The sequence below is a fragment of the Podarcis cretensis genome (assembly GCF_951804945.1).
Source record: "Podarcis cretensis genome assembly, chromosome: 10".
NCBI classification, from domain to species: domain Eukaryota; kingdom Metazoa; phylum Chordata; class Lepidosauria; order Squamata; family Lacertidae; genus Podarcis; species Podarcis cretensis.
In genome coordinates this window covers 46,624,521-47,101,924 of record NC_137179.1, presented here as the reverse complement: position 1 = coordinate 47,101,924, position 477,404 = coordinate 46,624,521, and the positions used below count along the sequence as shown (strand labels likewise).

Here is a 477,404-nt window from a genome sequence, read left to right as displayed (position 1 = left end):
GAAATGTGCCAGGATCAAACCCGCTTCCCACTGACAACAGCAGTAATGGCACATTATTTGTTTACATGGACACATAACAGCACAAGACACTGCAAATGAATGAAAAAAACCTAAAGTGAAAGAAATCTGGAAAATTCCAGAATAAAAGGGCAAATGTGAGCTGGGATTATTTCGTTTGCACTCTTCGTCTCTTTGTTGGGTCCCCCGCCCTATAAATCCAGTATTCTTATAGTAACCTTTCATACATAAATGAAACATTAAATGTTTTAAGAGAAAGCTCCGTTTATATTTATTGCATAAAGACTGCAGTGAGCCGGCAACCTCCAGCACAGATTAACTTTTCACTGAAATCACTGGATTTTACTTCCAAGTAAATAATGTTTAGTTTTAGGATGTGTTAAAAATAAGGTCCTCAAGCAACTACTGAGTTGGGTGGGCTTAACTGAAGCCAGAATTTTTTTTTTCTTAGAAAATAGGTGTAACACAAAGTAGTTGATATGAAGCCAATATTTTTCCTTAGCAGACACATAAAGTTATATGGTGCATCTCTTGTGTTCCAAAGGAAATATGTTTAAGAAAGACATAGAGTAATTTTTCATTTTCTATGGAACACAGGAAGCATTCACAATATTCTTTCTATCTGCTTTCCATTAACAACTTCAGAGTTGTTTCCAGTCATTTTAGTAATTATCCTTGACCTGGAAAAACTGACCTTGAGCACTACATTTTCCTCATGCTAAAAAAAGAAAAGAAAAAAAGGAGGGGGATCTGCATACATCAATTTTACTCTTTCAATCCTCAAAGCTCTAAATTATGGATATGCTCAAGGTTCTATATACTCCTCAGGGATGTGCAATCCTGACAGTGTCTTGTCTTGAATAAACAAAGGCCATCAACGGCATTGCCAAATGCACAAATCATTTTGTTACTGCATACATAAATGGACAGCGAAGAGGCTAAAGTGACAAGTCTTTTTTTTTGTTTGTTTTGTTAGAGATGGGTCCAACAAAAGGCTCATTTAGTTGTTGGAATTAAAAATGAAAAAATCTGACAAAATGCACCATAATCAAATATATATCAGGTAGTCCCAGAGATTCCTCAGTCTTTCATTGGAATGAAAGCAAAGGTGAAGGAGGCAAACACGAAATTCCACATCTTGTGATATATTCTCATTAGCCAAAGGGGCAATGAGGTGACGGTAAACAGATTTTGAAGAAGCAAATGTTCCCAGATATCGCAACCGATACCTTGTATCTGACAGAAGCGTAGATACTGCAAGATCCACATTATAAATCCTGACCTCATCATTCAGACTTTATCAGTGAAGTTTCCATTCACTGGGATCATAAGTGCGCATAGCTTGTGACATAACAAGTCCAACATAAAGCCCTTTCATAGATGCTTTAAGCATTTATAGTTTTCCATTAAAAGTATCATGTTTCCATACTTTGCAGTCATGAAAGAATAAATAATTTTCAAAGGCTTACTTGATAGCAGACTTCTTAGTAGACCTTGGAAATATGTGGAAAATCTCCAACATAAAAGTAGCTAATTGACTGGTTACTGTGAAAGTCTTTTAAAGATCAGCTTCAAGGCAGGAAGCAGATACAATGCCCTCACACTGGAGTATTCAAAGTAATGCATTGCAATTTATCTTTTAGTTCTGACATTTTGACCACTTAGAATCACCTGTTAACTGGTATGCAAACAAAAACATTAAAGTGACATGGAAATGATTCTTCCGCTCAATTAGTCTGGAGTAACACCATTGAACACAAAATAAATCTTGAATATGACAATGGCACAAAGATGATAGTACAAAGATTGCCATGTCTCTTACACTTGAAAGGGGGAAGCACCAACTTTTAGATCAATGTAAACATTGGATTGATTTTAATTGGGAGCAAACAATATCCATGGTCACAAATAAGGAGAAACAAACCATCACATTCTCCATCTCCAGATAACTTAAATACAATTTTAATTTGGGAAAGATAGTTTATTGAGTACAATAAACTAAAACTTTCATCTTATTATATTGCTGAGAAGACACATAATCTTCTCAGACCCATATACGTTACAATCCGTGTCTCAGTTTTGAATCTTTCTAAAAGCTATCTTTCTCCCGCTTTGAAATCCTATCTCCCAAATGTGCCTTTGTTCAGGAGAGCTTCCTCTTCAAGAAGGTTTCCTAAATGTTATTAGTAATTAAGAGGAGGTTTTCAGTATATGAGTTTGCTAAAATAAAGTATAGCACTTTGAAAGACATCGCCATGGTGCTTAATTAAAGAAAAACTTGGGAAGGGCTGGTAAATAGTTTGACCAAGATCCTTTGTAACTTGAGAGACAAAAGCCCTACGGAGACACTGCTAGATAGTTCAGATCTTTAGTGTTGCAAACTGTAGACACCACAGGATCATGTTTGCTTTAATTGCTAATAACATTATTTATTGTTTATTCACTTGATTTGATGCAACAACACAGGGAAGTTGTTTTGCTAGCAAGTTAAGCAGAAGATGCCAAATCAACAAAGTGTAATAAAGGGCAGGATTCACCTAATGAACCCCATCGGCGGAAGTCCTGCGCAATTGTTCCATCTGGCAATCTAATATGCTTGCGTAGATGGAACATTTTGTAACAGAGCAATGCTGAATTCCACCCACTGTCTTAAATACACAGTTCACCCCAGTGATAATATGAAGCTTCTTGATACTTTTGCTTTGATGCTTCATGATGATAGGCTCTCAATAAAAGGAAATGAAATATATACCCTGAATTTCTCAGCTTCGCCTTTATTATGTAATGGAGTCAGGCACTGTGATCCCCAAATGCATTCCCTTGTTTCACAATGGAAAACTGCTGCATATTAAATACAGTCACACATTTTACATGTGATTGCCAATTTGCTAATAGGTACTTGTGTTGATTCATGAAGCTCTACACAAACTGGGCCCCCAAGTACCTTAAGGGTCATCTGATGGGGAACTTCTGGTAATTCCACATGTCCCTAAGGTTTAGTTGGCCTCCACCAGGGACCAAGTTTTTACAGTGGCAGGTCCTGCCCTGTGGAACTCTGCCAGATGAGGTTGAGCAAGAACTACCCATCGCTTATTTCAGATGACTTTTGGAAATCATAGGGGTTGGGTAGGCAATCAGAACCTTCTCTTTTTAACCAAACAGTTTCATACCCTCCAACATGTTCCCAATGAAAATAGGGACGTCCTATTTCATCATCATCATCATCATCATCATATCCCACCCATCTGACTGGGTTGCCCCAGCCACTCTGGGAGGATTCCAACATATATAAAAACATAATAAAACATTTTTTTAAAACTTCCCTATATCTTCTAAAGGTTGTACAGTTACTTACCTCTTTGGCTCGGTGGTACATAATTCCATACCTTCCAACATTTCTCTGATGAAAATAAGGGCATCCTAAGGATAAGCGGAACATTCTGAGGATCAAATCAGAAACAGGGACGGCTTCTGTGAATTGGTACTATTCTTGGAAAATAGGGACGCTTGGAGGATCTGCAGTATTTACTGATTATTTTAATGTGTGGCTTTTAATATTGCATACCGTCTTGATATAATTTCCATGAAAGTGCAGATTATAAATATGTTATATAAATATGTTATATATAAATATGTTATATATATATGTAAATATGTGTTATTTATATATATATATATATATATATATATATATATATATATATATATATATAGTTACTGTGGCAAGGATGCCCAGATATATGAAGTGCTTTCGTCACTCAAACAGATGTGCATACTATGTCACACAAATAGTTTCCCCTATGCCCTGCACACTCATGTAGGATAATAGTAATAATAAAATAATAGTGTAAGATAAACCTGATTTACAAATAGCTTTTGTTGCTGAGCTAGAAAAAGAAACACAGTTTGATTGGAAAAAGTCATTCATACAGCTGGCATCTAAATTAACTTTCTAGCATATAAAGACATCTGTGCCTTTAAATACATTTTCATAAAGCTAGTTTCAAAACAATGTACTATTTCAACAAAGAAAAAGTTAAATGTTTTAAAAGCTTCCCCCTGCAGTCAGTGACAAAATTCCAGCAGTCTTTATAGCCCATAGGATCACTTTACAGCAGACTTTAGATATACCATGAAAGGCTGTCTGGAATTTATTATGAAGCAAAAATGCCACCAAACTGGAAATTTCACATGGGGTGGGGGAAGCGATATTGTTCTTTTACCCTGATATTCTGAAGATGATGTAATCCAAGTATTATTATTTACAACAAATTCATACGTTATGCAGGCAAGCTGTTCTCAGGGGATATGTGTGGTAAATGGAGAATACCAGTGGCAAATAGAATTTACATCAAAGCAATCCTAGAAACCTCAAACACTCATTATTCTACTCATGACCTTTGCTTTTGTGCAGAAGGAGAATACAACGGAACATAATGGTAGCATTTACTGAAAACTAAACATTTCTATTTAAATGGTTGCTGAAAATGAGATGAAAACCTTTATGTAAACAATGCAATATATCCTTCTAATACTGTGCACCCTTGTTAAGTAGCAAATTGGCTATAAATCCTGAAGACATTTTATTAAATTTATGCCATTAAAAATGTGGGGTTGCTGAGGTGATAAAGTATCCATTGTGCACCAGGGGGATCATGGTTTGAATCTAGCGTAAGACACAAAGTCATGTGTTTGTGATCTCTCTTGAGCCCTCTGTGCTTATGTAGAGCATTTTTTAAGAATAATTTGCCCAACTGTCTGTCTCGCCTCAGTATGCGCAAGGCCATTGCTGTTCCCTGAAGTTTCCAAGCGACTGAGGTGAACGTTAGTCATTTCGCATGAAGGCTCACTTTTCATAAAGCCTTTTTTGTGAGAGGGGATTTCCACTCAACCTTCAGAAAGTTCAGATATGGTGACTGTTCTTCTGACTACCACATGCTAAAAGTTCTTATTCCTTGCTGGACTTTGCCATAGAAATTCTCTGGACCCACTTTCATCTCACATGTTTCTCCATCTTGTTTCAGGGCGCTCAGCGTCCATTCTTAAATCTCCCAGAGCAAAAGCCCTGTGACAGTTTCAGGCTTACTCCCAGACCCACTGCTACAGAGCTGGCCTCAGAAAAGGGCTGCCCATTTCCAGTCCAGGTCAAGCTCTGGCACTTCCCTCCAACTTACCAGAAAAGGAGCCCACAATTACCAAAGGCCTGAGCTCTTTACACCTCATATTTGTCTAGAAATTTCTCTTGCTAGGATCCATACGGCTCCTCCACAAAAGCTTCAGCTAATTAAGAATAAAACCTCATTTTCTCTTCCAGAATTAGTATAAAAAAGGTGTCTGCGTATATGTTGCAACTGGTAGCATTAAAAGAGAAGCATCACCATGATCTTATACAGCAACTAGGTAGTTGCCTCTGGGATTTCCAGACCTCTCAGTCTGCCCTGAATTCTCCAGGTTTGCCTGGGCCCTTCCAGGGGACAGGTGAAGGGCCTGAATCTCCGAGTGGTTGCTTTTAATTTAATTTATTTTTAAAGAAGACTGTGCATCATAGCTGTCAACTTACAGATTTGAAAATAAGGGACCAGCAGCCTCGAAAATAAGGGATCAGAAGCCAAAATAAGGCATTTTCCAAGCACAGGTATGTTCAACTTCTGAGCCCCTCCAAGCCAAAGGCAGAAAGCCCAGCCAGCAGCCAAACGAAGCCTCAAGCGGTGGTTCCCACAGCGCAGCAACCCGGCAAAGGGGATGCAGCAAGGAAAACCACCATCAACTCTCCGCTGGGAAGCGCTGAGCAAAGGTGAGTCCCCAGGCAATGCAGCCAATTTGATCAGCACAAGGCATGCAAGCTCTACCCCCCAGTCATTCTTACGACTCCTTATTGGGTGAGCAACGCAGCCAAGCAACACAGTTGGAGCCTCCCTCCTCCCTGGCCGGCAAGGAGGGCGGGAGAGGAGCTGCTTCCTTTGAAACCCAGGAAATTTAAGGGACATCATCAATAAGGGACAGCAGCGGGACATGGCGCTGGGATAAGGGACTGTCCCGCCAAATAAGGGATGCTTGACAGCTATGCTGTGCATGCATCTTGCAAGCTTCATCCCTGCAAGATCTGACCGCAAGTTATAACACAAACATGCTGTGGGGAGTCTGCCCTCTTCTGCTCCTCACTTCCAATTAACCTCCATCTCCAGGGCCTGCTCATGACAACACCAGGAACCACCCTTAGGTCTCAGCTTTGGATCCTGAAATCACGGGACCTAGAATGCTCCTGACCTGCCAATTCTAGTGGCCTCTGAACTGACATCTCTCTTTTTAGTTGCTCCCCGCAACAGATCAGAAACTAGGAGGGAAGCGAAGCTATCAGTCTACGGTATCTTTGCAACTTAAAGCTGATTTAGTGAGGTTCCTAAGAAATTTGTCCTAGGATCACCAGGGTTTTCCCCTGTAAAGGATACACCAGCTTCTTGCATGGGGAAACTTGACGAAATGTGAAACTATCCTATCAAACCTATATTCATTTCTACAGCCACAGCAGATGCTGTTAATTTTCCAATAGCATTCTCTTCCATTGACTCTCAAGGCAGATGGACACCAACTGTCAAATATTATTTTGGGCCCTAGGGTTGCCATATGTCCGGTTATTATTATTTTTGTTGAAAGTTAGTAACATTGCTACTAGCAATACATCACAGCTTCTATAGCCTACATATAGTAGGGATATTCAAAATTAGAGTTGTCACAGCAATCCACAGTTAAAAGTAGAAGTCAGCAAATGTGTCCTCTTTCTTTCTCTTCAAAATATGGCAACCCTAATTTTAGCCAGGAATAACTGTATGACAGGACTGATGGGGAGACTCTTGGCAAAGCAATGATACAATTGCTTTACTGAATCTCCCTAAAACTCAGTTCCAGCACCTCTCAGGTGAACACTATTGCCATTCTAAGAGAACAAGGGAGGTGTTCATGGTGAGTTCCAGGACCTCTTTATAGGAAAATAGCACTGCCTATAACCAAAACCTAGGGACGTGGGTGGCGCTGTGGGTTAAACCACAGAGCCTAGGACTTGCCAATCAGAAGGTCAGCGGTTTGAATCCCTGTGATGGGGTGAGCTTCCGTTGCTCAGTCCCTGGCTCCTGCCAACCTAGCAGTTCGAAAGCACATCAAAGTGCAAGTAGATAAATAGGTACCGCTCCGGCAGGAAGGTAAACGGCGTTTCCGTGTGCTGCTCTGGTTCGCCAGAAGCAGCTTAGTCCTGCTGGCCACATGACCCAGAAGCTGTATGCCGGCTCCCTCGGCCAATAAAGCGAGATGAGCGCCGCAACCCCAGAGTCAGCCATGACAGGACCTAATGGTGAGGGGTCCCTTTACCTTTACCACCAAAACCTAGAGCAGCTTCCCCCCACAAGTTACTTTCTAGATGTTTTGGACTACAATGTCTATCAGTGCTAACAAACAGCCCTGCTAGCTGGGGTTGATGGTGAAAAGGAGCTCCTAATACCCAGTCTTAGGTAGAAGGGAGTTGGGTGTTAATTTCTGCCAGCAACACATGAAAATCTAAATCCAAGATGGCGGGTAATAGTAACAACAATAATTACAAGAGGGTGATCAAAAGACACTTAACTGGACATTTGGTTCCCTTTCACAGGTTTAACGTAATTTCATAGTGTATCTGCATGATGCACTATTAGTAGACTTACACTGCAATCCAACACACACTTACTCAGAAGTCAATCCAAAGAATAGCCTCCTTGGTATGCACCGACTTGTTCTACTATATTCTCTATCTCCTTTCTTATTATTGCCACTTTATAATCCCTCATCTTGTTTTATGTTCTTTTCCTCTGTTGAATTTTAATGCGTTTTTGTATTTGTTGTTATAAACTGAATGTGATTTGACAACTCCAAAAATAATAAAAATGGATTGCCTTGCTGGCTCAGACCAAAGTTCCATATAACCCAGTGGCCTGAATCCAACAGCAGCTAGCCAGATGCCTCTGAAAACCCATAACAAACAAAGTTGGAGAATATGATTACAAACTCCCGTTGTTTGCTGCCAGCATACTATACTGAGAAGGGTCTCAACAACTCAGTGGCAAAGTGCAATCTTTGTCTACAGAAGGTTGCTGGTTCGATCCCAGTCATCTCCAATTAGAAGCAGTGTGATATTTACTTATTTATTTCGGGCTTTTATAACCTGCTTTTATTTGAATCAATCCCAGAGCACAGTACAACATAATATATATATAATGTATAATAAATAAAACAATCTTTTAAAAAATTCAAACCGCAAAACAATAAACGAAAATTATACCACAGACACCAAAACATCTCCTCCAGCCACTGAGTAAATAAAAATGCATTTACAAGGCCATCTGTTAAAGGCTTCTGTGCTTGAGACCATAGAGAAGTATTGCCAGAACAGACAATATTGAGCTACACAGGCAAATTGTCTGAACATTAAAAAAATGTTTAAAACTGTTTTAATTCCATGCGTAAGCCTGTCATCGTCATAATCGTAATCATCTTTCCACCATGTTTATTTCTTCTTCAAATGGACAAATCTAAAAAGACCATTGTTGGTGCATATGGTAATACCTTTTTAAAAAAAAAAAATCAAACAAACTGAGAAACTTTCTCCTGAACTTGTCGGTGTCACTGGAATCCTAAGAGGAGGATTGTGGTGCAAATATTCATGGGGAAGATGCTTGCCCATCATCATGGAAACAGGTAGAAAATATGGGACAAAGGAGTCATGCTAGGGTCTGTTAAAAGTGACCAAACCAACACTTCTAGTTGTGGAGGGGAGCTTAAAATGTGAAAAAGTAATTCCCAATATGTTCAATACTAGGGGGGGGGGGAATAGTGGATGGAAAACTGTGCATTTCAGACAAAGCACATCTGTTCCCAGATCGCACCAAAAAACTGCAGGAAGGTTGAGATGTAATTGTAATCCCACCTTCTAGCATGGGCTTAATTGATTTCAAAACCCGATACAAGCACGCACGTTTGAAACTGCCTTTCTGTCTTTCACACATGCAGACCAACTGCAGAGGAGAGACTCAAAAGTGCTTTAGTGGCATGTGTGAAATCAGTTTGGGCCTGCTTTAAAGAGTTAGAAAAATACTCTGCAGAAGCCAAGTTGACAGGAGACTAAATTAATATCAACCCTACTTTCATTGATATAATTCTGTGAAAAGAAACTATAGTCTGTTTTGTTGCAAACAAAAATGCCCTTTTGTTAAAGCTCCAGATCAAAGCCACATATGTTTAACCAGCCAGACTGAATTGCCACCTCCCTTTCCTATATGAAAATTCAAGTCTAATTTAAAAATCCATACTAAGCTGGGCTTGGTCTTTTTCTCTTTTGTTTTTCAAATTAATTGCATATAAAGTGCCACTTTCCCCCCTACTGTAAATCAAGAGAACTCTGGTGTCTTTGGAATTAATTCCAAATAGTTGGTCTGGACATGAACTTCACAGTTCTTCCCTCCTCCATCCTGCTGACATTTTCCCATTAATTTCTTTTCCCCTTTCATCCATATATTGGCTGATGAGTCTATAAATACACTTCATCTGCTTTTACTTTGCTTTCTAAGGACAAACCAGTCCCAAACATGTTGTCTTGATTACATTCAAAAGCAAAGCCTCCAATGTTTCTATGCTGGAGCGATAGGCTGAAACGTAACATTTTGTCTATTATGTCAGAGAGAAGTTTCAATGGGCAGTTTTATCATAATGTCAACAACGTAAATAACCTCATGCCGAAGAAATGCCATATGTGTTAAAGCTGTAAATATCAGTGCTGGCAGCCAAACTGAAGGGGGAGGAAGGGGCTTGGAGAGAAAGAAAAATCAGCTGTGTAGTCTCAGACGATATTATTTTTCTCTGACCTTCTTATTCCACAAACCTCTGCTTTTGCCCATTCCTTCCTACATTTGGATAACAAATGGCAAATCTTTAAAGAGGCAGGATAAAGAACATCTATATCTCATGCTTATCTTTCCTATCTCAGAGCATAACTTACATTTTTAAAATGGTTTCTACAATACATTTTGTTTATATTTTGCTTAGGCTCCTGTATTACATTTCCTGTTGTGCATTATCCACGTGTACCTTTTTTGGGAGGTGGGTGGGATGAGAAGTGCCTTTTTACATTAAATTTCTTCAAGGATTAAAACCAGCACCAAATGAATTCGTGAATGAAATGTAATTATAGATTTAAATCCAGTCCACTGCAGTCAGTGGGGCCTTCATCCAAGTGAACATGCGCAGGATCAGGCTGTAAACTGAGCGGGCCTCTGTGAAAGAATTATTATTAAGCATGGATAAGCATGCTTGAATTCAATGCAGATTGAGAGTGAATAACCCTGCCCGATGCCTGTCTTGATCCAAATTCCATGAAGAATCTATGATCCAAGCCATGCTGGCAGTCTGTTGTGTGCTGAGGTGTTCTCTTCCACAGTAGTGTTCAAATTATAAGGAGAAAAATAGGAGACTCTTAATGAACCCCCAACTTTGGCCACCTCATGAGAAGAGAAGACTCCCTGGAAAAGACCCTGATGTTGGGAAAGATGGAGGGCACAAGGAGAAGGGGACAACAGAGGACGAGATGGTTGGATAGTGTCTTCGAAGCTACCAGCATGAGTTTGACCAAACTGCGGGAGGCAGTGGAAGACAAAAGTGCCTGGCGTGCTCTGGTCCATGGGGTCACGAAGAGTCGGACATGACTAAACAACAACAATGAACCCCCAAGACCCAGCCCACGAGTATTCCCATTTTTTAGCACTATTATTCATGTCCCCATTCCACAGCCTTCAAAAAGTGGTAGTCCAAGGGGGGCATTGCAATCAATAGAGGGGGGGGGGCAAAGCCCCTTCTGGCCCCTCTGTAATGCTGTGCCTCATTTATATTAATGGAGAATCTTTTCTCAGGAGAGAAGTTCCATGACCACACTCTGCGTCCAGAAAAGATTACTGAACCAGAGCTATCTTCTACACCATAGCTTCTGTGGAGATTCCTTTTTAAAAACAGGTCTCTATTTGTATGTGTGTTAATTTTTATCCAATTCTGAACGTACGGATACTTGCAAAATAATACATCTCCATTGTAGACCAGTGGTGGCCACAACCCAAAGCCCAAGGAAAATCAGGAGCGTCATCAGTGCATTCAGAACTCTGTATTCAGTGCTATTTGCATCCATACATAGTGATTTATTGCCAATAAGGAGATACTGTAAAAGGCACAATCGACTGGGGAATTTCACCCTGCAGAAGCAAGCCATTGCTGCAAGCTCTCATTGACGGCAACTTGGCTTGCGCATGAGAGCATCCCAGTGGATTGAGTTCCATGTGATTAGAACTCTACTAAGAAAGAGTTCATAATAGCTTCTCAGCCTTCCGTTTGGTGAAGTTGGTGAGTGCTGTTATAATAACAGGATGCAACACATCCTCTTTTGACAGTGCACGTGCCACCTCTCTCCTGTGAACTTGACAAGGGGTCCCAGCTGACGATGAGACCTTTCCTGCAAAAGCATTATCAAATGTGAAACTGGATCCAAAGGGTTATGTCTAGGAAACAGGAATGAACTGTACAGTGCTATATATAAAGAAAAGCTGCAGTTGGCTTCTATAAATATTTCATTGTGTTAATTGCTCTGTGCTCTATGATCTCAGATGGAAAGTGAGCACCCAGAGTTCAATTCTAAGCACAGCAACGTGTACAGTAATCTCAGATAACACAGGCCTGGTTCCCACCTTGCTAGAACAACCATGTTTATCGTGTCAAAAGTGCCACAAAGTGATCTTTTCCTCACGGTTTATATGTGGTGAACCTTCCTTTTGATTTAAACCACACACACACGATGTGCTTCTGCATTTACCCCATTCTATGACCTTTCCAGATGCAGGGGGGAATATCTGTTGTGTTGTGTTGTCACTCTTCTTGTGTTAACACAGGAGTGATACGAGGCAAACAATATGCTATTCAGTGATAACAACAATCAGGGGTGCCAACTTGAATAAAATATTGGGGGGGGGGGGAAGCATGAGTAAACCATAATGTGCACATAGTGTAAGCCTATATCTAACCCACAGTTATGGAGAAGGCAAAGGTGGTTGTTGTTGTTGTTTAGTCATTTAGTTGTGTCCGACTCTTCGTGACCCCATGGACCATAGCGCACCAGGCACTCCTGTTTTCCACTGCCTCCTGCAGTTTGGTCAAACTCATGCTGGTAGCTTCGAGAACACTGTCCAACCATCTCGTCCTCTGTAGTCCCCTTCTCCTTGTGCCCTCCATCTTTCCCAACATCAGGGTCTTTTCCAGGGAGTCTTCTCATGAGGTGGCCAAAGTTTTGGAGCCTCAGCTTCATGATCTGTCCTTCCAGTGAGCACTCAGGGCTGATTTCCTTCAGAAATCAGAAAGAAGGCAAAGGTATAGGTGCACAAAACTGCAGACAGAGAGGTAATGCTTGAGCTCTCCTCACCTTGGGTTATCACACTGAGCCAAACCATAGTTTAGGTCAGCAGGACACAGCAGCAGAATAACCAGGGAGAAGCAAAATGGCTGTGATTTCCTCTCCAGCAGTCTGTAGGCACACACATTTGCATTAAGCCATGGTTTGGCTTAGTGTGATTTGTGAACTAGGCCAGAATATATTATGCAACAGTCACCTATATTGAATCTACAACTTATCAGTACAAAAATATGGCTTGAGGAGGAAATTAAAGGGGGGAAATGAAGTATAAGATTCAAACATCTCTGACTGAACACCATCATTTGCTTGCAGGCTTGCAGTGACTGGATTCCTTAAAAGATACTTGATTGTCATCATAATTTCATAATGATTAATCATTTCTCTGGGATTTATAGCAATTGCCTCCTTGAATGTAGATCCGTGTTGCCTACTTTAATGGTGGAGCATGCAATATAATTAAGAAATAAAACAGCACATAACTAGCTGCGCTGCCAGAATTCTCCTGGAATTAAATGCTACTGCGTTCTGGCTTTTGCTTTTAATCTTTCCTGTGCTGGCCAGTTGTTGTCCTGGGGTTGAAAATTATGAGTCTAAAGAGGTTAATAAAACGTAAGGCTCATGAAAATTATAAACATGAGAAAGGAGGAGGGGGGAAACAGTGTGCCACAATTAAAAAGAGCCCACAGATACTGTTCTAGGCGATTAAGATTCTACATGGTCGCACTCTTTGGGGTTATGTCTAGAAGTGGGGGGGGGGGGAGGTGAAAATTCCATAGGCATTTCACATTTCTTCCTGAGATCAAAACAATGCTCAGGTCAGACTTGCAGGACTTTTATTGCTTTGTTCACACACACACAAATTAACAGTGGAGGTCTTAAACAAAACCTTTTGCACTTGGTGCTGGTGAGAGTAAACATTCTTTCCTGAGCTTTGTGGTTGCACACGAAGTGAAGATGTGGGGGGGGGGGGGAAATACAGGATTTATTCTGCACAGAAAATTTCCCACCCAAGCATTTAAGAAACATACTTTCAGTCAATGGGACTTCTTATGCTGATCAGGGTCTAGCTGAAAATAAGGGAAACTTTTAAAGAAATTCAACTGATATCAGAATAGGTTATTTTTTTAAAAAAAACAATGTTTTTGAACCATTTTTAAGGAAATTTGCCAAAATATACACTCCCGACATGTGTTGCCATATGTCCGGATTTTCCCAGACATTTAAACAATTTCTGACCAGGTACTGTTTCCATCATCTGAATCCCAGACATATGACAGCCCTAGATGACTGCTTGACTGACTGACTTCATGCGCAATGCATAGTGTTTTTCCCACCTCCATGCCTGCCACCATGTCATTTAGAGCTCAAACCTAAGTGTGCACATGTACAGCCAGATTAAGATAACTGGGTCTGTTGTTTGTAGAAATGTCCAAGGGAGTGCCTCCTAGTTTGCATTCGATATAGTCTTTAACAGAATGTGTCACTGAACTCAAGACAGTCACATGCTTAGGCTGAGTACTGTGACAGATAGGATTTCTGTAACACAAGCACACCATAAGAATCTGCTGAGAATTCAGGCTTAAGCCTCTACGTTGCCCTTAGAACCATAAACCAATTAATTTTTAATTAAGATAGTCCTTTAAAATTGCCATTATTGCTCAGATAGTGTGCAAATTGTACACGTAGGCTGAAAAACAATGCTCATCATTTATCTTTCTTGGTAAAAAAAGGAGTTCAATGTGATTCCAAACACTCATGAATCTGAAGCCATGGCACGCAATTCCTGTAGGAGAGATTTAAAGACACATATAGAAAGAAATTGGGGGAGGGGGGCAAATGGAAAACAAGAAGGGAAACGACATCTGTTCATTAAAGGCACATCATGCCAGTTTCCTTTCATAAATTAACTGATTTAGCGACAATAGAAATGTGATACTCCGGTCTGCTTAAATTTCACTACAGCATTTGGCACAGTGCTACATGGGAGATTATTAGCTAATCTGGAAAAGATGGGGATTAGTTCCAAAATTATTAAATGAACAAGGAATAGGCTTTTTTTGAGAGGGAGGGGGGAATACAAAGGGCTGTGTTGAAAGGTGAACTATTAAGCCACAAAGGAGTTATTTATAAACTGAGTTCTATAGAACACATCCTTGGAGATTATCTTTCTGTCCAGAATGATGCTGGACTGAACGCCAAACCATACTTGCTAATGACAAAATCGGGGGAGGGGGGGCGTGTCTTTACCAAAAACAATCAGAATCAAAAAGATGTTCCCATCTCTCATTTTATTTTAAAAGCAGCCATGTGGAGGGTGGGTAGGCAGTGAGTTAGATGAGGATTGACCCTGCCCTCTCCACCATTTTCCCCAACTGATGGGGGAGAGAGGCTAATGTAGAACTTGGGATAGGAATAGCTTGGGAGGTACACAGTTTAGAGTAGGAAAATATATAGTATAGGGAATAATGGGTTCACACACACACACACACACACACACACACACACACACACACAGCCCCGTTTGTGGTATTGAGTCTATTCCACATCTACCTCAATTGGTTTTAAAATAGATTTCAAAAGATAAGAGATCCTGCCAGAGCCACATTTTGTAAAGTTGGAGCCATTTTGTGCATTTGGTAGAAAAAAAACTCTATTCAACAGACAGAGGGTCAAAATGCCATCCTGTAATTCACCAGAGAGAAAATTGCATTTTTTTTGTACAGGGTTTTGGACAGCATTCTCTTACACTGGGTCATCTCAAGAGCAGCAGGATTAGGCCAGATCCACACAAGTTTCACTCCCTATTTTGCATATCAAACTATACAGAACACCCAAGCAAATAAATTATAGTATACTGTGAGGTTTTATCTTCCGACGCCTGTGAAGTATGAATAATTGGCCATCACAGTCATTTGGAAATGCTCCTCACTGATGTGTACAGGTGCCAGGTGGTGCATGGATGAAGAACAGCAAATAATAAAATAATAATAATAATAATAATAATTTTTATTTATACCCCGCCCTCCCCAGCCAAGGCCGGGCCCAGAGCGGCTTACAAGCAATAATAAAAACAAGTTGAATGATTACAACTTAAAAACAAAATTAAAATACAACATTAAAATATTGAAACATTAAGATATTAAAATGTAGCCTCCTCGCAGGAGGAGAAGGAAAAGAAAAAAGAAAGAGAGGGAGGGAATCAAATTGGCTCCAAGCCAAAGGCCAGGCGGAACAACTCTGTCTAACAGGCCCTGCAGAAGGAAATCAGATCCTGCAGGGCCCTGGTCTCATGAGGCAGAGCGTTCCACCAGGCCGGAGCCAGTGTTGAAAAGGCCCTGGCTCTGGTTGAAGCCAATCTAACTTCCTTAGGGCCCGGGACCACTAAGGTGTTGCTATTTATGGACCTTGAGGCTCTCCGTGGGGCATACCAGGAGAGGCAGTCTCGTAGGTACGAGGGTCCTAGGCCGTGAAGGGCTTTAAAGGTCAAAAGCAGCAAATGAAGACATCTGATAAACTCTCCTGCCCTCAGGAATGTATTGATATGTTGAAGCTGTGTGGCTGAAATCATAAGAGCTGGACCACTGTTTCCTTTCTAATTTTGAATATAAGGATTTAGAATCAGCAGCTAGGAAAACTTTGCTAGCATCCCCCCCCCACCCCCCCACCCTGATTCTCTAATCCTGCAACTGAATGCATCTTGGTGGATCTAAGTCAGAGAACCCCAGAAAGATCACTAAGCGTATGAAAGCCAGCAACTATTCACCTCCCTGCCCCCACCAGCTCCTGTAATTTTAATATTTCTGAAACTATTTAACTAAGCATATTCACAGCTCTGTGTACACATACTTAGCTTTACCTCAAGAGACCACCTACTCTGTGGGCAGGCAGTGAGGCTGAGGAATTAGGGGACAACATCTGGCAACATCGTGAATTAAATTTTTCTTCTGCAAGCGAAAAACCATAACCTCCATCAAGTCACAGCAGGGTATAATGCTGTTGGAGCAGACAAGATTTGTTTTGATCTCTTATGGAGCAACACACCCAGCTTTCAGTTCATACCAATAACATCTCTGTGTCTGGAATATACCTCAGTCCAGGGGCTGCTAATTAATGGTTGGAATTAGCCAAATAATTTCCACAAGAAAAAACATACCAATCTTATTCAAGCTTTAAAATGACTCGCAGCTCTCAATACAATCACATCTAAGTCTGATATTTTGGAAGGGCTTTAGGTACGGTGCATTTTTCAGCATATTAAAAGCTCCTGCGTCTGCTACTTTTTAAGCTTTCAAAGTTATTTCGAGAGTTCATGGGAAAATACGACAAGCATTCAGTAAGCCAATTATTGATTTTGTGCCATCTTGTTGCTACCGTGTCAGGCTTTCCTTTCCCTTTCTTAAAAAGCGTGGCTTTCATCAAAACATATATTTAGATTATGCTCCTATATCTGCATGGCTTTGGGGGCTCAGCCCCACAAGTTGTCAACTCCAATCTGGAATCTATTTTCAGCACAATCTTCAACTCTGAAACATATGAAATGGAATAATAGTAATAATAAGCAGCATTCTCCTAAGTTTTACCAGAGCAGACCCTCTGAAATTCATGAGCATGAGTAAGCTGAGCTTTTCTCTAATGAGAAGCGATGTATAAATAGTTGAAATAAATCAGTAAAGGCCCATTAATTTCAATGAGTCTACCCTGAGTAAAACTTAGGTGAATGCCACTCTTTATGTCTTTCACCTTTGAATAATCACAGCCCTGATTCGTGTATTTGTAGAAACTAACCACTTGACAACCCTAATATTCCCATGTAGTTTCACCTTTTGAATTCTTACTTCGGGTCTTTGTGACACTTTAAAACCAACCATATGTAGCTCTTGGTTGTAGTGGGTTACTGCATGATCCCACTGTTTGCATAATGTCATGTACAGTTATTTTTATTAAGCAGCTGCTAGAGAAACATTAAATATTATGATAAAAATCATCATAATCATCTACCAAATAACTACATGAAAGGTGGTAGGTCAGGCCATGCACAGAAGATGGAGAATGAGGTTGCCGATACAGTGGTACCTCGGGTTAAGTACTTAATTCATTCCGGAGGTCCGTTCTTAACCTGAAACTGTTCTTAACCTGAAGCACCACTTTAGCTAATGGGGCCTCCCGCTGCTTCTGTGCCGCTGGAGCACAATTTCTGTTCTCATCCTGAAGCAAAGTTCTTAACCCGAGGTACTATTTCTGGGTTAGCGGAGTATGTAACCTGAAGCATATGTAACCGGAAGCGTATGTAACCCGAGGTACCACTGTACTGAGGTAAGCAAGGAGCTTGCTGGCTCCAACACTTTATCCTACCTCCAGCACCCAAACCCAGCCCCTTGCTGAGGACGGCACTCCTTGTTTATTAACTTTTGGCCTTGCTGTCACTGCCACATTGGAGCATCCAAAACTGCACATGTATATATGTTAGCAGCCCACTGGAAAGCAAGCATGTTGGCAGCCTTGAATGTTTACAGCGCTGGCAGTTCAGAAACAGCAGCTGCAGTAAAGGCATGAGCCACCTGGGCTCAGCAGTTAACAGCAGCCAGGATAAACCCAAGCTCGCCGAAGGTCCTGAACCCCTGGCTTACCTGGCAGCAGGTCAGTACCCCAAGTCCAGAGTTCAAGGTCTGAAGGTCACTCCACACAAGCAAAGTCCAAAGGTCAGGAAATGCAGTTCAGGGTCAATCCAAGTGCCCAAGTCCAAAGACTAGCAGTCAGGATACAGTCCAGAGTCAAACCTGATGCACAGTCCTGTAGAGATCGAGGACTATCCAAGTCAAGGCCCCTCAATATAGGCCATTGAGCAGACCCAGCACCTCATCTCTGCTTCTCTTTTGTACTTTGCATGCTGATTGCAGCATCTGGGCTTGACGAGGCATATGACCCTCACCTGTTCTGAGTCTACTCCAGCTAAGGAATCACACACCTCCTTCCAGAGCTAGTGAGCCCCACCTGGCCAGCTAGGGAGCTGGGCTGTGGGCCCTTGCCTGCCCTAGCCTCCTACAGCTTTCCTCCCACTGCTCCCTAGGCCTCAGAGCTCACCATGCTCGTGGAGACAGAGGCCCCTCTGGCTCTGGTGATGGGTCCTGCTGCTCTGGTTCCCCCATCGCCATCCTCCATCACCCTGTGAGTACTTCCTTCCCCATCCCCTGTTTGCCCTGGTGTGTCCCAGTCCCAGCTACACCCCTCGCCGGCATCCTCTTCCTCATCCCTGTTGTCCTGCCAGTTAATGATACAGAGCTGCTTTGAGAGCTGCTTTAGCAAATTATATCCAAGACTGTTCCAATTTGACTATTTATCTGAAGACATTTTGACTCTGCAACCCTACTTGTGGTCCACAACAACAACAAAATGGACTGTTACTAACTCTTACGGTGCCATCTTATGCATGTCAAGCAATTGTTAACCCACACGTTGCCGTGTCTTTTCCCATCACTTCCCTTATAGCAAAATAAACCTGCTTTTTGAGAGAAGCAGGCTTGTTCTGCAAGAGCTCCAAATCCCCTTTAATTGCACAACCTTACATTTGCGGTATGTGATTGAAACCTACTCACCAGAGAATCTGGAAGGAGCCACCAGCCAGCTCAATCCTTTACTGTTTTTAGTTCCATCGGGGACTTATTACTGAGGATATAATGTAAATACAGACTAATTAATAGTGATATTAGACCAAGATATTTATATAAAGTCCCACCAACACCATCTGTTATCTTTGAAGTAAGGGCGCATGGAGCAGACACATGCCTGCAGCTTGTAGCACACTTGTATCTTCACGGATGAGCAAGTTGAACAAGATGCAGGCTTGTACTGCTGCCTGATAAAGTCTCCCTATCCTCTGTAATGAACTCATTAGCTCTAATGATGCTGCTGCACAAATGTTCGCTAACTTAATTGCTTCATATTCTCTGTGATTTGATTCCAAAAATAATATTCACAAATTCATACGGTCTGCAATCTCGCCCAGAGCTTTCCAAATGAGCGTGGGTTAAGATCACTCAAAGAAAACCTGTCAAATTATTATTATTATTTCTAATATGAAATAATGGAATTATAGATAGCTTTAATCTCAAGGAAAACATACACTGAATCTCAAGAGAGGGTGGGGATGGGGAAACACACTATGGGAACAATCCTCTACTGGGGTTACACCAGCGAAGGGGCTTTAGGGTTATGCAGAAGCTCCACTGCAATGGTGTAATATCAAATATGTGACAGATACACTGGAATAGCTCTCTTGATAAAGAGCTGTAGCAAAACGTATGCAGACAGACTGGTTGAAACAAGGCAGAGGGGGGGGGATGGTGCGGCACTTTAACTTATTTTTAAATGTAGCTGTGCGTGGGGGGAAGGAAGAAATAGTAACCATGATGCTGTGCACTATTTTTCTGATGTAAATCCCTCCCCGCCCTGAAAAAGCCCCGTTTGTTTTGTTAGAGAAAATATATGGGTATTCCCCCATTTCCACAGTGCCATGGTTCCAATCCAATTTCCTCCTTTCCATGGCTGCTTGGGGGAGAACAGTGGGAAGGGGAGATCTGATCACAGATATCCAACGTTTCAAAACTAGTATGGTGCTTCGATTTCAACGTGCTGTTGAACTGGTGGCATACCAGGGAATTAGATGCAATATATACAGCCAACAAGGAACCAAGACAAATCAGCCAATTCGGCATGGCAATAAGAAGGCGGCTGCTGGATTGGACAGAAACAATGCCAAACTGGACCGCTCAACATACAGTGCCTGCTTTAAAATGCCCTAATGGTGGCTTCCGCTGCTTAAATAAGTGGTCGTGTTTAGTTTCTGGCCTTGCAGTTTGCACCAAACTGCTCTAAGCTCTGGAGAAGCAGTGGAGAGATTCTTAACCAGAAGGTTGGTGGTTCCAGCCCACCCAGGGGCGGCTGTGGGCAGGATTCATGCATTACAGGGGGTTGGACTAGATCACCCTTGGGGTCCCTTTCAAACTATACAATCTGTAGTTCTGTTTTTGGCCACTATGGAGCTAATAGGTACACACTGAAAGATGACAGGAAGGACCACACTGGCTGGCTCCTGATGATGAGCATCACAGCAACACCCCGTCAGAGCTGTGCGAGGTTGAAATGTGTCCCCACTGTCCATGCATTGAACTAGGATGGCAAAGACCTCTAACATGCCCAAGACACACCAGTAAATGTGTGAGCAGTCTTTCCCACACATGCAGAACAAATACAGAGCACAGGGGAGCATTTCTGCGGCAAATGGCTGAGGTGATGGTGGAGGGGTTAAAAGGTAAATGCACCCCTGATGTTAGGTCCAGTCGTGGCCGACTCTGGGGCTGCGGCGCTCATCTCGCTTTATTGGCCGAGGGAGCCGGCGTTTCCGGGTCATGTGGCCAGCATGACTAAGCCGCTTCTGGCAAACCAGAGCAGCGCAAGGAAACACCATTTACCTTCCCGTCGGAGTGGTATCTATTTATCTACTTGCACTTTGACGTGCTTTCGAACTGCCAGCTTGGCAGGAGCAGGGACCGAGCAACGAGGGCTCACCCGGTCGCAGGGATTCGAACCGCCGACCTTCTGATCGGCAAGCCCTAGGCTCTGTGGTTTAACCCACAGCGCCACCCGCTTCCCCCGGTGGTGGGGTTAGCCATTGTAAAAAGCATTGTTGAGGGCAAAGCTAGCTCACACAACCCAATGCCCGGTGCTTTTTTTTTTAGGGGGAAAAGGCGCCAGAACTCACCATGAACACCTCCCTTGTTCTCTTAGAATGGCAATGGTGCCCACCTGAGACGGGCTGTCACTGAGCTCCAGCAAGATCCGGGTGAATAAAAGCCCCGCCTAGAACCCTCTAACACGTTCATTCAATGAGCCAGAGGGTTTGTGTGAACCTGCCCAGTGTTTTGCACACACACACACACACACACACACACACACACACACACCCAGTGATACATTTCAAAGCAGCGGCAGTTTAACATCTTCTATTTCCACTCTCAGTGAGATGGACAGAGGTTAATTAGCACTTCATGAGTGAGCTTGCGGCTGCTGTAAATTGAGGTTCATTATCCGAGTCCTGGTTCACACTTCACCTGCGACTGTGTAGCAAATATTTACTTTCTAGTGTATTCGTTTGTTAATTTATATCCTGTCTTTTGGTATGATGTGTTGAAGATTGCTAATAAGAAGTAGGTGCATCATTAACAAATTTATTTTTTTTGTAAAATCACAAAAAACAGGTCTTTTTTTAATTTAAAAAACACAGCTGGCTAAAAACTAAATGAACACACGAGACATAACCGGCTGTGTTCTTAGATAAATAAGGTATACTATTCATTGTATCAAATTGTAAATTTCAATAGAAGTAACTCATAAAGTTCAACAAACGAACAAAGCAGAAGACCCAGTGGATCAGATCATTCTCTAGTCAGTTCATGCTTAAGGTCCATCCGTATAATGGTGTCTATTCCACCTGTCTGTTCATAAAGTCCAAACCAGCCACATGAAAGGTTGTTACAGTTCCACAAAATCCTTTCACAGAGTCTAAGACAAGGATTTCTGGAATATTAGCCTTGTTTTGCCATCCTGGGCTTCATCAGTAGTTAAAGCTCATATGTGATATTACAGGACAGTAGATCTTATAGCATAGTAGTAGCTGCGGTAGTAGTAGCAATCAAATCAAAAAACCTCCCTGGACAGTGAGTTCCAGAGCCTGGACACAGTTACTGCAAATGCCCTCCTCCCAATGGCACTTCATGTCAGTGAAATGGGAGAAAGACTCCCTCAGCCATCTCTTAAAATGTGAGCATATTCATATTGGAGAACAACCTTTCAAGTACCCTGGTCCTCAGCCAATTAGGGCTTTAAAGGCCTTGCCAGTGTTTCGTGTTGGGCCCAGAACTGGAATGGAAAACAATGCAGTAAGGATTCTCAAGTGCGGAGATGCCTTTGGACTAATGCAGTGTCATCGTTGATCTTACTGTGGTTCCCATCATTTCCACCGTTGGCCTTGGCCTTTAGATCTGCCTTGCTACTACTTCCTCCAACTGCGAGAAGCCATGATGCCAGCTATCCTTCCTGCGTTATCTGAGGCAGTATCTGGAGAACCAGTGCCACTGGCCAATGTACAAGAGGCTCCACACAGATCCTGTAATTCGAGGGAGGGATAAAAAGAATAGCAGGGACTGAAACTCAAGAAGTGAATGAAGTATTTGCTTGGGGTTTTGTTCAGGTAGCTCACTTGTACTGGTGCCTGGTTTGCTTCTAGGCCCTGTTCAAGGTACCTGGGCAGGAGAAGGAGAATTCAAGATGGCGGAGCTAGTAACTAATTCCAAAGCCCTATGCCAGCTGGGTAAAAGATAGGGGGAACATTTTCCCTATTCCATCAGCCTTTGTTCTTCAATGTATTTTCTTCTTTTTAGACCCAGTTGGGGGGGATAATTATTATTTCAGCTCTAGGGGCTGTTGTACTCATTGTTGCAATGGGTATCATGAGAATAGGAGGTCTTTGGCTATGGTGGCTCCAAATTTTTCCTTTTCCTTCTCCTATCTCCTTTTTTGCTGATATCAAGGGCACGGACGAAGGAACAGCAAGAGGTTTCCACACATACAATAGAAAGGCTTGTGAGGATGGATTTCCTTCTCTGCCCACAAATCTCCCTTTTCATGGGCAGCCTGGGGGATATACAACATCTATGGCCTTTATTATCTAAGACTCTTCAAGTATGTACCTTTCTACTTGTTATGTTCTTATTTAATACTAGGTGCTGCATCTCTGTTCACCCACTCCCTCCCGCTAGAGCTTGCTCAAACCACTCCTCCTAGTAAAAGGTAAAGGTAAAGGGACCCCTGACCGTTAGGTCCAGTCGCGGACGACTCTGGGGTTGCGGCGCTCATCTCGCTTTATTGGCCGAGGGAGCTGGCGTACAGCTTCCGGGTCATGTGGCCAGCATGACTAAGCCGCTTCTGGCAAACCAGAGCAGCACATGGAAACTCCGTTTACCTTCCCGCCAGGGTGGTACCTATTTATCTACTTGCACTTTGATGTGCTTTCAAACTGCTAGATTGGCAGGAGCAGGAACCGAGCAACTCTTCTCCTAGTAGACCTCACCAAACCTCCACAGCTTGCTTGGGCTGCCTATCCACCTGCCCACCTCTAGTTCCTTCCTCCATGCCCTCATATGCTGATGCTGCTATGGCCTGGCAGCTCTGAAAGCCCAGTCTGTCATCACACTGTAGTTCGCATCGCCCTCTGTCTGTGGCCAAATGAACTGCAGCATGATGAAATTGAAACATTTTTATTATATGTATTGATAAGGCTGGGTTACTAACTTTGTAGGCTGTTCCGGAAGAAGCTGGTGGACCGGTTAACACACAACTAGATATGAAAATGAAAGTAACCATGAGAACAAGCTAAAGGGTGGAATCATAGCTCCAACCCAAAATAACTGGAGACAATGTATAACTCTATCATTACCAATTACTACACCACTTACTGAGGTCTTGCCCTACATTCTCTCAATTACTGTGGTTAGATTTGAGGGGGGTGTGCTTTCTGGGGTTAGATCTGCTGCAGTTAGATCTTACGGAGGCTGGCTTAAGTTTATTTGCTGCTGTACTAGTTTTTGATTATGAATTGTTAGGATGGTTTTTAGCTTTTGTGGTGCATTGCTGTGAGCACGTAGCTGCTAGAATTGATATGGAAAATATACATCAGCAAATTAAATAATAGATCAACAGAAAGAACAAATTTGGCTATTTCACCCAAATCCCCCCCCCCTTCAATTTTTAATATATACAATTGAGTTGCTTTTGTGAGTTGTTCAGTTATCGTCGTTGCGGCTGCAAGCAAGACTGACCTAACCTTGCATCTTACGCACTCGGCTGTGTGAGGAAGAGATTGAAAGTGTTTCCTTTCATTTTCAATTACCGGTAACCACATTTTAGCATTAGACTTGGACCCTAACCTGATTTAGTCTTAACTACTACTTATTGAGGGACACAGGTGGCGCTGTGGGTTAAACCACAGAGCCTAGGACTTGCCAATCAGAAGGTCGGCGGTTCAAATCCCTGCGACGGGGTGAGCTTCCGTTGCTCAGTCCCTGCCCCTGCCAATCTAGCAGTTCGAAAGCACGTCAAAGTGCAAGTAGATAAATAGGTACTGCTCCGGCGGGAAGGTAAATGGCGTTTCCGTGCGCTGCTCTGATTTGCCAGAAGCAGCTTAGTCATGCTGGCCACATGACCCAGAAGCTGTACGCCGGCTCCCTCAGCCAATAAAATGAGATGAGCGCCGCAACCCCAGAGTCGGTCACGACTGGACCTAATGGTCAGGGGTCCCTTTACCTTTACTATTTATTGAAATGAGCCAGCTTCATAAATCAGTATTTGAAACCGGCTTGTTTCAGTAAACCCCAGGAAGGTGGGTTAGCCCCAATGGTCTTCAACCTTTTTGAGTTCAGAGCTCCCTTGACCAATCATATTCTTTCTGTCGCTCCCTTATGGGAGCCACTTACACTGGGGTTCTGTTCCAGAACGCGTGAAGTAGGGATGCCCCCACCCCATCCTATTCTGCCCCATCCCCATTCCACCCTGCCCCTTTTCAGGGCGGACTAAAGGAAGGGCGACCACCAGGGAGAGAGAGGCGTATGCAGGAAGATATTGGGCTGCAAGCTAAATCCGCCAGCTCCCCTGAGAGAAAGAGAGAGGGAATGTTCATCTCCCCTGAACATTCCTCAAGTCTCCCCAAGGTGTCATGGCGCACAGACTGACAACCAATGGGTTGGCCAATCTAGATATTGTTGGATTCCTAGCCAGCATGGTCAATGTTCAGGGATGATGAGAAGTGAAGTTCCATAGCATCTGGAGGACCACAGAACCCTTTGTTGTTTTTGCTACAGGAGACTATTATGGCTACCATTTCGCAAATTTGAATCACGTAGCAATAGCAAATGAGGTATTATTCCATTTTTTTCCGCATGGGCAGGATTCTTTTACTGTTGTGAAAACTGTACCCATCTTCAGCAACACATGATTTCCCAGAACCAGAGCCTAAACATTGAGACTATTGTTCAGCTCTACAGGGTGGTAGTCCCACCACAACTGCTTTTTTTTTTATTTAATCCCTACACATTTCCTTCCCTGGGAGCCTCCACCCACCATTAACTTCATCTACGATAATGCCAAAGGAAACAAAGTATTTCCCCCTCTTTTTAAAAAGAAAAAGTACAAGCTTTTACCACAGAAACCACCTGAGGGCTCAATTTCCACTCTTCATTAAAACCCAGTGGACAACTCGCGATAAATAAAAGGTGAAAAAATAACATTGAACCCCCCAACTAAAATATACACAGGATGTGGATTCCATGAATTCAAAATGAAATGCAGTTGGGTTTGTGTGTAGGTGTAATTGCTTTATTTCAAGTAAGTGTACACAACCTTAATCATATTAAACGAGCTAGTATTTACGGTTTTGACACGGAGGCAGGCAGAGCAAGGAGCAATGTGAGGCTAGGCCTGTGCTGACCATCACGGAAGTTTCTTGAAAAATAATGGCTCGGGCAGAGAAACAACGCTTTACAACTTTTTAAAACCTGCTTGATCAATATAATAAATTCCAAAATATTGACATTTCGGAAAACACAAAGGTTTCCCAAACCCTTAAAAAAAAAAAAAATCATTTTGTGTCTGACACCATTTTTTGCTTGCTGTTTCATTATTTGCATATTTAGTATCCTTAACGAGGTCTTGACAGCAGTTTATGGCTGATAACATTTTATAGCATTTGTATTAAGTGCATATTTCGTGTTGTATGCTGATATTGGAAAGCTGTGTGTGTGTGTGTGTGTGTGTGTATAAAGTCACACCCACAACATGCTGTGGTTTAAGGATGCTGTGAGTTGACAGCAGACCCCTCACAGTGCTTGCTGCGAACGTGACCTACACACCACCAGATCTGTCTACAATTGGCAGTTGGCTCCTGACTGCCTGGCCTCTCACTATGGCATGTCACCCTTGGGGCATGTTGACCCGATCTGGCCCCCATGTTGACCCGATCTGATCACAGCTGATCACACCAGCAGCAGCACTAGAATCACTATCACCTATCTGCCACAGCTACCTGGTAAAATGCTCCTGCAGTAGGCATCCAGGCAGGGTATCATCCCCTCTGGGCAGGTGAGAGGCAAGGCATCCTTTTCCAGGTCTCTTGGAGCATGATCATTCTGGTAGAACTGAATTCAGTGTTATGCTTTTAAAATTTGTACTAAGAAAACAAGGGAGGATTGGAGGAGGAGAGGAGGAGGAGGAGGAGGAGATGACAACTCTGTGGCTAGAGAGCAATACTGGAAGGGCATTGAAGAGTAAAGTAGTATACTGTCTGCGGCAACTTATGAAAATTTCTGGCAGCAGCTCAGATCCGGTTCAGTGTGGGAATGAGTGTAGGAGTATCGTCAGGGGCGTGGGCGATGGAGTAGGCAGCTGAGAGTTACTAATGTTTGCTTAGGGTTGATTATAAGCTGAATCGCAAGTTATTCAGCACTTTTCTCATTTACAAGCTCCAGGGATTCCGATGACTAACTCGCCAATCACTGACTTGGCAGTGAAAAGGTACAAATGTCTCATAGCAAACAGCCCTTTGAACAATCACTAGTGTTTTTAAGAAGTCAGGCACTGATTTAATTCTGCCTGCCTCTTTGCTGAGAACTACTCACGGTTTATGAATGATGTATAAAAACAATAATGAGCAAACTATGTCCTGTTTAGGCTTCAGCTCGGGTTCTGTTTTTAGTTTTAAAGCAATTCTATCAGCCACTCAAAGATACATAGCTCCCACCCTCTCCTGATGACTGTGGTCAGAGGAAATTATATTTGATCACTGGTGCAGTAAAACGCATCAGATGTTGCACTGGAACGGCAACTCAGGACAGTGACAGGTGTGGTCGGAGAAAGTATGTCACAAGCAGGATAAAAAGTGACAGTATGAAGGGCAATCCTATCTCCAACAACAGGACCAGTCTCCATCCCCCTTTATACTTGTCCAGCCAGCAGTGTTTGCACCCACAAAACATGAGTGTTGGCAACAGCACTAAGTGACCCAGAGACCATGCAGCAGGAGGCACCCATTCAACCCAAAGGAAAAAAGTTAAGACACTGCAGTTTGCTGTGTTTTAAGCTTTGAACCATGTTCTGTTTCGTTTGTAAATTCTAATAACATATGTTTAGTTGATCTTTTGCAAAGTTTATCTTAATGAACATGAAAAGGAGTGCAGTCAAAGAGCTGTGGTTTGACCCACCAGCCGGTTCTTCCTATCTTGGGGTTGCAGTGTGGGATGATTTAAAACAAAACAATTTAAATAATTAAGTCAAATTTCCGATTGAAGTCAACTTTTTTCCAGTCTGAAATTCATCTATTTCTGAACAAACATGCCTGTTACAATAAGAACATGCCAGTTTTAAAAGTTTGTGAGTGTTTGCTTTATCATGTTTGTATTAAATTCATATTTTACTTGGGAAACAATACAAATGAAATTTAGCACACACACAAATCCCATTTTAATTTTAGAAAACTGTTTTTAATTGTGTTCACAGACAAACAAAATGTGATATAATTTGTTGTCGTATATTGGCAATGATCTTGGCCTAAAATATACTATTCTTTTGCCGAGGGATTCTGAAACATATTTTTACCTAGTAAGAGATCATAAGGTGCCAACTACGTTATCAATCTCAGTCTTGGCTACTTTTTTCAGTTCAACCATAGTCTCAGGAAGGAAGGAAGGAAGTTTGTTTAAACTCAGCTTTTACTTTGATAAGCCATTATACAGCCTGCTCTTTTGTGTGTTGCAAGATTACAGAATATAGATTGGAATAGTATGGTGAATAGTAATATACACTTCATTCATTAACCAGGGACTCAGCTAGACTGGTAAAGAAAAAGCGATTTATATGCGTTGTCAGTGCGATATAACAGTGTGTCACCAGATGGCTACGCAGAGTCCTGTTTTTCTTCTAACTGTTTTCCCTGTTTAAATTTACACCGCTTTGAATGGAAATGCTTCTTTGATGTGTCTAGATCCAGCCCAGGAGACTGAATTGGTGTGGTTTAATATATAAATAGCCTCATTACAAAAACCAGTACAAACAACAGCTATGCAAGAGATATTATGGAACCATAGCACCATTACCGGTAATCAAAGCACATCATCCTTTGTAGAAGAACACCACTGTGACCCATTGTGCTGTAGCAGTGTTGCAATGTGACCTAAAGTGTGGTGGTCTCGCAAGAAGCTGGTTCAGTGCTGCTATGACTCAACCAGCCACCACAGACTAACAAGTAGTACCAATCCACTGATCAGATATATATTCTGTTGTTGTTTAGTCATTTAGTTGTGTCTGACTCTTCGTGACCTCATGGACCAGAGCGCGCCAGGCACTCCTGTCTTCCACTGCCTCCCGCAGCTTGGTCAAACTCATGTTAGTAGCTTGAAGAACACGGTCCAACCTTCTTGTCCTCTGTTGTCCCCTTCTCCTTGTGCCCTCTATCTTTCCCAGCATCAGGGTCTTTTCCAGGGAGTCTTCTCTTCTCATGATGTGGCCAAAGTATTGGAGCCTCAGCTTCAGGATCTGTCCTTCCAGTGAGCACTCAGGGCTGATTTCCTTCAGAATGGAGAGGTTTGATCTTCTTGCAGTCCATGGGACTCTCAAGAGTCTCCTCCAGCACCATAATTCAAACGCATCAATTCTTCGGCGATCAGCCTTCTTTATGGTCCAGCTCTCACTTCCATACATCACTACTGGGAAAACCATAGCTTTAACTATATGGACCTTTGTTGGCAAGGTGATGTCTCTGCTTCTTAAGATGCTATCTAGGTTTGTCACTGCTTTTCTCCCAAGAAGCAGGCCTCTTGTAATTTCGTGACTGCTGTCACCATCTGCAGTGATCATGGAGCCCAAGAAAGTAAGATCTCTCAGACATATCATTACTAAATGTGGTATAAGTAAGGTGGAACAGAAAAGCACCACCCCAAAGGCATTTCAAACACCCTGGAGACATTTGTGCATCCGTGTAAAGCAAATTACCTGCTGTGCTGATAGGATTGTATCTAACCTGTCACATAAAAAGTAAAAAGGTAAAGGGCAGTCATGATTTCTAAGTGTACCTGCTTCTGGGCAAAAGGAACGGGGAGGGATTCAATCTCCGATGGAACAATCCTCCCTTTCTTGCCTCTCCCCGCTGCACGCTGTCCTGTGAGTTCTTCAAACATGCCGGCTGACTGGGGGGAAGAAGCGGGGGAAGCCCCCACTGCACTGGCAGAAGTCCTTGCATGGGCTTCTGCAAGTGGGACAAGTTAATGGAATCTGGCCTATGGTCCCCATGTGGGGGCCATGTTCATTGTCCAGCCAACATATACAATTAATGTGGACAGTGTGTACGTCATGTTGCCAATGTGCAAAATGTTCCTAGCAATTCACATTTTCCAACATCACGTGGTGATTGTGCCTATCAGCCAGGCAATGTGCAGAATCGCCACTCCAACCTCTCGCATTAACTCCGACAAAGAGCAGATAGCAGAGATAGCATTGGGCCCTGCAAATTAGTAACGTGGAGTCCCTCCCTAGCGATGAGCCACAGAGGGAAATGGAGTCTTGCGTATAACAGCAAGGGAATAGGATCATTTCCCTCTCCATAGTTCTGTTCAAAGAGAAGCTAAGTTTGGCACCATGCCTTCAAATTGTGGTGAAGATTCCTATACCCTACAAATCTATAGTCTGAGAATTATCCCTTTGTTGAAAGCATACTCCAGAGATTTTTCAAAATTATTACCAGCATATGGCACAGAGCTGAACTTCCTTGCTGTGCAGGAAATATTAAAGAGATCATCATTCCCCCCACCACCAAAAAAAATTAAAATGGCAATGAAATGGTTTGGAAATGCTAATTCAAGTTAACAGTCTTGGGCAATTAAACTATCTTAAATTATTTCTAAATTTTCTGTTTTATTACTGAAAATTTATGAAAGGACCCACACTGAACTCTCTAAATATTATGTGTGTGTGTGTGTGATTTCACACACACACACACACACACACCAGTTAATGTTTATGCTCATCTGGTTTGCATTTAGCATTCTTATGAGTCATTTCACTTTGATAGGAAAACTGCTGTTAATATTTTAACTTTTAAACTCAAACGCTGGATTGTGGGTTACCTAAATAAAGCAACAACTGGAGGGGGGGAACTGACTTTGCCTTATGAAATGAAGATCGCTCATGGTAGATGTCTGTCACCCATGCCAGATGGGAGTATCTTTCCATCTTGTACTGTCACATCCTTCCCCTGTCTGCCCCCCCCGCCCAGTTTTCATGACTGCATTTTGGAAGCAGCCGCCCGTAGAAGGGATGAGTGATGCTTAAGGATGCTCTGCACTTCCTTACAGCTGACATTTAACCCGGGCAAAAGTGCTATATTTGTTTTTCTATCAACGCCGCTTGATTGCTTCTTATGTTCCTACTCCATGCATTTCCTGAGAGCAGGACATTTCTTGAAAATAAAACAAAACACACACACAGGAAAGAAACGACTCATGGACGAGGATTTTAGAAGAGGGTTTTAAAAACAATGTTCGGTTCAAGTGATTTATATGAAAAAAATGCAGGCAGCAACCCATAAAATTCCCAGAGAGTCCTAGAGAACAAATTTATTTCAAAGTACAACTTTTAAGTGGACGGGCATAGAGGGTGACTAATGCCTGAATCACCATGAGGGAGACTGGGCCAACTCTGCTTTGAACACGGAGCACTTTCCAGGACAATTTGTGGCCATCGAACAGAGACATCCTAGAAAGCTGGCTCTGATGCCTCCACTGGTTCACTGAATATGGTTCAGATTTACACACTCTCTCTCACACACACACACCCCAGGGTCAGCAAAGAGAACCTGAGTAAATAAACTAGTTTCAAAGCAAACACGGAGTCACCCATTTTAAGACAAATACCATATTTTTGCTCTATAAGACTCACTTTTTCCCTCCTAAAAAGTAAGGGGAAATGTGTGTGCATCTTATGGAGCGAATGCAGGCTGTGCAGCTATCCCATTAGCCAGAACAGAAAGAGGGATCGCTGCTTTCACTGCGCAGCGATTCCTCTTGTTGTTCTGGCTTCTGAGATTCAGAATATTTTTTTCTTGTTTTCCTCCTCCAAAAATTAGGTGTGTCTTATGGTCTGGTGCGTCTTATAGAGTGAAAAATATGGTAAATAAGAGATGCTCTCAACAAAGCAGCAGATGGCTGAAATGCCTTTGCTGGGGTGTGTGTGCATGGCAGTTTAAGTTGGATTCAGGGCACCTCATGTGTGCATGTCTTTTGCATTGCCCACACATGGGCTAAGCGATGTCTGGTTTCCAACATGGTGTCCTATCGCCAGCTAAACATCACGGTGTACTGATATATCACAATATCTGAAATGGGGTAATGTCCTGGCAAACTGCTACTACTTAGGGTTCTAAAACTGATACATTTTTACTTACTGTTAACATATTGTTATTACAACTGTTATTTTATACTACAGTCTTACCTTGGAAGTCAAACGGAATCCATCCCAGAAGTCCGTTTGACTTCCAAAATGTTCGGAAACCAAAGTGCGGCTTCTGATTGGCTGCAGGAAGCACCTTTAGCCAATCGGAAGCAGCGGAAGCCCCGTTGGATGTTCAGCTTCCAAAAGAACATTCGAAAACCAGAACACTAAGTTCCAGGTTTTGATCGTTTGGGAGCCAAGGCGTTTGAGATCCAAGGTATGACTGTAGAGAGCAACAGGAGGGGCAGAAATCATGAGAGAAGCGATGACCGGCTTTACAGTTTTTCCCTCATCGTGATTTTTTTACATAGCGCACGCACAAATCACGATTCACAATGTATTGACATGTTGAATATTATGAAACCGTTACTGCAGTGTGGACTTCAAACCAATTTTGGACAATATGGTGATATATCACCCAGCCCTAGCCCACACAAGGTCACCCACATCCAAAGGGCAACCCACATTTTTTTCACCTTTTAATTTGGATTTTCCTGATGCAGGGATAATGTGATGGTGATGGTGAATCCAACATAAAACCACACATTACCTGAGTGCACTGAGTGGATGGATGGCTTTTTTACATGTGTGGTGACATTTTGCTGGGTGCTATGTATTGCCTCTGGGATGCAGGTGGCGCTGTGGGTTAAACCACAGAGCCTAGGACTTGCTGATCAGAAGTTTGGCGGTTTGAATCCCCACGAGGGGGTGAGCTCCCGTTGCTTGGTCCCTGCTCCTGCCAACCTAGCAGTTCAAAAGCACGTCAAAGTGCAAGTAGATAAATAGATACCGCTCTGGCGGGAAGGTAAACGGTGTTTCCATGCGCTGCTCTGGTTCGCCAGAAGCGGCTTAGTCATGCTGGCCACATGGCCCGGAAGCTGTACACCGGCTTTCTCGGCCAATAAAGCGAGATAAGTGCCGCAACCCCGGAGTCATCCGTGACTGGACCTAATGGTCAGGGGTCCCTTTACCTTATATATTGCCTCACCCCTTACTTCCATTTGCTTCTCACTGCAGCACATCATAGCCATTTAATTTCCATCAGCCCAATGGAGAGGATGTAAAGGTAAAGGTAAAGGTACCCCTGCCCATACGGGCCAGTCTTGACAGACTCTGGGGTTGTGCGCCCATCTCACTCAAGAGGCCAGGGGCCAGCGCTGTCCGGAGACACTTCCAGGTCACGTGGCCAGCGTGACATCGCTGCTCTGGCGAGCCAGAGCCGCACACGGAAACGCCGTTTACCTTCCCGCCGGTAAGCGGTCCCTATTTATCTACTTGCACCCGGAGGTGCTTTCGAACTGCTAGGTTGGCAGGCGCTGGGACCGAGCAGCGGGAGCGCACCCCGCCGCAGGGATTCGAACCGCCGACCTTTCGATCGGCAAGTCCTAGGCGCTAAGGCTTTAACCCACAGCGCCACCTGCGTCCCATGGAGAGGATGTAGCATGCCTATATTAAAAAAATAAAAGTGGGTTGTGCCCAGTGCTGGTCCTACTCAGAGTAGACCTATTGATCTTAATGGATATGGTGAACTTAGGTTCAATAATGAGCTTAAACCTTAACCTACTCTGAGCTTAAGTTAATTGGATACAACCCTGAGCCCCCTTGCTGACAATTATCAGAGTAGCTGAGAGTGAGATTGTTAAAGTGGCTGTCTCTTTATGATATTTTACCATTATAATCTGTCCATAATTACAGGTACATTTCAGTGGATCGTATGATTGTGGAATTGTAGAGTTGGAAGGGACCCCGAAGGTCAGCTGGAGCTATGAGGTAAGAAAGAAAAACAGAAATAATGTCTCCAAATCTCTCTCCCAGTTCCGCTAGTGGCTGGGGAAACCCAGCTAGATGGGCGGGGTATAAATATTATTATTATTATTATTATTATTATTATTATTATTATTATTTACAGTGGTACCTTGGTTCCCAAATGCCTTGGTACTCAAACAACTTGGAAGCCAAACACTGCAAACCTGGAAGTAAGTGTTCCGGTTTGTGAACTTTTTCAGAAGCTGAACATGCTCTGTTTTGAGTGTTACACTTCCAATTTGAGTGCCAAACTTCCGTTTTGAGTGCCTCACTTCTGTTTTGAGTGTTACGCTGACAATTTGAGTGTTATGCTTCTGATTTGAGTGCCACTCTTCCGTTTTGAGTGTTACGCTGAGGTCTGTCTGTTTTTGCTATTTATTTTGCGTTTTTGTTTTTGTGGCTCTTTTTGTTTGTTCTTGTGGCTGTGTGGAACCCAGTTCAGCTACTGATTGATTGATTGATTGATTGTGTGACTGCAGTACATTGTTTATCGTTTTCATTTTACGGATCAATGGTCTCGTTAGATAGTAAAACTCATGTTAAATTGCTGTTTTAGGGGCTGTTTTTAAAAGTCTGGAATGGATTAATCCACTTTGCATTACTTTCTATGGGAAAACGCACCTTGGTTTTGGAACGCTTTGGTTTTGCAACAGACTTCCGGAACAGATTCAGTTTGAGAACCAAGGTACCACTGTATTATTATTATTATTATTATTATTATTATTATTAGTCTCACCATGGCTTTTGGTTTCCTGGAGATTGGAAGCTCCCATGCCTCTATCCACCCAGTCATTCTTTGCCGTGGTGATTCACTGCTGGTTCTATACCTGGTGGAGATGCTTGTGACACAGAAATATATTTGTATTTTTGAAACTGCTGTTTTGCGTGCACCTGACGATTATAAAAAACATTGTTGTTGTTGTTCTTGACCACCATGTGTGAAACTTTGACTTCGGTGAAAGTTTGTTATTGTGCTAATCTAGGAGTGCCCAAACTTTTTTCAAAGAGGGCCAGATTTAATGAAGTGAACATGCGTGAGGGCCGAACAAAGTTGGTGAGCTTTTTTTAGGATTGAACTTGAAGAGCATTTTTTAGGATTTGACCCCAATAAATAAACTGCCACAGGGATTAGGCCCCCAAAATGGACTTTGGACATTCCTGCGCTAATCCAATTTCAATTTTTTTAAAAAAGTATGAGTGGGTGGTGCACAGGTAGACAAATACCTTTCCGCTAAGAGTAGATACCTTTCCCCATCTGTTACTTCCCCCGTTTCTCCCCTAATGCACACCTGCTCTTTCCTCAGAAACCTTTCGTGCATGTCTACAAGGAAATACAAGCTCCTGGGACTTCCAAGGGATGGGGAAGCTGCAAATGATGAGAGGGTACCACATCCTATCTTGCACTGCCCGCTGAGATAGACTTAAAAGTGCTCATTTGTGGATGGAAATACACCAAACATACAGGGGGGAATCAGATCTCTGTGACCTACATGCACATTAACTCCCTTGTGTCTTGGCTTTTGCAAAAGAAGGGGACTTAAGAAACTTAAACTGGTTGGGTCAGGCAGATGTGCAGTCCTTGGGAGCCAGACCAAGCCTCTGAGCCATCCCTACCTTACAGCACCTACAAAAATCACCTAAGCTTAAAAAAAGATGGTATCTGTTATGTACTGAGTTGAATAGGATCCAAAATGCAGCAGTCTGATTGGTCCTAGAACAACAGGATCCAAAATGCAGCAGTCTGATTGGTCCTAGAACAATAGGATTCAGAATGCAGCAGTCTGATTGGTCCTATCGAACAATTTTCTTCGATACAATCCAAAAGTTTGCTCCTCTCCTGCTGCTTTCCCCTCAGTCCATTTAGGTATACTTTTTATTTACTATATTTAAAATATTTACATCTCTCCCACCGCCAGATGTCACATGATTGTTTAACAACCACTTACACTCCAATAAAGTAACAAAATAGGACAAATAAATTATTTGAAATAACAATGGAAACCATCCAAAATCCACACAGGGCAATATATTTAATAGGACCTACCAAATAGCAAGGAAATTTCTGAGTTCTCAGAAACTCTTAAATCAGACTAGACATTAAACAAAATGGGGAGGAGGAGGAGAGAGAGAAAAGTCTGACATCTGAATTTCCATCCCAATAAAAAGACCAGTTGCCTATATATATATATATATATATATATATATATATATATATATATAGTATGTGGTGTGTGTGTTTATATATATGATTTATCATAAACATATGTACAAACTAACACATAAGCATACAAACAATATGAATTTTATACTGAATATGGAGCATATTCAGTATAAAAAACAAATTACAGAGATACAGTTACATTCAGTTACATGATTTTAAGATGAGCCTATACATCCCAACCACAACAAGGAATGAGTCATTGGAAAAGTACTTATATGACTCTTCCTATTTATATAATAAAAATTGGAGACCTGTCCACATCAAAACTATCCTGTTTGGCTTTGCCCCAGACTACGCATCTGTGTCTGACCAGACATTCAGATAAAGCAATGTTCCGTACATTTTGTCCTGTTCGCCTCTGCTTCTAGACTTGCCACCTGACTGTAGCAGAGAGGGAAGTGGGACATAGGGCCCCATTCCATCTGCTGGGTGAGACACCAGCTGCCGTTTGGCTCCCCGCTCCCTGAACCAACTCTATTCCAGCCAGTTGTTATAATAACAATTGCATGACTTTAAGAAGTGATGATCAAGTTTGTTTTTCTTCTTCCCTCACCACCCCTTTTTCCTTTTGTGACATGTCTATTAGATCATAAGCTTGTGGGCAGGGACTGTCTTATTTATTTGAAAAAACAACAACTCTATGCTGTATTTAGGTGCTTTTCTTTTTCTTTTCCTTTCTCCTCCTGCGATGAGGCTACATTTTAATATTTTAACGTTTCAATATTTTAATGTTGTATTTTAATTTTGTTTTTAAGTTGTATTCATTCAACTTGTTTTTATTTTTGCTTGTTAGCTGCCCTGAGTCCGGCCTTGGGTGGGGAGGGCGGGGTATAAATAAAAATTATTATTACTATTACTATTATAAAATGAAATAATGATAATAGCTGATTGGTGAGAGTTGGCTGTAGTCCCTCAGTTGTGAAAGTAGGCACTCTACACATGCTCTATAACACTTTTCTTTATTATCTTGTCTGCTGCAGCTGTGAGTTTGAGCATTGAAAGTGCCTATCAACATGCCTTTCCTTAGATATAGCTATTTGAACTGCATACAGAGCAGAATTTTAATTTCCCCTGACAAAAGGGTTGTCATTGTTGTTATATTGCAGTGAGTCCTTAGAGAATGTGTCTGTATGTTTGCACACAGAATCATATGGTGCATCCCTTCAGTGGCGGCTGAACTACCTAGCATTAGGAATGGGGGGGGGGCACTTGATATCTGGGCCCTATTACATTGCTTTACTTTTCTCCTATAGTACATGCAAGAAAATTAGGATGAGGGTTAAACCTGTCATGAGCTTCTACTCGTCCTCTCAGTTTCTTGAGGGAGGCAGGATTTGATTGCAGATATTTTACTTGGTCCCACAGAATTTAATGAAAAGCCACTGAGAATCAGTCTCCTATGTGACTAGACACCATCAGTCCCTGGCGTACAAAGCAGGTGAGAGTTTGTTGAGCTGACGGAACCTAGGAACTTACCTGTAGAGCTATGATTAAGCATGATCATAATCCAGGGAAATGTAAGCTGCAAACCTATATAGCATATTGGCAAACTGTGGCCCATAGGCTGCTTAAATGCATTTTCACATGGCGCTTGGGGCTGGAGATGTTGGAGAAATTCACCAAAGCCAGAAACAGAGATGGAAATTGACAATATTCACTCATTCATCCCATGTCCAGAACATAACAGAATTCAGCAAATACGATTGGTGTTCACTATTGCTGCTTTCAGTCTGCAAATCATATGTAACTGATTGTTCCACACACACCTGCACTGTGTTTCCTTTAGATTGAATTGAATAGGATGGAATCACATAATGATAACGTAGCATGTAACTGTGTAAGTTCTGTCATTTTGCCGCAGCACTTAAGTGAGACAGATAACATAAGTTTGGGCAGAAGGCAAACTGCAGTGGAACAAAAACAGTGATGAGTGCAACAAACATAGGGCAGAAATGAAAAACGACACCTTCTTGCATCCTTGTTTTGTGGCTGATCCCTGCACTCAAAATCCCCACGGCCACAGTCACATCCCCATGACCAAATTTCCTTGATTTCCAGAGCAGAGTGGAACACACTTCGGATGGGTAGGGATGGCACGTGGAGAAAGTTATCCCTCTGGGCAACCCTGCCCATGGAAATCAAACCCCCCTCACCATTACCCAAGCTCTGTTCTTTGGGCTGCATGCAGGTCTCCTATAAGCCTTCTTGCTCCTGATATTAATGTAGCACTGAGCATTTCTTTAGTGTACTGCACAGACTGCTTCATCTTTTCAAAGAAAACCTTTTTTTAAAGAAAGGAAATAACGAAAGAACGAGAGAGAGAGAGAGAGAGAGAGAGAGAGAGAGAGAGACTTAAACAAATGCTTAGGTCTCTTCTGAATGTGAGCAAAGAGATTGTTTTTTAATCAGGCTTTCAGAAATAAAAATATAAAAAGCCCACCTTCGCCAAATTCTACTAATGTATTCTAAGGAAACGCTTCTTCCACAGATTTACACTGGGGTCCAATACAAACCCTTTTAGAAGGTATTCAGATTTATTAGCAATGACCGGATGCGATCACAAAGCAACCCTGAGGAAGAAAAACTAACTGATTTCCCATTGAGTCATATTTGGATATGATCCAGTAGCTGTTCACAAAAGCAGACTGATTCATTAAGAGGCATCAAATCCACACACAACTGAACAGAGGAAGATGCCTAAGCGCAACTTGTTTAAAAAAATTTCCGCTGCCAAATTCATAGAATCATGAGCTCAGCAAATTATTTCCACTTTGTCTTCTTTTTCTCTGGCAATAACAACTTAACCATGCCAGATATTTCAGCTTTGCAATTAACCCTGATTCTATGCAGAGGATGCGTTCAGTGGATTATGCATGCTATTCTGCAAAACATTACTTTGGAGAAATGGCTGCAGTTGGATCGGATCGTACACACGTGTATGCCATTTAAACAATGAACAACAACATTTAGAATTCACCCATTTAGTTTAGAAAGTGGATGCATGTTTTCAGGCAGGGACAGTATCAAACTGGGCTCCATCCTCAGATTATGGGTGTGTGCCCAATATATTCTTGTTCATGATCCTGCTTTGTTGCCCCCCCCCCCCCGCCTCCACAAAAGCACTGCTGGGCAAAATAACTCTTGGCTTATATGCAAGCATCACCTGCCTTCGCCTATTTACTTACCAAAACTGGCACTAGTTTTCAGTGTGTCACAATGATTTACATTCTTTTTCTTTCCATTCTAAAACTTAATCCTAATCAAACAAAATACCTATGAAGGACAGATTTATCTTTAACGAAGCTCAAGACTGAGCAGCATAAACATTACTGCTTTCTTTAAAAAAACGTAATGGATACAGAGGATTTGAGAATAAATGATACGCGTGATCTTCACTGTTTACACCTCTTGTCCTTTGGCATCACCACTTTCTACCCTGCTCATCAGTTACGAAGCCTAGGCTCTCTCTTTGTCTCTTCTCTCTCCTTTTCTGCCTGTTCCCCTTTACCCATATTCCATCCATCTCCAAATCATGACTCTGATCCCTTTACATGATTACAAACACATGTCAAATACCAACGGGTGGTGGAAAATCCAGTCATTGCCACCTTGTAGCAAAAGCATAAAGTTCCCAAAAGTTCCTTTTCACTTAAGGAGTCTCACAGAAGTCTTCGGCTGCATATACACCATATATTTAAAGCACACAACTTGCCCGAAAGAATTCTGGGAACGCTAGTTCACTTATTACAAAGCTACTACTGTTCCCGATATTCTTGTGGGGATGAGATGTGCTTTAAATGTACACAACCTTCCACTCAGAGGGACTCCCTTTTGTGAGAGGAATTATCCTTCCAAAAGGAAGCTGTGGTTTTGTTTTCTAAACCATATTGCTTCAGGCAGTACCAAAACCAGCAAACTTGAAATAAGAAGCAGCTCGTCTTGAATGGTCTTGAAGACCATCAGAGGAACAAAAAAAGAAAAGAAAAAAGAAAAAAGAAAAGTTAATGAATCCAGTAAAGAGAGGAAGACTTACACTCAGGAAGACCAGCAGATAAAACAATGTTGTGCTTTAAACTGTGCTATTGAAGGTGGAAGGGACGCGGGTGGCGCTGTGGGTTAAAGCCTCAGCGCCTAGGGCTTGCCGATCGAAAGGTTGGCGGTTCGAATCCCTGCGGCGGGGTGCGCTCCCGCTGCTCGGTCCCAGCGCCTGCCAACCTAGCAGTCCGAAAGCACCTCCGGGTGCAAGTAGATAAATAGGGACCGCTTACCAGCGGGAAGGTAAACGGCGTTTCCGTGTGCGGCTCTGGCTCGCCAGAGCAGCGATGTCACGCTGGCCACGTGACCCGGAAGTGTCTCCGGACAGCGCTGGCCCCTGGCCTCTTAAGTGAGATGGGCGCACAACCCCAGAGTCTGTCAAGACTGGCCCGTACGGGCAGGGGTACCTTTACCTTTACCTATTGAAGGTGGAGCTCCTAAGATTTTTGTGTGGCCTAATCACTGAGTACTTCCTAATGATTAGGTAGCTATTGAGTAACACCTGGTGGGGATGAAACTAGCTCTAATGCATGTGCAAAAGATGCAAATAGTTTCTAACAGACATGATGGATTCTGCTGTGAATCTGGTACTGCTGTACAGGCTTCTGTATTCTCAGAATATCTGTTCGGATTATATGGATTACTACAAATACAAGAAAAGCCTAAAATCCTTTCTGCTCCAAACCAAGGGAAGGAACAGAGCTCACCGGTAGGGCACATGGCCCTAGATTAAATTCCAAGCATGCCCAGCGGGGCGTGGGGGGGGGGGGAGGAATCAGATAGCATGGCTGGCAAAGAACTCTCTTTGCCCCAAATCCTGGACAGCAACTTCCAGTCAAAGTACACAACGCTTAGGGTAGATGGACAAAATAGCCTGAACTGGTATTATGCAGCTTCCTATGTCAAACCTTCCAAGTGTCCCTATTTTCCAGGGACAATCCCGGATTTACAGAAGCTGTCCCAGTTTCTTGATTTAATCCCAGAATGTCCTGCTTTTCCTTAGGACGTCTCTATTTTCATTGGAGGGTATGGAGTTATACAACCCCTGAGCCATGAAGAGATAAGTAACTGTATAATCTTTAGAAGACATCTGAAGGCAGCCCGATATAGGAAAGTTTTTTAAATGTTTTATGTTTTATTATGTTTTTATATATGTTGGAAGCTGCTTTGAGTGGCTGGGGCAACCCAGTCAGATGGAAGGGGTAGAAATTCATCATCATCATCATTGAATAGGATATCCCTATTTTCATCAAAGAAATGTTGGAGGGCATGCTATGTTCCTGTCAATACTATCTTGAATTTTCCATCCTGTTGATGTTTGGCAATTAATTTTTTAAAAAACTTTCTCTTGTACTGTATATTAAAAGGTAAAGGTACCCCTGCCCGTACGGGCCAGTCTTGACAGACTCTGGGGTTGTGCGCCCATCTCACTTAAGAGGCCAGGGGCCAGCGCTGTCCGGAGACACTTCCGGGTCACGTGGCCAGCGTGACATCGCTGCTCTGGCGAGCCAGAGCCGCACACGGAAACGCCGTTTACCTTCCCGCTGGTAAGCGGTCCCTGTTTATCTACTTGCACCCGGAGGTGCTTTCGAACTGCTAGGTTGGCAGGCTATTACCTGCTTCTAATGTTGTTACCTATAACTCTATATAACCTCTTCTCAAATTTTCCAACTCTCCAGTTTTTCTTTTAAAAAATGCAAGTGTTTGAAAAAGTATGACAAAACATTTAAAAAATTAAAAAGTGAACTAAACTTTGCTAAAAAAAACCCTGCTATTTTCAGCAGCATCGTACCATTTGACACTCTTGAAATACACCTTAATTTTCTCGGCTGGAAAATACATAATCTGTGAGATAATTGTCTATGTCAGGGCACAGACCACAAATCATAGAACTATAGTGTTGGAAGGGACCACAAGGGACATCTAGCCCAACCCCCTGCAACGCAAGAATCTTCTGCTCAAACCCATGACCCTGAGATTACTTTTAAGGGGAGGCTGTCAGACTACGTTTTTGTAGGAAACAAATGTTATTTTTGCATTAGCAAAGCTCAAATTGTTTTAAGCGATATGTAACCATGCATTCTGCTGATTTCATGTTTTGCCCTTCACTATAGATTAGAATATTTAGAATAGCAGTCAGCTTCAGTTACATTCCCCAGTTTTTTTGCACTATCGCTCGAGCCATAAACACAAGGAAATTTGTAAAATCCAAACCAAACATCCTTGTTTATGCCAATTTGGAAATAAAACAAACAATCATGAAACTTATCTGTAATGATGGGTAATAGATTTTTTTCCCAAAGCTTTCTCAAATAGCAAAACATTTGGAAGGGGAATTCTAGCTTGCGCAGCCATGAAAAGAATATTTAAAAACAAACAAACACACAGCTAATTCGTACCAAACAAGCTGAAAATGGTTATTTATTAATGTTATGCTTATCATTGTTTCAGTTGTTGCAATGTCTGGGGAACAACATTCGAAATCACATTTTTCCTTGTACTTAACTCACAGTGCCATCTACTGGGCTTCATGGAAAGCCAAGATTTGATGTATTTATCAAACATGAAGAAACCAGGCAAACTTCCACATGCTCAAGTCTTTGGGCATCATTTCTTAAAGAGAGAATGAATTCCATCACTTTGCTCTTATTGCTTTGGATGTCAATAAAAGTTCCAATTAGTGTCAGTTGAGATCTGGACAACAGTTGGTGGGTAACTGGAGGGAGACCACCAGCTCATGTTAAATTGCCTTCTGAATAGCCATCAGATGGTAATCACTTTTCATCACTGGGCTGCATTTGAACCAGTGACCTAGAGGTGAAAAAAATGTCCTCTCGGATTACTGACTGCTCTGTTAATCCAGGGAAATTTTGCATATTTCGTGGGAGCTTCAGGATGCAACAGACGGGAAGAGTTTGAGAAAACAGGAACAAATGTTTTTGTTGTTTTTTTAAAAAAATTATACTCCCTCTCCACTAATCAATGCCACAAAGAAATCCACTTTCAAATGTTGAAAATGTGATGCAATGCGATTGGCAGTTTCTTGGGAACAACCATAATATATGTAGGGACCACATGCTGCCCTTCACTATGGTTGCAGTGCTGTGTTACAGCACAATAAAACACAATCACGATCGGTGCATAATGAAACCTTGCTAATTCAGGGTGCCACTGTGGATTGGGGTTCTGACCTGACATGTATTATTGAGAGCAGAGTGAGCAAACTGGGAGGAGCTGCGCTTGACCCACTTGTGGCCTGTCCAGATATTTGGTGCAGTATCAAGACAGAGTGCAAGGACAAGGGGGGGGGGGATTGCTGTGGTCCAAAAAACTTGCATCTCTAACACCAGGACACCCCTCCGTCTTGGAGCTGGATGTGAAGGCCTGTATCTAGTGTCGAGCCAAGGAGACAGTAAAACTAAGGTTGGGTGGTGTGCCATGCATCCTACTGCCTTGCGGGTTCTAGGAAGCAGTGCAGGTGTGGTTTTGGAGGAACCCAGAATTCTTGGTAGTTGTAATGTCCATGCTGCTGCTGCCTTAGTGTTAGGGTGCGGGTGGCGCTGTGGTCTAAACCACTGAGCCTCTTGGGTTTGCCAATCAGAAGGTTGACGGTTTGAATCTGCACGATGGGGTGAGTTACCATTGCTGTGACCCAGCTCCTGCCAACCTAGCAGTTCGAAAGCACGCCGGTGCAAGCAGATAAATAGGTACCGCTATGGCAGGAAGGTAATTGGCATTTCCGTGTGCTCTGGTTTCCATCACGGTGTTCTGATGCGCCAGAAGCAGTTTAGTCATGCTGGCCACATGACCTGGAAAGCTGTCTGTGGACAAACGCTGGCTCCCTCGGCCTGAAACGAGATGAGTGCCGCAACCCCATAGTCGCCTTTGACTGGACTTAACCATACAGCGGTCCTTTACCTTTTTTTACCTTTTAGTTTTCTGGCTCATGACTTCCAGGCCTCCAGGATGTCCACAGGCCTGTCTCAAGGTGTTGTCCATTGGACAAAGAGAGTACAGTGGTGCCCTGCAAGACGAACGCCTCGCAAGACGGAAAACCCGCTAGACGAAAGGGTTTTCCGTTTTGGAGGCGCTTCGCAAAACGAATTTCCCTATGGGCTTGCTTCGCAAGACGAAAATGTCTTGTGAGTTCCTGCGGGGTTTTTTCCCTTTCCCCCCCTTTTCCTAAGCCCTAAGCCGCTTATCAGCTGATCCGCTGATAAGCCGCTTATCAGCTGATCCGCTGATAAGCCGCTTATCAGCTGATCCTCTAAAAGCCGCTAAGCCGCTAATAGCGCTAATCCGCTAAGCTGTCAATGGGCTTGCTTTGCAAGACGAAAAAACCGCTATACGAAGAGCCTCACGGAATGGATTAATTTCGTCTTGCGAGGCACCACTGTATGTTATACCTTCAGTTTGGTCTTCACTTCAGATGAAGGGATTATTTGGAAACGGGTATGAGTGATCATGCTTAGATCACCTCTTGGTGAAATTTGGACTTGCAGTGCTTTGCCCCTCCCTCACCACCACTGGGGTATGGAGGGTGGACTGATTTGGAAGGTCTGCAGCTGATGACTACCGTAATACAATGGATACCTTAATGCTCCTGGTGTTTTTTCAGTGGATAGAGCAGGTGACCTGGTTGAAGCCCTTTCTCACTGTTGTGAGATGCACTGAACTCTTGGCATCACCCTCCCCAGCACTAAAAAGTCTGTTCTGCCCCTTGGTATACCAAGGAATGAAGGCTGATAAAACAAGCTGGAGCATAGGTGGCAAGAAGCATGCTGTGAAGCCAAATGAACATGAGAGCACAGTTCCGCCTGCTGTGCGGCGGTGAGGGGAGTGGAACTTTTTAAATATTGTCGAGGTCCTGCTCACATCTCCTCCAGGAAATGGAGCTTCAGGAGTGCACTTTAATTTGATTCCAATGCACTTTGAGGATAGTACCACTCCCCTCAAGAGCGATTTTGAAATTTATTGCAGTCTCCAGGAAAGTATTCGGCGCAGGATCTACTGTGACACCATGGCATCAGGTTCTCTTGATGCAGCCTGATGTCATGGCTAAGATGCTTGCCATTGTGTGCCCATTTTTTGTCTTGCTTCTTTTGACTTATTAAAGGGGTATGGCTAGGAGAACAACACGTCCTTGCAGGAGCATGTGGTCCCAGCCTTCTTGAAAAAGGCTACAATTTGACCTGAAAAAGCTCAGTGACCCATTAATTCTCCCTTGGGTGTGAGGGAAGGTGATTGAGGGGGTCATGGTGAGACTGTTGCAAGCACTCTTGGATGAAAGAGTATCTTGATGCATTTCAGTCAAAGTCCAGGCCTTATTATGGTACTGAATCAGCCCTGTTGCTCTGATAAATGGCTGCCTTCAAAAGAACAGGGGGAATGTGCATTATTTTTACTTGAACTCTCCATGGGTTGCAGTACAATGGCATTTCCCTGAGCTGACTCATTGGTTCCAATTCTATCTTCAGGATCAGTGATTAATTTTTGGTTCTCTGGCACATGTGCTGCAAGGTACCTTGGTCTCTTTAGCATATATATGAAGCTGTTGGCAGTGATTTGGGGTCTATTTCTCTAGACTAGCATCTGAAGCAGGAGAGACCATGCAAGCCCTTGAACAGTACCTGTCAGGGAACTGCCATCGGAGCTTCAGGTGGTGGAGGGGCTCCAGGAAGCTAGGAGACCCTCGGATGCTGAGGAGGGAACAGCGGGGAGAGCTCAGGACCTCCCCTTGGGACGCCTACTCTGTGCAGGAAGCTGTCACGTAGAGAATCAAGGCGTAGAGTTTCTGTCAAGGAACTCTTATGTTGGAAGAAATTCCGGAAACGCCCACTGACAGATTCTGCCAGCGATTAAGAGAGCCATGCACCGATGGCTCCGCGGAGAGGGAGAGTTTTGAAACTGATTACAAAACTCTGAGAGTCTAAGCGCTCACGCACAAGCAGCCCCATATCTCATTACAGTACCTGAACTCAGTGATGGAGTAGATGAGGGCCAGCAAAGAAAGCTTGAATTCTGGCAAGACAGAGGGACTGTGAACGGAGTCTAGATAATTGGTCAACTGCTTGCTTTGGATGGAGCTGTACTCAGGTTCTAGTCTGTGGGTACTCCTGGATCCATCTTTGGCACCAAAAGCACAGGTGACCTCAGCAGTTAGGAATGCCTTTAACCAGCTTCACCTGATATGGTTATTTCTGCACTGCCATCCATGCACTGGTAACCTCCATGTTGGATTACTGCATGGTGTTCTGTGGGACAGCCTCTGAGGCTGACCAGTGAGCTGCAGCCTAGTACAAAATGCAGCAGCTTGATGGCTCACGTTCAACATGTCTGCTAGCCATGGTGGCTGTGTATAACCTCCGGTATTGGAGGCGGCATGTTTCTGAATACCATTTGCTAGGGAGAGCAAGAAGGAGAAGTTGCTGTTGCGCTCATGTCTATCTTGTGGGATTCCCACAGGCATCTGGCTGGCCACTGTAGGGAACAGGATGCTGGACTATGAACTAGGTAGGCCCTTGGTCTGATCCAGCAGAGTTCTTTTTAGGTTTGGGAGAGGAATGGAGGTTAGCCAAGCCATGCAGCATCAAGCATAAACACCAGCAGTGCTGTCTTGCTCCTTGCACTACACACAGTCCTCCTTCACAACCCATGCATTCTCACAAGCATGGAAACCCGGATCCGTTCCACATTCAGCTTTTTAAAACTACAGTGGTACCTCTGGATACGAACGGGATCCGTTCTGGAGCTCTGTTCGCATTCTGAAGCGAACGCAACCCGCGTCTGCGCGTAAGCCGGTCACGGCTTCTGCGCATGATGTCATTTTGACCGCCTGCGCATGCGGTGAAACCCAGAAGTAACGCGTTACTTGGGGGTCTCCCAAGTCCTAGTCAGGCAACTTCAACCTGAGGTATGACTGTACAGTGTACAACTCCCCATTAACATACGAGGACATTTGCAATGCTAAATTCAATCCACTTGTTATTGGCTAAAAATACCTATTTAGAGTAGGATGTAAGTGAATCTGGGCAGCTACATGTTACTCATGAGTAATTCCAAGTCACTTCAATGGAGTTTACTCCCATGTATGTGTGCACAGGACTAAAGACTAACAGTGTAATCCTAGGCATGTCTACTCAGAAGTAAGCCCCAGGGATTTCAATAGTGCTTATTCCAAAACAACTGTGTACTGGGCTGCAGACTTAGAGCTACTGCTTTCAAGGGAATAATGGGGCTACACCTCTGTGTACTCTCAGCTAGAAACTCAACAGAACAAAACTGGATTGGGCTGCACAGCATATACTTAGCTCTGAATCACTGAAATTAAGGAGGCATAAAACCTTTGAAGTGGTGAGCATGCTGATTATAATCTTCCGTGGAGGTAGGCAGGAAGGAAATGAGGAAGGGTGCCCAGCTCATTCAGAGGGCAAGTCTCCTAATTCGCATACTCCTGTCTAGTAGATTCCAACTGTGGATCCCTATCCCGCACCACATAAACATTTCTGCCGGGACGTAGTACCCAGCACCCAAATGGAAGCACACATTGTTTATGATGAGCACAATCCACAGAGAATTAGTTGGGACTGAATTCCATTGAAATCACTGGGTCTTAAAGCATTTGACCAGTCCCATTGTTTTGAAAAGCATAGACCTAACTAACTTAGAATGTGCTCACTCTGTTCAGGTTGACTTCATTCTAGTTTGTGCAGCATGTAAAATGCATACTAAACACGTGAAAGTTTTATTAAATCAAAAGTATTCCAAGGTGCCTCCAAACTGACATCCACAAGGTGACAGTCCAAGAGTCTGAAGCAGGAAATTAGTCATTTGAAGCAAACAGTGAAAAGAGCAGTAATGGTTTAAGTCACAGGGGTTTTTGTGGCTGCATTTTTTGACATAAAAGTCTTCCACAAACACACATGACTTTTTAAAAAAAAATCACCCAGACTCTACCATGCTAATCCCTTAGGTGGTTTGTGCTTATTCTTCCCTTTGGTCCGCTTTGACTTCAACTTCTTCCTCTGCCTGGGATTCATCCATACTGGATACTGTCCATGTTCATCCAGAAGGGTTTTTGGGTTTCTTTTTGAATCCATGTCCATCTTACTCCCTTCTGGAAAAGAAAAGGAGGGAAAACACTTAAGGAAGTATGAGCAGTGTGAACTGTTACAGCAGCTAGTTAAAAACACTAGCGCTGAAAGCAAATCAAAAGATGTTGGAAGAAATAGGATGAATGATTCAGGCTACTTCTAATACTGACTGGTTGTCAGAGGAGAGAAGAACTGGGAAGAGGATGGTGTGAGAAAGTATGGGGATATATATATATATTATAAATATTCCCCTCTGCTTTGTTCTTCCTATATTTAACTTCAGATGCTGAACCTTTGGGCACACAGGAAACAGTCCCATAGAAAGTGCTCAGCATTTGAATAAAGAAAGCTATGGATCAAAATACACTTGGGACAGCACAGCAAATTTCTTCTAGAGATTCCTTTGGCTGCACCACATATATTGGCTAAACTTGCCAAGGAAGCAGTTGCATTCCTACAGTAGCAATGGCTGAACTTCATTAATAGAGACGTTGAGAGACTTGGAAAACAAAAAGAGGGGGTGGGAATGAAAAAAGGGTACATCAAATGAATTAGAGGAAGAGCGTTTCTGGCAAAGGATGTATGTAATATTTGCTTCCCATTTTTCAGAGCTGATTTGTGGCATTCCTTAGAGCAAAAGCAAAAAATAGGTCAACTCACCCTCCTGATCCTCCTTCTTTATGACTTTCTCAGCAGGAACGACAGTTGCTATCTCTTTCACATCATCCATTAGAACATCAGCGTTTGTTTTGAGGATGTTCTGCAATCTGGCAAGCTCCTTGGGGGCATTTTTCTTTCTCTTCTCTGCTCGCATCTTTCGCTTCCATTTACTCCTCAAGCTTTTTGCCATTTTTTTGTTTACTTCTATGAAGAGGAAAACACAGGGCAAGATGTAACCCACTGTTTGCCAGTGCAGCACCCCAGGTACAGCTGCACAGGTACCCACATTAAGGCAGGCCAATGCAGGAGAAAGGAGAGGAAGAAAGGAAAGGAGAAAGGGAGGGAGGATACCTCCAGGTACACAAAGTAAATCTTTCTTACACAGCCCAAAACATTTCAGACCAAGTTCTGTTCAACTGATTTCTTGAACAACTAGGTTCAGTCCAAAGTTAATTTCAAACCATGTTTGGAACACCAACTACAAACAAACTTGTGCAGCTGAAGGTCTCCTTCCTTTTCAGTTTGATGCCTGTCTGCTTTTTCTTTCATGCTTCTGACAGCAATGCAGGGCACTATTTATGTATTATATTTATTTATATCCTCTAAGGCAGGGATAGGCAACCTTTGGCTCTCCAGATGTTTTGGACTACAATTCCCGTTATCCCTGGCCACTGGTCTTGTTAGCTAGGGATCATGGGAGTTGTAGGCCAAAACATCTGGAGGGCCAAAGGCTGCCTATGCATGCTCTAATAATAATAAATTTTATTCATACTCCGCCCTCCCTGGCCAGAGCCAGGCTCAGAGCAGCTAACACCAATAAAATCACAGTAAAAACATAATGGGGGGGGGGGGAACCAATTTAAAATACAGGTTAAAGGCATTCAAGGTGGTGTGTGTGCTTCTCTCCCTCCCTGATTTACAATACAACCCTGTGAGGTAACTTAGGCTGAGAGACTGTGACTGAATCCTGGGTAGTCTCCCAAGTCCTAGTCAGGCCCTCTAATTACTACAGTTCCCCTGAAGGTTTTTTTGGGGTGGAGGGGGTCTGGCCAGGCACTTTGAAGTCTAATTATTGCTTTATTTTTATTATTATATTTGTATACCGTCCTTCATCCGAAGATCACAATCTAAGGTCCAATAACTTAAAAAAACAATAACAACTCAACCCAATCACTTCAATATCAGCTGCTGGGAAACACAGAAAGGGAGTGATATGGTGCTCACTCCTTACTTGGGGACACCTGGTTGGCCACTGCAGGAAACAGGGTGCTGGACCAGATAGATATTCGGTCTAGGGTTGCCACCTTCGTTCAGGCAAAATACAGGACACGGTGAGGTGGGGCAGTTGAGGGCCAAATTGTTGTTGTTGTCCCCACCTGGTGCTGAAGTGACTTCAAAGCAATGCATTGCAATCTATGGCAGCCTGACAGGATGGCCCCTCTTGGAATTTCTCTCTCTCTCTCTCTCTCTCTCTCTCTCTCTCACACACACACACACACACGAACATGAATCTGTAAATCTGCCAGTGTTTTGATACCCAGGATGGATTAAATACATGACCTTTCACACACCCTTCCAAACACGTGCATTTGGAGAGGATCCCTCACTTGGCAAATGGGGGGGGGGGGGGCGAGACCTGAAATACAGGACAAACTAAATCAATGCTACAGGACGCAGCATTTTCTACATTGAAATACAGGCCAGGTGTCAACCCTACTTGGGTCCGATCCAGCAGGCGGTGCCCTCCCTGGGGGCTTACCTGTGGCCCCCGCTGAGAAACAGCCTGCGGACCCCTCCGCCAAAGAATAAGGGGGGGGGGGAGACGGCGCGCGCAGAGCGAGAAACCAAAGCCAACCCCACACCCCGCCTCCCCCATCTTTTCACCTGATCACTCGGAGCTCTCCTGTCCCCTGCGAAGAAAGCCACGCCGGCCACAGCGCTTCTTCCGGAGCTGCGCGCGCAGCCGGGGGAAACTCGCCGCTTCCGGGAGAAGCAAGCCACGCCCCACCCGCCGCAGTGCCCAACAGCGCCCCCTGGCCAGTTCCTCTGGCACTGGGCGGTTCTGTAAATGACTCTAGCCAGGCTGGCGGCGCTGTTCCGTGCGGGGTGGGAGGTGGGCTGGCCTGCCCGTTGCTGTTTATAAACGAAATTGCCCTGAATACTCGCAGGCTGGGTACGCGGGGGGAAGTTGGTCACTCCCGGCCCCCTGCGAGGGGTCTGGGGGGGGGCAGAGGTCCCCGCGCAGCGCAAGGGCAGCACTGCATAGCGATCCTGTCTTGCATGCAAGAAGTTTCCCACGTTTAACGCCCGGCATCTTCAGGTGCAACTTTGGCGGCGGGGGGCGGGGAGAGAGAGGGAGCGACCGCTTTCTGGAATCCTGGCTCGCTGCTGCCAGTCAGAGTCTTGACAAGCTAGATGAGCCGAATTAGTGGCCTGGCTCGCTGCTCCTATGTGCACGCAGGCAGAGATTTTGAAGGACAGGTGTCAGGACAGAGAACCAGGGAGCAGAGTTATTGGCCCTCCTCTCCACCAGGTTATTTGATCACCCTTAATTGTCCTTTGAATCGAAAAGGGCAGGTGAGGTGGGCAAGCCACCCAGTGCTGTACTGTTTTTAACACTTGATTGGGAGCCGCCCAGAGTGGCTGGGGAAACTCAGCCAGATGTGCAGGGTATAAATAATAAATTATTATAATATTATTATTATTGAATGGTAAAGGGGAACTTACATGAAGCGGAAAAGGGAGCACTTGGGACACCACTGAGAGGAGCAAGGAAATGTGCTCCCACCCACTGTTGATGCGATCTTTGCGTTCCACTGTTTGCTCACATGTGGCAAAATATTGGGAGCTTTTTTTTTTATACACAACTGACCTTTCCACTTTGGTTTCCTAAACTGTCAGTCTGCCTCCTAGGGTTAATATACCATGTTAGATCCCAAGAGAATGAGCTCAGCCAAATCCCCGACTCTTTGCTTATCCTTAGACATTTTTGCTGAAAAGTACACTCAAACGCACAAAATGAGAATGCTGCGTTGATTTTGGTCATGCAAGAGGGTATTGCTTCAGGGAATGGATATATAGTTTTAGCTTCCTAATCAGTTGTCTTTTCTGTATTTAAAACAAAAGCATCTTTTAAGACCACTCCTGGTTAATTTTTATACCTTATGACAACTATATCAATATCCCATAGGCTGTACCACACTGTGGAGATTGGATGGGACAGGGGTCTCCCTCTGTCCAGCCCAAACCATCTATCTCCACCAGCCTCTGTCCATGGCAGCATCACTCATCCAGTGCAGAACTCCCTGTTCTGCCTACCAAAAGTGAAGGCTATGGGCAGAAGAGCTGCAATCACAAAGAGCCTTGCAATGCACTGGTACCTCGTGTTAAGAACTTAATTCGTTCTGGAGGTCCATTCTTAACCTGAAACTGTTCTTAACCTGAAGCACCACTTTAGCTAATGGGGCCTCCCGCTGCTGCTGCGCCGCCAGTGCACAATTTCTGTTCTCATCCTGAAGCAAAGTTCTTAACCTGAGGTACTATTTCTGGGTTAGCAAAGTCTGTAACCCGAGGTACCACTGTAGTGCAAATCTGGATTACATCCTCAATGTGTTTTTCACATCAGTGAGCAACACTACCAGGCTCCACACAACCAAGATTGAAAGGGTCAGCATTTAGCTTAAAGAACATGGCTGGCAGGCAGTCTTTTACTCCTGTTTTAGAAGCTAAACATGAGCAAGGCCCTCAGAATGAGAAGCACTGCCACTCCAATGGTATGAGCTTCTTTCTAGAACTATGTTAAATTATCAGGCACAACATTGCGTTTCTGCCTGTAATTGCTTGCTTAATCATCAAGAAACCATTAGTTCGCAATCTTGCACCACCAGACAAAAAGCAAATAAAGAAGCAAATGACATGCACAGCTAACATTTCATAAAATTTATTTTCATAAATTCTTAATGTTATCCCGAAAGAAGAGCAGATGGAGTATAATTGCCCCTCCTGATCTGCCTGCACTTCACAGTACACAACCAATACAAAACATCATCTGATAAACACTCCACTGCACATAAGTGTCTTACCCCTTATTAACAGTCAATGACAAGCCTTGGAAAAGGGGTCAAAATGCACTTCAAACTTCTCCAGCATTCCAGAAGGATCAACAGAAAACATGAGGCTGTGGTGTTTTTGTGTGATATATAAAACAAGCTTTAGAACTTTTTAAAATTTCACAAATTAAAATAGACCGGATACAAGCCTTCAAAATAGCAGAAACTACCGACAAAACAAATAATTTGCATCTTTTACTTTTTGTATTAATTATCCACTTTTGGAATAAAGTTCCTTTCATGTCTCAAAATACTGCAGTGTTTGAGAACACAGTATTTAACTAGAAGTACATTAAAACATTTTAGAAAGTGTAGGAGCCAAGTTGTGGGATAATTCCTTCACATCAAAATGCTAGTAGGGTAAGCTTTCACATTCCACAGATGACCAGCAACAGAATGTTAGCTTATTTAAAGCTTTGACGTTCAATAGCAAAATTAAGAGACTCCATTTTATGCTATCCAGCCAGTGACAATTGTGAATATCAAAGGACACATCTGTGGCAATTATTGCAGAAAATAGAATTCTAATAGCACAAATGGAGGTTGATGAGCAAGGCTTTCAATCAAAAACGATATGCAAACGGATGGAGTTAAGCCTTTACTGAACAGCCAAGATGACTGCAATATGTAATTAACTGATCTCAGAATAGAATCATAAACACCAGTTCTCTAAAACACCCTTTATACAGGAAACACTGAAACCACAGTGGAATGTAAAAGCAAGCTCCAATCTCAGAGCATTCTGCAGATTTCCTAGGTCTTAATAACTTTTTTGATGCTACATCCAAATTATCTCAGAAATTTTAACAACTCCCAATTACTTTTTATTAAATGCTTCTAGCAAACGCAGCAGGTGTAGAAACAGATTGATGATGTCCAAATAGAGGTTGATTGAAGCCAATATGTATTCTTCAGGGGAGAGTTTGTGCATTAGCAGATGAGTGTCGTAGATGATAAATCCACAGAACAGAAGTGCTCCTCCAGCAGCTAGTACTACCTCTAATACTTCACTATAGAAAAAAAGCTGTAACCAAAGAACACAGAGAGAGGTTTTGTGCAAATCTCTTTCATAAGAGCACACCAAAAATTAGATATGACCATAATGGAACTATAATTAAAGCTGAATGGTTGTAGTCAATGTAATGCTAAGGAGGTTATTCCATTAGTGCAAGCTTTTCTGCTTGCCTTACAGAACAATCTCCCCTCCCCTCTCATGATGTTCGGCAGGTTCTTCTGACCCTCTGAAGCAGATCTGAAGAGCGGGGTGCAGGAGAAGGGGTGAAATTCATGTTGCACTAGCAAGCACCATTGTCCTGATTTCTGCTAGTGCAGTGAATATGGCCACTAATATATAGTTGAATATGGCCACTAATATATTTTGCTTGCTTACAGAGAAGCTGTATACAGTAGTATCTTGGTTCTCGAACTTAATTCGTTCCAGGAGTCCGTCTGACTCCCAAAACATTTGAAAACCAAGACACGGCTTCCAATTGGCTGCAGGAGCTTCCGGCACTCAAGCGGAATCCGTGTCAGACGTTCGGCTTCCGAAAAATGTTCAAAAACTAGAATACTTCCAGATTTTTGGCCTTTGGGAGCCGATTTGCTCAACAACTAAGTCGTTCGTGAACCAAGGTATGACTGTATGCAAAACATACCATTTTCTGGTCGTTCCTGAGTCTTTAGTGCTTTCCATATCTTATCATTGTTACGGTTGCCATATTTTGAAGAGCCAAAAAATAAAAAAAGAAGACGCTATGGCGACTCTCATTTTAAATACCCCTACTATATGTGGGCTATAGAAGCTGTGATACATTGCTGAGGAGGGCAGGAGAAGAGAAGAGGGAAGTCTATGTCTCATCCAGAAGGTATAGCCAGAGAATTTGGCAAATTTTAAAAATCCACCCAGACAGAAATTTTACCCCTGAAAAAAGAGGTGTCATGGAAAAAGAGGACACACAGCAACCCTAACATTGGCAGACCTTGTCATGTCTTCTTCTATGACTTTCATTATTTGACAGGAGTTAGGAACCTGTGCCTCCAGATGCCGTACAGCAACTCCCATCATCTCCAACTACTGGCCATGCTGGTTGGAGTGGATGGGAGTTGGAGGCCAGCAACACATGGAGGACCACATATTCCTTCCTCCTGCTGCTGTAGAACTGCTCTTTTGAGATGACAAAACTGAATTCGCTTCAGAATAGCCAGACAGGGATCTCTGGTCCCAATCCCTATATAGCTGTTAAGATTGTTGATTGGCTATTATTATTATTATTATTATTATTATTATTATTATTATATCTATTTTCTTGAACACATTGCTATCCTGAAAGGTTTTGGCAAGGGCTGGGCATTTTGCATCTGCGTTATTCTGAAAAGATGTTTTGAACTGCATTCTTCAAAACATTTGAGTTCTACCATCTGTGTCTCTTACGTTAGTTCTCTAAAAAAAGATCTCCCACACTATAGTCGCAGATCTTGGGATTTTCTCATTAAATGCTTTATTTGGTAATTTATACTGATGCCGTTGTTACTTTTGTCAAGATGAAAACATCTAAGCTCTTTAAATTGTATTAACATGTCCATAGCACAACACACAGACCAAGTGATGTGCACTGGTTTTTCCTACTTTGTATTCAAATCATGGAATTGTAGAATTGGAAGAGACCCCAAGGATCATCTTTTCCAACCCCCTGCAATGCAGGAATTTGGCCCATGGCTGTCCCTGGTGGGCTTGATCCACCAGCCTTCTGATTAACAACCTGATGCACCTACTCATTGCACCACGGAGGTCTTATGGTGGCTTCAAAAGAAAACAGATTAAAATACTGGAGTAAAACGCTAAGTAATTCTGCTGCAACCCCATGCAAGTTTACTCAGAACTTAGCCCCATTATGCTCAAGGAGGCTTAATACCCAGTTAAGTGTGTATGGGACTGCATCCTTGATTTATGTTACATGTTACAAAAACATGCCTAGAAGCACACCGCAAATGAACTGTGGTTTTGTACCTGATCTTGGTGGAATGAGTTTACACTCGGTCAGTTCAGTCATCATTCAAAAATTTCGAAATCGTATTTTTAACTGGGCTTGCAAACCGTGGTTTAAGTATTGTTGAGCTCAAGACAAATCCAATACAGCAGAAGTCCAGTTTTAAAACATATAAACTGTAACTACTGAACTAATTATATTTTTTTAGTTTAAAAACTGTATTAAACTTCCTATGTCACCCATTTCAAACTGAGGAATAACAATACATGTTACAGTGAACTCCTTTACTACTACAAGGAGCCCCTGAGTCATAAGGACCTCCAATTAGATGGGGGGCACAGCCCTAGCATAAACCCACCCTCCCCCCTTTTAAATTATCCAGTGATGTTTTCAATAACAACAACAAGGTGTGACCTCTTACCCTTAGAAAGCTTGATAGAAGAAGAATCCATAAGCAAGCAAACAGCCTGTGAACACACATTAATAGGTTAGTGACTTTCTTCTTAAACTACGCTTTCATCTTAGTTACATACACGCCTATTATAGAACATACATTCGCATTGTGATACTTGCTATCACTGTTTCAGTCATGACAAGTCACACTGACACCCCCCCCCCCCCCCCGGATTTTACTTTGTGCACACACTTTATCAATTCAGCTACCCCGTGTTTTTCCAACAGCAACTCTCTACAGAAATGGCCACCACTGTATATTAAGTGACAGTCATTTGTTCACCTCTATGAGTAAGCAAATGTTGCTGTTTTTTGCAGGGTGGTTATAGAAACTCCCCCAATTTTTGCCACTATATCCTCTTATACATGGATGTGTTTGTGTGCGTGTATAGGAAAGTAACTTACCCTGCTCCAACTTTGCTGAAATCTCTTTTGGACTGCAAAGTGTACAAAGTGAGAGCAAAAAAGACAGCCGCCGTTAAGATAAAGGCTTGCAGAACAACAGATACTTCATAGAAAGTCACTATGGGGAGAAACAAGGAAAGGTAAATTAAAATCTTTATCAAACATTTGGCATTGTTACCTCAAACTAAATCAATGCAGGCATCGTGCTCACATTAAGAAAAAAAATTATCAGCTCCATTTGACAACAGCTAAGCATACCTATATTCCAGGCAATGAGACACCTACGATTACAGTGCTAATCCCAAGAATAAGCATGCTAATTTCTATAGAATATAATGAAAGAATAATAGGCAGACGTCCATACTTCTAGGGTACAGTCTCTGTTCTTTTAATTATACTTTGCATTTCTCTATTTTTTCTTGTTCATTTTTGGTTGGAAGAGAATGTATAACAGAAGAGACATCAAGTCAATCACCTTTCAGCAAGCAGTAACAAATCATAAAATAGGGCTTCTTCCTTTCTATTTCTATCTATATGATAAGGGTGAATGCATACCTGTAATAGCAACAGTCAGTGCTTCAAGAAGGGTCTGCGAAAAATAAAATGAAAGAATTATCATCTAAAGCCAACATTAAGGCAGCTCCACTCAGCAATCTCAAGCCAAAGGGCACCCTGTGTACGGCAGCACTCTATCAGACACTGAAGAAATTGGAATGGTCAGCTTGTGCAGCCAGGATGTGCATGCAACAGAGTCATTAGGCTGGGTTCTATGCATGTCAGTCGAGTAATATGTTTAGTTCAAGATAAACCTATTTGGATTAAGGAGAAGTGGCATGCCTTTATATACCTTCCACTTCCTAGAGATCGCACCAACCACCACAGAAGCAGACAGTGCTTTATAAGCAATTGGGCACTGAGCACTAGCTGTGTTAAAAGCATTTGTGTGAGCACACACAAGGTTAAAGTAGGAACAGGGCCAGGCACTGGAGCTGCTTATTGGATTTGGGGGCAATTACTACAAAGGCGTAAATAAAGTTTTAAAGCATGTTCCATCGAATAGACTTGGAAAACTTGAAGAAGAAGAACCATGTTATGGAGAAAATATCTAAGTGCATTCAGTTGAACATACTTAAAAACCCTCCAGCCTTCATGCTCATTGGACAAAGTTTTGAAGGGGCACTTTAGGGCAGATTTGGGGGTCACACAGGCAGAGGAGGGGACAGAGAAGTTCCATTGCACAAGGAGAGCTCCATTGTTAGATGCAACCCACTGTCTTCCTGAATTCACACTATTGCACTTTTCTGAGCACACAGAGGAAACTGAGTGTACGTCAATTTTCAGAAGGTACAGTGCGTATTTTACAGACCTACTTTACTCTTTGAAAAGCAATCTTAACAGAAAGGCTACTAGGAGAACAAATTATCTGCAACTTTTTAAAAAGTCTCCACAAAGCAGTAAGGAAGAAAGTAAGCTTTGGAAATACTTACAAAGCCAAAGAGAAGATATAAATTAAGTGGATGCTGATGTCTGTACAAAGTTAATGCCACAATCACAACCAGGGAACCAAGCACGGATACCAGAAGTACAGCTGGGCTGTGAGATTTAACAGAGAACACAGTCAACATTAATTTGCTGGTTTTTTAGCTCCTTTTGTTTTAATGTAAAAAAAAGTAAGAGTCTATTGGATACATGTTTAAAAAATTTTAATATATCTGCAATGAAGGTCAGACACCTCTCTTCTGGTCGTATGAAATTAAGACATCTATAGTTACAAAGTCACCAATATTTCAAGCGTATGAAACCCTCAAATAAATAGTCATGCTCTTGGTAGCAATTTATTTCTGTATAAATTCTATGACAGAAAGTAGATGAGCTTCATTCAGAAACACATCTGAGGGGAAGAAAAATATAATCTCTCTCAGCCTTAGTCCTCCATCTACAATATGGTAACAATAAAGGGTTGTATTAAGGGTGACCAAGGTAATACAACCTGCTTTGAACAATTTAACACACCTATATAAATGCTGCTTATTATGCTTAGCAGTAGCACAGCTACATCCACCAGTTGTACTGTTGTCATCTTTTATTGACCCTGCTCAAGTGCCTTTAACAAGCATCATTATATACAGGAAATACAGAGATCCGCCCACCCCTGAGTTACAGCAGACTTATTGGTGTAGTTGTTACATTTTTTTAAAAAAATGGCAGGTTGATGGGAATTATTTTTGGGTCAGGGAGAGGTGTATCAGTGTTGTTTTAATTTTTCTCTTCTACTTAGTGGATACCAGTATTGTTTTGCTTACTGTTCACATACTGTTAATGTTTTTCTATTACTGTTATGGGAAGGAGCTGGTGTCTTGTTTTCCCAATATGTTGCATGCAATAGTATTGAGTTATATGACCTCTCCCCCTTTCTATGGTATAATGTATTTATTAAAAAAAAATTCAATGCAAGTCGCTTGGAGACTCTTCAGACTAAGATGTTTAATAATAAATAAATCATTGTTATCTCACAGTAGCAAGCAACATACAGAAGAGAACCATGCTTGAGAACCAATGATGCCAACAAAATTCCCTGAAACCTATTATTACATCAAACAATATCCTGTCTAAAATTTATTATACATTGAAATGTGGGGGGAAATACCGTGCAACTGTATTCATCAAAAGGGTCTACCTTTCATGCACAAATGTCCGAATTGTCTCAGAGTACAGAAAAACTGCAGAGGTCACCGTAGTCAAGAAAATTTGAACTGAAAGAATGCTGTAGACTTTGCGCAGAAATGCTAAGAGATGGGAAATAAAACAACAGATTAACATGGTTTAATTCTTGCTTTACCTTGAATCAGATGATTAATAAAAAACTAGTGCATCTTTTTAATGAAGTATAGAAACAAAAATTGTGTAATAGTGAATAAATTGTACTCATTAGAATGAACAGGTGGTTCCTTAAAGGGCAGCAATAGGTTAACATCCTGTTTGTTTAGTAGCATTGCCAAAGTTATGCATCAGGGAATACACAAGTAGCCCAAGTAAGCACTGAACTGCGCAAACAAGACAATGGACAGTAAATGAAACCAAATGGATATGTTTGCCTGAAATGTTTGTTGCTGGCCAATGAATTATTACAGCATTCTCCTTCCATCTTCCATCCATACATTCACAGTGGGCATTCACATTGCCACAGAGCAAATAAAATCTGTACAAAGACCATTGCTGGATTTACGGCTTCTTCAAAGATGTAAGAATTCCTTGCAGAGTCAACATCATTTTTACTAGTCCTACTCCTGCAATTTCAGCAGCATCTGGAAACACATTTTCTTAAAGTAGATGCAGCTTTCCCCACCCTTTTCACCAAGTGACAACGAAAATACGTTGTCAGCAGTATGCTGATAACACTCAGCTCTATTTCTCCTTTACATCTGCAGGTGAGGCAGTGGAAGTGCTGGACCGCTGTCTTCCCTCGATAATGGACTGGATGAGAGCCAACAAACAGACTCAATCCAGGTAAGGTTGAGGCACTGTTAGTGGGTGGTTCCCTAGACCAGATGGCTAGGAGTTTACCTGCTCTTGATGGGGTTACATTTCCTTTGAAGGAGCAGGTTCATAGCTTGGGGGTACTCCTAGATCCTTTGCTGTCGCTTTGCCTCAGTGGTGTGGAGTGCCTCCCATCAGCTTCGGTTGGTGGCCCAGCTATGCCCTTATCTGGATAAGGATAGCCTAACTACTGTCATCTATACTCTGGTAACCTCAAGGTTAGATTACTGCAATGCGTTACACGTAGGGCTCCCTCTGAAGATGGTTTGGAAACTTCAGTTAGTGCAGAAGTCAGCGGCCAGGTTGCTCACCGGGGCAAGATGGTTATTAAACTGATCCTGGTCCGACTGCACTGGCTACCAATTAGTTTCCAGGCCAATTCAAAGTGCTGGTTTTGACCTATAAACAGTGGCGTAGCGTGGGTTGTCAGCACCCGGGGCAAGGCAAGTAATTTGTGCCCCCTAACCCGTGGATTTGCGCCGCCCTAACCCGTGGATTTGCGCCCCCTAACCCTAACCCCCAGATGTTGCGCCCGGTGCGGCCGGCCCCCCCTGCACCCCCCACGCTACAGCACTGTTGCTGCCGGCGCGTGTTGCGCCGCCGACCCCGGCGCGCCACACTTCAGAGAAGGGGCCACTTCGGAGCGCGCGGTTCCAGGCTGCGCCGCACCCGGGGGATTCCGCCGTCGCCGCCACTTAGGCAGCCTTCCCCGCCGGTTCGCGGCTCCTGCTCCCGGGTGAGAGGGTGGGTGCGTAAGGGGGGAGCCGGTGGCTTCATTCATTGAGTTCGGGGCTGGAGGCAGACGAAGACTGGCGCAGAACAAAAAAAACCCATAGGAAAGGAGTGGGGCTCTGCCACGACCACCTTACATCCCGTCAGTGGCGTAGCGTGGGTTGTCAGCACCCGGGGCAAGGCAAGTAATTTGCGCCCCCTAACCCGTGGATTTGCGCCCCCTAACCCTAACCCCCAGATGTTGCGCCCGGTGCGGCCGGCCCCCCCTGCACCCCCCACGCTACGCCACTGCCTATAAAGCCTTAAACGACTCAGGACTGCCTCCTTCCATATGAACCTACTCAGACACAGAAATCACCTTCTGAGGCTCTTCTTCATGTGCCTCCTCCTTGAGAGGTTCGGAAGGTGGCAACACAAGAACTGGCCTTCTCTGCAGTGGCTCCCTGTCTGTGGAATGCTCTCCCCAGGGAGGTTCGCCTGGCGCCTTCATTACACACCTTTAGGTGCCAGGCAAAAACATTCCTCTTTAACCAGGCCTTTGGTTGACTGCCATTCAATGCCCTTTTAAAATGGGTGGGTGGCAGTTATTGGGTTGTTTCTGTTTTTATTTTCATTATATATTTTGTGATTTCAAGTTGTAATTTGATCCTGTGAACCCCAATAATCTGCAATTTGGAGACAGTAGGATGGTTTATCCTTTGCCACCTAATTAATAAGGATTATCAGCACACGGGATGTGTGTGTGAGAGACAAAAAGACAGACTCAAATAATTTTCCTCTCCAGCCAAGCTGCCTTTTTAACATTTTTTTTAAAGTGTCTTTTTATCTTTGCTTCTACCTTAGTGTCAGGGTGATGCTGCCAAAGCCCTGTCTGGAAGCCAGTGGTTATTATTATTTATGGTTATTATTATTTATTGAATTTATATACCACCCTATACTCTGAGGTCTCAGGGCGGTTCACAGAACAAAATCGAAATACAAAACCGCAGGATATATAATCAAAATAAAAGCAACAACCCAATAACACCCCCCCCAATAAAACCCCCACATTTTAAAAGGGCATAGCATGTCAACCAAAGGCCTGGTTAGAAAAGAAAAAAAAGGTTTTTTTGCCTGGCACCTAAAGGTGTATCATGAAGGTTAGTGTCGGACTAAAACCTCGCCTCTCAGCCTCACCCTACCTGGCAGGGTTGTTGCAGGGACTACATGGGGGAAGGAGCGGAGAACCATGTTGACACCTTGGGAGAAAAGGGGTGGGATAGAAAACGAAATTAAAAGCACCGCGGCGATGACGCCTTCTTTCTCTGGTTTCGTCCTGCGCCCTTAAAAGCTGCGAGAGGCTCGGCTCCAGGAAGCAAAGGGGTCGAATCCTGACCCTTCAAAACCAGAGGGAGGGGGACCGGACTAGTTAGAAGGGCGATGCCTGGAGGGGGAGCGGGGCAGAGACCTAGAGGCAAAGGAGCAGGACACCGCCCCCCTTTTTTACCCATGCGGATGTGGACGCTGGCAGAGGCCACATTCGTGCCGTAGTTGAAATCGTCCTCGATGGACGTCCTCGGGTAGGAGGAAGGGCTCTCCGCGGCCATCATCGCGGCGGCGGTTCCGGCTCAGTAGTGGGGAAGCACCAACTGCGCACCAGCCCCAACGACCCGCCTCCCCGCTCTCTCCTCAGGCCCGATCCGGGTGACGCAAGCTCGTCGCTCGCGGAGCGCGTCGATCGCTTCTTCCAGCGATTCGCTCGGCCTTCCCCCGGTTTAAGGCTCGCCGGCGCTTCTCTCTCCCCTCCCCCCACCCAGCTGCGTCGGAACGTTCGTCCGCGACGTAAGGTTGGTGGGCGTGGCTAAGGCTTCGGAATAGGCTTTGTCTTCAGGGCTCGTTCAGTTCTTCTCTCCCTCCCTCGAGTTCCAAATCAGCTGCAGGAAGTTGTGGCTGTTCCCAGACCTCGAGCTTACAGAGAAAGACTTTTTTAAAAATAAAAAATGATATTCTGCAGACAAGGGCGTTTGAAACTGTTAAACTCAGGGCCATGGGTTCAGCTCCCTCCAAGTGTCCCTGTTTTCCAGGGACAGTCCCTGATTTTTGAGAAGCCAACCCAGTTTCTGATTTGCAGCCGGAATGTCCCGCTTTTACTTGTTGTTTAGTCGTGTCCGACTCTTCGTGACCCCATGGACCAGAGCACGCCAGGCACTCCTGTCTTCCACTGCCTCCCGCAGCTTGGTCAAACTGGTTCAAGAACACTGTCCAACCATCTCATCCTCTGTTGTCCCCTTCTCCTTGTGCCCTCCATCTTTCCCAACATCAGGGTCTTTTCCAGGGAGTCTTCTCTTCTTATGAGGTGGCCAAAGTATTGGAGCCTCAGCTTCACGATCTGTCCTTCCAGTGAGCACTCAGGGCTGATTTCCTTAAGAATGGAGAGGTTTGATCTTCTTGCAGTCCATGGGACTCTCAAGAGTCTCCTCCAACACCATAAGTCAAAAGCATCAATACTTCAGCGATCAGCCTTCTTTATGGTCCAGCTCTCACTTCCATACATCACTACTGGGAAAACTATAGCTTTAACTATACGGACCTTTGTTGGGAAGGTGATGTCTCTGCTTTTTAAGATGCTGTCTAGGTTTGTCATTGCTTTCCTCCCAAGAAGCAGGCGTCTTTGAATTTCGTGACTGCTGTCACCATCTGCAGTGATCATGGAACCCAAGAAAGCAAAATTTCTCAGTGCCTCCATTTCTTCCCCTTCTATTTGCCAGGAGGTGATGGGCCCAGTGGCCATGATCTTCGTTTTTTTGATGTTGAGCTTCGGACCATATTTTGCGACGTCCCTATTTTCCTGGAAGCGTCTGGAATAGGGTGTCCCTATTTTCATTGGAGAAATGTTGGAGGGTATGGAGTTATCCAACCCCCTGAGCCCTGTGAAGGCAATCCTGTATAGGGAAAGCTTTTATTTTTAAAAAGTTTAATGTTTTATTATGCATTTACATATGTTGGAAGCTACCCAGAGTGGCTAGGGTAACCCAGTAAAGTTGTGTGGGGTATAAATATTAAAATTGGAATGGGACGTCCCTATTTTCATTGGAGAAATGTTGGAGGGTATGTGGGTTCGAGCCCCCATGTTGGGCAAAGCATTCCTGTACTTCGGGGGTTGGACTAGATGACTGTCCTGGCTCCCTTCCAATTCTACAATATGGTTTTCTAAGATGCTCATGGGAAATAGATGGGAGTCGTAGCATCTAAATGGGAAAATGGCGCTGACTGTGTTTCCCTACAGAGGAAGGAGGAAAAGAACGGAAGGGGCTTGGTTTTGCTGGCTGCTTTTAGCCACCAGTACAGTTCTCATGGGGCTGCCTTAAAAAAGAGTGTGGAAATTCCAAGTGGAACAAAATGTGGCAGCTTAACTCTTGGTTAGAAGAACAGGTGATATCTATGTTGTAGCAGTTTGCAATAGTTGCCAATGTGTTTCTAAGCCCAATTTAAAGTGCTGGTGATGGTCTTTAAAGGACTAAATGACTTGGGACTGAATTGCCAAAAGGTTCATCTGCTCATATCTTAGCACACCCTCCAACATTTCTCTGATGAAAATAGGGATTTAATAATAATAATAATAATAGGATTTGTCTGGTACCACCATGTCAAGAGTGCCTAATGTTACATAGCTATTGGTGCAGCTATGGGCTTGTCCACACCAGAGTTTAATGTGCATTCACCTCATCCATGTGATGTCCACCTCAGACTGAAGGTCTTCCACTCTGTGAATTTGGATTTCCCTAGTCTGAGGATAATGTGATAATGGTCAGGAAAATATGACTCCACATTAGTCTACTTGGAAAGTGGGCCTGTTGAATCAATCTGTTCCCTGTGGGTGAATCAAACTTCTATAGTACTCCCCTTTCCATGCTCCTGACTTCCTCTTAACCAGTTCTTTTCCAGAAGCTCCAGAAAGCAGTCATGTATTTTAAAGAATTTTTACACTGTGTTCTGATAGGAGTGCTTCTCTTGAGAATAATGAGGATTGCAGCACACACCAGCGACAAACTGAGGCTTGTTAGCTACACTCCCACACTTCTCTTTAACAGACACCCGGACAAATGAAGTATTATCACAGTTCAAAGTCACATTCCAGTCATGGAAAGCCACCCAAGGAAGCTGCAAAGTAGGGTTGATGTGGGGCATGGCCTGGAAAGAGGGTGTGGCTGGAGCGAGTGCTGAGGACCAGACAGAGTAATTTGAAGGGTCGTAACTGGTCCCTGGATCTGAGATTCTCCACGTCAGTCTAGAGGGTAGATGTTTCTTATACATGAGTTTGATGCTTGCTTGCTAATTCTTCACCCTGCCTTATTACCGGCCTATTGTTGTTGAGTTTCTTCTAGATAAATCCCTACAGGGAAAAATGCATGTATACTCAGCATCTTGCAAGATAAGGGCAAATGCATTTATATAGATATATGCATTTGACTGTACCATTGAAATTGTGGTAATTCTCTTAGCAATCACACACTAAGTAAAAGCATGAAACATCTGATTAAAACAGCTACTTAGCTTCAGACTAAACATTGTTTTTCAGATAAAACAAAAATAAATATGACCAGATCAGATATTAATGGACCAGAAATTGTGCTTTAATTCATTGGTGCACTTGCAAAATGACATAAAATCCTCGCTAGTGAATACTTCCACCATATATTTAGAAGTTTTTGTGCTTGAACAGTGCCTTTAAAATATTTTGAAAGCTTTTAATTGTTATGAACTAGTAATCACATATTTTAACTCTAACATAAAATATGCATTAAAGTATAAATATATTTAAAAACTACTCTGTTTAGAGTAGTCATCAAAACCTGAATGCAAATGTTGTTAAATACAAATCTTAGCAAGTAATTATTCAACATAACAGGCATAATTTATTCTGCCTCCAATAAGTAGGAGGTGTAGACAAAAAAGGCCATAAACAAACTGCATTTAAACAAAAACAACTATGTTCTATTCCAGAAATCTTGTAGACAACATGACACATAAAGGGTATTAGCTTAACATTACATTTCAGTTTACCTTAATTATCTAGCACCTGCAAATTGTTCAACAGAATATACATTTTGATTACAGTAGTACACTAGATACTAATTATCTAAACAGCAGCAAATTTCCTTCATCCTTCTATTGTTTAGCAGGCCAGTGTGTACTTTTCTGCAAAATGGATGATAATTTTTACCTGCCTTAAACACACCTAAACAGCCATCTCTTGCAAGAGATCATCCCTTGCCATGATGTTTCCCAATATCTGGCTATTATGAATTCATCCTAGACAATGGACACCCATGCACGCACCCTAGTCACTGAATCCCTAAATAAACCCCATGGCAGTAACTATTGGGTGCAAGCCGCTGAAAATGAGGTGTGCTGAAATTACACTGAAATCAATGAAACCTTGAAATATACAGTGTGCTCGTTCAGATCAAAACCCTTCTGCCTTTAGTAGGATACTCCCAAGTGTGTAGGATTGCAGCTTTAGTGCTCTTGATTTAGTTGGGACTTAAGTGTGCCTAATTTTCACCAAGTATTGCAGAACAGTGTCCAATGTATGTCCATGCACTGAAGCACTGAGTTTAACAAAACACAAAAGTAAACAATCAAATTATTGCAGGACTCAGCTCCACATTTGGTAAAATAGGCTGAAGTGTATAATGCACAGTAAATCTTAGCCATTAGATTAGAATATAACTGATCATCTTCTTCAATCAAGTCAAGGCATAAGTCATGCAGATTCTCTCTCTCTCTCTCTCTCTCTCTCTCTCTCACACACACACACACACACACACAATCACTAACAGAAGTGGATTATAACTGGGAGTCATGTACAATATAAATAGTCTTGGAAACATGAGGAGGAGGAAAACCAATGTGCTTGGAATGTGGCTGTGGCTCTGACCATAGGAATATGCTTTGAATCTTCAATCATTGCTTTATGACCCATCAAAACTTCCATTACTGCCTAGCAAAAGGGCACATTAAAATTAGACTACTTTTTTTTAACAAGCATAAAATATTAATGATGCATGAATAAGAAACTATTTCTATTAACTATATGACAATGAGTTCATTTTTAAGCAAATTACCTTGTGCTTTATTTCATTTAAGTCATTGTTGAGTACTTTAACATGAAGCTAAATAAGCTGATAAATGAAAGCCTGTTTTTGTTAAGACGAACAAATGCCTGATAATAGTAGTAGTAGTAAAAAAGAAGAAGAAAATGGCTTACTGTGCTTTGATATGAATATCTACCATTTACAGTGGTCTTGCTTATTTGCATTGCATAGCTCGGAGGCAGCACACTAGGGTGTCTAATATAACTGAGGGAACAAGCAGTCCTATGGCCAGGAATCCTCCGGTTCTGAGATTCGCCTCTCCAGTCTTTGCATCCAAGCTGCCCCCATCTCACAAGGGAAGATGGAAAACACAGAAAAAGTATTGCAGGAGACAGTGGGGGCATTCCTCATTTGACCCCGATCCCTCCTATTCAAGTCCATGGGAGAGGAGTAATTTTTTGCTTGATTGTTCTTTAGTGTAGATTGCCCAGGTATTCATGGCTGTGTCCAAGCAGTTAGCAGGTGTGCTCCTCCCCTGTGCCATCCCTGTTCTGCCCACAAAACACCTTGTTCTTGGTTGCTCTGCAGCTGGGACTTAGTGGAGCCTTCCAAGCAGCAGTGCCTTAGGGACATAGGAGGTTGGATGGTTAGATGGGCTAATGGTCCATCTAGCCCAGGACAGCAGTGGCTTTCCAGGGTTTCAGGTAGGGGGCATTCCCATCCCTAGGGACGTTAGGGATTGAACCTGGGCCCATCTGCATGCAAAGCAGATTCCCTACCACTCAGCTATGGTCCTTCCCTGCAGCTTCAAGCCTTCCAGGGCTGTACAGGTTGGCAACAGACATCTTTTCCCACTCTTAGCTCCATCTCTGCTGGCACTTCCATCACTTCCAAGGACTACTCGGCTAATGTATCCAAAGGATAGGATTGCACCCTAGGTCTGCTTTTTAAAATATACGTTTATATGTGAATCGCATTTCGAAACACCAAACAATATCCATTCCCATTCCTCAATCTCTTCAATCAGGAGCAATTTCACTGTTTTTGAGCCTAGTTCAGCACTGGGCTAGAACAGAAAACATTGATGGGAGTGCCCTATTTCTACCACATCTCAAGGGAGTTGTGCGTATCGAGCTATTTTGCTTCATGCCCCCCTCCCCAAAAGAACTTCCTTTTGGGGGAAGCTTTTGTTATCTAGGCTAGAATCTCATCAAGCACAGCTCTGTATATGAAATAAGGGTACATTGTACACTAAATATCTCAATGCAACACATACTATAACTCAAAATAACGTGAGCTTAAAGAATACACACACACACACATATAAAGTCTCGATGAATCTTGAAGAGATATATACAGTCTTACAAATTACTATTCAATGTCACCGGGTTCAGGAGTTCAAGTGTAATGTACTGAAGACCAGAGCGCTGATTCTCTGTGTTAAACCTTGTAGTTGGGAAACTGCACAAGGAGGACTCCAACAATGAGACATCCGGGAAAAATCTACATAATACTCTATCATACGTAGTTTGTACAAAAATTAAAATTAAAAAACAGGCCAAATTGAAGATTGGCTTGAACCCTTGCAATAGTGATGGAAAGAAGTCTACATTAAATGAGTGAAAATGAATGTCAGCCTAGTAACAGAGATATTCAAATATGGAATACAGTTTCTTAAAACAAAGGAAGATCCCAGCTGTTCAGCACATTTCACCCCACATTTCAGTTGTATAGCTAAGCACATGCTTAACTCTCTGCAATTTTGGCTGGATGACACCCACCGCTGGGAAGCGACGTCTTGAAATCCGGCTGTAAAAAGTCCCTTTTTATGAAAGGAAAATGTACATAAAATACTAGGCTATCCTCCACTTAAAATTATTAGAACGCCAAACAATCAATATAATTGTAACATTTTAGTTGACATTTTTGTCATACCCCTTGAGTGCCCAGTAGAGATGATTAACCAGTCCTTCGCCGTAATATTAATTTGTTGCAAATGTACAACATGACCTAGTGTTTCGAAATGATTGCTAAACATCTGTGAAAGACTATATTTTTTAACTGAATAAATGATCACAGCTGGAGGGCTGCAGTAATTACCAATGACCTTCATGGAAAGATATTCATGGGCCAACTTAATATTCAGATGTCTGCATAAGTTTCTCACGGAGTCATATATATATATATATATATATATATATATATATATCCTTCGCTGTCATGCTTATTCCCTTCCTCAGTTATTAAACGAGTTTTTGTTTTATTTATTATATTTATTGATCACTTTTTACAAGGAAAAAAATTTCTCAAAGCAACTTACAAGAAGATTGGAAAGATGCCATAAAATAAAACGAGCTAGAGATGAACACTATAACTAGGTAACAGTAGAACTGGACTGAATTGTATGGAAAGCCAGTCCTGTTGTGTCTGGGAGCTCTGGACTTCTTCCCTGAAGTCCTGCTTTGGCAGCACCACAGCAGTAGTAATGAGATATGCAGTTGGGTAAGCAAAGGTGGGCTCAGTCCCCAGGTGGGGCTGGGAGATTCCTGGATACAATTCTGGAGAGCTACTGCCCATCAGTACCATATAGACAATACTGAGATAGGTGGACCAAATGGTCTGATAAGGTACCAAATGGTCCAATCTAGTCCCCCAAAAACTGCTGACTAAGGAAAACAGGAAATTGCACCTCTGGGTTATTAATATTTTAGGAGATATTGTTTTGGCTCCCCCAGGCCACTAGGACCTCAAGGGCATCCCTTGGGCATTAAAGGTTTCAGATTCAGCATCTATAGGGGATTAGCGCATAAACCTTCAAAGGCATAGAACAAAGCATCTTGTACAGCTAGCGGCAAGATGATTTTGAGTTCTCTGGCCTCTTGAATTATTGGCACGAGGTGGGACTTGATTAAGACTAATAAAGCAACCCAGCAGGCGTTTGGAATAAGGCTGGCATCTTCCGATGGGGAAATAAGAAATCATTTTGGGCACATTTTGTCTTGCGCCTATGAAATTAAGCAAGCATTTTGGAGCGCATGTCTGCTCCTTTCAAACTTATAACATCAATTCCCTGACCTCTAACTTTACAGCTACTAGATTTATCTTCTGTGCCAGCCCCAAAGCTATCATTCTGGGGAGTTATTTTGAGAGGTCTCTGCCATGATGATGAGCTAATATAAATGTCAAGGGGATGAGACATGTGCACATCTTTACCAGCACATTTGAGATAAAGCAATTCTCCTGGATTTATGAGGTAGGAATATTATTTCCCATAAATTAAAGAATGATTTAATTTAACGTTATTATCTCAAGTTTATGAATGATCATCTCATAAACTAATGAATCACCATTTGCCACACTGCCTAGCATTGAATTTGATGTGTTTGGGTGAAATGAAAGCTTAATGTTGAAGTTGTGAGACCTGGCTGGTGGTGATCTGTTACTAGATGATCCTTCAAACTCTGCAATTCTATTATTCTTTTCTGACAGGTCCAAAACGGTTAAGCTTGTATGAAAATAGTTCCTGCAAAGAAGCAGGCTTTGATGTTTGCTCAGTGGTGTCTTTGCCCATTTGCAATAGGTATTTTTGCTAGCTTCTTTCCACCTCGGAAAGAACTCATAGTTTTGCATGCTATCCTATTCTCTTGGTAAGTGTAATGCTTACCTTACATTTGCATGGGACATGGCTTCCGATTAAGTTATTTGCCAGCTTCTGCAGCAGCCAGTCAAGTAGAGATGATCAAGCCATCCTTATTTGCCAAAATATAGGCAAGAAGGGAGGCAGTCATTAGTCTGCCCAGAGTGGCCATATTGTTGTTGTTGTTTAGTCGTTTAGTCGTGTCCGACTCTTCGTGACCCCACGGACCAGAGCACGCCAGGCACTCCTGTCTTCCACTGTCTCCTGCAGTTTGGTCAAATTCATGCTGGTAGCTTTGATTTTTTTTTTTTTTAATAATAATTTTTATTACATTTTCCACAAAAAAGAACAAAAAAGCATATTTTCACAAACATTACAAAAAGAAAAATTTTCACAAACATTATACTAAAAAGCAAAAAAAAGCAAAACATAGACAAAAAATAAGAAAAAAAGAAAAAAAAGAAAAAGGAAATTTTGACATAAAAATAAACTCACTTTCCAATTATACCCTTCAAAACCTTATTTTCCTTACTTCCACCCGCCTCCCAATCTTGTATTCTATGTAATAATTAGTTCAGCAAGCTCAATTTTGTTCATTTTAATTCTTGGTCCCTCCCTTTGTGCTCTTAATTAACTCAGTCACTAGAACCCCTTCTTTTCCTTTTCAATGTCCTCAACATTCAAAGATTTTACAGTGTTTTTGTAAATAGACTTTAAACTTCTTCCAGTCCTCTTCCACCTGCTCTTCTCCTTGATCTCGAATTCTGCCGGTCATTTCAGCCAGTTCCATATAGTCTATTACTTGCATCTGCCATTCTTCCAGAGTGGGTAGATCTTGTGTCTTCCAATACTTTGCGATGAGTATTCTTGCTGCTGCTGTAGCGTACATAAAGAAAGTTCTGTCCTTCTTTGACACCAATTGGCCGACTATGCCCAGAAGAAAGGCCTCTGGTTTCTTCAAGAAAGTATACTTAAATACCTTTTTCAGTTCATTATATATCATCTCCCAGAAAGCCTTGATCCTTGGGCACGTCCACCAAAGGTGAAAGAATGTCCCTTCAGTTTCTTTACATTTCCAACATTTATTATCGGGCAGATGGTAGATTTTTGCAAGTTTGACTGGGGTCATGTACCACCTATATATCATTTTCATAATATTCTCTCTTAAGGCATTACATGCCGTGAATTTCATACCGGTGGTCCACAACTGTTCCCAGTCAACAAACATAATGTTATGACCAACGTCTTGTGCCCATTTTATCATAGCAGATTTTACCGTTTCATCCTCAGTATTCCACTTCAACAGCAGGTTATACATTCTCGACAATATCTTAGCATTGGGTTCTAACAATTCTGTTTCCAGCTTTGATTTTTCCACCTGGAAACCAATTTTCCTGTCCAAGTGATAGGCCTCTCTTATTTGAAAATAATGTAACCAGTCTCGCACCTTATCCTTAAGTTTCTCATAGCTTTGCAATTTCACTTTATCTCCCTCCTGCTCCAGAATTTCCCAATATTTTGGCCAGTTAGATTCCATATTAAGCTTTTTTAAGGCCTTTGCTTCCATAGGTGAGAGCCACCTAGGGGTTTTATTTTCCAATAAATCTTTGTATTTCATCCAGACATTAAACAATGCTTTCCTGACAATATGGTTTTTAAATGTCTTGTACACTTTAGCCTTACCGTACCACAAGTATGCATGCCACCCAAAAACGTTATCATATCCTTCCAAATCTAAAATATCCGTGTTTTCAAGAAGTAGCCAATCCTTCAACCAGCAAAAAGCTGCTGCTTCATAATATAACTTAAAGTCCGGCAGGGCAAACCCCCCTCTTTCCTTTGCGTCAGTAAGAATTTTGTATTTTATTCTGGGCTTTTTGCCCTGCCAGACAAATCTAGAAATTTCTTTTTGCCACTTCTCAAAACAGTCCATTTTGTCAATGATTTGTAGCGTCTGAAACAAAAACAACATTCTTGGCAATACATTCATTTTGATAACAGCAATTCTACCCAGTAAGGAAAGTTTCAAATTTGTCCAAATTTCAAGATCTTTTTTCACTTCTGACCAACACTTCTCATAATTATCTTTAAATAAATTTACATTCTTCGAAGTCAAGTTCACCCCTAGATATTTCACTTTTTTCACCAATATTAAACCTGTTTCTTCCTGAAACCTTTCCTTCTCTACTGCTGTCAAATTTTTCTCTAAAACCATAGTTTTTGATTTATTCAATTTAAAACCTGCCACCCGACCAAATTCTTGTATTATTTCCAGTGCTCTTTTAGAACTAGGGATTGGCTCCTGTAGCGTCAGTACTAGGTCATCTGCGTAGGCTTTAAGTTTATAGTGTTTAACTCCGACCTGTATACCCTGAATCTGTTGGTCCCTTCTAATCATGTTCAGCAAGACCTCCAGGACTGAAATAAAAAGCAAAGGGGAAATTGGGCAGCCTTGTCGTGTCCCTTTCTCTATCTTAACTTCTTCCGTAACTGCATTATTCACTATTAATTTCGCCTTCTGTTCTGAGTAAATCGCGCCTATACCGTTTCCAAACCTTTCTCCAACCCCCATCCCTTGCAAATTTTTCCTCATAAAACTCCAAGAGATATTGTCAAAGGCTTTCTCCGCATCAATAAATATTAAGACAGCTTTTGTATTTATATTAACTTGTAGCTTTTCTAAAATGTCAATTAAGTTTCTCGTATTATTTGACAATTGTCTGCCTGGGAGAAAGCCAGCTTGGTCTTTATGAATCATTGTTGCTAAAACTTTTTTCAATCTTCTAGCTAGAATATCAGCAAAAATTTTATAATCCACATTAAGTAGGGATATGGGGCGGTAGTTCTTTAGTTGTGTCTTTTCTATCTCATTTTTCGGTATAAGCGTGATGTAAGCTTCTTTCCACGACTCCAGTGCTCTTTTCCCTTCCATAATTTCATTGCCAACCTCCATTAGAGGTTGAATTAAGTAATCTTTCATGTCTTTGTAGTATTTGGAGGTTAGCCCATCCGGGCCTGGAGACTTGCCTAGTTGCAGGTTCTTAATGGCACCTTCAACCTCCTGTTCAGAAATTTTGTCATTCAGTATTAATTTATTCTCTTGAGAAATTTTTTGTAATCCATTTGTTTCCAAAAATTTCTCGATTTTGATCTCATTCTGTGGCCCTTGTGAATACAGTTGTTTAAAGTATCTCTGAAAGCAGTCTTGAATCTCCCGTGGGTTTTGTATATTTCGTCCATTTACTTCAAGATTGGTAACAGTATTTAATTTCTGTCTTTTCTTCAGCTGCCAAGCTAGCAGCTTTCCACACTTATTGGCCGATTCGAAGGTTTTTTGTCTCATTTGTTTAATTTTCCATTCTATATCCTGGTTAACCATTTTCAAATATTGTGCCTGATGTAATTTAATTTCTCGTAGAATGTCCTGTGACTTAGGTTTAGTCCTTAATCTCTTCTCGCCTTCTCTAATTTTCTCTAAAATCTTTTCTTTCTTCTCCTCTTGAAGTTTCCTCTTTATAACATTTTGCTGGATCAAAAACCCCCTCATTACAGCTTTACTTGCATCCCAGATTACTCTTTTCTCCACGGTAGTCTTCAAATTTATCTCAAAGTAGTCTTTTAGTGTTTTTTGGGCCTTTTTCACAATTTCAGAGTCTCTAAACAAGGTGTCATTCATTCTCCATCTAAAGGAACCAGTCGGTGTTAGTTTCATATCCATCTTCACTGGGTTATGGTCGGAGCAGATTTTGGGGCAGATTTCCACCTTTCGAATCTTGGGTGCCATCCCTCTTGTAATCCAAATTTGGTCTATTCTAGTCTTTGAGAACACTGTCCAACCATCTCGTCCTCTGTCGTCCCCTTCTCCTTGTGTCCTCAATCTTTCCCAGCATCAGGGTCTTTTCCAGGGAATCTTCTCTTCTCATGAGGTGGCCAAAGTATTGGAGTCTCAGCTGCACATTTGTCCTTCCAGTGAGCACTCAGGGATGATTTCCTTAAGAATGGATAGGCGAATGCTATGGAAACAGAAAGGAAATCGACTATCAATAATGCCAATGTTTTCACAATGCAATACATGCTTACTTAGAAGTAAGCCCCACTGAGTTCGATGGGACTTTCTCATAGGTAAGTGTGTCTGAACATAGTTGGGCTGGCTTCTGAGTGAACATAAACAGGATAGCACTCTGCACATGGTTTTAGTGCAGGGCCAGAGGAACAAATGTAGTGAGAAGGGGAGCAGCAAATGGGGCCCCTCAAAAAGTCGAGGTGGGTCCAGCAACAGTGCAATTATATGCATGGTTTTTCTGAAATAAGTATTGGTGTCCAGTGATAACTATTATGGTCCTGTCCTTAGTAAATATATTTAGGACTGCAGCTTTATTTAATAGATGGAAGTGTGATGTCGTGCATGTTTACTCAAGAGGTAAGCTCCCTAAATTCAGTGTTAAAAGTTAAAAGTAACTCTGTATAGGGCTGGAGCTTTATTTTTATTTTTTTGCAAGTATGCTCAAGGGAATTTGTAGCAATGTAAAAGCAATGCATAATCGTCAACCCAGCATTCATGTCAGGTTGTTTATGGCCAACTCAAGCCACTTCTGAGTATCTTATTTTACAGACTAGCAGTGCAACCCTTCTCATGCCTGCTCATAAGTCCTATCGAATTCAATGAGGCTTAACGATTGCAGCATTTATTCGTCTTTAAGGGACGTGGGTGGCGCTGTGGGTTAAACCACAGAGCCTAGGACTTGTCGATCAGAAGGTCACGGTTCAAATCCCCGCGAAGGGGTGAGCTCCCGTTGCTCGGTCCCTGCTCCTGCCAACCTAGCAGTTCGAAAGCACGTCAAAGTGCAAGTAGATAAATAGGTACCACTCTGGTGGGAAGGTAAATGGCATTTCCATGCGCTGCTCTGGTTCGCCAGAAGCGGCTTAGTCAAGCTGGCCACATGACCCGGAAGCTGTACGCTGGCTCCCTTGGCCAATAAAGCGAGATGAGCGCTGCAACCCCAGAATCGGCCACGACTGGACCTAATGGTCAGGGGTCCCTTTACCTTTAAGGTGCCACAGGCTGGATACCCAACATATAGTTAAAGCTTTCCCTAAAGAATCCTGGGATCTGTAGTTTAAGCGGGCTAGGAATTGTGGCTCTGCGCGGGGAGGGGACGGGACTTTGATATAAAGCTCAAGTCCTTTATAAAAGCGCTTCGAACCTAATGAGGCGAGTTGCTTTTGTTGCAAAAGATTGCTAAGCACAGCCACCGCTCCCAAAACGGAGGCAACTTCCGTGCTTTTCTCACACCAACCGCACTGTTGCTTTGCTGATCTTTGATTGCGCAGGCACATCATGGGCAAGCAGAGGAGGCTAGCAGCAATCTCTTGCGCACACCCGGAAACAGGGCGCTTCTTGCTGTTGTTGTTGTTTTTGGCCCCACAGGCCGGAAGAGGCCGCACATCTTTACAGGCGGAGCAGCGGCTGCGCGCGGAGGAAGGCGCTGCCCAGGCGGGAACTCCGAAAAATGGCGCAGCGCCGCCGGTCGGGCCAGAGTCGCTCTTTCGAGGTCTGGGGGCTCTTGCGGCCTCTGAAAGCGGAGGAAGGAAAGGCGGCTCCCGAGGACGAAGATGCAGAGAGCGACGAGGACGACGACCCGGACCCGGAGGGTTTCGAAGATGTTTTCGGTGGCGCGAACCAGCAGCCGCTTCACAGACCAGCGCGCAAGACCCGTAAGGAGCCGGAGGAGGCGCGCGCCTTCGCTGCCTTGCGCGCCTGCGCTGCCTGCCTGCCTGCCTGCCTGCCTGGCGCAAGTCCCCGCGGACCCGCTGGGCAGGCCTCGCCCTCCTCTTTGCATTTGTGGAGGCGCTTGGCCAGGCTGGGACGAGCAGTCCGAGGGGCAAGGACCCGAAACTTGTCTTCACCTAGTGTAGCTGGAAGAAACAGGGAAACGCCTCTGCATTAACAGGAAACAAACCCCACGCCTTTTAGGAATAGAAATGCTTGGCGTTTGTGTGTCTTTCACTTTTTAAACCACTTTAGGTGCTAACACAAGCAGCAGCAGCACCTCGGACTTGTATGGGCGCCCAAGGAAACTTTTCCTGGTGGTGGGGAGACCAGTAAAAGGCTGAAAGGGAGTACTGTAGTTGGAATAGTGCCTGCACCTTTGCCTCATATTTCAGGTTCTACAAATGGTAGAAACTTTTGGGGTTTTTTAAAATGAAAACTGTGAATCGAGGGGTCAGGGTGGAATTGGGGGGGGGCAATTGCCCACCCATGCTGTGTGTGAATGAATCGCTGTAGTTATTTTTACATTTAACGTCATTATGAGAGTGTGGTATTTCCTGCATTTCAGTTACCTCAGACCTTTCTCCACACCCATTCTTGCCAACTCATTGTTGCACCCAGTGCTATTTTTCTAGAGAAAGAGGTGACGGAACTTCGTTCTCTTGGAATGGCTATGGTGCCCACTTGAGAGATGCTGCCGGAACTGAGTTCTGGAGAGCTGGAAGGGGGGAAAAAGCCCTGGGTGTATCTGCTGAAGTGAATCCTAGCCCACAAAAGCTGGTAGCCTTTCAGGTGCCATAGGACTATTTGTTTACGTTGCAAAAGACTTAATTGTTGATTTGTTATTTTTTCCCTTGCAGTTCAAGACTGTAATACTATACACACTTAAAAGAGAGCAAGTCCTATTCAGCTGCATGGGGCTCCCTTTTGCATAGTCATGTATAGCGGTTGCTCTTCTTCCTGATTTTGCAAAGTGTTTGCCAACAAATGCAGAACTGATTCCGTGGCCTGTGTTCATTTCCTAATTCCATTGTTTCTAGTGGGCACTTAGCTTGTGAAAGTGTTTATTGCAGTTATCTCCCACTCTTTTCTCAAAGGAGCTCAAAGTGGCATATTTGGTTCTCCCCAAGTGAAGTACGTTAGGCCAAGAGGTATCAGTTGGCCCAAGGCACTCAGTGAGTTAGATGTCTTACGTTCAGCTTGCACTACTGCTGCCTTGGAAGGAGCAGTTGGGCACTCTGTGAGATCTGGGTTCAAATTTCTTGCTGTTAAGGCTCTACATAAGCAGTGAGAGTAATGATTAATGGTTCTCTCTCTACTCATTTTGTCCACACAACAACCCTTTGAGGTAAATAAGGCTGAGAGGCAGTGACTAGCCCAAGGTCATATCATGAGCTTCATGGCTTTATTTCCTGGGGTAAAATCCTAAAAAAAACTTTGGGGTAAAACTTTGGGGTAAAATAAATGAAAAAAGCTCAACAACTTCAATCCTAAGAAAAGGTCAACTTCGGTTGGCCCTTTGGTCAGCTCCCATGGCCCTTCACTTCATCAAACCTGGTCCTCTTTGAAAAAAGTTTGGACACCACTGGGATAAGTCCAACACTAAACATTACGTCATACTGTAGTTCAAGTGTACCTTTCACTCAAGTGTGGTCCGTACATACATACATTCCTTTTCATGAAGAAAGCACAATCCATACAACATTAAATAGTTGTTTGGGATGTGCGTAGAAGTAGGCTTGAACTTTCATATGTTTCTAGTTACTCGGGGCTCTACACAGCTGGCCTTTGCGGTAAACATAAACTGTAGAACTGTTTTTTGGTGAGCGACAATCTAGGGGAGATTGTTTATGAAAACAGACTATTGTACATCTTTTAAAAGCAAGCCAAGATCTGAATCTGTATTTCGACCCTGGCTTCTAACAAGCCTCAGTTCCTAGAGTTCTGATGTAACCAGGAACATGGTTTGCTTAAAGATGAGTGTTTTGCATTTCCATGTGAGGAGAGGAGAGGAAGAGCATATGAGCCTGAGACCCATCTAGGCTTGTTCGTATACAGCCATACCTTGGTTTTCAGCCAGCTTAGTTCTCAAACGTTTTGGCTCCCGAACACCACAAACCCGGAAGTGAGTGTTCCGGTTTGTGAACTATTTTTGCAAGCCGAATGTCTGACGGGGCTTCTGCGACTTCTGATTGGCTGCAGGAGCTTCCTGCAGCCGATCAGAAGCCGTGCTTTGGTTTTTGAACGTTTTGGAAGTCAAACAGACTTTCGGAACGGATTCCGTTTGACTTCCAAGGTACAACTGTAACGGGAAACCATGATTTCAGGTTTTTCTGAGTTGGTCCTAAATGTGAGAAAAGTGGAAGTCGGATGTTAAGAGAAGAATTGTGTTTACCCTGTAATTTTGGCTCATGTATTTGATAGGTTACTTCTTGCAAAACTGATTGCCCTTTTATGCACAAATTTTTCTGCATTCCAACAATTATTGGTGGAACCTGTGTATTCTAGATAAGCCTATATCTGAGTAGACCACCCCCATGCCATATCATTGACTGTTTTTTAAAAACCCACTAGAAATAATATTGTACCAGCACATTTGACTATTGTACTGACAATCCTTTTCTAAACCATTTCAGTTATAATTCAGGAGGAAACATCCCAAAAGACATACGAAGTGATTGGACGGTTTCCATTGGTTGATCCCTGGTGGAAAGTGAATGCCAAACTTACACGGTCTCAATCAAAGTACTATATGAAGAGCTACCCATCTTATTTTCTGCAGCCTGAAGCAGGGAAAGATATTATTTCACTGTTCTTTAAAAAATGTGATGTCCCACCATTATTTCGAGATGCATTCTTTGAATGGTTTCCTGAAGAGTCTTCTCTAAACTTTGCACATCTTGAACAAACACTGAAACAGTTTCGGGAGTCAAAACTTCAGGAAGGAGCGATATCTACAAATACCCAAAGTCAAACTTGTACAGATACCAAAAACTTTAACATTTTTCATTATGTTAAGGAGTCATGTAAGTATAACTATGTAATACTCAATTGTTTATTATAGTGGCTACTTCACTGTTCTTAACTTTATATGGAAATCAGATAGGAATTCAGGTTTTTTTATATGTTTATAAAGTGGTAGTGATAGACTTCAGTATCATTTTTCAAACTTTTCTTTTTTTAAAGGAAATATTTTTATGTTAAGATCGAAGTGTAGGCCTAAGAAGCAATAGCTACAAACTGGCCATTACAACATTTAGGTTAGCTATAAGGAAAATAATGTTTTGTAACAGTTTCAAACATTATATCAAGGGCTAAAGAAGCTGTGCTTGTCGATAAGGAAAAACAATCCAAAATCTATGGTTGGGCAAGATGATTTTTCTATCAGCTGGGGGTGGGGCCAATACTTTTTAAGGGTTGCATTCCTTTCCATCATTTGCTCAGAGGCAGTGTTAGAAACTCAGATATATAAACTAGGTGCCAAATGGCCCCTTAAAGCAAGGTCACAGTCACCAAAACAGAATGTCTAGTTGCCATTTTGGGGGCAAGACGGCTCTAAAGTCTTTATTTTCCAAATGATGTACTGACTGTGATTAATTGTCAGTTAAACACCTGGCTAGTTCAGATGACAACCTTGAGCCCAGCCATTTAGGGCTTTCAAAAGTCAGCACCAAGACTGTGCTATGCTCTGAAACATACTGGGCTGCCAATGTAGATCTTTTAGGACAGGTATTATATGGTCCCAGTAGCTGCTCCCAGTCACCAGTCTGGCAGGTGTGTCCTGGATCAGTTGTAGTTTTATTACTTTAAAGGAATTTTAAAATAATATTATTTTAGAAAATTATTATTATTATTAAAGGCAGTGTAAGTCCATGCCTTTGGATACACTTCAGTAGCAGGGTCACACTATGCTGGCTATTCCTGTATTTACATTCAGAACATACCAGGCACACACATAGAATGAGTGAATCTCTGCTTGTAGCTGCTCTTGAGTTTCCAGGAGCTACAACTCTGTTATACTGGCTTGTTGAGTGACTGTATTCAGATTTCCTGTGCTAAAATTGGCTGGGTTCAGACATAAACTGCCTTGGCTTATTAAACTGAGAAACGCATGCACCTGTGCCTTCTGTCATTTTGTTGGCCTTCCCTCTTCCCTTCTCGGCACACAGCAGTTGAGGACTCCCTGGATTAATTAAACAAAAGTTTCCCGTTGCGTCTTGAAGCAAGAAATGGTAGTTCCCAGGTTTAGAACAAACTTGGATCTGAAACAGTGTCAAAGTGCTGTTTCAGATCCTGGTTTGTTCCAAGCCTAATCACTACAATTTCACAATTTTGGCTATTTTTAGTTAACCCTGGAAGTTTTGAATTGCATCGTGCTAATGTGGAAGGAGGCAATGCAAGAACTCAGTGTGAGGGCGCACAGGACTTATGCATAACTTGACTTAACAAGCCAAGATACTTTATATTTGAACCAGGAGTTGGCTAATATTTTCAAACAGTGTCCCAACTCATTCATAAATAGCAGCAGTTCGTTCTCTTTCTCTCTTTCAAATGCTGCTTTCTCGGCTTCAGAAATCTATGTAAGCTGCCACAAAGTAAGAAATGGATGACAAATGTCCACAGGATGGATTCAAAGATGCCTCCAATGGAGGAAGGGTACCTTTGATTCCAACCCAATGTATATGAGATTGCAGTGCTTGGAACTACTTTCAGTAACTGTGCATGAGGAATCTTTAGCCATGCTAAATTGAAATTGCAATAAAACATACTGACTTTGATTTTTATAAATAGAATTTTTTTGTATCTTGGTTCCACAGTTGCAGGGAAAGCTGTACTAGTAGCCTTGTCCTTTCCGATTATATTGGAATTAATGCCACTGCTTCTGCCACGAGCTGTTTCTTGTTGCATTGAAAAGTTGGACTGGAGCAAAATACACGATGAAGATTATACATTGGCAACATTGGATAAGATCTTGAGGGAAGAGCCATGGAAACTTGGATTCGGAGAAGTAAGAAACTAATATTGTTGCCTGGGCAGCCCAGGACCTTCAGACACACGGCTCACCTTGGTGCTGCTAACACAGACGTTTGACTTGGGCTCCGTTGTCTCTCGAGACAGACGGATGCCAACAAAAAAGCATAAATAGGATGGTAGCTCATTTGATAATGGGACTCAGTTTTCCCCCTTAACAACTTATAACTCAAGTCAGCTGAATTGTAGTCATACTGTACAACAATAGATTTTAAAATGGCTTCAACAAGATTAGATGTAATGGTTTCATAAGCGTTCTAGAAGAACCCCATGTACAAAAGCTAGCTTTGGGATTTTTCCATGCTTTTGCTGGAATTTTGGGGCAAGGATGTACACTTGGTGCTTTCACCAGATGTTCTCAAGAGACTGCGGATCTGTGCATGAAAAAAACCGGCGCAAGGCAGGTCTCCCTTGTCTCCCTTAGTGGCTGACTTTCCTCCATTGAAGCAAGCAGCTACAAAGGGAGAGACTGGGTGTTTTCTTCTTTCTGTTGCATGAACCAAATACCGAAGCTGTTGGAAGAGCAAAGTTGCCTTCTTCCCTGAATACAGCTTGGCCTGTCTAAGCAAAGACCTAGTTAACAGGAAAGAGGAAACGAGGTCCTGACTTCATTTCCCCATTATCCTAGTGGCAGATACCTCAGTTTCTTTTAGTACAGCCTGGTTGCATTCTAATCCAAAGAGAGAGAAGAGGCTTGATTTGCACCAACTATAAAGTTGTTTTATTTATTTATTTAAAAGTTTCATTAACTGCTTAATATTTTCAAAATCCCTAATCAGTCTACAATGCACACACACAGACACCAATATCACTAAAACCTAAACTGCAGCCTAGAACCAATAAAACAGCAATAATAAAAGGCTATAGAAGCCAATAAAACAGGAATTGGGGGATTCAGACACATAAAACAGGGCCCAACTTTATGAGTCAGGGAAGAAGGGCCTAGAAAAACGATGCGTTTACAAGTTATATGAAGCAACTGATGGTTGCTGCTTCACTTATGGCAGAGGGCAGGGCATCCCATAATATAGGGGCAATAGCAGAAAATGGCCACCCTATGATGATCTGTAGGATGCAGGGCTACAAGTAGAATTTCCCCAGGTGATCTAAGTGATCTTACAGGTCTATACATGGACATTACAGTCTTTCAGGTAACCTGGTGCCAGGATGTTCAGGGTTTTATGTATTTAACAATACCTTGAAGGTGGCCTAGTAGCTGATCGGCAGCCAGTGCAGGTCCCTCAGCACAGGTGCAATATGTGCACATCAAGGTGCTTCTCTCAGCAACTTGGCTGCAGCATTCTGCTCCAGCTGCAGCTTCCAGGGAAGCTCCACACAGAGCAGAGCACATTACCCTGAGGTTAGTGGTGCATCAATCCCAATGGCCAGGGAAAAGTCAAGTTTGGCATGCCAGCATAAGGTGATAACGGGCACCGTTTGTCACAGGGGTCACCTAAGCCTCCAGTGACAAAGATGGATTTTGGAGCACCCCCAAAATTATGCACCTGTTCCTTCAGAGGAAGTGCAACCCTGTCCAAAACAGGGGAACTCCTAGACTTGGGCACTGCTCATCCGCAGAGTCTCTATCTCAGGCATAGGCAAACGGGGCCCTCCAGATGTTTGGGCACTACAATTCCCATCATCCCTAGCCTACAGGACCAGTGGTCAGGGATGATGGGAATTGTAGTCCCCAAACATCTGGAGGGCCCAGTTTGCCTATGCCTGCTCTAAACAGGATTCATTCTTGCTTTGTAGGCTTTCAGCTCACTACTGTACCCAGGCACTAGTTTAGAACAGTCACACCCTCTCCTGACCCAGGTTTAGCAGTGAAATACAGAGGAGTATCATCATACCGTATACTTGCTAATGGTAGAATTGATTTGGCAAGTCCTGCAGCCTTCTTTGGGCTTCCCTGACCATCTGTGCACACAGCTTGTCCTTGGTGTCTGCAACCCTAATCCCAGCGTTCTTAGCGAGCTTAACAAAGTCCTTGGAGCTGTTCCCAATCAGTCTTCCTCTTGTTCCTAAGCCTAGCAGCCCTCTGCTCATTAGGTTTTTTTAATTTCCGTGAATACTAGTTTTTAACTGTTGTTGTTCTGTCCCCAGTTGGAAATTATAGGACTTGTGTAGCAGGTTATAGAATTGTAGTCTTAGGGCAGGATCCATTACAGTAGTTCTGTTAGTGCAAAGACCTCTGGCTGTGCAACAGAACTTCCCCCTCCCTCCTCTTTCTGTGCCTCCCCTAAATCTGTTCTGGGTTTTTCCCCCTCCTGCCAACCCTCTGAAGCAGATGGGTTGGAGTTGGGGAGAAGAGCGAGGGGAAGTCTTTGTACTAAGGGACTACTTCGTTGCATACCGCTCTTAATGTTTTGGCGAACACTGGAATTGGCTTTTGGAATTTCTGTTGAACTTGCTTGCTTTGGTTGAAAATAGTGCACCAAAGCTGATGGAAGGTTGCATGCCTTCTAACTTTATAGAGTACTGTTAAAAATGCCATGTGTCAAAATAACAGGTTTTTGCTTTCTCTGAAAGATAATGAAAAGAGAGCTGCATACTTACTTTGGTGAGGCATCTTGGAAGGCCATATGTGAGTGCAGACATATTCTTGAGAAGATTCCCGATTTGCAGAAGAATGCACTAATGGTATATGAAAAGCTCAAACAGAGCTGTGCAGAAATGGGACATACATATGAAGAACAGCATGAGCTGACACGTATGGTATCAGAGAATATGCCTGTGGAACATGCCTGGGAATCGATTAAATTTATGAAAGATGAAAAAATTGTGGTTACTGAGAAAGAGCTTGTTTTCCTTCCCCATTTGTTCAATTCTGAAAAGCAAATTGCAACTTCTGTACGCGAGCTCAGAAATAAAACCCCATGGCGGCTGCGTGCCAATCCGAAAAAAGTACTTAATAGAAATGCACGTGCAACTAACTTGAGAGACGTATTTGCTAAGAGTGAAATAAATGATGAGGAACCTTGCGCAGTGGACCAGAAGGAGCCTGGCAATTCCTCAGGTGTGCAAGAAAACTCTAACCATGATTCCGACTTTGAAGAACCCGAGAAGGAATTGAAACGCAAAGTAGAAGTAGATCCAGATCAGGAACGTGCTATAGAACTGATCTGTTCCAATCCAGTGACGATCATAAGTGGGAAAGGTGGTTGCGGGAAAACAACAATAGTCACCCACCTTTTCTGTTATCTAAGTGAGGGAGAAAATACAGAAGTTATAAATGCCTGTAAAGATTTTGAAGCGGACCTCGATGCATCTGAAGAATGGAATACTTTTGGCCATGCTTCCGACATGATTCAATGCAGAAATGAGTCTTTAAATGTTTTATATACAGCACCTACAGGGAGAGCAGCTTCTCTCTTGTTTGATAAAACAGGACGACCTGCTTATACTCTGCATCAGGTAGGAATTATTTTTAAAACCGTTCCAATATTCTGGTAGTATAATCGTATGCATTTCAGTTTATTAATCTGAATATTATATTTGGCATTATTTGAGAGGACTGGAACTATTGTGATTCCCTAAAAGCTGCTGTTCTTCACGTCATTTCACCAAAAGGCCTTCCAGCTTCAAACCATGGTTTCCGATTGTAGTTTGAAGGGCCAAGTGCAAACCATACTTTGCTGGTTTAGACTTCATAGCAAACTATAGTCTGAGCAAACCCACGACTCTGATGCTCCAAACCATTCTTTGAAGGAATGCTAATTTTAAATTATGGGATTTTTTTTTTCTTTTTGTTTTTTAGGTTACCTACAGTTTCTCTAAATGGAGTGAAAGTAAACTCAATCCATGGAAATTTTCTTCAGTAAATGTCTTGGTTGTAGACGAAGGAAGTATGGTGCCTGTGAGAATACTTAGCAGGGTTTTACAACTCTTGTTGCAGCATGCCCGGCTGGCGAAGATTATTATTCTTGGTAAGTGTAAAGCTTTGGTGAACAATGAAGACAAATTCGAAATGAGCTATATTCATACAAAATAATAATAATAATAATAATAATAATAATAATAATAATATATTTATTTATTCATATATACATACATACAGTGAGGGGGAAAAGTATTTGATCCCCTGCTAAATTTGCCTGTTTGCCCTCTGACGAAGAAACAACCAGTCCATAATTTTAATGGTAGGTTTATTGTAGCTGTGAGAGACAGAATAACAACAGGCTTGATCCAGTAGAGCTCTTCTTAGGTCCTTACAGACTGCTCAGGGTGAGCTATTGTGCCAACACACACACACACACACACACACACACACACACAGAGAGAGAAAGTTCTTGGCATATTAATTTGGACTCCCAACTTGGGGAGAACTATAAGAGATGGGGGGGGGGGAATCCTTACTAAGAAAATCACACAATATCGCTTCTGAGCGGGTATTGCTTTTGCTGTATTTTAGACCGAAGCAGTTGGGTTGATGTGCTCTTCTGTACCACGGTAAACAGCTTTGGAGAGACCTATGCATGTGATAGAGATGCAATAAATAAAATAATGATGGCAATGCAGCTAATTTCGTTAAATATAACTTTGTACTTCGTTTAGGTGATGTTAGGCAGCTACCCAGCATTCAGCCTGGTAATATGCTGGCCGATATTTTTGAGAGCCTTCAGTCAAGGGGCTGGTCTATAGAACTGAAAACTAATCACAGGGCTGAGTCACAGTTAATTATGGATAATGCAACAAGGTAGGGATTTATTTTTTTGGAAAAAAATGTGGGGCTGCTGCCCCTGCTTATGGCGCTTGCCAACCCCCCACCTTGCTGCCAACCCCCCACATTTCACCCAGACCTCTCTATCTCCTCACAACCTGCCCCAATCCTAAGATCCCTGCTGCCTCTGCCACTCACAGAATAGAGGTGAACGAGCCTCTCTCCTCTTTTTGAGACGATGCTGCCTGCTTCTTCCTGTTAGTGAAGGGGAGAAAGACCGCTGCCTCTTTGTCCCCCTCTTCTTTGTGAGCAGCAGTGGCAGCAGGATCGGGGCCATTGTGATGGGAGAGGGAAGTGCTTGCAGACCTGCCTGCCTGCCTGCCTGCCTGCTCCTTGCACCCGCTGGCTCACCACAAGCTTCTCTCTCTGTATTATGTGGACATGCAAGTGGGCTGCCAGGTGGTGGTGATTCAAGGGACATGGGAAGGCTTGCTTGTACCACACGCCAGTGTGGTGTAGTGGTTAAGAGCGGTAGACTCGTAATCTGGGGAACCGGGTTCGCGTCTCTGCTCCTCCACATGCAGCTGCTGGGTGACCTTGGGCTAGTCACACTTCTCTGAAGTCTCTCAGCCTCACTCACCTCACAGAGTGTTTGTTGTGGGGGAGGAAGGGAAAGGAGAATGTTAGTCGCTTTGAGACTCCTTCAGGTAGTGATAAAGCGGGATATCAAATCCAAACTCCTCTTCTTCTTGCTTGCTTGCTGTGCCATCCTGCTCACTTGTGCAGCTTCACTTGCCCTCCTTGCTGTTGTCATGTGGTGGCCATGCAGACTGCACCATGACACTTTCTCTTATACAGGAAGATAACAGATTGCCACAACCTGCTCTGTTCTTCACAGTGATATTTAAGTTGTGTGTTGCACTGGAGTTTCTGTTGAACTTCTGCCTGGAGATGTGTAACATGCTTAGAAAGCTTAGCCTATCACTGTCACATTTCTGTCTAGGAACAACAGGGGGGGGGAACCCAAACCTTTTGAATATTGTTGGTGTGTGTGTGTTCATGCATGTGTGGACACTTGTACAGTGGTACCTCGGGTTACATACGCTTCAGGTTACAGACTCTGCTAACCCAGAAATATTGCTTCGGGTTAAGAACTTTGCTTTAGGATGAGAACAGAAATTGTGCTCCGGCGGCGCAGCAGCAGCAGGAGGCTCCATTAGCTAAAGTGGTGCTTCAGATTAAGAACAGTTTCAGGTTGGAACTTCCGGGTTAGCGCCTCTGGCAATGGCGGAATTCCTCTGATCGGGAGGAATTTACTCCGTGGAAACAGGGTCTGGCCGCCACGGCGAAGGCGGAGACCCACTAAAAATCACAGGCGGGAGAAGCCTGTGAACCTGGGATTCGGCTGGCACCTTTTGCGCCTCCCCTACTCGTGGGGAGACCCAGTTTCGGGGATCTGGAGCGACGTGGGGTGAGCGGCGCAGTGCTTCGAATTGATTGCTTCTTTCACGGAGTGAAGCCACATTGCTGTTGCCGGAGAGCACTGACTTTTTCCTGTGGACAATTCGATTTTAAATAACTACCCGTGAGTAGAACGGAAAATTGGATCTATAAATGTCTTAATTTGGCACCGAAACGGGAAGGTTTTAAACAGGAAGTCTGCCTTCCCCTTTTGTAAATAGATTGAAGCAAAGACGCTGCAAGCTAAGGTCTTGGAAAGTCTTCTGCAAAGGATTAAACTTCCATCGATTAAAACTATTAAACCCCCCTTGGAAGCAGGAAAAGAGGGGGGAAATTTTGGATCGCGCAAGCCTGCAGGAGAGAGTGTTGAAAATTAAATCACCACTGCTCTGAACCTGGAAAGGGTTCTGCCAGTAAGATTGACGTTTTGAAGTTCATTGGCTGTGAATAGAACATATCTTGACAGTTAGCTAAATAAGAGAAATATATTGTTTCCATTGTCCTCTTCTGCGTTTAAAAAGGAGGAAAAGTAACTGAAAATTGAAACTATATTTACTGTTTGAACTGTGCTTAAAAGGATTGACACAAATAGAAACTGTTTCCCTCTAGAGGGAGCTTTTGAAACTGTTATAAGAGCTGAGCTGGGGGAACCAGCTGCAAGATAAGAGACTGTGAGAATCAGGGATTGACCTTGGACTATTTGAGAATGTCGACAGAAGAAGCTTTAGTGATTGCATTATGCAAGATAAGTCACTCGTTGGAACAACTCCACAAGAAGACAGATGTCATGACTACTAAAATTGATAACTTGGGACAAAAAGTGGCTATCAATACAGAAATTATTCAGGATCTGATACAGGAATCTACTTTGACAGGGCAAATTGTTGAGAAGGCGAAGGAGAAAATAGCTGTTGTTGAACCTAAAGTAATACAAGTGGGAGTCCCAGCCTTACAGAGGCAAATTGAGGACTATAAGTTGAGGCCTTTTATGATTGATTTTAGAAAAAGTCAGATTTTGAGGATCGGAGCCCTGCCTGGACTGGAGAAGGAAAGTTGGACAGATCCCTTCATGCAGGGATTTACTGACTTTTGGGATTTGGACTTGGGTCATGAGGAGATTGGAGCTGTGGGGGCCTTTGGATTTGGAGGAATTTTGAAACATGTCCTGAAATACCTTATGGATTTTAGATTTAACCATGGAGACTTGGTTGACCTGTCGAGAAGGAATAAAAGCATTGCTAGGTTGGAGCTTCCCCGAGATCTGCTCTTCAGTATTAAAGGAAGGAAAATAAGAACAAGATCAGTAGAAGACAAAGTAAAGTGCATGTATAAATATGAAGAAGACCTACAGAAGGGACTTGGAAAAGAGTTAAGAGCCTCGGACAGAAGATCACCAGGTTGATGGACTATTTGGAATTGACGAATGACTGGCAGTATCCAAGACCAGGGAGAAGAGATGGTGGAAAAAAGATTGGAAAAAAGTTTTAAAGTTTATTTTCAGAAATAGAAATATTGTAAAATTACTGAGTGTTAGAAACATGTTGGAATGAAATCTTATGGCTTTAGTTGAAATGTTATAAGGAGTTAAGCATAAATAAGCATTATAGTATTAATGGAAAATAAGGGTAAAAATAAGTTAAGATATTTATATGACAGAAAATAGAGAAAGATGGAAAGGAATTGCTGAAACAATTAATAGAAGTGGAATACAAAAAGGGAGGTGAGAGGAGGTCGATGAAACAAGGGTATGAAAGATAGACTACTGAAATGGTACAATGTATGTTTTTAAATTGTTTTTGTTTTGTTTTGTTTAGATTAATGTTGTGTTTTGTATTGTTTATATTATATATTGTATTGTATTGTTTTTTCCTTTTTTCCTTTTTTTCTTTTTTTCTTTTTTCTTCTTTTTCCTTTTTGTAAGTTCTAAAAGTAATAAATATTATTTTTTTTAAAAAAAGAACAGTTTCAGGTTAAGTACGGACCTCCGGAATGAATTAAGTACTTAACCCAAGGTACCACTGTATTTAAAAACAGCCTCCTACTTGAAACACTTCTCATTAATGTTTGTTTGAAATTTAGTTCCGCATTTGGGACAAACCGAACCTAGTTCTTTAGGGAATGCATGGTGTGATAACTATACATAAACATATTGTGTAATGGGAGGGTGCAATCTGTATAAGTTATTGTGTATGAAATGAAATTATGCTTCTGCGCTTAAAAATTAAATGATGTTTCCCATAAGGAAAACAATCCTGTTGCGGGCAGCATGAGACGCTTTTGTTCCTTTGTTTTGGATGCAGAATCTCTAAGCGGATATACCCAGAGTTTGATGAAGTGCTCAGAATGTCGGAAGAGAACAAAATGTGGGCAGTGCCAAGTGCTGAGAAGAAATTTATTTTTGTTGTTTTACCTCCTGGAGATGCCACTGTGAGTTTCAAACTTTCGTAATAAAATTACTTAAACGCTACACAATATCCAATGCATGCTTTATTGCTGCAGATTTAGATTTAGCTACTGGGTAGCATAGGTATAGGATGCCTTCCGCCTTGCACGGTCTACTTAAATCTTTTTTTTTTGTCATCGTTTACTACACATTAAATTCCCGAAGCAAGGCAGCATGCGCTAAAACAGCTGAGGCACAGCAAATCTACCTTATTGCATAAGAAATGCCACCTACGCCAGCAGTTTTGCATGCTATCAGCCACCAGGTGCTGTGTAGACCTCACTTTAGTACCCACCCACCTCGGGCACAATATCCATGATGTACTTAATTGGGATGGCTTATCTCCCTTCCTTGACAAAGCACTGAGCAACTTCAACATTGCACCGAATGCAATTAGATTTGTTGCAAAAGTTTTTGGCCCAGCAGGCCAAATCATTAGCTGGCCCCACTCTTATGGGGCAGGTGGGTCTGACAATCTACCTTTCGGTCACCTGACATCATTATGACATCAGGCAATTGGCAGATGGGTTGTTCCGCCCACCTGTCAGTATCCCCTTGCATAAGAGCTTTCCATGCACCACACAGCCAGCTGGGAATTGCAGCAAAAAGGACTTGGCCAGTCTGGCGCTTCTCAAAGCAGTGAGAATAGGACTGCATTCTGCAGGAATTGGCTGAGTGATTGACAACCCCGCAGGGACTGGTGCTGCCAGTCCTGCTGCATCTCTTACCTGTCTTGCACCGGGCATTAGACGTGGGTAAGGTGGTCATGGTTTTGCGAAAACAGCCTCCTGGGCCAAATTGGGACTTGTTCTGGGCCACATTGGGCCTGTGGGCTGGAGGTTCCCCACCCCTGCCCTAGAACTTTGCGAAACTTGTCTAGCCTATCCTAAGTTGTTGAAAGGCCAGGCGTGGTCTGCCTCTTGGCCCAAGTGCTGCACATGCACTGGGATGCCCACCCTCTCTCGCTTACACATGCATACACAGTGGGTTCGATGGGATATAAATGATTTTCATTGTATTCCTTCCCTGTTGTTTGGTGCTGGCAATCACACTTTCCCCAGACAGCCAAAGCCTTGTAAGTGGAGATTTTTATCTGCATTGGATTAGAAATTGCGTGTGTGCTGTTTAAATTGCTTTGGGATGTTTCCTGGGAAATGATTCATAAGTGAAATAATAAATAGCTGTGTGGGCTGAGAGTAGCAGGGCTGTGATGGGGAGAGCCATTGCTGTGTACCTGCTTCCCTGACAGCTTTGCAAACACACTTGCCAGCTTGATGGGGGGGGGGTGAGTGCTGAGCAATCGTCAGTGGCCACAGGGAAGGCATGTGTAGGCTATAGCACAGCCCAGGGGCTGCAGTATTATGGCTCCTAGCAGTCAGTAACCAACAATTTCACAGTGGACTGTAGTGGTTTTGGTTTCAGTTGCTTGTTCTGTAACCAGTTTTTCTTGTGTTGTTATCAGATTTGCAGTATGCCATCGAAGCTTTGCTTAAAAATGGGCCAGGACTCCAAGATCCTGAGCAGTCACAGTTCATTGCTTTCAGAAGGTAATAGCCATGTAAAGTTTTTAAATGTTTGACTTTTTTTATGTGTTGGAAGCCACTCAGAGTGGCTGGGGCAATCCAGCCAGATGGGTGAGGTATAAATAATAAAAGATTGTTGTTTTTATGTGTGCAGATGTGGGCTAACTTTGGCTGACCGTTGTAGAACAGACACTGCCCGTCCGTCAAACACGGAGAAGCAATTGGGATTTGATTGCAGAATCACAGGCTTGCTTCCCCAGTTCCTTTGCATGTGGAGTCCCTGGGCTGACTGTTTTCAAAACCCCGTTAAGAGTTAGCTCTGATTAGTGCTGAATAGACATGGTCACTAACAGCAACTGATGGCGGAGGTTGGAGGGGGTAATATTCTCATGAGAGGAGAAAATGCGTTGCCCTTGCATCCTGAACCATAAGTCTTGTCTGCACTACCCAAATAGTTCACCAAGGTTTCAGACGGGGCATTCCCCTACTTTGAGACGCTGGGCATTGAACTTGGGACCTTTTGCATGCAACGCAGATATTTACCACTGAGTTACAGCCCTTCCACTTTGCTGTCTTAACAATGGTTAAGGAAAGAACAGCTTTACATCTGTACCTTACTGTAATGCCTTCAGCGAAACTAGAAGAGGGTAAATCAAATGCTTGCTTTCTCTTTATTTTCCAGTACTCTCTTGATTGGCACTATATATCATACTATCAAGATACACCATCACATCTCTCTTTCCATTATGGTATATTGCAAGGATTTTTGTGTGTGTCTGTATAAAGCCAGTTTTTTAGAATATTTCCGTCGTGTTCTAGAGTAACAAAAAAAGAGAGAGGACCTAGGGTTACCGTATTTTTCACTCCATAAGATGCACCTAGTTTTTAGAGGAGGAAAACAAGAAACAAGAAAGCAACGCAAAGCCTCTTGAGCGAAGAGGCAGGAGCGCTCCGGCTGCGCTCAAGAGGCTTTGCGTGGCTATCCCTGAAGCCAGGAGAGCAAGAGGGATCGGTGCGCACCGATCCCTCTTGCTCTCCTGGCTTCAGGGATAGCTGCGCAGCCTGCATTCGCTCCATAAGATGCACACACACTTCCCCTTACTTTTTAGGAGGGGAAGAGTGCGTCTTATAGAGCGAAAAATACGGTAATTTCTGCGCAAGGACTGTTGAGTCTGCAGAGCTCGCAGTTGGCTCAGTTCTCCCACAGAGCATATGAAGTAAATTCTCTTGAGATGAGGCAAAACAGGAGTAGTGTTGACTTAAAGCGATGCCCGAGTACACCCAATTATTCTTCCTAGGTCAATGAATGGTTGCCATTCACTTTGGTGGAGGAAAAACCCAAGGTGTTTGCATTTGAGGACAATGTTGCATAAATGGGGCAAAAGTTGTGTATCACCTGATGTTGGCAGTATGCACAGAGGAGGGAGAGGTATAGTGTATTGTATACAATTCCTACAGTTAATGGATCTTCATGTGTGCATTGTAAACCTATCATTATCATAGGTGTAAGGTGTGGATCACTGGTATTTTCCATTGGGCAGTGGTCTATTCTTAGCTTAAATCATAATAGCTTAAATCATAAACCATTCTCGCTCCTAGAGCATATATGTATTTCTGTCATTTATTGCGAACAGAGATAGCTACCCTTTCCTGTGACCAGTCTGCAGTTCTTCTGCTTCACTTACTGCCCTCTGAGCTTTTGAGACTCCTAAGACTGACTGTAGCAGCTCTTGATATCTTCTCTTATCCTCACAGGACTCAAAGTACTCAAAGTAAGGATAAAAACCCTTACTTCAGCTGTTTCGCCTTTTTCTTCGTGCCAGTGTTAATTGTTTAAGTTCTTTTCTGTCTGAGCAAATAACTCTGGAAGTGATTTACTGGCAGGGAGCAAACGTTTGCTATTTCACTGGCTGGTTAAAGACAGGGACTGAAAATACTTGGCTTCTATTATTCTAAATCTATTGTATAAAATTCACAATTAAACTAATAAAGTTTTTTCTTCTTATCTTAGGAAGGACTGTGACATCATAAATGAAATCTGCTGTAAGCACTACTCGGGACACACAACGCGGTATGACATTTTTGAAGCGCTTTCACTGTATGATGTTCAAGGTTATCCCTAAGCAGTTTGTGCTGTATAGTGAGGTAAGGTAAGGTAAGATAAGGTAAAGGACCCCTTGACAGTTAAGTCCAGTCAAAGGCGACTATGGGGTTGTGGCGTTCATCTGACTTCAGGCTGAGGGAGCCAGCGTTTCTCTACAAACAGCTTTCCGGCTCATGTGGCCAGCATGACTAAACCACTTCTGGCGCAATGGGACACCATAACAAGTGCCGGAGCACTTACAATATGGCTGTGTTCACCCCTTGCATGGACTTAGGACATCACTCCAATGCTGTACTGAGCATATCATGGGAGTCCCACTCACAACTGCAGTGTTTCTCGCTGTGTGAAAAGGTCCTTATTTCTAGTTCTTTGTGTACTGGCAGACATTTGTAAAGTCCAGAATCCATGAGTTTGCCAGCTTATTGACATGAGAACATTGTTTTTAAAATTGGGGTGTGCTTGGGTTTTTTATTGTTTTTAACTGCGTTCATAATAAACTGGAAGGAAAACCTAAGAAATATGCTGTTTTATTGTTTTCCCAGGAGGTACACTTTTTTTTTTAAAAGCTTAGCTTTAATTGATGCAGCAAAGCTGGCAAATCTATTAGCAAACCTCCCAACATCCTTTCTTGCGTGTTCTTTATCAAAGCCAGGAAAATTACTTTGGGGAGCTGTTGGGCAGTCATTAATGCCATAACCGAAAGAGCGACTTGTTGAAACTTTAATTTAATTTAGACCTCTGCTTCAATTTGATTCAGAAACCATAAAAATCGGCTGCAATTTAGGCTTGGTGACAAAATCTGTTCCACAAGGAATGCGTATATGAAAGATCTTATCGCAACGGACCCCGTTACTTGCACAAAGAATGCGAAAGGCGCTGGGAGTTCTGATCCTTGCACTTGCAAAGTCTGCTCAAGAAGGGAAGCTCGTGTCTCGGGTCGTGATGCTGATGCTGATGATGACCGTAATAACAGTTACGATGATAGGCGGTTGTGCAATGGAGAAATATTCTTCATTAAAGAGGCAAGTACGCTGTAGAATGATCAATGAATTTCGGAACTCTTCCTGGAAGGAAGAGACATTTCCCCCTGCCTTCCAGGTCACACATGAAAAGGCAGCTGCTTCCTTTCTTAGTCTGCATCTATATTTGGTTGCTCAAAGATCTCAGAGTCACAGTAGCAGAAATTGTGGCATTACAGTGGCCTGGTTTGCATGTTGTGGGACTATGCAATTGGGTACATTCCCAGGAAGGAGTTTGCAACCTTTTGGCTCCTGTGTTCTCTTTTATTCCCACCCCGTGCTGAATTCTTGTGTCACCCAAACCGGGACTTGTGGTTAAGCTACCTTTTCACTAGCCACAAACTGTAGCCAAGGTTTGATGTCCGATAACATGCCTATGTAATTCTTGTCTGGGGAAGTTATTTGTTATGGTTTTTATTTGTTGCTTTAAAGAAACCAAGCAGTAAAATCAAGCTTAATCAAGATTAATTGCAGCCAACCTCTAGACCATGACAGAGATGCAATGTACTATACCTCAATATCATAGAAAGGTGTAAAAAGGGGCAATTGCTGATATTAAGTCGTGGGGTTTTCTTTATGGAAGATCCTCTGCTTCTGTGATAGCCTTGCTATCAAAATCTAATTGGCACTATGATGCTATGTGAGTATCCACTGGCTCAAATCTTCAATTGATCCAATAGATGTTTAGTGGCAGAAAAAAACTTGTCATCAGCCTGCTTTTAGAAACTTAAAAATAAATAAATCTCTGTGCCTGATTCTCAGTTAAGGAGGCAACACTTAAATGGAAGGAGCCAGGTGAACTGGAAAACTTAACACATTTAAATAAAATGAGATGTGTGGCTTCAAAGTACAGGAGGATCAGGCAATTCTCAGATGGGGCTTAATCTCTGCATCTGTGTTGTAATCAGGAGAATGTCACGGCTGGGTTCCTAGTGGAAGGACAGCTTGAAGGTAAAGGACCCAGCTGGCAAATCGATGCTGTACTGAAAAGCAGTGAAATTGCATATTCTGTTTATAGGATAAGGAAGTCAATGGTCGCCGTTTCCTGACTATTGGCATAACTGATGGACCTGAGTATGTCATGCATTACAAAGCACTCCAGAAACACTCTAAGATAAAGCATGCCTGGGCCAGAACTATTCACACATTTCAGGTAAGCTGTGGGGCCATTGCTGAAATACCATAATTCAAAACATCAGCATTTATTTCTCAAAACTATCACATCTGTGAGATGGAGTTCAACTCTTCAGCTTAGAGGATTGTGGTAGAAAGAAGCTTCGATGAGGAGAGCCATCACGTTGTCCTGGCCTTGCTGCAACATAAACTTGAGAAGTCAGCATCCATAGTAGAAAGCAACTTTTGAAATCTAGAAAGAGAGGTGTGTCTGCCAGTGTGGAAAAGTAAGAAGTCAAGGAAGAGGCAAGACCTGACCACATGATTCAGAAACTTGTGCCTATATAGGAATTAGACAGAAATAATTTTACTTTAGTCCTGTCTATTTTTGTTTGTTGCTTCTGAGGTAGAAATTACAGGTGAAGCCAATGGCTTTATTTAATTTTGTAAAGGAAAAAATAAAAAACTTGAAGCATTTAGACTCCTTAATTTATTGTAAAACTTTTAGAGCTGGATTTTGACTTAGCCATGTTAGAGTAACAAGTGGGATTTAAATTAGTCATTATTAACTAAGACCCTATTTCAGTGAACCTTCTCTATAGATGGCTAAATCTGGACCCAACCGTAAGCATTTTTTAAACAGTTTAATTCAAGAGCTCTTTCTCAATATAATTTTCAGGGTTCTGAGGAAAATTCTATTGTATATGTTGTTGGTGATACACCTCACCAGAATTGGCAGCATGTATACACAGCTATCACTAGAGGACGTTGCCGAGTCTATATTATTGCTGAAGAAGACAAACTCCAAGCGGTCATTAAGAAAAAAAGTTTCCACAGGAAAACACATTTAAAAGCGTTCATGAAAGATGCACATTCCGAGCAAACATCACCTCAGAAGATCTGGCAGAGTCAGCAAGAGAATGACACGTGTGACGTTGCTTCTCATTCTGGAAATAATCAAGGGGAACCTGCTGTTTCTCTTAAAATGGAAGTTGACGATGCAGTTGTTGAACCGGCTGGTACTGCAGAGGAAACTTCGGGTGGACTCAAAAGGCAATCTACATTTCAAGATGTTTGCTCGAGTCCTTCGAAAGTACATTTGGTAAGAAGCATTTATCAGTAGATAAGATACCGTATATAATATTTTATGCAGTGCGTTTATTTTCACTTGTAAGAATGCGTACCAATTACGCAAATTATAGTGATGGCCACCAGCTTAAACAGCTTTAAAAGGGGATTTGGGGAACTGATAGAAGGCTAAGGCTAGCAGTCGCTACTAGATGGCTGTGTACTGCTGTTGGAGGCAGTATGCCTCTGAATAAGCATTTGTTGTGGAACTTTGAGAACTGGATGTTCGACAAGGTAGGCCTTTGGTCTGCTACAGCAGAGCTTTTAAACTGAATTTATCTGGCCTCCTGTCAAAGCACTGACTAGGATTACTGTTACCCATTGGTGGGTGAGGGATACGATAAAGCCCAGCGAGAAAATTGCACTTTTAAGGGACCACGTCTTTTTGTAAATGCCATGTGGAGCAGTGGGTATGGCTCTGGTCATGTGAGAAATAGAATTGAATACTTACAGCTTGAGCAGGGTCCTTAGCAAGCAGTAGATGCTGTAAGGTTGACACCCACAGTTCTGTGCAGGTGGCAATATGGGAGAGCGTGGCAAAGCACATTCTCCCTCATCCCTAAGGCATCCACTTAAGACCCTTACCCAGGAACCTACATATCCTACCTTGGAATACCTTGCACACCAAACAGAGGCTGGGACATGGTTACCACCCATAAAGGTTCCTTCTCATTTGGTGGCAGTGGGCAGCTGGAGACCACACCTTTGACAATTAGTGCCTGCCATAGATTTTCACAGTCTACAAAGTGCGCAGTGTAAATGCTCCTGTTATATAGTGTCCGAAGCCCAGGCTACTGCTCATGTTACCATATTCTTTCTGTCCTTACTTAAAGCGATATTCCCCCCCCCCCCATAAGCTTGGCCAACAACCAATGTTGTTCCCCCCGTTTTTGCTGTTTTGCAGGTAAAAGAAAATACCTCTCCGCTTGCAACTACCAAACTTCAAAGCTTGACTCTGAAGAGTCGACATGCCAAGCAGCTTTTCCCACCCTAGCAAGTATATTCTATAACTGGATGTTTCATGCTCTGCTATGTCTTTTCTTTTTTTAGAATATATTTAGATAGAACATATTTAGTGTTCGTGGAAGTTTTGCAGCTTCAAAGAGTATGACTTTTTACTCTGTTTTAACAAAAGTAATGCAGTTATATTTAAATACTTTTTCCAGCTTTTTAAAATTAGAGGACCTATTTTTAAATTGTATATCTATATCTATATATATCAAGTAATTCTGGTTTGTACTCCTGTGTTTTAAGTGGCATTCGTTTCTAGTAAGTGGTGTTTGGCTTTTGTTTCCTCAGGCAGTTAGAGCAGGGGTAGGAAACCTAAGGCCCAGTTAACCGGCCCACGAGGCACCCCCGAACCAAGCTGCCTGCTTGGCGAGTCCCCATGCGCTGCTCTAAAGCAGAACTCTCTTCCGCGGCTCCGAAAGTCACTTCTCTGCATGCCCAAACGCCGGAAATTGTGTCTGCGCATGTCTGCGGTGCCAGAAATGGCTTCTGCGCAAGCGCAATTTTTGGCATCTGGGTATGCGCAGAAGCCATTTTTGGTGTCGCACTGCACCGGCCCAGCCCACAGAAGTAAGCCTTGCCGACCCCCAAGTTAGAGAATGAATGCCTATCATCTTAACCCTGTTTGCTGTTCTTAATCCATTTTGGAACTCAGCACTGTGCTAATGCACACCCAACAGGCACTGTTTGTAGCATTATGGGCTGCTTCTGCTCCACAGTGCATTTCTGCATCTCGTAGCAGTGTTTTGAAGGTGTCTCCAGAGCAATTTCCTTCTGGTGAGGGTCGCTAACAGAATGCTCTGGCGCTGCTCTAATAACAGCAAAGCTAAATTCTCCTTGTTTACAAAAGTTAGAATGATAGCTAGCTGCTATTAACTTCCAGGCTGGCAAGAAAGGGGGAGCAGAGGGAACTGAATTCTGTTCCCATCCCAAATAATTGCTTGACCAGAACCTTTAACTGCTGGAAAGGGTTCCACAGGCATGCAGCCCTTGTTTCACGTGGTGCTTCTTCATTCAGTTGCTATTATGCCTACAAGCTTCTGCTTCTAGATGTTTTGGTTAGGCTCACCGACTTCATAAATCACTTCTTGCAATAAAAGAGTCCCTGAGCAATTTACAATACTAAAAACATGGTATTAAAAACAAACACACATATATACGTTTGACCTAATAGGCTGGGTGTAAACATTATATATAGAGTGTGTTGTATTTCTGATCAATGGAAAGCTAAATGTAAAACTGGTGTACTTCAAAAGTTGAATCATGTTAGTTGCATTAAAGAGTATGGTGCATCGTATTTTTTATTCTTTGAACATCTGTTATTTCTTCTATAGAAGCTGTTCTGAGTCAAAGTATTTGCATATTCTGCACTTCTAAAAAGGTAAATGGTAATTCATGTGCCTTGGCCCAAGTTTTGCCAACATCTCCTGTTTCCCAGCAACTCTGTGGAGTCCTCCCCCATTGTTCAGGAGGAAGGAAGTGACAGTAAAGTCCCCTTCCACAAGCTATCCTCATTCTTGCAATTCCCAGGATCGAATCCATTGTCTTTAAATAATTTTTATTTGATTTTTTTTACAGTTTCCATACAAATTTTTGCAACAGGTTGAGTTCCCAGAAACCATACATAGATGATAAATACCATGCTATTAAAGTATTAAATTTGTACAAAAATACTTTAGTTTAATACTTCTTTGTTAACAAATAAAAATACATATTAAGTGTGGTTCATGATCTGGGTTTCAGTTTCGTTTTAAATGAATTTTTCTCTGGCAGTGCTGAAATATGAACAAAACATTTCACTTTTCATGTTCATGTAACAGGTTTAAGGAAAACAGCATCAGGGATATCCTAACAATTCAGATAGATGAAAAACTGGTCGTTAAAATAAGAAATGAGGACTCTACAGTTATAAGAGACAAATCCAGTGTCTTTTCCAGTCACCAAGTAACATTAATTACCATTGACAATACAATAAACAAATCAAAGCAGCTGCTGGTGAACCTAAAAAAGCAACTGGCAGCATTTTATTGCTCTGAGCAGGAAAGGGAAGAATCTGAGTGTGTGTGTGTGTGTGTATGTGTGCAAAATGTATTTACAGTTTTTAAATGAATTGACATTAATAAGAGTTAATGAGAGAGATCCAACAAAATGCATTTAAATAGCTATTTGAAACCAATGCACATACCATTCATTTTAATTTTTAAAAAAGAATTGTGTGTTGCTATACAAGTTAACTTGTGTATATGCCTAAACTGGGGCAGTTCATACAGTTTTGCACTGGTATTTCTTTGTTACTGCAGTTCAAAATTTAAAGAAAAGAAATCTACTTGAATACATGTTATAAAAGTCTTTTTTTTAAATTTCGCTAAAACTTGTTTTGCTTTTTTTAAAAAAAACCCAGTAATTTATCCGAAGTTCCAAATACCTAAAAGTTAAAAGTCCATACAGGGTGCAAGACATATCCTGTTCAGTACATCATTGCATAGGGTATAATATAACTCTTAATAAAATCATACTACAGCTGGGCCGGTAAAAGTTTCACCTCTTTGCACTTCAGATTCCTGTGTGCAATTTTGGCTAAAATAGTTGTAAAACCACATAGTAGCTTTTAATCCCCCCCCCCCCCTTTTTTCATTACCGCAGAAGCAACAGAACTATATAGTTCATTTAAAAAACAACTACTATGATACAGTGATCTGGGTCCAGCAGCAATAGTCTGTGATTCCTTCACTTAGTTATCCAGCTGGTATTTAAATAAGTTGCAATGTTCTGAAAATCAGATCCTCTGTTGTAATTATTTACATGGATGGTCCCCCCCTCCCCCAATCTTTCACTAATCTGCCATGATAGGATTTACAGCCATTTTCACCATTCGTTTCTCTTGTTACTAAGGGTCAGGTTGAAATGGCACTACACATGGGTGATAAAAAAACGAGAGCAGAGCAAAAAAACTCAGCATTGGAAGCAAGTAGCAAATTATGAGCCCCCCCCCCCTGTGCTTCTTAATGCCACACGACAGCCACATCTTCAGTGTAACAGAAACCTGAAAGGGATTAGCACCATTTAAATGTTTTGCACTAAATACAGTTTTTTTGGCTACAAAGTGTTCATAGGCTCCCGTTTCATCTCTGAACCAGCGCTGTGTACACTTTGTTGAAGGAAGGCATGGTTTTGTTCGTTCCATTCCCCAGCCGGGAAAGTCTGTTGTTCCGAGCTTACCTTTTGAGAGGCTAGAGGGTTTCGACTAATAACAAGTTCCAATTTGTTACCAGACTCTGCTATAAGGGGCACAACCAGACAGCAGTCAAAGTCTCTTGTGCGAACATGGTTTACCTGAAAAGTAAAAAATGTTTGTCTTGGATGAAAGGTGACAAAGGAAAACTGAATGCATTTTTCTCCCTCCTCAATGACCCTTAATCCTTGTGATACTCTATAAGCCTACACAAAATAAGGTAAAGGGACCCCTGACCATTAGGTCCAGTCGTGGCCGTCTCTGGGGTTGTGGCGCTCATGTCGCTTTATTGGCTGAGGGAGCCAGCGTACAGCTTCCGGGTCATGTGGCCAGCATGACTAAGCCGCTTCTGGCGAACCAGAGCAGCGCACGGAAATGCCGTTTACCTTCCCACTGGAGCAGTACCTATTTATCTACTGGCACTTTGACACCGCGTCCCTTCTACACAAAGTACCTTACCAAAAAAAGGGTGGCTTTAAAAGAAGTAAATGTTTGGTAAAAGGCTACTGTTAATTGAATTTATTTGCTCTGCTAATGCTTATAAATAAATCTTAACCTCACGTGTTCCAAGATACCATTAGTCTAGAAGATTTGGAGTTCAACTGTCATCGGTAATGACCATTCCCAACGGTTTCAGAAATATTAAATAGCACTGTGGCCAGAATGAAAGACTGTGGCACCTCCACAGCCAACCTGCCAAGTGGCCAACTGATCCTCACTTCAATCCTGTCCCCGAAAAGGACCTAAACCACTTACAAAACAGTGCCCACAACTGCCATTCCCAGAAGCTGATCCAGGAGGGTACCGTGGTGGCTAAGAGATTGAGTGTAATCAATAGGGTTGCACTCCTCCACCTCTCCTGATAAAAGCTCATTGTCTATCCGGATGACCAAGGCTGCTTCATTCCCAAGGCTTATCAGTCGTGATAAGCAGGTTGAATCTATGGAAGTTTACTGAGAAGTAAGTTCCACTGTGTTCGACAGGACTTTGTGTCAAGTGAGTAAACCTAGGCTTGCAGCTTTTCAGCGTTTGATGATTATTGTCTTTACGATATGTTGCCCTTAATTCATAGATCGAGAGTGTGTGTGTGTGTGGGTCTGTCTTCCCTATCATTCAGTTCACAGTACACAATGAATGAGGGAGCTGAACTTTGCTGTGCAACTGAATTTCAGATACAGTTTCCACTACTGTGAATGCTGAACTTGACTGCAGAATGCTTTCTGTTCTACAAAAAAAACCCCATGCCCTTGATACGGCTTTTCTGTGTTAGTATGGTTCACTCTTACCTGGAGCAGTCTGTCATATGGCTTCAACCCTCCCACATCTCCAGGTCCAGCTGGCCGAATATTTTTAACATACACGCCCTTTTCCAATAAGGCATCGGAGACGCTGAACCCAAAGTCCTCCATATCTGAATCCTTGTACAAAGTTACCTGTAGGGAAGGGGAAAGCAAAGATAATCTGAGGTCTGCATTATAAAGATTATGGAAGCTCTGTTCTGCTCCATCTTTCCATGTCCCCTCCCCCCAAATAGTTAGCTGTAGTGTGTGGGTAAAGGTAAAGGTACACCTGACTGTTAGGTCCAGTCACGGACGACTCTGGGGTTGCAGCGCTCATCTCACTTTATTGGCCGAGGGAGCTGGCATACAGCTTCCGGGTCATGTGGCCAGCATGACTAAGCTGCTTCTGGCGAACCAGAGCAGAGTACAGAAACGCCGTTTAATGCAAGAGTGGGGAACCTGTGCTCCCCCCCCCCCAATGTTGTTGGATGCCAATTCTCACCAGCTCTAGCCAACATGTCTACCAATTCGCAATGATGGTAGTTGCAGTCCCATTAGATCTAGAGAGCCACAGGCCCCCATCCCCGCCGTTTTATAGTCCCATGTTGCTATTGTCTTCTATTAACAAATATGCTTTTCTTCATCTCTCAAAGAAATGAGTAGCTCATTATATTGTCTTGCTTTGTTGTCTAAACTCTGTATTATGGTCCAGTTTGGATGCTCGTCCTTCAGCTTAATAAGCTAAGTGAACCTTTCCCCTCGGTATCACCAACATGAAAGTTTGGGAAAGCTCTGCATTAGAGGGAGTACTGTCATCCAATTGGGATGCTCAAACTCAGGACGAAAGGGAGAAACGTGCTAAGAGGAAGGCACGTTTTGGCAAACATCTACCATGATCAACTCCTGCCTGGAAACCTATGTCCCCACTGTGGAAGGATGTGTGGATCAAAAAATGGCCGCCACAGTCACTTACAGACTCACTGTTAAGACTGTGTTCATGGAAGACAGTCTTACTCAGCCATGGGTGATCACCAAAGAAGAAGAAGACGACGGTCATCTGCTCTGTGCAAGATTACTAGTAGTCAGAAGGGGAGAAACCAGACGGTGCACCAACTCACCTTGTGTAACTCCACAGGAGTTGGTGACATAATTTCTTTCATCTCTTGCTTCATCTTCCGCAAAGCTACAGACTTTCTTCCCACATCTGAAGGCAACGTATTGCTACGGGTCGTCTGGCTGTAATGAGGCCTCGAAGTGCTTCGTTCCTGGAAGCTGGCTTGTCTCCCCAGGTGGCTGCGATGCTGCGGGTTGTCATGGTTCAGACTCATGGTGCTCCCTGACATAATGGTTGCCTGTAGCGTTAACAAAAAGTTTTTATCATACATGACATAGTAAAAAAACACCCAGAAGATGAGGCTGTAACTAAAGGCAGCAGCATCTATTCTGTCGTCTTGGCCAGAACACAAGTCACTTCAGAGCACAGCAAATGGCTGGAGGATAGATGGACAATTTGAGTGGGAGTCCTCTGAAAAATGTACTTGACGAAAAAGGTTGTTGGATGACATTTTTATCCAATCTGCGGGGGACGGGGGGAGTGACAGCTTCTATAATTGGTGAGTTACAATGGCCGGCCGTAGTCATGCTTGGCCACCAGGGGAACGAAAGTGGACTACAAAAATCTTTGCTGTCAAAAGTTCTTTACATTAAGCTATTTTGTTATTTAAATTAATCCTGGCACATGCATAATTAGTTTATCCTAAATATAATGAATGCTACAATAGGCAGCATTTTTGCAGATCTGAGGTATTAGAACAAAGCAAGTCAACAAAAGAAGCAGCAATATCTTTGATGAGAACTCATGGGAAGGCTACTTAGCACAGGTTTGGGAAATTGACTGGCAGGCCTACTTAGATCTGGCACTCGACCCAATTTGGCCTGCGAGGCTTTCTCCATTTGCTGACGTCTTACGTGATGTCAGGACATGGCTCTAAAGGAGCAAACAGGAGCTCAAAGCAAGCTCCCTATTGTTCATGAGCAAGTGGGGCTCACTGACAGTGCCAGTCAGTTGATCAATACTGAAAAGTGAACTGCTTTGAGAGGGGTCCAAACAAGGTTGGATTGATGGGAAACAAGGGTCTTGTTTCTGCAATATAATTTTGCACAGCTGCTTCCTGCTCGCTGAGATGCCAACGAGGCAGCTGAGCACAATTAGGGTAAGCAAATGCCCAATTCATTTATCACCTTTTTTTTTTAAAAAAAGCAACAAAAACAACCCACCATGTCATCTTTAAAATGGGGAATTATCAACCTACTGAAACATTTGTTCCCGTTATCTATTTCCATATCCGTTTGCTGTGCTGTCAGGAAGGAATTTGGCAAGAGAAGCCTGAGGTACCATGCCTTTAGACAGAGCTTTCCCTTACGTTCCTCCGAATGGCAATTAAACTCAGATCAGGTCCACATGAAAGTAAACAGACGTGCAGTACGGAAGCCATAATTCTGAGGCTGCGCAATCCACTCGAGCTCCATGAGTTTTACCCAGCTATGCCATTCACATTCCTTGTGGTTGCTCAGGGACTTCAGTATGACATAAAAATGAAAATGAGACTCTGCCAGTTTTTGCAACGCAAGGAATTTAAAAGAACATAAAAGAAAATTTTTGAGGACTTGCCCTTTTGAAACGTTAAAACTGTTTTAAGTTATATTCATTTTTGGTGTAATTAAGGAACATGCAGGCAACTTTAAACAAAAGAATTGTCTTTTTTAAAAAAGTAAATCTCTAGGTGGGAAGTTAATGTGGAATTCATTGCAGTTGCCTTGGCTCATCAGGTGACTCCCGATTTTAAAACTTGCAAGGTTGCTTTTCGTTTATGTTCCCCTTAATTCAGATTCATTTTTGTTGCAAGAGATACATGCCAAGGAAACCTTGTGTAAAAAGCAGCTGGAAGAGAATGGGATGTGCTGCTGCCGAGGAAAAATAAGCCTGCAAACAGGTGCAGCCAGCAGTAGCACAGGAGAAGCTTTTGAACACATAACACGCTTGTATCATTTCAGCAGCAGTTCCATGAAAGAAAACAGCTTGATTAGGGGGAAATCAGGGGAGGCAGCTGCACAAGCAAAATATAAACATAAAGGGTAGGTACCAAGAGAGTCATGTTTCTCAAACACAGACGCCTGTCAGCCTTGTCCTGTGGAAAGGGGGGGTTAAAGCTTTAAAATGAATTTGTGAGATTAATGCAAACTTAGGGGGAAAAAATAGAGGGGGGAAAACAAAAAAATGAGTGTTAATTGAAAAAGAAATTGGTATATTGTGACGGGATTAAGATTTATTTATTTTTCTACCTCTAATTCCCTCAGAATTCCTGACTGTCCACAAGTCTCCAAGTCCTCCAGTGCTTGAGACCAGAAATTTTCCTCCTGGTCAGTCTCGGGGGCACCTGCAAAGCTGGATTCATAGAGAAAGGTTTGCTTAAGTGGCAAAGGCAACACGGCAGTGTACTTCATAGGAATGGTTTACAGCAACAAAACCAGACTTAAGGGTGAGCATGGGCAGGAAGCAAGCAAGCTTAGGCAGGGCTGTGGAGAAGGAGCGCGATTACTGACGCACAACACGGGGGCTTAATTAACCCGAGAATTTACAAGTGGTCTGTAAATAAAACTTCACACAAACCCTGGCCTACTTTTATTGCAGCAATCTTCATGGCTAATTCATGCTTAGGAGCTGCTATGAATGGTGAGGTTGCACATGCAGGCACATTTGTGAGGGAAAGGAAGATGCAAGGTTAATGGTTCGCATAAACTAAACTGGGAGAAACAGCACAGCCTCTCGCTCCTGACAATTATCAGTCACGACTGGAATTGCCACTCCCACACTTAAGATAGATCCCCAAATTCACCTAATGCAGATTTAGTGTGCAATCCCACACTCACTGGTTCAGTGGCTGAGGGGTATTAGGATAAGGCAGGGGGGTTCTTCTGAAGTCCAGATCCACTGCCTTAGCTGAAAAAAATGCCTCCATGTGCAAAGGCTCCTATGCTCTGCTGCAGAAGTAGAGTCTATGCATCTCCATAAACAGAATGGAGTTGTGTTGGTGTGTAGGTGCAGTGGAGGAGGAGGACCCCACAATTCTGTAGCAAGGGCTACAGACATTCGGGAAATCTATCCAAGGACAGGATCTGGCACAAGCAAGTGGGAGAAGGGAAAAGGCAGGAAAGAGATTGCTCCCTTTTCTGTTTTCTCCTTGCCTTCCCAGAACTGGGAAAGGTTTGGGTGATTTGGAACAAATGCTGGCAAATCAGGGACAGAGCTTAGGGCCTGCAGATTCCCAGCCACAGGATTGTTCAGGCCCCCCAATATCTGTAAAATATTTACATTAGAAACGTGCAGTCTCCCCACCCATCACCATTGGGGATCAATCCATATTTGATCACCATTCCTTCAATCCACATTTTAAGATGTGCTAGCCAGAACCTAGGCCCAGATTTGCCCAAGACGTGCATTAGCCAACCACTAGATTAGCACATGGACTTTTCTTGGCATGTGGCTGCTGGGGTAAGTATGCCTCTGCTTTGCATCCAACCTACCACTCGCCAAAGTTGCTGTCAGTCTAACAATATGGCGGCACCCTACGGTTCTCCAAACCAAGCAGAAACTAGATGAATGCTTAGAAATCTCGGGCCATGCAGAGAGACTGGCTGCGTGTGGAGGGAAAAATTAGGATCCATTTCTGGATGCATGTGTGGGAATCATTAACTCAGAAAATAAGCTTTTGATTGACTTGGCATCAGCTGGAGGAACAGATGTGTGGGTTTTAGTGCTATTTACCCCAGGTTTTGGATCAGGTTCAGTTGCAACTGAGCATCTTCATTATCAGCAGAGACAAACTAGGGCACCTTTAGGTTTACCATGGATTCATGAGTCCAAAGTGATAAAAAAACAGTGCAGCAAGTCGTTTCCCACGAGGACACTGGAGATAATGGTTTGGGACAGTGTGTGTGCGTTTTGGCAGGGAGGGCAGAGGAATTATTCAAGTCACGCTGTAATCGCTAGTAACACTTTCCATGTGTGCTCTGAGACTATTGATTAGACTGTAGGTCAGCTGGAGAAACTAGCAATAATGCTGCTTGTCTGAGGGTTACAGCAAAACTCTTCTAAGGCCAGCAGCGTCAGGCAATTCTCTGAAGTACGGCAAGTAAACTGGGAACCAGAGCACAGAAGTTCTATTGATTTTTTTAACACAAACTATGTGTGACAGTGACGTGGGTGGTGCTGTGGGTTAAACCACAGAGCCTAGGACTTGCTGATCAAAAGGTCAGCAGTTCGAATCCCCGCGACGGGGTGAGCTCCTGTTGTTCAGTCCCTGCTCCTGCCCACCTAGCAGTTCAAAAGCACGTCAAAGTGCAAGTAGACATATAGATACCACTCCAGCAGGAAGGTAAACGGCGAAGCAGCTTAGTCATGCTGGCCACATGACCCGGAAGCTGTATGCCAGCTCCCTCAGCCAGTAAAGCGAGATGAGCGCCGCAACCCCAGAGTCAGCCACGATTGGACCTAATGGTCAGGGCTCCCTTTACCTTATGTGTGACAGTGGCAAACCCCATGTTCTTCAAAGTGGGTCTGCACAGGGAATAGGGTGCAATTTAAAGAGCCAGTGGGGCGAGTGGGTGAGGAATGCCGAACCCTCTCCCCCCAGTGCTTTTCTCCTAGGTGGGCTTACATCTCAGTTAGGCTCTATGCTGGAAGTGAACCTAACTGGGAGCAAAATCCCTGGTGGAGGGTTTGGGGTTCAGCACTCACACTCATGTGTCCCCTTAGCCCTTTAAGTTGCACCCAACCCACTTGAAAAGTGGGTCTGTTGCCCCATTCATCTATAAAAACATGGATCTGTTGCCATCACCTGTGCTTTGGGCAAATTCTTCTCCATGCCTTTTGTTTACTCTGCAAAATAAGGGGTCAAGCCATTGACTTATTCTGTCTTGATTAGAGACAACGTTTCCTGGCCAGAGCCTCCCCAAGATGGGTCAAGCCTTGACAAGAATTGCATTGTCATTGGTAACATTTCATCCCCTTGTCCCACATGGCTCCCCTTTCTTAAAGGGGCACCATGGCTACTGCAACCACAGTACCCATAGATAATGAAGAATCAGTCTCTACAAAGATGCGTGTGTACGAAACTACATTTATGTCAAATGCTGATGTGCGTGGAACAAGATTAGGGAAACGAAAGACTCTTACAACATTCAAAGGATGGGGGTGGGGAAGGACCTATTTTCAGTTTAATTGTTGCATTAACAAGAACCAATGATCTATCCTTTTATGCATAGAATTTCACCAAGTGCACATGTATTGCTTTCAGCATCATAACCTTTCATGAATGTCACTAACCTAACCTAATAAATCTCATGCAGCATGAACTGTAAATATCTCAGTAGTGCGAGGATAAACTGGCAACTGGTGTTTTGAGCTCAGGCAAGTGGTGTATGTATTCACAAAGAACATTGCTGCTGCTGCAAAGATAAATTGAGTAACAGGCGCAAAACATACCTGCTTGCGACTGGTTTATCCCATTCATCATCACTTAGCCCTGTGTTGTGGAAGGGGTTGGTTCGGGGCCTGTTGGGAGGGGATAAACTGCTCCTTTGTTTTGGACTCCTCCATTCAAATGTGTTGAAGTTGTATCCTGAAGCCTGATAATTGGGACCTAAAATATTAACCATATTTGTAAAACCGCGATGCTTTAAACGAAGAAAGTATTTTATAACACTACATTGCACCCCTAATAACACAATGTCTTTTAACTTATTTCATTGTTCTTCCAGCAATTATGTGAGCTAAAGCCATCCTTGTTCCCATTTCATGCATGTGGAACTGAGGCCATGAGAGTTGCTCAGAATTATCTAGGAAACAGACTGATTTGAACCAACATCCAATTCTTCACTGAGTCTCAAAAGTGTAGCTCACCTTGCCTTCTCAATCTGTGATAAAGAAATGACCTGACATAGATGATATCAAAGAACTCGTAGCAGAGTAATTATAACAAAGAAACAAGGCAATATATTCCAGTCAGAGTCTGGGAATGCAGCATGTCACACAACAAACTCTCTGTACGAGCTTAAGAGAAAGTTTCTATAAATATATTTTGGTGGTACTAAACACCAACGCCCCTTATTTGCACATGTTATTATTCATTGGAGATGTAAAGCAACCAATGCTGACATATTACATTTTTGGGTGATGTCCTAAAATACTGATATTTTGGCACTCCATTATAAATGAAATGCAATTGATAACAGGGTGCAGACTTCCATTTGATCCATTAGCAGTCTTGTGGACACAGAATAGGTAATATTTCTCTAGGCATTCATGTGAAGGGCAGATAAGGAGCAGCCCCTTCTCTCTAGTTGCTGCTTGCAGTGTTCTGGCTCAATAGTAGTATCCCATTTTGCTAGGCTAGGGAACAGATAAGAGGGAAGCATCTCTGCTAAAGTAGCCTTGCACTACCATCACAGGTTCTCACACACAGTAAAAACAAGCAAGCTTCTACACCCAGCTATGGAATGAGTGGTTGGTAGGATGGGGATCCTGAAAAGCAGAGAATACTGCAGAATTGGGAGTATGTAAAAACCATAGATAATATGGGAGAAAATACAGTGGTGCCTCACAAGACGAAATTAATCCGTTCCGCGAGTCTCTTCGTCTAGCGGTTTTTTCGTCTTGCAAAGCAAGCCCATTGACGGCTTAGCGGCTTAGAAAAAGGGAGGGAAAGGAAAAAAACCGGCAGGAACTCGCAAGACATTTTCGTCTTGCGAAGCAAGCCCATAGGGAAATTCGTTTTGCGAAGTGCCTCCAAAACGGAAAACCCTTTCGTCTAGTGGGTTTTCCGTCTTGCGAGGCGTTCGTCTTGCGGGGCACCACTGTATATAGGCCATATCACTATCATGTTAAGGCAACCAAAACAAAGGTCACCTAAACCAGTGTTTCCCAACCTTGTGCCTCCAGCTGTTTTTGGACTATAATTCCCATCATCCCTTGCCACTGGTCTTGCTAGTCAGGGATGATGGGAGTTGTAGTTCAAAAACAGCTGGAGGCACAAGGTTGGGAAACACTGACCTAAACTGTACTTGCACTACAGATTACAGTGGTACCTTGGGTTGCAGATGCTTCAGGTTACAGATGCTTCAGGTTACAGACTCCACTAACCCAGAAATAGTACCTTGGGTTAAGAACTTTGCTTCAGGGTGAGAACAGAAATCGTGCTCCGGCGGCACGGCAGCAGCAGCAGGAGGCCCCAGTAACTAAAGGGGTAGCAGGAGGCCCCATTAGCTTAACTCAGGTTAAGAACAGTTTCAGGTTACGAACGGACCTCTGGAATGAATTAAGTTCTTAACCAGAGATACCACTGTATGGGGAACATGGTTATCAGGTTATCCTGTTTAGCAAGTATTAAGTTTATCTCCATTAGGAAAAGACATGGACTGAATCTGAACTGGAAAAGTTGGACAGAAACCAGCCAATACTTCAAAACTAAAATGGAAACAGCAAGGTGAAAAACCAAGGGCATCTTTTTATAATGGCTCTTATAAGCTGTGAGATAAAATAATGAGCTGTCTTGAAAACTATCATCTTCCTATGCTAATGACTTGCCAGTGTAAGCACTTCCATCTTTACACAACTTTGGCCATAGACAAAATACCTGAGAGGATCTGTGCAGGCTGTAGCACACTGTATTCTCAGGGCAGTTTAACTAAAAGCAAAGACTGCAGAACAGAGGATTCCCATTTGTATGTGGTGGAGGGGAACTGCTGTACTAAAGTAACTCATTCAAGCTGTCGGCTTGATGCAATGTTAAATACTTAATGAGAAAAATAGAAGATCAGTATAGAAAGGGTTGTAAAGCCATCTAGTGCAGCACAAGGCAGGAACTATCCATCAACTCCGCTGCTCGCAGATTTGACTATTCCCCACTCATACTTCAACCTCAAACTACACATTTCCCAATTTTTAGGTGAGTCTGTAAGGTAGTGGTATGTGGAGCCAATGATACCTCACCCTTTCCCCAAAACTGGTGCACAAGGTGGCTTGCAACACAGCATACAATATAAGCAGCTATATAAAATATAATACAAAGCAGAATACAATCATACCTCCATTATAAAAAAAACAGCACTAAATTCTGACCTGTATCAACACCATTAGGTTCCAAAGGACTGGACAAATAAATAAGTTTCCACCTGTCTAAATATATGAAAATGGCTATATACCAGGCTTCCTCAACCTCGGCCCTCCAGATGTTTTTGGCCTACAACTCCCATGATCCCTAGCTAGCAGGACCAGTGGTCAGGGATGATGGGAATTGTAGTCTCAAAACACCTGGAGGGCCAAGGTTGAGGAAGCCTGCTATATATACCAATAGTATCACAATAAAGGAAGGCTGCAGAAATTCATGGATCTGCATGGGGTTCTCTCAAAATCTCTTTACTTTATTGCTAAGGTAGTTGATAATTTCAGATGCAAGATCCAAGATGCATAGCTCCAGTTCAGTGCAATGGAAATTGTCACCACCATGGAAATTGGACCACATTAAACGGTCTGATTTGGAGTGGCCCCCTGTGAAACAATCCTATTGTTTCATAGGGGGCCACTCCAAATCAGACCATTTCACAATGCATGAAGGTAGTTTCTACCAAGTGGTACCGGCTTCAGTCACGTAGCTTATGACATCGTTAATGCCACACTTTTCTAAGATGTGTAGATATCAACACATTTCGTACCTTATGACATGGCATGAGTTCTTTGAAATTAGCTCTTGGGTAGTCATTTTGAGATAAACAAAAACTCTCCTCTCAATCTTTTTTTATCTAATGATTTATCAGGGCAGGTGATATAAAAATACTTAATGGTTGCCCCCTCGCCCATGCACAACCTTATACTTGAACTACTGAATTGAGTTGAATTTCTATTATCCAGGCTTGTACACTCCCCTCCCCTGACCTGAACCAAAATGTCTACTGCCGCCCATGATGGGTTGCTGACCATTCCTGGAGATTTTACTATTTTCGTTTAATAAAATATTCACAGCTCAATATTTCATTAGTTTTTCAGACAGATGAACAAATGGGTCTGCAGGGATTGTGTGTGATTCATGTGCTGTTTACTGTCGTGCAAACTAAATGATGGCTGCATGCTGAGACTTGCCTTCCTCAGAAGGGATGTGGAATGACAGCAGAACAGTGAGTTCTGGCACACAAATAAAAATAAATCAAATTGTCGCTCTTAAAAATTAAAAATATAGCAACATTTTATATTTGTAGAATTCAAAGGAAAGACTAACTACACAACGTCTAGCAAAAATGAAATTGCTAATATATATTTTTTTACAACTGGGAATTTTTCCTGACATGAAATCAGATACCCAACATTACATACGATGTTTCGTTCTACTACTGCTGTTAAAGAATAGCTTTAGTTGCTTGTTCTGAGCTTCAAAGTATTCGTATTTGACTTTCAAGCTCTTTTGCCCCTGCCCTGTTTTAACAATGTTTAAGGAGGAAACTTGAGCATTTTTCTTTCTTGCTAGGATAAAATGGATTCCAAAGGAACTTTGCAAAAGAGTAAATGACAGTTGCTTCCAGTGTCAAGCTACGCAATAAATGCAAGATCATTACTGAAAGTGCCCAACATTAGTTCACCCATATGCCAACAACAAAGAAAGAATTATTGCATTTCCTATTACAGAAGATAAACATTGCACAGCAGCTGATTTGGTCATCCACTCCACTAGAAGTCTATATAGACTAACATTATGATTCCCATAGTGACAAATCAGATCTTTCCAGACGTAAAGCATGAAGCAAACAATCCATCCCACTATCTAACCCAGCAATTTCTCCATCTCCTGAAGAGCTACAATGATTCCATTGAGCTATTGTGGCCAATGGCCACAGATAGACCTATCTTCCACAAATACCCCTTTAAAGCCATGTAAGGTAATGACCAATGCAACATCTTGTGGCAATACATTCTGTAAACTATTTAATATGGAATATGTTGCTTTTACTACTGCTAGTTGACCTTCTCACTGAGTAATCCACCATAACCTCAGTATCCTTTTCCTAGATGGTCACAACTAGTTGAGCATGAATGTGAAGTTAGGAGTGTGTGTCCTTTTGCCCTGATGTGCATCATTCTGCGCTTACATATATTGAAACTTATTTGCTGCTGTGTTGGAGAGATCTGTTTGGAACTCTTCACAGCCTGCCATGCATGTGTCTCAAAACACATGGAGAAGCAGAAGGGGGCTTAATGCAGACACAGCGACAGCAATTCTCATGAGCTTGGTGGCTCAGATGTCTTGGTGTGCAGGTATGTTTCTATGATCTTCATATGATCATGTGGCCAAGAACAAGTTGCATCTTCTTGTACAGCAGAGAGTTACTGGGTGAGTTGGTCCAAAAATACTTCTGAAGGAATGTGCAAAATGTGTAAGGGAAGGAGAATATTTATCTTTGAAACAATGACTTCTCTAGGTGGCATTTGAATGTCACTGTGCTCTGTTTAATATTCCAATGTAAAATACGATTTTTTAGAAGTCCTCATTTTTCCAACGCAGGATGTTTATAAAAACCTGCACTTCCAGGGCTCCAAGTTTTACCCTGAGATTTAAATGACAGTGCTTAAAATAAAGGTGAAATACTAAAAAACAAGCACGGATCTTTGAAGAGGTAAAAGAAAATCCATTCTGGCTCTTCCTCCCCTCCCTTCAAAACCTTTCCTAAAACCAGTTATTATTCTGAAAGCCCTCTGACATCTTAATGTCAAGGGATGAAGGAGAAACAAAAGGGTAACAAATCACTGAATAATCTCTTTATGCTTCCCCTTTGGCAGTTTACAATAAATCTTTACCATAGCCAGCTTAAAAATCACAATGAATGCACCTCAGATGTTCAAATTAATGAACACCTTCAATGTGTTCTGCATCTTTTATTAATCTAAGCTTGAAGGATAAACCCATTTAGCTGTGGATGAGCTATGGACTGGCTATTCAGACATCAGTAAACCTAGCAGAAGGCTGTTAGTATATTGATATATGCTTTATAACCTGTCACAGTGTCGTGAAAGAGTGAGACCAAGGTTAGCTGAATGCAAGAGGCAGCCAAGTGTGCTAAAGGGTGCTGTCTTAATGAGACACAGTTGAGACACAGCAAAGTTGGCTTGGAAGGTTTTCCCCATGGAGTGGTTTCCCATGTTACGTGTGCTGGTTGATGTGCACAAACCCACCTTGACTTCCATAGCTGTTATCCATTCCAGAGCCATCCCATGATTCCACAGCACTGTCTACGCTTGGGACGGTAGTGGAGTATATTTCTGACAGTTTGCCTGGTTTCTGTGTGGTGGCTGTGCCATCTTCCACGTCACTCAATTCATTTAGGTGACCAGAGGGCGGAAACTTCTTGGGACTTGATGCTGGTAGGAATTAAATGGTAGGAAAAAAGATTAAAACTTGGTTGGAAAATCAGATAGATATGCAGCTTCATTTGCATGGAGGGATGTTCTGCAAGCAAGAAAACTAAGACAAACAAACTGCATGAGCTGGGGGGGGGGTATTTTTGGGTTCTCCCACCTCATAATGGCTTTAAAAACCTTTTGTTGTAATTTCATGATTTCCAGTTTGTTTACATCCTTCATAAACTTGGGCTTGGCTCTGATCTGTACCTCTGCTTTTTGTTCAATGTTCATTTCTGTGTAGGGTTTGTTACTTAATACTTTTCTTTTTTTCTTTGAATGACCCACAGGAGTCCAAATGAGTAGTTTATTACTTCCCAAATTTTGACTGTAACTCTCTTTTTGTTTGACTCCATTACTGCACTGGTGACTGCAAATATCTTGTAGACCTTGAAGTGCTTCTGTTCAACCATTCTTGTACCTGTGCATTTGTTTCTGCATTCCTACATTTCCAATGACCCAAATACCATTTTAATGAACGTATGCATTGTTGCTGGTTGTAGAAAGGGCCCCTGTGTAATACCTGACACAACACTCACCATCTGTCTGCTTTTTGATTTTCAAGGTGACTGTTTCTCCTGCCATTTGTAACAAATGTATGGCTTCGCTCAAAGGTTTTCCTTTCAGGCTGCTGCTATTTATTGCTAAGATTCGGTCTCCGATATGAATTGCACCTGTCCTGAAACATGAGTTAAATAAAACATGAAAAGTTCAGTAAAAAGGAAACTGAGCCAAACATTTAACATATACGAGATAAGCAAAAGTGTCTGCAGTTTTTCCTCGGGTTTCACATTTAATTTAAAGTGTGTAAGATGAATGGAGCTACTTAGTCATTCTTGCTGCTAAGGCTATTTGGATCACCAGGCCATCTTTGTTTTCAGAGAAAAAACAACAACCCATCATTTCCTTCAACTTGACAACACCATGGATGAAAGCTGCACATTCAGAAGGCTTACTGAAACTCCTTTCTTAGTACCTGCAAATACTGATGTTTTCCATTTAACAGGCAAAAGGCAATGATAGCACAAACCATCACAGTATTTTCACATGATCAGTTGAAGTAAATTAAGGGGGATATCTTGATAGATGGATTAAATGGGCCACAACTGTAGTTAGGGAGCATATTAGGATGGACAACTTAGTTAGAACCTATCTGTTGACATGCCTGGACAATCATCATGACACAACTCAGTTCACTCTGAAACTGATCCTGAAAAACTACTTATTCACCTTCAGGTGAGTTCTCCACTGAAGCTACCTGTAACTCCCATCTTTTTACCAAGGCTCTTCCAAAACCATTTTGCAGTCCTATTGCCAGGTGGCTAAATTGGGGGGGGGGGGGTATTTTATTAATCACCGGAAGCACATGATTTTCAGGAGGGAATTAACCAGAGATTCTTGTAGCTGCAGAACAAGGACATGTAACACATGCAGTCTTTGATCCTCTGCATCCAGACACCACAGTTTTCTGACAGGGCAAGCCTAGATGATTTCAGGAAGCAGGACCACCCTTCTCACTCTTTTTTACACACCCACCCACACACTCACACATCAGAACTGCTCAATAGATTGCTCTGCATTTTGACCACCTTGTTTCAACACAGGTTCCAAAATCCTTCCCCCTTCTCATTTCAGTCTCTGACAACTGCACCCACATCCAAGAGATTGATATTCACCTTTAGAACTCTACTGGCTTCAAAATAAATGGGGTTACGAATGTTTCTCCCAATGACTGCCCTCAGAAAAAGTGCTATATTGGGTTTAGGAATTGCTAAGAAAATTTCAAGATCCTATCCTGGCACAGCAATGCTTATTAGTACATGGGGTTTTAAAAGAAAATAAAGAAGGAATGAGGAAGATGTAATGGTTAGCACATTGTATATATGTCACATATAGTAAATATAGCTAGACAGGCAAAAACATGTAGCACTGTATATACAAACACCCACCTTATAAGAAGAATGCAACACCTTTTTTCTTTAAGTTAATAATATCATCACAAGGTAAGCATGCCTGAAGCTTTCTTTAGGTGATTTATGGTGACAATAACTATTGCAAAACTATGTTCTAGATTTAACAACAGCCTCATATCATAACACCAGCAAAAAAAGACTGAACATCATTAAGTATTTCATTTGCTATGAATTGTGGAGAACAGACAGATTTCTAAGGAAGAATGATTGCATATGACTGAATGAATTGTCACACATGAATGAGCACAGTAAATAGCAGAACTATGAATATCTTTATTTCAATTTACCTTTCAGCTAGTCCACCTTTAGTAAGACTTGAAATGATAATAGGATCAAAGGGCTCTTCAGTACCAGAAATAGTGATCCCAAGTGGTCCTCCGTAGCGCTTGAGCTCGACAGTATAAATAATTGCTCCTGAGCTCTCTTGTTCATCTGCAATACATGCCAAGAGGATGCAATTGGTCTCTTATGAAAGAAGGAATGAAAAGAATAATACATTCAGACAAATGATCAGAAATCACAGTGTGCATCCTAAAAGCTTCATGCGTCAAATACATATCTTAGCCACTTCAATTCTGAAGCCTACACTTGACTTCACAGGCAACAACATCAAATGTCCTTCCCATCCACTGAAGCAAAACCAGGATTTAAAACCTGGCACTAGACCCAAGTGAACTTTTATCTTCATGCATTCCCCTACAACAGAGACAACCGCAAGGCAAAAAATATGGTAACATTTATCCTCCAGGTTATCCCCCCCCCCCAAGTCATAAAACAGGTTTTGGTTACCAAGGGGAGAAATCAAGTCTCTGGCAAATACTTTTCTGTGTGAAAATAGTAACAGTCACTTGAACACTTGAAAGTGGGCATTTTTGCTTATCTACTTTTTTTTATGGCTGCTGGGCAGCCATCTGTATGTGCAAAAGAAATGAACATTGCTTATTTGGATTGCTGCGTGGACATCACTTTGATAGTCTGTTTTGTAGTGCTTGAAAATCTAAAACTTTTGCTTGTCTATGTGTTTGGAGATTATGGGGTTAACATTCGCTAGCTGACCTACCCTGGGGCTCAAATGGGAAGGGCTAAATCATTGAGGATGTGAAGGTCAGCACTTAGGTTGCCTAAAGCCTGTGATCTGGAGGGTGGAGTTTGGTATTAAAATTCCCTGCCCTTCCTGGAGCTTGTGAACTGGAGAGTGAAAGGGCAGAAGAAGCTGGATACGGTCAGCTTTTCATTTTCACAGCAAGTAGGGAGACAACACTGGTCTGATCTGGAGGAAGCTTATGAATGAATGAAGCCTAGTGTAGGTTAGAGACTGTGTACAGATAGGGGAATCACATTTATCTCCTGTTTCGTTTGTTCCTTTGTGCCAGTGGTGGGCTCAGCTGCTTTTTCCGTAACATTTTCATGTAAAAACGCTTGACTAAAACCTAACGAGTCTATCATTTTAGTAGACATTTATATATGTGTCATTAAAAACTGTTGTGGTCCCTGATTATTCTTGTCACCCCCAATACCTAAAAGCCACAAAGGCTTCAGAGAGACTCAGCGAAGTGGATAGGCTGATTAGTAAAGAGGTGGCGCTGTGGGTTAAACCACAGAGCCTAGGACTTGCCGATCAGAAAGTTGGCGGTTCGAATCCCTGCGATGAGGTGAGCTCCCGTTGCTCGGTCCCAGCTCCTGCCAACCTAGCAGTTCGAAAGCACGCCCAAAAGTGCAAGTAGATAAATAGGTACCGCTCCGGCGGGAAGGTAAACGGCGTTTCCGTGTGCTGCTCTGGTTTGCCAGAAGCGGCTTAGTCATGCTGGCCACATGACCCAGAAGCTGTACACCGGCTCCCTCGGCCAATAAAGCGAGATGAGCGCCACAACCCCAGAGTCGGTCACGACTGGACCTAATGGTCAGGGGTCCCTTTACCTAATATGTGACTACAGTAGGAATTTATTGTTTTCTCTACACAAGATTTCCAGCCTGGCTATTGTGTGTCCCAAAGTTACATCACTGTTACTGGGGAAACCCTTCTCTCTCATCTACTTCCCAAGAAGCCAAGACTTCTGGTTCCAGTCTCTCTTTCCCCTCTTGGTTATTATATGTGTCTTTCAAACTAAGCCTGCTTCCCCCAATATGTGCCTCTAGGCTGGAGGACTGCCTTCTTGCCTTGGCACCCCCCCCATCCCTTTCCATAGGGGCATGCAGCTTGTTTCTGGGTGCTGGAATGCCAGACCCTAGGAGACGGCACTGCAGAGCAGCAATGGTGGGTGGGTGCATAATCACCCACCCCCCCCTAATTGCTTACATTATGTTTCTTTTGATTTCATGCAACAGCTTAAAAAATAATAATTTATGACAACAGTTTATGAACTAGCAACTTAATGAAGTATTGTTCTTAACACAAACTGTACAGAAATATTAGTTTTATGACGACTGTAATCTGTCTTTGTACCGCGATTTAAATGGGATAATTTACTAAGCACACATAATAGATGAACTGCATCTAGCAGACCTTAATTGGTAGTCATGTAGTTACACAGAATTCGCCCTGTATTATAAAATAAATGTTTTTAATCTATGCAAAGTATTAATTTAGCCACAGAATGAAGAAGCTGGCAATTATTAACTGCTTTAATTCACACTAAAATGTACATATCAGGCCTTGTAACTATCAGAAGGCCCTGTACGCCGTTTCTGAGCAAGCATAGATTGGGATGGATCATAATAGTTATTGGACTGGAAATGAGCAGATACTAAAGGTCAGGGAATCAGGTGACATGGGCTGTAATTCAGGCTGACTTTGGGTGGTGATGAATTTGCCTTTTAGATAGAAAACCTGATGATAATATGTCCAGTGTTAAACAGCTTCACTTGTTTTTTGCTTATGACTCTGCTACCTGGGAGCACTAGGATCGTCTTAATTAGTATTTATTAATTTATTATTGTTGTTGTTTTGTTGTTATTTATTTATTATTATTATTATTATTATTATTATTATTTTATTATTATTATTATTATTATTATTGTTATTATTAATAATAATATACTGCCCTATACATAGGGGGTCTCAGAAGGAAAATACTGATAGGAGTAAAGAATAATTGTGGAAAGGGAACCATCTGTTTCTCCAACAAAACGTAAGGCTAAAGAATGCCAAAAGAGATGCTCTTTTCTCTTCCTGTGACTGAGTATCTAATAATTTTTATGTTGCCCAAAAGAAGTGATATTAGAGTGAGTAAACAAGAGAACAAAATTTGCTCTGAATGTACATTTGTATGATGATTAAGCGTGTCTAATATTGTTGTGGAGGAGGGTATGGACTAGAGTATTAACTGAGTTATGGGGAGGTAGGATTTCATGCTTTGCCAGGAATCCCAAAGAAACAGGCTACTATGAGTACACTCCTGGGCCAAAATCATGTCTGAAATTCTGGGAGGTGGGTGGGGTGACATTTCTGCTTTAAATACAGAAGTGGCATTGAAACAAGCATGAATGACTCTCTGCGGTGAGGGGCTGTGCCATAGTCCTATCATGGGCCAATGACGAATATTCTAATGTTGCATGAATCTTGGAAGTAAGTCATGGAATACAAAAATATCTGTATTGCAATATAGATAGCGCCTTTTCTCTGTATATTTAAAAATAGTATTAAAGAACATCCATTGATTATACAACAGAGATTGCATCTAACACAAATGGTTATAAATGTACATAAATAGGTTTTTAAGCCAGCTCACTGTGAATACCAGAGTTATCTTCATCTTTGCGAATCTTGAGCTTGACGAGGTCCTCGCAATGCTGCAGGATTTGAACTGCATCTTCCATGGAACAGTTGTCTAGTCGAATATTATCGATGGCGAGCAATTTATCACCTAGTTCTAATGTTCCAGTTCTGTTAACAAATGGGACACATTACAAAACTGATGACTTGCACATGCAGTCTAGACATCTATTCATGCAAATGATTTTATTTTTTAAATGATTTTTTTTTTAAAAAAGCAGTGGAGATTAAAAAACAACATTACTCCAGTGGAAGGATTTGCTTAATTTAGAAATATGGATCATTTAAAAACTTAGGGAGTGTGAGAGTAACCAACATAACTTTTTTTTTTGCTGACTTGAAAGCACTCACCTGTGTGCAACACTTCCCTTCTTAATATCTGAAATAACAAGAGGGTCCCCTGGTTTTCGACTAGATGGAGCTGAAATATGTAACACACACACATATATGCATTTAAATTTAAAATAATTCTCAAAACTACATGTAGCATATGCTAATTAAGGTTAATGCTTTTATGTACAATATTTATTATACATGGGTGTTTCCATGCTAGCAAATACTCCTAGTAATGCACATTTGTGGGGTGCAGTTATATGTTAAGCCTTTCGTCCTAAAATATAACTGGTGTGCCTTTTAAATATTGGTGTGGCACAGCTCTCATAGAAACAAAGTTTCATTCAAAACAGAATATTGAGCAATCTTTATGAACTCAGACCCCTCAATTTCTTAAACATGTATACAATTTGCTTCACGGATCACATCAGAGGTTACCATAGAAGCTTCATAATTCAGATGAACCTTGGAATTTAATTTTATTATATTAATGGGAGAGAGAAGAGTATATTGCAACAGACCCACATTTCTGGGGTCTCCTTGCCACCTGGGGTTCAGCAGGCCCTGTAATTATAGGTCTTTCAAAAAGCTCTGAAGATGCATCTGTTTTCCTTGCTCTTCCCTTGAAGGATGCTTGTTATATTGCTGGTTTCATCTTGTTTTGGGGTTTTAACATATTTGGGCTGATTATCTTATGCATAAGCCACCTTGAGAGGGCTTTTGCCCTAAAACATGGCCTAAAGTATTTTAAATAAACAAATAAAATAAAATTATTTTTTCAGGCATCATGCTGTGCCAACAGCACAGTAGGGAGGGCATGCAAATGATGTACTCTGTGCCCACATTGAAATAGACCTATGCTGCAATTGTGCTACAATTCATACCGCAAAAGGGTTGACTTTGAAATGGTATCCCTCACATTCTTGCTGCCCCATTCCTCCTATTGAAAGAACATACACTCAGCTTGCTATTTTAAAACATTTCCTGTTCTATCCCATTCTTGCATGCAGGATGGATCAATATCCCAATGGTTTACTCAGAAGTTAAGTCTTACTGCGTCAATGGAATCTGGTAAGAGCACATAGGGTTTCAATGTTTGACAAAAACAGTTCAGCGATCTAGAGCTGCAGTGCTACAGCCGCATTTACCTGGGAGTAAAGTTCATTTTGGCCACATTCACACCATATACCTCAAGCACTAAGATACCCCTTGAAACAGTCATGGCTTTCTCCACCCCTCCCCCCCAATAGAAAAATTCAGAGATGTAGTTTGTTAAGGGTGCTGAGAGTTTTTGGAGATCCATATTCCCCTCTTAGAGTTGCAATGACTAGTGTGGTTTAACAATCCATCTCTCTTCATTGGGAACTCTGGAAATTGTAACACTCTGAGGGGAATGGGGGTCTTCTTGCAACTCTCAGCATCTTTAACAAACAGCTCCCAGAGGGCAAGGTGCAACTACTTAAAGTGGTATAATAGTGTTTTAAATGTATGGTGCAAATGTTGCCTAAATGTAGTGGAACTTATTTCTGAGTAAACATGGCTGAACCTGAACTTTAAAAGACTCTTACTTCTTTCCTAATAGTGTCAGAAAGATGGCTTTATACTTGTGATGTGATAAAAGTATCATGCCCTTTTAAACAGAATCTTAAGAAGAAGAGTTTGGATTTGATATCCCGCTTTATCACTACCCTTTAAGGAGTCTCAAAGCGGCTAACATTCTCCTTTCCCTTCCTCCCCCACAACAAACACTCTGTGAGGTGAGTGGGGCTGAGAGACTTCAGAGAAGTGTGACTGGCCCAAGGTCACCCAGCAGCTGCATGTGGAGGAGCGGAGACGTGAGCCCGGTTCCCCAGATTACGAGTCTATTGCTCTTAACCACTACGCCACACTGGCTCTTAAGCTACATCAAGCTACATCAACAATATGATCTTGCAAATACAGGTATGAGAAATGTTAAATCCTTGCAAAGACCCATTTGAGTCCATCCTCATGGCTGATATGAAGAACAGAAGCTACCTTTCCCATGAGATATAGAGTGCAGTATATGTCTACTTGTAGGAAACTATTATTTTGATATTTCATCAGCTCATATATCTTTCTGGACATTTTTCAATGCCCTTTTTTTCAAAGTATTTGCAATGATAAAGTAGTTCGTGTTATAAAAATTGATCTCATAAAAATCTATACTGCATTTCTCAGTTTAAAAATCAATTGAGATGGCAAACAAATTAAACTTAACTGGAATTCCTTATACCTTTTAAAGGATGTTTCCCTAAGTATTCTTTGTTAAAAAACAGCAACTCAGTTTTAAATATAATGGTGGTATGTATAGCATATTCTGTATTATATTGGGTACAAATAACTTCAGGGTTGCTTTTTTGTTTGTTTATTGTTTAATGAAAACCTGCATCCAAAACAGATTACTATTCCGTACTCTGCTGAAATTATAAATGGTAACATTGTTTTTAATTTCAGTGTACACAGTGCTTTTTTTCAGGGGGCACTCAAGCGTACGCAGTATGACACCTCTTCTTTTTTTTGTTAAAACGAATTATACATACTGTAACAACTTTGTGGTGAATACTGGCACCTATTTTTCTAGAAAAAGCACTGAGTGACTACTTGATAGTAGATCTATGGCTCAAACTTCAACCTCCTCCAAAAAAGACTCCTTCCCACACAATGGAGTACAATGGTACTCCATTGAGCCCAGGAGCAATTGCACAAGAAAAAACATGCTACTCTCCTCATGTAACTGGGGCAACCCTCAGACCACCTCATAATTGGTACTTATCTGTGTTATGAAACCCTCAAACCATAATGATGGAATCTGTCAGACTGCAAATTCTGAAGAGGATCAGTCATCCCATCTTATCCACCTGAATTGGGTAAGTTAACAACTACCCTACTCTAAACCGCATAGGCTCACAAAGTAAGTGTCAAATGAATAATTTCAGGATCTCTATAACCCATACCGAGTACATTTCAGCAGTATGATTTTAAAACTTTAAACAAGAAAAATTCTAGAATAAAGCAAAGTAAGGATGGAATAACAATCTTCCAATCTTCTCAAAGTTTAACAGAAAGCAAGAAATTAATTTAATACTGAATTTTAAGGGGGGATATAAAGACTCAGAAGTAATACAGATAGCGAATTTAAAATAGAAACCTTTATTTGCAAAGCTAATCTCATCACAGCTGGGCAAAATGAGTACAAATTCAGATAAAGATTTGTTTTTCCAGGAACCACAACATACAGATGAGCATTTTTTTATAAAAAAAAGTATATAGCAGTCAAATAGAAGAATCTTCTTGTTCTTTCTCCCATTGTTCTGTATTTTTATCTATATTAATATCCTGTGTCTACAACTCTTTCTCCTGACAGACATAAGCCTGTAATTTCCTTCAAATTTCATTCCTATCTAAAAACCTCTTTCAGCTATAATTATCACTGAAGCTTCAGAGAATCTAATTTATACTAAATAAGAGATTTGGTTATGGGGTCTAGCTTGAACTTTTGGCTGATTTTAATTTGCTGGGTGGTCAAAAGCTCTGAAAGAGCAAAATGAAGTACAAAATACATCTGCAATAATTTTGTTAGCAAACATTATATATTATCAGGATCATATATTTAAAAAACATGACAAAAGTCTACTTTTACTTACAGCTTATGGTGATGCCAAGCTCTACGTTATGCTTCTTTGGTAGTTTTACATGAAAAGTGCCACTACTTGGTATAACAGATTCTGTAATTAAAAGTGGTTTTTTTCATTTATACCATATGCTGGGCTGAATCACATTCATTGCATTTTCATCATTCACACATTAACCATTAATTAAAAATAATAGATAATATTGAGTCAAGGAAGCAAAGTAATTGTGGCTCATTTTAACGTTCACAGTTTAAAATTTCGCTGTGTATGCTGCATACTGCCCCTTCTTAAAGTGAAGGACCTAAAAGCAGAAACAGGATCCTGAACATACAATAAAGCCGGTATCACAAATATGTGTGTGTGTGTGTGTGTGTGTGTGTGTGAGAGAGAGAGAGAGAGAGAGTGAGGGTGAGAGTGAGAGTGAGAGAGAGAGAGAGAGAGAGAGAGAGAGAGAGAGAGAAATCAATTATAAAACTGTAGCAATGACTTAAGGATGTCTTGTAGACAGCTACCAGTAAATAGGGACAGAATTCCTCCCAGCGAAAGCACATTTGACCATGCACAGATCCCCATAGGGTCAATGGAGCCCTCCTCCCTTCCACTTTCCACTGTACATTCATCTCAGAGCATTTCCTGTGATCTAGAACTGGAGGCTACTTCCTGCCTCTCCATCAATTTTCCAACCCAGCCCTTCCAAGTAAATTCTGGGCCAGGCCCCAGGTTGAGGACTCAGAGCTTAATGGGGAAACAGGAAGTGTACCAGCTTCCTGTTTCAGCAACTAGAGCAGCCTTTCTCAACCTGTGGGTCCCCAGATGTTGTTGAACTACAACTCCCATCACTCCTAGCTAGCAAGGCCAGAGCTCAGGGATGATGGGAGTTGTAGTCCCACAACATCTGGGGACCCACAGGTTGAGAACCACTGAACTAGAGGCTGCACTGTGATGTGCAAGTACAAAGAGGAAGGAGGGAGGGAAGAATAATTCAATTAATCCTATGACAATCCCTCCACACTCACATGTGTAACTCTGGGACGGATTGTACCTAAGAATTCCAAGTCTCTTTTCAGTCAGTGGGAGTTTCCTCATGAGAGCAGGTGTCATATGGGGATTAAGAGCAGGCCCCAAGCTTTGAAATGCACACCTTAGTTTAATCGCGTCAGGGTACAAAATTTGTATCTTTGTTTCCAAATTACACATTATGTCCAAATTTTCAGCAACATACTGTGTCCCTAGCGCTTCTGTTTTGCACAACCGGCAGGTAACCATTTCCCCAAAGTCTGGTGCATTCTGTCTTTGGGCAATCAATAGAAAAAAACTGGCATATACGAAAATATGTGAGAAAGAGAAGATTGATTTCACAACTTAAATAATAGAATGCTTGTCATTTCTGCCTGAGTTTTGAAATATTCAGTATGAATTAAAGATTGCAGAAAGAGATGGAGGTTGTATATGCATGTGTGATAGCAGCTTCAGATTCAAAAGTGAAGGGTTGAGCTTGCATTCAAGTAAGAGAAAATACTTGATTATTTGTACCTGCAACATCAAATTCTATTTCCAAAGTGACCTTGCTGGTGATAGATGAGTCTCTAAGAAGCTGATTAGCTTCATCAAATGTGCTGTCTTCTGTTGGGATCCCATTTATAGCTAGTACTCTGTCTCCTATTTGTAGGGTGCCACACCTTGACACAAAAGAGAACAAATGAGCATTCAGACACAGGAGAGATCAAAGCCAAAATAAATGCAATTTTCCATAGAAGGCTAATAGAACAAACCTAACTTTCTCAATATTGTACGTCTAAATTTATTCTCATGATTTTATTATGAGCACATTTGAAATGTACCAGTTAAGAAATTAATAATCCAAAACTCTGGTGTTTTAAAGATTTGATCTCAGCTAAAACTAAGCAGAGATAGATGTACTTTCTGCCAATTTAGAATCAAAAATATCAAGGTCTTTGAACTAAGATTTAGAATTCCATTAGGAAAAAAATCTCTAATTAACATAGCTCCCAGCTGCCTGTCGGAAGTAATCATCTAGATAAAGGCACCATTGCTTTTTGTTCTTCTCATACCTTATCAAGATTTTTTTTTTAATCCCTTATTGTCAGGACAGGAAATTCACTAGGTACCACCAATTTTCTATAATTTGTCTGAAACCTGAAAATAACTAGGCCAAAGCATCCAAAGATAAGTTCTCAGCAGTAAAAGTTAAAGGTAAAGGTACCCCTGCCCGTACGGGCCAGTCGTGTCCAACTCTAGGGTTGCGTGCTCATCTCGCTCTATAGGCCGGGAGCCGGCGCCGTCCGAAGACACTTCTGGGTCACGTGGCCAGCGTGACGAAGCTGCAGCTGGCGAGCCAGACCAGCGCAGCACACAGAAACACCGTTTACCTTCCCGCTATAAAGCGGTACCTATTTATCTACTTGCACTTATGGGTGCTTTTGAACTGCTAGGTGGGCAGGAGCTGGGACCGAACGACGGGAGCTCACCCCGCCGCGGGGATTCGAACTGCCAACCATACGATCAGCAAGTCCTAGGTACTGAGGTTTTTACCCACAGCGCCACCCGCGTCCCCCTTATTGTCAGGACAGGAAATTCACTAGGTACCACCATTTTTCTATAATTTGCCTAAAACCTGAAAATAACTAGGCCAAAGCATCCAGAGATAAGTTCTCAGCAATAAAAGTTAGGAGCAGTCATTTCAAAGCAGCTCACCTTTCTGCTGGACTGTCAGCCTCAATATAGGAGATCAGAGGTGGAGATGACAAGGTCTCAGTAGCAAACACACTGCCCTGGAGCTGTATTCCAAATCCGACAATGGGGTCAGCTGTCAGCACTACTTCTGTAGTTTCTGTGTGGACAACCTGCCCAGCCAGGCCAACAGTGCTAGAAGCTAGTGACACTGTAAAACACATCAATGGCATTTAGAAAGACGCAACACAAATTAAAACAATTTCTGACACAAAACCCATCAATATATCAAGTACATCAAAGTGCATCAAAGTACCGTATTTTTTGCTCTATAAGACTCACTTTTCCCCTCCTAAAAAGTAAGGGGAAATGTGTGTGCGTCTTATGGAGCGAATGCAGGCTGCGCAGCTATCCCAGAAGCCAGAACAGCAAGAGGGATCGCTGCTTTTACTACTTGCTTCTGAGATTCAGAATATTTTTTTTTCTTGTTTTCCTCCTCCAAAAACTAAGTGCGTCTTGTGGTCTGGTGCATCTTATAGAGCGAAAAATATGGTACATCAAAGAGCCAGCTGCACTGGCTCCCGGTGGAGTACAGGGTCAGATTTAAGGTGCTGGTTTTGACCTTTAAAGCCCTTCACGACCTAGGACCCTCGTACCTACGGGACCCCCACGGAGAGCCTCAAGGTCCATAAATAGCAACACCCTAGTGGTCCCGGGCCCTAAGGAAGTTAGACTGGCTTCAACCAGAGCCAGGGCCTTTTCAACTCTGGCTCCGGCCTGGTGGAACGCTCTGCCTCATGAGACCAGGGCCCTGCAGGATCTGATTTCTTTCCGCAGGGCCTGTAAGACAGAGCTGTTCCGCCTGGCCTTTGGCTTGGAGCCAATTTGATTCCCTCCCCCTCTTTCTTTTTTCTTTTCCTTTCTCCTCCTGCAACGAGGCTACATTTTGATATTTTAATGTTTCAATATTTTAATGTTGTATTTTAATCCTGTTTTTAAGTTGTATTCATTCAACTTGTTTTTATTATTGCTTGTTAGCCGCCCTGAGCCCGGCCTTGGCTGGGGCGGGCGGGGTATAAATAAAAATTATCATCATCATCATCATCATCTATAAATGATTTCTATCTCAAAAACTATTTATTAGGATCAATACAGTGAGCAATATTTAAATATATTTTTTCCACACTGCTATTGATATTAACTGATATTGGTGACAATCAAAGTTTAATCTAGTTATTCACTGAACGATACATTTCTTCTGTAATCAAAGAAATAACTGCTATGTAATGGACCATCTGGAATTGTTGCCAAATGACGATACGGTTTATTTAAAAACCGTTTTACTTCATACACAGGCACAAAGAGCAGGGCAGAAGGCACTTTGATCTAGCTGGGGCGTCTATCAGTGGAGTAAGAAGGAAGGTAATCCACAACAGACCTTGGGAAATGAGCATATATCAACTGAATTTTGAACATTCTCCAGTCATTATGCATAATCCCCAACAGACCTGGGAGAATCTTGACTGCATTTCGTACATTCTCTGGACAATATGCACATTCTGTAGTCAGTATGAACAGTCCTCAAGAAACACTTTTTTTCTATTTCCTTTACAAAAGTGTGCACAAACACACCCACCACCCTGGGCTGCTTCTGGCTTGTGTACAATTCCCATGAGGATTATGTGCACATTCTCCATGAGACCTGGTGAATGTGCACAGTGGCTGGTTGTTATGCACATTAACCACACAACTTACATTCCCCTTAATAGATAGACACTAATGTTTGTCCAATACACAAAGTATGAAGAACAAACTTTAAACATTAAAAACTAAGAGTTTAAAAAATAATAATAAAGGAAAACAAACAAGCCAAAACAAGTGTAATAAACAGAATGACAGTATGGGGTATCTTTAAGTTTTATGGCTGTATGTTTGAAAAAAGCTGCATAAGTAATGCAGCCACTGCAAACTTCTGTTAATAAAATGTTTATGGTTCCCTACACCACCAGAGTTTATTGTCAAGCATTTGGGAAGATCACATTAGGTATGCAGACTTTTCTACAGAAAGGGCAATGAAAACTTTATAGCATCCTTCAGTCATACATATTCTAGACTCTTCCAAGGCAGATACATTCATTAAAACTTGCATTTTAAAATGTCTTGTTAGTAACTAGTTAGTACATCAAACCTTGAAAGTGCTATAGAAAGAAAGAGGGTATGTGCAACAGATACTGTGTGTTTGTGTATAAATAACTATTTGCCAAATAATACATTAGGTTCTATAACAAGCACTACCAGGCTTCCACACTTCCGCTAGATGATGAAAACGGCTGGCTATTTGTTATGATATTTCCAGTTAAGAAGAGGAGCTCGTAGACAAGCTAAACTTGTTGCCATAGGTTGAAGGAGATGGCCAGTTAAATGTAAGCAGAAAACAACTCTTCTTATATGTGGATTTTTAAGTATGGAAAATCTTATTTTTGGGACTTTGCTAATTGGTGGCTTCCCCCCTCCCATAGCTGTCAACTTACAGATTTGAAAATAAGGGACCAGCAGCCTTGAAAATAAGAGACCAGCAGCCAAAATAAGGGACCTGCAGCCTCACCTGTTCCAGACACTCCAGTCTTCCTGTCCTCCTGCAGTCTGGTCAAACTCATGCTGGTAGCTTCGAGAACACTGTCCAACCAACTTTGTAACCAGAGGTTCAACTGAATAGAATCTGAATCACATGTACCACAAGGCCTATGCAGCCTCAACTTAAGATGGCTCCCCGGCCTGGCTTTGCACTGCAAAGTTTGCAGCAGTACGTGCAACAAAATGACATCCAGCATTCAAAAACCCCCTCAGCTTGCACTAACTAGCCACACACAAGGCATGCAAGCTCCACCCCCAGTCGTTCTTAGACTTCTTATTGGGTGAGCAACACAGCCAAGCAACACAGTTGGAGCCTCCCTCCTCCCTGGCTGGCAGGGAGGGAGGGAGAGGAGCTGCTTCCTTTGAAATTTAAGGGACATCATTTAAGGGACATTTAAGGGACATCCATCAATAAGGGACAGCAGCGGGACATGGCGTTGGAATAAGGGACTGTCCCTTCAAATAAGGGACACTTGACAGCTATGCCCCCTCCTCGCCCCCCAAGATGGAATTGATACAATAATGGTACATTAGTGGCGGATTTATATCAGAGCCTCTACACATCCGTCTGCTTTATTAGTGTTCTGCAATGCTTCTCCCATGTTAGCCACAAACCTTTGTCGTTTAGAGGAGCATTCTTGTGCTAATGCACAAAAAAGTGAGAGGAAAACAAATCCCACAATATTTGTGGTAGCAAACGTTACGGGATTTTTAGCCAGGAACTACAGAGCGTGCACCTATTGCAAACAAAGCAATACGACTGCCCCAGAACCCTGGCAGGCACAAATGGTCCCAAAAGTGTGATCATGTATAACCACCCCGATAACACCATGAGCACAAATCATGATGAATGCTCAATAAAAAGGACACCTGGAAGAGCCCTAAGTGTTTTCTCAAGCATTTATTGCTTCCTTCCACCAACAAATAAACAAATAAGAGAACTGGAGAAGGCTTTTAGGGAAAACTTGTTTTCTATGTTTTAATCAACTGCTCATTTTTACAACAGACACAATTAATTCCTGTGTGACACATCAATTTTCCGTGAAAGGAGGCAAACAATTTCTAACCATGCCTATTTAATATTAGCAATAATAGAAAAAAAGTGTTTTGCAATGACTGGTGCATTAATGTGCATAAGAAATAAGTGAAAAGGGCTGTTATTGTTAATTTGAGCAAAGTAACCCCTTCACAACATGGATTTGAATCAAGGAGTTTCAGAAAATACTAATTGTAGCCTGTTGACTGGTTCACCCTAACAGAAACAAAAGATCAAGGCACTAACAAAATAACTAGGCATAGTCAGTTACCTTGGACCATAGCTTGAAAAATAATATGAATATCTTACAAATTAAGTTGGGTCAGTAATTCAGTTAAGGGCAAAATTCAGTGGAACATCCTACCACCTACAGCAAGTGAAAACATTATGCTGACACTGTGCTCAGACATCAGGGGGCCTTTACTACCAACACAACAGAGATCATTCTATCTATAGTTCTGACAGTCACCTGCCACAACTTATAGCTCAAGAAGAAGGAAATTCATTTCATTAAAAGTTGGTCTACTTTGAAGAAAACTGTGTGATATGACTTCATTTTTAAATCCTAGATTTTGCATTCTGGTAAACACTGGGTTTTAAACCTGTTGCCACACTAAAGTGATACCCAGATTATGACTTGTAGATGCAGAACAAACAATTAGATCAAAGAGGGCAGAAGAAACCAAACCTCTTTGATTTGGAATATGGCAATGGAAGTACAGCATGTGGTCAAACACTAACTCTTGTCCTGCTGTAAAGCATCCCCTCTCACCGTGGCTCCTAACAATTCTGAATTTCAATGTGCTTTCATGTCATTTGTCAGATGCATTTAACAGCCCTGACTTCATTATACATTAAAAAAACCCTTTATGGTCACCTACATGAGCTTTTGAAGTCCTTCTTTTTCATCCTTCTTCTCATCATGGTGCCACGTGGACTGGTAGAGTAGAGACTGCGAGGTAAAGTCCCCATGTTCAGGGAACTCAGACTGTATGCGCTCATGGAGGCCGGAGAGAAGGACGAAGATACGAGTGCTGTTGAAAGAGAGGGAATCACTTGGCACCAGGTGCTCTGCAATAGGGAGCTGGGGAATTGCATGCCCGCTATTGGCTGTTAGAAATCTAGACCCTGGTATGGCTCACGAGAACGGTTTGTGTGCATACAATAACAAAATCACAAACTATATTTAAAAAAAGAGGCTGTGTAGCACATTCAGGGTCAGGTGAACCATACAAAACACCTGTTTGTTATAACAAACACACCATGTGCAGTCCTATTATGATACTTCCATCCAAGTATACAAGCAGCTCTTAATGAATGCCACTAACGTCAACCATTTTGTAGTTCAAAGTCAGTTGAATTCATTTGTAAGTTGATCAAATGCTTAGATAAAAGCACCACAACAGGGTTACAGACACAGCTATGTGAATTAACGCACATTTAACGCGGTGAGTCTAGCAATGCATTCTTTGGGAAAGGTGATTTCTGACATTGGCTTTGAATTGGAAAAGGTTGCATTCTCTTATAAGGTACCGAACTGAGTTTTGTAAACCTTTTGGGTTATCACGTATTTCCCCCTTCTTTCTAAAGAGCGGTTAAGTTAAGGCGGGGGGGGGGGGGGGAATGATGTCAGAAATAACCTCACATGATTGTGAGAAATCATGAGATGTTGCAAATTAACGAAAGATTTCAAAGAATGAAAATGGGGGTGGGGAGTAAGAGAGGAAGAGGGTGAGGTAGAGTAAATGATGATGATGACAATAATAATAATAATAATAATAATAATAATAATAATAATGTCAGGAGGAAAAAAAGCATGGAACATTACGAAGGCTTTTTGGAGGTGATGTTTTCTGGCATTTCAAAGCTGGCATCCTGCAATGGTCAGGGTGGTAGGTATTATAATGGTGATAGGTGAGAGTGCTGCTGTGGCTGTTGGCATAGGGATTCCATGTGAGTTGCCTGTTGCTCCTTTGAACCTTCGCTGCCCACCATGAAGGGATGAGAAGAAATAAAAAACAAACAAACAAAAAGGACCAGAGAAGAGGGAAAGGGAACTGGATTACATAAATTTAAAAAGGAATAGAAATAAAAGCAACCTGAAAGGAAAAAGAACACTGTTGCCCCCCACCCGGTAGTGAGATAACGCTAGAATTTATCTCAGGGATGGTGACCACTCCTAGACTCAGAACTAATGGGTTTCGTGCCTCTTTTTTTTTTTTTTTTAAGTGATCAGTATTCAATCAGTTTTTAATCTGCCTCTGCCCTTAGCTGCTATGATTAAACACTTAAGAGAACCCATTTGAGTCGACATTACCAGGATGCATGATCTACAATTAGTAATTAAGTTCTGAAAATATCCACCCATTTAAAAGAACTTGTATATATATAAAAATTAAACATAAAACAAGGGACCATATATCAAGAGACCATGCACTATAATTCAGAGTGTTTCACATGTCAGTCATTTCAATTTACTGCTTTGACATTTTAATTTTACCGGCATTCATCAGCGGCACTATATAATCCTGGACAACGAACTCCTAAGCATCAGCACAAAAATTCCATTTAGGGGACTTTATTTAATAAAAACAAAGCAGAAATCTAAAGTCATCATTTATTGTTCTGATGCGTGGTTTTCAGACAGTTTTTGCCCACTGCAATACAGGCGCATGATTCCTGATCCTAGTTAGTTTTGTGTCAGCTACACCTTAAACAAATATTAAAGGGGGCGGGGGGGAGAACCTGTCAATTTACTACAGTCAGAAAATAACTGGTCTTCTTATAACATTTCAAACTATATCAACTGAAACTTGCAGAATAGCATATTCAACTCTAAGCAAAATAAAAAACTTCATCAGTGAATTTATGACAGAGGGTTAAGGGAATAATCTTTTCAGACCTTTTGTTTTGCAAATTTCATTCTTGGGGTACTGCACTTGGGATAAAGCTTTAATATTTGGGCAGTAACAAAATATATATAATACATATAACCCTATATAAAGCTAATGAGAATTCTATTATGAAAAGAAATAGGTAAGAAAAGGGATAAAAATGAGGAAAATCTAGAGTTATAAACTAAAAATTAGTCAACTACCGGTAATTAAAATGTCTTCTGCTGCAAACGTGAAATATTATGTTAGAGCTAAAGGTTCCCTTCCCTTCAGTGATTTTAAAAGCAGGGATCCACCTGCTTAATTCTTCCTGCTATTTTATACGGAGGGCTTTTACTAAGGAGATTCACATTATTCGAAGTACACGTGGGGTTTGCCATACAAGGTTAAAGAATGGAGTGCTCCAGTTCAGAATTTACATGCTCTGTTTCAGGATGCTATTACATTTCCACCACTACTTCTATTTTTGCCTGCTGGTGCACACATCCCAAAAAGTCAATCAGCATTCTGTGCTCATTATGCACAATCAGCCCTCAATATCCTGTTTTGGGGATTTCCTCCTCAATATTTTTTTTTGCAGCTTTGTAAATCTTGGGGTTCCCCCCAAATCTGCTCATACCTTCTTCTTGGTGTGGATTGTGCCGTTTTGGTCCATGGATGCTATCAGACTACAACTCCCAACACTGGCTGGAGCTGAAGGGAGTTGAATCTGACAACATCTGAAGGGCCAGTTTCCCCAATTCCTGATATAGAGGCTCAGCAAACCTTCCTGGAGATGTATTAGACCAGTGTTTCCCAACCTTTGGTCTCTAGCTGTTTCAGACTACAATTCCCATCATGCCTGACCACTGGTCTTGCTAGCTAGGGATGATGGGAGTTGTAGTCCAAAAACAGCTGGAGACCAAAGGTTGGGAAACACTGCATTAGACTTTAAAACTATCAAGTTGAGATGTTGCACTGGCAATTCTGCAACAGGGGAGTGGAGGAAACATGATGTTTCTACAGAGCACACATAGAATGAATGGCAAGGGAGCCCTTATATATCTTGCAGTGCAACATGACACTGTTGAAGTGCTGGGGCAGCCAAACGTTCCAAATGGGGTGAGGCATGCTTTTCCCTGTGCAATGAAAGCATGGCTGCCTTGGCCTGCAGCCTTAATGGAGTATGAAGCTATGTGAAGCAAAGAATGCCATCACATGTAACCTTTTTCTCTCTCCCATTGAACTATCTCCTTGTGGAGCACGCCTGTGCCTATTGAGAGTGGTTAGTTAGCCGTATTATGCTCTGCCCTCAAGCTCTCTCTTTATTAAGGTATTAACACATACATTATCACTGCCCTTGGCAATAAAATATGCCATTAATTCTTAATAGTCCAGCATGGATAACCCATCACTCTGTCTGCTACTGATTTAGAAAAAATATATAATTTTCCTTGAGCAAATTTAATTCTGGCCTCTTCCAGTAAACCAAGTGCATAATAATCCAATCCTGAATAGGTGTATATCGTATGAAAATAAGACTTCTTAAAGCATGATGCTGAATTTAAAAAACAGGCGGCATTCTGCATTCAGAATATAGTCATACCTTGGAAGTCAAATGGAATCCGTTCCAGAAGTCCATTCGACTTCCAAAACGTTCGAAAACCATAGCATGACTTCTGATTGGCTGAACGAAGCTCCTGCAGCTAACCAGAAGCCGCAGAAGCCCTGTTGGATGTTCAGCTTCCAAAAATAGTTTGCAAACTGGAACAGTCACTTCCGGGTTTGCGGCATTTGGGAGCCAAAATGTTCGAGAACTAAGCTGTTCGAAAACCAAGGTACAACTGTACTGTTTATTAATCAATTATTTTTATAGATGAAGGTAAACAATGGGTTCTGTATGTTGCAAAGCGCATCCCTTTTCTTTGTAGGCAACTATGAAGTTCAAGGTAAAGCAAAAACCACACACACACAGATTTTAGAATTGTAGGAGCATAGGAATATAGCAAGCTGTCTTATACTGAGTCACCATTTGGTCCATCTGGCCTAGGATTATCCACACTATCTGATAGCTGCCAAGAGTTTTAGTTGGGGAGCCTTTTCCAGCCCAACTAGAAATACCAGGGATTAAACCTAGGCCCTTTCGCACGGAAGGCAGGTGTTCTTACCACTGAGCTACGGTTCTTTTTTCTCTTGTCTCACAGAAGTTAAGGGCAGGTTCCAAACTGACTCTTAAAATGCATTTGATTTCAAATAAATCTGACTTAGATTTCACCAAGTCTATCTTAAGCATTAAATTCAAAGAGTAGTTCTGAGTAAACCTGATCAGAATTTGGCTAAAGAACTTAAAAAGCACACTTGAAATTGAGGTTTTAAGAGCAGAAGACCAAAGAAACAACAACAACAAACCCACTTAAAATTTCCGTAACATCAATTTTCAAGCGTTCTACCACAGGAAGAAACATGGAGAAAAGGATGGTGTTAAATGTAGAACTGCAAGTCTTCCTACCGTGTTCTGGTCCCTTAAGAGCCAGCCTTGTCTGATGATGAGGAAGGATCTCTAGCTTGACATTGTCAGAAGTATTAGCCAAGAACTGTGTCGCTTCTGCCAATGTACAGTATTCCATGCTGGTGCCATCAATGGACAGAATATGATCTCCTACATGTAATGCGCCACATCTGTGGAAGAAAATGAAGCACTTCAATGTAGCACACTGTGCTCTTTCCTTGGAGTACAAGAATTCACTTCTTTTCAAATGGATAAACAGCTTCTTTTTATTCTGCTTTTTTAAAATTAGGAAAAATTATCTGTAAAAGACTCATCAAACCACTAGTGCAAATCTTTAAAATGATTGGAAGATTAGATTGCATTATTAATTAGGTTATAGTTGCAATGTTCTGCCAAAAACCAATGCAGGGAAATAGCCAAGTCATCACTCATAGGACTTGGAACAAGCAGTAGAATAAGTGGGAGCTGCTTAGCTGATGGAGGCTACCCCCTTTACACAAGTGCCAAAAAGTTCATAATTTAATGAGTTATTTGAGAGTTATATAGGGCTGTCATACATCCAAATTTTCCTGGATATGTTCTCTTTTTAAGAGGTAAAATCACCATCCGGGTAGATTTTTAAAATATTGCAAAATGTCCAGATGATGATTATGATTAGTATTCTTCCTTTTTTTGTAGTGTCTCCTGGAGGCTACCAGGCCTGACATGGCCTTCCTGGGATGCAAGCAGAACTCTACTCATGCAATGAAGTGTCCTGCCCCTGCTTCCTCACTCCAGCCCCTAAAGGCAAGATGGCATAAGAAGTGGCAAGGAGGAAATGGGCATAAACTGGATGCAGAAGTGTCTTTCCGTTTACACAGGACATCTTTGGATACAAGCTACTGGGTTTCTTTGTCTTGCCTATAATTTTTGCTGTAATCCACAAGCTATGCAGGACACTTCTAACCGCCCTAAGTGTTTCTCAGTGTGCTAGACTCTGCTGTTTGATTATATTGTCAGATGGAAACCAGGTGGGTTACATACCATGGTGAACTTTTCTGCAGCACTCACCTGTCAGCAATACTTGCAGATTTTATTTTGTCTATGATGATCACTTGTTTGCTACAGCACATCGAGGTAGATAGTGCAACTCCCAGAGCGGAACCAGCAGTTTTGGCCACTTCGACAAGCAGCGGCCCAGAAGCTGTTGCTACCGAATCTGTAAAAAGCAAAGGTTATTGTGGGAGATCACACAGGGTCCCCGGACGTTTAATGGTCTATTGATCCCTGTGCCACCACTGTGCTCGCTTCCCCGCTGCCACCAACCCGTTACTATTGGGGAAAACACTGAGTCCAGTCAGTTGCTAAAAGTAAACCAAAAACACAAGTTTATTTTACAAGTTTATGATTTCTCAGATAATATTCCTGTCAGTATTTTAACTTTAGTTTCTTTACCGGCCTATACCTTCCTAATACCTTCTGACTGATTATCTCAACTGTTTGACTGACTCCTCTTAACAAATTCTCTCCCTCTCTCACACCAGACTAGCCCAACCCACAGACTTATCTTCCCTGTCTCTTCTAACTCCAGACTGTCTTCTCAACCACTCCAACTCCTCACTCCCCCCAAAACCCTCTGTGCTTAAACCTTATACACAATTAACTTTGCCCCTTGGGTTCCCATTGGTTAGTAATTTTACAATTAGTTAATCCCTTCCTTATGAACCCAGTATGATGTCACACACCTAGGAGGGCAAACGCCACAGTTGTCTTTAAGACGGCATCTTTCTTTCATCTTAAAGTTATTGATTAACCAATTTATCAAAACGGGGTTTCTAACACAAAATGTTTATGTGCATTTCCCCCCGCCAGAAGTTGCCGGGAAAATATTTTGGTACTCTCTGTCAGGCTGAATTTGACTTTGGAACTTGATGTCTTAAAAAACGTTGGCTTCAGCACCAGGAATGAGGGCAGGGAAGCATGAATGATATTTGCTCCACTGAGGTTTGCATTTATAGTAGTCTCAGTCTTCTTGTGTAATGCTGCACTCAGATACCAGTCTCACTACATCTTACTGAGCAATTAGTCTTGAAGCATTAAACCTGAGGAGGTAACGATCAGCACAATTTGTGCCATATCGCCTGTTTTGGTCTGTGCTGCTTCTTCTGATCATGTTACACCCCGGTGTGCCGTTTGGGCTAGCAGCAATAAGCATACAGAATAGCATAGGATCTGAGAAGCACAGGATGCTGAATTAGCACAACTGACAGTCACAATGCCATCTGTCTGGCATCCCTAGATAGGCAGCTGTTACAAACAATTCAACTTAAGGGAACCCTACATATTATGCTATTTACACTTCCCCACCCTCTTTAAAGCGCTTACTTAAATTAGCCAGAGACAGTTTCCTGATGAAAATTGTGCCCACTGGCTATTTGTCCCTGCAGGTGTGCAGCTGTATCTCCCCCCGCCTCAATGTTATCCTTGCCTGCCTTTCCCTACAGCTGTTCTTTATCACATAGTTCTGTAATTTAAGGTAACCTTATATTTCATGTAACATCTATTTGGGACCTAAACTTTGCTTGGAATTTGATTTTGAGTCTCATGGGCGCTACCCAAAAGTGTTCCCCAAGAGTGGCTGGGGAAACTCAGCCAGATGGGTGGGGTATAAATAAATTATTATTATTATTATTATTATTATTATTATTATTATTATTATTATTTCATTTCATTACAGTGGTACCTTGGGTTACATATGCTTCAGGTTACATATGCTTCAGGTTACAGACTCTGCTAACCCAGAAATATCGCTTCAGGTTAAGAACCTTGCTTCAGGATGAGAACAGAAATTGTGCTCCGGTGGCACGGCAGCAGCAGGAGGCCCCATTAGCTAAAGTGGTGCTTCAGGTTAAGAACAGTTTCAGGTTAAGAACGGACCTCCAGAACGAATTAAATACTTAACCCGAGGTACCACTGTACTAACAACAAATGACATTCCTACCCATGCCATGTCCTTGTTTGGACCCATGAACCTAAATCTAGCACCAAGTTTGCACAGAGGAGACTTGCAAGTAAGCCGAACAAAGCGAGTCTTCAGACTTCAAGTGGAGGGAGGAGGAGGGTGAGAGGCCACACTTGGAATCTTTAATAACTCCAGAAACCGAGGGGGAAATGCTGGAAAAGGGGCTTGGGGACTAGCAGAATAGAGGCAGAGCGAGCCAACAAGGAAAAAACAGCAATGTAAGAAGGCACAATACAAGGTAAGTATATTTAGAAGACCCGAGGAGAGAGAAAAGAATGGGAGCAAATGGCGATCTGTCTGCACTCAACTAAGAAAGGAGCAAACTGAATCCTGGAAGTCCTGTATTCCAAAATGTTGCTGCCTGCCTTTGACCTCTGGGCCATTCTGCTGAGTTTTCATTGTAGGCAGGTCCGTGCAGAGGCAAGGGGCAGCAGAGTACACTTGTCCTGGGCCTTGGAGAGCTAAGCAGGTAGGGGCCCTTCACCAGGGACCAGCTGCTTTTTTTCTTCGAGTTTATAACTTTATTCTAACAAGGTTCCTGCCTCAGGCGTCTGACAAGCTCTGTACAGGCCTAATTGCAGGAATGGGAAAATAAATAGGAACACGGATATCCTGCCACGCAGCAAGGTTACCACTTCTGAAGGTCTCCCTCCATTTGTTACATTTAGACAATCTTGAGTTAGTGGTACCTCGGGTTACATACACTTCAAGTTACATACGCTTCAGGTTACAGACTCTGCTAACCCAGAAATAGTGCTTCAGGTTAAGAACTTTGCTTCAGGATGAGAACAGAAATCATGCTCCGGCGGTGCAGCAGCAGCAGAAGGCCCCATTAGCTAAAGTGGTGCTTCAGGTTAAGAACAGTTTCAGGTTAAGAACGGACCTCCGGAACAAATTAAGTAGTTAACCTGAGGTACCACTGTATACAGATAAGTCCTGTTATAATGGTGCACCAGGAACCCAAATCAAGCAGACAAGGTGAGCAAGCGCTGCCACCAAATTAGAGAAAGCAGAAGTCAAGTAATGGAGTGCGGGTCAAGGAAGCAAAACTAAATACGAGAAAGAGAGATCAGAAGACGATAATCAAGTGCATCTCCCCCGACAGAGACAGATTAGTTTATCATACGCAAGTAAAAAAGCATGAGTATGAAAAATGAACCATACAGATATGCATTATTCATGAGCAAAAGATGTTTCAGTCATTAAGATATTTACACCATGACTAAAGCACTTACACACTATGTTGATTTAACGGTTATGTAATTACATAAGATATGCTGATGAATGTTTGCACGGAAAACACTCCTAGATTTTTATTTCGTTAATAAGTTCCCCCACTTTTGAACATTGCATCTCAATCAGGACACAAGACTTTGATTAAGGCCTCCCAGAGGTACTGAGATTACCTTCGGCATGCTAATAACAACCTTGCCTTATTCAGCTAAACAACAGGGCACTTTCCTTCCTTATCACAAACATAAGAAGGGGGGGGGGGGAGATATTGTTAACATCTCACTCACGCAGTGTGGCATACAGATTTGGTTTGTAAGAATCCAAACAGAATGAGGCACCTCCTAACCCTTTCAAATGCTCTCAGAATATTATGTTGGTTCTCTGTGTTTAAGAAGGAGGTGGCTGTCAAAACACATTTATATAAGTGATCATAGTTGAATACAATAATCTATAAAAATATATTTAATAGAGAGGATGGGGGCACAGGAAAGAGACACCAAAGCTCATTCAGAGCAGCTGTTACCATAGCTCATGGCAACTAGAGTTATCCTACCTGTTATTTAGAAAGCTGATGTATTTCCTATTGCTAGCATGAATAGCAGATGAGTCATTCTTGTTGATTATAATCCAGCGAGTACAGGAATAAGAGTGTTTGCACAAAATGTGTATTAGATTATATGAGATTGTGGAACAATGTAGATCAGGAGTAGTCTTTCAGGGTGTGTTTTTTAATTTTAAAAACTACAATTCCCATCATTCTCTACTGTATGCCATGCTGCCTGGGGCTGATGGGAGTTGTAGTCCAAAACATATGGTTGGCTACCTCTGATCTAGATCAGAATGTTTGTAAAATCACCAACCACTTGATGGGAATATTAGTATTAGTAGGGAATATTCTATAGACTAAATGTGGGAAACCTTTATTACTTAGCAAAATGTTGCTGGAATACAATTCCCACCATCCCCATGCTAGCTGGGGCTGATGGGAGTTGGAGTCCATCAACATCTGGAGGATCATAGGTTTCCCACCCCTACTGTAGACCTTCCCACAATCCCATTTCTAGACTGGCTGTGGCTTCTCTGGATTACAGCTACTGAAATATCTAAGACGGAAATCCAAGATGTGACTATTTCACCTGTTTAAAACTCATGTTTTCAAAGTTATTTGCTTTAATTATAAAACAAAACATCTCTTGCCTTTTAATGTTGACTTTTAAGAGCAAATAAAATCAGATACAAGTAGAAAGCCCTACATTGTAACGTGACTAGTATAGATAAAGAAGACTGTTGTAAATGAATTATGCTTTCAACAGATAGGTTTCGAAAGGATGTGAATCATGGATGGAGAACAAAGCCACAAAAACGAACATTCCTACAATCATTATCTGCTTTCAGGTGCAGTCAATGGAAACTGAAAATTAAAGTGTTCTATATATATCATTCAGGAGCATGCTGAAATAATGGATTAAGAATGACAAAACTTTTGTTTGAGCCAAGTGTCTGAAGGACCACCATTAATAAATTATAATTCTAAAACCAATGCTTAATCATGCCAATAAAATGATAAAATATACATTTTTAATGCAGTGCTGGAGCTCAAGTTGGCCTGTAAATCACATAAGCAATTGATCTGGGTGCCTATATCCTTAATATAAGAACAGTGGTTAGGGTAAGACATTCTGCACATGCTCAAAGGTCCTCTCCTTTCTACTAGCTTATCGGTGTTCCAACCATGGCAGCAAAACTCCTGCATTCATATTTACCCCGGTTCATATTCATTTTTGCCCAACAGGTACATTTTAGCTAGGAGTAAATGAAACAGATACAGTGGTACCTTCGGTTACAAAGGCTTCGGGTTACAATCACTTCAGGTTACAAACTCTGCTAACCCAGAAGTAGTTGCTCCGGGTTGCGAACTTTGCCCCAGGATGAGAACAGAAATTGCGCACCAGCAGTGCGGCGGCAGCGGGAGGCCCCATTAGCGAAAGCGTGCCTCAGGTTAAGAATGGTTTCGGGTTAAGAACGGACCTCTGGAATGAATTAAGTTCGTAACCTGAGGTACCACTGTAGTTACATACATAGAAACCCTATGTACTTGTATATTTTCACCACAATCTTTGGCAAAATGAATCGATTCACTTTTCAGTTGAGGTGCAACTAAGTTGATAAGGATGCTGTGTAACTTCTGTATGGAACATGAGAAGTTTCAGAGCAGGAAACTGGACAAATTCCGTGATTCTAAACTACAGTGGAACCTCGGGTTAAGTACGTAATTCGTTCTGGAGGTCCGTTCTTAACCTGAAACTGTTCTTAACCTGAAGCATCACTTTAGCTAATGGGGCCTCCTGCTGCAGCTGTGCCACCGGAGCACAATTTCTGTTCTCATCCTGAAGCAAAGTTCTTAACCCGAGGTACTATTTCTGGGTTAGTAGAGTCTGTAACCTGAAGCATATGTAACCTGAAGCGTATGTAACCCAAGGTACCACTCAGCGGCGTAGTGTGGGTTGTCAGCACCCGGGGCAAGGCAAGTAATTTGCGCCCCCTAACCCGGGGCAAGGCAAGTAAATCGCTCTCTCTCTGCTCCGCACAGTGGGCGGCGACCCGGCAGCTCGGATCGGATTCGCACAGCCAGCACTGTGAGAGAGAGTGAGTGAGCCAGGTAGGGGCAGAGAGCTGCGAGTGCGCCCCCCAAAATGTTGCACCCAGTGCGGCTGGCACCCCCTGCACCCCCCACGCTACGCCACTGGTACCACTGTAAACCTGTGAACGGGGCGATGTCAAATGATCTTGATGGACAGACTTATCTGCTAAACCATGAACCAACATATTCTGGATTTCTCTAAAGGCTCACTGCAGAAGGAAGCTAAGAGTAGATACTTTCCCCCATTCTCTACTCCCCCAGTTTCCCCCCAAAAGGCACACCTGCTCTTTCCTCAGCAACCTTTTGCTATACATGACACAAATTCCTTCCTAATCTGTCTTGCATTAGCGGTTTAACCTTTTGAGTGTGACAACTTGTGCTATGCCACAATATACCAACAAGAGCCGGCACTTTCTGTGTTGCTAGGCTGCATTCGAGTGGTTCTTCATGCAAATGCACTTACTTTAATCATCATATAATTTTTACTACCTAGCCTGAATGCCAAGTAGATAAATCAGTGAAGCCTGGTTTTTCCTTATCTATACAGAGACAACACCTTTTTAATGTAATGTCTACTATACAGGGAGGAGTATTTTTTTTCTAATGCAAAAAACTGACAAGAAGTTTGCATGTCACTGAATACTCTTTCCTTAACCAAGCTACATCATTGCAGTGGAATATGGTTAATACACGTTTACATATTTATTTTTAGGGAAAAGGGTAGAGATGCCCCACTATTTAATTGCACATAGATTATACAGACTAATCCAGTGTTTCCCAACCTTGGGCCTTCAGCTGTTTTTGGACTACAACTCCCATCAACCTTAGCTAGCAAGACCAGTGGTCAGGGATGATGGGAATTGTAGTCCGAAAACAGCTGGAGGCCCAAGGTTGGGAAACACTGGACTAATCTACCTTCAGTAAAGGTCATGACTATACCATATGCAGTATTCACATAAGTGTTTGTTTTTACCAAAGTAACAGGGTTCATACCCTGGCTAAATTTATGCTTCGTTAATCAGAGTAACCTTTTATGCATTTCAGGTCTTGTGGGAAAATCAGAAACACTATCAGTGACCAAGTCCTGATAGTGAAAGCTGAAAAGTCAAAGCAGTCACTAATTTCCCCCTCAACAGTTCACATTATCTATGTTTAACAAGGTTAATCATAACAAAATAAAAAAAAATCCTTCCAGTAGCACCTTAAAGACCAACTACGTTAGTTCTTGGTATGAGCTTTTGTGTGCATGCACACGAAAAGTTTTGTTTTGACTATGGCAGACCAACACGGCTACCTATCTGTAACTAAGGTTAATCATGTGTGAAATCTAACGCCCAAAAATAACATTGGAAGGGAGTCAGCTAGTATATCGTGGCAGACAGAGTACAGGTGGTAAAGTAGGGCAGTTTCTAAATAATAAAACAACTATTTAAAAATTAAAATTATTCTTCAAAGAATTGGCTGCAAAGCCCAGAGTGTGGTCTGCACAGTAGCATATGTGTTTACTGCCCTCATGATCCTAGCAAAAGCCAAGGGCTTGCAGGGCTGATTAGTGTTTCCTTCATTTGTATTCAGTACATCTGTATGGAGATGGAAAATCCACTGGGAATAAGGGTGGGGGACACAATCTTCCTGCTTATTCTGAAAATCTGAATGGTTAGCTATGATAGTCCATGTCTGTACATCAGATAAATCTATCTGGGAAACTTGCAAAGAGTTAGAACACAATGGAGTAATTTTTTTGGTTGTGCTGCACAACTGGTATTTTTCTGATCTTCACCTCTGCTACAAGAAATTGGAAGTTTTAAGTGTAAATTAAGTTTATTATCATGCATGCATCCACACAGGATAAAAGATACACATTCAACACTGAGAGTGTTACATGTCTAGGAGAAATTGCAATACTAGTACTAGTATCATTATGAGATTGGGAACTGGCAATGTTTGACTACTGTGAATCTAACCTGCCATTTCTACAAACTGAAATAGTTTAATTATGATCTTGTTGTGAAACTCCCAAATGCAGCCAGGTGGATAAAATGCTACTGTCTATAAACTGCACCCAATTACTTGTTTTCAAAGAGAGCAGAAAGTAGTGCATAGCTAAAACGTGATTCTCCAGAACCCTTTTTTTTTTTTTTTTTACTGCCACTACAGTTATGATGAACTGTTGTTCTGTAGTACAGCAGTAAAGGAAAACTTCTCGGAAGTGCAGAAGCACAAGGCACAATCCCATGATAACAAACCATGGATTTTGTTAAGCTGAATGTAGTAGTCAGAAGCAGCTTATGGGCCATCAACGGCATGTCGCTATGTTCTAAGACAGGCACCCCCAACCTGCAGCCCTCCAGATGTTTTGGCCTACAACTCCCATGATCCCTAGCTAACAGGACCAGTGGTCAGGGATGATGGGAATTGCAGTCCAAACATCTGGAGGGCCGAAGGTTGGGGGTGCCTGTTCTAAGAGCTCGGATTGATAAATACTCTGATTCTGAACTGTTTCTCACTAAGTGGAATCCAATGGGTGTCACTCGGCTGACAATGGTCATCCACCAGCAGAATGGAAAAGGAAACACTTTTCAGTTATTCCTTCTTCTGCAGCCTCTGTCCTTCAAAAAACATATTGTCCCAGGGGTCAGCAAACTTTTTCAGCAGGGAGCTGGTCCACTGTCCCTCAGACCTTGTGGGGAGCCGGACTATATTTTGGGGAAAAAAATGAACGAATTCCTATGCCCCACAAATAACCGAGAGATGCATTTTATATAAAAGGACACACACATTCTACTCATGTAAAAACACGCTGATTCCTGGATAGTCCGGGGGCCGGACTGAGAAGGCGATTGGGCCGAATCCAGCCCCCAGGCCTTAGTTTGCCTACCCATGGTTCAGAAGGTTGGGGAGGAGATTCAAGGTGGAGACTACACCCTTTGATGAACAGTTGTAGAGAAGCTAAATGGTTAGAGCTCTACCTTCTGCTGGTCCCTGTCCTTCATGGAGCTTTGGGTGGTACTGGGGACATGCATTGGTGGCTTCAGAGTCTAGTTCTGACCAGCTCTGAGGGAAGTCCTATAATATCTCCCTTAATGGAGGTTTGTGTGTCTATGGTGCTTCAGTGTTGAGGGGCAAGCCAAGCCAATAAAGAAGTTCAACTTTCAGGGCAAAATAGCCAAGTCATCTCTTAGTAGGGGAGTGACTCCACTGAGTAGTTAAACAAGAGTTTCTGGGCATCAGCCTTGTAGTTGCACCAAAAGGTTGCTTCCGTTTTGGTAGCGCAGTCTCCTGAAGGATGCTGCCTTCTGGGCATCAACTCTTGGATCAAACTTCCCAGTGGGTTGAAGCAGAACATCTGGAGATGATCCAGAGTCTTTCAGCCCATACCTGATAATGTATATTTAAAAAATCAACACCTGGCATGTGGTGGTGGGTGGTGGTGGTGGTAAAGGTAAAGGTAAAGGTACCCCTGCCCGTACGGGCCAGTCTTGACAGACTCTGGGGTTGTGCGCCCATCTCACTTAAGAGGCCAGGGGCCAGCGTTGTCCGGAGACACTTCCGGGTCACGTGGCCAGCGTGACATCGCTGCTCTGGCCAGAGCCAGAGCCAGAGCCAGAGCCGCACACGGAAACGCCGTTTACCTTCCCGCTGGTAAGCGGTCCCTATTTATCTACTTGCACCCGGAGGTGCTTTCGAACTGCTAGGTTGGCAGGCGCTGGGACCGAGCAGCGGGAGCGCACCCCGCCGCAGGGATTCGAACCGCCGACCTTTCGATCGGCAAGCCCTAGGCGCTGAGGCTTTAACCCACAGCGCCACCTGCGTCCCTGGTGGTGGTGGTAGTGATGTGCAAAGTATCATATCATTATGCTCATCCCCTTTTGAGTTTCTGAAGAACATATATGTATCAATTTGGCAATATATTAAATGCAAGCACCAAGGTCATTACACTCCTATGCATACAATAGGATGACTCAACTAGGAAGTGTGTGCTCAAGGGAGGAAAAATCCAGGTGTTAGTTCAATAGCTAAGGGATTATTCTGTTTTTGCCCATGATGGAATAAAATTAGTCTGACTTGTGCAGCTCCACAGCAAAGACCTGATGTGCTCTCTTTCTGAAAGCAAATGGAAAATTTAAACATACAGAACTTTGAAGAAATCAGGGTTTTTCATCACCAATGGAAAAAAAATAGAGCAGAGAGACAGCATAATCTGTGCCTTTGGGTTAAAATACAGCTGGAATGTCAGATTTTATGTCTGCTGGCCCTGAAAGCATATCTTTAAGTACATATCACTATAAATAATATAAAGAGCTGCCGTGCTCACAAATTAATTTAAATTGCTAGACTAGCCAGTTTTTGTTTAACGGCAACAATCACAAATAGAAAAAGGTTAGAAGAGGAAGAACAGCACACACTGGGTAAGCTGTCAGAGCAGACAAATCCTAACTCTCACATAGGACTCTAAGTGATATATTCCCCTTTTTCTGACTGAAGAGATTGCTTTGAGACTGAGGGTGTTTCCATACGGCAGTTACTGTGGACTTAGCACTGCTCAGGCACACAAGTTTTGCGTGATGATGATGTCATCCTCATCAAAACACTGCCCCGTGGTTATTTTCCCAGATGCACAATTTCTGTGGAAAATCTTATCAGTAACAACAACAGCAACCTGGTGGGGAAAGAGTAAGTATGGATTGAATGAGAAAACAACACGAGACAGCATTGTGATGGGGAAGATGCCATATAGATGCTGCAAAAAAGCAAGCAAACAAACAAAACCTTGGCATGCATGAGCAGCACTGAGTGCACAATGAACTGCCATGTGGAAGCACCCAGAAAGGTGTATCCGTTGTTTTGGACTTGAGTCCAAAATGCCCTCCAAAGCCAAATCTAGTTTGTAATGGGTTCTCTGCTACTCAGCTAGTCTTTCCTGTGAACTTCCCCTTCCAAGACTACAATGTACACTGCTGACACATCCTTACCCCAAATTTTATTTTTTGAAAAGAGTGGATAGCAACAGCAAGTGCTGAGTTGCTTGGAAATGCATTATGTATGCACTAGACATTCCCTTTTTTTGCTTTGATATTCTTTATCTTTATTGTTGTCGTTATTGTTTTTCAGATGTATTGTTATATGTGATAGAGGATGTGATAGAGACATCCACAGATTGCCTGGATCTGCCTCTGTCTTTACCAGATCCGCTGCCAGCACACAACATACTCAGGTAACTCATTTTCCATAAATGTCAAGGTTTGGGAGTGCTGGAAAAGCCTACCATTTTTGTTTTACTTTTTTGGCCAGTGACAGGAATGCCAAGCAGCAATTCTTGCTGGGACCAGAGGTGGAGCAAGGTGGGTGTGGTCCGCCTCGGGTGTCACCTCCGAGGGGGTGACAAAATGATGTGCAGCACTCGATGTCTGTGAGAGATGCTGTGGCTTTGGCACGCACAGGCTTCCCACTGCCAAAATGGTCCGCCCACTGTGGCGATCACACAGGGTCCCTGGACATTCCACCGTCTATTGATCCCTGTGCCACCACTTTATTTTTCGCTGCCACCACCCAGGCCTTACCTGGTACAATACTGAGTCCAGTCAGGGTTAAATTGGAACATAAACTTCTGTTTATTTATTGCAGTTTAACAAGCGCATGGTTTCATAAACAGTATCAGTCAATTACAATCATGGGGTGCCTATCCAGACCTATAACTTCCGCTTCCTGCTCTCACTCACTAAACCACCTCTCAGATATTTACTTGTCTTCCTAGCTCCTAACTGTTCCTGACTCAGCTTATTTCGCTACACCAACTCAACCTACCCACAGACTCTATCCCAATTCACTCCCACTCCAACCAACCACCCAACTCCCAACGAACTCCTCCCTTCGCCCCTCCCAGAGCTGGTTTTGTAGTCTCTCTGACTCCACCCCCCTGGGTTCTGATTGAGTAACCTGTTTAACTATTTCACCTCCAGCACTCTCATATGTTAACGTCACACCGTCACACCCACTGGCTCCCCCTCAGCTGTAGGGTGGCAGGCAGAGAGAAATACCAATGCATGCAATCCACAATCTCTACAAAAGCTCAACAACTCTGGCTCTGCAAAATAAACAAATAAAGAAACAAACAAATAAAAAAAATCGAACCATTTTTGAAGGCAAAAAAATAAAATAGAAATTTCAATGGTGGGGCGGGGTGACAATAAATTTTTCGCACCGGGTACCCCCTGACCTTGCTATGCCACTGGCTGGGACAGCTAATGCTTGTAATTTCCCCAGATGCAATACTAGTAACATGCATGTCATTGGCACTGCCCTTTGGTGGCTGCACCAGAGAATCCAGTAGCAAGCTTGGTACTTCTTTCAGCATCGACACTAGACTGTCTGCAGCCACTACCTGCTAGGGTAGAGGTTAGGATGGGGGGGGGGAGCAGCCAAGAGAGGCATGGCTGCATAATTTAAGTATATGTTTTTATACTGAAAAACATCTGGAGCAGAAGTTCTTATTTTCCACACGCTGCAACTCACAGAATAGAGGTGGGGATGATGATGCCACCTTTGAGATGCCCCAGTTAAGTTAAACAATGATATTTTATTATCATCAGCCCTAGCCATTTAAAATGTGTGGAATTTTAAAAATCCATCTTTCTGCAAAAGCCTACGAGCATCTCAAAGTGCCAATAAAACACCTGATGTCTTTAATTGGATTTTCTGATTATAGTTTTTGCCTACCAGTAAATTATATTTCTTTGCGCAGGAGCCCCTCATTTCTATGAAAAGCTTAACAGCCTTCATGGGGAACACTGCAAGATTTTCACCTGAAATGTAAATGCATCATCCGCCATATTAAATTCCTCCATCCCTCAACATTCAGAAGGCCAGTAATACTATGTAATATACTTCTACCCCAATGATATTTTATTATTAAAGCTATTCATTCCTTTCCTATCTACATACATGTAGGATTTACATGCAGACAAGATCTCTTTTCAATTATTTCCCCTCAACAAACTCCATATAGTCTCTCTTTAACTGGAGTACACGTTAAATGAAACAAGGAAATAAAACAAGTTTTCTTGCCCACAATCAGCTTAATGCAGGCAATTTCTAATCTTAAAAATGGCTGATCAACATTATAATGACAGGGAAGGAAGCTGGTATATCTGCAATGCCTGGCTGGCAGCAAGTAATCCTGTTAATCTTGTTAGAAGTTTGGAAGCAGTTAATCTAAAACTCAGCTACACCAAAACCAAATAAATTGCAAATGCCCTTGTTTCTTCCATGAAATCTGCATATAATAAATTAAATGCAAAGTCATATTTGCAAGTACTGTAGAAGTACTTAACCTGACCTATTTACCAACCTGCACTTTGCCCCTCTACTTGGAAATACTTAACGCCAAACTACATATCATGTTATACACGTTATTGCATTTAACATAGCTGGGTTTTTAAACCAATTTCTCTCTCTCTCTCTCTCTCTCTCTCTCTCTCCCTCCCTCTCTCTCTCTCTCTCTCTCTCTGTGTGTGTAGGAGCAACAAGGACAGGGAGTGCATGATTAAAATCCTCTCAAAATTGCTTTTTGCACTGGGAGCAAAATTCCCACTGGTGCCAGTGGGTGGGTCCGTGTATTCTGTAGTGTGTGTGTTTCTGATTAAGGAAAAGAGCTTGAAGCCTGAAGTTGGAAGAAAGGAGACAGAGAGCTAGAAAAAGAAGTGATTAGCTGATTAACTGAAACTGGGGGTTCCTCTGAGGGTCTGAGGAGCCTGATATCTGCTGCTTACTGAAGGAGAGACCATTTGCTTACAGTATGTTCTGCTTGTGTATTGCAAATGATACCTTTTTACAATATGTGCCAGTTTGGATTAACATATTTTGGCTTAATGAATTGATACATAAATGTGACTTTTGTCCATGAACGTAGCTCCTTCAATCAAACCCGGAAGCTCTCATTAATCATCAGAACCAGAGAGCTATGGTTATCAGTTTTGGAACAAACCAGGGTATTAAACCACGTTTTGAAGTTGATTTAATATCCTGACTTGTTCCAAAACTGATAACCATAGCTCTCCTGGTTTGGATGAAACATGACATCATGGTTAATTATTGACTTCCTAACTTTGTGCTGCAAAAGGAGAAATGAAAGAACGACTCCAAAAAAATTGCACATATCTGGACTGAGACATGATTCAGCTAATATATGATGGCCTGAATATGACCACAAAGTCCCCAACATTCCCTCATCCTAAGGAAACAATGTTCTGCTCCAGCATTGCCCCTCAAACTTCTCACTGTTTAAGGACATGGGGAGTGCTTAAATATATTATTGTAATGTAAGTGGGTTTAACAATATGAACTGCTGCCCCCCCCTTGTTAATTCAGATAATGAAACTTTACTTGTACTTATTTGGCAATAATTAAATTTCATTTCACCTTTATAGTCCATTTCCTACAGGGAACAATGCTTATGCAACTGATTTTAATGAGGCCTATGTTTCAAAAGTGCTAGAGAAAAATGTTAATTGGGCCTGTTAGAGCCATTTGCAAGTTTGTAGTATGCAAACTAAACTATTTTTACGTCTCTTTTGGGGAGGACTTGAAGTTTTAAAAAGATAAGACACAACTCGATGTTTGAATACCTTTAGGTGAGTTAAAACTACTCCCTTCCCCATAACCTTCTCTTTGCAGGTAACTAATTAGACCAAATAAGAATGCCCACTGAAAACAATATATTCAGTGGCATATTAGGGAGCTTAATAATTTAGCTGGGTTGACCACCATTCTAACAACTTGCTTCAATATGACTTCAGAAAGAAAGTGACATATGGACTACAACTTGAACATAGCCAGGCACAAAGAGCAATAAGAACAGGGGTCAGCAAGGTTTATTTTGCCTGGGCCAGACTGGTCCCATGGAGATCCCTCCATGGGGTGGATCACGCATGCGCACGAGCACATGTGCCCGTGATTTTTGGCACTGCAGAAGTGAGTCCCCACGATGCGCTGGTTTAGCGCAGCATGTGAGCAAGCAGCTCGGTTCAGGGGGGGCTCATGGACCGGTCAAATGACCTCGGCAGGCCGCTTCCAGCCCATGGGCCTTAGGTTGCTGACCCCTGAATAAGAGGAATCTGTTTTTATCATTTTAACTTACAAAACCATGCAGTACAGCAGTTTGTGCCAAAATTTATATTGGGTCTTGCCTTTGTCTGGGTGATGGAGACAGTGACAAAGGTTGAAGGAGTACCTTTTCCTAAATCAGCTTCCTCATTCTCCTGCTGACGCCCTTGGCTTAACAAGACTACATTAGTATGCATCCACTTCACTCCTCAGTTACAGGGGAGAACAAACCTTGTTTATAGGTCATATGAGGACAGAGCTGAACCACAAGCTCCATTTTGGATGACACACTAAGCCAAACCTTGGCCTATCTCAGCATGTCACAGCAGAAAAAGGGACCAGGGAGGAGCAAACCAGCTGCCAAGGTTTGACTTGAGATGCTGTCAGAAGCAGGCCTTCTGGGGAGACTCAGTAGACACCAACCTTGCTTTCTTTTAGGCACCTGGTAAAATCTTTTCATTTATTAGCTTTTAAAAAGTACCTTTTACATAGTCTTAAGTGCCACTCATCTTTTATTTGTGTGTTTTTTTTTAAAAAAAATGTATTGGTAAACCACCTTGTAATCAATTTTGATGAAAGGAGATGTATAGTTATTTTAAAGGGTTCTAGATTCAGGTAGGTAGCCTTTTTGGTCTGATGCAGTCAAAATATATAAAAAAATAAAAAAAATTGTCCAGTAGCACCTTAGAGACCAACTAAGTTTGTTCTTGGTATGAGCTTTTGTGTGCATGCACACTTCTCCAGATACACTGAAACAGAAGTAACCAGACCCTTATATATAGTGGGAGAGTGGGGTGGGTTTTTTTTGCAGTCGTTAACAGTCGGCAACAGGTTTAAAATACCCATTGAGTCACTCACCCATCTCCAACTACCCTCCTGAAAAAAACCCCACCCTCCCACTATATATAAGGGTCTGGTGACTTCTGTTTCAGTGTATCTGAAGTGTGCATGCACACGAAAGCTTATACCAGGGGTCAGGTTTACCTCGCCTGGGCCAGTTCACTCCAGCAGAGATCCCTTTGTGGGTTGGATTGCATGTGCGCGTGAACACACGTGTGTGATTTCCGGCATCTGCGTCTGCGCATAGGCGATTTCCGGCATCTGCACATGTGCAGATGCGATTTTCAGTGCCGATTCAGCACAGCGCAGCGCGCAGGGACGTGCCAAGTGGGCGGTTCGGTTCGGGGGCGGCTCGTGTGCCGGTTAGACAACCTCCGTGGGCCACTTGTGGCCCAAGGGCCTTAGGTTGCCTACCCCTGGCTTATACCAAGAACAAACTTAGTTTGTCTCTAAGGTGCTACTAGACATTTTTAAAAATTTTTTAATTCTTATATTTTAAAGGGTGTTAAAAAAACATAAATATAGTGGTATCTCGGGTTACATACACTTCAGGTTACAGACGCTTCAGATAACAGACTCTGCTAACCCAGAAATACTACCTCGGGTTAAGATCTTTGCTTCAGGATGAGAACAGAAATCGTGCTCCGGCGGTGTGGCAGCGGCAGGAGGCCCCATTAGCTAAAGTGGTGCTTCAGGTTAAGAACAGTTTCAGGTTAAGAACGGACCTCTGGAACGAATAAAGTACTTAACCCAAGGTACCACTGTAAATGAAGTGCAAACTATCATATCTTTGGTGCAATCTTTTCAACCCGTTGCATTTCTGGGAGATACAGCATTCCCACAGCCTGAACATTTGTCACCGAGCTGTACTTCAGAGAGCAGGTTCCTCATCAAGGGCACAGTGCTCAATGCATAAGTGATGTGTATGCATAATGATCTAAACTCTTCTCGCGAGCAGGAAACAGACAGCTGTGTTCACAGAACTACCATCATTTGTCTGTGTTTCAAAACCAAACTTTGAATCATAAAGCCATAAAAAAACAGAAGGTAACCTCTTCCCAGTCTGGTAAAAGTAGTACATTTACAGAATGAAGAGTGGATGGCTAGATTAGTCAACATGAATTACAGAGCATTTTGCTTTGAATATAGCTCATTAGTTTGTTAGGATGTAATTGCCAACTTTCTCTGCAGATGAAGGGCAGTGTATGGTTGCCTGTCAGTTCACAGTCTAGCGTGCAGCTGGCCTACACATGCAACGAGGTGGCAAACTCTTAAAGTCTAATCACATTTTAGGTTGGATCAATTTTCCCTGTAAATAGGCCTATGAGAAATGAAAGCTTTCATCTTGGTTCTGTGTTGAGAGGAAGAAACTCAGGACCTGAACAACTGACTGTGTACTATGCAAACATTTCCTTTTTTTGCAGAGGTTGCTGAAGTTTCTTTGAACCCTGTGAGTATCTATCCAGACGTGTTTATTCAGGCAAATCCCTTATAAAGGCTATAAGTTTGCTTGTGATTGGGGGAGTAAAATAAGTACTCTTTGTTCTTGGTCATTGGCTTCATCTTTGTTAGGAGATTTGCTGAAACAGATGCTGTTATCGTATTAGTCCTTCTTACTATGGTATGGTATTTTATTGTAATATTGCATATGCTTTTAAGCTGATTTCATCAGACACTGTTTGTTGCCTTGGGAAACTATTGTATTTGGAAAGGCAGCTAACAAATTAAAAAACCTAACACCTGAAACAGTCCTTGGCATAATTTATTTACTGATCTAGTTTAAAACTCTATTCTTTGAATGGGGAAGACAAGACCATTTTTAATTCTAAACCTGCATATTTAAGTTTTGTTGCATCCAGATGTTTCTTTTGAGTTTTTAGTGCTGAAAAGTTTTTCCTTAAATATAATTCATCTGGCCCTTGACACAACCCATTAAAAAACCTATGCTGTTAGGCTTCATACTAGCAAGTGCAACTACCTGACTAGCCATAGATCATAGAATTTCTAGTATGACCATTTTAGGAGGTTAGGAGTCTCAAGTAATAATTTTCCATACAAGGGCACATTCTCTACCTATACCCTTATCTAGTAACAGCTATACTCCCAAACAGAATAATTAGATTCTGTGAAGAATATCACAAGGAAAAGTGCCCCATGGGTATTATCTCACAAAGCCAATTGACTTGCCTCGTATTTTTCTTGTTCCTGAGGAGACTTTTAAATCCCTTATTGATAAGAAAATGCAGTTAATCTTCCATTCCATGGCCTTGTGTAAGGCCTACCATAAAAAATGAAAAAGCTATAAAGTCTGTGCTGTTTTATGTAACTTCCATGGGCTACTAAATGAAGGATGAAATTTTTGTACCATCCTTTCTGAAGGCAACTATAGTTTGCCATGTTATTTATCTTGTATACTTGGAAAGACATTTAGCCTTCCATAATCTTCTAAAGAGCATCTGCAAACCATAATTTTCTACTTTGAAGTAGGTTTCTTAAGGAGAAAAAAAATGACACTTTTCTCTGCCTTGATTCCAGGATTTAGGGTCTCCCCGCCCCCCCAGTTTTGCTGTTGTTTTGACTTTGTCTGTCACTAAACACACATAAAAGTTAGTGTCACACTACACAAGCATGTTTTTAATTAAAAAAACCTGTTTTGAGAGAAATACCAATGCACCATAATCTCCTTTGTACAAGTAAACCTCACTTGAATAACTGAGAGTTACTGCCTTGATAGGAACTATGATAAGCTCTCACTCTGCAAACCATGAAACTCTAAATTACAATAAAATACTGTTCACCTCTCCACGAACCAAGAGAGATTAATGAGATGCTGCTGATGGGAATATCTGTGCTGCTAGAGGCATAACGGGTCATAATCATTGTTCAAGTAGCCTCTAAAGGATGGACAGTAAAATGTCACAGATGGCTCCCAGAATGAAAGCTCAGCATTTTAACATACCCATAACCGAGACATCGTATTCTATCAGCAGAGTTGCTTCTTGCCCACATTGTTTGAGAATGCTCATGGCTTCGCTGTGTGATGTCCCGACCAGACGAATTCCATCAACGCTAAGCAACCTGTCACCAGGCTTTATTGTCCCCTCCCTGAAAGAAGATTAAAAGGACAGTCATTATTAATTTGATAAAATGCAATTTGGAGACAGTAGGCATATGCAAAGTGGTTCCCTAACACTCTCTTCTGACATTTGGTGCAGCTGCCTTTTCTCTTAATATCGATTATGACAGCAATACAGTTCAGGGATCACTAGCAAAAGGGAAATTGCTTTCATCCGAAAATCAGTGATGGAGAAATAGCAGCACATTGCTAAGTAACATGGACATTGTGAGGAAGTACAACAAATATTCCCTCCCATCCTCAAATAAACATGTGCCTATTCCAGTTAGGGTTCCACAACAGCACAAAAAAATATTTATCAGTATATAGGTTAGTAAAATATCACATTTGCCTGTGCATCTCTGACCATTAAATACCAGGCTAAGTATAAAAGTCTACCCTGGAATATCTGAGTTTTCATTTTTGGCACCTCCCAACAGGAAATGGGTTCCAGAATTGTGAATCGGTCTCAGGTCACCTTCAGGACGCAAAGTAAACTGCCCAAGGCATCCACATTGCTTTGTAGCCAATATCTGGAGGCATCTCCTGTAGCAAGATCTAGGTGGCCACAGCAATTTCCCTGTTGCCATGTGCAGAGGGCCAGAATAATTTGATTACAGGAACATTTAGTACTTCCTACTACTGTGAGAGATTTTACTTTCTTGGGCTCCATGATCACTGCAGATGGTGACAACAGTCATGACATTAAAAGACGCCTGCTTCTTGGGAGAAAAGCAATGACAAACCTAGACAGCATCTTAAAAAGCAGAGACATCACCTTGCCAACAAAGGTCTATATAGTTAAAGCTATGGTTTTCTCAGTAGTGATGTATGGAAGTGAGAGCTGGACCATAAAGAAGGCTGATCGCCGAAGAATTGATGCTTTTGAATTATGGTGCTGGAGGAGACTCTTGAGAGTCCCATGGACTGCAAGAAGATCAAACCTCTCTATTCTTAAGGAAATCAGCCCTGAGTGCTCACTGGAAGAACAGATCATGAAGCTGAGGCTCCAATACTTTGGCCACCTCATGAGAAGAGAAGACTCCTTGGAAAAGACCCTGACGTTGGGAAAGATTGAGGGCACAAGGAGAAGGGGACGACAAAGGACGAGATGGTTGGATAGTGTTCTCGAAGCTACCAGCATGAGTTTGACCAAACTGCAGGAGGCAGTGGAAGACAGAAGTGCCTGGCGTGCTCTGGTCCATGGGGTCACGAAGAGTCGGACACGACTAAACGACTAAACAACAACAACAACTACTGTATAAGCCAGCCGTCCTCAACCTGGTTGGTGCTTTCTATATATCTTGGAGCACAATGTCAGACCCAGCCAACATGGCTAGTGGTCAGAGATGCTGGAAGCTGTAGTCCTCTCCAAAGTATCTAGAGGACGCCAGGTTAGGCAAGCTATGAAACACTTTGTCATCCCTTCTAACATGTTGAATTGGGAGCAGTGGGAAGTATAAGTTTGCCCTTTGAATGTTTCATTGCCACACTATAAGAGTGCCCTTAGCCAATATCTGTGGCTGGTATGAAAGATAGCAATCTATAATATCAACATGTCATACTCAAAATTTTAAACAATGGTGAGGAACCTGGTGTCCTCCAGCATGCAGAGGTCATGACTGTTGGGCATGGTGGCTAGGGGTTGGAAGTTGGAGTCCAACAACATCTGAAGGGCCCCATCCCTGTTTTAGCAGGGGGAAGTTGTAAACAGTGAAGGCTCATTAACTTCACAGCCAATTTTTCAAGTTCTTGATTTCCTCCCTTGCGAGTTGAAAGGAAATTGACTAGTGTTTTTTTCTGGCCTTGGTATGGACCACAACATGCTTTCAGCTATGAAAGAAGATGCAAGAAAGAGATTTCCCAAACTACTTGTCTTTCATAGTATTTGCCCCATTCCAAATGTGATGTGCATGCAGGCATAAAAAACAGGGGGAGGGGAGAGATTCCTCATCAACATCTATGAAGGATATGCTCTTAGCAAGCACAAAGGTGGCTTATGACTGAACAGAATGGCAAGTGAGCTAGAGCAATCACAAAGAATCACCGAATCATCTTGGTTGACTGCAAACAAACATTCCTCACAAGAAAAATCAATGGCATTATTAAGAGATTTCAGATTTCTGCCCCTTCCAAAATGTTTACACACACTAGAAGACCCTTAAGCTAAATTCCCACTCAGCTACAAAGCCCACTGGGTGATGTTTGGTCTAAATCTCAGCCTAATATCACTCCCAGGATTCTTGTGAAAATAAAAAAGGGAATGGGGATATGTGGTGTCTTGACCTCCCTAGAGAAAAGGCAGGATATAAATTATGTGATGACAATGACAACTACTACTATTAAATATGTATTAAGTAAAGTACCAACAAAACCTGCAAGGAGTTAGGGTTTGGACATTAAAAATTTTTTAATACAGAACCCTTCTTCCAAAAGTGAAAGAAAAAATCTTGAAATGTGAGGAAAAAACACCTTAAAGCTTAACAATAGGAAAGTTACAAGATAAACTAAATTTGCATACTGCAAAGGTGTTCTATTCCTCTTGAAGCATTCAGAAATGATTAAACCCTACTTAGCAAAACAAGCTGTCTCTCAATTAAAATTCATTCCATGTAGTCTTGTCCAATACCTATTATTACTAATACAATAAAATGTATAATTTATAAGGCACAATGGATAAGACACGAATGTGTCTATTGTGCTTCCCAGATATATGTCTTAACTGGTACCTCCCACCAAACAATTTATCCTTTAGCTTTTTGTATATCCTTTTCTCTCGTATATGTATGTGTGTGTCTACATGTTCTGCAGAAGACGAATTGTACCTGTCAGCAGGTCCTCCAGGTCTAACACATGTTATTACAACAGGACGAGATTTATTTCTGTCATCATGTGCTCCACCTAGGAAAAGAGAACGAAATTGCTATCTTCTTGCTACTCCTTGTCACTTCCAAAGCAACCATCTTGAAAAATCTGCAGCAGACACTAACAGAAAACCCTCTTCCCGTCCCCAATAAACCGCCAAACTTTAAGGCCAGTGAAGTAACTCTATGGTGTATCGTTAGTTCAAGATCCAGGGGGGCTGGCTGAACACAATCTAGCTCAGGTGAGCTGTGCCCAAATCCCACAGAAAGCAAAGGAATGGTACTTAGTGATGGCTAAATTCTCATATTAATTTCAAGCTGAAAAATTGGAGCAGGACAGTAAATACTGAAACCAATATACACAACATATGTAGGTCAGAAGTAGTTACCATACAGACAGCCCTTTCCTTTATGAGTCTGCCTGAATTCTGAGATCTACAAAAAGAGATACTTCTCATATTCCTGCCAACATCTTAGGCAGGGATATGGGAGAGGGTCTTTTCATTGGGTGCATCCTGCTTTTAGAATTAAAGGGGTGCGTGTCTTGATCTCTCTTCAGTATTCTTATTACTTAGACAGGTGATCTCTCTCTGTTTATTTTATTTTATTTTATTTATTTCTGGAATTTCAAAACTGTTCTTCATCCATGTGGATCCCACAGTGGTTTACAAGCATTAAACACAATTAAAATGTTAAAATCTACAATGAAACAACCAAGATCTCTTAAAAAACCTGCACTTGGGAAAAAATAAAGCCACAGCAGTTAATAATAACCCATACAGCCTTGCACAATCCAATTAAATTCTGCAGAAGTCCTGAGTAAACAGATGTGTCTGGACTGTCTTCAAGGGTCGTCCCACATATAGAGCATATTACAGTAGACATGAAGTTACTTTCAATTTTTGGTGTTTTATTATTTTTTGGTATGGTACCGACTGGTGCTTACTTCTTCTGTTTATATGTTGCTACATAGTATTTTATTGCTTGTTGTGTTTTTATTCAGATTGTCAGACTGCCATGGCAGAAATGTGGAATAAAAATGTAAATAAACCTTTTTAAAAAACAAGGTCCAAGGAGTCAAATATTGGCACATGCTCACTTTACCTGCCTTAATCTAGATATTAGAACACAACTAACAGTAAGAACTGTGATTCTTAAAACTGTGTAGGACAAGGGACATCTTTACCAGCTCTGCTGTGGGACAAATAGGTGGAGAGAAAGGGGAATGGTAGACAGAATAGGCTTATAACGGACAGCAAGCTAGAAGAAAAAATGAAGTGTTTGGAAGAACTTACCTCTTATTACAAACCCAAAAGTGTTCCCTTCTTTATGTAAAGTAACTTCCACAGTTCTAAAAACGAGACCTGAACCCTGTACAGCTGAAAAATTAAAACAATTTTTCCAATTATACTATGTACAATAATACAAACATTTACAGTCATTAATGAAGTACTTCTAATATAATAAATTCATTCAGATTTAGATTTAGAAAAAAAACCCCCTAAAATACAGGAACAACCAGCTTCTGAGAGGTTTCGACAGAGCCATGCTGACTGACACAATTTGAGACAGGTTTCTGTGTTTAAACAATGGTTTTAATAATCTTACTCCTCTGCCCTATAAGTATAAGCTTATAGAATTGTAAATCTTGGAAGAACTAAGGCTGTATTCAGCTCTTCAGGTGTTTTCTGATTGATTGATTGATTGATTGATTGGTTGGTTGATCTTTGAAATCTGTCTTGCTAGATATCAGAGAGCTTTAGAGTAATGAACAGCAATGCAGAATATATATATAACCTTCAGGATACTATTTATATCTTGTCAGCCTCAAAATATTCCTATAACCCAGAGTACTACATTTCCAGTTCTATAGCCAAGAAGCTGCAACTGAGATGTCTGTCAGTATTGCTGAGCTAGCAATTGAACACAAGTGTCTTCATTTCTAATACCCTCTTATTCATAGACAACACTGGTGTGTGTGGGTGTACCTGAGAGGAAAGGAGAAAGAGAATAGTAAAAAGAAGTATGGCATGACAAGGAACTGTGTCCTTTGTTGACCAGATACTGACAGTACTAGCTAGACACTGATCATTCAGTTTCATTACCAGATATACTTGTACAAGGTCAGAAATTCTGAAAACTTAAATGAACAGTTATGGTTGTAACTGTAATGCAGCGTGACAGACTCATTTTTCGATTCAGTGGACAAAAATCACACACATGCAACCTAACAGTGTAAACAGAGTTGTTACATTCCTATGAAGTTCACCGTATGCTCAGTTGATAAAGTTAATCAGAGCCCCTAATTCAGATCACAAAGCTTAATTATTGACACCAAAGAACATCATAAACAGAGCACTGAAGTTCAGAATTGTTAATAAAAACATCAAATTTAATTCAACGACCAGGACCTAAACACCGCTGAGCAACAAGCACCGAACGTACCATTGATTTCAGAAATGGTGTGCTGGGTTGCACCTCTAATTTTTATGACTGGGATGCACTGAAATGACTATAGAAATAAAGTCATTTTATTTCCCTCTCTGTATGTATGACGGTGCGTTTGTTTTGTACATATGAACAAGAAACAGAAGCCAACAAAGGGCTGTATGGACAAAGGATAAGAATGCATTTCAAATAAGGTCTGCCTTGCTTCCCAGTTGACCTGAGTGCAATGGGACAAAATAAACAGAAAATTTGTTTAGGGTGGGGGAATAAATCTACCCCACATCCCACACAATGAAATCACAGGGTGCAGTATTAGCTTCTGGTGTGAGTGCTTTTTCTTATTTCCACGTACGTAAATGGCCAACATTCATTAATATATAGAAGAGTAAAGTGCTGCTCTTTGGGGAGAATGTTGTGATGGGGTTAAACAACCTGAAGTTACCAACTCTTCCACAGCTTCTTTTATCCACACGTACCCTAACTCAGTCAGACAGATGGGCAATTTGCTAGCGACTGAGACGAGTGAAGCTAAAAATATACTGATGGTCATGTTAGTACAAAACAATGAGGCACCTGAAACTGGATCATGTGAAGAGAAAGAGTGGGAGCTGGGGAGAAAGCCCAATTTCAGCACCTGAAGGTGTTAAGTGTTCCAAACCATGGCATGTGGTGGGGCTGTGGTCTAAACCACTGAGCATCTTGGGCTTGCCGATTGGAAGATCAGCAGTTTGAATCTCCGCAACAGAGTGAACTCCCGTTGCTCTGTCTCAGCTCCTGCCAACCTAGCAGTTCTAAAGCACGCCAGTGCAAGTAGATAAATAGATACTGCTACGGCGGGAAAGGAAACGGCATTTCCCTGTGCTCTGGTTTCCGTCATGGTGTTCTGTTGCGCCAGAAACAGTTTAGTCATGCTGGCCACATGACCTGGAAAACTGTCTGTGGACAAATGCCGGCTCCCTTGGCCTGAAAGCGAGATGAGCACTGCAGCCCCAGTCGCCTTTGATTGGACTTAACCATCCATAGGTCATTTACCTTTTTTTTTTACTATTTCAGTTTTGAAAAACCAGTAACAGTTGAACATCCCCATTACCCTCACTCATGTAAGAGTATTTTGCACACATAATTATCACAGTTTAGAGCTCATTACTTACAGACTGGTGGTAGCTCATACTCCACTTCTAATACAACTCGCTCGCCAACGTTTTTAAGCAAACTGATGATCTCATCATGGCGGAACTTTGTCAGGTTGATTCCATTCACAGATTTGATGTAGTCTCCCACATCCAGTTGGTCACTCCTGTAACACACATGCAACCATCTTCTTCAGTGAAACTGTGTTGTTGTTTTTTACTTTGTCTTAATAATTAAGTAACTTCATTCTGAGCTAGTTTGAAAGAAACTGGAATACTGTTTTCTTATCCATGTAACATATTAAAGGAAATGGATGAGTTAATACATTCATAGAAAGATGGTATTTTTAATCACATTTTAGAATAACGAATACCGGGGAGAATAAGTACCCATATAATTTATTAGCATTGTTCTGTAAGCATACAACAAGATGTTACATGGGCAAGTTGAACATCTGCTTTATTTTATTTTTTACTGTATTATGCTGTAATTAGTAAACTAATTAAAAATAAAGGTGGGGAATGAACAACAAAAAAGAGAGCAACATTACTTTGAAATGTGCTGGGTAAGACCTGCAATGTTTACAAGTTAAAATACGACTGTATTTTGCTTTGAATCTGGTGACCAATATCCCTTCTTTTTTGTACTGTTTCACATTATTCTTAATAAAAATTATATTATTTAGAATATACCGGCCCTGAGGTCTATGGGTATAGGGCAGTATACAAATTTAATAAAATACAATTATCTGAACACTAATTATCCAAATGGTAATATAGCATTATACTAGTCTATTCAGCATTTTTTAATTTATTTATGCAGTGCCATCACTGCGCAAGGAGATTTGCTGGCAAAGAACAGGCAGGCCACTGCCCCCAGAAAACTAGGGGCATAGGAAAATGCCCCATACCAGATCTAACTATTTGTACACAGCCCACTGTTGACTACAGAAATTGGCAGCAGCTCTCGAGGGTCTTAGGCTGCCATTTTTCACATCACCTCCTCCATGAAACCTTTTTTTTTTTTTTTTTTGCTCTAGATACTAAGGACTGAAACAGGTTGCCCTTACCTAGAGTGGCTGTATTCTACCACAGAGCTATGCAGGGGCCGCAGAACCCATTTTGCCACTTGAGGTGAAACAGAAAGTGCTAACCTGCCCTGTTGCCACTGTCTGCGCCATGTTCTCCTCCAACAGTGGAGAAGCAATGCTGGAATTGATGACGATTTCTGGAGAGATCTTACATGCTCCGAAGCTGGTGATGGGAGTGCTGATTTGGGGGCTTCTGCCACCTGAGCTGTTATCCCCCCAGCCTGCTTAATGGCTGCATGGGCCCTGTAGCTATGGTTCCTCTCCTATTTAGTCAAGTTTGATTTGAAATATAGTGCAGGAGTATGTTATTAACTTGTTTCGGTCAGATTTAGACCTTGCCAATTAGACAAGTTAGCTCAAATACAACCCACTTAGCTCTTTGTTTTACTTTATAAACAGTTGCTATCCAGTTTCAGCCAGCTGATAGCAGGAGGTCTTCTGCACAAGTCACTAACAATACAATGCTACACATTTCTGCTCAGAAGTAAGCAACATTGAATTAAATGGTGCCTACTCCCAGGAAGTTGTATAGGAGACTGGAACCTAAATGTCCTGTGTATATTTTAAAACCACATTCTTAACTTCGAAATAGGTCTCGAAGTTAATTATCAAATTCAAAGGAAATTAATTAGCTTGAAACGATCTTTGATATTTCAAGCATAAGCCACTCAAGGGAAGCAGGGGAGAAGATGGTGCAAAAAAAATTTGTTTCATTCTGTGTGTCTGTTCTGATATGCCAACCTTAAGTTATCAGTAGACCTTTCTTATTTGTTATTGGGATTTTTTTAAGGCTTTCACACAATGTTCTCCTTTTTTGGTTTGAGAAGTATTTACCGAGCGGCAATTCCTCCTTGACGAAGGTTGGACACTCTTGGTTTACCATCCTTGTCAATTCCACCAGACACTGTAAGCCCCAAAGTTGTGCCTTCTTTCTTCATTAATTCAACTAGTGTTGAGCCCTTGAATTCCTCTGTTGAAAGAAAACGATTAGCATATTAGAACTTTAAACAGTATAAAAGATTTTAGTGTTTAATTTTAATTTTCAGAAAAAGCTGTAATACCAGAGATGTTTGCTTTTTTTTTGGATTACTGTTGGTTCAGTAGCTGAGAACGGATTTACTAACCCTTGGTAGTTACCAGTGGCAAAGTAGACTATCGCTCATGAAAGCTCATGCTGTCAAACGTTTGTTAGTCTTCATATTGCCACAAGGCTCTTTGTTATATTTAGTTTTGAATACATTTTTTTTAAATAAAAAGAACACTTTGAGGTTTCTTCTATAATAAAGAGGCATATAAATAAGGCATATAAATTATATGAAATAAAAGAAAACCTTTTTTTAAAGCTAAAGTTGAACTTAAAATTATTTAGCACTCAGAACCAAATCAGGTATCAGTCATTTCCCCAAAGTTTGCGGTGAAGAAATTACCTTATACCTTAAGGTCACATGCCAACAAAGAGCTAAGTGTGCTTAAGTGTACAGCACTCTTGACATAAATGATAACCATCTCAGAGAGCTTATTTAGATAATGATTTGTTTCGCTAAGTTCTTGCATAATAAAACGACTGCGGCTGACTTTTGAACCTTAGCACTTAAATCTGAAAAACCCATTTATGCTTAATAACATATAAAGTTTGAAATACTAATTTGCCCCTCCTTCCCCTTTTCACATGTGCTTAATGAAGTATAGTGACATTTTGTGCCTTAAGGGAAGTACAACCCACAGATGTCTACTCAGATGCACATTCAATTGAGTCCAGCAAACCTATCTCAGGTATTGAGACAACAAACACTTTGTGGATCAAGTTGGACATCGTATTTGGGGGCCAGGTAGGAATTTTTCATTTGGCATCAGCCATCTGGTTTTCACCTACCTCGTAGCAGTCATCACAACTTTGTAAGGTAGTTAGGAATTGGGTGAAGGATGCTAGGGTGGAGCCTAGGACTTGCTGATCAAAAGGTCGGCAGTTCAAATCCCTGCAACGGGGTGAGCTCCCATTGCTCGGTCCTTGCTCCTGCCAACCTAGCAGTTTGAAAGCACGCCAAAGTGCAAGTAGATAAATAGGTACCGCTGTTGCGGGAAGGTAAACGGCATTTCTGTGCGCTGCTCTGGTTTGCCAGAAGTGGCTTAGTCATGCTGGCCACATGACCTGGAAGCTGTACGCCAGCTCCCTCGGCCAATAAAGCGAGATGAGCGCCGCAACCCCAGAGTAGGCCACGACTGGACCTAATGGTCAGGGGTCCCTTTACCTTTACCTTTAGGCATTGGGTGAGTCTAGATCTTGACTGAAGGGGAGGTTGTAGCCTCTACCTTCCCCTCATGGGAAAACAGTATCTACACCTGGGCAAATTAGCAACACCTGTATGGAAACATTCCTTTCACCATATGCTGCTGCTGTAACATACGGAAGGCAAACTATTGAGGCTGAGAAGCAGAGGAAGGGGAATTTGTAATCAATTTTTTTAAAAAAGGAATTAGGACAGAATGTGGCGGCATGGCTACAAATCAGCACAAAAGGCAAGGGGAGAGGAATCTAGGTCTACAAGAAGCCTCAGAACCAAAGATGCTGAGAATGACACATTCAGGTATCACATTCAGGTCACCGACAACAGAATTGTTAACTTCGACAGAGTTTCCTTGGAAAGAATAAGTCAGGATTAAGGGGCATGGGGGACACAGGATGACATTTTGACAATAACATAATTGTGTGGTAGCTGCAAAAATTGTGCATACATGAGCAGAACTGATTCCATAATGAATACATCTCAGAGCACTGTAAAACAAGCAAATCCTGTCTTCAGCCCTGATTATCGTGAATGAGCCTTCCTTAATTTCAGATGCTGTGCCAACTCTGCTTTGCTCGGCTTAATTTACACAAAAAAAAACCCCTATGGTTTTGCATAGGCTGGCACTTGATAAGACCCAAACAATAAGATGTTATTTTCCTCAGGGAGCTGGAGTTCTCTCTTCAGGGCTTTGACATATAATACACATTAGCTAACTAGAGGGGAAAGGGAAAAGTTTTGTTGCATTTTTAATTTGGGGGCAGGGTGTATGTGATTGTGTCACCTTAATAACTCGAGCAGGTTTGTAAAAAAACACTACAGCAAGTAGAGAGAAAGCACCTCAACTCACACCCGTCTCTTCTGCATTTTTCTGTTATAGAGAAACCTGCCCTTATTCTTGGGTTGCACCCAACTAAGCCATGGGAGAAAAGCAATGACAAACCTAGACAGCACCTTAAAAAGCAGAGACATCACCTTGCCAACAAAGGTCCGTATAGTTAAAGCCATGGTTTTCCCAGTAGTAATGTATGGAAGTGAGAGCTGGACCATAAAGGACTTCCAGGTTAGCGCCTCCGGTAATGGCGGAATTCCTCTGATCGGGAGGAATTTGCTTCGTAGGAGTCCGGGTCTGGCCGCCACGGCGAAGGCGGAGACCCACTAGAAATCACTGGCGGGGGAAGCCTGTGAACGTGGGATTCGGCTGGCACCTTTTGCGCCTCCCCTACTCGCGGGGAAACCCGGTTTCGGGGATCCGGAGCGACGTGGGGTGAGCGACGCGGTGCTTCAAATTGACTGCTTCTTCCACGGAGCAAAGCCACATAGCTGTTGCCGGAGAGCGCTGACTTTTTCCTGTGGACAATTTGATCTTAAAGCAACTACCCGTGAGTAGAGCGGAGAATTGGATTTTTAAACGTCTTAATTTGGTGCCGAAACGGGGAGGTCTAAAACAGGAAGTCCACCTTCCCCTTTTGTAAATAGATTGAAGCAATGAGGATGCAAGCTGAAGTCTCGGAAAGCCTATTGTAAAGGACTAAATTTCCATCAGTAAAAAATACTAAACCCCCCTTGGTGGCAGGAGAAGAGGGGGGAAAGTCTTGGACTGAGTATACCTGCAGGAGAGAGCGAACACAGTTAATATACCACCGCTCCGATCCTGGAAACGGGCTGCCAACAGGACTGACCGTGATTAGAACGTTCACTGATAGTTAGTTAAATAAGAGGAATACATTATTTCCATGGTCTCCGTCTGCGTTTAAAAAGGAGTAAAAATAACAGAAAATTGAAACTAACTTTATTGTTTGAATTGAGCTTAAAAGGACTAATACAAATAGAAACTATTTCCCTCTAGAGGAACTGTTTCCCTCTAGAGGGAGCTTTTGAAACTGTCACAAGAGTTGAGCTGGGGGAATTTCCAGCTGCAAGATAAAAACCTGTGAGATTCTGGGGACCTTGAATCGGCTAAGAATGTTGACAGAAGAGGCCTTAGTGGTTGTATTATGTAAGATAAGTGACTCACTGGAACAGCTTCACAAAAAGGTGGATGTGGTAACTACCAAAATTGACAATTTGGGACAAAAAGTGAACACCAATATAGAAACTATTCAGAAACTGACACAGGAATCTACTTTGACATGGCAAACTGCGGAGAAGGCTAGGGAGAAAGTTATTGCCGTTGAACCTAAAGTAACACAATTGGAGAGAGTCCCAGCCTTACAGATGCAATTTGATGACCATAAGTTGATGCCTGCTATGATTGAATTTAAAGAAAATCAGATTTCGAGGATCAGAGCCCTACCTGAACTGGAGAAGGAAAGTTTGATAGATTTCCTTACACAGGAATTTGATGACTTTTGGGACCGGGACTTGGGTCAAGAAGAGATTAAAACTGTGAGGGCTCTCGGACTTGGAAGAAGAGGGAAAAAAGAGAAGAACAAAATAAGAGACTGTTGGAACTACCAGAGGAACTTAGAAGAACAACAGTCAAGAGTGGAAATTTTGAAAGACGTCCTGAAATACCTTTCGGATCTTAGATTTAACTACGGAGATTTGGTTGCCCTGTCGAGAAGGAATAAAATCATCTTTAGGTGGGAGTTTCCCCGAGATCTACTCTTTAGTCTCAAAGGAAGGAAAATGAAAATAAGATCAGTGGAAGACAAAATAAAGTTCATGTATAAATATGAAGAAGACTCGCAGAAGGGACTTGGAAAAGAGTTAAGAGCATCGGACAGAAGATCACCAGGTTGATGGACTATAGGGAATTGGTGGATATGACTGGCAGAATCCGGGACCAGGGAGAAGAGTTGGTGGAAGAAGATTGGAAAAAAGTTTAAATACTATTTATAAAAATATTGTAAAATTAATGTGTGCTAGAAAAATGTTGGAAAGGAGCTATATGGCGTTAGTAGAAATGTTACAAGGAATTAAGTACAAATAGATTATTAGAGTATTAAAGGGAAAATAAAGTTAAAATATGTTAAGACAATTATATATTAAAGGGAAAAATAAGGTTAGAATATGTTAAGATAAATTATAGGACAGAAAACAGAGGAAGATGGAAAGGAATTGCTGAAACAGTTAATTAAAGTGGAATACAAAAAGGGAGGTGTGAGGAGGTCGTTGAAACAAGGGAATGAAAGTTAAGATACTGAACTTATTAGATGTGTTTTAAATTGTGTTTGTTTGGTTTTGTTAATTTAATGTTTGGGGGTTGGTGTTGTGTGGTGTTTTTGTTTTTGTATTGTATTGTATTGTTTTGTTTAATTCTTTGTCTTTCTTTTGCAGTTTTTAAAATGTTAATAAATATTATTATTATTTTTAAAAAAGAGAGAGCTGGACCATAAAGAAAGCTGATCGCCAAAGAATTGATGCTTTTGAACTAGGGTGCTGGAGGAGACTCTTGAGAGTCCCATGGACTGCAAGAAGATCCAACCTATCCATTCTGAAGGAAATCAGCCCTGAGTGCTCACTGGAAGGACAGATCGTGAAGCTGAGGCTCCAATACTTTGGCCACCTCATGAGAAGAGAAGACTCCCTGGAAAAGACCCTGATGTTGGGAAAGATGGAGGGCACAAGGAGAAGGGGACGACAGAGGACGAGATGGTTGGATAGTGTTCTCGAAGCTACCAGCATGAGTTTGACCAAACTGCGGGAGGCAGTGGAAGACAGAAATGCCTGGAGTGCTCTGGTCCATGGGGTCACGAAGAGACGGACACAACTAAACGACTAAACAACAACTAAGCCATACTCAGAGCAGAATTAATAGACATGGCTTACTTAGGGCCATTAGTTTCAATTGGTCTACTCTTAGTATGACTAATTTGAGTGCAACCCCTTGCATTGTTGTTTATAAATTCAGATGCTGTGGCAACAATTCTCTGTTCTGCTCATGGTTTACTTTCTGCACATCTTTGTTGACCCAAACAACTCTGAGAACTCTCATATGTACTCAATTGTAAGGCTTCAGTATAAAGCGAGGAGTCCTTGAAAATGTTTACACGTAACGTGGCTGAACTCCATTTGAACAGCATGCAACAACCTTCCATTTAAACCAGGTAATTCAATTTTCTGATTTTTTAAGAAGTTGCGGGCTTTAAAATCAGAGCTAATGCCTTTGTTCCTATATTTTCCCTACCTCCCAGGAAATATCACTTGAGAGGACATATATACAAATGCTTGTTAGCTCAATTATCAGGTCACAATATGCTCATTTATTTCAGACTCAGGTTGGAATCCTATGCGCAGAACAAAGACAGACTAATATCCAAGTAAATAATAATAGTAGTTTTTGCATAAAGGCATAACACTTTCTTGGAAAATGAGTGATACAATTCGTGCACAGAAAAGGGTTTGCAGCAAAACATTTCAAGAGATCTAGAACACAACAAAGGAGCAAAAAAGAGCTTTAAAATAATTCATAAGGTGTTTTCTTGCAAGGCATACTCAATATAAACATATTCTACTCTAGCGATAAAACAAGTGAAGAATGATTTCTAAACAAACTGCGATAACTTTATCTTTCCAATTAAAAAACAAAACAGAAAATTTACCGACAATGGCTGGAAGCCCTGGGAGAAGTCTTACTTTTAGGATTTTTAAAGCACAGATAATATTCCATCAATTGAAGCTTGATATTTTCTCAAAGTCAATTGAGAACGGTGACTGGGATTTTTAATCTCCTCCAAATCAAAGATTTAAATAAACAGTGCATCACATTTTGAATTGGAATCCACATCTAAGATCCCAACCATTAAAGGATTCAGATGAAGGTTGCTTCAAGACTAAAATAAGACACAAGAAACTTGAAAGCAAAATGGTAGTTTACATTAGAATGTGCTGCACCCCAGAAAAGCTAAACATTTTTGGCCCTTTCTGTACATTTAAAGCAGTATAATTTAACTTTAAGCAGTCATGGCTTCCTCTGAAGACCCCTATCCCCCTCATGAAGCTACAATTCCCAGAGTACATTAGGGAAGAGGAATTTATTGTAGCACCACTCTGGAAATTGTTGCTCTGTGAGGGGAATAGGAAATAGGAAGCTCCTAACAACTCTCAGCATCCTTAACAACCAACAGTTCTCAGGATTTGGAGGGGAGGGGAGTCATGGCTGAACAAGATGGCTTTAAATGCATATTGCAGATGGGGCCCTAGTTGCTAACAGTATTTTGCACCCAGAAAGATTTCCAATTTAAAAGCATTTGAGAAGAGGTGGAGAAATCTATAATTCAGGGCTTCCTGCACGTCTAACTTATATTTTTACTTTCCAATCAGATTCTGTACTTGCCTCCTGAGGTTCTGCGTAAGCATAATGAGCTAATGGCAAGGAAGAATGAAGATGGACGTAGTCTTTTGCTTGCGCGTCAAGGCCACAATCCAGCCCCCTTGGGAAATAAAGACACAATGACACATGGGCGTCAGGCCGCGGTTTAAATAGGCCCCACAGCATTCCCTGCACTCCCATTGGAGCACCTCCCTGGGGTGACCGGGGAGCCATACTCCATTGCGAAGCTGGACACCAGCGCTAAAGAGGGGGTGTCCTGCGGTCAGCGCACAATCCTCTGTTAAAAGGATCTGACATGTGCTAACTTCTTACACAGGACTGCTCATCACCAAATATTGCATTTTTGATTTCATAAAATTAGCCAAGAAATTGTAATGGTTATCAGATTAGAACACACACAAAAAGGAATTCTGAGCAATAGAGGAATAAGGGATATTTGCATTAAAAATATATTAAATTCTAAGAAAAAAGGTAGGATAGTAATATTTTTGGTGCTATTACACCCAGTTAATTCTAACCATCTGTCTGTAAAATATCAACTCAAAAGTGCCGTACGCTTGTCAAAATTTTGACAGGTCTCAGTTAGGGACCACTCTCCCCTATTATCTCCAATGGATCTCTTCCAGAATAGGATTTTAAAATTAATCGGAAGCATTAGCACTTGATTCTCTCTGAGCAGAGCTTTTGTTTGCATAATATATTGTTCTAACTGGTCGATTTTATCTGGAAAGAAAGGGAGGCACAGACTACTATTGATAATAGCGTGGCAGCAATGAAAATTGTGTAGTCCAGGTTGAACATGCTGTACAGTAATGGAAAGCACACCTAATTTTGCTGTGGCTTTCAGAAGTTTTGGAGCAGGGTTTGATAGTGCCAAAACCCAAATATTCAGCCTCAAATTCATTTCCCAAACTATCAGCAGTAATTCTGTCTGAACCTGCATCTGTCATATACGGAACTTCTCTTAAGATTGTAGAATCTAATATACAAATGAAAGGCAGCATCTACCTTCATAAAGGCATTCATCCGAGAATGGAAATATACTTCCATGCATAAAATACATTTTAGCAGAGAATAATTTGTAACAGTTCCTTCTTAGTCACCTGACAACCACTGGTGTACTTCTTTCCACTATCTTGCCGTATCTGCCATTGGAACCATTTTGAAACTTCTCTTGATTTTAATTTCCACTCTGCAGGAATAAGTCTTCTGATCCACTACTAGCTTGATACTACTAATAACCAACATGCTTAGGTCTACCGTATTTTTCGTCCTATAAGGCGCACCGGCCCATAGGACGCACATCGGGTTTTTTTTGGGGGGGGGAATGAATAAAAAAAAATTATTTCCCCCCCAGCCGCGGCTGCCGCCCCAAGCCTTGCACACGCCTGCCCAAAGCATGGGGCACCCTCCGGAGGGCTCCGCGTGCTTCGGGCGGCAGGGTGCCGCCCCAAGCCTCGCACGCCTGGCGGGAGCTCCTGCCGGGCACGCGAGGCTTGAAGGCACTCGCCCGAAGCACGGGGAGCCCTCCGGAGGGCTCCCTGTGCTTCGGGCAACAGGCTGCCGCCCCAAGCCTTGCGCGCTCGGCGGGAGCTCCTGCCGGGTGCGCAAGGCTTGCAGACACTCGCCGGAGCTGCAGGCTGCTGCCCGCAAGTCTTGTGAGCCCGCGGGAACTCCCGCCGGGCTTGCAAGGCTTGCGGATAGCTTCCTGAAGCCTGGAGAGCGAGAGGGGTTGGTGCACACCGATGTCTCTCGCTCTCCAGGCTTCAGCGAAAGCCTGCATTCGCCCCATAGGACGCACACACATTTCCCCTTCATTTTTGGAGGGGAAAAAGTGCGTCCTATGGGGCGAAAAATACGGTAATTAAAGCATGAAGGGGTTACACAGAGTAAGCTATTTTGCTAGAATTACCGATGTCATTTCCTTTTACCTTGGGAGTAAATAGGTAATAAAACCTATTGTTCACCCTAAGTCTACCTAAGAAAATCAGCATGTGAAGAAGCTTCTGCTGCTCACTCCAGCTCAGTTACATGGCTCTCTTGAGTTCCTATACCAATAATTTAGGAACTTTCACTGTTTTGTAACTAAACTTAGTTTTACTGCCTGTGCAGCTTTTCTGATTGATGTATGGAAAAGCACATGAACCAGACCTTGGAAGGGTTTGTAAGTAAACCAATTTTTAATTTACCAAAGAGATCTAGGTGAGGATGGTATGTGGATGCTGCGAAGGATGCTTGAGCAGCACTGAGCCCACAATAACCTCCTGTGTGGAAGCGCCCCAAGAGACAAGTGAAGCAAGACTGCAAAAAAAATAAAATCAATTTATAAAAAGCAGGGGCATTTGAATTTTATTACCATCTTTATTATAGCAATTTTCCTGTAGCACAGTTAAATGGAAGTGTATCCTGCCTGTTCACATCACTTTTAATGTATTTGAGTGAACTTTGATTTATTTCAGCAACAGCTAAAATCTTTGATTCTTTTTTTACACTGAAGGATATAACAATCAATGCAATTAAAATGGAAAATGAGCAGAACTGTACAGTTTTCAATACACTTCAGAAGGACCTTGTTTTCTGCCATTCCAAGTTTATTATTTATTTTTTTTAACAAACTTGCCTACCTGTGCACTATATGATTATGAGATCTACTTTAAAAATGTTGCTAGGCAGCAAGTTCTCTCTTCCTACTGCGTTCACTGGGTGACAGACAGGAGGACAGAGATTCTGTATCTCTAATAGTTCCGTAAAATAGGGCTTTCAGCTCTGTGTCACTAACAAAATAATTTCCTTGTCTACATAGCTATTAAGAATGCAGGAGACCTGTCCTTCTTTGGACCAGGACTTCAGAAGGGCTACTTCCTTCTTGTAGCATGAAAAGATTCTGCACAGCCAAACGTCTCCATAGCCCATGAAAATATTACAGTCTCTTGCCCATGCCTACTTAGCAATTTCCTTGCAGTTAATTTGTGATGCAGCAGCTGAATGTGTAAACTAACAAAATCTATCTCGTGTAAGGGCAACTGAGGGCCAGATCACATGACCCTCTTGATGCGTTAGCCATCCAGTTATAAGCTTATCATGGCACAGCTTGCTTCCAATTGAAGGGAACTGCATTAGCGTGATAAGGTTCTATCTGTGATAAGCTATTGTACTAGTTATCACATGAGAAGCATGGTGTGCGAACTACAGTTTCATGTCATTAGATGGGATCAGTTTCTAATTCCTGCTGACTCATTCTGTAATGGAGGCAACCACGGAAAATGCTGCTACTGATAAGCAATTTTGTAATGACCTTAATTTGTGAAGATTACAACAAATTGTTAGCAGGATTCCGGGCGGGGCGGGGAAAGACACAAGTCACACATTCCCAACACCCACCCACATGAAACCTTCTATTTCCCAGGATGCTGCAGTTTAATCATTCTTCCGGGTAAGAATGCCACTTTATTCTTGCTTTAGGAAACAAAGGAAGGTTTTTCCCTGTACAGCCTGCCATGCTCCATTTCCAGATACTACATGTCAAACGGAAGTGGAGGAAGCCAAGATGTTCCAGCAGTGCTCTCTCCCCAGCACCCGGCAGCCTGCATTATTCCTGCATAGCGCACGGTTACCTCCATTTGCTTATTCAGCCAGTGAAAAACGCAAGCAGTTGTGCCCTTTGTGAAGGTCAAGCATGATGAAACAATATATTGGGGCCTGTAAGAATAACCATGTGGACATGATCTAAGGGTACTTCTTAAGGTTTGTTTACAAACAATTGCACCCATCATTTATAGCAGGGTTCTACGTGTAGTTAGGGGATGTGGGTGGCGCTGTGGTCTAAACCACAGAGCCTAGGGCTTGCCAATCAGAAGGTCCCCGCGACAGGGTGCTCTCCCGTTGCTTGGTCCCAGCTCCTGCCAACCTAGCTGTTCAAAAGATCGTCAAAATGCAAGTACAGTGGTACCTTGGGTTACAAACGCTTGAGGTTACAGACTCTGCTAACCCAAAAGTAGTACCTCAGGTTAAGAACTTTACCTCAGGATGAGAACAGAAACATCGCACAGTGGTGGCGCGGTGGCAGTGGGAGGCCCCATTAGCTAAAGTGGTACCTCAGGTTAAGAACGGACCTCCAGAATGAATTAAGTTCTTAACCACAGTTACCACTGTAGATAAAAAGGTACCGCTCCGGCGGGAAGGTAAACGGCATTTCCGTGCGCTGCTCTGGTTTGCCAGAAGCGGCTTAGTCATGCTGGCCACATGACCCGGAAGCTGTACGCCGGCTCCCTCGGCCCGTAAAGTGAGATGAGTGCCGCAACCCCAGAGTCGTACGTGACTGGACTTAACGGTCAGGGGTCCCTTTACTTTTCTATGTGTAGTTACAGGTTCCTGAAGACATGTAAACAGGGTCGGCTGAGGAGATTTTCCTGCTAGAAACAAAAGAAGAAATGCCATCCTCCTGCCTCCTCCTCCTCTGTGTACCTGCCATCGTGGTAGGTGGTGGGTGGAAGTGGGAATGTGGGTGGAGACATGGTCTAGGAGGAGGCCGGGGGCGACATTCCTGTTTTGCTTCTAGTGTCAAAACGCTAGAAAGCACCGAGTGGGCATGCAGCAAGAGGAGGAGGCAGCGGCCAACAAGTGCAGAAGGTGACAAGTAGTGTCCCCCTACAGAGGCCAGATGGATCACCTCTCCCGCCTCTCCCAGGGAGTCTGCTGCCCTGAGGCAATTGCCTCACAGCGCTTCATGGGCTGGATGACTGCCTGTAAAGTGAAGGTGTAGCCTGAAGCTTGGCTACATCTAATGAAAATGGGAAATTACCAAAAGCTTCCTATTGCCCATAAACTTGTTTTGCATAATTAAACACTGTAGTGTTGTGATGAAAAGGAACGTTTCAAGGGTTTACCTCGAGAGATTTGCCATTGATCTGGATGAATGCACGATCAAATTCTGAGTGTGGAGACAAGTGACTGCCTTAAAAGGGCATCATTTGATAAATACATGAAGGTTCACATTAACCTTTCATTGACTTGGCTGGTACAAGGTAGGGAAAGCCATAAGTGTACAAATAAGCTACATCCTACTAGAAACAATTACTATTGACACAGAGGCATCCACAGTACAAGCCCCTGAGTATTCAAAGGCAAGAAGACCTTGATCAGAAGGGAAGAGCTAGTGTTTGTCCTTTCCAATGGGAATCATGGTGAGGGAGTTTTATTCATATATTTTTTAAAAAGAGCCAATGCATATAAAATTAATGAATAAATGTACTGAAGTGTGCTGTTGGTTCTGCTACAATTAGCATATTTATTCTGTTCTATTATCAGGTTTTACACACAAAGTATTTTTTGTTAAGGAATGTCCCTAGGAGCATTCTAGTCTATCACCAGCTTTAAAATGGCAAGTACGCAATGTCTTTCAAAGGCAAGTTAATTACAATTAAAATGGGAATTGAAAAAACAAACATGCGACTTCCTAAATAAATAGTGCACACTACTATTAGTTGCCTTATGCAACGAGCCTCTAGGCAACATACAATACAACAGAAAACAAACACTAAAACTAGTAGAGTTCTTCCCCCCATTACAGATCAAATTGAGACTTAAGATCTGCCAAGGAAACCTTGGGGGCCATCCCACAACCGCCAGTCTATCACTTGGAGACTCCATGGAAGTGGACTCTCTCAGTGGTAGCACCCACCTTTTGGAATGCTCTCCCCTGGGTAGTTTAAGAGGCGGAGCCAATAACTAGCTTTAAATACCTTTTAAATAAACAGAAATTATTATTCCTTAATAACATATTATCCATGGTAGCCTTTGCCAACCTCGGGCCTTCCTGCTGTTTTGCATTACAAATCCCAACAGTTGTAGGAGAAGCATGGCTATACTTGCTGGGGCTGGTGGAAGCTGAGGGCACCAGGTTGGGGAAGCCTGATCTATGGTATATAATTTTATTCTGCTTTTATTTAGCTCGTAAAAGTGTTCTATTGGACCGTAGGTGCTCTATGAATTTATATTGATCCCCCCTTCCCAATTATATTTTATGTAAACCGCTTAGAGATTTCTTTTTATACTGCAGGACATAAAGTTTATAAATAAATACATAAATTCGAAATGCGAACAATTCAAAATGATGCAACCAACCAACAACAACAACCAAAAAGCAAGTGTGAGCACATGGCACAATCATATAAAATCTGAAAACCCCAATAGAACCTAAAACATGTCCCCATAAGATTTAATAGTGACTAAAATTAGAGGTGTTAAAATGTTATTAAAGGACCTGGAAGATTAAAAGGGACATTAAAGCATGTGTCAAGTGAGCCTCCTTAGCACGGGCTGGGAAGTATCAACCATAGGGGCTAAATACGGACCTCTACACCTCTTTTGTGGCCCCTGAGATTCTCGGTAGGCCACAATCCCCTCCCCAGGCCATGCACGCTCTCTTCTGGCTGCAACTCTCAGCAGTCCTGGTTTGCAACCTGCTTGAGTGTTTTTGTTTAATTGGAATGCATTCTATGATAATCCCAGGTGGAGGAAAGAGAAGGGCATCTAGCCAAGGTGAAATTTGCATTCATTGCCCCACCCACTTTTGCCTCTGGCACCACCCACCACTGGCAGGTGGCCCTAATTAGAAGGCTGCCCCAAAGTGAGATGTGGCCTTCTCTTTGGGGAGAGCGTTCTACACATGGTGGAGTGGGAGGACCATGGAGAAGGATCGCTTTCCTTGGTTGTCACCCTCTTTCAAGAAGGCAGTTTCTGCATGTGCTGTAGAGGGAAGTGAGGGGCAGCTGGGGCTCGTCAACCTGGGAAGGTAGTCCATTCAGGACAGGCTTCCTCAACCTTGGGCCCCCCAGATGTTTTTGGCCTACAACTCCCATGATCCCTAGCTAGCAGGACCAGTGGTCAGGGATGATGGGAATTGCAGTCTCAAAACATCTGGAGGGCCGAGTTTGAGGAAGCCTCAAGTCTAGGAGAAGGAAAACTCTTGATCCCAAACCTCTGCTGCCTTGTGAGAAAGGCTTTGAGAGTAAACCTTGAGGGGAAACCCATACCTACTGTCTTGAGGACAAACTTTAGGAGAAGCAAAGACTAAGGACTACACAAATCTAGATTCCCTAAATGGTTGGATGGTGCCTTGTACACCTCCTTCCAGCAACTTCTGCAGCCAAGCTGGTGCCAAACATATTGCTCTGCTTCCCTTTGGTTCACATGAGTGAGGCTGAGAGGGAGGTCCCATTGTCTGGGCAGCCCAGGGTCTCATCCCAAGGTGCTGCTAACAGAGCAGTTTGACTTCACCTCCATCATCTCTCAAGACAGACAGATGCCAACAACAGACACACATTTTAGGAAAGGTCCTGAAGACACTTCAGGAAATGCCAGCTTTCAATAACCACCTAAAAGCAAAATGTTAGGTGCTACCCTAATTTTAATCCGAAGCTGATTCTAGAGAGCTGGAACGTAAAACTGAAAGCCCCATTTTTACTTGGTATCAAGTGTACCACTACAGCATACAATCCTCTTAGGAACAGCCTAAGGAATTCAACAGCTGATCAGGGATATATATATATATATATATATATATATATATATACACACACACACACACACACACACACAGAGCACCTTGTTCATATGTTTAAATCGAGATATGGCAGCTGTTTCTTCATATTGGTTTTTTAGGGTGGCATAGTTCACAAATGACGGATTAGAGTTTTCTATGATGAATAACATATATTACATAAAATGACCCTCCCGTGTGAGAAAAGGGTATGTAGGGAATGTGACTTTCCAAAATGTTGAAGATAAATGCAAAGTATTATTGGCTTTCTCTTTTCAGGAAACAAAAAAATCTTTTTCAATTATGATCTAAATAAATTTCCAATTTTCAGCACTGATGATAATACAGACTTTTTCATTTATTCTGATCAGTCCTTTGGTTTTTATACATCAGGGTTTATTGACAATAAACCCTTTCCATATAAAAAGTAAGTAAAATATTTTTTGCTAGCGGACTTTTTGAACAACAAAGGAAAGCAATTAATAGGGGCATAACATTACATGAAAATGATTTATGGCCTTCGGCTATCAAATACGTAGAGATGAGGATGACTGCACCAAATAAACAAAACCAATGGAGTTAATGATCTTGTTTATCATGGAGCATGAAGGAACCTTTTCTAATTTCCTGCAACAAGTTAACTTTTTCTCAGTGCTATTCTAAACAAATTTCCAATTTTCAGCACTGATACCAGTAAAAATGATTTGTTGAGGGACCTATTTCTTTTCATCTGCTCTTTGGTTTTTATATATGGGAAGTTCATTGGCAATGAACAGTTAGTGTATAAAAATGAAGTAAAATAGTAAATAAATAATATAATAAAAATGAGTTTATATACTTGGGCTTGAAAAAAACTATCTTGCCTTCCTATCTTTTATTTTTAGAGCTCTCTGGTGGAATCTGTATACTGTGTAATAATTATAAATTATAAAATTCTTCTTCATTCAGGTCACTTCAAATGTAGTACCAGACTACAGCAGGAAGGTGAAATTATGTCTTTAGTTTGTTTGATTGGAAAAAATTGTTTGTCCCATTTGTGCTTCCAAACCTTCAGGATTAATTGTCACTTTCAAGACAAAGCGTTCATGATAAACATGCAATGTATATTAAGTGATGGGAATTTCATGGAACATTTGTAGATAGTTAGCTACTTTTCTATATAGCAAAGTATCACTTATCCATCATTTAAAAAATATTTTAAAATGTTTAACATGTTTACCAGGAAATTACCAAACAAAATCAAATCTTTCGCAGGAAATAAATATTAAACTTTCAAAACTGAATCCATTTCCTTAGGGCAATACTTCTCAACCCCCCCCCCCAAATCGAATAAACCTAGTTTGTTAACGTATTAATAATTGTTAAACAGTGGTTTCCCAACTGTGGTTCAGAAAACCTGAGGATTCCTTGGAAAAAGCTCACCAAGTGTTCCTCAATGGAAAAACGACTTATGGTGGATAAGCGTCCCAGAAACGCAGATTGCCCTGCACTATCAAACCTTTCCCTGTGTCACGGTCCGGTTCATGGGCGGTAGAAGTCCCGGCTGGGGACGTCGGGGCCGGGGGAAAGATGGCAGGGTGGGAGCAGGAACGGGGGTCCAGGAGTCAGGAAGCCAAGAGTCCGAGGGTCAGAGAGCTGGGAGTCAAGAAGCGAAGGGGAGTCAAGAAGCCAAGGGTCTGAGGGTCAGGTAGCAAGGAGTCATGAAGTCAAGGGTTTGAGGATCAAGAAGCAAGGAGCCAAACACAGGAAGGCAGGGAATGTGTTGCTGTGGCAAAAAGCCGAAGGGAAATGCTGACCTTATATCCCTTACCAGCTCTTGCCACCAGGTGCTGTGAGTTACCAATTGGCCTCACCTGTGTGGCCACGCCTTGCCTCTTCAGAACAAACTTAGGAAGGCCCCAGTCCTGCAAAGTCCTATTGGTCACTGGGCCTGGCTCCTGCATGCACTCCTGACACCCTGCAATGCTCAACTGCAGGTGAGCGCACTAGAGGATTTGCATTAAAGCAGGCTGTGAAAATGGGACAGCAGTTTCAGCAAGGTTCTCAGGAAGCAGGTGACATTCTTCAAACCTTTGGCCTCAGAAGAGGGCATACCTTGATGAACAGTGACAAAGTTGACAGCAAATTTGTGTTTTTTTGTTTTCCTTCCACCATCTGTGTTAACAGAGCTGAAACCCACACATAGTATGCCACTATTTCCCCCCACAATGCCTCTACTGTCACTCCAAGGGCATTACGGGGATAAAAACTATTGTGGTCCTCACTGGCCAGAACTATCTCCATGTACATGGCCCCCATTTTTTTGGCTCAAGGGCCACAATGATAGCCATCCCTCTGAGGGACCCATGCCAGCAAGTGCACACACTGGCACACAGCCATATACTCATATAGCATGCATACACAGAGAGATGGGAGACAAGCATCCTGCACACACCTACATACTCAACTCAGCCATGTTTCTGATCCCAGGGGAAGCAGTGGTGTAGGAGGGTCTCCTCCTGCTCCAGTCCTGAGGAGGAAAATCAGAGCTGCTTTTTTGCCTTTACAAAAGGCCCATTCTTCCTCTGGTGCAGCTCTATTGTTATAAGAGCAGAGAAACTTAGGAAATTCTCAAAGCTCTTCTAATAACAACGGCATGTCAGAGGGGAAAGATCTTTTGCAAAGCTGAAAAGAGGTGACATAACCCAACCGCATGTTTATAAGACCAGTGAAGAGGTTGAAACTTTTCCACTCTGACAAGCACCATAAAATTGTTGGAAGGGTGCTTGGGGGGGGGGGGCACCAGAAGTTCTTTGGGAGCAACCAATTGGCCATAGGTCATAGGTTAAGGTAAAGGGACCCCTGACCAGTAGATTCAGTCGTGGCCGACTCTGGGGTTGCGGCACTCATCTCGCTTTATTGGCCGAGGGAGCCGGCGTACAGCTTCCGGGTCATGTGGCCAGCATGACTAAGCCGCTTCTGGCGAACCAGAGCAGCACACAGAAACGCCATTTACCTTCCCGCCGGAGCGGTACCTATTTATCTACTTGCAGTTTGAAGTGCTTTTGAACTGCTAGGTTGGCAGGAGCTGGGACCGAGCAACAGGAGCTCACCCCGTCGTGGGGATTCGAACCACCAACCTTCTGATCGGCAAGTCCTAGGCTCTGCGGTTTAACCCACAGTGCCACCCATGTCCCAGGGTCATAGGTTAGCAATCCCTGTTATTTTAAACAAAGCAAGTTAGGTGTACTAAGCTTAGACTCAGTTTCCCTTCTTTCAGAATACCATGCTTTCAAAAAACTACTAAATCTCAGTTTTTAGAAGATGATGATACATTGCCGAATATCAGAACAATTGTTTTCTAGAACATTTTTATGTGACTAAATAGACTTGGACTGATAAAGTTGATCATGTGATATACAAGTATAATTTTTCCTGCAATATTTTCAAGGCGTTAGAGCCAATAGAGCACAACAGGAATTTAAATCTAAGCTGTATGATTAATTGCACTCTGTGATTTGACATTAGTAGCCAATCTTGCGGCACAGTAGGATGCTAGATTAAAACTGAATCGTGAATGAATCCTACCTTCCTGACCTTTGCAAATTTCTCCCAAGGAAAGGTTTTTACACTTTGAGGTCACTACTGACACCATCCTCTGTTTTAGATGGATGCTTTCATAACAACTTTTCTATCTACTTGTGGAGCCCATGTTGTTAAATATTTACAACATTTATATATCTCACTGGGCTATCCCTGAAGAAGCAATGTTAATTTTCTTGCCCAATTACTGGAGGGTCAAATCCATTGGCCACATCCATAAAAACTTGATAATCTGTTTGCAAACAATAGTAAATAGAAGATTACTAAGAAAGTAGCAATTTTCTTTTAAGTTGCTATAAAATGTCAGCCAAGTTTCCTTGCTATAGCCATCATATAAATTGATGTCCTTGTTACTCTTTGTTTTAGATTGCATTGTCACCTTGCTTTATATGTTTCTTGTTTGCTTGTCATGAGTTATAACTTAAATAAATGTGACCTATCTATAAAGATTGAGCCAATAAAGTGTTTGACCTATTTAATACGACTTTTCACACTTTCCTTACAACCACAGTGACTGAGGCATCTTTGAGATCATGTGGGGGAAATAATGAGGTCAAGCATGTAAGAAATGAATGACGTTGCATCAGTTACAGCCCCATGAAAATTATTGCTCATGGACACACCAGTTGTGTTGGAAATGACAGCGTCTAAAGATGGGCTCATAAATGCCTTGGTATCATTCAAAATAAAATTCTGAAATTGCTGAGTGAAGGAGACTTGCATGCATAAAATAAGTAGTATGGTCCAGTGCGCAGAGAATTGTAACAAGATTGTGGTTCATCTGTGATCTAGAGAGGATAGCAAGGAATGGGGGCAATTGGGAAGAGACTATGTATCCTGTTGTCTTTGTCTATGGAGTTTTCTTGGTACTGGAGTGGCTTGCCAGTTCCTGCTCCAGTTATGGTTTTCCAAGTAGTGATATATGGAAGTGAGAGCTGGACCATAAAGAAGGCTGATCACCGAAGAATTGATGCTTTTGAATTATGGTGCTGGAGGAGACTCTTGAGAGTCCCATGGACTGCAAGAAGATCAAACCTATCCATTCTGAAGGAAATCAGCCCTGAGTGCTCACTGGAAGGACAGATCCTGAAGCTGAGGCTCCAATACTTTGGCCACCTTATGAGAAGAGAAGACTCCCTGGAAAAGACCCTGATGTTGGGAAAGATGGAGGGCACAAGGAGAAGGGACGACAGAGGACGAGATGGTTGGACAGTGTTCTCGAAGCAACCAGCATGAGTTTGACCAAACTGTGGGAGGCAGTGGAAGACAGGAGTGCCTGGCGTGCTCTGGTCCATGGGGTCACGAAGAGTCGGGCACGACTAAACGACTAACAACAACAACAAATGTATCCTGTTAAAGGTTGTAATAACCGGAATTAGGAAACAGGGGTGGTCAGAGAAAGATACTTCAGACTTCTGGCCTAGAGCGGGGTGATTGGGGCCTCCATGGCTCAGATCTTTATCAGTCACTGACTAAGTCGCTGCTGTAATGGGATCATGACCTTATCTGAGTGATGAATAGCATTAAATAGAGACCTTCAGCATAGCCATGTCTGAGGCTTTTCCTCCAGTTCCAGCTAGCTTCTGCTAGTGCGGACATCTGCACTAGGGCTCACATGCATAAAAGACAACTCCATGTTTCATCCTTCATTGATGAAGTCACAGGTGAAGATGGGAGTTTGCACAACTGAAAACCACTGTATCTGAAGCGAAGCTCAGTGATGCGAATGCAGTGTTTCTATGTTGGTTGCTATACGCTAGCAAGTCAAAATTTGAAGTTGTGGTAATCAAGTAGTGAACATGCATTTAGGGAGAAGCTCTGTATCTGAGCTTTCCCCACAGCAGCTAGAATATTCATGAACATTTTACCCACTCTAGCATAGAAACCCCTTTCCATTAATATTTGCTCACTCTTCCTGTATGCCATTGAATCCAGTTCTGTATTTTAGCATTTTCCTCCACTAAGTAGGACAGTAGGAAGCCAAATGGGAGCAGATGGAGCTGCAGATAAATAGACCAGGCAGAGCAAAAGCTATGCAGTTCCATTACTGTATGTAGCCCAGGGCAGGAGAGGTAGGCTAAAAAAGGTTTTGCTTTGGCAAGGTCCCCAGAGTGAAGCCAGATTACACGGGGTAGGTCCTGTGAACTGGATAAGACTCTTAGAGCAGCCAGCAGGAAAGTTATTTATCACCATCTTTACATCAATAATTTCCTCACCTATCAAAACAACCGTGTGCGTAAAGTGCCTTCTACTATTTTTCTTTCCATAATTTAAGCAATCAAACTTCAAATTATCATAAATCTGCCATGATAAATACATTTCTCAGTATATATATATATTTGCAATGGCATGCCCTGTTTTATTTATGGTGTCAGCAGTTTTCTCTGCTCCATTCAGACATAGAGGATTAGATTCAGAATGTACTTAGGCATTTCCCTAAATCTTTTCTAATTCAAGTAAGGCAGTTTTAAGCATGCACCCCAGTACTAATCTGAACAGGAGTAAGCTGTTTTGAACACAGACCAAAATTTTCTGACCCAAATAATCTGCCACATGGTGCCAGGGTGCATTAATTACTATAATATTGACTATGACACACAACATACAACAGGGAATTTCTCAGTTCTTGTTCTGTAGAGTATTCTCAAGGCATATACTTTAATCACAGAATTAATTTTGGCATTAAATTAAATGATAGGACTAAACAGTAATTCAGTTTTACAATGATAAACGATGCTCAGAGAGGGGATAAGCCTGACAAAAGTTTAAACTGCAATTTGGGTATAACCAACCTGTACGCAGTTTTAATTAACTGCCTTTACTTTCATTAAATCTGCATATCCCTATGAAAGAATCAATCATTTGTTGACTTTGCACAGTGAGATAACAGGATGAAAGTGACAGGTATCCTCATGGCATGAATCACACACTAGCTGTTTAAAACAATAAAAATAAAAAGAGCACTTCAGGAGAGTCTATACCCCATTCTTTGCACTCCCCCTGCAAACTGACTTAAAGAGGAGTGGCATTAACACGTAGCCTGTGAAATGATTCAAGCACTGCTAGTGCTATCAAGGCAGCTCCATTTCACTGTTCATTTCCCTGGTCCTATGTGGGAAGATGGTTTTATTTTATTTCTCAGCTACCTTTTCCCATAAGGTCCAGGGGCGAGTAACAACAGTATAAAAATACAGTACTAAAATCAGTTTTTAAAAATTGCAATCAGAACAACAGGGTAGGTCCATAGAATCATAGAATCATAGAATCATAGAGTTGGAAGAGACCACAAGGGCCATCGAGTCCAACCCCCTGCCAAGCAGGAAACACCATCAGAGCACTCCTGACATATGGTTGTCAAGCCTCTGCTTAAAGACCTCCAAAGAAGGAGACTCCACCACACTCCTTGGCAGCAAATTCTACTGTCGAACAGCTCTTACTGTCAGGAAGTTCTTCCTAATGTTTAGGTAGAATCTTTTTTCTTGTAGTTTGGAACCATTGCTCCGTGTCCGCTTCTCTGGAGCAGCAGAAAACAACCTTTCTCCCTCCTCTATGTGACATCCTTTTATATATTTGAACATGGCTATCATATCACCCCTTAACCTCCTCTTCTCCAGGCTAAACATGCCCAGCTCCCTTAGCCGTTCTTCATAAGGCATCGTTTCCAGGCCTTTGACCATTTTGGTTGCCCTCCTCTGGACACGTTCCAGTTTGTCCGTGTCCTTCTTGAACTGTGGTGCCCAGAACTGGACACAGTACTCCAGGTGAGGTCTGACAGGAGCAGAATACAGTGGCACTATTACTTCCCTTGATCTAGATGCAATACTCCTATTGATGCAGCCCAGAATTGCATTGGCTTTTTTAGCTGCCGCGTAACACTGTTGGCTCATGTCAAGTTTGTGGTCAACCAAGACTCCTAGATCCTCTTCACATGTACTGCTCTCAAGCCAGGTATCACCCATCTTGTATTTGTGCCTCTCATATTTTTTTTTGCCCAAGTGCAATACTTTACATTTCTCCCTATTAAAATTCATCTTGTTTGTTTTGGCCCAGTTCTCTAATCTGTCAAGGTCGTTTTGAATACAGTGCTACCTCGGTTTACATATGCTTCAGGTTACAGACGTTTCAGGTTACAGACTCCGCTAACTCAGAAATAGTACCTCGGGCTAAGAACTTTGCTTCAGGATGAGAACAGAAATCGTGCTTTGGCGGTGCAGCGGCAGCAGAAGGCCCCATTAGCTAAGGTGGTGCTTCAGGTTAAGTACAGTTTCAGGTTAAGAACGGACCTCCAGAACAAATTAAGTACTTAACCCGAGGTACCACTGTATATAAATTCTCCCCCCCCCTCTCTCTCTCTCACACACACACACACACACTCCTGTTGTCATTATCTATCTATCTATCATCTATCTATCTATCTATCTATCTATCTATCTATCTATCTATCTATCTATCTATCATCTATCATCTATCTATCATCTATCTATCATCTATCTATCTATCTATCTATCTATCTATCTATCTATCATATATCATCTATCTATCTGTTGGAAGCCACCCACAGTGGCTGGGGCAAACCAGTCAAATGGGTGGGGTATAAGTAATAAATTGTTGTTGTTGTTGTTGTTGTATCTCATGTGTCAAAGGCAAAAGCAAAGAGGTACATCTTCAGCGTATGATGAAACCTGTGCAATGAAGGTACTAGACACACACCTGTGGCAATGAAATTCCAAAACTTAGGGGCTGCCACAGAGAATGCCCTCTCACGGGCTGCCACCCCAGGGACTCATGAGGTCGGTGGAACTACCAAGAAGGGTCCTGTGGTAATCTCCTATGACAGGGATGTCCAACAGGTCGATCGTGATCTACCAGTCGATTGCGTGATCCTTAGTGATTGACCCCAAAACCAAAAGCTCAACAACTTTGACTCTTCCTCCCCAAAGAAAGCTCAACAACCTTGGGTCTTCCTCCCCCCCAAAAAAGCTCAACAACTACCAGTTTTGTTTTAGTGGGAGTAGATCGCAGTCTCTTGGAATATGGACACCCCTGTCCTATGAGAACCCGTGGCTTAAATTGTCAAAAGATCTATAACCTTTCTACAGAAGTCCTAGCCATTTCCCCTTGTTTCGTGAGAGGGAGGAATGCAGTACTCTTCTAACCTACTTCACAACGCTAGAAGTAGTGCATAGTAAAGAAAAACCCAGAGAAATAGAAAGCTATTTCAAGGAAAAACTAGATAGATCATCCACAGAACAATCTGTTTATAAATAGTATCGAAAGAGGCACTTGTTTTCACACATAGCTGCTTTATAAAATTGTACCTAGTTGTCACCACGATAATTTGTGTTCATCGTTTCAAAATTCAGTATACAAATCACTGAAATAGAAATCACTTTAAGGGTCACCTAGCCTGATCCCAAAGTGAATAGAGGAAATCTGCTGCTGCAGTGTCTCTGAAAGGTCCAGAAAAACCTCCAACAACAAACCTCTGCCTGTTCTACAGTTACAGTTTTTAAGTACACTAGATATCATTTTGCCAGGTGAAAAAACTTATCACTGGCAGGAAGACTCCAGCAAGCTACAAATTTAGTTCGAACTAGCAATTTGAACAATGAAAAATTGACTATATATGCAGGTTTTATTTCGGTTATTGTTTATAATAGTCACTGTCAGACTGATCCAACACCAACTTATACTTTTATTTTTTTTACAAAAGTTATAACGCATTACAACATCTTATGGCAATGAATTCCACAGTTGGATGACATACTATGTGAAGTTGTTTGTCTTTGTCCTGCAAACCAATCAGTTTCATGGAATGACTGAAATTTTACTGGTTTCCCACTATTTTGGATAGTTTCCTATCTGTGGTGTTTCCCCCTCCAGGGCTGAGTGAGTCCACTGTATAGCAGCCATCTCACCAGCATAGTGGTGGCTTTCCCTTTGCCCTGTAGGATCATTGTACAGGATCACTCTATCATGTACCCTGTAACTATTTCTTAAGTATTCTACATACGGAAGATACACCATCTCCCTCATAATTTTGGATGCACTTTTCTTCATCTTGTTTTTATTTGGCTGTATCCAATGCAGTTGTCTGATTAGCACAATGATTTTTTGCTTCCACAATATAACTATCCCTTGCTCCCCTGTGCCCTCCCCAAATCTTCTCCAGAGTGTTGGAAGGGAAAACCCAGAAAAGATTTATGGGATGCCCGGGGAAGAGAGTGGTTGAAGTTTCATTGTGCAAGCAGAAATCCTTGTGCTGATGGAAGGAGACACAACACGTTCTCTCTTTTACATGTGGTGACACATAATATTTGAAGTAAGGGTGGAAGCACTATACATACTGAATTGCTAGCCTCTCTGGCATGCTAATGGCTTTCTGTGCAACCTAATCAAATGATCTAGGCTTTGAGCGCTAGTGTAATAGCATAGTAGCTAAAATCTCGCCTATGGTGGCCTTAGGGAAGCCTCCCTCCCACAAATGCAAAATGGGGTGGGTGGGGTGGGGGAGAAAATATTGACTTACCTTACATCATGGTTGTAAGAGCTGCAGCTAGTTAATGCATGTGAAGTGCTTCAAAAACTTGAAAGCACTATGAAATGTTAAATATCATTATTATTCATGTGCTAGGACTGTTCAGCCATAAAAAAGAAAATCCAGCCTGAACGCAGAGTTGGACTAGAGTTTTCATGTCTCTAATCTATAATTAGATCTTATCGTTCTTAGATAATTTGACATTTTTCAGCAGCAGACTATCAGTTCTGGAGGTAGTTTTTCCTCTCTTCAGTTTAAGATTTGTGCCCTCTAACAGTCCGATCAAACATTTGGCGCTTAGGTCCCAACTCTAGCCAGTTTTGCTGGTCTAACGCAAGGCATGTGGTTGGGCAGTGGGTCCAGGGAGGTGTGATCTATATGGCAGGCATAGGCAAAGTCGGCCCTCCAGATGTCTTGGGACTACAACTCCCATCATCCCTGACTACTGGTCCTGTTAGCTAGGGATGATGGGAGTTGTAGTCCCAAAACATCTGGAGGGCCGACTTTGCCTATGCCTGCTATATGGTGTGACCTATTCTTCAGTAGTACAACAGCTCAGTAGCTGTTGTGCCTATAAGCATACATGCACGTTTACACACACACATATGTACGCTGGTGTAGCATAGTGGCTAGGGAACTGCAAATCAGGAATCCCATGGTTTGAATCCCACCTCCACCATTAAGTGGCCAGGAATCCTTAGGCAAGCACACCTGCCTCAGCTTGAATTCAACCCATTTGTAATATGCAGGATTGTTGCAAGAATTGCAACTGAACATATACACAGCACTATCAAACACATGCTAAGTTGCTGCTATTACTAATCAACATTAAAACTGATTATTGTTATAAGGCCCTAAGCATCTCTACTAAAATATTTCAGCTATTAATTCTGAAGGAAAAGCATGTCCCACCAATGCAGACCCAGATTCAATCCCTGGTGACCCCAGAGCAGGCTGGGAAGTTCTTGGAGAGCCAATCACTGCAATTCTGAGCTCAGCAATAGTGATCTTGATGAATCAATTATCTGACTTGGTGCAAGGCAGCTTCCTATGTTTGCAGGGAATATCCACTGAAGGATAATAATACCCATAGAAGTGATTGTCTCTTTCGGGAGAAATCAAAGCACATGTGGATAGGCTGCCAACAACCACTGACAGCAAGGGATGGTTGCTATGCACTATTCAGCCTCCTTGTCACCTCCAATTCATCTTTCCAAGTATCTGCAGAACTGGGTCAAATACAAAGGGATGTTGCTCTGTTTGGCTAAGGCTAGAATATCAGGATAAATATCTGCTTCAATAAATACTTTCTGTTTTCTTAGGATGCTTCAGTGTTTATCAAAATCAGAGGTAATAATAAACTGATAATGAAACACATGGTTTTGCAGAAGCGGGAAGAATTCAGCTAAAAATGTCACAACGCTATAGAGTTATAAAATCACAGGCTTTCTTTACAGTGTAACATTTCTGGACAGCGTACATAAACAACTTTATGGAAAGCAGCATTCGTTTTCTGCCTGCCTTAGTCACACAAGCATCATCTTCCCTACCCTGAAAACCTCCAGTGGATCTGCAATAATACCCTCTCACATGTGTTTGATGCTGAAGGGGTGAATGCTCATTATTTTCGTTACTCTAGACTGAAGCTACATCAATGCTGTAACAGTGAGAGATGTGAATAGCAGTGACACTGTGAGTTGACAGAGGAGTCTCCATGTTTTGGATCAAAGGTCTCTTATTCCTCATAAAAGAGCCCTGCACTTCAAAGCATAAGAGTGACAAGAGGTTAAGACAGTGATAAGATCATGTGTTGTATCTCTCAGTGGTGGGGGTTATCTACCGATGACAGTCACCTGAAAGACACTGAGTGAGCTACTAATGAAATGCTGAGCAATTTAGAAGCCGTGCTCCAAATATGCTGCTACCATATAACTTTACCTACAGGTGTCTGTCTGTCTTGATGGACCTGATGCCCTATGCCTTCAACTCTGTAGAGCTGTGTAACACAGTCACTACCATTACCACTGACGTATGACAACTCTCAGTAGTGTGATTTAAGTGGCACAAATGCTGTGTCATCTGGAATACGCTAACAAGGACACATGAAGTGTGGCTGTCCTGAAGCATGACTACAAGGAAGGTGGGAGTTTGCATGTTGTCTAGGTCATTTACCTGAATGTCTTGCCAAGCCTTGGTGATTATTCAGGAGGATAAGAAGTAGTGAGCATAATCAACTGGAATTTATACATTCATAGGCAAAGCACCATCTTCTAAATTTGCCCAGAATGAACATGAGAAGTTGTAAGGGTTTCAACTACTAGACAATCAATTGAAGATAGCACCAACAAGGCTATAAAACATGTTTCCTGGTGAAAGAAAGATGGTGTGTAATACAATTAAGGTGCTTCAAACTTTGGGACAATAATAATTGTGTGTGTGTGTGTGTGATATATAATTCCTGTGTAACATATAAAGCAGAGACTCACTCAACACCCCCTTGGTGATGTACGTGAGCTGCACACAGTCTCACATATCTCACTGCAGGGGATATTTGCTTAATACGTAACGCAGAAGAGAGAACACATGAATCATTTGTGCTTCCCTTGTCACTGCTTGTCAGTCCAAAGCCACCCTCAGAACAGTGCATAACCTAGGCAATTAGGAGCAGAAACTACACTTATAACTAATTCAAAGTGCTCTTCACAAGAAGAGCAGAACACTTAATTAATTCAAAGAATCGCCTTCCCAAGAGTGATCTGAGAATTACTTGAAACTGAAAAATAGCAGTATACCTGGGATACTCTGCCTCCTTACAGCCAATGCTCCTTCGGGTGGTTTTGTCTGGTTTGCAGATTTAGTGTATGGACTCTCATCTGAAACACAGAAAATAATGACAATTTCAGATTCAAGGTGTGCCATATATTTCATCTGATTCCCCCAATGGATTATTCTGCTGCTTTGCAGTAAAAGAGAAAAAGACTTATTTTATTTAATGGGGCTAGAATTAGGAAACCACCACATTTCCATCAAATGCTCCCTTCAGAAGCATTTGACATGTTGTTAATCTTTCAAAATAATGAGTGTAAAGCAATAAATGTAAAGGTAGGAAGCCTAATAGGGTCATGCATTCCTTGTAGTAACCCCAAATTACTGATCAACAATGGGCTTTTTCCCACGGTGACCTCGTTTGTATTTAATGTAAAACCAATCTGTGAGTTAATGCAAATGTGTGAGTTCTGGAGATGAGATGGTACTGATGTCCTGAACTGGCAGGACAGTGTGGAGGAGCAGAGGAGTATAGCTATGACTGGGACACACCAGGGCAAGCTGAGGCTGGAGAAGGAGAGGTTGGTGTAGAAAATACTCACAGGGTGACCAATGATGGCGAAGGGATGGGGGGTCAGTGCACAGGAACCAGAGCAGCAGGACCCATCACCAGAGGCAGAGGAGCCCCTGTCTCCCCGAACATGGCAGGCTCTAATGCATAAGGAGCAGCAGGAGGAACACTCTAGGAGGCTGAGGCAGGCAAGGGCCCACAACCCAGCTTCCTAGTTGCCCAGGTGGGGCTCGCTAGCTCTGGGAGGAGGTGTGTGATTCCTCAGCTGAAGTAGGCTGAGGACAGGTGAGGGCCACCTGCCTCATCAAGCCTAGATGCTGCAATCTGCATGCGAAGTACCAAAAGGGAAACAGAGCTGAGGTCTGGGTCTGCTCAACTTCCCAGGTTGGTTGGACCATGGCTTGGATGGTCCAGGGAGCTCTTTGAAGATGTGGCTTGTGTGGGACTGACCTCTAGGTGCCCTGGTCTCTAGATCAGCTGCTGAAGTGGGAACCTGGCCTGGCTGTACATTGGACTTGTTAGCCCGCTGTTAGCATTGGCTGTGGAATTGTGTATGCCAGTGGGACTTGCTGCCAGGGACCCGTGGTTCAGATCAACTGGAAGCACAGTAGCTGGGAAACAGTTTAGGGAAGTTTTTTTAAAAAAGGAAAACAGGGCAAGGGTTAAAGATCATACATTCTTAAGTGCCCCATCCTTAAGTGTCTTTCTGGCTTTAAGTGGCATCAAGCCCAGTGGCATGAATAGTGTGCAGTTTGGCTTGCAGTCCTCAGAGATGTACGTGAAAAAGAAACACATATATTGCAGATTGTGTAAACTTTTATGTTACATGGATTTGATATTCTGCTTTATCACTACCCGAAGGAGTCTCAAAGCGGCTAACATTCTCCTTTCCCTTCCTCCCCCACAACAAACACTCTGTGAGGTGAGTGGGGCTGGGAGACTTCAAAGAAGTGTGACTAGCTCAAGGTAACCCAGCATCTGCATGTGGAGGAGCGGAGACGCGAACCCGGTTCACCAAATTACGAGTCTACCGCTCTTAACCACTACACCACACTGGCTCTCTATTACTCGCAACCCCCTGACCTTTCATTTTAAAACCTTGCTCTTTTATTCAGTTACCGAAGCAGGATAATATACTTGTACAGCAGCTATGTTTCAGTAACAATAAGGGAATTCTTCTTTAAATTTGGGTGCATTTCTGCCCTGCGGATAGGACCATACAGTGGCAAAGGAAGAGGTAGGGTGCCATCGTGGCTGCCCCCCGCCTGCGCTGGGTGCCATGCCCCCAGGATCCCCCCCCAGGACGTGCACCAGCCCCACCCCCACCTGCTCTCCACCCCCCGGTACTGGAGTATGAAGTTCTGCCACTGGGACCACATCCCTTTAAATTCTGAAGGAACTATTTTTTAAAAGCTATTTAAGTCCAATTTCAGAATGGCTGGACAATGCTATACCCGGGGAGGTAGCACTGAGGCACCCTAACACTGCCAAAGAATACCAAGGATCAATAAATTGTCTGAGGAACTGAATAGTGTTTAGTCCACTTCCTCAATAAGCAGTAAAAAGAACAGAAAATTAGATTCCATTCTGCTTCTCAAGTAGCTCTTAACATACCATCAAATAAAGCTATTTGCATTTTTTTTCTTTGAACCTGAAGAACCAATTAGTTTTAACCATATGCATATTTACATGCTTTAAAAATAAGTGAATAAGGCTATCAAAGACTAAAGTTATCTCAGGTAACATCCCAAGATGTGGCAAAAAAAAAAAAGGCAGTAGTTTAATAATAATAATAATAATTCTTTTGACTGGCCCACTTGAGGTTTCATTTCCATATACTGATTTCAGTATTTATCACTTGTTACATATAGGTTTAATTTTAGAAATTACTTCAAAGTGGGAAGGCCATTCATTTTTATGCAACAGAGAAATGCGGCTTGGTGAGAATTATTTAAAATCACGCCCCAGATAAAAACCTCCACAAAGGTTAATATAGAATTTCCCCCTTCTCATAACCATGCTTCCTATACCATATCCCACTTAGGCAGAGTGTGCACTGTCTCACATCACCACCTTACAAACAACCCTTGGTATAAGCAGAACATTTCCCACAGGTTCCAACACTTGAGATGGATGGTATTAGGGGAGGTGCTCCTTGGGCCCAAAGTCATTCAGAGCTTAGTACACCAACAACACCATGCACTGGGACGCGGGTGGCGCTGTGGGTTACTCCACAGAGCCTAGGGCTTGCCGATCAGAAGGTCGGCAGTTTGAATCCCTGCAACGGGGTGAGCTCCCGTTGCTTGGTCCCAGCTCCTGCCAACCTAGCAGTTCGAAAGCATGCCAGTGCAAGTAGATAAATAGGTACCGCTCTGGCGGGAAGGTAAACGGTGTTTCCGTGCGCTGCTCTGGTTTGCCAGAAGTGGCTTAGTCATGCTGGCCACATGACCCGGAAGCTGTACGCCGGCTTCCTTGGCTAATAAAGCGAGATGAGCGCTGCAACCCCAGAGTCGGTCATGACTGGACCTAATGGTCAGGGGTCCCTTTACCTTTACCTAACACCATGAATTGGATCCATTAACCTGCAGGCAAGCTAGAGCAGCATCTCAAAGACTGAAATGAGATGATCCCCTCTTGCCATCCCATGCAGGAGCTCAGCTGTTGTGTCCTGCGCCAGCTGCATCTGCCTGGAAGGTTGCAGAGGGTCCTGGCTGGCAAATATCGGAAACAGAAGGCTGAATCAGACGGACTTTGGTCTGCTTCAGTTCATTATCCCTGCTACTGCCACTACTACTTATTTATCACTTTTAAATCAACAGAAGTTAGATTCAGCCTTTCTCAACCTGTGGGTCCCCAGATGTTGTTGAACTACAACTCCCATCATCCCTAGCCAGCAAGGCCAGAGCTCAGGGATGTTGGGAGTTGTAATCCAACAACATCTGGGGACCCACAGGTTGAGAACTGCTGGATTAGATGGATCACTACTGCCCATTTTTAAAAGAATTAGTAACTGAATGAATTTTCCAAAGTTGCCACTGACTCTATAAAATGGTGAAGTTTGAAAACAAGTATCTTAGATCTACACCCATCTAGGCACTAGAACATTGATGGGGAACCTGTGGAACCCTCAGATGTTGATGGACTCTGACTTTCATCTGTCCCAGCCAACATGGCCAAAGGTGAGAAATGATGGAAGCTGTTGTTGTTGTCGGTATCTGTCAGTCTCAAGAGAGGATGGAGTGTGCCTCTGGAGGTTAGCAGCAGCTGGGGTGCAAGCCTAGGCAGTGTGTATGGAGGTCCTGGCTGCCCAGACAACAAGACCCCCCCTCAACCTCACAGATGTGGTCCAAAGGAAAGCAGAACAATACCTTTGGCAGCAGCTTGGTTGCAGTAGTTGACAAAAGGAGATAAGCAAGGGGCCGTTGAACCGTCTTAGGGATTCGACTCTGGATTTGTGTAGAGGTTACTCCTTAGCCTTATCTTCTCCCAAATATATCCCACAAGGCAGCGGAGGTTTAGGGCCAGAGTTTTTCTTCTCCTAGATGAGCTACCTTCCTAGGTTGATGAGCCCCGTCTGCCCCTCGCTTCCCTATGTAGCACGTGCAGAAACAGCCTTCTTGACTGTTGGTCCCACTATTGGTTTCATCCACTCAATCTGCTCAAGTTTGTCTTTGCATGAAGGGGAATTCCCTAATTCATCGAGGGTTTGAGACCCATCGGTTACCCTTACCTGCTTTAGCTGGCCAGCCAAAGCCATTCCCAGGGTGTGGTCACTGTTGCATGCTGACAGCTTCTAGGAGCCACAGGTGACAGCTAAGTGCAGGATGGGAACCGAAGTTAGATCCCAGTGGGAGCACACTGTGTTCCCCACCAAAGGTTCTACCCCTCCCCTAACAACATCTGGAGGGCCACAGGGTTTTCAACCCAGCACTAGAACATACTGATTAGTGACAGTAATTGCCTAAGCAAACTAAATGTCCAGTCACCAAGGAACAAAATAATATTTATTTAGAGGAGCATGCACACACACACGCACACACAATATATATAGTCAGTTTACCTCTCTCACTTCCAGAGGGCTCATACAGCAGGTGTCTACATCTACTACTACAGTGGGAATAATGTTTATTATGTATATGCGTTCCTAGAGCTGCATTCATTACATGAGTAGATTTTTTTTTTTTAATTTCCTTTGGCTGAAAGATTAGACAGCCTGTGATAAACAAACAATTTCCAGCAAGTCATTATGCTGTTCAGAGGCAACTGCTGTGCCAGCAATTCCCTTAACTCAGCGACTACAGAAAAAAGCTTTCTGTGCATCTACCTACAATTGCATTTTCTGCTGGTAGAAAGATATGAACAGAAGAATAACACTTCTGGATCTGGCTAGTAGTTGCCCATCTAGTCCAGCATCCTTTTCTCACAGTGGCCAAACAGATGCCCATAGGTAATAGGTAAGCAGGACTGGGCACAACAACCTATCCTCTCCTGCAGTTTCCAGCAACTGGAATTCAGAAGCATACTGGCTTTGACCATGGAGGCAGAGTACAGACATCACAGTTAGTAGCCATTGACAGCCTCGTCCTCCTTGAATTTATCTAATACTATTTTAAAGCCGGGATGCAGGTGGCACTGTGGGTTAAACCACAGAGCCTAGGACTTGCCGATCAGAAGGTCGGCGGTTCGAATCCCCGCTACGGGGTGAGCTCCCGTTTCTCGGTCCCTGTTCCTGCCAACCTAGCAGTTCAAAAGCACGTCAAAGTGCAAGTAGATAAATAGGCAAGTAGATTCCGTCGGGAAAGTAAACAGCATTTCCGTGCGCTGCTCTGGTTCGCCAGAAGCGGCTTAGTCATCATAGCCACACGACTTGGAAGCTGTATGCCAGTTCCCTTGGCCAATAAAGTGAGATGAGCACCGCAACCCCAGAGTCGGTCACGACTGGACCTAATGGTCCGGGGTCCCTTTACCTTTACTGTTTTAAAGCCATACAAGTTGGTTGCCATCACTGCCTCAGTCATGGATGCTTTAGCTGAGATTCCTGAATTACAGGGGATGACCCCTGGGGATCTCTTCCAACTCTAGACTTCTATGATTCGAAGTGAATTCCATAGTTTAACTATGCACTGTGTGAAGAAGCACTTTTCTTTTGTTCACCTTGAATCTTCCAATATTCAGCTTCATTGATTTTACAAAATGCGATTCTATGAAACAGAAAAGATTTCAGCAGGCATTGGAAAATAAACCTCCCTAGCCATGGAAGTTGCTTCTGCCCCCCCCCCCCCAGTTGCCTCATACTGGGTTAACATCTTTATCCACTGCAACCCCAAGGTCTTGCTCCTGGCCAGTCACCACCAGTTCAGACTCCATGAGCCTATATGTGAAATTAATATATTTCACATGTCGCAGCTCTGGGATAGCTCAGTTGGCAAGAGCATGAGGCTCTTAATCTGAGGGTTGTGGGTTCGGGCCCCACCCGGGGCAAAAAATATATCCTGCACTGCAGGAGGTTGGACTAGACCAAGATGATAATGGGTCTGGAAACCAAGCCTTGTGAGGAACAGACGAGGGAGTTGGGTATGTTTAGCCTGGGAAAGAGGAGACTGAGAGGAGATATGAGAGCCATCTTCAAATATCTTAAGGGCTGTCACACGGAAGGTGGAGCAAGCTTGTTTTCTCCTGCTCCAGAGAGTAGGACTCAAACCAATAGGTTCAAGTTACAAGAAAGGAGATTCTAACTAAAAATCAGGAAGAACTTTCTTATGGTAAGAGCTGTTCGACAGTGGAACAGACTTCCGCAAAAGGTATACTAGGTTCTACCTTCCTTGGAGGTTTTTAAGCAGAGGTTGGATCTGTCATGGATGCTTTAGTTGATATTCTTGCAATGCAGGGGGTTGGATTAGACAACCCTCAGGGACTGTTTTAACTCTACAATTCTAATGATTCGAAGTTAATTGACACAGAAGTATGTGTGCTGCTCTCACCATATGAAACTAGAACTGTTGCAATATGATCTGCTATGAACTGCTTAACTGAGATGGATTACCCTGGAGGCCTTCGTCAAATAAAACTGGTTTTATTCTAAGTACAGTACACTATAACTGTCCACTGTGAAACAGTGTAGCCTTCTTATTCAGGCCTAGCTGTCAAGGACTGGCTGGAATCATTTCTCCATGTGTTAAAATAAAAAACCCATTTTTAAAGGGACAGCTTACTATTCCAACTACTCTCCTTTGTTTTTGTTTTTTTTAATAATTTTTATTCATTTTTCAGATAGATAACAAAAACAATACAAAACAGTATAATTTCAATCTCATCATTTCATACCCTTCTTTCTTTTGACTTCCCCATACCTCCCCATCCCTGCATCCTTGTTTAGTAGTTCTTTAGCAACCCTTAGGTCCATTATCTTAATTCCCTTTCATAAAGATTCCTTTGGTTTTTTTGATTACTGCTGCAATTCTTTACCTCTTACCCCCTGATATCTTAACATTCCTCAATTTTACAATTATTTTTGAGATATATTTTGAATTTCTTCCAGTCCTCTTCCACTGTCTCTTTCCCCTGGTCACGGATTCTGCCCGTCATCTCGGCCAGTCCCATAAAGTCAATCACCTTTGTTTGCCATTCTTCCAGAGTAGGTAGTTCTTGCGTCTTCCAATACTTTGCCAGTAGAATTCTTGCTGCTGTGGTGGCATACATAAAAAAATTCCTGTCCTTCCTTAACACCACTTGGCCAACCATGCCCAAGAGGAAAGCCTCTGGTTTCTTAGGAAAAGTCCACTTAAGGACCTTCTTAATTTCATTATAGATCATTTCCCAGAAAGCTTTAACCTTTGGGCAGGTCCACCAAAGGTGGTAGAAAGTGCCTTCAGTCTCATTACATTTCCAACACTTATTGTTAGGCAAGTGGTAAATTTTTGCAAGCTTGACTGGGGTCATGTACCACCGATAGATCATTTTCATAATATTTTCTTTTAAAGCATTACATGCAGTAAATTTGATACCGGTGGTCCATAACTGTTCCCAGTCAGCAAACATAATATCATGACCAATATCTTGTGCCCATTTAATCATTGCTGATTTCACCGTTTCATCCTGTGTATTCCATTTCAACAGCAAGTTATACATTTTTGATAAGTTCTTAGTATTGGTTTCCAACAGTTCTGTTTCTAGTTTTGACTTCTCTTTCTGAAATCCTATTTTTCTGTCCTGTTTAAATGTCTCATTTATCTGATGGTAATGCAACCAATCTCGAACCTTAGGCTTTAGTTTCTCATAACTCTGAAGTTTCACCCTTTCACCATCATATTCTAAAATTTCATGATATTTTGGCCATTTAGAGTCCATATTAAGCTTTTTTACTTCCCTAGCTTCCATTGGTGACACCCACCTAGGGGTTTTACTTTCCAGCAGATCTTTATATCTAATCCAAACATTATACAATGCTTTCCTCACAATATGGTTTTTAAAACTTTTGTATACCTTTACCTTGTCATACCATAAGTATGCATGCCAACCAAAGCTATTGTCGTACCCTTCCAGGTCCAAAATGTCAGTGTTCTCAAGAAGTAGCCAGTGTTTCAACCAGCAGAAAGCTGCCGATTCATAATAAAGTCTTAAGTCCGGCAGGGCAAACCCCCCTCTATCCTTTGCATCAGTTAAAATCTTGAATTTAATTCTGGGCTTTTTGCCCTGCCAGACAAATTTTGATATGTCTTTCTGCCACTTCTTGAAACAATCCATCTTGTCCAAAATCTGCAACGTCTGGAATAAAAACAGCATTCTAGGCAATACATTCATCTTAATAGTAGCAATTCGGCCTAACAAGGAAAGTTTCAACCTTGACCATATTTCCAGATCCTTCTTTACCTCTGCCCAACTTTTTTCATAATTATCCTTAAATAAATTCACATTCTTGGATGTTAAGTTTAACCCCAGGTATTTTACCCTTTTTGTTATTTCCAGGCCTGTTTCATTCTGAAAACTCTCTCTTTCTTCCATTGTTAAGTTTTTTTCCAACACTTTCGTTTTTTGTTTGTTCAATTTAAAACCTGCTACTCGACCAAATATTTCAATCAGTTCTAATACTCTTTTAGTACTAGTGTCTGGCTGTTGCAAGGTCAATACTAGGTCATCTGCAAATGCTCTTAACTTGTAATGTCTAACTCCGACCTGAACTCCTTTAACCAACTGGTCCTTTCTAATCATGTTTAACAAAACCTCCAGGACTGATATAAAAAGCAAAGGGGATATTGGGCATCCCTGCCGTGTACCTTTTTCTATGGGTATTTCTTCTGTAACCACATTGTTTACAATTAACTTGGCCTTTTGTTGGGAATATATTGCACCTATACCGTTTTCAAAACCTTGGCCTACCCCCATCCCTTGGAGATTCTTTTTCATAAAAGTCCAGCAGATATTGTCGAAGGCTTTCTCCGCGTCCACAAAAATCAGAACTGCTTTCCTGTTAATGTCAACATCTAGCAACTCTAAAATGTCTATAATGTTCCTCACATTGTCTGACATATATCTCCCTGGGAGAAAGCCTGTTTGGTCCTTATGAATCTCCTCTATCAACACTCTTTTCAATCTTTTTGCCAAAATGTCTGCAAAAATTTTGTAATCCACATTGAGTAAAGATATAGGGCGGTAGTTTCTAACCTGGTTCTTTTCAGTTTCTGTCTTCGGTATAAGTGAGATGAAAGCCTCTTTCCACGATTCAGGTGCCTTTTTCCCCTTCAGAATTTCATTGCAAACTTCCTTCAATGGTTGTATCAACCATTCTTTCAGCATTTTGTAGTATTTAGCCGTAAGTCCGTCTGGTCCTGGTGATTTTCCCAATTTCATATTTTGGATGGCGCTCTCTATTTCTTGTTCTGTTATTTCCTCATTTAAGATCCTTTTACTTTGTTCTGGAATTTTTGGTAAGCCGTATTTTCTGATGAATTCTTCTATTTCTTGTTCATTAATTGGCCCTTGTGCATACAATTTCTTAAAAAAACTTTGAAAACAATTGTTTATCTCATTAGGTTTGTGGATAATTTTTCCATCCATTTCTAGACTTGTTACAGTGTTCATTTTCTGCCTTTTTTTCAATTGCCATGACAGAAGTTTCCCGCATTTGTCCGCTGATTCAAAAGTTCTTTGTCTCATTTGCTTTATCTTCCATTCTATTTGTTGGTTCATGAGCTCCATATACTGCATCTGATAAAACTTTATTTCTCTCAAAATCTCATGGGACTTTGGTTTGGACCTCAATTTCTTCTCTCCTTCTTTTATTTTTTCTAGGATCTTTTCCTTCCTCTCATTTTGTTGCTTCCTCTTTATAGAGTTCTGTTGGATTAAGAAACCTCTCATCACGGCTTTGCTTGCATCCCAAATTATTCTTTTTTCCACATCTGTTTTCCTGTTAATCTCAAAATAATCTTTTAATGTTTTAAGGGCCTTCTTGTGGATCTCTTCATCCTTAAATAGGGTGTCATTCATTCTCCACCTAAAGGATCCAGTTGTTGTTAGTTTCATCTCCATCTTCACCGCATTATGGTCGGAGCAAGTTTTTGGGCATATTTCTACTTTTTTTGTTCTTGACGCCAGACTGCTAGAAATCCAAATTTGGTCTATTCTTGTCCATGTCATTTTTGCCTCAGAGAAGAAAGTTCCCTCTCTCTCTAGAGGATTCCTTGTTCTCCAAATATCAATCAAGTCCATAGTTTCAGTCATTTCAAAAAAGATCTTTGGTAGTCTCCCTTCTTTTGAGATCACTTGTCTCTGTGCTTTATCCATGTTTGTTGAGACAACTCCATTCATATCTCCCATCATTACGATTTTATAGTCTATAAAATCAACTAGTGTCTCATGCAACTTCTTAAAGAATTCGGCCTTCCCCTCGTTTGGGGCATATACTCCAACAATCAGAATCTTTTCTCCTTGAATTTGTATTTCAATTGCCAGGTATCTTCCTTGTTCATCTTTAAATATCAATTTTGGGGCCAATTTTTCCTTTGCATAGATCACCACTCCTCTTTTCTTCACTTTGTCTGATGAGATAAATTCTTGACCAAGTCTCTTATTTATCAATAATTTCCTGTGTATCCTGGCAATATGGGTTTCTTGCAAACATATTATATCTAATTGTTCTCTCTTCAAAATGTGAAAAACTTGTCGTCTTTTCCGAGGGAGGTTCAAGCCATTGCAGTTCCAACTAAGAAGTTGCAGAGACATTTTGTGTTTAAGTAGCTGTTCCTCCAACTGCTCCAAGCTTCTGTTCTTCCTCCGATGGTGGTGGTAAAAGTCCAAATGATAAGTTTGCTATATCGGGTGGTTCCACCCGACTACTCTCCTTTGAACAACTGACTTAACAGCCATTGCATCTAACTGAGAAAACTAAATTATGAAACAAATCGTATAATTATATATACATGTCAATATCATTCGTTTAATAGCCTTTGTGGAGCTCTTTACAGTCTCGTTCTTTTTGTAGCACTATCTCAGGCTAATGCCGCAAACTTTTCTGGAGGATAGTTTGTCTATAGGGAGTGCTCAGAATTCTAATCCTGGTAGGTTTCCGGTGTACTTTTTTTCTGGAACAGATTTAACCCTTTGCCTCTGCTGTGGTCTAGTTCTGTATTAGACAACAAAACCTTTTCTTCCAATGTCAGTAGCAGATATGGTCCCTCAAAATAAGATTGGGGCTGTAGATTGAGTGCCCCCTCCCCACACTCCCTATTAACTTTGATAAAGCTACACATGTAATTCCTAATTGCATGACTAACATATTGTCTTGTTTTGCCTTAAGGCTGTAAGAAGTTAACTTCTGTCAGTTTCCTTGTTAGACAAGCTTGGGAGATAGGGCTCAGGGTTGTTTCTTCCCCTTCCAAGCAAAAAGTCTGATGACAGCCTTCTAAGCTTAAAGAGATGGTAGCTCTTTGAAGCTGGAAGGAAGAAGCAAGAGGCTTATCTCAGGCTTCCTCAACCTCAGTCCTCCAGATGTTTTGACCACTGGTCCTGCTAGCTAGGGATCATGGGAGTTGTAGGCCAAAAACATCTGGAGGGCCAAAGTTGAGGAAGCCTGGCTTATCTGGTCACCATAGGTGACCAGGCTATTAATTATTTGCAAACATGCTCTTTTAAGTCACAACATAGGGCTACATGCAAATATTATCCACTTCTCCTTATTTGTGCCTTTTGTCACCAACATGCAACTACACACCCATACTTTATCATTAGCTGCAGTTCCTTGGACCCTCCATCATAACACAGGTTTTACTTATTTTAAAACACACTCAAATCCTTTACTTTACTCAAATCCAGGTATATGCACTGGATTTGAAAGCCAGTTTCTTAATATTATATAGAATAAAATCTTACCCAAAGACTTTTCATGAGCCAAATGTGACGCTCAACATTGCCAGCTATAGATCTCCAATGCCAAACACAATCTGATTTCTTATATTGGAATCCTTTAGCTGCCCAATATTGCAGCTCTGATTCCTCTGCTTTTGGCTCATTAAAAAAACACCACACCTTCCCTCAGAGTCCTCTTTTGAAATTGCCCTCTAGCAAATGTTTCACTTTTCTCTTCAAACTTGTGGTAAGCTATATCATACCCTGCTCTCTCAGTGTGACACAGCTTCACGCCATTAAAAATCACCAACCGCTTCTACTCCTGCAATATTCAGGAACATAGTCACTTTACACTCATCTTTCTCATAACCTTTCGACCTTTTCAAAATGCAGTATATTTTCCAAAACTCTGCAGCATTTCCTGAAAGCTTTAGTTCTTTGGGGGATTTCAGGTACTCTATCTTTCAAGCACTTTTTATTCTTCATAATAATTGTTCTTTCGAGTTCAAAATTTGACACCTCACTCCCAATACCATCTTATATTCTGCTCAACTCAAGCTGATTAAACTGCAGAAATTCAAAGTTTCAGTTTTTGGCTGTAATAACGCTATGTCTGGATTGGTAATATTGATCTGATTTTTCTATGTGTGTGTCCATACATGAGCACATCAATGTTTCCCATCCACAGTAGCAGGCAGTGCTGGATGGGATGTTTGTGAATCATTCTATGTTGTCGCTTTCTCAATTATTACTTCACTGCCCTCCATAACATATAATCAGGGATATTTTTTTTTTCATTCGGAACTCGACAGAACTCAGCTCTGGCACCTTTCAGATGAGTGCCATTGCCATTCTAAGAGAACAAGAAAGTGTTCATGGTGAGTTCTGGCACCTCTTTTTCTAGAAAAATAGCACTGTGTAGAATGCATTCTTTCCAAGTGACCATGCATTCAGGTACTGTATGCATGTGATATACATAGACAGATATAGATCTAGTGCACACTCAAGTAGTGCACAAGAACAAACATTTCTCATGTTCGACAATAGGCAAAATAGAAGGTAGTGTATTTCGGTAGGGCATGCAAATTAGGAAAGAAGAGCAGAGAGGAAGGATGATAAGGATGGTCATGGTTGTGGTGGTAATCACAATGAGGACGACAACAATAATTGTCCTCCACCACCTCCTTCCAGTTGGTACATAGCTTGTCTTTGACACATACACCAGAAAAGGAGAGGAGGGGTGGAATCCATCAGTTGTTTTAACGGCATATGTAATTGTTCCCCCCAAATGTCCAGAAGATTCAAGGTCCAATTGATAACGTGACTGCAGAAAAAATATCCACCACCTTCTCACAGAGAACACACCTGAAAGTTGAGGTCCTCAGAAAGAAAATGGCTGAGGTATCCTCATGGTAGGACAAAACATATGCAAGGGAGTGTGATGAAAGAGATCGCCCGCCAAAAATGTCACTACACATAAACCTCCCATAAAAATGTATGTTGCTACAGTGCTTCCACTCTTGCACTGAAGGCAATGTTGTATTGCATTTATTTTTCTTATCAGATTATTTCTGGATCAGTGGGGGTGGGGGAGAGGTTTAAATGGGAGTGGGATTGAGGTGGACAGTGTCTGCATGCACCAGTAGCACCAAATTCACATTAAATCACCATGTATACACACGGTAGCTATACAGCAACTGTCTGCTGTAAAGCAGTCTAGACTTTTTCTAAATCAGTTGGATCGGGCACTGGTCACATGTATTAAGGTTTACCACACCTATCAGCCAATCACCCATTCCCACCACCTTTCTGAGTAATACCCCTCCCCACCCTCTCACTATATATAAAGGTCTGGTGACGTCTGTTTCAGTGTATCTGAAGAAGTGTGCATGCACACGAAAGCTCATACCAAGAACAAACTTAGTTGGTCTCTAAGGTGCTACTGGATAATTTATTTTTATTTTATATACATATGCCTTTCTTAAAGGAGCAGCTTATTCTCCTAAAACTCAAAGCCTGTAAGGTAGAAATTATGCACAGCAGTGCTGTAAGTTCTCTTTAGCCTTAAGGAAGCTGATAAAGTGGTAAATAAAAAAAAAGAGTTTTGTGGCATCTAAAAGGCTAACAAATTTATTATGCTGTAAGTTTTCAGGGGAACTTTATCATGAAAGCTTATGCCATAATATATATATATATATATATAGTCTTTATGGTGCCATAATACTCTTTTTTGCTGCAAGAAACTAATACAGCAACCACCCTGGAAATTGTAAAGGTGGTACATGTCAAGGAAACATTAAATCCAATCCCATGCCAATGCTGGAAACTGACCAGTGTAGCATCTCTGATAGGTGCTTCTTCAGCTTCTGCTTAAAAAGTTAATATCGAATACACAAAACAGTCCACTACCTCCAGATGCAGTCTGTCCTATGGTTAAATGACACATCTGTCCCTCAGACCTTGTGGGGGGCCGGACTATTTTTTTTTTTGGGGGGGGGAATGAACGAATTCCTATGTCCCACAAATAACCCAGAGATGCATTTTAAATAAAAACACACATTCTACTCATGTAAAAACACGCTGATTCCCGGACTGTTCACAGGCTGGATTTAGAAGGCGATTGGGCCGAATCTGGCCCCCAGGCCTTAGTTTGTCTACCTATGTTCTAGAGCATGTTCTCATGCCTAGGATTGTGCTCAGTCATATTCTGCCTGCCCCAGACTGAGACTCCTGATAAAATGGGATAATTGATATTTGGCAACCAACCTATACTAAACTTACACAATCCATGACACTGAGTAGATTAGTTTTGAGTCAAATGTTTGAACTGGCCCTTAAGAATGCTGTGGAAGTGGCCTTGAGATCTTTGAGAGACATTTATGTTAAGTGAGATGAAGACCAGCAGTCTAATTAACTGGTGCTAACTAGCTGCAAATAACCTTAATAAAGACAATGCCAGGCATTTTCTCCTTCTTAACTCATCAGTTTCTTCCACGAACTACCTAATTTTGCCGACAGTAATTTCGGAATATGTATTCAAGTGCCTGCTCAGTGCTAGCACTAATATTCATGGAAATATGCAAAGCCATGGTAGTAATATCACACTTTCCATAGAAAACTCTGCATGGTGTCTTGATCAAATAAAGAAAAGCACACATTTAAAGAGGAAATTTCTTGCCCTTAATGTGTGCAAAGTGCTATGGAGATTAACCAAGTAGGATAAATCACTAAATATTATATGCTCATGAAGTGGATGAAATACCAAAGCAAAAATAATTTATGATGACATTTTCCTGAAATCTGCTGAAAAAGGGCCTGTGTGGGAAGAGTTTGAAACTGCAATGGAGCCAATTTTTTCAGACAAATGTTAAAAAATATTGAGAACTGTGCTTTTGAATTTGTAAAAGCTCTAAAGCATTGCTAATAATTTGATCGCTGTTACCACAACATCTCGAGTACACCAGAGAAAGAAAGGAATGAATGTACAGCATAGCATTTCTTTCAAATGTGTAATATACATGGCCTGAATTATCTGCTTCATAAACCTGCAAAATGTCAACAATCTGTTATGCACGTAAATTGCCCTTTTTCACTCAGGCTTGTCAGGGAGTCTGTGGGCAAATCATCAATGAAGTGATCAATCACATTCCATTCTGTGGTTCAAAGACTCCCGTTTTAAATTGCTAGTAGCTCACAATGCATTTTAAACAGCTACTCTCAATAGTGCATTTGCAAACCCGCTTCTATCGTGGTTCTTTGGTTGCCATTTCCAGTTTAATTTCAACGTTGCTGTAGTTTTAGATTGGAGCCAGCTCCGCTTACTAATTTCTTGCACCTAATGTGGAGATATCAACTTATTTTTTAAGGAAAAGTTTTGTTTTAAAAATGTATAAGGGAATTTACACATTCTTGGATGTAAAGCATCAGATGTCAGAAAGAGTGTGCAGACAGTATCAGCAGGTGGCACTGTGGGGACCAAAGGCGGACAAACATCCCCAGAAGGAGCACGGCGTGTGTCCCCACCAGCATTTCTGATCCTCCCCTAAGCTCCGTAAACCCTGGTAAACAAGTATGAAATCATATCCCATGATAGATATCAGGCTACATGGTCAATAGTGGAAAAGGGAGGTCATGGTACCTTCAAGTAGAAAGCACACACACCACACCCTTGGGAAACAGCAGATATTTTTAACTCATAATTTTAACTGTTGCGTAAGTTAACTATACAGTGGTTCTCAAACACCTTGGTTCTCAAACGCTGAAAACTCGGAAGTAAATTTTCAGGTTTTCGAACGTTTTTCGGAAGCCAGACGTCCAATGCGATTGTCGGCTATTGTTTGCGGGGTGCCTGCACCAATCAGAAGCTGTGCTTTGGTTTTCAAACATTTCAGAAGTCAAACGGACTTCTGGAACGGATTACGTTTGGTCTTTTGTTTTTGCTATTTATTTTGCGTTTTTGTTTTAGAGGCTTTTTCGGTGAATTTGTTTTTGTGACTGTGTGGAACTCAGTTCAGCTACTGACTGACTGATTGTGTGACTGCGTAAATGGATAAAAGCCCCCCATCCAAACAATGACTATCATCAGTACAGGTAAGAAAAATATATATATATATATATATATATTAATTTTTATCATCACTGATTATTGCTTTCATTTTATGGATCAATGGTCTTGTTAGATAGTAAAATTCATGTTAAATTGCTGTTTTATTAGGGGTTGTTTTTAAAAGTCTGGAACGGATTAATTCGTTTTGCATTACTTTCTATAGGAAAAGCACGCCTTGGTTTTGGAAGGCTTTGGTTTTGGAACGGACTTCTGGAACGAATTAAGTTTGAGAACCAAGGTACCACTGTATACTTTTTTAAGATTTAGATTTTGTGACACTTTATCATTATTTCATCACAAAAGGCTAGAAAAAGAAAAGTCTAAATTGATCGGTGACACAATAGCTAGGAGCCGGAAAAACGCTGAGCATTATCCCATTCACAGAACACAACATTCCTGTCTCCTCCATCCCACTGAGGTCTATTAAGCTCTCAAAATGTCCCTCCTGGAGGTAAGGGAACCGTCAGGAAGGAGCTTAATGTGGCACAGTGGGCTGCAGGTGGGGTTGAAACCAGACATTCCATTGCCTGAATGGAAATGCCATCTGCTTACACCATCTGCTCATGCTAAGCCTCCATTGGATCTCATCCCATCTACTGTTGCCAGTCTTTCAAACGCTGCTGCTGAGGTGAGGTTGAGGGAGGGGAGTCAGGGAACGGACATTTGTTGCAATGCCCTATCTCTGCAGTTAAGCCTCACCTGGCATCTCTGCTGCTAACTTTTTTTAGTGTCAGATAAAGACCTCTTTTTTAAACTCCAAGTTTTAAAAAAAGCTCTTTGAAGGTTTTAGATGTGATTTAGATGTGATTTATACTGCCTGCTGTTCTTGATGTTTTGATTTGTATTCTTATACCGATACTTTTAAAATAATTTTATTTGCAAACCACTCTGAAAGCTGATGTTGCGCTGTGGTACAGGAATTCCTTAAGAAATACAATTTCAAATTTGTCATATACAGTGGTACCTCGGGTTAAAGACGCTTCAGGTTACAGACGCTTCAGGTTACAGACTCTGCTAATCCAGAAATAGTACTTCATGTTAAGAACTTTACTTCAGGATGAGAACAGAAATCACACAATGGCGGTGAGGCGGCAGTGGGAGGCCCCATTAGCTAAAGTGGTACCTCAGGTTAAGAACAGTTTCAGGTTAAGAACAGACCTCCAGAACAAATTAAGTTCTTAACCTGAGGTACCACTGTAGTTCAAATAACCTTTATTTATTTATTTGTTTTTTCCTTTAGCACCGACTAACTGCAGAAATGTAGCACGAACAACTGCTGCTGCTGAATGAAGCTCACTTCAGCAAATCATCCAATAAAAATGGCAAGTCTATTAAAATAATAATTTTACACCTACCAAGCTAAGGTGATTTCACATTCTATCAATATTTACCTTTTATTTGTTGAGGAAAGCTCCAATGTTCCCTAGATGATTTTATCGCAGAGTGATAAATACAAATTTTATAGGGCCATAGCTGACAACTCTGTGGGATTCAGTGTAGTGCTAAGACAATAATTCCACCAGGGTAAGCATTTTTTGCTTGCCTAACAGAACAACCCTCTTCCCTCTTCCCAGTTATGGGGGTTCTCCAGGGAGTATTTGAAGAAGACATGGGTCATGCACGGGACGGGAGTACCTGGAGCAAACTTGGTGCCTTTGTGGGAGTCCTCTGTGGGAATTCTACTAGCACAGGGATGTCCTACTCCCAAGAGAATGCGATCTACTCCCACTATAGAAACACTGGCAGTGATCTACCCACTGGATTGACCAAGTTGTTGAGCTTTTTGGGGGGAGCCTTCACCAAAGTTGTTGACCCATGTGATCGGGATCAACCAGGAATGCCCCTGTGATCGACCGGTAGATCGCGATTGACTGGTTGGACATCCCTGCACTAGCAGAATGGGTTTGCTGAATCAGGGCCTGATATCAAGATTTGGAGCTGAAGCAAAGTTCTAAAATGAGACGTATTTTGAGGGTCTATCTATATTTGTAATAGCAGTACTAGACATTAAGGGAGTATAGGGGCACACTTTTTTTTTTTTACTTAAAGAGTCGGAAAATTAATACATCAAGAAACACAGTTGAAACCAAGAACTATACACATGGATTTCTTGCTTGGTATTCCACCAGAGCAATGGCCAGAAGCTTCAGCTGACAGAATTGGAAGCTGAAAATGTATATATGCATTTGATTTTCCACATTCAGTATGTCAGAATGTGACAAGGTATTTAATTCTGGTAATCATTATTTTGTAAAATACCTGCTGCGAAGAAATCTATAAGTAATAGGCAAGCGTGCCAAATGTGAAAAAAGATTTTAAAATGTTCTTGTGTCAGGAATTAGGCGGGCAGGTGAAGCATTCGCTCTGCTGCATGAATGCTCTTTGTGAAGGAATGCAGTTTGGAGCTTCTGCAGGGGCTGTAAAGTGTTTGCAGGTTCTAGACCATTCTCATCCACCCAGGCTGGACACTACTGGTTTCCCCAGTAGTGATGTATGGAAGTGAGAGCTGGACCATAAAGAAGGCTGATCGCCAAAGAATTGATGCTTTTGAATTATGGTGCTGGAGGAGACTCTTGAGAGTCCCATGGACTGCAAGAAGATCAAACCTATCCATTCTGAAGGAAATCAGCCCTGAGTGCTCACTGGAAGGACAGATCCTGAAGTTGAGACTCCAATACTTTGGCCACCTTATGAGAAAAGAAGACTCCCTGGAAAAGACCCTGATGTTGGGAAAGATAGAGGGCACAAGGAGAAGGGGACAACAGAGGACGAGATGGTTGGACAGTGTTCTAGAAGCTACCAGCATGAGTTTGACCAAACTGCGGGAGGCAGTGGAAGACAGGAGTGCCTGGCGTGCTCTGGTCCATGGGGTCACGAAGAGTCGGACATGACTAAACAACTAAACAACAACAACAACAACAACAAAGCATGAAGACAACCTTTCTATTTATGCCAGAAGTTCACCCGGGCAACAACAGTGTTCCAGGCTCTGGTGTTCTACCACGAGACACAAACATACCTCACACACATACCAATCTGACCCCTGGTGTACTCTATAATGGTGCTAGGCTTCACCCCAACAGGTGCCTACAGCTAAGCCCTGATACTTTGCCGAAGTAGCCACTGCTGCCACACAGTATTTCATTACTGAGAGCAAATCTTCTAGGTGTTCAATTAGCTCCCAGCGATAATGCTTATTGTTTCCTTAACTGTAACAGAAATCCACTGAGACCTGGAAATAAAAAGTTAATTAAAAATTGAATGAACAGACTACAAGGATCAAGCAAGGCCTGTTTCCTTTACAGACAGAGAACAGCAACAATGATGCAGAATGCAATGTAAATGAGATGTGTGTCGTCGTTTTTTCTTCAGTAAATGAAGGAGCAAAAATAGCTTTATTTTTAAGCACCTAATTAATCCAAAACTGGATACCATTTCAAATGTGATTAAATTGCCAGAACCTGGTATGCAAAGCAATAAAACAAGCCCTTCACTAATGAACCATATTGGAAGTGAGTAGAATATAAAAGGTAGAAGATGGATCTTCCTCAGGAGAAGTCAAACCACTAGGAGGTGATTGAACAGTGTACTACTTTGAAAGTTTGGCAGGGTGGGGGAAGCATTTATGTTGCAGCCATGTATGAAAAGAGTTTGTCGCTTCCAGAACCATGTTGGAAGACATACTGCTGCTGCTTCTCTGTAACAGTATCAGGTGAAAAAGGACAAAGGAAAAGGACTGGAAAAGCACAGCTACAAGGCTGGATACGAACAGTGGCAAGTTTCAGCCCTCCACAAATTAGAAGAAAGAAAAAATAACAAGCACGAGAGAAGGTAACTTATAAAACAAATACAGACAATTTCCCATTAAAATTAAGCACAGAATCTACTTTTATTTGGAAGAACCAAAATGTACCAACATGTGATGAATTAGACTTGAGCCAATTGCCAGGCTTCAAAGAGCTACTTTATATACACCCAAGGACTTGGGTATTTCCTGGGATTGATTTATTGTTGACATTTTTTCTTGAATCTTGCTATAATCCAAACTTACGCTATCTAGTTCAAAAGCAGTTTATTCTGTGGTCTAAAGTCTCCTTGAGTGTGCAGAACTCATTTAGCAAGTATATTTTGATCCTGGGTACTGAAAGCTTAACGACACATACTATTCTATATTTTTGCTGATAGAACTAACTTTGCTACTCTTCTAGCATTACAGTACTACTCTTCTAGTACTGTAAAATGCAGTTTAATTTTCTACATACGTTATTGTATTGCTATGAGTTTGGTGGGGGTTAGGCTGTATGCCTGAGCCCCCTTTAATTCCTACATCCAGCAAGGATTCATTTCCTGGAATATCCAGGCTAGCTTCCTGGTGAGGTCATTGTCTTCTAAGCTGTGGGATAAGCAAGAACCTCTTGGAGTGTTGGAGTCCCTCCATCATAGCCTCAGATTGTATATATGTATAAATAAACCATATATCAAAAGGGACGCGGGTGGCACTGTGGGTTAAACCACAGAGCCTAGGGCTTGCCGATCAGAAGGTTGGTGGTTCGAATCCCCATGACAGGGTGAGCTCCCATTGCTCAGTCCCTGCTCCTGCCAACCTAGCAGTTTGAAAGCACATCAAAGTGCAAGTAGATAAATAGGTACCGCTCTGGCGGGAAGGTAAATGGCGTTTCCGTGCGCTGCTCTGGTTCGCCAGAAATGGCTTAGTCATGCGGGCCACATGACCTGGAAGCTGTATGCCGGCTCCCTTGGCCAGCAAAGTGAGATGAGCGCCGCAACCCCAGAGTTGGTCACGACTGGACCTAATGGTCAGGGGTCCCTTTACCTTTTTAAACCATATATCACAAAGACACCACTGTCTCTCATTCCAAAGGAAACCAAACTCTAGGTAACCCATTGAATCTCATAACACTTGGAGAATGGGGTAATGTGCAGCAATGTGTGTATGTCAGAAAAGTTTCCCTAAATTTTCTTAACTTTTTCTCCAGTTTTTTTTTTTTAAAGCTCCAAAAGTGGTAACTTTATTTTGGCAAATGCCACTTTTCATCTACCACATGAAAACACAGGAGTGCTTACCATCTGGAAAATACAATTGTGAACATTCTAGTAAATGGTATCATCGTCATTATATTTTGCTTATGGTTATTATAGCATGAACTGTTAATGACTTACTCAGCTCCATTTGGAAATCTTGGCTTAAACCACAAAGAAGTGCCATCACAGCTAAAAAGTGACCCGTTTCAAGAATCCTGTTAAAGCTAAGTTTCTCAGGGTGTATTTTAGCTTACAGTCCCTTGATGTGCGTTAAAGTCCAGATGTAATGATCCATGTGTTTTCAGCTCTTTGCAGGAATTTGTCTTGGATTCAGAAGTCCAAAGTGGTTCCTCCAGTCAGACAATGCCATAATCCTGCTACTCCCTAGGATTCACCCAAAGAGTTTAGCAGTAAAGCTAACAGAATCTGTGACTATAGAAAAGGTTTTACAATTCAGCTTATGTACTCAGCAGCTGGACATTTGGCAGCAAAAATTAAAAAAGGTTTCTATACCTCTTTTCTTATTCCAGGCACATATGCAATTTATTTATGCCAATGCACCAAAGTTATGGAGCAACACTGTACAGTTCAGTAGTCTCACAAATGATACTCTGAGCTTGTGAAATGTAACTCCATGAATGTAAATTTAGCTCCCGAATGTTATATCTGTTTGGCTATTTTAATAACCACTCATTGTTAATTTTAAACATAGCAGCTGCTTTTATTATCTTCTACAGAATTTCGCTTCGGAACTGCATCGAGCCAGCAGTCTAAATTTAATAAGGTTATGAGCAAACAGAGCAATGCATAGTCTGCTTTCAAGAACTCAGTAGAAAGTGCTGGTTGGCCTGTTAAAAATGTATCACTAAAAATCAAACCGAATACTTAAGTGCAGGATTAAGCATATCCTTTTTAATACCCCAAATTCTTATAGGGGAAATCTATTGCTTTTATCTAAGACAAGCCTGTATTTAAGCAGTGCTGTAAAATGAAGAACAGTAACCTGAGAATGCTGTACTCTGTTTTCCCAGGGTCAGTTTCTTTAGTTCAAAATTGGTCCTGACCACACAGTGAGTTCAGTGCACAGTGCAGCTGGTCTCAAAGACTTGAGCCTGCTGTAGATCTGGAACTTAGGACTTGACAGACTTCAGCCAATAATAATTTAGCCTGTGCACCATAACCAAGTCCCAAACAAAACTGGGGGAAGAAGGAAAATGACGGGAACAAACTACAGGAAAACTATATTAACAGCTATATCTTAGCCAACTATAGTGTATCACCTCTTTCCCGTCTTCAAAAATATTTGATGTACACATACTGATTTTCTTTTATCTGTTGGTTGGCATTCTTCTGTCCTGGGAGACAATGAAAGAGTGTGTGTTCAGGGGCGAAGTCAAAACGTTGGAGAGTTATAGTGCCTGCTGTGGCTGTAGAGACTGATATGGGACAGACATGTTTTGTTGCAGCTGCAGTCTCATTATAAATTGGTTTGGTCTCATTATAATTTTAGGGTTGGGGGATAGAGAGGAAGTGCAGTCTCTGTGAGAGACTCTGCAGAGAAGGGTTAATAGGACTTGTCTGGAGGTTTTGGTAGTGCTTTTAGGAAAATGTAAAAAGACCTAAAACCAATGCATAAAGAAAATAAAACCCAACATTGGGACAGAAAACAGCTGGTAGTTGTAAAAGCTTCAATATGAGTAAAGCTCGCTGGTCCAAGAACTCCCCTGTTCCCTGTGATAGGTTGTCTTCACAAGAGACACCTGGAATCTGACACCTGGCTGCGATCGTCTTTCAAAATGGGATGAAGTGGGAAGAGTCTCTATTCCCCTTGAATTATTTCAAAGCCATATTTCAAAGGCTGAGCTTATTCCAAAAACATTCTTAAATGCATATTAAAACGAAACATGCGTGAGATGCCATATTTCAGAACAAATAAATAATTCCCTTCAATACCAAACTTTGGTGAATGATCACCTATCACTTTGGAAGGCAAAATGCCCCATAAGATAGGAACTTAAACCAATTAGACCTTCAGCTGAAATGCCATAAAATGTATTACGAGGGCCAAAACTGCTTTTTTTAAAAGGCATTGTCTACATCTGACACACTTATAACTGTAGACTTCAGTTGGGAAAGACCCGTGTGTTTTCCTCATTCATATGCAGCGCACAGCAGCAACATGGGATCAAGCTGCAGAAAAGCAGCTCTGACATGACGGTGTCTCGGGGGAATATGTATGAAGACACTGAGAAGGAAAAGAGGAAATGGCTGGTTATAGCCCAAGTCACGCATTTAATGCCCAAGAGAGCCTTCCTATTACTGGGAATCATTCTGAGATACCTAGGATGAAATTTAGCCCCAAGGGCCATTTTTCTTTCTTTTTTCAATTTTTTATTTGCAAGTGTAACAAAAATAGGGCATTGCCAGCTGAGATTAGCAATGAGACTATCCCATCGATTCTAAATTAAGCAGATGGAATGATATTAGCAGTCTACCCTGTTCTAGAGTCATTGGACGATGATGTCAAAGCCAGCACTTTGAATTGGAAATGGAAACTTATTATCAGTCAGTGCATCCAGAGCAGGATCAGTATAATATGGTCAAACTTTTTTGTCCTGGTGAGCAACCTTGGTTGCCAAATTCTGTACCAGCTGAATTTTCCAAACCGTCTTCAGAGGAGACCCCATGTATAATGCATTGCCGTAGTTTAATGTAGAGGTTAGCACAGTATAGACAACAGAAGTTAGGCTCTCCCTGTCCAGACAGGGGTACAGTTGGGCCACTAGCCGAAGCTGGTGGAAATTCAGGTGGATGGGAAAGTAAAAGGATGTATTTATTTTACCTGTCCCAATTCCTGAACCTCCCTCCCCCATTTTCTGAACCCTGAACAGCACAGCACAACAAGGCTCTTGTTTTAGGCTGGCTTATGTATTGAACAGGGACGCAGGTGGCGCTGTGGGTTAAAGCCTCAGCACCTAGGACTTGCCGATCGAAAGGTCGGCGGTTCGAATCCCTGCGGCGGGGTGCGCTCCCGCTGCTCAGTCCCAGCGCCTGCCAACCTAGCAGTTCGAAAGCACCTCCGGGTGCAAGTAGATAAATAGGGACCGCTTACCAGCGGGAAGGTAAACGGCGTTTCCGTGTGCGGCTCTGGCTCTGGCTCTGGCTCTGGCCAGAGCAGCGATGTCACGCTGGCCACGTGACCCGGAAGTGTCTCCGGACAGCGCTGGCCCCTGGCCTCTTAAGTGAGATGGGCGCACAACCCCAGAGTCTGTCAAGACTGGCCCCTACGGGCAGGGGTACCTTTACCTTTACCTTTATGTATTGAACAGAAGCCATCCTGTCAGGGGTTGTTAATATGCGGCAACATTTTATTGTGAGTTCTCACTTGTTACCTACCATTTGCAGATTTTCCAAATGATGTGTTCTTTAAGAGCTAAGACTGCTTCCTGCTCTACTGTGTTAAACAGTTAAAATTCTAGCAGCTCACATTTTGTAGACATCTTTACTTGCAAATGAGCTGTATAATTTGAAGATGAATCTTATCACTGGTGTAGAATCCATGTAGATGCCAGACAGTTCAATTAGTTAATAGATTTTCTGTACAGCCAAACTAATATTGAACTTATCATGTAAATGGGAATACCAAGTTCTGCAGTATTTGAAAAGCTCCCAGAACCCAGGTACCAGGTATGTGCACCAGCTCTGTATGTACTCCAAATAACAAGGTTTAGGTCATGATCTCATGTTCATCAGTCAGATGAGGCCATTAGCAAGGCATCTTGAGGTAACCAGGGACCCCCCCCCCATTGCTACTGGGTTGCTCTGTGGCCTCATTTTTCCAGAAGTTAAATGCATGATCTTCCCATCCCTCCTCCTGACACTTTTTCTTTTCTGAGGTAAAAAAACATAGGCTGACTCATGAATTCCCAGAGCTTGACAGAAGAGGAGGTGGAGAACTTTAATTTTGACAGGCAGGTTTACCTCTTTATCTTAGGGAATTATTTTTTTCAAAATAGCTCCAATCACAGCGACACTGCTGTGAAAGCAGGGTGCAAGAAGTGGATTTAAACTACTGGGGTGGTCCACTTGTTTTCCTGACAAACAATTGAAAAACATATTCTCTCTTTTCTTCTGCATGAAGAAGGGAAGGGGAAAAGAAAAAAATCTGACTTTTCTGGTTTTTTTAAAAACTAAGATAAAATTACCTAGTACAATAGCCCCTAGGCATACATGCCTAATTCTCACACTGATTTTCACCCCCCACAAACAACAACAATTTCTATTTTTCTACTCCAAAATACTAAACTTTCTCTTTGACGGAGAACTGCTCTGCCCATTTTTCTGCTATTTGGAAAACTTCTTCCATTCATAAGGGTTGGTCATGTCTGTGATACGCAATCCACTCTGCCAAGAAATTAGAAACTTACCAAAAAAAACCAACATTTTAAATCTTCCACGAATGATCCATCCTGAAATTCTGCTACCTGAATGCACTCAGGATTCTTTGCCTGCAAATTTCATCCACTTATGTGACAAGAGGGGAAAATACAACTCTTTTCAGATCCCTTATTCTAGTCAATGGGGTGAAAGAGTGTGTTGGATTTAAAAAAGCAGATTCAGACACAAATAAAAATTGAATGAGAATGTCAAAGAGCAGATTCAAAACAGAATGGGCTGCTTCCAAATGCTACAGCTACAAGGCGGAACTTGTGGTAGTTGCATATACCACCTGTTTTTTTGCATCATTTGATCACTTACTGAAGAACTGATTCACTTCATACACTCTCTAATCTTGTTCTCGCTGCTGTTTCTGAGACTCTAGGAAATATAATTAGAGTGCCCTTTGGGAATGTCTCTCTGTGTGAAAGAGACTGTGCATGCACAAACTGTTTATTGAAAAGAGCAAGTGTAAGAATATAGGCTTTGATTTGGACTCATTGCAACTAGTCTGTTGACCATTCACACACAAAAAACTGCAATCTAGGCTCAGGGTCTTTGAAATGTCTGTCTTGTAAAGTTTCCTATTGACCAAATAAGCTTAGGAAGCTGCCACTGACCTGCATTCAATAAGGAACAAAGTGCAGACTGTATAGCCCAGGAGGTTTGTTGCCACAGCAACGTGTCTCAGAAGTCAATGACCTTCTGCATGAGAAGGTGTTTTTAATAGGAAGGTACTAAATTAATATAGCCCATAAGTAACAAATATCACACTGAGACCACAAATTACTTCAGGGGAAAACTGCAAGGTATGAATAAAAAAAGATAAACAAAGGTTTATCAGTTGTATGAAGCAATAGTGTTTCTCCAGCCATGGCCATCTGACTATCCACTGAAGCAAAAAATAAAATAAAACACTTCCATTGATTGTGAGGCAAACTGCCCTTTGTGGTCTAGGAAGCTGCAAAGAAAAATATTGTTCCATTGCAATCATTTTTGCTTTCATTTTTCTTAGTGCACCTGGATTATTAGTCCACACTAGGTTTTAATCATGCTGCTTTTAATTCAGATTCAGATTTGGATCCTGAGAAGAGTGAATGGAATTCTGCTCACACAATGAGACTTTCTTAGCTCCTCAGCTACCACTCGTGAGAGTTAAGGAACCCTCTATAATGACATTGGTGGCTGCAGAGAGGGGAAGAAATACCGTAATAAGAATTCAGGGAGGCTGCTTTGCTCGAGTAAAAATGCTTTTCTGTTGGTGCAATACACCTGTGGATTCAAGCTGTGGATTTGAATTTATAGCCCAACTGACTCAATAGATTCAGAGCACTTGGCAGCATTTTAATGCTAACAAAAGCAAAATATTGTATTTTAATGTATTTAACATATTTAAAACATTAGAGGTAGTAAATCAGCTAACAAAAACTTGCATATTGCTTCTAAATGATACTGCTGCACATTACAGTTTTAATTGATACATGTTATGGCTTTAATATGTATTTACTTGAGTTCTGTAAGATAGATACAGATCTTTATTTCACTCCATTTATCATAAAAAATGTACCGTGGTGAACTGTGACTAATAAAACGATTTCCATTTCACACACTGAGGAGTAAAATTGAATACCACTAATATAATGGATATCCACTAAGAATGTCACGTGAATTGCTCCTCAGGCTTCGGTATACCAGCAACAAAAATACATTTTCTTAACTGTGAAGCAGTCACCAATAAAACCTTCCTGTGTGACCTTTTTCCATACTTGGCAGCACCAATGTGGCAGTAATTATGTTCACTCATTTTCCTGACATATAAATGGAATGTGCAGAGCAGGAAGAGGAAGGCATCAGCTGGTCCTAGACCCCAGAAGGAGCCCCTCTCATACTCTGCAGAATGAGCAAATGGCAGTCCCCACCCCAGATGTCCCTGAACTACAATTCCCATCACCCCCAACTACTGGCCATCCAGGCTAGGAATGATGGGAGTTTTAGTCCAACAACATCCAGGGACCCAAGGCTGAGAAAGGCTGTTGTAAATATACTATAGGAGTTAAAGATTATGATCAGACATAATTGAAGAGTGTCAGGGCTCGATAGATATCTCAGCTGACGAACCAGAGGTCAGGATCAACAACCAAGTCAAAACCAAATGAAAACACGAGCAAGCCTGAAATCATGACCCAAAGGCAAGTTGGGATCAAATAGCAACTTGAAGACACGACTTAAGAACAAACCAGGAGACAGAATAAATGAATGAGACAGAACATGGCAGAATCAGCAGAGAAATGGGTCAAAAAGTCCCAAGTAACACCCAACCAAAAGCATATTCAGTATACTGTGTAAAGCCAACCTACAGATGTAGTCTTGTCAATGCAGTTAGGGACCCTCCTTTTTACATGGTCCCCATATGCAGAGTTTTTATGAGTGCGGATGTGCGCGCACACACATGGTCTGTTCAAAGCCTATTCAGCACATGCAGGTGAGGGCATAATTCAAATTCTCTCTGCTTCATGATGCCCCCACCTGCCCCACACAAGGCCCATTTACTCACCCTCCATGTGCTTTCTGCAAAGGTGTTCTAGCAACATTTGTTGCTACGCTAAGCACTATGACTTGGGTCTGTAAAAAAAAGGGGGGCATTTATACCCCTGAAAACTTATTGACAGCAGTCAGCATTGTCAGTCTACTTGCTAAGCACAAATGCATATCCTGCTTTTCCTTGTCAGTGCAATCAAACACCTCTGTGAGTACAGTAATTGGGGGAAAAGCACACCGTACTGCAATAAAAAAGAACAAACTGCAAGCAAGTATTGCTATGAAGACATTTTCAGGCTTTTCTCTTGCACAGGAGTCACCGTGATAATGGAAATACATTTTAAGATGAAGTCTAAAGAGTTTATGTTACAAACTACGTACACACATGCATAATGGGGTACAGACAGGCAAATTGCTTGGGTTCAATCTAGCAACAGCAGTATGGCGGGATCTGGGAGTTGCATGTGGCGGGAATGGAACAAGGGCAGCTGCTGGATATTCAACCCTCAGTCCAAGAGAGACTTCCTCAGTTCCCTGCTTCAGTTTATTCCTGAATACAGTGGTACCTCAGGTTAAGTACTTAATTCGTTCTGGAGGTCTGTACTTAACCTGAAACTGTTCTTAACCTGAAGCACCACTTTAGCTAATGCAACCTGCTGCTGCTGCCGCACCGCCGGAGCCCAATTTCTGTTCTCATCCTGAAGCAAAGTTCTTAACCTGAAGCACTATTTCTGGGTTAGCGGAGTCTGTAACCTGAAGCGTATGTAACCTGAAGTGTATGTAACCTGAGGTACCACTGTATTATACCTGCCCCTGCCCCACAATGGTGCGCAGCAGCAACTTTGATTAGGTTTATTGAAGGAAATGTTGTAGGACACAGTCCCTCCCTTCAGCTTAAGCTGGTTTATAAATCATGCACACACACTATTTAAGGACCCTCAGATATCAAGGAAGGTTTTGGGATGTGTTGGCAATATACAAGCCCCCCCCCCCCATTTTTATGAAATGACAGCAGAAGTCTCCTACTGACAAAAACCCTTTCCTGCTCTGGTAGAATAATTTTTCTCTGCACCCTGACAGTTATAGATAATAACCCGAAATACAAGCAATGAAGGCAATCTAAGTGCAGGACTGCTGAAGTCACCAACTGCAGACATCGGAGTTGTTCTAACAGAGGCAGGTTTGCAACCCATATTTCTGTTTCAGAAATTGAGGCAATCCAGAAAAAGGAGCAAAGAATAGCATCCTTTCCTTCATTCAAATATAAAAGCCTCGATTATCTGCTAATTAATATCCACAAAAATGAAAAAAAAACTGCCCTGAACATCTAGGGTGGGGTGTGTGTGTGTGTGTGTGTGTGTGTGTGAGAGAGAGAGAGAGAGAGAGAGAGAAGTTTTTAAATTATAAAGGAGATTAATAAGTGAGATAAATTGTCAGATAAAGACTCTCCTCCCTGAAAGAGAGGGGAGTGGTTGTGGGCGGGAGCCTGAACACCGCCCCTAGCAGGGGGCGTAGCCCCCTGCCTCTAGCTCACCTGGCTGGCGCTCACGCCCCCCCGGTGGCCGTCCAACCAGGTGCCGTGGGGGGGGGCGTGTCCAGCAGCCTTGATGCTGCAGCGTCAGCCTCTCCCCGGCCTCTTTTCTCTTCGTCGTCCTGTGCGAGTCACCCACCCTCCACTCCCATTGAGTTAGGGCTTAGGTCATTGGCCTTGCTATGGACCTTAGGTTGGTCGCCCCGGTTGCACGGGGGGCCTGGTAGGAGTTTTTCCATTTGGCATTAGGCTTTTTGGTTTTTTCGCCTACCTCGTAGCAATCGTCACAACTTTTGTGGTATTGGTGGGTAGGTTAGGCATTGGAATAATGTGCTGTGGTGTGTCGAAGTGCTAGGTGTGGCCATCACCTATGCCTTCAATGTTTAGGGGTATTCCGTTAAAGGAATCTGGTGGTCGTGTATTCCGTCCGAAGCCTGCTTGGCGGGAGGCCATGGCACGACCCTCGGTGACAGCAGGGGTGAGCCTATAGTTGGATTAGCATCAACAGGTGATGAACCCCTGGTGAATAAACCCACTTGTTTCGCGATCCAATGCCTAAGCCAATACCTTTTCATTGCTGTAATCAATAAAGTTGTGGCCTTTTCTAGCCCATTAACCTTATATCACGTGTCCCTGTGTCTTCTTTTCACATCGCGGTGGTCGGGTCCTCGAACCACAACAACTGTTACAAGCTGTGTGATTATAAGAAAAGGTGAGGTGCTTTGGCTTTTTATGACTCATTTCACTGAAAAGTGGGAACATTTGTAGCACAGCTGATCTTTTCAGTGGCTCTGATTTGCTGAAAATAATTTAGCTGACACAAAATGTAGCCTAACGTAGCACTTCTATCTCCACCGTGCAGGAAAATTACAGGAAAATAGGCATTCTATCTCAGATAGGCATCTTAAAATGTGCCTCTACAGAGTTTCCAATGACTTCCCACTTTGGCCATGCAGCTTGCAGGCATATGTGGTTGTAACCACAATTTAAGCCCACAGAAGGCATTATCTATTCCCATATGAAGAGAATGAAGAAAATTAAAGTGGATTCAAATCACATAAATAAAATAATTTTGACTACTATAATGGCTTGTTTGTATTATCTATCCTCTGATTTCTCTACTGTGAAATCCAAATGATAATGAAGACGGGGTGTGTGTGTTTGTTACTAACCTTTATGTTTCTTATTGACTTCTTCCACTATCACTGTTTCAAGAATTGCTGACCCGTTGATGATTGGGATGGGGCAGAAAGGTGATATGCTCCCAAACAAAGAACATATGTTGTCCAAATTAATAATTCCAGTTTATGCCATTTTTTTGCTAGCATTCATTCAACTGCAGTTGTTAACACACTTTCTAGGGATAAAGAACTCAAATAGGATTTGCTTCTGAGTATACATGCCTAGGACTGCGCACCTTCCAAAATGATTTTCTGCCTCAATTTGTCTAGAATGACTCCATGGAGGAAAGCATGCAAGAAAGTAAATCATGGCAAACAGCCTTTTTCACCATCAGATTCTCATCATGCAATATTTATTCTCTCATTTTTCCAGTGTCATATCTAAAGTATGAAACACATACAATTCAAAGCTTAAAGGTAAAGGTATCCCTGACTGTTAGGTCCAGTCGCGGATGACTCTGGGGTTGCGGTGCTCATCTCTCTTTATTGGCTGAGGGAGCCGGCGTACAGCTTCCGGGTCATGTGTCCAGCATGACTAAGCCGCTTCTGGCAAACCAGAATAGCGCATGGAAACGCCGTTTACCTTCCCGACGGAGCAGTATCTATTTATCTACTTGCACTTTGACGTGCTTTTGAACTGCTAGGTTGGCAGGAGTTGGGACCGAACAATGGGAGCTCACCCTGGTGCGGGGCTTCAAACCGCCGACCTTCTGACTGGCAAGCCCTAGGCTCTGTGCTTTAAAGGTAAAGGTAAAGGTACCCCTGCCCATACGGGCCAGTCTTGACAGACTTTGGGGTTGTGCGCCCATCTCACTCAAGAGGCCAGGGGCCAGCGCTGTCCGGAGACACTTCCGGGTCACGTGGCCAGCGTGACATCGCTGCTCTGGCGAGCCAGAGCCGCACACGGAAACGCCGTTTACCTTCCCGCTGGTAAGCGGTCCCTATTTATCTACTTGCACCCGGAGGTGCTTTCGAACTGCTAGGTTGGCAGGCGCTGGGACCGAGCAGCGGGAGCGCACCCCGCCGCAGGGATTCGAACCGCCGACCTTTCGATCGGCAAGCCCTAGGCGCTGAGGCTTTAACCCACAGCGCCACCTGCGTCCCGGCAGGCTCTGTGCTTTAGACCACAGCTAAATCCTAGATCATGCAACAGTAGAACATGGGGACTAAAGTATGTACATGAATTGAAGCATTGGTCTTTTATTATTCAAGGGATTCCTCAATAAGTCTATAAAGAGATAAAGAACCAATTCATAGGTGGGGAAGGAGAAGATTCTTGGCTCTTACAGCCATTTCCGGATTTCAGCATCTGCAACATGGCCACTTCTGAGGGGAAACGTTTTAGTTCTCTTTGCTCTCTTGCTTCTACAAGCAGACACTGGATTAATGTATCTATGTTCAGGAATGGAATGTAAATTTGGCCTGTTTCAATAAAGTGCAATCGAAGTCTGTTTAAAATATTACAACAACCACCTTCATTTTTCAATATGCAAATGCCTATTTCGGAATGCCCATGGGTATCCTTAATTTGGCAAGGACATAATTTATATTGTAGCTTGCTCTATTACAGCTGAATCTTTACATACAACACTAAAGCCACCCACACTCCCTTAAATTCAAGCCTTTGGGAGCTTCAGCTTGCACCTGCCATCTATGAAGCCACATGCAACGTGAAACAAAGGTTAATGAATCCTTAAACAGACAATTGCAATGTCTCCAATAAGTTGTTTTCACAAACCTTTTATTTATATGTTAATAGTGAAATGCAAGGTACATGACAGGGATCCCCAGTTGCCACTCAGTTACTCTGCCACACAGAACTCTCTTTGAGCCAGCTGAGGTTTGTAAGAAGTGTTCTAGAAACTAGGAAACTCACTACCAGGAATTTTAACATTCATTGGTCTAATGATGAATATTTCCTTACTTCCTCTTCGCTTTTCTTAAAACATTGATTACAGACAATCTTTTGCATTATACAAGTCTACAAGCATTCCCCCCTCAATACTATTTGTTAACTGGAAGATCCAACTTATGCATATTAATTTTCTCCACTTCTACTTCATTTAGGGATAAATTACAGAACCTCCATTTGAGGAATAGCTCTCATTTAAATCAACGTAACACAAAAAGGGTCAGTCCCAGAGTTCTCAACCTTAATTCTAATGAATCAGGGGAATAAAGACCTCCAATATTCTGATTCTACACAGGTGTAAGGGGGGCACTCTTCAATATTCTGTTTTCCTCTCCAGTCAAGCTGATCAGGTTTCCACAGAGCACAAGTGCTCATCATTCTATAAATCATACCTTCATCTTAGTGGTCAGAAAGTTCGTGATACCTAGCTAATGGCTGGAGCTCTCAGGCCTTAGGATTCTGAAACAGTGAGTGGAGGGGCAGGAGGAATTCTAAAAGCTGTAGAGCAGTCAAAAATTATATTTAAAGAAGATATCAAAACCCAAGTTTTGTAAACATCTAATATGGTATCCAATGTAATTTATGAGTTCACTCCTTTGCTGATATCTGTAAGGACAGAAGTTACATATTATCCAGTCATTTTTGATTAGATGATTAATGTTAATGCATATGGAAATATGACAAGTTTATTTTCATTAAAGGGTCTTAATTAATTTATCTATTCAAGGGATTTACAAGGCCTTGAGATGAGCAACTGAGATGTAAAATTGTTCTTTTCTTGAGAATTATTTATTCTGGAAGAGCAAAGATGTGTACACGTACAAACACATGGATATGAGAATGCTAAGAAACTCAAAATTCAAAACACAAAGAGAACTTTTATCAACTCTGTATATGAGAACTTAAGTGTATACAACATGATTACATTCTGTCTTATAAAACCCATAAAACTCTTTCTCATCACAAAGCATTTAGCTTCTTCATGACACTGTGAATTATTTAAATCATTATTAAGGCTGCATCTGAAAGTAATCTGCAACATTCCCTGTAGCAGCTCCACCGTGCAGATTGCTATGTGCAAAATTCTTAGATCATTTCTTTATGAAAAATATTTTAAAGGTTCACAGTTACTTGTTTTATAGTTTTAATTTAAACAGAAATGAAGGTAATATTTTGCTGTGTGTCTCAGAATGCCAGTTCTTAAGACCTTGGGCAAATGCTAACTACAATTTTGGGTTTCCTTTTAAATCATATAAGAAAATATATTGAAAAAGCTTGGTTTAATGTATTATTAGCTAGCCTTACACATGCAAGAATTGTTCATTAGAGTACAATGCATATGCTGTGTCTGAACCAATATTAAAATTTATGGACTTCTAACCATTTTAGTTGTGTCATTTACATTGAATTTTCCATACTACACCATGAAAGGTGAATTTTGGAATTCACTATACTGCTTATATTTCATTGTTAAGTTTGTTTGCATATCTCCTTGATAGTTTCTCTCTAGAATTGGTTTTTATATATTTCTGTCATTATAAGGAGGTTTCTATAGTATACAGTCACCAAGTCTTTCTATAGAATTCCTCCTGCCCTACATTTACATTATAATTGTCATGGAGAATGGTACTGTGTACTTGTCATGGACTGGCTGGATGCAGACGGGTGGTGGGAGGCACCAGCTGAAGAACCCACAAAGGAAGAAGGCTCAGAGCCAGAGGATTGGTGGTGGGATGACGATGAGGGGTCATAGGGTGAAGAGGAAGCAGATGGGAGGAGGAGGTGTCAGAAGCTGAAGAGATAACAGGATTTAGTGAGAAGGAAGTCTGTAGCAGGGGGCAGTCCAGAATCAGAGGCAGAAGCAGAGGCTAGAGAAGTCTCTGGTTGCGCATCAAGGGGTGCAGCTTCACATGTTGCTGCAGCTGCACCAAAGGGGACCCACCTGGGAACAGCTGCCTAGATGCTATAACATGTGTGCACGTGTGTATTTGGAGTCCCAAAGGATCTACTGGAAATTCTTGCTTTGACAACAAAGAATTAACCACCTGCTATTTGCATTTGATGGTGAGGGGTGTACACATTGTGGTAGTGGTTTGGCTGCTCAGGTCTTCAGTCAGGTCTGCTTATTTCTTATTAATTCAGGCGGTGCCTGGGGGGTTCTTGCCTGCCTCATAGCAATTGTTAACAACTTCTTGGTGGTTAAGGCGCTGGGCTGGATCCTTAGTCAAATGGGTACCCCACTAAAGGGGTCCAGGAGGTGGTATCTCTGTCTGGAAGTCTACATAGGAGCTGATGAGCCACCAAATGGCAATCCTGATAGGATTGTCCTGATTTCATATATGTCACAGAGTGACCCTTAATCCAGGGTCAACCCAGCAGGTGGACTAGTTGATTCTGCATAACGCCTTTGCCCAAGCCTACTTTGTTCAATCTGTAATGGAAAAGAGTGGCCTATTTTAACCCAATATTGATGTCCTGTGTCTTTTTTTTTTTTTTTGGCCTGTCCCATGCCTGGGCTCACAATTATCCTTGCAGTCATGATTTAGACTAAATCACTCCTCTATAGTGTTAAAGATCTACAGCTCTATGTAAGCTAGGTCATACTCACAGAAGTGCATGGTCAGCACTTCATTGTGGTGTTGATGCTTGTTTACTGTAAATGCAGCCCACCTAATTCCTGATTTGACATTCAGAGGATGATGAATAATTCAACCCTAGTTGATGTATCTAAGCTACTTGCCTTTTCAATCACTTCATAGCACAGATCAACATGTAGCTCTTTGACTGTGTTGAGCTCAGTTTTTCATTTCATTTCATTTATTAGACTTATTAGTCGCTCATCACCCAAAGGTCTCCAAGCGACTTACAACGAAAAAGAGGGGGGAAAGGTATACAATACATATCAGTTGGAACCCATCAGCTCATTGTCAACTTTATAACAAGATATCCCTTTGTATTATATGGCCACATGAACCGAATACATCTTTGGAACACCGTGTGTTTGAATCTTCACCCTCCTTTACTCATTTGTGTTTGAGATATGCAACTCTAGCTCTAAAGGGACGAGCAGCAAAAAGGTATAGGACCACACTATGCAAAACCAAAAAACCAAAACACAACAACCTAACAAATAAACCATGCAGAAGATCTCCTCTAGTTGAAAGCAGTGTTGATAACAGGTAGGAGAAATCCTCTGTCCAAGACCTTGGAGTAGACCACGGATGGTGAACCAAAAGTCCAATTACATCTGGAGGACTCCAACTCCCATCAGTCCCAGTAAGCAAGGCCAGTGGTCAGGGATGATGGGAATAACACTCAGGTTCCCCATCCCTAGATCAGACGGTATAGCAGCTTCTATATTGCTGGGGAAATGTTGGGACTTAGTGGCACCAAGGAAGTCTGCCTTCCATTATTGCAAATTATTAAACATCAGTTTATACTTATGTGTGTACTTGTGTGTGACCTTGCCTTATCCCATGGCCATAGGCAAATTCCGCAATATTTGTAAGTATTTACTTGTCTCCGAAATAAGGAAAGCTAGAATATTAGCAAATGAAAATCTGAGCTGCTTGAGAGTTTATGCTTCAAATAAACATATTCCAACATGGTGCCCTTCAGGTGTTGAACTACAACTCTCATCATCCCTGTCCGTTAGCCATACTGGCTGGGACTAATGAGAGTTAATGTTCAGCAACATCTAGTGGCACCACATTTTGGAAGACGGTCTTAAAGTATCACAAGATTATGAGACACACAGGAAAAATCCTCAAAGTGAGTACCGTAGCCTTATATATCCAATAAATAAAAGCTGAAATCTCTGTTTCACTTGAGTTGCTTCCAGGCACTGTGTTTACTGTCCTTTAAGTGCAGCCCAGACTCTCCCCACCCTCTTTTTCACTAGACTAGGACTCCCACGGCAAACCTGTGTCTGAAGCTGTATACAACCCTGTTAAACCTGTTACATTACTAGCTCTTTTGTGGAGTCTGAAAGAAGGATCAACAGGATGCACACTAGCAGAAATACAAAAGAACTAAACAATAGTTTCTTTTAGGAGCTTGAAAAGGTCATTGCAACCTTCAAATGAAATACAAATCACTTATCTGTATGCCATGGTTCAGACTTTCAACTATATATGAAATGATCTGATGTTTCATTTCACTTTGTTTTAAAAGGGGAACATCTGTGTTTCTCTCTGAGTTAAATTTTATTGTATTAGAAGACAAAGCTGTTTTCTGGTTATAGCTAGTGATTAATCTTGATCAACTGTCACACTTTATTTAACTTTAATTCTGTGAAAAGGTTTTCTGTACAATGTAAGATGAGAATTGACATTTAAATGTTCAGATTTGTTCAGATTACCATCTCATCCTATTAAAAAAACACACCACTTTCTCGATTTTCCACTTCATACGTTTGATGAAGTAGGCTGTTGCCTATAAGAGCTCAGTGCACAATAAAATAAGTTTGCCTCCAAGATACCAAATCATCATGAATATTCTTGTTGCTATAGACTACTAGAATTTTTCTGTATCTTTTAGAGTAATATATATATATATATATATATATATATATATATATATATATATATATATTTTGATGAGGCTGTTTCCAAAGGTATATGGAATATATTAATATTTATAGAAATTACATGGGCCACCTGGTAGGGACTACTCTCAGGAGCATATGCAGAATGGTAAAGTTCAGAGCTAATAAAATGATTAATTCAGAAAGACAGTTAAAGGTCTTGTCTACACCAGTAATACCAGCCAGGCATAAAGGCCAAGTATGAACACACAAGAGGCGGGAAAATATCTTAACATTTTGGGACGCCACAATGTGGGCTGTGTGAGAGGGAAATAATGTTGGGTCAGAAAATAATAAAGACCACTAGATCATTATAATAGGTGGCTTCATTCCTCCAGCAGGTAGCAAGTCTATTCTAAACGTATGATTTGATGAAAAGCAAAATTTCCCTAGCTACTTCCTGAAGAGGAGAGTGAGGTGAGCAAAGCAAACGTTGGCCCAAAGGTAAAACGGCATTGAATGTTATATGCTGAAATTTCCATAGTAATAAATGCGATAACTAGAACTAGGCAATCAGCACCAAGAATTTAAGTCAATCAGTCAATATGTGCTGAAGAAGTAAGTGCTATACTGAAATCAACACAGATGTATTCAAATCAACAGGCCTTAGTTTCATGTAGTAAACGTGTTTTAAGCTCAAGGTGCAACTCCACCAGAGAATGCATCTCCATGCACATCTGCACTCCCAAAAGTTCCTCAAAAACCACAGGTTATTTGAAAAGGAACACTTTTATATTAACTCAGACTGCTGGCAATCATAAGCAATGAGAAGAAAACGCAGGTGTAATAACAGTATCATTCTAACACAGTAGGCTTTTCAGCACAGAATAGTAAAGACTCACATGTTACCATTGTAAAATGCTTTTCTTTTGGGGAACCTGCAACCATGTTCTCATTAAACAGCAGAAAAGCCACCTTCAAATATGACACCCTTTCAGATAAATTAAAGACTGGCATTAAAAACGAATACTGCCACCATGAACCATTGCTCTGGATAGGAATGGACATTCCCTTTTATTCATGTCTGAACAGAGGAGTGGTGCAGAGCTTTTCTCTGTGAGCAAGTACAGAGGTGGGTGCTTTTATTTATACTCAGGGTAGGAGGCACACCCTTTCTCTTTTACATGGGATATGCAATTTGTGTTATGCCAGGCCCCCACAGCTGCAGTTTTGTGTTTTGTCACACCCCCACAGCCACCACTTTCTGACTAACATGGAAGGCACTTTCTCAAAAATTCCAAATGTGCTCATTGGCCCAGAAAAGGATAGTGACCCCTGATATGGGTAAATATACAACTTCAGAACTCAACATTTTGTCATTTAGAAGTAATAAATAACATTACCATGACAATTTCATTTTCCCCTCTATTCACTTGCCTACTATGCAAATTGGATCTGCATAGTACCAATTTATACATAGTTCGTTATGTGTCATCAACAACTGAAACCTGTGTCATCAACAACTGAAACCTGTCAAGAGATGATTACTGACAATAGCCATAGCATTTTGGAGCCTGGGACGTTAAGTGGTAGCTTTGAAGCATATACATATCATGTTTTCTCAGCTTGGTTTATCTCCTCTTACATTTGACACTTCCAAATAAATGCTTTCAGGCACAAACCCTAGGATTGCCTTGCTTTCCTCTGCATACATGCATTCGGAATCCCTGGCTAATCTCAGCAGCAAACACACATGCAAGCAATCATCACACGTTGAGTTGCATATTATTTCCTATATGGAAGTTTTTTTCCATACAGAAAAAAGAACCTGGTACAGTGGTACCTCGGGTTAAGTACTTAATTCATTCTGGAGGTCCGTTCTTAACCTGAAGCACCACTTTAGCTAATGGGGCCTCCTGCTGCTGCCACGCCGCTGGAGCACGATTTCTGTTCTCATCCTGAAGCAAAGTTCCTAACCCAAGGTACTATTTCTGGGTTAGCGGAGTCTGTAACCTGAAGCGTATGTAACCCAAGGTACCACTGTATATATGAAGCAGCTAAACATGGTAAGTTCTTGTCCTTGCTCATATATGAACTATATTATCTAGATTTCTTACCACCAGCATTATTAAACCATGAAAGTCAATGTGTCCAGAGCACTGCTCCCCAAGCTCACCCCCTCAACCACTTGAATGATTTCCCTGCCTGTTTTAGCAACTGTTAAGATGCTGTGATAGATGTTGCCTAGTTTTAAATTGATGGTGGTGGTGCCAACGTTTAGCTTCAACTTTCTGTGCAACTTGGGGTAGACTGTCATCAGACTTAGAGTCTAAGAGATTGATCTCTTACTACCTCTTTGTGACAGTGTCTATCTCTGAATGAACTACCCCTATAGGTGTACCTGGCATAAACACTGATCTCATTTTTGGGAGGTAGCTGAAGATATACCTTTCTGCAAAGGCAATTGGAAGGAGTAAATCTTGGTTGTGTTAATTTGCAAAATAACAGTTAGTTTATTGATATCCTGTCTCCCGACTTCCCTTGAGTATGCTGGCAACACTTTCCAAGTATTTTATCTCTGCAATGTTTGACCCACTTAATCCTTCCTTTCCTGCTTTCTATGATATTATTTCCCCCACCCCATTACTTTGTACTGCTTTTATTATTATTTACACATCCAAAGAAATTTTCTCATTCAACATGGTAACTCCTGTGATGGTAATTAACACCAGAGTATTTAATTTTGAAGTTGACATTTTGTGTGAAAGCATTACAGAAAGTTAGATTCACTTCACTATGCTTATATTATACAAAAACAATTAACGCAAGTAGTTAAAAACAACTCATCTGTTTGTGACCTTTAAGCACAAATTACAATTTCTTTTTTTTAAGCTGCAGTAGAAGGAAAAGAAAAAATACCTAGCACTTAATGCTGATGTGCAAAAATCCACCAGCCCTGCAACTTTTGAATAAAAATTCTGTGGGCTATAATAAGAAAACAAGACTCTGGTCCATTTTCTCCTTCAACTAGATTAAAGCCATCCATCATTTCTCCATGGCATCAACATCATAAATGCATAAGTCAGTGAAGTAAGAGACATGCCAATGATATTCCTTCTTATTTCTAAAACATTTACCTCAATATTCTCCATCAACAAAGTAAATAAATAAAATAAAAATAAAAATGCAGTAAAGCAAGCAACAATTAAGCAGTTTAAACTTGTTAATTCCTCATTAATTCACCATCTTTGGTTTCTTTCTATGTTTTCCAAATGAGCAGAACAAAAAATAGATCAAGAGATTCAACAACTGTCAATATGTCTAAAAGAAAGTCAGATGGTGGGGTCCAAATAAGTAGTAGTAGTAGTAGTAGTAGTAGTAGTTGTTGTTACCAGGTCTGAATGTTCTACCAACTTTGACTTTTAAACTTCTTTCCAATAAGTAATGTGAGATGTTATAATCAACAGGTTGTTTTGGGTCTTCATTGTTGTAGACAAGTGAAATGCCATCTATCATGACTTTGTTTTCCACTCTATTGAGCTAGTTTGTATCGTGGTGTGACTCCCATATGCTGACAATATTTGGGTTTCTGAGGATACATAGCATCACAATGTTTTTATGTTGAAAACAACCATTCTTCAAAGGAATCCCTTGATAAGGGATTCACCAAGGCGGTGTGTTTTCAAAGCCTTGGATATGTTGCTCACACTGGGATGTTCTTAAAGGAAGAAGGCTTGGTCAAGTTCAGAAGTGCCGTGGTCAAATGGAAATGGATGCCCAATCTGGGGAAAGAATCAGATTGCTTTTCCAATGGCAAATTTTTATCACAGTATGAATGTGAAGGAAAGGGGGGGTGGTGCAACAAGTGAGAAACAAACACATTCTACAAAATCTGATCCCAATAAAACTCTTTAGACAGGGTTTATTACTGAGCCATGCCTATTTGTAATTCTATCAGCCGTGGAAGTGGGGATGTCATGTACAAGCTGAGGGAGTCCTCAAAAGGTTCCACTTGGGGATGAGCTGCCAAGATCTTCAGGAGGAGCTGTTCACATCCTGGGTGAAATCAGGTTCTGACATTGAGGCCGAATGGGTAAAGCCTGAAGGCCCATCTGAGAAGTGCCTGAAATGGGGTGAGAAGACAACTGGAGTAAAGGTCTCCTTGAGATGAAGGTCCTCTTCTCAAGGAGACCTCTGGGGAGTCAGTTGAGGTGGGAGTGTGGTTCCAGCAGCTCCTACTCAAAAGCCCAAGTGCTGGGCTGGAAGAGCTGCTAGCACCATGTCATGTACCAGTTCTGTGCCCTGTCTGCTACTGGATTGCCTGCCTATGACAAACCTGGTCATGGACTGCTGTGACCTTGCCTCTCCCCTCACCCTTGCTGTGAATTCTGCTTGTCTGGACACTGGAAGGGCCCTGGACATTGCTCCAGTTGCTTCCCTATTGGTGCTGCTGCTTGCAAGTCTTCTGTTTATTCATGAGTCCAATGAGGATAGGACAAAGGAAACAGAATCTTTCTCTTAGAAACAGAAAAATGCAATAAATTCTTCTGATGTGTGCATATGCACAGGGAAGATTTCACAACCCAGACAAAAGTTCATTGTGGATTTTCAAAATGTTAATGAGCTCATTATAATAATAAAGGAGTAATGTGATAAAAAGAAGCAAAGTGAAATTCCTTGAGATAGAAAGTCCCCAGGACAAGAGTTCAGAGAGATCAAAGACCAGAGTTCAAAGACTTCTGCTGAGCTTATTGTTTGCATTCAGCGCTGAAGCTATGTGCAACACCCCGCAGAAAACCTTTGGTTTAAATAATGAAAAAGTAGCTGCTTGTAGTTTGTTAGAAATGTTAGTCACAGATTCTGAAGCAAAACTTAAGAATTCTTGCTTTTATCATCAGAAAATATCAGTATGTATTTTAAAGTGTGTATGTCATGTATTTCATGACTGGCATTTTAAATATTTAAGTATGTTGACCACTTGCAATCAAATACCTTTAACTTCAAGAAATTGTAATATCAAAGCTTTAAAACCAGCTGTATGAACACAAAGAGACTAATTTTCTTAGGAGAGTTTTTCTGTTGCAATTGTTATTTAGGATTTTCTGTGAACAATAGAAGACACAGATTTAGTATGCTTAATCAGCCTTAGTCATTTTCAACACAGCCTTTTTTGTTTGTTTGTTTAAAGGAATACTTTGATCACATTTAGGAAAAATGCTTCTCTGTATGATAGCTCAGTTGGTAGCGCATGAGACTCTTAAAAGCGCATGAGTCATGGGTTCAAGCCATGGGTTCAAAAGATTCCTGCACTGCAGGGAGTTGGAGTAGATTACCTTTTTGGTCCCTTCCAACTCTACAGTTCTAAGATTCTAATATACTATTCATGAAAGGGAACCTTGCAGCCTGAGTTCTGTCAGTTGCTTCCTCTGTCTTTTACAAGCCATATCCTCACATCATGCTTTCCTCTATACAGTATGGAATCACAGAATTGTAGACTTGGAAGGGACTTTGAGGGTCATCCAGTCCAACTTCTTGCAATCTCAAAAAAACATCCCTGACAGATCTCTACTTAAAAACTTTCAAAGAAGGAGAGTCCTCCACCTCTCGTGGGAGTCTATTCCACTGTCAAACATCTCTACTGTCAGAAAGTTCTTCCTGATGTTTAGTCGGAATCTCCTTTCTTGTAATTCGAATCCATTGGTTCAGGTTCTAGCCTCCAGAACAGGAGAAAACAAGCTTACTCTATCCTCCATGTGGCAGCCCTTTATATATTTGAAGATGACTATCATATCTCCTCCTTACCAGGCTAAACAAACCAAATTCACAGTTCCAACAATCTTGCAAATGTTTTATGTAATCCTTAACGAAATATATAACAGCTTGCAGACCTGTGCTGTGAACAGAGCATTTCTATACAAGCTTTCGCTTCTGCACTTTGACAGTATGACATTGCCATCTCATATTATCAGGCACAGTCACATTTGTATGTAATCCTAAGTGAACACCATGCAAACATAACAAAGTTGTTGGGTGATAGGCATTGCGTTCAGTATTAGACACTGAGATATGAAAGCTAGGAGCTAAATGGCACCTTAAACCTAGGTTACGGGCGCAACAATGGAATGTCTAGGTGCGCTTTTTCATAACAAAGCTGAAAATGAATGAACTGCAGCTAAAATATTATGTTCATTTTTCACATGGTCTAGTCCTTCCCCTGCCCACCCTCCTGATATTCTTAAGAGGGTCTCTTCTCTAGTTTTCAGAGAGTAGCTGGAAGTGGGGAGGCAGAAAAAGGTCCTCCTTTCCTGCCACTCTGCAGTTTTAATCTGGAATCTTAGGCACAGTGCTGCGCCCAGAGCTCAGAAATTGCTCACGCTAATGAAATTCCCCGTCGCAAAATGGGAGTTTTGAGCACTGAATGTGTTGCGTTGTACATATAAGTTTAATATTTAATGTGTATTGTTAGTTCAGCAACTATTGTGTGGGTATATTTATTATATTACTCATTAGGATCTTAATATTATCAAAAAGTATGAATAAAATCATATTTATTATCAATGTAAAAATGAGACCACACATTTATATACCATGTAAACATATTTAGTTGGTCTGTCCTTGCTAGGCAGCACTTGTCTTCCACTGGGGCCTAAACCTGCTGCCAACAGCCCTGCATACAACCCTCCTCATACTCGGAGGACAAGCCCTCAGCATCACCTTGATTTCTTCAAAGCTCACAGGTGACAAATGATGAAAAGTGTGCAGAGGCCCTTTAAGGAAAACTGCCAGCTCCTTTAAGGAGACATGCCCAGTGAATAGGCCTTGTCTTTCAATGAAGGAAAGGTGCCAGCCAATGGGAGCTGTCCAGAGTTCTGATCTGGCCTGCCTGAGTTTCTTTGCTACAGTCTTCTAACATGCCTCTACTTACTGTGATGTTACTGGAAGTGATTTTGTCTGCTGTGATTTAACTGGATGATACTCTGCTACTGCAGTTTGCCTAATAGGATTTGCCTGCAAAGATTCTACCGAATGAGTTTTCCCAAAAGGAACTCTGGCTCTGCTCCTCATTGCAGAACAGGATATGGAAGAAAGAGGAAAAAGGGAGGACTTGAGCCTGAGGCTTGAACAGACTCGTTCCTGTAGCACTAAACTATGGATTAGCATGACACCTGAACAGGGCTACTATTTGAAGACAGCAGTTAAAGAATGCTGCTGTTGCACATTCTGCCTGAAGGTATAACATGTTCTAAATGTAGGTTGGCATATTATGACAACATGGGGGAAAGGTGTATATGCAGAATAAAGAAGTTGCTATGTGCCCAGTGCATGAGATTTAGCTCTAGATGCCTTCAATATGCTTTATAATATTTTTTCATGTCCAAGGAAAATGGCTGTATAATTCCCCTATTCCACCCTTTTTATGACAGTTTTGGCCCACACCTATTTTATTAGAGAAAAGCAAAAGCCCTTCATAGGTCAACATAGATGATTTTATGCTATGTTTAGACTCTTGAACCAATATTCTCTGCTTGCAGTCAATAGGCTTATATCCATGCATGAAATTAGAATGAGTTGACTCAGAATAAACTGACAGACATTCTATGATTTTACACAGAACTATGAAAATGAATTTCATTTTCTAAAAGGCACAATTTCATATGCCCACATATACTTCTGACACTAATTAGAATGTCTCCATTTCAATCCACATCATCGTTTGGGTGCAGCACAGAAGACAGTTAGCCGGGCAGAGAGCTAGTCTTTACAGATCCAGCTTCAAAAATGAAAACATGGGAAAAGAAAACGCTACATCTGCATTTACATCAAAACCAAAGCTCTGGACAATTTCAGACAATGTTGGTCTGTTGAAGAAGGACCACAGCTCAATAGTAGAGCCTCTGTTTACATGAAGAACGTCTCAGGTTCAGTTTGTGGCTTCTCCAGGTAGGGCTGGGCATGTACTTTGTCTGAAACTCTGGAGAGCCACTGCCAAACAGTGCAGACAGTAATGAGTAGATAGCCCAATAATCTGACTTGGTATAAGGCAGCCTCCTAGATTCCTGTCTAGTGTAGCAGCTCATTTACTAACATTACAATAACATTGTACTTGTTGGTCAAAATGAGTATATGGTAACCTTCAGAAATAACAAGCTGGTTCAACTTTCACTTGGTACTTCAGTTTGATCTTTCTTACAAATTTAATAAAGCTTAGCATTTTATACCTCGCTGCAACACATTTATTTTGCATGGCACCTTTCAGCACAAAGTTAGTGCAAAACCACGTTATAGACATTATTCTGGTCCTCTCTTGTTTTACAGGATTTTGAATACACCAAATTTTGAAAAACACCAGTATGGGAGAAAGAGAGCTTAACCCCTTTTCCCTCAGTCCATTTCTCAAATTTAAATCCACTCCTGCAAGTTGCTCTGCTTCCCATGGGGCAAACATGCACGGACCTAACAAAAAGCAGCTGGGTGGGGGTTCAAGAGAAAAATGGCCCAAGAAAAAAAGATTAAGCACCTCACCAAGCTGTGCACAGTGCATTGCTGCTATGAGGAATATTCTGTGGCCAAAGCGAGCTATTTCTTGGGAACACTGGCAGATACTCAATACATCATTCACTGTATGCATACTTTGCGTTTTCAGATGGGAAAGAAAATCCAGCAATATCAAATCTTCAGTAAACTTGGAGACTCAGCCACCTGTATTTTGTCAGTCACAGATCAGCAGTAAACAACTGTGCACTCCAGCCACCTTAGCAATAGGAGGGATAGCAGCTTTTGTTTACATGATCACCTATCCCAAAATGAAAGGAAAGTGAGTCAAGAGCCCTTCACAGTTTTACCAACAGCTGTTGACTCGCTTCCACCATTGACTTGTTTCTTGCACAATCTGTGAACAAATCAGAAATGGAATCAAGTGGTCTTTACCCCAGCAAAACAAATAATTTAAGCATCTGCTAGGTTGTAATATCAAATCGCATTCTCCACAAGGAAGAAACTGCCAACTGCACAAGTTGTGGCTGACGAAACATTTCTTGTTCTTCATCAGCACTTGTAGCATTCTTAAGCAAATAGTTTGAAATGGTAAATATTTCATCTACTCCTTTTGCTGTTCTATCATTTTTCCAAGACATCTGGGTTAAGTATGATGTTTGATCGTTATCAAGCAGACCAAAAACTATTACTAAGTAATTTTACCAGCTGAAACAACCTACACACCATCCCACCTTCCCTTCGTCTTCCAAGGTATAAATAAAACAATCCACCTACTCAGGGCTTTCCCCCCCTTTTCATACAGAACTCACCAGAACTGAGTTCCAGCACCTCTCAGGTGGGTGCCATTGCCATTATAATAGAACAAGGGAGGCTTCCTGTTGAGTTCTGGCACCTCTCTTTCTAGAAAGTTAGCACAACACCTCACCTTTTAGGGGAATCATCTTCTCAAACATATTTCAATGCACTGAGCACCTTCTTGGACACACTGAACATTGCAGGGTGGGGGAGATGGAGGAAAGAGATGACCGCATCCTTTACTCTGAAGTATGTTATTTTTAAACAAATCTGCTGCCATAAGGGAAAGAACAACATTTATCCTTTAAATTAATGCCTCTTCTAGTATATTGTTCAAATTCCCAGAAATCAAGGCAAACATAATTAAGGTAATTCAGACATATTGCTTATAAAGAATCAGCAATCGCCTCTGTGGCATTAGTCATTGCTGTGATCTGCTTATTTGGGATTTTTATACCTTGATTTCATGGAAAGAACTCAACAGGCTAAGATGCTTAAGGCAGTTTATGTGAGATTGTTTATGAGCACATATTGGGTATATAGAAATATGTAATGGGCATGAGCATGCCAACCATGCACAAAAAGCTGTGGGATCCAGAAAGGATATTTAAAAATGAATCATTAATTTTTTTAAATTGGAGTCAGATAAGCCCATCATTTCTGGCAAAGTCAAATGGGTGCTACTACCCCTGCTTTACTCATTTTCAAGATGATATGAAAACAAATATGCTGCTACCATCTGTTTAACCCCAAGTAAAGTCCAGGGGTGGAATTCAACTAAATCATATTCAGGCTAGACACAATTGAAAACCAAGTTACTCAAGTCCATTGATTTCAGTGATTCAGGGGGAAAGTGTTTTCAGCACACATGAAAGCAGGTTTGAATATATACCGTATTTTTTGCACCATAACACTCACTTTTTTCCTCCTAGAAAGTAAGGGAAAATGTCTGTGCGTGTTATGGAGTGAATGCCTGCGGGTGGCAGGGGGGATCTGCTGCAGTCGTGAGAAGAGGATCCATGGTTGCCCTTCCTTCCTTCCTCCGTGGTTACAAAGCATGATCCACATGGATCCTCAGGATTTTTGTATTGGGCTACTCCAAACTCACTGTCAGATCACATGCCTGTGGCCACAGCATGAACCACAAAAATCATTTATCCACTATTTCGTTTAGAATACTTTTTTTCTTGTTTTCCTCCTCTAAAAACTACGTGCGTGTTATGGTCTGGTGTGTGTTATAGAGCGAAAAATACGGTATATATATATATATATATATATATATATATATATATCAATACAGTGCCAAAAGATCAGAAACAAAGAGCCATGCACTGAAACCTCGCCTTTATTTATTTTCAGTTTTCTGAAACTCTAAGTGCACATCTTAACATTCTTGAGTTGTGAGCCATCCTTAATAAGGGAAACATTGAGCAACAGTGTGGGGATAGCAGGTGCCTTTTGCCACTTGACCCTGTTTCTCACTCCATGTGTCCATTAAAGTGTTTGAGATGTATTATTGCAAATCTGTATTATACATTAAATCTGCACATAATGATAGTAAAATTATTTGCAGCCCATAAGCTGATTGTGTGTTTCTGATGTGATGCAATCCTCATTGTTAAACTCTAATTATCTACCTCTACTATAGTAAGTTTTCACCTTTTATAGATATTCTTTTTATTTCATTGATGAATTGCTTCCCATAAAGAATTCCAAAGCGATTTAACAATAAAAGCATCAACAATAAAAATATATAAAAGTAAGAATTTTCTATGACCTATCCATCATTTGAGTTAAATAATACTGTCTTTGAATTAACACAGGCAATGAGCTTTTATTGATATTGTCTTTAGAGGAAACATAAAAAGGTCAATATAACATTATTTAAATTTTGTATTGAAAATATGAGATCTTTCTCTTGCAACTTGAAAAAGAGACAGCAATCAAAACTCAGGCATACTGTTTATTGACTAGTTCAGGAATCAGAATAATTAAACCTACAAATGTAATTAAGTGTGTACATTAAGGAAGTAGGATTGCAGCCTGGCATATTGGCAAATAGCAAGGAGGAATGCCAATATCACCATTTTCAGATAGAGATTGTTAACAGCAGCAATAATCAACAAGAATGAACAAGTGTGCTCAACAGAGTTGATCAGTGGTTCCATGCAAGCCTTACTAGGAGGTGAAGATAATTTAATATTATTGTGTCCTGATAAGTTACAGAAATAATAGGAAAGACCAATAGTTCCTGAAGAACTTGTACTTAAGCCACTCAACATTAACAGGCAAGTTGACCCAAACTTTTCTCATACAAAAGCCAAGTTCACTTAAGTAAAATAATTTGTCTTGAGTAAACATGTTTAGAATTTGGCTGCACATATTTGGTTAAATAATTTCCACAAGAAGGTATTTACTGTACTAAAATAAATTAGTTTACATGTAGTAGAAACCAAACACAACAAATTTGAAGAGATTCGTGAACTTAATATGTGCACCCAAATAAGAAACCCAAGGCCCAGGGAATTTAATAGATCTTATTTTCTAATAAGTGTGTTTCTAGAGTTGCATGCTTAATCTGTTGTTTTCAGTGCAATCCTATGCATGTTTACTCAAAGGTCTCCTTGTATTCAACAGTGTTTACTGCCAGGTACCTGGAAGTAATCCCCATTGAATTTAGTGGAACATATTTTTAAGTAGACGTGTATAGGATTGACCTGTTCAATTAATAGCCACTCCACTTATATTATCAAGTAGTTGAACTACAGCAGTCCTCTGTAACAAGCTATTTTCTTTCTTTCTTTCTTTTTACCATGGCAAGAGTCTCTCTAAAACCACCTACATATCTGATGAGCCAACATTAAATACTAATTATAAACTGTATAACTGATTAATGAAAGAAAACCAATTTTCCAAACCAAGACATTCCTGACAAGTGCATTAGCACTTTTGCAAGTCTACTGCTATTGAGCCCAGTAGTAGTAATTTTATGTTTCACAAAGCTTTCGTATATCAATTGTATAACCTACATGCCTTCGTTTGCTTCCAGGCACAATAAGCTAAGGTGTTACTATCTCTCTCGCCAACACTCCCCAAGTGGCAATACTGTTTTTAAACAGAAATTGTGCAAACATTTATAATAATGAGATTAAAACAGCAACAACATGAAAGACAATGTGTTATATGGTGGAATGTGTAAGGGCAACTGTTTTTGAAATTCCACTAATAAGGTTTAATAGCATTTTAAAGTTATGTTGCAAAAAATAAAGGATTTTGTCTCAAGTTTAAGAAATACAACTAATAAGTATAACATTATCAATCAAACAAACCCCTCCAGTGAATCTATACTCCAATTTAGCAATAACAATATTCATTTTATAAATGTCAACATAATCTTTGGTTCCGAAGCTGTCAGACAATTTAGCACAGGGGGGTGAAAAAACCCCTTCATCATCTTTCAGAGAGAACATGCTAGGATGCCAACACGGCAACAATGTGAATAACATCACCTTTTAGTTCAGGTCCAGAATTTTCTTATCAGCAGCTTTTCCTAATATACAGCACAGAGTGACACGGGCAATACTTCTGCTGACCAATTAACAGGAATGCAAACCAATAATATCCCATAATAACTTTTGCACTTTGTCTGAAAACAAATTATCTCCTTTCGAGCAATGAAATCATCCAAAAATCACAAAGCAGCATCATGGTGTAATGTGAGAGCGGCGGGGGGCATCCAAGCCTTTTAGCTATACGTGTGTGTGTGTGTGTGTGTGTGTGTGTGTTATACAGAGAGTTCTTCTTTGTTGTCTGCCAATAAATTACAAAAAGAGGCAGTCATATTTGAAAGTAAAACCATTAGGCTGTGTGGTACGGAATGCTGCAATACAGGCACGGAAGGAACAATAAGAAAAACACAATACCTTTAGTAAGTCTCCTCAGAATTTGACAACGGCATTTAAAAGAGACAGCTATCATTCTTGCTTACTGCCTTCCGTGGCAAAGTATACTCAAGGCTCTGCTTTGGTGGCTGCAGCAGAAGCATATGAATTCCTCACGCGCATACCAGAAGAAAGATAGTCCCAGCGGGGAGTGACAAAGCTTAATTCTTCTTGGCTGATGCAGAGATCAGCTCCATGTCATCTAGCAAAGCTGTGTCATTCAGTACTAATACTACTACCGCCACTGCTTGCAGCACCAGATCAATGGCTTAAAAAGAAGAAGAAGAAGCAATATTTCTCTTAACAGCTGCAAAGCATCAAATAGTGTAAGATCCCGGCAAAGATAACTGAACGCAGCTAGGTTACCAGCCTCCCAGAGTCCTGTACTGTGCTAGTGAGCTTCAGTTTCTGTTCCAGGCAAAGGACCATGCATTTCAGCACAATCAGGGGATTTTCCCTCCTCCCACTCTCGCTCCCCCTCCTCAAATCCTTCAGATATTTTAACTCTCTCCCAGCATTGCTCGCTGAACAATAACACGGGAAAATGCATAATCATCAGCATCCTTTATTACAAATGGCAAAATTTTAAATAGCATTGGGTTCCCTACCCCAATTTAAAAATGATTTCGGTGTGAAAGGATGCCCTGCTGAGAATGAGGGGGAGGGAGGAAGAAAGAGAGAGAGAGAGAGAGAGAGAGACCCACAAGCCATACAGCAGCAGGAGGACAGGCAGTTTTCCAAGTAGGTACAATCGTGAAGCATAATGATGCTACACAGACAACACACTGTGAGTCAGGATGCCTCTGGAAGGAGAATGAAACATAAGCTCTCACTAGGTGGACGCATTTATCCTTAGCCTTTCATAAATAATCCACCATAATCTTACCAAATACAACACATGGCTCTATATTACTCAATTTATCAAAGTATTTTACAGCCTCTTATCAAAGCTAAGCAAATTAACTTGCCCATTTACACTTCATTCACAAAATAATGAGGTGGAACGGTGGTAATGACAGCTTTTCTAACCCTTGCAGACCAACCTAACACTCTTCTTGTGGTTAAAAAAAAAAAAAGAAGAAGTTTAGAAAGATCTGGATATAAAACTTCAAAGACTGACTTGAGATCTCCTTTATGATGTTTGGGGGATTGCTTGGGTACAGTAATGCTTTTTAGCCTTCTTATCTATTTTTTTTAAAACAAGATGGGGAAATTTAAAAGACTCTCAGTCATGGCGGATTACTATTTAAAATGTGTATTATTATGGATAAACCTCACACCCTTAAATGGTCAAACATGGCAGGAAAGAGACAATCCCAACTAAAGAAATATTGGTTTTCTTTTGAAATAGGTTTGGACTTTGAAGAATTTCTAGGGGCAAAGTAGATCAATAGTGGGAGATCACCACCAAATAACTCCAGTCTACAAGTTGTTGAAATTTGACGTTGCATTTTATTTCTAAATGGAAAAAAAATGGTTAAAAACAACAGTTCTGAACAAACTTCAATAACATGCATTTTAGCAGTTAAGCTTTTGAGGGTAATGAAGGCATGCCTGACAATTGTCAGAAACAGATGAAAAAGAAAGGGGTGTCGCCTTTTCATATTGCATTATGCTTGGAATGACTCCTCATCCTACATCTGGTCCAACAATGGCTATAGGATGCGGGTGGCGCTGTGGTCTAAACCACTGAGCCTCTTGGGCTTGCCAATCAGAAGTTTGGCGGTTCGAATCTGCACAACTCCTGTTGCAATGTCCCAGCTCCTGCCTACCTAGCAGTTCGAAAGCATGTCAGTGCAAGTAGATAAATAGGTGCCACTGTGGTGGGAAGGTAAACGGCGTTTCCGTGAGCTCTGGTTTCCGTTATTGTGTTCTATTGCTCCAGAAGCAATTTAGTTATGCTGGCCACATAACCTGGTGGACAAACACTGGCTCCCTCAGCCTGAAAGCAAGATGAGCACCGCAACCTGATAGTCACCTTTGACTGGACTTAACTGTCCAGGGGTCCTTTACCTTTACCTTTACCATAGGAGCATCAAATTTGCAAAGTCTACTCTAAGCAGCAAGAGCAGGATGAATACCAGAATACATTCCACTGATAACATAAGTATGCCCCCCCCCCGCTAAACACTTCTGCAGTCCACAGTACCTGTCACCCACCATTACTTAAGTCTTCTTTTGAACCCTTCTGTTTCAGGTCAGCTACATTCATTTTCCAGTCGCATTTAAATGATATCCATTGATTTCAACTGAGTATATCTAATGTTGAATATCACTGTACATATTAGATTTAATCAGTGCCTATCCCTCTATATTGCAGTTGACCTTGAGGTTTCAAAGAATTTTAATCAAACTAGGTTAAACTTCTTGAGTATATCAATGCATTCAATGCCACTCATTAATTATTGCCGATCCGATAGCAATATTTCTTTCGCCTATGTTTCAGATCTTGTTGATTCCATTTTTGTTTGCAAGTATGGAAGTTTGCCCATCTAATCTCTGCACAAATAGCTGGTGTGTATCCAAAAGAAGGTGATGCACTACAAAGGACAGTTTGTAGAAAGGTTAATGCAAGCCCATGTAATGTCAACCATTCCAAATATCTGATTCTTTGAAAGTTCTAAATACCTTCTACGCTATTTGGTGCAAAAAGCTACTTGTAAGAGTCCTGTCGTTGTTGTTGAAATTGGGTGCCATATGATTATACTTACTTTACTTAAGTCTTCAGTTCAGAACGTAATATTCATACTAAATACCATTCAATTTTTTTACACCTAAGTGAAATATTTTTTTTGAAAGGAGATACAAAGTACATTTACTAATATGTCATTTTGCCAAATGTTCATTTTGCTAAGTGTTCACAACAGCAGTCAACAGCACAGCTTCCTCTTCTTGTGGTTGGAATAATATTGTTTCTGGGATAACAATTTTATTTTTAAAATATGCAAAGTGATTTATACATAGTTGAGGGTAAAGGGTTAACTGCCTGTAAACTGTTGAGTTTTGCCAAGAGCTGTGGAAATAACAGTGTTAACAGCAGAGGGTACCTGAATAACAGTTAAACTGTCATTGTCAAACCAGGGTTAGTTCTGTGAGTGCAGTTTCTGTCAATTATATATACAGGGGAATAATAATAATAATAATAATAATAATAATAATACTAATAATAATAATATAGATTTGATTCAATCCTAGTTAAAGGTAAATGAAGGGGACAGACTTCCACCCAAGTGATGGGAATAGGAGGTCCTTGGATAGTGAGAAGAAAAAGACCAAGTTCTTGTCAACGGATGAGAGTTCCTGAGAGAGTAAAGAGTGGCTGGTAGTCTGCTGAAGAAAGAGCAGTAACATGGGCATGGAGGCACTCAGAGAGGCTGAGCTGACACCACTGCCTGGAGCAGAGGAAGGTCTGTGGGGAAGAGCATGTGCCTCTGAAGGCAGCCTTCAAGAGAAGTTCTACAGCCAAGTGTAAGAGGCATGGCTGAGAACCTGAGGCAACATCAGTTGGTGGACCAGAAGGAAGACTGCAGTAGTCTTTAAACAGACCCGATTAAAGACTGCAAGAAGACTTCTCAGTTTTGTTGATACGTAACAATTACCTGGGGTGGAGTGATATAAGATTTGAAGGGGGAAAACCCTGACATATCTATCCTTGCAAAGTAACAGGAACCCAGTATTGCATTTGCTGTATCATTTAGAGTGAGAGTAACCATAGAGTGGAAATGATTTTTATTTACAACAACTGCAGCAAAGTGAAGTAACCCAAGTGGTTTATTAGGTCAGTATACATACAAATTCCTGCCAACCTAGCAGTTCGAAAGCACATCAAAGTGCAAGTAGATAAATAAGTACCGCTCCGGCAGGAAGGTAAACGGCATTTCCGTGCACTGCTCTGGTTCACCAGAAGCGGCTTAGTCATGCTGGCCACATGACCTGGAAGCTGTACGCCGGCTCCCTCGGCCAATAAAGCGAGATGAGCAACCCCAGAGTCGTCCACAACTGGACCTCATGGTCAGGGGTACCTTTACCTTACATACAAATATCACCATAAGTTTATACTGATAACTATTCTGCTTTTTTTTTCATATTTGGATCTATGTTCTGTTCTATGCTTAGCTACAGCTACTAGTAAGTAAATTGATGAAGAAAATAAATGGTATTGGTATATATGGTAGCAGCGGTAATAAAGGGGTTAGGAAAAAGAAGAAATAGGTCACAGCTAAGGGGGGGAAACTAATGTGTCAGGCACCTCTCCATAATACTATATAATAAAGTAATAGAAGGGTTCTCATAGCTCTAACTACTACTCATAGTTCCATCATATTTTGGCTTTCCCCATGGCTTTACTTATGTTAGAGGGCAATAATTTACAGTATTGCTTCTCTTGATTTTTTGTTTTAAAGGATCTAGTTCGGGCAAGCAGTAAATCATATTTAGCTGATGCTTAAGTATGCTCCTTAAGTACTTTCCTTCATGTGGATATTTTTCTTTACTCAGGTCTTTTATGACAGTTACTACATATTTGTTGTTTAACTCATCTAATAAATTCCCACTTCTTCACATTTTGCTGAGCTGCATCATCATTCAAATGTCATGCTGGTTTAAATGTATTATCCAGGAAAAAGTTCAGAGTGCCTGAGAAGCTGTTCACATAAAACTAAACCTGCACATAATACTATTGCACGTAATTGCAATTACTTCCTTTAGCATACTAAAAAAAATTTCAGTACTTCCCAGTTTCCCATAACGTAGAAAAAATATGTTGCTTCCTGAAGGATGCGAGTTGACTCTTTATCCTATATGCATTGACAACATTTAGGAAAAGGTAAAGGGACCCCTGACCATTAGGTCCAGTCGTGGCCAACTCTGGGGTTGCGGTGCTCATCTCGCTTTATTGGCTGAGGTAGCCAGCGTACAGCTTCCGGGTCATGTGGCCAGCCGCTTCTGGCAAACCAGAGCAGCGCACGGAAACGCCGTTTACCTCCCCGCCGGAGTGGTACCTATTTATCTACTTGCACTTTGATGTGCTTTTGAACTGCTAGGTTGGCAGGAGCAGGGACCGAGCAACGGGAGCAGCTCACCCCGTCACGGGGATTCGAACCGCCGGCCTTCTGATCGGCAAGTCCTAGGCTCTGTAGCCAGTTTAGGAATAAGGGGTAAGTATGGGTGAGTTTCAGGCTCACATTCTCCCCTCTCCTCCTTGGGTGGAAGTTTTTGCTTCCATTTTTAAACAACTGTAGTTACTAATCTTGTTCAAACTGTAGCTAGTGTTGAATACGGTTAAGGAAAAGTCTGTCACGAGCCCTGTGGAAATGTCTTGGTAGGGCGAGTCAGACGAGGAAGGGGGGATGGAATGAGAGCACAGAATTGGATCCCGAGGAAGCCCTTAGCACTTCGGGAAGTGCTGATCTACATGCAGAAGAGGGGCTCAGTGGGTTGCTATTGGATATGACATCAGCTGGCTCAACTACTATGCTTGAGCCACTTGGCTTGTCTCCAGCCAGCGAAGTGCTCCCTTCCTCCAGAGAGGTGCCTGAGGATAGTGAGCCTGCTTCCTGCAAAAAGGACATGGCAATGGCACCAGAAGACCAAGCCTACTTGTAAGAGTGCCCACTTGCTTCCCCAGATCTGTGGTTTGAGAAGTTGGCTATGTAAATGGCTGTGCCCACCTTGCTCTTCAAAGTGGGAGCCAAGGGGGCATGTCAAGTATTGGGGAAATGACTTAGCTTATAACTAGCTATGTATCCTGGAGTTCTGCTGTGATTTCTGAATGATGTAACCTGATCCATGTTCAGACACTGTGGTGAATCCTGGAATAATGCTTTTAATAATGATGACCCAGTTGAGAGTGTGAGTACCAAGTTCACAAGTGGGAGTCAGGATAATGCCAGCATCATAAACATGTGGGAGATTAGCAGCCAAACCTAACAAATGCAAATTCTTACTAGTTAGCATGAGAAGAGGCTAAGTCCACAGAGCTGTATTGCTGATAGAAGAGGCATTGCTTATAGGAACAGAGCAGAGCATCCTTCTCCGTGAAAGTTTTAATTTCAAGAAGAAATCAAAGTACAGGAAACTGAAAATGAACACAGGAAACTTAAAATGAACACCTCTTTGGTCCACCTAGCTCAGTACACTGATTGGCAGCAGCTCCCTAAAGTTTAAAGCAGAAAGCGCTCCTAAGCCAATCTGGAAATTCCAGGGATTGCACCCGGAATCTTCTGCATGCAACTCTACCACTGAGCTACAGCCCTTCCCCAAGGGCAGTACACACAATTCAGTTGTGCTTTTCCTCCACTGCTTTGTTACAAGCCATGTGAAGATGCTCTAAATTACGAGTTATGTAAGGAGAATCAAATCACATTTTGTTTCATAGCTTATTTATAAGCCCTAGGGAGAATATCAAGGTTTGATGAGTTAAGAGATCTGTTTTAGTGAGAGTGTTTTAATACAGTGTTGTGTGTGTACCTTCATATAACATTGTTACTACTGTAAACTGCCACTGGCTGCTTGTTTTATAGGGACATTGAATGTTATTAGCTGCAAAATATTTTTAAACCATCTTTGCTAAAAATTAAATAACCTTTTAAAAATAGATTTTGCTACAGAACAGGAGACAAAGTGAACTACTGTTATGAAGCAATGTTCCTGGCTCTAAACGTGAGCTTGCTACTGCAAACCTCTGCTCAAGCATTGGTTAAACACTGCCTGGAAAGCACCACTTATGCAAAAAAAATGTGGGATGGTACCCCTTAAAGGTGGTATAGTTTCTCACCCACCATGTGTTAGAAGTAGAACAGTAGCTGTCAACCTTTTCAGTTGACTCACCTTTTATTTTAACAACAAAAGTGCACCTGTATTATGTCTAAATTTCTCCTGCTGCTCTCTTCTCTAAAAGGCTAAAAAAGAAAATGGTGGTGGTGGTGGTCATGGCACTGGTGTACCCTAGTTCTTGATATGACCACTTCTATGTTCTCATCCTCCCACTAAAAAACAATACATTAGCACAGTGCTTTTACAACTTCCTGCCTTTTCATCATGACTTGTTTGCCCAAGGCATGCTCCTGTTGGAGTCTGTGCTCTCTGCAAAAGATTTTGGGACCATATTCTAGGGCAGAGGTAACCAACAAGGTGCTTTGTAGATGATGTGGCATGTGGAACATCCATCATTGCTGACCATTGGCTCTAGGGTTTGGAGCTGATAGGAAATCTAGTCCAACGGCATGTGGAGGATACTTTGTTGGCTACCCCTATTCTAGGGTGTTTACACAGTTCCCCCAGAATGCTGACTATGCCTGCTGAGCCTCACAATTGGAGCTAAGCTTATAGCTATCCAGAACAGGGACGCAGTTGAGTACAGTCCTCCAGCCATCTGGCCATGCCTCCTTCCCATACATACCTTATCCCTACGCCATACCTCTCAAAAGCCCTGCTTTGCACCCTTCTTGAGTATATTGGCTGACTAGAATGTGTCCTTGAATTCTGACGATGCTTCTTTGGTTCCCAGAGAGGGGATAAAGAAGGATGTTCAAATGTGTGCAGAAAGAAATCTACCATACATTTATTTTATTTTATTATTATTTTTTTAAATAATATTTATTAAAAATTTTCCAGAATAAAAAGGAAAGATAGCAAGAAAGAAAGAAAAAACAAATATGATTTACACTTGGTTTCAGTGGCATCTTTCCCGGACTTCCCCCCCTCCCCCTCTTGTATTCCATTTCCCTTAAATTGATTCCACAGATTCTTACCCCAAATTTTAAAACCTTATTTGTAATTTTAAATAACCCATTTATTCCAAATTAATTTATCTTATTTATCTTAATGAACCATTTCTCCTTATATTTTATATAATTCCCTAAGATCGACCCCATTTCCCTTCCACGAATTCCCCTATTTTCAAACAACAAACATGAAAAAAGAAAAGAAAGAAATAATATATAATTTTACAGCCTTTGGATTCCAAATCTCTCCCCCCCCCCCATTCCCCGGTTCCAATCCCCAAAGTTCATCCATTGTCTACTGCCAGCCTGGTGTATCCACGTCTATATCTCAACTCCACTTTGCCGTCTTTTGATAGCTTTTAATTTCAGAAAGTCCAATCTCGAAAAAACTCTCAGAAAAAGTCATTGTTCTTCCATCCAGACCTCTATGTTTAAGAGTCTAACTTAAATTCTATTTCTTGGTCCTTTTAAAGTCTGGATGTTCCAAATACTCCGGCTTCAAATTTGGTCCAGCTCTTATTCCTCAGGTTGCTTTTTCCTGTTCTGCTGCAGAAACCTTCTAATTCAGAAACTTCTTGTTCTCCACAGAGGCTTTTGTTATTCAGGAACATAACTTGCGTCAAGTCCCTTCCTTTCTTCAATAGATAAATCCATTGTCTCCTTTAGTATAGAAACCTCTGTAGACAAAATAATGCTTCGTTTTTGCAGCTTTCCCAAGAGATAACAGATCCTGCTCAAATTCATAGTATTTTTCCACTTGCTGCTACTGTTGCAATGTCCCAGACTCCCTCTAGAGGGAATATGGTAACTTAATTTCTTTCAAAATCAGACCCAAAAGTCAAATAACTTGTTGCCTTTATTTCCAATAATTTATGTCCAAATTGTAACAAATCTAACCAGCAAAGCCATCGTAACAAAGTTCTCTTTTATTTTCCTGCTTTGACAGCTACTTTGACAGCTGTCAAAGTTTCTGTGTCTCTTCACCAGTCTCTCATAGCGGATCGTTCCCGGTTCCCGGGGGGGTTGCATTTTAGTTCCCACAAATCAGTCTTCTCCTCCAGCACAATTATTGTAATTTCCCTTCGTGAAGTTAAATTTTTTTTTCAGGTAAACAAGTTCATCTCTCGATCTTAGTTGTCAAATCCTTGTGTTGAGCCATCTACAACGGGGGGGGGGGGGCGGACTTCCTTTTTGCACTCCCCCCGCTCGCTCCAAATTCAAAGATCAAATTTCCCTTTTAAGTCCAATCAATTTACTCACGGGTTGTTCCTTTTAGTCCAAATCCGAAATTTTCAAAGAAGAAGTCGTTGCTCTCCGCCGAATGGCATGCGGCTTCGCTGGGCAGGGGAAGCATTGGACTCACAGCACCACACCCCCCCGTCACCCGCTCCGCAGCCTTTAAAAAGGCTCCTTCGCGGGTCGGGGGGCGCAAACGGTGCCCGCCGAGTCACCAAGTCCATGGGCATCTCCGCCCATGGTTTTTGAGGGTCCCCGCGTCGCCGGCACGGCAGGACCCGACCCCTACCCAGCCGACTCCCTCCGGAGCTCGGAGGGAGTCCGCCATTCGGCGATGGCGCCGACCCGGAAGTCCCATTTATTTTATTTTTCCTTCACACCACTGGCATATGGCCCCAGGAAGGTTGCTTAGAAAGGAATGCAGACCTTGGTATGAAAAAGACTCCCCACCTAGATCAGGATCTGCTGCTCCTCCACAAACTGAACTTAGGTAGTCTTGCAGGGAGGAATCTGTGAAGGTTAACAAGGTCCTGCACTAACTGATGAACCCCTGCTAAGCTACAAAGAAACCCTGGGGGCTCCCCCGGACATATCTTTGAAAGCCATTGTGTTAGCACAATAAAGGGCTTCCATTTAGTAGCTTTTATGTGTGATGGAAAACATACTCTCAGCTACCAAAGAATTGAATTTGAAGAGGCATAAAACTTCTACATAAAGCATAAAAGAAGAAGAAGAAGAAGAAGAGTTTGGATTTGATATCCCGCCTTTCACTCCCTTTAAGGAGTCTCAAAGCGGCTAACATTCTCCTTTCCCTTCCTCCCCCACCACAAACACTCTGTGAGGTGAGTGGGGCTGAGAGACTTCAGAGAAGTGTGACTAGCCCAAGGTCACCCAGCAGCTGAATGTGGAGGAGCGGAGACGCGAACCCGGTTCCCCAGATTACGAGACTACCGCTCTTAACCACTACACCACACTGGCTCTCATAAAAATGTGCAGTACTGATGCATATACTGCATACACTGTTCCACATTGTTCCACATTGTTTCAGCAGGGTCTGCATGGTCCCACTCAAATAAACATTATATTATTTCACAAAATTTATACACTGATTGCAAAAAACACTCAAAGTGGTTTACAAATAGAGCTTATAGAGCAGCAATGCTGGGTGGCACATGCTCAGTGTTTGAGAAAAGTCCACCTATTCTCATAGTAATAATTTGCTAACATTTGCAACAGCTGCCTTCTTGGTTTAGCTTCCTGAAGCCCCCTTAAGAGGCATAAAAGGCAGACTTTCAGAATACTACTGAGAATTCTTCTAAGTATCTTCTGTCAGCGAGATTCATAAAGGACTTGCAGCGTTTGAAAATACTGTATAATGAAATAAGGCACAACCAGGCTAGTTTTTCACCAGTGTTGAAAAGCTCAACAACAGAGCGAAAATACAACTGAAAGCAAAGGCATCACGTGCCAACACATTTCAAAGGCAAAAATAAAAGGAACTGCAACACTAAAAAATAAAATAAATGAGCCAGACAGGCAAAACTACTGTTAGTTTCTGCTAGCAACATGCATGTAATTAAAAGCTGTGGGGTTTAATGTAATCTCAAAGTAAGCGATCTCTCTGTAATCTTAAAAGCAGGGAATCTGTCTATCCCCCCCCCCAAAAGAAAAAAAACGAAAGAAAAAAACAACCATATGCAGTAGCAAATGGAAGCAAAAAAACAGCTTCCATTTGCTACTGCATATGGTTAAAGATATGTAATTCCATTCAGGCTTTGTACTTTCCCGATTAGTCATCGTGATGATCTTCCTGCTGTCAGGGTTTGACAATTAAAAAGCATTGACTGCAACCTCTTATTTGCAGGAAAGCAAATGGGGAAAGAACTGCTATGAGCAGGACTATGGGGCAGTCAGTAAAATTAAACTGGGGGATTAAAGATGGGGAGGGGTCGTACCCCAGTGGCAGACCATGAAGGCTGTTGGGGCCAGTGTTAGCACCAGGCATCTTTGGCCCCTCCCAGCTGCTCGATTGTTCTGGAGCATTGTGAGAGAAATTACAAGGTGGCTAGACGCAACTGTCCAGAGTGATGTAGTAATAGAAACAGCCTTCCAAGACCCACTGACAGAGGAGGCGGCCCATGAGAAGGCTTAGCCCAAGACCCCCTTCAAACCTAGATTCATCTGTGCAAAAGGCACCATGTTTAATCTCTGACATTGCCTATTAAAAGGACTGGGAAAGATTCCGGAAAGCAAAGCCGAACTGAGTAGAGACCACTGGACTAGGTGGGCCTACACACTGTTTCAGTGCTCCCTGATAAAATATGCCCTATCTGTGTTGCCCTTCTTCCAGGCTTTTGCAGACACACCTGTTTACACAAACATTCCTTTGCTCTCTCAACCTGGGTTTCCTCTTTCCATTGTTGTATTGTTTTAATGAGATTGCATTTTATTTTTTTGCTGTAGAAGCATATCTGTAACATTAAAGTAAAAAAGCAGTCTGTGCTTTTAAAATGCTAATTATGAGAAGAGAAGATTCACTGAAAAGAGAAGCCGTTTCACCGATACAATGATATTAATCTCTGTGTGCAAACTGCAAGACAATATTCAATTTCCTTTGTTGAAAGTTAACCTAAGTACAGGAATTGCAACTGCTAGGTGAGGCAGGGATGTGATTTGTGCAGCAGCAACCCAACTCCAAATTACTCTTAGTCAAAATTCTGTATACAGTGGTATCTCGGGTTACAGACTCTTCAGGTTACATACACTTCAGGTTACAGACTCCGCTAACCCAGAAATAGTACCTCGGGTTATGCACTTTGCTTCAGGATGAGAACAGAAATCACGTGGCGGCGTCGCGGCAGCAGTGGGAGGCCCCATTAGCTAAAGTGGTACCTCAGGTTAAGAACAGTTTTGGGTTAAGAACGGACCTCCAGAACGAATTAAATTCTTAACCCGATGTACCACTGTACTGGACAGCATTCCTTAAGTGAAGAAGAACCCATGAAGGGTATGAGGAATGAAATTATATACCCTTTATCAGTGGATATTAGGGAAATAAAACAAAAATACTTGGACTTGACAGCAGACTCTGATACAAATAGGTTTTGTTCTTTAAAAAGACCTAGTGGAATGACGTAAAAGGTCAATATGATACACATCCTTCTATAGGTCTATCTTATTAAAATCACTGGAAGAAATCCAGATTTTTACTTCCAAGCTCATAAATCTCAGTGACTTAAAAGGAATTTATAAGCTTGTAAGTAGCTTCAGAATAGTGCCCTTTGCTGTGCACACTTAAATTAGCTTTGGATTTTCAATTCATCACCTGCAGTTCTCACTTCACCTGCATGGCAATTTAAATGGACAAAATGAGTATTAAAGTCTCTATGCACTAGTGATAAGATGACTGTTCATTTGAAAGTTAACTTTTAAAAAATAAATAAATCATGAATTGGACTCATTTTAGGAATGAAGCAGAAAATGGCTAACCTAATGAGCAGCCCCTAGGCATGGATGTTAAAACCTCAGAGCCTTTTTCAGGCACAGAAGACAAGAGTCAGCAGTACTGACTCCTACAGACAGCGCCCTGGTTTGCACATTAACAATAAGCCATACTTAGACATAAACTGTTGCTTATTGTGAAACAGTAGTGCTTTGGTGCATGCAGCTCAAACACTCCTGCTTTACCCCGCTTGCCCCTAGGAGAAACAAACCACGAAGCCTGGCCTAGTGTTACATGTGAACCAGTGCCCATGGGTTGCTCCTATCCAAGCAAACTGCAAGTAGAATCCAAGGTTTGTTTTTGACTTACTGCCCATGGTTTGTTTGGGAGAAACAAACAAGTACTGGGTTGCACACTGTTTGTTTCTATGGAAGGCAGGCAGAGAAGGGCAGGGCCAGAGTGACTGAGCAGTGTGTATCACCAAGGCACTCATTTGTGGCAAGTCGTGGCTTATTTATGACCATGGATAACCATTAGCTATGAATGAGGCCAGTATTAAGCCTCTGGATTGGCTGGGCCTCCAGCAACTGCTCTCAGGAACCACAGCTTGCAGGGCATACACAACTATTTAAAATGTTCCATTCCACTTTCCACTATAATATGTCTCACATTAAAACAGATTTCCACTTCCTCTCCTTTCCCTTAGCCCACAAAAACTGCTCCAGAGGATTCCCCAACCTTCTGAAGGTCCTGGTGAGGGTGTCTGGGCAGCTTGAGAGGAGTGGGTAGTTTCACTGTCCAGGTGGAAGTCTTCTGCCTGAGCAGAACGAAAGTATTGGATACAACTCAATGTTAAGATAACAGCAACAAACAGCAACAACTAACAAAAAGAAATTAAATAATATGGATAAACATTAGCAGCCAGAGAGAAACCCCAGGTGTAGATTCCATTTGACAGGCACATTCTCTCTCTCTCTCTCTCTCTCTCTCTCTCTCTCTCTCACACACACACACACACACACACACACACTTTCACCAAAGAAGATTTAGAGAATAGGACTTTCTAATCTTAAATAAATAAAAATGACCCAAAAGGCTGTTAGGATAGAATCAATGCAACAACTGAGGCTCCAAACAAAAGAACTGCCGAATTTGCAAAGTACATCTCCTCAAAGAATTGATAGCTTAACCTTACACCAATCACTTCCAACACTGGTCACTAATACTTCAGCAAGATCTCACTTCTATTCATCACTTCTATTTAATGGCTTCTCTAATAAAGCTTTAAAATTCACCAGAGCTAAAGCTACTTAACATCCACATTTGGTTATAACACTGGCCATTAACAATGGTTAGTCAAATTAGTTTGTGTACAAGCTGCATGCTAATGCATGCAGTCCAAACACTCCCACTCTGTTCTTGCCTTCCTCCCAGTCGGGAAACAAACCATGAAGCAACCCGCTTAACATTACACCCCATGGTTTGTTTCCCTCAAACAAAATACAATCATATACATACAATCAAAACTCTACGGTTTGTTTTCCCTTTGAGAGTTGAGCAGGAGTGCTCAGGCTGTGCGCACTAGCAAGCAAACAAATTTGACTAACCATAGGCAACAGCCAGAATTATATCCAAACATGGCCATATAATTCTTTGCTTCTTCTCACAGGTAGCATAAAATATGTCCAGGGAAACATGGTTTTATGGAGAACATTATTAATAAATGCACCAACGGCAGGCAGATATAAAAATGAAGCAAATATTAAGAAAAACAACAACTTAAAGCCTGCTTATCATAATAAATGTCTATCATAACCCTAGGACATTAAAGGACCCATCAAAACCCGACAGTCATGAAATCTATCTATAAAAGACAATTTCCAACTACATCATGTTATTTCTTATGGGCAAATCACTGCTTTAATTACCTTTCCCAAAAAATAATTAAAAGCTCACTCAGTGATTTCATATTGCAGCACATTAGAGCTGTATGACCACTTCATGCAAGTTACTATGGAGCTGAGCAACAACATTGTAACATGCGTGAGGCTGAGGTCATAGAACTGTAAAGTTGGAAGGGACCCTAAGGATCATCTAGTCCAACCCCCTGCAATAAAGGAATCAAAAGTGAGGATGTCACTGAACCCAAGTTGGGATGCAAAGAACCACATCACCATTTCTGTACGCTGTATGTATGTTTATTTTGATTTGTGTTTGTCAAACAACATTGCTCCATACCACGTGACAAACTGCTGTTGAAACAGATAGAAGCTTCAATGGTGATTTGAGGTTGAATCCTGACAAGACAGAAGTACTGTTTTGGGGGGACAGGAGGCGGGCAGGTGTGGAGGACTCCCTGGTCCTGAATGGGGTAACTGTGCCCCTGAAGGACCAGGTGCGCAGCCTGGGAGTCATTTTGGACTCGCAGCTGTCCATGGAGGCACAGGTCAAATCTGTGTCCAGGGCAGCTGTTTACCAGCTTCATCTGGTATGCAGGCTGAGACCCTACCTGCCCGCAGACTGTCTCGCCAGAGTGGTGCATGCTCTAGTTATCTCTCGCTTGGACTACAGCAATGCGCTCTATGTGGGGCTACCTTTGAAGATGCCCCAGAAACTACAACTAATTCAGAATGCGGCAGCTAGATTGGTGACTGGGAGTGGCCGCCGAGACCATATAACACCAGTCTTGAAAGACCTACACTGGCTCCCAGTACGTTTCCGAGCACAATTCAACATGTTGGTGCTGAGCTTTAAAGCCCTAAATGGTCTTGGTCCAGTATACCTGAAGGAGCATCTCATTCTGCCCTGACACTGAGGTCCAGCGCCGAGGGCCTTCTGGTGGTTCCCTCACTGCGAGAAGCCAAGTTACAGGGAACCAGGCAGAGGGCCTTCTCAGTAGTGGCACCCGCCCTGTAGAACGCTCTCCCACCAGATGTCAAAGAGAAAAATAACTACCAAACTTTTAGAAGACATCTGAAGGCAGCCCTGTTTAGGGAAGCTTTTAATAGGGTGGGGTATAAATAATAAATTATTATTATTATATTATTATTTGTGAAATGAGAGAGGGCTCCACTGCAAAATCCAACTGGGCACACTCAGGACCTTGAATACACCTAAAGCATCACTGTCCATGTCTCCATATACTTATGTTTGTGTACAGATGAATATATTTTAAACACAAAGTTAGCAAGGAATCTATCAATTTAAATCATTAGTTGATGTCACAACCTTTATGAAATGTAATTCTCTCCTCTAAAAAAAGTCACACAGTGCATACTTTAATGTCATGCCAGCTGTTGTATTTCTAGAATGAACATATAAAGCTGGAAGTATAAAACTGGTCATCTTCTATGAAGATCAAATCTTCCTCTACGAGGATGTTTGAGAAAACCTGCATACACATAATTGATCAAAAGGGAGTCACAAAAGGATGAAATATTTTGCAGAAGCATATGCTAATTCACTGCACCAAGCTCTAAGACCCACTGCTTTCAGCAAAGTACCATAAAACTGTTGAAATGATAGAGATGCTCTTGGGCTGCTGTTTGCTCAAAGCAGAAATGCAGAGCAGCATGTTATACACAGGGGGGTTGGGAGAAGAAGAGCAGGAAGTTCTTTAACAGGAAATTAGGCATTTAATTGCTGTAAACCTGAATGCATCTTGAACTTTCAAAGGGCGAGATTTCCTCCTCCTCTTTCTATTGCACATTTCCTCAGCTGTATTTTAATGGAGGGTGTGCTATTGGTGGATAAAAATGGGAACAGGCACAAACCACAAACACCCTGCCCTATCTTTGCACCAGCTCCTCCATTCATCAAACAGATTGTCATCTTGCTACTACAGATTAGAATCAATGTCCTGCCTCTTCGTTATTACCATTATTTCTCTTTCTTCAAAAGTATCCTTTGCTAGAATATATTCTGCCTGATCATCTTTTATTAGAGCACATTTTTTAAAAAAAAACAGGCTTTGAGTGTATTCCGGTGCATGTTCATACACGATGCATCTGGATGTCATTTCGGTCAGGATGCAGAAACATAATAGCGTCGCTGAGGACATGAGACAATAGCCCTATCTATCCATCATTGAGGAAGCGGAGGGAAACAAAGTATTTATTTTCGGCTTATTTCACACATAAGGAAATCTAAATAGAGACTGAAAGCAGCATTTTCTGTAACGCATGAAAATGAGATGCACTTCCATCAGAAGGCATTAAAGATTCACCCTCAATTTGGCAAGAACATTGGCTCAAGATGCTTATGTCAATAGAGTTGTTTGCATTTTAGACCCATGTTTAAATCACGGTGGGAAAGGTGCGTTGCAAAGCTTTGCTATAAGGAATATAGAGAACTGGGTTTTATTTGGGCAGAAGGGGCACACAAAGGTCTATATGAGAAAACACAAGCAGATCAAGCAACAGCAGACACTGGCTGAGTTCCAGGACAGTAAAACTTCTACTGGCATTGCAACCTATCACCCAGGATTGTGCTTGAAATATAAAAAAATTATGTACTAGAAGAAACCACAGAGCCTAGGACTTGCCGATCAGAAGGTGGGCGGTTCAAATCCCCATGACGGGATGAGCTCCCATTGCTCGGTCCCTGCTCCTGCCAACCTAGCAGTTCGAAAGCACATAGAATCATAGAATCATAGAATCATAGAGTTGGAAGAGACCACAAGGGCCATCGAGTCCAACCCCCTGCCAAGCAGGAAACACCATCAGAGCACTCCTGACATATGGTTGTCAAGCCTCTGCTTAAAGACCTCCAAAGAAGGAGACTCCACCATACTCCTTGGCAGCAAATTCCACTATCGAACAGCTCTTACTGTCAGGAAGTTCTTCCTAATGTTTAGGTGGAATCTTCTTTCTTGTAGTTTGGAACCATTGCTCCGTGTCCGCTTCTCTGGAGCAGCAGAAAACAATCTTTCTCCCTCCTCTATGTGACATCCTTTTATATATTTGAACATGGCTATCATATCACCCCTTAACCTCCTCTTCTCCAGGCTAAACATGCCCGGCTCCCTTAGTCGTTCCTCATAAGGCATTGTTTCCAGGCCTTTGACCATTTTGGTTGCCCTCAGTATAAGTACCTAGGATGATGGACAGAAATGAGGGTTATACCGAAAAGCTTTGCTAATCTAATAGGATATACCCTCAGATGTGACCAGCCTTATAACCACAGTTTGGACCATAGTGCTAGGCAGATACTGTTCCAATAAGTGAGCAGCAAAAGTGCAAGTAGATAAATAGGTACTGCTCCGGTGTGAAGGTAAACGGTGCTTCCATGTGCTGCTCTGGTTCGCCAGAAGTGGCTTAGTCATGCTGGCTACATGACCTGGAAGCTGTACGCCGGCTCCCTCAGCCAATAAAGTGAGATGAGTACCGCAGTCCCAGAGTCGGCCATGACTAGACCTAATGGTCAGTGGTCCCTTTACCTTTACTAGAAGAAACAAAATGTCTTCTTTTGCACCAAGGAACTTCTTTTGGTTCAATAGATTTCAGATAGAACCAGGGCTGTTTTTCAGCCGGAACTCAGTTCTGGCACCTCTCAGGTGGGCGCCATTGCCATTATAAGAGAACAAGGGAAGTATTCATTGTAAGCACTGGGTAGAACTATCTGTGATACTCAACACAGGGCTGTTTGAAAACCTAGCAGCCCTATACCATGGGTAGGCAAACTAAGGGCTGGGGGCCAGATCCAGCCCAATCACCTTCTAAATCCAGCCCGCAGATGGTCCAGGAATCAGCATATTTTTACATGAGTAGAATGTGTCCTTTTATTTAAAATGCACCTCTGGGTTATTTGTGGGGCATAGGAATTTGTTCATTTTTCCCCCTTCAAAAATATAGTCCAGCCCCCCACAAGGTCTGAGGGACAGTGGACTGGCTCCCTGCTGAAAAAGTCTGCTGACCCCTGCACCCATACTATCTCCACTCTTCCTGTAATATCTAGTCACCTGTGTGATTCTCCTGCATTTACCCACCTGTAATGGCAAGTGCTGAGCAGTAAACACAGGGGATTGACATGGTCAAGTCTGACCAAATATCACCAGTGTGCCTCAGCTGTGTGTATACCCTGAATAATGACACAAATTGGAGTGATTTGAGTCATGACCTCATGCTTCCATGTCAGACTGCATCATTAACAAGGTGTGTCGAGATGTATCATGGACTCCCCAACTTTCTGAGTAGGTCTGTTGCCTTGGTTTTTTCAACAACAACAAGAACAAGTTAATCAGAATGCAGAACCTCACCTCTATCTTTTTCTGTACAGTTTCAGTCCAAAAAAAGATGCCTTCTATCATTATGGGAGCTAAGAAATTGCTTGCTATTTATTTAAACTCATTTTTAAGCTTATTATTTTATCAAATTAAAATATTTTAAATTTTACTGAGATTGCACAGATTTTTTTAAAAAACAGAAATCATTTTCAGCTCCAAATCAGAAATGCAAACCCACTGCTAGGTTAGGGTTTGCAGCTGCAAAATGACACACTCAAATCTCTCTGGTAACTTCCTGGTAAAACAGGAAAGCTGATGGTGGGAAGGTGGTGCAAGCAGGTGAAATTAGCCAACCATCTGGTAATACCCTACATCCCCATCACTACATTTTTTCTATGCAAAGTTGGGGGTGAGAGGGAGGAGATGGGTGGGGGTCAGCAATTTCCCACCAATCTTCCATCTCACCAGCGAACCTGAAAGCAGATAAAAGGGCTTCTGTACTTGTTTAAATCTTCACAAGAGAAAGAGAGAAGCATTGTACGGAGGGAGGCAAAGCAGATCTGAGAAGCCTCTAGGAATGATTGAAGAGGTACTTTCCAAGAAGAACCACTATTTCATGCTTTCTGTGCAGAAGGAACATAAAGGATGCACAGAAGACATGAAATGTTAAAGCAAGACAGGTACAGATGCTAAGTTTCCAGAAGCAAAAGTAACTGAAATAGTGGAGCTCTAAGTATCCTCAGTCTAGAAGAGCCAAGAAAACAACAGCTTTATTGATATAGGAGGGCCCCAAAATGGTGGGAAACCTTTTCAGCCTGGACTAAGGGAGAAACTAAGAAATGAAAAGGCAAAGGATAATCACAATCAGCCAGGCTCTGCCATCTTTGACACATATGTCGGGAGAGACTAGTACATATTCAATTATTTAGTTATTATTTGTACATGTATCAACCTGAACCTGAATTTTCCCCATATTGGATTATTGGGTTTCTGTATCCAAATAAGCAGACTTGAAATCATATTTTTTGTGGTTCCAAGGATTCAGGAAACAGGAAAATACCTTTTTATTTTAAACAGCATTGAAGTGTTTCCTGCTCAAATCTTTCATTGCAATTATGTTAGTCAAAATCATGTGCTAGGTTTTGTAACTGCTGACAAAGTATGTAACATCTCAATTTATTCAGCTATCATTAACGTCCCACACTCCTATCTCTAAGGACAAACACATCCAGGATGCCTGTTAGCTTAATACTAGGCTCTGAGGATATATTTCCATTATAACTGAATTTGGAAAATTGTTTAAAATGCCATAGTCTCTGAGAACAAACTCGTTTGCTCAAGTTGGAGGGAAATTGAGATGGGAGAAAAGAAATGTTTTATTTCTTTTCAGAGCTCAGCTGCACCATCAGCCTCAATTTAACAATAAGTTAAAACCGGACCCTTGGTCATCAACACGTCATGCCAGTTCTTATTCTCTGGCATTTAAGGCACCCGTGCTCAGAAACTCCCTTCATATAGCCATAGCTTTCTTTGCTGCGTAAAGCCTTGTCCTCAAGGCATCCATTCTAGATCCTTATTTTTTAATGAAGGCACAAATTCCCAAGAAAGGGCTCGTGAATATAGCTTGCTGCATGCATTTTACAAGCAGAGAGAAAATTGCATTTCCAAGACAGTATGCATCCAATTATAAGGAAATGAGTTACAACAAGATGGCAATAAGTACTGGTATAATAAAGACAACCTCAATTAAAAGTTACATTGGGAAAGATACACTATAATATACATTAATAGCTTTTTCAAAATCTAAACAGAGTGGAATGGGAGAAATAGAAAGTTATTATTAGGGGAAAAGATGATTCATTAGCTTTTTCCTAACTAGCATGGCTTTGATCAATGGCATCCCAGAACAAGCATTACAAAGCAAAAACATTTCACATAAGCTTTACAAATGGCCTCTAAAAAATCCTTTTAATCTTCTGTGTATTCAAGTGATCATATAAAAAAGCTTGCTTTTTCCCAAGGATAATGCCTCAGGTTTCATTTCAAGGCTCTTCCTAACCCCTACTTTGTCTTTTTTTAAAAAATATAAAAATAAAACAAACAGCATACCTCTTTTCATATTTCACACATACTTATTAATGCTCATGTTCACTTTATTTTTAATAATGTATCACATCCAGACTGTCTCTCGCTTTCTGCTGTGTTATGCTGGGCACAATGAATTTTGGAAATTATTTTATCCAGCAAGCTACCTACAAGCAGAGAATCATCAGATGAGCAAAACAATAAATAAACAGAAATGAAACCAATAAAGTATATTTTCATAAAAGAAACTGACCAACAATTTCTGGGCAACAATTTCTGTGAGCTCTCGGAACGGTACCGCTTATGAGCATCTTACACAGAGTGATGATGGGAGAAATTTTATTCGGTCTGCTGAGAGCAATTCTAATTTTCAGAACAGCATTCAAAATAATATTTATTGTACATTAATAAGCTACATGCTATTCATTTGAAGTGCTTGAGGCTGTATCAAACGCTCTCTGTATGCTTGCACCAGAGTCCAAGGCAACAGTTACACTAACAGAAACTTGTTGCACCAACACTGCCCCAAACTACTGAGCAACAAAGTTCACTGCTAAGTGCCATTAACGTTGTGCTACATTGGATACAGCTCCCTGCTTCCAAGCACTTGATAACAATAACTTTGTTATTTTCCTTGCAATGGCAATACACATGACATTAGAAAGACTTGGTTCAGGAATTTTAACACACACAACTCTTTGGTTAGTGAAAAAGGCACTTCTTCCAAACACAGGCAGCTGCCTTTTACCTAGTAAGACTAGGTAAATCTAGCTCAGTTTATCCAGCTTATCTAGCTCAGCATCTAACAGTTGTTGTTTTGTTTTATATATTCAGTGGTACCTCAGGTTAAGTACTTAATTCGTTCTGGAGGTCCGTTCTTAACCTGAAACTGTTCTTAACTTGAGGTACCACTTTAGCTAATGGGGCCTCCTGCTGCTGCTGTGCCGCCGGAGCACAATTTCTGTTCTCATCCTGAAGCAAAGTCCTTAACCCAAGGTACTATTTCTGGGTTAGCGGAGTCTGTAACCTGAAGTATATGTAACCTAAAGTGCATGTAACCCAAGGTACCACTGTATATTTTTATTAAAAATTTATTGGTTTACAAAACTATGGGCAATGTCTCATTTTTCAAGTTACATTTTCTACAGATCAGTTTCATTTGTTGAGACTTTAGTGTTACATTAGGGGGGAAAGTGGGAAAGAGGAGGAGGGGGCATGGTGTGTGGGGTATGGTCGGGTGGCAATGCTTCTATTCTACTTAGTGTATGTGTGAGGTTTTGCATCAGACTCACTTTTGTGGGTTCTTCTCAGTAGTGGCGCCCTCCCTGTGGAACGCCCTCCCACCAGATGTCAAAGAGAACAACAACTACCAGACTTTTAGAAGACATCTGAAGGCAGCCCTGTTTAGGGAAGCTTTTAATGTTTTATGTATTATAGTATTTTAATATTTTTTTGGAAGCCGCCCAGAGTGGCTGGGGAAGCCCAGCCAGATGGGCGGGGTATAAATAATAAATTATTATTATTATTATTATTATTATTATTATTATTATTATTATTCACTTGTATCCCTTTGGTGGTGAGAGAGGTTGGGGTTGGCTCAGGGTGTGGTTGTTTGCTTTGTGATTGGCTGTGGTGAACCTTGTTTTCATGTGTGAGTGGGGTGGTGACCGCCATCCAGGGTTTCAGCCAGGAGGCATTCCCTAGCTGAAGGTTCTGGGGATGGAACCATAAATTTTCTGTATGCAAAACATATGCTCTGCCGCCATGCTGCAAACCTTGAAAAGGAACAGAGTGCTGCTAGGAAGAGTCATCTCAAACACTTCTTCAAGCAAAACACTGTCTGTGGCTGTCCTATTTCAGCACTTGGAAAACTCAGATCTGATACATGGTGTGTCATAGTGCAGTGTCTCCTGATTTCTGCAGCAACAGATAACACTCATGCTGATGGAGAAGTTATTGATTGTTCTGCCTGGTGAATATGTTCAGCCGTGGCGTTACTCAAACATCTCTGGCATATGCTGAGCTAGTTTTCTTGCTGCACCTACTGAACCATGTTCCAGCAGTCAATCATACTGCTGTCAAATGGGATGTGCATCACAAAGCCTGAAAAAACAAGTGTGTAATAAAAGAGAGGCATGGGTGTCAGACGCAATGACTCCCTCAACACAAAAGCCCATCAACTAAGGTGGTTCCTGAAGGAACATGACAGAAATCTTCAGCTATCTTGCAGAGGTGATCTTCAAACACAGCAGCAACAAGTGCCTGATCAGTTCATAAAGAAATCTAATCCCTTCTGATATTGGTCATTTTTAAACAAGTAGTGTTACTTTATTCAGAAATAAAGCACAAGCAAAAACATTGAGAACTCCATTCAGGGCTGTTTCTGTTGTCATAGCCCTTTGCAAATTATACCGAACACCGGCAGGAACGGAGAAGAACGTTAGATACATAGTGATATCTAAAACTATTACAGTGGTACCTCGCAAGACGAATGCCTCGTAAGACGAAAAACTCGCAAGACGAAAGAGTTTTTCGTTTTTTTGAGTTGCTTCGCAAGACGAATTTCCCTATGGGCTTGCTTCGCAAGACAAAAACATCTTGCAAGTTTGTTTCCTTTGTCTTGCAAGTTTGTTTCCTTTTTCTTAAAACCGTGCAGCTGCGACTTGACTTCGAGGAGCAACTCATAGCACGTGGTGTGGTAGCCTTTTTTGAGGTTATTGAAGACTTTGGTGATTTTTGAAGCTTTTCCAAAATCTGTGCTTCGCAAGACAAAAAAATCGCAAGACGAAAAAACTCGCAGAACGAATTAATTTCGTCTTGCGAGGTACCACTGTACTATGAAGCCATTCGTAAACAAGTGATAGTAAAACTATGGCTATGAAACTTAGTGAGGAAAAGATCAAAGTGTGGCCACTGTTTGACACATAGGCAGGTTGTGATGCTGCATCCATCAGTTGTCAGAAAAGGAAAACTTACGGCACAGGATATTAGGTCAGCTTCCCAGATTTCACAGACATTCTTTACTTGCTTTTAGCATTTAAAGGTAGGGAGCCTCAGCAATATTCAGGCAGAACAGCATAGCTATCAACGTTTCCCGTTTTTTAAGGGAAATTCCCTTATTCCGAATAAGATTCCTCGCAAGAAAAGGGAAAAGTTGACAGCTATGCAAAACAGGATAGTAAACTACCGTATGACTAATTGCTGAATGTTTGTCACTGGATGAATGGATAGTCTGTTAACTTTTAGGTTAACAGCTTAAGTCAATTTTAATTTCCTGGGCTTTTAATAGATGATTAATTTTGTACTTCTATTCTGATATATTACTGCTTTACACCCCCTCCTTTCCCCCCTTTTTTTCTTTTGCTTTTAACTGAGTTTAATTTTTTGTCTTGGCTGAATTTGCTGTTGTTAGTCACCTTGGGTGTTTTATACTGAAAAGTGAACTAAATAGCTTTAATATATACAAACAGTGCTAAAGGGACAGAAGTTGTTTTCACATGGCAGATCTACAGACCCGCTATACTGTCAAGGATTGGCTGGATGCAGAGGAGTCATGGGAGGAACCAACTGAGGAATGACCAAGGGAAGAAAGCTCTGAGCCCATGGAATGGTGGTGGGACAATGGTGGGAGAAGACTGGCAAGAGGAAGTGTCAGGGACTGGAGAGAGGAGGAATGGTGGAGACCGCCTCCCCAGCCTGAACCTTCCAGAGAAGAGGAAGACAGTATAGATTTACAGCAGTGGTTTGCGGAAGGTCACGGCTCAGAGGTAGATGAGGGGCAAAGTTGGGAAATAATGGGAGAGGAGGAGTGGAAAGCAGAGCTGGAGGAGCTGGCTGACAAGTTATCACTAGAAGGCATTCCAGAGCCCCCTTCTCCCAGAACCTGGAGAGCATTGAAAGTAGGAGAGCAAAGGGCTTGGAGGCAAATGGCCCTAAGCGGCCACCGTAAGGTGGGTGCTGCTGATGATGATTGAGGAGAGAAGGAGGGTGGAGATTACTTGGAGCAACGCCATTACTCCAAGAGGCTGCATTTCTAAGCCTCTCTCTGTGAATATTGAATAAAAGACATTGGTAAGAGCTTTCCTCGTCAATCTATTCCTGGCAGCCTACCGTGGGGGAATCGGATTCCCTGATGCCTGACAGGGGGTAACATGGCTCAATGAGTTGGGAGTCTGTGGCGGGTAGGGGTCAATAGTTGGAGGCAGAGGCTGAAGCAGGTGAGTGGGAAGGGGAGGCCAAGAGGCAGAGATGAATCAGGTTAGTGAAGAGTCACAGGGGCTTCCCCATCCTGCTGCAACAAGCTCCTATCCCCCTGTTTCCCAAAACCAGGAGAGGGCTGAAACAGGTGGAGTTAGGCTGCATGCAGTCGTAGTCTCCGATTGCTTGCATGAAGACCTGGAGAGGAGGAAACGTAGATGGCTGTGGGAGTGGTGGGCACTTTTAGTCTCCGCAACTGATCTCATGGAGTAGGGCCTACAGGGCATGAACTGCTGTGCTCATTAGGCCTGAAACCCAGCCAAACCTGTGAAGTTTGTGTTTCTCTAATAAAGAGTTAACTTCAGCATTGAAGTGTATGGTTTACTGTCCAGCTTGCTCCATGACAAATACCTATAACAGATGCTTTTCAACAATGTGCCACCTAATGTGAAGTACTGGGTGGCAAAGTGGGGCTTCGCCACTCACCTGATTCTTCCAAATCAAGAGTTGGACTGTGTCTGTATTGAAACTAGCCAATGTGTCATGAAACTGGGGAGTCAAATTTGGATTCCCACAATATCGTGTTTTGATCAGCCTGAAATACTACGCATTAGAGCCAGATTTCGTGTGTCAACTATGAGGCAACTGATTCTTTTAAACAGCTATACTGAAAGTCAAGTTTAACACAAAAAGAATGGGGTCAAAAGTGGTAGTGATCTGCATTGTTGTTTAGGAGGAAGAAGCAGTAGTGTCGAAGAGGCTATGCCAAAAGTCATGTGAGGCACAATGGCAAACCTAAAGGAAGCCTAACTATACCACAGCAAGAATGTGAACAAGTGTTAATATACTTTATAAATGCAACAAGTATATCTCATTCCACAATTAATAAATACTTTAGCAATGTATTTTAAACTAAAAGCTATGTAAAATATTATATTTGGTCTCACTTAAAGTAGGCACTAAAGTTATTTCACTTACCGTAATAGTGACAAATCCCAAATTAGTGTACACAGACTCCCTCTACTGGTAGAAACTGGGGGAAATTATAGAGGAAGAAAATGTGTATTTGCATTTGATTTTTTCCAAATGCATATGAGTCAACATATAGAATCCACTTCCTTTTGCTAAGGGGTTTCAGCAGATAACAACAAAAATTTTTTAAAAATAGCAACTAAGAAACCTCTACCTAATAAAATCCTGTATTATACTATATTAAAACACAACTAAACCAGTGCAATGAGCCTAAGCGTCTGTGCTATGTCTTCATTGCTGATATAATGCAGGGTCTAGCCTTTTGTCTGATAACAAATCCTGCAGACAAGAGGCCCCAGAAGTCCATTTTAGTGGCACACTTGCACATTAATGGTCATGCATGAGACAGATATGCATTTCCCTTTCGCTTCCCTCATATACTGGTTTTTATTATTAAAGAGGCTAATAACATAAATAATGCAAGGTCCATGAATAGTACATTGTATGTTATTTTAAAAATTTATGAGTGTCTTTCTTTAAAATAATAATAATAATAATAAGTTGCTGCTTGCTTTTTATCCCTTAAAACCCATGCTTGGGCGAACTTGAATCTCTGCAAAGCAATTATGAAAGTGCCCTTTTGTCTGGGTCTTCCCAGCCTCTGAAGCACAGCAGAGGCGTCAGAAGGTAGGTGGACCAAGAAGGGCAACCTAAAAGAAGCAGATGTTTCCGTGATGGCCCCGAGCTTATATAAGGAACAAAATAATTCCACTGGTTATTTATACCATAACTGCAAGCTTTAAAAATAAATTCTCATGTAAGGCCTTTCAAAACACTGAGCAATGTGAAGATCAAATGTATTTTTAACAATTAAAGAACGAAGCAGCATCCAATTATTGTGAGATTCCAGATGCATTGCAGGCATTCTGGTGCATGTGATTATTCTGGCAAGAGCCCATTTAACAGATAGGTTTAGAGCTATATTGGAGTGCTAATAAAATGAGTGTGCGACAGTATATAAAATAATGCTTTTATCATCTCTTTTCCAACCCCTCATGTTATTTTGGCTGCTTCAGCGGATGGTATGCCTAGAAACAGTATCTTCTAGAATCTTTTTGGGATCTGTGGGAGTGACCCAACACTTTCCTCCTTATTGCAGTGGTTTATTTAGGCAACGATGGCTGCCAGTATAATGTTAACAGCAGCAGGTTGCATTTATCCACAGGTTGAGAACATAAATCCTTGATGCAGCCAATGTTCTACAGCACTGCAGTGCAGCATATTAGCATTTGGGAGGATTCCAGAGCCAACCGAAGACAAACTGGGTGCTTTTCTATGGAATGCCAGACACAGATGTATAGAGGGCTATAGTGCATCATTTAATCCCTTAAAGGGTTTGTAGGCATCTACCTGAAATACTGGAAAAAATCTTAACAGCAAAAAAATATGTTTTTATATTTTTGTAGACAGAGGGCAGCATGCTCAAACCAACAGTCGGCACACATCCCTGTGCCGATTTAATTAAAACCTCATTCTCACCGTGTAGAAGAAATTCGTCTTTGTAGGATAGTAGCATTAATCCTGTTGATGCTCAGTCATTCAAAAAGAAATAGACTGCCTCTAAGTGCTCAGATTTCTAACTGCTTCAATTTACAATTTGTTCCCGGGAAAATGAGAGTTAGTAGAAGATTGCGCCAGAATATTACTGCCGCTTTCCAAAAGAAACACACTGACAATTAAAGCTATAGTCTGAGAGAAACTGATGCTCGATCCCAGCTTCATAAACTATTGTTTACAAAGCCTGCAACAGTTCATCCATACAGAGCCAGCATGTGCTATACATGACAATGAGTTATCCTACAAATACAACTCTGTATTGTCAGCAAATTCAGTTTTCAGCAAATTCAATAAACTAAAGAGAGTGTTCTTATGAGTTTGTGGGTGCCAGACCCCTCTGACCCCAAGATCCAGCAAGTGTTAAAAGCTAATCAAGCCAGGCTAGCTTCCCGGACCCCTGGATCCAGCAAAATATAAGCCAGGCTAGCTTCCTCTTGAGGTGATCACCTGGGTGATGAACTATTAAGAGAATATTAAGGTCCCCCAGTATCAGCTGCGCCTCGTTCCAAAAGGAAGCATGAACCCCAGGTAAATGCCTTGAACCCCTGGAATCTCGCAGCGCTTGGAGATTGGGGTGCCATGCAACAGTATGAAGAATGTAATCTTAAATAGTCCTATTATTAGAATAGATTCTATTAGCTTGTCTCTTTGAAGTCAGCATTTAATTTTAATGATGTTAGACAGTTATAACCAAGCACTTTAATTTCAATTGATAGTGAATATTAATCTTATATGCCTTGCTGATTAATGTAATTCAATTTCAGCCATTCTTTAGGAATGTTGAATTCAACATTTGGGAAAGCTGAATTGGTATGCTTTTAGTTTCTGTTAGCACATAAAGAATAAGTGATTAGCTCTGAACTCAGGTAAAATGAGCTAGAGCAAACCCCCCCCCCCAAACCCCCCCATCTTCAGTGGATTGTGGTCCATTCCACTAGGACTCTTTCTCCAAGTCCTTGCCCCAGAATGAAGCCAAAGTTCCCTGAACATGTTAAATCTGTGAACGTGAAATGCATATACAGTGGTGCCCCGCAAGACGAATGCCTCGCAAGACAAAAAACTCGCTAGACGAAAGGGTTTTCCGTTTTTCGAGGTGCTTTGCAAGACGAATTTCCCTATGGGCTTGCTTTGCAAGATGAAAACGTCTTGCGGGTTTGCTTCCTTTTTCTTAAAGCCGTTAATACCCGGGGAATCCGCGCTCCGCAAGACGAAAAAATTGCAAGACGAAAAAACTCGTGGAACGAATTAATTTCGTCTTGCGAGGCACCACTGTACACATGTGGATGCGTAGTCCCATCTTAACTTGGCTACTGAGCAAATGTACTTACAAAATGAATGCCTGTAACATGAATTGTGCAGTATACACAATTAAAGATCCTGTTTTCTGTAGGTCCTGTGCTGAGCGCATGGGAATGGGGCTAACAGATGTGACCCCCCCACCTCCCTCCCGCCTGTAGTGTAGACACGTTTAACATATGTATGGGGGCATAGGTGAAACTGTGTTTATTGCTATACTTGTTTCTCCCAATTCTTTCCCTCTTCTCTGTATGTATTAAAAGCTTTTGCAGCAAAAACATGTTAGTCATGGCATGTGCTTAAAAAAACAACAACCGCAAGGCAACATGCAGAAACCAATGGAAAAAAATAAAGACACTTACTTCAATGGGTGTGTGGGTATGTGAAGTAAGTACAACTTGACTTTCTCTGTGCACCTGCACATGCCAACTCTGTGTTGTGAATTCCTTTAGTACACATGTCCTCGTGACTGCTTTGTGCAAATCAACTTTAGTGACGGGCTAAACTAGCTTAAACACATTTACTTTGCAGGAAATATTGAGCCATTGCCTAGTATCAGACTCACACGCCCAGGAAGAAACAAATATTTTTAGTATGGGATCAGATCAGATCAACTGGTCAGTGTTACTCTTAAGATCTGCTGCCACAGACAGGGTTCTCATAAATGACTTTTCTCAGCCCTGACACATGGAAATATTGTAAATGTCAGCCACCTAAATGTTCTACAAATGAACTATAGTGGAATGACAGTCATAGCTATAGCTCTTTAAACACATGGCAGGAATAATACTAGTATTCTCCATGACTAAACAAACACACACATACCCGCAAATAATGCTTTTCAAGGTTTCAAAGTACAAGTATAATTTCGCTCTGTCTCAAGTCACAGGATATCTATATTAAATATATATATATTTCATTTTTTATGATAGTACATGCATTTAAACTAATTTTAAGAAATAACGAGACATCCCTTTTGTCTTTTTTTTTTTAACGACAAGCTTATTTGGTCTTTCACAAATTGCTTAAACAGAATGAGCATAGATGTTCAGCACTGGAATTAACTAAGCAATTCAGCTCCTCTGTGGCTTTAAACCAGGATGAAATTGTCAAATACACTCTGCTGGCTTATAGCTCACTTTATTCTAAATATGCTTGTGCTGTTTTCAAGTGTACAAGGAAGTGTACCTTTGCAACAGAATTGTAATTTAGTGGAATGCAAACTGACTGACACAACATACTGAGAAATAAGTGCAGGGTGGTCACTGCTCATTTATTTACTACAACTAGTAGTAATAGTAGTTTGGATTTGATATCCCGCTTTATCACTACCCAAAGGAGTCTCAAAGCGGCTAACATTTTCCTTTCCCTTCCTCCCCCACAACAAACACTCTGTGAGGTGAGTGGGGCTGAGAGACTTCAAAGAAGTGTGACTGGCCCAAGGTCACCCAGCAGCTGCATGTGGAGGAGCGGAGACGCGAACCCGGTTCCCCAGATTACGAGACTACCGCTCTTAACCACTACACCACACTGTTTATAGAAACCGTATTTTAGGGTAAGACTTTCCAAGGTGGCATCCAACAGTATAGGGTAAAGGTACCTTTACAAATTAATTACACAAATGGATAGAGAGAGAAACTGCAGAAGCACATAGCATTATTCAATAAGCAGAGATTGCAGTTACATAAATAACAGAGGGTGACTGGCGTAAAGGTAGAATTTGTGTTCACCTCTCTCAAAGTAGCATGCACTTTCCCCTAGGCACTATGATAGTCAGTGGGCTCTGTCATAATTCATGGAACACCAGCAGGAGTGGCAGTGTTGTGGAACAGAAAAAAGATTTATCAGAAACATTGTGCTCAAACCTAGGACAGCTGGGAAGACTTGATTCATTATGCAGAGAATGGAAGTCAGGGAATCTAAAATGGTTCTTGTTCATTCCATTGTACTATATGACACAACAGAAGCTGTTTTCTCTATGCCAGAAAAACCTACACAGCTTGAAGTGACTTAGAACAAGGTTTATTTTAATTAAGAAATGTACATGAGAGATGTATATGTAATGAATTAACAGGCATTATCAGATATTAAGAACTTCAGATTTCAAGCTCCAAACAAAACAGAAAATGAAAAGGGCAAAACTGTGTGCATGTATACACACATTAAAGATGTTTCTCTCAGTCAAATCTAAGCAGCTGGCCAAGATAAATAGAATCTATTTTATTTAAAGGTAGTGAATGCATTTTCATATTTTAATAATTCAGGACTAAGTACACACGGCTATTCACTTTCTTTTTCCAGTGATACAGAAATTTGGGGATAAAACTGCATAGTTCATTTAGGTTTAAAGTTTAATAACAAGAGATGAACATGCATAACCTAACAAGGAAATTAAATATAAAAAATTTAAATAAATTCTGACTGGCATTATAATGCTCCACTGTCCTTAAACCACTCAGCTATACCCAGATAAGAATATCCATTAAAAACAACTGGGACACAAATTGGCAAATGAATGAATTTTCTATATTCTGAGCCATCCATTTCCCAGTGGAAGTTGTTAAAAGTTTCAGAGCTTCTCAACCTGACACTTCATGAAATGGGAACTAGCAGCTAAATTGATGTGTGTAAAATGCTTCAGGTTTTTGAGACTGGTTCCTGAGAACGAGGGTGACAACCTTGTGGACTTCCTTACACAGAACTTTTCGGAATTTTGGTTAGAAGATTTGGAGGAAGATGAATTTGAAATAACAGCAGCCTTTCGGCTGGGCAGGAGGCAAGGAAAGAAGCCAAGGGATTGTTTAATCACACTGAGATCCAAGGAAGAAAGAGACAAACTACTGAACTTGCATTATCAAAAGGCCTTGGAGATCCAAAATTGTCAAGTCCAAATTTTTAAAGATATCCCTAAATATATTTTGGAGGTGAGGACCCTCTACAAAGACTTGGTCCTCCTGCTGAAGAAAAATCTCATACCTTTTAGGTGGGAGTTTCCACAAGGATTGTCTTTCAACTTTAAAGGAAGGAAAATCAAGATAAAAACAATTCAGGACAAAGAACAGTTTCTGGAGAGATACTTTGAGGACCTGCAGAAAGGAACAGTAGAAACAACAACAGAAGAAAGATCGACGGACATCGCCAACCTGTCTTTTGGACTTATACCACCATCAGAAGAGGAACAAAAGCTAGGAGCAGTCGGAGGAACAGGTACCTAATAACAAAATGTCTCTGCAACTTCTTAGCTGGAACTGTAATGGCTTGAATCTTCCCCAAAGAAGACGCCAAGTTTTTCATATATTGAAGAGAGAACAATTAGACCTAATATGTTTACAAGAAACTCATGTGACCAGGGCTCACAGAAAATTGTTGGTAAATAAGAGACTCGGACAGGAATTTATTACATCAGATAAAGTGAAGAAAAGAGGCATGGTGATTTACGCAAAGGAAAAATTGGCCCCAAAGATGATATTTAAAGATGAACAAGGAAGATACCTGGCAATTGAAATACAAGTTCAAGGAGAAAAAATCTTGATAGTTGGAATTTATGCACCAAATGATGGGAAGGCTGAATTTTTCAAGAAGTTGCATGAGATTTTACTGGACTATTTAGACTGTAAAATAATAATGATGGGAGATATGAACGGAGTAGTCTCCACATACATGGACAAGGCACAGAGACAAGTATTTTCTAAGGAAGGGAGACTACCTAAGACTTTCTTTGAGATGACTGAAACTATGGACTTAATTGACATTTGGAGAACAAGAAACCCTCTTGAGTGAGAGGGAACTTTTTTCTCTGAAGCTAAAATGACGTGGACAAGAATTGACCAAATTTGGGTAACTAGCAGTATGGCACCAAGGATAAAAAAGGTAGAAATCTGCTCTAAGACCTGTTCCGACCATAATGCGGTGAAGATGGAGATGAAACTAACATCAACTGGATCCTTTAGATGGAGAATGAATGACACCCTTTTTAGAGATGAAGAGATCTACAAGAAGGCCCAAAAGACATTAAAAGATTACTTCGAGATAAACCTAAGAACAGAAACGGAAAAAAGAATAATTTGGGACGCAAGTAAGGCCGTGATGCGAGGTTTCCTAATACAACAGAATTCTATAAAGAGGAAAAAGCAAAATGAGAGGAAAGAAAATTTTTTGGGAAAAATAAAAGAAGGTGAAAAGAAATTGAGGTCTAAACCAAAGTCTCATGAGATTTTGAGAGAAATAAAGTATCATCAGAAGCAATATATGGAACTGATGAATCAAGAGATAGAATGGAAAATAAAGCAAATGAGACAAAAGACATTTGAATCGGCGGACAAATGTGGGAAACTGCTATCATGGCAATTGAAAAAGAGGCAAAAAATGAATACTGTGACAAGTTTAGAAGTGGATGGAAAAATTATTTCCAAACCAAATGAGATAAGTAATTGTTTTCAAAGTTTTTTCAGAAAATTATACGCACAAGGGCCAATAAATGAACAAGAAATAGAAGAATTTATCAAGAAGTATGGATTACCAAAAATTTCAGAGCAAAGTAAAATGACTTTGAATGAGAAAATAACAGCACAAGAGATAGAGGGTGCCATTCAGAATATGCAATTGGGAAAATCTCCAGGACCAGATGGTTTGACCGCCAGATACTATAAAGCACTGAAGGAATGGTTAATACATCCATTGAAAGAAGTTTGTAATGAAATTCTAGAGGGGAAAAAGGCACCCGAATCGTGGAAAGAAGCTTTTATCTCACTTATACCGAAAACTGAGAAGGAAAAGAACCAGGTTAAAAACTACCGCCCCATATCATTACTTAATGTGGATTACAAAATTTTTGCAGACATTTTGGCAAAAAGATTGAAGAGAGTGTTGCTAAAGGAGATTGATAAGGATCAAACTGGCTTTCTTCCGGGGAGACATATGTCAGATAATGTGAGGAACATTATAGATATTTTGGAAATGTTAGAAGTGGACATTAATAGGAAGGTGGTTTTAATTTTTGTGGACGCGGAGAAAGCCTTTGATAACATTTGTTGGAGCTTTATGAAGAAAAATCTCCAAGAAATGGGGGTGGGCCAAGGTTTTGAAAATGGTATAGGTGCAATATATTCTAAACAAAGAGCAAAGCTGATTGTAAATAATGTGGTTACGGAAGAAATACCAATAGAAAAAGGCACACGACAAGGATGCCCAATATCCCCTCTATTGTTTATTTCAGTTCTGGAGGTTTTGTTAAATATGATTAGAGGGGACCAGTTGGTTAAAGGAGTTCAGGTCGGAACTAGACATTACAAATTAAGGGCATTTGCAGATGACCTGGTATTAACCTTGCAACAGCCAGACACTAGTACCAAAAGAGTACTAGAATTAATTGAGATATTTGGTCAAGTGGCAGGATTTAAATTGAATAAACAAAAGACGAAAGTGTTGGAGAAAAATCTTACAATGGCTGAAAAAGAGAAGTTTCAGAGTGAAACAGGCCTAGAGATAACAAAAAAAGTGAAATACCTGGGGGTAAACCTAACATCTAAAAATGTGAACTTATTTAAGGATAATTATGATAAATGTTGGACAGAGGTAAAGAAAGATCTAGAAATATGGTCAAGGTTGAGACTTTCCTTGTTAGGCCGAATTGCTGTCATCAAGATGAATGTGCTGCCCAGAATGCTGTTTTTATTTCAAACATTGCAGATATTGGACAAGGTGGAGTGTTTCAAGAAGTGGCAGAAAGATATATCTAAATTTGTCTGGCAGGGCAAAAAGCCCAGAATAAAATTTAAGATTTTAACTGACGCAAAAGAAAGAGGGGGGTTTGCCCTGCCGGACTTAAGACTTTATTATGAATCGGCAGCTTTTTGCTGGTTGAAACAATGGCTGCTTCTTGAGAACACAGACATTTTGGATCTGGAAGGGTTCGATAATAGATTTGGTTGGCACGCATACATATGGTATGACAAGGTAAAAGTACATAAGGGTTTTAAAAACCATATTGTTAGAAAAGCATTATATAATGTTTGGATGCGGTATAAAGATTTGTTAGAAAGTAAAACTCCCAGGTGGTTGTCACCAATGGAAGCCAAAGAGGTGAAAAAACTTAATATGGAGCCTAATTGGCCAAAATATTGTGAAATTTTAGAACAAGATGGTGAAAAAGTTAAATTACAGAGTTATGAGATACTAAAGCCTAAAGTACGAGGCTGGTTACACTATCATCAGATATATGAGGCATTTAAACAGGACAAGAAAATAGGCTTCCAGAAGGAGAGGTCTAAACTAGAAACAGAATTGTTAGAACCCAATACTAAGAATTTGTCAAGAATGTATAATTTGCTGCTAAAATGGAATACACAGGATGAAACGGTGAAATCAGCTATGATTAAATGGGCACAAGACATTGGTCATGATATTATGTTCGCAGACTGGGAGCAGTTATGGACCACCGGTGTTAAATTTACGGCATGTAATGCCTTAAAAGAAAACTTAATGAAAATGATTTATAGGTGGTACATGACCCCAGTCAAGCTTGCAAAAATTTATCATTTGCCCAATAATAATTGCTAGAAGTGTAATGAGACTGAAGGTACTTTCTACCACCTTTGGTGGACCTGCCCGAGGATTAAAGCCTTTTGGGAAATGATCTATAATGAAATTAAGAAAGTCCTAAAGTGGACTTTTCCTAAGAAACCTGAGGCTTTTCTTCTGGGTATGGTTGGCCAATTGGTGCCAAGGAAGGATAGAACGTTTTTTATGTATGCTACTACAGCAGCAAGAATTCTTCTCGCAAAGTATTGGAAGACACAAGAACTACCTACTCTGGAAGAATGGCAGACGAAGGTGATTGAATATATGGGACTGGCAGAGATGACCGGCAGAATTCGTGACCAGGGGAAAGAGACAGTGGAAGAAGATTGGAAGAAATTCAAGATATATCTTAAAAAGTATTGCAAAATTGAGGAGTGCTAGATGTCAGGGAATAAGAAATAGAGAATTGCAGCTGTAACTAATAAGTTAAAGAAAAAGGAATGTAATGAAAGTGAATTAAATAATTAATTATTGGAGAATTGCTAAAAAAAATGTTAAAAATTAAGGATGCAGTAAAAGGGAGGTATGGGGAAGTCGGAGAAACAAGGGGTATGAAAACAGGATTATGAAATTATACATGTTGTATATGTTTTTGTTTGTGTATGTGAATGTGTTGTTTGTTTTTATTTGTGTTGGAAAACCAATAAAAATTATTTTAAAAAAAATAAAAATAAAATAAAATAAAATGCTTCAAGTTTGTCTTACAGTACCTGAATTTCTTTTAACCAAAAGTGTATCGCATTAGCAAACCTGAACAACTTATAAACACCTTGTTGGAAGTGTTGAGATGTAACTTAGCTTGCACTGGAGGCTGATGAGTCTGCATGGGAAAGAATAGATACAGAGAAGAAACTAAAAGTTCCCTTAGATGTCCCTTCTGACCTATCCTGTGCTGACCTCCCCTCAAGTGTGAGACTAGGGACTCAGCTACATTAGTAAAGAAAAAACGTTTTATATGCATTATAACACTGTGACACCAGATGGCGCTGTGGAGCCCTATCTTTCGCCAACCTGATTTCCGATAATAAACTTTACAACATGTTTTCCTGAAACACCTTTTTGATGGGTCTAGATCCAGCCTACTACACTTAGTGCTGCTGATCTCATTTTCTACTTCCTTCTTTATGTTTATCTTGGGATACAAGACATCTTTTGTCTCTCCTGCTGAAATACAAGAGCAAGCATGGCTCAAGGTATCTCCACTTTAGTTAGAAAGAACTAGGTTCCTTCCTATCAAGCACGTATTTCCTATAATAAATGCAGCTTTCCTGTTGTGATGGCCTGGGATTCCGATTCAGAGGCTGAACCAGAGGAATCCCAGCCTGCACAGCAGTCCCCGCCTCCAGGGCCGGCTGAATTGGGGCAGGGCCTTGATGCTGAAGCGCCTACACCTGTGTCGGAGCCTCAGGAGCAGGCACCAGGTAATCCCACTCTGGCTCCAGAGGTGGTTGAGGACTCAGTGCCTGCAGGTGAGTCTCCCCCTGGGCCCAGTAACCCTTTAGCCTCTCCTGAACTGCAGAGACTCAGGGCAGAGAGGCGAAGGGAACTGGTTGCTCCCAGGGGGAGTGCTCGCCTTAAGGCCAAGAGAGGCGGGTCTCCTGGGGGCCGGGACTGCCCCTAGCCTCAGAACAGATAAAGGCCAGTCGGCCCGGTCCCAGGTTGTGGGAGCAACGTCGTTGTTGAGTTCCTGTTCCTGCCCGGACCCAGACCTGACTCTCCAGTGCTCCTGTCCCCGCCCGGCTTCCTGTTTCGGACCTCGCCCTGCTCCTTGTGGACTGATTCCAGGCTAGTGACCCAGGACCGGACTTTGACTACGCCTACGGTAACCTTCCCCCCAGGATCAGCACACCTGTTTTCTAATGTGATTTCAATCCCTTATTTGCATATGTGGACCTGAACTATCTACAGTATCCCCCTGCTGACCCAAGGTGAGAACTTCAGCACATAACAATATGTTTTCCCACAAAGTTTTTAACTGCCTTTCACCATATGACTTCAGCAAAAAATTTGATTATAAAGAAACAACATACCTCTACCTCTAGACATGATAAACAATCTGCTTTGTGTTTGTTAGGGACAGACGAACAAGGGACATTGTGGGCCTGCACTCATCCTAACCAGAAGAATACTAGATCAAGGGGAAGACCAGCTGGGCTTCAGCAACTAGCCACAGGACAAGTAGCTGCAAGGGGTTTGTTTTACTCCTTCCTGGGGGGGGAAATAACATTATTGTGCTGTGCTAGGTATGCTGAGACAGCAGGAATACAGGAACATACTGGCTTCCACACCAGCTAGATGAACAAAGGCCAATGAGTTAAGTTGCACCCTTCTATACAAGTAAGAACATCAGCAACAGAAGATCAGCTTGGCTCCAACTGAATATAAATTCCTGATGACAACACATCACTTTGTTTTAGTTTTGTCTGATTGATCTCTCACCTCTACCTTTTCTTTTTCTACTTACACGTATTGTCTTTTTCATTTGTAACCTTAGGACAGGTCATACATCCCATGTTTTGATTGAACTGAGCCTTTTGGGGAGAAGATACCTGTTTGAAAACATCTGTACGAGAAACAGAATTTGTTTCTCATTTCAGTGTAGAACTTTAAAGCTCAGCTGCTTATCAGCTCTAAACTGGAATGACTATGGGCTGTTCTCAGAAGCCTGCATAATTTCTTCCATGGAACTAAGGGGCAGTTTTTACAGTCAGCAGAACATCTAACTGTATTCCAGCCATGGACAGGAAGTCTCTACAGAGGGTGGTGAATACAGCCCATGATATCATGGGCTGTCCCTTGAGTCCGCTAGATGACATCACAAGGGATTGTTGCCTCAGGACAGCAAGAAAAATTCCCAGGGGTTACTCACAACCCAGCCATCACCTCTTTAATCTTCTACCCTCGGGCAGGAGATATAGAAGTTTAATCAGCCATACCAATAGGCTAAAAAATAGCTTCTATTTGTGGGCTGTTAGGCTGTTGAAAGGAAAATAACATAGTGCAATTGAATTGTGAGGTGGTGAGTTGTTTGATAAGCACACAGAGTGGAATGAGATTGAGTGTTTGGGTGAGGGGGAGGGAGGCTCGTTTAATTTATTGTACACAGGTTGTACAATGACAATAAAGGTATTAGTATTATTGCGCTTGTGAAAACCCTGATTGGCTGAGCTGCTGTGGTGGCATGACATGATTACTTCCTCAGGAAACTGAACAGTTTGAAGTCCACTTCCTGTGTGATAGTGGAAGACTGTTTGGCTGGCATTAACACCGCTCACGAAAAGTATGCTACTTAAAAACAGATGTGGGTGGTCCAGGCAATGGCAGGGTTATAACGAAGTTGTGAATGAGTGCACACCACGATCCTTCTTCATTCACCTGGGGCATGTGCAGGGACAAAAAAAGGTGTGAATAACCCAATCAAAGGAAAGGTTTTTAAACACTTGTAAAGAAACCACACCCACTCTTGCGGATGGCAGTATCAAGAACGGATCTAGACTGAATGTAGTACACGAGAGCAAGCTAAGAGAATCCCAGATTCAGAAAAATGACATTTCTGTGCTACAAATGGGTTAGTGCATAGACAGCCTCAGACAAAAGAATCTGGAGAAAGCACAGGTGGAGAGTGAGGCTTGGGGAAAAGGGCAAAGGGGGCATAGTGCTGATGCTAAAAGGGGCTATTCAGAGAAGGGACTCAGAAGAAACTTCACAGCCCTTTTAAGGTCAGCAGGGACATACGCTCTCTGCAGAGAGATGGAGAGTGCCAGGTGTACTTGGGATGCTGGGAAAAGTGGCAAAAACAAATGGTTGTTTGTACAATACTGTTCACTAAGTAGCATCTAGGATTTTAAGCAAAGCACTATTTGTCCCCCCTTCCTCCCCCCCCGATGTTTTTTGACATCAATATTACTAGTACTGTTATTCTAATAGGTATCGTGATTGCTACTTCAATAATGTTTACTTATTTTGGTTTGGCTTATTTACTGCATAAAAGACTTCGAATGTCTGATTTGATGGGCTGTGCGATATATGGTTGGCGGAGGGAGGTGGAGAAGGACGAGAGGGTTTACTGAGGGGGAAATGTAGGCAGTTGTGTGTACTGAAAAATTTCTAACAAACTTAACAATAATTTTAAAAAATCACTGGTAGCTACTGCTATATAGTAGGGTCTGCACTTATTAACAGGGGGACTCAGCCAAGCATTGCAGCACTGTGATCTGGCTCCAAAATCATCAGCTGTTTTCTCTAAAACTGGATGGAGGCTTTCCTGAAAACAGAAGGTGCAAGTCTAATATTGAAATTCCACTGAAAACTGCAGTCCTGTTCACTAAGTTCCAGAACCCTGGAGCTCATGTTTCTGACCAATTAAACACAGCATGAAACTCTTATTTAGCTTCTGGATGACTTGAATCTGCATGGCTGGGGCTTTGCACTATGAAGAATGCATTGCAGTCCCAACTTTTTTTTTGTCACCTCTTTTACATCAAGCCCACTTCAGAAATTAAAAGGTAAAAATGCTACAGCAAAGCTACAGAGACAGCATGTATTGATTTAAATCAAGGCAAACTAATTTAAAACCATTTAAGATTTAGCTTTAAATTGAGTGGTCACCGAGGAAGAGAATTATGAACTAGAAGGAGCCAAATTTCTTTTTTTGCACGTGAAAAAGCAGTCTACCCCAGTCTTTTTGATAGAAGGCCTAGGATTACAGGTAGTTATATTGTTATGTCACGTGTCAGGCAAAACACCAACTCACATCAGGTAAAAGGCATTGTGCCTAAATGAAAATGGGATACTTCTGAAGTCACTTAACTCCTAAACTAAATAGGACTAAGAAACATAACTGTTTGAAATACAATCTGTCAGCTGCAGATTTGTTCACAGATATTACGGATGAAACTAAAAAAGAAGTTAACAGAATGATTAACTATGACATATTTCTAAAGCCCAAAGCTGTATTTGCTTCTTGGTTATTTAAACCAACCTGTATCAAAATTACATTGCTCCTTAATCTCAAATTCTTTAAACACTGCAAAAATTAACAACACACGGGAGAAATCCAAAACTACTTATACAGTAAAAGGCATCAAAGATAGGTGGAGGAACAATATCATTTTGACCATGTCAGACTCTGCTGATCTTCCTCTGCTGGTTTTGATATATATATTGGGGGGGGGGGGGCTAAACCTGATGCGGCCTTCCTGTTATCCACAGTCCCCCTGGCTGGTGACAATACCCAGAATAACCTCTTCCACTATCAGATGCTGTTTACTAGTTGCTGGGAATCACAGGTGAGCAGAGTGTTCTTGCACTTGGGTCCTGCTTTCGGCGGCTTCCTATAGGTTGGCCACTGCGAAAACAAGATATGAGACTAGATGGGCCTTTGGCCCAAAGGAGTATTTTAGTTTCCCTACCACAGTAAAGATTCCCAATCCAGCAGGGCTCTAATGCTTTTAATATCTTCCTCCCTCAGTTTACAGCCAGTAAAGGAAAAACAAACTTCCTGCAGTTTCCTGATCTGTGGTACAATTACATTGTGCCTATTTGATCTTCCTCTTGTCTTCCTGGTAAGGTAAAGGTAAAGGACCCCTGGACAGCTAAGTTTAGTCAAGGGCAACTACAGCGGTACCTCTAGTTACAAACTTAATTCGATCCGGAGGTCCGTTCTTAACCTGAAACTGTTCTTAATTAGAGGCGTGCTTTCGCTAATGGGGCCTCCCGCTGCTGCTGCACCGCTTGCACACGATTTCCGTTCTCATCCTGGTGCAAAGTTCTCAACTTGAGGTAACTCTTCCAGATTAGCGGAGTTTGTAACATGAAGCGTTTGTAACCTGAGGCGTTTGTAACTCGAGGTGCCACTGTATGGGGTTGTGGCGCTCATCTCACTTTCAGGCCAAGGGAGCCAGCGTTTGTCCACAGACAGCTTTCTGGGTTATGTGACCAGGATGAATAAATCGCTTCTGGCGCAACGGAACACCGTGATGGAAATCAGAACGCACAGAAACGCCGTTTACCTTCCCGGCTCAGCGGTACCTATTTATCTACTTGCACTGGCTTGCTTTCGAACTGCTAGATTGGAAGGAGCTGGGACACAGCAACAGGAGCTCACCCTGTCACGGGGATTCAAACTGCCGACCTTCTGATCGGCAAGGCCAAGAGGCTCAGTGGTTTAGACCACAGCGCCACCCGTGTCCTGGTAGAAGGGAAGGGAATACAACACCCCAGTGTCCCTTGTTGTAGCTGGTGACAGTACTGAGTGTCCTTCACATCTAAGACTTAAAGAGATAATTCTAGGTTGCAACATACATGTATCACATTTAAATTTCATGTTAAACCTCATTATTTTTTAAAGAGATGCGCTATAACTGAAGTGGTTTTTAAAAAGACCCGGTTTATTAATTTTTTAGAGATCCAGCTTTTAAAAACATTTTTGAAGTAATTGCTTTATGCACTCTGTTTAGATGCACACTCCCTTAAGAGCAAAATGCCTGCCATTTTCCATTGTGTCCTTGGTCGCAAGTAACTTAGATGAAAAGGTCACGAGTCCCCATTTGCAAACAGTTGTCTGGTTCTTCTTCCCATATTTTTTTCTTGTTTTCATCTAGACTCTAAAATGAATTGACATCTATGGACTACCAGAAAAGTAGCACTAAACAAGTTTCCCCTACAGAGTGTACACACACACACACACACACACACACACACACACACACACACTCCTGTGGGACCTGGCTGACATCATTATTTGGCACAACACACAAAAAACACACAGGACAAAACACAGGAGCTATATCTACTGCCTCAGGTTCCCGCTTTTGCCTTAATAGTGGGATTAGTCCTGGAGAAGCTCTCAGCTACTCCTGCATGAATTATCCTCCTTTCCACTATTTTCCCTAAGCAGCCAAGAGTTTTCAATGCCAGAAATTTGTTTATGTGGTGGTGCAGTTAGATTAAAATTAGGTTCAGATTAGATGAGAACTGAAAACGGAATGTAACCCATGTTAGGTTTTTCCACAGACTTCAAAAGGCTCTGCCTACGCATCCTAGTTTTGATGCACATATTACGGAAAGCACATGCTCATTGCACACAAAAATGTTTAAACAGCATCTGAAAAGGATTTGCAATATTACAAGGGCGACACACGGGTTAAACGAGGTTTCCTCCCTACCCCTCCCTCTTGGTCACAGGTGTTAAAAGGCAAACAACAACAACTAGTGAGCCAGGGGGAAAAGGAAGGTCTCTCTTCAGAGATTTTAGGAGAAGGGGAAGGAGTGGGCCATCTGATACTGTAGCTGGCATTGCTTTATTCTATTTTACTAACGCTGTTTGGACATATGCTTATGAGAAGAATCCTTCCTGTTGAACAGATCCTATTGCCTGTTGCTGCAATTCATCAGTATTCTGTCATTCTGTCTGCCACTTTATAATGATCTACAGTTATTTCTAACACAGCGTAGGTAATGTTTGGAATGCAACCAGAAACTGTGCAGGCAGAATTAAAAACTGCAGGAAGAGTGTTTTTCCTAAAGACCCACTGATTCCTGATGAAAAATGGAAGCAAAAATGTATTTAGACGGATAATATTTCCCTGTTTTGGTGTTTATGTGACCTGTTGTAGTATATCACTGGAAATATTTATAGCTTTGCACACTGCTCACCTTGTGCAATCATTCCTATCACTGATTATTATTGATAACACAATACTATCCAGAGGGCCTTCACACCACCAGTAAAAATCTGGCTTAACTGTCATGGCTTGACTGCAAGAAATCCTGGAAATGCCTTTATGCATAATTTGTGAAAATTCAAACTAAACCAAGTTGCTGGTGCCTACAAACCTGGAAGAAAATACCTGGCAGAAGGTATGAAGAGTAGGCTAATAGTGGTACCAGAAGTTAATTGCTGATGTACACTCTGTGTGATCAACTCAAGATCAAAAGCAAGAATTGCTGGCTACCTCCCCTTCTTTATATACAGTCAAACCTCAGGTTGCGAATGTAATCCGTGTGGGAGGCACGTTCGCAACCCACAGCGTCCGCAGCCCACAGCGCATGTCTGCGCACGCGCGCGATGCAATCCGGCACTTCTGTGCATGTGCGTGATGTCATTTTGTATTCCTGCGCATGCGCGAGCGCTGAAACCTGGAAATAACTCATTTCAGTACTTCTGGGTTCAGCACAGTCCACAACCCGAAAACGTGCTACCCGCAGCGTTCATAACCCAAGGCATGACTGTATCAGACAGTTTATATAATCAGACAGTTGAACAACATTAAAGCCACAGAGACTACTAGCAGCAAAGTAGATCTGGAAATTTAAAGAGAATGACTCTGCCAAACATAGAAACAGCAGTGCTAAAAGTTTAAATGCATTTGTGGAAGAAACAGTTCGTTGAGAATATAACGAGTATAGCAAAGGCCAGAGCTGTCCTCACACAGAGGACAGCAAAGGAAAATTGGTAGCAGAGTAATGTGAAATACTAGGAAATAACAATGTAGAGATAAAATCAGTGGTGAAGTCTGTGGTGGAATAAATAATGCAATGTTTTAAATCTTTTTCAGAAGGAGCAGAAGAACTCAATAATTATCAGATCACAAACATAGGCTATTAAGACTAAGCAGGGCTTGATGGCAGTGCTGTTTTTCTAGAAAAAGAGGTGCCAGAACTCACCATGAACACCTCCCTTGTTTTCTTATAACAGCAACTGCACCCACCTGAGAGGTGCCAGAAGTGAGTTCTGGCTAGCAGGGAAAGCCCTACTTGATAGGCATAAACTTAACATAATGTATGGAACCATCCTATGATTACCTCCACTTGCCCACTATTTACATATTGGCTCACTATATGCAGACTGGCGCAATGGTATACTAGCTCAACACTCTTTGAGGAGCTGAAAGAGGCAAGATCTAGACTGGGATGGTCCAACGTTTCATTCCAAGTGGGCCGCAAAAGTACTTCAACATGGAACCTGTGGGCTACACACTGCCTTGTTGTGAGGGAGTGGGGAGCAAAGCCAAAATTAATTTAATAATAATATTAATATAATTTATATACAGCCCTATACCTGGAGGTCTCAGGGCAGTTCAAAGAATAAAATGAAAATATAAAACCACAAATACATAATCAAAATAACCCTGTCCCCCCAAAAAATCCCACATTTTAAAAGGGCATAGGATGTCAACCAAATCATCCAAAGGCCTGGTTAAAAAGGAACATTTTTTGCCTGGCACCTAAAGGTGTATACTGAAGGCGCCAGGTGAACTTCCCTAGGGAGAACATTCCACAGACAGGGAGCCACTGCAGAGAAGGCCTGTTCTCGTGTTGCCACCTTCCAGACCTCTCTAGGAGGAGGCACACAAACAAGAGGGATTGATCACATCCCTGGCCCAATCTGCTGGTTTTTATCAGCCAAGAGGGGAAAGGGTCTAGAGTGGAAATCTGACACACACATACCCCAGTCCTCATACTGCCTTCTGCGGAGCTTGGGGAAGGAGGCAAGAGGCTCTGGCATAGTCCCAGAGCCCCCACCTTCTTGGTTAGGAAAGCACTAACTAAGCTTTGGGAAGGAGGTGAGAGGATGCTAGGAACCTGTCAGAACCCTCACACATCCTCCCCCAAGCCCAGCGCCTTGCATTTCTGGTTCTTGGGGTGTCAAATGTTGCTGAGGGTCACAAGAAAAGGCTATGGTGGCCATGTGTTGGACCAACCTGATCTAGACAGTGTCAACAGAAGTCAAAGCACAACTAAAGTGAGTTACTAATGAGTTGATTAAAAAGAATGAGGCCTGTCTGATTAAAGACAGCAAGTGTTAATTTCACCATCCTTTGGTGACTTCACTTCCATTTCTAAAGAACTATTTAGAGTTCAGGGGTAATCACAGGTAACCACATTTGGAAACTATTTTCAAACATTTCAGATGATTCAAAGTGACAGTTATTACTTTACATTTTCCATTTTAAAAGTTTAAGTAAAATGGTCCATGCTACAGAAAAGACCCTGAAACTGAAGTTAAAAATATATTTCAGTTATATACATACCCCAATTCAGCTGAGCTCGCTATCCCAAGCTGTATCAAACTTTGTTCCCCTTTGTAAACTAAGCATATTGTTGCAGGTCCCCACAATCTCCAAGCGGTGTGATATTCCAGGGATTCCAGGCAGCTCACCTAGGGTCCATGTTTCATTTTGAAAATGAGACACAGGGGAGACTGTTGTGGTCTTTATGATATATGGTTCATTTACCCTACTATACAACCTGGGCCACTGAGGGTCTTGCTTCTCCTACAGCCACAGCCTTTGATTCAAGCAGACATCAGCCATTGTGCTCTGCCTGCTACTATGTTTCTCCCAGTCACTTAACTCCTCCTTCCTCCCTAAGCTTCTAGCTCACAATGCTTTATTGGCTGAGGAAAGAGCCCCATTTTCCATCTCAGACAGAGTCCCTTGATCCTTTGTTTTTTCTTAATGACTCAACCCCCAGGCTATCCCCTCATGCAGAAATCTTAGCCTGGCTTAATTAGCTGTTGACACTTGCTGATTTCAGGGGGATTACAAGTGTCTAGTATACAGCATAATACACACTGGTCTTGTACCCAGCTTTAAAACCCCAAATCTTGAGTAAATTCTAACACATAATGGTTCCAGGAATTTAGCAGTGTCCTATGACCCACAAACTCACAACTATGTTTAAAGAAATTAATAGTAAAAACAAAACACAAAACAAACTATGCGATCATATACTGTGTTGCATTCTAAGGGATGGGATATTTGGATTAGGCACCAGGGACTAGGTGAGGCAGTTAAAAACAAAAACAGAACATGCATATTTCTTCATTAAATAAAGCCTTCAATTTGTGGGAAACCTTCCAACAGTCATACCTTCCAAAAGACATTTTAACACATAGCTCAGCAATTTAGACAGGGCAGTACTTCTGAAACGACACAGAGAATGATTAGATGTCGACCTCCATATTATCTCAAGAGCAATTAAGACTAGAAGCTACTCTCTCTACTATTATAAAGTAAGCTGTAGGAAATGAAATATAAAGCTGCAGGGCTGCTTCATTTCTCTCAGGCTAGAAGGAGAGAGTATATGGAATCGGTGGGAAGGGAATTTAGCAAACAGTGAGATTCAGCAGAGTATAAAACATCTACAACAATCTATGACTCTTAAACACCATGGAGTGATGACTGCATATGCTAGGGCACTGTAATATTTGGCATAATAAAACATCTTTAAATCTCCCATTACTATAGTATCTCATTATCACAGTGCAAGTTGTGTCAGCATTTTGATTTTATATGCCCATTATAACTCAGCTCTGAAAGATTATAATTTTGGGTTTGATTTCTTTTTCCCCACCCTTTTTTCCTGACTACTCACACTCTGCTTAATCTCTTCACACAATCAGATTTTGGCGGTTTTTAGGATCCATGTAAATGGTGAAATAACTGATCCAGTGTCCTTTAATCTGTCCTCTGGAAATCTGATAGAGCACAAATAAATTAATGTGTGTGCTAGATGCTTAAACCCAATTGAAGAATGTATTTTGAGGCTTAGAGATTACCACAATGACACCAAGTATGGGGAGGGACACAGGTTTCTCCTCCAATTGAACTTCAAACCTGTATGTCTGGCTTTAACTTGAGAAAACCCAAAAGCTTTATTCAAGAAGTCAGCACAAGTTCTAAACATTAGCCCAGTGTAACAGAGCTCTAAAACGCACGACTAAGAAATTCCGTCAAACCTCGGATCCTGAATGCCTTTGTTTTGGAATGTTTCAGCTCCCGAATGATGAAAACCAGGAAGTAAACGATCTGGTTTTTGAATGTTTTTCAGAAGCTGAACGTCCTATGCTTGAGTGCAGGAAGCTCCTGCAACCAATTGGAAGCCGCGCCTTGGTTGTCAAACATTTCAGAAGCTGAACGGGCTTCCGGAACGGATTACGTTCAACAACCAAGGTTTGACTGTGGCTAAGACATTGCCCCAACACCTGACATGCCACTTCTGACCCCATTTTGAAAGAGTGGGCCATGACCAGTCATTTACACGTTTCTCATCCCAAGTGAGAAGACTGTGCTTACAAATGTGGACTTCTACAGCGGGTGGACGAGTCTATTCACACCGACAGAGTCAATGGCACATCCCTCACAAATATGGCAGTTTGGAAGGGGAAGACTGAGAGGCATTCTGCATTTAATAGCACCCCATCCAGCTGATCGCCCATACTAGCTATGATCCCCATGTTTATCTGCAGCAGGTGTCTGAGTGGACTGATCAGGAACCTCCCCAAACCAATCTGTTTTATGATCATCAGATTTTTTAATGTGGTTCAGTCATGAGGTTTATTTAAATGAGGTTTATTTAAATGAAAACCCCAGAAAAAACTGGATTGAGGATTCTTTCTTATTCATGCATTATTTACTTTTCAGGATTATGGCCATAATGTGCATTGCTTTTAAAATATAGGGCACATAGAGCATTTTTTTTTTTTAGCTTTCATTTGCAAGGCTGTTAAGTCACTGCCCTCTACTGCATGCAGCATGCCTGCTTAGATTGCATTTCAAAAGTGATTTATCATGTCTTTCCCATTCTCTCTAGCACTCATAGTTGTCTTCTCTTACTTCTGGCATTCCCATGCCCTATTCCTTTTCACTTCTTTTCTATCTAGCTCACTAACATCTTTTTAGCATTATTTCCTGACCAATATGTTACGTTTTTCAATCACATTTTGTTAATTTCCTACCTTTGTTTCTGTTCTTGAAGTGTTAAAATGCTTGCTCCCACCCATCCCCATTTTTCTGCTATATACCGTATTTTTCCATGTATAAGGCGACCTCTTTCTCTGAATTTTTTTTGGTGATAAATTGAGGGTCACCTTATACACGGGTTAATATGCTAAGTAAGCGAAGGCTGGTGCTGCAGCGGTAGCAGGGAAATATCAGAGTAGGAAGAGTATTTGGTGAGTGCCAGTATGCAGTGTATTACGGCACCAGTTCTATCAGCCAGAGCGGGGGATCGCCGAAAAGCTGCTCAACAGCTCAGCAATCTTACAAAAGAAGCTCAACAACTGTTGAGGGCTCCCAAAAATAGGGGTCCTCTTATACATGGGGTCGTGGTATACACGGAAATATACAGTATATGTTTTTCTGATTCTGACTCCTTTTCCTTATATTTGGATGCATATGTCAGAATAGAAAATAGACATGAATCTTCCAAGTTGAAGACACAAGTATTTAAATTGCTACCTTTCTTGATAAAATACACAGGAGTAAATAATGCGACTCCTGAAAGGAGGAAGGGATTGCGCTCCCACTTGAATGCATTTTGCAAAGAAAAAGAGATTTCAATGCATGTACTTGACACTTGAGGGACGCGGGTGGCGCTGTGGGTTAAACCACAGAACCTAGGACTTGCCGATCAGAAGGTCGGAGGTTCGAATCCCCGCGACGGGGTGAGCTCCCGTTGCTCAGTCCCTGCTCCTGCCAGCCTAGCAGTTCGAAAGCACGTCAAAGTGCAAAGTGGATTTCTGAAAAATAAGTCATGTCAGACTAACCTGATCTCATTTTTTGACAGAATTACAACCCTGGTAGATGAAGGGAACGCAATGGATGTAGCCTACCTTGATTTCAGCAAGGCATTTGACAAGGTGCCCCATGATATTCTTGTAAAGAAGCTGGTAAAATGCGGTCTTGACTATGCTACTACTCAGTGGATTTGCAACTGGCTGACTGACTGAACCCAAAGGGTGCTCATCAATGGTTCCTCTTCATCCTGGAGAAGAGTGACTAGTGGGGTGCCACAGGGTTCTGTCTTGGGCCCGGTCTTATTCAACATCTTTATCAACGACTTGGATGATGGACTCAAGGGCATCCTGATCAAATTTGCAGATGATGCCAAACTGGGAGGGGTGGCTAACACCCCAGAGGACAGGATCACACTTCAAAACAACCTTGACAGATTAGAGAACTGGGCCAAAACAAACAAGATGAATTTTAACAGGGAGAAATGTAAAGTATTGCACTTGGGCAAAAAAACGAGAGGCACAAATACAAGATGGGTGACACCTGGCTTGAGAGCAGTACATGTGAAAAGGATCTAGGAGTCTTGGTTGACCACAAACTTGACATGAGCCAACAGTGTGACGCGGCAGCTAAAAAAGCCAATGCAATTCTGGGCTGCATCAATAGGAGTATAGCATCTAGATCAAGGGAAGTAATAGTGCCACTGTATTCTGCTCCTGTCAGACCTCACCTGGAGTACTGTGTCCAGTTCTGGGCACCACAGTTCAAGAAGGACACGGACAAACTGGAACGTGTCCAGAGGAGGGCAACCAAAATGGTCAAAGGCCTGGAAACGATGCCTTATGAGGAACGGCTAAGGGAGCTGGGCATGTTTAGCCTGGAGAAGAGGAGGTTAAGGGGTGATATGATAGCCATGTTCAAATATATAAAAGGATGTCACATAGAGGAGGGAGAAAGACTGTTTTCTGCTGCTCCAGAGAAGCGGACACGGAGCAATGGCTCCAAACTACAAGAAAGAAGATTCCACCTAAACATTAGGAAGAACTTCCTGACAGTAAGAGCTGTTCGATAGTGGAATTTGCTGCCAAGGAGTGTGGTGGAGTCTCCTTCTTTGGAGGTCTTTAAGCAGAGACTTGACAACCATATGTCAGGAGTGCTCTGATGGTGTTTCCTGCTTGGCAGGGGGTTGGACTCGATGGCCCTTGTGGTCTCTTCCAACTCTATGATTCTATGATAAATAGCAGGAAGGTAAACGGCGTTTACGTGCGCTGCTCTGGTTCGCCAGAAGTGGCTTAGTCATGCTAGCCACATGAGCCGGGAAGCTGTACGCCGGCTCCCTCGGCCAGTAAAGCAAGATGAGCGCCGCAAACCCAGAGTCGGCCACGACTGGACCTAATGGTCAGGGGTCCCTTTACCTTTACCTTTTTTACTTGACACTTGACTGGTGTGAAACCAGAGTGTAGAAAGAATATTATAAGGAATAGCCCTTACAACCTGTACTTAAAATACATGCAGATCTGGTTGAATGCTCTGACTCTGGGGTATTGTTATTATGGGGTAGTCGGGAGGGGGGGGAATCAGCTGATCTCTTACATTAGGCCCCAGTTCTTCTGTCCCTTCTCCCCATTTTTCCAAAACACTTTCTTTTTCTTTTTCTTTTTCTTAATTTGCTTATAGGGGTGCTGGGCGTGCTGTTAAGCGCAGTGCTGTTGAGACACAGCCACCTCAATTTGCTCAGAGGCCCAATTTTGTACGTATATGTATAAATTAACACACGGATTGTTTTGTGTCATGCGCCTGTGTCTTGAGTCTTTTAAGTACCTAGCAGCAGCATCCCTACTGTAAATTATGAATGTGCCTCTGCATTTGTAGAATTTCATTTGCACTGACAAATCTGAACTTGGGAATACTATGAGGCCATTTCGCCTCATGTGTTGTGGATCCCACAGAGCTAGATTGGCAGAAGTCCTAAGGGAAGGACTAGGAAGGCTTTGAGTTAGGAGGTGAGGACAGCTGGGACAGTACCTGCTCCAGAGCCACTGGACATCCCAGAAATGGAGTGGGAGATTCCCACAGTAGCCAGGGAGCCTGACAGCCAATTAGCAGAGCTGGCCATGTCAGAGGGTTGGGTTCAAGATCCATGGCCCAGGATGTACCACCACCAGCACAGGCATGAACAGCTTCCCCTGTGACAGGCCCTGCCCCTTTAAAAGTAGAATGGACATATCAGGTGTTCAGACAATGTCTTTGTTGATGCCTAGCTATGTATTATAGTTTCTGCCAATGTACCTTCTGAGCTTTGTAACCTGAGCAATGTACCTTCTGAGCTTTGTAACCTGCTAATGTGGAAGTCACTCACTGAATTCTTTAGCAAGACTTCTTGCATTTCCTGAGCCAAAAGTCTGAATCTTTTGTCCAAGGGTGGAAGCCAGGACAGTGCACACACAAATTGTCACATGGTATCAACTCAAGATGAAAGACCAATGTAATGGGGGGAAAGAGTTCACAGCTGCCATGGGAATGGGCTCAGCTTCATAATGGAAATGACAAATGCGCATGCCAGTGGAACAAACACTGCATCAGGCATCAGCCTTGCCTTGTCCGCCATGATTCAGGCAGGCAGTCCACCATCATGAATTTTTTAAAAGCACTACATGAATATTTATGCATTTATTTGCTCATTCATCACCTTAATTTTTCAGGAAAGGGTTGGTGTGTTTTTTAAGCGTGAAATTGTTATAGAGATGGGAGAATGGTTCTTTGTGACATCATAGAGGACCAGCCAACCAGAATAATGAAGAGCCAATTCCTGTTCTTTTCAGAGCTCAAGTCAGGTGACAAATAAGCCAGTGTAAACTAAACATGGCAAGACGGCTTTCAACCAAGACACACCACTTAATTCATGATATGTCTCTCTTCTCTCCCACATTCTTCAGGAACATCAAATTATCCTGCTAGGCATTTATCATTGGGAAACCACAGCGCTGTGCCTGATTCTCCCACTAATTGTTTTTCACCGGAGCTCTGATATGTCACCTTACAGTTCTCGCTTGCTTTATCATCCATCATGACGTGCTTACATTATTCCTTGCCTTATAACACTGAAGATTAAATATTGAATGAGTTCAGTTGGCCATCTATACTGCATATACTATATGCTGGGGCTAGAAAATAATATTAAATGTATTTTTAAAAAAATGTTTTATACATAAATGTAGGTGGATACCTTAAAAAATGCATCCCCAAATAATTCGATGTATGTTTGATAGGAGACAAAAAGGAGCTATTAAATCAGGTACCTGACAAAACTAAAGAAAATATGTATACCTGTCATTCATTTCATTTCATATTTTGTATCCGGATTTTCTTTCCCAAGGGAAAACCAAAGTGGATGCACACATATAGGAATAAACAGTATCTGCAGCAGTGGCTAAATAAAATTTCTACAGTATGCCTGACTATTACAGATACAGTGCAAAATTACATTTTAAAATGTGCCATGATTTCTTAAGGTATTAAGATAAGTGTCTATAAATTAAAACCTTGGAATTGAGCTAGTGTATTATTACATACCCTCCAATATTTCTCCAATGGAAATAGGAACATCCCATTCAATAATGATAATTTTACTATTTATACCCTAAACATCTTACTGGGTTACCACTCTGGGCAACTTCCAACATATATAAAAACATAATAAAATATTAAACATTTTAAAAACTTCCCTATATAGAATTGCCTTCAGATGGCTTGGGGGATCGGATAACTTCATACCCTCCAACATTTCTCCAATGAAAATAGGGACATCCTAAGGAAAAGTGAGACATTCCCAGATTAAATCAGAAACCGGGACGGCTTCTCTAAATCAGGGATGTCCCTGGAAAATAGGGACACTTGGAGGGTCTGCATGAGAAAAACAAACTAAGCACCTTTAAGCAGAAATAGTGGGAAGGTTCCTAATTCACATACAGACACAAAAAGTTTAATATATCTGTCAGGGGTTCAGGAGCAGAAGCACAGGGAAGAGGGGAGATGGAGAGCGAAGGGGAAGAATCTGAGGGCAGCGTAGGAGAAGATGACAGTGGCCCGAGAGATTCCATGAGCCTCTCCAGCGAATCGGAAGATTCACAGAAGGGGGCGCCAGTGGCCAGGGCAAGGGGATTCCCAAGGGGGACACTCCAGGAGCAAGGGGCCAGCAGGGACTCCCAGAGTAGCAGTTGGAAATCAGGACCAGCTTCCCCACCAGAGCATAGTGGGGGGGAAGAGTCCCAGGTATCGAGGGCAGAGGATTCCACACCAGGGAGTGAAGATAAGTCAGGGCTGGCCACGCCTCCATCGGAGAGCCAGACAACGGAGGGGAGGTCAGATCCGGGCAGTATCCCGGAAGAGGGAAGCAGTGACAGAAGCAGTGTGACGGTCAGGAGGAAGGTCACTGGGTTGGCGCGAGAGGCAAGTTCAAATGTACAGGAGCGCGGGACAGCAGAGAATGAGGATTGGGAACCGGGTCCTAAAGCCCGCCGGAGACAGGGGGAGGAGTCAGCCGACTCAGCGTCGGAAGAGTCCAGAAAGGGGAAAGCCCCAGCGGGCAGGAGGACCCAGAGGAGGAGAGAACAACGGAAAAGGTGGAGCAGGGCTAGGATCTTAAACTGGTGTCAGAGGGGAGGAGATTCAGACGGGACTTCGCCGGTCTAGGGTTTAAGACGTAGGGCTGCGCGCTGCGGCTTTGGAATGGAAGTTGAACTTCAATAAAGACTTTTGTACATAACGACGATCGGGCGTTGGTCCTCTGTGAGCTGGGACCTAGGGGCAGCTCTGACAATATCGAAATAGCATAATGATGTCAGAACAGACGTTGACACTTACTGATGGAACTTCATGAATGTACATGTGTAGAACAATCCTACACTCACATTACTTGAGGAGGGTGTGTGTGGAGAAGATATGCTAGCTATGCCAGCAGAATGGGTGCTCAGTCTGGGAGGTTGGGGGAGGAAGATAAGAGGAAAGGTGGGAAACACTCTGTAAAAACAGCAGATACTGTCACAGCATCCCTGGGAACTCTGCAATATTCCGTAATGAGGGGACTATTCTCACAAGCAGAGAGAGAGAGAGAGAGAAAATGGGCTCCTGTTGATAGGAGACATTCTGCTAATGGCACAGCCAGCCGTAGCCCCACAGGTACTAGTCCCCTGGCATCATCACTACCAAAAAGGACACAAATCCCCTCTTGCTACTCACAATCACTGTTCTATGAGCACAATGTACACAAAGGGAAGGAAAGAGAAAACACATACAGCACCTGCATAGCTCCCCTGGCAGGACATCTTCAGAGAGGACCTGTGGCCCTTCTGAAGGAATGTTTTCCAGAGAGGAAAGGACTCTTTTGTCAAGCTGCCACAGGGAATGGCTACCACATACAACAAAATATCAGCCATAGACGCTCACTGACAGCAGCAACATCTAGTAGCAGGTGGTCTACAGGACAGGTGGTCAGGAAGCAGGAGTCTGAGACCCAACAGGGGAAGGGGTGAACATGGCCTTACTCACCTTTTACATTCCTGTTCACTTGTTTGTTGTTGTTTTTTTAAGTAATGTAAGGGACTCCGTTCCATACAAACTCCCTGCCCAGTCAGCCACAGAAATGGCCGGGAATTGAACACATAGAATCATATAGCTTGACATCAAATGTCCAACCTCCCAGCCAATGAAGTAAGTGAAATAGAGGATCCTTGAAGAGTGGTCAACCTCTAACAAAAGAGAGCTCACAGCCTTACAAGGCAGTCTGTTCTATAGTCAAACAGCTTATATGGTCAGAAAGTTCTTCCTGTTATTTAGTATAAATCCCTTTTCTTGTCTGGACCCAATGGTGCCTGCTGGCACAAAAGAAAATAAATTTGCTCCATCACCTATTTGATGGCTATGACTTCCTAATAGTCTCTTCTAACCCTGCATGAGGTGAGTTAGGTAGGGAGCCCACATCCAGGTACATTTGAGCCAATTATCAGAAGCACTGCATGGACCAATAGCCTGGCCCCTGCATGCCTCCCCCAGCGGTTTGGCCCTTCTATTCAGCAACCCAGCATATTAAAATAATAAAGATGTTAAAAAATTAAGTACCCTGAGACAGAAAAGATGGTGATGATGTTTAACTTTGCTGTGGCATAATTAAAAATGGCCTACAAGACCCCAGCATTGTTAACTGTTAGAACAAATTCAAGAAAATGCAGGTGGATAGCAGCATATAAACACGAATAAATTCAGAGCAGCACATTCTAAACTGGAAAGCCTGCTGAAAATGCCACAAGTGATTTTGAATTTTCCTTCACTTTTATAAGCAGTTTACCACATGGCATGTGATATTAGAAACTTCTATGGGAGTTATTTAGAAGGGTATGTCCTATTCCTATCCCATCAATCACTATTCAGTCTGGACAAGACACTTATATTTACCGAAAAAAACAGAACACTGGAAGTTGTTTTCTAGTTGGTTCATCTAGCCTAGTCTACTGCCATCCATGTTGCCCTGGGCTCTTTTGGGAGGAAGGACAGAATATAAATCCAATAAATCAATCAATAATACTGTCAACTCTGATAAACAGAGGCCATTTCAGACAGAAACATATTTCAATCCTCCTACTAAATTAATTTAACTGGAGATTGGAACTGGGAGATTGTACATGCATTTTGTACAGTCCTTTGGGAAGGGCTGCAGTTCAGTGCAAGAGCAGATGGTTAGCATGCAAGAAGTTCCAAGTTTAATCCCTAGTGTGTCCAGTTACAGCTGGGAAAAGACTATTGCCTGAAACTCAGGAGAGATGAAGCCAGTCTGACCTTGATGGATCAATAGCCTGGCTTTACATAAGGCTTCTGCTTCCTGTTTATCTCCAATATAATAGGTGTGGCAGGTTCAGGATGCGGCTTGTGAGTGCAGTGGGAACGAGCACAACCAGCACACATTAGTGGGTTGAAACAGGCCACAACTTTATTTGGTTTATACAGCAGGTAAGCAAGGTTGTCATGGCAGTAGGGCAACGACCTAGTCTTCATTCCAGTCAGCACTTGTTGCTGCTATAGAATAGTACCTTGTGTCTCACTTCCTGAAAACACTAAAAAATAATGGTCAATTATGGTTTGTTATGATCCTTGAGAACAGAAACACTTTCCTACTAACAGGCTGTTTCTGGAAGGCATTAAAATCCAACAATGAACTGAAGATAAAAAGAAACTCTTCTACTTTTGCTGCCTGGATGGCTGCAGAGGTATGTGACCATTATATCAGCTCAGATGCCCCCCATACGTAAGCCGGTTAGCTGTTGCAATAAACCCAATTTCTTAACTGATCCAAGCTGCAGAAACTCAAAACGTATTGTTTAGCATACTATCTCACTCTTTTTTTTCATCATCATTCCTAAAAACTAAATATAGATATCCTCTCTTATAAAAAATAATAATATTCATTCTAGTAAACAGAAGCAATTCAGGATTCTTAAAATCTAATAATACTATTAAAACAACACACAGGTTATCAACATTGTATATTGGGCCAACAGACATACAATTGTAACTATGCCAATATAATATCTACATGGTAAAATTAATGCTCAAATAAAGCCTATTGACTCATATCTGACTCAGCCCTGACATTATTGCTTTAAAAAAAAATACAGTATACTTTATATATTTCACTTATATACTGGGCCAGTTTATCCAGTCTACTGTTCTCTTAATGTGAACTCTCTCCAGGTATGCATTTTCTGCATGAAACCCAGACAATTTTTACACAGTTGTGCCATAAAGCTCTATGATCGCAGCAGCTGGAAAATATGTTGTTGAGAGAATTTGAAAATTGCTGACAAACATAACTGCAATCAGCCAGTTCCCAATGCAGGACCAAAATTAAAGGAGCATGAGGCCTCTTGGGTTATTATAGCAAGAGTGCATTGAAAAAGCAAGCATTCATAGAAAAGGAACACTTGACTGGAACAGCCCCTACTCCTACCTGCTGTTAAGTAACATACTCTGTTTGAAAACATAGTATGTTTCTTTCACTTTTATAATAGACCGGGGGTTAAGCTAACTGAATTGTGATGCTCCATTCATGTTGATTCTAAAACTCAGTGAGTGGTTCCCCAACATCCCCACCCACTGTCACAGACCACTTGAAAATTGCTGCGAGTCTTGGGGGACTGCATAATTATTTTTCTGCCTGTTGGAATAATTGTAGTACGCTATATTAGATGCTGGACCATAAAGAAGGCTGATCGCCGAAGAATTGATGCTTTTGAATTATGGTGCTGGAGGAGACTCTTGAGAGTCCCATGGACTGCAAGAAGATCAAACGTATCCATTCTTAAGGAAATCAGCCCTGAGTGCTCACTGGAAGGACAGATCCTGAAGCTGAGGCTCCAATACTTTGGCCACCTCATGAGAAGAGAAGACTCCCTGGAAAAGACCCTGATGTTGGGAAAGATAGAGGGCACAAGGAGAAGGGGACGACAGAGGACGAGATGGTTGGACAGTGTTCTCGAAGCTACAAACATGAGTCTGACCAAACTGCGGGAGGCAGTGGAAGACAGGAGTGCCTGGCGTGCTCTGGTCCATGGGGTCACGAAGAGTCAGACATGACTAAACGACTAAACAACAACAACAACATATTAGATGCTGTATGGATTTTAACTGTATTTTTGTTTTATTTCTTGTATGGCTCAAAATTTAACAGTTGGTGGATGTGTAAGTTTATATACAGTGGTACCTTGGTTCTCAAACTTCATCTGTTCTAGAATTCTGTTCCAAAACCAAGGCGAGCTTTCCCATAGAAAGTAATGCAAAATGGATTAATCCATTCCAGACTTTTCAAAACAACCCCTAAAACAGCAATTCAACATGAATTTTACTAACGAGACCATTGATCCATAAAATGAAAGCCATAAACAATGTACTGCAGTCACACAATCAATCAGTCAGTAGCTGAACTGGGTTCCACACAGTCACAAAAACAAAAGAGCTGCAAAAACAAAAAGACAAAATAAATAGCAAAAACAGACAGACTTCAGCGTAACACTCAAATTGGAAGCGTAACATTCAAAAAAGTTCGCAAACCAGAACACTTACTTCAGGGTTTGCAGTGTTTGGGTTCTAAGTTGTTTGAGTACCAAGGCATTTGAGAAACAAGGAACCATTGTAATTGACTTTAAACTTTTTTAATTAAAATGTTTTTTGATAAGAACTGTATTCTACTCCTCAGTGCTAAAAGTCTGCTGTTCCTATTAGCATTATTCTTTTTAATATGATTGTCTGATTTCATACTCACTCCCATTTCTTTTAAACAAATATATTATTCATTTCAACTGCCCATTACATAATTGATGTAATTTCCCTAGCTTTCTAAAAAGGATATTGAATTGTTGATATTACAACCCTGAGCAGTTCGTGTATACCTGTGTTTCATTTTGCAGTCGATGTCATTTGGGGGAGTTGCTCATTGTAATTCATCATATGAAAATGGATTTCCTAGCATGTCCTTCAGAGTTGCATTAAAATATCACATATTCCCGGATTGTCATAAGGAATCCCTGCCCTGCCCCCATATCCAAGAACCCAATATTCTAGGCACCAATTTCACACCTCACACAAACTGTACACATTTGGAGTGTGTGTGGTAGGTACTTTAAAAACATTCGTTTTGCTACTGCTGCCAAGGTTATAGGTTTTTAGGTGGATTGGATCAGGGTACTAGCCATTCCCTATTTCTTCAATTTCATTAGTCATTTTAATTAATAAAAAGAAAACTCAGAGATGAACATAATGTTTAACTATCTTGGCTCGATAAATCAAAGACAAATTAGGACCAATTTACAATATTTTTGCAGGATACTTGCTGCTCCAAAACCACTCCCCTGCTATAAGTTTCCACATTGCATCAGCAGGAGGACTGGAGGTTGAGAGGTGTCAGGAGACATAATATATTGGTGGGAGAAGGGAATGGGGTCCCTAGTGGAATTTTATGCTGTTAAGGCTGGGTGTTGTGATTTTTTATTTTTAATGCTGCTCTATTAATATTTTTTTTTAAAAAAACAACCCACAAATTTCTGTGGGATTTTAGTGATGGTTCAAATCCTGTGGACGGATATCAATCAGTCCTGGTGAAATGCAGAATCTACATTTATAAAGGAATATGTAAAGTCATCCCAAAGATATGAGAATAAGGAGGTGATTCGATCTGATACATTAGAATACAGATTCTTGCAATACTGAAGTTTCCCCTGGCATGCTACCTAGAGAATTACCACAGAAATGGAAAGCTCAAGGAAAGCCTTTCTAAGTAGAAAAATGCAGCTGAATATCATAATATATAGTGCAATAGGATTGAAGGGTTGGTTTGGATGGTGCCCGTGGTTTTGTATCTACAGAATGAAAGCCTGTACAAGAGGGAACCTATTGAACTGGCCAAACCAGACTCTTTGTCAAGATAATGGCCCTGGCCAAGTCCGTTAAGCATCCTATCTGCATGTATAAAGAAGGCGCTGAAGAACAGATGTGTTGCCATAGAGACAAATGGCGATGCTTCAAGGAGGAGGAGGAGGAGGAGGAGGAGGAGGGATGGGCCCTCTCCTTACCTCACTCACTCTGCTGTTCACATCCTAGGAAGGAGAGCAATAGGTCAGGGGACCTAGTGTATGTGTGAGTCTCATATGCTGATACTGAGAGCTGGGAAGACAATGGCTTTGCAGTGACCCCATAGAAATCCAATAGGGAGGCAAAATCTGTTGGAGTGTTAATGCTGCAAGCGCTTCCATCTACATTGCACTCAGGTTGTATATATGTGTTTCTCAATCCATATATTCTAAAGACACCACAGTCTCCATGGACCATCATTCAAAGGAAACTGAACCCTAAGTAAGCACAATGGAACCCCTAGGGTAGCTTGGAGATTGGGATGAACTCGCTCCTGGATTTTTGCCTTAATGAGTATTCATTTAAAAAATACTTTATTGTTAGCATTAGCATTTTAGAATTTTTGTTGTCGTTTATTATGATTTTACACTTCAGGTGCTTACAAAGGAATTCTTTTTATTGCAACAGATTCTGTTTATGAAACACAACATCCAGCTCTAATGCACTGCAGGTTTTGACATTTCTCCACAGCATGTGACTTCTGAAATAAGGTTACATTTGTAAAACAGAATTATTTTGCTTAGGTATGAACTGCATGACATGAAATTCTGTAAAACAGTGTTTATTTCCGTTCCCTCTCGTATTACATTTCATAACAACACAGCCAACATGAAGTTAATTAGAAGGAAGTGTCGGGGAACCAAATATAACCCACCGAATTCTGCTCCAATCCATAGCCTACTGTACGGAATGAGTAAATATAAGATAGATAATTTACTCTGCTGTTTTCCCAATTTTTTTTATACAACTGTAGTGCATTATTTACAGCTGGTTCATCAGACCTAATGAAATGGCATTTTAGTGTGCATAGAAGTACAATGAAGAAGCAGTTCAAAACCAACAAAGTAAATTTAATTAAAAAGTGTTCATTTTTCAAATATAAGGCGCACTCCTAAAAAATCCCTCATGTCCTCCAGATATATTACTATGGTTCTAGTAATACAGTCTTAAAACAGTTTAGTCAGTTGGGCTATTGTGTGCTTAATGTTTGTTATAATTCTGTTTATTTTTGTTAATTATTCACTACATCAATTTAATTATATAAATATACCCAAAGGCATTTTGATATTGGGCAATGATTAATTCAACAGCATTTTATGATGCTTCTCAACAGCAAAGAGTGGGTAACTTTAAACACAATGGATACAATCCATGTTGAAGTTGATGATAAACATTCAACTGATTTTAATTGAAATGAATTGCGCTCAGTGTGCTTGAATAGTCAAGCAGCTGGATGTACACAGGCATGAAAATGTAAATAAAAATATGCAAATTATAACCAGGTGTAGTCTTCATCTGTGAAAGTAGAAGTATTTTAGGTGAACACAGACACAGCTTCCTGACAACACACATCTGATTTCAGAACCATAATTTTAACCATATGTAGGTCTACTCAGAAATAAGCACCCACAGTGTATGTGTAGCAGGGGTGAAGAACCTCATTCCTGGGAGCCAAATACAGCTCTCCGTGTGGCCCATGAAGTCCCCATAAAGTTGCTGAGAAGGAAATGTGGCTCTCAGACTGAAGAAGGTTCACCACCTCTGGTGTATAGGCTGGGCCAGCATTCTTGCTGTGGTGTCTGTCTGGCCATGCTCTTTCTTGCCCTCTCCTTATCTCTCCCCTCTGCTTTTAGCTCTGGCCCATCTAGTCTCTGCTTTGGTGCAACATCTCCAGTTCTGAGAGCAACAGCTGGCCTTCTCAGCTCCCATCTCTTTTTCTTTTGGATCTCTATTCTCCTTTGTTCTTTCATGCTCCCCTTTCATGTTCTGTCATTGCTTCCAGGGACTTCTAGATAACATCAGCTGAATCCACTGAGCCCTGCTAAATGTTCCTGCATGACGCATAATCCAGTTTTGGTACATACCAAAGGACTGGGAATAACATCATTGCATGACGTTATGGTTATGTCATTGGCCAGAACAACCTTTGTGAGTGCAATAATAGCCGCTTACCCTTCTCTGGGTGGCTAGCTGTTGCAGCCCCTCACGAGCTGCCCTCCATTCCCAGGGCTGTGGGGCAGAGCCTAGTTGGCGAATCTAAGTGTGGAAGTTCACGTTCTGATCCACTGACTGCGGATGGAAGCCGACTGCACCTTGCGTTTGCAGAGAAGTCCATCAAACAGTGAGTTCAATAATGGACACTCAATCAGATCTGTGTAGTTTAATTGATATACATGTTTTTAGTAACTGAATTTGACAGGACAGGAAAATATATACAGTGGAGATATACACACACACAACAGATGTGATTCCCACTTTTGTACATTAGGCTGCATTCCAGCCATGCACTTCTATGCACACACACATTTCCATCAGGCATACAATAAATATCATTACAGTTCGGGGAAGCACTGTGTGCCAAGCATTCAAGGAAGCCATGGAACAGAGGCAGTGAGTGGGGTGGGGAGAGGGGGCATAGCCTAGGGAGAGTTCCAGGGACCAGATAGGAAGGCCTGGAAGGCTCCACACAGCCCCCAGGCCTGAAGTTTCCCACCCCTGATATAAAGCTATCACTGTGCATTATATATAAAAAATACTTACTCAGAGGTGTGCTAATATATGCACAGGAGATGCCCTGTTTTGCTCTGGTTTGGAGTAATAATTTCAACACTATTCAAGAAATCTGATGAAGTATAATTTGACCATATCACAGCACACATTAGGAAGAAGGGAGAAGAAAAGTACCGGTAAGTTCTTCACAACATGACTGCTAGATGTTATTTTGGGAGGAATTTGGCACTACATGATAAGCCTCGCTGAAAAGATGAATACAATTCCAGGAAGCATGACAGCATAAGAAAGCCAATGAGGACAACCCCACTATTAGTGCTTCAGGAATAAAACACAGATTAATGTCACTAAAGCACATGTCACAAGAGATAATGATGATGTGTACAAATGAAGCTCCTCAACATGAGCCAAAAACGTAAGCACCACAGAAAACAGGATAATAATTATACACAATTCACAAATGACACAGCCATCTGCTAAGTGTGCATTGCACTCTCACAGTATCAAAGGGTTTGTTCTACTTCTTCCCCATAAAACTTGCTTAAAAGTTTCCGCTTTCTATTCAAGCGGCATAAATCATAAAGCAGCGTAGCAAGCACTTTGCATCGCATAGACAAGAAATGTGCTGGTCGGCTCCAAAGGCACTGTCTCTGAATAGTGTTTCGTCAAACTAGTCATTATGCTAAGATGAAGAGGCAGATGATCACTGGAGATGGAAAAAACCAGAAAACACATTTTTTGTGCTCTTAAATAAAAATTCTAAAGGGAAGTATAATTCCAGAAACAGAAGCAGCCTTCCCCACATACCTTGCAAGAAGCACTTATTAAGAACGCATCCATCTTCATTAAAAAACAATAATAATGACAAACTCCATTCAATGGCCAATAACTAAAAGCATTCAAATCTGAGGAGTTACTTCTGACATTACATTATGACGTGCCTTAGAATCATGCTTTTAAACATCTACTTAAATCCTCTAGGAGAGGATGTCTGGAATTTTGGGGGTACACTTGTATTGATTAGTGTTGACACACTCTACATGGGGCTGCCTTATAAGTTCATTTGGAAACTTCAGTTACAGGAATAGTACATAGTACAGATTCACTTTTGTAACCACTGCATTAGCTGCCTAGTTACTTCCAAGCTCAATTCAAAGTGCTGATTTTGACCTGTAATACCTTTATATAATCCCTCCCAAGAACTGAGATCTTCCACAGAAGCCCTTCTTACTACTGCTTCCGGAAGGTATTCATTAGGTGACACGGTACAAGTAGACCCCTGCCTCTAGAACTCCTTCCCCCGGGGAGATTCAGCTGCCTCTTTCTTTTCTGGCAGTTAGATAGGCAGCTAAAGCTTTATTTTTTAATAAGATAGCCTGGTGCTGCAAGTTTTTTTGTTTGCTATTGCTTGTTTATATGGTTATTTGTTTGCTACTGCTCATTTAATTTTACTATTCTTAGTGAACGCTGTTCTGATCTTCATAGAGAAGTAGACCAAGATATAATTTTAAATAAAACAAAAAAACATTCTGTTGCAGGAGCCTACTTGTTGTATACACTGAATTTGCAAAGGCTGTGCATATACTCATAAGGCTCCAGCCCATGCTGCTTCACATTCCCTTTCCACAGCAGCACAGCACATTATTATACTATGAGCTGGAAAAACATGTGCTTCATATATCTCCTTTTTGTGCTTCCAGTGTATTCTTGTGTGAAGTAAGGACATGTGCATCTCCAAGAATAAGCTTCAAAAGTGCACACCCTTCAGTGCTTCCTGCCATGCACAAAGCATTGTAAATTGGGTGTTGGATAAGCAAGTCTTATACTTCTGGTGCTTTATTCATAACATTTGCAGGTACCTTAGGTTACATACGCTTAAGGTTACATACGCTACAGGTTACAGACTCTGCTAACCCAGAAATAGTGCTTCAGGTTAAGAACTTTGCTTCAGGTTGAGAACAGAAATCGTGCTCCGGCGGCGCGGCAGCAGCAGGAGGCCCCATTAGCTAAAGTGGTGCTTCAGGTTAAGAACAGTTTCAGGTTAAGTACAGACCTCACGAACGAATTAAGTACTTAACCCGAGGTACCACTGTAATGGTGACCTTTGTGTAACTCGGCAGAGGTCATTTCCACTACAACAGCTGTCTTCATAAGACACAATTCACCACAGATTGTTGTAAATGGGATGTTAATGGCCAGAACAACCCATTGAAAGAATATGTCACCTGGGAAGGCAGAGAATACAAGAGATCTGTAGCTGGCAAGGCACAAAGAAAAGTTTAATTTCTGATCTTTGGCACAGCAATTATTCTTTTCTTCGAAATAGATTTTGACACTATGTGTGTTCCTTCCATCTTTATTCTATATAACTGGTGCTTGATGCAGATTTTTTTTAAAAAAAATCCACTCTGGATCTTTGTCATGTGATGATTTTAATGTGTATCTGAAGTACCGTATTTTTCGCTTTATAGGATGCACTTTTCCCCCTTCAAAAATGAAGGGGAAATGTGTGTGTGTCCTATGGAGCGAAGACGCCATAGCCCCGCGACCCTCTCCCGGCTGGAGAGGTGACGCGCGGCTATGGAAGGAGCCTCTATAGCCGCGCGCCACCTCTCCAGCTGGGAGAGCGCACGTGGGGCTAAAGAAGCCATAGCCCCGCGACCCTCTCCAGCTGGAGAGGTGACGCGCAACTATGGCAGCAGCCTCTCCGCTGCGCCTTTCCGCTGCTCCCTGACCTGCTCTTTGGGGCTGGTGGTGGGCTTCCCCCGCCAGCCCCAAAGAGCAGGTCGAAAGGAACCTGAAGCCTGGAGAGTGAGAGGGGTCGGTGCACACCGACCCCTCTCGCTCTCCAGGCTTCCAAGGTAGCCGCCTGAACGGCACCTTGTTTTAGAGCGGGAAAACAAGAGGGGGAAAATTCTCCCCCTCTCTGCGCAGCGCCTCCTGCCGCTTCGCTGAAGGGGCGCTGGGCAGAGAGGGGGAGAATTTTTCCCCCCTGTTCTCCCCCCTCTAAAACAAGGTGCGTCCTATTGTCCGGTGTGTCCTATGGTGCGAAAAATACGGTAATTATATTGTGGAATGCTTGGGTCTTCCTTTTGAAACCGAAAATAAAGTAGAACCTTTTGAGTCTCTTTGTCATGCAAATATATATAGGCTCTCCCCCCCATAACAATAACAAAAACCACAATCACAGAAAGAATATGGTCTTTTGTTGACCCCTGGTCATGATCTCAAACAATTACATTATATTGGGCTGAACTACTTTTGCTGAACTCAGACTACATTGGATTTGACTTTTATAGCTTTAATGATCAGATTTCAATAACATACAATTGCATTAAACCAACAGGATTATAGTTACCCAAGTTATTTTCAATTGCTTCCTTATGCCTAGGTGCGACGTAGATAATTTTCCAGTCTAGCACCATCTCTGAGTTAATTATATATGTATTGATCAAGAAGTTCATTTACTTTTCTTAGATAAGAAACTACATAATCCCAGTCCTTTGAGTTCAGCACATTAAGAACTTTGCTCTCAGCACTGAATACAGTTATGTGCATTTGTGTGTATTACTTTACTATGTTTTCAGAAGATCCTTTTTCAGGTTAAAATGAAAATCAAATGTTGGTATTTTGCCAAAGTTGTTTTCAAGCACCACCCCATTAGCTGGGAGGCCCCCCCACATTTATCCTATTGATGGCTTCACTTAGTTTGCTCTGGATTGCCTCTTTTCCCTACAGAACTACAAATAAACCTTTTTATGGTGGTAGCTTTCAAATGTGGAAGTGTTTGGCACTTCATTCCCATTAGTCCAACACTTTGAAATTAAACTATTAAATTTCAATAGCAATGGTGTACATTTACTGAACAATTTCTCTCTAGATCCTTGAAAATCTTGGCTCCAAATTACAACTCAAACTACATTCTCAGTTCTTAACTAGTAACCAAACCAAACCAGTCAATCTAGCTACTCTAAGTACTCTTTCAAACTCTTCAAATACTACTTTCCTCTCCAAGCAATTACTGCCAGCCAATTAACAAATCCCTTTGCTTTCAGAAGTACTTCACTAAGACAGGAATCTACTTCAAAATTTCATAAATAGAAAGGTTGAGTTAACCATCAAGGATATTCAAACAACTGCAAAATTACAGCTGCACTATTAGAACATTATGGTGAAAGGTTCATTTCTTCTGTCAGTGCCTATAGTAACCCTGAGCTAATTGACTGTGGGATGCAGATGATGATTTACAGCAATTAGTGTTGGGCTTTCAGCGTTTCTGGGCTGTTGCTGTTTTCAAACTGCTGTTTGTAATATGTTATTTGAATGCATTCTTCTGTATGTTCTTCCCTGCATGTTGCAATCCTCAGATGATGTTTTGTTCTAGATCCCTCAACTCCATGAATCACATCTGTTGGTGAACAGGGCTAGGGCATTTTATTTTGTGGCTTCCATGTGTGGAATGCCTTGCCAAGTGAGGTGTTCTGATAGCTGTTTTGGATTTTGGCTTTCATGATCTGAAGGGAGATCATGATATTGTGGGTGGTGGGGCAAACCCCATAACTCTTGGATTTAGGAAAAGTGAGAATTAATCAAAGTTTTATTAAATTGTGCCAAAAGCTGAAAACTCCCTGGATTTAGTTATGCTAACAACCCAGGCCAACTTGCCATAACCACTAAGACGAGCCGTTAGCAGGGGACATGGGCCAGTGATAGGCTATCAAGGAAACGATGGGGGGGGGGGCAAGGCTGCCAGGCAAGGAGGGGAAGAAAGGCTCCTCCTCCAGCTGTGTGTGCAGGGAAAGAAAGTGCTTAAGCCAGGCGTGTCCAAAGTCCATTTCGGGGGCCTAATCTGGGCTGCCAGTTGGTTCAGTCTGGCCCCTGTGCCAGTTTATTTCCCAAGGTAAAAAAACCCTCAACAACTTCAATCCTAAAAAAAACTCAGCAACTTTGGTTGGCCCTTTGGTCGGCCCCCACGGCCCTTCACTTCATCAAATCTGGCCCTCTTTGAAAAAAGTTTGGACACCACTAGTTTAAGCTTTCAGCTTTGGTGACATAGGCCAGGGATGTCCAACAGGTCAATCATGATCTACTGGTTGATGCCTGGGAGGTTTTGGTAGATCGCGGTCAATCGCCGGCTCCTCCACCCGGCCCCTCCCCTTGCCCCACCCTCTAGATCGCTATAGCAGAATACGGAGCTCTCGTTGTGAGGCTGACTGTTTCATTAGTGATCGCTTGGCAAGCGACTTTTTTTATTTATTCCTTCGCCCTGATTCCCTGAAAAAGTACCTGAACCCCTCTATGAATGGGACGTTCCCCAAATGGGTAGATCACTACCAGTTTGTAATTGTGTGCATAGATTGCAGTCTCTTCTAAGTTGGCTGTCCCTGATATAGGCTGAAGGAAAATTGTGGCATCTTGCAAGAGGTTTGAAAAACTGGGGAGAAGTGGACCTGGCAGAAGTTCTGGTGGGCTAGCTGGGATAAACTGGAAAAGAGACACAGAGTTTGCTGTTTGGCAACCTTTGAATCCAATGCTGTGCTTCTGTAGGAAACAAGTCCCTCTTGAGATGTGAGTGCTGGAAATTCCTCCACTATAGACTCAAGGTTGCATATATGTGTAAATAAAACCATATATTATGAAGACACCATAGTCTCCACTGTGCCTCACTTCCAGAGAAAACACAAATCCTGGTTAAGCACCAAGAATCCTGAAATCTTTCGCCACTCAGAGATTGGGGTGGCCTGTAACAATATATTTTATTACTGTTGTTGTGTTTGGGGTTGAAAGTCACATTGATTTTTTCTGAAAATTGGATGGAAATATAAATTTTAAAAGGAAATAAATTGATGATGAGCATAACGTTCTGCTCCTTCAAGAAAGATGACTATTTAAAGTATTTTAGTTCATGTGTTAATAGAATCACTCAATATCATGGTGTGATTTTAAAATAAGTCAATCTAAACATGCCGAGAAAGAGAATGCTATTAAGAATTTTGAATTCTCTGACCCAATATAATTGGTGTGTGCACATGTGCACTGGCCTATACATACTTGTCCTTAAAAAAGAGGTTCTGATCTGTGTAGTTGTTCCTTCCATAGGCAAAGATGTTGGGCAAGATGTTTGTTACTTTGGGGAAATTACTGGAAAATAGGTCAGGTATGACAATTGTAGGCAGTCATTGTTGCTGAAGGCAGGAAAGGGGCTGTGGAAGCAGAGATTCAACTCTTCCAGGCATGGACAAATTGAGGCTTTGGCAGCTGCTATGTATTCAGAGCCCAAAATCCTTTCCAAAGGCTACAGAAAATAAGTCTTGTTACTGTAGTAGGATCCATCTGGGTTGATTTCTCTAAGCCATTTCCAATATTTAAATTAAGGGAAGCATTTCATGTGTACCTAATCGCTTCTCCCACAGCCGTCCCCCCCGGTTCCTTTCTTTAACTGCACATACAAATATTGTGCATATATATCGTCTGTTTTAGAAATGACCACAAACAGTCCGTCATGATGCAACTACAATGTGGTTGGTTTAAGAAATGCTTAGTTTTTCACTGACTGCCATTAGAACGTTACACAACCTGCTATGAATAAAATGTTTAGCAAGCACTTGAGGTGAATGCTATTCCCAATGCATTGTGGTCTCAAAATATATTAGCATTATTTGGCTTTGCCCCTTTGTAATCACATGTTTTAAACTGTTCTGAAAAGCACTGTTGTTCTGCATTTTAGCTTAATTCCTGAATACATCTTCCTTAACATTTTCCCTTGCTGCTATCCAGCTTTCAACACTTCTAAAAGTGGCAGGGCAGGGCGATACACAGGTCTGAGAAGAATGGGATCTGCTGCCACTACAGATTACAATCTCGAAGTTATACAGGGAGAATTTTCATTGAAGCCTGCTGGTGAAAACTGCTCCCTTTTGTAGTTACAGTAACTCTTCCCTGCACTTTCTCTCCTGCTAAATCTAAAGTATTGTCATGAAGTGGTCAGGCTCCTGTTATCCTTTTCCTAAAATTGAGGAAACCCTCTTCCCAAAGCATCTACAAGGGCAAAGAATCTCACATTTCTGGGCTGCAGAAGAGAGACCCCCTCTTCTCTTTGTTTGTTTGTTGTTGTTGTTGTTTAGTCGTTTAGTCGTGTCCGACTCTTCGTGACCCCATGGACCAGAGCATGCCAGGCACTTCTGTCTTCCACTGCCTCCCACAGTGTGGTCAAATACATGCTGGTAGCTTCACGAACACTGTCCATCCATCTCATCCTCTGTCGTCTCCTTCTCCTTGTGCCCTCCATCTTTCCCAACATCAGGGTCTTTTCAAGGGAGTCTTCTCTTCTCATGAGGTGGCCAAAGTATTGGAGCCTCAGCTTCAGGATCTGTCCTTCCAGTGAGCACTCAGGGCTGATTTCCTTCAGAATGGATAGGTTTGATCTTCTTGCAGTCCATGGGACTCTCAAGAGTCTCCTCCAGCACCATAATTCAAAAGCATCAATTCTTCAGCGATCAGCCTTCTTTATGGTCCAGCTCTCACTTCCATACATCACTATTGTGAAAACCATAGCTTTAACTATACGGACCTTTGTCGGCAAGGTGATGTCTCTGCTTTTTAGGATGCTGTCTAGGTTTGTCATTGCTTTTCTCCCAAGAACCAAGCGTCTTTTAATTTCGTGGCTGCTGTCACCATCTGCAGTGATCATGGAGCCCAAGAAAGTAAAATCTCTCACTGCCTCCATTTCTTCCCCTTCTATTTGCCAGGAGGTGATGGGACCAGTTGCCATGATCTTCGTTTTTTTGATGTTGAGCTTCAAACCATATTTTGCACTCTCCTCTTCCACCCTCATTAAAAGGTTCTTTAATTACTCCTCACTTTCTGTTACAGCAGGGCTTTGTGCCTCCTGAACCCCTTCCTACCCACCTGCCAAATTTGGCCCTCAATGGAGCCCAAAAGCTGCTGCCTGAAGGACAGAGGAAGAAGCAAAGCAGAGGTCCAGCCATCAGATCAATATTCTGATTATATTCTTAACTAATTTGTAGTGGATATAGCAGCAGCTGCTTATCACCCTGCTCTGACTTCTCACAATAATTTTCAGTGACAGAGTGTACAAAAATCAAGTGCTATGGACATAGTACTACACAGTCTTCAGAAACGTAAGTTCAAAACGCTTGAAATAAGAAACAGATTATGACATTAATGACAATTTGTGTGGCTGTCATTACAACATTGAACATAAATTAAGAAAAAAATGTTGGGGAAACATCATGTTCAGTATAAATGATTTGATTAATCATTAAGCTGCTAAAACACCCTTGTTACATTTCAAAGGAACTAGCATTCCTATCAGCAAATTAATTCCCATGCCCAGTTTTTGCCACTGGATACTTAGGAAAATGACATATTTTTCTTAGCTGCCTTATTTATGTGGTCTCTTGTCCTCTTTCTGTTTTGGTGTGAAAGCATTAAGAGCTATCTAGAAAATACAACATTTTTAGTACAGCCAGCTGGCTGCATATTAGACTTTCAAAATGTTGTCTTCATTTCCGCACCAATTTCTTCCATACCATCAAACTCTGAGTCAAATTTAATTTCATGCAATGTGCCCTGCCAATTTCTCAATACAAAAGCACATATAGGAAGAAATCCATTAAAAAGCAATTTGGAATATTCAGAGAGGAAATCTAAGATATTCAAAAAAAAGTAGGAAAAAAAACCCAATCTATTTAAGCTTAACAATTTAGTGCATGTAATATAATTTGTGTGAATTAATCTAGCATCTAAGCACAGTGGATATAATGAAGTAGTCCAGGTATAATATTTGCAACAGATAAAAATGAAAGTTTTGTACCTTGTAGAACTAGTGGTTTAATGTACACCTTCAGATTACTTAATAAAGGTTATTGAGTTTTCCACGTCATCAAAGGAGGATAGTGAGGAACACGAAAGGCTTCACACAGTGCTGATATATCTAATTGACCTGTGTGTGTTTTATACTGAACGTCCAACAAATCAGGAAATAGCCAGAAAAATAACATCAGCCTTCATCAACAGCCCTCCAGCTGTTCTGGACTACAGCTCCCATCAGATACAGCCAGCACAACCAGGTTGACTGAAGCTGATGGCAACTTTAGTCCACAACATCTAGAGCGTACCAGGTTAGTAAAGGTTGAATTAGATAAACAATCCAAGGCTAAGTTTGGGCAATATTAGGTGCCAGAGCTCAAGTCTGTCTTGAAATTGAAAGTGCTACCTTAATCCAACCTCTTCAGAGACAGGTTGAAGCTGCTTGATTAGGGGGGTTATTTTGCACACATTCAAAGGCACTAGTTTGCATGGTATTACGGGCCATGTTCTAAAACTATATCTTGGCACACCTTTGCCAGTTTATACAAACTGCCCTAAAGGACCAGGTGCACAGCTTGGGAGCCATTTTGGACTCACAGCTGTCCATGGAGGCACAGTGTCCAGGGCAGCTGTCTACCAGCTCCATCTGGCACACCAGCTGAGACCCTACTTGCCTAGTTTTGCCAAAATGGAACATGCCCTGGTTATTTCCCGCTTGGACTACTACATGTGCGCTCTACATGGAGCTACCTTTGAAGGTGACTTGGAAACTACAACAAATCCAGAATGTGGCAGCTAGACTGGTTTCTGGGAATGGCTGCCGGAACCATATAACACTGATTCTAAAAGATCTACGTTGGTTTCCAGTATTTGAAGTGTTGGTGCTGAACTTTACAGTCCTAAACAGCCTCGGCCCTGTATACCTGAAGAAGCATGCCGACTCCCATCATTCAGCCCAGACACTGAGATCTAGCTCTAGAAGTAAAGTTACAAGGAACCAGGCTGAGGGCCTTCTCAGTAGCGGTGCCCACCTTGTAGAATGTCCCTCATCAGATATCAAACAGATAAATAACTATATGACTCTTAGAAGACATCTGAAGGCAGCCCTGTATGGGAAGTTTTTAATGTTTTATGTTTTATGGTGTTTTTATATTTTGCTGGAAGCCTCCCAGAGTGGCTGGTATAACCCAGTCAGATGGGTGGAGTACAAATAATAAAATTGTTGTTGCTGCTGAGGATAGGAATGAATGAATCTATTCCTCATCTTTATCAAGTCCATATTCGGTTTCCACATTCATCTTTCATTTCAAAACAATCCTCTCAAAATAGTAGTTAAATGCATATTTTATCTCAAAATACATTTCTATATTCTAATTTTGATGAATTTAAACTACCAAGAAGGGTATCATGGCATCTGGTAAAGTCAGACTGAGAGGTGAGAATTTTCATATAGGAAATTAAAATTTTCATATAGGAATTTTTTTTTTAAAGACAACTGAAGCTATGTCCAATAATCAAGGCATTTCCACACAGCAGAAAGCAGAACTACAAACAGACGAAAATTCTGCCCCCTTCATACCACAGGGATGTCTCTTCTGTCACTCACTTCTCACTCCCTAGGCTAGGGCATGACCCACGCAGGATCAATCTGAATGGATCTCATTAGTCATTTAACCTGAAAATACTGTTTAAAAAAGTTAGAACTGGTTATGAGGCACTTTATCACACAAATGGTTTCCTAGATTTTCAACAGAATTTCAAATATGTCCTGGGAAGCTGAGAACAGAAGGTACTGCTGCGGCATCAAAGATCCTTTAAAACCCATGCATTCTATTGCTAAAGCAGCAGAGAAACCCAGCAGACCTTATTCCATCAGAAGCTGAGGAGGACAAAAAGAAAGCATACTCCCCAAAGCCTCATCTGGGATATGTGCAGCTGCCCTTAATGTTTCTCTGAAATTCCTTTGTTTCAGAGGGAGATCAGGAGATCATGCCCTTTGTACCTCAGTCAGAAATATCAGCTACGGCTGGAACAGAAGGAGCAAATTAAGTTTTGACTCAGCATTCCTGCTAAAAATCAAGCTCAAAGATGTTAGAAGGCGGACATTGGCCTGCAGACCCAGACGGGGCCAAGCTCCTCACTCTAATCAGTACAGGGAATAAGACATGCTCTGTGGCATGGCTGCCTAGCTTAAAACCTGGTACCTTCCAGAGGTTTTTAGATTACAACTCCCATCATGCTGGATGGAGAAGGCGGACAGATCTTGTGAAACGTGTTCTTCTACACTTGACATCAAAATAATTCTGCTTGTTCCTGCACCATTTAGGGGATGGAACATGTGATGCCAACAAAAAAAAAAAAGGCATTTGAGACCTCCTTTGTGCATATACTTCTACGGTTGAAGAACAGCAAAGTTGAAATAAGGCTCAGGGGCCTGAAGCTTTAAGAATGCAAGCAGTCACACAAAACATTCATTTGGGGCATTAGTAGAAGAAGAGGAGGAGGAGTTGGGATTAGATATCCCGCTTTATCACTACCTGAAGGAGTCTCAAAGTGGCTAACATTCTCCTTTCCCTTCCTCCCCTACAACAAACACTCTGTGAGGTGAGTGAGGCTGAGAGACTTCAGAGAAGTGTGACTGGCCCAAGGCCACCCAGCAGCTGCATGTGGAGGAGCGGAGACGCGAACCTGGTTCACCAGATTACGAGTCTACCGCTCTTAACCACTACACCACACTGGCTCCCAAGTAGTAGCTGTCTGGATTAAACAGGGCCTATAAACTTAAAACTCATTTCTTTAGTAAGAAGCCAGGCTGCATGTATATTTCTATGGCTGTGTTCAGACAGAAGGTTTACTGTCTTAGTTTTACCTCTCATAATGCCAATGCTTCTGTTTCAATTTCTAATATTTGTTTTACACTGCAGCATCTGATGTGCTATGGAACAGTGGCTTTTTGATCAATATACTGCCATGTTGAGCTAAATTTTTAATGAATAGGAAATAACTGTATGCCAGGACACTGCCCCAAATTCTGGCACCCCCACTCATTTTTTCAGTTAATGGGGTTTAAAGTTTTCTGAACAGCTACTAGGTAGGGGTTGTGACTGGAGAGGCAACCAGCTGACTCACACGTATTTTGCCACCAAGTTCCCGTGTGTGTGAACCAGCCAGCCAGCCAGCTGAAATACATCTCAATTTTCTGTTGAAAGATGTTGGAAGGTATACCTATATGGGATGCTGCTTGAGTTCCTCTTAACTTTATGTTGCTATAGGTTTCAGTGAGTGTTTTGATACTTCTTCACTTTTGTTATAACAACTCATAGAGGCATCTTCCAGCAGGGAGAGCTGACCCCAGAGATAGCTCCCAGATAAACCTCATATATAAATACACAGTCAACTGTCTTTCAAGCTTCAGTTCTGCTGAATGAATGTCCAAATCCCCGCCCCACTTGCAAAAGAAACAGAAGCAAAACATTGATTTCGGACTTAAGGAATTACTGTGTCAAGTCATGGATCTTCTGCAGCTACGAGAGCTATAAATTCTAGCACAATTTTTACTGCAATAATAATAATAATAATAATAATAATAATAATAAGGCTTTTATATTTCTTTCACAGCAACTCGGCTTGTTCTTGTGTATGTTAATAAAACTGGTTTCTTGATTAAGTGCTCCAATCACAGGGAATTCTTGCAGCCCACAGTGGTCTTGTTCAATTTATTAAGAGTGTGTAATTTGGTGAGAACAGAAAACTAGAAGAGATGTAATGTGAGCCACATGCTCTACCCCAAATATTTTTTCTACCTAAAACAAAGCCCACTGGTGCTGGCTTCACCCCCCCCCCCATTTTCAATGGCAGGACTAAAAGGTCCAGTCGTGGCCGACTCTGGGGTTGCAGCGCTCATCTCGCTTTATTAGCCAGCATGACTAAGCCACTTCTGACGAACCAGAGCAGCGCACGGAAACGTCGTTTACCTTCCCGCCGGAGCAGTACCTATTTATCTACTTGCACTTGGGACGTGCTTTCAAACTGCTAGGTTGGCAGGAGCAGGAACCGAGCAACGGGAGCTCACCCCGTTGCGGGGACTCGAACCGCCGACCTTCTGATCGGCAAGTCCTAGGCTCAGTGGTTTAACCCACAGCGCCACCCGCGTTCCTAACGGCAGGACTAGCCCAGGCTAATTCAGGCACCAGTAGCTTCCTGAGCTCACTGCAGCCCAGCCCTCTCTGTTTTCTGCTGCTTCTCAGTCAAAATTTACATTGTAAGCTGCTTGGGAACTGGGAACTGTCTTTTTCTTTCTACTTATGAAATGCTGCCTAGCCCCATATAAGCCCGTAGTACTGACAGTGTATTCCATTATATATTAATAAATACAAAAGGTGCGCATTGAAGTGGTGAACACTTTCTTTTCAAAATAAGGATCAAGAACATTCTATATCCACATCAAACTAGAAGTATGCTAGTCTGATGGTATGGTAAAAACGTAAGGCTTTTGATGCTTCATAAGTGGTTTTTATTGCTGCCTTGAAATGAAGAGCAGGTGGCTGAACTTCATTTTCCAACCCTCGTGGCTGCTTTGTTGATTATCAGTGTGTTTCAAGGCTTTGTTCTTTTCGATTGTTAGAATCTCAGAAAAAATATATTGCAAGTTTTCTTCTAGTTTTCACAGAGAACTGCTGACTGCCCACCTGTGTAATATCATCCCAGGAAATATGGATGTTTGTGAAGAAGTTGACCCTGTTTCACACAGGATTGAAGTAATTGTTATCATGCTGTTCTGGTGGCAACACTGGCTTGAATACGGTTTGCTAAGCAGAGATTTATATTCCTCAAGCGCTCACAATGGGAAGATTAAATAAATCCATGTAAATAAAATCTATTTCAGAAATTATCACTTACAGCACTAGAAATGACTGGATGTCAACTTTACTCTTTGAAATTCTGAAAATGCTATGATAGCACTTTATTATAAAAAGAGATCACTTACCCTCATATGCTAACTCACCACCATGTTTTGGTCAAAGAAAATGATGTTTCATTTGACATTCATATTAGGTTATTGCACTCTAAAATGTTAATTAATTTCTAGATGATGGCCTCATGCATAAAAATGTATTGGCAAGAGTAAATTACTTTTTGAAAGAAAAGAAATCAACAATAAACTGCATTAGACTGGGTAATCAATGTTTATTGAATTTTGTGCTGGAGGCCAGTTTCTCTGTCAACAAAGGTCCTTCAAACACAGATTTTCACTTCAGCTTTAATGAACAAGGTTGGAATCATGAATTGAAATAAAATGCAGAAATAATAAACTATTACTTTCCTTTTCAAGTCTCACTTGAAAGCCAACTGAAAATACAGCAAAACAGTGTATACGAAAGCACAGATTTATTTAAAACATTTCTGTGTATACTGCTTTATAAACAAATGCTTTATTTTCCTGGAAAAGAAAGCATGAAATAATAATAAAATCTAACTGACCTAGATAACAGGGTTTTTTAAATAAAAAACCCATTTAGAATTATGTTGTAATTATCATTCAGTTATTCAACAAAACTCAACATTAGTTAGTTCAGACCAGAATTCTCAGAATGCTCTTAGATCCAGCTCATGTTATTTTTTCTGTAATCTGATTACCAACTCAGTAATCTGAGTCTGAGTTACTTTAAAGTTAATTTATATTTTCTGCATTTATATGGTTGGGGGCGGGGAGGACATATTCTCAAATTCAGTGGTGCCTCGCAAGACGAAAAGAATCCGTTCCGCGATTCTCTTCGTCTGGCGGTTTTTTCATCTTGCGAAGCAAGCCCATTGACGGCTTAGCGGATTAGCGCTATTAGCGGCTTAGCGGCTTTGAGCGGCTTAGCAGCTTAGCGGATCAGCTGATAAGCGGCTTAGCGGCTTAGAAAAAGGGGGGGAAGGAAAAAAGACCCGCAGGAACTCGCAAGACATTTTCGTCTTGCGAAGCAAGCCCATAAGGAAATTCGTTTTGCGAAGCGCCTCCAAAACGGAAAACCCTTTCGTCTAGCGGGTTTTCCGTCTTGCGAGGCGTTCGTCTTGCGGGGCACCACTGTTTACAGTAACACAAGGTGGTCTGAGGACTCTGCTAGATTTGAGGCACTTCCAAAAATGTAAGGAGCCCTTCTGTTTACAGAACTGATATTCTGGATCCAACCCACTAAACCTGAACTGCAGTGCTATTATTCGAGAAAAATTGGTGCTGGAACTCACCATGAACTCACTCATTGTCTTAGAATGACAATGGTGCCCACCTGAGAGGTGCCGGAACTGAGTTTCTGTGAGTTTCCCAGAAAAAAGCCTTGACTATACATCTGCAACAGTATCATACTACTTTAAACAGTAATTGCTTGCCATATAGAATCCAGGGGACTGTAGTTTGTTAAGAGTTGTTAAAAAGGTAAAGGGACCCCTGACAATAAGGTCCAGTCATGACCGACTCTGGGGTTGCGGCGCTCATCTCGCTTTACTGGCCGAGGGAGCCAGCGTACAACTTCCGGGTCATGTGGCCAGCATGACTAAATCGCTTCTGGCGAACCAGAGCACCGCACGGAAACACCATTTACCTTCCCGCCAGAGCGGTACCTATTGATCTACTTGCACTTTGATGTACTTTCGAACTGCTAGGTTGGCAGGAGCAGGGACGGAGCAATGGGAGCTCACCCCGTCACAGGGATTCAAACCGCCGACCTTCTGATCGGCAAGTCCTAGGCTCTGTGGTTTGTTAGAGTTGTTAGGAGACCCCTATTGCCCTCACAGATCCAATTCTCAGAGTGGTTTAATAGTCAATACCTTTCCCCAGGGAAATCTGGGAATTGTAGCTCTGTTGCATGAATATGCTTTTAATGTATAATGCAAATGGGGCCTGAGTTCTCAGTGAAGCCTTGCCCATCTGTCAAATGTGGCCTGCAGAGAGGGTTGGTCACTATTTGATCTGGCCCTATGGCCAAAACTTTGTCCCTACCTCTTTCTTGGTATTGAAGCAAAAATAATTGTTCATTTGATCAGATGCACATTTATTAAACTCCAACCTTATTTTACCTGCCATGTATTCACATAATACAGTGTGCCCCACAAGACGAACGCCTCGCAAGACGGAAAACCCGCTAGACGAAAGGGTTTTCCGTTTTGGAGGCGCTTCGCAAAATGAATTTCCCTATGGACTTGCTTCGCAAGACGAAAATGTCTTGCGAGTTCCTGCGGGTTTTTTTCCCTTCCCCCTCTTTTTCTAAGCCGCTAAGCCACTTATCAGCTGATCCGCTAAGCCGATAAGCCGCTAAAAGCCGCTAAGCCGCTAATAGCGCTAATCCGCTAAGCCGTCAATGGGCTTGCTTCGCAAGACGAAAAAACCGCTAGACGAAGAGAATCGCGGAACGGATTCTTTTCGTCTTGCGAGGCACCACTGTATAGTAATAACATGTGACCTGATCTTGGACAAATCAACTATTGTTTTGCCTCAGTGTCCACTTACCGTGAAATGTGTTCAATGTCCACTAAAGGATATAAATGCAATACATTTCATATTGTTCTATTATGCTACTTGTGAACTACCCTGAGAGGGCGTTTTGCCTGTAAAGGCAATACAATAATACCTAAATATATAAGTGTGTATTTTAAATATACATTACAATACCTAGGTGGTGTGTAGTTTGTCCCACCACTTTTGTATTGTGGAGATATCTGCTTCCATGCATTTTTAATAGAATAGATGTTGGTGTCTCCTAACTCCCATTTTCAATTTTACAATTCCTTCCTACATATTTTCTGCCAGGTTTGTGATTAAGCAGGAGGCTTAAACATCCTCAAACCTTATTCCATTCCTTTGGGACCTGAGAAAATGCACTTTTGGAAATCTTGTGGTAGGTAAATTCCAGCAGGATAGTTTTATATTAAAGAAAAAACTATATTGTGGTATAAACTTTACAGATGAGAAACAACTTCCAACAGGTGCAATACTAGCTACTAATGAAACAGAATAAAATATTCCCTGCAGTCTGAGAAGAACATTTCAATATAGCGTAAGGCAAGATTTATCATTAGTGTTACCCTCTGAAATAACCTAGATTCTTTCATTAGGCAAGATGTATGTATTTTAACAATAAGGTTTCCACTGCATCTGGAGAGACAATTAAGAAACTAGTCACAGGTTATAGAGCCTGTGAATAAAGTGCTGAATTTGCAAATCTTAGTTTGAATTTCACATTCTGCTCAGTTTCTCTATAAATCTAACTACTTCCCCAACCTTAAGTCAAGGCATTCCCAGCTGCCCCAGGTTAGGGTTGCCATATTTCAAAAATTGTTTGTGCCTTTCCATGTCAGTGGGCTATCATCTACTTTACTGAGTTCAACATAACTAAGGTATGATAAAATAAAATAAAACTTCAGTGATGCCAACAACTCACACATCTTTAAGACATGCTATATGGTACATGATATAAACGATAAAAGCAAAGCATCACCCAGTGCAGGTATTTATTTGCTGGAATGCAATCTTGAACAGTAGAAAAATTAATAATGATGGCATGTAAAAAGTATACTGCAAACAGACCCCCTACCAGGGCTTTCTTAAGCATATCCGGCGCCGTGGTGCAAAGATCCCTCTGGTGCCCCCCCCCCATTTCCCAGAGTTGTCGACCTTTTCCCAAGCCTCTGCAGGGATTGTTCTCCTCCCACGGAGGCTTGGGAAGGAAGCTGCACACCCGCAAACCATACAGTTGGCGGGGCACAGCTGGCGGGCATGCAGGGAAAGGGGAGGCCGCCAGCAAAGGTTGCACAGCTCCCCCACTTGCTGGGGCGCCCCTGAGAGGCTGGCGCCCTGGTGCAACGCACCACTAAGCCCTATGGGAAAGACAGCTCTGATCACACATCTGTTTTCCCAGAAAAAGGAAAACCCTTTGCCCTTATAGCTGCAAAGTGTGTGGGCAATGCCTCTCCAGTGTAATCTCACAAGTTAAGAGAGACTTTGCTCTTAAACTTTATGCCACTACTTGTGGTACCAGGAAGAGAGACAATTATGCAAAAGAATACACATTGCAAACAAGACTATGTAGAGTAAAAAAGAATGCAAATACAAATTCAGTTTCTTGCTGCAGTGTTTATCTTACCTTGGCACAGCATTCTAACACCATTTTTAGGGTAAGAGTAAATGCAGGCTTTGGGATCAGTGAACAGCAGCCAGTCAAACCGCCATACCTGTCTTTTGTTCACAGGAAGAGTGCAAAAGGGCTGGAGCTTGAAGGAAAAGCAAGAATTGCAATGGACAGAGATGAGGGAGGTGCCACGTGATGGTGAAAATTTGCGTACAGGAATAGAAACCATAGTTCTACAGAGCAGCAGTTTGGAAAAGGGAGTAAGAGGTTAAGTACAGATGTTATGATTTGGCTTCCTGCCTCGATAAATGATCTAGGCACATAAGAACAGGTACAAACTGAAGGAAGTAGCTGACTTGAAAAAGAGCAGGCACAGGACTTCCCTGCCACATGTATAACTTGTGTGTGTGTGTGTGTGTGTGTGTGTGTATGCATAAGCCATGTGAGAAGCAGATAAATGAATGATTAAGGAGGAAAATTATGGAGACGGGAAGCACAATGCAACCTTACAGCAAAGGGCGCTGAACAAAAAGAAAATGCACCAGGGTGCTGATAAATGCTTAAAACTGCTGCGGGACCTTTGGCCCTCCAAATGCTGCAGAACTAGAACCCTCTTCAAACCAGGTCATTTGTCATGCTTGCAAGAGCTGCACTTCAGCAACATTTGGAGGACTAAAGGTTCCCCATACCTGGTTTAGAACATTACTTGCTTGGGAGAAAAGTGAATTGGGAGGGTTAAGCAAGATTTCACGATGGGGGGTCTCTGATAAAATGGTCATGAAAGCAGAGCAAAAGGAAGGTGACAGCTGGCCAAGGATCCAGAGTCCCTGAGAAAAATCTCTTTGGTGTGCCTAATTTTTTATGTTGCAAGCCTCCAGGCAGGACATTGCGAGCTTCCTTTAAAATAATAATAATAATAATAATAATAATAATAATAATAATGGCCTTGAGAATTAAGCATCACTGAACTCGGTGGAACCTGCTTCCAAGTCAACGTGCATGGGAGGAACCGGTAGCATTAGGGTTCCAGCTTGATCCTTCTGGGCAGGTTGACTCTGAAGCCAGACCCCACTGAGTTTAACGGGACTTCAGCTCCTCAGGCATCCGATGGCTAATGAAACAAGCCAAGCCCCACCCCACATAATCCATCACAGGACATGGCACACACACACACACACACACACACACACACACCCACACCATTTGAATGACAATGCCCACCAAGTGGGGGTGGGGGCTGCTTCCTCAGGTGACAGCTGCTTCCTCGTGGCCCACCCAGAAGGAGCAGCACAAGCAGCAGCAGCAGCACCAATGCACCCGCCCACACCCGCCGCAGAGGGGGGCGGGGCAAGGAGGGTAGGAAGGAAAGAGACATGTGCCAATCAGGGCAGGAGGAGTGGGCTGGCCGCCCAATCGGCTCCTGGAGTGGGTGGCAACCGTCGCTATGTCGAGGGGAAGGAGGTGGCCTGGGCGTGAACGGCGGGTTGGTGGGGCTCACGCTGCTGTTCCTGAGGGAACAGGAAAGGCTGTGGGGGGGGGTATGAGGGCGCCCACATGAGAATAACTGTTATACACACACACACAAAAACACACACCAAGTTTAGAACATTATAGTTGTCGGGGTGCAGCTTCCATCCTAGGCCTCTGCCAGTGTGGTGTAGTGGTTAAGAGCGGTAGTCTCGTAATCTGGGGAACTGGGTTCGCGTCTCCGCTCCTCCACATGCAGCTGCTGGGTGACCTTGGGCCAGTCACACTTCTCTGAAGTCTCTCAGCCCCACTCACCTCACAGAGTGTTTGTTGTGGGGGAGGAAGGGAAAGGAGAATGTTAGCCGCTTTGAGACTCCTTAAAGGGAGTGAAAGGCGGGATATCAAATCCAAACTCTTCTTCTTCTTCTTCTTCTGCGAGGATTGCTCTGTTCCCATCGAGGCTTGGGAGGCAAGCTGCACACCCGCCAGCCATATGGTTGGCGGGGCGAAGCTGGCAGGCGAGCAGGGAAAAGGGAGGCCACCGGCAAAGCCACGCAGCTCCCCCACTTGCTGGTGCGCCCGTGAGAGGCCGGCGCCCTGGCGCAATGCACCACTAAGCCCAATGGGAAAGACGGCTCTGCCCCCTACAATGTCACAAGCTGCATATCACACCAATAAGCAAAAAGTCTTATCTGGTTGCTTTCTCAGCCCTCCATTTTTTTTTTATACCATGCTCAGAGTGCAGAGTTATTACACACCTCAGCTATAGCCCAAATATGACTTTAATGCAATTCATTTTAATGAGCCACACACATATTCATGGAATCAAAAAGATTATACTACGGAAAGAACAACTGGGTCAGCTAAACCCACAGGGCCCTGTGCAAATTTTAAAAAATTGTAAAGTCACAGACAATTACTGTGTAGCACATCACATTGATATTGTGACATAGAGCGAGCTGAATTTAGCTGAGTCCTACATTCAAATGCCTATGTGTTCTGCTTGTTATTCTTCAGCTTAACATTTTCTTGCCCTTTTCTGCAGCACCTTTTTTCAATAAAGAGTTTCAGTTTTTTGAATGTTTCATACTTTTGGGGAGGGGTGACCTGATGCAAATCAACAAGTTGACAACATCCCTCAGAAATCCCGTATTTTGTTGTCGTCATGCATGAGCAGGAATACAAAAGCATCATGCCTTTTAACACAGACACTATGACCAATTTTAAAGACTTTGGAGAATGAATAGGATAGGGATCTTTCATTTCTACCTCTTATTTTGTATGGTATTTAAAACAAATAGTGTTATTTGTTTTTCATTTTGTTTAAAGTACTTTAAGCCGCTTTTGGTAGCCATGCCCTCACAAAATGACATACAAATGGACAGATGAGGTGCAACAGAAAAGCAGTCACACCAGAACAGTTCTACAGATTAATTTGAGAATCTGCTGTGGAGATAAAAGCTACTTCAAGCATTAGTTAAAGGGAAGTGTGAAGAGGAAGACCCTCACCTAAATGCCAGAACTGAAAGAGCAAGGCAAAAGTCTGCTAGTAGCATGACAAAAACTTGCATGGCACTATTTGAGAGAATTCCAACAGTAAACCTCCAACTGATTTCATGAAGCAGAACTGGCACCTTTGGTAGTTACGTAAAACAACAATAATATAATAATACATTTAGCTATTATTCTAGAAAGTCAGTCATTGTGAACAGAAATGTGTGTGTTTGTTCAATGAGCAGTTTCTCATTTAAACATAATGGCCCATGGGTCCTTTGGATTGCAACAATGACCTTACACTATTTTGTTCAGTCTCTGGAAATAATTTTTGTGACACATAATCCATCCTATCGAATTCACAGCCCTATTAAAATTCTGAGTAATTCAGACGTCAAAGAATTAGTCCTTTATAATAAAAAGTGGCATGTTTTTGACTCTTCTATGCCATATTTTAAAAACATCTCTTAAGGTTGAAAATCTTTCTTGTATATTTTCTAATATTGTTATAACATTACCATTTGTCTCTGTTCTTTTTAATTCCATAACCAAAACTATCTTTGCTTTGCTCTCAGGAAAAGAATGTTTGAAATTCTTGTTCTTGTAACATGTAAAAGAGTTTAAACAATGAGGAAATTTACTAATGTAATGTGAAATGTATCACAGCTATTCTGATTCTGGTACAGTTCATTTGGAATTTAAGGAATGTATGTCATACATCTTCAATTATCTCTGCTTATCTCCATGTATTTTACTCTTTAATGTTATTTTATTGTATTTTTATTTGTGTTTAATGAATTCATTATTAACCAAAACTAAAGAGAATTAAAAAAAATTGAAATATATCAAAAACACTACCTGGAACTACAAGAATATCCGATGATCGTAGCTTTTGTGGAAGCTGCCTTAATAATTAATGAACAGGTTTAACTGTTGTTAAATACAGAGCATGAGTTTCCAGGTTTCAGCAAGCAATCCTTTCTTCAACGTTAAATCTAACAGTGGCACCTTAACAACAAACGTGAAATTCCACTATTACCCAGTAGAAAATTCTTGTTCTTTATTTTAGAATCCCACTGGATCTGTTCAGAACTCCTATACCAGTTGCGCTAAACTCATTCCTTTTATTTCTCAAAAAGAATTCTGATACATGTGAGCCAACTGTGCAATTAGCCACATGTTTCTTTACCTAGGGCAAGCAGAAATTGCCCAGAGTGAGTAGCAAATGTCAACAGCTCTTACAGTAGTATTTTCTTTTGGTTCTTAAAGACAGTTGGAGCAGTATCATAGGTGTCTCTACCCAACCAGGAGAGGTTGTGCACAAAGCCCTATTTGGGTGTTTCTGCCAACACATGAGTGGGAAACAGAATGATGCTGAGTGCCTGTCCAAAGAATACAAATGTCTGAAGAGGAGAGTCTTCACACATGCAGGCTCCCACACAATTTGGAAGGGTAAGCAATCAGAGTTCCACACTGGGTGGGAACCCCTACACATTAAGAATTCCTCCTCCCTTCAAATACAGTGGTACCTCTGGTTACGTACTCAATTTGTTCCAGAGGTCCGTTCTTAACCTGAAACTGTTCTTAACCTGAAGCACCACTTTAGCTAAGGGGGCCTCCTGCTGCTGCCACATTGCCGGAGCACGATTTCTGTTCTCATCCCGAAGCAAAGTTCTTAACCTGAGGTACTATTTCTGGGTTAGCGGAATCTGTAACCTGAAACATATGTAACCCGAGGTACCACTGTATTTCCATTCTACATATGGGACATGGGGAGAAGGGCTACTCAGTATAATCCAAATCCTTCTTGCATGTTGATGTCTACCAGGAGGAGGATGTCCCTAGATAGAACTGTTGCTACTATTGTGTTGTGAAATACAAGAATATTGCACAGGAAAAAACAATGTAGTGGTGATTGGGAGACTTGTATTATAAAATTCAAAGAGGTGAGACTTGCAAAGGATAACTTTGAAAGTTTTCCATGCCATATTATTTCATGAAGGGTGACAAGAAGGCTTGCAGTGAAATGTGAACCAAGCCAAATTTCTCCCCCACCCTTAGTTGTAAACCACTTCTGCTGTTTCATCAAAAGAACCCTGGGCATTTTAGGCTGATTAAGAGAGCTTATATATTTATGTTAAGTGATCGCTGGCACCTATACAGGACCACAGTCATCAAGATTTAAGTGTGATGTGGAATTGCCCTGAGTATTCCACACACTGCGTTCAAACTTCTCTTCCTCTCTGCCATGCCCTCTGTCTTTCTCTCTCCCCCAATTCTCCCAGGGTGTCAGCAGGAGCACTAGACGCCTTGGGGAAATTCCCAAGACATATCAGAATTTCACCCAGAAACCATAAGACTTCAGGAACACAACATTCAAATTAATCCCCTACAGTGAAAAGGACACATGGCATTGAAAGCCGAAAGTCAGGCCAAAAACCTAATCGGGTAGTGATATGGAAGTTATCTACTTCAAATATGAACTAGTAAGGAAAATAAAGGAAATTGATATAATTATTTTAAAAATGGGGGAGCTGGACCATAAAGAAGACTGATCACCGAAGAACTGATGCTTTTGAATTATGGTGCTGGAGGAGACTCTTGAGAGTCCCATGGACTGCAAGAAGATCAAACCTCTCCATTCTGAAGGAAATCAGCCCGGAGTGCTCACTGGAAGGACAGATCCTGAAGCTGAGGCTCCAATACTTTGGCCACATCATGAGAAGAGAAGACTCCCTGGAAAAGACCCTGATGTTGGGAACGATGGAGGGCACAAGGAGAAGGGGATGACAGAGGACGAGATGGTTATGTTCTTGAAGCTACCAGCATGAGTTTGACCAAACTGTGGGAGGCAGTGGAAGACAGGAGTGCCTGGCGTGCTCTGGTCCAAAGAAGAGTCGGACATGACTAAACGATGACAACAACAACATTTAAAAATGGAATACTCCATCCCTCATCATATAAGGAACCTTGGCAGCTGTGACCATTTCTGATTAAGGCAGCGAGTTTTTGCCTCTCCTTCTTTGCCTGAATATTACTTGTATTAATACAATAATAATATTAATACATATTACTGGTTGCAGATGTAGGTTAGTATTTACATTATGGTTTATAAATGTATGTTGGCTAGCCATATTACACCACAACTGTGCCCCATTTCCACATGTAAAGCACAGCACCTCCCAACACATCCCCATAATCAAGTACCCTGTCGTAACAATGGCAAAGCTTAGTACCAAGCAATCTCTGCTGATTAATCATCCTGCTTTACCCAAATCTGTACCTATTTTCTATTTGTCCAAAATTGCATAGGTTTGGTTGTAGAAAACTGGCAGAAACTTGATTTTTAAAAGTTTGTATAATTTAATAAAGTCACACACACACACACACAGAGAGAGAGAGAGAGAGAGAGAGAGAGAGAGAGAGAGACTAGTTCATTTCAACTGCTGTCTGGAAGTACATAATCTGCATTTTGAGCCAGACTTTAATTGAGGTTAAATAAAAATTTAAAAAGCCTTGCATTACAGCTTCAGCTGGTTTTAGTTACTTAGAAACTCATAATTCCATTAGTTCTCTGGTCATGCCCCAGACTGAAATACTTTCTAATGGAAAGAAGACAGATTAAATCTTTTTTGTTGGGAGAAGGTATGGATTGAGATGAATGACACAGTTTTGGGCTGTTTATATAACAAGGCATATTCAAGTGTTTATATTCAGGTCAACTCTGTTCATGACACAATAGACTTCTAACACAATGGAAATTCTAACAGAAGTACGCACATTCTTATTAGGACATTTTATATTACGGCATTAAGAATATGCATTAAAACTCTGTGTGTGTGTGTGAGAGAGAGAGAGAGAGAGAGAGAGAGAGAGAGAGAGAGGGAGCCCACTGTTTTAAATCTGCTGATTCTTCAAATTCATTTTGCGTTTTCTTCATTGCACCCATAGATTTTTGCATGTAGTGGTAGAGCTGCTATTTTTAACCTTCTGCTTTCATCACAATAGGAATTTTATGGAACTTGCTTAGGAAATTGTGTCATTACACATGTGGAGAGTGCAATCCTTGGATTCAAACAGAAATCAAGCATCGCTTTCAAACATTTCAAACATGGCCCCTATCTCCAGCTTGCTGTTTTCCTTCTAGGTCCCATTGTTACCCCCCCCCTAAGAAAAACTCTGGCTTTATCTGTTGAAAGCCTCAGGAACTTTAGTAAAGGTGATGTGGGTGGGATGTTCTAATAATGTCCCATCACTAGAGAATCATTATGGAGGCTCTGCTAGGTATTACACCTTTGCAAACAACGCAAGAAGAGTTATGCTGGCTAAAAAGAAAAGCCAGTCTAGTCAAGCAGCTTGGTCCCACAATAGCCACCCAGATGCCTATGAGAAAACCGTAAGCAGGACCTGTAAGGATTTGAGGGAGGCAAGCTTGAATTACCTACAACAGCTCAGCAGGTCACCAAAGATGTTGTAATTCAACATCCGAATGGCCACAGAACCACCATATGGTGCAGATAAGGCTCAGGCATAGTAACTCAGAACCACCATACGTACAAGCTTCTTAATTTAACTAGAATGTGTGTATTCCAAAATCCATGACTAATATCTTATCACCACAACAGATACAGTGGTGCCTCGCAAGATGAAATTAATCCGTTCCGTGAGGCTCTTCGTATAGCAGTTTTTTCGTCTTGCGAAGCAAGCCCATTGACAGCTTAGCGGATTAGCGCTATTAGCAGTTTAGCGGCTTTTAGCGGATCAGCTGATAAGCGGCTTATCAGCGGATCAGCGGTTTAGCGGCTTAGGAAAAGGGGGGGAAAGGGGGGAAACCCGCAGGAACTCGCAAGACATTTCGTCTTGCGAAGCAAGCCCATAGGGAAATTCGTTTTGCGAAGCGCCTCCAAAACGGAAAACCCTTTCGTCTAGCGTGTTTTCCGTCTTGCGAGGTGTTCGTCTTGCGGGGCACCACTGTATAGCAGTAACATAGGAAAGGCAGCCTTTAAAGATGAGCTACAGAGCTAGGACTCAGCGGCTGACGGTGGGGAGTAAGTTGCCAATGAGCTAAACATACTCTTTTATGTACTCCAGACAATCATTTTGATCTAGAACTAACCAAGACCCCACCAGTGTTTGATGAATGGGGCAGGCAAACCCAAACCACAACAGTGTTTGGTGAATGGAACAATAACAACAAGCAAGCAACCCTCCAAATGTAGCAAAAACGGGTAGGGCAGACATGACCAAGCATCATTTTCAAATGCATTTTAAGTTTACCAGGGTGATCTTGGTGAGGACAAGATGGTCATTGGGAAATAGAGTGGAATAACCCTTTTAATAAAGTGAAACGACCCAATTATAATCTCTCTTTTGTCACAACTAGTGTGTGCCCAACGTGTCATTACAATGAAACAAAACTGCACATGATTCTACAGTTACTTTGAACACAATAGTAAATGTCAGATGCAAATGTGCACAGTTGACATGGTTTGTTTGCCTAAAATCAGCATGCAATTTGGCAAACATGTAGGCTTTTGGGGATCTGTGGAAAGAGAACAGAAAGCTTTCTAGGCAAGACAAAAATTATGTTGTCTGTTTCACAAAAATTATCTTGTCTCATTTTTTAAGACACAGTCTTTAGAAACTATGGGGGGTACATAATAAAAGAGAAGGCGCAGTCAGGTTACTGGACTCCTTTCCCCTACCTCCAGAACAGAGACAAGAGAGATATTGTGTTATATTTACTGCCTTGATTGGCTGAAGCATGATCATGTAAAGTCAACATTTTGGAAGCATATATATTTTGAGTTTGTTCAGGCTTCATTATTTCATGCTTTACAAGAAATGGTAAGCAGCAGGCAGGACAAAGGCATACTGTGAAGATAAGCAATCTGATGCAGGAAAGGGACAGAAAACAGCATTTTAGTACACTGCAGAATGCCTCCCCATGCTGTTGTACTAAGGCAGTCTTCACCTGCTTTTAAAGTGGTTATTGAAAGCTTTTTTTCTTTCTGATGGGTAGCCTAGCCCTAGAGGCTAGCATATACATGGTTTCTTAAGCAGCAGGCTGTGAAACACAGGCTGTGTCTGTGATTATTAACTTGGAGGGGACCAGTAAATGCAAAGGGAAGCCAACTAACAAGGAAAAATATGGTCTTCACTTTTTTTAATTCATTCATTCATTGCTCTAGGGTAAGCAAGGGGAAAAGTCATTTGAATACACACACACACACACACACCTTAAAAGAATATACTGCTTTGGGTTTACATGTAAAAGCACATTTTACATGTAAAAGCACATTTGCTTCCCTCCAAAAAAATATTGGGAACTGTAAGGATGTGGCTAACTGTAGCTCTGTGAGGTTTTTTTTAATTTTTAAATCTGATCTATTTATATCACAAGCCAGTTCTCTACCAAATCTTCCCATTCCCATGTGCAGAGACCACTGTGCACTCACTGATGCAGGCTAGAACTGGATCACGTCCTTAGTCATTATTGTGAAATGACTTTTTAAACCCTGCTGAAATATATCTTAATTTGCACTGAGCTGATTTTAAAATAAGTATCTTTTGGAATAATAAAGTATATCTAAAAAGAATAAGACAAGCAGGGAAAAGTTCAGTTTTCAAGAGCCGATATATAAGACATCCATTATGATGAGTAAGTACTACTTAAGAAAATCTTTTATGCCATGACTAGCCTTAGAATGAAACCAGTGATTAAAAAGAGATTGCTCATGAGAATGAAATCCTACCACTCAAGTAATGCATGGATTGATTCTTCTCTGTGCTCTGTTGGAAAGACTCTGCAAATCTAATAAGAATTTATATAAATGGAGAGAGCATGGTCCAAGTATCTCACCTTTCTTCATTTAGATGTCATTAGAGTTATAGTTATATCATTTTAAGGATGAAGGACTTGAGCAAACCTGTCAGTGTTCAAAATTAGTTTTCCATCTAGTCAACCTATGAAATCCAAGGACATTCATGTATAGAATTTTCAGACCTGCAATTTTCTGCATCAAACATGTATTTTTTTCCTTGATACATGATACATGATACATAAATGAAGGCCAGCAACATTACTGAATGATGACTGTAAAGAACCACCAATGGCAGCCCCTTGTTGCAAGCTGCAGCAGAAGCAGGTGAAGAACTTCCCATTTTCCAGAAGAATCTTGATAAATATGCCTTTGTAGCTCAAGATATATAGTGGGTAAAGGAATGAGGAAATATGTAAATTATCAGGAGGCAAAATAATCAAGGGATCTTAACTGGAGTTGAAAGCACAGCCAATTGGTCCTCATCTATATACAAGCATAGGTTGGTGAACTGCAATAATTGTTTATGGATTAAGATACAACAATGCTGACCAAGGACAGAAGGGAGAGGTACTAGCAAGGGCAGCTGAGGGTGGAAGCAGCTGACCAATCCTCATGCCCAAGTTTACTTAGAAAGGGTTGAATCCAGATGAAGTTGGCTATTTCAAGGCCATACTGAAAGTGTGTCCTACATGAATATTGGAAAGAAGTTGATGCAGTGGAAAACAAACACTGTAATTGTTATTACAGAAGAGGCAAGGCAGTCTGTTTGCTTGCTGTTTTGGGAAAACCGATTGTTTCCGAATATAACCTATCAGATCAAGGGAAGTCATAGTGCCACTCTATTCTGCCTTAGTCAGACCACACCTGGAATACTGTGTCCAGTTCTGGGCATCACAATTTTAAAAGGATGTTGACAAGCTGGAACGTGTGAGGAGGGTAACTAGGATGATCAGGGGTCTAGAAGCCAAGCCATATGAAGAATGGTTGAAGGAGCTGGGTATATTTAGCCTGGAGAAAAGGGAGACTGAGGGGAGATATGATAGCCATCTTCAAATATCTGAAGGGCTGTCGCATAGAGGACGGAGCAAGCTTGTTTTCTCCTGCTCTGGAAGGTTGGACTCGAACCAATGTCTTCAAGTTGCAGGAAATGAGAGTCCAACTAGACATACAGAAAAACTTTCTGACAGTAAGATCCGTTTAACAGTGGAACGATCTCCCTCAGGAGGTTGTGGACTTGGAGGTTTTTAAGCAGAGGTTGGATGGCCATCTGTCATGGATGCTTTAGCTGAGATTCCTGCATTGTAGGGGGTTGGATTAGATAACCGTTGGGTCCCCGGACAGTAAGGACTGACGTAACCCGAGACCAGGAAGAAGAGACGCTGGAGGAAGATTGGAAGAAATTTTTTTACTTATATTGGGAATTAGTGTAAAATTAATGAGCATTAGGAAAATGTTGGAATGAAAATATTTGGCTTTAGTAGAAATGATATAAGGAATTATGTACAAATTAATATTAAGTTTTAAGCTTTAAGGTATTTTATAGAAAGATAAGGTTAAAATAAATTAAGGTAAATTGAAAGAATATAGTGAAAGATGGAAAGGATTTGCTGAGTTAACTAATAGGTTAGAATGTTAAGACAAATTATTCAATAAAAATTGAGAAAGATGGAAAGAATTTCCTGAAACAAATAACTAAACTAGAATACAAAAAGGGAGGTGTGAGGAGGTCGATGAAACAAGTAAATGAAGGATGGAGATATGGAATATTGGATGTGTGTGGGGGTTTTTTATTGTTATTGGTGTATTGGTTTTTATGTGTGTGTTTTTTTTCTTTTTTGATGTACTGTTATGTATGTTTTGTTAATTTTTTGTTGTTCTCTCTTTTGCCTTTTTTTGTAATTTTTGAAACTTCTAATAAATATCATTTAAAAAAATAATAGATGACCGTTGGGTCCCTTCCAATTCTATTATTCTATAACAGCAAATCTCTGTCACGTGGAACCACTCATGTAAAAGCTTGTGAAAGAGAGCAACTCGTTCTATTAGTATCAGATTATTCCTTTCATTTGCTAAGCGATATCCTGAGTTGTGAAAAGGAAGTGAGTACATATATTTTGGCCTTCATCAACAGACTATTTCATCCTAAGAACAAGCTCTCACTGCTGATGTTTAAAAGAGCATTTAAACACTTTCAAAAACTCTCCTCCCTTCAACTTACTTCTCTAATGCATGCTGATCAGCTCAGTTCATGCGTCTCCCCACCTCCTGCACGTTTTTAATCCTATTTTGTCGTAACTTGTTTCCTTCTCACCATCAGGAATATACTTCGCTACTACATTAACTAGGGACGCAGGTGGCGCTGTGGGTTAAAGCCTCAGCGCCTAGGACTTGCCAATCGAAAGGTCGGCGGTTCGAATCCCTGCGGCGGGGTGCGCTCCCGCTGCTCGGTCCCAGCGCCTGCCAACCTAGCAGTTCGAAAGCACCTCCGGGTGCAAGTAGATAAATAGGGACCGCTTACCAGCGGGAAGGTAAACGGCGTTTCCGTGTGCGGCTCTGGCTCGCCAGAGCAGCGATGTCACGCTGGCCACGTGACCCGGAAGTGTCTCCGGACAGCGCTGGCCCCATGCCTCTTAAGTGAGATGGGCGCACAACCCCAGAGTCTGACAAGACTGGCCCGTACGGGCAGGGGTACCTTTACCTTTACCTTTACTACATTAACTATTTTGCCGTTGAAAGCACCATCGTCTTAAAGGTCAATCACATTGGAAATTAACAAGTGGAACATTGCAAATGCTGAAGAGTTTTTATTTATTATATTTCAATACTATCCTTCCTCTCACAGGGGCTCAAGGAAGTTTACCGCATAATAAAGTTGAATTGAGCAGGACTCAGACAAATCTCATAAAGGCATAGCTGTCAACTTACAGATTTGAAAATAAGGGACCAGCAGCCTCAAAAATAAGGGATCAGCAGCCAAAATAAGGGATTTTGCTATTGTAAAGAGTTACATACTTTGGTAGGATTGACAGATGCTGTCAATCCAGAATGAGGCGGTTGCGGCGCTGCGGCGTCCGTTGAAGCGCCACCCTTCTGCATCCCTCCCATCCCCTCCTTTTCCTCTTCCCTCAGGCCGCCTCCTCAGCTGCCACCATCGCTGCCGCCTCCGGGCTCGCGGGTGGCATGGGCGAGAGTCTCCCTCCCCCCCCCTCGGGCGGGGAAGGGCCGATGGAACTCCTCGCACCAGGACGACGGCACCAGCGCACGCTCCATTTTCCAGCGGAGGACCCCGAGCCGCTGCTTCCCTCCAGAGCCGGGCGAGCATGAAACCCGGGAGATTTAAGGGACATCATCAATAAGGGACAGCAGCGGGACACGGCGCTGGGATAAGGGAGTTTCCCACCAAATAAGGGGCGGTTGACAGCTATGCATAAAGGGTACATGCAAATGGCTGCCCACTTGTATTTCAACAAGTTTGTAATAAGGGCACACCAGAAGCCTAGATCTCCCAAGAGGCTGGGGAAGGCATAGTTCAGGGCTGTACCAGTTCAGAACAGAGGCATAGACTCATGTAAGTCAGTGGCCTTCCAGTAAATATTTCCCATGAACTCTTCTCCCTGACATGCAGTTTCCTGTGTGCAGGAGAAAGCTTTGTATGGAGGAGCATTCAATCACGAAAGCTCCAGTCTCAAGTAGCAAGGTCCAGAAGCACGTTTTCATCCCTGTGTTCTCCGACTGAAGATATTAATTTGCTTTCTTCACATTCATAAAGACAATAGACTGGTTGTCCTCCGCCTTTTTAAGACCTTGGGAACTGAAGAGGCTGGCTGCTACAGGAAGACAATTTTACGCATGACCTGAATGGAAGTGAAGAGACAGCTGCTTGAACTGTCATCTGGTGTGTGGCGCAATATGGCTTAGATGCCACTGTGCTACTTTACTTACACCTGTGATCTTTGTCTGCTGTTTTTGAGAAATAATTCCCTGACTGACTTGTGTTTACATAGTACCAATGTAGCCTAGTATCAAATGTAAACTAGATAAACTAGGGTTTATGTCTTTATTCTCTCTCTCTCTCTCTCTCTCTCTCTCTCTCTCTCTCTGTGTGTGTGTGTGTGTGTGTGAGAGAGAGAGAGAGAGAGAGAGAGAGAGAGAGAGAGAGAGAATGAATGACCTTAATTTGCAGAGCAATCCAAAAACCCTTCTGGGTGGGATGTGTGGGTTGATAAAAGGTCTCCCTCCCCTAAGCTCTGCTGAAAGTTGTGGTGAGTAGAAGCCCAGTAGCAATATCCCTGTCAGCAGAGCCTGGCGGAAAGCCCCAAAAGTGAATCTGTTGTGTCCTGAGCCAGTCTCACTGCCATCAGGTAATGCCATCAGCATCCCGAAACTGGACCCATATTCTGTGCCAGCCTGGACCTAGTTCAGTGATAAAGTTTGATGGCCCAGCCTCACACCTTCCACAACAGCTACCTTGAGCAGCCATGATGTCGATGTGGTAAGGGCTCCACTCGACTGCATGGAGTGGGAGCTAGGATTTTAGTCTAAGCCATATTCTTAGACTGAGACCATTCCCTTTGTCCCATTATATCAACACATAAAATCCTAGACCCTCTGGGCTGCATGTGGTCCTGGGAAGCCTTCAATGCATTCACACAGGTGCCCAAGCTATGCCCCTCCACCAATTCCTTTTGCTGCCTTCCTGATAAATTCATGTTCCTTTAAGCTCACAACCATCTGCCCCATGTAAATTGTGCTCCTTTCAGCCACCCCCAACAACTGTTTGGTGACCTAAAAGTTAGAGTGATGCATAGTCATTCCTACCTTGCACATTCTGCCTGTGAATGTGAATGGCTTCTACTCCACCCGTCAGCCCAGGCCCTGTCAGATCTACTGGCATTTATCTCAATGACTGATGACGTACCTTCATTTCACGTAGCCCTCAGGGGCAAAAAGACCGTGTGACCCTCTCCTGTAGGCTTAGTTTTGGCCCCTACAACTCCATGAATACTTTCCTCGGGTCACTATCACACGACTAGCACTTTCTGGGCATATTACTGATTTTATATATATAGGATTGCATATGGGAAACTGAGATGCAACTCTTCAAAACCACATTTTACAGGTGCCTAACCTCAGATCCGTATAGTTAAAGCTATGGTTTTCCCAGTAGTGATGTATGGAAGTGAGAGCTGGACCATAAAGAAGGCTGATCGCTGAAGAATTGATGCTTTTGAATTATGGTGCTGGAGGAGACGCTTGAGAGTCCCATGGACTGATCAAGAAGATCAAACCTATCCATTCTTCAGGAAATCAGCCCTGAGTGCTCACTGGAAGGACAGATCCTGAAGCTGAGGCTCCAGTACTATGGCCACCTCATGAGAAGAGAGGACTCCCTGGAAAAGACCCTGATGCTGGGAAAGATTGAGGGCACAAGGAGAAGGGGATGACAGAGGACGAGATGGTTGGCCAGTGTTCTCAAAGCTACCAGCATGAGTTTGACCAAACTGCAGGAGGCAGTGGAAGACAGGAGTGCCTGGTGTGCTCTGGTTCATGGGGTCATGAAGAGTCGGATACGACTAAATGACTAAACAACAACAACAACCTCAGATCCTACTGAGGAATGCCAGAAGCGAACATGATGACCTATAAAGACATGCATAACCAAATATGCGCAGATACATCCTGGTAACGTCAATCTCTGCATGGTCCAGGCAGCACCAGGCACCCCATCTTTTCATCTGTGAGGAAGTTCATGCTGAAACAGGTCGGATGAAAGCAGCATTAGAGACCATTTGCAATAGTAGTGGGAGGCATGAGAAGCACCGTGTTTCATTATGGAGAGGATGTGTGTTTAAAAATAAATCTGGCAGGACTAGGTCAAGTCATTTTTTTGCCCAAGGAAGAACTGCAAATGGTGCACCCTCCCACAAGTCAAGATACATAATACCCAAGGCCAGCTAAGTTATTTTGACATCTGAGGCAGAAAGTCCTACAAGCACCTCTTCCCCTACCTCACAGGAAAACTACAATAATTATAAACGAATAACTAACTACTTGCTGCCCTTTCACGACACCCAAAATCTGCTACCTGAGATGGCTGCCTCACTCTGCCTTGTGGAAAAGCCAACCTGGAGATTTGGTGCAGTGTCTTGTACTTTTAAACACAAGTAACTCACAACAAAAAGGCATGTATTGATCTTTGCAGATTCACCATTAATTATGCACTCCCCATCAATAAGATTGTTGTCAGAAAACAATGAGGCGCTGTCCACATTGAAGTACTGTACAAATGAAGAGCCACAGCATCAGGAGCTATCCTGTTCACATTTAATGCAGTTCCAACATTCATTGATCAATCCAGATATTCAACAGACAAGAAAAGAGCAGGATAGGTAAAGTGAAGTTATACCAGGAGATATCCTAGGTTAACAGAGCTTTAGCAGTACTAGCCAATGTTTAGTTTATTTATATGCCACTCTTTCATAGTGGACAGCCTAGATATCAAATAAATATCAAAATACACCATCATATTTTTTTAAAAAATGTAACAAAACATTTCAAACCAACAGGATTAAGGTGAAGAAGATGAAATTATACAATCACACCTAATATATAGTAACATAAATGCAAGATCAGAATTATTAGTAAGAAACCCAATAGCTCTTCTAGAGGTAGGCAATGTTGTGCTCTCCAGGTGTTGCTGGACTACAACTCCCATTATCTCTGATCGCTGGCCATGTGGGATGGGCTTGACGGGAGCTGGAGTCCATCAACATTTGGAGAGAACCATATTATTTACTCTGGGTTGTGGGTGGTGCTGTGGGTTAAACCACAGAGCCTAGGACTTGCTGATCAGAAGGTCGGCGGTTTGAATCCCCGCAATGGGGTGAGCTCCCGTTGCTCGGTCCCAGCTCCTGCCAACCTAGCAGTTCAAAAGCATGTCAAAGTGCAAGTAGATAAATAGGTACCGCTCCAGGCGGGAAGGTAAACGGCGTTTCCATGCGCTGCTCTGGTTCGTCAGAAGCGGCTTAGTCATGCTGGCCACATAACCCAGAAGCTGTACGCCGGCTCCCTTGGCCAGTAAAGCGAGATGAGCGCCGCAACCCCAGAGTCGGTCATGACTGGATGTAACGGTCAGGAGTCCCTTTACCTTTTACCTTTACATTACTAGTGTGGGTCTTGTTAAACTCCAGGGAACTCGCCATCCCTTGCTTAAATAGAGCTTTGTGGGGCAAAGCCTTCCCACTAACCTAGATGGTTCACAACTGGCTGCTTCATGTCTATCCTACAGAAAGCAGGAAACAGTACAGTGGTGCCTCGCAAGACGAAATTAATCCGTTCCGTGAGGCTCTTCGTATAGCGGTTTTTTCGTCTTGCGAAGCAAGCCCATTGACAGCTTAGCGGATTAGCGCTATTAGCGGTTTAGCGGCTTTTAGCGGATCAGCTGATAAGCGGCTTAGGGTTTAGGAAAAGGGGGGGGAAGGGAAAAAACCCCGCAGGAACTCGCAAGACATTTTCGTCTTGCGAAGCAAGCCCATAGGGAAATTCATTTTGCGAAGCGCCTCCAAAACGGAAAACCCTTTCGTCTAGCGGGTTTTCCGTCTTGCGAGGCATTCGTCTTGTGGGGCACCACCGTAACAGGAAAGTACTAGGGAGTGGCAGTGCTGATATTTTTCTCCAGTTTTCTGGATAATTCCTTCTCTTAACATCCTGAAGAATGTTGCAATATCCCAGGAGCTCTGTCCTGGTGGACTACTGAAACCCTGCCTAAACAGTGAAGAAATAATCCAAGTCTGGGTCCTGTTCAGACAGTATAATAATGACATACCAGAAATATACCTCTAAGCTTTCATTTGCCAAACTCAGCTACTTTAATGTCATCATCCTTCAGAAAGAAGCTTCTCTACTGAAAATGCTCAAAAGATGACACATTTCTAGTTCTTAAAACCCTTGACACATCATATATAGTGGCATGTATAGAAGCCTATTCAGCCTTTTAACTATTAATAGATACTGTTTTGTAAGCTCTATAAAACACTTGGGCTCCCGACATCACACTATCATCAACGCAACTTCTACATAGCAGTTGAGAAGACTGGCATGCTCAGGAATGCGTTTCAGAAAACCAGGATAGCTGTTGCTGGCATGGTGCCATGTCCCTCCCACAGTCTGCTTTGTTTTCTCAATTATAGTGTTCAGTATCTAAGACACTGCTTTTAAATTTAAGCTAATGCACTGTGATCATATACGAGTTCATGCAAGAGAGTAACTTGCCAGGGCCAGTTCCAAATCTGAGTGGGCTGAGTGGGCAAAATGCTCTCAGGTGAGCCCCCTTCTCCATCCTGTGGCTGCAGATGCCACCTGGGTCTGGTGGGCAGCTAAGGGAAGGTGAAACTAGGAGTGGGCAGAGCCAGAGGTCACAATAGGCAACACAATAGGTCTGAGTGGAAGGTGTGGGGGGGGGGGAAGCAAAGAGTTGGGAAGATATAGACATAGAGAGGTTATGGGATGTGGAGTGAGCTTTTTTGCTCTGCACTGCATGGTTCTATCTTGTCATGGTTCCCTGCCCCTGCCTGAAACCACAGCAACACCGCCTGCCTGCCTACTGCTTCCCTCCCGGCCTCTGAAGTGCTATGCTTCTCTCAGAACAGACTGCAGAGGGTATGTGATCGGTTGAAAGAATCCTGCCCGAATGAATTCTGATTGGTGCAAGTACACCAATCAGCATAAAACTGGTGTGTGTATGTGTGTGTGTTTTGAAGTGCTCGCAGTAGATTCGTTGTGGGAGTTGGTCCCGAACGAATCATTCTTTGAAAATTGAAGGAAATAATTGTGTCCTGATTGGCCAGTTTCAAGGAACAAAGGTCATTTAGAGCAATAGTGTCTCTTGGTGACCTGCCTGAACACTTCTATAGGAAATTGCTTGAAAAAAGGTGACTCTCTCTCTCTCTCCTGTGGACTGCAGCAGTGGGGTCAAGCCACAGTATGCGGATACCAGGCAAAAGGGGAAAGTGGGCTCAAGCTCAGGGGTTTTAAGGTGGGGTTAGCTGCTCTTGATCAGTCACCACCCTTTTTGACCTTATGCCTTTATTACTGGAAACTGGTGAGTTTACCCAGCAGTGGCGGGCAGCCAGCGCTCCAAACAGGTGGGTCTAGCTGCTATTTAAATGTACTTCAATGTTGTAGTGCAAGGTTATGTCAGGGGAATTTGAATGGCAGCTGTAACTCAGCTGCCCAATGCTGCTCAGAAGACTGAGCTGTGGGGTAGGGGATAGAGGAAAGACCAGGGCAGGCACCAGTGCAGGTGCCTGGGCAGCTAGCCAAATATTGTTGTTGTTGTTGTTTAGTCGTTTAGTCGTGTCTGACTCTGCGTGACCCCATGGACCAGAGCATACCAGGCACTCCAGTCTTCCACTGCCTCCCGCAGTTTGGTCAAACTCATGCTGGTAGATTCGAGAACACTATCCAACCATCTCGTCCTCTGTCGTCCCCTTCTCCTTGTGCCCTCCATCTTTCCCAACATCAGGGTCTTCTCCAGGGAGTCTTCTCTTCTCATGAGGTGGCCAAAGTATTGGAGCCTCAGCTTCAGGATCTGTCCTTCCAGTGAGCACTCAGGGCTGATTTCCTTAAGAATGGATAGGCTTGATCTTCTTGCAGTCCATGGGACTCTCAAGAGTCTCCTCCAGCACCATACACAGGATCACAGCAATAAGACTATAGGTTTTCCTTGACAAATGCTAATTTCAGACAGGGAGGCCATCAAAGCATAACATGGCTGGGCAGGTTGCCCACTCTTCTCATTCGAAACTCTTTTGTGGGGTGGGGGACCTGCAGCCCTTGTCTTAATTTCATGCAGCCCACATAGATGAGGTAGTACAGAGGCAGGAACAGAGCACAAGAGAGAGAGAGAAAGAACTACTTAATCCTGCAATGCTACAACCTCCACATACATTTGGCTCTCCCCCCCCCCTCCCGCAACATTGGCTGATGCCACAGAATGACTCCCCCCCCCCAACAGTGGGCTATAATGGCCCATTATAGGAAATAGTTTTCAATCCCTGTATTAGTAAGAGGTAACAGGTATGTCTGCTGGCAGCCACCTACCTGCTCTTCCCCTGATTCTGCTTACCTGTTTCATTCTGCAGAGGTAGTCATTTTGGGATCTTGAGTGCCAACAGAATTAAATGGCCCTACCTGATGGATTCCCATAATTCAAAGCTAGGTAGCATTTATTCCCAGTTGCACAGGATTCTGCATTGCATTACAGTAGGGAACTAAAATAAATAGCTTGCAAATATATTCCACTTTTTGAGTCTATGATTATCTACAGCTACTCAATCAATAAGTGTCAGGTTCAGCCAACTGTTCCTTTCTCACTGAAAATACAAACAACACTGCTGGGCTCATCAGCTATGGAAACCTTGATTCACATCCTTGCTTGACTTATTCTCCAATGGGATTGTTGCAAGGTTAAGATGGGGCAACCGGCTTGGAGGAAGGGTGGGATACCAATTTGACAACAGATTAAAAGAAGAAATAGTAACTAACCTAGCCTGCTCAGCTTGTCTTACCCATTCATTCAGTCTTTTTCAAATGAATTGCTCATCCCAAATGCTCATTTTTGTCAAAACTATTAATAAAATAATTCACATTTTTATCTCCTGCCACACAAGATTTTTGAGTCTATCTTTGGAACGGCTTTTCAACAGCTGGACTGAGGAACAGTTTGGGAGAAGTGATTATAACATGTGGGTGTCACTGCTAAACTTGCAGAAGCCAAGTGTGCCAGGGTTTAAAGTGTCATAAAATGGCATCTGCACAGAGCACAGGAATCAATAGTATGTAACTTGGTTACGGGTGCCTTTACAAACTTAACATTTTAAAGCTACTAATAGTAATTTCAGATATTAAAAATTTTCTCCTTGCAGTGTTCCCTTATATCTATTGGAGAAGAACACGATGCATTTGCAAAGACAGCAGCAGTAACTATCCAGAAGTTAGTACTGTACCGTTATTGCTTATACTGAAAATTATGCTGGCACAATCATGAAAACCCTACGAAGACACTGCTGCAATGTCTGTGGTTATGGGTTTTGAAAAATAAGCAGCTTATCTGTAATATACGGTATATATTATTCATTTGGCCCACTGTGGAGTATTCTAGGGTACCTGTGGCTATCCAGTTATTGCTGGACTTCAACAGCCAACATGGCCAATGGGCAATGGTTCTGGGAGTTGTGGTCCAACAACATATGGAGGGCCACATGTTCCTGTTCTAGAGCTCCAAATGAAATGAGAAGCGTACCTCTCCTTCCTTCCAGCTACTGTAAATTTGATATAAAGCAAGGTTAAAGGGGCTGGGCACATATCTTCCTCTTCAGCCTACTGCTAACTGGAGTGGGAACAGCAGAATCAAATGTCTTCTCCAAGTTTCTTCATGACTGCAAGCTCTTCCAAATATTTTTCATCTTCAGTTTAGAAATGCCATCTTTAAGTTAGATACTTTGAACAATTTAAATTTAGATTCTTCAGATGCTACATCATGGATCCAATATCAAATTATATGCTTGCATGGTGCAATATGCAGTCGTGCCCGGAGGTATTAAACATGTATGGCCACTTTTTGCCTAAGACAATTCATTCTACTAGTTATTGTTTCTGTGCTGTTGTTTCTTCCTGGGTTTACTTCTAATGGAGAGCCAGTGTGTTGTAGTGGTTAAGAGCGGTGGACTTGTAATCTGGTGAACCGGGTTCGCTTCCCCGCTCCTCCACATGCAGCTGCTGGATGACCTTGGGCCAGTCACACTTCTTTGAAGTCTCTCAGCCCCACTCACCTCACAGAGTGTTTGTTGTGGGGGAGGAAGGGAAAAGGAGATTATTAGCCGCTTTGAGACTCCTTAAAGGGTAGTGAAAGACAGGATATCAAGTCCAACTCTTCCTTTTCTTCCAATGAAGCCCTAACACTTCATACTCAGTTATACATGGCTGTACCTTCCTGCAAGTGCCTTTATGCAGAACTCCCAACAGGATGGGGGGTGGGGAATAGGGGGAAAGGTCAAAAAATTTAACAGAAAGATTTCCAACAGAAGCACCCAATTTACAAAGTGTAACAAAGGAATGTAGGTGTATTGCTATTATGTTTCTTTTAAAATCTCCCCCCACTTTTAAAAATTACTTCCATTCAACAACAACAAAAGATGAAAGACGGTTTGCTCCACATATAGAAAGCAATAGCTACCAAGAGGTCAAAGTAGCCACACTTAATGATAATACAGACAACTGCAAGTTTGAGAAACAGCAACACTCCACCGAACACCCTTCTGCAGCAATTACTATGTGTTCCACTTTTCTAGTCACTAGAGCAGCATGTCATGCACTCCAAGATCAGACAAAAATTGCAAAAAAGAAATTATAAGAGATGCTACTGATACAACAACTCCCAAACCACTGATAACCAGATGCTTATAGGTTATCTGTTGGAATTTTATTTATTTATTAAGCAGCTTTTTCTTCCAACTTTGAAACCAGAAGGCATTCCCAACACCATACATGATCATTATATCTGAAGGTGAAGCAGCTACTCTACTGGTAGTAATACAATCTATGATAAATGGCAAAAGTGTTTTCCAAGTTCAACATTTTTGAGAGACTAAACACTACCAGCTGTAAAACACCAGAATGAAATTACTATCTGATATACCTTGGGAGGCTGGAACATCCAGAGAAGAGTCTATCATTTCATTCTAGGTGCACAATGAGACATCTTTACAGGACAACTCTATTCATACCCTTGCTCAGTGCCATTTTTCACAGAATTTTGTCTTACCCATTTGTATCCTTTGCTTTCCTTTAATTTCTATTGAAGTGCATTATTCAAGGGGAAACCTTGTTTGATTCGTTGCATGGTCTGGAAAGTGGAACAAGGACCAAAGTTGCTATTTTAATCATGTTCATTTTGTACAGTAATATGCAGGTTAGTTTGACTAAGGTTTTGTATCTGATGCTACTATGAAATTATTGCTTGAAATATAGGCGCACACTGGGCATAGAGAATCAAAATTAGGATCAAATTACTTAATCCTCATGTTGTAAAAATTAAGGTCTACATTTGGGTTTTTAGCAGATATGGTTAACTCCACTCCACTCCACTCCACAAAGTGCACAATAAATATTCTACAAAAGAAATGTCTGCAAAAGAGAAATGGTTAGATGTTAAATCATTTTTCACTGGCACAGCCATGTACATTTCCAAAATTGCAGTTTAACTTTTTTTTTCCTTCAAGGAAAGGGAGATATGCTACAGCACACTATGCATTAGATTATAGCTACTCTACTTAAAACACACAGTTGTTTAAATTAAAATATAATTATTGTGTCGTTTTAAATGATAAATGCTCAGGATGCAGTAGACAGGAAACTATTCACTGCAAATATTTTAAATTAATAGCACCATGTTATACATTTGTTTGTGCCTGGCTGCTTATATTGTCAACACCTTCGGCTTAAAGCATGGCATAATAGACTCAGCAATGCCTACATGTAGCTCCCCAACCCATTGTTCCCTCAGGCACTTCTGGGCATCTCCAATCCTTTGGGATAGGTACAAGACAAAGCATGAACTCAGAGAGCTTACAGGTACAGAGAATATTTTGAGCACATTACATTTTTCAAATACAATTTTGCACAGATCCTAAGCATGATTTTGTTGCCTTGTTATAAACTGCAGCTGCAGACACTTGGCAACAGAATACACCGACAACATAATTAGTTAACTTTTCAACCAGCACCAGAGAAAATAAACTTGAGCTACTTTCTCCTAGAAAGAACGAAGCAAAAACGTATCTACAAAGGGCTGACTTGCATTCAACAACCTTTATGTTTAACTTCAACTTCTAAATTTATGCATGAGTGCAACTACCATAAATGGTACTTTAAAATTGCTGGGGTGTGTATGTGTGTGCGCGCACAGACACACACATAATATATATTGAAAATACACACACATCAAAAGAGAGAGAGAGAAACACAGAGAGAGAGAGAGAGAGATGCAGACATACTGTACACGTGCACTATTAGAAAAGGTCTGCAATATCAGTTTACAGCTTAAAGTGCTTTAATAAAAGGCTTGCAACAACAGAAATCAATTAACTGCGCCTGAAATATTAACCATGGCTTTGAACCCTGCCTTTCTTTCATCCTACAAGATCATAAGAGCCTTTAAATAAAATAAAAATCTGCCGGTACATCTATGCAGAAATCAACAGTGTTTCTGAAATGCTTTAATACCTGTGTGAAATACAGTAGTATTCTGGTATGCATTAGCATTTCATGCCTAAATGCAATAGTGGACATTTGTCACAGCAACAGAAAACACATTTATACAGTGCTTACTTGGAAAGTGTTCCGAGGCGTAATAATAGACATCCTCATAACCCTCATGATAATCCTCCTCTGGCCGGTACTTTTTGCCTTTTCTTCTCCTCGATCTTCTTATCTGCTTGACAAAGCCCAAGAAACGCTCCATCTCATTCAGCAGCCCACAATATCAGGTCTGTGTACCCTTTGTTGGTTTTGGCCAACAGCCGCACTTCACAAAAAGCAGCCTGAGCATGAATGAACAGCAAATACAGGAGAACTGGCCCCTTTGACCAGCCAGCTTGGCACCATTCAAAAATCAGTTTAAGCTCTGACAATAAAGGACACTCGCTGCGTTACCTTTGCCAGATCCTGAACAGAAAGAACCGAAGAGACCATTTCAGTCTGAAAAGAAATATTTATAAAGAGAAAACCATCAGCTGAAAAGGTACGCTCTTCGTGTCAAACACGCTCTAATAAATAAACGGAACAAAGTTCAAAAGATCTGCTTGACAGCAAGAGGAATCCCAGCACTAGAATTTCACTATTCTGTGTCTCCATCATTTGAAGAGGGGACAGAGGGGCGGGGATAAACGTTACTCAATGGACTGAACCACATCTGAAAGTAGAAGAGGTTTTCTGCAACCTAGTATTTACTACCTTGTTATTTGCAGCTGCACACCTTCAAATGTCATGTGATTTTTCTCTCTTGTCTTCTCTTCTTTGGTTTGCAGAACAATGAACAAGGAACACATCGTTTCTGAATACCATACAATGCAGCCTGAACAAACAGAAAAGTGGTTTAATCCATACACACAGACCACTCACTGGCAAGCGTGTACTGAATGTGTTAATTGGAGCAGCGGGGAGAAACCTTGGCAGCTGCTTCTAAATGACACATTTACCCATTGGGCATTGATATATTTCAATCATTATGCGAACTAAATATTGCAATACATAGAAAGACTCCTCACAGATTAAGCAAAGCATACTTATATCAAGCGAACAAACAAAGGAAGCTACATCATAAACACAGCATATGCCTCAGTGTTTTAAACTAGGCATCCTAAAAATTTTTTGGTGAGTTTTCAAACTTAAGAAAATACGTGAGCTGTGTATGTTCTTCTTTAAACCTACTTTCAGAGCTTGAAAGAATTATCAATGTGTTCTGCTTGAATGCCATTCCACAAGCATTTGCTAAGATAAGGAAGGAATTTCTAACAAAATCAAAGCCTCTTTTACAGCAAAAAAAACAAAACAAAAAACCCAAGGCATGTTGATTTAAGTCCAATCAGAATAACATTTGCCAGAAATTATTTTGCAACCCTCTCTACTCCAGCAAAATGGGGGGGGGGAGATCCTTTATCACCAGGAAGTATCAGTTTGAGATGTAAGACTAGAATGCAATTTGTATATCAGAAGTGGAGACCAGGTGGGAAGTGAGTGCACTGCATGGTCACTGATACAGAGCACTGACCACTGAGGTGAGGGCTCCAGATCTGTATTGGTGGTCACTGAAAGGCAGCAGAGTACAGTGGTACCTCGGGTTAAGTACTTAATTTGTTCCGGAGGTCCGTTCTTAACCTGAAACTGTTCTTAACCTGAAGCACCACTTTAGCTAATGGGGCCTCCTGCTGCCGCTGAGCCGCTGCTGCCCGATTTCTGTTCTCATCCTGAAGCAAAGTTCTTAACCTGAGGTACTATTTCTGGGTTAGCGGAGTCTGTAACCTGAAGCGTATGTAACTGAAGCGTATGTAACCCGAGGTACCACTGTATAGCATACTTAAGTTCAAGAAATATAGTGCAAGCAATACGCAGGCATGGGCAAACATTGTTGGGTCTGGCTATTCCTTAGCAGTATCCACACTATCCCTGCATATCAGCAACAACCACCAATATAGTATACACTTCTCCCTTGGTCACTGGTCAGCACTGGAAGCCATTTCACTGTCCTCTGCCCTATCACACTGGTCATCGCCATGTATCAACCAAATTATCACCTTATCTTAGAACTAGGAAAAAATGGCTGTCCTCGCATTATGTGGAAATTGCTTAGACTTCCTGTTAAAATAAAATTATAGTGTCATTCTAAAACTGGACAGTGAACTCAGCTAGGCTTTAATTTACAGTAAAGGAGCCCTTCACTGATTAATCATTTCTGGGAAACCCCAGCACATAAAGCTAGCACTCTGAACTGACCAGCTCCTCCTCATCCATTACTATTTGAGTGCTGAATTTGAGCCAGAGCTCAAAAAGGATCACCCCAGGTTCTTGCTTTCAGTTCCAGAGCTCAACCCAGAATCTGTAACAGCATATTTAAGCCTTCACTTGGGTATCACTTGCTGTCACATCATACCAGCATCTTTGCCCATCACTGCTACTCCTTATATGGCAACATAGGATAGAATCTTCCTAAGAGCTGGTGTGGTGCAGTAGTTAAGAGCGGTAGTCTCGTAATCTGGCGAACTGGGTTCACATCTCTGCTCCTCCACACGCAGCTGCTGGGTGACCTTGGGCCAGTCACACTTCTCTGAAGTCTCTCAGCCCCACTCACCTCACGGAGTGTTTGTTGTGGGGGATGAAGGGAAAGGAGATTGTTGGCCGCTTTGAGACTCCTTAGGGTAGTGATAAAGTGGGGTATCAAATCCAAACTCCAAACTCTCTTCTAACCTGAAAGAATTGTTTTAACTTGTTAAAAAGAAATTTGTAACTCAAGCTTGCTTGGAAGCCATGTTTTGTATAAATAGAACCTGTGCAGGACCTGGGTGCATCAAAAGGCAAAGGGCATTAATGACATGGTGAGAGCCTCTTCCCTGGTCAGCCTACATGTATAGAGAGTGTCCTCACTAACCCATAGGACTTGGGTGGAACCACAGGTCAGGGCTTGACTTGCAACTCCCAGCCCACATTAACTTTCTCATGCCATTAAGAGTGTTCTGGACATATCAGCGTACTGAAATATATATTGCACCTGATGGTAAGCAAGCTGAAAGGCAGCGTGCTGGGCTGTAGCTCAGTGGTAGAACACATGCTTTATATGCAAAGGGTTTCTGGTTCAATTCCTGGCATCTCCAGGCAGGGCTGGGACTGGGAGAGACTCCTGCCTGAAAGGATGGAGAGTCACTGCTCATCAGCATCTGGGCTAGATGAACCAATCAAGTAGAAGATGCCTTCATATGTTCCTCAGTTGCTGGGTCTGCCAGGCCCCAACCTCCCCATACAACCCTGGAAACATCACCTGCTGCCAACAGATTTCATGCTCACAAGCTGCTCTGCATCCTTATAATACAGTACTGTGCAGGCAAAACCAATGGCAGAGGCATGAGAGGGAAAGAGGCTCTGCAGCTTGGTCAAAGATACTTGGTTGATTTATCTATTGATGGCAGATGACGGTAAGGTATACAGGTATCACTGCATATTCTTTAGTATGAAAGCTGTATACCCAAAGACATTTATACTGTAATGCATAGCTAGGAATAGAGGAAAAGCTGGATGCTGTTTACATTTGGTGCCAAATCAATCCAATTCACACTTTCTGAAATAATATGGGAACCGAAACATAGCTATCCCTTGAAATTCATACTGATCCGAATTTTGCAATACAGTTCTCCAACCAGCCAGTGTTTACAAAAATAACGATGTTAAGGGAAATAATGCATAAAATGAAGATATTAGTAAAAATAGCATACAAAAATGCATTATATCAGGGGAAATTGTTTGCAAAATGTGTATGTTACGCAAAACTTTGTGTGTGTGTGTGTGTGTGTGTGTGTGTGTGTGTTTATTAGTACAAATTCACATAAAATTCTGATGAATTTTCATGAAATTAAAAAAAAAATGCAAATTGCTGCAAGATGTGAATAACTGAATTTAGAAATGGAGAGAACCAAAATTGATAGATCATTCCATCCCACTGCATAGCATGCATAATTCACATTGCCAGTCCTTCAATGTTCAATGTTCTTTTTCCAGGAAATCACCTTCCCAACTCTTATCCTTTTTTGTTTTGGTCCTAAACCCGGCCCATTATCTCCTGTCACCATGTTTCCCTCTCTATTCCAAGAGATGCTTTGATTGGCTGAAAGCCATGAGGCCAACTGTGGTGCAGAGGCATACGTATTTATATTAAACATGTAAATAAGGGGCTGGCCCTTTCAGATAAATGCTTGAAAGTCACAGCAAAATTGCATTCTGAATGCCATCGTGTCAGCCATGCTGTGTGAAGTGGAATACTTTGCCTTATTGTCTATAATCATATCAAGGACTTACCTTCCTCTTTTGAAAAGATGCATGTGTAATTTTAACCCCTTGATTCTATTTGTGTCTCATGAGCAAAATATTTTGCTCTGTTGGGCCAGCAGTGTAAAAAAAGGAAAAGAAACCCATTATTCACGCATGATGTATGACAGCAACTATTTATACTATTAAATATGTTTTGAAACATATTTCAGGGTAACAGAGAACAAGGAGAATAATTCAAGTCTGAAAACATAAAATAAATTTATGGACTCCCAGGAGATCATCTCTACACAATGTTTAGTGTGAAGAATGAAAGCTAATTAGATGTCTAATGATCTGCATGACATTTTGTGAGCACCACACATGGTTTCTGCAGCATAAGTTCTTTTGCAAAAGGATGGAAGCTAGAAAGAGTAAACCACAGCCAATTATACATGCTCTAAGTCAAAGAGATGTGACAGTTGCAACATTATATGTTTAGAAAATATCTGCTCATAAGGCAGAGGAGCCTGCAGTGAAACCATTTAAATGCAATATCAAACAATAACTTAGACATATTCTGATACAGACCATATAATTATTGTGTCCTCACTTATATTCTACTGTAGTATCCACTATCCAATATTTTTATTACATGCCTTGCAGTCCGTTCAATTAAACATTTTAATTCCATTGCAAGCTTTGATCAGTGGATCCTGTAACCACTCCCTTCAGTTACTCATGCTAACATATATTTCTGTCACTGGAACAGGGTGGTGGGGTTACTTAATTACATAGTTACCAAACAGTAGCTAAATAAGAGGATGTGGGATCATTAAAAGCAAAAGATCACACTAAAATAGAAAGAGGCTGAGAGGTTTTATGCTAGTACAAAGAGATCCACCCTTTACTGATCTTCAGCTGGGCTGCAAGTTTCACTTGGCACCTCTTCCTCTTGAGTAGGCTCCTCCTGTATCTCCCATCAGACTTGCCTTTTGTCTAGGCCTGGGGCCTAGAAAGGGGATGTCCAGGTCTACAGTGTAGTGTAGGGGCTCGTTTGGGGTCCCAAGTTTTAAATGTTTGTGTGATCAGGTGAGCCAGGGTGTTTCTGTGTGGCCCTACACCTATTTCTCAGATAAGGGCTGCCACATGGAAGTTGGAGCAAGCTTGTTTTCTCCTGCTCTGGAGGCTAGAACCCAAACCAATGGATTCAAGTTACAAGAAGATTCCGGCTAAATATCAGGAAGAACTTTCTGAAAGTAAGAGCTGTTCGACAAGGGAAGAGACTCCCCAAAGAGGCAGTAGACTCTTCTTCCTCGGAGATTTTGAAGCAGAGGTTGGATGACCGGTCGTGTATGATCTAGTTGAGATTCCTGCATTAGAGGGGGGCTATCAGGGTACCTTCCAACTCTACAATTCTATGATTCTATGTACAGTGGCACCTCGGGTTAAGAACTTAATTCGTTCTGGAGGTCTGTTCTTAACCTGAAACTGTTCTTAACCTGAAGCACCACTTTAGCTAATGGAGCCTCCTGCTGCCACCACGCCGCCGGAGCACGATTTCTGTTCTCATCCTGAAGCTAAGTTCTTAACCCAAGGTAATATTTCTGGGTTAGGGGAGTCTGTAACCTGAAGTGTATGTAACCTGAAGCGTATGTAACCTAAGGTACCACTGTAGTGCTAGAATATAAGTCAGATGGGTTCTTGAAACTGAGCCATCCATGTGGTAAGTGAATTTCAGTCTCCCTCACAATACATTACCGGCAATTATTAGCATATTAGTCTTCTGAAACATTAGGTCCAACAATATATTAAGTTGATTTAAAGCTTTATTGCCCTTGCATGGCTCACCAGATAGAACTGCTTCTCCTCAGTGTCCCTGTGAGGCAAAGTTAACCAGTGCCTTGCTGGAGCAACTAAGCAATTCTTCTTAAATCTTAAATTTAATAAATAATAATACCTATGGCCTTTTAAACTGTGTGGGAGGGTTTCTGCTTTTGTTTGTTACTGTGGTATTTTTGTTTGTCTTTTAATATTGAAAACCACCCTGTGATCCTCGGTTGAAGAACGATACAGAAATTTAATAGATAATATGTAATGATAACATCCTCAAAAATCCAAGTGAAAATTCAGTTTCTATTGCAAACGTTACCTCTAGAAGAATTTCTTTTTTAAAAAAAATATTATATTCTGTTTAGTACAGAGAATATCAAAAAGTTTAAGAGAACTATAGGACCAAAGTTAAAGCACTGGATAAAACCCAAAAAGCTTCCCGAAAGCCGAAAGCAATCTGTAGTCATAAAGCTTCTTCCAGTTATTGCTGCATGAAGATAACAATGATGAACAGAAGGATTTTACTGCCGGCGAGCTCAAACAAGTAAGTTCTGGTTAGTGATAAAAAGGACAAATATATACCCATATTCTTAGTTCCTGAAGTGCCTCAGCTTTTCTGACGCTTCAGATGAATAACAAAGCAAGGATCTAAAGTTTATTAACTCACACTGGAAGTACTTAAACTTTCCACTAATTATTTCCATTCCTACTAATTACGAAATAAATGCACTGGAATTAAGACTTTTCTTATCCTTGTAAGTTCTACAATGAAAGCAAGTTTAAAAAGTAATAATGGCTGAAAAACCCCAGAAAGGCAAAGAAACATCCAAATATATGTAAATGCATATTATTACTCTGTTCTGACAACTTCAGTCATCAACCAGATAGCACAGTCCACTGAAAGCCATTGCATCATACCCATTTCTCACACTGTAGTATTTCTCAGCGTGTAAAAGAGATAAGTGTGACCTCCAAGGCCATCTGAACCAATTTTTTATACAGTGAAAGGATTTATGGGTCACAAACAATTCTTGACAGTCATCCATCCACTGTCTTCCTTTAAAAAAAAAAAATCAATACCACAATCCTTTCAGTAATCTTTTTCCACTGACCAACTGCTCTTGTAGTCGGAAAGTTCTATACAGTCATACCTCTGGTTACAGCCGCTTAAGTTTGCATTTTTTTGGGTTACGGACCGCCAAAACCTGGAAGTACCGGAACGGGTTACTTCCGGGTTTCCGCAGTTGCGCATGCGCAAAAGCGCTAAATCACGCTTTGTGCATGCGCAAAAGCACCGAATCGTAACCCACGAATGCGCAGACCCGCCGCTGCAGGTTGCGAACGCTGGGGGTTGCGAACGTGCATCCTGCACGGATCACGTTCACAACCCGAGCATCTACTGTATCTACCATCCAATCAACAATATTACAGCTCTCACCTGGAAGTTGCCTGAAACACCCTGAAACATGGTGGTTGTTCCACACAACCAGCTAGGTCATGCAGATTGCTGCAGTTGCATTAAGAGTCTTCATGCCAGCACCAGCAGCTGCCAAGGATGTTGTTCAACTCAGGCACTGGAAACTGTCCATTGTCCAATACAACAGTTGCAATCCCAATTACAGAATAACAAAAACTAAGCACAGGTGGGGCACCCTGTTTAAATAACCTATATATATATGTTGAAAAGTTGTTTACGCAGGAAGAAACAGGAAAGGGGGTTGAAATGTTGGGACCTTGGTTGGAGCGGAGAGGATCTCAGGCAGAAAGGGCAACAGGGATGCTAGATTTTCCCTCTGACCTTCCTGTGGAGCAGGAAGCCTCAGTGAAGGCTAGAGGAGAATTTGATCACCCCAGGGGGAGGCTAAACAAGAGATGGTAGTGTCTGAACCAGAGTTGGAATAGAAAGATGCAGTCTTGTCATCTAGAAGCAGGTTCCAGCTTCACAGATGGAACCAGACCCCCCACACATACACCCCACAGAGTGTGCACTTCCAATCTTAGCATTCCCACAAGTCCCACAAGTGAGCGCACCATGCCTCATTTTTAAAAAGCTTGGCAGGTAGAGCAGGGAAGCTTGTTGGGACATCTTTGGCATTTCCATCCAATTCTGAACTTCTTGCCATGCTCCTAAAATTCTGAATCATGACTCCTGAACACTGTGCCTGCTGCCAATACTGGACTGTTAGTTGTATGAATAAAGATCTTTTTCTTCCTTACAAGTAGGAGCTTGAGCGTGTGTGTGTGTGTGTGTGTGTGTGTGTACACGCGTGTGCGCTGGGTGGGACCAGGGGCAAGCAATAGAAACAATACTGTATGGAAGCAAAAAAGGGTGATTCTTTTTTGGATGTTCTTAAAACATAGCCGTGTCAAATGAAATATTTTGTTGCTTTTGATCTGTTGATCTATCTTCCCCTGAAGTTGGGGAGGGGGAGAGAAAATGATTTTCACTAGAAGGCTTTATCGCTTTCCACAGACGACAACATCTGCTATGTTTATAAACCACTCTTAGAAACCAGGATTACAACCATGGCCATTTTTGCCTATGTAGGTGTGACTTGCTAATTAGATTCTTGAAACTGAGGGGCCCAAGCTTTTCTCACAGCAGACCCACTGAACTTAATGACCCAAAGTTAGTCATATCTATTTATTTCAATGGGTCTATTCTGAATATGATTAACACTGGCTACGCCCCTGAAATTCTATACATGCTTACTTGGCAGTAAGTCCCCCTGAACTTAATACGACTTACTTCTGAGCAGAAATATATAGAACGTACTCTGAAAGCACAATCCTATCAGAAACCAATTTAATAGTACAGTCTGTAATGTCAGGCACATGCTAGAGTAAATTTAGAGTTGTGAGCACTTGCAAGGATTCATGGCACTACCAATGAAGCTTTTGGCTTAGTGACTATTACTATATTTCACCTGCAAGCAAACAGATATCACCAAACTAAAGAATTGAGGTTCGTTAATAATCTCTTTTAATGTATTAAATAAATTTGTATACTGTATTATGAAATCTCAGTATCAATGACTTTTTTCTGATATTGAAAGATATATGAGATGACTTACAATTTAAGAAACACAAGCTGCCACATAGCATCTCAGTTCATGTGTAACATTCCTAGTCTAACAAACCATGGTTTGCTGCAGTGAGAATGTCCAATACAGTGGTGCCTCGCAAGACGAAAAGAATCCGTTCCGCGAGTCTCTTCGTCTAGCGGTTTTTTCATCTTGGGAAGCAACCCTATTAGCGGCTTAGCGGCTTAGCGCTATTAGCGGCTAAGCGGCTATTAGTGGCTTAAAAAAGGGGGGGAGCGAAAAAAAATCGCAAGACTCGCAAGACGTTTTCGTCTTGCGAAGCAAGCCCATAGGGAAATTCGTCTTGCGAAGCGCCTCAAAAACGGAAAACCCTTTCGTCTAGCGGGTTTTTCATCTTGCGAGGCATTCGTCTTGCGGGGCACCACTGTAAGTACAAGTGGTTCCTTCTCCTTCCTGCCTTACTCTTCTCAAGCACCCAACTGCAGAGACACTCCCTGGATTGCTAAATGGGTTTCTCCCAACGTCTTACTTAGGAACTGTTGTTTAAGAGCACTCCACAGACTACGACTGCAAAATACAATTTGATTCTAGCTTACAATCCTGGTTGTAGAGAGTGCTTCAACCAGTTTCCCGGTGTGCAGCCTTAGTGTGAATCATTGCAATGTTACAATTTACAGCTGCAGAAGCGAAGTGCCAGTGTCAACTCTCATCCAGGAATCAGTTGATCTGTGATTTTATATGCCTACTGGTTTAGTCTTAAGCACGCATCAGTGACCCTGAGCATTAATAAAAGTGTGCTCTCTCTCTCTCTCTCTCTCTCTCTCTCTCTGTGTGTGTGTATGTCCCCAAGGTGTTAGCTCCAAGTGCTTATAAATCCTGAATTAGGATACCTCAGAAATAGGGCCCTTGCATAGAGATATATTCAAAAACTTCTTACTTGCACTTGATTTTAAATGCTTAAGGTAAACACAAACCAGCTTTTCAAGCTTCACTACCCAACTGAGAGAGCTACAAATGGGTTGTTTTTTGTTTGTTTTTTTGCATTCAGTTTAGATCGTAAGATTCATGATAAAATAATAGTGTCTGAAATTAAGTACCGTAGGTATTGTTTGTGTCCATAAATACTTAGATATTAGATATTGATGCTGGAATATCAGGATCTTAGTCAACAACCTGGTTGCCATGTTTCAGTTTTAAACATGATTTTCTACAATAGTAGCCTTAAATGAGAAAAACTCTAGTGAAGAGGAAATAATCTCATATTGGTAAAAAGAATAAGCTGAGCTGTAGGGGTTTACAACACAATACTTTTTGGAAGCTAAGGATGACTGTTTGACATTTCATTTTCTAAGAAGTCTAAACAACCACAATAAATTTACAAATGTAGGCATGCCGTACTGTTAAATTTCATTTCACGCTCAGTAAGCAAACATTACCAAACTGTCGTCCTCAGTCTTTTTAGCTAGAAATCTTGTAGCCAATAAAGTGTTGACCTTGAAATATTTCACAGATGGATAAATTGGCTTAGTTTGCTAGTCACTCTTTTAGAGAATATGTTGGCCAGCAAGGTAAGATTGTGCTTACTATTGCAGTATCACATGATACTGGTCAAAGCCTAACTTAACCACCCATACCAATCAAACATACATATCATATGGCTGTACTGAGCACTGAATCAGATCAGGAAATATGTGTTTCCTAAGAGCTTTTAATACATACTTTATCATAATAGAGAAGCATTTACATTTCTACAGCCAAAGAACACACGTAGTAGCTTTATAGGAAAGGATCATTAACTACTGCAAGTCCCTGTTCATCAGTTTTTGCTTTGAGTGCATCTACACATCAAAAAGAAAAATGCCCTTGTCTTATTTACTCAAGGGATGTTTATGCTATCTTAGCAAAGCAGTAATTCATTTGAAATATTGCACGACAGTAGCAGTGCAAATTTGGAAAACAAATATAGAAGATGGAGCCATTTGCTTATTTGCATTACTCAATAACTGAGTTTATAAATATGATCCATTTATATTTTTATTTCCTCACTATTATTATAACACCATGGATTAAATTCAGTCATACAAATACTTGTATATTATCAACATACACATAGACAAAATAAACATCTAAATACAGTATAAAAAAACTTTTAGTTGGATATGTTGCAATACTGTAAAATATAATTTAATAAATTCATATTCTCCCTTTAAAAAAAATTTAAAAATCTTCAGGGTGAACATAGAAAGCTGCTGGTCCATCTGGTTTAGAACTGTTAACTCTGACTGACAGGTTTCAAACATAGTTCCCTGTCCTATCTGAACATGGGAATTTATGCAGTAGAAGGGGGGGTGGGCTGTGTGGAGCCCAAACAATGATGCAAATTTGAGTGATTTGGGAGTCTCTCTCTCCCTCCCAAGCATGATATCAATAAACACCCGACTCAAATCAAGGCCCTCAGAAAGCATCATGCCACTCTGCCATTTCTGTCATTTTATGCATCCTTTGGTTTCCCCCCTCCCCCATTTCTTTGTTTCTCTGGTCCATGGGCTTTGCATGAAATGAAGCTGACCAATATATTGCCTGAGGAGCACTGAAAAGTTCCTTATTGTTGTTTGTTAAAACACAGTACTGGAGATTTTTAGAAAGCTTCATTTTTTAAATAAATAAATCATACATTGCTCTTTTAATAACACCAGAACTGTTCAGGCAACATTTTGCAAACCAATCAGAGGACATAAGGACCCAAAAGGAAAGACTCAGTGTGAAGATAAAATTATTATTTTTTAAATACACAAGAAAGGACACAAATCACTTGGCAACCTCTTAATTATTTAAGGTAAGGAAGAGCAAGAGGCAACCCCTTGCCAAAGGATTATGGAGGGAAATGAGTATGTCTTACTGCCTTCACACAAAGCCCATGGACTAATTTGCTTGCAATTTGGCAGACTTAAATCAATTTTCTCATGGGGCTCTTGTGCCTATAAATTTCATCCACTTTGGCCCAAAAACAATGTTGTCATTCCTAGAGCTTGGAAAGATATTATTTCATTTCACATTTTAAAGCAAGCTTACCCAATTCACACTTCCTAAATCAAAACACAAAGCAAACCTCAAATATCATTTGAAATTTGGATTCTCTGCATTTTTCAATGCTGTCCTCCAACCAAAAAATTAATACTAAAAAAAATAAAAAATCACATATATTAGGGGAAAGTTCATGGGAAAATGTGTATATTTGTAAACATAATGTTAAAAATGCATTACATTAGATAAAATTGCTTTCAAAAGTGTATTAGCAAAAATGCACATGAAATACATGTTGACTTTAAAAAAATGCAAAATGAGGCAGAAATAGAACATAACTTTTCTGAAGGAAGAGAAACATTAGACGTCCTTTAGGACAATTACTAGTATTCCAAGCTCAGTTTTGCAGTGCCTTGCATTCAAAGTGTGTAATACTTGCATTTACTGTTTCCCTGGACTTAATGATCCATTGTTAACAACATCAGAGAATCCATGTCCTAAAAAAAAGTCACCCATTCAGTACCCCGAAATTATTTTCAACAGTCCATTGATTGGCCCAGGAAACTATCTTCTGATTCATATATCAGAGTGGACTGCTTGAATTTAAAAGAGTTACGCTTAATGAATGTTTTTATGTAGCTACACTTGCCAAATAATTTTCCCCTGAAGAAGAAATTTACAGCTTGAAACGTGCTCAGATGTTGAATGCTTAACTTGGTTCAATAAATCTTCATGCACCTTCTACAATTTTCTGTGTAACAATATTTAAGGCTAGTCACAAATATGCATCTTGAACTGAAGAGGGGAATGAAAACCAATTTGGTACGTGTTTGATTTGGCATGGGAAAGTATCTGGAAGGGAAATGATTAAGCACACATCACTTTTGTGCTTAAAATCACACACCACACCCTACTAGAACTGTTAGCAACAATAGCATTTGGCTGTGTTGGTTGCATTTAGTGCATAAAGGTAAAGGTAAAGGGACCCCTCACCATTAGGTCCAGTCGTGGCCGACTCTGGGATTGCGGCGCTCATCTCGCTTTATTGGCCGAGGGAGCCGGCATACAGCTTCCGGGTCATGTGGCCAGCATGACTAAGCTGTTTCTGGCGAACCAGAGCAGTGCACGGAAACGCCGTTTACCTTCCCGCCGGAGCGGTACCTATTTATCTACTTGCACTTTGACGTGCTTTTGAACTGCTAGGTTGGCAGGAGCAGGGACCGAACAATGGGAGCTCACCCCATTGCAGGGATTCGAACTGCCGACCTTCTGATCGGCAAGTCCTAGGCTCTGTGGTTTAACCCATAGTTTTCCCTTAAAGAGTTGCTCCGGCTAATATAACTCCTGCTCCTTTTTGGTCTGCCTGTCCTTATCTTAGGCGTTGTATACACCATGCATTTTAAAGCAGCCCAACCCCAATGAAAGAAACCCGGGAACTGTAGTTTGTTAAGGGTGCTGGGAATTGCAGCTCTGTGAGAGGTAAACTTAAGTTCCTAGGATACTTGGGGGTGAAAAATGTGTTTTTCTATAGCTGACAATATGAGAGATAATGTTATCCCAAATACTTCTGAGAAATTAACAATTTGATGTCTCTCTAGCTTTAATGATTACTACTGCTACAACAGCAGCAGCAGCAGCAGCTATTGCCAGTTCCAATGCTTACAGCCTCTGGTAGAAGTTTTGTTTAAGCTGGATCATTCTCTGCCCCCAGCATGATGTCATCCAGAGAGCACCTCATCTCCCCTATACACTGCAAAGACAGACAAAAGCTCAATGGCTATTTGCCACTGGTCACTCATCCACCCAGGCAGGTTGGCAAATGGTAATGGGGAAAGAAGAAGAAGAAAAGTTTGGATTTGATATCCCGCTTTATCACGACCCGAAGGAGTCTCAAAACAGCTAACATTCTCCTTTCCCTTTCTCCCCCACAACAAACACTCTGTGAAGTGAGTGGGGCTGAGAGACTTCAGAGAAGTCTGACTAGCCCAAGGTCACCCAGCAGCTGCATGTGGAGGAGCGGAGACGCGAACCCGGTTCCCCAGATTACGAGTCTATCGCTCTTAACCACTACAGCACACCGGCTCTGGAGGGAGCTGGAGGAAGCAGAGGGGAAGCAGCTGCTGCTTTTGTTCCCCATTTTTGCAGAGGCAAGTGAAAAACAGAGGCAAGGAACAGGATAAGACCATTTTCCGGGGCTTCCCATGGGAATCTGTTGCCCACTGGACTAGATGGGCAAGTGGCCTGAGCCAGCAGGGAACACACCTACCTGCCCTTTTGCCTCTATAAGATGGAGGCAGCTGCTATTCAATGCCTAATGGACATCACCCTGACCGTGAACTACCGTATTTTTGCTCTATAAGACTCACTTTTTCCCTCCTAAAAGGTAAGGGGAAATGTGTGTGCGTCTTATGGAGTGAATGCAGGCTGCGCAGCTATCCCAGAAGCCAGAACAGCAAGAGGGATTGCTGCTTTCACTGCGCAGCGATCCCTCTTGCTGTTCTGGCTTCTGAGATTTCTTGTTTTCCTCCTCCAAAAACTAGGTGCGTCTTGTGGTCTGGTGCATCTTATAGAGCAAAAAATACGGTAACTTCGATTTTCAAGTATAGCCAAGACTGATTTGCTAAGTGATGCCTCATGTTTTAAAAAAATAAATTGGTGCTGAATTAACAGCCAATTGGTGTAGCCAAGCACCACAAACAGACGTGCAGAACGGAGACTTTTGAAGAGCTTAGAGGAAACATTTTATTTTTATTTTTTTAAAATATTTATTAAGAATTTTTCATTTACAGTAAAAAAAAAAATGAACATAACATTGCATATCACATATTTTCTTATCACTTCTGGACTTCCTCACATCTCCCGCTCCTACGTTCTAGTTTAATACACTTAAAACAACAATTTATTCCCTTATCTCCATCCTTACTGTCAAATTTCGAATATATTTCAAATTTTAGATACGTTTATTCCAATCCTTACAAAAGAAAATTTAATTTAGCCTAATAATTATCTAAAAAAAAAAAATTGGTTTTTCATCTTATATTTAAATTATCTTCATCATTTACTTCATCTATTTTGATGGTGCCAATTTGTCTAAAATCAAGCATCCTGCTTAACATTCATACAGTTTACAATATTTTTGCAGATAAAGCTTAAATTTTTTCCAGTCCTCTTCAACGATTTCTTCTCCCAGGTCTCGGATTCTGCCAGTCATCTCAGCCAGTTCCATGTAGTTCATCAGTTGCATCTGCCATTCTTCCAGTGTGGGTAGATCTTGGGTTTTCCAGTGTTTAGCAATAAGTATCCTTGCTGCTGTTGTTGCATACATGAAAAAAGTTCGGTCTTTCTTTAACACCCCTTGGCCGACAATACCCAAAAGGAAGGCCTCTGGTTTCTTAAGGAAGGTATACTTAAATACCTTTTTCAGCTCATTATATATCATTTCCCAGAAGACCTTCACCTTAGGACAGGTCCACCAAAGGTGAAAGAACGTTCCTTCATTTTCCTTACATTTCCAACACTTATTATCAGACAAGTGGTATATTTTTGCAAGTTTGACTGGGGTCATGTACCATCTATATATCATTTTCATTACATTTTCTTTCAAAGCATTACATGCAGTGAAATTCAACCCAGTAGTCCACAACTTTTCCCAGTCCTCAAACATAATATTATACCCTATGTCCTGTGCCCACTTTATCATAGCCGATTTAACCGTTTCATCTTGTGTGTTCCATTTTAACAGCAAGTTGTACATTCTTGAAAGTACCTTGGTCTTAGGCTCTAGCAATTCCGTTTCTAATTTCGGTTTTTCCACCTGGAATCCTAATTTTTTATCAAGTTTAAAAACTTCTTTAATCTGGGCGTAGTGTAACCAATCTCACACTTTGTCTTTCATTTTCTCCTGACTCTGCAATTTCCAATTGTCTCCTTCTTTTTCTAATATTTCCCAATACTTTGGCCATTTGGCCTCCATATTGAGTCTTTTTCGGGCAACCTCTGGTATTGACCTTAATCTTAAATTACTTTCCCGGTTCCGCAATTCTAGCATGGACAGATACGTCTGGTGCCCTTCGACTTGTTTGCAGAATGGTTTTACCTCTTGTTCTAAATTTTCAACTTTTTGGCTGGTTGCCTCAGCTAATTTGCGATTTTCTATAGTGGCCTCAGTTAATTCTCCAATTGCTTGTACATTCTGTGCTACCTGTCCAGTTATTTTATTTAGACAGGCTGTGTTTTGATCTATTTTAGCTGTTTGTTCATCAGCTTTCTTGTCCAAAGATTCCACTCTCTTGTCCAAAGATTCCAATTTTTCATATATTTTCTCTAAAATTGCAGCAGTTGCTCCTGTGGCCATATCTTCCAATTGTAGCTGCTCTGTTCCTTCTTCCAACGGCAGCACAGGCACACTTTCTTCTCCCCCTGCTGAGGGCAAAGTAGGTACAGAAGATCTACGTGTCTGTAAAGCTGAGGTTAGGGTTGTTTGTCTAGTTCTTGGTCCTCTTCTTCTTGTACCGCTCATTCCAAGTTTATCTCTGAGTCAAGGTCAAATTCAGATGTTCCCATGGGAATACAGCAGCCCCAGAGCACCGTCGAATAGGAGGAAAGGAAAGTAAAATAGTGTCACTGCTGTAAGCCCAAAATCCTCTAGGGGGGGGGCTTAAAATTTCTTATTGAGAGAAGCCAGAACAAAAATAAAAATAAACAGGCTAATAAAGTTCAGTTTATCCAAAGACCTTCTGTAGTTAAAATTTAGCAGAGTTGGTGTTAACAGTGTTACAGTGATTCTGACAAGTACCGGCTGATGATTCAAAGTAGCAAGTTCAAATGCCCTAGATTGTTGCAAGTCCAGTTTTAAAGTAGCTAAGTCTGCAAACTGACAGCTCTGTTCCTGGCAGCCCAAGTATCTGGGCTTCACAGTCAATAAATTGTAATCCAAAAGAAGAGGATAAACACAGTCCATATAAAGAGTAGATCGTGTAGTTAACTTGTGCCCTTTCTTTACGTAAAAACAATTTCAATGGGTGCTCAAAACAGTCTATTTAAAAGCCTCTTTAACGACTCCACCTCCAGCTCTTTTGCTTTGAAGTTTAAATAGCAGCGGAAGACGGACTTCCTGTTCTCCTCGCTCCGCTTTTAGCCAAATTTCCTCAATTTTAGGTTCAAATTGTAAAGGTCCTTTCTTACTCACGGGTTGTTGCCTTCTAATTCGAAAATTTTTCAGGAAGAAAGGTCAGCGCTCACCGACAGCAGCTGCGCGGCTTCGTTCCGCAGAATAGCGATTGACTCACAGCGCCGCAACCCCCTCTACGATCGGAGGCTCCTTACGGGGTCTCCTCTCCGTTTTAGGGGCCGCTTCTGGCACCCGCCGAGTCCCACGTCCTCAGGCTCTTGCTGCCTGAGGTTTTTCGGTGCGGGTCTCCGCTTTGCCGTAGCGGACGACCCGTTTCTGCGGAGCTTCCTCCTCAGCAAGCAAGGAGGACCGCCATTGTCGTTCGCGCCACCTCCGGAAGTCTAGAGGAAACATTTTAGCACCCAAAGACTATACTTCTCACATGAAAAAAAATGTTTTACAGAACATTCAGTACAGTCATTACAAATCAGTTATCACCATGAGTAAGAAAGAAGAAAAAAATTCAACATAGGTCTAGGATTTACAGGCTATCTTCCCCTTTCCCCAGAGGCCTAAATATAAATAAGACGGGTTGAATTAAATCCATTTATTAAAATTTATATACCATCCTATAGGCTCCTAGCAGTCTACTTCTGTGACCATCTTTCCAGCTTGATAATTCTGTAATAGAACGCATTGAAATGATGATGTTTGCATTTTTTTTTCCAGCAAACACATTAAGGAATGCAAATGTTACTGTCATTTTTTTGTGGTGGAGTAGGTACCATCTGTTTCAATAAAGTTGTTATGCTCTAATATATGTGGATTAGGCTTTTTTATTAAAAAAAAAATAACAACCACCACACCACCTTAAATTATATTTAAATGTATGCATCAATTATTTATGGATGGTCATGTGTTTTATTATGTGGCATATTAAGAGACCTTTTGGGAGAAGAGAAAGAATTATGAGTCAGATATTAAGTGAATCAAATATAGGCTTAAATTCAAATTATCTAGACAGCTAAGCAATATCTATGCATGTGTGTGTGTGTGTGTGTGTGTAGATAGACAGATGCCTTCAGGTGGAAAAGGAGAAAAAATTATTCAGTAGCAGTAGGCACTTGATAGCTAAGACCAGAAAGAGTATATGCAAAGCACTAACTCCATGTCCTAGCACTTGTTAAACTAATATCAGCTTTAAGAAGAGATAGCAAAACCTATGTTTTTTAGTTCCCCTAACATTTTCTGTTTAAAGGTGGTTGTTAACTAAAAACCATAGATTTTCCTATGTCTTCTTTATAGCTCATGGTATCAATTTCAAGTTGAAACCATTTTTTTTAAAAAAAATATGAAATATTTTAAAGTAATTCACTATCCATTACTTTAGTCTAGTTTTTTTAAAAAAAAGTTTCTAGAAAAAACATTCCTCTAAGTCTGCTAAAAGCACATCATTAATTTTCAGTGCAATTCCAAAAACACAATTACCTTATGAACTTTGTGCTACAAAAAAAACGCAACACTGCTTTGGAAACACCACCAATTCATTTGTTAATAATTAAACAAACTTACTAGTACAGTAAAAAATACTTTTCTGTTTTGTGCATGCATAATATCAGCTATGGAGGAGTGCATAGCTGTAGGCCAAGTGAGATATAGGGAGGAATTGCAGTGCTGGGTTTTCAAAAATGCACTTTTCACAAATAAGAGTGTGAGCTCTAATTTTTACAACAAATGAAGGGAAACCTTTCTTTCTGCCATTATCCTGCTGTACTCTGTTGCTCCAGGCAATCCCTGCCCCAGTTAATCCCAATTCACTGCAGTCTCTTTTCTCCCAATAAGCAGCTCCCTAAGGTGGGAGGGATTTATCGCAACTTAACTTTGCATCTTTTGATTTAAGTACTAGACCAGACTGCACTTTATACCTGAAGTGTGCACAAATGAGGTCTCAAAATTCTCCATCTAATTTTTAGGTAGAAGAATTGGTATGGGGCATTTTGCCAAATTTATGCAATTGGAGGAAGCACAGTTTGGGGGTGGTGTCCCCATTTGTAGTGGTAGTAGCACAGGTTACAGTGGTACCTTGGTTTTCGAAAGTAATCCGTTTTGGAAGACCGTTCCGAGCTCTGAAACGTTCGAAAACCGAAAACTTAATAGCCGACAGCTCGGCCTCAGGATCTTGCAGTCAATAAAAGCAGCGTGGCATGTTCAACTTCTGAGGCATGTTTGAAAACTGAAGCATTTACCTCTGGGTTTACGGCGTTTGAAAACCGAAATGTTAGTCCATGGAGACGTTCAAAAACCGATGTACCACTGTATTTCCTGTCCTAGGGACTTTTGTTTTGCTGCTGCTGCTGCTACAGCAATTGTGTTTGAGGCCAACTACCAATTTGTATCCTTCATAATGCTCCAGATCAGGAATTGTTCTAGAGCATTGGGGTAGACAGGTGGGGTTGCAGCCAACACAGAAAGAAAACATTGATTGATTGATTGATCGATCGATAGTTTGAGAAAATTCTGCAAAGTTGTTTTTCTTTTCCTTCAGGGGAGCTAAGAAAGAGCAGGGTCAGAAACTGTCTCAGAAACACTTTTTATACCAGCTTATAAGAAAATCCTGCATTTGTGAAAATTAAACGCAGATTGTTAGACAACGAATTTCAAGAACGTAGTAGCCAAATCAGAAATAGCGTCTGTGCAATGGCGATGTATCTCAAATTAACCCTGAATCAACGAAGGGCATACATGCTATCGAGACTGAATGTGCTACCATCAGCAATACTACAGGGGTGCTTCCAGCATATACCACTCCCCGGTGGACAGAATCATACAGAATCAGTTGTGCATGTTCTTTTGCACTGCCCCTTGTATCAGACAATTAAGTTCTTCATCAGTTGACTGTGAGCTGGGAATGGCAGTCAGATGAATGTAAGGCAGCTGTCCTAATGTTTACCCAGGATAGGGATAAAATGAAGATGGTAGGTTTCTGCAACACGCAGTGGGGATCCATGAACGTTATACAAGAATATTTTAATTATTAGATCCATATTTTGCGGAGTAGTTTCATTGCACTGAACCTTTTGGGATTTTGTCTATATGCCAATAAAAGGTTTGAGATTGTAAAATTGAAACATTTTGTACACAAACTCAATCAGCACAGAAACAAGCACAGGCAACAAACATGGCTCCCCCAACCCATAATGTTTACTTTGGCCCTGAAAACTTTAAAAGAAAATGGAACGAGTGGAAGTTGTTGAATAAAACTTGATGTTTGAACTGTTTCGCAGGTCATCCTCTGCTCCTCCAGAAACAGTATTCCCTGCTTTATTTTCATCTAATCAAATGCAATGTTGCTTATAAAAATTTTAAGCTAATGGTATAAAGAAATTCAAAGAACAATACAGCAGTCAGAAGTTCTTTTGTCAATAAATAAATGATGAGGATCACAATGTTTTGGTTTCAAGGGGAAACTAAAGATGAATAGAAGCAAAGAGATTAAAAACTCAAATTTATGCTCCATCATAAACGGCTTTGCAAGTGTCCATACCTCCATGCTAGGTATTTAGCATCCACACAAACAAAACACATGTCCTCTGTGGCTAGCATGTATTCGTTTATTTTCTCCTTCCTGCTTCAACGCCCACTGCATCCACACAGTTTGATTTATGGAATGTGGAATGCAAAATAAGGCTTCTGACTGATTTCCTCTCTATTAGACCAGTTCATTCCACTACTTTCTGTTAAAAAGTAGCACCCAAAATGGATGTGCCTCAAATCTATCCAACTGCCACCATAAGAAGTCAGAGAATGTGTTTCTCAGTGAAAAAAGTTAACAGTATTTGCAACACTAAGTTGATCAAGACTTTAGGATTTCAATAAACTGGAGGGGTTGCTTTAAAAAGTAATACTAATCCTTCTGTCAGAAACCAGTCTCTTTCTATTTGTCACTGAGTACAGTACAGAGGAGAAACAGTTAATGACAGTAAATAGTTGCTCACACCAATCCAAGCTCCTTGTTCACATCCTCAAGTCACATCAACTGAAATTCATTCAACAAAGCAGGATTAGACCATGTTCTGGAATCTCTTGAAATTCAACCACTTTAACAATAAAATCAAGGTAGTATCACCTATTGGTTGCATGGCGTTTTCTTATGGACAAAACATGACTTCCTTTGTTTCTTATGTGTCTTGGGAATACTGTGTCTAGTTGTTCAGGGTAGAAATCTACAACCAGACCAAGATTATTTATGATTTAACCACCGGAAGAGGGGCTACATGCCCTTCAAGTCTGGACCAAGTGTAAGTGGAGCAAATGGACCACACATAGAATGACTCAAATCCACACAACAGCTTTAATATAACCACCTTGAAGAGATTCACTTGCTTTCTTGGTTGGAATTAAAGCACAGGAACAAAACATAAAACTATAGATGAACTGAGCAGGGATAAAATATTTGTCTAAAACATAAAATGCTTTCTTCCTGCATTCAAGAATCAGTTACAGTGGTCAGGATCCCAAAGTGTTGCACTGATGGGGGCTTCTCAGTTTCTCACTCCTGACACCAATCTCTCAAATCCTTTTAAATCCGCCCTCAAATCTTTATCCTATGAAGCATGAAGAGATTATGTTAGAAGTAAAAAAAACAAGCCACCACCATGTGTACAGAAATTCTTTGTGTGTGCACATGGAGTACCTTGGATCTTGGACTTTGTGGTGTTCCTTTTCTTTCTCTCTTTTGCACTTAAGATTCCTTTCATGTCACCCTATTGGTTCATACAAGGCTAATGAGAAAGCTGGGTATTGTCTCATCTCTGCAGAGGGCCTGGGGTAGGGGCTACAAATGTATGAACCCATTAACAAGATCAAAGTTCTGCTCGCACAGAGCAATCATGGAAGATGAGACCCGAGCCGACAAAATCATGAGCTGGGTTGGAAGTCCAGGAGGCTTTTGCACGCATCCATCCATGCAAGGGAAAAAGGAAGCTTAGAAATAAGTCAGTTGATTTGATTAGGAGATGCAGTGGATCATGCCTAGGCTCAAATATAGGAAATGAAATGTGTAAAGGCCAATACACTTCATAAAAACGCTGTAAATGAGCCTCGGTTGATACAATAGACAGAATTGGGTGAAGGAACTTTTGGACACTGGTTGTTAAGCGTGGAAGGGAGGGACAGGAGGTGTGATGAGTAAAATAACCTGTGAAGAAATTACACTTATCTCAAAAAATATAAAAACAAAAAAGCCACTTCATAGTAACAGAGCAATCCCCAACCGAGAGAAATAATTCTATGTGCAGTAGGGTTCTAAGAGCTTTGTTGCACCCAGCACCAACAAAATTGGCTTTTTACTGAAAGAAGCATTCATCCCCTGCCCCCCAGCATCCCTTCACATTTACATCATGAGCCATTATTGCTAGCCTATGTCAGGGGTGGGGTGGAGGCTCCAGCCCATGGGCCAATCCTGGCCTACCAGGGGGTTCGATTTGGCCCTCCAAGTCCAAGGCAATTTCTCTAAAACCATGCGAATCTGTCAATCAGCTGTTGGGCTAGGGCATGCAGCCAAAGCAGTAGCCCACTTCAGTCCTAGGGAACATGCTGACAATGCAGACTCTTTTTCCGCTCTGCTGGCCAACTCTGACAAGTGGGTGGGACTGCCCATCTGTCATGTCATCAGATGATTGGCATGTGGCTGGCCCTTGCCACCCATCCATGTTGGTCATTGGAGAGGGGGGAAATAAATATCTATACAAAAGTGCTGTGTATATATTTTGAACAAGTAGTTTAATTGAGTTTAAACTTAATTAAGTTTAATTGAAATTACTCGTTACTTTGAAGACTTCAGTAATGTATGATTTTAATTATACACTACTATGATATTTTTTATTTTATTTTTTTGGAATAGAGCATAAAACAGATAAATAAATGTTAAAGAGTCTGTACAGTGGTACCTCGGGTTACATACGCTTCAGGTTACAGACTCCGCTAACCCAGAAATAGTGTTTCAGTTTAAGAACTTTGCTTCAGGATGAGAACAGAAATCGTGCTCCAGCAGCGCGGCAGCAGCAGGAGGCCCCATTAGCTAAAGTGGTGCTTCAGGTTAAGAACAGTTTCAGGTTAAGAACAGAGCTCCGGAACGAATTAAGTACTTAACCTGAGGTACCACTGTATTGATACAGCATTTATACTGTCAGGCAGAGTCAGTTTCAGGTATTTGGCGCCCTACAGCAAAATGCCACTCAAAATGCCCCTAAGCAGCAGGCTTACATGGTGGCAGAGGTTGGATCTGATGCGCTGTCAGCCACTTAAAGCTCCCACGGTGCCCTGAAGCAACACTACAGTGTGCTCTCCAGGAAACTGTGGGAGAATGGCAGGCTGTTTTCTAGGCCCAGTTGCTGCCACCAGATCAGCTTACAGCTACCAGGGCAACAGGTAGTCAGGCATCAGCCCCAGTGGACCATGTCAGAGTTTAAGTATGGGGACATAGCTGCCCAGAGGCACTGTGTGTGATGTCAGGATTAACTGTTATCAGGATTAACTATTGAATAAAGGAAGTTGTAATAAATGTCAACATGTTCCACAGAATAGGAATACATCAATTTTTTTTTTTTTAAAAAAAACCACACCTCTTAACAATGTAGCACATAGTAGTAGTAGTAGTAGTAATTATTATTATTATTATTATTAAAATCACAGAAGGCAAAAGTTGCATCCCGAAATAGAAATTTTGGCTACATTGGGGAAAATAAATAAATTTAGAAAAAATGTAAAGAGAACATGGTCTTCAATAACTTTTTCTCAGTTAATCTTGAAAAGCATAGGCCTATTACATATAACAGATGCTATCTACATGCACAATTTAAATAATCCCAGGCGACTGTTTTTGCCTTTCTGTTTTAATTGTCCAACCAATTAAATTATAGAATTGCTCCAGATTAATCTCTAATTAAGTCCAATGAGAAATAAGGGGGGATGCGGGGAGAAAGAGAGAGACTGTCCTTTAACAAAGGGGTTACATTTTGTGTACAGCAACTCAGCAAATGGCTGCCAGGGAAAGGTGTATGCAAAATAATGCTAATACATACTAATTTTTGTGGAGGTTTTTTTACTTACTGCAAATATGGTGGTTATTTCAATACGGTATAGATTTTTACACAAAGACAATACCAAAGAGATGCAGAAAAAAACCCAAAGCACAAGGACTCCCCCCTCCCCCCCAAAAAAATTAATAAGACAAAAGAAGTAACCACACAGAGCAAATTTACTGTCAGTGAACCAGCCAGCAATTAATCACATGGAGTATGGGAGGTTAACTCTTTATTAGCAGAAACCTACTCAGGGGAGCCAGGTCTAATAAGCACAGCAACTCTTCTCAGTAGGTCTTGCCCCTGTGAAGCAGTTGCAGAGGCTGAAGAGCCCTTTCTTCTCACAGCTGCCTAAATCTCCTTCTCCCCTGGGTCCTTCCTAAGCAATCTGAGACTCTGCCAAAGTGCCTGTCTCTGCTCCTCTCTCTTCATACCTCTTCTGGTCCATGGAGAACAGGGGGAAGGGGAACCTGTCACCCTGGCTTCTTCACAAGCTTGACTCATCTATACCTCTTGGTCTCCCTCCTCTCTTGCTTCATTTTCTGATTCTGAACCTCCATTAGTCTAGAGAAAACCTAGACAATGAATAGCATCTTTGTTTACCTAGTTAGATTTTCACCATCTTGCTTTGACAGGTTTCACATGCACTTACTACTTAGCCCTTGATTGAGAGATTAACCTGCAATATAAATGATCTATTCTGCCTGTCGCTGGGCCGAATTCTTTGCTCAGATCTCTCTTGCATCATCAACCCTGTAAAACAGAAAATGTAATTCAGGTTTTTTGGCGGGGGTTTGTTGGATATACTTAATGGTGAAATGCAGTGGATGACAAACTCAGCACAAATGTCAGTAGCTGATTGTCAAGTTGCATTTTGTCAGCAACGACAAGTCATGTGCCCATGAGCCTGGGGTTAAATACATTGCTGCCACACTGTTCTCAACATTCCCGCTATCTCAAAAAGCAAGAGGCCAGGGTGAATTATTCATTTTGTCTCCTGCTCATACTATTGTATTGAAATTGACTACACTGCCATTTTATGGACCGAGACTACACCAGAATCTGAAATATATGGGATGCTGAACACCATAATTTTTATAATCAAAAAATAATACACCACTTCTTGAAGGGAGATCTTTGGGCACTCTGACTTTCCAATGACCTCTTAAAGTTGCTTAAGTGTCCACTCCTCCTAAAGCAGAACATTTAAGGGCATATCTTATAGTAGAATACAAAAATGCAGATGTATTGTGTTGGTAATCAAAGGGCACATGACATGTAAAAAAAAAAAGAAAAATGAAAGAGCAAGTGAAAGATATCCAACACATGAAGTTTGCTGGTTCCTGATAAGCATTTGATCTGCAGCTATGTTGCTTTGTTACTTTTTCTGCAAGCAGGTGGAGTCTAAAATTAAAGTTTGTACTGTGCTGTGCTAGGAAGGGATGTCAACTAATTTGCAGGTACTGCAAGTCCATTTGCTAGACAAGACTCACTGGTAATCCATTTCTGCCTGGATTCAAAGGAAGATGACACAAACTATGGTTTTTTAAACCTTTAAACATCTAAAGAAAATTAGCCTCCCTAAAGAAGCTTAGGGGAACATCCAAGACATTTCCTGTGTGATTCCAGAGGAGCTAACATTATACCCTGAAATCCATTCAGACAAGGAACCATTTCAGCTATATGCTTCAGTCCTCAATGTGTATGTGCTGCTCTGAAATCGACACTGAGAACAGCAGAAAAGGACACAATTAAACTCCCCTTATTCGGCTACCTCAGTTACTTCAACCCACAGTGTAATAATTGCCAAGTTTCTAGAAATGGCTGATACCACTAAATTTAGCACCCATTTCATTTCTGAAGGTGAATGTACTTCATCTTCCTAATTATTAATATGTCTTAATCACTTCATGTGCTGATGTTTCTAAGTTGCTCAGCGGCAAGAAATTTTAACGAATGTTGTCATTCACAGTTTAACTTCTATGGAAAATCTCAATTATCATTTAATATGAGGACATGTACACTACAGACTCAAGGAGCTGGCTGGCTCACTTCAGAATTTATTAAGGAAAGCAGTGAAGTAATCTGGGATGGGGAACTAGCAGTGTGAAAAGCAGCTGGACTACACAGAAACATAGTGTAAGAAAGTGGCCTTATACTGTACTGACTCAGACCTTCGGCTTATCTAGCCCAGTACGGTCTACTCTGACTGTAGCAGCTCTTCAGGGTTTCAGACAGAGCTCTCTCCTTGCCCTACCTAGGGATGCCAGGAACTGAACCTGGGAACTTCTGCATACTACCTAACAAGCTATGGAACCTGAGCCTTTCTCTTTTCTTGGTTAAGAGAATTCTCTGCAGCATATCATTAAGCAAATCATGGTCCTTCTTTTAGAGCCCTGATTTCCACAAAAGAATGCAGCATCAATGTGGGGAAAGAATCCATAACTTATGCACTTTTTAGGATGCCTGTCAGGAGCCCCTGTCCAGCAGTATCATATGGAAACTGTACAGTGGTACCTCGGTAGTCGAAAACCTTTGTTGTTGAACAAATTGGTTCCCGAACGCTGCAAACCTGGTTTGTGAAACCTTTTCGGAAGCTGAACGTCCGATGCAGCTTCCAATTGAGTGCAGGAAGCTTCTGCAGCCCATCGGAAGCTACGCCTTGGTTTTCGAACCGTTCTGGGAGTTGAACAGACTCCCGGAATGGATTAAGTTCAACAAGCAAGGTACCACTGTATTACACTAAAGTTAGCAGGTTTATCCAAACCACACCAGCTTTCTCTAACTCTACCAAAGGAAGCTTCTGTTGTCCAAAAGAGAACTGTGAAGCATTCAAAACCTCTAGCAGAAACATTGCAGAATGGTCTTACAAAAACATGCAACGTAACGGTTGAATTGTCAGGTGGAACTGAGAAATGCAAACAAGTTACAGTATGGTAAGGAAACGAAACAGAAGACAACAATTTTCCAAAATGCATGCTCAGTTTTGTGCCTTGTGGACAACTGACATCTTAAGGGAGATGTATGCAAAGATGGATCAGACCAGGAACACAAATGTAACGAGCTCCCAAGAAGTTGGCTGTTGTATTTTGTACCAATTAAGAGGTATAAAAAAGTCTTAAAAGATGGAATAGGATGCATTACATGAAGTACAACATTATCAGGCCACCTTTCCTAGGTTTGTATCAGACAGATAAGGTCTGTTGCCTTCTCACCAGCAGAAGCAGAACTGATGAAAAATGATTCAGCCCTAAATGCAGCATAAGAGATGTAAAATTTCCAGAAATTTTGATGACCTGGGGGCTGCAGAGAACAGCGGCGTAGCGTGGGTTGTCAGCACCCGGAGCAAGGCAAGTAATTTGCGCCCCCTAAAGCCTCAGCGCCTAGGACTTGCCGATTGAAAGGTCGGCGGTTCGAATCCCTGCGGCGGGGTGCGCTCCCGCTGCTCGGTCCCAGCGCCTGCCAACCTAGCAGTTCGAAAGCACCTCCGGGTGCAAGTAGATAAATAGGGACCGCTTACCAGCGGGAAGGTAAACGGCATTTCCGTGTGCGGCTCTGGCTCGCCAGATGCAGCTTTGTCACGCTGGCCACGTGACCCGGAAGTGTCTCCGGACAGCGCTGGCCCCTGGCCTCTTAAGTGAGATGGGCGCACAACCCCAGAGTCTGTCAAGACTGGCCCGTACGGGCAGGGGTACCTTTACCTTTTACCTTTAACCCGGGGCAAGGCAAGTAATTTGCTCCCCTAACCCCTAACCTGCTGCCGCTGCCAGCTTCTTCTTGCTGCTGCCTGGGCTGGTCGGGTGTGGTTCTCTCCCGCGCTCAGCGCTGCGCTGGGCGGCCGCTGCACTGTCCCTCCCCCAGATAGTCCCTCCCTCGTTCTCTCTCCGCTCCGCACCGCAACGCACGCCTGGCACCCTCCCCCTCCACAGTGGGCGGCGACCCGGCAGCTCGGATCGGATTCGCACAGCCAGCACTGCAGTGAGAGAGAGTGAGCGAGCCAGGTAGGGGCAGAGAGCTGCGAGTGCGAGCGCCCCCCCCCAAATGTTATGCCCAGTGCGGCTGGCCCCCCTGCACCCCCCACGCTACGCCACTGGCAGAGAAAACATTTCCTCCACTGTTTTTAAGAAATAATTTGAGGAAACTGAAACCATAGAATCATGGAGTTGGAATACAGTTGTACCTCGGTTTAAGAACAGCCCTGTTTAAGAACCATTCAGTTTACAAACTCCGCAAAACCAGTAGTAGTGTCCCGGTTTGCAAACTTTACCTTGGTCTAAGGAACGGAATCCAAACGGTGGAAGGGCACCAGCAGTGGGAGGCCTTATTGGGGAAAGCGTGCCTCAATTTAAGAACGGTTTCGGTTTAAGAATGGACTTCCGGAATGGTTTAAGTTTGTAAACCGAGGTACCACTGTACTGTATATGCATTGCTTATTTGATTATTAATTCTTGCTTTACTAATTTAAGAATATAAAATGTTTCATGTACACCTTAGAAAACAAAACTATACTTCTTGCTATAGCTATAGATGCCTTGATTTTATTCATACAATAATTATAGTTGCAGCCTGTGTTAGAGATAGAGCAGCAAGCTGCTGCACGCCGAAATCTTAAACATAAATTGGTTCTTGTCCGTTGTGGAATTGGGAAAGAGTTTAAGAACACATACATTGTAATCAGCAAATATTGAATTATTGTTTGCACTTAGAAACAGCCCCCACAGTCAGGCATTATCAAAAGGAGGAAAAAGGAAAAAAGAATTAATGCTACCACAGAAATACCATCACAATCCTCCATAAAATGACTCTATGTACCACAAGCCACAAATTCTTTCCAGCTCTCCCAAAAAACCAGTAATGCCTGTCTCTAGCCTAACCATTGGATCTGAACTTTACGTGTCCAGTGTACACCATTTATAACTGTCTTGTACCCCAGATTTTCCTACACAGTAATTAGAAACCATTTTGACAGGGTAAAGTGCAGCTTATGCAAATATTATAAAAAAAACTGGCCTTAAAAAGCATTTCACTCATCATTCTAAAATATGTTTTCTTTCCCCCTCAATCTTCCTTTCTCCCCTCCCATTTCCCCATCTTTCCACAGGGAAAGGTCACCCATATTGTGTTATGTGTTCATAATTTTTTTTCCTATCTTCATATTTTTAAAATTAGCCATCTTTACTTTGCTTGAATAATAAATAAATAAATAAACAAACCACCCAATATGCTTATTGATCTTTGACTTCTACTGGTTAAACAATGAGCTGAAATAGGGGCTGCGGGGGGGGGGGGGATATTTCCTGGCTGGGTTCCAGACTGAGGGAAAAGAAGGTTAATGGACGATCAACATCCATTTGGCTGTGTTTTGCACGTGAATAAGTGCAAAATGTGTGGAATACACTTGAATCCTATACATACTTATGCAGAAATAAGTCCCTTTGAGATCAATAGGGTTCACTCCCAAATAAGAGTGTTTAGGATTGCAGCTTAAGGTACATGACAATATAAGCCTGACAGTTTAATCTGCTTTAGGAAACAAACTGGATTCCTTTGCCCATAAGCCTGCGAACAAGGACTGTTGATTTTTAACTTCATTGTGTGGATTAGAGGACATGTTATAAATAAATAAAAATTTTCTATTATACCTTGGGTCGGATTTTCTTAAAATGTGAGATCGTTAACATAATACAAACATTCTTATATGTCTTATGCATGCAAATTTGCTATGCTTATCCAATCAAAAAGAAAGAGAAGAAAATCAAAGTAAATCCAATCAAATCTTTAGGGTGGAAAATTCAATAATTTTTTTGCCTTGCATCGTATATTCAGGATTATTTTTCTATGATCTTCACTATCAATGTTTGCCTATTGTTATATGTATGTTTAGTGTCCTGCCTGTGATAAAACAAAAGCAATGCACAGACAACGGTAGTGTTCAGCTTTAAAACCTACTGAGTTCTGATTGGGGCAACAGCATTCAGCCTATTCCGGATGGGGTTGCAATCTCTCTAAAGGATTAGGTACCTAGGTTGGGTGTATTATTAGATCTAATCCTGTATTTGAAAGCCCAAAGAGATCTACAGATGAGCTTCCTTCCTTCAGCTATTCTTGCCATGGCAAGATACCTTTTTGATTGCTACAATGCATTTCAACTGTGGCTGCCCTTGGAGATGTACTTTGTAAACTGCAGTTAGTACAAAATAAAGCAACTAGACTACTAAGTGGGACTGGGAAAATGGAATTCATCATGCTAGTCTTTTAAGTCACCTGTAGTGGCTCCTACTTTGTTTTGGAACTCAAAACAAGATGCTTGTTTTAACATTTAATGCCCTAGAGCAGGAGCTGGGAGCCTGCAGCTTTCCATAGGTTGTTGGGCTCCAACTCTCCTCAGCCCCAGCCAACAAGGCCAATGGTCAGGGGTGATGGGTGTTGTGGCCCCCCACATGTTCTTGGGCTACAGGTTCCCCATTCTTGCCATAAAGGGTCTTGGAGCAGGGAATCTTAATGGCCACTTTCCCCCACACATCGCTAATAGGGTCACCCAAAGCAAAAGGAATTGCTTTGGGTTAGAACCAAAGACAGAGCTTTTCCCACCATGTACCCTGGCTTTAGGGACGCAGGTGGCGCTGTGGGTTAAACCACAGAGCCTAGGACTTGCCAATCAGAAGGTCGGCGGTTCGAATCCCCATGACAGGGTGAGCTCCCGTTGCTCGGTCCCAGCTCCTGCCAACCTAGCAGTTCGAAAGCACGTCAAAGTGCAAGTAGATAAATAGGTACCGCTCTGATGGGAAGGTAAACAAGCATCTAACATTGAATAAGTTCAATGAAAAGAAGGAAACATCCATTTCATACATGCCTTGCATTTTCTTAAAGCAATTCATGAGCTACTGATTATTCAGATTACCGAGACACTGTGAGATCCTAAAGATACCTTCACTCTGGTTTCCAAATAGGAGAAGGTAATTTTAATAAGTGCCTGGGGGGGGGGGGAGAATGAAAAGGGCTGCATCCATCATATTAATTCCCTGCTTGCTACTTTAAAGACTGTGACATTTATCTGAAGCCAACAACTTATTTTTTCTTTTTTGGAAAACAGAGATGTTCTTGTCTTAAAAAGTATAAGACCAAGAAAAGACAGCCATTTATACTGTGAAATTACTTCTTCCCCAGAGAGGCTGTATGCTAAGCTTCTGACATACACATAGAAAGTAAAATAAACTACTATCACTAGTGACCTTTAGCAGATCTTCCATGCATTACCTCTTTGGGAAACAGTTTACCCTGAAGACACAGCTTATGTCTCTGAGGAGACTGTAAAATTTCCAGCATCTGCAAGGGCAGCTGGCTTGGTGGTTACAGCATCTGTCTCGTTTGGATTACGACGCTGTACATTGCCCAGGGAAACTGTATCGCTGTGATGCACAAGTCCAAACTAAAGTCACAAGAGAAATGGAGGTGTAATAGTTCATTGTGTTTGGGAGGCCTAAATGGATGTAGTGCAACATTAATAGCATTCAGTCTGTCAGTGTTCCTGTCTTTAAGCTCTGCTTCACCATAGAAAGGTGAGCAAAAACTGTTTATTTCTTTCATCACTTATGTAAGGAGAGAAGATGGTTTAAATAAAGATACAACCCCTGCCCCCCCCAAATATGTTAGTTTTAAATCACTCTGAGCAACAAAAACAGATTTAGAAGGTAAATTCCTAAGGATGAGCACATGGACATTAACAACAGTGGTGAGAAATGAGACACGTATTTCTGCTATTCAGTTACAGGGTCAATTGACCCTGGCAACTGGAGCTAGTAAGTGCATCTGGCAGTTCAGGGCGAAACTACTGGAGTTAGGACAACATCACAAAAAACATGTGAAGCGAAAACATAATGACCAGGTGGCTGAGCAAAGTTCCAGAATTAATTAGGGAAATGTGGGGAAGCCAAACAACAAACTGATAACTCCAAATATTTTGAAGGTGCTTAAAAGGGTTGAAGAGGGAGTAATAGAAATGGCAGAGAGCCCATATACTCCACCCATACAGAAAAACTGAGTAGTCAGAATAACTTCCCTGGTTTTCTCCAGCTATACCTGCAGAGCAGATAGTCTGTGCATGTGTCTCTCGAGCAGGAGCTATAACAGGGAACTATACAGATACATGGACGCGGGTGTCGCTGTGGGTTAAACCACAGAGCCTAGGACTTGCCGATCAGAAGGTCGGCGGTTCGAATCCCCGCGACAGGGTAAGCTTCCGTTGCTTGGTCCCTGCTCCTGCCAACCTAGCAGTTCGAAAGCACGTCAAAGTGCAAGTAGATAAATAGGTACCACTCCAGCGGGAAGGTAAACGGTGTTTCCTTGCGCTGCTTTGGTTTGCCAGAAGCAGCTTAGTCATGCTGACCACATGACCTGGAAGCTGTACATCGGCTCCCTCAGCCAATAAAGCGAGATGAGCGTGCAACCCCAGAGTCGGTCAGGACTGGACCTAATGGTCAGGGGTCCCTTTACCTTTATACAGATACATGATCACTCAGGCAAGGACGAATTTACATGATAGGCCATGTGCTTCCCACAGCCAACACAAAATCCCATATTTCTGTTTGAGGTCATCCTCTGCTGATGCTGATGCTGAACTGAACTGATGAGCCTTCTGTCTAGCCACCCAGGAAGAGGCACAGCAATCTACACACCCTCCAGCTGCTCCAAATGGACCTTCCCATTCAGTCTCCTTAAGGCCAGGGATACGGGTGGGATCAGTCTGGACTTCAGGAAAATGTGCAGCCTCCTGTGCCTCAAAAAAAAAGGTGTACTTGGGGAATGCTTGCCTGCACAGGAAAGAGCAGAAGATGGAATTAGGCCATTGGAAAGGAATGCAGTAAAATACATGCCTTCTGAAAAGGCTGGGGGAGGGATTTGACGGATGATTTCTTTTTTTTGGGGGGGGGGAGAACATTAGAGGAAGGGTGTGTGTGTGTGTGTGTGTGTGTGTGTGTGTGTGTGTGTGAATATATGCACTCCTATCCTATACATCTCAGAAAGAATCTACCAGCTGGGCTTTTTAAAAAAGACTGAAACAGAACGTCATTAACTATAGAGTCTCAGTTCCACAGTCAAACTACAAATTATACAAGATCTTTTAATTGAAGGGTTTATCCTTGGAATGCCCTTTTTTAGAAGCTTATCAGGCAACAAGCTCCATTGATGGGGCCGAATTACTAAAGGAAAATGTCAGGATGAACAATGTATAGTTGTTTGCCCTGATTCAATCCATTGTTTTAAAACAGGGGTGGACAACCTTTGTTTCATTTTGTTTCAACATTTATAAACATAATTCAAAGAATACCATACTGGTGTGTAGAAATAAAAGATGATAAGGCAGTATTAAAACATAAAAAAGCAAACTTAGCTCCCAAGGACCACATGCCAGTGTGGTGAAGTGGTTAAGAGCGGTGGACTTGTAATCTGCTGAACCGGGTTCGCTTCCCCGCTCCTCCACACGCAGCTGCTGGGTGACCTTGGGCCAGTCACACTTCTCTGAAGTCTCTCAGCCCCACTCACCTCGCAGAGTGTTTGTTGTGGGGGAGGAAGGGAAAGGAGATTGTTAGCCACTTTGAGACTCCTTAGGGTAGTGATAAAGCGGGATATCAAGTCCAAACTCTTCTTCAGTAGTGGCAGATTGTTGGCAGGCTATGTGCAAGTGGGCATGGAGAGAGATGGAGCAAAAAAAAAACATAGGGAGAGCCTGCTGGATCAGGCCAATGGCCCATCTGCTCTATCAGTCTTTACTGTTGCAACATCCGATCAGTCATGCCCACTGAGTTCAGCATCCTGGTCTCACAGTGGCCAACCAGATGCCTGTGAGAAACCTACAAGTAACATTCAAACACAAGAATGCACTCCTCTTCTGTGGTTTCCAGCAACTGGCCTTCATAAGCATAACTGCCACCAACTTTGGAGGCAAAGCATAGCCATCATGGCTAGTAGCCATCAATAGCCCTCTCCTCTACATGGATTTATTTAATCCTCTCTTAATGGATTAGTGGCCATTACTGCCTCCTGTGGGAGAGAGTTCCACAGTTGCATTCATATAATAATTTCCTTAGGGGTCCAACAGGCACCTTGGACCTCCTGTTTATAAATGTTTATAAGCAGGAATGTGATCTTAATACAGTGCTACCTCAGGTTAAGAACTTAATTCGTTCCGGAGGTCCTTTCTTAACCTGAGGTACCACTTTAGCTAATGGGGCCTCCCGCTGCCGCCATGCGATTTGTGTTCTCATCCTGAGGTAAAATTCTTAACCTGAGTTACTATTTCTGGGTTAGCGGAGTCTTTAACCTGAAGTTTCTGTAACCCGAGGTACCACTGTACACAGCATGGGAAAATGTATTTTACCCTGACAGGTAAACAGGGAAATTTCCTTCTTTTTGTAGGCAGTAAAATTCCTGGTTTGCACTGTTTATAGTGATCTGAAGGTAGAGATTCTCAGAATTAAGTAATATTACTTCAGCCAGACACACAGAAAGAATGTTTATTGAGATGTAAAAATCTGGGCAGCAAAAATTGTAATGGTTTTAATGGTCAAATCATTGCTGCATTTATGTTTGCTTTTAATTGTTCTGCTAAGCAGCTCCTTTCTGGAGCTTTTAAAAACAACAAAATAAATTATCCCTCTGTGCCTCCCCTGATCCCAGTAATTGTCAGCCCCCCCCCCCCCCCGCTTATGTAATTTGCAATTTTTAAAAACCTGCATGTTAGAGACAAATTTGTATGATGGTTGGCCATCGGAAAACAACTGAATCAATCCTGCAGAGCTTAGGCACCATTCCTGCCCAGGACTGCAAAAATTGAGGGGCTGACAAGCACCAGGTAGGCAAAAAAAAACAAGGTCACACATTGTACAAAACTGGAAAAACTGAAAAATCCATGCATGTGAAGAATTTTAAGATAACCCCCTCAAATAATTCACAGCTGAGAAAAGCAACATTTGCAGTAAAACATCACAGAATATTTGTTCAACAAACTTGGGGATTGGGGCCCTTTTTGAGCCAAGAAGATGAGGAAAGTCTTCCTTTGTGGTACAAGGGAGAATGCACAGAAACAGGCTTTTAGCAGAATGCAGTTCCGCTCCCGCTTTGGCAAAATCTGCAAGTCGCATAGTCCTGCTTAATGTATTCACAGAATACTGTAATCAATCCAACGAACAGGAAGCCAATAAAGTACTTCGGCGGCAGTGTCTCAGGAAAACATGTTGTTGCTTAATTCCTTGATGAAACTGCAGATAAGAACTTCTACAAGTCTTCCATTTCAAAACAGAGAGTATCCTAAAGAATATACAGTGGGGGGTACCAACAATATCTACAGTGAGAGCAAAGTATGTTGGGAGCCGTGCACCTTGTACAAAAATGTGATTTCAGAAGAGCAGGCTTAGCTGAATGACTCTTGCAGATGGAATCCGTTTACTAGTTTGGGAAGGAGAGAGAATAAGTCAGGTAGCATTGCACCATGCACCAGACATGTGTAAAAACCGTTCCCTAAAAAGAACAGCCCTTCTGCTAAGTGATCAAGGGTTGGCGAAGGGAAGATGTCATGAAGATCTATGGTTTCTCAAAAACATAGAAGAGAAAATAAATCATTCTTCAAGCAGATATGAAAGCGCAAACACACCTCACCTGAAATGGTGACAATGGTGCATGCTATCACAGCATCTACCCATAGTATCCTAATATGTGGCTGTGGAGTTAATGTCTGTCACTTTATCTATCTTTACATTAAAAATTCAGAGGCACCCCTCTAGATCATTAATGAGTTCACAACAGCTACTTTAGTGTTAATTTTATCACTGTAAAGGGTACTTCTTCAAAAATGCACATTGCAGTTGGTAATTACGCATTTCTGCCTTAAAAGATAAAATGCTAAAATTTCACATATTGCCAGAATGAAGCACTACTAAGCAACTTGTTAATGGTTATAAAATCTATATAAAAGCTAGCTGAACTGAGAACGCTACCTCCAATATATATATATATATATATATATATATATATATATATAATTGCATGGTTACAGAATAGTGCCATCTACTGTTCATTTTCTGACACAAAACTAGCAGATTCTTTTCACCAAAAAACCCCCCAAACCACCCTATTTTAAAGCTTTGCGTTTAAAAACTGCTAATATTCATAGTCTCATTTTCAATGTACAGTTAAGATAACTGTGCTTTACACAAGAATAAGAATGCAAATTTTGCATATTCACTTCTGCCGATATACAAAATGTAACACAGATGTATACCAGCATATGGATGAAAGTTGAATGCAGAAATCAAATGTGGCTACAGGGAAACATCACTTCTCTTCTCACATAGGGAAAAAATGAATTTCTATACACAGCTGGATTTTATACGAGTTGTCTTCAATAAAATATTAATAAGCATATTTTGCAGCATTCTCTCATTAAAAATCAATGCCTCAGACTAAAAAGAGGCTGCCAATGTTTTACACAGTCTGGCACTCTCTTGCTAAGAATTTCTCCCATAGAGCTCATGTTGACTTTTTGAAATAAAGCCTTTAAGAAGCTCGGTTCTGGTACCCCCAACAAGAGCACCCCTTTTTGCGCAATGCAGTAGGGAGTGAGAGGAAAGCAAATGACTAAGAGCCCAGAGAGCTTTTTAATTGCACTTTGTGCTCATGATGCTATTGGGGCAGTCACACATCACCCCACTTGCAACACTGTTCACACACTTTCAAAAGTTTTTGGGTGGCCACACTGTTTCATCACTTACAATCAGTGCACATCCCATAGTTTCCTGCTAAAACCCTGTAACTTTTGATACCACAATAACGTGGTGGCATTGGGGAAGCAACAAAAACAAACTAAAGCAGAATAAACCCACCACTAATGTGCTATGATTGTGTCAAGACCATGTTGCAGAATACACACCTGCAATAAAACAGCAATCTGAAGGGGCCCTAAGCTTCTTGGCAAGATAGGTTAGCCCCAATGGTGGAGAGCGTCCTAATCAAAACATGGTGGACCAAAATAAATTATATATTGGTGTGCCTCTTCTCTTCTTCCTGTACTGGCACATTCCCTCATTTTTTTCTCTGTTCCTGTTCATTAGAAACCAAGAGGAGGGGTAGTCCTGGGAAGATCAACAGCATACACTCTTATTAAGCTGGCACAAGGGGTCACCTGAATTAGATGGTGGCAAAGCTGCCAACACTGAAAGATAGCACAGGTTATCAGCTAGATAAGGCATCTCATTTCTGGCCAAAGCAACTGCTCCACTTTCCCAAGGGTCTAAAGCAGCAGATACAGGTGAGATTTTTTTAAAAAAAAAATAAAAATAAAAATTGATATTAAATTATTTGCTATGTTATTATGACATTGTTACTATGTTATTGTTTTGCTATGCTATTATGAATTTTTACTGTGTTATTGCTCTGCTATGTTATTATAAATTTGTTTCTGTAGTGTTTGTAGTCCAGATGTTGTTGGACTACAACTCCCATCATCCCTGACCACTGGTCATGCTGGGTAGGAATTATGGGAGTTGTAGTCCAACAACATTTGGGACCCACAGGTTTAGAAACACTGAATCATAATGTTAGTTATTGAAACCTTCTATTACAAAGCCACATGCGCAGGTACTCACTATAGGCAACAAAGGAAATGAATGGGTTTACTAGAGCAGTTGAGGTGAGACAGCCATCTCCTATCACCTTATTTCTTTGTTGTAAGCCGCTGTAAGCACAATTTTTTAAAAATAACATACAAATAAAATGCATAAATGGAGGAGAAAGGGGCCTAAGAACAAAGGACTGGAAAGCAGCTAGAGCGCCACAACCAATTTCATCAGGATTGACCAAGAGTCAGTCTTTCCTCTGAAACAGGGTCCTGTGGTGACTCCTAGCATGAAAGGGAATTATGGGTATTCAACTCCCTGCCCATCCCACTTCTGGCAACTCAGGAACAGCAATTACAAGGGGTCCAGGATAAAGTTCAGGTCTCACAACTCAGTGCCCAATAAGCAATCCAACATCTCCCATCTGCCAGGCCTACTAGGGAGGCAAGTCTCATGCACACTACAGATCCTGTCCCTGAGAAGCTCCTGTCCCTATGAAGAGGTGGATCCATCAGGCCCTCCATAAGAATAATCAGTCCCTGGATGTTCAGAGCTCATGCAGCATTGCCATGAAATAGCTCCTTCTTAGCCTGGTAACTTTGGCTCCTAAGTCATGGCACCAGCTTCAAGTTCAGATGAGTTCCCCAGCCTTCAGATCATGTGATCAGAACAGCTGGGAGCAGAATGAACAGAAAGGGAAGGGCCCAGCATCCCATGAAGACTGACAGCACATGAAAGGTGGTTATTAAAAAAACGGTGCACACCTCTGTGAATTAATGTGGAGAAGAGGCCATTTCTTCTCTCCATTTCGTCAGTGACAAGCTATCATGAAGCTATACTAAAATCAGTCAGTGGTTCTCAACCTGTGGGTCCCCCAGATGTTGTTGGACTACAACTCCCATCATCCCTGACCACTGGTCATGCTGGGTAGGAATTATGGGAGTTGTAGTCCAACAACATTTGGGACCCACAGGTTTAGAAACACTGAATCATAATGTTAGTTATTGAAACCTTCTATTACAAAGCCACATGCGCAGGTACTCACTATAGGCAACAAAGGAAATGAATGGGTTTACTAGAGCAGTTGAGGTGAGACAGCCATCTCCTATCACCTTATTTTGTTTAACGTTTCTTTAACTTGTGGAAGGGAGCAGAGCACAGCCTTTCTACGCAGAAACTTCCAGGTTCAATCCCTGCCATCTCTAACGTAGCGCTCAGAGAGAAGACTGACACCCTGGAGAGTCGCTGCCAATCAGTGTTGATCTGGAGTCTCCAACCCCAAGGCACAAGTGGAATTCCGGTGGGGCGGGGGGCGGGGAGTGTTGTGGTTCCAGTCATGAAATGGCTGCTTGTGGAGCATATTAAAAGAAGAATGTGAAAGTCACATAAAAATGGTTCCTGTAACTGAATGATTTTTACATGGGGTCAGATCTGTCTCCGTCTATAAAAATCACAGATCCAGCACTTTGCCAGCACCGGATAGATCTCCTCGTGATTTTTGCACCCCCAACAAATCAAACCTCATGCTGATGTGGATTTTGATGTCACTCAATTGTGTCACAACTGCACAAAAAACACAGAACTAAGGTACAGATCCTCATGGATACTTCTAGTTTTTGTGGGGGCTTCCTCCACTCCCAAAATAATTCCATAGATGTACACAGATGTGAACTGTGATTTGATGCTGGTCTTTAGGAGATTCTTGGTGTGTGTTTTTTTAAATGTAAAGGTCCATGAGTTTTTGTTCCTTGAATCTATATTTTGGTATAACGGTTGCTCTGGCGAGCAGTGAATAGTTTGGTTATTGCAGTGCAATTCACAGAAGCCACTGTCAGATTTAATGGCGATTTGGGAGCCACGCCTTGTGAAAATCTGTCTTAGATCCATATTTTTTGTACCATACTGGTACCCACGGTGTCCCCCAAAAGGTCTCCCCTTTGCTTTCATTGCTGCTTCCCTCCTGCATTTCTGTTCATCATAAACACATCCACTGCAGTTCATAGTCTCAATCTCCTCTGACTAGCATTGAGAAGGGAAGAGTAGGCATCCAATAAGAGGGATAGGGTGCATATTTAAACTTTGTGCATTTACTAGAGGTGGCGCTGTGGGTTAAACCACAGAGCCTAGGACTTGCCGATCAGAAGGTCGGCGGTTCGAATCCCCGTGACGGGGTGAGCTCCTGTTGCTCGGTCCCAGCTCCTGCCCACCTAGCAGTTCAAAAGCACGTCAAAGTGCAAGTAGATAAATAGGTACCGCTTCGGCGGGAAGGTAAACAGCGTTTCCATGCACTGCCTTGGTTCGCCAGAAGCGGCTTAGTCCTGCTGGCCACATGACCCAGAAGCTGTACGCCGGCTCCCTCGGCCAATAAAGCGAGATGAGCGCCGCAACCCCAGAGTCAGTCACGACTGGACCTAATTGTCAGGGGTCCCTTTACCTTTACCTTTAAGGGTGAACTGCTCTGAGCACAAAGAGTGGGGGGGGAGCCTCCAGGGGTTCACAGACTCTCAGAAATGACAGGGAAAGCCTTGGTGGACATCTGTACCAGTGAGCTCTAAACTGGGGAGCCCTTGGGTAAACAATGCCGAGCTACGTAGATGGACTCATGGTCTGGCTCAGTGTAAGGTAGTTTCCAAAGCTCCTGCAAGAGCATCTATAGAAGAATGATGTACATACCCCACTTTCAAAAAGTGAAGTGACAAGAAACTGGCAAATTAGATCTGGCTCAAACAATATTCAAGAGTCTAGCAGAGAAACTTGTAAAAGCATAGACCCCCCCCCCCCAAAAAAACCCCTCTCTATAACAAAAGAAAACTTCCACCCAAAGTTGAAGTTGAGAAAATCTATTGCATTGAAATAACATGAACAATAGAACGATGTATTTCTTGATAGCAGTTCCATGCCACAAGAGTTGATCATGTTCGCTAGCAGTATTAATAAATAACTAAATACCATAGCAGTTAATAGCAGTAGTGCACAGCTGCACTATAGCATGGGAGAGAGCATTTCCAGGGCAAAAGGGGCCCTCATAAATCAGCGTTAAGAAAATAATTTAGTTAACCAGAGTTTTCCAACACCATAAACACACTGAATTACTTCTGATGTTATATCAATGAAATTAACTCCTAAAGGGGAGCATACGTCTACAGCTTGTGAGGCTGATTAATAAAAGTAGTAATCTTTTTTTTTATATATATATAATAATTTTTATTCGTTTTTCAAACAGATAGCAATAGCAACACAAAACAACACGATTTCCAACTGATCGTTTCATACCCTTCTTTCTTTTGACTTCCCCATACCTCCCCATCCCTGCATCCTTGTTTATTGATTCTTTAGCAACCCTTAGGTCCATTATCTTAATTCCCTTTCATAAAAGTTCCTTTAGTTTTTTTTTTATTACTGCTGCAATTTCTTTACCTCTTACCCCCTGACATCTTAACATTCATCAATTTTACAATTGTTCTTAAGATATATTTTAAATTTCTTCCAGTCCTCTTCCACTGTCTCTTTCCCCTGGTCACGGATTCTGCCCGTCATCTCGGCCAGTCCCATAAAGTCAATCACCTTTGTTTGCCATTCTTCCAGAGTAGGTAGTTCTTGCATCTTCCAATACTTTGCCAGTAGAATTCTTGCTGCTGTAGTGGCATACATAAAGAAAATCCTGTCCTTCCTTAACACCACTTGGCCAACCATGCCCAAGAGGCAAGCCTCTGGTTTCTTAGGAAAAGTCCACTTAAGGACCTTCTTAATTTCATTATAGATCATTTCCCAGAAAGCTTTAACCTTTGGGCAGGTCCACCAAAGGTGGTAGAAAGTGCCTTCAGTCTCATTACATTTCCAACACTTATTATTAGGCAAATGGTAAATTTTTGCAAGCTTGACTGGGGTCATGTACCACCGATAGATCATTTTCATAATATTTTCTTTTAAAGCATTACATGCAGTAAATTTGATACCGGTGGTCCATAACTGTTCCCAGTCAGCAAACATAATTTCATGACCGATATCTTGTGCCCATTTAATCATAGCTGATTTCACCATTTCATCCTGTGTATTCCATTTCAACAGCAAGTTATACATTTTTGATAAATTCTTAGTATTGGATTCCAACAGTTCTGTTTCTAGTTTTGACTTCTCTTTCTGAAATCCTATTTTCCTGTCCTGTTTAAATGTCTCATTTATCTGATGATAATGCAACCAATCTCGAACCTTAGGCTTTAGTTTCTGAAGTTTCACCCTTTCACCATCATATTCTAAAATTTCATGATATTTTGACCATTTAGAGTCCATATTAAGCTTTTTTACTTCCCTAGCTTCCATTGGTGACACCCACCTAGGGGTTTTACTTTCCAGCAAATCTTTATATCTAATCCAAACATTATACAATGCTTTCCTCACAATATGGTTTTTAAAGCTTTTGTACACCTTTACCTTGTCATACCATAAATATGCATGCCAACCAAAGCTATTGTCGTACCCTTCCAGGTCCAAAATGTCAGTGTTCTCAAGAAGTAGCCAGTGTTTCAACCAGCAGAAAGCTGCCGATTCATAATAAAGTCTTAAGTCCGGCAGGGCAAACCCCCCTCTATCCTTTGCATCAGTTAAAATCTTAAATTTAATTCTGGGCTTTTTGCCCTGCCAGAAAAATTTTGATATGTCTTTCTGCCACTTCTTGAAACAATCCATCTTGTCCAAAATCTGCAACGTCTGAAATAAAAACAGCATTCTAGGCAATACATTCATCTTAATAGTAGCAATTCGGCCTAACAAGGAAAGTTTCAACCTTGACCATATTTCCAGATCTTTCTTTACCTCTGCCCAAGTTTTTTCATAATTATCCTTAAATAAATTCACATTCTTAGATGTTAAATTTAACCCCAGGTATTTTACCCTTTTTGTTATTTCCAGGCCTGTTTCATTCTGAAAACTCTCTCTTTCTTCCATTGTTAAGTTTTTTTCCAACACTTTCGTTTTTTGTTTGTTCAATTTAAAACCTGCTACTCGACCAAATATTTCAATTAGTTCTAATACTCTTTTAGTACTAGTGTCTGGCTGTTGCAAAGTCAATACTAGGTCATCTGCAAATGCTCTTAACTTGTAATGTCTAACTCCGACCTGGACTCCTTTAACCAACTGGTCCTTTCTAATCATGTTTAACAAAACCTCCAGGACTGATATAAAAAGCAAAGGGGATATTGGGCATCCCTGCCGTGTACCTTTTTCTATGGATATTTCTTCTGTAACCACATTGTTTACAATTAGCTTGGCCTTTTGTTGGGAATATATTGCACCTATACCGTTTTCAAAACCTTGGCCTACCCCCATCCCTTGGAGATTTTTTTTCATAAAAGTCCAGCAGATATTGTCAAAGGCTTTCTCCGCGTCCACAAAAATCAAAACTGCTTTCCTGTTAATGTCAACATCTAGCAATTCTAAAATGTCTATAATGTTCCTCACATTGTCTGACATATATCTCCCTGGGAGAAAGCCTGTTTGGTCCTTATGAATCTCCTCTATCAGCACTCTTTTCAATCTTTTTGCCAAAATGTCTGCAAAAATTTTGTAATCCACATTGAGTAAGGATATAGGGCGGTAGTTTCTAACCTGGTTCTTCTCAGCTTCTGTCTTCGGTATAAGTGAGATAAAAGCCTCTTTCCACGATTCAGGTGCCTTTTTCCCCTTCAGGATTTCATTGCAAACTTCCTTCAATGGTTGTATTAAGCATTCTTTCAGCATCTTGTAGTATTTAGCCGTCAGGCCATCTGGTCCTGGTGATTTTCCCAATTTCATATTTTGGATGGCACCCTCTATTTCTTGTTCTGTTATTTCCTCATTTAGAGTCCTTTTACTTTGTTCTGGAATTTTTGGTAGGCCGTATTTTCTGATGAATTCTTCTATTTCTTGTTCATTAATTGGCCCTTGTGCATACAGTTTCTTAAAAAAGCTTTGAAAGCAATTGTTTATCTCATTAGGTCTGTGGATAATTTTTCCATCCATTTCTAAACTGGTTACCGTGTTCATTTTCTGCCTTTTCTTCAATTGCCATGACAGAAGTTTCCCACATTTGTCCGCTGATTCGAAGGTTCTTTGTCTCATTTGCTTTATCTTCCATTCTATTTGTTGGTTCATAAGCTCCATGTACTGCATCTGATAAAACTTTATTTCTCTCAGAATCTCATGAGACTTTGGTTTGGACCTCAATTTCTTCTCTCCTTCTTTTATTTTTTCTAGGATTTTTTCCTTCCTCTCATTTTGTTGCTTCCTCTTTATAGAGTTCTGTTGAATTTTTTTTTTTTTTATAATAATTTTTATTAATTTTCCACACAAATAATAAAGAACAATATAAAACAGTACAACTTCAAGCTCATCAGTTCATACCCTTCTTTCTTTGATTTCCCCATACCTCCCCATCCCTGCATCCTTGTTTAATGGTTCTTTAGCAACCCTTAGGTCCATTGTCCTAATTCCCTTTCATAAAAAAAATTCTTAAATTTTCTGTTTACTGCTGCAATTCTTTACTTCTTACCCCCTGACATCTTAACACTCCTCAATTTTACAGTTATTTTTAAGATATATTTTGAATAGAGTTCTGTTGAATTAGGAAACCTCGCATCACGGCTTTGCTTGCGTCCCAGATTATTCTTTTCTCCACATCTGTTTTCCTGTTAATCTCAAAATAATCTTTTAATGTTTTAAGGGCCTTCTTATGGATCTCTTCATCCTTAAATAGGGTGTCATTCATTCTCCATCTAAAGGATCCAGTTGTTGTTAGTTTCATCTCCATCTTCACCGCATTATGGTCGGAGCAAGTTTTTGGGCATATTTCTACTTTTTTTGTTCTTGACGCCAGACTGCTAGAAATCCAAATTTGGTCTATTCTTGTCCATGTCATTTTTGCCTCGGAGAAGAAAGTTCCCTCTCTCTCTAGAGGATTCCTTGTTCTCCAAATATCAATCAAGTCCATGGTTTCAGTCATTTCAAAAAAGATCTTTGGTAGTCTCCCTTCTTTTGAGATCACTTGTCTCTGTGCCTTATCCATGTTTGTTGAGACAACTCCATTCATATCCCCCATCATTACGATTTTATAGTCTATGAAATCAACTAGTGTCTCATGCAACTTCTTAAAGAATTCGGCCTTCCCCTCATTTGGGGCATATACTCCAACAATCAGGATTTTTTCTCCTTGAATTTGTATTTCAATTGCCAGGTATCTTCCTTGTTCGTCTTTAAATATCAATTTTGGGACCAATTTTTCCTTTGCATAGATCACCACACCTCTTTTCTTCACTTTGTCTGATGAAATAAATTCTTGGCCAAGTCTCTTATTTGTCAATAATTTCCTGTGTATCCTGGCAATATGGGTTTCTTGCAAACATATTATATCTAATTGTTCTCTCTTCAAGATGTGAAAAACTTGTCGTCTTTTTCGAGGAAGGTTCAAGCCATTACAGTTCCAACTAAGAAGTTGCAGAGACATTTTGTATTTAAGTAGCTGTTCCTCCAACTGCTCCAAGCTTCTGTTCTTCCTCCGATGGTGGTGGTAAAAGTCCAAATGATAGATTTGCTATATCAGGTGGTTCTTTCTCCTCTGCAGTTCCTTTCTGCAAATCCTCCAGGTATCTCTCCAGAAATTGTTCTTTGTCCTGAATTGTTTTTATTTTAATCTTTCTTCCTTTAAAGTTAAAGGATAGTCCTTGTGGGAACTCCCATCTGAATGGAATGGTATTTTTCTTCAACAGGTCTGCTAGGCTCTTGTAGTAGGTCCTCACCTCTAAAATATATTTGGGGATGTCCTTAAAAATCTGTATTTGACAGTTTTGGATCACCAGTGCCTTTTGATAATGCAAGTTCAGTATTCTATCTCTTTCTTCTTTTGATCTCAGTGTAATTAGACAATCCCTTGGTTTCTTGTCCTGCCTCCTGCCCAGCCGAAAGGCTGTTGTTATCTCAAATTCTTCATCTTCCGCCCATTCCTCATGCCAAAAGGCTGCAAAGTTCTCTGTAAGGAATTCCACAAGATTTTCCCCTTCCCCTTCAGGAACCAATCTAAGTTTTAGATTCTTCTCTTTCCTCTGAAGTTCCAATAAGGAGAGGGCTGCATCATGCTCATTGACTTTTTTAATAATAGGCCCAAACTTTTCCCTTGTCTCCTCAGCCGTGGTTTTTGCACTTTCTGCAATCTTTCGTGTTTCAGCGTTCTCCTGGATTAATCTATTTATAGAATCTGTGTTAGACTTTACACTAGCTGTATTAGCATCTAGTCTTGTTGTCAATTCTGTTAATTTTTTGGAGTTCTCTGTCGATAGCTTTGTCAATGCTTCCAGAGATTGATTTATTTTAAGAAGTGCCTGTGTCATAGGATCCATAGAAGCTGCTGTTTTTTCCTGTGCAGCTGGTACAGTTCCTGATATGGAGCCCCTTTTCTTGTGAGATTGTTTTGCTTTAAGCCTTGTTACTATCTCTTCTGTAGGGCCACTCATATCCTCAAGGTCGTTTTCACAAAGTTAGTTTCCAAGTGGAAAATCCCACTGTTACTTCTCCTAATGCAACAGTTTCACTTAAGACCCTCTAGAGGGAGCATTCAATTATATCCAAATGGCAGGGAAGAGAAAAAGAAGCAGGAAAGTATAACAGTAGCCATTAAACTCCAATGTCCAAACCACAAAGTCTCTGTCTTCTATGCAGGCAAAATGCAACAGGGTAAAGTCTAAGTTCCAGTAACTTTGTTACAAACAAGCCCCCACTTTAAAAAGTTTGACAGTTTGACAGTTCATATCTCGGTGTCTTGTTTGGGCAGCCCGTCCTAAGGGGGAGTTTGACAGTGGAGGGTCTTATTTTCCCAATAATTTTCCAGCAGGTTAAGAATGTCTCAATCCCTTCCCCCCCTTCTCCTGCCTGTCGGGGGGGAAATTTAGTCCGATGTCAGTTTGACAGCTTAAAAAAAAAAGAAAAGTTCCCTTCAAATGCAGCTTGATTTTTCGTTGCTTTGTTTCTCCTGCAGCTCCGGGGAGGCAGACTTCCTTAATTTATGCCTTTCCCGTTTTCAGCCAAATTTCTTATTTAATGTCCCGTCAATTTCCGATCTTACTCACGGGTGTTGTAGTCAATTTCCAGTTACAGGAAGGAATCGGCGCTCTCCGTTAATGGCGACGCGGCTTCACTCCGCTAGCTGGGTGACGACTCTCAGCACCGCGCTTACCCCGATGCCGCTCAGAAGCCTTTAAAAAGGCTCCTTCACAGTGCCGGGGGGCGCAAAAGGTGCCCACCGAATCTCCTTTGTTCACAGGCTCCGCGCCTGTGATTTTAGGGGTCCCCCGCTTGCCGTAGCGGGTAAGACCCGAACTAGCGAAGCAGTCCTGCCTCGGAGCTTGAGGCTCGGACCGCCATTAAGCGCTGGCGCCGACCGGAAGTCTCCAATATAAAAGTAGTAATCTTACTGTTAGAGGAACCTAGACTTATACTGACTCATACCATTGCTCCATCTATCTCAGTACCTTCTACACTGCCAGCAGCAGCTTTCAGGGATTTCAGACATGGGACTTTCTTAGTCCTACCTGGACGTCCTGGGGACTGAACCTTGGACCTTCTGCTTGCAAGGCAGCTACTGTTCCACTGAGCTGTAGCCCTTCCCCTAGGGAACTTTAACAACCCTATTCATGTTTCTGGAGGAAAAACCACAGACCTTGGTGCAAAATTCCACTTACACTATTCCTATTTTTCATATCTGACCATTTAGAGCAGAGGTCATCTGTACAGTACCCTGGGGGCACCTTCAAGGGCACCCCCAGGCCAGGGGCCCAGGCTCAGAACTTGATTCAGAGCAAGTATTTAGCCATCCTAAAAAGAAAGTTATGAAGCAAAATGTGAAGGTAATCTTCTAAGCAACTTTGCCTCAGGATACCTTAAGGACTGCCTGAGCCCATATATCCCAACCTGATCACTGAGATCATCTGGAGGAGAGATGTTAATTGTCTTCCATGTTACAGAGACCCAATGGGCCAAAAGCATTAGTTGGGCATCTAGTGTTGCCTGTCTTGTGCTATGGAATAGTCTTCCAGCAGAGATTCTGCAGGAATCCTTGCTTTTGATTTTCAGATATCCTGGAATACTTTTGCCCTCTACAGCTGTTTTATTTTTTTATTAGCCAGTCACCTTAAAGATTATCTGTATTTTTATTTTTTATTTGTATCTTATAGTATAGAAATATTTCTATAAATAAGTAAGTTTACTCAGAAATAAGTATCTTTATGTTGAATGGGTCTTACCCCCAGGGAAGTGGATGCAGGGTGAAAGCCCAAACTTTAGGTTAGGGTTTGCGTTGAAGAAAACAGGGTCTTGTGCCCTTAAAGTTGTATCTCCACAGCAGAATACAGCTGACTTTCCAAAGTAAACTAGAGTCTGTTCCGGGTGACGGCAGGGAGAAGCAGCAATGCTGGTACCCTATCTAATTTTGTATTAAGTATCATCTCCCATTGCAGCCATTTTGTGATTGGGGCCCAGCACTGTCTCAAAATTCAAAATGTTCTCACTGGTCCAAAAAGGATGGTGAACACTGGTAGAGGCAAACAAAGAAAGGAATTGTAAATTAGTATTTAATGGTTTATTATACAGTGGTACCTCGGGTTAAGTACTTAATTCATTCTGGAGATCCATTCTTAACCTGAAACTGTTCTTAACTTGAAGCACCACTTTAGCTAATGGGGCCTCCTGCTGCCGCCGTGCTGCCGGACCATGGTTTCTGTTCTCATCCTGAAGCAAAGTTCTTAACCCAAGGTACTATTTCTGTGTTAGCAGAGTCTGTAACCTGAAGCGTATGTAACCTGAAGCGTCTGTAACCCGAGGTACCACTGTACAATATTACCAGTATGATACCAGGATATTCTGGTATTTACACCAGAAATTGATTCCTGCCCTGCAGAGTTTAGAAGACAATGGGAGATGGATAACAACAGAGGAATGAAGAGGAAGAAGTAATTAACAGATGGATGTTAAAGCAAAAGTTCTCAAATCTAGGCAAGCCTCTTTCCTGTGTACTCAGGAAAGCAGCTACTTAGCTTGGAGCCAATATCACATAATGGTTAGTGTGCTGGACTAGGACTGGAAAGACCCAGGTTCAAATCTCACTCAGGCACAGTTATGAAGCTCACTGGGTGACTCAAAAGATAGAGGAAGGGTAAGAAGCATGCACCCAACCAGGAACCTCTTGGAGAAAAAGCAATACTGTACAGTGGTACCTCAGGTTAAGTACTTAATTCGTTCCGGAGGTCCGTTCTTAACCTGAAACTGTTCTTAACCTGAAGTGGCGCTGTGGGTTAAAGCCTCAGCGCCTAGGACTTGCCGATTGAAAGGTCGGCGGTTCGAATCCCTGCGGCGGGGTGCACTCCCGCTGCTCGGTCCCAGCGCCTGCCAACCTAGCAGTTCGAAAGCACCTCCGGGTGCAAGTAGATAAATAGGGACCGCTTACCAGCGGGAAGGTAAACGGCGTTTCCGTGTGCGGCTCTGGCTCGCCAGATGCAGCTTTGTCACGCTGGCCACGTGACCCGGAAGTGTCTCCGGACAGCGCTGGCCCCTGGCCTCTTAAGTGAGATGGGCGCACAACCCCAGAGTCTGTCAAGACTGGCCCGTACGGGCAGGGGTACCTTTACCTTTACCTTTACCACTTTAGCTAATGGGGCCTCCTGCTGCCACTGCGCCACCAGAGCCCGATTTCTGTTCTTATCCTGAAGCAAAGTTCTTAACCTGAAGCACTATTTCTGTGTTAGCGGAGTCTGTAACCTGAAGCATATGTAACCTGAAGCGTATGTAACCCGAGGTACCACTGTACATAAATAAATGTAGATGATGATGCCAGGTGTGTGTGGGGGGGAACTGTTTCCCCTCTCCCTTAATAAACTACTTTTATTTCTGAGGGAGTCCACAAAATCCCACAATTCAAAACAGTGCCATGCTTCAGTATTTGGAGGGATGAGGCATTTGTGCAAAACTGGATGCTGCCGCATGCTGGCAAAAGGAATGTAATAAAGCTATGCTTACTATGGGTTTTACCCTTTTAGCTCAGGACATGAAAACAGACAATTAGCATAGAGATCTCTGTGCACTTAGGATACAAAAAGGAAAGGATAGCTTGACTGCAATATTTACACTGCACTGCAGCATGTAATTTACATAAAATGCAGTGTGCCAAACCATACTGAAAATACAAGAGAGCTATAGATGTTTCCAAGTCCTAATCCCTACCCCATTCCAGAAATGTGTAAAACCCACATTGCTGCCATTAGAACTGCATGATCTATTATGCACACACTTCTCACCAGTGATAAAACTAATTCCAGAACTTGCCTGTGGAAGCCCATCACCGTGAGGCCCAATCACCCATATATACTCTGATCTCTTGTCATGTCACAGAATCGTCACAATTAGATGTTTCTTTAACATTGTTCTTTTCCCCAGGACACATGTGTCAGCAAATGCAAGTGCAGCAGACATTAAAACAGAAAGGAAGATCTTCCTGAGGAAACAGTGTCACAATTCATTACCCTTATTTTTTAAAATTCCTAAAGAGATTATAGATCCTCAATATTGCATAAAAGGTATCAGTACAGTCTGTGACAACATCTCAGAACCACTCAATTGCCTGACAAGTTCTGTTAAGATTACAGGGATTCTCCTTACCAGAAGTACCACATTGTGCATAGTGTAGTTACACATATGGTCAGAGAAAGACTATAAGCAGCAGCCTTGGTAATCTGGTGTAAGCAAATAAACAGACAAATACTTACTTTATTTAAAATACTTATAAACCCACTTGATATTGAGAAATCCCTTGGTGGCATACAAAGGAATCAAAAGCATAGATATATGATCTGTGTATCCATATACGCACAGTACAATTTCATACGTTTATATTGATGTATGTATGTGTGCATGCAATATCACTACTCTGAAAATAGCTGAGCTATTAGTATACATCAAATAGATATATTAACACATGCATATAGAGGTGATAAGATTGTGAATCCAGCACCCAAGGATCATGACTGCTTGACAATAATTAAAAACATCATTAAAAACAGGGCAGTGTATCAACTAGGGGAAAATGACTTTGGATTTAAGAAGTATCTGGATTTAAGATGACTAGCATGGCCATTTCTTAGAAACCTAGATATGGATCCAATTCAGTCAGCCCTCCTTTTCAATGAAAATGCCATCTCTGCTGAGCTTCACACATGGAAGGGGCCACACCAAGACTGACACACAGCACACTCCAACTGATAAAAAAGTAATGATTCAGTGAGAAGGAAGGGAGACACCAAATGACTGCTCAGCCCCCAAGCTGAGTCTTAATCCATAGCTACACAGAAAAACCTAGGGGCAAGATGCATAGGTTTTCACACACATCCTAGAGGATGCTTTCAGTTCACACTTGTGAGAGACCTGATCCAGCAATAAGATCTGTGCACAGAGGCTGCTTCTTTGCATAGCTTGTCCTTTGTTGATGAGTGAATTAAATGTTCATAAGAAATCTATGTCGATGATAACTATCAGATCAATTCCTTGATTTAAATATGCATTTAATCTGCAAGGGTGCTTCTTTCGGATTATTTTACAAAAGGGATTCATGCAATAATTTGTGACATTACCATCACCATAAACCAGGGGTCGGTAACCTAAGATCCATGTGCCAGATGCGGCCTGCCGGGCTCTTTAATCCGGCTTGCAAACCTTGCGGACCCTGCCGCCCACTCAGTCAGTCCCCGCGCTAAACCGGCACGGTGCGGAGACCTTGCTGCATGGGGACTGACTTCTGTGATGCGATGCAGTTGGCAGCTGCGGTGTGAGTAGGGCGGTGGAGGGTCCTTTCGGGAGGGGAAGCTTTTGGGAGAGGGTGGGTCCAGCCCCCCACAAGGTCTGAGGGACAGTGGACAGCCCCCTCCTGAAAAAGTTTGCTTACCCCTGCCATAAACAGTATGTGGTCAGGGTTCGTTGTTGCATAATCAACCCCAGTGTTTGAGAAACAATGCATTAGAGCATTGCAACAGAGGCTGCAGATTTCTGGGTTCTTTTGAAAATAGCAAGGTAAATTTGGCTAAGTATTAATTTTTTAAAAAACTTACGTTTAGCTAAAGTTTATAGTTCTATTTGCAAAAACCAACCAACAGAAAGTGCTAATCGGCTGAGCTAAATAGAATACCTCATTGAGGAGACCTTACCTATTTGGCCAATCATTCTCTTAGTAATTAATAGACAGGAGTACATACATTTTTATGAAATATAAACATTTGTTTTTTTCCAATTAAAACAAACATTTAACTAAATGCACAAGCCTTTCTTTAAATCCATTTTATTGGTTCTTAAAATATGTTAACATTGCATTTCTCCATTATCATATAGTCTGGCTTTAGAGCTAACTGATGACATATGATTGGATTTGACAAAGTCATGAAAGCTCATATTAAGTTCCTATTAAAATCTATACTTTGTGACAGATTTGTCAGCTTTAATTTATTACTCGGATATATTTCTGGTTCAGTAGTATCAAATTATGCCAATTATGAGATTTCATGATATGACTCCTACCAAGAATTAATATTCAAAATGCATAGACTACTTTGGAGAACAACTTGGATGTTTTACTCAAGCCTTGTAGCATCACATTACATGAGTCACTTTTCTGGGCATGCCTTTTCTGAGGCAGGTAATTCTGCTTCATTTTCAAAACAGAAGTGATCAACTGAATGCAGTGACATAGCAAAATTACCTGTCCCTGGTGGAGTCTGATTGGATGAAAGGAAGAGCAGTAAACCACACAGAGATACAGTGCAGAACCTCCTCTGTGGATAGAAATACTTTTGGCTCAAAGGCGATATTTATTTTAAATACTGATTGATTGATTGATTGATTGATTGATTGATTGATTGCAGCACTCTTAATAGTTATCTCATAGTATGCAGCCATGCCCCAGCATATACTTTGGAAACTGCAAGAATGAGGGCATGCTTCTCTCTATCTTAAACGTTTAGGTTGCAATGCTATCTGATGTACACATACCAAGGAACAAATACCATTGAACTCACTTCTTAAGTAAACATGCATTGCACTTTTAGAAACCCACACTTCCTAAGTCAAGAACTAGGGATCGATACATCTGTCAATTCTGGCTTCTCTCTATTTCTCATTTTTCCAATCTTAAGTTAAATTCTGTTCATTTCCATATCACTTTGCAATCAAAACAAAAAAATCCACATGAAATTTGTATGCATTTTCATGAGCATTTCACCAAATATATATGTATATTTGCCAAACATAATGTATTTCTGTGAGTACTATTCCTAATAGAATTGAATTTTGCGCCGTATTTTCACTAATGTAAGCATGTTGCAATCACATTTCCCTAATATACCCTGTTTTGTACCATTTTTGTTGTTAAAGAACTGCAGCAAAAAATTAGGGAAAGTGTGGATATTGAAAAATAGCTGTTTCAATCCACATATTGGTTCAGAAAGCCCAAATAAAGGAGCCCCACATTAAAATGCTAACCCAAACAACTTTCTTCCCCATCTCTACAAAAAGCAAAGCCACGTACTGTGAGCTCTTACAATCCACTTCAAAAAATAAATACAATCTTGCAAAGAATTTTCATTATTATCCACAAGTGTGCAGTTGTCTGAGTTCAATGTAATTTCAGTGGCTTTTAAAGGCAAATTAGTCTGCATATCTGAGATTAAAGGCATACATTTTCAAGTTGTATTATGCCTCTTTCCGTTTATGTGATTTTGGCGTACTCATACCAACACCAAAATAAACACTTGTGTGTAAATGGCACATCTGCTACTATCTACAGAGAGATGAATGGGAACACTGCACTCAGGATGAGGTGCAATTACTAATGTGCTTCATATCATACAAAAGCATGGTGGCTGAGAGACAGAAGATGGAGGTGGCCCAGAGAGAAAGGCTGATGTTTGTTGCTTCAGTACTGTACTCTAGTTTTCTTTCTTTTCTATAAAGCTATAATTCTCAGTCATTTATCTGGCACATAAAAATGTTTTTGCACTTCTATATAACACATAACAAGTAGGATAGGGAAAGGAAACATTCTAAGTGCTTTAAAATATTTATTTTGTTTGTCCTCTTAAAAAAATCTCATATACAACTAGAGAACTAATGCTAAGATAGTATGACTTGCCCCAAAGTAACTCAGTGTGGGCCTATCTGAGTAAGTGCTTTTAACATCAAGCCTCAATTAAGAGGCCAAAACCAGGATCAGTCTTCCCCAACCAGCCTGCTGAGGCTCTTCCTCTGGATCTTCCTTCTCTTCCCCATTGCTGCACAGCATTATTTGCAACTTGCAGTGGTTAACCAGCTGTCCTTCATCCACCGTATTTCCTTAAGATGTTATGAAACTACACACTGAATGAATCATATGGAAATGCCGTAGCTAGAACCAGTGAATGGGCAGCCATGTGATACAGCAAGCATCATGAGGGCACATAGCATGCCAGACAGCCCATCTGATTATGCAAGGCTATGTCATGTGACCAAAGATCTGGTGCAGGGCTTTCCAAATGCAAGAGCAGGGACTCTGGGGTACTGAGTGATGTGGCTGGGTTGGGGAAGCCCATCTCAGGAATCCACACCAAGGAGGAAATGCTCATACAAAGACACCCACAGAAAAAGGAAGCACTCTCCAGCAGAGATGCATCCTTGCCAACAACCTTCATAACCACTAAGTCTCTCTCACCTTGAGAAATTCCATCAGCTCCTGGCAACACACAGTCATACCGTGCCATTTCCTGAGACAGCAGCAGGTTCATAAAGAGATTCCTCAACATAATCTTCAGAAGCAGAGTTCTTCCCCTATGGTTAGGAACTGTTAGTATTTAGGAAAGCACAGCCACTCTGCATCAGGATTTCAGTTCTCAGTAGACTCCTGAGCAGAGCAGGACCAACACTGTTACCTAACTAGCTGGCCCTAACCTTGTGTCCAGCTCTGCTATGTTTTTCCTAAGTTTCTGATCTGTAGCCTGCCATTCCAAGTTCTGACCTGAGCTGTTTGCTTTCAAGCTGCTGCTTGCCTGCTGACCCTGAACAGATTTCATAGCTTGTTTTCTCCTTAACATGACCGATGCCCAAAACAGTATCTTAAAATCTTAAGTGTGTTTCCCTGCTGTTTTCATCCACTTCCATTTTTCAAGAGAGAGAAATTAATGACTTTACGGTATTTATTGTTACATAAAGTGCCCAAGTACAATTTGAATTGGGTGCTATAATAAAATTACTATTGCAGATAATATAAATAAAAAAGTTAAGCTAGAATTTATAGCACCCGTGCACTGCTTGAACAACAACAATAGGGTTTAAACAAACAATAGCACAAATGGTTTAAAGTTGAATGATTAAACTGTGCTTTTGAAATGGATCTACCCTTTGAAAAGGTTATAATACATATGTAATAAGCAGAAAGGGATGGGGGGAAATGTGATTATGCATTGGCAGTCATGCCCTCGTGAATCAGAATTATCATAAGTTCCATTATGAAGTGAGGAAAATGTAGAAAGAAAAGGTAATGGCTACAGTTCATTAAGTCCAGTCATGGGGGTAGATCTATTGAGAGTATCCAGGATCACTAAACGGAACCTCTATATTCAGAGGTACTGTAGCTCTAAATAGTAATACCATTTGCCCTGTTCAGTGGATTCCTAGAAGCATTAGGAAGAACGTCCTGACAGTATGAACTTCTGGGCTCTCCATCGTTAGAGGTTTTTCAATCAAGCCCAGAGGGATACCTAAAATGAGCGCTGTAGCAGTGGATTCCCAGCATGAGGAAGGGGTTGGGCTATAAAATGATGTTTGAGGTGCCTACCAACTCTGGTTGGCCAGTCACTGAACCTTTAAGAGAGGGGCACTTGCACTCTTAAATGGGGAAAGAGGCTCCACAGTTGCCTAGCTTGGGGCGGAAAGGCAACCCCAGCTGCAAATAGAACACTTTAAGTACTGTATGTTTTAAGTGCAATATACTGTACCATGTGACACTAGATGGCGATAGTGAGCCTTATAGAAAATTCAATGTATTTTTAAAAACGCTTTTTAAAAAAAGCATTTTTAGAATGGTTTTTATATCACACCTTCGTGTGATCTAAGGGGTGACCAATCACCTTCCTGCTCACAAACGCAACAGGGTCAAACAGCAAGAACACACACCCAATCAGCAATAGGCTTGTGCGCCTTCCCTTCTACTGCAAATAAAGGGGAGGAGTAACTGATAACAGAAGAGAGGGCAGCTCCCTTTCTGGGTACTGCCCACTCAGCAAATACGACAATAAAGACTCTCTTTGGGAGAGGAAGGCAGAAAGCAGGTCTGGTGCAAATGACACAAACAGTGCATTGGCTTTGATGTGGTAAATGTACACATTTAAGGGAAGACACCATATAAGTAATAACCACCTAAAGGAAGAAACACTTTTGTATGCAATCCAAGCCTCGGGAGGGCTCCCTTTGCATATTGGGAAGGGATGCAAAAGAGCCAGAGAAGTAATGGAACCATAACCGGGAATCCCAGGCAACACTTTTAATCACATTCCAGATTATCTGTCCTTGCTTAGTAAGATTATCTGTCTACTTGCTTAGTAAGAACACCCAGATGGAAGAGTTACCACTTGGATTTTTGCAACTGCTCACTTGCAAGAAACAAGGTAGACTTGGAAAACCTGGCAGAGGGAAAGGAATCAATTGTTCTTACTATCATCCTTTATGGTGTTGGAAGTAAATATATGGCTGATACCAGTGTTATACACTCCTTATGTGAGAATGGTATTGCTAGTTACATAGTCAAAATTGGTTCCCAGGTTGTCTGAGGGGAAGAGCAGTCAAGTGAGAAAAACCTTTTTATAATTTATGAACTGGCCCAAGGATTACATAAAACTAGCAGGAAGTTAACACTTTCCAAGTTATCTTCACAGGCTGATGATCTTTCTTCTGACCCCCCCCCCCGCCGTGGTGAAATCTGGTTCTAAGTCAGCGAATACTGAAATTCCTTCAGACAGAGTACTTTTGAGGTGCTATATAATATTGTAAGCGTGTCTGTAGGAGATGCAGGACTATACATACCAGCTCCACATCCCTCAATCCCCAACCTTGCCACACAGACTAGCAAGGTCTAAAGGGAGCTTGTTAAAGTGTGTTCTGAACGTGCTTACACATCTCCCCTAGCTTGGGGGCCCTGAATGGTTGGGGTTCTCAGTCATAGGGAAGACTGCAAGAATATTCAGGCAAACACACTTGCAAGCCCCCTTTGGGCTGTCAAGGGCAAAGGGAAAGAGTTGGCACACATAAACCACAGCACGTACAAATCCGCCATGCTGTGCAGCAGTAATGTGTCAATGACCAAACGGCTATGGAAGTTCTGGCTGTGTTAAATTAATGCAAATAACATGGAACTTTTAATGTTGCTCATGATAGGGAAAGTGCCTCAAACCGCAACAAAAAGATGATATTCTTAATGCTTTCCAAGTGTGTGTCAGGACACCAGTGAAGAATAGGCATCTAAAACCTGTTGTACCTGGAACTGGGTGGGGAGCGTGCAGCTGAATGGGACATAGCTGTGGGCAGCCTGAGGAAGTCCCATGCTCCTTGGACCTGCCCATAAAAGAAAGTCTAGAGTGAGAAAACTAGGCCAATGTTCAATGTTTCCAGGAACTCTCCTCCTTGTGAGACTTTTGTGGGTCAGGTGAGAGTTTGTTTGTGGTGTGGGTGAGAACCTGAAAGCTGAGAGGGAGATGTGTCCAAATGAAAATAAATTGATATTAATTTTTATATATTTGGTGCTTTTTTAAAAAAAATGTTTAGGGGTACTCTCATTTTGACTCAAGAAAACCCCCATTCTATAGTTCAAATCGGGGAAAATAAATACAGTAAATGGGCAAAAGTACTAAGAACATGCATTCCCTCGTATTACACAGCTGACAGCTCACAGTAACTTACACATTGGCATGAGGTTGTGTGCACTAACAGCCTTTCCGATTCCTCTGCTTGCTGTTGGTGTCCGCAACAATTGTCCTACTCATATTGAAATACTGCCCCCTCAATGAGGCCAAACATCCATCAATAAAACACCACACATTCACATTCCACACCGCTTCACACATTAAACACTCGCTTCCGTCTGAGACTCAGGAAACACCATGACAGGAAATGAGGCCGCCATTGGGCGTAGCAACAGAACTGACTATTCGCCATGCTATTAAACGGAACTGATGATTCACGTGCTAGAGAAGAAACTATATTTAATTTTTTTTAGTTTCTTCTCCTGTTAGATTAACAAAATGTTTAGGGGTATGTGTACCACTACGTCCCCCCAGAAAAAAGCACTGTATATATTAGTAAAATTGAAATTAATGTCATCATTTTTGTATGTAACTGTCTTTTTGTAGTTTAAGTTTTCTGTTGTTGCTTCAGTTTCTTTGTACACTACATAAAGATACTTTTAATATATTAAGTGGTATAGAAATTAAATAACCATATTGATCCAGAATAACAGCAAAGGGTGGTTGGGAAAATAACTATTTAAATGATGCAACTAAGGTTGCAGTCCTAGGAACACTCACTTGGAAGTAAATCTCAGCAGACTTGATGGAACTTGATCCTGAGTAGAACCAAATGTGTGAGAACAGTGAGGGTACTGATTGTCAACATTATAAACAGCAAAGCAGACATTTGTTCCCCACTACCTCTAAACACACATGGGGGGGACGGGACTTTGAATTAGAAGGAACCTTTGATATTGGCTCAGCTACTCCAAAATGTTGAAAAAAATATATCTAATTTTCAAGCAAAAGGTTATTTCTTTTCTACATAAAGACATCCACTTACATCTAGCAAGGTTTAGGACTTTTGTGTTTCTTTTGTTTGATGTTTAATTCAAAAGCAACATGAACTGCTTTATGCCCAGTGACATTAATCTACCTTGAGAGCAACAGAAATCCACTTCTGTGTTTTCTGCAGCTTAGTAACCTATGTTTAACCTTTCAACATAGCCTAGCAACCTTTAAATGAGCATTTAAATGTTATAGCCACAACAGGAAAGCACATCCCATGTTGCTACTGGAACATCTAAAGAGCATATAATCAGGGGTACTGAAATCAATGGCCCCTTCTCTAAAGAGGAATTCTAGTTTGTTCCAATCACACACACTGGAGGGAGAAGGTCCAAGGAACAGCTGCCCACCTGTATGACCTGTATGTTCCTAGGATGAATGATCTTCAAACAGAAGCACCTGGAGTCACTTCCATGAAGGCCTTATCTTGCTTTGGAATAAAATAACCACTCGTTTCTTTTTATAGGCTGGCCCCACTCCTTACATTCTGGGACAGTATTTTTAATACCATAACATAAGGATTAAGAATAAAGAGAGGAAATTGGTTACCCATGTAAACTAAGCTAGACTCTAATGTTGCATCTAGACAATCTCCTCCACATATTCCCAATATGCATTTGATCAAATGGAAAAGGGCAGAGGGATGTGGGATCACTTATATAAAATTACTTATTTTAACTTGTAGAAACAACAATGTTAATGCGGTCTGTTGTGAGCAGTTTATTGTCCCTGGCTTACAACTCCCTTTGGAATGTCACTGAGCACAGCAACAGACATAAATAACATCCTTAAAGTCAAAACACCAAATATTTCTTTCTGTAATCTGTACTCCCTGGGCTTTAACAGGAGCTAGTTTTTAGACCACGTTTCTTGTTTTGGCGTGTAAATACATTAAGAATATTTTTCTTTGGAAATAGGCTCATATAAAACTTATGATAAGGATTAGTGCAGAAAGTCTAGGACGGAGATATAACAACCTCAAAGCTGGAAGCCAAACAGATGGTACATAATGGTATGCTATAATATGGCAATAACAACAGTGAAATTATGTCATCTATAGGGGCAAGACAGCTATTACAATAGAGACCCATATTGGCTAAAATATGGGTCTCTATTGTGGTAGCTGTAGTTTTTCCAAGTCTTTGTAAACTATGACTGCTACAAACCAGGAAGTGATGGGAGTAATCAGTGCATATATGGTAGGAAGAGGGGAAAGGCTGTAACACATTCCCAATGTGGTCAGAGCATCAGAATTAAGTAAAGCTGTCTTACCACATTTTTAAGTTTGAAAGTTTATGAATATCAGCCCAACTTTGCACAAAGAAGCCATGGTTTCTTTGATCGCTTGTGGGACAACTTGTGACTAACCCATGGTTTGTTAAAACAAATCATGGCTAAAACAAATCATGGCTTAAACAAATCATGACTTATGTATGAACCAGGCCACTGTGTTTTAATGTCTAGTTTTAATGTCGAAGTGGCTAGTTTGTAAGTCACCAGGGGATCACACCTGATAAAAGGAGCTACAAAAATCAAATAAATAAAATATATGTAAATTGTTCCATCTCAAGTGGTCCGAGCAGCCTCTGAGTGCAACCCCAGGTATGATCCAAAACAGGCATGTATTAGGCATGCATGTCTGATGCACATCACTGCCAGGACATAGTTTTATTTGCACACATGCTGGGGCTAATGCTTAAGTATTCTACGTATTATGGAGAACAAGGTGGTAGACCATGCTTCCTCAACCTCAGCCCTCCAGATATTTAGAGGCTACAATTCCCATCATCCCTGACCACTGGTCCTGCTAGCTAGGGATCATGGGAGTTGTAGGCCAAAAACATCTGGAGGGCTGAAGTTGAAGAAGCCTGTGGTAGACCAAGGTAATTGAATTCTGGCCTCTACTATTTCAGTTTGCAGGTTGGAGGGTCATATTTCTAATTCCCCCATGAACAAAATTCTGTGTCTGTGTAGTAAATTGATACCACTGTTTTCCCCGATGTGTTAAACGTTCCTGCATGCAGGAAACTTTTTAAATGTGTGGGAGAACTCAAAATGCACTCCTACATCTGTAGTCTGAAGTGGTACAATAATTATCTACTAGCACTGGGTATCAATCGCCCTAACAGGGCAATCCTAACCATGTCTAATCAGAAGTTGTATTTAATTCTGTTGGGCTTATTCCAAGGTAAATGGCATGTTTGTAAAATATACATCTGCAAAAACATACTTTAGCTACATCCTTGGGGCCTGTTTGGGACACTCTTTATAGAACAGCTTACAAACACCTGAACCAGCCTTAGTGTTAATTAGCAATTCCAATCAGTTAAAGAAGTTCAAGTCACACCCTGTAAGACTATCAATTAACAAGAAAGGGGAGGAAATGCCTCACAAAATATAGCTTGCTCAAAATTATGTTAAGTTGTGTAGCTCATTTGTTCTGTGCGGTTGGGGGTTGATTGCTCATTTTGTTAGTTACCTTGCAGAATAGATAAGTGTCCAATGACAAGAGGCATTTTTTTAAAAGAAAACATAATGAATAAAAGACTTCATTTAAAAACAACAACTTGCATACCAGTTAATTTAATCCTGTTTGAAGATTAAACTTCTCTCAAGATAGAAAATGTGGGGGGAGAAAGGTTAGAGGGATGATGGATTGTAGCACAATTCATGAGCAGGCAGTCTGCTGAAAAATTTTCTCTGAGTGATTTGTTGACTCAGCACTCACATGCTTATTTCGCTGTAGTAGTACTATTAAAATCCTACTGTGCTCGGACTTGAACACACAATTAGAATGCAGTCTTGCAGACATGAATGCATTGGAAATTTTGCCTGCTGTCACAACTGTGGTTACATGTGGAAAAGCGAAGGGCCGATGAATTGTTAAAAATGTAACTATTCAGAATGAGATACAGTAGCAGCAGTGCAGAAGTATCATTAAGACTTACCTACCGCAGCTTCCACTCTTTTCCCCAGAAACCACCATGGCTCAATACATGGAAGAAACTCAACTAGGCTAGATTTAGAAGCACGGCGCTCTTAAAAAGATAAAATATTAACAAACAATTTCTGGTCATGAATAAAATATGTATATGGCTTACTGCTACAGAATGAGTGAGTCATCTTTGTGGCAAAACAAAAACAAAACACACACAAATAAACCCTCCAATAAATATTTACAGATTAGATAAAATGAAGTAACACACATCTATCCAAATCCACTTGATTCCAGTAAAAGGGTTTAGCACATTATTAAATCTCTTCTATTAAATTAAAGGAACTGCAATGGTATTTTTCTTTTAAACCAGCAAACATTATGTTTTTATTAACTCTCAAATACATGTTGCAGAATTAATTCTGCACCAGGCTTTATAAAATTAATGATATATTCTAAATATGCCACATAATATTACTAAGTAGAAATGATGCCAAAGTTAACTTACAACTTATTTTCAGCATTCTACCATTATAAAGTATGACAATCCTATCCTTTATCATCCTATCCTTTATAATGTTGATACAATATGCCCTATCAATTATTTGTTTATTCGTGGTTGTTTACAGGGGTACAAAATCAACCTCAAAACCCAAATTAATCATAGACATAAAATCAAACAGAAGAAAACAAAACAGCAGATATTAAATTCCTAAAAGTCCTGAGAATAAGATAGCTTTTGTCCAATACCTAATACTGTACCTAAATGATACCAGAGCAGGCAACAGGCAAGCATCTCTGAGGAGGGACTTCAAAGCAAACTGACAAAGTTAGAAGTGCCCCCTCCCTCTATGGTTTATCATCTGTATTACTTTGGATGACTTCAGACCTGAAGAAATGCAACAGCAAATCACCTTACTATCTGGACAAGATGGTGATATATAAGGACAGAATAGTTTTTTTAATGTACTTTGGACTGGCATCATTTAAAGTATTAAGCATTAGCATCCTAAACTGGGACGAGAAACAAAAACTGTCAACAAATCGCATTATTTCAATACTGACAAGTTCTTGGGGAACTGTTAAAAGCTTTGCAACCACATTTTATAGCAGCTGCAGCTTCTGAAACATCTTCAGGTGCAGCCACATACAGAATATGCTGCAGTCAACTGACTGAGAGGCCACCATCACACGGAGAGCCGTGAATGAACATGCCATTTCTCCCCAGAAGAGGCTGCAGTTGGAATACCAGCCTCACTTCATAAGAGGTGCTCGTACTCCATGCCAACTTAAGGAGTTTGGCATCCATTTACAAAGTTGGATGAAAGAGAACCCCCCAAACTGCAAACCTGCTTGCTTAGGTAAAGGTAAAGGGACCCCTGACCATTAGGTCCAGTCGTGGCCCTCTGGAGTTGCGGCGCTCATCTTGCTTTATTGGCCGAGGGAGCCGGCGTACAGCTTCCGGGTCGTGTGGCCAGCATGACTAAGCCGCTTCTGGCGAACCAGAGCAGCACACAGAAATGCCGTTTACCTTCCTGCTGGAGCGGTACCTATTTATCTACTTGCACTTTGACGTGCTTTCGAACTGCTAGGTTGGCAGGAGCAGGGACCAATCAACGGGAGCTCACCCCGTCACAGGGATTCGAACCACCGACCTTCTGATCAGCAAGTCCTAGACGTGCTTTCGAACTGCTAGGTTGGCAGGAGCAGGGACCAATCAACGGGAGCTCACCCCGTCACAGGGATTCGAACCGCCGACCTTCTGATCAGCAAGTCCTAGGCTCTGTGGTTTAACCCACAGCGCCACCTGCGTCCCCCTGATTGCTTAGGGCTGGTTTAATTCCATCCAGAAGAGGTTGGGAGCACCTTTTCCCTGAACCCAGGTCCTATCTACACACAGGCACTTATCTTGTCTAGCCTGAGCTTTAGTTTATTCATGCTCATCCAGCCTGGTGTACAAACTGTTTGGGGTGAAAAATAGTTCCCTTGTAACAGTTAAAAACTCTGTCTGGAGGAGTGCAAATCTTGTTTCTGATCCGTTTTTCCTCTATTTTTTTCTATGCCAGTTAGTAACAATACCTGAATATTTTGGGAAGGTTGAAATTGTTTTTTAAAACTCAAGTATCTGCTAGGCTGTGCCTATGATTGGTTTGGTGAAAATATATTGTATAGTTTGAAAGTCAGTCATCACGACCTTGGAGTAAGTTCCATTGAACTCAATAGGATTTACTTCCAAATAGGTAGGTACAGGTTTACGTTGTTAGTGGAAAGAGAATCAGGAGCGCAAGTTATGCAATCTAAGTGTACTTGCAGGCTCCTTGCAATATTTATACTCCTGTAACAGTCTCAGGCATTTTATTCCATTTCAACAGCAAGTTGTACATTCTTGATAAATTCTTAGTATTGGGTTCTAACAATTCTGTTTCCAATTTCGATTTCTCCACCTGGAAACCAATTTTCCTGTCTTGTTTGAAAGCCTCCATTATTTGAAAATAATGGAGCCAATCTCGTACCTTGGACTTTATTTTCTCATAACTTTGTAATTTAAATTCACCACCTTCTTGTTCTAAAATCTCAGAGTATTTCGGCCAATTGGTTGTCATATTAAGTTTCTTTACTTCCTTAGCCTCCATGGGTGAAAGCCACCTGGGAGTTCTGTTTTCCAATAAGTCTTTATACCGTATCCATACATTATATAGTGCTTTCCTGACAATATGATTTTTGAAACCCTTATACACTTTAACCTTGTCATACCAGATATATGCATGCCAACCAAAATTATTGTCAAATCCTTCCAGATCTAGAATGTCTGCATTTTCAAGAAGTAGCCAATCTTTTAACCAGCAGAAAGCTGCCGATTCATAGTAAAGTCTTAAGTCCGGCAGGGCAAACCCCCCTCTCTCTTTAGAGTCGGTAAGTATCTTAAACTTAATTCTGGGCTTTTTGCCCTGCCAGACAAATTTCGATATGTCTTTCTGCCACTTCTTGAAACAGTCCAGTTTATCAACAATTTGTAATGTCTGAAACAAAAATAGCATTCTAGGCAATACATTCATTTTGATCACAGCAATTCGACCTAACAAGGAAAGCTTCAGGTTTGACCATATTTCTAAATCTTTCTTTATCTCAGTCCAGCACCTATCATAGTTGTCCTTAAATAAGTTCACATTCTTAGATGTCATGTTAATCCCCAGGTATTTTACACTCTTTGCCACCACTAACCCAGTTTCCTCTTGGAATCTTTCCCTTTCAACATTTGTTAAGTTCTTTTCCAATACCTTGGTTTTTTGTTTATTCAACTTAAATCCTGCGACCTGGCCAAATACTTGAATTAATTCCAAAGCTCTTTTAGTACTAGTGTCTGGCTCTTGCAAAGTCAGTACTAAGTCATCTGCAAAGGCCTTTAATTTGTAATGTCTGGCTCCGACCTGAATCCCTTTTACCAGCTGATCTCCCCTAATCATATTTAACAGGACCTCCAGGACCGATATAAAAAGTAATGGGGATATTGGGCACCCCTGACGTGACCCTTTTTCTATAGGAAGTTCATCCATAACCACATTATTTACAATTAACTTTGCCTTTTGCTCAGAGTAAATTGCACTTATACCATTTTCAAACCTTTGGCCTACCCCCATCCCATGGAGATTCTTTTTCATAAATTTCCAAGATATATTGTCAAAGGCTTTCTCCGCGTCCACAAAAATTAAAACTGCTTTTGTATTAATGTTCACTGTCAGCATTTCTATAATGTCAATTATATTCCTTACATTAGTAGATATATGCCTACCCGGGAGAAAGCCTGCCTGATGAGACAGTGATGAGACAGTGAAGTCTGCTATGGTTAAATGGGCACAGGACATAGGTCATGACATTATGTTTGCTGACTGGGAGCAGTTATGGACCACAGGCATTAAATTCACGGCATGCAATGCCTTACGAGAAAACATTATGAAAATGATTTATAGGTGGTACATGACCCCAGTCAAGCTTGCGAAGATTTATCATTTGCCCAATAATAAATGCTGGAAATGTAAAGAGACTGAGGGTACCTTTTTCCACCTCTGGTGGACCTGCCCAAAGATTAAGGCCTTCTGGGAAATGATTTATAATGAAATTAAGAAAGTGCTTAAGTGCACCTTTAATAAGAAACCAGAGGCATTTCTTTTGGGTATGGTCGGCCAGTTGGTGTCGAAGAAGGATAAGAATTTCTTTTTGTACGCTACTACGGCAGCAAGGATCCTTCTAGCAAAGTATTGGAAGACACAAGAGCTACCCACGCTGGAGGAATGGCAGGCGAAAGTGATTGACTTTATGGGACTGGCAGAAATGACCGGCAGAATCCGCGACCAAGAGAAAGAGACTGTGGAAGAAGATTGGAAGAAATTTAAGATGTATCTTAAGAATTATTATAAAACTGAGGAGTGTTAAAATGCTGAGGGAAAAGAAGACGTAGAATTGCAGCGATAATTGGGTTTAAAATTAAGGGTGGAATAGAGAAAGAGGACAAATTTATATTTAATTTATATTTATATTTAATTGGGCAAGATAGGTTGCTGAATAATGGTACTAAACTAAGGATGCAAAAAGGGAAAGGTATGGGGAAGTCCGGGAAAAGAGGGTTATGAAAATAAGGTTATGAAAATATGAGTTTTTTATGTATGTCTGTTCTTTTTGTTGTTTTTTGTTTTTGTTAAAAATTGGAAATTAATAAAAATCTTTTTCAAAAAAAAAAAAAAAGTCTCAGGCATTTTATATCTTGTTTCTTCAAAAATTGGAGAACATGTTGTACCAGCCACTCAAGAGATCTTGCATGTCAAATTTCACACCGAAGTGATAAATAATCACAAATTTTAAGAAATATAAATACAGAAAATCTCCAGGCAGGGATTAACATGGCTATATACGTACTAAACACCTGGGCAGCCATTCTTTCACAATAATTTGATGTATACGCCTGACAAAACATTGATTGTGTTGATGTGGCTGTACACTGTGGAAATAAGTGAGGTAGAATATAGTACAGTAGTAAATAGCCTGAAAGAAATGCAATACTGCAGTTTTTTCTAATCACTTTCTTCTATATAGTTCTTAAGGGTTTCCTGGCAGTTGGTACTGCTTTGGGCATTACCCATTGCCTTCGCTTTAAAAATAAAAACCACAGAAATTCTAGAATTGTTTCTTAGCATGGAAACAGTAGGTTAAGATGTCCACCTTAACTTCTGTAAAATGGAAGTAGTAAAGAATTTCTATTGTCTTGAATACTGCACTCATTTGCAATTTAGCCCTCATGCCTGCATGCAAAATCTAAATAATCATTTTGTTAGAACAATGTGGATTATTCTACAACATACTCAGTACTTGCGTATGGTATTGTTGGAGCCCACACACTACTCAGAATCACAAACATCTGGGTCAATGCACATTCACGTTTTTGAGCAAAACTGCTGCAGTAAAGACTTCCTCCTACATGCTGCATTTTGAGCTGTGCTTGCTCTTGTTTGAATGTTATAAAATATTAAACACTGCTTCATATTTGTTATCATAATACATTTTGAACAATGGTCTAAAGGCTTTTTTTTTATTACTTCAAGCAATAAAACAGAAAAATATGTAACCAAAGCAAGCCAAGGTGCACATGTAATTTTATTACTGAACACTTCCATCTTTCCTTGCTGAATTGCTTTGATGGATTTCCCAGGAGATTAGTCATTTAACCACTATTACAGCTTTTCAAATCAAACTGCTTTGAAACATCTTCCCCCAAGTATGGCAGTGTAGCCCCTTTTCTGATTCCCCTTCACCTATGATGAAAGTTAGCATTCCCTTAATTTTATTTTTGTAACTACAGCTAATTATTCTAAAGAATATTTCTCAATATTAAATGGTGAAAGTGGTTGAACATTTTTTGTACAAAGGCATCACACAAAAAGCAACAAGGGGAGGTGACCTTAAAGTAGGTGCCCAGAAGAAAATGCTCTGCATGTTTTAATAAGGCCTTTGTTGGGGTGCTGATTTAAATCCTTCTGTGGCAAAAAGGTGTTTCCAAAGCATTCGAGCAAAAACTCATTCAAGCCTCCCCTGTCTTCTTACACAGCCATAACTAGAGGGAAGGATTCTGATTAATGACAGACAACCCATACTCAACAGACTGAAGCAGTATCATCTACACAGAACTCAGGGTAAGTATGATGTTTGCTGTAAGGGTGTTTCTTTGGCCAACAAATTCACAAATGCAAGTAATGGACGGGTGAGAGGCCATAAGAAACACAGGCATTTCAACTATTCTCTTCCACCTATTGCACATACTCATTATCCTGGGCTCATATAAAATCTTATGGGGAGTCCCAGAAGACTTCCTGACTCCTCATTTCATGGTGGCAATTGCTGGTGTGACAGTAAACCCAATATGTGAGCTGCATGAAATAGAAGATGGAAGCAGGGTTTTGGATGACAAGATATCATGGGACAACAGAAAAAGAGCAGTAAAATTCTTATAATTCCATTCAATATATGTGCACAAATAATATCTGTATTGATTCGGTAACCAAACAACTGTATTCCAGGTAAACCTACCCGGACTCTGTGTTCATCATCTGAGGCCCTTCTTCATGAGAGCAGGCCTTTTCTGCAGTGCCCCCCCCCATTTGTGGAATGCTCTCCCCAAGGAGGATTGTCTGGCACCAGGTGAAAACGTTCCTCTTCAACCAGGCCTTTGGCTGATTAATATTCTACAGCCTTTTAAATGTGTTGGGGGTGGGGTTATTCTGCTGTTTTAACTATTTATTTGTGCTTTTACCTTGTGCTTTAATATTGTGAACCACCCTGAGATCTTGTGATGAAGGGCATATAAATCTAATAAATAAATAAACACACAAACTGTATTTATGATTGTGAAAGAAATTATTTTTGCCACTGCCATCAAATTCCCTCAGGGTAATATGATGAAAAGCATCTCAAATGAAGGTCTACACCAAGGGTCAGCAAACCTTTTCAGCAGGGGGCTGGTCCACTGTCCCTCAGACCTTGTGGGGGGCCGGACTATATTTTTTTTGGGGGGGAAATGACCAAATTCCCATGCCCCACATATAACCCAGAGATGCATTTTAAATAAAAGCACACATTCTACTCATGTAAAAACACCAGGCAGGACCCACAAATAACCCAGAGATGCTTTTAAATAAAAGGACACATTCTACTTGTGTAAAAACACGCTGATTGCTTGACTGTCTGCAGGCCGGATTTAGAAAGTGACTGGGCCGGATCCGGCCCCTGGGCCTTAGTTTGCCTACCCATGGTCTACACATTGCCCATGTTGCCAGAGAAACCATAAATTCTAAAGGATATTAGCAGTGAAAATAAAGGATGTACCCCTTTAAACCACTACCTAGGTAGGAAGCCTATTCTATGCTTAGCTTCCAGCAATAGTGCATCTACCTTAATTTTTCATGAAAATGTGTTTATTTTAATTCAAGATCATGACAGAAACAATCTCCCTCAACACGAATATTTGAATGTTTCATCATTAAGCAAAATTATAGTATTAATGGGGTTGGAAGCATTCTAGTTTTAATGTAATAGAGTTTGCTTTAAATGGGTCGCAATGCAAAATATTGGAATGAATGGGCTCCAGGCAGTTATCTGATATGTCTTGGCATCTCAAGCAAAAAAACAAACAAAACATAAACCGGAACTTTGCATTCCAGATGCTGCAGTCCATATTTTTACATCCTCAAAAGACAGCTTCCACACTCCTTTGATGGTACATTATACATTTTATGCAAATGACAGAGTTTAAACCAAAACCACAGAATCACCAATGAAGTCAAGACGGTTCACATGCCTGCGAGCAATATGCAATAAAAAGAAATTGAAATACAAAAAAATGAACTGTCAAAGTAGACTGTCAATAAGCTGAATACTATGAGACATGTCTGCAAGACATATAAATGTTACTTCATGACAGGTTTTCAACTATCTAACTAGCACTTTGGCTGATGACTACAGCTGTAGGAACCATACTGAAGACTGTACTGTAGTCTAGCCACTGAGCATAAGAAGCAACAGTCCAGTGTTTCAGTACTCCCAAGCAGTATTTAACGTTTGCCAGAAAATCCAAACATTTAAGATGTCACAAAATAAATGGCTTATATAATTAGATCCATTCAAAATATTTATTCCCTTTCTTTCTAATTTCAAGAGACCTCCGAAGTGACTTACAACAATAAATGATTAATATCACTATTATCACACTTATTTTTTGTGTGAAGAGGCACTTTTCATTGGCTCATGCCTCTACAATGGTTCCCAAACTTTCTTTTTTCATGGACTCTTTCAAAATCGCTGAGTGCCCTGGCAAACCACTTAATGATTTTTCTGCCTGCGTGCCAGTGTGGTGTAGTGGTTAAGAGTTGTGGACTCATAATCTGGTGAACCGGTTTCACTTCCCCGCTCCTCCACATGCAGCTGCTGGGTGACCTTGGGCTAGTCACACTTCTCTGAAGTCTCTCAGCCCCACTCACCTCACAGAGTGTTTGTTGTGGGGGAAGGAAGGGAAAGGAGATTGTTAGCTGCTTTGAGACTCTTTAAGGGGAGTGAAAGGCAGAGTATCAAGTCCAAACTCCTCTTCTTCTTCTGTTGTAACAAGTACAACGCACTGCGCTAGATTCTGTATGGTTTTTAATTGTATTTTTGCAGACGGACCACAACTACCTGAAGTAGGCAGTTTGGGAACCCTGGTTCTGTGAGTATTTGCAAGAAGTGATATGCCAGTAACCAAGGTTAGGTTGGAGGACTCACCTGTCAGCATACAGAGATAAAAAAGAGGCACAGAGGGAGGTATGGTCTGGGGGGTGGAGAGAGAAAACAGTTGAAGAGACAGCTGCAAGGAAAGGTTGCCAAAGGAAAGGTTGCCAGGGGAAGAAGAAGTCATAGCACTACCTGTGCTAATGTCCAGAGGGGCCAGCTTAGGAGAAGGAAGCGGGTGAAACCTGAGCACAAGAAGCAGCCTATAGGGAGGTTCTGTGTGGAACAGGGCTCCTGAGTTCTGGGCTCACTAGGCATACTCTGAAGCAAGAGCAGCATGGGATTCTGAGGAATCTCAAATGAAGTGGGTTAGAGGGGAGGCCAACTCCACTCTAAAATGTAACAAGCAGGTATACATCAAATTCTTAATGAGTCACCAAGGTTTGAGAGAATAAAACCATCTTGAACTGCCATTGAACATAGAGGAGAGATGGTGCAAAAGGATAAATATTTGAAGAGGCTCCACCATGATAGGGGGCCACACAATGTAGAGGACCTATTTCTGGCTAGTTTATGTTTCCAAAGACAGTCTTCAGAGGCAGCCCCATCCGTAACACATTGCAGTAATCCAATATGGACGTTACAGAGATACAGATAACAAACAAGTCAAACATTTCCCAGCAAGGGCTTGAGCTAACTCTGAAGTGAGGAGAATGTCAGCCCAGGAGTGGTCTTTCTCTGTGGTGGCCTCCAAACTGTGGAACTCCTTCCACCCAGAAATGTATCAAGCATTTTCTTTGTTTTCACTGTATGTGGAAGACGTACATCTTTTCACTGACCTCTGTAGCCAAAAGTGTTTTGTTTTTGGGGGGGACACTGCTGTTGTTCAATCTATACTATTCTGTTCAGAACAGTTCTGCCCATTTTTATAACAGTAACTTTTTTGTTTTTCTAACTGTATATCATCTTGTGATAATCTGTCCTGGAAGCTCATGGTGAAAAGTTAGTAGGAAATCTTATAAATAAATAAACAGAATCAACTGAAGCTGCTGGAAGCTGCTCAAAACTACCAGTACTAGTTGGGCATATAAGATCAAGTCCAGTTCTAACAGGTCCTCCAACTTTTGAACCTGCATTATAGACACAGTTACTCTTTCACCACCAACAACATATAGGAGGTAAAGCCTTCATAGACGAAATACAAGCACAGTTTGTTGAAAATCCAGCTAATTTACATACACATATTTACAGAGGAAAACGTTATGTATATATTTATGTATGCTTACAGAGTTCTCTTCCTGCTTCACGTTTAACATGAGTTCAGTCAATTTTGAAGCTGGGTGTGCTAAATACACCTCTGTCACTTACTTTAAGACTTTGCACCATCGTATTGACTTTGTAATGGTAAGGTAAAGGTAAAGGTACCCCTGCCCGTACGGGCCAGTCTTGACAGACTCTGGGGTTGTGCGCCCATCTCACTCAAGAGGCCAGGGGCCAGCGCTGTCCGGAGACACTTCCGGGTCACGTGGCCAGCGTGACATCGCTGCTCTGGCGAGCCAGAGTCGCACACGGAAACGCCGTTTACCTTCCCGCCGGTAAGCGGTCCCTATTTATCTACTTGCACCCGGAGGTGCTTTCGAACTGCTAGGTTGGCAGGCGCTGGGACTGAGCAGCGGGAGCGCACCCCGCCGCAGGTATTCGAACCGCCGACCTTTCGATCGGCAAGTCCTAGGCGCTGAGGCTTTAACCTTTAGCGCCACCTGCGTCCCCTAGTGCCACCTCAGTCCTTAATCTTTCTCTTTCTTTCTTTCTTTCTTTCTTTCTTTCTTTCTGCACTGGTTTTCAGTCTTGCCTGGAATGCAAGCCTCTTTAGACCTAAGGGCAAGACAAGCTAGTTTCTCAGTGGTGAAAAATATGGATTTTCAAAAGTCACTTTTATTTATTTCCCATCGCTGGTATTTAAAACAGATTCTAGGATTCAGACCCAGAAGAAATTACCATCTGCTGCTGGCACAAGGCTCCCCTCCTTCCACTTGCGTAATAAAACTACTATAAATTTATTGTGGGCAGATTCTCTCAGATATTCACAAATTGGTATCTGATCTGTGACCAGACAGAATTTTTGTGTCAGCCAATATCATTTCAAACATAATATTCTTCTGTCCCAATGGATTCCACGTTTGGCTTAGAATCATAGCACGCGTTATCAGCTAATGGACATTCTTGTATGAATAAGACCCTAGCGTATTAACCTTGTAGCATAAATCGTGCCCTCCCTAAAAGAGGGCACATGTTGCGGTGAGACCTGGAGACTGACCTCCTGTGTTGTGGGTGGGCTGGATTGGTTTGTCACAACACCCGATTGGTAGGTCCCTCATTGTTGGGTTCAATCTGACCAATGGGGTACAGTGCAAATGGATCGAGGGACTTATTTATACCCATGCACGTGACCCACAGCTTCCTCTTTCGGCTCATGCATTCGGAACAAGCTAACAGCGTGTCCTCTGTGCAGCCGAGAGACTTACCTTCAACAGATCGTCTTGGTGTTTTCTTTCTGTTTTTTATTCCCCCTTTTTGTTATTGCCTTTTATTGTTCCTTTTCGGGTTGTCCTCTTCCCCTTCCCTTCCCTTCCCTTCCCTTTTGCCTCTCTGGGGCTCCAGCCCCTGGGCTCTCCCGTTGTGGAGCTTGCCACTGCCCATTTATCACTCCCTCACATTGCAGCGGCTGGTCACTCCCTCCCTCACATCATTCTGGAATTTTTGCCATGGGAGAAGGTTACCTTGAGGCAGATTCAGTCGCTGTTGGGCCATTTGAATTTCACTTGCAGAGTGGTTGCCCTGGGTCGCCCTTTCTGCACACGCTTAGCAAGACTCTCTGCAGGTCTGAGATCACCCCATCATCGGGTGTGTTTACCCAGCGAGGTCAGGGCTGTCCTTGAGGTGTGGCTTGAATTCCTGAAGGAGTTCAATGGCGTATCCTTGTGGCAGGATACTCTGAATCTGCACTTTGATTTCCAGGTCCATTCAAACGCTGCTGGATCCTGGGTTTTGAACTCTATTTCCGTGGCTGTTGGTGCACTCAGTGGTGGCCTTCATTTGTTCAAGCAAAACAGATCAGGACACGGTAATGGGGTTCACAAAACCAACTTTGCTGAGAAAGAAGACTGCTCTGAAGGTTGGAAGCAGCAGAGATGAAACACCTGGGGGCCCTAAAGTTCTATGCAAGGTTACAGAATGTTAGTAAACATTTGAAGTTGTTGGGGTTTTTTTATTTTTAAATTAATTTTCTATAACAAGAGCAGTAACAGAGCATTCACAAAACCATTACTGTCACTTCTTTGTACAAGCGTAAATCATAAAACATGACAAGGCTAACAAAAATGGGCCACTGGGGTGGTAAATACAAAACATTATTTTACAGTACACAAGAAGGAGGTACCATAAATACAATTTAAACAAGTTCAATGAATTCTTCAGTAAATCAACTTGGAAATGTACTGAAGAGTATTGTCTGCTTATGTATGCCATATTGCATTATATGCAGAAGGTATTTCTTATCCATGGTATGTTCCATTTGTATATCTAATAAAATCATACTATAAACACACAAAGTTGTAACATGTGCACAGAGGTAGCAAGTGTTGGTGATAAAGAAAATACGTAGGAAGTAGCCCCATTGCTGAAAGATGCAGATCATGAAATAGGATGTTTAAATTAGCATGTAATTAAGCCAGGTTGGAAGGATAAACTGTGGTATAGTTATGCTGAAGTCTGAAGAGTAAGGTAAAGGTAAAGGGACCCCTGACCATTGGGTCCAGTCGTGACCGGCTCTGGGGTTTATTGACCGAGGGAGCCGGCATACAGCTTCTGGGTCATGTGGCCAGCATGATTAAGCTGCTTCTGGTGAACCAGAGCAGCACATGGAAATGTCATTTACCTTCCTGCCGGAGCAATACCTATTTATCTACTTGCACTTTGATGTGCTTTCGAACTGCTAGGTTGGCAGGAGCAGGGACCGAGCAACGGGAGCTCACCCCGTCGCAGGGATTCAAACCGCCGACCTTCTGATTGGCATGTCCTAGGCTCTGATAAACAGATATTTGTAAGCTATAACAAAGAGGCCAGGGAAAGTTATCATGTGAAGAATTTAAAAACAGACTTGAAGCAGAGTAATCACTGCTGCCTGTGGGCACTGAACCTACACCACCGTAAGAGATCATATTATGATTGGAGTTAAAATACTGTATCCAATAAATAAAAAATACTATAGACTTCTAGATGACAAAAAATGTTAACAATTAGACAAAGCAGTCAGAATATGATGAGCATCTGATATTATCTGCATCAGCAAATATTTTCTGAACAAAAAAGTGGGTTTTCAATGGGGCTTTACCAATAACCCCCCTCCCAAGGCTTAGATTGTCATACTAATTGCTGCTGTTTGCAACAGCAAACAGCTGGTGCTTCAAAACCTTACCATTCTACCTAATAGCATTGACATAATCATGCAAGCAATCAGAGTTAGATCATAGTATTAGAACTGTAGCATTGGAAGGGACCCTGAGGATCATTCTAGTCCATGGGTAGGCAAGCTAAGGCCCGGGGGGTCGGATCCGGCCCAATTGCCTTCTAAACCAGCTCGCAGACAGTCCTGGAATCCGTGTGTTTTTACATGAGTAGAATGTGTCCTTTTATTTAAAATGCATCTCTGGGTTATTTGTGGGGCATAGGAATTCATTCATTGTTTTTTTTCCAAAATATAGTCCCCCGCCCCCAAGGTCTGAGGGACAGAGGACTGGTCCCCTGCTGAAAAGGTTTGCTGACCCCTGCTCTAGTCCAACCCCCACAATGCAGGAATCTGCAGCTGTCCCATAGGGGATTGAACTTCCAACCTTGCCATTATCAGCACCATGCTCTAACCAACTGAGCTAAAATAACCGTGTTAAAATATTATTCGGTATGCACTAAGCTAATTCGGAGTGACAGCAATGCCTCCTCATCATTGACCTCATTCTGAACTGGCTTTATGGGCCCTCAGTGGAATCAACCCATATCCACATCTGGCTGTGTGAGAATGCTGCAGCTGGCCGTGCCTAAAAGATGCTTAAAGCACCTGGGGAAGGATGCTGAATGTGTTCTGCAGCACAGTGGTGAAAAGGGGATGCTGCTAATTATTCCATGCATGTGCCCATTTTTCAGGGTGAGGAAACAGGAGTGCACACCTGTTTCATCTCAGTCCTATTTTAAACATTGTGAAGCGCACAGTACAGTGCTTGCCACTTCGTGCGTCTGATGAAGTGGCCTGTAGCCCACTTCATGCTAATGCCATAATAAATTTGTGAATCTTGAAGCTGCCACAAGATGGCTGTTTTGCTGCAAGCTATCCCTCTGAAAATTGCCCTTATCTGTTCTATAGGCTCCAAGAAGCGGTTCATTTTTATTCCCATTTTATATATCAGGAAACTGGGATAGAAAGAGAGGGTGACTTATTCCTAGCAGTCCAAAAGCATCTATCTGAAGAAATAGAATCTGGTACTTTGCAAGAGCCAAAACCAGCAAAGCCTTCCTTTTTTTCCTCCAGGTTTCAAGCTTTTTACAAGCCTCCAATGGATGCTGGTGCTGTTTAAAGAACTCTATTTTCAATTCACCAGTTGCCCTAATCAAAGGAGTGCAAGGAATCAGTACTGCATGCCTCCATTTTTTTTTTAATAATAATTTTTATTAATTTTCCAATTTTAAAACAAAGCAACAACAACATAAAAGCATCAACCAATACAAACCAACCCACAAATGTAGATTCTTAACCTCATTTTCATAAGCCTCCTTTCTCGGACTTCCCCATACCTCACCCTTTTTGCATCCTTATTTTACAGTTTTTCAGCAACCCTTTTAGCCAATTAAATTTAAGTTTGTTATCTTTCTCAGTTTCACCTTAAATCCTCAAACATTTTCAGCTGCAATTCTACATCTTCCTTCCCCTTGACATTTTAGCACTCATCAATATTGTAACAGTACTTAAGATAAGCTTTGAACTTCTTCCAGTCTTCCTCCACCGTCTCCTTCTCTTGATCACGGATTCTGCCAGTCATTTCTGCCAATCCCATAAAGTCAATCACTTTCGTCTGCCATTCTTCCAGTGTGGGGAGTTCTTGTGTCTTCCAATACTTTGCTAGAAGGATCCTTGCTGCTGTAGTGGCGTACATAAAAAAAGTCCTATCCTTCCTTGACACCAATTGGCCGACCATGCCCAAGAGGAATGCCTCTGGTTTCTTGTGAAAAGTACATTTAAGTACCTTCTTAATTTCATTATAAATCATTTCCCAAAAGGCTTTAATCTTTGGGCAGGTCCACCAAAGGTGAAAGAAGGTACCTTCAGTCTCATTACATTTCCAACATTTATTATTGGGCAGATGATAAATCTTCGCAAGCTTAACTGGGGTCATGTACCACCTATAAATCATTTTCATAATATTTTCTCTTAGGGCATTACATGCCGTGAATTTAATACCGGTGGTCCATAACTGTTCCCAGTCAGCAAACATAATGTCATGTCCAACGTCCTGTGCCCATTTAATCATGGCTGATTTAACTGTCTCATCTATTGTATTCCACTTCAGCAACAAATTGTACATTCTTGATACATTCTTAGTATTGGGTTCTAACAATTCTGTTTCCAATTTCGATTTCTCCACCTGGAAGCCAATTTTCCTGTCTTGTTTAAAAGTTTCCATTATTTGGTAATAATGAAGCCAATCTCGCACCTTGGGCTTTAATTTCTCAAAGCTCTGTAGTTTAAATTCACCGCTTTCTTGTTCTAAAATTTCAGAGTATTTTGGCCATTTGGATTCCATATTAAGTTTCTTCACTTCCTTAGCCTCCATAGGTGATAACCACCTAGGAGTTTTATTTTCCAACAAATCCTTATACCGAATCCAAACATTATATAATGCTTTCCTAACAATATGGTTTTTAAAACCCTTATGAACTTTAACCTTGTCGTACCATAAATATGCATGCCAACCAAACCTATTATCAAATCCTTCCAAATCCAGAATATCTGCATTCTCAAGAAGTAGCCAGTCTTTCAACCAGCAGAAAGCTGCCGATTCATAGTACAGTCTCAAATCCGGCAGGGCAAACCCCCCTCTTTCTTTAACATCAGTAAGTATCTTAAATTTTATTCTGGGCTTTTTGCCCTGCCAGATAAATTTAGATATATCTTTCTGCCACTTCTTGAAACAATCCAGTTTATCCACGATTTGTAACGTCTGAAACAAAAATAACATTCTAGGCAATACATTCATTTTAATCACTGCAATTCGGCCTAACAAGGAAAGCTTCAAATTCAACCATATTTCTAGATCTTTCTTTACCTCTGTCCAACATTTGTCATAGTTGTCTTTAAATAAGTTCACATTTTTAGATGTCATGTTAATCCCCAAATATTTTACTTTCTTTGCCACCATTAACCCAGTTTCATTTTGGAATCTCTCTCTTTCAACATTTGTTAAATTTTTTTCTAGAACTTTAGTTTTTTGTTTGTTCAACTTGAATCCTGCCACCTGGCCAAAGAATTGAATTAACTCTAAAACTCTTTTTGTACTAGTGCCTGGCTCTTGTAACGTCAATACTAGGTCATCTGCAAATGCCTTCAATTTATAATGTTTAGCTCCGACCTGAACTCCTTTTACCAGCTGGTCCCCTCTGATCATGTTCAACAAAACCTCCAGGACTGATATAAAAAGTAATGGGGATATCGGGCACCCCTGCTGTGTCCCTTTTTCTATGGATAGTTCATCAGTAACCACATTATTTACAATTAACTTAGCCTTTTGTTCAGAATATATTGCACTTATACCATTTTCAAACCTTTGGCCTACCCCCATCCCATGGAGATTCTTCTTCATGAACTTCCAAGAGATATTGTCAAAGGCTTTCTCCGCGTCCACAAAAATCAGGACTGCCTTCGTATTAATATTTACAGTTAGCAGTTCCATAATATCAATTATGTTCCTTACATTATCTGATAAGTGTCTTCTTGGGAGAAAGCCTGCTTGGTCCTTATGAATCTCCTCCATTAACACCCTCTTCAGTCTTTTTGCTAAAATGTCAGCAAATATTTTGTAATCCACATTAAGTAATGATATAGGGCGGTAGTTCTTGATCTGGTTTTTTTCAGTTTCAGTCTTTGGTATAAGTGTGATGAAAGCTTCTTTCCACGATTCAGGTGCCTTTTCCCCCTCTAATATTTCATTACAAACCTCCTTAAGCGGCTGTATTAACCATTCTTTCAATGCTTTATAATATCTGGAGGTTAGTCCATCTGGTCCTGGAGATTTCCCTAGTTGCATGTTTTGAATGGCACCCTCCACTTCTTGATCTGTTATTTTCTCATTTAAAATCAACATACTTTGTTGCGAAATTTTTTGTAATCCATATTTCTTAAGAAAATCTTCTATGCCTCCTTCGTTTTCCGGCCCTTGTGCATATAATCTCCTGAAATAACTCTGAAAGCAGTTGCTAATCTCATTTGGTTTAAAGATGTTCTTTCCATCCACCTCCAAACTTGTAACTGTATTTAATTTCTGTCTCTTCTTCAATTGCCATGCTAGAAGTTTCCCACATTTGTCCGCTGATTCAAATGTCCTCTGTCTCATTTGCTTAATTTTCCATTCTATCTCCTGGTTCATCAATTCCATATATTGCATTTGATAAAACTTAATTTCTCTCAGGATTTCATGAGACTTTGGTTTAGACCTCAGTTTCTTTTCTCCTTCTTTTATTTTTTCCAGAATCTTATCCTTCCTTTCATTTTGTTTCTTTCTCTTTAAAGAGTTCTGTTGTATCAGAAAGCCTCGCATCACGGCCTTACTTGCATCCCAAATCACTCTTTTCTCGACTTCTGTCCTCAGATTTATCTCAAAGTAGTCCTTCAAAGTTTTTTGGGCCTTTTTGTAAATCTCCACCTCTCTAAATAGGGTGTCATTCATTCTCCATCTGAAAGATCCAGCTGTTGTTAGTTTCATTTCCATCTTCACTGCGTTATGGTCGGAGCATGTCTTTGGGCAGATTTCCACCTTTTTTTTATCCTTGGAGCCATTCCACTAGTAATCCATATTTGATCTATTCTTGTCCAAGTCATTTGTGCCTCTGAAAAGAATGTTCCCTCTCTCTCAAGAGGGTTTCTTGTTCTCCAGATATCAATCAAATCTATATTTTCAGTCATTTCAAAGAAGGTCTTAGGTAGTCTCCCGTCCTTAGAGACCACCTGTCTTTGTGCTTTATCCATGTTTGTAGAGACGACACCATTCATATCTCCTAGTAAAATCACCTTATGGTCCAAATAATCCGTTAATGTCTCATGCAATTTCTTGTAAAATTCTGCCTTCCCTTCATTGGGTGCATAGATGCCAACTATCAAGATTTTTTCTCCTTGGATTTGTATCTCAATTGCCAAAATTCTTCCATGTTCATCTTTAAAGATCAATTTTGGGTCCAATTTTTCCTTTGCATAGATCACCACTCCTCTTTTCTTGACTTTATCTGATGAGATAAATTCCTGTCCTAATCTTCTATTTATAAGTAATCTTCTATGTGCCCTTGTTATGTGAGTTTCTTGTATACATATCAAATCCAATTGTTCTCTTTTCAAAATATGAAAAACCTCACGCCTTTTTCTGGGAAGGTTGAGCCCATTACTTGTTGTTGTTGTTGTTTAGTCGTTTAGTCGTGTCCGACTCTTCGTGACCCCATGGACCAGAGAACGCCAGGCACTCCTGTCCTCCACTGCCCCCCGCAGCTTGGTCAGACTCATGCTGGTAACCTCGAAAACACTATCCAACCATCTTGTCCTCTGTCGCCCCCTTCTCCTTGTGCCCTCCATCTTTCCCAACATCAGGGTCTTCTCCAGGCAGTCTTCTCTTCTCATGAGGTGGCCAAAGTACTGGAGCCTCAGCTTCACAATCTGTCCTTCCAGTGAGCACTCAGGGCTGATTTCCTTCAGAATGGAGAGGTTTGATCTTCTTGCAGTCCATGGGACTCTCAAGAGTCTCCTCCAGCACCATAATTCAAAAGCATCAATTCTTCGGCGATCAGCCTTCTTTATGGTCCAGCTCTCACTTCCATACATCACTACTGGGAAAACCATAGCTTTAACTATACGGACAGTTCCAGGTTAAAAATTGCAGAGACATTATTAATTAGTTGCCTCCAGCTGCTCCCTGCAGCTGTTCTTCTTCCAAAGGTGATTTCAGTCCAAATGTCAAGTTTCCAAGGTCTGCATCAGAGGTCGAGTCAAGGGCTCCTTTCACAAGGTCCTCCTCGTTTCTGTCTAGGAATCGTTCTTTATCTTCCACTGTTCTTATTTTGACTTTTTTTCCTTTGAAATTAAAGGACAAGCCTTGTGGAAATTCCCACCTGAAAGGTATGTTGTTCTTCTTCAGCAGGTCAACCAGATTCTTAAAATAAGTTCTTACCTGCAGAATGTATTTTGGGATGTCCTTGTAAATTTGAACAGAAGTATTTCCAATCTGAAGGGTTCTCTGGTAATGTAGATTTAAAATTTTATCTCTTTCCTCTTTGGATCTCAGAGTTATCAGACAGTCCCTTGGAATCTTCCTGCCTTCCCTTCTACCCAATCTGAAGGCAGTTGTTATCTTAAAGTCATCTCCCTCTGAATTTACCTGCCAAAATTCTGATAACTCTTTTGTGAGAAAGTCCACTAGGTTGTCCCCTTCACTTTCAGGGACCAGCCTAAATCTCAAATTCCTCTCTTTCCTCTGCATCTCCCATAAAGACAGAAGTTGTTGGTCCAACTTCTTGCAGACTGGTATTAAACTTTCCTGCGTATTTTCAGCAGTAGCTTTAGCCTCTTCTGCAATTTTTCGAATTGTAGCATTTTCTTGAACCAATTTATTTATGGTTTCTGTGTTAGATGTAATACTTTTCGTATTCAAGTCCAATTTTGTTGTAAGTTCTGTCAGTTGTTTGGTATTCTCCGTGCTCTGCTTGGTCAGGTTTTCTAAAGATTCATTTATTTTGAGTAATGCTTGAGTCACTGATTCCATGAATGCGTTTGTTCCTTTCTCCTGTCCAGCTAAGCCTGATATTGAGCCTCTTTTCTTTTGTGCAGCTTTAGCCTTAGATCTAGTTGTTATGTCTTCTGCGGAACCACTCATGTCCCAAGGTTGTTCCCACAGGAACAGCTCTTAAATGGAAAAATCCAGTGACTTGTTTTTATTTGACAGTCTATGTTACAAGTTGTAGCCTTTCAACCCTCTAGAGGGAGCAATACATTATATCCAATAAGCAGAAGAAACAAAGAAACCAAAAGCCCTCTTGGAAAAAGAGCTTTCAATCTTCCAATTGCAACAGTATTTATTTCTGTAAAGTCCCAAAAATTGTATCTGTAAAGTCCCAAAAATTGTATCTATTTAAGCTCTCCACTTTGCAGCAAATTCTATCAGACAGTTCCTGTCAAAGCGCTTCACCCAGGCAGTCCGTTCCCAGAGTCAGAGACAGCAGAAATTAATCACTTAAATTTCCTCTCTCGCAGGTTAAGCCAAATTTCCTTTTCTTCCCCCCCTGCTCCTGCTTGCTGGAGGGGTAGTTAAAGTTCAATGCCAAAGTTAGGTAATTCAAAAGTTCAAAGTTACTTTTCCTTCAATTACAGCTCTCCAATTCCGTTGCTTTAAAAGCCATGCAAACCGGGGGAGGCAGACTTCCTTTATTTACCAACCCCGTTTTCAGCCAAATTTCAAACTTTTTTTTGTAATCCCAGTAGGTTTCCCAATCCTACTTACGGGTATTTCAATTTCAGTCCAAATTTCAGGAAGGAATCGGCGCTCTCCGCTGATGGCGACGCGGCTTCACTCCACGGGCTGGGTAGCGACTCTCAGCACCGCACGATCCTCCGATGCTCCTCCGGAGCCTTTAAAAAGGGGGGTGCAAAAGGTGCCCACCGAGTCTCCTTGTTCACAGGCTTCCGCGCCTGTGATTTTAGGGGTCTCCGCTTCGCCATAGCGGTCAGACCCAAACTCGTGAAGCAGCCCTCTCTCCGGAGATCGGGGAGAGAGCGGCCATTCAGCGCTGGTGCCGACCGGTGCATGCCTCCATTTTAAATGGGCTACTGAGAGGAGAAGTTGCAGTAGGAAGAAGGCTTTCGAGGAAACCGAAGTCTAAAGTAAGAAGAACAACATGGCTGACTTAATAGATTTGCTCTGAACAGGACATGAAAGTGAACTTTGACATCCTTGTAGTCCATCCTTATGTCCAATCCCTGGCAGTAATACTTTTTCATTTCCAGAAGCTTAGCAGGTATTTCATTTTTTTATGAAACACCAGAAACCTTTTCAAGCAGGCTTTTTATTTGAAACACTGTTTTGATCTGTAACCCATTCTGGTGGGTTGCAATTCAAAGGGCACCCGGAGTGCTGAGGAACTGGTGGGAGCGGCTTACATAGTGGGCTTATAACAAAGTCATAACAAAGTAGCCATATGTCTACTTTGGTTGTTTGTGAAATATTCACTGCTTTGTGTAAACTCATTTGGCGCTTCCTATGCAAGTTCTTGTTGGTTGAGAATTCATCAATTTGCAGGGGCTCCAAATCCAAACACACTGTAAAGGTAAAGGTACAATTGACCATTAGGTCCAGTCGTGGACGACTCTGGGGTTGCACGCTCATCTCGCTCTATAGGCCAAGATTGTCTGCAGACAATTTCCAGGTCATGTGGCCAGCATGACTAAGCTGCTTCTGGCAAACCAGAGCAGTTCACAGAAACGCCGTTTACCTTCCCACCAGAGCGGTACCTATTTATCTACTTGCACTTTGACATGCTTTTGAACTGCTAGGTGGGCAGGAGCTGGGAATGAACAACGGGAGCTCACCCCGTCACGGGGATTCGAACCACCAAGCTCTAGGCTCTGTGGTTTAGACCACAGCGCCACCTGCGTCCCCAAACACGTTGTAGATGTATCTAAAAATTATCTGGCCATACATCTGCACTTAAGATACTAATTCCAAAAGAAAAGACAAACCATGCATGATATGGGAGAACAATGACCAGGATCTCCTGCAGGTTCTTTTTACTAATCAGCAGCTCCACAAGACTATTTGGGAGATCAGGGTGGTACCATTGGGCTAGGAGGAAATCTGTTTCCCCATGCTGTGTCCCCAATCTGCTCCAGGTGCTAGCCCAAAATGGTTGACATGGGCAGCTGAAAAAGAAGTAACAGTACTCCGTACTGGTGAGTACCACCACACACCTACACAAAAAGCATTTGAAAGTGATAACAAGAAGTTGTGGGGTACATGAGAAAGACTAGCAGATTCATTGCGGCACAGCATTTTCATAGACAAGATCACACTTCATCCATACAAGTGCATGGTGGTGATAATAACCAGCTTTGTTTGGCCTCTGGCAACAAAAAGTCTTGAAGTTGGGAGATAAAGCAGACTTGTCTGTTTAGCCACTACATCTCCCCTGCAGGCCACAAAATTCCTCCACATAATATCTGAGGGGGTGTCAGTAATGATAGCATTAAAGCTCTCTGTAGATCACAGAGATGGCACAGCCATCATTAAACTTTTCCAGTGCCAGAATAATTTTATGTTTTCTGATGTTGCACTGGCACTGTAGTGCTTTTTGTGATGTTAAAGCAGTACATCTTACAGCTTATTTTCTGATTCGAGACATTTTACACTTATTCTTTCAAGAGGTATCCCTACACCTCTTTGAACACAAAAGCAATAAAAAGAAATGCATTTGTTTTATATAACATGAAAGTGTTATAATGTAGTAGAAACTAGCAACATGAACAAAGCAAGTTGCTTTAAAACTTGCACTTTCCCGATCCCTTTGAAATCCCCTTTATGCATCCAGGTACCATGCATCTGTAATGTGTCATACAATGTGTCGCCCAAATACACTCAGAATTTCAAAACATAGTAAATATTATTAGCAGTGCTGTGAAATCCTGGGCCAAAGCAAGCATTCTACCAACATGAAGATTACCATTTGTAGGATGTGTTCCACTAGGCTGAAAAGAAGCATAAACCAGCAACCCAGAAATATTTTTGGGAGGGGGCTATGCAAAGGACGCAGGGCAATTCTTTCCCCTTCCATACACCTAAGCAGGCTTAAGTAATTGGTGCCAAGTTGTACAAATCAAGTATGAAAATATACAGACTGACCCTTGCATGCAAAAAGGAAGCAAGGCTGCCTCATAATGTGCTGCCCTGATAACTGAAATAACCTGTTCTGCCAACATAAAAACCTTCCCTTTTCTCCCTTTTACAGAAAGGGTAGGAATCCTAGGGAATAACACTACTCTAGAGGTGTATCATTTGACTCCTCACAATAACAAGAAGCTGCCAAGTCAAAGCACAGTCTGTCTTGCTCAGTGTTGTCTATAAGGGTTTCAGGCCCGGAGATGCTGGAAAGTGGACCTGGGACCTTCTGCTTGCAAAGTTATGGCTCTGATACCAAGTTATGGGTCTTCACTAACACTACTACAAGCCACAACTGGCTTAGATCAATGAAAGGCCATTATATTCTGCACCAGGAAATCCCCACGAAAGACTGCAGTAGCTTATTTCATTAGAGAAATTTGTGAAATTTAGTTTGAAGAAAACTATAATCAATCCTGAATTCTGTTTATTTAAGTATATGTTTAATTGAAAACAGCATCAACAGATTTTTATGTTTTTCCACTTATTGAAACCACCAGAGAACTTTAAAAAAACACACACCAAAAAAAACACACCCCACCAGCCATCAGAGTAAAACATTTACTAGTGATGAAAGTCTCCTTGCTATAGCGTAACATTGTTACAATATTTTAATTTCTTTCAAGGGAATTGCACTATACTGCTAATAAGTCTAATAGCTTAGATTGTTTTGAATTAACGAACCATTTCGTCCTTCAGATTAGGTCAACCTCTAGAGGTGATATGCAGCACTCTCAATGGGCATAAAACTGAGCTTATCAATGTGAAACACCAGTCGGTGTTTTAATAAGGTACTGAACTAAACTATCGCTTTATTAATATTTTGTAGAAGCAGCATGAAACTATCACCTCTGCATAGTAAAGCTTGCCAAAGATAACCCAGCTCACACCCTACCAAATAACCTGAACTATTTCTAAGTATATTTGTTAAAAGGATCTGGATACAATTAAAAAAATAATAATAATCAAATAATGATTTCCATAAACAAAACTGAACTGTTCATTATATTTATCCAACCCGCTAAATAGTTTAATTAAGCTACAGACTTCTGTTCTCCCCACTGTGCAATGAGAAGGAAAAGAAAATTAGTTTCTGTTTTAAACAGCCATACACAGTATTTGTCCTTATTTTTTGTTACAGACATTACTTACAACCACTGGGCGATCTTTTTACATATTTAAAATCATTGTAACAAGAGCCTTGACCAATATGTATGTCACAGATCATAACGGACATGAGAAAATCCAAAAGTATGGTGGCACGGTTAAAAGACAAGGCACTATAAAAAGGCAATAAAACTTTCTTCCAAAGCCCAAACAAAGCACAGGCTCTGGCAAACCAAATATAAATTAGCACCAAACCAAGCAATGATCTAAAAACTAGTAATAAAAACTCAAAAGGCATCAGAAGCAGGAAACCAGCCAGAGAAGTCACAGTGCCTTTAGCATGTGATAACAGAACAAATCACCAAGCCAGAGGACCATCACCACAGACAACTTAAAGAACTCCAATGTGAAACTGTTGGTCTCTGTATTAAAATATTATTCATGAAAGTGGTGCATGAACAATATAAGCTGCAACAACCATTCCATTTTTTGTGGCCTTTTGAGAGGAGGGTGCTATGACTGTGTTCAGAGTTGTTATAAATGTAGATTTTGATCTGGATAATTTTTAGCTGGTTTTCTGGGTGTACACATTGACTGGGGTGTTTTGTATATCAACAGCGTTGTTTTTCAGTGTGCATGCTTCATTCTTTAACTTTATTTCCCACTGACACAGGTCTGCAGGGTTCAGTTCCATTTTTTCTTTCTTTCTTGGGAATTCCCCAGTGATAGACTAACTTTTGTGCAAGAGCGATGCCTTTTTATGGTTTGATGTGGTCAGATGGCACTATTTGAACTGTAGTTTTATTTTGGCAGCTGAGAAAGCTGTCAGCATTCTAATCTGCTGTCTTCCCAGAGACATCCCTCTTATGGGGAAAATCTCTGTAGCGTTCAGTTTTCTTTTCTCCTTTTAAGTGAATCCCTAATGTTATACCAGTTTTCATGTCCCTTTATAGTTTGATGTGGTCATATGGTAATATCTGAATTCTGGAGCCGTCCATCCCTACCCATATGACAGGTAAATAAACAGCCCTGTGCAGCTGCTTCTTGATTTGCCAATAATTTTAAGTATTATTTTGTACCTTTTTAATGGTGTTTTATGGAAAACATATTGTAAAGGTAAAGGGACCCCTGACCATTAGGTCCAGTCATGACCGACTCTGGGGTTGCAGTTTTATGGAAAACATATTATAAAGGTAAAGGGACCCCTGACCATTAGGTCCAATCGTGACCGACTCTGGGGTTGCGGCGCTCATCTCGCTTTATTGGCCGAGGGAGCTGGCGTACAGCTTCTGGGTCATGTGGCCAGCATGACTAAGCCGTTTCTGGCGAACCAGAGCAGCACACAGAAACGCTGTTTACCTTACCGCTGGAGCAGTACCTATTTATCTACTTGCACTTTGACGTGCTTTCGAACTGCTAGGTTGGCAGGAGCAGGGACCGAACAATGGGAGCTCACCCCGAAGCGGGGATTCGAACCACCAACCTTCTGATCGGCAAGTCCTAGGTTCTGTGGTTTAACCCACAATGCCACCCACGTCCCTGAAAACATACTGTACACTATCCTAATATTTTATGATATGGCAGTATAGAAATACTTCATTGACTAAAATACATGTGCTTCCTGATAGGTCCACAATGCTAAGGGAATCCAGGTCCTTTTCACATGGAAAACAACTCTGAAGCTACCATTGACCCCTTCTGGACACAGTGTGGTTACGATAAAGGTGGAAATTGCAACTGGTGCTCGCACTACCCAAGTAAACATAATGATATTCCTTTGCAAACTCTAAATTTCACCTGCACTGCACCTCCCATGTTCCATACTAAGGCTTACTGTGCATAAAAAATTTCTGCTAGTTCCTCCATCACTCTATCCAAAAGAAAGTGCTCCATAGAGCCATATGCAAATGTGAAACAGTGCTACAATTGCTCAGTGTATGGCTTTGGGGCTTCTATAGCTCTGTGCCAGCTGCCAAGTCTGTACCGTTACCTTGCCTCAATAAAGATATTTCCCTTACTTCCAAGTAAGAACTTCTGCCATTGTGTTTGAGCATGAACCATGACAGAGTCAGTGTCAGTCTCATACGTAGTTGCATGTTCCCATGATATTCCCTACAATTCATCAGAAATGGATTTAGTAGATATATACACAGATGTCTGAATACGTGCACACATTCTTCTAGCCCTATGGTGGGGTCAGCACTCTTCCTTATTCTCTGTTCTCCCTCCTCACTCCTGCTTGTTGCAAAGAGCCTATTTCCTGGCTCTCACACCTTCACCTTCACATCATGGCCAAAAATGTGAGATGCTAATGTGAGATGATAGCCCTGTCTTTTGGGGATGGCTCTTTGGCACTAGCTTGTCGCCTTCTGCAGGCTGCCTCACGAAATATTCTGTGGCAAAGCTGGATGCATTTAACAGGAATTCTAGATCCCTGGTGAGTGTACTCACATGAGACATATATCAGCAAACAAGAGCTCATCACATTCACACTTTACAGTTTTAGGTATATGCATAAAACATCCTTCCCTATACGTAAACCAGCCCTGAGTGGTGAACCATAAAATGGTGACCCTCCACCCAAGCTCAGCCTTGTCAGCTGTTGGCATGCTCAGGTCACACCCATGCCACATCTGGAGTCCCTGAGCTGTCATCTTTTTCTTCTGCGGATTACAGTCACACTGCTCTCCCCTTCCTCCTTTCTTTGGAGCTTCTCACTTGCAAAAAAATGAACCTGGTGACAGCTGAGAGAGGACAGAAAGCTTTGGCAATCCCAAACAAGAATGTTGTATCCTTTAAAGTGACAGGAGCATGGGGTAGCTGTGGCAATGAGACACATTGCCCGTTGCCACTCACTTGATGCCATGGAAAAGAGGCCCACTATCAGCGTGAGGTGGTCATGTCAGGCAGCTGATTTTGGATGTCCTAAATGGGTAAATTTAATTGCAAATTATTTGTTACTATCACTGCATTTTTACTGCCAGTGAGGGGGGACATGCACTAGTGGGGTCCTCCCCCCATTCCGTCTTAGACAGGAAATTACCTTATGGCTGGCCCAAATGCCATGAGGTGGGTATGTATCAACTTCACGCAATGTGGGGTAGGCTACAATCCCACTTCTTTTCAGGTAGACATATTTGGGTCAGCTTAACCACCCTACTTCTCAGTTTGGACATCACCACCTCTATTTTAAAGAGGTTTTACCTTCAAAACGTAGATCCAACATTTTTCACCAGGAATTTACTTAGGTGATTTCACAGAGAGATCTCTCAAAGCCAGTTCCCTACCCTTATAGTGGACCTTGTAGGAATTATGCAGTTGCTGCTCTGAATTTACCTAAATAAATGGTGTGTATTCCTTGGGGTGGGGCTTGTCAAAGAGTCCTTCGATTATGGTTTACCTTAGTTGCTACAATTCGAAAGATGTGTGTTCTGCAAAAACAAAAAACAAAAACTTTTTAATGGAGCTGAGGACTTGGGCTTCTTGAAGCATGTTGGGAGACCCCTGTGGAACACTCCATCAAAAGCCTCTTCACTTGCTTGATTTTAACAGCCGTGATGAAATAAAAAGAAACCACTGGTGTCTTGAAAGAGGCGGATACATAGAATCAGTTCTCGGGAGAAATCATGTAGCATTTTCTAATTCGGATATGTGGGAAGAAGACAGCTTCTGCAGATGTTGTTTTTGAGAAATAAAATATGGAAGGGCCTTTTTGTTTTCTTAAAATCCACAAAGATTTTGCACCTGTTAATGCATCCAATTTTGTCTGGGAATACTCTTGTGCTTTAATTAATCTTCTCAAGACAGAGCCAAGAAGAATGGGGAGTCCATATTTGGCTCCTTCAGGTAAATATTTGCTATAATAGCTTCTTATTATTTTTTATTCGCCTGGAATGCAAAGTACCACAATAAAGGATTCACTATTGTAGGGATCTAGCAAATTAAGTCAATTGAATCACTTCCACTTCCTCACCCAGTGAAGTACCTGCAGAATCTGCTATCCATAACAGAATTCCAGTGTCTTATCATTCTGCTTTTTAAAACAAAACAACCCCCCCGAATAGAGCTTCTAGTTTTAATATTAAAACAGAAAAGCATTTGAAAATATGGAAAAGACTCAAATGTTTAGGGAGTGGAACTGCTGTGCCTCTCTACTGTAGGGTGTACAGCTAAAATAATAAGGTGCAGTTCCTGTTTTCGCACTGTATCCACAGCTATTTTCTAGGGCCATGTTCTCCAGAAGACAGTGGATTATGGTAGCAGAATAAAGCACATTTGTTATTTAAGACTGAAGGGACTAAACCCACCATGTAACAGCTCTTCATAGTCTCCCATGTTCCTTTACCCTCCTCCTCCTTACTTTACTCCTACTGTTTTTCGTATATTGATTCCTCAGTTTCTGCTGCCTCGCTGCTTCTTGAAATCAAAATGCCATATTATGTGCTAACTCAAATATCAGGTTGAGAAGAATGCGAGCAAACAGAAGCAGCTTAGACAAAAGAAGCACATACACAGAAACTTTTATCATTTATATAGGATTTTACATTCAAAAGGTGCTTTAAGGTTTCAACCTTACAAGAACTTTCTAAATGGCTCCTATTTTTCAAACAAGGGTCTGAGTCTATGAGACAGTGAGTTGCCCAGAAGTTGCACAATTTATAGCAGAACTGGAATCTGAAGTCAGGCCCTAAGTAAAAAATCAAAAATTTGTCTAATACACAAAAATGCCTCTCTAATAAATTGCAATGAAGTACATAACTGCTGTTGATGCACAAAAAAGAGTATGTTCTTGGGTCATAGGAATTATTTAGTGGAAAGCAGCATGGATTTGAGTGACTGGATGAGGTGGGAAAGAAATAAAAATTGTTTTATTTTAAAAAATAAATCATATGGCACCAAATAATATTTCATTTGCATTTGATAAATATATTCCATCTGAATATAATTTGCTGGACACTTGTTCACTTACAGAGCATGTATTTTTTTGTAAGATACTCCAAAACATGCTTCATTTAAACCAACATGCACAAAGGAAGCTATATCTGGCTTTCTTATAAAACTGTAATGTGTCAGGTTAAGGCAAAGGTACAACAACATGAGAGGCAGCAGAAGTGATTCTGAATGACATTTATCTGCCCTCCATGAGTTCGGAGGGAACGGGAAGGTTGTCAAATAGACAGCCAGTGTCTCCTCCAGGGACCTCTCTCCAGCTTCACATGTCTGCTTGCACTTCAGTAAACTGTGAAAGAGCAAAAACTCTCCCCTGCCATGTGGCAGGGAAAGCTTTAGCGCTGTTATGACACGCCAATATTCTTCCAGTCTTGCTAGTTCTTTAAAAAGTGATTTAGCGAGATTGGTCTAATCAGTACACTTTAATTATCTAGGGGTGTCAAGGAATCAAACTATCTTCCTTCCCCTCTAAGGCTTCAAAACACAGCTTTCAAACAGAACATAAATTCTGTGTGTTTTTCACCTCCCATGTGGTGCTACATTAATGAATTACTAACACTCTTCTTGGATTAGAATCCATGAATCTATCTGAAATTATGATGCCCCACCACTGAATAATAATGACCACTGGCGGAAACAAACAAGATCTGGAGGAAAAGAAAATTGCCAACAATAAATAATGTTATGCAGGAAGATTTGCCTCATTTGGTAGCTAAAATAAATGTTAAGTTGGGTCCTTTAAAACACACATATGTGTGGGTATGCTGGCAAGAACATTATAAGGATCACACAGGCATTGAGGGGGAACGTTTACCTATTGTTAGATGTCATTGTGGTGCAATGGGTTAGTGCATCTGGCTATTAACCAGAAGGCTGACTGTTTGAGCCCACCCAGGAATGGCTGTGGGCAGGGATTTCGACTAGATTGCCATAGTCTCATTGCTGAGCAACAACAGACAGAGCTCAGTGGAATGGGAGGTCAACCACCCAGAAGAATCTCTTAGGTGTACTTGCCTGGAGGCAGAGTAAGCATCCGAGGTCTGGTCTAGTCCTAGGGCTGGGCAAACAGCAAATCCATGTGGTCAGATGGTCCAAGGGTCAGAGAAATCGAAGATCATGTGATCAAGATGAGCAAGGAGCAGGTAGGTAGGGCCAGGAACTACAAGTGTTGTTACCAGAATCTGACTGCAGCTGGAAGCTCTGCTCAAGAAAGCTGAATCCAGCTGGTTCTCATCAGTGCCTTCTCCTCTGTGTCCTTGAAGGCTTATTTGCTGCAGGTGGAGTCAATCCCCCTCCAGCCTGCTGTTCAGCAGGCAAAGCTGACTCCTGGCCCAAGACAGGCTAGCTTAGTAGGTGCAGAGCAGGTTGTGTGGCACACGGAGTTCTCCTCTAACATGTTACTGCCACTACCCACCTGCTGCCTGAGTGACCTGTATCATCCTGCCTAATGGTAGAGCCAGTCCTGTTCCTCACACACATGCCTTTATGGGTTCCAGTATCTATGCTAGGATCTAGTTTTATTTCTTTCCTACTTTACTGCAGAACACTGTTTCAAATTTAATGAATCTGTCTAGGCTTCATGATTGTTAACTGCAAATTAATGACATGCCATCCTAATTAGTCTCTAATCTCAATGGGAGGAAATGTGAGCACTGTGTGTCAGCCACAAATGTTACCCAGCCAAAAATGTTTTGCTCTTGCAGAAAAGAATGTTCCCATTCTTTCCCAACAGTAAAATTATTCTAGATGCTGTCCCTTCACAAAAACACTTCTCTATTATAGCAATGCATTTTTCATTGAAATTGTGTCCAGCTGGAAACATATAGTAAAATGGTCATTGCCAATATAGCTTTAGAAACAAAAGCTATATTAGACAAAAGCTATTGCAGTGGTACCTCTGGTTATGAACTTAATTAGTTCTGGAGGTCCGTTCTTAACCTGAAACCGTTCTTAACCCGAGGTACTACTTCCGGGTTAGCAGAGTCTGTAACCCAAAGTATTTGTAACCCAAGGTGTTTGTAACCCGAGGTACCACTGTATATAAATACATATCTCAAGAAATTCAGTTGAATATTTACAGATTTAATGACAAATCTGCACATCTATCAGAGTCTAGTTTTCTCACATGCAGGCACATATATGTCAGGTTTAATTGCAACAATTTCCTGCAACGTGTCAGCAGGTACCACAACAACAATCACCACCACCAAATAGTTTCTAGAAATCACTGCAATTAGCTTTTGCACAAACGGGAAATTTGTGGGGGTTACAGGGATACCCATCTATGCAGAGAGAAAGAACCCATGGCTCAAAAAGCAAATGTTGAAATCTACCCTAATTCTAGAAATATAAAGAAGTATGCAGAAGAAAGGCAAGTGGGTTGTTTTATATTATATTTCTGATACCTGTTATGAGATACCAATTTTATCATCCTTTTGTGATAAAGTAAATTGGGTCTTTGTTTTATTGTTGGTTGTTTTAATATTGCAGCTACCAGCCTTTGGATTTATATGAAGGGTGGGATATAAATATAACTATATAGCTTTTTTAAAAGGTCCATTTGAGAACAGATTTCACAGAGCACTCTTAAGTAGGGTAACTTAGGAGGCAGCGCAAAACGGCAGGTCGTTCACCACTTCCAAAGGCCTGCTGACTCCCAGCCAAGTGGCAGTAGGAGGGTTAACATTTTTCTTCCAGTTTGCCCTTTCAGATCTCCATTTAGTAAAATTTAACACACAAATACACACACAAAACCAAATGAGGGAATATCGACTACATAAACCTCAAACTGGAATAGCTAATGGCACCAGTACAGAGACCTCTTGAAGAAAGAGCGGATTCCGATGCAAACTCTGTCCTGCCTCTTTTTGTCCATTTCAGGCTAATGTCTATGTGCATAACAATGGGCTTTGCAGCAGATGTCTTCCCACCCAACTGATGAAGCTGCTTTGGAGGAGGAAAACAAGAAAAAAAAATATTCTGAATCTCAGAAGCCAGAACAACAAGAGGAATCGTTGCGCAGCAAAAGCAGCGATCCCTCTTGCTGTTCTGGCTTCTGGGATAGCTGCACAGCCTGCATTCACTCCATAAGACGCACACACATTTCCCCTTACTTTTTAGGAGGGAAAAAGTGAGTCTTATAGAGCAAAAAATATGGTAATTCTACTGCCACATAATGCAGATACTGAGGTACTTTTGTTAGCATATTACTGTTCTTATGCAACCATCTTTTGCAAATGCACTAAGACCATCATCTAGGGCAAGCAGCAACAAGAAGAGTAAAATATTCCTTTTAGACTGATATGGACTTTAAGAAAATGTAGAAGGAATGAGGAGGTAGGGATAGTAAAGGGAAAATGAGAATGAGAATATGAAAGGATAAAGTAGGCAGAGAGATGGATCTGTGAAAAGGGTAGGAACGCTAACTGCTCAACTATTCATTTTTTTAAAATGGTGAAGATAGGGCTCATTTTCATCTGGATATTGTTCAACTCCTTACTTTTTCTTATGCATGAAAAGCCATAAAAAAGACAAGGGGAAATTTGCACTAAACTGCTTCAAACAGTGAATAGGAAAGGCCGTTTACTGGGGGGGGGGGAGCAAAATTAACCTTAACCGAATCCTCTTTTGTGCTTTGTGTCACCTTTCCAAATAAAATTATTTATTTTATTTGTGACTCCAAATAGTTCATGTGAGGATTACCAATGTAAGGACCATGTAAGTAAAATATAAGGATGCACATTTCAAATTTGCATCTCTTGTGCTGCTTGCTCTTAAACTGTCATTCCTTGAGTTTAAAACTCAAGGTGCTGGCTCTGACCTATAATGCCCTTGATGGCTTGTGACCAGAGTACCTGAAGTATGGGATACCCTTACATGAATGTGCTCAGCTATTAATATATTTTTCAGAGGCACTGGTCAGAGGGCTCTCACCTCCTGAGGCGAGATGGTTGGCAATGAGGGACAGAGGCTTTTCAGTCACAGTAACACACCTGTGGAATTCTCTCCCCCTGTCAAATTGCCAGCATCTTCTTTGATGACTTTCAAGCACAAGCTTAAGACACTATTCTGTTTATACAGGCTTTTGATTGGTCTTATTCACTTTTTCTGCTGATCTGTTAAAAAATTGCTTTGGAGCTCTTTAAAAACTACTTTTGAATGTTCAAGATTTATTTATTTTTTGTCTTTGCTGCTCTGTTGATTTTTCATATTAGCTTTTTGTTTGGTTTGCTACTTTGTGTGGCTGGTTTTAATTATGTTGCAAGCCATCTTGGAAATTACAGCTGAGAAGCTGAGAAGCAAGGTATAAATAATTCAAATAATTATATAAAAAAAGAAGACTTCAGTCACTTTTACCATGCACCTACTAGGAAATTGTGACCCAGATAGCAGTCTGGTACATTCCCCAAACCTCTGGTTATTTGGTGCTATAGAAGCAAATTTTAGTTACCGTGCTAGTTCCAAATTGTAGCCTATTTATAAAAAGAGGTTCAAATAAAACAGGCAGCCTATAGTAAGTTCTTCCTAAGGAGAACAAGACTTTGGTACAGTATAGAGTAATCTGGGAAAAACACAAGGGAAGCATGCAGATTTGGAACAAGACATCACCAATATGCTGGTTACACCCAACTCTAATTTCTCCTTCTCATCTGAATCTGATAAAACCATGCAGGTGAAGTATCTGGAGGCAGTAAAGGCCTGGAAGAGAGCCAATAAGCTGAAGCTGAATCCCAACAAAACAGAAATGTTGTGGGTGGGCAGTTTCCAGGTCAAAGAATTAAAGGTGGTACAGTGGAACCTCAGTTGTTGAACGCTTCAGAACCCAAATGCCAACAACCCAGAAGTGAATGCTTCTGTTTTCAAATGATTTTCGGAAGATGAGTGGCTTCACAACATGTTTTTCAATTTTCATCATTCATTTTGCCAACAGCCCTTTGATTTTCGGTTTTCAAATGTTTCGGAAATCAAAAAGACTTCCGAAAAGGATTGTGTTCGAAAACCAAGGTTCTACTGTAGCCTGTTTTGGACGGGGATGCACTCCCCAAAAGGACCAGGTTTGTAGTCTGAGGATACTTCTTGATTATATGCTCAGGTTCTTTTGGTGACATGGTGTGCATATTTTCAGTTTCAGATGGTTCACCAGCTACTTCCATTCCACACACACACAGCTTTACTGCGGTTCATAGACCCAAAATTCCTGGAAAGGGACTGCCTGCTGTAGTAATCCTATGCCATTTGAAAATGGGGGTTGGGGGGTTGGGCAGGGGGATCATTGGGTTGTTGTTTTAATTTTGATTATATATTTTGTGGTTTTCTTTTTTGATTTTGTTCTTTGAACCACCCTGAGACCTCCAGGTATAGGGTGGTATATAAATTCAATAGCAATAACTAATCATCATCATCATCATCCCACATGATAGACTACTGCAATGTGCTCTACATGGGTCTGCTCCTGGAGACAATTCAGAGGTTGGAACTTATGCAAAATGCAACTGCCAGAGTTTTGATGGGTCTGACAGCTAAAGACTGTATAACACTGAGGCTCAAAGACCTATACTTCTGCCTTTTGCTACTGAGGCTGGACATAAAATGCTTTTTCCCCATGTTGTCCTCTTATTTGAAATCTGCTAGGGAGACCCCCGATACATTTTCACTACATAGTGAACATTGAGGATCTGGCACTCTCCAGAGGTGCTTCCCAACATCACCTTCCTGGTTTTGAAATGCACCCCCCCTGCCTTGCCCCCTCCCAAGGCCTTGTTGGCACAGTGTTTATTTTTAAGTGCCAGCTTTAAAAAACTGTCTTTTTTTTTAGCAGGCCTCTAAATCCAAAGATTTGGCCTCTACAGTAATATATGGACAGATCAACTATGTTTATTTGTGTTTTACTGTTGTAACCTGCCCTCAGGTCTTGGATGAAGGGCAGGATACTACAAAAAAGAATGTAGCTGGAACTCCATAGTAGAAAGATTTATTCATTTCGAACTCACTATTCTATACTCAGGAAGGCTTATGGAATCCTTTTAAGAATATTTTAATGTAAAATCAAAAACAGATAGTGTGAGGATTATCTCCTGCTTACCTTTGAACACCAACACCTTCCCAAAGGAAAGCATCTTACATCCTCCCAGATGTAAACAAGCAATCAGTGCTAACAGCTTAAGCTAATAAATATTTCCTCCCAACTCCACCTCTTTTTCTGACTCAGCAGACAAGTTTCCAGAGGCTACAGTGACAACAGGATGATCTCTCCATGCTAAAAGACAAGGAGAAGGTTTAAAAAGAGAGAGAGGTGAACATAGCAGGCAGCTGGTTTTGCTGCCTTCAGTGACTGTACATAAAATCTCTTCATAACAGGAAGTAAGTTTTTAAAAATTCATGAACACTTGTTCTCTCATTCAAGATCCTCATATGCTGCAAATTCAGGGTGGCTTTCCATACAGTCATCTTCTACCTTGTATTTTTCACAGTCACTTTAGGCTGGAAATAAATGCTAAACTTGGTTATGTGGACTAGTGCGACACACTGTCAGCTGCCAACCTACTTTGCTCCTAGAAAGCTTTAGTTCTTCTTTCTGTTTTAGGGACAGGTGCATTAGCAGCAAACAATTCACAAGATCTGAGGAAGGGGTTATGTAGCCCTTAGAGTCCTTGTGCAGTAAGTAAATCAAGTCCTAAGGGTCTGCTGGGACATGGTTATCAAAAGGTGCACAATTTTTCACTGTATTATGGACTGTGGCACAAAAAAATATTTTATTATTGCATATGGTGTTGTATGCTATACTAAGGGGCTGTTTGCATTTTTCTCTCCCTGCTCACTTCTATGTGCAGAGAAACCAGAAGTACTTTGCAGGTTTCCCTGATTCTTGCCCAACATCTCCTCCCACTGTTTAATCCTGAACAACAGACCTGGATTTTTCTTACCCTGTATTTTCTGCATATGCAAAGCTGATATCAAAAGATATCCATATTCGTTATGGTATTTTTTTAAAAAGGGATCCAATTTTAAGTTTAAAAAGCCCCTGATGCAACAAATACTTGATGTAAATCAGGACTGAAGGAAGAGAATCCTGTTAATTGACTGATATTAATAGAAGTGAGCATTATAAATATGTGAACAAAGCAGAGTGCATTGTATTACAGCTACAATCATGTAATCCCTAATGATCTATTATGGAAATGACAGAACTGTTTCCAAAGCAATATCAAAAAATGAAAAAATCCTTTTCAATAGTTCACATAGGGCGCTAAACCTAAAAAAAGTTTGACATTATACTTTCTCATCAACATATGGAGAGTGTGCACCAATTAAGATTAAATTTAATGTGCACATTCCAGTGTATCACATCTACAATACAGAATAGGTGAAATGTCACATATTACTGATCATAGAACAGATGCAATAAATAAAACAAACATATTTTGATGGGAAAGCATCTTTTGCTAATTGTAGCCTTAAACAGGTTTTCAAAAATCAGTTTGGGATGTGTCCCCACATGCCGGCAGGTTTCCCTTCTGTCAGGCGACTGCCACAGGCACATCAGGAGAAAGATGCAAAGGAGGAGAAGATGGAAACAAACAAAAGGGAAGGAGGATGGGGAAAGGCAGAGCAGCCCAAAAGGGTGGGAAAAGCCCATCCCTTGATGGAAGGAAAAGCCCCTCCCCCCTCTAATTCGGAATATGCTTCAGGCAGCTTAGGAATTGCAAGATCATTTTCAGTCTGCTTGTGAAGTGGCACGCATGTGTTTTTGAGTGAGGATTTTCTCTCCCAGAGGACAAGCTGCAGAAACACAGAAGGCAAAGGAAATCTGTGCTGGTATAGATGTCTTCCCTTTTCAGACTTTCCAATGGAGGAGTCACAGGTGTCATTTGTGCATGAGGTAGCAAGGAAGGCAGAAATGTGAAGCCACGGGAAGGAGGTTTAGAAAATTTGAGAACACCTCCTCTTAGCTGTTGCTTTTTTCCACAAAACATCTAAGAATTCAGATTATTGTGTATGCACACTGCAGCTACATGACTAATGGAGTATATAAATAAACAGCTACAGGGACAGATAAACAGTTGTCTGCATCAGAATCCAGACACAGAATGAACAGTATTTCGTACAGTATTGTGAGCTGGCACCCTCTTTTTGGTACAAGTCATTAACATAGGAGTGGCTACATTGTTCTCAGTCAAAAGTGGCAATAGCATTCCCTCTCCCAATACAGTGGTACCTTGGTTCTCAAATGGCTCAGTTGTCGAACAAAATGGCTCCCGAAAACTGAAAACCCAGGAGTAAGTGTTCCGGTTTGCAAATGTTTTTCGGAAGCTGAACGTCTGACGCGGCTTCTGCTTGAGTGCAGGAAGCTCCTGCAGCCAATCGGAAGCCATGCCTTGGTTTTCAAATGGTTTCGGGAGTTGAACAGACTGGCGGTGCTGGTGTCAACCTCTCTTAATGTACCAATTCAACATTGTCCCTCGTTGACCACACCTAATTTTTTAGTGTTGTCCCTTTCTGATAGTCTCTTGAGAAATACTTACTATATCTGCGTGTACATACCTCCAGTAAAGTCTTGTGGGGAACTGAGATCATATTGGGAAAAACTTGACCAACTACTCGAAAGTATAGACTCTCTGTCACCCAACCCTCAGCTTGTCTTGGGAGGTGACTTCAATGCCCGGATCGGCCTTGTTTCCCCACAAAATACAATATTATCTGGACTAAACTTGGAGGACAAACCTGAAATCTGCCAGAGGGCAGCAATGGACACCACTGGGAAATATCTTTGTTTGAGAACCGAGGTACGACCGTAGTAGAAATTGAAAATTCATTATCACTTCATTCACTTGCCACAGCAAAAAACAAAAACAAAACCCAGAAAACATAATTGCTCCTGCAATTTTAAAAAAGAAAAGTCCTAGGGCTGCACTCTTGCCCTTTCCACACACCCCACACTGTCAGAGCCATAAGCTGGTTTCCTGAAAGTAAAACTTCTGTTGATTCTGGTTTATGCATGCTTAAAAATATTATCTATATTAAAAAACTCAAAAAGCACACATTTTAGATTGGCCCACTCTGATTCATCTCTGCAAAACTTACACACTACAAAAATGGGGCATGACATATTTGGATACTGCAAATATTCTATGGAGTCTGATAGTCTACTCTGACCAGATGAACACTATCTCATGGATTCTTATCTCACGTTTCCTATAATTAAAGTCAGTTAGCTTCTTCTTGCACAGAGATCAACTGGGCTTTGGACCATAAAATCTATGTACAGTGTTAGATGCACTCATGACAATTGAACAGTACTCTTAATCCTGTCAATTTAATAAGTTAAAGTATTTTCAAATTGCACATAGGTTTAAATCTCTACATGACTTAACTGTTTTGCTGATTGCTGTTGCAAGACAAATGACAATTTGAAATTTAAGGACCTATAATTAAGATGGAAGGACCTCTGTTAAAAGATATGAGTTGCATCCAATATTCCATCTATATATCTTTATGTGCTGTACATATTCTTACTGGACAAAGATGCATCTCATACCACATTGCTTAAATTTCAATATTTGTTATTCACCAAGTATTCTTTATGTCTCATTCCTAAATTTATTCTATTAAAATCAAAAGTGCTGCTTCAGCTGCTTGCAGTTGCAGTGAGCAAGAATTTTATTGTCTGACTCGCTCATTAGAATAGGAATCATTTTGGTTTTCAGCAAAAGGTTCGCAAGATGCTGGGGGTGTATATTCATTCCTATCAGTTCTTTCTGGCTGGTGAAATAAATAAAAACAAATGGATAAAACACAAGGCTAAAGAAAACACTCACCCGTGATGTGGCGTTCTGTTCTGAAAATTTAAATGCGAAATCTAACAAAAGACTGTATGTTAAAGTCCTTGTCACAAGTCTTCTGGTTTTCCTTTGATTTATATTCTCATCAACTGAATGGCTGTTTGTAGTTAGGGGCCGGGGAAGATAAACCAAACATAAGCCTTTTTCCTTTTATCTGCTTGATTATCCCTTCAAGAGGGCAGGAATATGAAGGCCTGTACAGTGGTACCTCAGAAGTTGAACAGAATCCATTCTGGAAGTCCATTTGACTTCCAAAACGTTCAGAAACCAAGGCATGGCTTCTGATTGGTTGCAGTAAGCTCCTGCAGCCAATCAGAAGCCGCATGAGCTGCGTCAGACCTTTGGGTTCCAAAGAATGTTGGCAAACCAGAACACTCACTTCTGGGTTTGCTGTGTTCGGGAGGCAAAACGTTTGGGTCGCAAGGCATTCGTCACCCAAGGTATAGATGTAATTACTTACATACATCCCCTGAGCTGAAACACCAACAGTAAGAAAGGCCCACATAAATCTTCCAGGATGCTCTTGACTTTAAACAAATGGGTTTCAGATCACAATTGAAAATAACGGACCTCAGAATTAGAAATTATTTACATTTCTTAGAATGTAGGTAGTACTGTCAAAATGAATGATAAACATATTACTTCCCATCTGAGGGTGATTTTTGTGCTCGCAAATATTCCCTGTGCTCTACAGTGAAGTTTAGCAGTCATTTTGTTAACTTGGTTTTCATTCCAAGTATATATTGATATATACAAGGGGATTGTGACTGATGTTGCATGTTGGAAGTCTTGTAATGGAATAAAGGGCTAGAGTTGGCCCATGACAGCAGCTGGTTCTCTAGCAGCGTATTCAATTAAGGCACAATATGTGATTATGGCCTGCTCATTTGTCAACAGCAGGAGAGTGGGGTTAGCGGGAATGAACCGCTCACTTGTGTTTTCAAGTATGTAATAAACATGTACACAATGAAGCAACCTCCTAATATCAAAACAGCATAAAGCTGCTTAATTACTGGTGTGGGGTGGTTACCACTTCCACATGGAAATGTGGAACAGCTACAGGGATGATACAGTTACTCCCAAACTGGCCTAGGAAAGTAACCATGTAGTCCACACAACAAAAATGCTGTCTGTTTACAGCTATAAATGGTGCAACATGGCACCTATCACACAGAAGATGTACCACATCCCAACAGCAATACAGTGGTACCTTGGGTTACATACGCTTCAGGTTACATACTCCGCTAACCCAGAAATAGTGCTTCAGGTTAAGAACTTTGCTCCAGGATAAGAACAGAAATCGTGCTCTGGCGGTGCGGCGGCAGCGGGAAGCCCCATTAGCTAAAGTGGTGCTTCAGGTTAAGAACAGTTTCAGGTTAAGAACGGACCTCCGGTACTTAACCCGAGGTACCACTGTACCTGTATATGAACTTGACTGGTTTTTCGGGGGGTTGTCAAAATGGTCTTTTTAGTGCTTTATTTTGGTTATATTTCTAGAATTTGTCTCAATGTGTTGACTTGGTTCTGCAAATAGACAAATAAATTTGTGCTCTTTCTCTCTCCGCCTTCATCCATTTCTCACAATTTTTATTTTATCCTCCACTCTTCCCTGGAGGATATTACCTTCACATCAAGTGCTGTCATCCAGTGGGGAAAGAGGCAGGGGTGTGATTCCTGCTATTAGTGTGCGAGCTTTCATTTTGTGCAAGTGTGAGAAAATAAGGTAAACAGAATTTAACCTTTCTTTTGTGATAAATGTGAGGATAAATAAAACATCATTTTTTAAAAAAGTACAATATGGGCACACTGAGGTTTCCTCAACCTTTAAATATATTGGTATGTAAAGCACTCATAACCAAGATGTAACCATTGCTAGACAATTTGTGTACAGGAGCCAGCGTGGTGTAGTGGTTAAGAGCGGTGGACTCGTAATCTGGTGAACCGGGCTCGCGTCTCCGCTCCTCCACATGCAGCTGCTGGGTGACCTTGGGCTAGTCATACTTCTCTGAAGTCTCTCAGCCTCACTCACCTCACAGAGTGTTTGTTGTGGGGGAGGAAGGAAAAGGAGAATGTTAGCCGCTTTGAGACTCCTTAGGGTAGTGATAAAGCGGGATATCAAATCCAAACTCCTCTTCTTCTTCTTCAGGTTCAGAACCTTTGGGAGAAGGGCATCAGCTCTCAGGACGGCAACTGTTGTGAATGATAACAGGGTTACAGGAGCTGCTAGAAAGTTGAACAGCCCATTCCAATGTAGAGCTGAACATGCCTAAACCCATTGAAATAATGGGTTTAGGTGCATCTAATTTTAAATAATATCAGGCTGCACATGGCTTAGCAATTGTAGCAGCTGGTAAGTTAGGAAAAGCTAAATCATAAAATAGTATTTAAAACCACAGAGCTATAGAAGTAATTTAAACTTCACATGTAACTTTTAAAAATGGTCGTCACCCTAATTCTAAGCTCTGCATTTGTGATGCCGTCCTAATTCCAAACCATAAACAAGACTTATTGTTCGTTCCACTCCTGTCAAAAATGATCAGCTGTAAAGCTGACACAGGAAACCCATAAAATGATTTCATTTAACTTGATTGGAAGGAATACTGAAGAATGTCAACCCAAAAATGCTTTCTTTCCTTCTTCTTCCTTTCATATGTCACCTCAAAAGTGTTTTAGGTGGCTTATAAATGGATTTGCTTTAGCAGCTTAAGCAGAAATCTGGAGGAAAATATGCCCTGAATTTTAATGATACATCATATTACATTGGTTGGTTTTTACATGCCATTTCTGAAGTGACAGGTTTTACTTCAGTAGCTATATTACAATGTCATTAATCAACAGAGACCACAACTCAAATCTTTTACAAAAAAAAAAAAAAAAAACACACCACATAATCACTTCTGTAATCTTGACTGTGCAAAGTAAAAAAAGGCTAAAACAATTTCCAACTTTTTTAAAGCATAGAATTAAAATGATGGAAACAGCAGTTATGCAATGCACACATAAAATTATAAATGTCACTAGTTTAACATATCAGCTGCCTGATCTAGGCTGTGAGATCCTAAGCCAGGAACTACCCATTTGACACCCATGGGTGCACATGAACCAGCAGAGCCCTTTCTGGTGCCCCCCCACAGTCTATTTTCCCTACACTATTAAGCCTGAAAAGTGCATTTTATTGTAGCCAATTGTGTGCTTGGTTGCAGGATTGCGTGTGCGATGCCCATGACATCTCTGCTTTGTAAATGTGCCCACGGTCCCAAAAAGGTTAGCAAATCTCTGTCCTAAGCATGACTTTGAGAGGGATCCCACTGAAGTCAGTAACACTTTGGACAATTCACTTATACAGTGGTGCCTCTGGTTAAGAATTTAATTAATTCCGGAGGAATGTTCTTAAACTGAAACTATTCTTAACCTGAAGCACCACTTTAGCTAATGGGGCCTCCCACTGCCGCCGAGCGATTTCTGTTCTCAACCTGAGGTAAAGTTCTTAACCTGAGGTACTACTTCCGGGTTAGCGGAGTCTGTAACCTGAAGCATTTGTAACCTGAAGCGTTTGTAACCTGAGGTACCACTGTATAGGAATTCATATGCAGAACAGCCACACAGTTAGTTAATACTACGAAGCTGCTTCCTATGCATTTTAACAGATTTCTACCAAATGATATCCTGAAAAAGAGGAGCTATGTTGACATAGCTGAAAATGCCTGACCTGCACAGATAGTGCTTACTACAAGTTTCTTACAGGGGATAGCATCGCCAAATGATTTAGGTGGGTCAACAACTTTTCAAACCAGCACTCCCCTGTTAAAAGCAGCTTTCTGGGCAGTCAATATTCATGGCATTGAGTGACCCTCATAGGTGCCATCTCCCTGGGGCCATGGGTGCCTGAGCACCCACAAAATTCCCCATGAAGGGGCCAGACACCCACAAGTTTCAGTGCCAGGGCCATCCACGCTATATGGCAGCCACGGCCCTGGGCACCCACGGTCGCTGGGCCAAGCTGGCACTCCCTGGGCCAGCCACTGTCTCACAATCTAACTGTGATGAATGATTGCTTCCCCGCTGCCACCAACCCATTTCTCTCGGGTACACACAGAGTCCAGACAGTTGTGAACATTAAACCAAATAAACAAGTTTATTTTGTAAGCCTTAACAAGTTTATGGTTTCAGATAATTTTTCTTGTCAGTTTCTTAATCTTAGGTTCTTACCGCCCTATACCTTCCTAATAACTTCTAACTAATTATCCCAGCTGTCTATCTCTCACATCAAACTATCCCAACCCACAGAGGTATCCTCTCTCTCCTCTAACACCCCACTGACACCTTAACAACACTAACTCTAACTCCTCCCCTTGGGTTCCCACTTACCAATCACTTCACACTCATTTAACCCTTTCCTTATGACCCAGCATGATGTCCCCTAGGAGGGCAAACACCACACTAACATACCTCATGGGCTTGTTTTCAGGGTAAAAGGAGGTTGGGGAGAACTATGCACTCCAGCTCTCTGGAGGAAAGGTGGGGTTGTAAACATAATAAGTAATAAACTAGCTGATTCTTGCATACCAATACAGTGGAACCTTGGGTTACGTACTGTCCTCGTATTCTGTTAAATGAGGGGTTACTCCCTATTACATGAGTTTAGGAGGGCAGATTGAAAGGGCAAGAGATGAGAAATAGGATGCTTCGTTGGTAGGTGCAGAAGGAATCAGGTATGAGGTTGGAGACTGAAACCTGAGACAAGAATGTTTTTCTCCTGCTGAATTGAGCTCCTATACTTCTTTAGTTATAAGGGTGTTCCATTTTTTGTGGCTTATAGCGTGCATAAAGGAGGGGTATAAGTGCATGGAAGCACATGTTAATTTTATAAGGCGAAGAAAGAGATAAGAGGTTGCAGTTTAAGAAAGAAGTGACTAAGGAGAAAAACCAATGGAATTCAAGTTGGCTGTTGAATTATTTAGGGTTCTTTTCCAGTGTGTTTTGAAGGAAAATGCAATTTGGCCACCTTCATCCAGTTGATCGAGCTGTTGAAGTGGATGTAGATAGAAAAATCACCTCTTTCAAGGCATGCATCTCACAAGAGCACCATATGTTAAATACCAACCTTTCTACAGTTCACCAGTATATTTATTTATTTACATCTATGATCCACAAAATAAACACACAAAACAGGGAACACTTACTCTTTGAAAGTAAGCACAGGGGAAAAAAATGTTACCCTGATTCCTATAAATGAACTACAGAAGAGAAATATTATCTACTAACAGCAGAGGGAGATATAAGCAAACTGGCTTTGAATCAGATTTTAACTATACTTGTAATTGCTTTCCAAGTCAGCACCACAATAAACACTAAATATGCACCTTCACTTCATTACAACACTGGCCATTTTTCCAGTGAGTTTAAAATGTTTATCTGGTGGTCTCTTTGTACCCTAATTCAACACCAATTATTTATTTTTATCACTTAATATTTTCCTTGCATCTGAAGCAAAGAGAGATAATTGAATCTGAAAAAGCACTGAAGTCTTGCTAAATTGATTAGCTAAGCTAGAGCAATATAAAATGAACTCTACTTCAGAAATTCAAAGTGCTTTTTTATTTACACCACGGAAAAAGAAAATAAGAGAGCGATAAATAATTTGTAAAAATGGGCTTGCTGAACTCTTATGAAAATAAGCTGAACAGAAATACAAATTAAATAAACAAGCATGAGAACTGTTTACAAGGCAACATCTCTACTGGTGCAGAAAAACATCAAAGCAGAAAAGACGACCAAAGGAAATTGTTCACTGCACACTACAAAAACAGGGAGAGAGAGATAAATGTAAAGGCACATTCCTGACTCTGATTTTGATGCACAGAAATTATTCTCTGGTTTTGCCATATTTGCTATGCAGAGCTTAGCTGGCGGGGGGGGGGGGGAGGCTTTTCCTGCATTTTAATGTTAGCTCTCTGTGTGACAATACAGGAATTTATCTACCTTTCCCCCCAGAATATGTAAGTTTATTCAAGTGTATGTTGGCTTTACAAAGGTGTTTATTATAACAGTAACAAGAGAAAACATCTAAATCATGTGTTGCTTTGAATGCTTATATTTAAATTAACAATGTAAAAAACTAATGAGAATTGTGTACTGTATTTGAGTACTATTGTCATTTACCAATGAAGATTAACGTACATCCAGGAATGTTTTACCCTCAGTCAGAGCTAAACATATCTCTTTTGGAGCAGTTCAGGAAGCTTCATATTTAATATTTGTTAGCTACTCTTGTGCAAAATGAATTGTAAGTGATCTGCACCCACATACATACAAAATGAAATCAGTGGTGCAATGCATTTTACCAAATCATTAGTCAAGTCTTATCTTACAAACCAAATATCTGCTCTACCATGGAAGAATGTGTGCAACTGTACATTATACTCTGCCCAGTAATGTATTTTGAAAGCCTGCAAATTCTAGCATACAACAGACTAAATCAGACCACTCACCCTCAAATATTATACACACAAATATAAGCAACACAATTTCTGGGTTAAGTGACAGAGCTAACTTCTGAATTCATTACGAAACTGCAGCTTGAATTTATAAGGATTTGAAAAGTTAGCAGAAACATCAAATCCACTGTGTTGGAACAATATTGAACGGTACGCGAAACAAGCCCACGTTAACATGGAAAACCATTTATTTGGTTGCTGCAAATTGACAGTCTCATCTGGATTCCACAGCTCTCAAACATTCTATAAAGTTTTTGCTCCACCACCTCTACTCTATGTCTCAAGAACCACAAATGTATTTCTGATAACATCAACCAGGACAAGTACAAATTATAGGAGTATTCTCCAAATTCCAGACTTCCAGCAATTCTAACCTACCTTGAGGATGAGTGCTATCAGCTAATTACTTCTGAGAACTTGGTAAGCACAGATACTGATTAGGGTTAAACTTGGGATCTAAAAGCCCCATGGCCACCAGTGGAGATGAATGGTCACTTTGCAAACATACCCAAGAGAAAGTGTGTGCAGAATACCATTTCTGACAAAATCTGGTGCGTTTCTTTCCATAACAATGGCTTTTTAAGACAGATAAAATACAAAGCATGAAAATAACAGCCTCTGCAAGCTTCCCCACAGTGTCTAATGAAAACAGTGAGCACTCAACATGAGGGAAAAGTTCAGAGGGGCTGAGCAGCTGAAAGCAAGAGTTTTGTCTGGTGCTGGAATATGAATGACAGCCAACAATTCCCCTTATATCAGGGCTATCTCTGGACCAGAATGCTGCACACTTTACATGTAGAAAGTCCCTTAAGGGGGGGGGGGGGCTACTGTATTACTTCACCAGCTTTCTCTGATGAAATCTGCATAACAGAGAAACCCTTAGGATCTGGACTATCTGAAATAAAAGCCATCCCTTCCTTGCCTGCTGTACAGACCTGTAAATGTCTAAAAGCATTGGCTCTGACAGAACCAGACAACTCTAAATGAGGGCACTGCTTCTTTCCGAAAGCCCCACGTTCGTAGTTGGCGCAGCTTGACCACTCCAAGTGCCACGGAGGGAGCTTCACCCTAAAAGGAGACAGGGCATAGGGCCCAGCTGGAGCCTGGGGCTCTATGGCTTGCCATGCTGACTGCTGACTGCTCTGGCCCAAGGGAAGGGGTCCCTTGCTTCGCAGCACCTGCCACCACCCTTCCCCTCAGGCAAAACACCAGAACAACACGGTGGGGACATGCCCGGACTTTTGGCATTCTCCACTACTGTTGCCCACCAGAGGAAAGATCCATTACAGCGCTCTCCTCCCCCCCCCCCAAAAAAAAAACACTTGCTCTGGACCCAAAATGTCCCTGCAGAGCCACTTTTCCCCTACGGAAGAAGCCCCAGAGAGAACAGGAACTAAAACAAAAAACTTCGCCAAGTCTCTCCGTTTCCCAAGGATACCGGCGGAACAAACAGAAGCCAAGGCCCCATGGAGGGTCTGCCTGAAGGGGAAGCTCAGCCACCCGCTCTTCCCTCAGCCAGGCAAATAAAAGTTCACTCGCGGCACGACCAGGAGGAGGAGGAGGAGGAGGAAGACGGGCCGGCCCCTCCCGCCCTCAGGTGCCGCTTTCTGACAAGACACTCCCCCCCCTCCACCCCGCTCGCGGGGCAAGCTCGCTCCCGCCACCCGCTCGCCTCCCGGAGCCGAAGGAGGGCTCCGCGCTCGGCGGAGAGCACCTGAGGGAGCGGGCGGAGGGGGAAGGGTCGGCGCGCGACGGAGAGCGGGGTCTCGCCTCACTCAGCCCACCCTACTTGCCGGCCGCGGCGGCGCTGCCGCCAAAGCCCCCTCGCGGCGCCTGGGTGGCGCTCACTCACCCACCTCTCTCCTGCTCGGCTTGCAGGCACACGGGGATGGTCTTCTTCCAGCCCGGCATGGCTCCTTCAGGGCTGCGGCTGGGGCTGCGGCAGGAGTAGCAGCAGCAGCAGCAGGGCGCACATTGCAGTCTGAGGCGGCGGCAGCAGTAGCAGCGCCTCCTGTTCCTATTCCCCGAGCTGCGCGCCTGGGGGGTGGAAAGCGGCGACGGCTCCCGAGGGCTGGAAACGGGAGCGAGAAGGAGGCGCCGCTGGCCGAACAGCTGCCTCCTTTTAGTTCGGGGAGCGCGCGACGAGGAGGAGGAGGAGGAGGAAAGGAGGAGGAAGCGAGGGAGGGAGGGAGGGCAAGGTGGCGGCACTGCACGCTCCGGAGCGGGGCGGAGATGGAGGAGGAGGAGGAGGGGGCTCTCCCCGGTTCAGCTGGGGACATACGCGCGCACAGAAGGGTGAATGGGGAGCGAATGGGAAGCGAGAGGGGGCGTCGCTCGCCTCGCCGCCGCCAGCAGGTGGGAGAGCTGGCGTTGCCGGCTGCACAATGGCGGGAGGGAGCGGGGAAGGGCGGGCGAAGGAGCGGCGGCGGCGGCGCCGCGCTGGGCTCCTCTCCCTGGGGCCCCACAAAGAGACTCGGTGAGGAGGGGGAGGCAGGAAGGCGGCAGGCGTCTCCCGGAGAGGGGCGCCTCGCTCCGCGGCGGGCGGGCGGGCGAGGAGGAGGCGGCACACCCTGGCTGAGGGGAAGGGGAAGGGGAGGCGAGGCGCCGCTTCGCTCCTCTTTTTCTCCTCACGCGCAGCCGTGAGGGAAGTCGACGCTCGAGGGGCGAATGGCACCCGCGGTGGGCACTCGTCGTGGTCTCGTGTGAACGCTCGAAAAGGGAAAAGTTCTCTGCTTCTCCCGTCCCACCCCACCTTTAAAAGGACGCTTCCTTCACCACGCCCAGCCTCGTTCCGTGAAACTTCGTTCGAAGTACTTTTAGGCGCAGCTTGAGTCTACCCATGTTGAACTCAGCGGAGTTCAATGCGGTTCGCTCCTGCTCGAGGACGGAGCCCACAGGGCTCAGGTTGTAGTGGAAGCGCCGCTGCCGCCCTCGAACAAAATCAGAGGTTCCCACTGAACCTGCAAAGAATAAGAAAGCGCGGCAGGATTTGTGCGCCTCGGGCCACGCGCGCTCTTTTCCCCGAACTGCCTCCCTTTTAGCACATTTTGGCCTTTGCTGAAAGGGGAAGCGATGCAAAACCAACAAGATGCCCAAAGGAGGGGGTCAGATTGTACACTAAAAATTAGTCATAATGTATCTTGGAGGCATAGTCGAGTGGATTTTTTTTGTTAAATGTCAAGACAGACAAAAGACCATCTGGATTTCTTTCAGATGAAATGCAGTTTAAAAAAGAAACCGAAAAGGTAACGATGATACCACAATCATCAAAATAAAGCATTGGAGAAACACTCGATAACTACATTTTGGCATAGTGTGGTCATCCAACCGCAAAACCCAGCCACACACAGACAAACAAAAATGTACCATTGTGTGGCATACCTATCCAAAACACTTCTGTATGCTACATGGTTTTTCTCTCCTCCAAATCAAGTTGTAGTTGTGAGTGTTTGGGGGGGAGGGAACCTCCAGTGTTAGTCACCAGCAGGTTCCTATGTTCCTACTTTGGTAGCTGAGAGAAAGGGTCCCTGGTCAATATTTGTTATGGGCTGTGTGCGCATTGAACGCTTAAAATACAGCTAGGTTGTTCTTTTTCTCAACTTGGATAGAAGCTGGGTTTTTGGGGAAAATGTGTCAAAATGCAGTATTTCCATACAGGATAGGTATAGATTGTGGCTCATGTGTTTACATCACATCCCAAGCCAGCAGTAGGAGCACAATGTAGAGTAAATGGAAGTGTGTCCACAGTCTCCGTGTCTATCTGTATATCTCTTGGTATATAAAACATTAACTTGCTGTGATATTTTCTCATGGAAGCATTTACCCCAGAATAATAAAGTTTAATGCTGCTTTCAGTCCACCCATTCATCATTATAGTCATCCATTATATTCATTCTCAGGCACCAATCAATTGCCATATCCAGGTTCTATCTCTGTCTTAATAAACACTCTCTTTCTTGTTCTGGCTTTATCCGCACACACAATCAGTCCAGAACTCTGGTCAGGGTATTGCAAGGTGCCATGGGAGCAAGAAAGTCATAGCTGTGATTCTGAATGTGCTTCAGAGCTATATATAAAAAATGATTGTAATTACTTTTAAACATGAACTGACTTTTTAAGTGAATGTGCACCTTGAATGTTAAGCAGCTGCTGTTGGCAACTTGGCATTCTGTAATTCTACAATTTCTTGGTGAAATGCCTTTTAAAACCAATTACTGACTTTTTCTTATTAGTATGTGTTCATTATGGAACTAAAAGTGTAATCCTAAAGATTTTTAATTCAAAAGTCCCACTATACTCGTGTGGTCGAAAGACACATGAAGCAGCCACCTACCCAAAGCTAAATATATCTAGATTTGGTCAGTGCTAGAATAAGAAAGTCCATGCAATCTTCAGTTCTATGATGAAAGACAGATGAACTGTAAATTATTATTATTATTATTATTATTATTATTATTATTTATTTGTACCCCGCCCATCTGACTGGGTTTCCCCAGCCACTCTGGGCGGCTTCCAACAAAATAGTCCATCAAACATTAAAAGCTTCCCTAACAGGGCTGCCTTGAGATGTCTTCTAAAAGTCTGGCAGTTGTTCTCTTTGACATCCAGTGGGAGGGCGTTCCACAGGGCGGGTGCCACTACTGAGAAGGCCCTCTGCCTGGTTCCCTGTAACTTGGCTTCTCGCAACGAGGGAACCGCCAGAAGGCCCTCAGCGCTGGACCTCAGTGTCTAGGTAGAACGATGGGGGTGGAAACACTCCTTCAGGTATACTGGACCAATGCCATTTAGGGCTTTAAAGGTCAGCACCAACACTTTGAATTGTGCCCAGAAATGTACTGGGAGCCAATGTAGGTCTTTCAAGACTGGTGTTATGTGGTCTCAGCAGCTGCTCCCAGTCACCAGTCTAGCTGCTGCATTCTGGATTAGTTGTAGTTTCCAGGGCACCTTCAAAGCGCATTGCAGTAGTCCAAACAAGAGATAACTAGAGCATGTACCACTCTGGCGAGACAATCCGCGGGGCAGATAGGGTCTCAGCCTGCATACCAGATGGAGCTGGTAAACAGCTGCCCTGGACACAGAATTGACCTGCACCTCCATGGACAGCTGCGAGTTCAAAATGACTCCCAGGCTGCACACCTGGTCCTTCAGGGGCACAGTTACCCCATTCAGGACCAGGGAATCCTCCACACCTGCCCGCCTCCTGTCCCCCAAAAACAGTACTTCTGTCTTGTCAGGATTCAACCTCAATCTGTTAGCCACCATCCATCCTCTAACCACCTCCAGATACTCACACAGGTCCTTCACCACCTTCACTGGTTCTGTTTTGAAAGAGAGGTAGAGCTGGGTATCATCAACATACTGATGAACACCCAGCCCAAACCCCCTGATGATCTCTCCCAGCGGCTTCATATAGATATTAAAAAGCATGGGGGAGAGGGCAGAACCCTGAGGCACCCCACAAGTGAGAGCCCAGGGGTCTGAACACTCATCCCCCCCCACTTTCTGAACACAGCCCAGGAGAAAGGAGCAGAACCACTGTATGACAGTGCCCCCAGCTCCCAGCTCCTCTAGACGGTCCAGAAGGATGTTATGGTTGATGGTAACAAAAGCTGCTGAGAGATCCAGCAGAAGTAGGAAACAGCTCTCACCTTTGTCCCTAGCCCACTGGAGATCATCAACCAGTGCGACCAAGGCAGTTTCAGTCCCATGATGAGGCCTGAATCCCGACTGGAAGGGATCCAAATGGTCCGCTTCTTCCAGGCGTGCCTGGAGTTGTTCAGCAACCACTCACTCAGTCACCTTGCCCAATAATGGAAGATTTGAGACTAAATGTGCTATATATATCTATATATATAATTTCAGCCTGACATCAGTAACCTGAAACCAGAACAATTTAGATGACAATTGTCACTTGGACTGAAAACTTATGTTTAGCTGACAATCTCCAGTAATTAGTGCAACAACACGTGATCATGTTTAGGTGGAGAGAAAAGAATTGAGGAAATGCAAATTGCCCATTTTTCATATTTATGTATGTGCATATAAATGCTTTATCATACAACCTAAATCCCAGTCTACCACATCCACATGGTTAAGCCAGTGAAATATTAAAATAGTGACTTGGGTGTATGACTCCATTGGTGGCACACTGTTTCCACTTTCTGTATGTCATAATCTTCTGTTTTATGTTCTGGTGTAAGATAACCGAAATGCATCACTTTAAAACACGCAGACATCAGGGAGGAGAATTAGCCCAAATTGCCAGCCATATTTCATCCTGAATTTGTTGCTCTAAGATGGTTTCCTATGTTGTAATATATTTCATTTTAGAAGGTTGCATATGATGGAGCAGCAAATTATAAAGTGATGGAGTATGACTTTTCACCAAGCCTCTGGAATAATCAAGAAGTATTTCTATTCAAATGAGGGATCTTGTTACTTCTGAATTTTTCAGTTTTGTATAAAAAGAATTATTCAAGCAAAGGCAACTTACCAACAATATCAAATTATTTCAGTATGAGTCCTTGAAATAATTAATAGCAAGAGCGATCCATAAGAAGAAAGGACCCCATTGATACTGCTTTTTAAGCTGTAGATAGAATCAGGTCTTGGAGACAAAGTTTCCCCTTTTTCAGATTCCTGGGATTGGGTGAGTAAACCACAATTTATTTATATCTTTTTAAAGATAATGAATACACTGATTTCCTGAAGTATCAATAATAAAACAAAACAATAAACCATTACGTAGCAAAATGCTACTGTGTAAAAAATATCCAGCAAGATAAAACACAACCTAGGAGCAAAATACATAACAGCTTAGCACAGCAGCATTAAACATTATCAATAAAATCAGGAGCCGAATAACACCTAAAGCAATGCTTTAAAGACCAATGGTCCTTCTGAAACTAAGGGTCTCTGTCATCTTGCAAAACTCCGTAAGTGGTGAGATGCCAGTGCAAGGTACAAAAGTCCCATTCTATGAGCACAGTTCTGCTCATGCCTTTCCAGGTCCAAACCACAGAACTTAAATTCCTGCAAAATCCTTCTCAAACTTTGCTTTTTTACACAAATGCAAGATTGTGTGGGGAGGCCAGTGTGAAGGCAACTCTCTACAATGATGTTTGGGCATCTATGTTCTGTGATAATTTAGCTGTTCTTACATCAGTATTGGGACACAGGTGGCGCTGTGAGTTAAACCATAGAGCCTAGGACTTGCCGATCAGAAGGTCAGCGGTTTGAATCCCCGTGACGGGGTGAGCTCCCGTTGCGCGGTCCCTGCTCCTGCCAACCTAGCAGTTCAAAAGCACATCAAAGTGCAAGCAGATAAATAGATACTGCTCTGGCGGGAAGGTAAACGGCGTTTCCGTGTGCTGCTCTGGTTCACCAGAAGCAGCTTAGTCCTGCTGGCCACATGACCCGGAAGCTGTACGCCGGCTCCCTCAGCCAACAAAGCGAGACGAGCACCGCAACCCCAGAGTCGGCCACGACTGGACCTAATGGTCAGGAGTCCCTTTACCTTTACCTTTATTACATCAGTATTACCACTACCATTTACAGGTAATAGGAATGTTTGAAGCTGCCTTAAACAAAGTAAAACCATTGGTCCACCTAGGCCAGTACTGTATTGCTGACTAGCAACAGCTTCCCAGAGTTTCAGATGGGATCTCTCCCAATCCTATCTGGAGATGCCAGCATCCTTCTGCATGCCAAGCATGAGCTGTTCCACCAACTACAGACCTTTTCCAACAGGGTATCAGGAAAAGGCCCAGTACATCTGGCTCCTTCTGTCTCTAGAACTGCTGTTGCTGCTATTCCTAGTAAATATCACCTCCACAATCCCATTCCATTGTATCCCTACTTTTCTATAGTATTCTGGCTGGCAGTAAAACCCCTTTATGCCTGATCCGCTGAGCCTTTGCCTCAACAAAATAGGAAGCAGGATCAGTCTCTTGGGCTGTTGTTATTTTTTTTTTAAGGCATGCATATTGAAAACTTAGACTTTGATATATTGTTAAAATGAAATAACCTAACTAGTCACTGTAACTGTGCTCTTCTATTATAGGAAGTTAATTATTTAAATTGCTTAACAATATGTGAACAACCCACTTAATGAAAACATCATGTTATGAGAAAATGTGCAATCCAACACATTTGCCTTTGTTTTATGCAGAAGTGAATTATAGCTCTAATTAGATTGTTAACTCAAATAGATTTGAGTGCAGGGTTGCGGGGTGGCAAAAGATGAAGGTGCTTAAAAGAAAATGCAGGAATGCTATGAATTAGAGGCCAATTTTCAATATTCCTGTTGTGGTAACCGATACTTTTATTTAAAGGGAAAAAAGAATGACAACAATAGCTAGTTTAAATTATCCTTCTTGTATTTTGAGGTTAAGAGAACGAGTCATGGCTTGGGATCCCACAGTTCAATTCTTAGCTCCGCTATGAATCTGTGGTCTTAGGCAAGATACTTCCTGCCCTCCCCCAAATTTGATAAAGAGATTCTTGTGACATTGTTCTTTTCTGTTTTGTAACCTGTCCTGGGGCTTTTTGGTATGAAATACATTTAATAAATAAAATAATGAAGCTATAGAAAGACCAGTGCTTTTTTTATTTTAAAAAAAATGTTTAGGGGCACTCTCATTTTCCTACTCATATCGAAATACTGCCCCACAGTGAGGCCAAACTTAGAGTCACAATTTGCTTAGAGGTATGCGTACCTCTGCGTATCCCCAGAAAAAAACCCTGATAAAGACTATATAGATTAAAGATTATTGTAATGCTCTCCTACTTTGCAGTTGGTATTTATGGTTATAGGGTCCAACATGCAACAGAAATGTCACAGACTGAACTGCCTCTCCTCACATGAACTGCCTCTCCTCACATGAACCATCTGAGGCCCTTCTTTCTGCGCCTCCTCCATGAGGCATCTGGAAGGTGGCAACATGAAAACAGGCCTTTTCTGTGGTGGCTCCCTGTTTGTGGAATGCACTCCCCAGGGAAGCTCGCATTGCCCGTTCGTTATATATCTTTAGACACCAGGTGAAAACATTCCTCTTCACCCTGGCCTTTGGCTAATTAAACAATCAATGGCCTTTTAAACGGTGTGTGTGTGTGTGTGTGTGTGTGTGTGTGTGTGTGTGTGTGTGAGGGGTATTGTTTTTGTTTGTTACCACGTTCCGTATTTTTGTGTTTTTATATGGTAAACTGCCTTGTGATCCTCGGGTGAAGGGCATTATAGTAATTTAATTAATGAATTATTAATATATGGGATATATTATTATTCCATAATAATGCAATAATGACCACTCCCCACATCAAATGGGGGCGCTGTTTGCGTGGTCACGTGCAGCCCGCCCCCCATCCTACATGATATTCCTGGCAATGCAGCTCAGCTTTCACATCCCCAAACTGGATACCTGGAGGTTCCCGCCTAACCTCAGACAATTAACCAATCCCAGCTGGGGAGGCGTTGCCAGGGGAGTTGGCCAGGTAAGGATTGGGACCGCCCTGCACACACAATAGAGGGTGGAACTTGATGGTGATGGAAGCAGTAGTTCAATGTCATCTGGAGAGGCAAAGGCTTTATATATTTTAATGTTCTGTATATTTGCATCTCATTATTTACACTTTTAAAAGAATTCCGAATGTAAGCAATGGTTTTAATAAATCAGTCTTGGTCTACTTTGACTAGGGTTACAAATTCTTCAGAGAAGGAGTAGTCCCACTATGACTCACTGGAGTCTGCAAGATTGCAGAGAGATGAGAGATGTAGTCATGGTCTCCCCAGATGGGCAGATGTTAGGTCATCTCTGTAAGAGTGCCCTCATGCTTGTAGAACCTAAGGGACTTGAAGCAAGATTTATCATCTTCACCTTTCTGGGAAATCACTATGTTTGGAGTAACGGTGGGCTTTATTTCCAAACAAGTGAAATTAGAATCACAATCAACTTAACAATACAATTGGCTAGAAGGAAAGTCGTAGTATTGATTTAAGTGAAGCTTATCTCCTAGTAATTAGTTTAAGATTGGAGAAGAAAACATACGCAAATTGAATCCTGACAAGATGGAGGCACTGTTGGTGGGCAGTTCCTGCATTCAGGAAGTAGGAAGAGGGCCTTTTCTGGACTGGATGACACTGCCCTTGAAGGAGAAGTTGTATTGCTTGGAGGTGCTCCTAGATCAGGCTTCCTCAACCTCGGCCCTCCAGATGTTTTTGGCCTACAACTCCCATGATCCCTAGCTAGCAGGACCAGTGGTCAGGGATGATGAGAATCATAGTCTCAAAACATCTGGAAGGCCGAGGTTGAGGAAGCCTCTCCTAGATCCATCACTGGAGGCTTGGGGGGCCTTGGTGGCTCGGAGTGCCAATTTCCATCTACAGCTGGTTCATTAGTTATGGCTGTTACCGGATTAAGATAAATTTGCCAGAGTGATTTAAGTTCTGGTAGGATTGCTTTTGGTCCCAAGGCAGCGATCCTCTACCTACTTACCTGGAATTAAACAGTGGGTTTTACCATCTGAGTAGGCATGTATAGGGTTGCACAGTAAGAATATTAAATAAAACAAAAATGTAGAATATCTTGCATTGATTCACAAATTAAGTCAGCAGGAATTTCATCAGGAACAGTGAGAACAGAGAAATCTCTTGTGTTTGGCATTGCATTTGATATGGGTGATATTAATGATGACTACTCACAAAGAAATTAATTCTCAACATTTACTGATAATTCTTGGCTATATGCCATATTTTCAATTTATCTGACATCCATTTTCCTAATGGATTAACCCTTGCAAAAAGTTACTGTGCACTGCATTTCTCCTTGAGTAGATTAGGAACTGAATATTTATTTTGAGCCATGGGAATTTGCATTACAAAAGACTAGGTTGTTCTATATAATTTTTTAAGATGGCCAAAATCTAAAGAGGCAGAACAAGCTTTTAAATGTTTTCTATATGCATGAAGGGATGGTCAGAGAACATTTTGCTTAAATGTTAAAAAAAATTATTATGAGATTCTGAATAAAAGGTTGGGTACAAAAAATGAAATTGGTTTTTTGACAACTACAAGTTATCAGCAAGCATTTATAAAGATGAATCTAATGATTTGATGAATCATTTGAAGAGGATTACAACCCAATTCTATGCATGTTTACTCAGTGATCCCCACTTTGTTCAGTGATAATTAAGGAAGTGAGCGTAAGATTACAGACAGAACATATTCCAGAACCCATTAACATAAATGAATCTGGGTTAAAGCCAAATTAAGATGCGATCCTAAGCATATTTGCATGGGAGAAAGATGTATTTCTCAGTAGTATTTACTTCCAGCCATCCAGTGCAGTTTTCGACGTAAACAAAAACTCAGCAGTCCAACTCTGCTGCTTCGTATGCACATTGTAGACCTTGATCAATAATAGCTGGTCTGTTCAATTCCTGTGGTTTTAAAACCACTTTGAGGGTTTTGTTTTGTTTTACAATCAAGTGGCATATAAATTTTTACAAAATAAATAATAATTAGATTTAATGAAGAATGGCTTTATGTGTGATAATTCAGGGGCGTAGCTATTTCCCAGCTGCTTCTTAACCACACTCACAGCTGAAATGTGAGCTGTGAGAAGAAATCTACATTCTTCTCATATCAAGGGATATGCAACAGAGTGATACTGCACCAGAAGCCTACTGTTGCTTCAGTTGCTAATAAGCAGTATTTCACTTCCAGTATGATTAGTAATAATCCACACCAGTTCTGGAGTCAATCCAAACTTCTGACTGACAGCAGCAGATTTGGATGAAGCGGTGTGGGCTGTGCTGTTTTCACCACTTGCTCTGGCCAGGGCAGGATGGGGGGCTGGCCTAAATACCATTTTACTACACCAGGTCCCCAGACTGGTGCACCAAGGCAGCCCAGATCAGGCCTGTTGCCATCGGGGATGAGAGTGCTGTCAGCAGGGTGGCGGGAGGTTGGGTGCAGGAAACTGACTTGTGCACAGCACTGCAGAGATAATTATGTGGTGGGAATAAACTGGAACTTGATCGTGCCCGTTGCATTTTAAAATACGGCTGCAACATCCATACCATTTCATTTTTCATTTTGGGGGCGGATAAAACTTGTGTTTCCATTTAGCCTGCTATTTACCCAGTTCTGGCAATTCCTGTTACGATTGAAGTCAAAAAAGTGGCACAAGTTAACATTTCCATGAGCGGCATATTTCTGGAATAAAATGCCCGAGGCCACATAATAATGTTGTAATCAATTAACATTGATGCATAATTCAGCACAGCTGTGAATCTGGGAGCCTTAGTATTTCATTAGGCCCAGTTTATTAAGTGTGACAAAATTTGAGATTAGCATACATTTTGTTGCTTTCTTGATGTTGATGTTTTGATCTCCCCCTCTTTCCATGTATACATTTTGTCAGTGCTATTATATTGAGTGGGACTGGTGACATGCTTCTAAGGCATTTTAGAAAGTATATATCTTACTTTGCACTGTGCAATTCCCAAATGGAACAATATTGAGAAAAGGGAGTACTCTGTCCAGAGCAAGCTGGGACATAAAGAGTCCTAGAGAGCCAGGGAGGTAAGACTTCACAGGATGGAATAAAGTCTAGGGCAGAAGCAAAATGGGACTGGATCCAGAAGCACTTGAGTGAATGGGCAGGAATCACAGAATCATAGAATTGTAGAGTTGGGAGTGACCATAAGGGTTATCTAGTATGACCCCCTTTTGTCTGACCCACAACTCTGAGAATAAGAGTCTCATGCTCTACCCAGCATGATATAGGCACAGAAACACTGACCCAGGGTGGCAGGGTTGTAGCACCCTGCTTGTGGTTAACACTTAGCTGGAATGAAATATTCAACGCAGCAATAGAGAAATTAAAATAGTAATTTATTTGTCAGACAAATAAATATGAGGCACAGTGGTATATGGTTACCAAGCTCTGGCCTGGCCTCTTGCCATTCTGGCCAGCACTTATATTTCCTTAATCCAGCCCCCTTGCTCCTCCTGTGGCTGCCTCTGTCCAATCAGCCTGGTTGAAATTCCTATTGGCTGTTTGCTAGAACCAATCACAAAAGATACACCCATTTCCTCTTGCCTTTTATGGAAATCAAAAAGCTATATATTCTTCTATCTATAAATGACAAATAAGTAGTAATATATCTTACATGTGTCTCAACAAGGAATCTTAATTACCAGCTCACCTCTTGCCCTCCTTGCCCTATTGCCTTCCAAAACAGATGATTAATCTTGAATTTTTATCTTAAACATATGTCAAGGATTTTGAGTTCACATCAACATTGAGAGATCTCCTTCATTTGAAGGTTTCTAAACAAAAGGCCTGACAACCATATATCAGGAGTGCTCGATGGCGTCTCCTGTCTGACAAGGGGGGCTGGTGGCTGATGGCCCCTGTGATCTCTTCCAACTATATGAAATAAGAATCTAGCATTTCTTAAATCCTTTGCATAATTATATTTAAGCTAATATATTTAATACATAAATAACCTTTTAAAAGGAAAAGAAATCTTAAAAGGATCTTAGTTTAAGAAAGAAACAGCTTTAGAAAAGACTTCCCAAAAATGTTCTGTTTCTGCCAGCCAGACCAGTTGCTTTTTCACTGCTCTTGACCTTCTTAACCTTAGGAAGAAGATATGGCTCATTTTACTATTTATCCACCCTTAATTTGTAGGGTCAGTGTAACCTTGGCTGTCAGCCTGTAATTCCCTTTTTACGACTTTGAGAATTGTTTTCTGCTATAAATCAGGGGGGCCCCTTGTCTAGGAGAAAAACATTGCCGGGGTGAGCTCCCGTTGCTCGGTCCCTGCTCCTGCCAACCTAGCAGTTTGAAAGCACATCAAAGTGCAAGTAGATAAATAGGTACCACTCCAGCAGGAAGGTAAACGGCGTTTCCGTGCCTTGCTCTGGTTCGCCAGAAGTGGCTTAGTCATGCTGGCCACATGACCCAGAAGCTGTACGCCAGCTCCCTCGGCCAATAAAGCAAGATGAGTGCTGCAACCCCAGAGTCGTCCACAACTGGACCTAATGGTCAGGGGTCCCTTTATGTTTACCTTTATATTTAGGAGGTCGCGTTTATGTCCTGCAGCCAACACTGCAAGGCCAGCACCAGGCTTGAGTGGGCACAGCATAGTGCTGTGGATGGGCTCCCTGGAATAACTGGACCCTGCATGTGACCTGGCCTTGCTCATTGGCATGTAAGCTATAATAGAATGGGAGCTGAGTGGCTGCGTAAGTCAAATCAGTGCCAAGAGCCAGCTATGTTTCATCCACGGCATCCAAATTCTGGGCATTGCATTGTGGGAGATGAAGCCCAGTGACTGCCATCCCATTACACTGTCCTACTGGGTGAGCCCTTCCACAGCATGTGGTAGAAGCTGCAGTGCCCCAAGGACCAGGGACTGTGCTGCCAGGTGGCCCAAGTGGTGGTGGTCACTGGCAACAATGCTAGTGCATGGGCCCAGGCCAGGTGACCACTCTGTTGGGCCCTGCTGGGGTGCCTAGACCCCAGGAGCTGCCTGAGTTTGCTGGGTGCTGACACCAGGTCTGTAACGCCATGCAAATGGTGGATGTCCCAGTGCAGAATAGGCTGGTAATGCACTCCTTTTGGTCTCAAAACCTAAGGGGAGAGGATCCCTCCCCTTCTATTACTATGTCATGGAGTATTTCCCCCCAAATACATATTGATTTTTAAAATTTAAAATATCACAGTAAAAATATCAGTTTTGTATATCACTTTACTAACAAGTCTCCTCAGTAAATAAAATTTATTCTCTAATTTGGTTGTTTAGTGGGAAGTGTTATGTACCTTTGCTGCTAAGCAAGCAAATGAAATGCTGAAATATATTAATATAAGGGGAACCATGTGTTGGACCCAATTTTATTTTACAAATTTCCTCTTGGAAATCCTGAATGAGCACGCAGCCTGGGCAGCTTGGTAATCTTTTATTCACTTCTGGGTAATTTATCCATTTGGAAAGGTAGCTAATGAATTGCTTAGATGAGGACATTAAAAAGTAAAATACTTAATAGCAGGCCATATAATTAAGTTGGTAACAATCATTGCTGTAGGTTTCAAGCTGAGAGCCAATCAAATCTCATAGCTTTAGAAAGGGGACAGATGCTTCAAACAGTCATGGTGATTTTGTAGACAGAAGTTTACCGCTTAATTCATTTGTGAAGGAATGCCTGGTATGAATCCATAGGAGATGTACAGAGCAATCCTGTCTCTGAATTACTTCTGGATGGCAGTAGGCTTGTTATCGATTTAACTGAGCACTGGCAGAATGCAATAGATCCGGTGTGGTGAATTTGTGGCTCTCTAGATGTTGTTGGAACCTGCTCAAATAGCTCCAACCCAGCATGACCAATGGACACGGATGATGGGAACTCCAGTTCAGCAAAGCCAAGGGTTCCCCATCTCTGCAATAGACCATACACTGTAGTGCATATATGCTGGCATATCACTACTGTTCAGATTCTTTCAGATATTCAAGTGGTCTAGGATCAAAACCATGAAGCATGTGATTGACTTCAGTTTAGCTAAATTCCAGGGGTTGTTTTTTTTTTTTTGTCCTATCTGTGTTTGAACCAAGGGCCCCAGATTTATAAACAGTGCCTCCAGTTCATCTGTTTACTTTTAGAGTTGCCACTTTCCCATACAGAAACAGATCCTTCACTACTTCTGGATCTACGTTGGAAACGGCACATGTATGAGCCCATCTACAGTATTCCATATTCACACTACTTTTTAGAGAATTTGAAAAGGCCGTAAGAGTTTAAACAATGGGGGGAATGGGACATGCCACCCTGCTTTGTGCCTCTGTCCAATGCAAAAGGTGCTCAAGTCATGATTACTTGTCTTCACTATTTATTGCTTTGGATGTATTATAAAGTGGGTATTATAAAGACAAAAGTGTAGATCTTGAACCCCACCAATAGGAAAAGGGGGGGAGTGTTTTGCAAATAAGTCACAGCAGACGTTCATTGGTTGCTTTGTGGTCCAGGTACAAGAAGGCAAGTCAGAAAAACTCCATTGGATGGCACTGCTTGAACACTGCTCTGCCTTATCTGGGCATTGGGCCATTTCTTATATTGCCCCCTAGTCTCTGCATTTAGAACTGTTTTAAATTTTCTCTCTGTAGCTCTGTTAGCAACTAATCAAGCCTCCCTATCTATTTTCATGCACTGGTTGGTTGTTCCTGTACAGTGGTACCTCAGGTTAAGTACTTAATTCGTTCCGGAGGTCTGTTCTTAACCTGAAACTGTTCTTAACCTGAGGTACCACTTTAGCTAATGGGGTCTTTTGCTGCCACCGCGCCACTGGAGCACGATTTCTGTTCTCATCCTGAGGCAAAGTTCTTAACCCAAGGTACTATTTCTGAGTTAGCGGAGTCTGTAACCTAAAGCGTATGTAACCTGAAGCGTATGTAACCTGAGGTACCACTGTATATAAAATATCTAATTTTTGTTTAGACCAGTTTCAGAAGAAGAAAATATATCCTTTGGCGTTGTTCCTTGCCACTTGCAGCTGCAATCTGGAGGGCCTGGCCTTGTGTTGTCATTTTACTTCATCTACCCCATTTTTATTTTACCTCAGTCAGCCTTCTTTATAAGTAAACACTTGTCCACATTTGACCATTATTTAGCTGTTTATCCCCTCCCCTCCCCATTAAAATTATACTGGAGTAGTCTACACCCACACATCCTTGAATTTGTATATGAGGAGAAACTTTAGTCTTTTCCTTCCATGTTTGTGGCTGCCTTTTAATCTGGAGCGCACTGGGTGCAAAGTAAACGGGAGGGTATATACAGCCTGAGTGTACTTATTTTTATTATATTGAGTACTTCAGTACTGTATTGCATTGGGTTTATGCAAAATTCAGTCATTTGAAAAACAAGAAGCAAATGCCAATGTTTAATCTCCCAATTAAATTCTTAACTTTACTGCAATAACAACTTCAGGAAGCAATCAGTGAAGCGGCTGCTAATGCGGAGAGCCAGAAGCATCACGTCTAATGCATTCATATACATAGTTTGTGAAGAGCAAGCAAAATATTTAGACAAGGCTTAAAGGCAGCAGAAAGGGGAAAGGGGAAAGGATTCTACAATATCTGGTTCTACAACCAGATACTGAAGGCGAGAGATACAGAAAAGACATATATCCCTACAAATATCAATCTTCCTCAGTGACAACTCTTCCCGCTATGACTCAACCACCTACCTTCCCTATCCTCACCTGCACAAAGATTCCACTCTTTACCTCCTTAACAGATTTTCTGCAGTAAAAGGAAAAGGATGTCATGGAAAAATCCAGGATAAGTTTTAATTTAGCATGACTTTGTGTTGAACCTGCTTAAAATTTTGTGAAGGAGTCATGGTGATTTGCACATTTAAAGCCTCACCTGGAAGCAATTTTAGATTCATTTGTGTTTTCCACCACTTGCATTCCAGTTGTTGTCCCACATACTTTCTTGCTTCTATTTCTATTGAATCAGTGGAAACAGCTACTCAGAAGATCATCCTATCCACCAGAACAAGTAGTGCTTGAAACCTATTCAACTGTTTCAGGCTTTCTGCAGAGTCCTGCTCTGCATCATGCCCTCGTCCCACTCACTGTGGGGTAACCAGTCTCATGTAACCAATATGCTTAAGTCCAATTAATGCATGAAGGGGTTAAGACCATAGAATAAGTTGTGCTACCAGGCTTAGCTAGGTCACTCCTCCTCATCTTGGGAGGAAGGGTTACCAAGCCTTTGTTTTTACATTCTACCTCCCAGCTCAGACCACATGGCTTAAGCAAGCCATCTCTGTGCTTCTATACAAACAATTTAGAAACATTTACCATTTGGATCCTGAGTTTTATTGCTGCTGTATGTAAAAGCACATGCACTGGACATTTGAACAGTTTGTAAGTAAACCGTTTTTAACGGTGTAGTCTCTTTCTGTGCTACAGTAAGTGGGAACTTTTAAGGAAATTAGGGGATAAATTAAAAGTCTACACTTTACTTTGCTGCTTATTTTGTGATTTTAAATCTCTGCTGGGGCTGTCTCACCAAAGAGTACTTGCCCCAAACCTGGATCTAGGCATCCAGGAATTCTCCTTTGTATAATACCTATATACTATTTTTTCCTGTTGACCAAATACAAAACCAACACTCACAACATCTGGGGTTGGACAACTTACATAGGACCAGGCCACTGCACCAGGGCTTTGGAACATCTTTCTACAGGGTACTTACTTGCTCTGTCTCTCCTGGACTTGCAGCGCTGTGTAAATCTATTTTCCTTTTGGAGGGCTATCTTCCTTGTTTATTCCACTGCCTACATTTTGCATCCATCAATTCTGTAGAGGAAATCAGAGCCATTTTCCTATGCCGAAAAGCCCCTGAGAGACTGGATGGGGCTTTTTTATATTCTTTCTGTCATCTCCTCTCCATTTATGGTTATCTGCTGTGTTCCAAAGCACACCAGGTCCTTCCCCACCACCTCCCTCCTCTTGATGGTTGCTAGATGAGCCTCCTTTGCTGGCTTCAGGCTTTTTGGCAACAGCATCTTAAAAAGCAGAGACATCACCTTGCCAACAAAGGTCCGTATTGTTAAAGCTATGGGTATCCCAGTAGTGATGTATGGAAGTGAGAGCTGGACCATAAAGAAGGCTGATCGCCGAAGAATTGATGCATTTGAATTATGGTGCTGGAGGAGACTCTTGAGAGTCCCATGGACTGCAAGAAGATCAAACCTATGCATTCTTAAGGAAATCAGCCCTGAGTGCTCACCATAGCTGTCAAGTGTCCCTTATTTGAAGGGACAGTCCCTTATTCCAGCGCCATGTCCCGCTGCTGTCCCTTATTGATGGATGTCCCTTAAATGTCCCTTAAATGATGTCCCTTAAATTTCAAAGGAAGCAGCTCCTCTCCCTCCCTTCCTGCCAGCCAGGGAGGAGGGAGGCTCCAACTGTTGCTTGGCTGTGTTGCTCATCCAATAAGAAGTCTAAGAACGACTGGGGGGTGGAGCTTGCATGCCTTGTGTGTGGCAAGTTAATGCAAGCTGAGGGGGTTTTTGAATGCTGGACGCCATTTTGTTGCACGTGCTGCTGCAAACTTTGCAGTGCAAAGCCAGGCCGGGGAGCCATCTTAAGTTGAGGCTGCATAGGCCTTGTGGTGCATGTGATTCAGATTCTATTCAGTTGAACCTCTGGTTACAAAGTTGGTTGGACAGTGTTCTCGAAGCTACCAGCATGAGTTTGACCAGACTGCAGGAGGACAGGAAGACTGGAGTGCCTGGAACAGGTGAGGCTGCAAGTCCCTTATTTTGGCTGCTGGTCTCTTATTTTCAAGGCTGCTGGTCCCTTATTTTCAAATCTGTAAGTTGACAACTATGGTGCTCACTGGAAGGATCGATCCTGAAGCTGAGGCTCCAATACTTTGGCCACCTCATGAGAAGAGAAGACTCCCTGGAAAAGACCCTGATGTTGGGAAAGATGGAGGGCACAAGGAGAACGGGACAACAGAGGACGAGATGGTTGAACAGTGTTCTTGTAGCTACCAACATGAGTCTGACCAAACTGCCGGAGGCAGTGGAAGACAGGAGTGCCTGGCGTGCTCTGGTCCATGCGGTCACGAAGAGTCGGACACGACTAAATGACTAAACAGCAACAAAAGTGCAGGGGTCCAGGCATGCTGTGAGTTTTCCAGGAATACTGGTGCAGTTGTAACTCAGGCTTCTAATGTTACAGCAGGTTCCTTAGGTTTCCAATAGTACTAGAGGTGTCCACAAGTCCTAGACCTCTTCCTCAGATAAAGTCCCCTTGAATTATGGTTGGACTGAACTTTTGACATTCTGCAGTTGTTGCCCCCCACCCCCGCTGCTGCTTTTGCTATTATTTTTGATTGTTTCTTAATGCATTTGATTTTGTATTTAATTTTTATTAGCAGCTTTAAAAGCTGCCAAAATAGGAAGGTGGGATAAAAGTGTTTTAGAATAATAATGACAGGAACAAATGATTGCTATTTTTTTTAAAAAAATAAAAAATTGGCACTTGCTTTACTGACTTGCAAATATAATTAAGGTTTATAAAGTACCCAAGTTGGGTGGGGGGAGTACTATGGAATGTAGTCCAGCAAGTATCAGTCACAACGTTTCATCATAATACAGAACTGCTTTCGACCAGATGAAATAATTTATTCTACATATGGGAGATAATATGCCAGAGGGGGAACAAATGGACCACATCGGTCAAATCTGTCACATGAAGTATAGAATTATAATAACCACATGTCTGTGTTGGGAGATGGAAGCATTCTAGGAAATAGTAATGGATTAGCGGGTGGGTGTGAGAGAGGGGAGGGATACGCTTGAGCAGCTGAAAGGAGGCTTGCTTAAAACAATTAATGAGAAACTGTCATGATAGTTAAGAGTGAATGTGATTACATCAGGGCTTTACATATTCTGCATTTATAGTGCAGGCAAACATCTGTGCCTAAAAATGACTCCGTTAAATAATCGAAGGAAAAGGAAGACAAAAAGCTTCTCACTTCCCCCCCCCCCCTTTTCTGTTTGGCATTATGGGATGAGTCCCGTCTTGACTGTATATATTATTAAACAGGGTGTGACTCAAACGACGAGCCTGATGCAAGCAAATATGCAAGTCCGGCTTCCACCTTCAAGGGTATATACAGCTTTGGTTTTTAGACAAAAAGACAAAGACATCTGCTGCAGTGAGGTTCTTGAGCTGTTGGCACAGAATCCTGCCCGTGAAACATTGTTTAATGTTGGCACCATGGATGGAAAAATCTGTCAGCTTTGTTTCGCTTAATGTCTCATTTTTTTAAAAAAAATAAAATATTAAATCCATTTCTCCACATTTCTGTATCAGCTTTTATTTTTGTTAAAAAAGTACTCATGGGGTTTTTCAGCCTATTTCTCCCAATATGCACATTTTAATACAGTTTTGTTTAGTACACCCAATGTAACACATTTTTTGCATCATTTTCAGTATTATATGCATCCAGTGGCGTAGCGTGGGGGGTGCAAGGGGGGCCGGCCGCACTGGGCGCAACATCTGGGGGTTAGGGTTAGGGGGCGCAAATCCATGGGTTAGGGGGCGCAAATTACTTGCCTTGCCCCGGGTGCTGACAACCCACGCTATGCCACTGTATGCATCTGAAGGACCATCTTGCCCTGAGGGGAAGGGAGTGAAAAAAGATGTTTGGGGAATTGCCAGCATCTCATGGTGGCTCTTCCCTCCCCCAAATGTCATCACAGGGTGCCCTGAGGGGAGAAGAAAGGGAAAGAGGCTGGTGAGCTGCCATCATCCAGCTCCCAGAGTGACCTCTCCCCTCTTCCAGCTGCTACCACAGCAGTGTCTGGATGACCCACCTTGCCCTGAGGGGACTGAGAAGCAGCAGCAACAACTTCTTCCATGCAAACAAGTTGTCTTCCCCATTTTATTGAGTTTCCCCAGCCATTCTGGGTGGCTCCCAATCGAGTATTAAAAACAATACAGCATTAAATATTAAAAACTTCCCTAAACAGGGCCGCCTTCAGATGTCTTTTAAAAATAGGATAGTTGCTTATTTCCTTGACATCTGATGGGAGGGCGTTCCACAGGGCGGGTGCCACTACTGAGAAGGCCCTCTGCCTGGTTCCCTGTAACTTGGCTTCTTGCAGTGAGGGAACCACCAGAAGGCCCTCAGCGCTGGACCTCAGTGTCCGGGCTGAACGATGGGGGTGGAGACGCTCCTTCAGGTATACAGGACCGAGGCCGTTTAGGGCTTTAAAGGTCAGCACCAACACTTTGAATTGTGCTCGGAACTGTACTGGAAACGTACTGGAAATGAATTCTTATCTTTGAAATGATGTTATGTACACTGCTTTGTCAGGTCTACCTGAAAAGTGCTAAGTAAATACCTCAGGTGGTAGTCAACTAAGTTTTACTTATAGCATTCATTGCCCAAGACATTTAGGCACCTGAGGCGAACCACAAAATGGTGTCTCTCCCCACCAGGAAAGATGGGATGAGTGAAGATCTATGTCAGGAACAAGCGCCGGGAGGGGGGGGCGGGATAAAGATCTGCATTGGGAGCACGGGGCAGGGGAATCAAATCAACCATAAGCAACCACTGAAGTGGGAATCAAAGGCCATTGCGGGGGGAGAAGGGGCCCACTCTGAATCAAACCAGGCAGCTGCAGAGCCCACCATTTCCTCCCTAGGGATGGGAAGAGACCAATAGCACCTCCTCTGTGCCAAGAGGCCGCTGTAGAGATGGCTGTTGGGAAACACCGAGGCCGAGGCCCCTCCCCCAATGCAGCGCAGCCCAGGTGATTCATCACTCTTGTGTCCCACTGTGCTGATGTGACCCATATCCAAGGACATGAGCACATGACACTAGCAGAGTCCAAACAGAAGCTGAGCCTTGAGGTGTGACATCTAAGCCCAAATTTATTATGTACAAAATCAAACGTAACACAACAAAGAAAACATGGCTCCTCTCTTTCTTTCTTTCTTCCACGGAGAGAAGGGGAAAGCAAGAGCAATACAGAACGGAACAGCGTATCTGAACTTCCGTTCCCATGACATCCAACACTGTGGAATGTAAACACAGATGTGTGACAACAACAATCACACATCTGCAGCACGGAGGAATGAAATTCCCGACAGTGGCATGGGGGGGAGGCAGTAGATCCATCCCACAAGAAGTGTGGAGTGGCACCAAGCAATGCAATCCTTGGAGGCCGAATCTACTGCCCCTGTGGGTTGCCCCTGTCCAGGGTGGTTGCCTCACCTTGCCTCATGGATGAGCCGGCCCTGATGCAACAGCAGCAACGATCATTTGTTTACACCCCGCCCATCTGGCTGGGTTGCCCCAGCCACTCTGGGCAGCTTCCAACACACATAAAAACATAATAAATGCCAATAACATGTTCCTTACAGTAGACGTGCTGGATGGATAGGTGCTTCTTCTTTTTAAAGGACCAAACTACTGGGTAGAAATCAGGAGAGCACTTGGTTCAGGCAGACAAGGGCAAAAAGAAAGGAACCTGAACCAGCCTGAAATGTTATGTTGTGAACCGTCCTGAGATCTACATATGAGCAGCAGTATATTAAATAAATAAATAAATAAATAAATAAATAAATAAATAAATAGTTGGCATTTTGCTGTGATTCAGCCTGTTCAGAGCTAATCAGAGATGT

The 477,404-nt window shown here is 41.7% G+C and overlaps 4 protein-coding genes and 1 long non-coding RNA gene across 27 annotated transcripts; 2 read left to right on the top strand and 3 right to left on the bottom strand.

Moving 5' to 3' along the window:
- Positions 1 to 47,858: 47,858 nt before the first annotated feature.
- LLPH (LLP homolog, long-term synaptic facilitation factor) lies at positions 47,859 to 50,882 on the bottom strand. The gene is made up of 3 exons (XM_079993423.1): positions 50,768 to 50,882; positions 48,884 to 49,087; positions 47,859 to 48,246 (listed from the first exon to the last, which is right to left on the bottom strand). Exons 2-3 carry the CDS (start codon positions 49,071 to 49,073, stop codon positions 48,083 to 48,085), a joined length of 354 nt encoding a protein of 117 aa, XP_079849549.1. The 5' UTR covers positions 49,074 to 49,087; positions 50,768 to 50,882; the 3' UTR covers positions 47,859 to 48,082.
- Positions 50,883 to 52,807: 1,925 nt separating this feature from the next.
- Positions 52,808 to 62,850, bottom strand: TMBIM4 (transmembrane BAX inhibitor motif containing 4). The gene is made up of 7 exons (XM_079993990.1): positions 62,593 to 62,850; positions 59,515 to 59,623; positions 58,325 to 58,430; positions 57,393 to 57,426; positions 56,838 to 56,955; positions 56,401 to 56,446; positions 52,808 to 54,016 (listed from the first exon to the last, which is right to left on the bottom strand). The coding sequence occupies exons 1-7, from the start codon at positions 62,693 to 62,695 to the stop codon at positions 53,810 to 53,812; spliced, it is 723 nt and encodes a 240-aa protein (XP_079850116.1). The 5' UTR covers positions 62,696 to 62,850; the 3' UTR covers positions 52,808 to 53,809.
- Positions 62,851 to 76,311: 13,461 nt separating this feature from the next.
- Positions 76,312 to 99,380, top strand: HELB (DNA helicase B). 2 transcript variants are annotated; one of them, XM_079994115.1, is made up of 13 exons: positions 76,312 to 76,535; positions 79,227 to 79,616; positions 81,408 to 81,598; positions 84,154 to 85,038; positions 85,382 to 85,550; positions 86,179 to 86,320; positions 90,046 to 90,176; positions 91,651 to 91,735; positions 93,723 to 93,782; positions 94,573 to 94,837; positions 95,853 to 95,987; positions 96,627 to 97,040; positions 97,980 to 99,380. In XM_079994115.1, exons 1-13 carry the CDS (start codon positions 76,331 to 76,333, stop codon positions 98,067 to 98,069), a joined length of 3,162 nt encoding a protein of 1,053 aa, XP_079850241.1. In that variant the 5' UTR covers positions 76,312 to 76,330; the 3' UTR covers positions 98,070 to 99,380. The 2 variants fall into 2 exon arrangements, with proteins under 2 accessions (XP_079850241.1, XP_079850240.1); XM_079994114.1 differs by having other exon boundaries at positions 96,627 to 97,049.
- Positions 99,381 to 99,806: 426 nt separating this feature from the next.
- On the bottom strand, positions 99,807 to 456,698 carry GRIP1 (glutamate receptor interacting protein 1). 20 transcript variants are annotated; one of them, XM_079994107.1, is made up of 27 exons: positions 347,454 to 347,645; positions 347,130 to 347,232; positions 192,052 to 192,132; positions 164,871 to 165,006; positions 162,967 to 163,112; positions 160,663 to 160,746; positions 159,329 to 159,404; positions 156,348 to 156,493; positions 137,622 to 137,769; positions 136,572 to 136,741; positions 133,018 to 133,173; positions 132,071 to 132,223; positions 127,544 to 127,730; positions 126,362 to 126,507; positions 124,841 to 124,921; positions 121,194 to 121,263; positions 120,799 to 120,953; positions 117,358 to 117,535; positions 115,637 to 115,776; positions 114,873 to 115,058; positions 109,140 to 109,296; positions 105,938 to 106,040; positions 105,739 to 105,783; positions 103,714 to 103,947; positions 102,602 to 102,748; positions 101,303 to 101,416; positions 99,807 to 99,858 (listed from the first exon to the last, which is right to left on the bottom strand). In XM_079994107.1, exons 1-27 carry the CDS (start codon positions 347,490 to 347,492, stop codon positions 99,823 to 99,825), a joined length of 3,417 nt encoding a protein of 1,138 aa, XP_079850233.1. In that variant the 5' UTR covers positions 347,493 to 347,645; the 3' UTR covers positions 99,807 to 99,822. The 20 variants fall into 20 exon arrangements, with proteins under 20 accessions (XP_079850233.1, XP_079850214.1, XP_079850227.1 ...); XM_079994088.1 differs by having other exon boundaries at positions 99,807 to 101,416; XM_079994101.1 differs by having other exon boundaries at positions 99,807 to 101,416; positions 117,358 to 117,502.
- On the top strand, positions 304,270 to 331,061 carry LOC307226030. Of its 3 annotated transcripts, none has more exons than XR_013843270.1 (4): positions 304,270 to 304,628; positions 309,073 to 309,188; positions 328,223 to 328,365; positions 331,009 to 331,061. It is a non-coding gene; the product is annotated as an uncharacterized lncRNA (long non-coding RNA). The 3 variants fall into 3 exon arrangements; XR_013843272.1 differs by lacking the exon at positions 304,270 to 304,628 and adding an exon at positions 307,116 to 307,282; XR_013843271.1 differs by lacking the exons at positions 304,270 to 304,628; positions 328,223 to 328,365 and adding an exon at positions 307,116 to 307,282.
- Positions 456,699 to 477,404: the final 20,706 nt, after the last annotated feature.

Bases quoted from the DNA above. Each gene is read 5' to 3' on its own strand.
- HELB (XM_079994114.1), top strand. From the start codon at position 76,331: ATGGCGCAGCGCCGCCGGTCGGGCCAGAGTCGCTCTTTCGAGGTCTGG. The intron at 79,617-81,407 runs GTAAGTATAACT...TTGGTTCCACAG, and splicing joins TCATTATGTTAAGGAGTCAT to TTGCAGGGAAAGCTGTACTA. The intron at 95,988-96,626 runs GTAAGCTGTGGG...TATAATTTTCAG, and splicing joins GAACTATTCACACATTTCAG to GGTTCTGAGGAAAATTCTAT.
- TMBIM4 (XM_079993990.1), bottom strand. From the start codon at position 62,695: ATGATGGCCGCGGAGAGCCCTTCCTCCTACCCGAGGACGTCCATCGAG. The intron at 59,624-62,592 runs GTAAAAAAGGGG...CCCATCTCTTAG, and splicing joins CAGCGTCCACATCCGCATGG to CATTTCTGCGCAAAGTCTAC. The intron at 56,447-56,837 runs GTAAGTTACTTT...GTGTGTTCACAG, and splicing joins TTCAGCAAAGTTGGAGCAGG to GCTGTTTGCTTGCTTATGGA.
- GRIP1 (XM_079994088.1), bottom strand. From the start codon at position 347,492: ATGGTCTCTTCGGTTCTTTCTGTTCAGGATCTGGCAAAG. The intron at 163,113-164,870 runs GTAAATACTTCT...TGTGTGTTACAG, and splicing joins CAAGGAGGAATTGCCGCTCG to GAGTGACCAACTGGATGTGG. The intron at 105,784-105,937 runs GTAGAAAAATAA...CCCTTTCCACAG, and splicing joins GAATTCTGAGGGAATTAGAG to GACAAGGCTGACAGGCGTCT.
- LLPH (XM_079993423.1), bottom strand. From the start codon at position 49,073: ATGGCAAAAAGCTTGAGGAGTAAATGGAAGCGAAAGATGCGAGCAGAG. The intron at 48,247-48,883 runs GTGAGTTGACCT...TTTCTTTTCCAG, and splicing joins AAAGAAGGAGGATCAGGAGG to AAGGGAGTAAGATGGACATG.